The sequence below is a fragment of the Falco peregrinus genome, chromosome 1 (genome assembly GCF_023634155.1).
Source record: "Falco peregrinus isolate bFalPer1 chromosome 1, bFalPer1.pri, whole genome shotgun sequence".
Taxonomy (NCBI): domain Eukaryota; kingdom Metazoa; phylum Chordata; class Aves; order Falconiformes; family Falconidae; genus Falco; species Falco peregrinus.
Genome location: NC_073721.1, coordinates 15,584,847 through 16,161,562, shown reverse-complemented (window position 1 = coordinate 16,161,562; position 576,716 = coordinate 15,584,847). Strand labels below are relative to the sequence as shown.

General features: G+C 40.1%; 5 protein-coding genes and 1 long non-coding RNA gene across 34 annotated transcripts; 5 read left to right on the top strand and 1 right to left on the bottom strand.

Moving 5' to 3' along the window:
• Positions 1–7,133: 7,133 nt before the first annotated feature.
• Positions 7,134–61,821, top strand: RHOBTB1 (Rho related BTB domain containing 1). 3 transcript variants are annotated; one of them, XM_055811717.1, is made up of 13 exons: positions 7,134–7,410; positions 11,529–11,627; positions 30,781–30,899; positions 36,234–36,435; positions 36,793–36,896; positions 44,020–44,130; positions 49,927–50,112; positions 51,689–52,656; positions 53,070–53,188; positions 55,428–55,578; positions 57,322–57,410; positions 58,871–58,976; positions 59,500–61,821. In XM_055811717.1, the coding sequence occupies exons 4-13, from the start codon at positions 36,244–36,246 to the stop codon at positions 59,667–59,669; spliced, it is 2,196 nt and encodes a 731-aa protein (XP_055667692.1). In that variant the 5' UTR covers positions 7,134–7,410; positions 11,529–11,627; positions 30,781–30,899; positions 36,234–36,243; the 3' UTR covers positions 59,670–61,821. The 3 variants fall into 3 exon arrangements, with proteins under 3 accessions (XP_055667692.1, XP_055667684.1, XP_055667696.1); XM_055811709.1 differs by lacking the exon at positions 30,781–30,899 and having other exon boundaries at positions 7,135–7,410; XM_055811721.1 differs by lacking the exons at positions 30,781–30,899; positions 44,020–44,130 and having other exon boundaries at positions 7,138–7,410.
• Positions 61,822–65,820: 3,999 nt separating this feature from the next.
• Positions 65,821–76,380, top strand: LOC114011989 (uncharacterized). 2 transcript variants are annotated; one of them, XR_003554161.2, is made up of 3 exons: positions 65,821–71,807; positions 72,198–72,278; positions 72,428–76,380. It is a non-coding gene; the product is annotated as an uncharacterized LOC114011989 (long non-coding RNA). The 2 variants fall into 2 exon arrangements; XR_003554162.2 differs by having other exon boundaries at positions 65,821–72,278; positions 72,428–74,477; positions 75,448–76,380.
• An 8,290-nt stretch (positions 76,381–84,670) lies between these two features.
• Positions 84,671–93,535, bottom strand: CDK1 (cyclin dependent kinase 1). Of its 2 annotated transcripts, none has more exons than XM_055819563.1 (8): positions 93,421–93,535; positions 92,370–92,420; positions 90,835–90,991; positions 89,610–89,733; positions 89,061–89,231; positions 88,442–88,605; positions 88,170–88,311; positions 84,671–85,005 (listed from the first exon to the last, which is right to left on the bottom strand). In XM_055819563.1, the coding sequence occupies exons 2-8, from the start codon at positions 92,404–92,406 to the stop codon at positions 84,889–84,891; spliced, it is 912 nt and encodes a 303-aa protein (XP_055675538.1). In that variant the 5' UTR covers positions 92,407–92,420; positions 93,421–93,535; the 3' UTR covers positions 84,671–84,888. The 2 variants fall into 2 exon arrangements, with proteins under 2 accessions (XP_055675538.1, XP_055675531.1); XM_055819556.1 differs by lacking the exon at positions 93,421–93,535 and adding an exon at positions 92,559–92,723.
• A 7,276-nt stretch (positions 93,536–100,811) lies between these two features.
• On the top strand, positions 100,812–474,920 carry ANK3 (ankyrin 3). 18 transcript variants are annotated; one of them, XM_055793683.1, is made up of 47 exons: positions 100,812–101,061; positions 146,471–146,509; positions 326,414–326,515; positions 327,001–327,099; positions 327,479–327,577; positions 332,585–332,683; positions 335,773–335,958; positions 336,519–336,542; positions 337,750–337,848; positions 350,262–350,360; positions 358,260–358,358; positions 362,940–363,137; positions 365,162–365,260; positions 367,988–368,086; positions 369,335–369,433; positions 371,592–371,789; positions 372,308–372,406; positions 373,147–373,245; positions 376,895–377,092; positions 379,479–379,577; positions 389,732–389,830; positions 389,920–390,018; positions 390,419–390,514; positions 393,556–393,628; positions 393,836–393,898; positions 401,016–401,139; positions 404,117–404,219; positions 410,156–410,262; positions 414,353–414,385; positions 417,970–418,194; positions 421,277–421,431; positions 427,519–427,730; positions 429,523–429,730; positions 430,304–430,400; positions 431,607–431,835; positions 432,418–432,543; positions 433,280–433,402; positions 433,906–433,932; positions 435,687–435,768; positions 440,130–442,706; positions 448,469–448,543; positions 449,359–449,490; positions 450,508–450,651; positions 453,100–453,772; positions 455,789–456,167; positions 470,294–470,386; positions 473,520–474,920. In XM_055793683.1, exons 1-46 carry the CDS (start codon positions 101,008–101,010, stop codon positions 470,360–470,362), a joined length of 8,517 nt encoding a protein of 2,838 aa, XP_055649658.1. In that variant the 5' UTR covers positions 100,812–101,007; the 3' UTR covers positions 470,363–470,386; positions 473,520–474,920. The 18 variants fall into 18 exon arrangements, with proteins under 18 accessions (XP_055649658.1, XP_055649663.1, XP_055649667.1 ...); XM_055793688.1 differs by lacking the exons at positions 100,812–101,061; positions 146,471–146,509 and adding an exon at positions 166,274–166,896; XM_055793692.1 differs by lacking the exons at positions 100,812–101,061; positions 146,471–146,509 and adding an exon at positions 201,775–201,888.
• Positions 474,921–482,648: 7,728 nt separating this feature from the next.
• Positions 482,649–536,903, top strand: CCDC6 (coiled-coil domain containing 6). Of its 5 annotated transcripts, XR_008745434.1 has the most exons (10): positions 482,670–483,012; positions 503,359–503,508; positions 511,722–511,850; positions 516,932–517,035; positions 518,778–518,938; positions 521,448–521,604; positions 524,908–525,008; positions 528,812–528,936; positions 529,289–529,383; positions 531,322–531,458. XR_008745434.1 is itself a non-coding variant. In XM_055793701.1 (9 exons), the coding sequence occupies exons 1-9, from the start codon at positions 482,704–482,706 to the stop codon at positions 531,511–531,513; spliced, it is 1,428 nt and encodes a 475-aa protein (XP_055649676.1). In that variant the 5' UTR covers positions 482,649–482,703; the 3' UTR covers positions 531,514–536,903. The 5 variants fall into 5 exon arrangements, 4 of the variants coding, with proteins under 4 accessions (XP_055649676.1, XP_055649677.1, XP_055649678.1 ...); XM_055793701.1 differs by lacking the exon at positions 529,289–529,383 and having other exon boundaries at positions 482,649–483,012; positions 531,322–536,903; XM_055793702.1 differs by lacking the exon at positions 531,322–531,458 and having other exon boundaries at positions 529,289–531,272.
• A 17,983-nt stretch (positions 536,904–554,886) lies between these two features.
• On the top strand, positions 554,887–575,994 carry SLC16A9 (solute carrier family 16 member 9). 4 transcript variants are annotated; one of them, XM_055819577.1, is made up of 8 exons: positions 554,887–555,043; positions 558,983–559,042; positions 559,457–559,574; positions 561,524–561,752; positions 569,854–569,997; positions 570,835–570,930; positions 572,732–573,640; positions 573,974–575,994. In XM_055819577.1, the coding sequence occupies exons 4-8, from the start codon at positions 561,557–561,559 to the stop codon at positions 574,150–574,152; spliced, it is 1,524 nt and encodes a 507-aa protein (XP_055675552.1). In that variant the 5' UTR covers positions 554,887–555,043; positions 558,983–559,042; positions 559,457–559,574; positions 561,524–561,556; the 3' UTR covers positions 574,153–575,994. The 4 variants fall into 4 exon arrangements, with proteins under 4 accessions (XP_055675552.1, XP_055675560.1, XP_055675546.1 ...); XM_055819585.1 differs by lacking the exon at positions 559,457–559,574 and adding an exon at positions 559,288–559,427; XM_055819571.1 differs by lacking the exon at positions 559,457–559,574.
• The last annotated feature ends 722 nt before the right edge of the window (positions 575,995–576,716 follow it).

Sequence of the window (576,716 nt, the reverse complement as noted above, 5' to 3'; positions counted from 1 at the left end):
CATGTAATGAACAAAAAAGTATTATCAATAATTATAAAAATAATGGCTGAATCAAAATATTAAGTATTTATGAACATGCATATTAACTTTTTACAAACTGTTGAAAGTTTACTCTAGTGCAAGTGACTACTGCTTAAGAGCTTGTAGTCAAATGACAAGTAACAACATTGCCTACACCAACTGGTCTGCACCTTTCTCAGATTTCCAAGCATCTGAATTTTCCTGCAATATTTCAAACTACTATTCTTCAAACACTCTGGTGTTTCCTGAAAGTTCTAGCTGAGCAGCAATCAATACCTAGAAACACTGACAGAGCTTTGACAGTGATTGATCTCATTAAGGACAATGGAAAACTTTCTTGAGTTTAGTGACATATGCTCAGTCTGAAAAGAGTAAGTAGTTGGTAAGAAAACCCAAGAGGCTGCTAAAATTTTCTATCTGAAAATTTCTTCATTCTTTTTCTTTTTTAATCTACAAGTACAGTATGCAATGTTTACAGGCACTAGTTATGTATTCAGAAAACAACCTTTCTATGGCATAGAGACAAGACATAGAGACCTCCATCCCAAGTCAAATACTTGGGCTCCAATACTCCACAGATAGAATACTAGTTTGGCTTTATTTAACTATTTCCATTAAGATGTAAATCTGAAAAATTGAAAATAATGCACAGTTTTCCCTTTCTTTTTCTCTGTATTTTCAAATTTTCTTATCTTTTTAATGGGTTTATTTAAATGTATATATATTTTCAATGTTTCTCCTGTTGGAAAATGCACAGAAGTTTTGTCATACAATCATAACTCCTCCTTCTTGATCCTCCTTTGCTCTCCAGCTCCACAAACAATTAAAATCCAGACCATTTAGAGGCATTCATCTGATTTAACATCTTGCCAGAACAAAGACATCAGAATCTGAATCCAGACACAAGGACTGTTTGCTGAAACTGCCATTGTAGCAGACCTGTCTTATTTGCAGTGAGGCAACTCTGGTCTCCACTGCTCATAGCCTGGTGATATACTGCAATGTGATTTCTCAACCAAAAGCTTCTGTTATGGTCTTATAAGCTAATGTCAAATTCCAACTGCACATGCAGCAAAGAAGGCCTACTCAACACTCAGGTTCTCTGCCTTCTCAGAGATGGCTTTGTGCTGTGTTGGGTTTGGCTTCTGAGGAACCTCAATGCTTACAGCCCATGGCAGAAGGTAGTACACAAACCTGAGGTTTGGTTTGGGGCCTTTCTGAAAGCAAAAATTTGTGTTGAGAAGTTTTATATAAACACGTACATTTTACTTTAGCTGATAAATGGGAGACAGAATAAAGAAGTGAAAACACTAAGTAGATTAAACAGCATGAAGAAGTAATATTTATGACTAAATTTGCTTTTATGGACAGTAGCCTATTAACAGGTCTGGAAAAGAATGTTTAAACAGGGTTCAAACACTCAACAACTGTACACAATTACTGTAACATATTGTACCAGAGAACCATCAAAACTTCCAGGGTTGCAATTTCAGACATGTGTACATCCAATTTTGCACGCACATCAGAATCTGAGATATCAGAAGGCACTGTTTTTCCTGTAATTATACAGACTGGCTTGTTTTGGCCAAAGTCCTTTGGTACTGTGAGCGGTATTTGTGAGGCTAGAAACAAAGTCATAGTTCATATCCTTAATGGCTTGTTCTAACTTATGAACAGGATAAATGGGGGGTGGGAGGGAGCAAGCACGGCAGCTCCGGTATGTGCTCCAGTGTTCTTTTACAGCAATGAGCATTTGAACTAACATATACAGTCACTAGAAAAATTGTACTTACATGAGAGTGATGCTTATGAGAGACTCCCACACGTACTACACAAGAAGAGTTTGGTCCTAGATGGTAAGGGCTGGAGATAGTGTGCTCATTCTTATCTTCCTCACTGGTTCCAGACTTCAAGATCAGGAGGGAAGGCACACAAAACAATTTGACATTTGAATTGTGCTAAACCTAGGAAGGGAGATAAAATTGTATTTTTTTCTCAGAAACTGCTGGTCACCAGAAGAATTTGTGCCTGCAAACAAGTAATTTGATTAAATGCAATGTACATTTTCAGCTAAACAGCATTTAACTCACAATGGTCCTGCTCTCCATTAGTTACCTCTGATCACTTATGCTTTCCAAAGTAGAGTAAAACTGTGCTGTTCTAGCTTGGTCGTATTTCACATTCACTGTGTGGTGAAAGGTTACGGTGAAAGGTTGCTGAGGACTAAGTCTAGGTAGTATCTCAGGCCTTGATTTGTTATACAGAGGATTTGCTAGGAATGCAGCTACATTGGTGCAAATCCTCTGTATTGGCAGAGTAAACAGCCACACACACTATGCATTATTGCAATCTACCTTGTTTCAAGCAGGGATTAAATTCTGCAACTCAGGCTAGGCAGAGGAAGACTCTATGGACACAGTCCTTCTACCAAATGTTGCAGGAACACACAGCCCCACACAAACGGAGGGACTTTGTCCCTTCTTCCCCATAGCAAATCCATTGCTAAACTCTGTAGTTACAGTGTAGAAAAAGGAAAAGATAGGAATTTTGGTCAGTTATTGCTTTGCCTCAGTTTTACATCTGAACACGAGCATGGATAAGCTTCAGACAGTTTAACATTCTACATTATGATTCCTTTTTGCCTGGATCAATTTTGTTTAATTTTAAAGTCATATAAGCTTTCCTTGCTGAATTTTGTGTTTTCCGAAAGACTAGCTGCATGTGGCTAAATGTATTCCCTGACTATGTTTAATGAAACTGTGGAAATTATTGAGGGAAAAGGTTTGACTTCTCTATCCTCCTTCCATAGCACTATTGCTCTTTCCAGTGTTCTTTGGAGTGTATTCTTCACAGGTTTGTCCAACCTGGTTATAAACTTTTTATTTAAAAAGAAAAAGCTGTATTAGGACACCATTTTGAGTGATGCTGGATGATCAGAAACCGTCCATCAAAGCAAAGTTAACAAAGGGTTTTCTGTTAGAACCTATAGATCTCATGAACCCTACTGTCATTTCACTCCTACTATTTCTGAGCCCCCAAAGCAATAGCAGATTCAGGTAGGTTTGTCAAAATTAGGAATGGATTCCCTCTGCATGAATTTTGCATATTATAGATTTGGCATTTCCACAACCTAACTATTATTTCTGCTCAGGCTAAAATATTTCACAGTTACAACAACCTGTCAGTGAAATCCTTTCTCTCTCATGTAGTGTCCAAGCCAGAATCATCACCCAGACAAACCTCCACCAGCCTTACATAAAAGATTTGTCTAGTACAAACACTACATGGTGTACAATCACAGTGATGATTGCTTCAGTGTTTAGACTATTATTTTTATAACGGCCTATAAAGATGATGTAAACCTTCAGCAAAAGGTTATAGGAAGCTTTCTAACATTTTTTTCAGCTGTTGCTCTGCTCACAACTCCCACTAAACTATGTACAGTGTTTTAGGTGTGGGCTTGCCAAAACCTCATAGGAAAGAACTAAAATCTCTCACTACTCTGGAATGATTTGTTGTATTACAGCTTAAAGCCATAATAAGGCCTTCTTCTAAGAAAGGCTCTAAAAGCCCTCAGTAGCTGTGATTCTGATGTCTCTTAGGACAAAGAAGCAGCCATAAGGCCAGTACTATCTTTGCCAGACAGAGATGTGGAGAACAGGAGTTCCACCTGTCCTAACACCAAATGGCCGGGAATAGGAATGTAAGCCAGAGGTGGCCACAGCCTGCTGGAGGCTGTGGGCAGAGTCATAGAATACTGAGCCATGGAATGCCACTATCTGAAGCCTGTTCCTGTCCAACATGGCAGTAAAGGGCTACAGCGACCACAGCCATAACCTTAAGACAATAGCAAGTAAAATATTACAAACACCTATTCGTGACAATGGAGGGGAAAATATTAAAAACATCTCAATAATTTGTAGCATAATAAGCCACTGGCTTCCAGGCCTATCTGGAAAGGCCAGGGACCTGCTCATTACCACCTCCCATATGACCTCCCTTGTCACCACAGTGCAGTTAGCTGAACTGAGTACACAAACACTCCCTATTCCAGCACAGCACAAAGGCCTACATTCTATTAACTGTCAGTGACACCTAATGCTTTGAGGCACTGTTTGAAAACAGGCGCTAGGACTTTCAGAACGTTCAGGCAGTCTAGTCGCGTATGTTTAGTGGGTACTGAAGGGGACAAATGCGCCAACCATCACAAAATGTATTTTGCATCACTTTTCTGGAGAACAAAAACCTCTCCCAAATCTATTATCCTTTAAGAACTTAGATATATAATGGAAGACATGAGTCATCTGGAGCTACTATAGTAAGAATAATGTAACTGCAGCTCAGGTGCAGCAATGAAAAGGCTCACAACCATAAATATTTTTGTTGCCACAGTACCTTCTGTGAATGGGGAGCAAGGTAATCACAGTCTTGACATCATGACTGGTATCAGTCTGTCTTATGACTAGTTTCAAGAGATATTGTCACAAAAGTTAAACAACTGTCAGCCAACAATTATTCTCAACAGCAAATTTTTAAAAAAATGCTTTGGAATCCATTCTGGGAAACCTAGAACATACACAGCTTCTCTTCATCTATTCCATGTGCACTCTGAAGGATAACATCACACTCTCCATCTCTGCTTAGAGCTTCAACACCTGCAATTTTGCACAAAAAGAAGCTGTGTCTTAAAGGCAAAAAGAATTTGCTTGCAAAAATCAATAAGGACAATAAATCAAAGTTCATGAAAACGGAGCAAGTTGCTGTAAAGACCATTAGCTTTCTATACTACCGCCCAACTAATTTAAGGATGAAACAGAATAGTCATACTTTAAAAAGCAGATGACATACAAATACTTGCTTTTTCTGAATTAAACACGCAGTCTTAGTATCCAAGGCATAGTTTTTGTGTAACAAAAATATCCTAGACCCAGTAACTACAGGGCAACGAAGATACAGGAAATCCTGCCTTTGCTGGCATGAGAAAGTAACTGAATGGGACTATCCTCAGCCTAGCAAAGTTTCTTCCCTGATAGCATCGAGAAGCTTCCTTGTGCTGGACCCTGTCTGGGATTAAACATGGGAGTTCAATTTCCAAAACTGTCAGTCAGGAACCTTTCACACATCCTAAATTTATTTTGAAGTACTAAAGGAAACATCAAATAGAAGCAAGTCACTCAATGTTCACAAAATGCAGCTGATTTAAAGCAAACTATATAACCTGTTGCGTGGGTTGACTTTTATCTCATGTGGGTTTAGTTAGCAGAGCTGAAAATGTTAGCCAATACAAGGTCTGAGGCTGTCTCCTGCACAGATGCAGATGATAACCTTGTGAGCTCAGCTGTCTGCTCCAATCGCCTTGCAAATGATAGTGTGTTTCCAGCACAAGTTACAGGAATTTAGACAGTTTGTTTGTACTAATTGAAATTGCACAACTATGTGCTTCTGCACGCAAATGCTGTGGAAGCACTGGGGAGGCTTCCTCACTGAGGCTTTAAATGCGAGTTGCCAGAACTCTGAATAAACTCTTCCCAAACAAAATAATCCTTCCGTTCCTCAGGGGTAACTATGGCCCAGCAATCTTTCTTTGCCCTTGGTACCACACATGGGACAAAGGTCATTCTCTTTCAGGATTTATTCAAAATCTTAAAATTCAGCCAAGTTGTTAACACTTCTTTTTGTTCCCTTAATGAGGGGCTCACAATACCAAGTGTCATTTATTTTAAAGGCCCAGCTCCTGGAATCCTGTGATTATCCTCCCACATTTCTTTTACAAAGTTAAGGCAGAGGGTATGCCCATGCTTGACAGTACTCTAAAGTGATGACTGATGTGCTGAAGGCAGTCTGTCCACAGCAGCATGGAGTTCCACACGGGCTAATTCACCCTGCTGCACAGTTCAGCATATTGATATGGTATGTATTGACACACTATGCACGTATACAACAGTATGGATACAGTACACAGCAAGTAAACCTCAAGGCCTTTGTGACTCCACAGGAAAGTATATGAAATAAAAATCATCATCGGAAGAAATAAAATTCAACGAACCCCACTTTTGTTCTGGTTTTCATGATCTGGGGGCTAGGTTCATTAGTTCTAAACAGGATGCCTGATCTCCGCCACTCAAATAGGACAGCATTTTGACATCTCCTGCTGTCTTTAGGCCCTGTATCACTGTTTCTTTAGCCTGGAAGAGCTGTGTTGTCAGAAACTCGCCATAACCAACATTAAATGTCGCTGCTGAGTGACATGAAGCACTGGCAAGTGTACCAAAGCTGAGTGCCTGGCCTCCATAGTCCTCCAAACTCCTGAACCCACAAACAGAAAGACCCAGGGTGGGAAATCGAGTCCAAGACATCCAGAAAACAGAGAATCCCTGTAATACCTGGCTACAGGGCCATTCCTCAAACTTTACTTAAGCATTTCAGCAATGTGCTCTACAACCCTTTTACATACTGTACGGTGCTGGATTACTTATGACTTCCCACTACTGTTCTCTTTAAAGACTTCTGTCAGCGTATTATTGATGCAGAGGTCAGACACCCTGAGGGCAATGTAAATGGGAAAGCATCCTGGCAGGAAAACAAAACTCAGTGTTGCTTTTTAGCAACAATTCAGCACGAAAATTCTTTGTAGGGAAACTGTGGTGAACAGTGCAGTGTGATTTTACTCAGCTGACAGAAATGTTGAACACAGAAGCATGCACGCTCTATAGAGGCACACAGACCCTGATCCCGCAGTCGGATTCAGCATTCTGTAACGCATGTGCTTACACAGAGCACGGGTGTCCTTGCTTGGCACAGCGAAGGGGGGACAGGGCACCCCCTCGCTGCGGGGACGGCCCAGCCCAGCCCGGCCCCGCCGGCACGGCCGCTCCCCTCACAGGGCCTCGCAGGATTTCCTGAGCCGGCAGCCCCTCAATTCCTGGAAGCGATTTCTCCCGCGGGCAGGAAGGACGGCCCGAGGGGGCGCCGAGCCCGGCGGGGGGCGCTGCCACAGCCGCTCCGGCCCGGCAGGAGACGTCGCACCTCACCTGAAGGGCGGTGCGCGGCACCACAGAGCGCAGCACCGCCCCGCCCCCTCCTCCCCCCCCCGCCCCCGCTTCCCGCCGCCGCCGCGCGCGGCTGTAACGGCCGTAACGGCACCGCGTGCTCGAGCGTGCTCACGTGACGGCCCGGCGCAGCCCGCCCCGGGGGGCTGGTTGGCTGGCTGGGGCGCGCCGGCCGCTCCGCTCCCCGCCGGCCGGGCAGGGCCGGGCAGGGCAGGGCGGGACGCGCCGCAGAGCAGAGCGCCGCCGGGGAGGCGGGCCGCGCCGGGCAGAGCGCTGCGGGCGGCGGCGGCGGCGGCTGGCGCGTCTACCCAGTCCTCGGCGGGTCCCGCGCCGCGCTCAGGTGAGACGCGCGGCCCCGCGGGGCGGGCGGGCGCCGCTGCCGGACTCTGCCCGAGTCTCTCCGGGGCGCTGGCCGGGCCGGGGGCGTCGGGACGCGGGTGACGCCAGCGGGGCTGCGGTCGGCCGGGGCGGGAGCTCCGCTGGAGCCGAGGCGGGCGGGAAGCTGCCGGGGCAGAAGGAGTGGCGGGCGGCTGTGGCACCGCGGGGTGGGGACGGCGCTGACCCCCTGCGAGGGCAGGTCCGGACCGCAGCCCCCGGCTCCCCCGGGCCGCTGAGCGGGGCCGCCGCCCCCTGCCCCAGGGCACGGCCGGCACCTGCCGGGCCCGCTCGGGCGCCGCCGGTGCGGCTAAAACCGCTGCCAGCTCGCGGGGCTGTGGAGGCGGTCCTGCTGCAACGCTGCTGAGCCGCTAAATACCGTTAGGTGTATGTGTCGTTTCTCTGGTTGAACGCGGTGTAAATAGTGTGTAAATATCCCAGCACACTGCACCAGGTAGGACTTCTACTTGTTCGTTCAGAGGACTTCTTCATACGATTTATTCTGGCTCTTTGAAAACTTGACAGACATAACTCAAATCTGTTCGTAATTCTCCTTCTGGATATTGGTCTGGCACATTCGCCATAAAAATTAAACTTTCCTCTCCTATAGATTCTCCAGGCGCTTTCTGAATGTGCTTTGTTTGAAAAGCAATTTAATGAATTAACGTAGCATGCACAAAGATAACTTGAGCTGACGTACTAGCAAAGTAACATCTATCGCATGAGCAAAAATGGAATATTCCTGCCCTGAGGTTCCTTTTTAATCTTAAATTATTAATGGGTCTCTGCATTACATGAATGAAATTTGCAATTGGTACAGAGAGCAAATGCATGTAGAAAACCGGATACAAGAGGAGCTGGTTGTGAGGAAGGACGTATCCCCAAAAAGGCTGGCAGGAGGAGGAAGGAAGAGAGCACCTTCTGTTCTCTTGGGGACCTCTGGGGGAGAAGCAGTGGGCCATACCCAGTCCATCTCTTTTGCAGCTCTCAAAAAAGAGGTGTGAGAAAAGGGCAAAACTTTTCCCTACCTGGGGAGTGTAGGAAAGTCCAGCTTTAGTACATACGTTTTTGTTTAGCAGCTGTTTAACTGAGTTCTTGTGGGTGCTCCTGAGGTAGGGTTTGTGGCAATCATAGTATCCTATCTTCTTTTAGAATCTGATTGTCAACTTCACACCAAATGCCATTTGTACTTAGTTAAATAAAGGTACTTACATCACATGTCATAACTTACTTTTGTCTGTGTAATCAATGCAGGAAAAAATGTCTTTTATCTCCAAGGGAGACCCTAGAAAAAGCCCACTTACCTAAACTGAAGTAGGAAGGGCAAAACACTTGCATTTATTATGGCTTCTGGAACATAAATGTTTGAAAATATGTTGAGAGGAAATGTTGGTTTCGTAATCAATGGGAAGTAAAATTTCTACTGTCTGTTCAACCATGTAATGTACAGTAAGTGAGGTGTGTCATAGTAAAGATTACAGCAGCGAGCTAAGGTTCTCCTCTTTCTTTTACCTGAACTTCCAGTATCTCAACTTTTAAAGGCAGAAGTTTGAAGTAAGACCATATTAAATAAAGCAGAAACATCGTGCTTGTAAGCAGTTACTTTTCTTCCGTGTAATCACTCAAGAGTTTGTTGAAGAGATTTTGGGCAGATATATTGAAAATGTGTGATGTTACAGAAGTACAAAACCAATACATAGAGATGATAGACTAGTAAAAGGCAGCTCTTAAGGAGGCTGAGAGGATATATTTCTGCAATATTGTTAGTTTGGTAATAATCTTAAAAAAACTAAAGAAACTGTGGGAGAAAAAGATACCGGATCAACTTAGGCTACTGAACAACCCAAAGGTGAAGCTAGCGTGGATTTGAGGAGAAAACTGAGCTGAATTTTCCTTGAGTTTTCTGTGCTGTCATTGTGTTAGAGGAGTGACTTGTCCATAGCAGAAGAGGCTCCTAGGCCACATCATACATGACCTGTTGGCCCCAAGAAGCCATCCAGGGACCTGAGCATTCCACACGGTCTCATCTGCATTCCTTCTGGGCCTGGTTTGCTCTGCGGTTGTATCACCTGCCAACCTGCAGCAACAACCACCTGCTCCTCCCCTTTCCATCAGTTTAAGGGAAGTTCCCCGTTTTGGAGAACTAGACCATATAAGCATATCCCTCACTGAATTACTCTTTGTTCCAGCTGGCTTTAGTTTCCCTTGGCTTATGGTGACCTTACTGCATGTCCTGCAGGCAGCACTATAGTGCACTTGCTATTGTGGATGAGCACTAGTCCAGGTAATGCCTGCCTGGGCGAGGAGCCGGATGGGAGAGAGAAGGAATGGCACTGCCATGGCCACTACTGGTGCTCTCTGTTGCAGGCGTGCAGAGCGAGTCACATAAAGCCAGCTCGCTCTTCTTGGCTGTAAGTGCCTCAAGACTAAGATAAGGAAGTTGCACGTAAGGTTTAGCTGCTCTATTCTGAGTGCAGGTCATCATAGAAATAGAAGATCTGCTTCCGCTACCATAGTAGGGAAGATGTTTATAGCTAGAGGTAGTAATCAGGCAGCACAATGCTAATTAAGATTAGAACCTTTCTTTTGTGGTCCCATCCACAAAACCAGAAAGCAGAAGTGAGATTAAGGGACAGGGGGATGGAAGCCAGAAACTGTTTTTCTGTTAGGTGGAACTTTTATGCTTTAGTAATGATGAAAATCAGGTTAAACTACATTTCTGTCTGCTTACACCTTTCAAACAACTGGTCTGACTTTACAGCATAATAATTAAAAAAAGTCTTAGCAAGCAGGAGAGTCTCAGTGTGGCCTTTAATAGAACAATACTGTAAATAATGATTTCTGAAAAAGAAATATGATTGAGCTGGTGGAAGGGCTTTGCATGTCTGTTTGAGAGTGAGAAAGTTCCCAATGTATCTGTGGATGCCTTATCTGTAGATTTTAAGGAGGGCAATGGAAAGAAGGGCTGGTTGAAATGTATGATATCTCAGTGAAATAAAACCAGACAAAGCACTGAGTTTATGATCAGATAAATCAGATCCTTTTTTTTTTTTTTTTCCTCAAAAAAAGGGTAGTTTGAAAGAAGCTGCAAATAACTTATCATCTGCCACCCACAAAGCCTATTCAACAAAAGTGTAATGAGGTGCTACCTCATTTTTTCTGTTCTCCCTCACTGTTTACTTGTGCAGGGTATCTACAGAAGGTGGGACTTTTTGTGAGAAACTAACTTTAGTCCTAAATTCAACTCTGAAATGTTGCGGATAAGGATCAAGAAGTGCCTAGAAAAGCTAAGAAGGCTACTAGTCTCTTCAGCTGAAGAATTTGCATTTCACTTCTACTTTTCAAGCTGGCATGAAACCTCTGAAAGCTACTTGTATCTTTGAGCATTGCTTTTAGGGCAGTGTCTGAGGTGAAATCAATGTTGCTTCCACCTTAGGTTCCTGGAAAACTTCAGCCTTGCTCCTGGATGACAACCAAGCCACAATAGTACAGACATTTACCAAACCTAATGAAGCATTTTTATAATTAATTTCATTTGAGACAAAGGTAGAAGCAACGCAGAAGTCCCAATACACATAGCATCAAGCTGTCAGCTAGTAGTTTAGTCTTGTCACCTTCTTGAAATTGGGCAAAATACCCCTCCTCAGAGTCTGTTAGGTAACCTATGAAGACCTGGTTAATTGTGATACAGCAGTGTTTCAGTGTTTGGTTCTGGCACATAAGGTTATTGATTATTATTTAAGTGTAAATACAGAGGGGAAAATATTCAAGAACATGCTTTTTTTAACAGAGCTGTGTCAGTCTCCAGTTATGCTCAAAAGCTCATCTAATTACCCATTACTTCAGTGCACTGGAGTGAACAGTTGGTATTTTAGTTCAGATACTCAATTTACCTGTTTAAAACTTTGAAAGACTGTTTTATTTACCAAGCAGGCTTGTTTTAAAATATAAAATGGATCATAAGAGATGTTTTTGCTATTGGATGTGTTGTAATTTTAGGTTTAAAATGGTGAGATTTATTTTGTCTCTCTTTTTCTGGTTTTTTTTTTTCCTTTTTTTCTTTTTCTCTCCTTTCCCCTTCAGGAGTGCCACAATAAGAGAAAGATTTGAAATATCTTTATTGGAATTCTGCTTTTGATCAACCTGTTAAAAATGGATATGAACATTATTTTCTCCTGTGAGGTAAGTATTCCTGGGGAGAAATTAAGAAAGAAAGAAGGGGGGCTGGGGGAGGGGGGACAGGGGGGACACTGGACAGGACACCCAAACAAAAAAAGAGGAAAAAAAAAAAACCAACCCAGGTTTGTTTCACTTGTTGTTGTCTGTCACCACTGCTGCTCTGTCTAGCAGCTTTTGGTCAGGAATTTTAAAGTTTTAGCTTATGTGACTTGGAGAACCTTGTACTGAAGGTCTTAATTGAAAAGTCCTAGAATTAATACTTTCATTTACAGGATTAGTCATCTTTGTTCTGATATTCCAGTAGATAAAAGCAACTGTATAAAGGATCTGCATTGTTGCAGAGTTGTAAAGGGTGGCTTCTGCACATAGTAGCTTTTGACCCAATGTTAAGCTTTTCTTCAAAGCATCAAAGAAACGGAAGCTGCTAAGTCTCATTTTCAAGAGTGAATACTTACACAGACTAACTGCAGATACAGGAAATGAGTGAGATCCTGGGGTGAAGAAAGAATTTGTACCACAAATACGCAGGTACTCTTTCATGCAACCAGGCAGCTTTCTCTGTTCTTGTTCGGTGCAGACTACAGACAAGGTTGGGCTGTTGCCAGCCTGAATTACAGGTGCTTATTAATAATGCTTTTACTGAGTCCCACATCCAGATTTTCATGGGTTCATATAGTAAGCATGTACGTTAGTAAAATAAAACACATTGGTTTATTTTTAAATAAATAAATTCTATAAAACACGGGAAAATTCGGGTTGTAGGGAACCTCGGGAGGTCAATGTAGTCCAGCCCCCTGCTCAAATTTTTGAGTAGTCAATGAAATTAGGTCGCTTTCACCCATTAATCTTCCCAGTCTGTTATATGTTCAGAAGCATTAACTAAAGGTGGATTCATATCTTGCCATATGTATTAAATGGATGCTATAATCAGATAGGAACATAACATGCTACTAAAATCTGTCGAAATAGGAAAATATTTTGAGACAGGATTGTACAAGAATGGTCTGCTTCTCTGAACAAAGGAAACAATCTTTGATTTATTAATTTCTTGCAATTACAAATGAAATCTCTACAGGTCATGCAACACAGTGACATGCTGCCAATATTTTCAAGACTGGTTCCCTGCAAGAGTGACCCCTTCCCAGGCATCTCTAGGGAATCTATTTATTTACTTCCTCATGTAAGCAAAATTGCTTTCTCATAATCAAGGGAAGGGAAGTGAACACATTGCTTATCCTGCCTGATACATGTTACTGAGACGTTTCCTCTGAAGTATAAATATTTGTTCATGGGAAAACATAGTGACAATGTGAATAAAAATAAGCATCATGTCAGGAAGCTTAGGGAGCAATCTCTCCCCTGGGATTTCAAAGTAGACACAAACCAAATGTTCCCCCCCATCATTATGTACTACCAAACAGAATGTTTCATGAGCCCTAGGAATAACTTCTTCAGTGTTTCGGCCGTGGAGGGTCATGTGTAGAAGGAGTTAATGCTGTTGGTAGAAAGGGATTTCAGCATTCACAGCCTCATAGGAGGGTCACTGAAGTGAAGAGACACTTGGTTTACTTTGGATTTATGCTTATCTCAATGTGCTTTGAATTGATCCCTCAAAATTGGTAATTTTATAGCTTTAATAGTTACATTAGTAATTTAATGAGCCCTCTCCAGCACATTATCAAAGACAAGCATATACTTTGTGAATAAAAATAGAAGTCATTTTATAGGTAATGCAGTTCCTGAAAGCCAGTATATAATATTACATGTATGCAAGTTGTGATGCTATGAATTATTTAATATGCACCGAGTGATCTCAGCATCACAAAGGCAAATGGCATATTAAGGCAAATGACACACCTAAGAACCCCAATATCTCTTCACCTCTGCTCCCAGCATCAAGTCTCACTTCCCAGCCTGATTTTCTTTCTTTAAATGACTTTGAGTAACATGCACAGCTTATGTAATTAAGTTACAGAATAATGTTCTTGGAAACTTGCTGTTTCCACACTGGTTTGTTTCTTCTGTGATTGGGTCTCGCTTCTTGAAGAGAACATATCTGTAGGTCTGGACAAAAGTTAACTTGCTGTCATGTGCTTGAGTAGGAAAATGCTGCATCTGTGGAAGGCTTGTCTTTGTAGAGGTGCTATTTGCTCCTTAATATCCCAGTCACGGCTTATTTGCTTATGGGCTTCTGTGTCACTTGAGGCATTATGAGACAAGTAGTAGTAAATTTAGCTCTCTGGTTAAAGAAGCTACTGCTCTCTCGGAGATTACTTTCTCCACAGTCAGTGGAATAAAATAGGTACATGTGTGTTGGCCACTGCAACGCAGAGTCTGGCAATTTAATTTTGCTGGCAATTCAGATAGTTAAATGCAAAGTTCTGGACTGTGCAAAGTCAACAGAATTGTGTGTGTGAAACAGTAACCTTGAGTAGAATCAAATGTAGTAGAGCAAATTTAAAATTTTAAAACTGCTTGAGCTGTTTTTTACAATTGCTTGCTTATGATTGCTTGTGACTACAGATTAGAAAACTGGGGGGGACTGCTGTGCCTCCGTGGTTGGGGTGTGGGGGGAGGGGGCAGCGTTGCTGTTTGCTTTTAATTTTTGTAATTAAATTTATGTTTCTAGCACTGTCTATCACAGAGTGTTGAAATCCTGTACTAAGCATGTTTCTAACTTCATCATGAGATTTCCTGTGCTTTTGACAAAGGAGAATGATTCTTGCAACACCTGTGCAGAATCTGTAAACAATTCTTTGTCATTGTTAGGTGGGAAATGAAGAAAGCGATGATGTAGCCCTGAAATGCCCATTCAGGGAGCTTAAGCAAAAAGAAATCCAAGTTGTGATATAAAAGCAGTGCTGTCACCCCAGAGCATCCTCTTGCCAACTGGAATTTCCTGTCTCTCACTTATGGAAGCAAGGGCCTAGCACTCTCGAGATTTGCAGCAATAAAAACATACTTAGTACGGTAACAGCACCTGAACTTTACATACTTGCTTGTTTTCACTGCTTTGTCAGTGGTGAAATGTGCTTCTACATGGGGTTTTAAATGGGCAGGAGTTCCAATAATTGTCCTGACCAACGTGTACCATTTACACCTGAGATAGATACACGTGTTGTTGCCCTTATGACTATCCATGTTTCGGTTCTTGATTTATTGCTATTGCTTAAAACCTGAAGTACTTAAATTTGTCTCTTCTATTTCAGGTACGTGTTTTCATTTGCACTTATGCAGATTATTGGTCACTAAACAAAGAACATTTCAAAAAATACTTCCCAGTCTTCTAAGGAAAATACTGGTGGGTCAGGCTTTTCTTGAGGCAATGCAACTGTCTCCACTGGAATTTCTGCAGGGGTGAATTTGGTTCTTTTATCCTCCTTTCTTTGTGTGTTTGCAACAGTGGTTCCCACTGGCAACACTATAAATAAGGAATTCTCAGCTTTCTCTTACAATAATAGTATAGTAGTATTTTAGCTGTAGTTCTGAATTTCAGCCAGAAGCCTATTGTAAAAAATAAGTGCTGTTCACCCATTTTAAATTGGAATTGTGGAGGAATGTTTGTCTTCCCTAACAGATACAGTTTAACAAAATTTTGTAGGCAGTTGCTTCTGTAAATAATTCACTTTTCCCTGCAAAAGTATTTTGGAGATGACGTGGGAGGTATTCAGTTCATTTGAGGCTCTATAATGCTACAAAATGCACCCTGCTTTAGCACTTTTGCCAATATGTATGGGAGCAAATGAGATTAATACCTTTGTAGCAGATCTCCTCTACCCTTACCTGGGAAAAGGACTTCTTGCCTGACTCAGAAAAGACTGTAAAGGGTTCTTTAAAAATAAAAAGCTGCATGCCTTGCTACTGTATTGAAAAAGAAAAAAAAACCAGTAGATTTCATGATACTTGGGCAATATAACTTCCAAGCAATGAGTGTATGAGAAATGTCAAGGCACTGGAATACTTTTTATTAAAGCTCCCTGAATGCCTGATTAAGTTCAAACCACTCCTGGTGGTTCTAGCTTGTTTTTAATTTTACAAAGGTAAATTCTACTGCTGACATATTTAAATGCTGCAGTTATCTGTTTACATATGTGTAGTTGGGAAGTGATGTCTATTTCTCCATACTTTGCAAATCACACAGTATACATAGTAGCTTGGATCCTTTAAGGTCTGTGTCTTTTGCAAAATCTCTATTTCAAGCCTGTAATAATGATACTTTGACAGCTCCTGGGGGTAGTATGTTCCACACCCTCTGTAGAAACTGCAAATATGTGCAAGAAATATGTGCTTTCATGATTGATGGCTTTTGGATGGTAGCATTAAAAAAAAATAGAATCCTTTTTGGTCGCTATTCCTAATAAACATAATTTGGGAAAGTCTCATCAAGCATCCTGCAGTGAAACATGCAAACTGTCTTCATTCTCTGTTTCTTAGACCTAGAATCACTTGTGTGCATTCCTTTTCAATTTCTGCAATTACCATTATCCTTAAGCTACATGGTTTTGCTAAGAATTTATAGAAATTGTTTTAGGGGGAGAAGGTTGTCCATCAGAACACACCATGGTAATATTCTTTCTGCATATGATCAAAGCCCTTGACTCTGTGGGAAAACAGTAAAGTGACAACTAGATTTGCTTAAACGATTCTATAATTCTGTAAGTGGTAAGACAAGAGGAAATGGCCTCAAGTTGCACCAAGGGAAGTTTAGAATGGGTATTAGGAAAAAAATCTTCACAGAAAGGGTTGTCAAGCATTGGAACAGGCTGCCCGGGGAAGTGGTGGAGCCACTATCCCTGGAGATATTTAAAAGACATGTAGATGAGGTGTTTAGGGACATGGTTTAGTGGTGGGCTTGGCAGTGCTGGATTAATGGCTGGACTTGATGATCTTAAAGGTCTTTTCCAACCTAAACGATTCTATGATTCTATATTGAAGGAAACTACTAAAATATATGAGCAGTGTTTGGACAGTGGAAACCTTGTGTTGGTATAATCCAGTCTAACTCACTGAATTTAAGTTTGTCTTGCAAAAGTGCAGTCTTTGCAAGGCAATATGTGCTAGTGTAACTAAATCATGTCATTAAACATGACTAAATGTAAATGGTTGCAAAAGGCGCATGATCTTACCCTGGAAATGCTTTCTCTTTCAAAAAAAAAATGGTTCAAAAGTAGAGAATATGCAGAATATAATAGAAGTTTCAGACTTAGAATTTGGAACTTGAGTGACTAAAGCCACAGTGTTGCTATTGTGCAAAATCATACTATTAAAAATAAATGAAGAATTGCACTGTAATCTTGGGGGAGGGGTGTGTGTGCATATGGAATTTGTAAGCCGAACCAGTACATTCTTTGAACAGTGTAGTGGAAAAAATATTAAAGTGATAGGTGTTTCATTCTGTACTGTTTGGTTTCAGCTGCTTTAAGTTATATATCTTCATCTTTCCAAGACAAGCATGTGGCAACTAGTTCTATGGACTTTTTCTTCATGAATTAGCACCTGAATTGAAACATGGAGAAGTCAGCGGAAACTTTAGCCATCATTTTTAGTAGGATTTATATCAGGCTTTTAAACCATAACTGGGGTCTTTCACATCTAGCTAACTATGGGACAGAGGTGCAGGAGAGTAAGTTGTCGTTAATAAGGCTGTTTCTCAAAGATTAGTGGTGATGAGATTAAGCTGCCCTTGATTCTACTGTTTAATCCTGCTCTGTTGGTTTGACACCCTATAAAGATCAGAATATGGATGTTGGCTGCTGTTCTTGTATATAAGCAGTGATTCAGAGACCAACAATACTAGCCTTTGGCAACTGTGAAAAAGAAGATAAAATCCACTTTTCTTCTCTTCCCCTCACCACCCCTACCCTACTCCTTCCAGTTCCTGTAATTAAAGATCTGTGTAAAAGACTTGTCCTCGTGATAACTTAATAGCACCAGTATAAGCAATTCAGAGCAGTAGTGGCATGTGATTGTAGAGATCTCTATGTATTGCTCCTGTAGAATTCATGCAGTCTTTGACCAGTATTTCAGCTCCTAGAATTTGGTCTACAATTTGTATCCTTCTGCATGTAAGATACTAGTTTTTCATACATTAGGTGATTTTTACAAACCTTGAAGGGCAGGGAGAGCATTTACAATGCTTTAAAGAATGAGAGCTGATCCATTTATATATGGCTTTTAAAGCTCAATACCTCGGATCGAGATGAGAAGCAAAGACTTTTTTTGCCATTGAAAACCTTCTTTTATAGTATAAAAGGATTCCAAGATATCACTGTCTCTTTGAATCTCGGTGCTTGGGCAGAAGTGCATTTTGTCTGATCTACGTAGAGGAGGGACAGAGACAGACAGCTACCCAGAAGGTCAGACAGACAGAAAATCTTCCCCAGCTGATGTTTTTTCCCCAGCTGATGTTTGCTGTGACTCTCATTCATTTCACAAAGAAGTTCTTTTCATTCCATTAATGTCTGGTTAAATAGCAGAAACGTTTTAAGAAACTCTGAACAGTTAAGTAGATGTCAGCACTACAGGTGAGATAATTGGATAACATAGTGCAGACATGAAGTCAGTTCTCCAAGGTGAGGATTTTCTCCTGGGATTAACATTTCATATACGTGTGAACCTTGTCCTGTGGCACGGTAATAAAGAGTTATTTGGGGCTGAAAATATGTTTCTGGTATGTCCCAATTTGTGAACAGAGGCAGTAGCTAGGTACAGAATTGTCAAGACATCAGAATAATTCTCATATTAGTCCAACTGCTGTGTTAAACATAACATTACCCTTAATTTTGGTTAGTGAGCTTCATAAAATGTAACGCTCCAATAGATTGAGTGAAAACCTTTCATTTTGAAGATTAATCTCCTGTACCTTGAAAAACCCCTTAAATGCTGGAAATAGCTGATAAAGCAGGCATGCTTTGAATAGTTGGGAAAAAATCTTATGACACTTTGCAATCACTTCCAGTTTCATTCCCTTGCCAAACAGAAAAATGGCACACATTCAAGAAGAAATCCTACTAGCCAGTTCCTCCCATTTAGCTTCTTTTTGGAACTGTTCTTATAAGCTGATTAAATCTTTCTTACCACATTGTAGTTCTGAGGATCTAGCAGCAGGGAATATGGCAAATACAAGCTGTTGCGAACTTGTTACCACTGAAAAAATTTACATATCTAATACAAAACTGTGCTGTCCAACAAATTCATGCAGCCTTGTCCTCTCTGGGTTGTGAATGCAGTGAGCCATAACTCTGCCACTGCTTCCCTTGGGACAACCTTACATAACAGTTCAGCTGTTTCTCTTGCTGTTCTTCATATTAAGCCAAAATTTTATTTTGCTTAATTGTATCCTGGTATGCCTAACTTTGCAAACTGGGACTATTCAAGTGGATCCACTCCCTTTTAAGACCAGCCTAAGGAGCCTCTCAGAAGGGAAATGCAGCCCTGAAGGCAGTAATAGAGTTTTCTAAGGTTTCATGAGAGAGACTCTGGCAGCGCGAGTGAGCGAGCTGAGACATACCTGACTCAGCAGAGTGCCCTCCCAGCAGCAAAGGCTGGCCACATACTGGGCTGCGTTGGCATGAGTGTGGCGAGGAGGTCAGCGGCAGTGGTTATTCCCCTCTACTCAGCGCTTGTGAGGGCTGCATCTGAAGTACTGTCTCCAGTTTCAATAGAGACTGACTGGCTGAATAGAGTGCAATGGATGGCCATGCATATGGTTAGGGGACTGAAACACAAGATGTACACAGAGACACCGAGGGAGCTGTTTATGTGGCCGGGAGAAGAGAAGGCTAAGAGGCCGTCTAATTACTATCTCAGGTACCTAATGAGGAGTTATAGGGGAAACTAGACTCTTCTCACAGCTGCAAAAAAGGACAAGAGGCAGCAGTCACAAGTAGCATCAAGGTTCTCACTGGGTGGGTGTAAAGAAAAACATTTCATAGTGAGTAGCTGAGCAATGGAACAGACTGTGGACTTACCATCCTTGACCTGATCGGGCTTTGAAGTTAGCTGTGTGTTGCAGAGGAGGTTGGACTAGGTGACGTGCAGGGTCCCCTTCCCACCTAAACTGTGAATTCTCATGTGGGATGAGGTGGGGACAGCAGGGTCTTATAATTTGCAGGTTAAATATGGAAGCGAGGGAAGGCACAAGTCAACATCCTGCATGTGATTAGACTGAAAACTAAAGCATTGTTAAAATATAACCCTCTGCAAAAATGGTAGGTATCTAGTTTTTATTCCAAATTATAAGTATTGGTGTTTTCCTTCTCTAGGTAGTCCCTTTCTTTTTTACCCAGCTGTTTAAAATGTATGCATAAATTAAACATTTTATATCTCTCTGCTAGTGAAAAAAGAATGTGGAAATGCAATTCATAAGGGAGACAACTGGTGCTGTATATCATTCATAGAATGCTCTAATAAAATCTGTGCACTGCAGGCTTCTTAAGTGGTGATGGTCTTGCACTATATTTAGCATTCAGTGAATAACTGAAAAAAACCCTAACAAATAAATGCATAGTGGTCTATGTTAGTGTCTAATGCATGCAGTGAACATAATATTATATGTGTTACATGAAAAGGGATGCAACTGGCCTAATCAGTTTCACAGTGGACTGAGAATAGATGTTGACATCACTAAAGAGAAGTACTTTATGTCTAATGGTAAACCCCATCCTTATTACACCAAAGAGAAACTAAGACTGTGTACAATATAGAACAGTTTTAAAAGAAAGCTAATTGTGAATGCATAAGCATTTGGCATAGGTACCTTACAGTTCTGAATGCAAACCCACTGATACAAAAATTGTATTGACAGGAAATGAATTTTATTTCAATGTGTATAGAATATGCATTTACATAGTTCTTTTGATACATATCTTTGTGTATTTTTAATGGATAAAATCTAATGAAGTATATATTAATCCATTACAGAACTAGTTAGAAATTATTTTGATCTGCCCACATAATTAAAGCCTCTAAGCCTAATTGTGGGGGAAAAGTAGACTTCAATGACAGGAGCTGGATAATTCTGATATTTTAATTCACATGCTGCCAGTTGGCTGAGGCTACACATCACATACAACGGGTGGATGGGTGGTGAAGTCCATAACTGAAGTACCACATGTCTCATTTTGGTTGCACATCATTCATTCATGTTCTTTTGTATTGTTGAAATGGTTTCATGGACTGTAGAGAGCACCTTCTGTCCCTGTGAGATTGCCATGTGCCTATACAGGATAATTTGACTGACTTTGGTTTACTTAATTCCTTGTGCATTTACATTTACTTCCGCTAAAAATCTTTTAATCCTAACATGCTCTTAAAGTCCCCTAATATGAAGGGCCCCTGCATTCCAGGATAAGGGAGAGAAGAACTCTAATTTGTTCTGTACTATTGTTTCAGTTTTGGACTTTCCCACGTGTCCTCTGCAATGTCAGATCTGTCCTGTCATCACACACTCAAGCCTGGTCCTGTAACTGTCCATGTTGACTGTTGTCAGTGTGTGTAACTTGTCTTAGGAAACTGCCTTCGTGCTTGGGTGTTACTACCTAAAGCAGAAGGGAAATAATCTCAGTTGTCCTGAATTAAAAGCTTGAGTGGGTCCTCAGAGGGAGCAAGGGGCCACAACACTAGATTTTTTTATTTTTTTTTTTTTTAAGCAGGCATCTGTGATAGACCCTACCTAGACCTCTAGTACCAAACCCCATGCTTCCATGGCCTTGAGTGTGTGTGGGTCTGGGATGTAGACTTTCTCAGAAGGCTGGTAAACAGTAACATAAAAGCTAAACCCCAGGCTTCCCATGCTTAGATTACCATTCTTCTGCAGATACAGCAAACTTAGATTATGATGGAGTGGTAAGAAGCATTGGCTAGTCCATTTCCTCCTCTTGCAGAAGTTTTGACAAAGAAGCTGAAGTAAGTACATATAGTTCCCTCTTCCTACAGCTCCTGTTATCCTTGACTGGTATTTTCCCAACCTGTCTACTCCTGAGCCTTTCTCTGGTGTCTCAGGAGTGCAGAGGATGGAAAGGCCTGAGGGCACTGAGCTTCAGCGTTTCTGAGCTGGTAGACAGTTCCCTAAGGAGTTCTGCTAACACTGCATGTTGGAGCAGCCTCTGAAGTTATACTAGCTCTCCAGATCCAGGAGCAGAAATGTTATTTGTAAATTCAGTTACGTTTTATGTACAACTGATGTTCTCTCCTGATGTTTTTTAATCATCTGAGAAATCTATTCTCAAAAACAAAAGGTTAAATTAGTCCTAGAGTAACAAATAAGATGTTGGAGCATATGGGAATGTACCTTTACATTTTCACTTCCAAATGTGTTTTGTGATTTAGCAAAACAGAAATAATTCTAAGTACAATTCTCCATGGGTGTGAATGCATTTTTAGATTTTTGTTATATTGCGTTTTATCCAGTTTTTCTCCAAGTTGTGTGACAGTGTTTAAAGCACATAATGGAGATGCAATGATGGGGCACTCTTGGCAGGCCATAATCATGTTTTGGAAAGCTGTTTAGACTTGGCAAAAGCAGACTGTAGTTAAATGCTAGCACGGTCCAATGCCATGTCCTTTAGGATTACTCGCAAAGATGGAACTCACTTCCTTCTCCCTTCCTCTAGCTGTTATACTTCCTGAAAACAAACAAATAAAAAAGAAAAATCCAATGTGGCTACCTGGAATAGTTAAGCATCTAATTGGGTAAAGCTTTACCACTCATAAATTTTTAATGCTTATGCAAAGTCAGTGGGAATACTTGTGGTTTATTACTATGCTTTCTTGTATCAGAGCCGAGAAACTGTCAGTTGCTCTACACCTTATTAGAGATCCATTCCAGACACTTCTCAAGGTATGTCACTCAAGTTTATGGTCAAAACTCAATTGTTTGTTGAAAAGTTTGGGAAAATGTAAATACAATGCAATAGGAATATGTGTCAGAGAACAGAGAGCTTCTGACTGCCCTGGGGTTTTATTTTATACTTTGCTGGAAAAGCTGCAGTCTGAATTTTGTAAGAAGTTATACATTTGTGGTGGGAAGGCACTAAATAGTAAAGGTTGCTGTAGACAGTCATTAAAATGGAAACTACATAGTAGCATGTAGCTGTTTCCACAGCTGCAGAGGCCTCCAGGCTCTGGGTACCCTTTGATGAAACAGAAAAAAAGAGAAACTTGAAACCTTTTCTTTATCCTCATCAAAAGCTAAGCCTTGTTTCTCTTTTTCCCATTTTAACCACCTGACTAATCTTTCTTGTTGCTAAATTTACTGTTGTGCACTAAAAATAACACTTCTCCCTTCTTCCAGCCCTATTCCTTTACTCCTGTAGAAAAGCTCTGTAACAAGCTTGCAAGCAGATCTAAAAGTCTTGGAGTTTTGGGTTTGTTTTGGTTTGTTTTTTTGTGTTTTGGTGTTGGGTTTTGTTTTGGTTTAGTTTTTATTGTAGTCCAATACTTCTTGAGTTTGTATCAGAGCATGTCTGGTTGCTTTATACCAGTTTTCTGCCACGTGATGCTAATTTACCTTTTCTGACAACAACATTCACTCAGTTTGCATCAGTGATAGTCTGGGTATGTTTAAATAGTGACATGGGGTTCCAGCTCTGTCATTTGTCTTCAGAAAGTGACCATTTAGACTGTAGAAAAAAGGTACCAATAAGGAATTAAGACCTGCCATACTGAAACAGTCCAATAAAAGGAATACCCTTTTTATCGCTCTGACACTTTTTTATCACCTTGCTTTGCTCAGCCCTCTGAACCAAGTGGGATGAACCTGGGCCCTATTGCTTTCCTAAAAGTCATATGTCCTAGAAACAGGTGAATACACAGGGATTGTTGTTCTGGCATAGAATGAAAATTTTTAGCCCTTTTTTTGTGGAAGAAACAGTAGTTCATGTAGAGCTTGAAACTTAAAAAATAGAAGGTAATTACACTATAAATTTTAAATCTGTTGACATCTTTTTTTACTTTTTGTTGCCTGCATTACCAATTTGATATTTCTTTGATTGCAAGCAGATGCTGAGAGGTCTTTTTTCAGTTTCTAATCCATTTGTCTTTACCATCCAAACTCTGTGCAGTTAGGAAAGTAACAATATTTGCAGTGATGCACGTTGTTCTTCTGCACCCAGTTGGCCTCCTGTGATACGAAGTCACAATCTGTAATTTGCTCTGACATAGATGTACTCAATTGAAAATTGTTTCAGTCTGACCTGGTTAATGTAAATTTGGCTTCTGGGTATTTCAAAAATGTAAGTAATTGACTATAACCAAATGCAGTTGGATGCTGTTAACCTGTTACTGGAAGTGGTGTTTTTGGAACAACTTTATAACATGCTTTCCAAAAAATGACTGTAGTATTGCTGCAAGACTGTGCAATATGTGAGTCCGGGTAGCTGTAAGAGAATATTTTCTTTCCAACAGTCACAATGATGTCAAAAATGTTCCCGAGCTGCAGCAGTTGTGCCTGTGCCCCTCAATGGTGATTTACATTTTTGTTGGTGGCAAGTGGGGTACTGAAGAGCTGGAGAGCAGTGTTTTAGCAGGGAACCTGGGCTGAGCTGTGAGTGCTGCCTCCAGCTGTCTTCGCTAGCTAGAAAACTCCAAGCCTAGATTGTCAGCTTAAGAGAAGGAGGGTTGTGGTTTAATTGTGCGCGTCTGTTTTACACGAAGGGTTCAAATATTAGTGAAAACGGAGAGAAGTCACTTCAGAGCATAACAGCAGCACCTGCACTAAGAAATTGCGCACCCAACGCAGGGGGTTATCCAGGGATGCCGTCGGGACCTTTGCACTGTTTATGGGTGTGCAGTATGTATGGAGTGTGCCTCTACAGGTGCGTTTATTGTTGGCCAGTGTCGTGCCGGGCCCTCTCCCCTGCGAGGCGGGGGCAGAGAGCCGTGCCGCGCACCGCGCAGCCGGCCCCGCTTGCGCGCTGTGTGCGCAGCGGGCCAGCGCCGCCGGACGGGCCGGGATGGGACGGGACAGGACGGGACGGGACGGGATGGGCCGAGGCGGCGGGCGCGGCGCCAGCCGCCGCCCCTTTACGCGCGGCCCCGGTTTCATGAATGAAATCCAATCCCCGCGCTAAAAATAGCACGCGGGGCTGCCGACGTCACAGCGCGCGGCTCCTGCCGGCGGTGCCCTGCCCGGCCGCCCGAGTCAGCGCCGTGGGCCGGGCCGGGCGGGCAGAGCGCCGGCGGCATGCTGCCCGCCTGCCGAGCCGGGCCGGCTGCTGGCGCTGCCCCGCCGCCGTAAGGAGCAGTGGGAAAGGGGCGCGGCGGCGGCTGTCACCCCCTTCCCGCCCCGCCGGGGCCGGGGGGCCAGCCCCGCTGCGAGCACGCCGGCTGCCGGGCGTCCCGCCCTCCCGGGTAGGTCCCGCGTCGCCCGGGCGCGATCGTCCTCCCACCCTCCGGCGCAGCCTCCGCGGCTGCGTGTGCAGGGCCGGGTCGGGCTGGCAGCCAGCGGCTCCCCAGGGCGCCGGTGGCAGCGCCCGGCACGTCCCGTCTGCCCGTCGGGGCGCGCCCGGCTGGTCGGGGGAGAGGAGACGGGCTCCCCGGGCCGGGACAGGCAGAGCCCTCGCTGAGGTGGAGCTGCCCGGCTTCCTCTGGCAGCGAGGCCACACGGTGCAAGGCACAAATAGCGGGTACGGTGTGTGTGGGAACCAGAAACCTCCTGGCGCTTGGTGCTTCAGTGTCCTTTACGAAAAACCTGAAGGATTTCTCTTTCTCCCTGTTTCTCCCGCAGCTTTTCCGCGCGCTGTGGCCGTGGAGTCTGTTGTGGGTTGCTGTGACAACAGCAGGAGGCGGCTGGGGGGTCTTCCAGCGCACAGATTGTCAGGTGTTTGTGTCGGGACCTGTTTGGGGGCCCTAGAAAGGGGCTGTAGAGACAGGCGTTAGTGGACTTTTAATTTCTGCAGTTAGCCTTCAGTGGGTGTTGTAGCAACCAACGTCGAGAGGAAAGAGAAATCAGTCACCGGACGGACTGAGGCAGACCAGCCCAAGAGCTCCCAGCTGCCTTCTCTTGGTCAAGGCGCTGCTCAGGCTTCTCAAGGCAGCAATATACTTGTTTAATAAATGATAATAATAAAAGAAAGCCCTTGAAACTCTGCATATGGTCACAGCGAGAGCAAGGAAATGATGCCAGAATATTCTCAATGACTTTGTTCATCCTCAGTTTGTGTACTATTTCAGGACACACCGCTGATTCAAAGCCAAATGTTCAGCTTGATCTGTAATAGAAGCTGAGGTGGAAATTTGTGCAGTGTGCTTGAGGCGAGTTCTTAAGCTGCTGGTCTTTCTAGGCAAAAATAAAACACGTGGGGAGAAAAACACCATTGTTAGGACTATGTTTAAAGAGTTGCCATGTGAGTGCTCAGTGTCAGTAGCAATTGAACAGCACATATCTCTGTACAGGCTGTATTTGCATTTCAGGACAAGGAGTCACAGTACGTGGAAACAGAACAGACTGATTTATTTTCAATAGTTTTCTAAGATCCTCTCCCATTAGGTTATGCTTTTCTTTTATATACATATTGGATTTGTATGCCTGATTCTGTGTCTAAGGTATACAATGTATCTATATGCTATTAACAGGGGGAAATAACTTGGTAAGTTTGATATTTGTGCTGGAGTTCTTTGTTAAAGTGACATAATACTTAAGGAGCATAAGATCTGGGGCAGGCTCAGAGGTGTAGAAGTATTTTTATCCAAGAAGAAATAAACAACAATTCTTAGCTCTGGGGAGCTTTCTAAAATTCCCGCCCTTTTAAAACTCCAAGCTTCACAAATCCTGTAGAGCATTAGGCTGAGATGAAGCCCTGATCACTTGACTAGTAAATCCTGATGTTTGATTCTTTGCTAATACATTTTATTGACTGGAAAAATGCATAAGTTCTGCATCCAGATGTTGCCCTGTGCTGAAGGAGATGAAAGGACAGAGAAGCCTTGAAGTAGGAAAGGAGCAACAGGTGTTTAACTTGCTTCTCCCTTACTCCCATGTGTCGTGCTAGAAGAGTACACAAACGTAGAATGAAGTATGTGCTTGGGAGGGAGGGAAAGGAAAGGCTGAGAAGCCCTTGCTGCGTACAGCAGATTTGCAGGGCAGCTCATAGCAAGACTAGGCAGACTGGTGTGAATGCCCCCTTGGATCACTGATTGATTTTCCATAAAAGCACAAAATCTTGTGCTGACGGAGTGAATGGTGGCACAGTGTGTGAGCTGGAATTGGTGCGGCCTGCAGTATGTGTGGTGATAGTTAGGCCCTTTGTTACTGAAGGTAGGTTTGTGCAATAAAAATATGGATTCCCTTTGGTTCCCATCCTACACCATTCTGCTTTTCTGTTCCTTCCTTTCTGTCTGACATGAGAGACACAAGATGGCATTTCTTTCTCCTTTTTAATTTTTTTTCTTTGCAAATGAGTCTCTTTGTGGCACTAGACATTACAAGTAAACTCCACATCTAATTGCCTTCTACACAATTCAGTTAATGTTGCTGAATTTGCATTTGAGACATAAATGCAGAACTTGACCCAAGATCTGAAAGTAGCATTTATCTGAGGTCTGCCACCCTGAAGTATTTACTATTCCAGTCAGTGTTTAGGTCTTTGGGGTTTTTTTACCTGCTGTCATTATGAGGTCTCACTCTCCTTGTAATGATCCACATGCGGGAGTGAATAAAATCACATATAGTATCTTTCTAACATTGCTGATTAACAAAGAGGAAAATGCATGAGAAATGTCACATAAAGTTCAAGAAACAAGAGCCTGATTCTGTCTTTTGGAAGGAAAACAAGAACAGAAAGTGAATTCAACAGCTCTCTGTGCTAGAAGGTCACTAGTGTCTTTGGAATATTTTTCTTTGTAGCTCTAGTAAAACTTGATAAATATTTTCCCCACAGAAATCAGCAAAATTTGGGACAATGCCTCATTTGGTGGTTATTGTTTGGTTTTTTCCTTCTGTACTGTTGGGAGCACTGCTCAGAATAATGTCCTTACAAAACAGAGCATACAATGTCAACACCTATCTTTATAAATGTGTAAAATCAGTAACAACCTATGCCAGTTCAGTAGTTCAATGCTGTACAAACTTCTGATGCTTTTAATTACATAAGAGTCAAATCAGGGATTTCATGGAGTTTATTACCATGAAATCCAGTAGTGTTGAATCAGGCTTTTCCAGTGATCCTTCCCCCTTTAATCTCAAATTTTATGTGTTTTCCCAAATACTCTTGAGCATTGCAGTCACTAAGGATTCAGCTGCAACTTTGCCCCAGTTATCCTGTTCCAAATAACAAACCAGGAGCCAGAGCATCTGATGATGTGTCCACATTAGTGGGTCATGTGATGCAGTAGCAGGGGACCTGGGGATGAAAAAGTTGGTGCTGTGGACCCAGTGTCTACACTGCACATGTTTCGGGGGCAAAGGGTGTTCAGATTACCTTTAAATCTGGTCCTATGGACTGAATGTTTGCTCATTACTGGTGGGTGGCACATCTTTTCGCTTCAGATTTGTCTGAAAGGAGTTCAGTTTGTGCACTCTGTGGCTGCACCTGATGTGAACCAAAGCATGAGCTATTTGCTTCAAAAATGTGTTCTTGATCTGAACTAAAATACCAGTAGAGGTACACCATTAATCTGCCTCTGCAGTGTAATCTTTTGTTGCAGAAGGAGGTCTAATCTAAGGACTCAATGCACAATGGCATTTTATGGGTGGCTGCTTTATAAAAAGTACCAGCTGTTTGGTGATGGTTATCACCATCAACGGGTATTTACTGTTCTTCAGCTACTTGGTTCTCAGCCACTTTTATTAATGTCAGCCACAGTTAATTTCAGTTTGTGATGATATGAGAGATTATGATCCACAGCAATGCCAGATCTTGGTCACTGCCCAGTCCCCTGCGCCTGCTGTGGTCATCTCTGGTAAATGGAAAGAACAGCCAGTTGTATCTGGTAATCCTAACAAAATGCATCTGCAAAGGCCAAATGTGAGCTTTAAATCAGTCATGTACCAGCAGTGGGTTATTTCCCTCTTTCTTGAGGTGGGTCCAGTGTGGTCAGCCTTCCTCACATTTCTCTGCACAGCAGGAAAGAAACAGAAGGAGGCGCAAGGGACTGCCCTGTGTTGTGGCTGGTTCTTGAGGTAGACTGAAAATTTGGTGAAGGGAGGGTTGGCAGTGTTGCAGGCTCTCTCCCTGTATAGAAAACATCACAGATTCTCACCCACAAGATCTGAAGCAGTTAGATGTCCTTCACCTGCTGTATAGATCAATTTCTAGAGAGGTGATCTCATAACAAAGGATATTGCAAGGCATGCCACAAAAAAAAAAATCAAAATAATATGTGAGCTGCTCAACATAATTAGTAATTAGCTTGTTGATTTCTGCCAATCAGGTCTTCCAGAACTTGTCAGAAAATTGACATTGTTCATGTCTAATGCTGAGCTTTGCATTTGGATCTCTATGTGGTCTGACAGACTGTGTATAACGCAAAGACAGGTCCTTGTGGACTGCACATTTTCAGGAGGCTCAGAAGAATCAGCTCAAGCTCAGCTATTGAGCTTCAGGGCAGCCTGTTTTATACAGTAATGTGGGAAGAATTTGTGTTTTACTAGTATCTCTGACTTTTGGTCATTTAAGAAAGTGCTCATTCTTAGTGATCAAAAGATGTGTCATCGCAGAGGTAGGTTGGACTTGATGAAGGGTCCTAATTAGTCTTTAGAAACAAACAAATCTGGAGTCAAGCAGGGTGAGAAAGAGCAGGCTGACAGCCTTCTGATACTACAAGCCATGAATTATTGTTATTCTGTCTCTACAGTTTCTAAAAAGGTTGTAGTAATGATTTGACTGAGAAGTTTTCTAGGTAAACAGAGAGATGTCTGTTCTGTCTTCAACATTACATCTTCCTTAGAGGCAGCTCCTTTCATTTCTGTGTGTGGCCATGGTCAATTTTTTGCTGCCTTTTAAGCTTTAGGGATAGAGTAAGGATTATGGCAGCTGAATGGAGGCTTCCGAGAACTTCTTTCTTCCAGCAGGGAATACAAAGTAAGGGGCAGGAACCAGGATTAGATCCCATGCTTGTTGGCCAAAAACTGTAATGAAACAAGCTGGTTCAGGTTAAACCAAGTGGAGTCTGTCTTGATGACATCCTCAGTACTTGTGTTCTCCACCTGTATGAAATTTTAGCAGCGTTCTGTGGGATTTATTTTTTGTTGATACTGGCTCTAAGCTGGAACACCACAACTATCCCAAAACAACTGAAAAAGGGTAGAAACAGGTTCTGCCCTAGTGGAAGATAAAGGCATTCCTGCTGACCTGCGCTTTCCTTTTGTGGACAGCAGCAGTCAGGTTTCTCTCATTTATCAACTCCTGTAGTGGAGCAACATTTAAGTCAGCTACCCTTCTCTTTCTATCCATGGTAGATCCAAGAGTCTAATGTTTGATATCAGGTTATTTTTAGAACATAAGGGCTTTTTTCAATTCCCAGTTGTTGGCTGTATCTGTTGTCTTCTGTTGATGGGCTAGGTAGGGCAAGTAGTTGATAAATTACAGGGTTAATCTTTAATTTCTTCCTCCCATGTCAGTTCCTTCAGTCTTTCCATGTAAACTGCCAGTACTTCACATAATGGCAACAAGGCAATGCCTCTTCATCCTGGATGAGAATCCAGCCTGATATGCATCATGCCCATCTTTGTACCCCGGTGACCTAGTGAGTCTTATTACCCTTTGTCACAGTCTGGTTCTTTGATGCTGGCAAGGAACAGTTTTTCTTTTTAAAGCAATCTCCCCATTGTCCCTTCTGTAATTTAATAAAATATTAGTATTCATTTATACCTTGTAAAAAATGTTTTGTGATGGTCTTTCAAGCAGCTGGTATAGTTTATCTGTTACTTGATACCATGTTGTGATTTATTTCACCAATATACTTGGTGGGGCCCTAAATTAATTGATTAAATTGAGCCAATCACTAAATAGCCTTTTGGCCCTTAACCTTTCCCCAAATCAGAGCTACCTGTGAATTCTGTGCTCTTGCACAAATGAACAGTAAGTCCCCCTGCTTTTTCCCCTGACATGTATGTGTTAATCCATTAAGATTCTGAAGCAACACATGGCAGGTTATATATTGAGAATGAACATTTCACACGCTTGTTCTGGCTCATGTGCTCTTTGGTCCTTGCCAGCATGCTGGTGCCTTGGGATTCTGCAGTGTGAGATAGTGACTTCAGTGCCTGAAGAATTTTGCATCTCCTTTTCCAGTTACCATGGTTGCAAGCAGTAATTTTGCAACTTGGGGATAGAGGTAAGAGCATTGTGTAGTCTTGTAAAATTTTTTATACTCCTTTTGATATGGTATTGTGTAATGGCCCTCTGAAGGAGTGACTCCAAAACTATACTCAAAAATACATCTCCAGCATAGATTGAAAAGTAGAGTACCTACAAATGCTCTTTCATATAGTTTCAAAAGAGTGTGTTTTTCAGGGGTAAATGTTGATAGTCTTACTACCTTACTGGTAGCCTGAGTTTTTCAAATAATTCCCACTCACACCATTCGTATTAAGCGGTGGTGGGTTTTGGTGTGTCTTTTCATTAGATTCCTTTAATACAATTGTGATGCAATTGTGGTTGGCCGGTGTTTTTTTGGAGGAACTTCCTGGTTTGCATGTTTGGTCAGATTACCTGAGAGAGGTTGGATTTTTTTTTTTTTTTCCCCATGGAATAACTTGCAGTCAAGGTTCTTACATCTTATCACTCTGAACCTTCAGCTGAAGAGTTTGCTCTTAACACAAGAACTAAGTAGCATGCTTGTTTTCATGCTAAGAGCTGCTATCTCCGTCTTACTGATGTGTTTAAGTACTGAGCTAAGAAGTAAACGCCTACAGGATCATTCCATAATCAGTGATTAATGTAGACGCTCTTAGTGATTTGCTTGTGGTGTTTTGTTGAAAAGGGTTAATAATTAGGTACTGCTCTTTGAAAAAAAACTCAGTTATATTTTCTATATGTTAAATGATGATTTTAAATATCTGAACATTTTCTGAAATTTCTGAAAGAAAAAATACCTGAAAATGAGCAGTTAGCTGCATAGGCTGTGAGATCCATGGGGGTGGATTCTTGAATCCTGCACAGGGATCCACTTTCTTTCCAGCAGAGAAAAATGCAATTATAGCTTTAAATATCTTAAACTGCATTCTTAAAACATGACGAGTTCATGGTTAGGATCTGGTTATCTTTTGTGTGTGAGTACACCTACATTAATACATAGAGTGAGAGATTGTGTGTGTCTATTGTGTTTAATCTGTGTACCGGTGGACTAGATAATCAAGTGATATGCTTCATCTACAGATCTTTTGAAAAAATTTCTTTAGAAAGGCAGTGTTTCATTACAGAGGCTGACTAGCCAGAAGGATCTGCATGCTGTAGCAACCACAACTGTTTTTTAGTGATAATAATAACAACTCATTCAGCAATGAGGGAAAGCTAAACAAAAGCCAAGCACCCTACAACAATCTGAGGTGAAACAGCAGAGAAAGAAATCAGTGACCGTAATCATCTGCAAGCCATGGTTCAGAACAGTAACCTTATGCTTTTCTGAAAATAAATCAGCTTTATTTGGAATAGTTCTTTTCTGCTAGTCAAGTGAATTAGTTAAATTACTTTATCTTAGATCTTGAGTCTACTCACATCACCTGATTTTTGGCTGCCTCTGGCTCCTCTTCATCTGCAAACAATCACAGGTCACAAGGTAAAAATAGAAACATCCTAAGAGATTTTTGAGATCCTGTGTTATTCTTGCAGGTGGCTTTTTTTCATTTCCATCCGTCTGCTCACCTTTCTTTAGAACTGGATTAAGCAGCTGAATCTTTCACAGCTTTCTTTTGGGAACAGCCATATTCGATCAGATCGTTCCCCCAGTAGGTTTCTCGATGCTCATCATTTAATGGCCTTTCTGTCTTTCTCTGGCTTTTTTTGAGTGTCCTCTCTGAGACTGGTCCTACTTTCAGTAACTTTCCTTTTTACACTAGTCTGTTTTGTTGGTAAACTAAACTGTTGTAGGTTGGTTTTAGCAAGTTTTTCATTGCCCTTGGAATTCTACGCTGTGTTTTTTGAATTAAGTTTTTATATACACTGGTTTGGTCTTGTCTAAGCAGTTTTGTTTCAGTTGCAGTTGGTCTTCCCAGATGTCACTAGGCTTGCAGAGCTCAAATCTAGATTATTATGTTTTTCAATTTATGTTTTGTAAATACATGTTTAGCATTTTTAATCAGTGTCATTGTACAAAAGGTTTAGCACAAGCTTAACCTAGAGGCTACCTTAAAAAAACTAACTGTAGCTGTATTTTTTAGAACTTGTACATATTTCAGAAGGCTTCTGGCTACATTTGTAAGCATTTAATCCACATGTTTTGCTAATTTTTATACTGTAATTTATTGTTAGCATCTTTTTTTATTTGGGGTGTCCAAATATATGTCCAGGATTCCATCTGCAAGCCTCTTCAGGAGCTATTTCTGTTTTAATCCCTTTCTGAAAACTAGTGAACATTAAAATGATCTGCATTTTTAATACATAGATACTCTCTATATACTGGAGTGCATTTAAGAACTTTCTGTAACATAACCACAAAGCTCTAGTTTTGTTTTTATTCCCAGTTTTATTTTAATCTCTGTCCTGTGCAGTATTGAGTCACACTAGAAGTATCTTCATTAGACTGCCATTGATCTGCATCAGGGCATTTGGGTATGCTGTGTCTGAGTTCTGTGATAACTTTGCCTTAATTTAGTAAGTATATTGAAAATTTAAAAAAATAGTAATTTCAAAATTTTATTTTCATGTGTTCCTCTTCTAGGATTCTCAATAATCGCATTGATTTCTCCTGTTAGTTTTATTTAGATTTTCCTATTAATTTTAAACTAGCTTTCTTATCCTCTCGGAAATTGGAAAACAAAAAAATCTGGAAAAGCTTCCAGACTCTGTACTTAATACGTGTTTTGTGACTGACTGAAGTGCATTCTTGCAGGACTACCATTTAAGAACTTTTGAAGAATTTTTACATCAGATTGTTACATAAAACCTCAGCTAATCTGTGTAACAGCATTTTAATGGAATATTGGGTTGTAAGAAAAATTGGTTTGGCATCTCTCTGCTTGGTAGTTTAAAATCGACCAGACACACTGGCTAGCCACACTCCTTCATTTTGTTTTCCAGCCTTGTAAACATTTCCACATTCCATCTGTGATGTCTAGTCCATGCATGAATAAAATATGAAGTAATTTAATACCACGTATTATGTCAGGGAGTTGCTGTTTATTCTCAGACTTGAAATGAAACTTTTTTTAGATCACATACTGAAACCTCTTGAGGTCTTGCTACTCATTCAGAGTTCTGCCTTTAGGCCATGGTGTACAAATATGTCTCATTGTAATGTGGAAAAAAACACATTCGTTTTGTACTTTTATTTATATTGTGACTATATTCTGGGAAAGGATGTGGAGGAGAAGAGAGGACGTAGCTTTCATTTCTCTTCCTGCATTTAGACTCATGGAGATGGTACAGGGCTCATGGGCCATCCCAGGAATCAGCCTTGTGGGAGCTTGCGTCCAACAGGTAGCTGTGATTGGATTGCAGACAGATAACTGGAAGTCTCTGTAGCCGTTTACCTCAAGACTAGCAACCTTTCAGGATGCAGGTTGCAACTCAGATAAAGGGATAAAGGCAGTATCTTAATAGCTTTGTTTCCTTATCAGCTAAAACCTCTGTGCCAACACAGCAGGTTGGTGTCACAAGGCCATTAAGGTTTACAAGCAGTAGATATTGTGCATGTATGTTTGAAGCCATGTTATTTGCTCTACGTCTGGCAGAATGCAAAGCTCTAGTTGTGCAACCACGTACTTGTGCCAGGATGAAGAGTTCCTGGGCCTGTGGTTCAGTCTAGTGTTGGACAACTCTAAAATGTACTCTTGCATGCTAGACTGTGCTGTAGCATTTCTAGAAGCATTCAATGTCTGTGAAAACATTGATATAGTGTGTCAGTAGTCAGTAGTGACATTGTGTGTCACACAGTATAGTGTGACACAGTAGCGGCATAAACTTAACCTTGCACCTTACTGTCTATGTGGTCCCTAACTCCTCCCGTCCACACATAAATAAAAATCATAGCAGTACCTTAACCGTTATAGCTATTAGCATGCAGTCCATGCTCAAAATTTTATCTAAATGGGTAACTTTTAATACTAACACTGATTTTTGTTTCTTGCCTTACATCGCTTTAAAGAAAGAATGCAGTTAAAATGAGTATTTGGCTAAAATAGAGTGATTACTAAGCATGTTTTTTCTTAAATCAGAACATAGGCCTCTGACAGTGAAAAATGGACACCAAAACAGCTTGTATCTATTATCTTAATTAGCCTGACAGTTAATATGTATTCTGTATTTATGTGCGAATGAGATGTGAATATTAAAAAAGGTATTAAACCAAATAATTTGGTTTCTTTATCTGTAGTGCTTTCTCCTCAGGAAAAAGGACACCATCACTCCAGATGATGACCTGTGTTTTGTCAATTACATTGCGAAGTGTCCTTGCTGAAGTAATTATTAGGCAAGCCTTCCTGAACTTGTTTGTGCCTTGTGTTTTCCCTTTTCTCCCTCTTTGATTACAGTTTTCTGGCAAACACCAGATTGCTCAGCAGACCACTAGACATTAGAAAACCAAAATCAAATTATGATCCCACATTCCTCTTTATGAAAATACCACATTCCTTTATATGAAAATTACAGACTAGTAAACATGCAGGAGTTGTTTTTAGTTTTCCAAATATCTGTTTTTCCAGCCTACTTTTGTATCCAGACATTTTTTCAAGACGTTGCCATAGAAGATTTAAGTAAATATTTTTCAATAATAACTTTCCAAGAGGATAGTATCTTCAAAAATCTCCTTCTCTTCACTTTCCATTGTCATGTGGGAAATAATTTGTAGGTATAGATAAGTATATTTACAAGCTCCTACTGGGCTGTTTTGTTTCATTTTAGTCCATGATCTGTAGAAATTACTCCTTGGAAAATTAAGAGTGTGTGATACGTGCAGGATATAATGGGAGTTGTGGTTTGTAGAGAACAGAATCTCTGGAGTCATCTTACAAGTCAGTTTTATTGTGTGCATATAACTAAAACCATCTGTGTGACTTGCTGTTAGCAATATTTTTTGGACAGCCCTAAATCAAATCCTGAATGGGCAAGATTACAGAAGGCAGGTTTATACTGGTATCCTTCAGGTTACATGCACTGATGTCCAGTCTTTTTTCCTCCTTGGCATAAAAAGTATTAGCAAGAGGTAAGTTTGTGCTAGTTGTCCTTGTTTCACCAAGATCTAACTTCAGCAAACAGGCTTGTGTTTACAGAAACCAAAGTGAAAATAGCATGTGAACAGCATAAAAGGACTGCGGTCAAAATAGTTGTGTATTTACATAACTGTGTAGTATTTAAAGGGACGGCTAGCTTGCTTTGGTACAGTTTACTACAAGCTATTCCTTAAGTTAGTTCTCTTCAGACATCTCTGAAGAAGTGGAAGTAGAAGGCTCTGATTTTAAATAGCATTGGTTTTGCACAGCAATAGAAAACAAGTTTAACTGTCTTGTTACAGTTTTTGATAAATGGACACTGACATGGACTACGAAAGACCCAACGTTGAAACTATCAAGTGTGTCGTGGTTGGAGATAATGCTGTGGGAAAGACTCGTCTAATTTGTGCAAGAGCATGCAATGCAACCTTGACTCAGTATCAGCTGCTGGCAACTCACGTACCAACTGTCTGGGCCATTGATCAGTACCGTGTCTGCCAAGAGGTAAGGACTGCGGGTGTACAAAATACGGAGCACATGCTGTGAGCTTGTACTATTATTTATTGACAAGTCTTTCTTTGTCAGGGTGCAGCAATGAGCTCACAAGTATTTTAAGTGTGGTCTCTACTGCAGCCATGTTCTGATATGCCTCTCCCCGAGTCTCTTATTCCAAAGTAATTTTTTTATCAAACCTATTTTTAGCAAGATACATATTCTGCCTGTTTTATGAAATACAGCATTTGCTGAAAACTATATGTGGTAGGCTATTGTTCTAGAATGCTTTGGACCTTCTTACAGAACAAATTAGAAATGTACTTGTTTAGTGGAGGGAAAGAGAATGTTATGTGTGTTCTGTTCTAGGTCCTTGAACGCTCAAGAGATGTTGTGGATGAAGTGAGTGTTTCTCTCAGGCTATGGGATACATTTGGGGACCACCACAAAGACAGGCGTTTTGCTTACGGAAGGTAAATTGATCCAAGCAACATTTTAAGTAATATTTCTATTTTATTTCTATTTTATTTCTATTCTAAAATTTTCAGACAGAAAAAAATTGCAAATCTTAATATTGAAAAGCAAATACTTAAAAACAATCAAGGGTATTCATATTCCTGCCTGCTGCAAAGAGGATTATCTACTGCAAGGATTAAAAAGATATAAATATTTAAAAAGCAGCATAGTTTTACTACGCTACATTTCCTTGAACAGCCTGCTAAGCTCTGTCAACAACTGCTGTCCTATTTCAAATGTTAAAGAACATTCCCCGAAATAAGATTGTAGTTTTACAAAATTGAACATCAGCACTCCCTGCCTGTATAAGCAGCATATGATATAATTGCCTAACAGGCAACTAACAAGGAGAGATGTTGGGAAATATCATTCTTACTCAATGAAATATTTATTTTATGATAAGCCTGTGATGTTGAATGGGCAGCTAAACCCTTAAGAGCAGAGCCATTTTCATGAAGGGTGAGGCTCTTCTGTATTTTCTTAAAGCTGAGGAAAGGAAAGGGTTTTCTCCTATAAGTATCAAGAGTCTGCTAGTGAATCAGTTAACCCCAGAAATTCTAAAAAAACCAAACCAAAACAGAAAGAAACAAAAAAAAATCAATGTAATCTAGATTTTTCCAGCATGTATAATATGACTTCAGCATAGTTTCAACAGGGACTGAAGCCAGTTATAGTCTTTCTGTTTTGTTTAATGATAATTAGATCTGGCTTTGTGGCAGCACGGGCAGCAGAACAGCTGAGTAACAGGCTTTTGAATACACATATAATGAGAACAGATTACCTGTGTTGGGCAAATACTGAACTGAAGATGGATTTTGGACAGATATTTTCATAACTGACATTTGAGCAAGGTCTCATTCCTTGCACATTTTTCACCTTCTTGAACTTTTTCACATCCTTTTGATACCTGTTTCAGTCACTGCAGATGATCAAACTTCCATAGACAGATATTTTTTCCAGCTGGAAACACCCTTTGGAGAGTGTCTTCTCCAGGTTTGGATTCCATGTTGCCAAAATGTACTGTCACACTGTTTTCTTTCTGTCTGTGCTACCTGATGAAACAAGTTATTTCAAAGGATGACAGTCTTTTCTATTCTCTACCCTTTAGAACTGCTGAAGAGGGATTCCATTGATTGAATCCAGCACTTAAATTTTCACACTGTAAAACTCCGTATGGCTGTTTGTACAAACCCCAGTTTGTACACAGCACTGTATTAGCTGTGTTTTCAGAGTTGTGAATTACCCAGAATTTTGTTTTGGGAGCTAAAGTAGCTACACATCTGGGCTACACAACCTGTACCATTTGTAAATAAACTTTGTGAGTGAGGGAAGTTACATTGCCCTTAGTATGTGGTGCTACTTGAGTATGTGAATAGATACTGTTTTGGCAGGATACTACTTTGATAAATATGGCTGTAAACTTAACATTTCCACTAACTGTTCCTCTTTGATGTGTCCTTCTGATATTCTGCAACAGATACTGTGTCACTGAGAAGATTACTAGAGATTAAGAGAACAAAATCAGGCATGTTCTGAACTCTGATCCCACATTTACTGACAGGACTGGAGAGGGGAGAAGCAAGATACTTAGATTCTAATCCTGCAAACGCCAAGGAGGACGTGAATAACTTGAGATCTTGTGGGATTATGCATATAAACACAGTGATTCATTTGTGATGTTAGCAGAACTGAACCTGTGTAGAATCGGGTTTGCTGTACCCTGATTAACTTTAAAATGAGGTTCTGGAAACCTACCATTCTGTCAGTGTTTTTTCTGCCAGTCTGTTAATGCAGAAAATAACTGGAAAATCTAAAGAAACTCTTTTATAAATAGAATTCCAGTTGTAAAATTTCCTGATTGTGAGCACTGATGAGGTACTTCATTGTTTTGCAAGGTACTAATGTTTCATTTAAAACTATTTGGTATTTCATCTATTTTAGCATTTAAAAAAGAGATTGGAAATCTATGAACTATGAATGTTCACATTTATAGCAAATCATTTTAAATAACCTCTGTACTTTAAACTACAGTCTACTCATAGCTGAGTCAAATCTTGCAGTACAGTAAAAGGCATATTTTATGCCAAACTGCTCAAGGCTACACCTACAAGTGCCCCATGTTTCTGATTGTTGAAGGATCATATAATAATATAACCCTTTGGCTCCCTTCAGAATTTTTTATGCATATGCCCCTTGTGCAGGGGAAGGCTTATTTCAGCTAAACACTCAGCCAGTACCTCTAATTGTCTGAAATGTGGTGTAACAAGAACCAGTAGGTCATTAATTCACCTGTTGCTCATTGGAAAAGATTGTTCCATACAGTTTTAGAAAAGTTGCATAAATAGATTATACTATGGATGACAGGGTGAACGATTAATAGGACTTGCAGCAAAGATCAATCCTTTTTTATTTTTCACAGACAGAAGTGTGAAAGGAGAATGACAAAAGGAATGTGTTTTCCACTATTTTTCTGTGACGCAGAGAAACATATTTGAATGCTACTGAAGGTGGAATAGTTAATGTTTCTACTGCCATCCTTTAAAATGGGAGTATGGAGAGTGAGATGCAGCTTGTGTTCTACTGTGTGGTGTTTAGTTTAATAATCACAGTCCTCCAGGAGCTTTGAGAACAGTTCCTGACAGCTTAAGGGAGAGAGGGGGATGTGGCTGGAAGGACCTGTGGAAATATTTGCTATAGTTTTATAGCATGACATGTTTTTCTTTCCTTAAACTAGAGTGTGTGCTTCAATTTTGGAAGTATCATGTTCAGTTCAGCTTAGGCATTATGTGATGCCAAGCAGGCATTTGTTGATATTGTCCCATGAGGTTTCATTTGATGCAAAATCCCTCCAAAATATTGCAAAATGACAATCTCTTTGCTATGATTAGCGTATCGATTTCCAGCTCCTAGTAACCTCTTTGTATAATAACAATCTAGTCTCAGTGCTATTGCATTTTCGAAGCCTGCAAATAAGGTGGGAACTTCATAGAAAGCTCAAGTGGTTATTATGTACCAGTTTCCCTGGGAGGTACAAAATTGCATGTGTAAAGACAGGAAAACATCTTAATTTACATTTCAGCTTGTCAGGATTCGTTATCCTCTATCCTCCTGTCCAATCTGGTTTTGAATGAGAATGTCAACATATCATTGCGTTCAAACTAATTCTAAAAGCAAGATGGGAAAAAGACTGGCCTGCACTTTTTTTTTCCTTTTGCATCCTTTTCTTTTTTATTTTTTTCAAGTAAACATGTTTGACCACAATTTGATTAATATCCTACGTATCCTGATTTTTTTATACATGCAGCTCTGCTATGTGTAAACATGAGCACCAATCTGCAAAGAGTTAATTCAGTCCCAGTGAAATATTTATTCTCAGTACCATGGATGTGGTTTGTCAGCTAATTCAACCAGGATGATTTATTTACTTGCAACTTAAATATGAGCTGTAGACCAAACAAAATCTGTTCATACAGCATGGGCAAAACCCAGCTTTTTCCTTGTGCCTTACAAATGTGAATGAGCTTGCTGTGAGACTGCTGGCAGAGCCTCTTAAAATACGCTTAGAGTGTTTCCTCTGCTGTGAATGGATTTCATAAGCCTTGTGGGTGTTGTATGTACACAGACGAACACATGCATTTGTCTTTTTCTGTGTGATTACAATTCCCTTAACCAGTTACTTCAGTGTAATTGAATCCATAGAAATATAGCTTCCAAACACTGCTGGAGAGGGTCCGTGAGGATAGGGGTTTGTCACTGGTGTTTAAAGACTTCCACCAATCTCTTTAGGGTTGTTTTGTTTTCTGTTTCTTTTTTCTTAAAGGGCAACATTGATGATATTTCTATAAAAACAAAACCCAAGCAGATTTCATGTAAAATGGTATTTGCATTCAGCTTGTTCAGTGAGATTAGGGTGAGGTGGGTGTCTTTGCAGAGTTGCTTGGTTTGCCTTTGGTTTGATCTGTGCCCTCTGTCACTCACATCCCACGCCTAAGCCGGGAATGGGCCAGCAGCTCCTCTTCTGCAGAGATGTCCAAGGTTTCAAAAGTGTTCTGAATGAAAGCCCACATTTTCCCCTGCACTCTTGCTATCCTTGTTTTTATGTTGAGGTAATTCTCCACCTTCCATGTGTCTTACCAAGCCGTTTACTGGCATGGTTTGGAGAGGAATCATCAGAGATGTGTCTTCACAGCAGTAGCACTTACCACAGTGACACAAGACAGTCTTTTGCTTTGTTTGCAAAAGGTCAGCTGATGCAGAATCAAGTTGTTTTCAGATGTAACTTTAGCTTCTTCCTTTTGCTGTGTTTTGATGCCACAAAAAGTGATATGCAGTATCTTCAAATCATCCTCAAATACCAAAATTTGCAAGCCTCCTCATCTATTTTACAGTGGTTTATAAGCTATTCAGGTTCCTCATCAAGCAAACCTGAAGAACTCCTGGAAAAACATGGGGTTTTATGTTTGATTTTTTTCTCTTTTGAGTTTGATTCAGGTTGGACCCAAGAAAGATCAGAATAAGCAAAGAGGTTCACAGAGAGATAACTTTGAGAAATTCTATTCTGATATGATGTGTATGCACTAGTTTTTTTCCTCTTTTGTTATCTACGTTAACATTTGAGGCTTTTTCCACTCACTGGGTGGGAAGGTGTATGCTTCATATACTTAAACCAGTGAAATTAATCTACAGATCTGCTACTTTTTTTCTCTGCATCCACCATGGTTACGTGTTTTGAGTAGAAAGAGGTTGCTCTGGAATTGCTGTTAGGAATCCTTCCTTCTTTAAAAAGGTGTGTGCCAGCTGGTTGCTGTTGGCGTCTGAGGCTCAACTTGACGTACATGTAATCTAGCTATAATAGACACCTGTAGTGCTTTAAGCCTTCCTTGACTGGAGTGAAAAAGTGTGTATCAAACGTTATTTGTGGTATTACATGATTTTCCATTTTTCCTTTCTGTTCTAAGTCAGTGGCTGAGCGGCTGAGTTGAAGGAGGGTATTTGTGCTCTATCCTAAAACGCTTGCAAGGCAGCATCAAAAGGTTTTGGAAATGCTAAATCGGGGAAGTGACTTTCCATCAAAACCTCAATCTTAGTGAATTATTTCTTTGTGAAGAGGTGCTAAATGGATTTCTTGATCTGTTTTCTACTCCAGGGGTCTCAGGATCTCAGTCTGGATCTCCTTATACATATGCCAGAATATAGAAACCACTCTGCACAGCCAGATATAACTGTTTTAAACTGAGTTCTTATCGATATCTTTGTGACTTCAACTTGCCAGTTAAAATTTCTTGACAGTTTTTTTAAATAAAAAAGAGGAGGAGTCTGGTTTTGATGGTAGGCCGAAGAAAGTAAAAAACATTCAAAGTCCATATTTTCTCCCCAAAGAAAGAGATACATCTATCATATGTTAATGTTCAGTTTTCATGTCTTCTGTGACTTCAGAAGTTGCTCTTGTACTAGATGCAAGCCAAACCCTATCATTCTTTCATCTTCTCTGGATTTTTACCTCCCTCTTTTTCTTGCCCCTGCTTTCCTATCTGTGTTCATCAGTACCTATAAGGAAACACACTTTTACTGAATGTTGGGACCTAGCTTTGGATCTTCCTTTTTCTTTTATTTTTTCCTTTCCAACCTTACATCCCTCCTCTACCTTGAAATATTTTTTTTCTTCTGAGTGTTGCTTCAAGTGATGCTTTAACTAAGTTTCTTTTTACTTCTTTTAAGTTCAATATGTTTTTCTGATTGAACATTGATTCCTGGTTTTTTTTCAGAGGATGGGACCGAGAGTAAAGAAACAGTTCATTTCTTCTTTCATTTAGTCTTCTGCAGTGTCTTTGATGGAAGTTAGTTCTCTGTAGAAAGATAGCACGGAGTTCTCATCTGTAAGCTGCCTCCTTACAGTAACAGAAAATAAGCTCAAAAAGCCAACCTTTCCCTATGTTTCTGGTGCTTCCATTGTTTTGTGAATTTATTTCTCATTATTTTAGTTTCTGACTGCTGTCTGGAGACAGCAGTCAGCTGATATGTCTTACAAAAGCATTTTTAGCTATATTGTAATCAGTCCCTTTGTTTGATATTGTGAGTTTTGGTGTTTGCCCCAGGCTGATCTGATGTGTTCCAGCTAGCCCTGTACCTTTTCTTGCTCTATCATTTTCTTTCATCTTTCTCCGTTGGTTTGGTGTTCAGGCTTTATGTCTTACTTTTATAAACCCTGACTATGCATGTGATACACAAAATATTTCAGTATTTCAGCCTCAATTAAATATCTCTGGAATTCTATTTATCATAGAATTTTGTTCCTGCATTAGAAATACAGTAATTGCAATCTCTGCTCCAGGGAAGGGAAAATGGCATGTATTGGAATGTTCTGGTGGATGTGCATACTGCAAGCATACCTGATTACAAAGAGAGTTTTAATGAGTCTACAGGGAAAATTTTTCATATTTAAATGTTGAACCAGAATTATAGGTGAATTTACTTCTTATAGTCATCAATAAAATGATCCAAATTCCAAGACAGTATGACCAGTCCTTTAATTTAAAAATAAAATTGTTTTCCTCTTGTTACATTCTTCCCTGTGACTTTGCCGTTCTTTTTACCGTTATTGCTGGTCAGGCGTTTGTACATTAGGAGTAGCTCTTACACATTCCTGCAGTTTCCAATTACACAATGGAAAATTAGATATTTTAATTATTCTTTGTGATATCAAAACATTTTTTGTCATTCTCAGTTAATGCACCTGTTTTCCCATTAGTACCTTAAGGGAAATAGAAGAGATGTAAAAATACTTGACATTTAAGAATGATGTGTTTTTCATAAGGGGTGTATGGGAAAACACTTTCCACTTTTGAAGCACAGTCTTGAAATATGCAGTTTTCTTGAAGGTAGCTTCATCTTCTTTTTATTACTGTTTCCTACTATAAATGACGTTACAGAAATTGTAGAAATAGATCTGCATGTTACTCACCGCAAAATCTGAATGTATTTCAGGACATTTTGACAGTTTTGCACATTACACCAGTACTTAAGAAGCTTCACTGCTGTCGGTAACGTATAGAACTAATTGATTCTCCTGCTCACATCCAGGGCATTGCATGGTCTTGCCCTGCATTACGTGGATATCTTCAGTTCTTCACATGCCAGGCACCCCCAGCATTTTGGTTTACCTAGCCTCTCATCTTTTTTGAGTGTGTGCACGTAAGTCCTGTGTGTCCTCAGGTCATTTTGTTATGCTCACCAGTCACTTAATGGATTTCTTCTCATTTCATGTGATGGCTGCAACTGCATTTACTAAAAAATGAGCACTTAAAACATTATCAGCCTTGCTTATCTGCACAATTATTTTTTTCAGCTCAGTGAGATGCATGCATGAAGAATTCTGTATAACTGAGTGAATCTCTCTTTTCAAAATATATCTGGATTGACATGGAGATGTAGCAGGGTTTTGTTCAGCCATAAACGAGATTCTTAATTTAATTCTTAGATGGCTTTCTAGTGCCTGAAGCTACTGTGCTTGGAAACTTGGGAGCTGGTGTTTGCACTCAGGGTGATGCCCAACACAGTTTTTCCTTTCAGGTGGCTGAAGGACTATGCAGGTGGACACTACGAGAGATTGCTCTTGTCAAATTCCGATCTCAAGTGGGATAGGTTCAGCTGTGATGCAGGTCTCTGAGAAATCTTGGGAAAATTATCGGAAGTGTATAGGGAAAAAAAAAGAGGGCAGAATGAGTAAAAGCAAACCAACCTTTTATTGATAAATAAATGTCTAAGGATAAAGTGTCCTGGTAAAGTCAAGAGTGTCTAACAATTTGGATGAACCTCTACCAAATTTTTTGCTTTGTAAAATTCTAATAGACTCACTTGCTTCAACCTTGCGTCTCAGACAAGGCTGATATCTAAAAATAGGGGAAAATAAAGACTACAATACGAGAAATCCACTGAATGTTTTCTTTCCCTTCTGCCCAAGTCTGTTTTTAAAGTTTGATTTCAGTAAATACGTGCAGCAGACTTCTTGTCAACCAAGATATAATTTGTCTGTCCTTAAACTGATTCTGTCAGATTTAACTCTTGAGTCTTGTTTAAGCTCTCTAAAACAAAATGTGTACTTTTCACTTGTCCTCTAGAAAGATGAGAAGATAGCATGGCAATACTGTTCAGTCTTCCTTCTTTTCCTCTTTCACACTCCCTGCATTGATTTTCAGATCAGAGACATCTCCTCTTCACATTCTGTACTTCTCCCAGCTTTATTTCTTCCCCTTTCCAAAGCCACACATATTATTCTATGATTGTACGGCAAATGACATGACCAGCAATTCTTGCATGCAGCAGTTTTTCCCAGTAACTTGTAAATTGTAAACTAGGTAACGGTGTGTACGTTGCAGAAGGCAGTTGTTTATTTAATGGGACATAAACCCATGTTAGCATATCTGTGGCCAGCACTACAGTTTATAACTCTAGATTCAGGCTATGAAACTTTACACTTTTAAACACACCTGCCATGGATTATATGAGATATCATTTAATATTGCTGTTTCCTTGAAGTTCTTTCTAAAACAAGAGTATTAGTGACGATGGAAATTAGGTAGTGGTTTCTCATTGGGAGATGGATTGGCAATGTGGTGTGTAGGTACACCTGCCGTGCAGCTTGTTACACCTGCTCCGGAACACACACAGCATGTAAGCACCTGAGCCTGCAGAATCTCAGCCCCAGCCCATTGGAGTGTTCTGTTACACAAAACAGCTCTAGTGAGAAAACAAGAACTTCTCTGCTGCTTCTAACAGCTCCATCAGAAAAGCTTGTTAGGTAACTAATATGCTGCTTTTTCTCCCCTGCCTCACGAGTTTCTTATTGTAGTGTTTGTAGAGTAACTTCCAGATGGTTAACAGTGGTTACCAGTAGCTTGACTACTGCTGAAGCCTGAGGTTGATAATTCAAAGTTGTCTTGTCTTTGTCAGTGCTATACTGCTTGCTTTTTGGCAGTGACTTGGACTGCTCTCTGTACATCTGATATAATTCAAAACTCGCACACTAGGAGCTCCCAGGGTGGCAGCACACCATGTGCTGATTGCCGTCGGGGATCTGGTTGTCTGGAGGGTTTCTTTTAATTTTCTGAAGTCTATAAAGGGGCAGTTGCTTCCATCAGAAGTTCTTATCCAGGTTTGGGAAAATATGGCTGAGTGTGTTGAAGTAATACCTACGTTAGGTAGATGGGTTGCTTTTTGAAACGGTGGTAAGGTTCTTTCTTTGCCCACAGGAGCCTCTTATAGGAAGCCCAAGGTTATGCTTAGACCAAGCTGGGTTGTCTTCAGGTGTGTATGTTTTACATTAAGAATTACTTCTGTGACTCCAAGGGGAGCATCTGAAGTACTTTTATGCTGCTGTTATGCTTTAATGTGAGAGTCCAGTGCCGGAGTCTGGTCAGCCAGGAAGCAACAGACACGAGTGAGTGGTGGCTGATTTGCCTACAGCTGAGAGAACCTGTTCCCCTTTTCCACCTGCCAAATCCCACACATCTACATTGCGTCTGCCCCGTTTGGAGCCCCAGCGAGTAGAAAGAAACCTGTGATGATGCAGAATGTTTCACTGGTGGTCAATCGCACTCTAGAGCAATTCACACAGAAGTTATGAGTTTTGGTGATACTTCAGTATGTTTGTATGTTTCATATAATAAGAGCAGATGATTCACAATGTCTTCTGATAAACCTATGAAAAGCAGAATGTAAGAATCAGCTATGCATTTCCAGCACGTACCACTGATTCTACAAGACAATGTGTTGGATATCAAAGCAACCGTTTCTCTTTGTGATACTTACCTTTGTTTCTGGTGATACTTCAGTATCAAACATCAGCACATGCAGTAAGTGCAGGTACGTGCTTTTGCTGTATTTAAGAAAGGTGGATGCATACAGTGCCTTATCTATTGCCCGTCTCAGTTGGATGGTGCTCTAGGAAGAATATGCTGGAGAAGTTCTAAAGTACTTTTTGGCATTCAAGTCTGTGGAAATGTTTCCTGGATCATTCCTGAATTTTACTGGGAAATGGTTATTAAATTTCTCTTTGGAAAAAGCAGTTTGTATTTGTGAATATATTGCTGCAGAGAGAAAGAAGAAAGCAGAAGTAAACCTGATTCATTCTTTCTTGTTCTCCAAGTAACCAAACCACACAAAAATGGCAATAAATTACTTTTTTTAATCCTATCCTTTTATGTTCCCTGAGAATATTAAAATAGCATTGGTAAATTTTTAATGTTTGAAAAACATTAATGCATTATTTTAACCTTACAGGTTCTGGCTTTTATGAACAAATGTCAAACCAAACTTTATACTGAGGTGTTAGCAAGTTGTAAATGTGCCTTTGACATTAAAAGGGATTGTAGGTATTTTAATTAAAAGTTTCCAAAGAACAGTTTTCCCTAAATGTTCACAGTCCTATGTAGACAGTTAATCTTCCTTATATATTACTGTCTCCAGTTTGTACTAATAGTGCAAATCACGCTTATGAATTGAATGAAAACTTAATTTATTGTCGTAAGGTGGATGTATTTTGTGAGCTAGCAGACCCAGCTCCCAGCTGTGGTGCTGGTTCAGCATGTGAACTCTGTCACTATCCAGTGATTTCCCATCCATCCTGTTTATGGCACAGGGTCATTTATTTCTCCCTGTTCAGTACAGAACTCTCAAGATACTCATTTTATGGGGAAGTCCAGGGTTTACCACAGAATTAATAATATGCAAATCACAATTTTTTTACCTTTTTATTCTGTTTTTCACTTCATTCAGAAGGCGGTAAGCTGGAAATATCCTGTTAGCACAATGGTGTGTGTGCTGTAAAGAAACCAGCTTTCTCCAGCTCGGTTTTGTGGTAGCCCAGGGAAGGTCAGAGGTGGAGAGCTGCTCAAGAACCCCGTGCAGCTTTGTGGCAAAAACGTGAGACACCCTTGGCAAAGGCTGTAACACATGCAGGGCTGTGCTGCGGCCAGTCTGCTGGATAGCCTGGGCCTGTCCTGACCAAGGGAACGGAGCATCACGGGCCTTTCTCGGGAGCCCAGACCTGTGGCCAGCCCAGCAGCGGTCAGCAGCGGTGCTGCGGGGGAGCTGTTGTCATCTCCTGCCTGTGAGCTCCTGCCGGAGCTCTGTTGCCTTCTGGTTTTCTGAAAGATGTGATGTGTGTCTTGTGGTTAGTAGTCAGGAGGGTTGGATACTCGTGACTGCGATGACTTGGCTTAGGCATTACTTTCTGAAGGACACAAGGCAGTCTGTCTCTCTAAGACGCTTAGTTACAGTTAGGACCAGTCAGCCGACGCTTGCCACTCTGGCAGTCTGGATGATCTTGAATTAAACAACAATTGACCAGATTAGAATGTGTTTAATTTTAATTAATTATTTTAAATTTTTTAATTACTTAATTAATTTTAATTAATTATTTTATCTTGGTGGTGCATTGATCTCTCCTTTCTGGGATCTTAGCAAATGTCTGCTGGGGCCTCAGTTTTACTCTTACATGACCTTGAATAGAGCAAGTTTGAGATTAAAGGCTGTTTGCCTCAGTTATGAGGAAGACCAGTGTATTAGTGGCTTGCCACTTTGCTATTTACTAGATAACTTTTCAGTTTGAGGAGGCCTTGTTTCTAGAGATGACAGATGTGTTGCGGTTTATATAAGATACAAACTTGGAGCAGGAGCATTTATCTTGCATTAAATTTATGCTCACAGCAGTACCCATATTGTATGCAGCTATCTTTAGAAACAGTCTTGCTGGATATATCTGTACCCTCCGTGAAATGTAGGAAGCAGCAGTACTGAGGAGGTATTTCATTATTTAAAAGGTGAATGTTAAGGTTCACTGCTGCTGCTGCTCTATACATTACACAAACTGCAGACACAACACATTTGTGCTAAATTAAAGAATAATAGAAGTGAGATAGACATGGTATTGCTGAGCTTATGCTGCTGACAAATCTGTAGCAATAAGATGCTTCCTCAAAATATCCCTTTTCCTCAATTTTTCTTAAGAGTTTCAATTCAACTTTTTTTTCTTCTTTTCTTTTTTTTTCCCATGAGAGACCCAAAAGCTTGAAAACTGCTTTGTAACATCCCATCCCATTTTATAAATAATTAAGTTGCCCCAAGTTAGAAATGCCCTGAAACAAGTATTCAAGCATTTATCTGCCTTAGGCTACTAGCTCTGACAAGAGTTAGGCAGTGGTTTAGTGGATGAACTGTCAACCTTAATCCTCGTACTTACCATTTATAAAGCAAGTTTATTTAGTGAAGTACTTTTTGTTTTCTTAAAACCTTTAAAAGCCTGCAAATACTGTCATGCTTACTCTGATTTAAGCCACTGTCCTATTCTACACTTTGCTGACCTTCTTTTCATTGTAATGTTTATTTTTGCTTATATTGTAAAGTGGTCATTCTGCAGTAATTTGCCCTTCTGACGGGTTATTTATTAAAGATGTTAGAGAATTGCTGTGCAAAGTGCATTGCAAAGGAGACCACTTCAGTATCTAAAATGGTGCAGCAAAGGTATTTTTCCATGACATGTTCAGAAGTGATCTGTGTCTGCCTGCATGGCTGTTCTTAAGTTTTGCATAATTCCTTCATAATTCCTAAGCATCAAATGATCTTTGAGTTGCAATTTAGGTATCCAGTCAGCAGAATTATTTCTTGAGCAATGACAGCCTGTGAATAACTACTGCAAAAGTAGAGAATGGCAATCCGTACCTCTCTTAGTGCTCTGTTCATACGTGCAGGGATCCTCAGCATAGACGGGCAGTGCTTCCTAGGTATGTGGCTTTGTGCTCCCATGCTTTTGTGGTGAGATATGTAGCTTCTATCAAACCTCTGCACAAATAGTATGTATTCTGACATCTAGGTGTCAGCACATTTTTTGAAGCGTAGAGTGAAGTAGCTTTAAGCTGGAGTGATGAATATAGGTGAAGCTGCAGCATGTTTGTTGGGTTTTAATTGCATGTTTTCCTGTTGCCTTTCTAGGTCTGATGTAGTTGTTCTGTGCTTTTCAATTGCTAATCCTAATTCCCTGAATCATGTGAAAACGATGTGGTACCAAGAAATCAAGCACTTCTGTCCTCGCACACCTGTCATCCTGGTGGGCTGCCAACTAGATCTCCGCTATGCAGATCTTGAGGCTGTTAACAGAGCCAGACGGCCTTTGGCAAGGTAAAGTTTAAACAAAACAAAATCACCTAAACTTGTTTGAGTGCCTGAGCACTGTGATAATATAGAGATAATAAGGATTACTGGAGGTTTTTGTATGTCTCTCTCCATCTGAACATGTGGATCATGTCCTACCCTGTCACCTACTGTCAGGTACTGTTTTAAATGGAGAGATTCTACTCCAGTTTTCTGCTTTCAAGATTTCGGGGGTTTGGGGTTTTTTTGTAAATGTAATCCTAAATTATGGCAGAAAATAAAGTGGTTTCAAGTTAAAGTATTTAAGGTTCTGAGATTAAAAGAGAGTTTGGGATCATTCTGGAGAAGCTTTGTTTTTCCCAGATTCAAAAGGCAAGTATTCACATGTTTGTGGGCAAAGCAGTCCCACAATTACCTGCTAATTTCTTCCTTTTATGTGAGTTACAATGAGACCAGATTCACAGAAATAATATCCATGATCGTGTAATTAAAGACTGTATTGTAACAAATTTCCATAAAGGGATTGAATTAATATTTCATGGGCTCTTAGAAAACTTTGCATTGCATTGCATTTAGATTCTTGACTCGGCAGTATAATTTCTGTAGGTTTGTTTGTTTATTAAACATTTGTTCATTGTGAGGGTGGGGTGAGCTTTTTGGTTGACTCTTTAGGAGGAAATATTTTTTCAAAACTCAAGATTCTTCTTCTTCCCTAATCCTCCTTTCTGATTTCACCATTAATGAAGTTTGAATCAGTACTCTGCGTGTCTAGCACAGAGACCTGAACTGATTATTAACTGGTGACTAAAGCAAGCTGTTGTCTGGAGTGTGTTACGTCTGTGCCAGCTTGTGTCTGCCCAGTATGGCATGCTCAGAGAACACAGTGTTGGGTCATGTCTTCTGGTGGGATGATTTTTTGTTGGGAAGATGGATCCAAGCCCAGGCTTTTTGCTGTTTTGTTTACCCTACATCATGTGCTAGAGCTGCTCTGAAAATTCGTGAGTTCCCACATAATGCTTCTACAGCCAAAACAGGCCTATCTCTTAAAGTGTGTGTGCAGTTACACTATTGTCGTAGGCTACTGGGATTTTCCTTTAAAAGCATAATAAGCTTAATAAATATTTCTCATTTCATATTTAGCTGTATTTGTGGGGTTTCCATGTCATGAGGATTCCCATTTGAGTTTAAGTGATGGAGACAAAGAGAGACATTGACAGAATATCTGTGTAGAAAGGGATGTTAGGAGGTTTTTTAAATAATGAAAGTTCTTGAACATCCTGTCATCTTTTTTTACTGTAAAATTCCCATTAAGAGAGAGAAGGCTTGCTCCATTTTGTGCAAATGATTTCTACGTATTTTTAGTAACATTGCAAAGACGCCACCAAACTTAAACAAAATTACAAGTGTTTGCTATTCTAAAACTCTCTGGAGTCATGGTTGTAGATTTCCAAAGGGCTTTGTGGGCTTAATTTTATATTTTGTTTCATTTGAATGATAATTACTCAGAATTGGTGCCGAGACGTTTTGTAAAATTCCATGCTTTCTGGAGTAACTTTGTGATGATTGCTCTGTGTGAGAAGGTTTATTTTTTGTTTAACTCTAGGCCTATAAAGAGAGGAGACATTTTGCCACCAGAAAGAGGCAGAGAGGTTGCCAAGGAACTTGGGATACCATACTATGAAACTAGTGTATTTGACCAGTTTGGGATTAAAGATGTGTTTGACAATGCAATTAGAGCTGCCCTGATCTCAAGAAGACACCTGCAGTTCTGGAAATCTCATTTGAAGAAGGTCCAAAAACCATTGCTTCAGGCTCCATTCCTACCTCCAAAAGCCCCTCCTCCGGTTATCAAAATTCCTGAGTGTCCTGTACCGAGCATGAATGAAGCTGGATATTTATTGGACAGCCCACTGTGTGCAGATGTTATGTTTGTTCTGCAGGAGCAGGACTACATTTTTGCTCACAAGATTTACCTAGCTACCTCCTCTTCAAAGTTTTATGACCTTTTCTTAATGGAATGTGAGGAAAGTCCAGACTTGGATGAAACACAGTGTAATAAAGAAAATACAAATAAGGATGTTCTGACAAGTCACCTTGAGACAAATGGTGACAGTGATGAGACATCCTTGAACTCTGCTGATGTTAAAATCCCCCCACCAGAAAGTACGGACTCTTTAAACACGCTAGAACCTGAATCTGGTGAAACAAATTCTGCAGCAAGAACTCTGTCATCCTGGGGTAAGGGGTTTGTTAGTGTGCATAAGGAAATGCAAGTGAATCCTGTCTCAAATAGGATGTGTCCTGTAACTGTGGTAAAAATGGATTCATCTGTGCAGGCCGGACCTTTTAAAACTGTTTTGCAGTTTTTATACACAGGGCAACTGGATGAAAATGAAAAAGATCTCACAAGACTGGCTCAGATTGCTGAAATCTTGGAAGTATTTGATTTGCGAATGATGGTGGAGAATATTATGAATAAAGAAGCCTTCATGAATCAAGAGATTACTAAAGCATTTCATGTCAGAAAAGCTAATCGGATAAAAGAGTGCCTTTGCAAAGGGACATTTTCTGGTAAGTAAATACATGCTGTAATGGGAAAAGCACTAATTCTTTTCTCATTCATGTTACTGTTGCTTCACAGACTTCAAAAACTGACATCTTACATTGTTCTTAAAGGAGGGGTGAGGCCAGAATTATAGTGTTCCTCAGGCAGACTGTTCCAACCTGGGACTCTGCAGTTTAATTTCTCAAAATGTACACACAAGCTTTTGAATAAGTGACCCCATTTTCCAAAGTGTTGAATGTCCAATCTCCCTCTTTTAAGTGAGGCTTTCTATTTAACTATATAAAATGCTAGCCTTATCTTCCAGGGGGTGGGTCATGGGAAGTGAAAGAATAGTTGGTTAATAGTGAATATACATTCCTGAGACAGTTTCAATTCAGTGCAGACTTGCAGCATGCCTGTTTCTTTGTTACCATGGCAGATGTGACATTTAAATTGGATGACGGAACCATAAATGCCCACAAGCCACTGCTGATCTGTAGCTGTGAATGGATGTCTGCTATGTTTGGAGGATCGTTTATTGAAAGCTTGAACAGTGAGGTATTTGCCCAGTTTTGTCCATTTGGGTTATAATTTCTGATGGATTTAGGGTGATGGAAGCATCATTCTATATCTACTTGAAAGGTTGCAATAATCCCTGGAACGATTCTTTATTCTTCCTGTGCAGACCTGGGATGCTTTTCTTCTTAAGGCATTACATTAGGATGTCTAGGAGGATAACATATCTTCTGCAAGGCATGAGACTTCCTCCAATGCAGGAACGTGTGTTTAAACCTGAAATCCTTTAAAACATTAAATATGAAGGGGAAAAATTACGAACCTGTGAATTACTTTAAAATAAGTTTTAAAGTTGTGTGAATACATATTCATAGGTTCTCTAGTGCATCATCTTGTCCTCTTAAGTAAAGCAGGTATGAAGTACAGTGTAAAAGATCTCTGCTTTGAATTAAGATTTTGCAGCAGAAGCCTTGTATTTCCAGGTGGTCTGTTTTTCAAATTCTAAACACTCTGCTATTATTTTTTTCTTGTGTTTTACCTGTACCCAGGGTTTGATTTTTGTTTTGATTTTCTTGTTCCTTTCCATACTTACAGGTCTTGCTCATATGAAGATTTCAAGTTTTTTGTGTTTAATATTCTGAAGGTTGTGTTCTACTTAGATTTTTCTTGCTTCTTCTAATACAGCTGTAAACATAATTCCTTTCCCAGAGGCGTGCTTAACAAGTGGTTCATTAAAAATACATAGTTTGACTCTAGTAAGCAACATTTGGCAATGAAGAACATACATTTTTTTTCTACCAGCCTATTTTTAATGATTGACTTAACAATCTTAGCTCATCTTTCCAATTTAAAATATTTAGCTTCCATTTTGTAGATTTTAAAGCATTCAGTAATGCTTTTGGAAGTTTTAGAATATACGTAGATATGAATCGAATGGTCTCCTTTGATTGGTGTACAAAAATTAAAAACATCTACTTTTTACTTGTTACTTTTTCTATATTTGGGGAAAAATCACTGAATTTACTGTTCTCTGTGCTAACAAAAATATATTAATAAAGAATGAGTTTCATGATTAGTTCCTCTTAATTGGAGAGCTGAGCTGTTTCCCAAGTGCTATGCATAAGAGGTTCATGCTTTAGCGCTAACAGATCTGGGTTTGAATTCCACCCATCCAGGCAGAGCTGAAAGAAAAGTTCCCAAGCCCCCGACGGCTAACCACCAGCTGCGTGACGATTAATTCCCTTCTAGCAGGAAGTACATGCTGACTGCTTCCAAGCAATCAGATTAAGTTGCGTGTACATTTAATTCCTTATCGTAATTTTGTTATTATTTTTCTGCTCTGCCATTTTTTTACTGTAAGTTCTTCAGAGTACCACAGTGCATTCTTCATTGCCAGCATCTCTTTTTGAGTTATGAAGACGTGCGTTACAAACTACTGATTAATGGGATCAACTAGCTTGCATATTGGAAGCAGATTTACCTGCCGCAACCTTGAGCCCTGCAAGAATTGGTTTTACCCTGTTCTTTGGAGGTGTGATGCTGTGTTCAAACTGTAGTTGAGATGCTGCAGTGATAGGTTACAGTGAGGCTTTCTAACTCTCCTTCCTCTTCTTTTAGGCTTCCCTGCAGTGAAATGGAGCTAGGGTTGTGCTGACGAAAAATTAGATAGCTTTGGTCCTAGTGTTGGTAGCTTCATTACATGGTGGTTACAGTAATTACACGTGTGGCACAAATGGTTTAAGTTTTCTTTGCCTCATTTCTTTAGTTCTCAGTCCCTTCTCAACCATCATTTACTTGGATAATTTGGTTGTTTATAAACAGACCGAGAAGGGTGGGTTTTTTGTTATCCTTTGGTTATTCTCAGAATCCCCAGAATATCCCTTGCCAGGAGCAGATAGATTACATTCCACAAGAAGTCTGCCAGCAGAGGTTTGGCATGGAAGATGCTCAGTGGCTTTTATGTATCCCACATAACCGTCCATTTGCAGGCTAGAAAGCATTGAGCAGATTCACTGTTTGACGTGGATCCAATTCCAGCAACTTTGTACCGAGTTGCTTGTATATAAACTGGCAAAGGATCCGACTCTGGAGGTATGCTTACCTGTTGGCAGTTTCTTGAACTTTAATGAAAAACTTCTTGTTTGAAAAAAGTTTTCCCTGTATTTCTAAAATGACTTAAAGAGAGAAAAGGACAACCCAGCAAAGTGACAGAAGTGAAATACGGCCTCTATATGAGAAATCCTTAATTATTAGAGACACTTTTCTTACATATCTTTTCCAGGTAGTTCTTCCCAATATAAACAAGACTTCCATGCAAGCGGTTTTAGATTACTTGTATACCAAACAACTGACCTCCAGTCAGGAACTGGACACACTTGAGTTAATTGCATTGGCAAATCGGTTTTGCCTTCCTCACCTGGTTGCGCTAGCAGGTAAGAATTTGCGGCATTGTCCAATGCAGTGTCTTCTGCAATGGCTGAAACATGTTTTAGTGGTTTTGGAACACATGGGATTTTCTCAAGTGTCATGGAAAATAAATATATTTATTTTCTGAAAGGGATATTGTAATAGAAATTGATATTTTTACTTAGAAAAATGTGTTTGCCTTTTTCTTGCCTTTTTCAGTTTTGTGCTGAACCAGCTCAGAACATTGAAGGAAGCTCTGCTTTAAAAACAGAGTAAACCTGCTCTTTAGCATTGACAATAATGTCTGTGTCTTGTAATAGCCATTCTGTTGTTTTTAATTTACATGAAAACAGGATGGACCCCAGATTTCCATTTCATAATGAATGAAGTGCTCCATTATACATTTCTATTCAAAGAGAGTAACTAAGCTAATTCAAAACTGATCTAGACCGTCATGTCTTTTAGAAATGCTGTCTGGATCCCTTTTCACTGCCTAGAAGGGAATTGGATATTTTGGTTTATAAACAGGAGATTCAACCCTCATTTCAGGAAGACATAAGTTACATATTTAGAGAAAAATTACAGGATAAGGTGCTACTTAGTTGTAAAATGAAATCCATACATACCCCAGACCTCTGGGTTTCATTTTTTTTGTTTATTTGTGTGTTTCTTTCTGTGTATGCAACTTGGCATTGTTTTGAAGACATGGCCAAGGCCAAAACTCAAGAGACAGATGAAGCAAAGCTACATGTATTTATATTACAACACTTCGGCAAAATTTGATCACAGACCATATCCTAGCTCTCCTTCTCCTGTGCATCTGGCCTGTGTACCTTGTCTTCACTGGTTCTGACAGACCAAATCTTTATTGCCTGATTTTATACACACATTTTAACTAAAGTCTTGGGTATTTTTTTAAATATTGCAACATAAACGTACATACAGTATTAAGAATATTTCATTCTACTTAATTCGTGCTGAAATAATTTCGGGTCCAAAGGTTACTACCAACAACCAAACCCAGTAGAATTAAATCAGCTGACAGCATTTCCCCAAAAAACACTCAAACCTCTTACGTTTCTAGGAAATGGTTATAGGAAAGGGTTAAAGATTCTTAAACTGAAATGACTTTGGGGGAGATGGTCAGCATTCATCTGGATCCCTAGAAATTACTAATCTAAGAATCTGAAGGGGACCTGAAGTGAGGTTTTTTGTATCAGTGCTGTGGGTATACTTATTAATAAATCCACAATGCAATGGCAAATGCAGTAGTGCCTAAAACCTTGGCTACTGCTTTTGCATTACCCAAGAGAGACAGCTGATCCATATTTCTAATTTATATTGAATATTACACTCATACATTCTGCCAGAAAGGGACTAGTGGCTGCTGAAATGTGTCCTTCTATATGTGATTATTAACTGCAGGGTTACTTTCTGTAAGAAAGAGATAAGAATTGTGTGTGAAACCAGAAATAAGTAGTTTGGCTTGAGGCAAAGGGGCAAATCCTCATATGGACTGTGCTCCACTGGAGCAAGACAGTATATATCTGTAATGCAGAATCTCCAGCCACAACTCTAAAGGCCAGAATTCGACTTTCCCAAATATGAAGTTTCTCAAGATACCTGGGTGAATGTGACACTTGCACAATACTAGAGTTAACATTAGGAGGAGGGAGAACATGCCACCTTCATTCTTTGTTACCTGTGTATGATCTGACCTTGAAATGTGACCATTTCCTGCGTGAGTCATAAGTTTTCTCCTCTAACAGAACAGCATGCAGTACAAGAGCTGACAAAAGCCTCCATGAGCGGTGTTGCAATAGATGGAGAAGTACTATCCTATCTAGAATTGGCACAGGTCAGTGTGCACTGGTTTTTAAAGATATTCTGGTCAGCTACAGGACTCGCTTTCAGCACCTTAGTGGTTCTGAGCATTGCTTCTAAGTGGCTCAAAGTCTGCAGTTCTGAGAGTGACTGACAAGAAAACCTGGTTTTATCTTCTATTTTAAAGCAGGTTTGTTTCTGTTAGTTCAAAGGTGAAGCGTCTATTTAATCTCGGAGGAGTTGCCTTTCAAATATATATTTTAGTTTTTCTTGATTGTGGAGTTTTCATGGCCATGCTTCAGTAACATGAAATGCAATGTAATGAAGCTGTTCAGCTTTGTAATGGTGACCGATTCTTGGGTTCCTTTCAATTCAGTTCTTGTAGGTATATTTAGACCTGTATTGCAAAGGCAACATTTTTTATATGCTTCGACTGGCTACTAAGAGCCAGTCATCTGATAGTTCGGAGTGAGTACAAATCCTACTGCTTTATGTTCAAACATATTTCAGTCGTTTTTGAGTCCATGAACCATGAAAACAGAGAGCCCGTAGCTCACAGGTAAACTGCACACCTCTGTTTTCCAAAAGGAGTGATACAGCAGTCTCCCAGATACAGAAGTACAAATTAAAGGTTTTTTTTTTTAATTTATTTTATTATTCTTGGTTTCACGCTAATGATGAGTCTGGCCTGCAGCTTGGCTTGTAGTCTCAGGTTTAAGTAGCACTGAAATACAGCACAAGTTGGCCACCATGCAAGATATCCTGCAGCTGGCTTTAAAGTGCCTCTCTTGCAAAACCAGGACTGAACCCCCTCCAAGAAAAGGCAGCTTGCATCACTTAATTCTGATTTTATGTTTCTGTTTTCTTTTTTTTCTCCTGGTTGAAGACAGAAGTAATATGTTTAACTACTGTTAGGATATCCTCCGTGCCCAATTACCTACATTGATATGATGTGTTTATAACCTGAGAAGATCATCGTAGTCAAAATGCCAAAATAGATACACATGCTATGCAATTTGACTTGTGTTACAGCTGTGCTTCCTTATGACCACAGGAAGCTTGTACAGGATTTTGTATTGAGTTTTCAGTAATACTTGATTTCTGTCCACAAGCGTAGGTTTCCAGGGAATTACTTCAGTGCAGGGTTTGCAGTAACTGATAGGGATATATGACTGTATAATCATACCAGAAAATTCAGGTCCAGCGTGCCCTGGGTTCAGATCCTGTGTGGGACTGAATGCAGTTGACCAGATGCTGTGCATACTAAGCACCTTTTCATGAGCCTTTTGGGCCATAGGTTGTTTCCAGCAGAACTGTGTGACAAGGTCTAGGGCACCTAAATGCCACTTCAGCCTCAAAAGCTTCCTTGTGTGCTTGGGAGAGTGCTGCCAGATACAATCTGCTGGGGACTGTTCTAGCTTTAGTTGTTCATTGGGGCTGCAAAATGAATGATAACCTCAGGTAATGAAATAAGCTCTTTGTTTTTCTTTGCAGTTTCATAATGCTAACCAACTGGCAGCTTGGTGCTTGCACTACATCTGCACCAATTACAACAGTGTTTGCTCCAAATTCCGCAAGGAAATCAAAGCTAAATCTTCAGGTACGGGCAACTTTCCCCCTCAGTTTTCATGGGTCTTCCCCTTCTTTGTCCCCACCCAGTTGATTAAGCAGGAAGACAAAGATGAGCTCAGATAGCTAAGCCATGAGACTGAACCTCCGTGCTATCTTGAGTAGCATTCATAATTTTTTATCTGTAAAGAAAGGTCATAATCATTAGCCTGATTCCTGGGCAATCATTATGCTCTTTACCTATTTCAGCAATGCTAAAAGGAATGGAGCTATTTTCAGGCTCCACAATGAAAAATGCACTCTGTAAAGGGCTTGCTTTTTTTACAAGCCACTCTTTGGTGGACCGAAGCCTGTTGAGCATGACTACTTTCAAAGTCTTTTCATACTAAGTAAGGTATACAAAGAAACTGGGGGAATCCCTGATAAGACAGCTAATGTGGAGACTGGATGAATGATTAGCAGCATGGCTTTTTGCGGATACTCAAGGCGTTTCTGGGATTTGTGTATCTTATTGGCTTGTTTGAGGGCTTTTTGATTTTATTTTTTTTAATCAGATAATCAAGAATATTTTGAGAGGCATCGGTGGCCGCCTGTGTGGTATTTAAAAGAAGAAGATCACTACCAGCGAGTTAAAAAAGAAAGAGAAAAGGAAGATGTTGCACTGAATAAACACCATTCAAAGCGGAAGTGGTGCTTCTGGAATTCCTCTGCTGTAGTTGCCTGAACAAAGCAAATAAGTGGAAAACCATAGCCAGTGTCAGAATTTAGTCTTACGATTAGAAATAAGATGTAGTTCAGGTTTTCAGGAAACTTTGTTCCACACGTGCATTTATTATTGCTAAGGTCAAAAGCACAAGCTCACTGAAAGTGAGCCTGGAACAGCTCCTTGAAGTCACATGTATATTTTTGGCTAGTAAGCAGATAAATGTCTACCATTATTACATTTCTTTTTATATATAAAAAAAATAATTCCAGCATTAATGTTTCAATCTCCAGTTGGGAAATATTTTTATACTGTCTGGTGTGGTTTTTTCAGATAAAATTCTGGATACCATTTTATTTTACAGACACAAAATAACCATGTAGCAGCTTTGTAATTAGATTTTAACTATTTTTACTATGTCAGTACAGTGAAATAGACAATCGTCAACCATAAGAGACCGCTTTTAGAGTATCTCAGAAAAAGTAATCTTAGGAAAAAATCTAGTTGCCTAGTATAGGTTGTCTTTTTTAAAATAAGTACTGTGCGCTGGTAATATAATTAGATGGTTATTTCCCCTTTCTAAAGTAAAGGGTTAGAATAAGATCCAATAACTACAAGATATAGAGTGCTTGATCTTTGCTCAGCTGAATAATAGGCAGTATAATTACCTGTTCAACTGCAGGCAAATGTATTTCTAATATTTGCCATGTAAGTGCAAATAATTATGACTGTGTGGGCCATGTGAAATCTAATGATTCTAAGTATTCAGAGGTTTCATATATCTAGATCAAGGAGGATATTTCTAAAAATCATTTAGAAGGGCTTATTAATTTATATCCTTATACAAGTATGGATCTGAATGCAAAAAGCAGTTATACTGCTTGCATTTGAATTACTGCATGGCAGTTACCTTGTTCTGCGGGATTCTTAACCATGCAGCCATTCCTCATCTGAGTTCCTTTTTGCTTCAGTGCAAGCAAATGAAAGGGCTGCAAAAACAAGCAGGAGTTATCTAGTGTTCCAGCTTTTTATAAATGAAGAAGGGTCTTCACACACAAGATCATTTCAGTTCGATCCAAATTTTTTAATAGCTTTTCCCAGGTAGAACTCAAAATGGTAGATTATTTTTAAGTAGATGATATATTTCGCCTGGAAGTAGGTATTCCCAGAAAGCTGGGGGCAAAATGATGGCAGAAAGGCGGGAATTCTGCACAAGTGGTGTAAGAAAAGGAAAAGCCTCCAGTGTTTTCAAATAGCCTGTGTGTTTGTGACTTTTAATCAACCATTACTCTAAAGCTGCAGTGTTACACTAGGTTACATAAGAATGAGACATTTTTTACAAGACCAAAACTAAAATACGTAGACTGTAGAACATACACATGCAATCCTGTATGGTGTCTCAGGCACAATTCTGTAATCAAGGTAGTATTGTGTATTAGGTTCGTTAATATTGTTTTGTGCTGGCAGCTCAGCATACCAATGTGAAAAGCTGTTTGTTTGTTTGTGGTTTTTTCTGTATTCAAAGGCAAGGCAGTGCAGTCAAACCCCAGTACTGTAGGTCAGGAAAGGCTTTGGACTGAAAGCCATATACACCTCTACATACCTGCATTCTGAATGAACTAATTCTTGGCAGATTCTACCACAGGATGGTAGAAACCGCCCATCATGGAAAGAGATGCTGCTTTACAAACATTTGGTAAAGAAAGCAAGTGAGAGATTCCTACCCCTGTAAGATTCACCACCGTATGGTGATAAAGAAGGGCTATAAATGATGGCTGCAAATGTGTCTCCTTAATTCTTGGTCAGTGATAATGTATAGTGTGGAGGGTAGATGTGTCAAGACTAAGTTGAGATAAATATCTGTTGTCACAAAATGTTAACCTGTCACATTTTAAGTAAGTATTGCTACTAGGTTTTACAGAACCAAAGCTACTGTATGATTGTAATCTTGCCAAACCGTAATGGATATATAAATGAACCTGAGGTATATGCAATAATATCCAGTTGTTCTAGTAATCAGCTACTATAACCAAGTGGCTGGTTCATTTGGTTAATGCTGTCTATGGCCTTTAATCTTGGTGGTTATTTTGTGTTTTTTATTTTGCAAAAAAAAAAGAAAAAAAAAGAAAAAAAAAAGAAAAAAGTCAATAAAACTGTTTAGTTACAAATTGTCTTCCAGCTCTTTGAAGAAGCTTCCTAAATTTTGCTTTAGGTGTAGCCCTTTTTAGTGCTGCTTGTAAGCATCCAGTGAATTTTACTGAACTGATACTTGCATGGCATATTAGGATTTATGGTTGGGAACGTCATAAGGAAATCCTACAGTGTTTGTACATGATGGTGGAAGTTTAGTGCTTGTCACTTACTGTTAAACTGCATAGCAAAAAAATCTCATGCCACTTTTCCCCATGGTTTCTGATATTTAATTAACATGCTGTTACCCAAAGGACATGAAACTAATTAGTTATGACAGACACAGGGAGGAAAAATGCAAGTAAACAGCAGGAAGTCTGTAAGGTTTTTAGTATGCTCTAAACTTTGTACAAACACAGTTTTGCCTGCTTTCTCACTGCCTTAGTTGTCAACTGTTGTACAGAATCCCTCATTAACTGTTAGTAGACTCTCGGCAGCTACATCTCCCTGAATTTATGCAGGTTTAATTGATAGAGGTAGAAAGTTGGTGCTTTTCTAGAGGATCTTTTCAAGTTATCATGCAAAGGATGCCATGTTTGTGATTTTTTTTTAAAGCTCTTAAGCAATGCCAAGGACGTTGAAAGTAAGTGCAGTCAGCACACAATGTACTTTTTAAAGTGCTAATTTATGAGAATGTTACATATCTCAGTGGTATATTTTTGGAAGCAAAATTTCAATTCTTTGAACTTACTACCCTTAGGAAAGGTAACGGGCTCAACAGAGAAAGTGGTGACATCAGATGTAAAAACATTTCTCTTGATTATAGTAAAACCAGTAGCATAGAAGTAAGGAGCAAACCAGAGGCATTGCTCTTCAGGGCATTCTTTTTTAAATATTATGACCATTTACAAGAGGTTGCATGTCCTTTGTTTCTGGTGTGTCTCATTCAGCTTATTTCTTAGAAGCAGTGTTTTTGTATTTGTCCTTTAAGATACAATTTCTGCAAGTTCCTCTGTGTCACAATACAAACCAATTTCTGTGGCTTCCCACCCACAAACAGCACACCAAGGCCAGAAACAGTAGTGTTTTGCCAGTAAGGTGGCTGAAGTCTGGCCAACCCCATAACTCACTAATTTCATTCACTGAAGACCTACTCATCACTGTTTTTCAGTCAGATCAGGCCTCAAAGTGTGCAAAAGCTAGACAGTACTGCATAGGTGGGTATCTTAAGAAGGGTTGCCTAGTAGAAGAGACAAATCTGGACAGCCCTTCTGAGCCCTGAAAACAGGATTGTACCAGATAGGGTAAGAGAAAACCAGTACAGTGCTTAATTGCCCTAATTCTTCAGCAGTGTACCCACAGATACCCCTCAAGGAAAACCTATGGCTAGAAGTGCCTGATTTGTAAAATCAGAGGGTTTTTTTCCATGTTCCAGTAACAAGCACTGGAAGATCAGCTGAAGACATCTTGGAAATCCTCCGAGGGCCAAGTCTTCCATCTTCTGTACAAAGACATTTAGGTAAAGAACTAATGTAATAAATAGGATTAATTTTGCTACCTAAACTCCTGGATGGTGAAAATATTTCAGTTCTTCCAGACTTCAAGATTACAGTCTGGTGAAGAGATTTGCTTTGTCAGGTGAAACTACAGTTTTGTCCCTATTTTATCCCGTTTTTTCAAGGTCACAGTCTTTATACGCCTGTCACTGGATAGGCCAGCATCTATTTGCTCTGGGTTGATAATCCAAGGTGTGTACTCTGCAGTGAGGTATCTGGAAGGTGGCTGCTTGCCACTCCTGAATCCCCTTAGAGTTTTGGTCCATTAAAATGATATAACAGCATTTGCATGAGAATACTTCTCCTGCAGGCAAAATTCTTATTGCAACGAATGAGATACCAAACACACACACACACACTTTGGGTTTTGAGGTGTCACCTAATTAATTTACATGTTATCGCTTGCCTGTGTTCCAAATCTGCTAACTGAAGTTGGCTCCGTGTATGGCATGCAGGATAAAACAGTGTGTTAGTAGCAATAATCCCCATCCTGCAGGCCCTATGATAGGATAATTCATTGTCAGTTAACTTATGCTTCTGCCTTTAGCTAAGAGAATATAACCCATGTATGTCAGGATTCACTGCACTAGCAGCCGGAGTAGTGAGACTATTGTATATTTATAAATGCAAACTAAATCCCTTACTGCTGCTTACATAAAAATCTTGATTTCTGGTAGAAATATGAAAAGCTTTTGGATCAAGGCTGCAGGAGGCCAAGAAGAAAATTTGAACATCAGAAGATGCAAGAATGATTATGCTAATGTATCCCAGCTCTAGAGAAAAATTAAACCAAGAAGATAAAGATGTGATTCAGAGAGAGAAGTTAACATTGGACAACAGAATTGTAAAGGCTCCTTTATAATTGTTTAGCTTTACTATTTCTTTTGTAAGTAGGCCATACAGCTACAACATCCCGCTGGGCTGTTCTGCAGCGACAAATGTTCCCAGATGTAGGTCCTGCATCCCACCCCCACAGCATGGCAGGGCACAGGTTACAATGAAAACATTATATTGTATTGCTGATTCATCTCAAGTCCTTTCCCATACCCAGCAGTCTGTCCTTTGGCCTGCAGAGGAGCCCAGTACCGTCTCCTGGATGCGGTATGTGTTTGTGTCTCATGTTGAAGGATGTTCCAGAACAGCAAGGACCTTACCCCACAATACGAAGGATCTCCAGCCAGTCTCTTTTGCTGGGACAGCAGACAGTAGAACAATGAAGCTCTGTGTCAGCCAGGTACTGGCCTGTTTAGGGATTTCAAGATTAAAAAAATACAAAATTAACTTTCAAAAAATACTCAGGAAGTCAGAGAGAGTCACGGAACACACGGGGACCAGCTGTGTAACAGCCTGGACAGCAGTATCTGAGGTACCATTTCAAGATGCTAAATGGGGGGAGGGTAGATTCCCTGTAGATAGCAGCTCTGGTTTTCAGCTTTAAAGAAGAACAGCCATCACCATCAGATAAAATCAGCAGGCTGGGTGCCATCCCTCTGTATTGCACAGGTCTGAGCAGCCACGCCAGGGGACGGTCTCTTCCCCCACTCCATTCTGGCTGCTCTGAAATTTCAGATAAGCAGCCAGGTGATGACACTTCACAGGGAGGATTTTCTTAAGAAATTTTCTTGCCTTTAACATTTTTAAAGAAGAATTCTTTATTACCCGTGGGGATTCATATTTTTTTAAGTTATGGCTCTATAATGAGGATTTCATGGTATTCCAGGTATTGATGCTGAGTAGTCAAATTATCTGCAGGATAAAAAAATCCCCCTACAATTAGTAGCAGTTTAAGAGTATATGATTAAATTTGCATCTTAGTCATTAAATATAAGCTGATAATTCTGACTGGGTGATCAGATGTGATTATCCCCCACCTCCCAGCTGTTAGTTGTGTGCTATATATTAGAGATTTCTTTAGATTTCTCGTTTGGGTCCTCCATTAGACTTACAGCCTGCTTGCAAAGTGCTGTGGATCCCTGTGCCAATTATACCACATCTACATTTTCAATTGTGGAGTGTCTGGGGTTAGTTTTTAAATAATTAACAGATCTCATCATGTGATAAAAGTCTGTTAGATGAGGATGCCTTTCCCCATAGGCAGTATAAAGAAAGGGGGCTCCTAAGGAGCCCCCAGGGAAGCTCTATGAATCCTCCCCATTCCTGCATTGCCTTGCAGGGGGTACGATGCAGTGTCGCTGGTCCTGTGGTCTGTAAGGCATCTGACAGCACTAAAACAACCTCCACCAAGTGTAAGTACTCACATACTCGCTACTCATTTTTCAGATTAAGTTTTGCCTCTGCTTCATAGCTGTCTGAGGGGTGCACAGAACTTTCCTGCCTCCCTCAGGCTGGCCTGCGGAGGTAGGTCCACCCCAGCTTTGTTCCCCTTTCATATTGGCTGGCCAAGGGCAGTATTATTTTTTTTTGGAGTACACTGAAGTGATTTCTGGCCTGCTGGGCAGAGCGCATCTCTCCTGCAGGTGCTGCAGCTCCCACAGCTGCACCTTGCCTTCCTCAGGTTCCCAAGGCTAGCAAAGGTAACGAGCTGGAGAGGCTGACGGCTGCACTTAATGGGGTTTTTGATCTGCTAGGGGGGTCTGGTTGGTTGTTTGCTGTAGTCACAGCAAGGTTTGTTTTGTAGAAGCTAATTCATTAAGAAGATAGGAGGAATAAGAAATAAAAATTACTGCATCAAAAGGTAATCAGGTAATTATCTAAAGATAATTGGGTAATTAAGCTAAAGACTTGCTTTCCTTTCCTCTTAGGCCTCTCCAGTATGCCTGACGGTGAGGAGAGGACTGAAGGGCAGGGCCGGGGTTGCTGGCCAGAATTTTCCTGAGTGTTAATAGAACCGATTGCTCCTCTGTAGCTGAACAGAGAGGCAAGGAAGCTGGTGCCTCGAAGTTTGTTGGAAGCCATGAAATGACTCACCCTTAATCTTTTCTGCTGTTTATTGGCTAGAAATTACAGTAGGTGGTGTTGGTCTGAGCTTGCTGTAGAGCTCCGGGAAGGGGTCTGTGCCTGCTCTGGGTAGCGGTACATGGAGCACACATGCCATGCACCTGTAAGACAGACACTTGCCACATAAGCTGCAATGTATATAGTGCACATAATGCACTATAGGGGCAGCATTTGATGACCTGGCTGTTCTCTTCTAGATCCATGGGTTTTGTTTTGATATTGCTCACCCTCCCAGCCCATTAACACAAGGTATGGGCCAGGGAGGTAACTTCTCAGAACTACATTCTCCCCTCGTTTCAAAAGCTTGCCATAAACCTGGGAGCACAGGCACCAAACAGGAATCCAGCAGTTCTGCCCATTGAACTTCCATTCCTTCCAAGTTGTTTTTCAGCCCTCATCAGCCTGGCTGCCCACACAGAGCAGTCAAGCTGCGGAATTTGCCACGTGACACAAGGGATGCGAAGGGCTTGCATGAGTTCCCAGCTAATCTGGAAAGGTTCACAGCTGAGAAGTTTACTGGGTCTTAATAAATATATAGAATTTATGCCCGACTGAGCAATTTCCAAAGTAAAACAAATAGCTGGGCGTTTTCAGAAGAGGTATCACTAACTGGCCATGCTGTTCTTTGTTTCTCTGGGCATCAGGTTTTTCCCTCTGACAGAGGAAGCATAAAGGACAGATGAAAACTTGGTCTGACCCAGCACTGCTGATCTCTATGTTCCAAAAAAGTTGGGATGAAGGATTCAGTGCGGGGGAAGCTTTTCCCACCTATCCATGTGCTCCTTTGTGATGAGCTAACAGGGTTTTTTCCCATGCCGTTTTGCTGATCGTCTGCCATTACTGAAAGTTCTCATGATGTCTAATGCTGCTGTTATAAATGGCAATAATAAATTCAGGTGGCATTCATGGTAGCATGCGTGGAGGGGGGGGGGGAAATTAGTCATCTGCTTTTTGTACATTAACATGCAGCACTTCAGTGTGCTTTTACTGCACCACCTGCACTTAATAAGATTACTGCCCATTCACTAAGCCACATCTTGGCAGGCTGTCCAGCATCCACAAGAGTCCGTAACTGCTCTGTCATACTTTACATCTCCTGAATGTTTTTCCAAAAGCTTTACTATACTGGCTCTGCCTTGTTACCTTTATTTTGCAGCAGAATTGAAACAGAGGTGGTTTCTCCAGGGTCATTCAAGTGATCACAGCCTGCCCCGCTCACTCCTTTAGGTGCACAGCTGGTCATAATTCTTGAATGTACTGTCAGGTGTCAGCTACAGGTGCAACTAATTTGCTCTCATTGCTTTGTCTACTGCTATTTTCTTTCAGAGACCCATTAGTGTAAGACAGACCTCCTCTTCAAATTCCCTTTTGGTCTTAATTGCAATACCTCAGGAGTAAAATGCAGCCACCATGCTTTCCCCTTGTCCCTGCAGCAGTCAGCTACACTCATCTTCTGATTTGGCAGCATTTGAGTGAAGCACAAACCAAGTCACAAGCATTTGATACAGGCACTTGACATTTCATGAGCATCCTCGTTCTTTGATAGGCTATAATTGGGCATAAAGAGGGCAGGCTGGCACAGTTGCTGTATTTGTGCCGAGTTGTCCTTGCATTTGTAGGGAGTGGCATACTCTAGGAAACCAGAAGGCTTTTCAGGAAGGGTTAGTCCTTCCAGCCTCCTAAGGAAGGAGGCATCTGTATTCAATTAAGAGCTTTGTTCAGCCTGGAGTGGGCAGGGCAATTGGAGAAGCCCAAACTGATGGAAGGTAGAAAGGCTATCAGGGAGTAACTAAGCACTCCCAATAGTACGAGTTGAATGGCATCAAGTGAAACTAGCACGTGGCAGCTTCACAACCAGGAGCATCCTTCCACACCAGTATTAGTTGAGCTGCAAAATTTCTTGCCAGAGAGCACTGTCTGGAAGCTCACACAGTTCCCAAAAGAAACCCTTGGGGAAGAAAGCTGTCAAATACATACCATCACCTCTGCTGCCAGGACTTAAGCCCAAGGCAGTTGGAAAGTTGAGAGTATACCATTTAATGCTTATCTTCGCTTTATGTTTCCCAAAGCATCTGCTGTTGGCCACTGTCAGAGGCAGGATTTGGGGCTGAGCAGACCTTTGGTGACCTGCTTGTGGCTGTTCCTGTAACCCTGACTGAGGACACTCCTACTTCACTGCAGAAATATCGAAGACTGTTCTTCCCCTCCCTGTAGACCCCCTCGTATTTGAACAGGTTGGTCTTCTGTCTGGTGTCAGTTCAAGAACTCATCACTTACCTGTTGGCAAGTACAGGCTCAGCCCACAAAAGGACAGGAAGGAAAGCAGAGGGATTCATCCTTCATCATCCATTCCTGGAAGACTGTAGCGTTCCTGCATCGTTCTGTGCAAAGGATTAGTCTTTTAGGTCGGATCCAGAGCATGGGAGCTGGACCTAGGCACCAGCTCCTGGGAGTGAGATAAACTAGTCCTGCCCAATATACTTAATGATGAAATCTGGCCTCGCTGACTACAGCAAATGCTGGTGGTTCTGAATGATGCTAAATCACGTGAGAATACACAGCATGAAAACAGTATCTGCCAGGGATTTTAAAGCGTCTTGAATCGTTTCATCCTAACCAAGCACCTCAGTAACACGTTAGATTCAGCTCTTTGTGTTGTAATCCCCAGAGCCACCTACACTGCCCTGTTAGGAGGCTGTTTTGCCTGTCAAGAATTAATCAGTTTCCAGTTCTGGAGCTGTGCAGTAGCATATTAAAAAAAAATCACTCCGATATAAGCAGCGTTGGTTGGAAAATAGGGAGATATGACTTACCTTAAGTGTAGCCATCAACCTGTTGCTGACTTTAGAGCGCCAAGGTAAACAGTGTTTCCAGCCAGCCCTTCTGCCTACCTGCTTTGTCTTGCTGCTTACTTTGCTTATTTTCACACACAAAGCTGACAAAGCACCATCACTTAGCATGATATGCATTTCTTCTATTGCACTGGGAATAATCTTTCATTACTATAAGCTTTTTCAATTTTCTTAAGGCCTTTTACCACTTTGCCCATGTAGCATAATTTATTTTCTTGAGTGGTTTACATATTAAAGTGTGAAGTTGTATTTATATGTCTCTGAAGAGTTCTTTGCCGGCCAGTGAATCAGTGTTTTGGAGGTTTTCTTTGCTCTATCTTTCCGCTTCCACAGTGCAGTTTTTCACCTACAAATGAGACTTCAAACCTGCTGGCTTCTGCCGCCTCTCACCATTTCAATCACCAGTCCAATTCTCAGCTCCAGACAGACAGTGTAGGGCCTGGCACCCTTCCTGCAGCAGGAGCTTCTCACTTTGGTCCAGAGCAGCTGAGGACCCTTCAAACAGCAAGCTGCAACTGTCCCTCTGACTTGCTGTCCTTTGGTTTTCTGGCTTCATGCCCTTAGTTTAAGTTACATATTTTTATCCATATATTTTTTTATATAGTTTAAGAAGTTTAGGCTCTGTCTACCGTTGCCGTTAAAATTGAAATGGTTCTTTCCTTCCCGTACATCCTCCTGCCTCTTGTAGCTTCAGCTTTTCTTAAGCTATGTAGCAAAGAGTGGGCATTAAGTGTGATTAAAGATGCCTGTGGGTGTGCTCACAATGGCGCCCAGGGAAAACTAAGAAAACTAAAACTAAACTGCTTTGTGCAAGTGCTGTTAGTGATGGAGAGCTGGTGCAGCACTGGAGGTAGGGCAGAACAAGGCACCGTCTAGCCCTCACTACTTCTCATGGAAGAAAGGCAGCACAACATGCTCCTACCAGATATGCCAGTACCAGATTGCAGTCACAGCACATCACTTGTCTGCCACAAATGCCTTTTGGTAAGTGCTCAGGTTCAGCTAGCTGAGAACTATGTTCATGTGAGGCTTAGGGCCAGGGTTTTTTTTCCTAGAGACCCAAACCTTAGGCAGAACATCTTTGTCGGTCAATGAGGTAAACGCTGGGTCTATTGGTGTTAAGCTGGTTAACAAAAAACCAAACCCACAGCTTTTCCTAAAAATAGGTTCAGAGGATTTAAAGTTCAGGAAGAGTAGCATCTTTTGACCTTGTCTTGTGTCAGTGGCATCCTGTTTTGCAGACTAGACCCTTGGTAATACTGCGTGTACTTCACTGCCTTCTGGGCTTGGGGGAGGAAAAAGGAAAATAATATTTAGAGGAAGCTGAAGAGAGGTGGTAGGCAAGACCAGGAGAAGCTGGAGCTTATGAGATGCACAATCATCACCATGAGTGGATTCACCTGCATGCACCTGAGCTGAGAAGGGTGTCTGCAGGGCTCTCCCATGCGCTCAGCTCCTAGTCGTTCCTCTTGCACCATCACCCTCCGACCTGCAGCTGCTGGGAAGCACTGGAGCAGCTCATTAGGCAGTACAACAGGTGAGCCATTAGGACAACCTTTACACCATTCCCTTTGGATGTGTGCCAGCTGCACAGATGGCTTCTTTTTGGCTCTGTTTTCTGCTGAGTTGTACATATAAGAGCCTTCCTCAGATCAAACCTGCCTTTGCATAGCTAGCTAGAACATAGCTGTGTGGCTGGTTGTGAAAGGGCACGTTCCCTCATAAATATGAGGCTCACCTCCTCTGTTTTGGGATATTTTACCCACCTGCTGAGGGTTTTGAAGGCTACTAGGAGCAAAGGAAAATGTATCAAGCAGAAAAACACATTACAACATCTAAAAAGCATAAATTGAAAGCCGAATGGTCTGCTGAAAGCCTGACTCAAGCAATAGGAGTGGCTGATCATTAACTGTTCTGTAGTAGGTGAGGCAGTGCTATAAAAGCACATTACTAGGATTAATTCATCTAGCACCATAAACCCTCTTTTAAGTAGGTGGATTACCCCACTGAATAAGAAAAAAATAGTAGATAAACACACTCCATGGAAGCTAATATTAAGTACATCAGCTGCGCAGAGCCCCACACACATTTGTCCCCAACTCACTGTTCGAGACTGCAGCAACAAGGCCCCCTAACTTTGAGCAAGGCATTTTCCCTGCTATTCACAGGAAATCCCAGCTAGGATTTGTGGTCAAGATATCCCACATGGCAACTCATCCTTACAGTTATTAGATGTTTTACTATTCATTCCTTAATTAAACACCTCTTTCTTTAACACAATAATGCAGTACAGCAGCAGGGAGCAGAAACTGAAGTCTAAAGAAGAGAGGAGCTTACAACTGCTTCCTTACAAGAGGCATCTTGCAGTATTATGTACTAGTACAAGCCAGCCCTAATGAAATGAGAAGATTTCTGGCCAGCTACAGTCTTGGATGCCAAAACAGGACAGAGGAAGATAGGGAAACCCTTAGTTCAGACTACGAGCAAACATACAGGTTAAACAAACAGACCTAAACTGCTAACAGCACATAACCACTGACGGGCCAGGAGATGGAAGTGTCCATGCAAAGGCAGAAAGGGTCCTAGGGACCTTGAAAGATAGAGATCTCATTTTCCAGTTTACACTTCTTATACAACAGAAGAAAAATATCAGCTTAAGCCAGGTAAGCACAAAGCAGTTTACCTTTTCCTTCCTTTAGCTCCAAGTACATCTCCTGCCCTCCTATCAACAAGCTCTGAAGCAGCCAGCTCTGCTGCTGCTTCAGCTTTTATAGCCCTCCCATCCCCAGAAGTCTTTGCAGCCTCTCCTCCTCCTCCTCCTCTTCCTCCTCCCCCGGGGTTTATTTCAGTAGGCTTTAACCTAGTAGAGGTAGATTTATTTCAGGTTCAGCTGTTATTTGTTTCCACTTTTTTCTGCTGAAATCGTGTTCTCTTAAGCATAGTAATGTCTTCTTGCTTTCATTCTGCAAGGTAAAAGTTTAAACAAAAAAAATAAAATTAAGCATACTTTTTAATGAAGACCTACTCATAAGCTTTGATATGTTCTTCTGTAGCAAGTCATCTGCTACAGCCCTACATAAGGTTTGGAGCGTGGATCTTGAAGAGGCCCTCAAACAGGATCTTAAGGAAAAAAGGTGAGAGAATTTTGCTGGCCAGAAAAGAAAGAGATAGTGGTAGATAACCCTCCCTTGTGTGCTGGCTTCGCCTTCCGTCCCCAGCTGAAGTTTTCCTGAAATCGTTTGAGTATAATCTTTTTTTTTTTCTTCCTTCTTGCTTCCATTAGGCAGCAAAGCCTGAGGAAAAAGTGTGTTTCGGTGTTGTTGCCCTTTGTACAATAAAAGGAAAACAATCCTTCCTGGCTGTTCCCTGGCCTCCCATACAGGTGATGGGTTCACCGCTTTTCCTGTGATGCTCTGTCTACCCCTATCGCACACTCCACATCTGTTAGCAACCTATGGCTCTGTAGGGGATACATGCATGGCTAAGTATATGAAGAAAACACTAGGGATATTCATGTGCTTTGGACATGTTCATCTGAGGCTCTCTGGAGCTGTGTGTTTTCTTCAGCCTGACGAAGCTGCCCAGGATGCTCTGTCGATCGCGTATGTGGTCCAGGTGAATGCTCCTCGTGCTGTAATTTTACCTGCTGTAGGAAAGATGCCTCCTGCAATGAAAGTGATTGTTTCGTGGTTTATAAAACAGACCTATATGGGTTTGTCTCGGTCTCCTCCCTCCACCTGCTCCTGCCAGCCTTTCTGACTGCAGGTGGGGTTTGCCGATGGGGCAGCAACGTCCCGAGCACGCCGCTGCCATCAGACACAGGACGGGCCTGGGTGTCAGCTGGGAGCAAACCATCAACCTCGGAGCAAGAGCACTGGGGAGGCCAGTCCCTGTGCAGGGATGGGGACAGCGGAGCCAGGTGTCACCCCTTGCTCCCTGAGCCCTGGTGGAGGGCTGGTGTGGGGCTGCGGGTGCGCACATCGGCGCGGTACCCAAGTCGCTTCCCACCGGGCAGCAGCTGTGTCCTGTCAGCAGATCCAGGCTGGCAAGCCAGAATCCAGTGCACTTGGTTACTGTCATGGTGGGCCTTTTTGCCTTCCAGTCCCTCCACAAGGCCTAGAGACTTTAAAATGAAACAAGCGGCCTTTTAAATGAGAGCAGAGACACGCGTAATCCCACGTAGCCATAGGACATTAAGCCTACGGTATTGATGTCTCGGTTTGGCTCTTGTAACTGGTCAGAAAGTCTTATGGGGCCAATAGGCAGCACATAGCTCATAATTTTATAGCCAGAAATGATTAAAATAATTATAATAAAGTAATAATAATAAACCTTCACTTACTTTAATGTCAAATCTTTCTGACACTAACTGATTCCTCCAGCTTGCATGTAACTCCCGTAGTCTGAAACTCTGAATGAGTCCTACAGTCTCATTCCACAATCCCACGAGTAAAATTTCAAAAGCTGAATTTAACTTCTCAATAGGTGAAAGGCTTTATGGGCCCCTATAAGAGATTTCACTGAACAGGAAAAGCTTTCCTTTGGAAGCCAACTTATTAAAACGGCAAAGTCAAGCACTGTCAAAATCATAGCGAGTGCTGTGAGCCTGTCACTTTGAAATTGTAGGGGCAGATGGTGAGAAACTTTCCTGCTGGTCAGGGAACTTTCTGACAGCTCAGTTACTTAGACCAGACTGATTTTTTTTATTTTTTTTTCAAATTTTTTTTGTAAGAACAAAACTTGGATTACCTCCCATTTGTCATAGGCTAAAAAGCATGTATCACCTTGTACAGGCCAGCTGCTCCGTGGTAATGTCACATCCCAGAATAACCTTATCATTTGATAGTGCCTTTGGTAAAGCAAGGAAACCTGTGAGCTTATTCCCTGTTCTGTCTTCCTCCCCAGCCTTAGCAACCCAGAACTGAAATGCAGTGGCATGTTCGTTTTCGTTTGGTTGGTTGGGGTTTTTTTCCTACCCAAGAGACTCGAAGTAACAGCAAACTTTTAGGATTGGGCTTAAGAGCTAGACAGCAAGGCGGTCCCTATTCAAACACAAAGAATGGCTGGAAGAACACCCGCTGCTGAACGTGGGCTGCCTACCCGACCGCCAGCTGCCTTCAGCATGCCAACACCGTGCTTCAAGGCTCCTCAGAATTTTTGGGGTTGGGTTTGGTTTGGTTTATCTGATTGCTGGTGAAGAAGCTTTCTTTTCCCTGGTATTTTAAAGGCGGATGTTGTGACCTGTCACTTGCTAGACTTGTTTGATGTGAAATTGGAGTGTGGCCACAGAAAAGCACACTGCAGGACTGTGTTTATCGGGCTTTCTGCTGGAGGTAACGCTGAACGGCTTGGTTCCCAGTTTTGTTGGAGTTTCAGCTCAGATTTGTGTTGTAAATGTAACAATTGTATTTTAGGAGGGAAATTGGCACGTGTGGTCTACAAATAGAAGGCCCAGGCCCGGCAACTTTGCTTTAGCTTCCCCCCAGGCTGTGGCTTTCCCCAGGCAAGCAGCCATGTTTATATGAAATTAATTGCAGAAATGGTGCTAGAAACACCAAAGCCCAAATTCACAGCTAACATAAACCCTCTCCAGACATTGAGGGGCTTCTCTAATTCACACCTACTGAGAGCACTGGCTTTTTCCGCTGGGAGATACTTGCCAAATGTCAAAATACTAAATGGATTTTAAGTCCTTTTGCTCCTAAGAATTAAAGAAATTAAATCGAAAGAACAATAGAACCAAAGCAAAAACATTTTTTAGTGCTGCTTGGTTGGCGAGAGGTTGCAAAACAGAATCTTTTGCTTTGCAGATGCTCTCTATTTAAAATAACTGGGAGATACCTGCAGAAAACACCCTCAATTTCAGCTCAAATGAGAGTATAGAGGTGTTGAGGGCTAATTAAAACAGTTGATGTTTGTTCAAATTTTGAAGAAGGGAAAACCTGGAAAAGCACCGCTTTTTATTATCCATAAACTTGCCTTTTCCTAATCCAGGGCTATTCTTTAGCTAAGAAAGTATTTTCAAACTGTGACATGCAATACATGATAAAACTATACATACCGATTTACTCACCTATATAAAATGGTTTTTAATTGAAGTAGACAGTAATGTCAGAGCTAAAACTTATTCTCCTTACTGACGTGAGGGCAAATTAAACTGCCTTATTTCTCTAGTGCTTTTGCTTTGAAAAGACCAGCCTAGTTCTTATTGTACATGGCAGGAGCAGCCAGAGGACTCAAATTAGGATACATCTAATCATTCCATAAGAAAAAAATAGTCTTCTGTATATTTCTTTCCTGTAGCCTTTCAGTAAGAAGTCGAGTGATGTCTCGAGCTCCCTGCACGTGGGATCATTCCCACCCACAGTGCCTGCTGGGGCCTCCCCTGCACCCGCATGTGCGTGTGCCGCTTACCGCGCTGCAGCCTGCTGTGACTGAGAACAGGCCTCCCGAACCGAAGATGTGAGGTTCAGCATTCCTGTTGGAAAGCACAGCCTGGCCTATGGTCTGGGATTTTGAAGATGTGCAGTAAGAGTTAAATCATAGAGTGGATCTTTAGCAGGGTTTCCATGAGCTGAAGAATGATGTATGGTGACTCTCCGGGTTAAGCCAACGACAGATTTTGCTAAAGAGTTTCTTTTTCTTTGTACTCAATCTCTGTCCTTAGAATTGATGTTACTTGTGGGGACGGGTACGTTATATGTGATTTTACATCTCTCTGACTGAAAAACGCCCATTATAAAGCAGCAGCGTTAGTATTTTCTCCCACTTACCAGAACAAGTGCTTTGACAGGGCTGCCTGTCATAAGAGAGGACACCTGCTGTATATTTACACTTTATGCTCTTTGACTATGTGTAAAATGCACTTTTACCTGGACCATATTATAAGTACTTGAATGAGAACCGGGAAATTATTAGCGTATTCTTCCATTCCCAAGGATAACTATCAAAGCAGATCTCCTACACATTAGCACCCACATTTCTGCCTCAAGCAGCTCAGTGAACAGGATTATTAGTGTGAACTTGTGTTAGCTATGTGCAAAACTCTGTACACTGAGAGAGGAGAGAAAAAAATTCTTATTGCTTCATGTACAAGCGTTGGGGTGAATTTTACTAGGCATGTGACTGTATAATCCCATGCCTCTGAGAGCAGATCAAGTCATCTGGGAAGAATTTTACATAGCTGTGCTTTTAGTCAAAATCTTTTGCATTTCAGAGAACACCATATCAACCAATAAAAACAAGACCTTATATTTAAAGTCAGTGTTGAGGACCAGATTTTTAACTGCTATAAGCTTGACTTTGTTATTAATTATTATTACCAGCAGAGAAGGAAAACAAAAACAGAGGCACAATTTTGCACACATATACCAAGTACAGAATGGCAAATCTAGAGATGAAGCATGCGGGCTTAAAAAAAATCCACTGCGAAACTGGCCACTGAGGACGATTGATAGGAGTTTGTGAGGCTGAGTATGACCCTGTTGTAGTTTAACAGTATTGACTGGCACTTCTGTTATACTTGCTTTATTAAGCATAGACATTTTGGTCATTAATTTTAGCATGAAATAGTTTCACGGAGGCTTTTGTATGTTAGCCTAAGTGATTTTTCACTGAAGAAAGAAATCAGTATGTCAGGATGGTGCTGGACATCTTTGAAGTTAGCAAAATTTAACTGCCCAGATGTTTCATGAAAGGCTTTCAATTCAGATAGTATTTTCAGCCTGGCTGCCTACCAGAAAATAAATACCCTTCAATTTTTCATGGAGCCAGGAGAGCCTGCGAGCTTTGTCCTGCTCCCTGGCCCTGCAGCGCCTGCCGGTGCGGCGGTACCAGGCTGACACCCCGTGGCCACAGGGCAGCCACAACAAAGATGCTTCGGGAGTGAGAATATAATTTTTATACCAAATACACATCAGGACTTTGTTTTGTCATAGTTCATCTAAAATAATTTTTCCTAGAGCCCCATTGTTTTTATTTTCATACCTTTACATATGAAGCCCCAGATACTAAGAAGGAAAAGAAAATGTATTCATTACTGATCCAGAGAAAAGTACCAGATTTCTGCAATGAGATCAAAAAAAAAAAAAAAAAATCACACTTCCCCGGAGCCTTTTAAATTTTATTTTACTATTAAAATTATGATTATTTCTCAGACAACTTTAAAGAAAGGCTTCCCCATAAATCTTTCTATTTTCCCCTTATAGGGACATAAAATAGTTTAAGTTTTCCCTGTCTGCCAATTTTATATGTTCCACACTGTTTCACATTTTCCTTTTATCCTTTTGCCTATCACCAAAGGATGCTGAGTAACTATTAAATTCCCAGCAACTCAGTATTCCCAGTATATCTCAAGATGAGCTTCTGAGGTGAGGTAATTCATAGATGCTGTAATTCCTCATCCTCAGATTATAGTTTTAAAATAAGATCAAGACAAATGTAATAGAAGAGGAACCCTTCCTCCTTTTTCACAGCCAGTGAGTTAAAAGATATTTCAGAAACATGTGCCTGCATTGGGGGGGTGTGGGGGAAATATTGGCAGGTGTCAGACACATTTGTAGTACAAAGTGTTATATGTTCAGAGCCCAGAGCAAACACAGTTCAGCAAACATCTGTGAAATATTTACCCTACTGTCCACAGTTTAAACAGCAAAGGAGTTGAAGTGGAGCGTAGAAGCTCAGGAACTTGCTCTCACCGAGTGATGAGCGACTGTTCTGAGAGAACACAAAAAAGGTCAAGATCCTGTGGGAAGCAACAAGAGCTGACCCATGCAGAGGTACACTAAGAGACACTCTCTTCTCTGCCTTACTTCAACTAGCCCAATTCTTTCCGATCCCCACAGGTGTCTGAAGACCTGCTAGGTCACAGCAGTAAGCTGTTCGCAATACGATCCATTAAGAGACCCTACAAGGTGAAAAGGACTGACTTCTCCTTTTATCCCCCCATACCACCAACTGGGAGCATTTTAGAGCCTGAGCTCTCCTCTGGTATGAAGAGTCCAGATGGGACAACCTCAGGTATTAGATAACCTTCCTTGTGGTCTTTAGTCCCCGTTGGAAGCAAGACAGGCAGAGCCAGCCCTTGGGTTGGTTGGTGTTCTTCCTCTAATCGCTGTAGAGGAGGACGGACTTGAAAAAGGTCAGTCTCTGATGCTTCTTAAGTCAAAAGACTCAGATAACAGAGAAGAAAAATAGCACTGGAGGGCAGTTGGAGATGGAGGGAATAGCAGCGAGGACTTTTCATGATACAGGGACAAAACTTTTTTTTTTTAATGCAAAAATAGCTCTTCTGAAAGACCAGCAAGTGGCAGGGAAAGTGTTAATTAATGAGTCTCGTACAAAGAAAAGCAGTAGGTACAGAGCAAATAAAAGCCAGGGAAGCTCCTTTAGCCCTACTTGGATCAGAAGGGCCCGTGGGGCACTGCTCGCTAAGCAAGTCTCAGCTGTCATGGGAAAAGCATCTTCCTCCAGGACTAAGGATCCATGCTGGAAATTACCAAGATCACAGGTTTTGACCCTCAGTCACAAACACGCTGCTTTGCATGTACTGGGTGTCTTGTGAATTGTAGGCAGAACATTTTAAAAATTAAATTCAATAGGTTACTACTTAAAATAGTTTGGAAAAATATTTTCTTAACCAACCGCCTCCCACAGTCTAGTCTAAACCCTACAGAGGTCAACAGAAAGGCTTTTACTAAATTCAAAGAACTGAATATAACTAACCCTGTAAAGCCATTAATTATCCCCAAAGGCATAATACCTATCACTTCAGCAACCAGGAGAAACGAACTATCATTTCCAATTCTTCCATTAGAGGCAGCCAGCTACCTATACTGGGTACATATGTTTGAGACTGGTCAATTAATCAGCAGCAGCTTCAATCAAGGCTGCTATTGATTCAAACAGAATGAGAACATAGTGAAATAGCCAGCAGACCACGCTCAAGTAGAATATGCCCAACAACAGAGGTGAATGCCTAGTACCCTGCTGAGATGTACATGTGAGGAGACAATACTTTATACAGGAATATGTAGTGGGAACAAAACCAAGAGCCATTACCTGAAATCAGCCATTGGTGCAGCAGATGTAAACCAGAGCAGCTGGTGGTCAAAGCAATGGGAAATTTTTACATTACCCCACAAATTGATGCAGCTTGTCAGAAAATAAGGCAAGGAGCTTGGCAGGGAACTAAAAAAAGTCAGGCTTAATGAAGTATGGCCTCTGTATCAACGTTTCCTTATTCTCACTCAGTCTTTACACAGCTGATACAAAATAAAATCGAGCCAGTAGTAGTGCTATGTCTTCATGCAGGTCTGCAGACATCAAGCAGGAAATATTGCTATTCAAAACTGGCTTTTCAGAGGTAACCCCAAATACTGTACAAGAATACTAATAAGTTCTCAGTCACTTGCTGCACAATTTTTATTTGCTGCTCAAAAATAATTGCAAACGTACCAAAACGCAACTGCAATCTGGCTGAACAGATACATCTTTATGACTCCAGCAGGTACATCTCGCATCCCCTCTGGGCCAATATAAATCTTACACCTACCCCACGTTTCAACAGATGAAGGAGCACTTTGTAGCACACACTCCAGGACAAACAGAAGGTTCCTTAGGTAATTAATGGAGGGGGAGCTTGTTTACATGGTCCTTTTTAGCAATGTCACAATAGCTTGACATCCCCTCCCTCCTGCAGAAAACTGATTATACAAATGCTAAAACGAGATCTACACACAGCAGTGGAAAGCCAAAGTCAGTCCTCTTCTAGCACCATAGAAACTGGATCAATCATGCATTTACCAGCTGCCGCAGGACTGTCCCAAGGCAATGCCTCTTCAGTCCTAAAAGCCTGGAACCACCCTGCACTGCTCTGTTGGTTTAGTTAACATCAGCTTTAGTCTTTACTCAGGAACCAACTTATGCATAAGGGACGTTTCCCAGCTTTAATTGTTCAGAAGCATGCAGCATTTTCCTTCATTTAATAAGATTTTTTTAATCATTAACCTCCTTCCTTTTGTCAGACACATCATTACCTTAACCTGATTCCCTCTGGCACTAACCACACGCAGTGTAAAGCGGCAGGTAACATTCTCATTTCCTGGCAAATTGTGTGGTACTCCAGTGGACTCAGCCTGGCCAGCTGCAGTAAATATTCTTCTGGTTCTAGTAACTGCAGTTGCATTAAGTGTTGAAATATTTCTTTAGCAGCAAAACCTGAGAATAGCCCTTTTCTAGTACTGACAAATTACCACTGGTTATAACTTGGGTTAGGACACACGTTTAACATTTCAATGGTACCAAAGGTTGCTATTATCAAACCTTCCTTAGAAAGACCCCTTTTTTCTCTCATCAATAACGGTTACTCCTTCAGATCTACCCCCCGCCCCAGCCCCATGCCCCAAGAACTCTTCCAGGACCTCCTCACAAAGAAAGAAAAAACCAAAAAAACCAACAACAAAACCCCAAACACTATTGTTGAACTACAGGACTTGAGTGAAAATTTTGTTCTGCTCCAGACAAGTCGCCAGACCCCTCTCTGCCTCAGCCCCTCGTCACTAAGACAGCAGATGCTGATGCAGAACATCCCAACCCATTGGTGAGAAGCGCTAGGTACTAATCGTCCTGGACTTGCCTTTACCTGAAAAATTATCTTTTTCATGAAACTTCTTGCCTCTCCTACCCCAGTAAATACTGGACAGAGAATATGATTTGTAAAAGCAGACACCGCCAATGGGTTTTAAGAATGAGAGGCTGAGAACATTAGAGACTTACACTTCCAAAAGCAAACGTGACTCAGTGGTTGATGTATGACAAGGGAAAAATATTTAAGACTAGAAAACAAGCAAGAAAGAGAGATACCACCGTTATTGTCAAATTGTTTGGGATTGTCAAATGAGAGAGAAACTGCACAAAGGGAAAGCACATGAAGAGTCGAGTTCTGCATGTTCGGTAGCAGCTGTTTCAGGAAATTGTATCTGCTAATCTCCAGGTCCATCTCCAGGTGCCATAAAGGAGCATAAACAACAGTAGGAAAATGCCCACAAGAAGATAAGTCACTCAAAAAGAACCGATTGTAAATTAAAATTTATTTGAAACAAGTTAAGTCTGCAGCAGAGCATGCCAATCAGCTAGCCCTGCTCTGCCTGTTCAGACTGAAGAGGACAGATTCATTGCACACTGCAGCGTAAAGGCACTGCTAGAAGCACTGGCCCAGGAAGGACAGCCTCTGACACAGACACCTGCACCAACACATGAAGAGGTGCAGGTTTCTTTTTACACCAGCTTTTACATATTTGCCCCATTCAAGGATTTTGAAAGAAAAGCTCTTCCTCTTTGTTCCCTGTAAAATCTCTATTGCTAAGAGCCATTTGTTTCAAAAGCAGTAGATGGCAATACCATATTCTTACTAAAGTGAATTATGTCCAAGTAAAATACAAGCAGCTGAGCTCGGTCTACAAGTATCTAGTAGGTGGTTGGCAATTTTGAAAAGAACAAGCCTTGCTAGCACTTGGAAACTTCAAAAAACCACCCCCCATCCCCTAATTTGACCCTGCATAAAATGCCATTCTTGCATATACCAAACTTTTTTACCTGCACTACTTTTTAACAGGATGGAAGATGAGCAAGTTAAGTGAAAGAGCAGGTTAAGGTTACCATTCCCTGCTAGGGTTTTCCCCGTGCTATAGCAGAAAACACATTATTGAGTGGCAGCCACAGCACCAGAGGTATTACCGATGCAAGATCATGGAACTTTATTTCCACTAAGAGCAGACTGCTTTTACATAAAGTAATTCCACCCCCAGTTCTTACAACGGTCAGAAGAAAGCTACTGCACACTCGTGGAGCTTTTACAGATGCTCACTGTCACTATAAAAGCCCATAAAGGTAACTTTAAATTCAACATTACATTATTTACTAGTAGTAACAGTAAGTGGGCTTTTAGAGATTAAGTTACTTAGTAACTGAGGAACTAAATCTACTGCACGTAACGGAGGGGGGGAACAATACATTGACTTCTAGTCACTTCAGAAAAGGTACAGTGTTCTCTATTTTCAGCTAATCACTCTCCATCCGAAGCTATGAAACATATGCTGGCTATTGCCTGGTGGGCCCACAGCCAGCTGCTGGTTTGATACAATTCCGTTGTCTAAACACCCTAATAAAGATTAGGAACCAGCAATACCCTGCCAAGAGCTACGAGGTCCCCAGCTGGAGGACAAATGCACTATAGCAATTCAGTTCTCAATACACAGCCAAAGCACCATCAATAAATAGGGCTGCCAATTCTGACCCGCAGCGGGGTAAATCCCCAAAGTACGAGGCACCTCAGGTTTTCAACAGCATGCAATGGATCTTCAGATGGTGAAAACCTGAGCATCACAAACCTCCCACGTACTAGGTCTAGGCAGCAGGGCAGTTAAAGTAGAGACCAGGGGTCCTCAAACTACGGCCCACGGGCCAGATACGGCCCCTGGTATTTACAGACACCCCCCCGCCGGGGGTTGGGGGGAACCAAGCAGCCGCAGACGGCTGCCTGCCACTGCATCTGCGCGCCGGCCCCCTGGTTAAAAACTTTGAGGACCCCTGGTCTAGACAATGTGTTTTTCCTTAAGGTAAATTGTTCGCATTATTGATCACTTTGCACTGTATTTCAGAATTTAGCTATTGAAATGGGTCCTGTCTTTGGGTATGATGTTCACCACCTTATCTGACCTCAGACACAGATGACTTTGCATTCCTTTCTCCATCCGGTATGCTAGTACTATAGTAGTTCATTCAGAGCTGCGAAGCTAGCTGTGTCACACCACTGGTCCTAATGGTGCCTGGGTAAACAAGAGAGACTGCAGACTTGTAATAAATTGTTTAAAAAGCTTTCTTTAGATGTTTTAGTACCAAAATCTTTTTGTTCACTGTATCACATGAAACAGACACGAGTACTACATGACAAAAATAGGGCTTTACCAGTATTGCAAGCAACAAGTCTGAGTTTGCCTAGTTGAAATCTTTCTCTCCACACAAAGAATTTAAACAAAAGTCTGTCCACTATAAGTCTTAAGGTCACCAGTATTTGCTTCAACAGATTAACTTCTGATTTTTTAAAGCAGTTGCTAGCAGGTTCCCCTTTTCTACACTAAAGTAACCAGCAGGCAACCATCCCTTGGTCCAGTAAAGCTCACATCAAGTTAACTACATTCAAAAGCAGATAAATGAGGCCCCTAGTTTGTCTTGAAACTTCATCCTATCACTAGCATTAACAGAAAGGAGTCAGCCACAGCAATCTTCTTCACCTCTGCCTTCGGTTAAGTGACCTCCTCTGTAAGCAATTTCTAACCAAGTCTCTCCACTGCTAAATGATTCCATTAAGCTGACAGTCTCCCGTCACTGCTGGAGATTAAGAACCACTCTGCAGAAAACAACACTAACACCACCCCGGGTGGTATGTACATCTAAAAATGCTACTCGTTAACAAAAAGTAGGCCTAAAACAAACGCAACAGTAAGCAGCTGAGGGACAGGATGTCATCACCGCCACTGCTCATTTCAAAGTCTCACTCTCCTGCAGCTGTAGGGCAGGGCTTTTATGAACTCTTCATAAACAGTGAGGCATGTTTTGTTCCTTTCACGTGCCCAACTTAACAGGTTAAATCTTTTCATTACAATTCCACACTTTGCTGCAAGCTTTAGGCCCTAACCAGCAAGCACCAGTGCTTAGACCCAATGAAACCTAAGCCAGATGTGCACTCCATGCCTACCGATGTATCTGAAAGCCAAAAGAGGGAGTAACTGGGTACCTAACATACAATCAATTAGTATATACCCCTGAATTTTGAACTTTTTATGATATTCACCTGTAAAGTTAAGCGATGATTGCAATTCCTAGCAGTCATGTTAAGCCAACATTTACTTGACTATTCCTATATAAAGACAGACTAATTTTCAAGTTGACGCATAATCCAGGGGGCTCTACTTTTAACGAGACCCAGAGAACTGTATCACTGTTAGCAGTTGGAAGGGGCCCTGTTAAGCAGTTACACATTGGCATTAGGCAGTCAATATAAAATTGAAGATATCATACCTTAACCGGTCCAGGAGTTAGAACTATGCCAGTTCACAAGTTAACATGCCAACATCTAGGTAAATTCTCAGACCTTCAAGATAACAGAAAAGCATGCGGAGCAAGGATTTTTTCCAAATCATCATTTGCAATACCTCCAAAACCTCAAACCTTAAACCAAGTTTGGCCATCTACTTGGCTTTAGTAAGTTGCAATTCTTCAGTTCAAAATAACTCAATTTACATTGGTTGCCATGCTTAAGCAAAATTTTAACTGACCATTATACTGAAACAACTCAAACTTTTGAGGAATATCCTATTATATTTTCCTAACATATCAAGAACAGCCATTTAGTAGGTTAGTTGCTTTTTTTTTTTCTTCAGACAAGTGATACCTTACCAGCACATTCCAAAGAAAAAGAGTCCTTCTGTTGAGCACCCACAGTCTAGAAAAAAGTTCAGTCCTTCACTGGATTTAAAGCTTTATTTATAGAAAGTTCATTGTCTTAACGGCAGCAATACTTGCATTGTATTTGAACTTAGGACTAATAGGTTAATATTTACATTTAGATAACACTTAAATGAAAACGAACTAAAGAGTTTTAGGAGACAGACATACAAGTTACAGACAGACTTAATAGTAAAAGTAAGCACAATTATTTCACTCTGGTTGATTTCATACAAAGGTCTACTCTTTCTTAATCAGATTAGCAGGGAGAGTGGATTTGTCCAAGTCATCAAAATATCGATGGTTCAAGGCCATTTTGCCAGAAATTCTTTTTGCAGGATCATAAATTAACATTTTCTGGAAGAAAAAGAAAACACATTTACTCCCTCATGAAATAGGAACTAAAATATTGTTAAAATAGATAGATTTTTAACCACAGTAATAGTAATTATAATAATAAACCATAAAGAGAAGTTGTCCCCGCCATGTTCCTCAATTTCTTGTAGAAGGAGAGAGGTTATTTCCACCTACAAGTCAGTAGTAGGTCAGTAGCAGTGCATAACATCTCAGGAAGTGAAGGACACATCTATTCTCCTATTCAATAACCAGGCCCATGCATGCATCTGGGTACCACATGCACCAAACTAAATCTAGAACCAGACATTGTGGCAATAATTATTTGTGTCAGCTTCTCGACTAAGGGAAATCAAGCTTTAAGCTGTTAGAGCCCAACATGTTTACCAAAGACAAGTGGTCTTACACTTGTATTGTTAAACTGAGATTGAAGAAACTGATGTCAAATTGCTATTACTGCTTGGTGCAGCACTTCAGTTAAAATAAGAGAGTGATCCCTGTTTCAAAATCCATATAGGGAAATAGCAGGCAAACAGGTAGAACTGAAGAAACACAGAGTTTCTTTGCAGTAAGTTACTTCAACTGAAGACTTTATAATAAAGCTGAAAGGAAATAGAGGGGATGTCACAGCCACCAGAAAGCCCTCAGAACTTTACAGAACAGGCAAGACTGTTTTGCTAGGAGCTTTAATGAAAAGAGTCTACGGTTTATATCATACAACCGGCTGCAAAAGAAAGGAATAAAGCATTTCACAGTTTTCTACTAGGTCTAAGACTAGCCAAGTCTGCAAAGTCTTTTTGCTTTTACTCCTCTTTACTAAAGGAAAGTACATTTCAAATTCAAATAACCAGGATTCTACCAGCTGCTTCTTCGCCATCCCCACAACAAGTTTGTTTTCCAGAAAAAAAGCTTAACCAATATTACTCTGCCCAGTATTCCGTCTTGACATTTAACTGTCTTTAGACTTCATCCTACAGGGAGCCTTCCAAGTTGATTTAAACCACGAAATTTGCATTTATGTTCTCTGAACTCCTGCCAAATGCAACAGAGTCTCTAGATTTAACCTTGCATGTCCAATTTTACCTTGTGACAGGTTCCCATTAGCTATATCGCAGAATAATAGTATCCCATAGCTAATACCAATATCAAAGTTTTTCTTGAAATTGACTCAGACAAAAAAAGGCACAAATTTATCTGAAAAGGGGATGCTTTGACACTGAGGCTACAGCACTTCAGCTGATAGATTAAGTGACCATTTCTCCTCTGAGCAGCCTGAAACATAGCTTTTCCTGGCACTTCATTTCTGATAGACCAAAGCTTTTGATGACAGCCATTAAGTGCTTTGGAATCCTGGCCCCAGAAGTAGTTTAGATTATGAAGGTCTTAAGTTTACAGCCTGACTCAAGCAATTGGTCTCAATACAAAAATATGTGACCCATTTTCAGAGATAACTATTTTACATGCCACTTCCATCTGCAATCATCTATAGAAGGAGAAATTAACATCTTCATTGACACATTTGGGCTTGTACTCTAGAATGAAATATTCAGTTTCGTTGCCTTTAAAGTCATATTACTGCTTCAGGCTTAAAAGTGCCATAGGAAATTTAAATGGATTCCAGATGCCTAAGAGTTCAGCCATTCCAGTCACCAGGCATTAATAGGAAGCTAAAATGTCAACATTTATTAAAGGTAAAATTATACAAGATTTTAGAGAATTTAGTATGCTTTGAGATTAGTATTGTGTTACCACCATTTGAGGAACTAGTAATTTTTTGGCCTTTATTAGCAGCAGCCCAGAACATGGGTTTTGCACAATGAAGCCACAACTAAGCTCAGATGAGTACTTAGCAGGCCAGTTACATGACTATAAGATTTTCTTGCCTGTTCAATTTATCTTAGTTTGTAAGTACAATCAGGAACAGTTCTACTTCAAACTGATTTACTCATCATGCTGTCAGTGGAATTATTCCCAGCTTAAGTCAGTTGTCTCTGTAAAACAATACTGCTACAAGATTCAGAGAGCTATCCAAAATAACTTTACATTTAACAAATGTTCAGGTTGTCAATCTGAACTGTGGTTCTGTTCTCACAAAGAAAAACTGTGAGAAATTGTGGTCATTTGAGATTCTTTGGCAACACTGCTTCATTCAGAGTATTTTGCTATAGCTGTACCAATATGGATAATAAACTACTTAGTGACTGCTTAAAAATATGAGCCAGCTACACAGGTAAATGCTGTAGAAGGTTCCCCTTGTACCAAGATAGTTCTCAAGTTTCAGCTTATTTTAAGACACAGAGCACCCACCCCACACCCCCCATACATAAGTCTGCACTGTATAAATGCATCTTTAGGAGAGCAAAAGGGTAAGTCACCAAGGTACATTCTCACACTTAGGTACATCTAAGATCACACCTGATGTGATCTAAATTAGTCTGCAGTGGCAGCACGTGAGCTGGAAGGGCACTACAGGGAAAAGCCTGATGAAAAGCTTGTCAAATAAAAGCTTAGTGTGATACTTCAACTGCACGGCCAGAGAACTAGACTCACACTAGAAACAAAATACACCAATTAAAAGTTAACCCACCACAGTCAAAAACATTTAAAGGCAATTGAGACAGATACTATAGGCCAACTTAGACTAAGCCCCTGGTTTCACAGCTAATCAATACATTCAGCTGTTTCCATCTTTGTTTATTCAGTTTGACCACCATGAAAGCTTAACCAAAATGAGCCCACTAAGATTAATCTACATGCTACCTTAAAAGAAAAACATTTTCAACTGGATCACAGTCATATAGCCACATTACAATTAGTGCTGGCAGCAGGAAGGTGACAGCTACAGTTTGTGGACAGAAGCCTTCATTTAGACCCGATTGTAAATGCTAATCCAGGTTCAACTTGAAAGTGAGGATGATTAGTATAAAAAAAGCTGAGGTGCAAGTGCTTTATGAGAAGAGTAGTATTGTCGTCTATTATTTATGAAGGGAGTGAGTGTCACTCAGTGTCAGTTCTACAAGAATGACAACCCATACCACTGCTGGTAGTTTGAAGGTCTCTACATCTTCATTCTAGCCAAGACTGATTAGTATAGCTTTGTGTGTTCTGGAGTATTTTAAAATTACCTGTTCAGTTTCTTACTCAGCAATTTAAGAAAGACTACTTACAGCCAGCAGGTCAAGCCCATCATCATCTAAGTTTTTGACATGTGTTCCAAGGCTGCCAGGTTTCCATTTTGGGAAAGTGTTTTTATAGTCTTGCAGAGATTCCACTTCAGGCCATACCTCATTGTTGGGGGTCCCTAAAGCTCTGTGCAAGCATAAGCAAAATATTAAGCAGTGTAGTCTGAGATCTGTACATCCTGCTATGGTTTTAATAAGCACGCAGCACTGTCGCGCAAAGCCGCACAAGTAGCAAGGAAAAGTTTAGCCTGACATACCTGAAGATTCTGAAGAGCTGGTCAATCTCTGAGTCTCCATGGAAAAGCGGCTTTTTAGTTGCCAGCTCAGCAAATATGGTACCTATGCTCCATATATCTACAGGGGTAGAGTAACGAGCAGATCCCAGCAACACCTCTGGAGACCTGTACCACAGTGTCACTACCTGTTAAACATAGAAATATTTTTTTAAGTGCATAGGATCAGGTCCTCTAATTGACTGGAAGCGCAATGGCTCATATGTTAAGTAGCATTCACAGGTTTTTGGTTAAAATAATAGTCAGTGCTAGAAGTTTTAGTGAAAATACTAGTTTCAAACTTCATTTATAGACAAATCCAAAAGACTCCATTGCAGTAGTTGCCTTTAGCAAGCAATGAGTTCTGGCCTGATTCATTCTCAAGGTAAGAGCAGGATTCATAAGATGCTTTGGAACTTTAGACTAAAACAACAGTCAGGGAGACAGAAAGCCATTGAGTAAAACAAAACCGAAATAAAACTTTTTGATACTGTTAGTTTATGACTTCAAAAACTCCTTGATTCTTTTCAGCTGTGTAATACTCAGTTATTACCAGGAAGCTAGCAAGTATTGTCAAAATCACCAAGAGGACGTTCCAACTCACTTCATGAGTGTATACCCGCACTGGAATTCCAAAGGCTCGGGCCAATCCAAAGTCTGCCAGTTTAATCACTCCTTTGTCATCTATTAAGAGATTCTGAGGTTTTAAGTCTCTGTGCAGAACTCTTCTTGAATGGCAGAAGACAATACCTTGCAAGATTTGATACAAGTAACTCTAGAAAGGAGGAAGTAGAAAAAAAAAAAAAAGGAGTAACCTTTAGTACAAGTTAGTGTTCTGCAACATAAAGCTGTTTCCTTACATTAGATCTCCCCATAGTAGTAGGATACAGAGAGCCAAAGCATTGCAGATGTTGCATTAATATCATAAAGCCACACAAATTAATACTTAAGCTTCATTTAAGGCAGTTTAATTTCAGTAATTAAAAGAATTTTAAGTGGCATTTGAGAGCAAAACTCACATTTATTACCCACAGCTGCTTCTTTAACCTTTCATTTCTTCTCAAGGAGTTAATTATACTGAAAAGACCTGCTTATAGCTTTGTAGGTGATCTTTCCATTAGTTTCTCTCGTATTAAGAAATTGTCCTCATTACCTTAACACGTGAACGATCCAAATATTGGCCAGATGGAATAGTATCCAAGTATTTCTTGAGATCCATGGAGAGGAATTCAAAGACAAGGTACAGTCTTGAATCCTGCATAAGAACATCCTGAAGACTAAAAATTGAGTCATGATCAACTCCATTGCAAAATGCACAGACTCATGGTTACATTTCCCCTCTCAACAGGGATATAAGCTGATGTTTCCAAGTTCCTATTATAAGTGTCTTAAAAAGCTTTCAGTCTTCAAAGATTAACAGTGAGTTATACTGTCATCTGGAAAATCAAGCGTATCTGAAATAGCGTCAGACTGAGATAAAAACCTATATGCTTCCCATTAAACTTAGACTTCCTCACGCCTAGTATTAGACACAGGAAGTCTGAGGAAAACACACTGTTGCCTTGGAGAAAAAAAAAAAGAAAAAAGACTGTGGGTGTTGGTGCCTAGCTTCTGTTTGAAGCTGACTTATAGCAGAGCCTGAATTACTAGGTGGACTTAAGGGAATATTATAATAGGAACCTAGTAGACACCGCAGGATTTTCAGTTTTAAGTACCTCCTTCATCCTTAATAGATTACAAGGGTTCCTAAACCCAAGTATACATACAATTAGTCACTACATGGCTGGAAATGGCCAATTTTCAGGCACATGGGAGAGAAAGTATTTTGCTGCATTAAAGAGCAAGCAAATATTTTGGGGGAAAGACAATAGCTGCAATCAATTTTAAATGTCAAGTAATCACCGATGGAAGTTTCACTCATAGCTCAGACATGCCAGCATCATAACACAACATGTAAATTTCTGCTACAAAGCAGCAAGGAAGTGACTGATGACAGAGGCTCATGTAAGAACACTAGAGCCAAGTGGTCTATTCCACAGTGGCAAATAAAATTCTGAGACCAACTAAAGTAACAGCTTCAACTAGTTCTCATGAGGTATGCCGTTTCCACTCTAACAATAACCATTCTGAAAATAATTGACCCGATTACAAAAATCAGCAAAAGTTAGATTTCTAGAACGGGAAGAGGCAGCATGAGGAAGTCCCAGTTAGAAAAATGGCATAAACATGGGATTTGGGACTATAGCTATTTGCTGTAAAGCAAATACTGTATTAAGCAGAGTAGCTCCCACCTCACTAGAATGGTGGAAAAATAATTTCTTATCTGAAGTGACCTAGCACCCTTCAGAGTGTTTAGCTAAATACCAGTATATGCATACCAGACTATATTGGGATGATGCAGCTCTTTTAATAAAGAAATTTCTCGGATAGCAGTACTTGGAACGCCTTCCTCCTCACTTTCTAGACGTATTTTCTTCATTGCCACCACTTGGCCTGTGGTTTTGTGACGACCTTTATACACAACACCATAGGTACCTGAACAAAAAGACAGTGAAACGCATACAGGAAATACCAGCTTCAGGTACAAGTAAATCACTGCAAGTAAGAACCACTAACAAAGGCAAGAGTCCTTGCAATCAAGTATTTTTTGTTTAACTATTTGGCTTGATTACAAACTACTTAGTTTTGGCAGTTTAACCATGCAATAGTTTTGTTCGTTTCAAGCATGCCATCCATGAACAGTAACATTTGTTAGGACAGGGTACATGGTAGGCTAAGTGTGAAACTTGAGTATTTGGAAGATGTAGTTCTAAAATCAGATACTATTTGAGTTTCAGGTTGATCAGCTTTCAGGCAAGATCACTATATGTTTTCATCCCCAAAGGGTTATGATTTTACCATTGATACATCATGCTAAAACATTAAAAGTTTGGCTGCAAAAGAAGTAGCGCTCTCTCTGCAGAGATCCATCCATCCATTGGTCAGATCTATGGAAATAACTCTAGCACAACCCTCAGTGCTGGAGAGAGGGTAGTGCTGTGGGTCTCAGTAGAAGCTAAAATTGGAACCAGTAGTAATACTTTAATCAGTGTTCACAGAAGTAGAACCCTCAACAAACCAAGACAGCTTAAGTATTCCCGTTTCACCCTTCTTGAAGCATTAATCCCTCAGATTAAGCTCCAACAAAATAGTTTCTTTCAGGAAGAAAGTATACATATGCAAGGCTTCAGTTATGACACCTTGTTGGAAGATCCAAGCCCATACATTTCGCTGTTACCTCAGAGTAATGAACTGCAAATTCTACATAAGGCTAAAGCATTATAAAACACACTGAGTTCTACATTTAACATAGGCTGGATTTCCAGTGAAAGGGGGTTTGTGGCTAATCTTATTGCCTCATCATAAATTAATTGTTAAAATTCACTTCTCCACAGATGTTTACTATCTGCTCATTCCCTTGACAAGCACAGTGATTGGATATAAACTGAGCACAACAATCAACAAACCACAACTCCCCACCAGACACTCCAAGCAAGTAAGTATGCCACGCAATACAGCTTCAGGAGCAACTGGTAAACAAGTTCATACACAAAGGAATGGGGGAGCTTCCTAAACTGGAAAGCTGGCTTCAAGCCTCAGAACGTTTTCTTCCCCTCTTGGAGGAGAAGTACACTACCATTATCCATCAATATGAAGGTAGATGCTCCTCAACACTGATCAGTTGCTTCAAATGGACCATGTAACCTTCAAAAGAAGGGCACTCAAAGCCTTTACATATAGAAACAAGCTTGTGGTTTACTGCAGTAATTATTTTGTCAGTTGGTTGAATCTCAGTAGTTCTTCCAATAGCTTCAATGGCACTTGTTAACTCAGACTGTGGAGCATGACAAGGCTCCCCGTTCTTCACACTTACCTTCCCCAATCTTCTCTATTTTTGTGTAATCATCCATTTCTCCTGTTATCCCTGAAACGAAGGGGAGAAAACCCATGATGGTGGGGTGAACAGTTGCCGTCCTGAACACAGCCAAGTCCCTGGAGCTATGCCAGGCCTTTAGAAGCTAGTTTCACCTTACATAATTAGGATGCAACACGGAACACTTACCGTTCTCCTCAACAAAAAAAACAGGGTTCATTCATGGTTGCAACTAGAAAAACCGCCTGCCGAAGTATGAGTGGGCACAAACCCAAAAGGAGAAAAATGCTCTTGCGAGGAAAGCGCCTCCAAGCAACTGAGGGAAGACGCCACACTCACCAGTTTTCCACAGTTGCTCAGGACCAGGAGCCCTGCTACCCACAGTCGCGGGTTTGGTGTTAGCAACGACAGGGGCCGCCAGCCGCGACAGCTGGGCAACCACAAGCGCCCTGCAGAGCCGCCAGCCCGAGTTACGCTGAGCGGCACAAGGCCCCCGGAGGCGTCAGCGCCCGGTAGAACCGGCACCCCGCACCTCCCCGCCGCCGCGACCCCTCCACCGAGCGCGGCGCGGGCCCGCAGGGGCCGGAGAGCGCCGGGAAGTGACGCGGCCCCGCGGCTCCGGCCCAGGCGCCCGCCCGAATGGGGGCAGCCGGCGTCGGGGACGCGCTGCCGCCGCGGCCCCGCTCCTGCCCCGCCGTCGTGGGGCGCGACACCGCACCCGCCGTCACGGACCCAGCGGAGGCCCCGAGCACCCCTGGAAGGGTAGCCGCCTCGCCCACCTCCCTCCCCGGGCCTCATGGGCGACCCTGCCCGCACCGGGCGGGGACAGGGGCCCGCAGTGGCGGCTGGGCGCCGCAAAAGCACAGTCAGGGCCGGCCTCGCGGCAGCCGGTGAACCGCTCGCCCCGCTGCCGGGCCGGGAGCGGCGGGCTGAAGCCGCGAACCGGCGTGAGAGAAGGAGAGAGCGGCCTCCACCGCGGCCAAGCGGCGCTCCGGGGCGGCCGGCCATCCCGCAGGCCCCGCACCCTCCCGCCGTCCCCGCTGCTCCTCACCTGCGCCGCCGCCGAGGCCGCTCCGCGCCGCACGGACGTCCCACGGCTCGCTGGGGGCGGGCGTGCCGCATTCGAACTCGCCGCCGCCGCCGAACGCCGCCAATGGCGCCGCGCTGAGATGATTCAAAGCGGCCAATCAGAGCGCGCCGCTCCGGCGGCGCCAAAGCGAGGCTGAAAGGCGGCTTCTGCCTCAGTGCTAGAACTGGCGCGGCCGGGCGCGGCAAACTGAGGACGTGCAGGGCGTCCGCTTGGTTAGCGGCCAGTGCGGGGGGAGGCAGGCAGGTGGCGCGGGCGGGTAGTTCCCTATAGCCCGAAGCCTTTCTGCCCTAGCGGTGAGATGCGAGGGCATGCGTGCAAGGGGCTGCGCTGCCAACTGCTCGCTGCGTTAGTCTGTTTGCATGGTATGGAGAGTATAATCTTATCTGGATCAAGCTAAGCTTATGGCTGCAGCTGCTCCTTTTAATCAAGCAAGTCTTTCAGATTTAGGTGCCGAGGCCGGCCAAAGCATAAATTCATTATTTCTGCCTGCAAGGGTGCTGATCGGTGAAGTACTGCTGCTGTGACTTTTGAAGCTGGTGATAAAGTCCATGCCTTAACAAAAGGTCATTGCACAACTTAATTCCCTGGAAGCCGGGACACAAGTCTGCAGGCAAACTGGAGTTCTGTGTCGCTGCTCCCAGATTAAGAACAATTAGTCCCTACGCTGTCACAGCTTCTGAAAGAAGGGGCGGGGTGGGGGGTGCGTGTGACTAGAGAGGCACCTGCATGTGGGCTTTGCTCAGAGAGTGCTCTGGAAGTTGCAGCCGCACACCATTAATACCTGGGGAAGTAGTAAAGCAATACAGTTACATTAAAAAACACCCCCCCCCCCCAAAAAAAAAAAAAAAAAAACCCTGGGAAAATACTACTCCAAACATTGCAAAATTGTGTTATTTAGAAACTACAATGCTAAACAGATTTGCAAAGCCTATAGTTTGATAGATCTTTCCCCTACAGGATAGTTTCACTGGATTCTGTGCTGCTGCTGACCCACACTAGTATCTGCTTCTCATTGGCACCGATGGTCCTGGGCCAGCACACTTCTGTGGGAACCTACAGTCCCTGCAGGAGTGAGATACAAGCACCACTCCGCGTTGCTGAAGTAACTGCATTTTTTTAATTCACTGCACCAGTTTACAACATCCTTGAAGGATGGTGTTGCTGCTTCTCTTAAATGTAAGCAGTGCTGGCTGCTGTATGTACAAAACGTACCAAAAAAATAGAACTTCTCCCCTAAAGACATTTCTTTGGGAGGGTGATTCCAGCAGGCAGGACTGTTTATGGTGTGCTTCCTTCTTCTCTTCCCTAGCCCACGGCAAAGGTGAGAGCCAGCTCATCTCCACCAACATACATACGTATCGGGGTAAAAATCTTCCACTCCCTGGGGAATTTTTGCAGCACACAGTGTGCATGCTCTCAGGTTTCTGTTTACCTTGAATAGTTGTATTCCCAGCACTTGCTGGAGATCTACCTGCCTAGAACAAGGCTTTTGTATCTCTGGGAAACCCCAGATGGAAATACGGCCTGGCAGCTTGTGCAATCCATAGGGAAGGGGTCCATGTGCTCTGCCCTGCACAGCCGCAGGGAAACTCCTCCCGATGTAACTCAGCTGTGGCCAGGCCAGGCCAGGTGCAGTGGTGTGCAGGGACCAGCTGCACAGCCCAGGCGAGGGGTGTGTGACATGTCCCTCGTGCCTGGCTCTGCATCTCTGCACTGGCAGCATTGGCAGCTCAGGGGGGATTGCTTTCCATAGCCGGCACTGGGGCAGGGGCTAATGCTGCTGACTCTGCCCCACTAATCCTTGTGCAGAGACTGTAGGAAGGTGGCCAAAGTCCAAGTTTTCCTTCAGATAAAAAGAAAACGTGTCTTGGAAATGCCAGACATATAGTAACCTTCGTTAACTTTGGGGAGGGGGGTTAGCAGTATAATGAACATTTGGTACTACAAATTAATGTTATATTAAAATATATGCAGATTACATTTGTATATAAAATATATTGTCTGAAAGTACTGAATACACTGACCTGAATTTTCTTGAAAGTAAAGTTACTTTTTTTTCCCTGTTTTTAACATATTAACCTAAAACTAACCAACGTTACTTTAAGTATACACACGTTTCTTAGTTGTACTCATACAGTAATTTCTGCTGGACACTAACCATTCATTCTCAGAGTGCTCACTGAATTTTCACATTTTTTGAGAATATGTCTTTTTCCATATATCCCATCGCCTTAGGAGTTTTGAGCAGTGAATACCAGCAGGCACCAGAGGGAAAGCTGGTGGAAGGAGAACAGCTGTCTCCTATGCAGGAGCCCAGTAGCCTTGCTTCTGTTTCAAGTGCAAGGAAACTGCTCCACCACCAGTGGCATACAGCACGGTAACCTGCAGAAGGTGGCGGTCCCCTCCACTGGTGACTGGGGTGACAAGTTTAGCCTTTTCCGATACCTTTAGAAAAAAACAAAGAGGTAGATGGCTTTGAGATCCACCTGATCGCTGTCGCACTCAAAGCCAAGCGTCACTGCCCCTGCTTTTTCATCTGCTCCAGTGACTCTGCCTCTGTGTACAAATTGTGCTGGCATCATCACAGGGAAGTGGCTCAGGGAAATTGTTTTGCTGCAGTCCCCCTGTTCGGTGGACTAGCAGCTGTGTACCAACACCTTATAGCAACAGAAAGTACTGTTGTGTGCAATGGTTCCCTTCAAGAACGGTGGAGGTTGCTTCACCTTTAGTGCACGCTGAGTGCTCAGTGGCTGTGGCAGTGGCTATTGGCCAAAAGCAGCTTATGCCAACTTCAGCTTGTCCCTGTCACTTCACAGCACAGCTGTGTGTGGCATAACTCCACGTACACCGACAGAAGCGCTACGTGCTCCATGCCCACACTCTCCACACTCACTTTCTCTGTCCCTCTCTGCAAAGAGAGCTAGAGCAAGCTCGAGCTCGCTTGCTTACAAGGCAGAGTACATGTGAGTATAGATTGTCATGACATTAACTTGTCAAATATCAGTCTGACAGTTCTGCTTACCCAGCATTTTCCTCCCTCTCACTCTTGTCTGTGTATCCTTAGGATATAAATCATGTCTCCTTTCTGACTGGATGGTGCTTATCTCGGGTTGATCATTGCTTTAGACATGGCAGTCACTAATGATACTGCCCAAGATGAGTGATACAACTACATTTGTATTGACTTTTGTGTTTGGAGGGATTTACTGTTCTACTTGAAGGAATAGTAGCAGTGAGCCTGCTGAAAACTGAGGCGCAGAAGGACAGAGATGTACAGATGTGGGAATCCCTAGGACTGCTGCTCCCATTTACAGCAAAACATGGATCCAAGTGCAAAACTGAGGGAAAGCTCCCAAGGCAAACAGTAAAGGAATCTAGGTCTGCCTTAACAATACAACATTAATTACCATTTTATTTATCTAAATGGGCAAAGGGCACGTACCTCTTCAGCATCCAAAATTTCCACTTGCTTGAACTTGGAATTGCATGAACTTGCTTGAACGCTGAATAGCAATGCTATTTGTGCAAGCCATATAGATAGGATCAGGCGTACAATGCCAAGCTTGGATTATAGTATTACAGTTGTATTTGTGGCTAAGAACTCAGTGTAATACTCTGAACAACTTCTCCTATGCTGAGCAGAGCACAGCTGCAAGAGTCAAAATCATCTTGTCTTTTGTACACTAATCATATTCTCCTCAGCAATAACATCACTGTAAGGAAGAGAGAAAGAGTATTCTGTCTTTTACATAATGATGTGGTTGAAAGGGTCAACTGGTTTGTTAATACCAGTGAGGATGTCTAAAATAGGTTGTGTTCACTGTACTCAGAAGCAGATAAATACAAACATTGATTGGCTTCTTTTAACATTTATTAAAACCAAAAAACTCTTTTGTTAGTATGACAATCCAAAAGTACAGTAGGAGAGATTTAGTAGCATTCAGGACAGCAGGATAATAATAGAGGGATGATATCTCTTTAATGCACTGCTCAAGTGATGCATTTAACCTGTTAAATGCCTCTTGTTATGCAGGACAGTTCCCACTATCAAGAATCCTGGAGAACTCAGCTCCTGCTCTCATCCTGTATTACCATTTTAACAGGATCCCAGAAAGCAAAAAGCTCCTGAGATGTGTTTGAAACTAAAGCAAAAGGATGGAAGCTGCTAGGAAAAAGAAACTGCATCATCACTGTCTCCTGAAAGCATGACTATAAATATTTAAAATGCATATAAAGTACTTGAAATTAAGTTTAAATTATTTTTAAGTTTGTTTTTCAGCATAGTGTGTAGCATGCACTAAACCATTTTACCTAAAAAACCCAAATATTGATTTGGTGTTTGATTTATATGAGTACATTAATGAAAACATCATAAACCATCCCTTCATTTCAAATAATGAAATTGTAGACAGAAGGAATGTCAGTGTGGTGGTTATTCGTGAGCTTGTATCTCCCTGGAGGAAACCTTGGCTGAATTTGAAATCAGGGGAAGTTTTACCATGACCTTTGCAGCAGCAGCAGCAGCAGAGGAGCAAGCAGAGATCATGGTGTGCAGGCAGCTTGCGGGAGGGAGCAGAGGGATGCGCAGAGTCCCTGGTGAGTGTGTTGGGGTTGACCTCCAGAGGCTGAAATCTGTGTGATCAGTGGATGTAAAGTCTGAAACCTTCTCTCAGCTCTGAGTTTGCCAAACTCCTCTCCCACGGTAGGGAATGCTTCACTACCAGTGTGGATTTTCCTTTATTGTGGGACACGCAGCTGGTTATGTACAAACCTCTAGAGAAATATCTACAAACACCCAACCTGGTTTTTATTTTAATAATTGTAATTAAACTAGAGAGGTGAACAGGGAATATGTGCCAGGAGGGGGGGTGGGGGAGAGAAAAAGGAAAAGAAAAAAAAAAAAAAAAGGCACCTTTTGTTTCTCTAGAGCATCTGGGAAAAAAGCCAAGCTCTGCCAAAGTCATTGGCAAAACTCCCATTAACTTCAGTTGGGCACAGCTTTCACTCCTGAACCCTGTAAAACCATCCTTCGGGAAAGGTGGGTGCTTCCTGATTCTAGTTTTTGCATTTCACATGGCTTACAAGCCAAGAAGAAAAATGGCAGAACCCAATAAACTGCTTTTTAGTTGCTGTTTGGATAATTGGGAGCAGGAGAGGTGCTTTCAGAGTTACATTTGGAGTTCAGCTCTTGGCCCCCATGCAGGCAAGCAGTCCCCCCTGGCTGGAGGAGACTGGGGTTGAGGTAAACATGAAGAGCTGGTTAGCAGAGCCATCCAGCTGAACAAGGCAATCCCAAGCCCTCTTCCCTCAGGCTTTGTCCAGATTTGAGGCCCTGTCAGTATAGCTGTAGCAATATAACTCTATCAGCAACCTTCTTCAGGTGAAGTCAATTAAGCTAGCTAAAAATCTGTTTACTGGTATAGCTGTTTCAACAAATAATACTCTTTTTTTTCCAATTACTTCAGGTTTTCTCTTTGTTCCTTATCTGTTTCTCCTTTTTCATCTTACGACAACCACCTGCTACTGTGCTCTATCAGATCAAATGCACTGCAATAGCACATCTAAATTCCAAATCCCTGTTGAGGAAGCCTGACCTGAAACCTCCTGGGGTAAAGGAAGTTAACTGTTTTTTCCCCTCAGGGAATTATTCCAGCTGCCAAAAAAGAAGGTATACTCTTCCAGGTGAGAGTGTAGATGAGACAGTGAGGTATGTCAGCCTGTGCAAATGGACTCTGGGTTTACATGTACACATAACACTTGAATTTGTTTAAAAATGCCTCCATCTATCAATTGTGAGAGTAGAATTACAAATCACTTTTCAAATAAAAATGAAATTTTCCATTAAGGTCTTTTACAATCCGCAAATTCCATTAAAGTCTTTATAATTTTCCTTCTCAAAGTGCAATGGAAGGTGGTATGCAGTGATGATGTGGTATGTGAGTTGTATAAAAATAGCGTGTGGCCCAGCCACGGAGCTGCTAATTGCCACTGCCAGCGATAGTACCGCTCAGCCACAAGCATGACCAGCCTTGCTCGACGCTTTCCTTTAGCCAAGGTGGAGCTTGTGATCCTGTTTCCCCCCCCATCTCCCTTGGCTCCTGGTTCCCTGAGGAGGCTAAGGAAATGAGTCACATCCAAAATAAGAGGGATAAAGGCAGTCTGGGGAATTCTCCATAGGAGACACAGCCAAGGTCTTTGGTTAAATACTTCTACTTGATCCTAGATACTAAGAAAAAAGGTATACACTTTTTAGAGAAAGTGACAAGCAATTAGTTACAAAGTATCACAGTTACATAGTATCCAAGTTAGATACATAGTATCACACTTAATTATGTAGCGCCATGGCTGGTTACATAGTATCACAAAAGTAAATAAACAACTACAGTCAATTTATCCAGCTGGGCACTCACTCCGTAAATTTCACCTACACCACTAAGACCCATGGTAGTAAAATGTAACTGGATTAAGCTGTTATCAGCAATATTTCTAGGTAAATTAGTGCTCGAGAGCATTTGTTGTGTTTAATCGCTGCTAACAGGTAAATCAAATTCTAACGAAAACAGAAAAAGTTGGGTGCATGAAGGCAGGCTTTTGAGAGCAGAGGAAAGTTAAGATGATGGGATCAAGTCGTTTAAATAAAACTAAAATGATTTTAATTGTGCTTACAATATTTTTACAATTTCAAATCCTGTGGTAAAACACACTTTAATAAGACTGATTAAAATATTTTTCAATACTAGGAAAAAGTACAAGTAGAGCTACTGGTTTAGATCAACGCAGCAGCTCCCATGTGAGCCCTGCAGAGCCACCAGCTTTGGCTGGGGGGGGGGGAGAACACCCCCAGGGTGGCTTTTCTGGACAAAATTGGACAAATTTGGCTCCCTCAGGCTCATCATCCCCCACACAGCTCGTGCAGCACTGCCTATGCCAGCTGTTTTCTTGCTTTTCACACGTGAGCGACTTTGCATTTCCATTATAGGAAATATACTACACCTGTAGTATTCATCATGGAAAACCAAGGGCAGCCCTTTAACTGTTGCGAGGAGTTCATTAGTGCTGAGCTGGAGGATTTGGTTCCTTTTTAATTTAGGATCAGCAAACTCCAGCCGGGCTCCCTGTGCCGCGCCCTCCTGAGCGCTGTACCGGCGCGGCAGCCGCCGTTCCCAGGTGAGGAGCCGGGCGGGCGGCTGGGGGGCTCCGGCGCTCCCCGGCCCTTCGGAGCCCGCGGGGCGCTCCCCCCTGCGGGCGTTCGTGGGCGCTCGCAGCGCCCGGCCAGCCCCGGCGTCGGGGGCCGCAGCCGCGAGGCCGCGCCCCGCTGCCCGCCGACGGGGCGGGACGGCGGCGGCCCCCGGAGCGGGCGGCCGGGCCCCGGGAGCAGAGTGTGCCCGCCCCTGCCCTGCCCGCCGCGGGAGGAGAGGCACCGGCGGGGCTCGGCTCCACCTGAGGGGGCGGTGGCGGCGAGGGGCAGGCCCGCCTGCCGGCGGGGGTGAGCCCGGCACGGCTCTGCCCCCGCGCTGGGCGAGGTGAGGTGCCTGGGAGCGCTGCAACATGGCCTCCGCCGCCTCCTCCTCCCGTCCCGCCGGACGGGGCGGCACAGACCAGGTGAGCGCGCAGCCCCGCGTCCCGCACCGCGGCCGTCGGGCAGGGCAGGGGCGCCAGCGGCTCCTTCTGCTTTTCGTCCTTCCTCCCTCCTCCTCCTCCTCCTGACCGCTACCGGGCAGAGCGGGGCCGGCGCCCGCCGGGGCTGCGAGCGGCTGCGCCGACGGCGGCCCCGGGCGGCGGGGCGCGCGCACCTCGGGGGCGGGAACTGGGGTGGCTCGCGCTGCCGCGGCCGTTAACGGTCGCCGCCCGGCCGCGGGGCAGCCCCCGGCGGGGGAGCGGCGCGGCCCCGTTGTGAGGGCTGGCGGCGGGCCGCCTCTCCCCGCTCGCCCGGCCACCCCGCCGCGGTGGAAGGTGTTGAAGCAGCACCGTGTGCGCCGGCTGGCGCCGGCCCGTGGCGGTGCCTCAGCGGCTGCCAAGGGGCTGGCGCGCGGCATGTGCTGCGCTGGGCGGGGCGGGCTCGTTTTTCACACCTCGGCCGCAGAACCGCCATGAGCTTGAGGGATGGTGGCTGGCGGCCCTCGTAGGTAAGGGTTGGGGTCGCCTCCCTCCTCCCCCGGTGCCTGCCCACTGATCCGGGGCCCGCGGGTTGCGGCTGGTGAGGGCGGTGGCTCTGTTCCCCGGGGTGGCCCTGTCCCCGGGGTGTCCGTGGCAAGCCACCCCCAGCATGGTGGGCAAGAAGAAGGTGCTGGGGAAGGCTTCGTCGCACTGTGGCCATGGGAGCGCTCTGCCTGGTCCTCCCTCCTCCGCAGCATTCGACGCAGGCTGCAGGGTTAGGGGAAGGAGCTTTGCCTCAGCGTTGCGTGTCCCTCAGGTATTCGATGTGATCGCTGTGTTTATTGCTCTAGCAAATGCTGCCTTGTGTCATGAGTGAGCAAATGGGTCCAACGTTCTGCCAACTGAACGCAAGCAGCGTAATCCATTTTGACTGTGAAGACTTGTGTTCTCATGGCAAAAATAGAGCACATCTCAGCCTATTACACAATGTCTGTCCAGCAAAACGATACTTTTCCCAGCAGAAGTAACTTTTAAGGGATTGGGAAAGTATGATAAATGTGACTTTTTTTTAATTGGGCTATATGCCCAGAACTCCTGAAACTAAAACTGAACACTCTGAGATTAAAGCTATAATTAATCAAGGGTGAATAAGCTTTATCCTTTGTTCCTTTTTTTTTTTTTTTTTTTGGTTGAGGTTGGTATCTTTTGAATCGTTAAACCTCCCTGCTTCTAACACTGCTTTTGCTACTACTTGAAACATTTAATATCTCATCTTCTCTGTCTGGTTATCTCTTTCATTGTGGAGCGCTATGGTTTCTCATGTTTCTCCCTCAAATCTCTCCAGTGTTCGTGGTTTAAAATGGAATGTAAATTAATGCCCCAAGAGGACTGTTCAACTAGAAGTAAAGCGCAGCTCTGGCAGTCAGGTCCTTTAAGTTTTGGCTCGGCAAGCTGCTGTGTGCCTGCCCATAGCTTGTTTATTTCGTGAGACCTGGGAGAGCTCCTAGGATGTGAAGGCAGCTCTTCTTACTGTGGTGTTGCTACCCCACGCATTTTTGCTTCATGTCTTTCAACAGCTGGCTCAATGATAAACGGGGAAAATGTGAACTCCTGCGTGTTCGCCAAGTGGGCAGTTTCCAAACTTATTCTGAAAGGTCTGCAGCCTAGGCAATTAGAAGTTGAAAGCGTTGAAGCAGCGAGTTGTTAAAGCTCACTCTTCTCAGTCTCCATACTGCCTATGTTCTGTCTTGGGCTTGGAGTAGCCTCAGGGCTGTTGGGGAGACTCAGCTTTATTGTCTGGGCTCTGACCTCTCATTTTCAGACCATAGGGGCAGCAGATTTCTCATTGGTTTTAGAAGATTGTTAGGTCAGGCCTTAAACTTTTAGGGTGTCTTTTTATGTGGTTGGGTGTGTTCCTGCCCCCCTTCCCTTGCCAAGCGTGGTAGGTGTGGAAGATGCTCGGTTCTTGAGGTACTGTTAATGCCCAGTGTTGGAAATGGGGGCATGCTTTGAAACAATAAGTGTTTTTATTGACTTCCTTACAAGAAACTTTTTGTGCCGCCATCAATCTTGCTCTGTTATCCTAGATACTTGGGGACTTGCTGATGTGCCTAGCTTGATTTCTGTTGCAAAATGATACTGTACTATTCTGTGCCATTGCTCTGTCCATACATGCCAGAGTATAATCTTGGGGAGTTTTGCTACTGAAAAATTGTCACCTCTCCCATCTCTTCTCAATAATAATTAATTGGTGATATGTTTATTGTGGTTTTTTTTAAGATGAGAACTATCTGTTACAGTGCAGTGACTTGCAAATTCATGTGAATAATTGTTGTGGATAAATATATATTTTCCTTTTTTTTAAAAAAAAAATCTATTTCTAGTTTTTCCGAAGATAACCTCTAAGCTTTGCAGAGGGAGTCAAACAGTGTAACAGCATAAGAAAGACATTAACTTGCTATGAAAAATGTTTTTGTATTACTGCACTACTTTGGTGTTTATTATTAGGATGGCTCTGTTTGCTCTTTATCTCATTTGGGTGTATTCTGAAATGTTTTGTGCAGAAGTTTGTGTTTTTAAAAAGCAATAGGAAGAGTAGAAGGCCCTTTCTTGGTTTAGGTCTTCTGTTATGTCAGTTCTAAGTCAACACTGAGTACTACTAAAAGTCAACACCTAAAAGTAGGCTAATTGTGCTTGTAGGTCACGGACAGTGCTGTGTTTTATTCTGTAATGTTTATATCTGGTCAATTTGTAGCACTGAAAGTTTGGGGCTTGCCTATGGCTTGTAGGAGCTCTGACTTTGAATTTTAGAAATGAGAAACTTTTATACTTTTTTCCTCTGGTGTTGGCGGGAAAAGAGGAGACAGTGGCCCTACTGTTGTGCAGGGGAAGAAAAAAACCCAAATTGTTCCAATATGAAAACCAGGTTATTCTTTCATAACAAATTGTTTACTGCTGAAGTAGAAAACTGATTTCACAGTGTGATCTGTAAGACTGCAAGTCCAATCATAGCTGCTCTGAAAAACAATAATAAATATAAATTTTCTTCAGTCTTTGAAATCTGAGGAAAATGGTAGTTCTGCAGTTACAAAAATAGAAAAACAAACACCCCCAATCACCTGTCTGGTATAGAGATCAGACTACCCGAGTCTCAGTTCTAGAGAAGTGTTCGGTATAGGCAAGTTCCTGCCACTGCCATCTATTCTGGTTTCTTCAGTTTCTTCAAGAACTTTGGAGTGGAGGAAAACTGGGAGTTCAGTTCTTACATATGAAACATTTGGTTTCTCAAAATTCAGTGCTTTTGACACTGTGTAAAAACTGTTGACATACTAATCCAGTGGTTGATTACCCATCAAAAATTATTTTTGTTGCTCTGTGTTGTCTGAAGTGGGAATATTTCCCATATACATTAGGTTTCATGATAAGCTGTTGACAGTGGTACTTGTACTCCTGTTTGGCATGCCTCTCGGAATGACAAAATAAGAACTGACATGTTGCATTAATTCTGAGAAAAGAATTGTTTTTCAGTCTTTAATCAGGCAAAGTTTCATTAGCTCTTTGAGGGAGTTTGACAATGACTTGGCCCAAGGAAGCTTTTTTTATTATTATTTTTAAACAGATTGAGGCACTTGTTAGCTTTTTTCCAGAGGAGCAAAGAGTGGCATAGAACCTGGGGCATAAGGGTAACATAATTATTTCTGTGGGTTTTATGCTTGAATTCTGACACACGTGATGTTAAGTAAGTGTTTATGATGCTGACAAGTCAAAGAAAGAAAATGAGTGTCTTAAAGTTTGAATTTTCCGAAACAAACCCTTCAAAATAATATTAAATATATTTTTTCTTTAATGTGATAAAACTAATTGGCGTTTCTTTCTTCACTGAAAATTCGAAAAATAAGACAAAAATTGGAAATGCTGCATGTTTTTTTCTTTCTTAATCTGGAGAGGAAAAAGAAGGCACTCCAAACTGTTATCTTCAGCAGTTAAGAAATGCCAAAACTTTGTTACTCTTACATGTGCTGCCTGATTGTAATTCAAGACTGAACAGCAAGAGCTAATAGAATTATCATTACGTTAACATTCACATGGAAAATAATAGTTACTTGTTTCTGCTGTCCTTGCCATTGGGATGCAGTATGACTATGTGGAGAGGGAATGTTACAGGCTGAGAATGATGAGTAAGGAGGATGAAGAGGATGGCAAAGATAATTGCTGTATTAAAATACTGACTAGTGTGATAGTGAAATTCTGAGGGACCTTGCTCTGCTTGTGTCAGTCATTGCCTCGTTCATGTGACGATTGTGTGCTCTTGCCCAGTTCTAGTAGCATTTTGAGCAAAACAAGTCCTGTTTAGTCTTTGAGTAGCGACTGCTCTTCTTCCACATTCTCTTGAGATATCCCACAAAAAAACAAATTTAGTCTTAACTACTTAGATTGTAATTTCTTCTATTAAATCCATTTAAAAGGTCAGCTCCCGTTGACTTATTGAAGAGACATAGGTACCACAATTCCTTCAATGTCCTTATAAAATTCAGAAAGTTATTCTCCAGGAGTATACTTAAGTTGGCGCCCTTCAAAGGAGAAATTGTTCAAAGTTTCCATATTATATCTGATGTAGGCATCATGACTTTATCAGTAGGTGTTATTGCTTTCATCTGATAATGACTTGGAAAACATTATGAGCTAATGAAAGGAGTTCTGTGTAGCTGTAGTCAGGAGCATTTGTGGACTGGTCCTAAAGCAAGAGCTGGCTAAGCTGCTGCACTGATCTTCTGTATTATTTTAAACAGGTTGTGATGACAGCTCTTTTTAGTAGGGGAAACTAAAATAACATTCTTCAATGACAGAGTAGTTATTAGCTTATGCAGGTCACATGAAAGCTGGTTTCTTATGGAGAGTCTTCATAATGGCTTGATTTTAGGTTTAAAAACCTCTATGATATAGCATCTATTTTGGAAAGTATTTTTAAAGCAATCCTAGTAAAGGTCACTTTCAGATAATCTGTGTAGAACAGACGTGAGTTAGTTTTATGATCTTTGCATGCTACTGTTACTAGTGCTATATTTTGTGTGTGGTTTTCTCTTTACAGAATCTATATTGCTTTCTTTAAGCTTCTGTGACAGTTTGCCCTATGAAAGAGTAGAAATTGGAAAAGGTAACAATGACCTTTTATTTATATTTATTTATAATATCACACCCTGACCTAATGATCAACAGTAGTTGTTCTTTTATTTTTCTGTCAGGTCAGAATTTTTGCCTGTTACTGTATTGATATTTGTATTTTTGTAGAAAAAATTGATTTGTATTTGATACAAAAAAAATAGCAAACTATAATGCAGTTGGCATTGGGAAGATGTTGAGGCAGTAGTCTTTATTTTTATTCTGAATCTGGAATTTAGAAGGATGTTTCCCACCACATGGGACTTCAGACATTTTCATAGGAACATTACATGCAAATGAGTCTTTCTTGGTTTTGCCTCAACTGACTATTGTGTAGACTTTTTTTTTAATCTGTTGCATGTGTCTCGCTCTTAAAAGCTTATTTGCTCTTCTGTTTTTTTTGTCCTTGCTTTTTTGGGGGCAAGGGGTTTAATTTCTCTTTTCCACCCTGTAATCTCAGACTCATTTCTGTCACTCTAGCTTAGTGCAGCCTCAGGCAACAAAGCAGTTTCTGTGTGGGTTCAGTTTCCTCAAAACACCTGTTTAGCTTTAGGACTGGGTCAAAGAAAATTCATCCTGAAATTGCTGGACTTACTGTGAAAAGAACTAGTCACACAGAGAATAGGTCTGACAAAGGTGGAAAATTGAAAATTAGTTTTAAACTAAATGAAAATTTAGTTTAAAAGAAAATTTTTCTTGCTGAGATAAGCCTGGTCTACATGTGAACCCACAACAGATTCTTAAAACCACAAAAGTCAGGCTCTTGGAATGGGAAAGCAAGGCTCGTGGAGGGGGATGGGTAAGCAGCAGAAGTCCAGGTGCTGCTTATTGAGTACAGTTAATTAGTCATTAGACTTTTCCTTGTTTCTTCATTTCTTTCCCCTTATTTTAGAGCTTTTTGTTTGTGCTGTGGAGGAATCCCAAGAAGCAGACTACTTTGTTTCTGTACTGCAGGACTGACCTTCTTATGAAGGTATTTTGGGGATTGATGCGTAAAGTCAGGTGAGGAGGTAAAGTACGCGTCTTTGAATGGGGAGGGGGAAGCATACATGGACAAGTGACCCTAATATGCTCTTTAAATTATATCTTTGGGATATAATAGAACATTAAAAACTAAATATAAAAGATGAGTCGGGTGGCCTTCTGTTCTAACAGTCAGTACTACATTCAGGGAAACTAAAAAGATTTCTAAAGAAGAGTAATCCAATTACAGGTAGAAGCATTCTATAATATTGAAAATTAACAGTAGTAACATACAGTGATAATCAAGTCATGGGTGTTAAGGGAGAGGTTAGTTAACTTAGCAAACCCAGAAAGAGTACTAGTGACTTTACAATAATCTTTGAAGGAAAAACTATAGGAGTGAGTGAATCTGGTAACTTTTTCAAAACTTAAAATTACTCATTGGTTACCTTTCAGTGACCTTGGTGCTCTTCTGTAAAGGAAAATATGTTATTGACAACTGTAAAAATAAAGAGGGGGATTCAGTATGATTTTTAGAATTTGTTTAAAAAGAGAAACTAAGTGGTGTGTTATATTTTGGTGGTGGTTTTGGTTTTCTTTTGTTTTGGTATTTACCTTAAGTAATTTCTGTAAGTGACTATCTCTCAGCAGAGATTAGATTTAAGCCACAGTAATTCTAATATTGCCCCAAATCTCTACTCATGTGGCTCCTTTGTGTAATATCTGAGGTACCTAAACCAGTATGTAGAACTGTGGAGCAAGTTGCCTTTAAGGTGTAGTGAGGTAAAGGAAGTGAAAACTGGAAGATACTCTTAACAGTCTGTTAAAACACTTGACCTGAGAATTACATTCACCTAGGCTTGATTTTAAGAGATTGTTTAGGTTTTCTTGAGCTTTAAATTAGGACAAGTTAAACATCCATGTGGCTTCTGTGTATCTGGCCTTAAACACTTTTAATGTGTGTTTGTTTTTTTTTTTTTTAATCTGCACCAACATGTCCAAAGTTTTTGCTTTCCATGTCTTTTCTTGTACAATGTGGAGCAACTGCACTGTGCTCTGAGTTAGCATAGGCAGCTTGCTTTCTATTTAACTTCAGCCTCTGTGATGGTATGCTTTGCCTCATCACATTCACGCTGTTGACTAAGAAGTGTGCTCACTCTCCCTGCTCCCCCCACCCCCAGCCTCATAAGCCTTTGCTGCTTTATTTGGGGAATTCAGCTCAAATTCTTAGGGTACCATACCTGTAACCTGACAAGGACAGGAACAAGTCCAGCATGTTTCAGGATATGGACTTGCTCCTTCTGTGACATTTATTTTTACAAGCAATGACTTGTTGTGCCACTAAGATGACCCCATTTTGTAGGTGAATGATCTATAGGTGTGATTCAGTGTTTTGAATCTCTGATGGCAGAACCAATTTCATTTCTTATTCCTCTCTGACTTCATTATTCTTGTTCCTGTTCAAAGAATAGTGTAGAGAGAGCACATACACATGTGTCTGAGAAGGCAAATCATTTCACAGGTCATGACTTTGCAAATGGATGCATCAGCCTTACTCTGGGATAGGTGCCTCTGGTGGATACAAGTTACAGTGAATAATGAAAAGGCAAGAATCTCCTAAATGGCATCTGCCTCTTTAATTTGCCATGTAGAACAGCACAACTGGTGCAGGTGCTCAGCTTTTATATTCGGGAGCACAGATGGCTCACAAGGCTCAATCTCAAGGCTTCCTTAGTTTCAGACTTGGTGCTTGTACCCTCGGCTGGGAACTCAACCTGTAGCCTCAACACCTCATTCCAGTGCCTTAGTTCCCAGTACCCTAACACAGCAAAGAACTTTCTTTTATGTATTTCCTCCCCCTCCTTGGTGCATCCAACCTACTGTGCTCTGGTGATCCTTGTAACTGTTTGCTAAAAAACCTGTCTGTTTACTGTCTTCCTTCCCTCTGATACCACTTTGTGAAATGACTTATTGAATAAAAGGTACTCTTGTTTTTGAAGTTATTGCTTTTCCTTATATTGATACAGGTTAAACTTATTTCAGCCTTTAGTCATTTTGATGTGGCTTACAGCACAGTTTTCAAAAGAGTTTTGTTACTGTAGTTAGGGAAAGATGGGCTGTAGTAATGGCAGAAAGTTGTAGGGGAGCAAGGCGGGTGCTTTGCTACCTGGTTTCATCACTGCAGAAGATGTTACGTAAGTATGTTGAGACTTTCCTCTGATTTCTGTAATGTTTCATAAACAAGCGCTGCATTGTTTAACTCAGCTGTCAGAGACAGCAAGCTAAATATATTCAGAAACAATGTGACAATTCTGAAGAGCAATATACTTTTCCAATGATCCTCAGGTAGGAGCTAATCCTGCATTCTAGGGAGACTCACTGGAAACAGTACCTTTCTGAAAGGGTATGCAAAATACTAAGGCATTTACCTGTGTGTGGTTTAGTGGTTGGAAAAATCTAGGACTAACAATAAGAGTTCTAAATGAAGCTGTTTTATCAAATGTCAGGAAAAACAGCAATAGTCTTAATATAAAAATGAGATATACAGTCTACTGTTCCTAATTGAGTCGCAAATCAAACAATTCCAACAAAAAAACCCATATGCATCAGTCTGTGTCAGTTCAGCATACTTTCCTGTGTGGCCTGTATTTCTTTTCATGGACTCCATCCCTGCAAAGCTACTTTGTGATCTCAGTTGTGAAGTGGGTCAAAAGGGGAAGATTGTTAACATTCCTTCTGCCCCTCTCTATCACCTTCAGCAGCTCTTGGTGGATATCAGCCCTTTGGGCTCGTGTGGGAGAGGACAGTGGAATTTTGTGCCACTTGTAATCACATTTTCAAATATTTGTCTCATCTGGACAGTAACCCAGCTCCCATTTTTTGATTATGAGTTGTGATTGATTTAGTAATTGGAATGCCAATATTGCTGGTATGCTAGCATTTTCTTACTTTACTAACATTCACATGCCCATCAGGAAGTCTAGGATAGAGCTAAAGAAACAACCTTTCTCCAAGAGAACTGTAGTTCTAGGTAGTGTTGTCTAATTGCCCTTTAAAAGTTTCTTGTCTTGTCCCTGGTTGGCAGCTTTAGTACTGTTGCTTATCTATGTGGCTCTTTCTCCCAGGTTTAACGATTGTGCTGTATCTGTTTTGGTACTAGTAAAGTTGCACTGTGACAGCTTTGGTTTTACAGGATAGAAGCAACCAATTTTTTTGCCTAAATTTAAACTGCTTTCAGTGTTAAGTGTCTCTTCTGCAAATGAATTACACTGGATTGTTAGACTTGCTTGTTGCAATGGTCCAAGTTAACAATGTGCCTCTGAAGAGATTAAGGACACTTTTCATCTCATGTTCCAATCACCATAATTCTAATGAAATGCAGATCTCTCTTCTGTGGTCTCTTTCCCTTGTCTTTAATGTGTCCGTCTTCCTAAAGAACTTGTTAAAGAATGTGTTGTTGTCAAACAATATTCCCTTGATCAAGCTGTAACAAAAGAAAATATAGTGTTCAGTGGCGATCTATAGCCTGAAAAGCAAATGTACAAAGATCGTTAACCTCATACTGAGCTGAAACCTATTCCCTCTTGGGGGTGTTTGAGTGTGATGTACCAAATATGGCTATTGCAGAGGCTGGGTATTGGGGAGAAAATCTTTACTTAATAGGAGTAAGTGTAAAAACATACTTGTAACAGCAAATTCCATAAAGCTTGTGCATTTTATGGGTATACATTTTCTTTCATGCCCTGCTTTTACTATGGCTAACAAAACAAGTGTATTGTAATGGAAGCATCTAAAGTATGATAATTTTTAGTCAGCTGCATGGTATGTTTAACTGGACTGTGACATTTAACCAACCAAAAGGACTACCATTCCAATTGATCTACAGAAGGAGAAGTAATTGTCTTGGAGACATAATTTCATCATCTGCTTACTTTTGTGCCAATTCCACATCATGCAGATGATTTTGGCAGTTTAGCATGTATAGCTTTCTGCATGAAGGATACTAGTATCTGAAAAAAACCTTCAATACAAGTGTAAATAAACCACTTCAGTGTTTTGTGTTTTATTATGTAAAACCCCTTTGTTCTTGTTTGTGACAGTTGTGGCTGATGTAAGCACAGCAAATCCAGCTGTACTAGCCACTCAAAGGCCTTGCTAGGTTTTTTTGTCAGTTACAATTGTATACAGTACTCTTCAGTAGAACTCCAAACTTTAAGAACCTTGGAAAGCACCGATGTTGTGTAGTTTTATGTATAATGTATGAAGAAGCTTGACCTTCCTGGAAATGTGTCCACACATTGTAGTGAGTTTCATATAGCAAATACTGTTAAAATAATAGTAGTGGAACAGCTAAGAATTAGTAATAAGCTTTACTGCAACAGTCTTTAGAGTGAAAAGAAAATGTTGTGTGTGTGCTGCTATATGTGATCCCTTCCATGGCAAAAAAAGCGCAATCCTTAATTCCTAGCAATACTTGTATAAAACAGTTATATTAAAAGGGATTACAGCCTTTAGTAGTTGTCATCCATACTTATACAATCACCCACTAGTTTGTGCCTTTCTCTAGTCCTCGTACTGTGGCAGAGCCTGTGCAGTTGAAGAGGAATTGGCTCTGTGCAGAGCTGCTGACTGGTTTGACTTCTCACAAGTGCTGAATGGCAGTGGTTGTCAACAGAGTTGGAAGAAAAGCAGTTTATCTTAATAACACACCTTGAGACTATATGGTCCTGTTGTATACTAATTTAGGTGATATAATGACCAGGGGAAATAGTCATGGTTGTATTGAGGATTGACAAATTTATGTAACTTTTTAAAATCAGGTCTGGTTTTTGGGGTGTAATTGGAGAAAAGATTGGGATGAAATGTAGAACAACTTCTCTGAGCTGTTGGAATTCTAGAGTTGAGATACTTAGAGGAATAAGTGACTATATATAAAAATATATCTTAGAGTATATGTACTTGAGATTTGCATAATAATCACTGGGGAAAAAAGAAGCATCGCAGATGTGAAACAAGAGGAGCAGATAACCAGTCAATATATGTGGCCAGATTGCTAGGGCAGTAATATTCGTAGGAGGTCTCACCAGCCAAATTATTTCTACCATAGTGATGTTGAGCAGCTAGAGTTTCAGGCACCATCTCTGTCCTAATGGCTTGTATTTTTGGCAGCCACATTGCAGGAATTTCAACTTAGAATACTGGGGTGTGTTAATAAAGGAAGGAGGGGGGCCATGGAGCATAGCCTCTGGAAGATGCAAGATTCCAGCAGCAGACGGGGTAGAAGATGAATTAATCTGAGTCTCTTCTCTCAATCAGTGGTATCTTCAGTGGTTCTGAGTATGCTAACACTTCTGTCAGGTCCCGGGTGTTCAGTTGCTGGTTTTGGTAAGGTCCATCCAGAGATACTGTCTTCATGGTTTCATGGGAATTTTATTGTTTTTTGCTGCTTGCAATGCAGTTGTTAGTCCTCATGTATACCTAAATGTGTTTGGCTGTGACTGCAATTAATCTGGAACAGAAAGCTGGTCATTAAGAAATAGCTTTATTTAATGAACAATACCAAACAAAGCTCAGTATCAGAAACCTGCTGCCATTAATAGAAATCTTAAAGCTGATTACAGTTGCTGGAGTGGGTCTCTTTGTAACTGACAGTAACCACCTTTACTTCAACATCAGTATTTTTCTTGTCTTTCATTACGGTTAGGTAGATAATGATAGATCTTGCACTGCTTGATGTTGTTGCTGTTCTCCTCTCTGTCCTTCAGTAAAAACGCATGTAAAAAGTAATTCTGTTGGGTTCAAATGTCTGCAAGAGAAAGGCCATGCTTGAATTTATTTTACTAGGAATCCCCTGACTTCTAGTGAAATGCAAGACTTGTATCCTAGTGGAGTAAGTACAGTCTTACCTTCCCAAGCCCACTGAATCTCCTTCCCCCCCCCCCCCCCCCCCAAAAAAAAAAAAAACAACAAACCCACAAAAAACCCAACCCCCCCCCCCCCCCCCAAAACCAAACCAAACTAATGTTTCCTTTTTCTGCTGAGATGTTGGCTCTTTTCCCTGTTAGTGTTACATGCTACTGTGAGTGAGCTCTGTGCTTTCTGGGACTGTTGTGTGCTCTGAAGTCTTGTGAGTGCCAAACCAGAGAGGACCGTCCATGGCATTGGTATCAGATTTTCTTAAAGATCTGTGGTGAAAAAGCATTTTCTGCTCTCTGAGACTTGTAGTAATGCTCTCAAACAGTCATCTGAAATTTCTTTGTGTCTGTTAATTGCAACTATGTAACTCTTAGTACTTGTCAACAAAAATATCTCTCTGCTGTTTTTTTTTTTTTCTCGTGTGTAGCATTGTGTCCTGTGTAACCAGGCAACCCAACATGAAATGAGGGTATAGAACTTAAGGTAGAAAAACATGCACTGCATCTCTCAGCGCAGTTAGTGTGTGGGGCCAGGTGAGCAGAAGTGGAGGCTGAATTTTTACTGGCAGTCACTGACTAGTGCCCCTAGGACTGTGGTTCTTCCAGAAACCTCTGCCAATATGTAGGTGTCCTGCACTTCCCCTGGGGGAAGGAATGTCCTTGCTGTTTTACTTAATTTGCCAATATAGCTGCCCCTCTGGTAGTTTACCGGCTGCTTTTTGATCTTTCCTGCTTACAAGGGTTTGTTACTCTTGTCGTAACGTTCTTCTCCCTTGCTTTCCTGGCACATGCTCATACCTGCTGTGTGGCTGATTATTCTCTGGGTCAGAAAGCTTGTTGAATGCTGGTAGGGCTTTTGTCCATCTGAACTAGTGATCCCCTCAAAGCATTGTCTGGAGCTTTGTGACATTCTGATCATGCTAGATATAAAAGCTCTTCCATTTTGAAGAATGTGTTTTTTCCTATTTTTAGTAACTCTTCCAGTTAATGATTTGTTTATAACAAGTATCAATGTCTGTATTGTTTCAGTTATGCTGATAAACAGATCTTTGTATACTGATACATGGTAGTTGAGGATAAACTCACTGGACTATCTAATAATGATCAAATACTTTTATTAAAGGTGGAAAGGTCACTAGACTGCACACCTGCTAGTTGTAAGAAATGAATTTAATTTGAAAATGGATAGACATTTGTTTCATTTCACTGCCAGTTAAACCTCTTAAGAAGAAACAAATTAGGTAGCAATATGTTCCTTAATCTTTTCTAATGTATATCTTATTGTGGTATAAGGATTTTTTTTTTATTCTGTATTCAGACTCAAAGGTTGCTATTCCTTATAAAAGATTGCAGTTTATATTTAAATAACAGTTGCTATAAATAATAATAAATTTAAATTAAAATTACTAAATAATGTGCTGCACTAAGTTTTCTCCTTTCCCCATTCCCTGCCACAGCTTGGGGAGGGAGGGTGAGATGTATGAAAATTGATCTTGTTTTGATGGTAGTCAGCAGTAAAACTCCATTTATCTGCTTTCATTTCTTTGACATGGCTAACTTCTAATAAATGAGCTCTGCAGTCTTCAATTGAGACTCAGTGATGTGTGTATTCTTGTTTCATAATCATGTTTAAATGATTAGCCAAGTAGAAAATCGCATGCTCAGTAGAAAAATAAATTGTAGGGGATAACATTGTAATATTAATCTTCACTAAATTGTACTAAAATGCTTTGAAATGGAAGAAACATGTATTTCATGATGTATTTTGCTAGCAGAAAGTTCTCTAATTTGCGTTTGTATACAAATAGCTTTTCTTCTGTGCTTAATAAGGTGAACAAGTAAAAATAAGTTTTGAAATTCAGGACATGTAATGTTTGGAAGTCTTCTGAATGTATAAACTTCAAATATCCTAGTTATACTCTCCCTTCTTACTGCTCATCCCTTGCCATCCCAACACTTACCAGGTGAGTATCAGATTTAAACAGATGTTTTTGGCATGTTATGCATTTTCCTAGTTTCCTCAGGATTCTTCAGGATATTTAGAGTTTTGGTAGGAATTGCAAACTATCCAGGACTGCACTAAATTAATCAGATTTTCCACTGTTCTTAGGACATACTGAACATCAGTTATGTTGTAAGCAAATGACTTCAGGGTGCTTTAGGGTACAAATTACACCAGCCTAAAGACAATGATGTTAAAGGTCAGAAACAGCTCAACGCTAATGTTCACCCTGTCATGATTACAGTGCAGTCTGTACCTCTTGCCTCTCAGAACACTGGATGTTTAGGTCATGTATTCTTATTTGTACTCCTCAGAAGGATTTTGAAGATTGTTGTTAGTGCAGGTCTTATTCTCAGTGCTAAGTTCATCATGCTGCCTGGTCTGATAGCTGAGGGTGGTCTCTGATAGGATCTGTGCACTGTAAAACCCTGTGATCAGAGGTTATTTTAAAACAAAGTGCAAAATATTTAGAAGAAGATAAATTTTAAACTATCTTAACAACAGATACCCCACACTACCATAGAGGTGCCAACACTTCTTGAAGTCCAAGAGTTCCTAGGGATAAACTATAGGTCTCTGTGTTCAACTGATTTCTATAACTGAGGGGGTTTCATCTGTAGCAATGCTTTAGGTGCCTGCAGGGCTTTTTGGCGGGTGTGTGGATGCTTATGCCAACTGTTTAGACACAGGCTTAGGTCAGTCTGCCACAGGGCATGGGACTTGGGAGAGTGTAGGGAAGGAACTGGAGTGCTGAAAAAACTGTACTTGTTAAACGGCCAGGCAAGAGCATGGTTAGAAACAAAGCTAAAGACTAGGAAATTGCAAAGCTGGTATCATAAAACAGAGTGCAAGGGAAGCAAGCAAGACTTAGCTGGTGTGAGCAAGGGTGAGAACCAGAGCAGGCGGGAGAGAGATCAGACTTGTCAGCACAACTGTTGAAGGTGCTCCCTCATGTTAGGATTGTGTTAGATCCTGCTTATGTGCTAGGCCTTGATCTCCTGGAACATGTGTCTGACATTGGCCACATTGTCCAGATGGCATCTGGCCAGCCTGACACTTCTCTGTATTTTTAGGGACCTGTGCAAGACATGGTCAAGGTATTCTGAGCCCTTTTAAAGGCATGATGCTCTTTTTGTGTGCGACTTGGTCTCTAACATCATTGACATAATGGGATTTTTTTCTATTCATCATAAGTTTAAAATAGTAGGCAACATATGAGATGAGATTTAATTTAATGATCTACTGTAGAGTTATTGTGGTACGTTCTCTTTGGAATGAGATGTTTTGATTACTTCCTAATTTTGCATTATGTGCAATACTGGGAATGGCAGTTCCTCACCCCCTCCTCCCCCAGCAAACATCTTGCAATGTAAGTCAGATCCAAATGCCAATGTCTATGAAAATATTATACAAAGTCTTTTTTTCTTGGTTTGTGGTTTGTTTTTTTTTCCCACCACTTGCTTTCTTGTCCTACAGAACTTGAGTCTTGGGATGTGCTGTCAGCCAGGGTGGAGCACTTCAGGATTAACAGGTGGACTTTGTTTTTGATTGGAAAAAGTTGAGTGTTTAGTGGAAGGAGGAGGGAAAGGAAGGTTCTTTTAGTCCTCAAAACCTTGCATTTTTTTAAAACACGGTGATCCTGGAGAACTTTAGGTGCGGCACATGTACACAAGCCAGAAACATATGTAATTCTTAGCTTCAGATTCATAACAGCTATCCTAAAGCAATAAGGAGGAAACCCCCTTGCATTTGGAAGAAAAGCAGTATTTCTTGGTACTAATAGAAACCCAGGTCAAAGTAGTGTAAGTTAGAGGGAAAATGTACAGCGGGCAGAAAATAGATCTAGCTTCATATTTTTTCCGAATGAGTGATAAGTGTTTTGCTTTTAAACGCCATGTTTGCATATATAAGCACAGGCTGCAACGTGTTAGAAATTGCCAAACCATCAAAACTGTTGTAGAGTTGATGTTGGAATGCACCACGTTAAAGATGTAGTGAAGCCATTGCATAGCTAGATACCGTGGATTGGTTTGGTCTGACATCTTTCTCAAACTAGACCCGAGTACGTTTGTTTCTTGTTTGTCCCTCCCTGCCGTGCCCAACTAGGTGGTTCTAGGTGTGCCTTCCTGTGAAGGAACCCCAGAGTTTCCACATCAAAAAATAAGCTACTGCGTCCAGAGAAGCTGTAACATTGCTCTACTTGCATTTTCACTATTGCTTGGATTTATTTGAAAGGCAAAGCATGATGAGTTTTTCTGTGGGAAGGAAGGTGGGAGACTTTACCTGCAAATTGTGCTGTGTCAGGTATTTCATAGTTTACTGTTACCCTGATACACTGGATGTGCTTGGGTGAGAAGGATCTATTCTCAGAGATGCCTTGAAAGAAGCTGGAAGAGCAATTGGTGTCAGATATAGTCCCAGTTTGTGTTTTGTTGTTTGGTAAGCCTATTACAAACCTTAAAGAATTTAAGCTTCCATGTGGCAAGAATAGGCTTACTATGCTTATTGACGTTTAACTGGTGTCTGAAGCAAATGCAAATGAGCCTGGCAAATTCGGGAGGCTTTCACTTCCCTAGAAAGTGACAAACACAATGGATGTAATATTACTGAGGAACCTTCCTGCTTTTTTTGAGTTGCAGCTACTTGGAAAGTCCCAGATCTGGGGGATGGGATGAGGGATTGGTTCTTTCCATCTCCCTCCCTCCCTCCCTCTGTCTTAACAGTCAGTTGAATTTAGGCAGCCCTAAGTGAACAAGCAGAGAAAAATCTGCTGTGTACTGAGAGCCAGCCTGATACAGGACATGGAGCACAGATAAAGCAAGAACCTACAGTTCTGGGTAAACAAGATTATAGTGGACTTTCAGCCTTAAGATTTAGGAAGTAAGCAATGTAAAATGATGTTTGGTGGTAAACTTTGCAACTGTGTCCCAGACAGATACCTAAGAGACTGCTGGGTTAAATTGTTTGAGCCTTATAAAAGTTGGTTGCTGATCTTAACGCTATTTTAGGTCAATAGGGAGAGTGACTAGAAGCCTATTTTGCAAGTAGGCCTTCCTCTTCAAATTAAATGTGGTTGAAGAAATACTTAAAATGTTAATGGGCAAAAAGGAGACTTTAATGAATTACATTTGTGAACCTGATTCCAGATCTCTGCAGTCACTTTTTGAAAGTTGTTTTTGTTTTTTTTGATATGTGACCAAAGCTTTGCCTAAACTGTTATTTAGTGAGGGTTTAGGGTTTTTTTAATCACAGTACAGATTGGCTGAAGCGGGTGGGGGATGGGGACGACTACTGTGGCATCCTTCCTCCCTCTGTTAACTTCATGTAGTATAGCACATGGGCTCAGTTCCTGGTGACAGGAATTTCCTACCTTCCCTCTTTGCCCTGTGGTTCTAGACATCCCTGGATATGGCTAAGTGAAACCGTGTGTTTAAGTGTATAAACATACACTACTCCTAATCGTTCCTGAATGACCATTCAGCTTGACTTTTAAGAATCCAGAATTGTGCTACATGGTAAAGGTATTAATGACCGTCATTGGAGGTGGGCTTTGATCTAAGAAGGCGGCAGTTTTTATCCCTTTTCACAAACTGGTCTTTTCCTGTATGCATACCTAGACAATCTGAGCTCTTTTCCAAGACTTCTTGCCCTGAACGTTCTTTCTATAGAACAGTCAGAAGCGCTTTTTTTACTCTGTGTGTGGTTCCTCTGTAGCTTGGATCTTTGTGCAATAATAGAAATCCAAATTGCTAGTCCATTTTCAGTGTCTAGTAATCTTGTACATTGTTTTTCTCCAGGGTGTTTCCAAGACCGTTCCCTTTGCTCAAAACAAGTGGTTTTATTCTGTGCCATCAGGTTAGGGGAAAAAAAAAATAAAAGGTTTCCTTGTACCTTCTTAATGTTTCTGTGATGTTACTGAACAACCAAACACCAGTCATACTAGTACTGGCAAATCTCAAGCGCTGTTGTGGTGAATAAATAGATAAGGAAGGCCTCTGGAAGGAGAATCTGAAGAAAAACTTGCATGTTTCTGCAGTGAATGGGGAGTATGACTGTTTGAACTAGTGATTGAAAGAAACTCAGCATGTTCACTGATGAATGCTAACTTAAATAAGGGGAGGGGGGGAATTGCAAAAAATATTGTAGTCATTTAACCTACCAAAAAGGGAATTGTAATCCCTAAATTTTGATGTAAGCAGTTATACTCAATTCTGTAGTGTATATCTCAAAGTTAGGGAAGAAACGAGGCCCTGTTTCTTTTGAACCACTGTAGGATTTTTTGGTTTGTTTTATTTTTCTCTGAAGGGAGTTGTCCCTACTCTGAGAATAAAATAAAACCTGAAATTGGCTTGCTCTAGAGGCCAAATAAGCTAACAAATGAGAAATGCTTATCATTTATCAGTGGGAGGAGGTCCCTTAAATCAAAGATAGGAAGTATTTTTGGCACAAAACCTGTAAAGATGGGAACAGCAATTTTATCTTAAATTTAAGACTTTGGCCTTAAGCTGTTCGACTGTTTGGATCTTGCCAAATTAATCTGGTCTATTTTTCATCTAGTTAAATCTAATTGCAACTAGCCCTGAGAGTTGCCTCCAACAGCTGGATGAAAAGGCATTTTGGGATCCATAAGTGATAGAAATCAATGCTATATGTCCTTTTTTGAAGTCAAGCTTCCAAGAATAAACTTTTTTTGAAGAAAAATATAATGTATGTGCATTTCTATATGTGCCAACTATTCTCACCTCCCTGTTATCAGATTAGCCCAAATAAGTTTCCTTTTAGTTACATGATTTGGGGGATTGCTCTTTTGAGCAAGTAAGCAAGCAAGAGCACAATGTGGAGAGGGATTTGAGAAGTAAATTCTTTGGGGGTTTGGGGGTCTGTTGATGGTACTCATAAAATGAAAGCTGTGTAAATTTAATGAATGTAATTGCTTGCCTATAAGAAGTCAAGCATAGATTATCAACTACAGAGCCACAAATACTGTAGCACTATGTCTTTAGGTGAAAACAAAAAAACCCCACAGGGTAAAAGGCTCCCTCAGAGCTGCTGCTTTTTTAAAACCTGAATGTTTGTGACCCAAGTGTATTATATTGCTTCCTGAATCACTATTCAGACCCTGGAGTGGATGCTTAATTTTACACTGAAACTAATGGGTTCTGAACCACTTTCTACTCTTCCACTGCAGCATCCTTCACTACAAACATCTGTTTACTCTCTGACAAGAATAGTGGGGTAAAAGAATTGCTACCAAATTAATAATATCATGCTGTTTTTCTTGCTTTTGGCTGTATTTCAGGAAAGTACCTGAGAATAGATGTGCTTTCTCTTGCACTATAGCATCTGATGAATTGTTTTCCAGAACAAGGATATCTGAACTGGAGCCAGAAACAAGTAGCAGTGTTGTGACTGTTGAATTGTAGTCTTCCTGGAAGATTCAGTGTAAAATATAGAAAACTGAAGTTTTAAAACTGAAGCTAAAACACAAATCTTGTGCCAAGTGCACTTAATAAATAATAGGGCTGTTAATCAGTTACCATAAGTAGTTTTGGTTCAACTAATTACTGTAGGCATGAAAAGATCTCTACTCTACTTATACTATAAAATCTCTCCAGCAGAGAATGAAAGGAAAGAACTTACCCCTTTTTCTCAAAGCATAAATGATTCCAGAAGGAGCCGGTTGAATGGCTCCAGGACTATGAAAATACAAGTTCCTTTTATTATTGTTTGTTGCTATGAATTTTGTTGTTTGTTGAGAATGGATAAGAACTTTTTCATGTGAGTGTTTTGTAGGCTGTTGAATCACAGTGCCAACATTAAGCCATTCAGCTAAATCGCTGTTTAGCCTTGCAATTGTTTTCTTTAGGGGAGGAATTACAGGTGGGAGGTAGAAAGTTCAGGGTAATTATTTCTCTACTGTGTTGAAAACAAGCTCTATACCTATTGTATGCACTTGCCTCTGAAGTGTAAACAGTTTATACTGTTGAAGTGTTTTGGGAAAGCAATGAAGGTGTTGGAGGAAGGATATGATTTTGTAGCTATTTTAAATTCTGTATTCAGTTGAACTATTATTTCATTTCCGTTTACACTTCATTGATTCAGCTCCAAAATTGATGCTAAACCAATGCATGGATCGATCTAATGCAGGGTATCTGATATGCAAAGTATCTTTATTTGCTTACTGTCCCACAGGGTCTGAAGCTGTGCAGGTCTGAAGAGCTTTTATGGCAGCACAGCTCTCTTGTGAGGAGGTTGTTGGGGGAAAGCTGTGAACCTTGCTGGCACCTGCCTCCATTTCCATCGTCTGTGTCCAGCTGATTTACTGTTTCCCAGAGACTTCTCCAGTTCATCCAGCTGCTGCCATCAGCTCAGTTGGGAAGGCAGCAGCCATGGCCAGAGGAACTGGCCATGTGAAGGCTGGGGGGGAAGAGAGGGAGCATGCAAAACTGAGTTACTATGACTCGCTCTACTGTGTCTCATTTTCACAGCCTCTGCCTGCTGGTAAGCACTCTGGTAGGAGCTGTCAGGTGCAGGAAGTGAGATAGAAATTGTGAGCAGAGCCAAGTATGGGAAGAAGCCTGAATCCCAAAACTGCCCATGGCGGCTCTGCTACTGTATGGGGATAGCTAGTTAGGAAGACAAAGATCCCTGTCAAACAATTTATATATTTTCATTTGCTGAGTATGTTAGTGTATGACCTGTTAAATGCATAACTCTGCAATGAGCTGACAGAATGTTTTTGATGAGAGAAAGGTGCTTTTCGGCTGGGTTTTCCCACACAGTAATCCTTTCTGTCAGCCCCTCCCTACTGACACTCAAGGCATTTTGAACTTTTGGCTGCTTTTGATTAAACTTGACAGAGCAGAAACAGTTCAAAGTTAGCTTTCCCCAAGGTTCATGAAAATAGGTGGGCAGACAAATACACATTCCCAGTTTACCCGCTGTAGTGTGAACTTAGCCATATTACCGCACAGCAAAGAATCTAAGCGGGCAGTGGGGAGCAGACAGGCTAAGTTCCAGTGTTAACAAAATGGCTTGCTTAATGGCATCATGTGCTCATAAAACAGTTGTAGCACCAACCCTTGTTAAAGTTTACCAAAAAAAGTTAAGCACCAGCTCAGAAGCTCTGTTCAAAGATGTACATTAAGAACCAGAGAGGTGTTTTAGTTCCCTTTTATGTAGTAGTACTACATAGTAGTTTCTAGGGCCATGTGCCCACTGAGAATACATTTCTCATCTTCACAAAAATAGGTTTATGACATAGGCAGAGACCCCTAAAAAGTTAAATAACTGATACTGTGGGATCTTTGTGGTCCTACCTGTGGACTTTTCCTGTAGCTCTGCCATTGTAGATCCTAAGCCAATACTGCTCACGGTCTCCAGACTTCCTCCTCTGGCAAGGTAATGGTGCTTTGCCACAAGCCTCTGGCGATCAGCTCCTTGAGTTTTTGTCTGATGGTTGTATTTTCTTGCTTGTTACTCTTTACTCCATCTTGTCTGTGTTTTTGTTCCGCTGGGATCAATGCAAAGCGTGATTTATTTTTGTTAGTTTGGTATTTCAAGAAAATGTCTTTTTTTTTTTTTTTTGTTTAGTAGTTCAGCTATCATCCATACAACTGGGCAGGTGGCTTTACATTGTGGGCAGAGGGAAAAGTGAAGCTGTAATTAGTAACTGCTGGTATAAGCTTAGGGTTTTAAACAGACTGGCCTCCAATTTCTTCAGTAATCAGACCTGAGTCCCTTGGATGTACAGCAGGAACATGCAGGCAGAATAAACAGCAGAGTGCTTCAGCTGTTGCGAATACCAAGTCTCTGAGGTTATAATCCTTGGAATGAAACAAGTACGCAGTGTGCCAGGAGGAGTGACAGGCATTTTTAGTTTATCTCTGGGTGAGAGGCCAATTATCAGTCTTCTACCCATCAAAGAAAAGAACTGGATTTTTTAAAACAGAAATTAGACTGGCATGAGGCTCTGCATATTTATTAGTGAAATATTTTGTTGAACTGTGGTTAATGATTAGTGAGCTGGGAAGCCTGTCCAATGTGAGGATTCCTTTTAAGCGTGCTGTATGCTGTTGTGAAAACTCACTGAAGGACCTGCGTTCCAAATTATTGGTTTTATCCATACAGGCTTTGTCTTGAGTAACATTATGAATTCAAAGTGATAATACTCTCATGTGACGTAGCATCTAAGCACTTAATTTTTTGTAACTTTACTTAGTAAACTTTAGTAAAACAAAAGTCTGGTGGGAAAAGTTTGTTTTACCACTTATGTTTAAGAAAGTAATAATTGGAGTTTGTTACCCTAGAATATGGATTAGGTATTTAAAATATTTAGAGGCAATGTGTATGGGGAGCTTCAGAGAACAGTAGTGAAAACTAACACATTTTATGCTAAATGGGTAGTCTAGGAAACATCCTACTATACTCACTTTTTTAAATTGATGCAGATGTGCTTACAACTGAGCCTTTAGAAAATGAATAGTGTGTATTTATACTGTTAGTAGAACCATGTAAATCAGAGATAAAGGTTCAAACAATGCTTAAATGCAAGGAAAATGAGTGTTTACATTTTTAGACAAATAGCCATTAAATAAAAAGAAAAATAGTGCAGTTGCAATCCATTTTGTGATCATTTGCCCTAATAAAGTTAGCATGACACTTTGAATTCCAAAGGTATTGGGAATACGAAAAAGGTTAGATCTGTTCTTGATAATACACTGATTAATGTGAAATTTTAATCAGTGTATTTATATGTGCCTGTCTGTCAAGGAGAAAAATAAACTATAAAATGTTCGGTAACCAAACACATTTTTATTAAAATGCAAGCACTTGGGTGTTTTGCACAGCTTTAGAAAGGACAAGAGATTCATCTTGCCTCTTAAATTTACATTTTTGTTGTTACCTTAAGAACAATTTATGGTACGAGGTTCTGCCTCTGGCAATTTCAGTTCAACTCATTCAGTCTCCCAGCTGTTTGCTTTTTAAAACTTCAATGACCAATTTGCATAAGGCAAGTCCATACTAGATCTACTTGGTAGATCAAGGTGATGCTGAAACTTAGTTACTAGGTTAAATGATTGTTTTAAACTATATTTGCAGCCTTTCTATTGAATGCTCATGTCTATAGATTCTTGGTCAAAATTCTTAAACCTAGTTTCCTTAAATTAGGCTTCTGAATCACAATTTAAATGCTATGCTGCAAATGATCATTAAGATGCTAGGGTTTTGTAGAACATGTTAACATTGGTATTGCTAAACATGCTTTTTGTATCTTTGCCTTAATTTATTTCCTTATTAGTGGCCTGAAAGCACTCTAGAAGCCTAATTTTAAATATTTATCTAGTTCTTTATCTGTAACCTGACTTTCAGTAAGTATTACATAGCCTTACAGACTTGGTAGGCTCCCTCTTCATTAAAATAATCTTTGCAACCACTGGGAAAAAGCTATGTCACGTGAAAAAAGAATGAGTGCATACTTTTAGTTACAATTTCTACTAGTTAAGTCTTAAAATAAAATTGAATAATATACTAGTGCTGAAGTAGTGTGCATGGTAGAATGTTCACTTTCACTTGTCAAAACTGATCTCCCGGGATAAAAGTGTGAGGAGAAGGGTTGGTTTGCATTATTTGTTCTTAAAAAAAAATAATATGTTCTTTTGAAGTCGGTATACAAAGTTGATGTGATCCTTTCAGGAAAGAATGGGGAAGAAAAACATTTTCCTCTACACTTTCCTCTTACAATAAGTTATAAATGAAAGTGATGTATTAAAACCACAGCATTGCGTTCAAAACACTGCGGTCTTAAGGATTGTCCCTACATAAGTAAGAACATACAAGGATGATTACAAACAATGAGGTTAATTATATGACTTAATAACATGTTTATTCATATATTTATAAGTACCATTTAAAATATTGTAGTCACTGACTTTTTTAATACATGTAATATGAAAACTAAAGCATGATGATTTTTTGTCACTTTTGTAGTAGGTTCTAAAGCAATTCTATTAGACTGCATTTTCTGCCTTGCATGTTCTAGACTGCGTTTTCTGTCTTGCATGTTACTTTCCATAAACAGAAGAATAATAAATTGCTCTATGGACTTGTTTGTGCCACATGTGAAATGTAACCTATAGATTTAGGGGTGAATTTAGAGATAAATTATAGTGTAGTTCTCAAACATATCTAATAGAATGCTTTTAGTTCTTCAAACATGCTAAGGAAATTGGTGGAAAAATTGACTGTGTGCGCAAGTATCTGGTGGTCATTTTTCTTCTGGTGCAGTGTGTAACAGGTTCATTCCCTAGATATCAGTTTTGGATATCTCCAGGTGCCTTTCACCTAAATAATTTATATCTGAATTCTGCAAAGCACATGTACACGCCTGCATCTCTTTGGCTCTAAACTCCAGTGCATCCTTGCTGTTCTGCTGGATGAGATTTTACTGTGGTTTAGTCCCACACAGCCACTCACTCCCTCTGCATCAGGACGGGGGAGAGAATTGGAAAAATTGGGAAACTCATGAGTTGGCAATAAAGACAGGTAAATATGTAAAGCAAAAGCTGCACATGCAAGCAAAGCAGAACAAGGAATTCATTCAGCACTGCCCATGGGCAGGCAGGTGCTCAGCCATCCCCAGGGAAGCAGGGCTCCATCACGTGTAACGGTGCATTGGGAAGACAAATGCCTGTCACTGGGCATCCCCACCGCTTCATTCTCCTTCCCCCAGCATATATACTGAGCATGATGTTTTATGGTATGGAATATCCCTTTGGACAGTTTGGGTCAGCTGTCCTGGCTGTGTCCCCTCCCATTTTCTTGTGCCCCTCCAGTTTTCTTGCTGGCAGGGCCTGAGGAACTGAGAAGTCCTTGACTTAGTATAAACATTACTCGGCAACAACTAAGAACATCATTGTGTTATCAACATTAATCTCACACCAAATCCAAAACAGAGCACTGCACCGGGTACTGAGAAGAAAATTAACTCTATCCCACTGAAACCAGGACAGAGCTTTAGCTCTTTGTTGCTTCTTTAGAATGTTTGGGGTTTTTTTGGTAGTATTTAATAATTTACTTCATACATCTAATGCTGTTGGTTATCTTGGTGTGGCTAAGCTCTGAGTGTGCTTGGAGCAGTGTACCTGGGTGGTTTTTGTGGGCTTGTGTGGTATAAATTGCATATACATGGCTTCTAGTACAAAATGAGCAGAGCTTGTGTTAGCTTTTCACTGGTGTCGGAGTGGCAATGTAGGAGATACATGCTCCATTTTAGCCTGATGTTAAACGAGTGAAGTTTAAAAGAAAAAAAGCAGTGTGCAACTGAAAGCTGCTGAAAAGGCACTTGACCACACAGAGGTAACTACTAAAGGAAGGATTTTGTGCTTCTGGCCTAATGCCCTTATGCCATCTCAGTACTTGCTAGCTGGCAGAGCTCACAAAAATGACAGAAAACAAATCTAGCAGAAAGTTTGCTTTGGGGGGGTGGGCAGTTGCTGCTTTACAGAGTTGAAGAGGCTTGCAGAGGATCTGCTGAGTGCTGGGGGTAGGCAGGGGTAACACTGGAGGAAGGTAACGGGGAACCTCTCCTTCCTGCTGGCAGTTCTGGGTGGAACTTCATCTTTCTCCCAGTTTCCCAGAAATCCAGTGATCCTTCACTACTTGTGTATGAAAAATAGATCTATTTGCAAAAAGTGCCTAGTGCCTTGACTATTAGCCTGGGGGTTAACAGTTGTTGTTTTGCAATAGCATTGCAAAACAAAGCAAGCTGTTTGCTATTTCAGTATAAGAAGGCCCTTAGAATTGTGAAATAAATAACCAAAGGTCCATTTTCATAATGGGTATGGTTAAATTTGATCTTGCTATGTAGTGAATGTCAATGGTTATACCCAAAAGCATATTCACATCTTGTGAGGGCTATGAATTAGAGGGATATCATTATTCAGAAAACTTGGTTTTGCTAGTAGTGGTATTTAACTCCCTAATTTTGAAATTAATACTCATAAGCATATGCTTGAACATCATCACTACAGAGTATATCATTGTTGTTCTCTGCAGGAAGCTTTTCATTTTGTGGTTGTCACAATTTTTTTACCAGAGGAGGATGCTAGGAAATGTGCAGAAACTTCATAAGAGGGTTTTTCTAGTACAATAGGTTTCTCATTGGATACTCCAGGATCCTGCCTGTTGAGAAAATGTCAAGAAAATATACAACTCAGTTACTTAATGAAAAGCTCTGGATCTCTAATAATTATTAGCAGCAATGTGAATGTCAGTAGTAGTAAGTGATGGCTGTCCTGCCACAATTGCACAAACCCAGTAACCTATATGGTGGTGTAAGTGTGCAGTGAACAGTGCAGTAATGTGATGTTGTTTAGTGAACCACAGGACATTGTCAGACAGTATTGGTTTTAGAATTCTTAAGATGGATACATTTATACTTTAAAGGTCATCTATACCAGTTTGTAGTGTTCTGCACTGAATTGAGTTTGTAGTTTAAAAACCTATTTGACAGAGTAATTCTGTTGTAGAGCTTTATGTGACTTCAGGAAATGAGGAAGGGTCTTGGAGAGTGGCAGTCAGCAGAAACACTTTTATAGTAGTAGGGATTTGGAATTGATCTCGAGGTGTTAATGTTAATTACCTGTTATTGAGCTTTCAGACATTCAGCTCTGCTCCAGTGTGGTATGTGCCTGCACAATCACAGCAACAGAGCTTACTGCATAGTGACCTGAGGTGTTACACTTTTAACCTTCACTGAAACCAGTTAGTCAGTCCTTGGCTGACCTGACAAAATTAGTAAATTATACTAACTTACTTAATCCATTTGCCAATGGTGATTTGCCGCTGCCTTTGTTGGGGGGGGGGGGGGGGGGGAAGACAAACAAATACCCCCACCCCACCCCCAAACAACAACAAAGAAAATCAGGGAGAGAGAGTGTTCTGTTTGTTGTAGTCTTCTAATGGTGTAGTGAAAACCTGTCGACTTCAGGTTTTTGTGCCATTTTTTGGTTGAATGATATTCTCAGAACTGTGGAAAGGTTTATGATAAGCTCTGAAAACTCCTGATGATGACAGAGAGCTTTAAATTGCTTAGCAGGCTGGATGGTCAGATTCCATGTCAAAAACAGTGAACTGTCTCGTTGGATGAGGTGGCTATGTATGGCTTTCCTCTCCAGCAGGAGTATCTGTAAGCTCTCTATTTTCTATAAGGAAATAAGGATGTGTGTATTTACAGTTGTTTCGTGGGTAAAGTTCGGTGCTTCTAGGAAGCAGCAGACATGTGGTTTCACCTTTCTGCAAATGTGCAGCAAGGCTTGGTGCAAACCAAAATTACTGGATTTGCTGTGCACGTGGAAAGCTTTCTTAGTATGTGATGTATATCTGATGCTTTCTGAAAAGCACAGTACCATTGTATATGTGCAGACCAGTGAGAGAGAATGCACCCAGTAGGGCTTCTCTTAAAGCCTGATGCTTATTTTGCATGGCTAGAAAGCATACTGCCCTGCATTGCCAGCTCTGGTGTGGGGCAGCAGAAGATGCATACTGATATTGTGTTTAGGATTTATTTTGGTAAAGGTAATTTCCCCCCTAACACTCATATTTTTTTTTTTTTTTCCTGCAATTATTTTTTTGCAGAGATAAAAATTTTCTTTTGTGTATTACATGGGTAACTTCCCCTTGCTCACCAGAAACCAAACTCATTCCTTCTCTTGTTCCTTCATAACACCTTTGGCTCTGTGTGTATCTTTCTCTGCTTGCTGTCAGCATCGAAGCATCTGTTACTATCTTTGCTGCTTAACTGCTTCCTGTAAGTTATGCTCCACGTACTCAGGCCATTTTTGGGAGTGGAGGAAGGAAGCTACTTTAATTTCCTGCATATTTGCTGGAAGCAATCACCCGTTCTATCACTCTTTTCCAGCAATCACTGTATGGTGTCATTTTGTCATGTGTCACTAATTCAGGTCAAGCAGGACGACTACAAAGATGTATATCCATTCCTGGATAAGTACAGGAACATACCCTGAGCACCACCTCGCAATTATTAGTTGTTTTATTTTGAACATTCTAGTATTTTTTTCTGCAAGACCTTTAGCTTTCTGTGAATAACTTACCGCTTTTGAAAGATCAAAGAGAAAAATGTGCATTACTATCATCACCCTTGGCGTTAGAATTATGTGGATCTTAAGAAAAAAATAATAGAAATATAAAGTTGAATTTGACCACTCTGGCTTACAAGTCTTCGCTTCACTGTTTCTCCCTCTGATGATATTTTACAACTTGTTCATCCAGTATGTAGTATGTACTACAAACTCATTCCATTTTCAGTCATGCTAAAAAAAATATATGTAATATATATGTATCTCCACTTCTATGCCTCCTTGCAAGGCTCTGAGTTGTGTTTTCCAGTACATGCTACCAATACTCCCTCCCTTCTGTTTGTTAACAAAATGTTATAAATCACATGGCATACTTTTATTACTTTTATATACTTATTATGGGACATTGCGCAGTGGACTTCTCTGTATGATGGCAATGCCAGACTCATCTCAAAACAAATAATCCTGGAGCTGGGAGAGAGATCCTAAGAAAAAGCAGAAGAAACATGAATCCTGGAGCTACTGGTGGGTGGTGTTAGTAATTCCAGTGGTAGTTTCAAGATGTAAAAAGGTCTTATATAAACTTGTATAACCTTTGGCTTTTATAATATGTCAGGAACAGAGGAAATTGTACAAGGTTTTTGTATGAAATTTCTTTTTCCTTTTCTCCCACCTATATCAGTTAATTTAACAAAAGATAATATCTTCTTGGTTTATTGTTAGAGCTTGGAGTTACATAATGGGTCTGAAGTTAGTATTGTTGGGAAATGAATGAAAAGTGTAGGGGAAAGAATAATTCATTCATTGAATAAGTGAAAACAGCAGAAACAGAACTGAATGATAAGTCATTGTCACTTCCACACTTATGTAGAATTTTAGCACTAACGAAATCCTGAGCAAGTATATAGAAATTTGGTTTAAATACATACCTATGTGTGAAAAGGTGTGCCATTTAACACTATCCAGTGTTTTCAATCATGCTAGAGTTAATCAGAAGATACCTGCCCACATTCAGACGTTTAGAGAGTGTGCCTTCCCATGACAGCCTAGCACACACTCGCGCATAAAAAGATGGTAGTAGAAAGTACAAACAGCCAGTAGATGGCATTGAGGCCCCACGGCTGCAGAAACCTTCGCTCTTAAAAACCTGCATGCAGTTGGAGTTGTAGCATCGTGTGGCCTGACTGTATTTTTACACTTTGGACACTCGCATATTTAGATGTGTATCTTGTTTAAACAAGCATATTTAAAGTGTTTTACCAAGTAGTTCAGAGAGGACATAATTTTATTTCTAAAAAAACTGTTGAATAACATCAGGCCATTATACAGAATTGGGAAGTTCCCTTTGGGTAGTGACAGATCTTGTATGTGTTTGAGTGTGGGGTTTTTTGTTCCTACTTTAAAATGGTATGCTTTTTATACTGGCTATAGTTTTACAGAACATGTTGTCTAAAAAGTAATGAAGTTGCTGCTTTGCTTTAAAACATATGTTTCTGAAGGCTATTCCATGTATAATAAAGTGCTTTGCTGAAGTGCGTAACTACACTCAGGTTGTAGCTTTGTGTTGCCTCCTGTGCTTTTCTTTGCATGCATTTAAACAAGGACATTTGTAAGTCAATGCCTTTTATCCAAAATACATCCCTAAGAGGCTTTTAATGTCCTAATGGATAGATATGTGTTGAATGAAACATTGGAAAGACCAAAGCTAATCTACTTCTGCCAAACATGCAGAGTCTTTCTTTCCATCTTCTGAGAAATTCAGTTTCTAAGTATGTGTTGCTCTTGCATTACTGTCTTGGTCTAAGATGCTTTCTTCATTGCAGCTAAAGATATACATCTTTCCTCTCTTTTTGGTTTGTTTTTGTGGCTTTGTGTGTGTGTGTGTGTGGGGGGGGTTTTGGTCTGTTTTTTTTTTGTGTGATACAGGTTGTGTTTAAGTAGGGGCAGTACTTGCTCTTTGTTCTGTCTGCAGTGTGTTAGGTATGGTTCCCTCAGCTTGCCTTTCTCTGTTAACTGATGCTGCCTTTCAGTGTTTAATCAGTTTAACAGGTTCAAGTACTGTCATTCAAGTTTATGACTGGTCCCTGAAGTAAGATGGCTATTCGATACCTGTTGTGTGGTGGTGGTGGGGGAAGTAAGGGTAAAATTTATTTAACTGAGTAGGGGAATCTTACAAAATGTGCAGAAAGGTGTTAATTTTTTCACAAGAAAACACAAAATAAGTAACAGGGTGTGAAGTATTAAGATTTAAGTCTCTAATAGCCCAAACCAACTGGGGCAAATCTTAATGTGTATTTCTTAAACGGGACTCCCCACAGCTTCCAGGGGATGAAGCCTTTTTAATTATTAGAATTGTTCAGTTATGTGGAAAGGAATTACTCAGACACTCTCATTTGGTATATTTGGGAAAAGGTATCTTCCTAATTTTCTTATTTTGCCTTGTTTTCCTGACTATGATCCTCAGCAGTACTGCCATTCCTTCTTGTATAAGACAGATCCTTGTATTTTTCAGAGTAATGCAGGAAATTCTACAGATTGCTGTCCCACACTAGCTGCATTGTGCACACACATTCCACATATGTAGGACTGCTCTTCTGTGTATTCTTCATGTACATGACCCAAGTGGATTTTCAAGTGAGTTCCTAATGTTCTTCATATGCAAGAACTGAAATGAACAGTATGTGGTGGTGTGTGGTTTGCGTATGTTGTGCCATGCAATGGGAGAAGAGGGTCAAAATGTTCCTGATGGAGGTGGTGCCATTTAGTAGGGAGTGTGTGCAAAAGTGTTCTTGATCAGAGACCCTGCACAAGATGCTCCAGTTTTGGTAGCAACCAGGAGGTAATAGTGTTCTTTGCTTCTCAGTTGGAAGGTAGAGAGACTAGTCAGACTCTTAGAGGGAATAAGAATTGTTTAATTTTTCGCTATATACAGCATAGCTACTAACTATTACTTGGCATTTATTATTGTGAAGAAATAGAAAATGTAAATATGCAACTAGGTCTCCAACTCCAGACATGCAGAAATTATTGGCTTCCTTTAGGACAACTGTGTCTGTTGATAAAATGTTCTGACTTAACCACTTACTGCCTATCCTGGTATGGTAGACCATTAGTGTGAACAAAGACATTCTAGGCTTCAAATTAAGGAACCAGAAGAAGATGAGGAATCTACTGTATGGAGCACTCATTGGGTAAGGTTTGTTCTTGCTTGTTGGTCTTGTAATTTTGTGTGCAGAGCTGTCTATCCTGCTAAACCTTCTCAGGCTAATGAGTGCTTTCAAGAATAATGGTCTTCCTAGGTTAAGTAAAGAGGTTTGTTGGTGTTGTGGATTTTCCCAGGATTTCTCTTATTTCTGCTGGAGGGGAGCTGTTGCTTTTAGCAGCCATGGCACAGTGCATTTAAAAAACACCACCACCAAAACCCTGAAAGCCCCCCCGCCCCCCAATATTTATTTCTTTAGTTCGCTAGCAAATGATATAAATCATTCTAGTGAAGAAGTCTCTCTTTTTTTTTTTTTTTTAAGTAGTAACTGACATTGCTGACCCCAGACCAATTAAATACCATATTTTAATTTGTAGGAGATAATGTTGAACTATCTATCATGTCCCCTCATGTAATATAAAGCGGTCCTAAAGAAAGAGGAGTGCAAGGGAACAAAAGTGACAAATATCAGCTTGAAAACAAAGAAACCCAAACCAAAATATTAATAGAAAAACAGGGATTGGAATAAAACTATAATATCTGCCACGTGTACTGTTGTGTAATTTTGAAATCTAATGCAAATGCATTTTTCCGATCTTGATAGTCAGTTCCTGTTAAAACTAATCTTTAAGTGCTGACAGGCTGACAGAAGGAAGGCTGGATCATATATTGGGCACTGTAATATTTAGTGGAATTAAAATAGTTAAAAACTAACTGGGTTAAGTCCTCTGCAACCAGGTTAAATTCAAGAAGGCATATTTTGCACTGGGTAGCACTGTGTGTGATCACAAAAATAATGCAACCTCTGCTCCTCTGTGGAAAACTTCGTTGCCTGAAGGCCCACCATGGGTTGTGTTTGTTGCAATTTGTTAATCTGCAATGTATTAAAAAACTTAAAAGAGCAGTTTGCCTTTTTTTTGGTTTGCAACTTCATCTATATTAATTAAAACTTATGAAAACCCCCCCCATTCATTTAACTTGATAAATTTTTTTGTTCTGTGATACAATTTTGAGGAAATAGGTCCTAAACTCAATACCAGGGCCATGGCCTGCGTTTTGTGTTGCTATTTCATCCAACACCTTTTCCTCAAGTCTTTCCAAACATGCCAATTAATGTTTCTGCAATTCACTGACAACACAATGTAATCATAGCCAGCGCTTACATTAACCTGATAATTCTGAATGTGATTATGTTGATTTAATATTATGTGTTAGTATGTGTCTTTTCAGTCCATTGTGCCCACAGCCAGTCATGTTTGGAAGCAGAAGAGGTATTTGCCAGATGTTATTCTCATGTTGTATGTTGTGTGGCTACCAAGATGTATCTATTCTGTAACGCTTTGGCCACAAATGAAGAAAGTCTTTCCAGCTTACCTGTTTTTGACATTCCTGCAGTAAACTGGAGAATTACTTATGTTTGGGTTACAGCTGTGAGAGAATTCTGTCAGGGAATGCAGACCTCTTTTTGTACCCTGTCTTGCGGAGTTCATAAGGGTGTGTACTTGTGGTTCCTTCTGGCCTCTACAAGGTGAAAGTGGATTAGAAGATGGGTGACCAAAACTGGTCTTTCTGACCTAATCAGATGCATAACTTCTGTCGCTTTTGTAGGCTAGAGGGGATTTGCTGAAAGGCCAGTGGTTTGGGGTTTTTACTGTTGGGATAGCATCAGTTGTTGCAGTCACTCAAAAGCAGTGAGAATCTGGCACCCGAGAAGATCCACAACCGTAAGACTTGTGAAATACCTTACACAAAGCACGTTGCTTTATCCCTTAGTACCGACCTCAGCGCTCTGTCATTTGGGAAATGCAACAAACAGTCTGTTTACACCTGGAGGATGGCTAATAAGTACATATCGTAGACCATGTTTTGGATGCTTTTGCTGTGGATGTTGAGGGAGATAGGAAAATAATTTTTTTTAATCAAATGCTCACCTAATTTTTATATTTTCAAGGAGGAGCTCATGCAAGGAGGCCTAGACTATAAAAGGCAATAAGACATGAGGAAAAATCTTAGATAGAATTACCTTTGCTTCCCCCCACTGTTGGTGTGAGCTGACTCCTGGCACACAATTTGCTATCTTCTATTATATCACATATAATGCTTCTGGGACAAGCAGCACTGGCTTTGAAGCTGGTACCCCTTCCTTCTTTAAATAACAAGAGGTTGCTGGCAGGGTACCTGAAAATGTCTTAGATTTTCATAATTTGTGTAAGATATCTAAAGTTTTCTGAAATTAATCCTTAGAGAAAGTATTTAAAAAAAAAAAAATGCACCAGATGTCACTTTACCAGATAATTTATCACTTATAATATCAACATTTTGGTCTGATATGTAATTGCAACAGTAGATATTTTTTTTAATAACAAATAAATGAAAAACACTGCTCGTGCACTGAGTTGCTGAAATATTCCTATAAAGTAACAAAGCTCTCTTGTGAGCCTTTTCTGAAATACCGAAGTAATGCTTTCTGTCCTTGCAACGTGATTTACGTTAGTTGCCATATGGAGAACAGAGACATGCTCAATACAGTTTTCTGCACTGGGCAAGAATAGCACCTTTTTGGTGGCTGTAGAATATACCAAGCATTATGTACAGATAACTGGTACATCACAGACTGATGATAGTGTTTATGTGCAAGATGATGTAAATTTTGGGTGTGTTGACTATAGATATTTTTTGGGTTTTTGTGGCATTGAACTTCAACTGTGGCATTGAACTTCAACTGTGGCATTGCCTTGAAATAAGATTTTCCATTTATACTGCAGCCATTTATTTTTTTTTCCCCTTTGCAATTTTGCCGCATATGTAATATTTTGCAGAGTTCCAAAAACCATCAAATCTCACACAGGAAATGTACAAATATATTTATAGGTTTTGTTATAAATGATACATGAAATATTTGATCTCCAGACAGCTCATCTTTAGCTTCACATTGCCATGGGCACTCATTAGTATTCCAGGGAGGTCTGGTTGTCATGGCAAAGTGTGTAGCTGTACTGTGTTCCCATGGCAACCTCTACCATTATGTACCTTCCACAGATCTGCTAGCAAATCTGTTTGGGTAAATCCAAGATGATCTTATGGTAGCATGAAAGTTTAAATAACATTACCATCCTATCCCTATGTGATTAGCATTACATGCATGTTTGGTGTGTTAAGGTGGACGATGGGGTCAATATAATGCAGAGCAGTTTTAAACTTCAGGAAAGTTGTTATCAAAAAGCAGCATCAGGGGCTAGCTCAGCTGCTAAAGGGGTGAAAACAAATTTGTGGTGTTGAAGCTGTTTTTCACATGTTCTTGTGTGTGTCTGGATTTGAAACTAAAAGGTTTCTGAGCTTGCGGCTCCTGCCTTGAATGACCTTCAGCAATAACAACCTTTCTGTGCATGTCTACGGGCATGTGAGAGAGTTTTGGTCTTTGAACCTGTGTGGGTTTTTTTGGTGGTTTTTGTTTGGGCTTTTCTGTTTTGGTTGGTTGGTTTTTTTAGGAAGAAAAGGCAAATTACCTTCTGGCACACAGCTTGCTGTGGTATGCTTAGGAAGCAAGGTATTATTGCCAGTGTGGAACAGCACTGTAGATGGCTATCTTTGGATGAGTAAAATTTTCTACCGTTTGCTGGAGATACTTACATGTCAGAGACATCTAGAAATGTGGTAGAGAAATTAACATCTGTCAGCTCCTTTATAATGACAGGCTGTTTGCGTGTCTTAAATTTTGTTCTCCATTTGTACATTTCTAGTTTATGTAATGTATCTAGTCAAGGTGCTGATGAAAAGCTGGGCTGTGTGTTTGGTTTTTTTTTTTTAAACTCCCTAACAGATGTGGAATGTTATGCATTCAGAAGTGGGATATGCCTACGTAGCCTGTTTAGACAGATCAGCTTGATTAGCCCCTGTACAGGTGCCCATCTAGTGTCTGTGTTCAGTCACAGAAGTGAACTAGAAAAATATGTAATTGGATGGAATGTAGAAATCTGTCCAATTTAAAAAAAAAACACGCAAATATGAAAAAATAATACAGTATTCCCATGAAGTAGTGACTTGACACATCTGGGAGAATTTCGTTCTGCTTAGCCATAAAGCATAAGGCTTTCTGCAGCCCTAGAGGGTATCTTAATTCTGTCATGGTTCTGATTGCTTCTTTGCTGTGGTTAGCAGATAAAAACAGTGACTTAAAACAAACAAAACTCTTAATTTGAATCAAATTATTTAAAGACTTGAGCATTAGAAATCATTTTATCAGCTCATATCCTTGTTCTTTAGCTTTACGTTGATAAAGTGGGTTTGCACAGATCCTTTGGCCTCTTTCCCAACTGTGTTTAGAATTTCAGATATTTCTTGGAGGCCTCTTTCTGTAAGCTGCTTGACTTTTCAAATGTCTGTGCTGGAAAATATTTTTTTTTTTATACCCTTGCTTAGAGAACACCACAAACTTTGTTTTTTGGTTATCAATTCACATTTATGTTTTCAAGCAACACAGTCTTTCAACATACTGGAAGCTGACAGCCAGGAAAGCTAATGCTTTTTCTTTTCTACATTTCTTCAAATTGGGTTTGCTTTCAAACTAAGTCAGGCTGCATGGCCTGAATCTCAGCATTTTCAGAAGTACTGGTATCTCACAGTACTCTTAACCTTGAAAAAGAGCGACATGCTTTGAAGCACTTGGTTAAAAAAGGTAGCATGCTGTGTGAGGGGAAAATAATGTACTTTATAAATTTGTTAATGCATTTTAAAAATATCTTTTTACTTCAGCATTGGTTCAGTTTTGTTTTGCAGCAGTTTAAGAATCTCTTTCAGTAAGCTACCGCTAGCTTTGTTTAATAATTGTAATTTGTATGTAGGTGTAGCAACACTTAAACATGTGGCTCCTTTGAATCTATGAGTGTAAATATGGGCATCTGCATTGACCAGGACAGGCTTTCTTTTTCTCCTGGTTAACACTGATTCTTAATGGAATCCGTTCTTATTCTAGGTAAAATTTTTGTAATAAAAGGAAAAGAATTTTTTTGTAACACTGATTTTAAAAAAAGTAAAGGCAGGAAGCACTGTATGATTAATCCACATAGTGAAGAGCTAATATGAGCAGACATTTAAGCAGCTTTTTTATATAAATCTATAACTGAGCAGTAAAAAGTGATGGGAAGCTCATTTTTATATATCTTCTTTTCTGTCTATCACTTTTCTTTCCCAGTGACTGGCAAACTAGTTTAGACAAATCAAGAATAACTGATGACAGTCTGGAAACAGAAACTCTTAAAGGAATGTAGACTGTGGAATAAATTGCCAGAATTGCACTGGGGTTGTAGGAGTTTTCAGCAGGTAACGCTGTTACTCTACCTCTGTACATTGCCAATGTTGGGTGTGGGTGTGCTTCTATTTGTTTCTTTCTACCCTTTGTATTTAGTCCCAGTTAGATAAAGAAGAAGGAGGATACAGGAGGAGATAAGACTTCTCGGTCATCCTCATAGAAACATAAAAATCCCGAGAGCCACTTGACTGTAGCCTGTAGTTTTGGTGTTTGTAGTTTGGAAGATGAAAACCTGCTCAAGCAACATAGCTTTCTTGAAGAGAGTTTCAGGAAGTTTCTTTGTTTTCTTTCAGAAATACAATACCAGGGGCACATTCAGGCTCTACCTGAGGAGGGCCTTTCCCTGGAGCACTGGTATTAATGTACGAATGAAAGGGAGAGTCCGAAATATCTGATACAATGTAAGAATGCTTGCGCTTCAATAGGCATTCTTGTGCCCTTAACCTAATTTTGCAAGTATAGCAGATGCTTGACTATTTGGAAATTTAGTCTGTGATCTTGTACTTAGAAATGTAACAGTTGCATAACTGAATAACCCAAGCTATTGCCTAGTAACTTTAAATTGTGAGTTTTGTTTTTCTTGTCAACTGGAACAGTATATTGAAAGGAAAAATTAGTCTTGAAATAACTTTAGTCTGTAGGTGGTTCATAAGCAATTGATTTGAAGTGGCTGTGTGGAGTATGAACAGTTCTTATAGAATAATCCCATTCTCTACCAGGAAGAATATAGCCCTTATGCGTTCACATGAAAAGTTAAATATAAATTACAGGACTTAAACGTTTTTGAATAGCCTATCAATATCACTTTAGTTGTCATTGCAGATAACTATTCTTTCTTTGTAGCGCTCAGCCGTGATGGTACCAATGTATGCAGAGTAAACCTGTTATGTGAATGCTTTTTATGCACGCTTTATCCGCTTCCAGTATTGCCAATTATCCGATTACTAAATGTATTAATGATGAAATTTCTTCATCAGTTAAATATTCATATAAGCATAGTGACTGTTGGTAGAATAATAAATGAGATCAGTAACTCTTTATAGCCCATTTGGGGACAGTAGAGTACAAAACGTCTGTCCAGGTTGCTGTTGAAGGCAGGAAAATGACATGGTTGCCACTTCTGTGATTCGAACTTGAAAGCCTGTTTCGGTAAGTCATGTATGTAGCTAAGTTTTATATGTGATCAGGACACTATCCAGATCTTTGGCAGAAGTGCTCGACATTCAGTTGTCTTGTTTGTTTGCCAAGCCATTTTCTGTTTTTTATTTTGGATTTTCTGGATTACTTTTTTCTTTCCCGAAGCAATGAATGGACCATGGGTTTTATTCCTTTCATATCTAGATGCAGAGGTTTCTGTTGATGAACGTACACTGTTAATTGCCTGAAATTACATGTAGTCTGTTAATTTTGAGAGCTCCTTTAATATAAACATCAGGGGTTTGTGCACACGCAGAGGGGAAAGAGTTTGGTAAAATAAATCTTATGCAATGATACCCATGGAACTTTGTGTTTGGCACAATTTTTGCTGTCCTAATATTGATGATACTCTCATACAAGTGTGTTTTAAGTAGGAGTTAATTTTTCTTTTCTGAAAAATAGTTCAAGTAAATTGTGTGACATGAGATGACTTTGATTTATTTTTGCCATTCTATATGCTATAAGTTATTAGTTTTTAAAAAGAGTGAGTATGAATCTAATATCTGGAATACTTATTAGGAGCTCAACTGATTAGATATTAATTAGCATGTTAGTAGATTGCAATGAAATGTTAAACTGGGTGCTGAGCCTCCTTACAGGTCTTTTAACTTGCCAAACATGTAGCTTGTCTAATCCCATACAGCACTTCTGTACAAATTATTACCTCCAAGGAAGGCAGCAGATTGAATCTTGAAATAAATTTTCTTTAGCTGAGCAATTAAATCCAAGCTAATAGTGTGTTCCATTGTTGTTGATATACTGGAGCTGTAATGAATTAAAAGGAGGAAAGAAAAAAGGTACAGAGTTTAAAACAAACCAGCCCAGACAACTTAAACCATATAACATGCTAGAAAAGCAAGCTTATAGTATGTTAAATAAGGAGTATCATATGCATGTAGTATTACTTTGGTACTAGGAGAGAAGTTACTGTTTGTCTTCATAACATTTTTGAGACAATTCTTTTTGTTAGTAAAGTGCTAATTAAGATGTCATTTCACCAATAGTCTTTAAGTACTAATCATGTTTAAAAACTTGCTACAATGCAAGTTAGATGTCAACAACTGTAAGTACTGGCTAGTATATGGGTGTCTCTAGCTGGCACTTCAGATGGTTTGGGTAGTCTCCCAGGCGCCCACTCCTGAGATGGCAAAACATTTTTCCTGAATGTGTGACCTGAACAAACCAAGTTCTGTTTAAGTCCTTGCTGGGATGAGATTAAAAATGTGGCATGCACTGGAGAGAAGAAAAAAAAAAAAAAAAAAAAAAAAAGAATTCCAAAGACTTGGACTTCAGGCTCTGTCTTGTACTCTGCTTATATAGAGGAACAGAAGTGGCATAGAAGAAAGGATCGAGGCTCTGTCGTCAATTAGCATGCATTTATCTAAATAGAATTCAGAAAATGGGTGACTCATCTTCATAACTTTGATATGTATCTCTGGCAGCAGTGGTGTGCTCAACAGCGGTGGTTGAGTGAAAATACTCTACATTCTGCTGTTGTAGCAATAGTTGCAGACTTGCATACAAGTGGCAGAAGAGCAATGCTTTGAAGCTAGTCTTCAGAATGCTGCCTGTGCTAAAGGCAGCCTTAATAGGATTGGCATCTCTGACTTCAGTCAGGGGTGGCTGCTGTAAGTGCCTTTCCAACACTATTTTTAACCCTTTGTTAAGGTGGAGCATGGACACAGACATATACTGGAACTGATTATGATCTTACTGGAGTCCTGCTTTAAAGCAGTGCTAGACTGCATTGTGGAAGTGTCTCTACATCTGTGAAAGAGTATGATCATGAGGGTGTTTTTTTTTTGTTGCTGACAGAACCCTGAAAACTGAGCAAGGATGTGACTTCTGTCTGGTAGCCAACCACAGCATATGCTTTCTTGGTCCTGGAGCTATGCTAGCATTGCTCCTTTGAACTATTTAGGCAAGCTTGGGGGTTTACTGCTTTGGCAGGTAGCTGGGTCAAAGCCAGCACTGATCTGCTTACCTGCACTGCAGCCCTCTTGAAAGCAGTGAGGGTGCAGCAGCATGTGGCACAGGTAACCAGAGCAGACACAAACTGTATAAGCATACTAGTGCCACTGGGAGATGCACATCTTGAGCGGCACAGCTCAAAAAAGGTAATGCTTTTTGCTGTTTCTGCGTAGTCTTTAAATGTATTTTTTGCTGAAGAATGCTCTGAATAAAAGGCAGTTTTAAAATGGGAAGGACAATGTATGGAAATGTGTCCAGCTATTGGACTTGAGGTAGTGGATGTGACCTGCATAAATTAGATATTGTGCAGTGCCTTTATTCTCTAATAAGTAGGAACCTAGAAATAGAAATATGAATGTTGCCCCTTCTTGCCACTTGTGGAGAATTCTCCTTTAGTGTAAGAGTTGGATAGTAATGAAAGGAGGTTGTTCCCTTTGGGAACTGAGTCCTTTATTCAAAAAAGTAGTTCAGCAATTGAACTGAAGAAGAATATCCGTTAACTACCAGTAATAGCACTTGTATCCCCTTTGCTGGATTCTAGCTGCTAAATGGCAAGACCTTAAAATGCTACTAAAGCCTGTCTTGAAATGGGACTAGGTACATCATTTAAATTTTTAAAACACGTCAGTTCTGAGTGATAAAGATCTCAGAATTCATACATCAGCTGAAGGTGCTGCTACCAATTTACAGGGAAAACAGTACTATCTTCTGTAGACTATGCAAATTTCCCAGAAAGAACAGCTGATATATCAGTACCTGTTTTCTGTGTTTTGGTTAACTGTTAAAGTGTGTAATAGGACTAACCTGAGCCCCTGAGAATCCCATGTGATTTCCAGCAAAACAAATGTGGTGTGTGAGAGGGAATATGTGGCTGGAGGATGTGTTCCTGAGAAAAGGCGCTCAGGAATGTAGAAGCATCTCCCAGCAATGGTACCTATTAGCTTTTATTATTTCTGAAATGCAGAAGTGATGTCAAACAATTGTCTAAAACTTTTACTCCAGCCTGAAACTTCTGGAATTCTATCAACAACACAGATAAATAATTTGTTTAATTTGAATCGCTATTGAAAGTGATGAATATTTTTCTTGTCTGTGTCTTAAAAAGGTGAAGCTTCAGAAGGCTGTTATCAAATTGGTCTTTGATTATTGGGCTGGCAAAGCTTATATGTGTGGCTATGTGTATTGTTGTGTTTTGTTCAAACTATAAAATTACCCTTAGTGTTATACTCTTTTTCTCCTTCTGGCTCATGAGACCTATTGGGTGGAGTCCGTACGCTTTAGCTCTGTCTTGGAGAGTGCAGAAGGCAAGTTTCTACCTCTCTGTGGGAGACTGAGTGGACCTCTAATGTTGGTGAAAATGTTTCTATCTGTATATCACTAACTATACTTACTAGTCACCACTTTGGCTGCCCTGTAATAATGCCCTTTTTGCTGCTGTTGGTATCCTGTGATTCTCTTTGGCAACTCAATAGACCAAGGTATTTTGTTGCATAACCAGTCTTTTGTATTGACTGCCTGAGGTATTGCCAAGGCGGGTTTTGTTGAAGAGTGTATGGGAGTATGGTAAGTCCTCAAACTTGTCCCCGAGATCTTCAGTTAACTTTTTTTCATTGATATTCCTGTTTAACTGGTAGTGGCTGGCATGTATGACAGTTGTAGTGACTTTTCCAGGTAATAGGAAACATCTGATAGTTCTAATCCATTCTCACCATGGAGCAAATGTCAGTGTAGACCTTGTTTGTGATACCTGACCTGGAGCCAAATTCTCTAAGGCTAGAAAGTGATTAAATTTCTTTCCTCGGAAGTGCTAGTTACAGTACCTGAAAACGTAGCCTAACATCTTCACCGATGTCTCTTATTCTAGACTTACAGGTGCCCTGCCATAAGTATCAATCTAAAATCAGTACTGCACAAATAACATCCCCAGCAGTGTGTACATCTGTATGCACCCAGAAACACTTCATTTAGACACACGCACATATGTGTATTAGAGCGCTACTTAATAGAATAATCATGGGTATAAACTTGTACTGTGATGCTTTTCCTTAACTATCTGCTGCCAAGTATTTCTGCAGAGGCCAGGATGCTGTACATCTGTATTCTGTCAAACTCTGCCTGTGTATGAGACGATACACAAGGAGCTGTGGAAAGAACTGAGTGGTGTTGTACTGTCATTTACAGAAACTTCAATGTAGTCTGAAAGTAAATGGATGAGAAAATGAATCAAGAGCAAGATGAGTCCAGCCTATTAAAAATTCTGTCATTCAGAGGGCTCTTTGTACCTTACAAGTACTTCTGTCTTTATGGAAAGTACAGATATATTCTTCTCCCCTCACCACAAATCTACCACCTGAATCCCTCAACTTCTGATTTGTCAGAAAAGATTTTATAGAAGTCTGAATGTGATAGTGCTGGGGAACCTTGATTATGAAGTTCAAGAGTCATTGTCAAAGTAACACTTTTTTTGTAATGCAAGTTCTGGGGAATGTGGAGAACTGACATTCCTGTGGAGTGTAAGAAACATGATGAAGAGCTAAGTACCGAGGTATTCTTGTCCTTTTGGCTGCTGCAGACACACAGTGACAATTTGTTGCTCTGATACCAATGCTCCAAGTTTTGACTTGCTTGGTTTTGTTGAGCCACAAGTCTTCAGTAACCTGGATCTTGTCTAGGGATACAAACAGGCCTACTATAAGCATTTTACTACTTTATGTATTTCACTGTGCAGCCTCTTGTTATCTTCTTGTACTAGGCCATTATCATAATTCTTTACTGGATTCCTTTACCTATATGCCAAGTATGAAGAAAAGCTCCAGCTCTCACATCAGTGAGATGTTTGTGCTAACTAGCTAGTTGTTATATATTCCATAAGTGCTGTGGGTGAGTTTCCCCTCCCTCTGTACTTTCTCTTTACAATACCATAGGCATTATGGTATCACACACAGATTACAGAAAGTTGCACAGACTACAGAAAATACCAAGTACTGGACTATTGTCTAGCTGTCCTGAATTTTCTCATGCTTTCCATCATGCAGATTGCAAAGGTATTACCTTTCCAGTCTTTTGTAGTGTTTCTTCCAGTTCTATGGATATCAGTAGAGAATTTAGTGTTTTCAGTTGGTCTGTAATTTGTTCTCAAATCTGATGTGCTCCTTAGTTTACAAAAAACTTTAATAACTGCAGAAGCAACATATGTGAGTGACATGAACAGTATTGTAGTAAGCAGCCAGCTACACTAGCATCTTAATTCATCACTCAGTATGGGAGAGCGACAGTTTAGCATATGGCAGATCATCTTCAGATGCTGGTTTGTTATTTCAGATATGTTTAGGACTATTTAGTTCTTTCATTTGGGAAGTAGATTGGGTTTGTAAAGCAATTTCTCCTTGAGGTTTTGACCATTCTTTGGTGGCATTCAGATCTCAAAGTTAGAGCTATGACTGAATTCAAGTTGCTCCTTCTCTGTTGTAGGACAATGGAAAAATAGGAACATGAATTATTCACTAGGGGTTGTAAAGACCTCTTCAGGTACATTAAGGATGGATTGTTGAGTGGTCTGTGTAATATTTTGTATAACTTATGATTTAGAACTAGAACAGTATTTACGGAGGTAGAACCTATTGTTTGTTTAGAGTTATAGGCAATTACTGAACTGGAACGTGGTTTGACTTTATGGTGAGAAAATTTAATGAACAGTTTAACAGTGCTATGTGCTGTTTATATTTTTACTGATTATTAGTGAAGTGTTTTGCATTCAAGTTAAATCTGGGAATAAGAACCTGAGAGTTACAATGTGAAAATATTTTCTTTTTCATTACTGGGGTTATTGGACAGAATGTGCTTATTTGGGAAAGGAAATACTCTGAACTACTTTAGCTTTTTATATGATATACTGAGAATTAGCTGAGCTTTATAAGGATGCTGTTAACAATTCATTCTGGATTCCCACTGTCTTAAAAAAAAGTTGTTACATTCCTGCTGTGATAAAAAAAAAAAGCAAGTTTATGCATCTCCTGAGCTTAGTTTCTCAAAGGGATTTTAAGTACTTTGTAATAAGAACAGTACAAAATGAGCAGTTCTAGGCAGTAGAAAATGAACAGTTCTCTTTCAGTGGGACTGTTTCTATAATAAAGGTGGTGATTTTGCTTGGTTGATTCTCAGTCTGGGCAGTCAGTGACAGTACAAGCATATAGGCATTCTAACTAAATTTTGTGCTGTATGTTTTATTCCCAGAGAAAGCAGAGATGTGGCTGCAACTTAAAGTTCAACTAAATGTTTTGTAACGGTTATGAAAATTAAGCACCACAAAGTGAGCAACTGTTCTGTGGGAAGACATAAATGCTATTTAAAAAACCCAACAAAACAAAATCCCCAAACCACCAAAAAATAAAAAAAACATTAACCAAACAACTTTTGAAATCAAAACCACTTTGCTTTTCATGCAAACAGCTGAGCTGATCAAATACATCTCTTTAAATTTCAAATAGATTTAAGAGCTAGTAGATCAATGTTCTTTACTGGAGTAATGTTGGCATTAATTCTTACTTTTTCAACTCCTGTTTTCTTGTATTTTGAGCCAGAGAGTTGAGACAGATGGACTTCCATAAAAAGCCAGTGTTTCATTACATTGGCAGGTTTGACTTCCTGCTTTTTCACCTGAAGAACTGAACAGTTGGATAGTCCTAACTGTGTAGAGATCCAAGAAAGATTTGGTGGACTTGTCACAACTCCATGAAATCTGCTTGGCCTCTTTCCCAACCCCTGCCAAGCAGCCATTGTTTATGTAATCACGTCTTTGACTACTTTGCTTGTTGAAAAGTATTTGGTCAAGCAGCGCGGGTGGCACCTCAAATGCAAAACCACCAAGACTCTTAAAATTAAAGTGTGCTGAAGAACATGATCTGTCTCTGATCTCATTATTTTCCAAGTAGATTAAGAGTAATAGCTCTACTGTTTTTATATTTCCTCCCCATAGGCTTCATCTTGGAGTTTCTTTGCCTGTCTGTAGGTTCTGGCAGAACTGGAGGGATGTCATACTCTATTTAGTGCTTTGCAGGCTTTTCTTTGCTGTTTCCTTCTGCCTACTGTCTCAATACTTCACAACCTTTAGTTTAAATCTTTTTTTTCCTTTATGAGGGATGTAATCTTTTGCCCTATGACAACACATGGATCTACGTAGAAACAACTAAAACATATTTCTGGGACACACAGATTTTTTTATTTTTTTATTTTTATGTAAGAGCCTGGGTTGAAAACAACTGGTATGTTTAATATCCTCATGAGGTAGTGAGAATTGTCATTCTACGGGATGTGAAACACTTAATGTGACATCAGTCAATTGTGGGATGTGAAACACATGTGTTGACATCAGTCAACTGTAATGTGTAACGTGACCTCATACTTCTGACGCTCCACATTGTATTTTCTGTAAGGTGTAGTGTGTGTATTCCCAGAATCTTTGCTACAAAGTGACAATGGTCTTTGGATTGCTCTTACTAATGTTATCTTTTCATTATAAACATTGTTTTTTATACTACTGTGGAGATTGTTTTGCCTACCAGTTTTAATTCTTTTCAATTTAATTTCTTTTATTTTCAGGTGTACCAGAAATTCTGTCTTCAAGGAAGCCCGAGAAAGGTAAAACCTTAAAAATCCCACTGCTGTTCATTCCCTGGGTTTACATGCCAGTGCTTTTGGTTTTGTCCTCAACATACTGCAATAATACTGAGCTTACCACTGGAAAAAACCAGAATGATATACCATAAAAATCTTTGGGACTGTCTGATCTTTTTGAGCACTTGTTGGGAATGTGTATCTACAGTCTTACATTTTTTTGTTTTTGCTGCTCTGGAGCCTCTCCTGTCTCTGTAAGCATCTGGGGTGCCATTATGTGTGGCTTTAGTGTTCAACATCATAGATGTTGCTTTGTTTATGTGAGCAAATAAAAAATAACTCTTCCTATGAAATCATATGAAAGGTGTTATCGTTTAAGATAGCTAGCTTATACATCTTTGATGTGACAAGAACTTCCTGACTGAAGACCACGTGCTACAGAATTTGTTTATTGTTGACAAATAAAAATCTTCTGTCAGACATTCAAGCTGTGTCCACTTTTGAAAGCAGTATCTTTCAATGTCCTTTGTTAGAAAATACCAGATATGCAGACCTTAGTGTTCAGCTATGCCTTTATCAGCTAAATGTTCAAATATTTATCACCTCAATAAGAAATTAAGATATGCTGTATTCGTGTGCTTGTATTAGCAGTGTATGATGCTGGCATATGAATTGTCATCTCCTTTCCCTCTGAAATACCACCTGAAACCTGCACAAGAAAATTGTAGTCTTCAATGTTACAAATCTGTATACAGCTTCCTCCTAATTGCTTTGGGTTTAGTCCAGTAATGCTCTGGTGTACACCTTTATCTCTTATGTCAGGTTAGAACAAGGTGAACAAAATAACCAGATTCCAGGAAGTTTTGGACAGGAATGTGTTTGCTGCTACTTTCATTTTCTTTTCCCTCATCTGTTTTTTTTTTCCTCTTATCTGCGTAACGTTTATCTGAAATGTAGTCATTGGCAAATTACAAAACAAGATGTTGCACAGAGAATAATTTACTTTGAGTTAAGCTTCTCTGGCTTTGTCCTGCAACTGGATGGAATTTGTTCCTCCTGGTTGTTACTAGCTTCTATTGAAGCAAACGTAAGCACTGGGGATGCTGGAGCCAGGCATTTAAAGACCTGTGGTATCATCTAATCAAATGGTTACACTGCCTGCACATCTCAGTTTTGTCTTTATTTCCCTAAGGTCTGGAAGTTCAACTTTTTTGGATATAAAGAGTTGCTTAAAAGAACAAATGCCTTTTTATTGTTTGCTTATCATATATTTCTCTTTTTTTCAATAAAAGTGTTTTTCAGAACTGTCTCCCATCTCAGTTTTAGATTTTCTGGACCTTGTGACATATTTAAAGTATCTAACAATGCAAAAAGGTTAAATGGACAAGTCTCACTCAATTTTTCCATGCTAGTCTTTTGGCTTGTGTTTTAAATACTCCCATGGTTTAATCCCAGCCAGCAACTAAGTACCATTGAGCTGCTCACTGAGCCACTAACCCTATTGTTGGGATGGGGAGGAGAACTGGAAAAAAGTAAAACCTGTGAGCTGAGGTAAGAACAGTTTAATAATTGAAATAAAGTAAAATATAATAATAAATAATAGTAGTAGTAATAATAATGGAAAAAGAGAGGGAGGAATAAACCCAAGACAGACAAGTGATGCACAATACAATTGCTCACTGCCTGCTGACCTATGCCCAGCCTGTCCCTGAGCAGTGATTGGTGGCTCCCAGCCATCTCCCCCCAGTTTCTATACTGACCATGGTGTTCAATGGTATGGAATATCCTTTTGGCTCATTCAGGTCAGCTGTCCTGGCTCTGCTCCCTCCTGGCTTCTGGTGCACCTCCTCATTGACAGAGCATGGGAAGCTGAAAAGTCCTTGATTTAGAGTAAGCATTACTTAGTGACAACTAAAACAAAACAACAGTGTGTTATCAACATTATTCTCGTACTAAATCCAAAACACAGCACTGTACCAGCACTAGGAAGAAAATTAACTCTATCCCAGCCAAAACATGGACAAATACCAAGGTTTAGAAGTGCCCCAAAGTTTGCTGTTGCAAGCCTTCAAAGCTACTGTGATTCGGTTAAGAAGGACAGAAACGGGTCCTGAAACCGGCGTGATCTTGGTAGAAACCCCCCAGTTTTAATCATACTTCTAAATCATCCAGGTGGCTGAACTAAGCTCTCACATTGACATTGTGACCAGTGACTGAGGATGTGAACTGGTACAAAAGTCCCTTGGCAGCACTTTAAAGTTTTAAACTTTACACTTAAGACACTTCTAAATATTTTAGAACTTTAAAAGTGTAATAAATTCAAGGCAGAAAATCTACACTGGACTGGGGAACAATAAGATGGTATGGAAGTAAATGGCTAAAGGTGGACTACTTGTCCATAATCCCTTTTCCATGTTCAAATCTGGACATTCTCAGATGCCCTCTGCTGAGCTTAACATGTTTAACAGAAGAAGCATGGCTATTGTTTTTAATCTTCTTGGGCCTGAAAGACCCTTTGAGTGCTCTGGTAATCCATTGCCCACAAGAAAGGAGGTAAGAAAGAGGAAAGTCTTATTCTTATTGCCAAGGCCAGTTGTCCAATTGTCTGATCCTATAGAACAAAGTGTTTGAATTAAGGAAACTGAATTTACCTGTTAACACTTCAGCAGGTTCAAAGCTATGTATTGAAGTTGCACTGCTGTTTCCCTGTCGTGTTGTGCAACCTGAAACTGAACCCTGCATTGCCCATGGTGAGGGGGAGAAGGAAGGAACAGCAGGATTTTCTGGGAAATGGCAGGAAACGTTCCTGCTTAGCAGGCAGTTATCTTACCCTTTCTGCTTATCCCCTCTTAGCATTGAACAATGGCAACAACTAACTAGTAACTACTTGTAATAGGAATTGCCAAGCTATACTGGTGAATGATGACCATTTTCCTTTAACTTTTCTACTCCACACTCTGTTGCCATGCATGAGGCCAGTGTGTTTTTGGTGCATCCTGAGCTCTGTCGTAATGGGCAGTTCCTATTTTTATTCCCTTAAAGGCTTAGTGTAGTGCATACCTAGATGAAATTACACCAGAGTGTGAGTTATTGTACATCTTAATAGCTGAGGCAAATACATTTTCCTTTAAATTTCACCAACAACAGCTTACACCAACAAAGTAATTTTATTTTTTTTGTCAAAGGAAAATGGAATATATACCCGCTATAAATGATGAAGCTTAAAAATATGAGGAATACAAGAAATCGTGAAAAGAGCTAAAACCACTTTATTTCTTTGTTTTTAAACTGATAGTCCTTGTCTGAAAAGGTAATTGCTTTCTTTTCTGCTTGACATTAAGGATGTTCTTTTTATTGTTGTTCAGAAGGTTATTTCTTATAGCTTTAACTTATTGTGACTCAATCCAAATACCAACATTCTACTTATTTCAGGAGCTTTGAAGAAGCTGATGTTTGAGATGAAAGCTTTTTTCATTACTTAAATTACATATTTGTGTGGGATGAGAATCAGATGGCAGCATTTTAGAAATCTAGTTCACCACTTCAGTCTTTTGTGCCAGTTATCTGTCTGGTCAGGACTTTGATATAAAGGCTTGGAAATTGGAGTTGGCATCTGTAAGGCTGTTTGTTTAAAGCTAAATTGAGTTAATAGAAACAGCCATAAGTAAGGACTGGAAAAGGATCCCCAAACTCTGAGGCTGATCTCTCAGTTGGAAAACAATGGCACAACACTTGGGCAGTAATGCACATCGTAGGTACAAAGTTGCTGGAGGATAAATGGTCCTTACAGAGATAATATTGAACAATTAAGTACTGTTAACTGCATTTGTTATATGGTGTTTGATCCAGGTATATGCAATACCAGATCCTGAAATTTGGGCAGTGCAAACTTTTTTTTTTAACTGTGTACCTCTCAGATGATGTTGGAGTAATTGAGGATACTGTTGATCAATCTGTGCAGGAATTTGTGGCACAAAAAAAATAAATAATCCCCAAACAATTATTTTCAGGACAATATGTTGATTTTGAAAATGTCATAGTCGGCTCTATTGTTTTTATCTTATTGTGTCTTACAGCTAGGATCTGTGCCTGGGAAACAGTTGGTCCCTCCTCCAAAATCTCATCTCCAATGAGAATTAGCTTTTATTGTCAACTAGTGGGGAAAAAACCCATAAAAATCTGTGTGTCAGGTTTGATTCTTCAGCTGATATGTTAAACTGCTCTTAGTAGTGTGCACTTCATATTGACTTTTTAGCTGTGTTCATGTTTACCCTTGATGTGCGTCAAGATACACATCAGAAGTCTTCTGAGCTCCTCTATGAAGATAAAAATGATGCTACTGCATAGCAAATGGATGAGTGTCAAATGAACTCTGTCTTGTTTTCTACCCTTTTTGTGCTTACGCTTATCAGAGATCCTGGGAGGTTATTTTTAAGACAGGGTGCTCACATGTTTCTATACTTAAAAGCTACAACCAAGACTTTCAGTTGCAAAATAAACCTTCATTTTATAAAGTGTAAAGTTATACACAGAGCACTGCAGTCAGAAGACAGAGGTGTACTGACTGCTAGATAGTAGAAGCAACATGAAAGATTTTGATTTAAGCATTTGAGCCTCATTTGATGTAAAAAGGAAAATTTACATAAATGTTTTACAAAATTATGTGTAAATCAGATGTGTGAGTATTAGGACAGGTGAAGTAATTTAGATGCGGTATGCTAGGTGGTAGAGAAGAAGAATGTGTTCTTTTTTAAAAAAACATATCATAATTGGGACTTCCTATTTAAGCTTTGTCTGCTGCGTAAATGTGAAAACTCATAACCATGGTGGGGGGAAGTAAGCTTTTTTTCTTCTTCTGGAGTACAAGCCAGTCAGCTAGTACAACTATTTTTGGCAGTTGAATATTGCTTTAGCTCAGAATCTACAGTATGCTTTTCCTTTTAGAACATTTTCATAAATGCATAAATCACAATAATGGTTCTTAGGAAGACAGGTCGTTCTTTCAAGTTGTAGTTGGTTCTCTTTTGTCTTACTCCATGCAAACAGACAAGAAAATAGCAAATAGAAACAAAAGTTACAAAGCCTCTTGATAATTAAGTACCACAGAAATGGTAGTAGAGGTTATCAATAACACTGGCAGTCACTAAAATTCTACCTATTTAAGTCCTCCTGATATCAGTCACTTATGTGTTTTGGGTTTTTTTACTTATTAACTTTTTTTAGGTTAACTGGTTTCTATGGGTTGTTATACTTTATGTATTCCTGTAAGAATATATTTTTTTCTCAGTAGAAAACAAAAAAAAAACCATTAACAAAGAGTTTTGGGTTTAGTTGTAAATGTTTTCTGCCTTTCTTTCAAACAAATCAGTTTTGAATTTTTCTCCTCTAATTACAAGAAAAGTTTTTATTTCTTAATGCAGTAATTTTATATGCAATGTGCTGAGAAGGAGGTTTAGGTTCCAATATTATATTTTCCTGGCTTCCAAAGTAGCAGGCCAAAATGATGCCTCTGCAGAAGATGGCAAGGCTTCTGGGCTTATCTCCAAACTCCCATTATACGATCGCTTTGTTGTATCTGGACAGCACCTGTTGAGGCGGGGCAATAAATGAAACCTCACTTCAAGCATTAGCTGCTCACAGAAACAATCAGCTGAAGACAAAGAAAACTCCTGCACGCAAGCAACCCTTCTCTTTAGCAACATCAAGACATTACCCAAAAGATGGAGTGAAGGAAACTAGTGAAGTATGCCTGAAGTTTTTGGGGTGCTAGTCACTTTGAAGCAGTCTGCTTAAGAAATGCTGATGGCTTTGTGCTTCTTGTATATAGAAACTACCCTATTTTCAAACATCCTGCCAGTAGCAGAACTGCCAGACTTCCTTGGAGCAGGAGGCAGGGTAGTCTTCTGCCAAAGCAGAGAGAAGAAGCTGTTGAGATGGGAGGTGTAATGTTCATTGCAAATTTTTCAGCCAGGTCAGAATTGTGAAAGGATTTCATCCCTTCTTTCTGTCCCTTGAGATAAAGGTGACGGAGTAAGATTGCTAGTAATCTGAAGAGTATGAGAAACCGAAGGAGAATGGCCCAGAGGGGTTTAGTAGAGGATGAATCGAAAGCATTGGTGCCTGTGAAGGGGAAATGCAAACTGTAGCTGCTCAGCCATGGTAATTTATGACCAAGGAGGGAACTGGCTGGAAGCAGGAATGCCAGAGACAGAGGGGCTCCCTGTACAGGAGCGGCATTTCTGAATTTCTGAATATGAAAAGCTGAAAAATGGATAATGGGGAGAAGTCAAGACAAAATCATGAGTGTTCCATGGTACGATGGATGAACGCTACAGAACTGCCATAAGCACTGATCCCAGGGGCTGGTGTGCATGCAAAGGCAAAGTCAGATGTGTGACCAAGGTGGCACATGGAGGGAGCTGATGTGTATATGGAAAGCATGTGGAAGAGACAGATGAAAATGGAGTGGTTCGTGTCAAAATTCCTGGCCAGTATGAGGTTTCAGTGGCTGTGCTGGGAGACAAAACATTGCACATGCAAATTGGGAAGAGGCAGGTGAAGTGCTGGAAGAGAGAATGGCAAATAACACTAATTCAAAGGGAAAATAGAGGAAGGAGTGAGCTGGAGGAAGAGCAAAAGGAAAAGGTGATAAAGTTACTTTTAAATTGCTTTTGCAAAGAATAGAATGCTTACTGTGTAACAGTAGAAAAATGAGGTATGCCAACTCTTACTCCTTATGCATATAGTATAACTGGGTAAGTGTAATAAAGTGAAAGATGGGATTGTACTTCAAGTAATTCCTTTGTCTGTGTTCAGCCTGATAGAAATAATCAATCAGCTGAAAAGCTGTTACAGGAAGTGAACAATGCTGTCCTTTCAGTCATGAAAAATATTGACAACTTGAAACAGTGTTTGCTAGCTAATTGCAGCTTAAAAACTGAATTTTTATGTTAATTGGAGCTATTTCAGTGCTTAAAGTGTTCGTAGTACTTCAGACTTTTCCCTAAACACATGTTAATAATAGAGATGTCTCTATGAAGCATTTATTACATGCCCTGAAGTTTAATAATGAGATGGGGCTAATCAGCTCACTTGATCAGCCATTAAAACTTCCAAAATGGGCTTCTTAAGTATAACGTTTCTACCTAATGGTCATTTGGACTTGCATGTTATGGTAATGAAAGTTAAACTGCTTTTCTGGCTATCAGAAGTCTATAAATAGGAGCAGAAATTAGCTCTGAAGAAGGGCACATGCAGACGGTGAAATGTGAACCCTATTAATGCAGCATATGAAAAGTTGTTCCTGCTAATGCCTCCTGTTATCAGAAGGAGTACTGCCATTATTGTTGAAGACTCCTGTGGTCCTCCTTGCAGCAAGAAGGTGCTGTAAGTGCTGCAGTATAAATAGTGTGGAAATGGCACGTGGATAATGTGTAAGGATTTGTCCTGAGAAAAAGCCAGAGGGCGTGACCGCTGAGCTGGAAGGATCCTTTGAGCAGGAATGCTAGTTCATGCGGCCCAGCAAAATATCAAGAAAGTGGGTTTATTTTTCTTTCTGGTAATGATCTGTTGGAGTTATCTTGAGGGCTTAACTAGTGAGCTAAGTGAAAAGTAATACTAAAAAAGATTATCTTAAGGTCAAAGTCCAAACTTCCAGTGCTCTCTTGCTGTTAATTCTCCTGCTTAGAATAGGAACATACATTTAAACCAAACCTCTTGCTGAAATTTTCATTTGTCACGTCTAATTTTTGGTGAGATCAAAGCTACTACTGAGGGCTTGCTTCTCTTGAGAATTTTCAGATTAATGATAATTCAATTAAATAATGAATATAAATAAGAAAAATAGGGAAATTAATTTAAGAACTTAATCAGTTCATCACTGTTATAGTAAAAATTGTATCTATGTCTCCTTTGATGCTCTGTGGAAGCTACAGTTGTTGATGCATGGAAAGAGCTTTTTTTACTCTAAGATGCTTTCATGGCTATAATAATTCACCTATTGTGAGCTTGAAAAACTTGATGCTATTTTTTTGACACCCATATTTACAGTTTTAGAAAAGCAGTGTGTGTTTAGGGAAATTATACCTGAAACTGAAGTTGACCAAACATGTTTTTCACTTGTGAAGCAAAATATCCTTAGAGAAGAAAGCCATTTATAATAGTGGAAATTGGTGTGCCCAATTTGAATTAACAAGGAAAGATTGATTGAAAGATTAATAGCCTCTGTTTTCATTCTGGAAACTCAGTCTATGTTGGTGGTGTTGAAACAGAAGTCAGTGTTTTTATTTATGTTGTATGGATCACTTCCACCTGTGAATTACAGGTTTTTAACAGTTTTGACTAGAAAGTTGCAAGTTGTACTCACACATGCTCTAAGCACCCTTGTGACTTTTACCTGCTATGCAGCAGAATGATACTAAATGTGATGGAAAAATGCTGTTTGGATGCCAGAGGAGCAGATCTTTTAGAATATTCCATGTTTGAATCCCATTTGATATGACGAAGGGGGTGTGAGCAATGGTACTTACGTTAGCAGCTCTCCACGTAGAAACAAGGTGGTGGAAAGCCCTTGGAGAACAAGGAAGCTAAGGATCCTCAGACAATGAGAAGGAAAGAGGCTTTCAGCTTCTTGCTTACCCCTCCAGTCAGTTTCCTTGTGTTATCTGGGAGCTAGAGGCTGTTGTGATCTTTCTGTCATACGCTTTAGCAGACCTTTGACTTCCACTAGCTCATTGAGGGGCTTAAATGATGCCTGTTGTCCTCTGTTGACGTTTCTTTTTTCTGCATCTTGAAGAAGTGTGTGTTCTTCCAGCAGATACTTTTAGACCAGTACAGTGGTTGTGACTGCTAACGGAAGACTGAAAACAGAAGAAATAACTACAAGCTCAAGAACAATGTCTGGATAAACAAACAAGAACTCCCAATGAAATCAGCAACAAAAAAAGGTGCTGAAGTGTGTTTAACCAGTGCTTATAAGCATCAAAAGCCACCTCACAGGAGAGTAACAATGCTGTAAATGCTGTGCAGTTAAACAAATGTGTGATGAAGAAATACACAGGCTAGAAGAATGTAGACAATGGTGCCAAATGCAGCAAAGGTTTCCCTAGAAGCGTGCTTTTGTTTGATTCAGGACTGGCACTGCAGAAAATTCCCAAGTTTCATGTGCATATTGCTTGGATAATTGGTGAGTCCTGAAGAGTATTTGAATAAACATTTTGTACAGTAAAATAAAATACAGTTTGGAGTGCTAGGGAAAAGAATATGTTCAGTTGAGTAAGATTGTAACAGTGTATTGGCATTCAAGAAAATAAAAAGTGCTTTTAAGTGGAAACTCCTGACCAGAAGGGGTTTCCTTTAATATCTTTGTGCCTTGATAGGCAGAAGCTTTTCTGTATCTACGAAGTGTGTAGTTACCTGGCTTTCCCAGCAGAAATAGTTGTTTTCTTTAACCCTGAAAACCTTTTGATACTGGAGGTAATTACCCCTTAATAGGACAGTGAGTTGGCAATGGGATTGTAAGAAGTGGTCTAATGACCTCTTCCTGTCTTCGGTTTTGGCTAGGACACTCTACCCTTTCAGGTATTTTCTAAAAGGAGTGCTGGAACCTTTTCAGAGTCTGCAGAGACTCTGGAATCCCAGCAGTGAGGTTTCTGTACGTGCAAACCAGTAATGCATCAATATTACTTGATGTCAGTTTTGATCGCTGCCACTTAAATAATACAGTATTGTGAAGGGTGCTAGCTAAATAAACTTTATCCTCCTCATCCTATTCTCTTGGAGACATCTGAATTGTAACTACTGGTCTTCTTGATTCAGGGATCATGCTTTCTTTTTTTAATTCTCTGGCATCATCTACAAGGTTCTTTGAACCCTGTAACGCTCATTTATATATTTTTTTAATTCTTCCTCTATATTAGAATTACTATATTTTTCATGTTTGTAAACTTATAGATTAATCTGAAAGGAAATATAGCCCAAACAATTACAAAGAGCTGTTCAGCAGCAACAGAGGTTATTTGTTTTGTGTGGATAATATGAAAGGAGATTTAACAGAACCCATTTTCCCCCAGGGACCTACTTCTGCAGCCTCATACTGCATTGTTTCTATTCCTGAACAACTCTTCAACTCTGTATTTAGCAAGTTATTGAAACACTTGGAAGTGAACATTTCTGGAAGAAGGTGGGCTATACATTAAATGTACAGCAGAGGTAAATTTCTCCTTTCCAATAGCCTGGCAAAGCTATCATATTCAGTGTCCCTTTCAGTTGTGTAACTCATGTCATAGATGCAAAATTTACAAGATGTGAATCATTACAAATTGTTCTGTTGTGTTCTATGCAGCCTGGTTCATGAGTCCAGAAAGACAAAGTTATTCTCCTTTTCTGCTGCTTATGGTCACCTAAGCATGCACCATCATAAAAATTGCAGATATGGAACTCTAAGCCTTAAGTGCACGTTAGGTATTGCTTTGCATTTGTAAGACTGATATACCATAATGACAAAGTGCATCTTACATTTTAGCTATTTAAATGGTGGTTTATTTCCCCCACTCACCTGCCAGCTGAGACGAATAGGAAAATATACTTGGGATAAAGAGAGCACTTTGGTGATAACCATATTTAACTGACTTTTTCTCCTGTCAATTTTTAGATCTTTCTAAAGACAAAGGGTGTTTTTTCTATTGTGCTTCCTTAGGATTTCCTAAATTAAAAATTCTGCAGTTGTCATCAGAAGGTTTAAATGAATGTCCATCCTTCCTTCCTCATGTGCACCTCTAAAGAGGATAATATTGCAGCTTAGGTAACTGTTTTTTATCGGGAGGTTTGTGCAGTGACTCTAGACTGCAGTGGTTGGTGTTCTCTGGTGCAGTGGCTTCACCTTTGCTAGCAGCCAGATGCCCACACAGCCACTCTCTCCTCAATAGGACAGGGGGAAAAACTAAGATGAAAGTTTGTGGATCAAGATAAAGATAAGGAGATCACTTACCAATTACCATCGTGGGCAAAAAAGTCATGAGTTGAGGAAAATTAATTTCTTGCCAACTAATACAATACAGTTGGGTAGTAAGAATGAAAAAGCCTCCCTCCAAAACAGTTTGTTTCAATCTGGTATAGCAGTAAAATAAACCTACTTACAAATGTCAGGGTCGTGAATATAAAGTAGGAGAAAAATCTGTGTTACATTGAAGGAGAATATTGTATATTTGTAAGTGTAATTTCTGTAGATAATGATGATCTTGTGGATTTCTAGAATTTAGTTCACTTTCTGGGACACATTTTCTTCCTTTTGTTTGTTTTTCCTCACTGATGTCAATAAAGATAATATTGACTTTACACTAAATGGAAAGGAGCAGTTTTGGAGCCTGAAACTTGAATGGAGCTGGAAGTTTGATACTTTTTAATACCTTCCACTGTATCTGGTTGTGTTTTATGTTTAATGCCAAGCATTGTTTCCAGTTACCATAGCATCAATTATGAGACGTCATGAAATAATTACTTAATTACGAAGCTTTTTCTGTTCATTATATGAGAAGTTGAAAATCTCTCTTTCTTTTAAAGCTACTCTAATTTAATCACAACCCAGAAACTCAAACTGGCCCTTAAATAAATTTGAAAATACATATTCTGTATGACAGGTTAAATTTGTGATTACAGAAAGTGGACAAGAATACAGTCATGGTCGTGTCCGTCCCTGTTCCCCCCAGTACTTTACTGATGATTTTTTTTCTTAGCTTTTTTCTTATATGGGCTTTTTTCTTAGCTTGACCTTAAAGGAAAGGCAATTTTAGCTGGTGGTTGTCTGTGAGGGGTGTTTGGTTTTTTTTTTATTTGTACACTTTAATATAGAATCTGAATCTTTTGTGTAGTTCGGGTTTGAAAAGAGCCTTGGAAGTTCTATAGACATAGGAAAACTGAATTTACAGGTAGTGTTTGTTTTAAAGCTTCACAATGTGTTTTTGGCATAAAGCTCTACATTATTATGGTGGTGTAGATCAACAGACTGTAGAAAGAAATTCTTAATTTTGATTCAGTTCTGTTGAAGCAAATATCTGACAGAGCTTTATAGATGAAAGTTGTTCCTTTTGAGCTGTATGTAAATTGCTTTCATAATTGCAAGTAGAAGTGAACATTTTTAACTGATAGGTGCTGACCTAGGGCAGCTTAAAATGATTCTGAGAATGTTCTTAAATTGCTGGTTTTTGTAAAGAAAAATGTTTCTAGTGCATACAGTACATATTTTCATGTTGGGAAGAGATGAAACACCAAATCACTTCTATAACTTACATGAGATTAAAAGAAAAAAAATCATACCAAAGCAAAAAATTTGTTGTTACTAGATGCTGAAAGTCCCTGGGACCCTTCAGATTATGGGCACAGTGATAGAGAGCACAGAGTGTGCCTCTGTATTTCCAAATGATCCATTTAATGTGTTTTCCTGTTAGACCTCTTACCATGCTCTGATCTAGTCTCTCTTGCCTTTCTATCATTGGTAATTTTTTTCCCATCCATGTATCTTCTAATGAGAGAAATCTAATAATGGTCAGCATACAGCCTTGAATGTAAATAAGATATGGCCTGTTTGGTGCTCTATGAAATAATAATGGCCAACATTTCACCTATTTTTATATGTATTGTGGCTGGGCAAAAGAATTACTGCTTTCCTTGTTGGAGATTTAAAAAAAAAAAAAGACAACAACCAAACCCAAACCAATCATTTGCTTATAAAGGAAAACAGCTTAATTTTTCAACACTTTTTCTTGCCTAAAACATGGCAGTAGAAAGATGTTGTATGAGAGGAGTGGGAACAACCCCTCTCTTTTTCCTTCCACCCCCAAATATTTTTTTCTTCGTGGTATTTTTGTCAGAATTGCAAAAGAACTGAAAAATCTAAAGGAAAATTTCCCCTCTGGAGGGTAGAAATTCTAATTTGATAGCCTATATAAACTGATTAATCTTGGGATCATATTGTTGGATAGCTGTCTGTATGCAAATATAAACAGATTCATACAGATAATGTTACAGTAACGGTATAGACTAGATCTCATCTGGGTATCAAATTCTGGGATTTTCTTCTTTAATAGGCACTTGGGCAGACGACTGTTAAAAACTTGAACGTCAGCTACTGTACACACTTAAGGCACTGTTGGGCACAATAGTCATGACACTAGAAGTAATTTTTGTGTTTATATTCCTCAGTGGAAACTTGTAAGTTTGAATGTTACACATTTTTCAGTTAGGGCTATGACTTAATGCTTTTCTTGCAGTTTTAAATTGGTGTTTATAGTGGGTACATATGATATAGTTTAAAATGAAAGGTAAGAAATTAAGAAATTGTCACCTAACCAAAATATCATGAAGCACATTTTTCTCCCTAATTAGGGAGAAAAGCTGCTAGATACTCTTACTCTGTTGTTGTGCTCCAAATGTGGTCCCAAAGCAGAGCTGCTCCGACAGAGCTTTTTTCCCTGTGTTTAAAAACGGCTTTTGTCACTGCTGCTGCTGTGATACCACCAGTAACATTCAGATGAGTGTCTGGCTTAAAAAAACCCCAACCTTTCAGCCTGAGGCCTTAGAATCAAAGCTAAATTTGGGTTGTTCAGCACATACTAGTTCAGTGAATTTGTAGGGTTGTGTGAATAATCTGGCATGAAGGCTTATACCATTTTCCTGGCTTGTGAAGCTCCTGTCTTTTTTTTTTTTTTTTTTTTTTGTGACTGTCAAAATAATCTGGGGAATAAAAAGGCTGTATGTGCACCTATGTATAGAATTGCTTCACCTGTCTCTTACCTTCCGCTGTCCCACATACTTGTCTTAATGGGGTTGGTGTTAGGCTGGGTTTAATATACAGCAGCCACAGAGATGTGCTGTTGTTGGGCACTGTTGTCTGATCACCGAACTGGCAAACCCCTGTAACGACATGGGACCTGACCAGCTGGCCTGATGGCTTACTGTGGGGGAAGCACCATGGCAAGGTGACAGATACCTGCCCTCGGCCATGGTGCTGCTACACAGCCTGGGGAGAGGCAGCCCCTTGCCTGGCTGGTGTCCCCTTGTACCCTAAACGTAAAGGTGGGAAGGCAATGCATGCTGGAAAGCCTTGTGCAGGCACGCAAACTTCTGAATCCTGTCATGGTTCCTGATGTAAAGGCACCTTGAAATACATAGTCTGAAAAATTGCTTTCTAGGGTGGGGCTTCTTTGCCCCACACTCTGGTCCTGTGGAAGTTTGCCCAAAATGGGCTGCTGTCACTCCCATCCTTCTACATGTTTTTATGGACAGCAATATGCATGCTTAGTGTAAAACTTGCCATCTTAATGTAGTAAAATGGTCTGTTTTTCTAGTTTAAACCTAAAAGAGCCCCTATAAAATAACAGGGGTTAAAAAAAAAAAAGTGTTGTGGAATAATATGAAAGGAGTGAAATCAAAACCAGAATATATCATGAAGTGTCTCAGCAGGTAAGCAGGGATTTACAGAGCTTGGATATAAAGTATGTTCTTTTCATGTAACTATTTCCAAGCACAGTTGGCAGAGAATTAATTTTGCATCAGCTAACGAATTTTGTAGGACTTTTGTGGTATGCCTCTTTGCTCCCTACCTAATTCTTGGTTTGGTATCCACTTGTTAATGAATTGGAATTCTTACAAACTTCAGTTACTGAGGGATGTCTCCAGGCAAGCTAACTCAGGGAGGTAGCGGAATCATTGTCCCTTGCAAGTGTTTTGAAAAACATGTAGATGCGGTGCTTAGGGACATGTTTTAGGCGTAGGCTTGGCAGTCCTGGGCTAACAGTTAGACTGGATGATCTCAAAAGTCTTTTCCAACCTAAATGATTCTGTGATTCTAGTTTACCCCTTTAAGGGACCAAGGGAAGGAATTTAATTTCTTAGCTTTCTCTTTCTCTGAGTAACTTCCCAGCCACTCTGGGCTTCACTCCCAGACTCCCTTCAGTTCCAACCTCAAGGGATATGTTTGTCCTCGAGGCTCCTAAATTCAGTTAGCTAACAGATGTTAAAGTAATTGTGAAGACAAGACAGCTTGGTTTTGATTCACATAATCATCTCATGTTCAGCCCTGTACTTCAACACAAAAATTAATTTCAGTTTATTAACCTGAGTTAAAACCTGGGTTACTTTGTTTTTGCTTCTACTTTATTTTCAGTTAGCCTTTCTGAGATCAGAATAGATCTTTTTTTCAATGTACGTACATACTTTTCCTCCTGATAAAGTTGTAGTAAATTCTTTCCTGATGGCACAGGAGAACGTGTAGCTCTTTACTGAGAGTTTGATCAGAAAACTTTTCTTTCTTATGGGTTTAGTTGACTTCTGCTTCTACCCTGGAATATTGTTCCAGGTCTGAATTGATGATACGCTTCCATTTAAAAGGAGAAGGGGAGATCAAGTGGGGCAATGCTTGCTTATAGCATGTGATTTTAGGCCAAAAAAATCTTCAGGCTGGTAGTTGAGTCTAGAGTGAGCTGTCAGTAACCAGGCATGGTTACTAAATGGTAACCACTACTCTGTTCTCATAATATTAGCCTGAAGATAAACTGGTTTTGAGTTGGTTTTATGTTGACATGGGATAATGGACTTTATGCATGTGCACCTTTGCAAACAAGAGCAGACTGGTAAATCAGATGTGTTGGAAGCCTATTAGAAGTTAATCAAGTCAGTAATGGTAGTATTTGAATCATCATTCTTTAAACTGTTATTTTGCTCCAATTATGGGATTTGAAAAGCAATTGAGACTGACCTCAAAACTTTTTTCTTTTAATGTTTTCACAAAATGCTTCCTTTCATATTTGAAAGAAAAAAAAAAAGTTGTACATAAAAAGGTTATGACTTTTGGTTTTAATTTTGTTACAGAAAGAGGATGAGAGTTAATTTGCCATCCACCCTCTCAGCACAAATTCTATTCCTGTCTAGGTAATACTTGATTTAACCTTGAATTTTGGCTTATCATAGCATAGAATATTTCTTGAGGGGCAAGAGGAAGTACTAGCGGTCCATCTGCAAAGTGATCTTACAGTAAACATTGAACGCCACAAGCTCTTGTTAAATTAAACTTGTGGATTTCTGCACATATAGAGAGCAAGCTGTGTTTTCATCTGCCCTGCTTTCTCCACATTCTTAGTTCTTTAGTAGACTTTGGAAATGCTTGGCTATTTGCATTTGGATGTTGTTTTGGTAAAGCAAGTAACTGTCATAGCTGTTCTTTTTAAAACCCATTGCACACAGTTACAAAACAGGTTACCAATAACAAGTTGCGTACCCCTTGCTTCTTGCATGCAAGTCACTCTACTTTATAAATAGAACTGTACTGATAGACAGAACTTGGCCTATCCTCTTGTCCTCTTATGCGAGTTATTTTGATTTAAAAATAGAACTGTCCTAGAACTGATATGTATCAACGAGGTTGTGAAAGTTCATTTCTAGACCCTATGTAATTAAGCAGTAAGTTACAGGGAGCAGTGTGTGTGTTCTTGTTGATAATATAAAGATTTTAAAGTACAGTAGTATTAATTTTGGTTTTTCTCTTCTGCACGTTGTTCCTTTGCTGTAGCTTATCAAAACAGACCCAAAATATACATGTCTACTTCCACAAAGAAGTAACTCTTCTGAACATTATAAAAAAGAAAATGGTCCTGTTAGCAAGGACTGTCTAAATAGCAGATTTGTAATTTATTGAAGTACTGCCTTGATCATAGCGGTGTAGCAGTATGTTTAAGCATAGATTCTTTCTGAATGCCAATGCTTCATTTGCATATTTAAGGTAATTCTGCATTGGTATTGCATTGCCTTAATCTTGTTTGCTTTTTTAAACTTGGAGCTCACTTATAAAAGTTTAAATCTTCCTTGATTTCTGTTCTTTTTCAAAAAATCATAGTTGGTTGGTTTTTTTCATTTGGGTCTTGTGCTCATGGCAGTGCTTTAACATGTATAAGAGGCTTTTCATGGATATTTGAAAATCTTAATTTTTTCAGGTAGTCTTGTTTGACTTTGCTCCTTCCAGTTCAGTTACCTTAGGCATTTAAATACACAGAGTTACACTGAATACGCTAAAAGCCTAGGGATGGAAGAAGGTTAATCTGAATAATTTCTTCAGTATAATTTAGAGATGGATGTATGTGAACAGTCGCTTCATAGTAGTTTTACTATTAAAAGTAATATATGGACTCTGCAGAAGATTAAAGTTGAAAGGCATGACTTGAAGAATCTGGTTTTTCTAAAAACCTTTCCTAAGAAATCTCTTGTATATTTCTGTTAGGTATTCTTATATCTAATACTTATCTTCTCCTTCTGTCATAGTGGCTTTACCTGGAGTAAAAGAACTTGACAAATCTTTTGAGGTAAGGAGGAAATAAAAAAAAAAACAACAAACCAAACCCTCATAAAAGGGTCTAAATGTTGACACATGAATGACTGCTTCAAATGATGGAAGATTCATTACATTTCTTTTCAGCAGGGTTGCTATGGTTAGCTGAGCAATATGGGGGGAGAGGAGTGTGAGAGCTTTTCCTACCTCTCAGAGCATCTTGTGACTATAAAATTCTTCTATTCCTTATCTGGATTTTTCCTTCGTGTTCTAAATATACCAGTGCTTGGGAGATTACTCATTTTTGTGAAAATGATAGAGAAAACAGGAAAAATTAGAGGGGTTCTGAAGTAGGTAGCTGCTGAAGGTATTGATGGTTCAGAATAATTAAGTGGTCTGTGAGTTAGGAATAGGACATGAGTCCTAAAACCAAATAAGCACAGTTTCCATCTCATGGGCTGGACTCAGAGGTACACAGCTTAATAACTGAGGTTCAGTGGGAACCTGTGATATTCTTTTGCCTTCATACCTGAGCTCAGCGAATGGTTGGAATGTGTCAGCTTCTTGATTGCTAACACGTTGCTCTGGGAAGAGGCATTTTTTTCATTTTTACTCCTGAAAAAGCCTGACTGTTCCTTATGACCCTTTCATTTAAAAAAATGACTTTATATGCATATGATTAGCTAAGTATGCCACAAATTACAGAGCCTTTCTTCTAGCTAGTCAGTTTAAAGTATTCAGGCCTTAATTTGTTTTTAGAAGACACACTTGAATTGTACTTGAACTCCACCTGTTTGGACTTATTTCAGAAAACAGTGCATTGTCCAGAGGGATGCACACAAAAATAGCCTCAAAGAAGGGAGGTTTGCTTTGCATGCGCATTAAGATAGGATGGTATTTTGAGTGTTTAAGTGTTGTTTTACCCACTGTTAACCAGCAGAGAGCACTTTAGTTTATAACTTAACATCTATAAAAAACGTGAATTTGGGAATGGCTGGTGTTTTTTCTTTCTCTGAGACAGCCATTAAAAACAAACTGCCTGTGAAAAATAAATTTCTGGTTTTGTGTATTATTACTTGTGTGTGTTCTGCACAAAAATACTGCTTTGTAAGTATAAATTTTATTGTATGCCAATGACTTAAGGGAAGATTCAAGGTAAATTTTATCAATAATCTCGTGATAGTGTTTGTTGAAACTCTGCACCTTATGAAGTACAGTTCCTCAAAATATTAACCTTACCAGGCTGACATGGAGAATTATCTCCCTAGTTTGGAGTCCCAGGTTCAGATGCCACCGGTTTGTTTCCAGCACATGAAGACTGTAAGCACAAGAACTTGTTGCCAATATACAGAAAACAGCATCTGAGTGATGGTGCTGTTGTGGTTGCTTGCTGAAATTCTTTTGTAGAGAATGATACAAGGAGAAAGCTTTGAGGCCAATAGCATTATGAATCGGTGCATTAAATCTTTTCTTAGTCTATGGTATGCATGTTGGTTGTCATGACTGAAAAAACTACTTAAATTAGGGTGAAGGGTGGGAAGAATGTGAAAAGATAGGAGGCAGGAGGATCCTGATATGGACCTCCATCTCCCCCAAGCAAACCATGTGTTAACTGGAGGCTACCTCTTTAAAAACAAAACAAAAAACCAAAACCCCACAACAAAACAACCCCCCTCATTGTCACCTGGCACCTCTGATGTGACTAGAGTCCTCAGAAATGGGCAAAATAGTGTTTTGGTAACCCAGGCCTACAGTATGAATGCAATGGATGGGGCTATTGAGTGATGTCTGATACCAGTTCTACCCCACGACCTCACCCTCCCCCAGCTAGCTTGGCGGCAGGGTAGAGCTCCTAAGGAGCAAGGTCGATGTAGGAATCTGTGGACATACCTGAAAAGAGGTGCATAGTCTTAAATGTGGTGATGACATAATCAAGGCACGTGTTGAATGACTGCTGTCATGGCTGTCGGTAATGTGCAGGTTGTGTGTAATGTGTCTTAATGGGCACAGAGGGGAGAGAATTATTGCAATGAAGTCCCTGACCTCTCCTGATTTTTTTTTCCGTGAGACTTGTAGGGAAGTAGCCAAAGCATTCTGCAGAGTAGGTCACAGCATGTGGAAACATGATCTGTAACCTGCTAGTCGTGCACATACATGAAGCACGTAACACTTCTGTGAGAGCTGCTTTAGTAGAGAGACCGTATAAATCTTGTCATAGGAACAGGCATACAAGGGAGGAGCAAGCTCCCTCAGGCAGCAATAGTTGTAAATAGGTGTTTTGCTGAAATATTGTTGCTGCTTTTGAGATGAATAATTAATATCATAAACCTTATTGTTCAGAGTGGCAATTTGCAGGTCATTTGGATGGGGGATATGGAGCTGTTGAAAACATAAACATCTCATCTAGCAATTTCTTCAGCAGCGTGTTGTGCCTTTTATTGTTTGAATCTGCCTGGGAGTGGCTTTAAGATCCAGTAACCTGATCTTTTATCACTCTTGGAGGCTTCCTTTTCTGGTATGCCCTGATGCATTCAACACATGTCGGTATTGTACGCGACCGGCAATCGGAGCAATTCAGGTTCACTTTCTCTGTCTGCAAGAAACGACAAATCATCCGCTGGTGAATGCTTCTCAGACTTGTCAGCCGTCTGCAGCTAATTTCTGTGTGGCTCATCAACCCCATTTAAGAGACTGGAATCGCCGTGGATGACCAAGCTAGAAAACGTTGACAAGATCTTAGGAGCAAAGGCTAGTTAAGAATGAGAGGAAAACTGCTTTTCTTTGGAGGAATCAGGCTGATGTGAGAACACCCAGTTTCTCACAGAGGAAAACAGAGCAAGGCTATGAGCAATTCAAGGCTGTGCAGGAGGAGCAGAGACTGCCTTTAAAAAGCAGTTATTCTATTACTTGTCTGAGAAACGTCAGCAGATGGACTTTGGTTACCGTGCTGTGAATATTTGCAGTGGCTTTGCATGTTGGAATACAAGCAGTGATATCTTTATTTCCCTTCCCCTGTGTATTTACCTGCTGAAAAATGAGTGAAGAAGCAAAGGAGAAAAATGCTAAACCAGCTCACAGGAAAAAGAAAGGAAAAAAGGTAACTCCCTGTACAGACAGTCTGCTGTAATGCCTTTTTTTTTTTTTTTTTTTTTCTCCTTCAGTCATTTTGTGTTCTAGCAGTTTGCTTCTGGGTGTGAAGTGGCTTTGGTTTGATAATTTGCTTAGAATAAAAATGATGGTAGGATCGGGATGGTTTTGTTTATGCTACATGGTGATGGGTGTGTTCTTTGCTAGAATCAGTAATACCATCACAACTCAGTTGTTTTGTATTATTTAAATATTCCGATATTTAAGTATATGTTAGTTATAGAATTTCAATGTGGTTATAGTTTTCATAGTGTATTCCAAACACAGGGTTAACAAGTAAACAAGTATCTAAAATGAAGCCTTTCTTGAAGGAGCAACTGATAATCAACATGTGCTCTTGTAAATGAATATTATGGACATTGCTAAGAAAAGCCTGTTTTACAATAAGCTTTTACTTTTTAAAAAGCTACGTTTTTTTACTGTATGCCACTTTGATCAGTTTTATATATTTTTGGGGACTTGGAAATATTGTGATTAAACTAAACTCTGGCATAAAATTCCAGTTTCAGTGGAACTAATTTATGTTATGGTTCAGGTCTTTTGCTTAAGAGTGTGCTTAGAAAGACAGATTTGATTATTACCTTCTACATTGCAGTCTTTTGCTTTCTTGATATTCCATGTAATTTCCCTTCCCATTGTGAAATGGACTATTTTCACGTGTTTACACCCAAGAGTTGGATTGTTAAATTTAGGAAGCTGACTTCTTCAGGTACTTCTCACTCATAAATATTAACTCAGTATATTAATTTATAATGCAGTTTTCCTTGAGCACTGTAGAAAAACACGTCTGAAAGGTTTATCATTGTTGCATAGAATGTACTCAGACTCCCACCCTTTATTTTCTGAGTGTATGTTTGCCTTCCTACCACATGAAAGTGTATGACAGCATCATAGTTAATCCATTTCCTTGGTGAAGGATTCAGTATAGATTGTTGAAAAAGCAAATTAAACCAGATTGGCCCTTCTATTCTCTCAGAACTGCAAAGAGCAGCTTTTGGAAGGAAGCAGGGAAAAATATAATTGAAATCACTTTCAATGGTGAATTAGGATACCTTCCTAACAGACAAAATGCTTCTGTCAGTTATGATAGATTGCCTCAGGACGAGAAGATTGTCTACAACTAAATTCTGGGGTGGGTTTTAAATTTTGACTACGTTAATATTTTTACTATATTATACAAACTATTTTTATGGTGTTCAACAACATAGCTGTAGTTCTATACCACACATCAAGTTTTATGGTTTAAACTCACATAAATCCATGTCTTGTGGAGGACCAACCCAACAGCCAGCACGGCAGAGCAGCCCAGGTGATTTAGGATTAAGCCAAGTTTGGAGTCTCACCTGTTATTCCAGCAATGGCTTGAATAAATCTACCTGTATCTTCACCTCATGAAGGTGATATTCTCTGTGGGCAGGAGGCCACAGGTGCCCTGTCCAAATCCACCCTCTGCTGATGGGTACAGTGTGTCATTGGTCTTGGGGGAGGCGGGTGGGGGAAGCTGTCAGACACGTTTATGTTTGTGAGCCGCTGCTGTGAGCATTGGAGGCCAATGGCACAGCACTCAGTTGATGTCTTGCGAAGTAACGGTAAAGCCTGCCCTTCTCTGTGCGTTGAGCTTCACTACGTGAGCTGTAGCTGACACTAGGGCGTGACTGCAAACCTTACATTTCAATATGGAGTGACTAGAGCTTTTTAAACCTGCAGAAAGTGTTGTTTCACTGCTCTGTCTGATTTTTCTTCGTGCTGTTGGAATCGTTGAGACTGCTGTGATATGCTGCATCAGGATGAGGTGTGTCCCTTGTGACTAGGGCACATTAAGGCTGCTCACGTGTCAATGCTAAACACAGGCTTCAGCCAGAATGTGTCCAATGGCAAGTAAACTACTCTGCTTTTTTAAACAAGAAGCAGACATTTCTTCTGGTCCCAGTAGAAATTTTCCCTTTTCAGTTCATTGGGGAGGGTTTTAAGTGCACTGTTTTGATTCAGAAGATGAATCTCTGAATGGCCAGTGAAGAAGCACTTAGTTAACTCCAGAATGCTCTCCAAGAAGAGTTTGATATACAAATGGTGTTTGGCTGTAAACTCCTGAGCCAGGTGAAAGCTTAACTGGGTCTGGGATTCCAGTGAGTTACACCACCTGTCCATCCTAAATGTAGGTATCCTGAACTGGGTATTTCCATGGCTGCCTTCCTGTTCTCTTCCGATAGTTCCTGTCTTGGCAGCTGTGCTTTCTCCATATTTAGCCTTTCCCTCGCCTTCTGTCGCATTTATCTTCAGAGCTGAGTCTCCTTCTTCTCTTTGACTGCTGAGGTACCCATTCATATCCTATACCCTCTTCAGCAACTCTTGTTTTTCCTGGTTTTACACAATTTCTGAAATAAAACTACAGGAAGAGGAGGACGACAGCAATGGAGAGATCACACGGTTTGCTATAGGGAAACCACAGTCAGTAGTGTGTGTTCTGATTTTCCAGAGTTGTGTGATTAGGATGTACCACAAAACCAACCCTTAACCTGGCAAACGATGTCTCCCTTCTGAGAACAAAGACATGCAATAACTGTGCATTCAGAACAGATCAGCAAAAGCAGATTTCCCCCAAGTATGTTGAAAATACCAATCCAGATGGAGAGGATGAAAATAAGAAACAAATTGGGAGGTGTCACTGAGATTATTTTTTTTTAAAGGGTGGACAATTTAGATGAAAGCAGAACAATATTGTGTTTAGCACTATAGGATTAAGTAGGGATACAGCTTTCAAAGGATGATGAAGACACCACATCAATATTTATTGCTGAGGCTACACGGAACAGGATTAACTCTGATGGAATCAGAAGCCTAATTAGTTTCTCTGTTCCATCCTTCAGGGTTCTGCTCTACCAGCAGCCTGTGCCTCTTGCACTTGAGCTTCAGTTGTCCTGCAATTTCCAGCCATGATTTTACAGAGTCAGTGTTTTGAAACTGTCAAGTTGAATCCCTAGGCGTTATGGAGTGGCTTTATCTTGTATGTTTGTCATCACTTTTCAGTAAATTTTTGAATCTCTATTTCAGAAGGGCATTGCGCTTGGCTGTCACTAGAGATGTAAGCTGTGTTTTGATTTTTAACAAAAAAGAAGTATTTTTGTCTCTTCTTCAAACTACCAGCATGAGATCAGCTATGAAAATATTTGTGGTCCTCTGAAGCTTTAAAAGAGAATCAGGAATGCATGAACAAGAAATAAATTAGACCAGCTCAAAACTTCTATAGTAGAAGACTTTTTTTTTTTTTTTTCAGTTTAATTTTACAGTTATTTGCTGGGTACCAGTCACTTGTGTAGTAGGAAATGTCACCTTAAGCTCTCATGCCAGAAGCTTCACTGCAAATGCATATTTTTTGTTTTGGGGAATCTTTTGTTTCCCTCTTCCCCTGTGCCCTCTAAGATCTTCAAGCCACTCGCACAATTAATGTGCTGTTTTGTCTTTCAGTATATGTGTAGCACAAATCAGTAATGGAAACTCCTAACCAAAATGTCTAAAAAGTTTATTCTTAAATGTACCCAGGAGAGAACTCATGCTGAACTCTTAATGTGATTCTAGAGTAATCTGTGTATTAATTCGCCTTGCTGCCTTAATTAGTTGATCACCATGGTATGATTTCAGCATTGTGTTCTATTGCTTTGTGCAAAATACGAATATGCTATGCAGGGAGAGAAGCAAGCTGCTTATGCCGCAGATTGAAATCAGTGCTTGGGGTCAAAATGTTTAGGGTGGCCAACATCATGATTTTTGGACTAATACAAGGTTTAGCTCAATCCACTTTTCTTGAGCCAGTAGCCTGGGCTCACTGTGCTGGGAACACACTTTGCAATTTCCGCCAGGGAGTATTTGCTCTGTCTGAACTCCAAGGTTTGACTCAGCAGCATTAGTGGCTGTCTCTGGAGGTACTCTTCTGTTGTATTCTGTTGTATTTCAACTGTACTGCATACAGTTGAAAATCTGACACAGCAGCGTGTCTTTATTGGGATGAGAAACTTCAAGGAGTGTTTGTGTGTGTGTGTGTAAAGACACTGAAAGGTCAGAGGTTCTCAGGTGTGAGAAGCCATTCCCTACTGTTGTAGAAATGCAATATCAGTATTGGTCTGGGAGAAGAGTTGTCCCTCTTGTTGTCCCATGGAGCAGGCAGGATCATGCCCTTAATAGACAAAGCTTGCCTCTACTGAAATAACATCACTGATTTCAACTGGGACAATGTTAGGGGGCCTGAGGTCTTGGCATTTCATCCTCATCTGGTCACATGATTCATCTGTGTGTGTATGATTACAGTGGGACTTCTGGTCATTGTTACTCGGCACCTGTGAAGACCAATTTTTGTCACGACAAGATGAGAAATGGTGTTTTGTTGCTCAGATTCATGGTGGTGTCACACTTCTTTCAAAGCTGTCTTTTACAACTAGATTTACTGAGTCGGTTGCTTTAATAAGCCATGTTTATCTGTCCTTAGTTCTCACACACATGTTGATTATTGGGGGAGAATATTCACTACTGTTTGCTCCTGGTGGAGAAGTACCCATTGCTAATGGTAAACAAAATGTTCATAGTAGACTCTTCAAGATTTTTTTCACTTTTAATTTATTCATAAAACTAACTTATTACTTGGAGTGTAAATTGATTTCTAAATTTGGTTTATTCCTGAGAAGCTGAGAAATGAAAATCTGGTTAGATTTGTGAAATAAAATGCAAAAAGACTGTACAAGGAAACTGTGTCTTGTCTTGGTAAATAAGGTTTACACTATGTTGTTAATTTCAGGGTTCTATGGATGAGAAGTGGTTCTTACAGATGTAAATTTGACTCTGTGGTGATGGTCTTAAACCTTAACATGTCAATGCATCCTATGCTGAAAATCTAATTCAGTGGCATGATAAACAGATTTGTTTGGCCTTGCTTGACAAATTCTACTTGTTCATCTTTAATGTCCATTTTATTGATGTGATAAACTCCTAACCTCATATTTTCAGAAGATAGAGAAGAAAAACCAAAGTACAAAAAGCACCTGGAACTTCTGGAAGATACTCCTCATTTGCATATCCAAATAGTAAAAGTCCAAGAACAGTAGAATAAAAAACATTTTCAATGATTATGACTATTCTTATTTGTGGTGTTTTCTAAAACTTCAGGCATTAAAATAGTGTTTCTTTGAATCAAATGCATTTACATTTTCTTGCCATTTACAGTTTTCTGAATTACCCCAGAAAGTTAAAATGCATTGAATCCTGTCATCTTGACTGGAATCACTTTGATACATAATAATATTACTGTTTTTCTTTTATCAGACTGGAACGAAAGAAAGCATATTTAATAGCAAGTTAAGCATCTTATTGATTTGAAATGAGCCATTTCAAATGTTTGTTTTCCCTGGAAAAAATCTTCATTGACATTACCTAACTTCAATAGTATTAGTCAACAGCTCCTAGCCCCTAGGTATATATGGTTAAAAGATTGTAAGTACATGTTATTGTCATAGTCTATATGAAATGAAACAGCAAGGTGTGTTATGTTACTGAATTTTTAACATAATAAGCTCTGTAGATAAGTGACAACTTGTAACCTGAGTGACAGTCTTTCCATTTGCTGTTAAATTACCACTCTTGCTGAAAAGACAGTGATTTTATTTTTTTTATCATGTTTTTTTTAGCAGAGGAATCCTAAATCTTGTGAGAGCATGAAACCTGAGGGAGGTTCTCAGATCCTGTGGCATAAGTTCATCCTACAGTTTTGAGTGTTTTTTTTCCAGAAAATTCAGGTGTGAACAGTCCTTGTCCTCCTGAAGGATGGGTCTAGGAAGCAGAAATAAAATTATGGATAGCGTGGATAAATGCTTCAGCTGATTTTATTTTGTTTCCTCTGTGTTCATCAAGTTTTGCTTCCTTTGTGGGGATTTTCCCCTTGTTTCAATGACCCATGTTCCCAGCTGCTGTAGGACCAGTCCTTTCCCCATGCTGTCTTCGTTCTGAGGCCTGTTTTGCCTTTTCCTTCCTCAGTTTCTTTTGCAGCATTTCCTCATGTGCCTTCCAGTCACCACGTGTCCTCCATCAGGAAGCTGATGGCTTGAGTCTGTTTTTGGGTTGAATCTCCTGTTCTCCCAACACTTCCCTCACGTTGAACTGGACACTTTATAGTGGGTTTCCATCTCTAGGACAGAGCCTGTGTCATCCGAAGGACCAAGGCCCCATGTGAGGTCTGGTTCCTTGGTGGCCTCTCCCAGGTGCAGTGTGCAAAGTGCGAGTGCAACAGGCAGTCTTCCAGGATGGGCTGCATGTGGGTCATTGCTGGTGCCTAATGCTTCAGTTGGAGGACTTCCAGTGCCTTCTGCTCCATAAGCTGGGCACTTACAGTCCAGGTCAGGTTGTCTCCTTTGCAGTAATTCGTTTTAGGTACAATTAGGTTACAGTTAGATTGGATTAGAGAAAGTGGGCTTGTGCTAGAAAAGACACAGTGGATCAGCTTTAGTTACATACTGCAGTTTTGCAGTCATCAGTGGGACAGGAATTGATATAAAAGTTTATGTAATAGTCCTTTATGAAACCACTGTGCAAACTTCAGCTTGCTCCAACTTCAACTTAGAGTCATATAGAGACCTTTTACAGGTTCCTTAGAACCTGAAAAAAGGGTCTTTGTTTAGCATCTGGGATTTCTTTTTTTCTAAACCCTGTGACTGATGCAATGGTAGAATTTAGTAGGTCTTAATGAGAGCACCTAGGTAGGTCTAGTAGGTGTTAAAATGCTTATCACATTTATGCAATGGTTGTATCTTCAATTAGAAATACTTCTATCAATCTGTCAATTACAGATGGAGTAAACTGAATACATCTTGGCACCACCCTTTGACTTCCAGACAATAACCTGTACATCCACGTTACCCTTACTGGGCATGGCCTTGTTCCTCTGTTTACCTCACTTCCACTTTCTGGAGGTGGCGGTAGAGCCTGCAACTTTCCTTCATCTCTGGCTGACTGCAGGCAGGAGCAGAGGATGGTGCTCTGCAGTTTCAGGGCCTAGAGAGAGCCAACACCCTGCTAGGAGGGAACTAGCTCCATCACGTTTTTGTTGAAAGTACCAATGTATCTTAGTAAGGAAGAGATAATTAGCAAAGTAGGCAATTTACGGTTTAAGCTGAAAAAATAGAGGGTTTTTTCTTACGTTTTTAAAGCCCTGTATTCATAGCAAATGCTGGAGCCGAGGTACCATGTCTAGCTGTTGGATCTTACACTTGCCGGATATGTTCAGTGTCAGGTTTTAAGTCTTAATGCTACATAAAAACATTTTATTAAATTGGTGTTAGGTCCTTATTTCAAGTGATGAAGCTTTTAGTATCTGATCAAACCAACAATATAATGAATTCACCCTGGTCACTTTTCTAAACACCTCAGATGTCAAGTTTGGAATACGAGCAATAGTTAAATACTTTATGGAAGTAGTAATAATCTCCACATTGTCTTCCAATTATTTTCTAGCTTGCTAATAGAGGTGCAGGCTGTTGCATTCCACTCATGTCTGGGTGCTGGGTCTGTCAGTTGTAAGTATTTTCTGGATAAACTGAAACAAGCGTGAACTTTGCTATCCTTTCATTTCCAAAACAGTACAGGGCAAACCTAGCCTTTTTCCCTTAACAATGAAGAAGAGGGGTGAAGTGGCTGGATGGGAAATATGACACATGGGATATTTTCTTTAGCATTTCTTTGATATGTAATACACACCGTGTCTTATTATGTCTAAATTAAATGCATAAGTAAGTATATGTAAGACACTTAAAGTGTTACCATCACAGGTTTGTTTCAGGTTTGTGGATATGAAAGATTTTGAGAATTCTCATTAGTGCTTTAGCAATTTGTGAATGTAAACAAGAATTTATTTGTCTGAATAAATTTTTTTTTTAAGGAGTCATTATGTTGTGAAAGGAAGTAATATAAAGCAATGTGGTGCTTCATGTTGTTCACCATTAAGTTTGTTTCATAGTTGTGTTTAAAAGGGCTGTTCAGGGGAAATAATGTTTTTTGGGGTAGTACGGTTATATAACCATTGTGTATTGCTGATGTGTGTGTGATGTTTTTCTTCTAGCTTGATGTAAGCTTATATCAATGTCAGAATGAATAGATCACTGCAAGCTGTGTTCCTTCTCTTTTTGGATGTGTAATTCATGGAATAATCTGCAGTGAGCAATTTTGATTTCAATTTTTTTCTTAGTGAAATAATATGAAAAAGAAAAGTTGAAAAGAACACCAACACTTTGCTGTACTACCTGGTATTTGTGTCACTTCCCCTAATGGCGTTTTTAAGGAGATCGTCTTAGTCAAGGGGTGACTGATGCTTTTAATCAAGGCCATATCACTTATTTCTGTTAGTCGGTTTCTAAACTATAAAGTAAGAATCTTTCTGAAAAGATCCTGAACATATGTAGGATGCACAGTATTGATGAGACCCTGTTAATCTGAACGATTCTAGTATGCTGGAAATTTGTAATTAGCTTGACATTTGTATCAAGGGAGTAAATGGGGATAAGGATAATCTGGGAAAGGAGAAAGTGGTGGAGGAAGTGGGGTTTTCAGAAGATCTGTCCAGTTTTTTGGTTTTTTTCCCTGGGCAGAAGCAGGGACAGGGCATTAGCCCTCTTTTGCTGGTTTCCAGATTTTTCTTGCTTGGGTACCTTTGGCTGGGGCTGTGCCTGTGCCTGGGCTTGTTTGCATATTAAAAGCATATGGATATACTGATCTTGCAGGGTCTGAGATCAAATAATCTTTGCTAAAGCACTCTAAACCAGGAGGCGCTACATGGGGTGAGGACGAAATTTATCCTGATGGAGATGACCACCTTCAGGCAAAATCTCAGCTGTGTGTGAGAGATGTAAATGCAGAACACAGAAACCTCAAGCAGAGTGCTCAAGGATTCATGTGTGCCCTAGTCAGATGGGGCTAATGCTATGCAAGTGAGGCAGAGGACTCTCTTCCCCTTTTCCCTGCTCCCCTAATCAGACCTGTAATTTTGTTTACTTAATTACTATTGTGTGTAGTTGGGAGGCAGTATCGTTACTAATTAGTAATTAATATTTGCAGTAGAATGCCAGTGTGGAGTTATCTATTTGCCTTAGCAAACAGAGCAGTGTCACTTTTGGTTTTTCAGCTGAGACTTTATTATCAAAGATGGTCTGTGTAATTCTGGTGGCTGGTTCCACTCATACTCTATTGAGTCTGAAAGAGACATCCCAGAGAGGGGTTTTGTATGTGTTGTTTTATTATACAAAAATCTAAATATGGGGATGTCGGTCTACCCTAAACCATGGTAGGATCCAGCTATTTCGGTCATCCAGGCAACACAAATTTAAGCCTGTTTGGTACAGAGTGGTTTCTTATATAAATGTTTTTGTTTAACATTCAGTTTTCAAGCAAGTTTAGTTTGAAACATTTCGTGCTTTTCATATATGTTCATTACACAATTCTTGTACAGCTTCTTCAAAAGAATATATGAACTGATGAGTACAAGTGACAATGGAAGCAATTAACCTCTTTCCCTTCATTATTACTTTTGTTACACTGTGTCCCTTGTTAGAGACCCTTCTACACCAGTTATGTACAATTTCTTGACACTTCTTTGCTATCTGGTAAGAAAAAATTTTCTGTCCTTAGGAACATTAGCTGAAATGGTTTTGGAAGGTAAAACTAGGAAGAAGTATTTCCTAGGCAGATGAAATCAGTAAGCAGCTTTGCTTTTATAGCCGGGAGAGTCATTCTTTAACATACCTAAAATGTGTCTCATATATGGAAAGGGACAGTCCCAGATGAAAATAGTTTTATATTATTTTAGAATGTGTCTGTGGAACATATAAAGGTATTATTGGTCTTTATTAAATAAAAGCGTAGAAGTATTGTGAGGATAAGGATAGTAATAGTTTTAGAGTAACAAAAACCAGAGAGCTAATGTATATAACAAGGAAGATATGGCTCTGAATCAAAATAGTTTGAGTTAGCTAATCAAAACCTGCTTATTTTACTGATACTTTATTAGGAATATAAAAGGTAATGTAAGGATGGTGTTTACTGTGGTAATATTGTAACCATCTACTAGCACAGTATTTGAGAGAAAAGGTTTCAAAGCATCTATAGCAAACTTGTGTTAAATCGGGTTCTCACAGTCATGTTCTTAAAGCAGATTTCAGCAGCCAGCTTTTTTTTAGATATACAGTATGGAAGAGATACTCTAAAAAATGTGAAAATTCCGAGGAGTGTTTAAAATTTTAAAGATTTTTTTGTTATGGGACCTCATATTTAGTAATGCAATAAATGCAGCAACTTAGTAACTCAATAAATGAAAGTATTTGAAGATCAACTGTTGGTAATTAAAATAAAGCCAAACAGGATGTCTGTTCATCCATGGGTATCGATGAAACTATACAGAATAATGAAGTATCGTATTTGCAGTAAGGCCTGTAGGTGGTTTGTCTGAAAGCTGAGCTTTTGAAAGTAGAATAATGTCTTGAAACATTCTAATTTGTGATGCTAATAAACAGAAATAGAAGAGAAAATCCCAGGTGACTGTTCAGGGTAACTCTTAAATGGGAGAAAAACTTTTTTTTTATTGAATTCAGTAGTACAGTTAAATTCAAGAACTAAACTTTTGTCTTTACCCAGCTCTCAAAGGTACCAATCAGTTTGACTAGCTACGTAAGTGCTAGCCTAACCAGATTTATGCTGAGCCTCTTAGCATTACTATATTACTGTATTTATTTTTTTTTTCCCCAAAAAGCATATGACTTGTCTGGAAACGCTAAAAATTATCTTTCAGGACAGAGATTTGAAACTTCTTTAAAAGTTTCCCCAGACCCAGAAGTAAGAGCCCATGTGTGCTCCATGGACAGCATTGTAACTCAGGCCAGGGGTGGGCAGTGGGCAAAGCCCGCTCTCTGCTGCACTGCTCCCCTGGCGTTTTGCTTAACCTCCAAACAACCAGGCTAAAACAAGCCAAATGCAACAAAACTGAAAAGTTACTTTCTTCTACCTTAACTTTTTTCTTTCACTGCACCAAACCTTTGTATTTATTCCCAATGCTGCATCTATACTATTTAATGAAATTAACTGCATGCTTCTGTTCCCTGTCTTTCCTATTAAGTTGGGTAAGAAAGTAGGAGCCCATGACTATAAATATTCTATTTACCTTACCCTTTCTAGGCGTCTTGATTATATCTATGGCTTGACTTACTAATACAGGGATTTCCTCTCTCTCCATGTCTTCTCCTTTCCTTTGTATTATGCAAACACATGCATTTAGCAGAGAATGGTGTCCATCCTATTCCTTCTCAAGTCTCAGGCTTTTCAGTCATGTGAAAATCTGCAGTTCTGTTAAATCAAAAGATGTCTTTACAATTAAATGTTTCACTCTGCGCTGTACAGCCAGCCTTTCTGACTTCGATACAGTTCTGCTTTTAGGTTCTGGCTACAAGATCATCTTGAAAACAAAATCAAGATGTGCCTCATGACTCTGTTTTTCACTTCTGTACACATACATATGTATTTTTAAGGAAGATCCATTGTGGCAGAACTGACCCTAATGTCAAATCAAATGCAAGGTGGGCAGGGTCAGTTTGGAGGGACAGTCAGCAGCCCTTTGTGATGACCTTGACAGGAAGAGTTTGTGTGAACTGCAGCATCAAACTATTCCCTGTAGTGGAAGCTCTGAGAGTGAGAGGAAGGCAGCACGGATTCTGCCTAATCTCTGGAGTGGGTGTTTTTTTCAGCAGATTGCAAAGCATGGTATTTACCACACCTAATGTACACTAGAGCTAAACGTGGCTCACTTTCTGGAATTTATATTTAATGAAAGGAACCTATCTACTTGGTACTGGTAGATTACTTCCAATGCATAACAGCAAATGTCAGTGGCAGTAAGAAAAAGGAGGCTAGTGATCTAGATAAGATAGAGTATGAGGCAGGCAAGCTGGCTGCCTTGAAAAAGAGAGTCAATATAGCTTGAATCTTAAATGCGCTGGAGGAGGTATGTCACTTGCATGTTTTGGCAGGCCATGAGGTGCAGGAAGAGCGGTACCTTTCTGACCTGCAAGGCTGCTGGCTGTGACTCCAGCTGCTGTCAAGGGCACCACAGAGGAGGAGGAATAGGCATTAGCAAGCTATCCTAGTCCTTGTGCCTTTTTAAAACTCTGTTGTTTATTATAATTGCCATGAACGTTTAGAATGGTGGCATTTTCCAGCAGCAGGTGATTTGCAGGGGCAGGAATCGGGGATGGGATTTGGATTGGGCAGATAAGACAAGAGCCCTCTGTTCTCATAGTGCTCACCTCACTGCTTTTTGTTATTACTTTCCTCCTTGGGTCCGGCATGTACTTTTAATTCTATTGTTTAATTTGTAGTATACTTCAAAATAGAATGGGAAATCTGTTTGCAAAGGATGTGGGTAACGAATGGTCAGTGTATCCTTTACAGTCCTTTCTTCCCTAATTGTATCTAGACACCAGTAGATCTGCTAGATCAATTTGCTACATTGTAGTGTTCTCTGACATTTAAAGTATATATTTAAAATATTCACGGTAATAAAAGATGGCTTACAGCAAGCTCAGGAAAAAAATTGTGTATTGCATCTTAGGTCTTTTTCTCACCTTTTGAATTTACTGTGAGCATGCTGAGAAATCAAAATGACAAGGTTGCCATTGATCCCGGTCTTAGTGGTCCTGAATTAACATCCTTTTCTTATCTTGCCCAAATCTCTGTAGGGCAGCCTGAAAGGACAGCAAATTTCAGTGAACTGTGCGACTACTTTGAATTACTATTGTCAGCAATTCTTCTTTGTAGTTATTCAAACTTTATGTAGGGTTGGTGTGCTTTTTTTTTTTAAGACCTTTTTTTTTTTAAAAAAATTACTCTGGAAGAAAATGGCGTTATTTTACTGATTTCATGTTTACCTTAACAACACTACTCATTTTTAGCAAGCAAAAGTTCTTAAAACCAGGAGTTCATACTCTTGTCTGAAACAAGAACTGAGCAGGTATGTGTCATCTTTTTGGTTTTTTTCATTCTTCAGAAGTCCTCCTGAGTTTGGAAATATTAAAGGAAATTTAGATAGGCACATAAAATAATTTGGGGTGTTTGTACAGTCAGTCTAATGAGGAGTCCTGGAAAGATGAGAAAAAACCCACACTAACTTCTGCATTTTCCTCTTATCCAGAATGTCACCTCTTTAACTGCAACTCAAACCTAGAAAATGAATACACAATAACACTCTGCCTGTGAGATTCTAAAATGTAGTTTGAGGGCTTTGTCAAATGCAGTTACTGTTTTGTTTTCTGATGTTTGCTACTTCTGCTTGAAGCTATTTCACAGCTGGGAGGGACAGGACTCATTCTAAAATAGGCAGCAAAATGTTAATCTGTGAGGGGCTGGGGTTGTGGTGCAAAATGTCAAAAAAGACCATAAACTACTGTTTCAGATTTGGAAATTAAAGGGATATAGTGAAGAGGTCTAGTGAAACAAGGCTATACAATAACATTTTTTGAAAGGTTACTTTGATATAATATAGGGGAGCATGGGCACAATCCAGGGCTGTAATACAGGTTGTTGAAAGTGAGCACACAAATATTTGCCCCTTACACCTGCCATCACATTTCGAGTCAAAGCTGCATAAGTAGCACAAACGTCGAGTAGTCCAGAGTCCTATCAAAAATTGTTTGTTTATTTTACTTCCATGGCAGGGATTAGTATTGAATAGCCTCTTGTCTAAAGCCAAAATTTGCAGAAGGCAAACTAGGAGCAGAGATTACGGAGTGCTCTAGTTCTCAAGTGTTGAGCACTCGGCAGCTTCACTGAAGAGTGGGAGTTGCTTGTCTGTTCAGCAGTTTTAAAATCAGGCTACTTGTTTAGCCCAACTTAGCCTGTATGGTTTTTTTAAATGCATTACAGCACACTTCTGTGAATGAGTGTGAACAATGCCATTATGCAATTCTTTGCCATTCATAATGATAGGCATACCGCAGAGTGCATGCAGAGATAAATCCAACAAAACTAGGAATGGGTTTATAATTAGAGCATGGGGGAGGGGAGGAGAGAAAGTAGCTATTTGGAACATATTTTCACTTTTTGTCTTTATTTCTGAAAACGTGTGATATGTCCATCTGGAGCTAAGCAGTATCTGTGCTCAGTCTGTTGGGAAGAGCATGATGGAATGTTCTGACAAGCCTCTTCTCACAGCGGCTTTCATCCCTGGAATAACTCTCCCCTTACTCAGTTGTACCAGTCATCTGTCTCACAAACTGAATCAAGATCTCTGTTGCAGTTAAGACAGTCATGTACAGGATAGAGGCTGAAAGAATCAGTCACAGTTTGACTTGATCTTTCTTTTCAGGACCTTTAGCAAATTTTAGTATTCCACCACTATTACATATGGTCTTGTGTTTTACTTTTCACCTCGTTACTGGGGTGTGCATTTCAGCAGAAAAGACAGTGTCTTAAAAGCCTGGATATTTAAGCATGTAAATAAAGTGTATTTAAAAAACAAAAAAGCTACATTAAGGATTGAGTATCTGTTCCCACTTCATAAGCATGGTGCTGAATGTGTAATGAAATGAAACTGCAAAAATATCAATTGATTCTGGAGGTTAATTAGGGACTAAGGATATAAGTGTCCACTTCATTCAGGACTGTACAGAAAAGAGCAGCCTTTTGCGTTATTTTCTTATATTTCCTAAGTAAGTAACTTCCTGATTCTGTATTAATGACAGTAGTAAATGAGCCTGTAGTTTATATTGAGATTGATGAGGGCTGTTAGTGTTAGGTCAAGTGCAAGTTCAACCTTGGTTGCATTGTGGTCTTTTCCCTTTTTTAAATGGGAATCACTTTACATGATGCCCCCTTGTGCTGAGTTACGTACAACTGTTAAACTGTAAAGATGATGCTATATCAAAATGTTTGAGGGTTTTTTCCCATTGCTTTTGATAAGACTGGGGTAGTGGTAAGCTACTGATAGTGTAGGAGGATTGACTAAGCAGGGGAACTCAGGTCTCATGAAGATAAATCTGGGTAACATGTTGGCTAAATATGCAAGTCAGTATCAGCCCATGTACATGGATCCAAACAAGTCATGCTATGCTACTGATCTGGTTCAAACCTCAACAAGATCAGATAGAGAAATCCTGACTTCTTTCATGGTCAGAATGACTGTTGACGTTGCTTACAAACCATGTGCAGAGAGAATAGTCCTGTGAAGTGTTATCAGGCACCCAGCCCTTCCATCTAAACCAAAGTCATAAAGAGCTGAAAACAATCACGTTGCAGGATTGAGACTGTCTTGAAATTTTATGTAGACTGATTCATTTTATCCTTGGAACATGTACGCCCTGGTGAGTTTTTTTAAACAACCTTTAGGTTTTTTTCATTAAGTTAATGCATATTAATTCATGGCTGAATGAATCATATCTTGATTCATATTGTATGCTGCTTGGATGTAGTCACTAATGCAGAAATTAAAGAGGTCCAAAAAATAAGCAAATGTCATCTTATTCACTCAATATTATTATTATTATACATTTATTCTAAGGTCAGGTTTCTATATAATGATAGTATGATGCAAATAAACACATTACTCCTTTACTCCTTTAACACAGAATTTAATGGAAAAATGAGTCTTTATCCCTAACCAAGAAACCATGTTTAGAATATGTGAATATTTCACCACAATAAAAGAAATGCAGAGCTATTATTCTAACTGTGATTCAACCAAAGAGATAGGCAAGCTGTCCTTGTTTTGCTTTCTAGCGAAGGGGGGCAGGTGATGGTGTTGGTGGGTGGGACAAACAAAAACCAACAAGCATGGGATGGAAAAGACACTTGGACTTTAAGCTTTGCTTCAGTCTTCGCTCAGAAGCATATTGTTCATGGAAATCAATGGATTGGGAGGAAAGTATGGAAGAACTGAGTCCTTATCTGCATCTTACTGTGTTGTTTCCCATAGTAAAGCATTACCAAATCCAAACCTCAGGCAACTGTCATGCTTCCACTGCTAAGAGAAATGCGACTACCATTACAGCAGGAAAGTGCTTGTAATATCCACTTTACAGAATAAGTTTAAATGATTGTTGTCTATAACACTCTAATATTTGTGCTACTGAGTCAAAAAAACTAAAACACCAACCTAAAAAATATTTTGCTAATACACATGATGCATAACCTAAGATGCCATGTTTTCTGTTTTTTCCTCCAGCTTCGGTGTTAGTACCTGAAGCTTTTGCAGGTTGAAGGTTTTGGAGGTTTTGTGGGACCTTCACACTTCACTTGAATGGAATCTGTTAACAAGTTTGTGTTTGCAAAATATCCAAGTTGAGAAGAAATAATCAATGATTTGGTGAAGGAGGGGAAAAAGAAGAGATTTGGGGCATCTGCCTTGGAAGTGGGTTGTCATCTAAATCTGACATGCTATTGCCTTTCTTTGTCTATATATCTACAGTAGTGCAAAGTAGAGACATACTGCTTCCAAACCCAAATCTGCCATTCATTTCCTTCATGCTTGGGTAGCTATTTACACCCGCTCAGAACAATCTACAAGGCACACAAGGGCTGATGCCTTAATACTAGTGTTTGCGGCCCTAGTTGTGGGAGTATCCTGCAACAAGTAGTCGTAAAAGTAGAAACAAGGTCCTGTGAGGGTACAGCCTTTCAAGGTAAGCTGTAGTTGTTCCTGAAGTGTAAATACGTGGAAATTAAGATGTGGGGGGTTTATATCCATTTAACAAACACTGTTACTTTAATTTCCTGTTTATAGTTGTGTTCATTTGAAATTAATAGGGTTGGTGAAACTGTCTGCAGCTATTACTCAGCAATATTTGTGCCTTCATCTCTGAACTGTCCATTAAAGTTAAAAGTGGTAATTCAAGAACTGCTATGAATATAGGAACAGCTGCTCATTGTATGCTGAGAAATCTATGGGTTTTCCCTTGCACTTTTTTTGATTCTGTAAACACCCAGGAAATAGTAGCTTGCTTGCAGCCAGGACCTCTTATGACTTGTAAACATGATATGAGGGTGTATAACAACAGTGGGTTTAAATTCAGCTGATAGTTCATCCGGTGAGGATTTACATTTTTGACTTACCTCCAACACTTCCGCTGCTTCACAGGGGCAAGGGTGTGCATCTGAGGCAATGCAAGGCTGTAGTGAAAGGTGGTAACCACAGTGCAAAACTTAGTCACTCTTCCACGGTGTTATATTTCTAGTACATACCAATGGTTTTTGAATAACTAAAGAGTGCTAAATGAATTAGAGTAGTTTTGGGGAATTTTGTGAGTTGTATATGAGAAAGAATGAATATACAGCAATTCTAAAGAAAGATGTATAAGTGTTTTTCATAATCATTATTTTAAAACCATACCCCTTAGAACTTTTCTTAAATGACTGGTTAACTAAGGCCCAAGTGGCTTTTAATTTTAAATGTTTTGTAACCCTAAGAGGAATTTAAAGACAAGAATCTGTTTTGGTTGACTATGACAACTTTGCTTTGATTTTTGCTAGAAAATACATGCATCTCCCTGCTGAACAAATGATTGGCACTTCACTAATTTTAAGTAATTCAAATAATTACAGGAAGTAAATTTATTCAGTAGCATGATCATTGCCAGGATAAGCATTACCACTAATGGCTATCTCAGCAAAATCTTCTGTGGCAGCACAAAATGGCAGTGCTGGCAGCCTATTTTGTGATGAATTATGCTGTGAAAAATGGCAAGGTCTGCATACTCACAGCGAAGCAAGAAACGTATGTTTTATTTCAGTTGAAATTTAGGAACCAAACACCAGTCATATAAAAACTCTGGTAACTGCAAAATGTCTTACCTGGGCTATAGTAATCCTTTGTGCAAATGTGCTCTGTTTTGGGTTGCATACCTGCTTAGCGCCACAATACTAGCTGTGTTCAGGCAAGATGTGGCCGGAGGGGCTTGGCATTATCTCAGCCCTCAGCATGATATTTCTAATGTGCAGGCATTCTTATCTGCTGTAACAGCCAGGAAGTTACAGATGGTCCCTGGGGTTTGTTTCCCTCCTTTGACACCGAGAGTGATCCTTTATATGCTTTGTAGCACAGGATTGTTGTACAGCTAGTAGTGTACATCCTCACACTTGCCAGCTTTAGTACAACCAAAGAACTGTAAATAAAAAATAAAGCAGTGTTTTTGACGAATTCAAAGTATATCAGGGGAGCATACAGATGGAAGCCTGGTCTCTTTGACATGGTGGTATCAGAAAAAAAAATCTGCACAAGCTGCCAGAAAAATGCAAGCTGGAGGGTGTGATTGAAGCCCGACCTTTGAGTGAGCTTAAAGGGGTGTGCTCAACATAGAGTACAAACACAGCAGGTATTATAATTATCTGTTCAACTTGGTCTGCAATGAAAACTTACCATAAAGCTTAAAAAGAAGAAAAAAAAAATCAGAACCATATTTGCTTGTGTGTTCATTGTAATTTATCTGTTTGCTTATTTTGACTACTGACTGTTGATTATTTATACACATTTCAAGTACAAGAACTTTGAGGAAATAGTGTTTCAGTGTAATGTTTAAATATAGTCAAGTGTTTTCATTAGTATTACTCTCTACCCAAATAAATGATCTCATTACACCCAGATACAAAAATATCTATGATCTGTGATGGAATGCAAGATGTATATTGTTCAGAGTAGCTATTCTATTTATTAAGACACCTCTGTAGCAAGAAGGCCTTAATATGTGAAGAAACCAGGTTATAGATCTTTTTCTTTCCCTCTCCTTCACTCTTTATAAAAAAGATATTTCCTTTAGGCTTTATTATTTTTTCTGCTGTTAAAATTCCTTCACCCAATTGCAGAATTATGTGTAATAGAAATGGGGGGAAATATTTTCAAATATAAATGCTATACCTAACAGATACAGGCATTTTGGCTAATCTGGTTACCATGGTAAGATCTGTGGAGGATGCTTGTAGCATATCGGTCTCTGTATGTTTTTCCAGCAGACTGTTTTTAATTTTCTAGGATCATTTACAAGCTGTAATGATATTAATCTATTTGTATCCTCTTTCAGCACTTTGCTTTGCAGTGGAAGCCCCTTAATATAGATTGACTGGAGAAGGACGGTTTTGTCCTTCTTGCTGTCTGTCTGAAGTGCCCTGTGTGACTAGAGAGCAGGGCTATCAGGGGAAGGATGACCTAATATACTGCAGGCAGGAAGCAGAGCTGATTAGTCTGCCTCGGAGAGATGCCATTACAGGGTGTGACTGGGGTGATATAAATCTGCTAAGGAAGGTTTTTTTTCTTGTCAAAATGGTCATTAAAACATGTATAGAAGGAAAAAAGAAGTCTGAGAACATATTCATCAATGTTTGGTTAATTATTTATATGAGCACATGATTATTTCCTCCACATAACATGATAGGGATCATACTTTCTGTTCTGAATTCCCCAAGTCAAATGTCACTTTCTTTTTTCACCATGTAGAAATGTTTTATCTCAAAGCAGAAAAGTCCTCACAGCAGAGTTAACAAGGACCCACCTCAGGGACAGTGTGGAAATTCCATGCTTAATCCACCATCTGCTGGTTCAGGGCAGAGGTTTGAATTGGGGGAAGCTTTGGTCTGGTGTCTGGGAGCTGTGTGTTCAGATACCTACACAGAGGGTAAATGGACTGCTTAAGTCTTCATGAGTAGGACGTGGAGCTATAAAGCCAAAGGGAAACCAGGCAAGAAGAGTGTTGGTATACCACTGTGACTATTTTTCCAGCTGAATTAGTTGACAAATTCAAACTGTATCTGTCATCAGGTTGAAACAGTCTTTTCAAGTAAAGCTTCTGTATATTGGATTATTAGTTGCACAAATTATTTCTGATGACATGACACGTGGCATTGTTGCCTTTGCGGACATAAGCATATTTAGGATTACTGAGTTAATATTACCAAAGTCTGATCTTCTCCTAGTGCTTCCATGGCACTACTTACTTCCATAGGAAACTTACAAAATCTCAGCATTTTGTCTTAGTTGCCAGTTGCAACGTCAACTAAAACCAAAGTGAAAATGAAGTATGACTTGTTTATTTGTTGAACAAGAGACTAATCTTCACAACAGGCATCTGAGCTTAAATGTCAGTTTTGTATTCATTAGCTTGCCATCTTTAGTCTGCTAGCACTAGTTTGTGTTTGAGAGACTGCACTTTCAGATAGAGATGGTAGGGCACAGAGAAATGGAAACATGGCAGATCTCCTAGGAGGACAGAGAAGGAAAAAATGGCAGCAGAACACAGAAAGCCTAAAACAACAGGGAATAGGCAATAGACATTAAAGGTCTGAGAACCAGGGGAATATAGAAGTGACAAGAGGACTCTGATTAGCAAGAGGAAGCTTAGAGCTGAAGTAACAATAAAACCAATCCAGTTAGCAATCAAAAACAGAGGCCAGAACACCAGAAAACATTGAAAATTGTAAACAAATTTGCGTCCTATCTACATTAATGTAAAATGTAGGATACTACTTGCTGTGTTACAGCTGAGTAGTACACATCATGCATAGGGTGTAGTGTGTAGTGATTTTCTACCGCAGTGTTGTAAAGTTGCCATTGATAAATGTCTCTGTACAGCTGTAACAAGATGCACATTTCAATGTGCCTTACTTGACTGAGTATTACTCACTGACTGAGGATTACACAGTAACCAATAGCCAGGATACCTAAATTATGTCTTTGCTACAGTTCTGAGTGCTTCACAATTTTGGGTAACTTTCTTGGTCTCTGTGCTCTAGGTCTTGGGTAGAGATGTTTAGAGTTGCTGTAGTACTACTTGTTTCATTGCAAATCACAAATAAAGCTGGGAATAAACCCAAGAAGGATCAATTTGTGGTCTTGTGCTGTAACTTCTGAACCACTCTCAGTCATATACAATATAACCACCAGCAGAGATGCTCCATGATTGACAGCTTGCAAGGTAGTACAGAATATTGTAGGTAATACATTTCAGAGCCTGTAGTGAAGTTGTTTCCTGTATCTGAGATCTGCATCAAATGCCATTAGATGCTATTTACTGATCTCAGAGTCAACTGATACAATATAAAACATGCTTCTTATCTTTCCAAAGTATTTAAGTCTTTAATAGGGCTATAAGAGTATAGTCTGAAAGCAGCTGATTATTCTTGTAGTCTAGCAAAAATACAATTTTAACAGTAGCAAGACCCTTACAATTTAAATGTCACCATATAGAAAGGTGTATGTGACCCTGTGAAGTCTGCATTAAACAGGCTGAGTTGGGTAAGTGAAAAGGTAACAGAGTTAAAATAAAACTGGTGAGGGGGGTTCTGACTGTTGTCTAGCCTAGCTGCAGCAAAACAGAATGAGGCCAGAACTGATACATTCTATAGCATGAGCTATCAAAACCTGACACTATCTCAGGATTAGCATCCAAAAAAGCTGCTGCATGGCCTCAGGGCATGTTTAGTTACCTTGCTGTATCCTTGTTGTGACAGGTTAATACTTTAATTCATACTGCCTGGTTTTGCCCCTGTTGTCTTTTCTTGTAGATTCCAACATTTGTAAGACAATGGAACTCATAGGATTAAGTGTAGATGTTAGTTGTCTCCCCCCATCAACATCTCAGAAATCAATCTGGAAACGCTAGAGGGTGGTCTTTTTGAAGGGGAAGAAAAGTTAAAGGAAAAATGTGGAACAACTTGAATTGTTCAGTATACTACTTCACTTTGTATTTTCTCTTTCATATTCAGTGGCATTTTCAAGAGAAAAATTAATGCATGCAAACCAACTTTAGGATAGTCTCTGCCTGCTTTTTAGAATACAAGAGTTAATGAGCACCATGGTGAGATAGGTGAGGATACTAATGTCCATTTTTCAGCTGAAAAGTAGCAGCAGTGGGAAAACCTGCTTATTGAGGGAGCTACCCTTAGAACTCCTGTATTCATAAGTTTGAATTTATGCAAGTGGGGACTTAGGACTGGAAGCTTCTGCATGAAATCATGGATGACGAGTCATCGTGCTTGTTCTGTCCTTTTTAAGACTCTTCATCGTCTGTCATCGAGCTTTAAACTGGAAATACAGAAGCATAGCTGATGGTAAACATGTTTTTCTGATGAGCTAAATCAATAGCATCCACTCAAACTGGCACAGATATGCTAATAAGCATGGGTTGCTGCAGATTTTGCAGATTTTATGTATAGTTTTAAAGCTTTTTATGTGACTAATGCATATGTATTTTCTTATTGAAAAGAATCAGGTACGTTAACACTGGAAACATTTTGAAAATGACTGGCTTTCTTTGGGGATGTGTAAGTATGGAAATATAGGAGAGGGTGGAAAGAGTAATTTTGTTCTCTGCGACTGGTACATTGTCAGATGTAAATGCTTCGACCCTGCTCACTGGAAAAGAAAATCTGCTGGTCTCTCTTCACAATGAAGAGCCACTAGTGTGAAAATTTTCACACTATGTTGTACTGTATGCCATGAACTTGATATAGGGAGAAACACACTTGATTAACACTTTGCAGTGTTTATGTATTCAGTAAAAATTTGCCCATCTTCTCACTTCTCTGCCTTCCTGCTTCCATTTGCTGCTCTTTGGTATTGCATGCAATTTCAGTGCAGTCTTAATGTCATGTAACACCTCTCTTTCTTCGATGTAAAGGTAATGTTTTTCAGTACAGTTCATAGAAGAGATTTGAGACCTTAAATAGTGACTTGGCCTCTTTCTTCATTTACATGCTTTGAAGTGAGCCATTTATCTGAGAGGCAGGCGTTTTAGGTGCAGGAAGGTAACATTAGGGAAAGTGGCTCCTCTCTAGAGCCACATGTGGCTTTTGAATGGTCCCTGAGTGGCTGATGTGCCAGAACTTGTAAGCACATGATACTGTAGGCATGATGGCTGCTGAGAAACTGGAATTACCAACTCTGAATTGCAGACCTCGCCAGGTCTCTCTGACACACTCCTTCCTAACAGTGGTGTGGAAATCTTGGGAAGCGTAATCTTTGCCTACTAAAAACCTCCTCTAAAATTTCTGTTCCTCTTATCTCTCCCAGATGCACTGACTGATTTCTTAGTGCTTTGGTAAGATGTGAAGAGAGCTGGTATGGCAGCTAATGTGGTTGTGCTGTCAGCGTGGAGGTGTGACTGCCTGTCCTAGCTCTGTGGACAAAAAGGTTCTTCCTGCTTTTAAGTACATTAGCTTTGGAGGGGTCCAGATGGTTTGCAACCACTTATTCCATGAATTTGAGCTGGGCAGTGCAGGCAGAATTTCAGCAATATTCTGTTAAGGCTACATTTTCCTTCCCACTCAATCCCACTGTGCCCCTGCGTAGTCTCACTGGGTTTGGAGCTCCAGAACAAGAGGATAGGAGGACCCATAGAATTTAGTCAGCTATGTTGTCTTCTGCTGGTATTTCTGACATGGTTTTGAAAAATTTCAGCTCAGTTCTGCAGAAATGTCTGCAGTTATTGTGTACATTACAGAATAAACTATAGGAATCACAACGATAAGCAAGCAGGGGGTTGCTGCCCAGATCCTCTCCTTCTGTCAGTGCCACAAGCCAGTGGGATTTGGGAGTAGATCTTTGCTGTGCAAGAGAGTGAGGGGAGATGAGGGACTGATGCCACATCATAGAAGGACTGCGTTCCTGCCTGAAGATGGAAACAGCATTTTTGTCCCCACTTTCAGTACATGGGGATTATAGGCAGAGAGGGAATGCAGACACCCAGCTAACACAGGCAAATGCTCCTAATGAAGTGGAGGAATGTTTCCATTTTGTGTTTCAATTAATTTTCAATCATGTCCAGGCAAAATGAAGAAAGCCCACAAAGGACCCAACAGTGAAAATGCAACTGATGACAATCTAAGAAATTGGAAAATCCAATTCAGTTTTTGTCACCAGTTAATGCTGAAACAGTTTCATTTGAAAGAGAAATAAAACAGAGCTCTGGCTTATCACTCAAATTGCTTTTGCATTATTTCAGCTGATTTTAAAGCCACATAAAAGGGGAGGGAGTGCAGGGGACACTATCTCTGTTTACTGTACAGAAACTCTTAGTTCTCTTAATGTGTTTAAATAAGCAATTACACTGCAGGGAAGGAATATAATGGTTTAATGCAAGATGTCTTAGAGCTCCTGCAGTCTTTGTCTCTTGTAAGGGGATGAATCGATGTTTTCTTCACAGGTGGCATTCAGTCAGCCAAAACCTGCTAATTGTTTGCTGTCATGGTTATCTTGTGCTTACATGCCATTCACTGGACAGCCATCATAAAATATTAAACGTCAATGCGGAATAGTTCAAGGGTGTTTTTGGGAGGAAAGGGTGGTGTGTTTAGAGTGAGAAAGCAGTCAAGAAAGGGAAGACAGTCTGAAAAACAACAGCCTTCAGTTTGTGTTACTGTTTTGAGATACGGAAGAGTCTAAGATGAGAAATTCCTGTCTGGTAAAGTATAGTCATGAATTGTTTCTCAATAATAGCACAAAAGCTACAATTATAATCAGAGCCCTTTTATGCTGCATTCTGCATGAGGTAAGGATGTGGTCCTTCAACCTTTTCACCATCTAAACAGTAAGAAACTGGTGAGCAAAATATGCAGTCAAGGAGACCAGAACGACTGTGATGATTCTGTGTGTGTCTCTAAATATTCCCATTTATTGATTTATCTTTTGCATAGAAGATACAAATTTGGAAGGCCTGTTAGGATGGAGGTAGCAATAATATTGGCAAAAAGGGGAAGTTGGAGAGGAAGTAGGGAGAAAACCTGTTTGTGGAACAGCTAGGCGTCAGGAGGAGGGAACGGTTGACCAGCAGCTGGGAAGGTCTCAGGGTTAAGTGTGAAGTGACCACCATGGCACTGTTGCTATGCTGGTGATTTGGCAGGCTGAAGGGCAGTTCTCTGTCCTCCAAAGGGCTGAGGGTTTTGCTATGGGCCTTTGAAGGGATTCTGTAAGGTCGAGGGGCTCACTAGATATTTTTATTTTTCCTCTCCATCTTTTATACAGCTTGTAGGCATATGCTTGCTCCTGCTTACTCAGCAGACCTTGACCTGATCTCCAGAGCCCCTGGGGAAGATCCATCCTCTCTGTCACCAGTGAGGATGGAAATGGAGGATGGAAACTTTCCCTGCATTGTCACTGCTGTAGCTTTCGTATGATGTCTTACATTATCCCTACTTGAATTACGTTCTTGCTATAAACTGAAAAGCAAGCTGTTTCACAAGCTGTGATCGGTAAAACAGTAGCTATTAAGAGAATGAAAGTAAGTTATTTCTTAAAGTAATGACGCTTTCTTCTTTACTATAAGTAAATTAGAATTGACTAATGGTATCCTTGTTGTTTGTATTTCCGTGCAAGCCTTTTTTCAGGCCTCTCTAGGAGCTGTACAGACTGCTTGGTACATAAAACCATACTTGAGCTATGCTGTGGAGTTTCCCAAATAGTCTTTGCAACTTTCAGAAGAACAGTGTGATATGGGGAACTGAATCTGTGCAGCTTAATGATTTTTCTTAACCTGCGCTATCTTCCCATTCTTCTACTCTCAAATAATTCATTTTCTAGAGTTCCATATGTATGTCTACATGTAGTGGGGCAGATGGCTATATGTTCGGTCTGAGTTGGCTGATGAAAACTAGTTGTAGTGTGGAAGTTCTGCAGCCATTTTAGTACAGTGCTGTGTCTGGAACTGATGTAACTTTTAAGTTAACTTTCTATTTCAGCATAATTTCTACTAATGGCTTCAAACCTTACCTTTGGCAAAATGTTTTTGTAAAGGAGCCTGACAAGCCAAGGTGGTGTGCTTTTTCTCCAGGCGGAGATCACTCTAGCTGTGCAGAGCTCTTAATTGAATTGCTCAAATAAAAAATATTTGCCAATGACACTGCGTAGTGAATGATGTGGCAACTGTTACTTACAGTGCCAATAGTTTAAATCTCACTTGCTGAGTGCTTGTACTGCTGAACTTGAGTTGCTTGCCTCTATTGTACAAAAATAAGCATGAGTAACAGCCGAAATAACTTACAAGGAACAAACCACACGACAACCTAGCTGAAAAATAAGAGATGGGAATGTGTAATTACCTATTAATCTACACAGAATAAATAACATTACTGATACATGAAGTACAAGAAATAATAAAAATTCTACAGTGTTTTTCACACATATGGGAATATACATCATGGTTGAAAATAGAAGACCTAGTTTAAGTTGCTTTTCGTAGCAGGTTGCAAACACTGGTTTATTTTTAAAGGACTTTCCAGCAAAGTTATGGTAAAGGTACTCCAAGTGACAGAAATGAAAATCCTAGTAAATTACACAGCTCTTCCAGAATAGCATTTCTGGTTGCTGTGTGTTCTGCTTCCATTAATAGTAAAGGTCAGTTCTTTGAAAAACTCCTTAGCAGTTTTGGGCTTTTGGTGCTGGTTTTTTTTCGGTGGTGTTTTTTTTGGTGGTTTTTTTTTTTTTTTTTTTTCTTTTTTGTGTGTGTGCTAGGTTTCCCAAAGCCACTTCCAGTGTCCTCATATGATACTCATATTCAGTCTAGTTCATCAATATGGAACATTACCATCCTAAGTTTCTTACAATGTCAAAATAAATACTTCCTTTCTCACAGTTTCTGAATCCAGATAACCATGGCAAAATATGGTTGATAAATTATTAGCCCCACTCTTAGTATGCTGCACAATTGACTTTGTGTATGTCACAACAGCACAAAACCACAGGCTATACACTGGTACCATCTCAGCAGGATTTTTTATGTGGGTAAATGTTCTGAGCCAAATTCATCTTTTGGGGAATTTTTAGCAGGAAAATTGTTGTAAACTGAGGTATAGAGATACCAAACTTCAGTTTTTCAGGATCCTTTCACTGTTGCCAACCTGCAGTTAGCCCACTCTTTCTGTCCGATGCCTTTATGATTGCAGCTTCTGAGATGGGTACAGCACCTGTCTGAGCTCCAGCTGGCATCAGGTATTGGTGCTAATACCTGAAGCATTTCAGCCTTTTCCAGGATCTGCAAAGCATACTTAAGTCATCTGAAATTCATAAATTCATAGCACACAGAGCTAGGAAGAATCATGGTGATTAAACTGTTCCTCAGCGTGAGGCAGAGAATTTCACTCTGATTTCTGTAACCAGCTCCATAATTTATAGTTTGACAGAAGTATGTTTTTTAGAAAGGTGTCTGATTTTGCTTTAAAAATTCTCAAAGCATGTATTGTACTTTTTAATCATTCTTTTCCACTAAATAATTCCCTTAAGTGTCAATTTGGTGTGGTTTTTCTGGCATTAGTGTAATTTTTTATGATGTGCTTTTGCATGCTGTTTAATGAGGCTGACTTGATATTTATTGAAGTAATTGTGGGATATATAACACTTGTGAATGCTGGTTCCATGAGGTAAATTTTTGTAGGTCTGGATAAAGTGCCAAGTGTTGTCTTGATGCCAAATAAGGCATGGTACTTCATGGAAAACAATGCCCGTGTTGTGGCTGAAAGGGTAACTATTTCCTTTCATGAAATAAGTAGAAATAAGAACAAAAGCAAGCTCTTTGGTTTTGATTTTTTTTTTTCAGCTGTGGAATTGCTGGCATTGTACCAAAAGCAGTAGAAATTATTTTAGTGAAGAAAGCATTAAAACTACTATAAAGCCATTGTTTTTCTGAAAAGTTACCAAGAGAGTGTGTAGGAGGGAGAATTCTGATGAATGTGCAAAATTTATTTTTTTCATCAAATTTTGAAATGCGTTTTGTATCAGCTTTCTCAGGTAAGTGCTGCTGTCGGTATGCGCAACACATCTGTGAGTTTTGGAGAATCCTTTGTAACACTCGCACTACATTTTTAGTCTTTACATTTCTAAACTATCCTTAAGAAAAGCCTGGTAAGAAGGCATCAGGTTTGCTTTTGGGATTCAGGCCACATATACAGTAATCATGTGGAAAAACTGATCCCAGCAGCAGTTTTATCTTTAGTCTTTCCATTTCAGTCCAACCTTAGTAACTGCCTCCATTTTTCCCCACCCGCACTTTTTTTTTGGTCTTTTTTCTTAAAAAGAGTCCTGGCCTAAAGAAGACAAGAGTGAAAGGAGAGATCAGATGATGAATTTCTGCTAAAATGCAAAGTAATGCTCAGAAATACATTTTTTTGTGTCTCAGTTTCTGATAGTCATAGAATGGTTTGGGTTGGAAGGGATGTGAAAGATCACCTGGCTCCAAACCCCCTGCCATGGGCAGGGACACCTTCCACTAGAGCAGGTTGCTCAGAGCCCCATCCAGCCTGGCCTTGAACACTGCCAGGGATGGGGCACCCCCAGCTTCTCTGGGCAACCTGTTTCAGTGCCTTACCACCATCAGGGTAAATAATTTCTGCCTTGTATCTAATCACAGTTCCAGCTTGTTAAAACTTTACACAAATTAAAGTTTGAGCAATCTGTAATCACTAAAGAAAATTTAAACTCTAGGAGATGACCACTACATTCTGTTTTAGCTTGTACATCTGTTATTCCTATGTGCCTTCACAGGGCTATTGGGCAGAAAAAGTATTTCACTGTAGTCCAACAGTAAGGATAGCCACCCTTCTATCCTTGTTGCTCACTGTGAATTGGAATGAACACATTTTCCTCTAGAAAAGCATTTGCTGACTTTGATTTTTTTAAAATTTTTTTTCCTTTGCCAAAGTAGTTATATATGGAGTGAGTTTCTGTTTTCAGGAATTATTCTGGGTTTTCATTGGTTGTGTTGGGTTTTTTGTGGGGCTTTTATGTTTAGATGAGCTACCTGCCCATCTTCTAGGAGGATAAAATATAAAGTATTGTTAATGGAGCCTTTGCATTTTTCCTTGGCTCTGTGTGAAGGTGTTCATATATAATTAAAAGAATGCATAGGGTGAATATGTATTTTAACTGCAGCCTATCTAAACTGTTGAGCAGCATGAGACATGTTAACTATGGATGGGATTTTATTTTTAAACAGCTTCCTTGGTAATTTTCAGTTTAATTGTTTCTACCTGATTGCAACACAGCTCTTTAGAGAGGTTTGTTTTTTTTTTTTTCTTCCAACAGATGTGGTCAGGAGTGACATGACCCCCAAGTTACTTTCATGAGGTGAATACTATTCATATTCTATAGATAACCCTGCTCCTAAAAATAGAATAGACTTATTTTCAAAAGAATGCAAGTGTTCCTCTACCAATGAAAACAATTGTTTAAAAACAATGTCATGTGTCATTTTAAACATTAAAGTTGGTTTTTTTTCTTGTTCTTGTAGACTTCTAGACATTCCTTGTTTCTCAACAGCCCATGTTTCTTAACAGTGAATTGCAGGGTACAGAAAGTGATGCCTGAAAGAATTTTTTTTTTTAATTTTCAAATGTAAATGAAGCAAAAGGGTATTCACAATATTAGTATTATTAACTTCTGTATAGAAAAACAACTTCCCAGATTTACAGTCCTTCACTGACTACAGATAGTAAAGACTAGATGTCTGTGTGTCAATATCAAAATCAGAAAGAGCGAACAGAAGGAAATCTAACTTATTTGGTAGAAATCAGATCCGAAATCCACTTAACCAAATAAACTGCTCATTCATTTCATTAAAGTATGTGATGAATTTTATACAAGTCAATGCTTCAAGGTCTTGTAGTTGGCTTCTTACAGTTTGCCCTGCCAGAGTAAACCCCAGGTCTCTGCTCAGCTTGTTAACTATAGGGCAACAGGGGTTGATGCACAGGGATGCGAATTCACCAACTGTCGGTATTTACAAAGTTCTATGTTCTGAGACAGAGGTTAATCTGGTTCAGATGAAGGATCTATACTGTCTTTAGGGACTTCAGGTAGGTCTCTGTTCATTGGTCTCATTTCCCAGACTACTGGTAGAATTAAGGAAAAGTTCTTGGGAATTTGTGATCAGCTCCTGTAGGTGAAGATGACTCAGCGCTGCCACCAGTTGTGAAGCAAGAACCATTGCTCCTTAAAGATAGGTTTGAATAGTAAATGGATCATGACTCTTCTGAGGTGTCTGGAGTCTTAGCTGAAGTGCTGATGTAAGCCTTCATTGACATCTGCTTCCCTGCAGACCAGAGAACCTTATATTCTTTTTCAGACTGTTTGGTTTAGACGTGTAGAATTATTGGTTTGCTGATAAGAGTATCTTACTGTGTTTTAGTGTAATGATTTTTTCAGTTTCCTATTTATTGTATGCAAGAGAAAAATCAATCTTTTAGTTTTAATTAACTTTTTTGCAGCAGAAGGTAAGAGTATCATCTGGAGAACAGCACTTAAGACAGCAGGGGTATAACTTAAGAGCTGAGTAGAGCTCATGCATTATTTGACTGGACATGTAAGGAGTGGGGACTGATGGTATGTTTCCTTAACCTGTAGCTGTTTTTAATTTGTGGTTTTGATTTATATTCTTTTTTCACTTGCTCCAGCGAGCATCACCTCTATGCCAGCATCTGTTTATCTTGCTGAAAGTCCTGATTTTCCAAATCCTACACATTTGCAGAGAAGGTATTATACCATTAGCGACATTTTGACTTTTGGATGCAACACCTAAATGGAGCTCAAAGCTGTGCCGGTCCTTCACTGAACATTGATAGGAGACGTTGTCTCTTGATCAGACTTTTTCATGCTGCCTTTACATTATATTCAAAACCTTGTTTGACTCTGTCTTTCCCACTTATACCCTACCCTAATCTGTAGAAATTGCTTACTCTAGTTTCAAACCCTGTAAAGTATATTTTATTCTTGTTCGTATTACTTCTCCCGGATTTCCTTCTTCTGATGCTTTTTTCCTTACTTTGATTTTGACTAGTACTTCTTCCCACTCCTTTAAATGACTGTGTTTTCCCTATCCAGGTGTAGCTTTTCTTGCCACCTTAATACCAACATTATAAAATAATGGGTCAGTCTTAAGTGGGGGGGGGGAAAGTAACGCATTCCTTTTTCATACCAGTCCTCTGCTAACCTTGACTGTGCTCTGAGAAGTCTTCCTTTTCCTTCTCCTTTACTTCTGTTATCTTCTCTTGGCTTGGCTTTTCATACTGCAGAGTTCTAAAATCTGTCGCTTTCTGTTCACTTCTACTCATGTAAAGTTGGCTTATGCCATGAATTTCTCTTGGCGAGGTTTGTTGTAAGCTCATTCCCTTTTCTGTCAGCTCTGACTATGTTTTTTCCCCCAGACTTGCCGGGTGTTTGGCATGTGCTTTTGCCATGTTGCTCTTTTCATCTCTGTCTTTCTGCATGAATTTAATAGTCTGTATCCTGATTTCTAAGACTCTTGCCCAGCTCAGTTACTGCCTTCATACCATTCTCTTCAGCTGATGCAACATCTTTAAATCTACTTTTCACATCTCCTAAGATTTTAGCAGAGGTCTCCTGCATAGCTTCTAGCTGATTAGGGTTTGCTTTCCCCTCCCCCCGCCTCTTAATCTTGCCTGGCTATGCTTCAGAACAGGGCCCTCATCTTTACAGAACACATTCAGGCAAGTAGAAGTGTATGACAAACTTGGTGTAATTTTTCACTGTCATCTTTCTGTGGAAAATTGGGCATTGGAAAGCAAATGAAAATTCTTGGTTTGTCTCTTGTGGGAAGTATGCTCATTTATCCTTTGGTAATTTGTTTGCAGCTGAAGAAATAAACTTGGGTCCCTTGGTTTTGATAATTCCCTGCTAGACTTACAATGAAATTTCATCCCTGGAAATGCAGCAGTTGCAAATAACTTCATTGCTAGTCCCTTTAATGTAAAAAGTAAAGTCTTTCCATTAATTTCCCCTTGAATTAATTAGTAAATTCTTTTCTGTCCTTTAGAATGTCTTTTTACAATGGTCCATTTGTCTATGTGTTGGGTTTTTTTTTTTTTCTATATAATGGTTCTGGATTCCTCAGCAGAACTCTGATAGTAATGAACAACTTTTCATTCATAACTCTTTGTAGGAATGGTGCAGGCATTTGGTCTTAAACAGTGAAGAAATGTTGTGCTGTAATTTGTCCAAGTAGCTGATGTTCTCTCTGGTCTGTTGACATATTGCAAAAATTGTCCCTGCAAGGAAGAACCGTAATGCAGGAGGTCTTGCATCGCTTTTATTCTTTATGTTACTCCCTGGATAAAATCAATACTGAAGAAGTCCATTTACCTTAATCTTCTAATAGCCTAATGTCCTTCAGCACAGCTGCTGCTGTTGTGTGTGGGTTGTTTTTTTTTTTTTTTTGTACTTCAGCCTTCCTTGCTGTTACTGCCTCTCCAAAAGGGAGTAGAGAATGTATGTGCACCTTGTCTGTTTCTTAGTATTGCTGTTGATTGTAAGATCTTGGAACAGGTCTGTTATTATTTTGCAGAAATACTTGCAAAATTGTTACTGGCCACCTTTTGCTCCTGAGGTCAGGCTTGCAAAGCTCTTAGCCATTTCTTTTGTCTGCATGAAATCTTTTGTGGGATGTCTTGAAAGGCTCGGTGTGGGGTCGCTGTCCCCATTCCTCTCAACCTACTCAGATCCTTCATGTGATCAGCAGCTGTGGAAGCTTTCAGATGAACTGTTAAACAGAGATTAATTCTGTTAATTAGAATTGCTACTGGGACTCCAAATAAAAAGTAGTTTTCAAGAAAAAGGAGGAAATGACCTTGTGAGGTGTTGGTTGTCCCATCAGCTGAAGACATCCTTGTTCACTAACAGACTGTTAACTAATTTGCTCATATAAGGATGGGCTTCCTAATGCTCAACACTGTCAACAGAAGAACAGTTAAAGATGGAGTACACCTACCTACTCAGAATGGGATTCCTGACATAATAAAGCAGTGTGTCTGGAGGGTACGTACCCTGTGTCAGTAGAGGCTGAATGAGATAATCTGATAGGTCACTTGGGCTGTGTCTGCATGACGCAGTACAACATCATGCAGATGTATCAGAAATCTCTGTGCAAGTCATCACTGAAACAACGCAGCTGGAAAGTAGATTGTACTAAACTTGGGGTTTGTGTGATGTACTTGGGCTGTTTCTTGGGTTAGCTTGTGTACGTCTTGATTTCTTATTTTCATCATGAGGTATGAACTGTGTATAATGAGTCCCTTTTCAACCAGACATCTGTGTAGCTCTAATTAAAACCCTTTAAATAATATGTTCCAAGTTACAGTAAAACTCCTGTACTTAGTCTAAATAAGATGTTGCAAGACTTTTTATATAGTGAAAAACTTACACACCTGCAAAGCTGCTTAAAGTTTTAAAATTGAGCTAATATGTATGTTCAAATAAAAATTTATACACTTGTGATACATATTTTTGTCTGTTCATAAAGGTGTATATATGACTATTGTGTTTATTTATGTATTTCCTTAATATTTTCTCTATTAACAGATTGTAAGAGGCTTTAAAATTAATTTTTACCTTATCAGTATGACACTGACATTAGTTAGCAGCATGAGATTTTCTTATATTTTGGTTGTGTTTACTTTGTTGGTGAATCTGTCTGCTCTTATGCAACATCGGCATTCTGTCTTTGAATAATCCAGGAAAAACCTTTTTCTGAAAGCATCCACATTTTCTGTTGAAATACATTTTAAAATAAGAACGCATTTGATTTGTTGAGAGAACTCCTAATTCCACAATCTCTCCCGGAGAACAGTTAATTTTGTCTATAAAATATTATGTTGTTACATAAATACAGAGGAAACAAAGATATAAATAAACTTTGTAGATACTCTCTAATATTTTTTTAATAATTCTAATACTTCTTTATAAGAGGAAATACCCGCTGTTTTTACAAAAGACTTAAAAAGACAATTGCTGAAGAAATAAAAAAATGTATTTAATGAGCAAGCATGAATGATGAATTGTTATTCTTGGAGAGATGTAATTAAATAATGTATGAACTGGTTATTCTGAACAGCTGACAGCAGATAACTCTTTCTAGGTTTTCAGTCGCTATTTTTTGTTTTACTGAATAAAATGCATGAGTGACCTAAATCTAATAAATTTATGCTTGTGTTAAAGGCTAAACAGAAATAAGTAACCATATAAAGTCATTATAATAAATCTTCAAAATACACAAGAAAAAGTTCTCATTTTCTGAAGCCTGAGCAGCCTAAATGTGTACCTTGTACTACTAAGAAGTCTGTGTGAATGCTATGATGTTGTTGAGATTTTCTTTGTAAAATCTATTGAATTGGAAACATTTCATTTCAATAAGCTATTAAGCAATTTTCTCATAACTAACACACAAACCTCTTTTTCCCAACATCTGTACCTGCAGTATGTTAAGAAAGGGAATACATGCTTTTGTGATCACCCATACCTTTGTAGGCTGTATATTTTCTTGCACGGTGAATGTTACAAGTGCAAACTGCTTTGAGATTGAAATTGGGAGTGGGGTTTACTGCTTCTATTTGTGGCTCCTTTGAGCAGCCAGTTGCCTAGGAGATCACTGGCAAAACCCCAGCAACTACTTGCACCACGTTATCCTATAAAGTAAGCGCTGCAACAGATCTAGTGACAATCATTAGACACTTCCTGAGAAAACACCCTGGAGGCTTTAGAAGGTTTTATATTTCCACCACCTGTTTCATTGTCACATCTGCTCTTCAGCAAACAGAAAGGGAAATGTTTATGCTTGCTATATAAATATAATATTTGTTTCTTTCCCCAATATAACCAATCAATGACTACTAAAAAAACATTTCTTTTCCTGCCTCATGTAATCCTTCTTTGTGTCAGAGATAATTAGCAGCCATCTAATAAGATTAGCTAACTTCTGTGATTAGTGAGCTCAAACCCTGTCCTTTTCCTTTTGCAGGTAAGTGAATGTGGCACTGAGCATCCCTATCTACATTATATCACTTTCTTTGGCTGTCATTTCTGATGCCAGTTTATGGATGAAAACAATAAAGGCAATAGAGGAATAATGACATGCAGGTACTGTTGATGCTGTTGGATTATATTCTGAGGAAGATGGTAAGTGGGATGTTTTCCATCTTCGCATACATCATGATAACATTTTTACCAATTTGCTGCTGACATCTAGCAGCAGCCTGTTGTGCTCTTGGAAACCAGCTCTGTGTGGTGTTGCTGAAAAGAGGATAAAATGGGAGATGCTTTGTTGTATTGGTGGATACTAGTTTTCTGCAAACTTGTATTCCTGGGTTGCAGGGTTTTTGGATGTGCTTCTCTCTGAAAGGTTATGAGCGTTTTCCTTTGGATTTGGATGTTTCAGCTTGGAAAATGGATACCTGGATTTGAAGAGGTGTTCCAGGGTGGTGTAATTAACCATAGATCATCAAACTAGAAGGAGAGATACAAAACACAAAATGCATATCATGTACCCTGCTTAAAATGATGAGAGTTTTCAGCTGAGCATCTATCAAGTAAATATTCTTAGACCTATCAGAGGCTTTGTAATTAAATCTAATTTAAACAAGATAATTGCATTACTTTTTATAAATTGGAAATTAGTCAGTCAGGTCTTACAGGTTCTTAACTGTGCTCCAGGAGATGCACAATGTGAGGGAGATTTTTGGTGGAATGGAAATATGCTACTGTGACCTAATGTTTAAAGGAAAAATAAAAGGATGAGCTTGTTCATCTCAGTGTTAAGGCAGATGGAGTTCCAAGTGAGCTCAGTATTATGCTGAATTTTCAAAGAAGGCAAAAATGTATTTTGCTTTCAACAGCAGCACCTATTCATAGTCTGACATACAAATGCCTTTGAGGTCGTCTACGGAAATCCTTATAAACAAGGGCTGTTACCGTTTTAGATGCCACGTTTTACATTAAGTACCTCTAGAAGCATTAGTATTGAGTAAATGCCTTTAAAAGGTAATGTTCCCTTTAGTCCTTGCTTTGTTCACAGGTGTTCTAAGGTGTTTCAAAATACTTTAAAAGGGACAAATTACTTCTCTAGGGATACAAATTCCTAGCTCCTCATTGCCTTTCACACTTGCAGAGGACCCAAAAGCCAGTCCACCCACTACTGTGATGCTCACTCAGCAGTCTAGTGGCAATGACAAATTAGGAGTTTTCCTGGTATATTGAGAAGGTTAAAAGAAACTCCTGTAATGTTGATACACTAGTGTCTATCATGACATTACGTAGCCTTAACAGGCACATACCCATAGTTCTGTGAATTGAGATTTATCCCTTAAATAAGAATGTTGATGATGGGAAAAGTCACCGAGATTTGCTGCATGGAACTACTAGTTAATCCAGTGTAATATGTTTTCTAAATACTTCATTCTGGGAGAGGCAAAATTGTTTCCTACCCTTAGAGCATAAAGCCCCATGAAATCTTGGGATTTCTCTTTGTCAGTGAATTTCATCACTTGTAACATCTTCTGTAACATATAGCAAAGTAGCTGAAAACCTTGTTTAAAACATTAGTTAAAACTACTCACATAACCATTTCCCAGAGTCTTTATGGGAGATAAAATACCAGAATAACAAATATAATATGCAATAGTTTATAAGCTAGTTTTAATATACAATAGTTTATAAAGAAAAAAAAGCACTAAATACCTGGCTTCGTTGTCCCTGAATGCCTCACTGCAGTTGTCATGGGATAACTATCTATTCATAAACCTTTTGTTTTATAGAATTATTTTTTTCTTGCCATTTGTATACATATGTATATATGTGTGAAGATAGTCACATAATACAGGTTTTTTTTCTGTATAAATGAGGGTTTTAAGTCATCCTCTGGGATATACATGAAATAATATTTATAGTTCCAGAATATTTAATCTTATCTACATCTGTTGAATAGGTGGTTTACCTTACATTGTAGGTTATGGTATTTGCTATTATGATCTCTCCTTGTTTAAAACTAGTATGATTCACAGAATGCTATAAAATGCCTGGGATTTTGGGTTTAGTATTGCTTACAGGCACAGGTGATTTCTGTGACAGGGTTAGGAGAACAGTAAAGATTTGGAGACTGTAACATAGACTGACTGTGACTGTAAAAAAAAAAGGGGGGGGGGGGTAAGCATTTTTTCACTTTTGTAAAGTTTCCTTGATTTTTTTCTGAAGTTTGGATTGCTCTCATCTAATATTGTGAGGGGAGTGTGTGGAAGGGAAGAGAAAAAAGAACAAGAGCCCCCAACATAGCTAGGGGCAATTATTCTCCTGTCTTCTCCTATGAAATGTCAAAGAAAGCTGTTTTGCTGTCATTTGACATGTACATCAGGCCAAGGGGAGAGTTTGTAATGAAACCCGGGCTACGAGGCTATTGAATGTGTTGGGATCATCCAGCTGGAAACACTGGGTGGAACGAGACAATTTGAGAGTGAGTTTGAGAGGAAAACTAGCTGGCTTGCTCAACAGAAACAAGTCTGAGGTAGTACTGAAAGGGAGAGATGGAAAAGATGGTGGAGACTGTAGTGAGAACCAGCCTGACTGAGCATCTTTGTTACTCAGGTACCATCACCTCTGCCCATCCACCAAAGCTGATACAGCTGTTTTACAAGCTACAGAGAGTTGTACCTTGGGCTCATTTCAGTAACTTAGATTGGTGAGCATCACTGGTTCACCTGTCAAGCTGTCACATTTGAAATCTAAGTTGTCACAATGTCTTAAATGCACCCTGCTTTTCTTATTAGGATATTGCAAAATGGTAAATCACTTGAACAGATCTTTATACTGGCCTGTCCTGACTTTCAGTGAATCTCCAGGGGTGGGTAAACTACTGGCTTTGTTCTCTAGAAGAAAACTTCCAACTCCCTCAGGAAACTCTTCCCTCTCTCTCCCCAACAGCAAGCATAATTAGCTGTGCTCATCATCTACACAACTAAATCAAGAACTTATATAATCACATAGATTAATGAAGATGGGAGAATTGTGTGAATGCCTTAGCTCTTCTAGGCTGGATTTCCTTTAGGCTGAATGGCTAAGTCATATTCTCCTGCAGCTTGTGATGATGACTGTCTGACATGATGTAAGGATTTAGTTTCTCTGTATTAATTTTGCAAATCTCCTATAAACACTGGGACGGAAATATTAAAAAATAATAGCAAGCTTAAGATTTATTGGCATTTTTGTCAGATAACCTCCACAACATGCAGGTAGTACTAAAACTGCAAGGACATCCTCCCAAAGGAGGCCTGGAATGGCTTTATATAACTTCAGCGTCACAATTTTCCCTTCTCTTGTCTTCCATTCTGTAGTCAAAGGTCTTTGGGGAATCTGTAATTGCCAGGAGGTGTGGGTTACATACAGGTCAGTAAAACCTCAGTTTTCCGAAGTAGCGGAGTTATTAATATGGATAAATTAAAACTTCTTCTTTTGAACTGCAGTGCAACAGGTACGCTGTAACAAGTTAAAGTTGATAAATACATTGAATATTTTCTTGACCTATTTATTGGTTACCTCTAGGACAGTGCTCATGATTCTTGGAAATAAGCCTTCTGATAATCTGCTCTGGTCCTGGTAACTTAGTATACACCTTTGCCCTTATGACATTATATATAAATGCACTTGAAATGTATCTGTTTAGTATGTTTGATTATGTATTTAGTACCACTATAGATTTGAAATGAGTCTGTATTCATCCTCTTTGGCTTATTTTATACTTGTGAAAAGTATTTATTAGCTTAGCTTTAATATTTAGTAATTAACTTGTGCTAATAGATACTGCTATTTGCATTAAGAATTTATTTTTGAAACTCTACCTGCTCTTTATTTATGTCCATGTTCTCTTCTTATGGATGCTAAGTGTTATTTGTGAGTGATTGATAACTGTATATTAGATACCCTTTAACTATTTTGCATCTGAAATTACCAATTTATTCAGAAGTCTGTTTTTTAAGTATACTTACCTGATAACATGCATAAACACACAGACTCTGCAGCTTTTGGTAGAATGAAATCCTGAGAAGTTGTCATCATTGAAAGTGCAGAAAAAGGGGTAATATCATCCTGATTTGTAGTTGGGTTGTTTTGGTTGGTTGTTGTGTGTCCCCAGAAAAAATCCACTTTGGCCATTTATATCGTGTGCTCTATCAACTCCATAGGTAGTTTCCAGTGAAAGTGGAAAAGTTTTTTGGTGGTGGCTTTGTTGCTGAATGTCAACACTGCCTGCCTCAGGAGTGGAAACCTCACTGAGGTCACCTGTTTCCTACCTGAGATTTTTGGTGTCATAGCTTGTGAATTACTGAGGACTGATGGTCATGCACGTCCCGTGAGGCTATGTTGAGATTGTGTGTGATTCATAATTTTTCTCTTTTGCTATTTTTAATTTGGAGTTCCAGAACAAATTTTGCAGACTGAGAAAGACCCCACAGAGGCTGATCTTAGAAAGATCAGTGAATAAATGGGTAGTTATAATTTCATCTTAATGAAAACTAACACCCAATCTTCTCCAGGTGAAAATGCCTGGTTAGGTATTTCGAATATGTTCCATTTAGCTAAATTTCACTGTAATCTTGTGTTTTAAAGTGTGTCTGTAGTTAGTTCATGATTCTTTTCCACTGTATCCATGGATTTTCCTTATACAAAGTTACCATGATCTAGGATAAGATCATAGCTGCTATGTACCCTTGCTATTTCATTAGAGGGATGCCCATACTAAAAATGATATCCTCTTTTTGGTAGGATAAAAGCAGGAGGTAGCCAATTCAGTGTTTTTTCCAGTAAACTTCTAGCCTCCAGTAAAAATACTGGCAAATCCTTGTTTGTGAATCACGTGGGTGTTTGCTGAAGTTGTTGAGGTGAGAAATCTTAGCTATAAACTTATCATAATGATGGTATGACTTGTATATTCTCAGAAACTTGTGTGTCTATATTCTGCTTATTTGAGTGATAATTATAAAAGTAGAGAAGTAGATGCAAAAGTATTTTGGGTTTTTTTGAGATAGGACTATTTTTGTCTGTTGTGTTTCTCTGATGGCAATTAGGACAGAAGTTGCAAAACTCTTCCTGTCTCTCCCTTTTAGCCCTGTGAGACTGGGGAGCAGATAAGGTGAAGCGCTGTGCTATGTAGGTTGGGGATCCAGATGAAGTTCAGGGAAGGCTCGGAAAACACATAACCTGATATTTGTCACTGAGGCTTATTTATGTTTTACCCCTCACTCATGAGGAACGGTGTTAATTGGTTCCCTGGTGGGGAAATGGGACTGAAAATGCATTTCATGGCAGAAGGATTATTCCTTGATCTTTCCTTTTAGCAGGGACAGCAGTGCATTATCTGCACTTCTGCTCCTTCATGCTGACTTGTTCTTGGCTAAAGCTCTGTCCCAAGGTGCACGCTCAGGATGTTCCCTGGTGGATCCCCAGTGGAGAAGAGGACCCACCAGGGCAGCACAGCAGGCACTCACTTGAAGAACTTTAGAAAATCCTGTAAATCAATATTGAATGTGTGAAGAACATTCAGATCCAGTACTGGAGACAACTATGACTCCAATTCTTAGTTTTTGTGGAATGTTGCCTCACCTTTAACCTTTTAATTTACGCAGTCCTTGTCTTGCTACCATATCACACAATCTTAATTACTTTGTGATTTTTAACTTGGTGTAAAACACTGGCAATGGATTAATTTTAATTTGCATGATTACAGGCTGCAGCTGGTTTTGTTTGTCTTTTTGCTGCAGTTTCTCAGTGATATACTTCTATCTTTTCTGACTGTGAGAAGAATTTAGTTCTATAATGATGGCATAGTATTTTCTACTGTGTTGAAATAAAAGTATAGAGATTTTGAAATGAAACGTGTTTGCATTTAGCTACATGTCGATAGAAAATGACCTGTACGGCTAACAGAATTTTATATTTATTATACACTGTGCTAATCTTGTTTGTAATCAATTGGAGGAGGCATATTCATACAGATGTCTTATTTTTAGTATTGCAGTGCTTTGTATGTGTTATTGTAATCACAGTAAAAGATTTTAGCTTAGCTTAGCTGGAAAAACGTAAGTTCAAGGAATTGTTCCTGTAAGTTATTTTTTTTTTTCACGACAGCACCGTTTCTTCACTGTTGCTAGAAGCAAGTGTAACAAAACATGGAGATTGATAAACACAAAGAGCATTGTGTAACTTCTCCTACTGACTTCTTATTGAGAGTAAGACCTCTGCAAGATGATGCTGGAAACATGCCTGTTTATGGCTGTTCTTTTGGGCTAGTAGAGTTAAGCTCCTGGTCAGACATGGGGGGAAAACTCCAAGAAGCCTTAGGGTATGTAGACTATTGCGATGATGATGTTGTTACTACTGAAGTTGCAATGGGGAAGATGTACAGTGAGGTTTGGAGGGATGTCATACAGGACGGAAGTTGAAGCTAGAAGGAACATTGTGTTTTCTGAATCACTCCCCTTAGCTGTGGTAATGAGTTATAAATACTGTAAAAGGTTCATTCTCAATAAGGTGCAAATGCAGTAAATGTGAAAATAAGTTACCTTTGCAGAGAAGGTACAGTGCAGTGAATCTGCACTGAAGGGATGCATTATTATGAATGCTGAGGCTTAAATCCCCCTCCCCAAAGAATACTGTTGGGATTTCCACAGTGTTGAGAAGTTGGATTTGTGGTTTTCATCATAAATTGCACAGCTTCCCTCTCATGGAGAGAAGGCCACTGTACTTTTAAACTTGACATGGAAAAATATCTAAGCTTATGAACCAAGTGGGCAGCAGTTCCCAGCAGAAAGTGAGAAGGAAGGCAACAGTAAAAGGACCATCTATTACCATTACAAAATCTGAGGTTGGGCACCTGATGTTGGAAAATGGGTAAGACTGGTTTTCTTAAGGCTAGTAAGGATTCTTATCTTCAACCTGTCGTCTTTTTCTGCTAAGTACAACATAACAGCTGTATGTAATGCTAGTTAAATTGCAACACATTTTTTATAAATACTGTTAACTGTCATTTGAAATTTCAAGTGATGGAGAGTTCACTACATGTTTTGGTAAATTGTTCTGTTAATGAGATACCTTCACTGTTACAGTTTTGCCAGGCACGTGTGCTCTGAATTGTGATGTCAACAAAGTGTATCATGAATTGAAATTACACAATGGCTTTTGATTGTTTTCTGTGGTTTATTACTCTGGAAACAAAAGTAACGTGCGTTGTTGGAAAGGTTGCTCCTGAGGGAAAAAAGAATAAGGGGAAAATCAAATGTTCACCACTACAAAGGTATTATCTTACTCAAATACCTGCTTTTCCTTAACTACTCAGCTAATTGCATCCCTGTGTTTTTTAACATCCTGAAGAAGGTATTTTTGTTGTCAGAGGCTGGCTTTATTTGTTTAGGAAACTGGTTCTCAGGGGCTTCATGTCCCCTGTATAAGTATGTATCCACAAGGAGCTTTTCTCACCTCTTAAAAATAGGCCTCTATTTCAGAAAGCAAAATTCCACCCTCAGCAATTCCTGTGTGCTCCATTTGGTGTTCAGAAATGTATTTGAAAATGTAAGATAGAAATGGCATATGCAGTTTGCCTTCAAAAAAGTGTGGATTCAAAATGGGTAGAGACAGAAGTTCTTGCTACCCATCTGCAATGAGTCTCCTGACGGTACCTGCAATGGCAGGGACGAACAACACTCGTGGATCCCCCTTTTCTTCACCTCAGCCTCCCTCCTTAGCTCCCAGCTCCTGGTGGCGCATTTCCTCCTCTCACCTCCACTCCCCTGAGGTGCTGCCAGAACCAGCCGGAACCGGCTGGAACCGGCCGTGCCCCACCTGAGGCACCGCCAGCCTCTCCTCAGCCCCGCTGCCATCCCTGGGCACAGGCACCCCGTGCACCTGGAAAAGGAGTCAGATCTCTTTCTACACGACCACCCCCGACTCTGACTGAGCGAAGCCTGTTAGATTGATATTTATTTTTTTTTTTTTAATTCTGACCCTGTGCGCGGTGTGGCATGGGTGAGAGCCACACCTGGAGCGGGGCCGCCCGGGCACAGCACCTCTATTTTGCAGCGGCTGCCTGCAGGATCACAGCATACAGCAGGTAGAAGCCAGACCAAAATCTGATGTCTTGATTTTGTTTGTAACAGCAACATGGTAGCAGCCGAGTGTCACATATCTGTGTGTTCTTGGTCACTGTGCTTCTGTGTTATACACGGGCAGTTACCGGAGTTGTTCTATGGGTTGTGCTTAGCTCAGGTGATGTCATTGCGCTTTGCCTGAGGGCACCGGGGTGGGGGGAGATTTGGGAGGGCAAGCTTGGTGAAGTCAGTGGATCAAAGACAACTTTATGGAAGTTGAGAATCTGTCCCAGGAGTTTGTTCTTCCCGTTGATATTGCGTGAAAATACATTTTACATGTATCTGCAGGAGAAAAACTTCCTTCTAAACCAAACTTTGGCAATATACATCAGATCTCTCTCACATATGCACACAGAGAGTAAGAAAACCCCAGGGCTGCTTTCATGGCAGTGAGTACTAATTTCCCATTTTTCAAATGTTGACTTCAGGGTGTTGCACTGAACACGCTAACCTGTTCAGCTGCCTCCCTTTCTCACCTCTACCGTTGTGTAACAGGAGTCTGCCGTGTATGGTTAGCCTGCTCGTTGTTGGCAGAAGGGAAGATGGACAAGCTTATTTGCGGTGGAACTGCAAAACTAAATACAGCCTGGGCTTTGCCAATTGTAATTTCTACCATTCAGGTGGCTGAGTGGGACATCCCCTTCCTGATCTTAAGGGACATGTAAAATACACAGAACCTTTTGCATTTCTTATTCATTTTCACTGCTAAGGATGCCAGCACATGTTGCTTTGTGCAACCTGGCTTTGAGCTGTTCTTATCTGCACCTCTCAGCAAAAACAACCAGTCCAACAGGGCAAGTTATTTGGGTCGGGATGATCTACTCTTAAAATTTGCTAGCAGATCAATGTCCTTTATTTAGCCTATAGAACATAACTCCATGTAATTCCTGGGCCAAGTGGCTTAGGGAAAGCACCTTAATTATTGCAGCCAAATAAACTGGAAAAGAATCAACAAAGGAACATTTCTAAAAGCATATATATATGGTCAGTCTGGCTTATTTAATCAAGGGGGTGAAATGTTTCAATGCTTACTTCCCTTTGAAAGTAGAAATTGTTTGGATATAACCTTAATCGAGCCAATTACGTGCAAACATTTTAGACTATACATTAGAATCCAGTTCAGCTTAATGTTCCCTTTTCCTACAGTGTCCTGGAGTTGTGAGATGGGATGAGTCACATTTTTCATTTAAGTCAGGGCATTTTAGTAGAGGACTTGTGCCTTATCTGTAGTTTTATATGAAAGCAGTTGTTTCTATATATACATTTGCTTTGTGTTTTACTGTGATCTGGTTTAGAGCTTTTTGTCTTCACTGTACATTCCGCACTACCCTCAACCAGTTTTTGCAGTGTATAAATGCTGGACTCTGATGTCTTTGTGCCAACTGCAACTGTGTGACTCTAGTTCTTAGGCAGTGAGGCTTAGTCTGTACGACTTCGAGGTGTTGCTCTTGATCTATTAAACCTTTGGCAAGATTTCAACTTTCTCTTTTGTCTTGTAGCCCTGTGTATTTCTGAGCCCCGAGGTATTTCGTACCTCACTTAAAGCACTCTCTTAGAATAAAAAATGGAGACTGTTATGTTTATAGTTGTTTCTTGTAACTTTTTAGTGATGAGTTCTATATGCAATAGCTATGCTGTAATTCTAAAAGTCATTAACTCTCTGCAGACTATCCTGTAGTTCATTACTCCTGCATGATGTTGAGAGGGAGGTTTCTTAATATTTTATTTGTAAGTATCCAGTTTAAAAAGAAAAGGATTTTGAAAAATATCATCAGAGATCTATAAAACTGAATAATGTAATTATAGAATGATTCTTCCGTGATGAATAGAGGCAAGAAGAAAATAGCTAAATTATTATAATGCCGGTTTTCCATGGTACTGCTTTGAAAATGCAATCATTGTAATACCTCTTACTTGTATCAGCCTTCAACTACATGCTGTACATCCTGATTGCAAGCTATGTATTGTAGTGACTTCACTCACCACAAAAATGTAACAACTGTTGTTATTCTGTGTGGCACTGAACATGTTATTCCAAAACAAGAAGGGAAGAAGAATGTTATACTCTAATGAAACTGCAGTAAATATATATAAAAATAAGTTGGAATTTCCCAAAATGGAATTTATCTGGGTTACTGAAACAGGCATTCAGGTATCATGGGGTCTGTAATGATCACAAATGGTTAGGACCTTGACTTTTGTTTAATTTATACCTGTGGCAGGATAAATTAAATGTGCTAACTTCACGCTGGAGAATTGATGCAGCACCAACTTGCTCTGTTTTCTTGATCATCAAGGTGTTCATCTAAGCCACATTAAGGTACCAACCCAGCAGAGCCCTGTTCAGGGAGGCAGGATCACAACACATAGTAGTATGGTTTTGAGCATATTAGATGAATCGTTGTTTTTGGCTTTCAAATGCTGCTCTGTTTCTAAATCTTCAGACACTTTATTCCCAATTCATTCATTCTGAGTGAAGATGGTTTCGCGTTCCTGAACAAACAGGTCACCCAGAAATAACTTTTAATGGTAAAAACCCCAAACCCAGAGCCACCATGTGACCTGTTGTAAGGTAGAGAAACTGAGGTCATTCTCTCTGACCTTACCATGAGTCACTCCTGCTTAACATTTTGATTGTGCTGTGGCTATTGTATTTGTATTTCTGACAAATAAAGCTTGACAAGCAATAAACCCTTATGTATAGTAGTGAGTCACAGGTGAAGCACGTGGTACTTTCAATATGTCTGAAACACCTTCAGGTAACTGCAGTCTTGGAAACACAGATTTAAAGAAACTTTTGTGATTATATTTTCGATGGCCAGTGTTACGTTATTATTGAACGTATTGTGATAAAATCTCCTGAAGTTGAGTTTTCAGGGCTGTAATGTTGGCTAACATGCTTTGTAGCAGGGATAGAATGTACTCAGCATGTTAAGTAAAACATCAACCGAGATGAGTATCTGTGCAGTACTTAATAGCTATTAGAGACCAGTTCAGTATCCGGAGAGTATATGCAGTATTTATGAAAAAGCACATATGCAAAATTTGTCCAGTAATGCAACGGAGGAACTGGTTGTCAGTGCTGACTTTAGACATGTAAAAGCCCATGTTTATAAGATCATTGCAGGAGCATATACCCATTAGTGGCAAACTGTACAAAAAAGAAATAAAACCTGAAAATATTGAGGCAGTACAAACATGTGAGGTTGAAAGCCTAAGCTGATTAGAGATTCAGATAAACTGACTTTAGTTATCAAGTAAAAGAAAAAACAGTTTTATTGTACTGTGTTCCTGCTGGTCTTTAGAGAATGTGTGAAGTGGCATCTTCATACTATTTTAGGAATTTTAGAGCTATTATACTAACACTTTATACAGGAAAAAACTAAAGGAAATATGTTATAGTGGGAGTTTAGAAGGTTTCTTTCTTTCTTCCTCCAATCAGTAGGATTTGGTTCTGGAGCAAGAGGTTCTGCTGATATTTTTGCTGCTCTCCAGTTGCTCCAAACTAGTGCCTTACAGAAGTCAGTTATTCAGCTCACACAATATATTTTTGGGAAGGATCATGTTCTAATATACACATATTGTTATAGATTTAAAAATTCTACTCTGCAGTGCACTGATGCCAAAGCCCTTGGCAGCTGCTTAGATCCTTCCTTGTTGTGTGTGTGTGTACACACCCTTGATGCACAGGCAGCGGATTGTAATGGGAGTCAGCAAAGAGCCTTTTGTTCACTGAAAAACTAGACTAGCTAATCATTTGACTCATCCCTTAGAGAACTATAGCTGAAAGAAAAATAGTATTTGTTCTATTCTTTCACTTCAGATATCCTTTGTCAGATTTCACTAGCATAATGCCATTGTTATATTAATAAATACCATTAGTCAGCTTTCAAGAAGTGCAAATTTTTCTGTTATCCCTCTGGCATTTTACAGAGGGGTGCTCAAGGCTACTAAGAGCTCTGGTCTACCAACACCTGAAAAAGATGCTTCTTTCTGTCTCCTATATAATTTCTAGTACAGACTTATGGCAGTATTGTACGGACCAGCACAATAATCATAGAAGCAATTTTCTTAAGTACCTGAAGTGTTAATGTATACAGATAATATTTTAGGGAGAAAAAAAATACCATTGGAAAAAAATACCTTACAAGGTAAATTGAATTATAAACATCTGAAATCTTTAGGTATACAGGAGATCTTTGCAGACATCTAAAACAGGCATTGCCTGAAATGGAGTAGGAATGGAGAGAGACTAAGGCAGCTGGTAGTGTATGTGAGAAATGATTGTGAATGCCATGTTCCACATTCTGATATCACCTTAACATCATGCTATTTTTTGTAGTGATTACTATGTAGATTGTTTCCTATCCTGAAGATTTTTGTGCAGAAAATATACGAATAGAAAAATTGCAGTAGATATGTTAACACTCATACTTATCCATCCTGATTTATCATAATCTTCATCATTGCTAGATATGAATGTGGCTAGTTCTGAGTTTAAACTTGGGCCTATTCATATCTCGATTTAAAAAAACCCAAACAAACCACAAACCAAAGCTTTGGCTATGACTAAGATCTGCTCAGTTAAAACAAATCCCATAGGCTAAGTAAGCATCACTTTCAGAATTGTTGAGATGGAGAATGCATGTTGTGCAGGATTTGTTATGGGTTGAATGGATTTATTTTCCAGCAGTAATTAATTTAAAACATAACTAGGTATCCTAAAAACACAGCCTTTTTTTTTTTTTTCAGCACATCTGAAACATGGAAATTATTTCTTTTGTAATATTCTTTATTTTGACTTTTTTTTTTTCTCAGTAGTCCTAACAGAACAATATATACTTGAATGTTAGCATAAGAAGATGTCATGGTTTAACCCCAGTCAGCAACTAAGCCCCACACAGCTGCTCACTCACTCACCCACCCCCACACCCCCACACACACCCCCGAGTGGGATGAGGGAGAGAATCAGAAGAGTAAAAGTGAGAAAACTCAACGAGATAAAGACAGTTTAATAAGTAAAGCAAAAGCCATGCACGAGGCAAAGGAAAACAAGGAATTCATTCACCACTGGCCATGGGCAGGCAGGTGCTCAGCCATCCCCAGGGAAGCAGGGCTCCATTGTGCGTAATGGTTACTTGGGAAGACAAATGCCGTCGCTCTGAATGTTCTCCCCTTCCTCCTCCTTCCCCCAACTTGATATCTGAGCATGACATCGTATGATATGGGATATTCTTTGGGTCAGCTGTGCTGGCCGTGTCCCCTCCCAACTTCTTGTGCACCCCCAGCCTCCTTGCTGGCAGGGCAGTGTGAGCAGCAGAAAAGGCCTTGGCTCTGAGCAAGTGCTGCTCAGCAACAACTAAAACATCAGTGTTATCAACACTGTTCCCAGTACAAATCCAAAATGTAGCCCAGACTAGCTACTCTGAGGAAAATTAACTCTATTCCAGCCCAAACCAACACAGAAGAATTCAGGGGCACAGAAAAGGATGTAGAAAATAATATTTTGTGAAAATATCATCACATTTAGGGGAACAGCTTTGTACTACAGCCATCATTCCTTTCCTGAAGGTAAAATTCTGAGGTGAAATCCTACCCAAATCTATTCCCAAGACAGCATTTCAGCCTTTGGCTTCCAAAACATCCAGAGCTTACATTTTCAGCTCTGCAAAAGTGAGAACATAATCTTTCTCCTTTTATAAGCATGGCAGTAGAGCCCCTTTTGCATGCTAGGTTCTCAGAGGTGTCTGATGCATCTCACTGATATATTTTGCTGCCCATATGGGTCCATCCTGGCTCAGCTGGGCTGTCTTCCTTTTTCTCTGGCAAATGATACTGACTGTAGACTCTCTCTTCATTGCACCCTGCCATCCTAGTCCAAGTCACATGCTAGTTTATGTCTGTGTATCTCACAGAGTGCTTTCTTTTCTCTAAATCTCACCAATGCTAGTAATTATTCAGTTAAGTTTAGATAAGGTATAAAATTCAGTTGGTTTTTCACTCCTAATAATTCCCCATTCATGCAGAGGCTTGCTTTGGTTCTCTGCTGCTCTTGGCTGATCTAGTACATATGATAAGGATCTCTTTGAAGCTCAATTGTGTGGATGTAAGTTACCATGCCTTTCAAATAGCTTTAAATCCTTTAGCTGCATGGTACTATACTGCTGAATATATTCTGTTCATTGTCACTAGGCTTCCTAAAACACTTATAGAGGAGCCCATACTCACCTGTGCTAGCACATAGAGGTACAAAGGCCATCACAGAACTGGGAGCAAGGGAGAGATTCTTCCTGCAGCTGGCAAAGTAGTCTGTACTGTTTGTCGTGTCCATCACCACTGGCAGCTGTGTATGTGTCCCTGGCATATTGAGGCACATAGAGATAGAACTGCCAGTATTTTTCAGATGGTCCGATGAGTACTGGGCTGCCTGATTTATTTTTATTTTATTTTTTTTAATCCTGTGAATCTTGTTTCCATGAGAGATCCTTAGAAACACTGGGAGCTAAATTTGAAGGTGATTCTCTCAGTTATTCAACTGTGGAGCTGATTAGGGTGAGCTGGTAACAGATCTCCCTGGCAGGTGAGTTTTTTAAATGTTTCTTCATTGGACAGTCTTTAATCTGTCTGTCTTTAGAGTGGCAATTGCAGTTTGCCCATTTCTGCAAGATGTTTTTGTTTTCGGTGAATTAGGGTTTTTTTTTTAAGGAAAGAGCCTTACGGAGCAAATGCATCGTTTTCATGAATAGCATATGACCTGTATCCCAGGTTTGCAGACAGCACTCACAATTAAGTGCTGCACTTGATACTCACACTTTTTGGCTTCATAAAATTTAGCAGTAGGCTAATCTGAGTTTAATCTCTCACAAATCTTTTGTTTCCATTTTACTGGTATGAAGAGTTAGGCCATGAAACAACATGAAGTTTCACTAAAGAAGTTAAGCGTGAAATAAACCAACAGTTTTTTTAGTAGAAGAAATAAGTTAATGGCTTCTTTTAGCATTGGGTTTTGTTTGGGTTTTTTGGGGGTTGTTTCTTTTTTTTAATAAAGTGAAGACAAAAAAAAAAATAGTGTCATACTAGTTGGTACACTGGCAGTACAGCTTTTTCCATAAGTGTCAATTGTTAAATGGAGCCACCTTATAATGATCATGGCAATTGTTTTAAAAGCTTTTCTGTAAGCTTTAGATTCTGATTTTCAGCATAGATTTGCAATTAATTTGTGCTTTAGAGATAACTGAAAAATACATTTTAGATTAAGCAGAATAAAAAAGAACTATTCCTTGAAATATCTGGTATCTTAGTATGTCAAAGGATATACACAAGCGGCAGAAAATAAATGTGCAGATGGGGAGTCCTGAAAAAACATCGAGTGCAGATCCTGAATTTATGCACATTTCTGACATTATTGGATGAAAAATGCTGCTTTTATCTTCTATGAGTAACCATGGCTACCGTGTGATGATTTTTTGTTCAACACAAAATTATACACAAGTGCAGAAGAGTGGTCTTGTCTCAGCTTGCACCATATGTATTTGGGTGATAAGGATTATAGTCAATGGATGTGGTTATCAGTGTGGCACATTTGCCTCCTTAAAAATAGGTTCAGATTTACATCTTCATGTCTCCTTTATTTAGTCTGTAGAGGGGAAATGGTACTGGGTTTCCTGAAGTACTGTTACATGAGATTTAGGCCACCTCCTTTTGTGTTAAAATGTGTAGTTTACCGCCGTGTGTTTGAGTCAGGACCAAATATAATTTGGGAGGGGCGATTCAAAAGGCAACACAAACTTAAATGTAAAGCATTGAAGCTTAAATTTTGTGATGATTTCATGTCATATTCTTAATTATCAAATACTTATTCTCTGAGGATTTATGTACATTTCAGATTAATATGCTTCCTTGCTTGATCTGGTTTTGTTTTCATTCAGATTTTCAGCTTCTTCACGAACTTTGATGGAAGCAGAGATGAGCCATGAATTCCTAAGCACTGAAATCTCTGTAACATTAGGAGGGTTTGTACAGAAGCTGCTAACTTATGCATAGAGCTAAGAATACATTTATGTTTATCTCAACAAGTGCATGAGTTGTGCTCCAAGAATGGTGACTGTGAATTGAAAGTGCTTGCCCTGTGTGGGTGGTGAGGGAGCCTGCTGGATCCTTAACACTCTCCTCCTGGTTGCCAATCACTGTTCTAAGCAATGTTGGCTGAGTGGCACATCAGTAATATTGTGCCTACCAACAGTAGAGATAGTTGTCTGGTGGAGAAACCAGCTAAAATTGCAATTTACGATGTTTAAATCTTTATAAGTAATTGATCTACCGGTGGAATTGTGTTTGCTTAGAAACATAATCACGTGGATTATGGGTGCAAGTACTCAAACTTCTGGTAATAATGCTTTTGCTGTGGTTTGAAAAGATCTGAATTTATTCTTATTCTCTTTCATTTGTTGCCACTTTAGGGGATTTTGTAACAAACAGTAGAAGAAAGCTTTTAAGCAATGTGGTAAACAATGTTTTACCTTTCTAGTAAGAAACTCTTTCTGCTGCAGCACAGCAAATGCTCTTTTTAGGTGTGATTTGGCTCCCAAAACAGGTTTGTGAAATTAAAAAGCATAATTTTACAAAACACACCAATGGAATTAATACAGGCAACATGTTGTAGATCAGTCCCTGGTAGCTGAGTGAGCAATACAAACTGCAAGGAGAACAACGAAATTCTGGTGAATTGAGAGAAAGAATAACAATAATTTATTAGTTGAGATAGATTAAAGTTGGTGCATGATTCACAAGCAGTGGGCTGGAAAAGCTTTACAAAATTCAAGAAGCTTTCTGCAAATGCCTTGATATTAGAAAGAAGAGATTCTGTTCAAATAGTCTTATAGTAGAAAAAATGTGACAAAATGTGCACTTCTATATAAACGTACGCATAAGGGGTATCTTTTGAACTGTTGTAATCCACAGCTGAAAATTAGATCACTGTATTGCCTGCTTTGGGCAGGATAGCTGTTTCAGGCAGGTAAATCTCCATGAAAATTAATTCATGGAAATTTTTAACAAGGATGAAAAATTCTGGAATGTGACTGAGAAAGAAAAGAAAAATCATGCTAAAGCTCTTGAGAAAGACAGACCAGGGTAAAGCTATGGATTTAACCTACAGCCAAAGACAATGGGTGCAACAAGCAGAATGTATGGCAGACACGAATTTCACAAGGTGCTACAGGATGAGGGTGAAAATGCTGCTGCTTGACTTTAATTCTTTGCAAAAGTAAAACTACAGAGCAAAACAAAGAAGGTACGAAAGCTGGAACGTGGGTCCAACAGAGAAAAACATAGTCGCTGAAGCTATCCCTCTGAGTAGAAGAGTAGAGTAATGTAGCAGAAGAAATCATTGCGCTGAGGAGTGCCTTATTTTCAGGAGACAAGTGGTGACTCACAAGGATGAGATAGCATATATGTGACATGAAAGCAGTTCAAAACAGCAAAAGTAAATGACTTGTCAAGCTCAGATTAGCATTAGGTGCAATGACAAGTCAGTGACATGCAAGTAAACAGGAAATTGAATGCCAAAGATGTGGTAGGACATCAGTGACTGTGCCAAGGCTATAAAATCTTCCTCAGCAATGGGCGAGAAAACAAAATTGCAAGCAAAACCAGGCAAATTAAAAATATGTGATGGCTTCCTTCTACTGAACAATGGTTAGGAGCAGTGCTAGCAGTCCTAGCAGAGCAGTTGAACCAGAGGCACCTCTGAACTGAAGATAGCATCTGTGCCTGAAAATCAAGGATAGAGTTCCTGCCAAATAAGAGGAGAAAACAGCTGATGTTAGAAGCCATTGCCTGTACACCCGAATGCCAAGGTAGCCAAGCGCTTGCCTGTGAGTTTTTCCGGGCTGTCCCCATAGAAAGGCCTATGACTTAGAGGGACTTCTGGGAAACGCTGTCAGACAGTGAGACTGTAACCACCATAAATTGGGCAGACAATCAAATTGGCAGGCAGGCTGTTTCAGATAACGGGCTTTTAATTTTCTTACAGGGAGCTTGTCTGTGAATAGGAATTTGAACATGTTGCAACATAGTTTGCCATGACCAATCAGTTAACTATTGATATTGTTTAATGATCCTCCTCAAGAAAGCTTCGACAAGCAGAGAAACTACATTGCAACCAGTTCATCAAACACTCACTTGGAAGTTCTTGTGAGAAATGCTTTAGGGAAAGCTTCATGTGAATAGTGAGATGAAACTCTGCCTCTGGCAGCTGAAGGTAATTGCCAAACACAAGAAAAATGCCTTAAGATGGCTACCCTTGGGAAACTACAAAATGACACCTAAAAGGCACTGTTTGGATCATGTTATTACTTCTAAATGTGGTATAGAAGGAAGTCATACATGTTGACCAGGTAGATCTTAGTTACTTTTAGACAACTTTAGTTGCACTTAGTAAATCTACCTGCTCCAGATAGAAGAGGCACAAGTGAATTATGTGAAAGTGTAGTGAAATATTCTAGTTTGGTGAAAATCTTGCTTTGCTGAATGTGGTCATCAGAAAATCACAGAATATCTGGTGATAAGAAACTTAAAGGAAGCAGTGAATAATTTGAAAAAAACCCAACACTAGCTTGTAGCCATGTTCCTTTCACAAGAAAGCATTTGATGCTGAAGGAAACCAAAATGCATACATGTTATTCTGTAAAATGGAAAGGCAGGACAAAGCAGATGTCTCCAACTCAGAGGAAAAAAAACAGGTTCTTGTTTTAGAATTTATAACTTTTATTTTTGTATGTATAACGATGATCGATACTTTAAGATCATATAATAGAATATTAAATATGTAAGAAGATTATGCTTTTCATGATTAATTTGGCAAACTCAATTAAATATGACTGAAGAGACAATATAATAGATAGCGTCATAATGGGGGGTACAGCAGGAAATATATAGGGAGATTAATATCTAGAATCTTGGAAGATGAGAAGTGCTCAATGAGAAAAGATTATATCCCTAAAGGAAGAAGTATTACCTTGATGCCTGTTTCTTTGTTTCTTGTCTTATGCTCAAACACTGACCACTTGCCTTGCCGGTCTTCCTTCGATCCCAGCTTATCTTCCATTTTGGAAAATCCTCCTGTATCACTTGCTGATCTTTCTGCATTTTCCTGTCTGTGTCCTATAAAATCCAGGTCTGTTTTGGAAGGCCGGGTGGCTTTTTTGTTTTGTTTTGGTTTTTTTCTTTTCTTTCTGCTTCAAATTGAATTCTTTTCCTCACTATGGTTTAGGTAAGCTCCACTCTGCTTTCTCTCTGTGTTTTGCAACAGCCTCAGGCTTCTCTCTTGTGCTATCTTTTAGATGCAAATCCCTTAGCTCTTCTATTTTCTTCTTTGCAGTATTTGTCTTTCCTCTTGTTCCCTTTCTTCATCAGGGTTTATTTCCCAGATGCCCAGTGTTCTACATCAGAGTTGTTTTCACAAAGGTATGTCACGTGTTTTATGCCTTCTGTTTGCCCTTTTCTAGTGCCTTTTATCTGGGGCTTTTGAGCTCCTGCTTATGATATATGGACTTTCTCTTCTGCAGTGACTGAGCTGGAAAAGATGATTTCCAGGGGCTGGTAAATCTGTTTTTCCTCTTTGAAAATTACTCGGGGGTTGGGAAACTTTGTGGACCTGCATAAAAGCCTGTGCAAATAAAATAGAATCGGTTCTATCCTTTCACTTGTAGTATTAGAATGGGGTGGGAATTTGTTAAAATTTGCTGGGGAATAGAAAGAAGTCAAAGATCTAAATAATATGAAGATAGGTTGTGGTATTGGAATGTGTTCCTTAACACCAGCTAGCCCACCTTTGGCTTCTGCAGGATGATTCTGAGAGCTCATGAAGTCACATAATCTCTCTGGCCCAGTCTAGTAGCTTTAAGGAAACAGGTTGCATTATAGTGAGTATCTAATTTGGGAGACCTGAGCCTGTGCTAACAAGCAGTTAGACAATGTGAATGATAAAGAATACCTGACTTATGTCAGGGGAGAATTCCATTGTGTTTTACCTAATATTTTGGCTATAGAGAAGGTCAGAGAATAAAGTTACGTAGTCAGCATTTAAACAATTCCCGGGTGTTTTGGCTGTTGAAGCCTACTTCATAATAGGCTTAAAAATGTAAAGGAGCTGATGTATGTAGGATATTGTGGGAGGTACTGTTTGACATCTGCCAAGGGAATATTATGCTTTTCCTCTAGGTTTTGTGAATGACATTCTGCTTGCTTATGGAGGCGGGACTGTGAGATATACTCTTAACGATTGCCACTGACAAACCTGAAGGCTTAGCGAGGGGGAAAAAGTCCATAACTGAGATTGTCACACCCCATAGAAGATAATTGTCTCCTGCAACTCCGTGTGGTTGTGCATTGCTTCCTTGCAGCTATTGCAGATGCAGACCCTTCAGTCTTCCTGTGCCTTTGGATGTGCTCAGGTTGGACTTTCACAATTATTTTAATTAGATTTGGCTACTGTTGAAAAAGGCAGTTCTGCCCTCTTCTTCCACTTCCCAGCCACTCATTCCTGCCTTCTTTATGCTGTTACTACTTTTTGTGCATTCATTGGCTTAGTTGAAGGAACTGATCAGGCTGAAAGGTAATTATTTTTTTTTTTTCTGCTTAATTTTCAGTTGATCAGTTTATTGTTTTAGCTCCATGCACACATCAGGCCAAGAATAGAGGGCAGGAAAGAGGACAAAGCCCCGTGTTGTTTTTTGTCTGTTTTGGAGGGGATGGGGGAAGGGTGGAGGCGAACTAATTTTCAGGCAAATTAAGAATAACTGCAACATCACATCATCAGTCTTTCTTCTTTCCTGGTGGTTAAATCATGTGGGTTTCTTTTGGGGTTTTTTACTTGGAGCTTCTTAAGTGACAGCTTAATACTGCACATCGCTGCAGTCAGTTGTGTTTGACACAGTTGCGATATGTGCAATGTACTACACTCAGAATTTCTGATTGCTTCAGACAGCTTGTTAGAGGTGATTGCCAGTAGGATTTCTGAGCCTGCCCCAATCAAAGTCAAAGGAAGAGCACCAGAATGATTCTTTCTGCTGGAAAATGATGTCCTTGTCATGCATAGCTGTTATCAATGTCTCAAGTAATCCAGTAATATAGTAGCCCCAAATCCAATATAAAGTAGCATTAATAATGAAAATATCTGAAGGTCTTAGATTAAATTTTTCCTATCCTTAACATTTATCCATTCTGAATATAAAGATAAGCCACAATATTATTAAAAAACTACTGCAAGTCCATAACTATTGAAGAGATGTCAGCTATGATGTAGTATATACCATTATCTGTGAGTTAAGGTTAATAAATTTACTCTCCTATGCAATACGTGTCTTCTCTTACGTGTCTATTTAGTAAATACCACCTGTCTTCAAGAACTACTGGTATATGAAAAAGATATAGTGATATGCAATAACTGTAAAACAAACACAATTTTTTTCTTTAATATGGATACGCATGAATGTAGCAAGATGAGTATATTATTTATTTAATATGTGTATATTAATATGTATATTAATGTATAATATTTAATTTCTATAAATATATAGTGAATCATGTTTAAATTCATATGCCCCTTCTTCTTGCAGCTTTTGTGTGGAACACCCTTCCCTACGTGACAGTTTCAAAACATCCTTCTGTTAGTGACCTTAGTTTCCACATTCCCACTCCTTACAGTGGCTCCTCTGCTTTCATAAAGATGGCTCTGCAGAGCTTAGTCTCCCAATAGAAAGGACCTGTGAAACTGGTCCTGCAAATTACTGTTGATCCTGTGAAATGCTGGCACATATGAAATCTTCTTTTGTTGTTCCTGCATGGAAAGGTGTTATCTTCTTTTAGTAAAGCTGCTGAAAATGCATTGTCTTCCATTCTTATCCAGGGTAGTTAATTTCTCCCTTTTCAAAGTTTGTTGCCTGTAACTTCACTTAAATTGCACAAAAACAGTCTTTGTTAACATACGTAGCCTAAGTCAACCATATTTGAACCTTCCACTTCAAAATGTGTAATGTAGAAATTGCTTTCTAATTGTTCCTGAACTGTGTTTAGACTAGAAAAGAATAAAGCAAAAATACATAAAAAGATCCTGCTTCTGCCAGTTTGATTACAAAATGTGAATTTGCAGCAGCTGAGATATTTATTTGCAAACAGGTTTTGAACATGACTGTTCAGCAATGTTTTTTTAGTAAATTTCACCCTCTGTTAACCTGTTGTATTCACAGCAAGGTTTCACCACTGAGATGGACATGCTGTGGAAATGATTTAACCAAGTCATAGTTAAGTAAACAGCTTAAAGAAATGTAGATTTCTTGAAATGTCATCATTACTGGTGGTCCTCTCTACGCTCTTCAGCTGTTTGAGTCCAGCAGCAGTGCTGTACCTTGTCGTGTTGTTGAGATGAATTCTCGGGACCACTTCTTCCATTTCTGGTATGTGGCACTGCAAGCTCATTCAAGTAGCAAAGCCAAATCCAGCTGCTTTTACCACTACAAATGTAGGTGTTTTACCCTGTTCCTATTAATTTATTCTGTGGACACTGCAGTGCCAAATATGACTTGGAAAATGAAGCTGAAAAAATAAATGGCTACTAGGAGAAGATTAATTGGAATTTGACCCTCCTTGGTCTTGCACATGTGTTGTTTTCCATTACACATCTCACAGTGTCTTTAAACAAAGGAATTGGTGGGCATCAAGTTGGATAGCAAAATGATGTGCCAGGGTATTGCTGGATAGCTGCAGAGTTTTTATTTGTGTAGACACTGTTTCTGCAATTTATTGTCTTAATCCAGTATGTCCAAGTGGTAAAACGTTCCCCAGTTTGATATATTTCAGCAGTTGGACAGAGACTGAACAAACAAACCCAACGTACTGTAGTGGCCTCAAGTACGATTTTCCCTTTGTGCAGGTGGCTTCTGATTAAGCAAAGAAATGTTGGGCGTTGGATGAAAGACAATGTCATGTCTTGTTTAGGAAAATACTGATGGATTTTATGGAAGGAAAATAGAAAAAAATTACGCTGTTGGTAAGAGGTGGAACAGGGTACTGTTGTATTGCCTTGCAACCTGTGTTTGTAAGACTCAGTTTCCTGGTGAGCCTCTGTCACTTCTGCACAAGTGCCCCTATTGGTCCTGCACAGGGCATGAGCTTAGCAACTGCCAGGCTGCATTCAGCTTCTGCACCAAGGAAACCCATCGTCTCTTCTGGTTGTACTTTGCCTTCCAAGATAAAGGATGTTTAGATGGGAAAAAGAATTACAGCTCAGTTCATTCTGAAACTGGTAGTTGATTAGCAAAGCGGTAGCTTGAACTGTGGGTGTCAGTGCCTTCTGCCTTCTCCCTCTCTCCTGGTACCTTTTTAAGGGGGTAATCTGTTCTGCTCAGAGTGGCTGACGAGGAACACTTCTAGCACTTGGACTGCTTTGTTAGCTGCTGTCAGTATGTACAGCCTGTGTTGGACAAGGAATCCATATAGTGTATGTGTTTTCTCTTTGTGTTTTGAGATATCCATTTTTTCCAGGTACTAAATTAATGGGAGGGAGCATAAGTACTGATAAAACTTAAGCTGAGTTGCAACTCCAGACTTTTACAACTCATGTGTTTTATTGATATCAAAGAGAGAGAAGAGAGGACCCTTTGGAGAAAAGGATTTGTCCAAACACTGTAATGAATATTATATAGCTTCTCTCTTAGTATCACAGCTACACAGTTTAGTTTGACTGTAGGATCCATCTAATTACATAATGCTGTGGTGCAAAGTAATAGCTAATAGCTCTTTTACTAGATATAAAGTAGAGTTACAGAACAAGAGAAATTGCTTCACTTATGAAATCGGGCAAAACTACTCAACCTTGATTTGCTAAGGAGCAGAAATCAACAAAGACAACTTGGCACAGGCAAGCTGCTGAAGTACAGTCTGGTATTCTGGTATTGGTATACGGTAATGCATTAGCTCACTTTAGCAGAACCGTGTTTAAAATATTTAGCATGAATTGTTCTGGAAAAAAGTATACATTGTCTCTCTTCTTAGGAGAACCAAACCCTGAAGGCTAGTTGAAATGGAAATATGATGCAGTGAAAAACTCTGTATCCTTTTTTCCATGCAAGTATTCTTCTACCAGAGGGATGAATTACGTTCTTAATCTGAACCCTGTTTTGTCACAGAAAGTGAGTACCTTGTGGAGAACATGCTGTCCTTGTTGCTTTTCTCTGCTCCCTTAAAAATAGTTCAGACTTTGGGGACCTCAAGCTGGAAAATGGTGCTATGTGCATACATGAAGTATTTTTCTCCTTCTGTTTTTAAGAAATGTAGAAGTCCAAACACAGGAAATTTACACTTTGAGAACCTGCATTAATAAGACATCTAGCAGTTAAGCATGATTAGCAATAGCAGAATGCAATGACATACTGTCTTGAAGAAATGTCAGAATTAACTATAGTTCTAATAATCATCATGTAGCTGTGACATGCTTTGATTTTTAGAACCCCATTCGCCTGTGACTCGGTTGTTACCAGACTCCAGCTCCTATTTTAGGGGGTTACAAATGTGGTACAAAACTGCGGACATCATGTATAGAGCTTCTATACTGTATTGTTCTGCTCTGTACTGGCTCTTTAGCTGGGCCGGACTTTTCATTGGACTTTTCTCTGACGTCTCATTCTTTTCCTTTGCTCTTGAACCTCTTACTCATTTTCTTTTCCTACTGTGAGAACACACTGAGTGTGGGGTTACAGGGCAGGGTGTGTCTTGAATGGGAACCCATGGCACAGCCTCTCTGCTGTTTTGACACTCCAATGCTCCGCCATGCAGGTGAGTTAAATGTGGATATAGCCATGGAAGAGGAAGAAGTCTGAGTAAGCAAGTCTGATGGCTGCTGTTTATTGTTTGACATATATGTTTCTTGGAAAGCACACTCTATATTCCCTGTAAACTTTACCCTTATGAAGCCTTAAGAGCATGTGGAAGTCCCACTGATTTCCAAGTGCGGAATCCACATAAAACGCTGTATGTGAGTAACACTTTGCAGGCCAGGGTTTCACAGAACAGCTGCTACTGTTTTATGGTTTGGGTGCAGAGAAGAGATTTGATCTAGACTTGTAGATTTAAGTGCTTTTCTTTTTTTTCAGTTGTACTTCAAAATATCAGTATTTTTAGGGGAATTGAAAGAATGCCTAAGGTGACCCCATGTGGATATCTCATCTTGATGTATCAATCATGTTTGCTTTGAGCTTTTCAACTGAAATACTGTTATTGTGCTAGTGCTACATCTTATTGCTGCTAAGCCTTGCAATGGACAGTCAAAATGATGTAGGATACATTTCAGATATCAGCATTTGCTTTTGTATATAAAGAAAATTGCTGAATTTTATTTGGATAATCCAGTAAAATTAATGGTCACATATCACATAAATATGATCTAGATACAACTTGATCAGAGAAGTCATTATGAAGATCAAGGGGTGTTTTTTCTTCATGCAATTCAGGGAAAAGATGCCATGAAGAAATATAATGGTTAGATAGTACTAGTTCTTTGGGGGAAATGGCCACATGCTTGTTATAACAAATGTTTCTGTGAGTGTGCTTTTTTGCCTGAAGACTTCTTTTTGCTAACCAGAAATGTCAGTGAAAATGATGCAAATTGACAAGACACAGCAGTATACCCTGTAGTTTACGGAGATGATGATTAGGATGTGAGCCACAATACAGTGAAATATTACTGGCTGGATTAATGGCGACTGCAAGTGTGTTTAAAACTCAGTCTAAATGCCTCAGCTCTTGTTTGGCTTTTTTAGTGGCACCAAAGAAGACTGCTATCAGCTGTCCTGGTTTGGAGATCTGTATAATGGAGATTCATGAGCTTGGCTGTGGCTACTTTTATCTTAAAGCCCTTGCTGATGAACTTCTGGTACCTTCACAAACGTGCCAGGGAATGTAGATGATGTCAACCCAGAAGGATTTGCTTGTCCAAAGAGTGGCTAAGGTTAGAGGAAGGGCTTTTGAGCTGTAGACAGTCACTGATGATATGGGTTGGCTTGCTATGTTGGAAAGGATTCATGGCAGAATGGTAATTCAGCTGTTTTTCTGAGTTTGAATTCTGGTCTTCCTGCTCCAACTGCAAAGCAGTGTGCCTAATTTTAGGGCTGTGGCTCAACTTTTGGACTGGACACCAGTTTAGCACCTGGTGAAGTGGTCAAGCAGTTGTTGCAGTCTTTTACGAGTAATAAGGGTTTTGAATGCTAAGATCATTTTCTTGTGGGAAAGGAATATTCTATTCCCTTTCTTCAGATTACTTTACTGTAATTGTCAAACCAGTCATGAATAATGCACTCTTAGCCTCATAGTCTTTTCATACCCACTGATAAATAGGTCCTACCTTGCAAACAAGTTCACCTCTGGCTATCTCTTCTTTTTTTCCTGAAATGGATGGTCCTGTAGGAAGAGATTGGAGTCCTGCTATGCTCTTTCTCAGAGGCTGACTGTTTTCTTTCCAGCTAGAGGCTTTCAGTGCATTGTTATTTTCATCTGTGAATAGGCAAGCTTCTATTTGTTAACTAGGATTTTTGTGCTCTTTATTTAACTTTGTTTTCATTTATTCATTTCATTCATTTAACACTAACCATATGTTTTATGCTCTGAGATCTTTGGACAGCATCATTTGTTAAAGGCCACAACATTATGATCTGTTAACATATTGTACCTAGTACTGCATAATGCAGCATGAATTTCAGTTAGTGCTGTGCAATGAAAAACATGAATGGCTTGAATTTCAGCCTACTTCTTGTTTTGGTTCTTTATCTTAGCATCAGCAGCAACTTTTTACTAATATTTAAGGAATATGTAGTAAGTACATTCTTGAGAAGCTTTTTTCATTTCTATCAATGGACAGAAACTCTAGTAGATCAGTTCTAACTCTGATAGCTAGGATACGAATCTTTTTATTTTCTGTGCAACTATACATGTGTGATTAAACCCAGGTAGACTTATTTTTTATTTTTTTTTTAAGATTAATGCCTGCTGGAAACAGATACTCAAGGAAGGGTGTTCTTTGCAGTTTTTATACTCTGTATATGTAATGTGAAATTTATTGAACTGGATCTTCGGATATATAGCAATATAAGCAAGCCCAGTATATTTCTGCAAGCTTTGCCAAAAATGATGTATGTGTTTAGGTTGTGTTGTACTATTGTTGGGTTATTAAAACCTTCAATAAACAGATCTTGTTGCTAAAGCACTTCAAAGACAACTTCATGAAACCCTTTTTGCTCTTTACCCATGAACTATTAGTTCACAGAAGGCATAGAAACAGACAAAAGAGGAAGGAATAGCATTGTGAGGAGTAAAGAACAAGAACACTTGAATTAGTTGAAGTGGCTTGATAAGAATATTATCAAAACGTTATATGAAATATAAAAGAGCCAAGGGTAATTTAGAAAATTGGATAATGTATTCTCCTGATTAGAAATTAAATAGGGTGAAGAAAAGCTGCATACAATTACATACTTGTTTAGAAATGTAAGGACTTTTTTTAGAGCAACCCATTTTTGCCCCCCTGTGGACAGAAAATGTATGGCTTTTTTATTTATTGAGAACCTGTGGGCGAGGCTGAAATTGACGAAAATATGTCATTTACACAAATGCTGAGCCATAGGTTCTGTAGCATTTAAAACATTGTTTAAATTTGCAGTTGGCTGTTTTTATTTTACATTGCATTGGCAAAAAATCTGAGATCAATTTTTTGCTGTTCTCAGTAACCACTTCAAAGCAGTTTTCCTGTCAGTTCAATACTGAGGGCAATTCCATGCCATGCTTTTTGCAAGCATGTGGTAGAACCGTTCTTGGAGGTTGGGGTTAAATTCTGATAAATGCTATCTTTTCTCTCTTGTTCCTCCTTTTCTTACATCCCTTTCAAAAAAATGTCACAACCAAACACCACCCCCTGACTCCCCCAACAAAAAAAAACCAAACCAAAATCAACCAAACTGAAATCTCGACCCCACCCACCCCCAAACCTGTAAAAGAGTAGGAATCATTAATTTGAGTATGGTGGGGTTTTTTGCCATGCATGACTTACTGTGCTGACTGGGGACCAGATGTGAACAGCCTGTATTCTCCTGTGCTGGCTGTATATTAACCAGAGGTTTCACTGTACAGAGGAAAGAGTCAGGCTACCTCTTTGAAAAGGCTGTAACAAATACTCCTTATTGAAAAGCAGCCCAATGACAAATTAACTGTGAACAGAATTGTACAAGCAAGAGCATTATTCTTAAGAGTGCAACAGCTTCTGTCATGCCCCTCCTGCCCACTGCACAGAGCTGGGAAGGCCAGTGGTCGGTCCCTGGATGCTGAGGCACACTACGTTTTCATGAGTCCCTGCCTTGTGTGTGTACATCTTTCTGGGTTTGCTGCTGTTGGACGGGCACAGACCTCACCCTAGCCACCCACAATGCTTCTGTACTGCAGTTCATTTGGTTTATAGCAATGGTATTTTTCCTCTTTCCCAGTTACCTGTAGGGCATTCAAGTTGATGTTTGCACATGAAAAACAGACTTACTCTGAAGCAGTCTCATTTGTTTGGCTTTGTGGGCATGATAAAAACATGAAGGGGGCAATTGAGCTTGAGGTTTAGAAATCTTAAAGCATTATGTATTGTAAGCACATTTCTGCATTGGCACTGGTGGCCTCTTTGCTCACAGCCTTCTCCCCAGACCCCAGCCACAGCAAAACAAAATCATAACACAATTCTGATCCAGTCGTTGGGTTGCTGTCCCTTTACAGAGCTGTTTCTCAAACTGACAATGGAGTGTTGGTTGCAAATCCTGTCCTGACAGATGTTTCTGTTTTTTTCTTACCAATCATCAGCAGACAGCATCCAAGTTTTGCATCTTGACTGAAAGCAAAGGGACCTTGGATAACAAAGGGGAGATGCATCCTGCTTTTGTCAGTTTTTCAGAAGTGTTACAAAAGGTCAGGGAGAATGGAGCAGTGGTTCTGGGGAAAAGGTTGCATTTCTTATTCTGATATAATTCTGATTTATTTGTTTATAAGCATGTTGAGAATCCTGAAGTTTGGATGGATGCCATCTGAGGCACGTATTCTTTCAGCCCAGTCTGAATGATGAGAAAACACTGCTTTCTATGATTGTTTTGGTTTTAGACCCTTTGTCTGTATTGACCTACTTAAACTACTTGACTCCATCAGCAGGCTTGAAGGGAAGAGCACCGCTCAATTTCCGATAGGATATCTCTGGTTAAAGCTATATCCAGCCTGTCTCGATTTGTTAGATTTAATGTTGGCAAATGTTGATAATTATACCCATTCCTGCAGTTTTGGGTCAATATTTGATACTTCACCATAACTATTATGTATATTCTCATAATAATTTGAAAATTCTTAAAGTTCTTTCTCATGCACTGTTTAAATTTTGACCTCTGCTATTGCTGTATCACAGCAACTGTATTGGTATCTCCTGAAATGTAAGTGCTGCTGGCCATTCTTTTTGGTTTTTGCTTTCTTCTTCCTTCTTGTGGGTGATTAATTCCCATGAAAACAGTATAGCAGAGCAGTGTGTGTGGCTGTGGTGTGTGGCTCTGTGATTGATACTTTGTCTTGGGATGATGACTTATGGTTAATAGAAGAGAAAGAAAAACTGTAGCTCTGGGTCAATCTACAGATAAAAATCCAAGAGAATCAGGTGGAAAAATGTGTTGTGCCAGGCGGCACCTACAGTTCAACTCCTTTGCACATGTTTTTTGGTATTGACAATACAAAGAAGGATGGTGGTGAGAATAATATTTTTATCAATCTGTCCCAGCATGAGCTGTGGTAATGAGTTAGTAGTTAGAAAATACAGCTTTTCTTGTCGTTCTAGCTAGAACAAAAAATGTTGTAAGACACATGCCCATTTTGCATAGGTTACTTAGATCAGCCAGGAGCACAAGATTTCTTTCCCACAAGCAATTTGGTATCTGGGAAGCTGAGGTGGGAATAAGAAATGCAACAGCAATTCCAAACCACAAAAGCCAGACCTCAAAGGAAAATGTCTTTAGTCTTCTGGGCCCTTGGAGCTTAAGCCCTAGGCAGTCAGTCACAGCTGGTGGAGCTGGTTTGTAGGCAGCTTGAGGAGGGTTAGCAAACTTCCAGGGTAAAAAAACACAATCAACCAAACCAGGCTTCAAAATGTGACTAACAGAAAGTATTCCAGCTGGATCAAGGAGTCTCCTAGTCATAGACAATCAGAAAAAAAAGAAAACAGATACATCAGTGGCTGTCTACCTGAAATACTTGTAATCATTTAATTACACGGAACTGAAAGTATTGAATAGTATTCTCATGCAGTGTCTCACAAAGAACAGCACAAACCAGTGTTCATAAAAGTTCAGAAGTGGAATGGTATGGTAATATGTGTATTATGGAATGGTATGAATGGTATTATGTATTATACCAAAGTAGAGCTTTGGTGATATTAGTGGCAGTTTGGTATCTAAAACCAAATGGCTGTTATCCAGCCTACTGGAAGCTGGCTATTCCAGTGCACGCTGATACAGTCTCAACATCCTCTGGGTTAAAACAGCCAGCTAATAAGCATGGATGCAGTTCATCTAACGTCACATTATCCCAGAATAACTGTCAGACTTATTTCACTTGTCAAACTATTGTTCAGGCAGCTACTTATTTTATGTATATATTATGCATATATTATGCTTTGTTCCTGTCCAGACATCAGCAAATCTGGCAGTCAGTTCAGACCCTGCAGCTACTCCTCTCTGGTGAAGATCTCAATAACAGATTTTTGCAGCATGTAGTCTGATGTCTGTGCTCTGTGTAACAAACTTATTTATCAAAAAGGAGACTATTTGCTAAATTTACTAAAAGAAAGTTCTGTGTGACTGTTATTATAGGAAAAAAAAAAAAAAAATCAACGTGCAGAAGCACATTAGCAAATGAACTATCTGAAACTGGCCAGAAGTGGAGTCATAGCATCTTTCATCTTTTTAAGAAAATCTGTGCGCAACAACTTTGTTCCCTTGTGCAGTCTGTATATGTACTCTGTAACAATGAGATCCCTTTAGCTGTTATGCCTGATTATCTGTAGCTAAAGTTAATAAACAGTTCACAGAAATGAGAAAAAAATACTGATCTAGAAATGCTGAAGTTGTCCTAAACTAAAGCAATCTAGTGTTGTAGCTGAACTTTTAGTCTGAGTAGTTTATGTTGCAATTGATTGTTCTGTTATAAATATCAGAGCTTTTTGCTTTGAGGAAAGATATTGCTGAGGGATTAAACCTACTGTTTGCAAGGATTTTTGTTTCTCAAACACTCTGACCCTTATTCTTCAGAATAAAAACTTTTGCATGATCAGCATTCAGACTAGATTTATGTATGATGACTAGATTTATGTATGATAACCCGTTAACTTGCAGTCCATAATATAGTCATACAAGGCTTTAGATAACCAAAATGCTATTAAAAGTTCTGTTCATTTTTTTTTTCAATGTTCCAATCGCATGAATCCCAAGTGGAGCAAAGCAATGGTCTCGAGCATGCTTATTCTGTTTTAAGCTACTTGCAGAAAAAAATATTTCTTTATAAATAGACACAAATTCTTGATTCATGTGTTTTGTCTTGCGTTATTTCTAGAGTTTCTCACCTTTTTAATGCAATGAACTCTGTGACACAGCCCACTTAGCAAACAGAGACGGGGGATAGAAATCTAGATCCTCAATATTAAGGCCTAGAAGGAAAGTCAAATCCCATGACTGCATTCAGTCATCCATTTTGTAGCTTTTTTCTTTTTTCTCAGCTTAGCCAGTGACCTTTCTGTTTGGAAAGGAATGAACAAATTTAGCTGCATCTCTGCTGTTTATTAGTTGCTCTTAGGTGCCCTGCACAACTGTATCCCTCCCCTTTCTTGTTAATAAGCTCAGAACAGGTTTCAGAACTACAGTTTCAGATGCTTCATCTATTCAGAATCTCTGAAACATCTGGTTGCTATTCTAAGCTTGTAATGCCTTTCTTGAGAGTCAGGGGTGTGAAATGACAGTTTTGTTTTAATCCTGCTCAATATAAAGTTGAACATATATATGGATGTAAATATCAAGACATAACATTTGTGAAAATTCCCCGAAATGAATGTGAAGATGGGTTACCAGCCTCTTTCTGATATTTCTAGTTAAATGTTCTAAAAATGTTGTGCAACTATTAGATTGCTTGTGGTTGTAGAAATGATTCCCCTCCCCCTGGATTTTTGCAGGCTTTTCTGTGTCATTTATCGTGTTCTCCAAGCTATCTTGTGTTTAATATTGGGGCTGATTTATCCATGTTTCCCTGGGGTTTTCTACTTTCAAAGTTTGACTGTGCTTGCAGTGGTTTCCTTTGGGAACACCACATCAAATACTGCAGGGTTTTTGTTTTTGTTTTGTTTTTAATCAAATGCTTTGTTTTATGTGAGGAGGGCACTTTAATTGTAAAGATGTAACTGTAAGAAATTTAAATGGTTTGTCTTTCAGTTATGCTTGTGGCTTAGATCCTTATTCATCAAGGGTACTGCTTGGAAGGCAGATGAATAGACTTTGCTCTTGAATGAAGCTAGTGTTAATTCCTCTTGCCACCTGCCCCCTCAACCATTTGGCTCCAACACTACAGCAAATCCCAGGAGACCACAGACCAGCCCTTATGGCTGTGCTCTGGAGGCAGAAACTATGTCACTAACATCTTGTGAACCTGATGATAGCACTCAGCTTTCCTCTCTGACACTTTGATAAAAAAAACAAAGCTTTCATGGCAGCGTGGCCACCTTTTTTTCCACATTTTTGGTAGATGAGCATGAATCATTTCTGTCTGGCTTCTTAACAACTCTCGACAATATATTTAACTATGTTTTTCATATTGCAGTTTACTAAGTTTCTTGTTTTCTCACTATTTCTTTTAGCTGTGCTCACTCAAATGCTTTTTGTGCCTTATTGATTGTTTATCTGCAATGTTGGTCAGCTGCTTTCTTCTCTATTGCTTTGTAGAAAAAAATATTAAATGCGATTAAACATAATAAAAATGGTCATTTTTATCTATGCCAATTTCTAGAATTGCCTTCTCCAGATTTTTCTCAGTTTACTTTCTCTCTTTCCTGATATGTATTTAAAAGATATTTTTATAACTTAAAAAAAAAAAATAAAATCCTTGATAGGCTTTTCAGACATTATAATCATTTATAGTGGGTTTTGTAGCTGACCCTGTAACATTTTTGAAAAATTTCATGTAAAATTTGCAGCCTTAGATTACTACATACATACAACATTCACACATGTATTCAAATCCAGGACAAGTTAAAAAATAAAAAAATAGAGCTCATTAATTAAGTTCTCTTTTTTGCATGGCTAAATGTTTTTTGTCAATAGCTGTTTCATCAAAAGCCAATGACATTTCTGTGAAAGAACGCCTGCACCTAATGGACATGCCCCGATAAACAGGTGTTTATGGTTTAGTGAGGCTTGTCATATATTCTCAGTGGATTGCCAGTATCCTCAGTCATTAACAACCTCTTGTCTGAAAAAAAATTAAAGACTACATTAACTATTAAATGCTACTGGAAAAAGACAGTTTGCCAAAATTGAAAACTGTAATAATTCTAGATATAAATAATTTGCATAGCACTCTAAAATGTTATCGCTTGACATATTGCCATTATTGTTCTTTATGTATGCTGGGGTTTATATAAATATATTTATATATATTTTTTATATATATATATCTATATGCAAAAATCCAAGTGGAGGTTAGTTTTTCTTCCCTCTCTTTTTTCCTGTCAAAGTGTTAGCTGCTTTTTTAGCTGACTCTTATTCTATATAGAAGTGACAGTGGAAGTTTATCTTTTTTATGTAGCTCAAACCAAACACACTGAATATTGCTGTTCATTCTAGCTACCTCATGGATCCTCTTAACAGGCTCTCATGCCTTCAGATAGGACTTGGCACACTGTAAGTGTATATTGAAACACTTTAGTGAATAAATGGTGGAACGTAACATGATTGAGTACAACATCTTGGCAAACTCACGAGGTAAAGTGTTAAAGCAAATGTTAACCAGGTTAAAGAACAAACCAAAAAAATTACTTGCATTTTATCTGCCATCATAATAATGGATTGGATCTTCTATCAGAAAGAACCTCACAGCCATTACTCAGTTTTCAGATTTGGGAAGTCTGCTTTTAATTGAAATGATAGTTTAATCTGTTTTTTCCTCCCCCAGAATAACTGAGCATCTTCCCTCTTCCTCCTTCATCCCTGCTCGCCAGGGCTGTTTTGCACCCTTTGGGTACTGCATCTGTATAGATTGTGTTCTTAGGAGCATTCTTACTTTTCCAGAAGTGTGTTATCGTACAATCATAGAATAGTTTGGGTTGGAACGGACCCTTAAAGGACATCTAGTCCAACCCCCTCTGCAATGAGCAGGGCACATCTTCAGCTAGATCAGGTTGCTCAGTGCCTTGTCCAACCTGACCCCGAATATTTCCAGGGATGGGGCATCTACCACCTTTCTGGGCAACCTGTTCCAGTGTTTCACCACTCTTATTGTAGAAAATGCCTTCTTTGTGTCTGGTCTAAATCTACCCTTATTTAGTTTAAAACCATTGCCTCTTGTCCAGTCACAACAGGCCCTATTAAAAAGTCTTTCTTATAGGCCCCGTTTAAGTATTGAGAGGCCATACTAAGGTCTTATCGTCAGTTTTGTGTAAGTCTTGTTGAGTACAGAGACGATTCTGTGGATTAAAATTTTCCAAAATACTTCAGTGTCACAGAGTTTCACACTGGAGATCCCCCACTGTTTTTGCAGTATCTATATTCAGAACAGTGTTACTCCTGTATTAGTTCTGCCAATATAGCTCCACTAAAAGACTGATGAAAACAGATTGTGTGTGTGACCGCTGTAACCTGTTCCTTAGCTTCAGATGGGATGTATCTCTGCCTACATGCTGTGTGACCTGGTGCCTCTCCCAGCACTGGGGCTGCTGTTCCAGACAGATGTTCATCTGATAGAGATGTTAGTAGGACTTTCCTTCCTCCTTTTCCTTTCGAGGAAGGATGTGGAGGCTTCTGCCTTCTCCTCTGAGTACGCAAGGCTGGGAGTGCCATTCACAAACCCTGGCACAAAACTTCTGGGCAGTCCACAACCTCCTGCTGCTTGGGGGAGCAACCTTCCCCTTCTGCATTCCTGTAGCCCTGGGGTATTAAGCCTGCCTTCAGCGTGCAGCTGCTGCCACCACCCCAAACTTGTCAGTTGTTTGGTTCTCAAATCATTTGCAGTTCCATCCTGGTAAAGGACAGACTGTGTGAACTCACCTGCTTGGTTTTCCAGGCAGAGCAATGAGAAGGTAAGCTGCTTACACCTGCCCTTACCTCTGTGCATTTGTCCATGTTCACTACCTGCTACTTCATGGAGGTAGTTTTTAGATTTGGGGCCAAAGTCAGGCTATTGATAAAATACCATGTCTTTTTGAAGAGAAAATGATGGGAGTAATGAGTAGAAAATGAGTCATGCAACTGCTGTAAAAACAGGCATGCAAACAGCAACAACCTAATAATTGAGCTGGCTAATTTGGTAAATCCTGTAGTGGGACTTTTGCAATTATTTAGCTGTCTTTTTCTAAAGTCAAGAGTATTAAAATCAGCTTGAATCTAAACCAAGATAGTCTCTCTTGCTGCAGTGAATGTATGCTGTCTCCCAGTTCAGTTATTTAGAGAGCTTGAATGAAAATAATTTCTCTGAATGTAAAAGAAAAAGGCAGTACATATGTGGCTCAACAAAATAATTGAAAGAGCTTAGTCATACGGTAGCCTTTTATTATTTGTGAATAATTTCCGTTTAAGAAACGGAACAACTGCACCCTCTAGTGACAGGTTGTACATGTACCAGAGGATCCAGGCGGCTTTTGAGCTGTGCTGTGTCATGAGGGATTTCATGTTATAGATCAGGCAAGCTTTGATGGAAATAGCTCATTAGTTATTTTTTAAATGTATTGATGAGATTCTTAAGGCATTGTCTTTACTGTTAAGGACTTCTTATCCTGTCACTAGGTGTCAGACATATTGAATCGCTATTTATGTTGAGCACATTTGATTAGAAAGGTGCTGTCACGTTACTTGTCAATGTGTCATGTCATGCTTTTGGTTAGCTCTAAAAAGAACTTACTGCTTGTTAGGAACATCGTTAATAAAATCCTGTATGTTTCAGTGGTGTAACGTGACAGTGTGTCAAGTGCACTATAAGCAACACCAATTTTTTCCTGTAGGGAAACAAGCCACGTTTGTGTTATTTGCATGCATTAGAAATGTACAGTTTTCTCTCTGAACTTACGCTACCTGCTAGCTTGCTGCTACAATGCTACTGTAATGATATTTTCACGGAAATACTCATAAGTAGTCAGTAATGAATTGAATGTAATTGCTATTAGGGCTTACTTAAAGGTGAGGGTTTAAAATGCATCCATTGATATAGAAGAATATCGTTAAAAGACGGAAATAAACCAAAAGCAGAATAAAACGGTGGTGGCTCCATTCAGCGCAGCTTTGATTCAGCCAGTATTTTGGCTTTAGGTGCTTAGCTAGAACATAGGGTTTAGCCAGACTCTTCTCTCTTATAACTCCTCAAGTGATCTTGATTTTTCTTGGAAACACTACCTTTCTTGCAGCATGCTGACAGTGCATTGGTATGGCTTTGGTTGTCACCTGCCGATTCATCGGTATTGCTTCCTGCTGTTCCTACTCATCTTTCCTGGTTTCCTTCTGGCTACCGTTCCTCTCCCTTAGCATCTGAAGAGCTCGTATTCCTTCAAATGGAAAGGTGGTTTCATCAGTGAGCGAGGCTGTGTGTTGCGTTGGCTGGAATAGTTGTCAGATGTCAGGATGTGCTTGCCATATGTACTTCTCGTGGAGGTTTTCCTAATCATTAACTGCGTGAGTTTTGAAGTAGACAATCGGCAATGGAACATTTCATGGTTTTCAACAGTGAGATAATATCTCATAAAAACAGTTTTAAAAGGCATTGAAATTTTCACATGAAAGTTATTTCCTTTATTAGGTTTTGTTGTCTACTAACAAGCACTTTCTTTTTTGGGGGTATTATATTACTGTTGCTTATTGTTAGCTGACAATGATTCTTTCCTCTCTAAAGACAGATATTCCATAAAAAATATAGAAACGTATTATTATAGGATGTCTGTAATCAAATGTCAACATTGTGTTATATTAATGATTAAAACCCTTACAGGGCTAAGTATTAAAACCCTCAAAGATATATTTAAAAATTTTCTAAAAGGAAACTATTAAAATATACATAAATTTTAAATTATTTATTTTAAATTATTTATTTATTTAAATATAAACTTCAGACATTTTGTTTGAATGTCAGAACACTATAGGAGCTGACCTTTTTGAAAACTGCTACATCTTCACTTCTGTATTTGCCTGTGGTTAATGGTAAAAAATTTCTGTGCTCTGGAATTCATAATACTGATACTTTATGTTAAGTATAGATGCATAAGTGTGTATATTTTAGTACTTGAAAATTTTCATTGCTGTATTATTAGATAATACTTAAGGTAAAATCTGGGGTGGAAGACCCCACTGCCAATTTAATTTGCGTTTATTTAAAAATAGTGAATTTTAAAAAAGCATTTTTAAAGCAAATATTTAGAAGATCAGACTAAATTCATCAGTTACAATATTTTTCAAAAGGCAGAAAGTTGCAGATGGCAAAGTTCAGCAGAGAAAGTACTTTTCACTTAAACCCCTAAAAGAATAAAAATTATTTTTTCCCTAAATGAAAGGTTTTATGAAAAGACTACTTCTTTTTCTTCTCTGAAACATTAAGAAAATCCCAAGACTGCCTGCGTTATGTGCCATGTTACAGTAGCTATGTCAGTATAGAAGGGATTAGAGTAGCTACTGAGATGAATCTGTTCTACTTCAGTTAATTGTTTCTGTTGTTCAAGGGCATTTCCATTAACAGAGCTCAGCAGAACAGTGTGAAAATCTGAAATCAAATCAAGAGCCTGATTCAAATCCCTAACTAAAATTTATATGTAATTTTCTTATTAGATATAAATTTAAATTCCATTGGCATTTCCTAACATCTCTACAGCTAAATCAAATTTAGTGGCTGCATGTACATGTATCTACAGACATCTGAAATGAAAAAGGGCTTCTCATACATACTTGGGTGCTCTCACATTTGGCGCTCTTCGTCACATCATTTCTTACAGGACAAGACATCACATTGATTGCAGTAGCTCTCATCTAATGGATAATTCACAGTGCCCCTAATCAGCTTTCATTTTTATGCATTCAGAAACTGTTTCAGGAAAGCAGACATGTTGTTAACTCTGCATTAATCACTGAGCTGTGAAAAATTACTTTTAAAAGGGGGTATCTTCTAACTGCCCACATACGTGATAGAAAGAATCCCCCATAAAACTGTGGGTTTTTGAAGTGCCATGAAGTGTTCTCAGTTGGTAGTGCTGCAAACATGAGCAAGAGCAAACCAGTGCTTTGAAGTGGGCTTGTCCTGTTGCGTTGATTCACAAATAGGTCCAGGACAGCTGGTAACAGTGAAAGCTCCCATGGGCTGCCCAGCATTTCTCTTCCGCTGCTAACATGCAGCTCCATCTTCTGCTTTGGATGAGGTATAAACCAACAAGAACTGTAATTTCATCACAAATTGGATGAAAACCAGGCTAACTAGATTAGTCAGGCTGTTTTCATTGTCTTCATGTCTGTGATTTTCAGTCTGGAGAGCAGGTTATCTTTTCTGGTCTTTATCTGTAAGTGCTGTGGACACTTGTTCATTAATAGGCGGATCAGAACTTTTTTTTTTTAATCAGTTCAATCCTGTTAGTCAACTGTTATTGGATGTTGATTACCATTGTTTTTTCTGGCTTGGATAAGGTTTGAGAGTCCGACTGTATTTTTCCCCTTATCAGTATCCATACCTCAAGTTTTCTTACAAGTTTCCTCTTTTGAAATATAGTGAAATAATTGAAGCATTTTCTAACTTGCATTAAAATCGATTATTATGGTGATGGTTGTATTTTGAGCTGTTACTGTATATTCCTGCAAATAAAGTGAAAAATCAATAAGGTGGTGCTAAGTTTTGATTTGTGATTTCAGTCTGATCTTTGACAGGTATTGCTGGTCAGCACGTCACTAAAAGTAGAAAGCCACATTTGTGTGTTAGCATCTGTAGTAGTACCTTAATAACAAATGGTGACTCCTATATATATATATATATAGCAGTACCTTAATGACAAGGGGTAACCCCTATAAATATTTTATCAGTTATAGAACTTGTCAGATAGCTTGTTACACATAATAATCCTAGAAGAATTTTCGCATGCTGTGGAAGGGCTGCCAGATATGTTTTTAATTCCTGGCACTAAGAAACATGTCTACAACGTGATCTAAATGTAATTTTGGGAACAATTGCATTTACTCTGAAATAAAATTTCAGGAAACTGTGGTGCTACAGCAACAGGTGATGTGATTTTAAAGGAGAACATTTTTGGGGTTTTCTCTGTGTGTGCACCAAGTCTGGGCATTCCTAGAGCTGTAGATAAGATATCGGGGTCACCAGCTTTCTAAAATGTGCAACAAAAGGTCTGCTGTACTTCGTTGATTAATACAAGTTATGTAGGTAGACAATTTGGAAGTTTTGCTCATTCTCAAGTTCAGTATTTCTCCTACTCCCAAAATGGGACTTTGGGGGAAAGGGAGGGGTGGTAGTGGGTTTCAGGGGAACAATGTGACCATGGCAATTAGAATGAGGGAGGTTTAGCAATGGACTTTGTGCAAATTCAGTGAGAGGTGAACCAGAGAGTATTTATCAAAAATTGATGAGGGACTGAACAGTGATACTTGGAACAGCGAAATGTTTTGGATGTGTGAATCATCATGGAAGGATAAAAAATTTGGATATTACCTTGACCCCGGGGAAAGAAAGTTGCCTCCTGTATCCCTTAATGTGATACTGGTTGTTAAGGCTGCCTAGTGGGGAGCAGGTTGTTGGTAGTGGCTGTGGCCAGTTTGCGTGGAACACTGGCCATGTCAAAGGAGTGAGTTGAGGCAGCTGTGCAGGTGTGTGGTCTGCCCTCGCAGGTGGGGGCTGTGGCCTCAGGTTTAGTGGTCAGGAGCCAAATGGTGCCATTCACCAAACTTCATCTAGTCCTGCAATAACTCGTTTGTATCTTTATGTGAGGTATCAGAAGTTGGCCTGAATGGATGGCCTCGCGAGGTGTGCTGGACGGTTAGAGCTGAACCACAAGAAAGCATACTTTAACCTTCTGCAGAAAGGGAGGTACCTGGTTTTTAAGAAAATAGTGTGAATGTGTTTAGCCTTTGTTCTACCTGTATTGATTAATCTGCCTCAGCCCTTGCTTTGTTAAGAGGCAGATTCAGTGAAATCAATACTGAAAGGCAAGCTGTGCCTTCCTGTAGCAATGAGATCTTTGCAGCCTCGTCCCAGAGAGAGGGTCAACGGCTCTACTGAGGGCTGGGCAACAAAGGCCAAAGAAGAGCTGTGCTGAATCACTGCATGCCTGAAGAGCTTTGGCAAGTGCCCTCCTCTTAGTTGGCATCACTGCTGTGAAATCTTTGGATTTTGTTGGTGATTAATCTTTCGCAGCTAGAGGGGGAAATGTCTTGTTTGATTCCCTACCCTTTGAAAGTATTTTTCAAGTACTACCAAGTAATTGTACATAGCAGTTGTATGAGAGTAGTACAAGTAACTGTGTTCTTTATGCTGCTGTATGTTTCACAATATTACTGATATTATAGAAATACAACTAGACCTTGGCATGATAATACATTTTTAAATATGCTATGTGCAGATCATGTAAATGGTTAGGTATTTAAGGTTCTTAGCACTTTTTAGATACATGTAATTTGATTCCATATTAACAGGAAGACTCAAATATAGCCAGGCAGTGAGCTAAGTCTGATGTGGGTTTGTTCTTTATATACATGCTTCATTACACCAAGTTAAAATCAAAGTTCATGTCATTCCCCACAGTTTAAAATTTGTTAGCATATTTCTGGATACTCACAAGAAATACTTTATGAGAGAGATGCAGAAGAATGATTCATCATGGATGTTTAACTATACTGCAAAGAGGCACCGGAAACTCCCTCAGTAATGAGTTGCATAAGTGGTAGAGGCAGTTTATCACATTTCAAATATATACAATTTATATGTGTGTGTATATACACACACATATACAAACAGCGGTTGTATATATACACACAATTAAACAATGTTTTAAAATGCATTTTCACAAATATCGCATATATACGTTCACATGTATATGCATGAAAATCCGATGTAAAACATTACTAACTTAACCAACGCAAGCAAATCCTCAGTCCTTCAGGCCAGAAGGTGCAGCTGTGCCTACAGGGGGAACTCCCACACGTGTGCAGGTGAAAGCCTGGAATTGTGCAGCAGTGGCGCTGGAGCCAGCTCAGTGCTTCATGGATCTTCCGCAGCTGCTCTGTAAAATCTTGCAGTTCTGATGAGAGCTTTCTCCCAGGAAAGGCTGGTGACATCATGTGTTGGTGCTAAGTGCTGAGCAAAAAGAGGTTCAATACAATTTTCCTAGTCATAAGAAACCAATAAACCATTCCTAGTTCTATGTAATATGCACCCAAATGAAGTTTTAGGGCTCTTTTCACAGGTTAGTGTATTTCTATACTCAGAATGTGAATTGGTTTACATATACATATGTATATGTAAAACTCCATTTATTGCTTTTCCTAGACAGTCCACAAGATGGTAGTGCACCAAAAACATGTCTCTCTACCTTATGCTGTGCAATAATTAGGTTTTTTAAACCTCATTTCAATTTGCTGGCAATTCAACAAAAAAAGATTGTGGGTTCAGCTAGGTTAAATAATACATTTTGAAAGTAGGTATGCTAGAATTTATCTGGGTAACTTATTAATGCTTGTCATGCAGTTAAATATTTTACATAATTTCAAAAGGCACCGTGCATCTCTGAGATGGATTTCTGTTCTCTGCCTTTGGAAGGAAAGCTTACTATTAAGAACTAAACTTCAGGCACCTGGTGGGATTTTGGATAGTTACTGTCTAGTTCCACTTTTTCTTCTTTTAAACACCATGTGTATCAGAACTTTACTGATTAAATATTTATGTTGACAATCTAATTTTTTACTTGATTTCTTTCAATGTTCATTAAAATATTAACTTTCAGAATATTTCTAAAAATCCCTGAGATCAAGATGGGTATGAAAGATTTCATAGGGAACAACTTTGGTAATTTCTGTTGACTGCAGCTTCTGCTTGTCAGGGAAACACTATTTATCATTCCATGTGCTTACGGCTTAATTTCCCAGAAACCGTTGTTCTGGGATGGATGGATGTAAACCCCTCTGTTTTCTCCCGTCCTTCTAAACTTCTATTCCGGTGCCTTCTTCAGCTAATTATGGCTTTCTCATGACTTCTGACCATAATGAAGTCGATCAACATTTTGTCATTGGTGTCACAGTTGCACCCCATCCATTTTTTTAGCTGCTGTGAGTAATCACACTAAACTACTGATATTTAGTACAGCTCTCCTGACAGATCCATGCATGTGTCACTAGCTGATGATTATGCTCGGTCACCATTAGAAGGAATGCGCCAAATTCTTTTCTTCACAGTCTGCAACTCTTTGATCTTCAGGATCATGAGGACAGATATTTGCACCTGTTTGCAGGTGGGAAATTAGTCCCATGATACCAGAAATGGTGATATAGAGAATTCCTGAATAATTAAAGGTGCAAGTACAGGTGCTCCCAGACTGGTAAGCACCTCTGTCCCTTTCTGGGCCTCCACTGGGTCTAAGTGGCATTGATTTCTGCCTAATGTGGAAATGGAGAAAAGAAATCCTGTCATATTCATGAATGGAGTTAACCTTTTCCAGCTGTCTCTGGTTGTGGGAGAAGCATGGGAGTGGGCATTGTTGGTCCCTGCTCTCAGCTCCCTGGCTGACAGCTTCATTGCTGAGCTGTCAAATTAAGTTGCCCTAAAGCAGCATGTCCCATTGAGTATTGCTTACACAGAGATCTGCGAGTGTTCCTTTCTAGGATGCTGCACAGACATTACCTCCCTCTCAACAACTTGCCATGTATCTCAGTTTCTCCAAGCAGCTGAGTTTGCAGTTGTCCCCTGCAACAAGAGGAGGATTTATATGGATTAGACAGGGCTATACATGCTGTAGAGAAGGTGTTTCCACACCCTTTCTTACAGCTACATGAAGTAACGGGATGCTGTGCTCCACAGGTGTTTCAATGGCCACAGGTTGGCACAAGTTTTGGGCTGGAGTTGCAGATCTGGGGAGGTGAAGTGTCCTAGTGATTCCAAAGCCTGTGGATGTGGTGTTCAAATGGTATGATGGTTACCCATACTATTACAAGAAGAAGATTTCTGTACCTGCGTGGATGTTTATTGTTTTAAAGAAAAACAATGGGTTGCTGGTGGATAATGTGCAAGTGTAACAGTAAAAACTACTAATAAATACGATTTTGTATCTCTCTAAATAGGTGATAGCTGGATTAAATGTAAGCTTTTTGGACAGGTTTAATATCAGATGTTGTTGTGAGCTTTTTTCTATTTTCCTTTTTTTTTGTTAGATGTTTTCCACTTTGAAAAATATATTAACCCATGTATTTGGCTACAGCATTTGCCTGCCGAATCTAGTTTTAAAGTAAAATCAGTTTTCTGAGCGATGGAGGCATAAAATGGTCTTTAATGAAAATAACCACAGACACTTAACTCTACCTATTCCAGCCAGATGTCATAATAATGTGAACAATGAAAGTGAAAAGTCACTTTTCATCACAGGTATCTTGAAATCTGTATCGATAGAAGGTAGCTGGTATGATATGTAATTTTACTATATTCTTATTGCATCTTTTTGAATATTGTATGGTGAAAATTGTTTTGGGTTTTTTGTCAGATTCACTCATAAATGACACTGAATTTCTTAATTTTTGGTTAATCCATAGTACCAACTGGAAATATTTTGTTAATGTAGCTCTCCAATGAGTATGCCCATAGGGCACATTCTAACATGCTTGACTCTCTTTGCCACCTCCTCTTCCTTCTTGCATGGCCTTGACTATTTGCCTGTGCCAGGTATGACACAACCCCTGTGCAGTTGCCAATGTGAACAGCATGTCCTAAAAACAGTGTGATCCAAAAGGGAAAGAAATGTTCTGCTTAGGGCCAGGTTTTGAGTGGTTATTGAAATCTAATCTCTACTCTTACAACAGCTTTACACGAGCATTTGGTATATCCTTCAAAATTGAGGATTTGTCCTTTGGCGGAATTTTATCTCACTTTTTTATTTTAAGACCCCCAGTGTTCACTTTTTGATGCTAGGAGCAATAGTTTCATCACCGTGACAAACAAGCGACCTGAAAAGTCAAATACTCCAGAGGATGGGGTCAAGTCAGACTCTTTCATTATCATATTCGTATGGGATAGGTGTAGTCACTAGGCTATCTGCCTTTATCGATATTTCTGCTGCTTGGGTCTGCACTTGTGCTATAACGTTATTGCCTCCCAAAGAGAAGATAAGGAATGGGGCTTTAGGTTATTCAGAACTTCCTTGAGAAAGATTTAAAATATCAGTAAAACATGACATAATTTCTCTTTCTAGTCCAGGTTGGGTGAGTTTGTTTTAATAATAATAAAAGAAATCTCCAACTCAAAATATTGCCCTGAAATTTGAGCGAGAGGTATTTTTTTTTTATGCACTTCTTACTACTCTTTTATGAAAGGAGTTTGAAATCCCAGTGATGACAAAAACTTTATTTCTTGCTTTGATGAAATGAATAAATTCTAAGTTGGATTTATTAATTCTGAATATGGAGCTGCTGATGTTTACTGTGTCTTGTGATCCTTGAAGGCTAGAGTTAGGCTTATGGAAAGTGTTCATAGTGGAGAAGGCAGAAGGGAGGTACCTAAGTTCAGAGAGATTTGAGTGTAATTGCAAGGAATGACTTATTTTTTTGTACTTGAGAGACGACCTAAGGTATAAGCTCAGCAGTCATCAGATAGAGACATAAGTACAGTCAAATCAAGAGGAGTGACTGCATAGAACTGTAACAACAAAAACCAGTTATTGTTGTAAAGACTAAAAGCCAGCCAAAACACTATTTAGTTTAGGTTTGTATCTTATGATGATAAAGATTTAGATGAACTTAAACAAAACAGATCCTACCCAGTTATGCTGTGCTGCTTTTCCAGGAATTCATCTCAGCCCTCTTGTTTTCATGTGGTGGTTTGGGTTTTTTAATGGTATTGGCATCGGTTAGCTTTGTTTTTTGCAGTTGTGAAAAGGCAGAGCTCAAACCTTAAGAAAATAGCTGGTCAAGAATGAAGAATGTCATTAACATAAAACTGCAGCCACTTACCATAAGTCTCTGGAAGGAACTCAGAATGATTTTGTGCTCAGTCATCCAGAAATCAAATTATTGCAAAGCAAGGAGATTGTTTGTAGAATAGAGGCCAAAGTTTACTGCTTTACCTTTTGAAATGCTTAACCCTTGCTCTTTCGACATGTTGGGCCCTGCCACACATTTCAGCAGATCATTGGGGAAAGCCTTTCAAAGTTTAAGGTGACTTTTTAGCTGGGTTGTGTTTAACTGATGGTTTTAACAATAAAAGCAAGTTCCAGCCCCTTATTGGGATGCTGCCAAACCCCTGGATCAGTAAGTATCTTGTTGTTCATGCCTCTGCCAAGATGTTACTAGCTTCTGTTATTTCATTTCCAAAAACTCCAACTCACTCTTCTCCTGAAATAAGCATTCATTTGTCTGTTGCTCAGCCTTTTGTCTGTAATGCTATTTGTAGATGACTTGTTCCTTGACTTGGTTGGCATTTCTGAGAACATCCTTACAGTGAGGTAAGAATTGTATCCTTTGTGCATAAAAGTATATAAACATTTCCACTGGAAATCCATATATAAAAGCATTACGACTGGAAATTACGTTGCAGTTTTGGGGGGAAAATGAGAATCAGTCATTTAAATCAGAACTGTATAAAACAGTTGAAATGTAAACATACAATTCTTCCTTACTGGAGGGGGAACTGGGCAAGATTAATGGATGTCTTCCTTCATCTTGTACATTTCAATATTTCAACAAAGCAAGAGCCCTGACTTTTTAGATTTCTTTACTTCTCGCTTTAGTACACAGTTTAGAACATGCAGGTACCTCCTTAATGTGTCTGCTCACAGTCCAGTAGTATGATCAAAAAGGTAAATAACACTGGGAATAATTTGGAACAGAAGAGAAAACAAAACAGTTGTATTCCTTTATTAATTTGCCATGTTCTTGCATTGAGAAGAGCTTCTGTTGCCCCATCAGCCCATATCAACTCAACAAAAGAATGTAGAATGAGAACAGATGAAAAGAATGGCACGAGAACCACTTCTTATATAAGGGGAAATTAAACAGAGTAGGTCTCTACAGCTCGGAGAGGAGTGAATAAAGAGGAATATGATAAAGATGAATAAATTCATGCCTGATATGGAGAAGATGAACAGGGAATGAATCATTGGTGGTTTTATACAATTAAAAGGAAGTACTGCATATGCAACATACAGTTAAATTGTGGATCTTACTACTGTACAGTTGTGAATGCAGAAGGTATCTGTGGTTCCAAAACCAATTGCTGCTTCCAGACTTACTTGCTTACTTAATTGCTTTATAGTTGCATTTATCACTTTGGATCCAACAGATACCAATTCATGCAAATCTTCGTAGTCACAGGCCTTGAAAATGCTTGCCAGACCCTTAAGTCAAAGCGCTGCATCAACATTAGGCTGCTTTTCCATGGGAAGGACTAGAGGTTACAATCACTTCTAGAAAAATGGACTATATAAAAGAAGTACCTGGTTTCTTATGCCCATGACAGTCCTCAGTTTTTCCTGAAAAACTCCCATGGAATTCTAGAGAAGTTTATCTTTACCTCTAGTCCTAATCTGAGAGCTGCCAGGTGGCAGCATGTATACCCAGGTTGTCTTTTCTGGTTTACTGCTTTTCCAACCCTGGTTTTGTAGACTATTCCCCAGTTAAAAAACAAAAACAAAACAAACAAAAAAACCAAACCCAAACAAAACAAACAAAAAAACCCAAACCAACAAATAAAATAAAATTTTTAAAAAAAACCACACACAAAACCTCCAACCCCCCAGCCTCAAACCCAGACTCTGCTTGCCTTTAATGTAGCTTATATTGTTCCCAAAGTTAGGTAGAAATGGACCAAAGGTAATTTTCAGGGGGCAAAATCCTGTTTAAAGTCCCTCGATGTAGTGTTGCTTCTTGGCCAGGCCTTTCTAAAGGACCGGACACTCTAGGTACAGGCATGTAGATGGAATTTAAACCGTTTTGAACACAGCTTTTGTTTGCTTTCTTGGAAAGGAAATTTAGACAAAAGCCCTAGCCAGCTAGTTCTTGCTCTCCCTTGAATTAAAGCTCTAGAATTTGCACAAAGAGAGCACAAGCCTATATTTGCTACTCGTAAAACCGTCCGTTGTGAGTGAGAGTCTCGTTTAGCCAAATCTTTTTCCTCTGTGATGTTGATACTGGTAACTGTCCAAATTTCTAAATAGTTCTCCAAAACTGCGATTCTTTTACTCACCAGATTTTTGCATAGGATTGTCAAAAACTGTCCAGAAAAACATGGCTTTAAGAGATTTTTTTTTCATGATAAATTATTCTAAATGCTAACAGATATGAGAGAAGTAACAGTATTCTACTACTTTGGGAATGAAAGTTCTAGAGGATTCTAGGTTTATATTCCTGGATCAGACTGCTGGGGTAGTAAGTTGTGTCCTCATCCAATGTTTTAAAAAGAGGTATGTTCAATAATTTTGCCGTGACTACTTACCACTTCTAGGTCTATTATTTTCATGATTTCTTTAGCAGACTTGATAACACTTGATAGCAAAGGTGAAGAGCATCTTTGATTTGTACTTGGAACTTAAAAAAACCCTATTAATTAAATATCCCACTGTGCAGCTTTAAAGATTATTTAGGTATTCCTATAAGACACCTTTGCACAATGGGGTCTCTTGTACATGTTTGGTTTTTAAATACAAATTGTAATTTCTTAAAATGTTTTTGACATGTCAAAATGTCACAAGAAGTAAAGGGGAAATCTATCCTTACTTTTTTCTTCTGGGTCAGAGAGAGATGTCTTGCTAGTTCAGATTGATAAAACCTCTGTTCATTTGACTTAAGTGCATTTTTTTGCTGATGTACTTAAATGCAGCGATCATCTGTGTTTCCACAACTTCCATTTGGAGAGCAGTAGAACATGGAAAGAGTGCCTTTTGTAGGTAGATTTTTTTTTATCAGGTTCTTCATATGATCTGATAGTATTTGCCATACCGATAAACTGGATTTTTCCTGTACAAGAGGGGTTGCATTATTCTGAATCTCCATAGGTTTAGGCTTCAAAATTCCTTCTGGGCCTTTCCAGTTTTAGCGTCATGTAAGTCACTTCTGCACTTGGGGCTTGTAAAATAGAAAATAGCAGTTGCCCCACTGAGAGAATAAAGATATTTCAAAAAATCTGCTAAATGGAGAACATTGAGGGCTGCAGCCTGACTCACTGTGTTTTTTTCTAGATGTCCTGAAGGTTACCCAAGCAAGAAATTGAAAATTTTCTTCCTTTTTACATATTACTAGGCTAGTTAATGTAAAAAAAAAAAAAAAAAAAAGGCAGAGAAACATTATTCCCCAAACTGTCCCTAATGTTGCTGTCATTATGCTTAGGTGGTGGTGAAGTATTGAAGTACAGAGAAAAACTTTCTATTGTTTTAACAAAACATCTATGGTTTTCCATGATGCCTCTGCTTTTCAGTTTGTGTGTATGTTTAGTTTTAACTCTAGTTTCCCAAGGTAATGAGGGTTACAGAATTGTAAAAGGCATTTTGAGAGCCATAGGGAATGTGGAAGAGGACTGGATGCTATAGTGGTTATGTGATGTGGGAAAGAAACTGGGGGAGTGCTTGGGATGGGCAATCTGGCCACCAGGGGAGGCCCGGAAGGGACCAGCAGGGTGGCTGTGGCAACAGCCTGAAAGAAATGGTGGGGACCTAAAGTTGTTGTGGAAGGAGTAATGTGGAGACATATGATCCAAATGCGATAAGGAAAATCACATCTGATCAGTTCTGCTTTTCAGGGAGCGACTTGTTTAAATTTGAAAAAATCATATGGGATTTTGGACAGTGTTCCTGTAATATACATGGAATGAATTAACACACACTTTGAACTGAATAGGTAATTCAGATAGTAATGATTTAATTGTTTTTAAAGGATAGAAGTGTGTCCTTCAGGGTGGATTCTCTTTACCTCTTTCATGTATTGGCAGGCCTGCCCATACTCCAGCCAGCAAAGCAGCAAACTGCCAGAGAGCTTTTCTTTTTTTGTAGACAGTCAGCAGTAGCCAGCGTTTGTCAGGGAAGTTGGGCTGACCCAGAGCTGGCTCCAGCGGCCTTCCAGCAACTGGTGCACGCTGATGCCGTACCACCTATTCTCTTGTGCCATAAGACTGTGCCTTCTGAAACTTCACATGTTGTAAAACCTAAAAAGAAAAGACACACTTTTGTAAAGTTTTGGAGAGTGACACTGAGTATCCAGTGCTTGAAGCAGGTGGGAAGGAGGCTGGAAGAGGCTGGAGGGTAGAAATCCAGCTGGCAGTAGTCCACAGCCTTCCCTGACACCAGTTCATACTAATGAAAAATCTTGTCCCATGGTTTTAAGTTGTGGCAGATTAAAGTGCTTCTCTCTCCCTTGCCCTATCCTAGCGTGTGAACCCAGTCGCTATGCCACTAAATACATAAGCATCTTACTAAGACGGAGAGACATGCTTCAGTTATGTGGTTATGCTGTTTGTGATACATTTATCATGGAGACAGTAGTTTCTGCCCCATTTTAGAAGAGACAAAGACAGGCCACGTGTCAGTATGTAGTGTGAATACACTGCAGCATGCGAGCTTTTCCTGCCTGCCCATCAGGAACGGAAAACTGTCATCTGCTTTTGGTTTTTGTACCTTAGATTTTGCCTTGGATGTTGTTGATGGAACACTATGAACGCTTGCTTCTTTTTTGCCTGAGTTTACACACTTACCCAGACCCATGGCTGGTGTTAATTTTCACTGCTTTGTCAAACCCGAGAAAACAATATAACTACACTTAAAATAGATGGCTGCAAGCCTCCAGTAAGAGGAGGGAGAGGGAAGTGGTGCAAAAGGCATGCTTTATGCCCTAGTCCCAGTGCAGAATACAATGTAACCTGCTGCTTTTGTGAAGTAGAAAGTAGCTGGAAAAAAATGACCTACAGAAAATAAAATTGCACCTCAATTTTTATTTTATTTATGAGGTGCACACTGTTAGTTTTTATTACTGCTGATAACTCTTTTATATGTTTTGAATTAATAGTGTAATGGGAGGTGTCTTCATAACAAAAGGAGTTTCAATCTGTGCTTTTCTGTCTGCAAAGAAAATCTATAGGTTTTGTGGTTTAAAAGCAAAGGCATGAAAAATAATAAGATTACACCCTGTCTACATTAACAGCCAAAGGTTGAAGCTGCAGAGTAGGATTTTCATTAGATACAAAGACTGAGTGTGCCTTGTTGTGGGTGTAAGAGTACCAGCAGCATTTTGGATCTTTGAGTGCAATGGTGAGATCATGGTTATCATAAAGGCTATTATCATGATGAGACAATTATTCAGCCTACACACTGGAAGCCTATGTGAACTAGCTGATTCTGATTAGTGCTTTTTTTTTTTTCTGAATAGTATGTAAATTGTTCATTTAATGTTCACAAGCACATAGTTCTTGTGATGCAGTCCAAAACTTGTTTCTCTTTATCACTGCATCCATAGCCTCTGCCAAGCTACACAGCTACTCAAACTGCATTTGTACTGGATTGTGGCCTCTATAACTTGCATGTTGGTTAGCCTGTCTTCATGCAGCCTGTGAATACCCTTCCGAATATATACTATAACTCTAGAAATCAGCTTTAAGCCCACAAATTAAACTTTGATTTCCCCCCCCTGCTTTTATAAGTTATGTAAATATATATTTAGAAGAGACACATTATTAAACACTGTCTCTAAACATCTGTAATTTTGTGCGGTACTTTTGCCATTTAACACCAAAAATATTGCAGTCTTTATAAATAGTCCATATAAAATTGCAATTTTGTGTGTGCAGTACAACAGAACATCTTGCTGTGTAAGAAAAATATGGTGCCTAGGACTTCATAGAATCATGGAATGATTTGGGTTGGAAGGGACCTTAAAGGTCATCTAGACATCTCTTACTGGCACTGGCATCAAACTGGTAGAAGTGAGATGGATTGAGGTTCCCCTCCCCCAGAACTTTAGTTCAAAGCCTTCTTCACCAGCTTGGCAAGCCTGTGACCAAAGATGCTTTTCCCCTCCTCTGACAGATGAACCCCATAGACTTCTACTCACAGAAGTAATTAAAACGTGGTGATAAGAGATGGGAAAAGCCTATTAGATCATCTTAGCCATTATCCTGGCAATGAAGGATTTTCTTTACAAGATCACAGAATGGTCAGGGTTGGAAGGGACCTCTGGAGATCATCTAGCCCAACCACCTGCTAAAGCAGGTTCACCTACAGCAAGTTGCACAGAATCACATCCAGACAGATTTTTAATATCTCCAGAGAAGGAGATTCCACAGCCCCTCTGGTCAGCCTGTTCCAGTGCTCTGTGTCATCCTCAGAGTAAGAAAGTCTTTCCTCATATTCACTTGGAATTTCCTGTGCTGCAGTTTGTGCCTGTCGCCCCTGTCCTGTTGCTGGGCACCACTGAAAAAAGCCTGGCCTCATCCTCTTGACACTCACCCTTAAGATACTTGTAGACATTGATAAGATCCCCTTTCAGTCTTCTCTTCTCCAGGCTAAACAGGCCCAGGGTTTTCTTGCCTCCAGGGTCTGGGAAACTGAAGGGCTGGCCTTGGCAGTAAGGGCTGAATTGAAGAAGGCGCTCAACTCTGCCTTCTCTGCACCCTTCCTCACCAAGGCACCGACCTTGTACAGCAGCAGACCCACCATTTCCCTAGTCATCCTTGTACCGCTGATGGACTTGAAGAAGCCCTTCTTGTTGTCTTTGACATCCCTTGCCACATTTAATTGCAAACGGACCTTACTCTTCGTCATCGCCTCCCTGCGTGTTCTGACAACATCCCTATATTCCTCCCAAGTAGTCTGTCCCTTTTTCCACATTCTGTAAACCTCCTTCTGTTTGAGGTTTGCCAGAGAAGCTCCTTGCTCATCCATGCAGGCCTTCTGCCCCCTTTGCTTATTTCTTACTCATGGGGATGCACCTATCTTGAGCTTGGAGGAAGTGATGCTTAAATATTAGCCAGCTCTCTTGAACCCTCCTACCTTCCGGAGCCCTAACCCATGGAATTCTTCCAAGTAGGTCCTTGAGGAGGCCAAAATGAACTCTCCTGAAGTCCAGGGACTTGCAACACTTTGCAAGTCTTTTCTGTATTTTCTAGCTCAGTGGACAAGTAATGGGCTCCTACCATTTTCTTGGGAGTAGAGTTGTGTAATGTGCCTGTAATTTAAAGCAGACTTCTCAGCATATTGTATATTTCTACATAGTTTATTACGTTTACTTCTTTTTCTTTTTTAAACCCATTAACTAACTATAGATTTTATTTTTTATTCTATTTTAGATGCACATTTTTAAGACTTTCAAACTCACCAGAATAATTCAGCCATATCACTATTCTGATTTGGATCTTCATTTGGAGCTCTGGTGTCTGCAGCAAATGCTTCTGATAATGTGAAGCATGCTAATGGTCTTAGATTTTTATATTAGCAACTGAAAATGTATTTCTAACTGTCTAACCTTATTAAATCAAACAAGACTGAAATCAATAAAATAGTTTTGTGCTGTCACAGTAAGGTTGAATTAAGAACAGACTTTTGGGAGCTGTCTGGTCCTCTTGGTATGGCAATCATAGGATGGTTATGAGTGTCACAGACATTAAGTATTTCCAACTGGATCTGAATATATATTTTAGAAGGGAAAAGCTGTAAAGTTTCCATTGTGGTCATAGTTAGAATTGTATATTGCCAATATTTTGTCTGCAAATAGCCAGATAACTAGCCTTGTAAACACCTAGTATGCAGTTCCTTCAGCTTTCTAATCTGGCAAGTGGGCAAGCAGACGGGAGTTTTTGGTCTCTTCGAACATTTATACATTTGATAATATAGTTGGTGATTTTGTGTTTTAGACACACACCAGTCTTCTAATGCTCATCTACTTATTAAGTTGTATCAGGTAGATCACATGTTCAGCTAGGACACAGGGATGTCTTGTTCCAAAGAGCTGTTTGGGGGGCTATCTAACCCACAAGACAGATTCAGGGCTGCTTTTGTGTGTTGTTTTGGGTTTGGTTTTGTTTTCTTTTTAAGTACAGGTTGTATTATCAATTTTTCAACTCTGGACATATTAAATGAACCATTTTGATAGTGTCCAACACTCACCTTCTGCAAAGCACCGATCAATCCACACGTGTGTTTTTACTTTTGTAGTGTCCTGCTGACTTTCACGAGCCTCTGTAGTGGTATGGATCTTATATGTCTTTCCTAAAGGTCAGTGATGAAGTTGCCGAGTTTCTCTTGCATTCATTTGCAAAGCTTCATTATTCTTATTGTTAAAAATTTTCATAGTATCTTACCTAAATCTGTGCTGCTGTGATTTAAACATTTTAATCCTATTACTATCCATAGTAATGGTGGAGAACAGACTATTTCCTTCTGCATTTTGGCAGGCTTTGATCCATTAGTCTTTTCTTCAGGCTAAATGATGATGCATTTTACAGACATCTGATTGCTCTTGTTTTCCAGATTTTCATATCACTGGAAGCAGAACAGCAGAAGTCAGTCACAGTATACCTGCAGCTTTGCAAATGCTAAACAGAAAAGAAAGATTTCTTTTATTGGGCAGGCTATACTTCTACACCCTACTGTGCTGTTTGTCTTTTGCCCCATGTCAAACCTGCAATGTTTTATACCCTCCAGACCCTGCTGAAGTGCAGTCTTGTTCCCTAGCCTCTGCAAATGTGTTTATTATTTTTCCTCCTTATCATTCTCACTAAAATTCATCTGGTTTGTTCTGGTTGGGTTTTTCCCCAAAACCTTTCCTCTAGTTTTACTTATTTTTATCTAAAATGTCTGTCTTTGACATGCATAAGCTTCTTGTAGTTTCCTGTTGTCTGTATTGGCAACAAACTTTCTTTTCTATTGCCCAAGTCATTAATGAAAACACTGGAAAGCAGCAAAGCCAGGAGTCTTGCAGAGCATCCATCTATTTTGACAATGAATGTTAATATCTCATTCCTGAGATCAGTTACTGGATCCCTCTTGGATTAATCTAACAATCTTTTCATCAACGTATGTCTCTTACCTTGCTTATGAGAATGGCAAGTACAAGCATGGCTTTTCTCTTGTCCTTAACACCTGTCACCCTTTCAAGAAACAAAATTAAATTAATTTTATACATTTTCCTCTTGACAAATCCAGTTTGATTGCAGTTCATTGACTAACTTCCAGGTGATGACAAATTCTTTGATGGAGGAGTTTTCTAGGACTGGAAGTTAACTGGACCAGTGTACAATCTCCCGTTGTTTCAATTTTTCTTTCCCCACCCTGTTCTTTCAAGTTTAGTACCAAGTTTGCCTTTCAACAGTCTTGGTATCTTGCCTATTTTCCAGGAGGTCTCAACTCCCTACCCTAAAAAACTATAGTGGCTGGAATTTTATCTTAAGCCTATGTAGTTCGAGTGTCCTAACATGAACTGCATGGAGTTTGCCTTGTTGTTATGTACCTGTTTTACTACACTTTAAACTATTCCACTTTTCTAGAGTGACAATTCTTGTGTGTTTTCTTATCTTCTGCTCTGTGTAGTATTGATTATTTAAAGTTTAGCTTCATCTAATATTTTAGGTAGAATTTATGGTATCTTGAGAAGAGGAACAATGCATTTATCTCTGAATAGAGCTTCCATGCAACCTTCCTCCTTCTCAGTCCCTCTGCAACCTACTTAAAAATAAAGGAAAACACAAGAACAGGGAAAAAATATTTTAAAAAGCACATTTAGTCTTATGCAGGTTTGCATCCAGTCATATGGGTTTGCCTGTTTTGGGGGAAAAAGAAAAAGCAGGGCAGGAGGAGGCAGGCAAATGAACAAGATTGCAGTGCTGGCTGATACTTGTCTTTGCTAAGTGTGTGTGTGAATATGCATGTCTAAAGCTATTTATTACTAACCACAGATTCAGAGAAGCATTCAGCATTGTTTTGTGAAGAGTGATTTCAGAGTTAAAGCAGTAAATTATTCACATCTCCAGCTTACAACTTTTTCCTAGAAATTTAGTGCCTGAAATAGGACAGAGTGTTCCAGCTGAGACCCAAGCAAAGCTGTGTAGGAGAGACATATCTTTCCTATGTCTTCAAGGCAGTTACTTCTGTTTTACACCCCTAGTATGATATTTGCCGTCCGTTAACTTATGTTCCATTTGCCATACAATAGAAACAAAAAAATCCCCCTCCAACCTCATCATCTCGCATTCACAGTTACTCTTCTCTAAAAGAGGAGTAATATATTCCTCCTCACTCCCTGTATGCTGTGTACGTAGCTTACAAACAGATCGGGGCAGGAACTGCCTCTTACTATGTTGTTCTGAATAGGGCAGTAATATTACCTGGGTTTTCAGGCACAACATCAATGCACCTATTCTGTGATAATTATGATTATTATACAGGTGAGTGTTTTTTTTCATATGCTAGCTTGCTCTTGCCAGGCCAAGAAAGAACTTGGTCTCCTGTGGATCTTAATAGCTTTATGTGAAATTTATGCATGAACAACAGTCCTGCACTTTTGTAGAGGCAGTGAATTATTTATTTTTTTTTTGCTTTTGAACAGTCTCCGGTAGTTATCTTTCTTGCTCCAAGTGTTTGTTCCAGCAGGATTTTAGCACTGAGATTCCAATAGCTGAACTACTTCACCACCACCACCTACCCACTCAAATGCAAATCCCTCTTTCTAAAATGACCCTGAGTGATTTTTGATATTTGTTGTTATTTTCAGAAAACCTAGAATTTTCACCTGCCATTGTTTTAAGCATAAACTTGTAGATTTTATAACTGGTATATGAATTTTCTTACGGGAAAATGAGAAGAATGTCACCTGAAAAATATGCATTTGATAACCTTCTGCCTTTTTTTATTGATTGTTAATGAATCTGCTTTTTACACTTTTTTCCTATAAAAGTCAAGTCACTGCTGCATAGAGCGTGCAGAACACTTAGAGTGCTGAAATCTTATTCAGGCAGCATGTTGAGATTTTAATGATTCCCTGACTTAATTATGGAGAGGATCCTTTGGGAATGAGACAAAAATGGTCATTTGAACATAGGAAAAGGAATAATGAATAATTAAGGAGCCTAATTAAATGAGTTTCTTATGCTGGAGTGGATTGGGAATTTTTTTTCTGTTGTATTTTCATTTAAAACATTTCCTTAAAACTCAATAAACTGTGTGTATATTGGAAGGAACTAGAGTCTTCACTCAAAATTCTGCACTTAGTTTTGCTAAAATAGGAAGCCTGCAATTAAATCCAGAGTTAGTAAGTATGTCCTCAGTACTTGTTGAGGGAGCCTGGGTCCAGCATGCAGTTGTGGCAGTGAACAAGGAAGGAGCTTTCTTTGGCTCACACATAACCTGTTTTCCTTGTTTTAGGAATATTTCGTGTTAGTAGTACATTTTTTGAGTATGAAAGGAGTCCAGAGAAATTAAAAATACCTACAATACAAAACAAGTCAAGGAAACTTTCCTTCCTTTCTTGTGCTTTCTGTATTTTTGCACCGCAGAAATTAAAAAAAAATTACACAGTTGAAAGTCTCAGGGCAACTGGGAAATGCTGCAGATTTCAAAGGAAGACTTTATTGTGACCTTTGCAAATGGGGCATTTGTGACACTTATTCAGCAATTTTTATTTCAAAAGAAAACAACAAGGAAGCTACTCTTGATGTGCAGAACTTGGCAACAGGAAAATATATGGGCACTGGGTTACTTGGTACAGCTCCCTACTGTCAGGGGTGGGTGGGGGAAGTAACCTGTTTCACAAGGCAATGAAGCACTGCCTTTGTCCAAAGTTTTATTTTTGTGCCATGGTAGGAAATGTAAAATAATATTTTCATTGTCACGGTATCTTCCTAAGGCAAAGGGGCTTACTAGCCCTGAATACAGATTTTGCAATGATTTATGTAGAACCTCACTTAGGCAAAATTTCTTTTAGCCTGAAGTATATATTTTTGGCTGAAACCTAACAAAAATCAAAGGACACTAACTAAGGGGCACTGGAAAATGATCTACTGATTGCAGACGAAGGTGTTGGATGTATTTGTGATTGTTGGTCCCATCCCACTTTTTGTTTGGCAGCTTCATTTGCTCAAGCAGATTCACTTCATGACACCTTTGCATGCATTGCATTTCTGCAGTGGTGTGGCTTTTTACATAGTTTTCGTTATTACAACACTGCTACTGCTCCAAAAAAGGGACAGCAGGCTGGGACTTAATGCTGAGTAACTTGAAATACCCCAAAGACATTTCCTGCTGCTGTTTTGTGTTATTTTTAAACCACTCTGGGACAGGGCATTTTCCGTCTGAGATGAGCAGGGAATGACTCCTTTTGTGTCTGTTTGGGGACTGGATGACCTGGCAGAGGTGCTTCTGAAAGCCACACAAGGACCTCCTTGATATCTGCTTTCATTATGTTGAAGGAAATCCCTTCATGGGCTCAGTGTTCACTGGATGTCTTAGTGAATTGGCTATTGCTTTTATGTGTTGAAGCAGAAATTAACAGATGCAGCAGTGATTAATTGTCCACTCAGGGTGAAGTTTGTAGCTGAACCATAAAATCCTGATGAATGTTTTTTGCATTTCTTTTTTGAAGCTCACCAGAAAGGGATCAATCCTCCCATGATATCACAGACTCTTCAAGTTATGGGTGTGGGAGTGTAAAACTGGTACAAAGCCTACTTTTGCACTTAATCCTATATGACAGGAAGCTTTTCCTGGCTGTGTTGGTGTAATTTGCAGAGGAATCTAACAATTCCCAGATCAAAACTCTGTTTGGTGTCATGTAGCACTGTCCCACAGACCTCCTGGTCCCCCATTGTACTGGGGCTTGCAGTAACAAAACTAGGAGAACATGGTGGACTAGGTAGGGAGTAACTGTGGAACTGGGAATCTGGGGAATGTTAATATACTGAATTTATGGTTTCAGAACTTTATTGAGTAGTTCCAAACAAGGATTAAAAAATACATCACTAATTGTGATCTAGTGTCAGTCCCAGATATAACTTCCACCTGTTAATATGTTTGAAATGAATTTATTACCATTTCACAGAATGATCTTTGTCAGCATACCTAAGAAAGCGATACTCTGTATATGAATTTCAGCCCTGGTTGTAGTCTGTTGTTTGAATTACAGGGGGGAAAAAGTAGAAAAAACTTTTCTAAAAGTGCAGCTTTATATTAATTACGGTGGTTCCCAGTAAACATAGGGTTTTAGCACTATTCTTCTTGGAGGAGGAAAAATAGGAAGAAATTTTTTTGTGTATTTGTTCAGCAACAATTTAGACAAGACATATCTTATTCTTACTGTGTTCCTTGCATCGGATAAATTTTCTGTGCTCCTCAGCACTTCCAGCTACAAACCCACTCAAAATTTATCTTCCAATTAGTGTACCTCTATAAATAAGATGCACCAGTATCTTTTTCTTCATTTGTTATGAGTCAGAGATGAAATTCTTTACACTATCTTTGCAGAACAGTTAACATTAAATTGTCACTTTCGGCTCCCTTTGTCTGTATAGGTCTCAAAACCAAAGATTATCTTGTTTTTGAAGTCAGGGATGATAATCTCCAGGTTTTGGGTACTCTGCAGTCTTCTATAGTCACACTTTCTCCTCTGCTGGGGTGTGAGCGTGTTGTTTCCCTCTCCCAGTTTGTTTGCAGGCAGATTTACGATGCCTTCGTGGTGACCTGGGACAGCTGCATATTTATTGTCCCATCTTCTCCACCCCTGAGGCCATAGGTTGAGTGAGCCTTGAGTCAGCTTTTGAACTGTCCCGATTTACAATCTAAGTCTTAAAGGTGAACCAAAATCAGTAGTTGCTTTCTTTAAATGTCATATCTCAAACTGGGAGTTTGTGACAAATTCACAGACATGTCAGCCATCCTTGTATCAGGAGTGTGCTGGACTGCAGGAGGTGTAACTTCATCAGTTAAGCCAAATTGTGTCATCACTCCATAGAGGAATAGCAATTTTGCACTTGATTCTGCGAGAGTGAATATGCTGCTTTGAGCTTGTTTGAGCTCAGAAGGCAGATGATGTGTCTGGAGAGTGCTTAAAAAAGCATATTCCATGACTATTTTGTGTGTTGGGTGTTTTTGGGTGTTTTGAGTTGTTTTGGGGGTGGCTTGCAGGCTTGTTTTTTGTTGTTGTGGTGTTTTTTTGGTTGTTTCTGGGTTTTTTACATTTACAATTGTTACCATTTCTACTTTAATTTCCAATGTGGGCAGCAGGGTCATTTAAGAAGCAGTAAGCTTCTTGGTAGGACAGTACAAATATCCTCGGCTTCAAATATCTGGCCATTATCACTGCATCCCTGAATTTGTGTCATTTCCAAAGCTTTTTTTAAGCTGTTATGCCCTAAAGAAGTCAAATAAGAAATAAAATGTAATTCAATAAAACTCCAAATCTTATACTGTTGAGAAGAAATTAAGGGCTAAGCACTATAAAAATAGTCTATAAAACGCAGTTTAGATATTTCCCTCTCTTTGTGTAGTACATGCATCCCTTTCTGACAGCGTCATGTTTCCTCAGAGTTTCTCTGGGATCATTATTGCCAAAGCAGAATTCTGCTAGAAGATGCAGGTGGTAGGGGAAACCTAATGCAAGATAACAGAAGGGAAAAGCAATCCACAATTTTTCTTATTTTCCATTCATTTACTACTTAGTGACCTTGATTTTCTGAGTGTTTGGAGATAGGTCCATCCTGCCTTGATATCAGATTTGTGAGAAAGAGAAAAAAGTAAAATTAGATGCTAAATAAACTTTTAATCTTGTCTCATTTGTTTTTTCATTTGGTTTTGAGACACAAGGCCTGCTAGTCTGGCATGGGCAGACAAATCTTATGAGACTCCTTTAAAGTGTTCTTTTGAGTTAACTAAGTTTCACATACAGCGTTTTTTTAAAAAAACAGAATTTTTATTTCTTCTCTTAGTCTTCTCCCAAAGTGTTATTTTCATGAGTTGGTAAATTGATATTGCCCTTATTTCTATTATGTGATATTGCCCTTATTTCTATTATGTCTTCTTTCTTCTCTTTTTCTTCTCGCTTCCACTGCTTTTCTTAACAAAAAAATCCAGAGCAGGGCTACAGCTACTCCCCTTCCCCCTTTTATCATTTGTTCTGTATCAGATAAATTAGTCTTAAATTCTTAATTTCTGAGTTAACAAGAATTGGCTGTACTTTTCTTAATTTGTTTTCTTTTCCTTTGCTCTCTGCTCTTTCTATTCTACCTATAACGCTTCTTTTCATCTTTTGGAAAATGTAAGCATACTTTGTTTACCAGTAAGAGCTGTCATAGTGACCTTCTAGCACTGTGTGTGATTATAAACCTTTTTTGATCCATAGTGATCTAAATAGTGTAAATATTGAATGTTTCTATGGTTTTCTATCATCCCTAAAAGAGCTTAGATTATCATAGACCTAGTTTATGGCATATTGGTAAACCAGTATTTTCATGATTCTCTTTTTTTTTTTTTCTTGTGCTGCATAATTATTTAAAATAAATGTAAAAGTGATGGTACTATCTTTGCTCCATAAACTGCTGACTAATTGAAAAATTAACTCAAATAATTAGAATAATTAGATTGCAAACACTTCCCCCCCCCCCGCCCCCTTGTGTTTTTTCAAGATCTGCCTCAATGTTGTATGCTAGTGCTCTTTTGCAGTCTCTTTTGAATCTGGTTTTAACAGTGGGACTAGCGGCTTAAATTGAACCAAACACCACACTTTCAAGTTGATAAAATCACTTCCCAGCCATTATGACTTTGTGAGTAGATGAAGCTAAGTAGACATTATCCTTGCGCTAACAGAAAGTGTAAATTTCCCATTGTTCAACTAAGATACAGTTTATCATCCTTTATCAAGACCCTATGGATTCTGCTGAAACACTCATTGGCATTTCATTAACTTTGTAATTAAGGGTGAAATCAAATAGCTTAATTATTTTACTGAAGTCTGAAAAGAAGCACTTAATGAGGTATTCCGGTACCTAATTCCCTTGAAGTGAGTTATGACATATCTGGCATGAAAACCTTCACGCTTCATCCAACTTTTGTCTGGTAGTGCCTTATCACCTTCCAGTGAATGATGCCAGTTCACCATTTCCCCAAAAGCAGAAGTTATACATGTACAGTCTCTCTTCCACAGGGATCTGAATCTTTTACACCTTTTCTGTAATCTCTTTTCTGTTTGAGACTGTTCCAGCCTGCAAACAACACGGAATCTCCCTAGTATTGCACAAAATATAAAGGATCTTTTTTTATTATTATTTTGTTTGACTGTAACTTTGCTAGCTAAGATATAATTTCTCAAAATCCTGGCTTGAAAAGTAGTTTTTTCTTCCTGAAATCTAATTCAGGAGGAGATTGGACTCTGCAGTTCAAGCAGGGATTGTAATCCACATTTAACAAAAATAAAATCTACGTGCTTGGTCCAGTTGGTTAATTAGCTGCAAAGATACTTGGGATGAAACAGTCCTTATCTGTCTTGTAAAATCCTTGCATTTATGCATATCTCAAGGGATTAGGTGAGGCCACTTATTATCCTCATTTGTTAGAATTATTCTCATTAATAAAAGCTCAGGTTGATTTCTACCTGCATAGAATATGGCCTGTGCATAAGGTGCCGTTAGGGCTTTTAAACTGCATATGTGCACATTATTCTCTGTGCCTACATTTAAAAAAGTCTGCTTTAAGTATTTTAAACATATAACACTTTATAATACGTTATTTGTATTTCCATTTAATGAGGTTATTTAGGCATAAATTACAGGCTAGTATGGGTAAAAAGTTTATGAATGTCACAGGATTAGCCAGCAAGCAGTGAATGACAGCAGCATTCACTTCATTTTGGCTTGAATAAGAAGTTGGTTTCCTAAGGCAAAGTCTCATGAGTTTTCCAAATCCAGATGGAAATGTGCTGGGAATAAGAGGGATGCAACTCTACTGAATTTTGTTGAATCCATTTTCAGTTCTGGTCCTGTTGTACTTTCTAAGCACTTCCCTCCTAATAACAGCGTTCTGTCAGACAGGGGAACGAATGTCAACTTTATTTTACAGGGGAAGAACTGAGCTTCAGAGTGAATAACTGCCAAGGTCACGCAGGCAGCTTGTGAGCTAGAGAGTGTTTTGCCTTTTTTTTTTTTAACTCCTTTTTTTTCTTTTTTTAAATAGGCACAGGGTGGTCTTCCCTTTCCCGCTGAAACTCCACCAGCGTCCCTGAGATAGCTTCTCCAGCCCCCTAAGTCAGCAGCTTTGCCCAGTTCTCCTCTCCAGTAGGGCTCCCGTGGTACAAGAGTCTTCTCACTGCTGCTCTGTGCTTCACTGAGCAGCTGGGCCAAAATCCAAATACCTGCCTGAATGTGGCCTTTGACTGCTTGCAGTTGTGCCTTACAGTTGAAAGCGTGCTTTGAGCATCCTTCAGAGGATACTCTTTGCATCTTTAAAAATAGAAATATGTTTATTCAAGCTTCCATAGTACATGAAGAAGCAGGAATTTACTACTACTGGTTCAAACCCAGGCGTTGCCCAAGTGCAACACTCCTCTTTCCACAACTTTCCAAAGGCAGCATTATATGAGTCTTCAGAAGTCTTTCAGATGTGGAGGAGGGAGGATTAGGGAGAGGTACATGGTGGTGTGTAGGTACGGGGAGTTTTGAATACAGACAGGAACCTGTGATTTTACTGCATCAGGAAGAAAGATCCCTAAGGTCACGTAACTGTGGTTTCCATCCTTGCGCATTTCTTAAGTCATTCCATAATAAACAACTTTTAAAACCTAGTTTATTAGCCTGTGAACAGTAGACAAACAGTACACTATGTAGCTGCCTTTTGGACAACACAGAGTGTGTTCAAGGTAGTTTGTTTTGGAGATTTAAAATGTTGTTTTACTTTTAGCCATGTTATGTGAAAACTAAAGCAATGGATACATGTCACTTACTGGACCTCAACAACCTGGATTGAGAAAACTTCTCTCAAGTTCAGGGGAAGAATATATACAACCCTGTGAAACCTTTCTGGATTTTATGTTACACTCTGAAGATTCAATAATATTTGGCTAATTGCACTTCAAATTTAAATGTAACTTTATTTTTACTGCAAATTCTGGTTTTTTTCTTCCGGAAAGAAATGCTTGTATGAAGTAAAATACATCAGTTTCACTTGTGGAGACTTTTGGTTCTGACCTGCAAGTAATCAGACTGCCTTAAAATGCTCATCTTCATTACTGTGAGGTACGCTACTAGGAATACTGGGAAAGGTTAAAAACAGCAGTCTCGAGGCAAGCTGCTGATTGTTATATTTGTGTAGGAAAAAATATGGTTCCTTATTTACTAGATGCTTGTTCTGTGTTCATCTTAGTAAAAGATCCTCCTGCAGGCCTTAATACTGTTGCTATTTTACCTCCCATAATGAATATTCAAAAGCTGCAGTCATTGAGGACTCAGGTGGCAGAAATAGTAAGATGATTGAAGCAAGCCTTGACATAAAAGCCTAAAAGTACATTTCCAACTACATGGAAATAGTGCTGATTTTCCTTTCTGACCACGTAAAGACGACGCCAGGAAATCTCCCATGAATTAAACGCCTGTTTCACACAGTAGTGTGATTGCATCTTTCTTTCTGTATGATGTGTTGTAATAAGTATGTTTAAAAAAAAAAAAAAAAAAGGAAAAAAGACAACAGGGCTTTCTGTAATCCTCTCTCACAAAATGTATTGGAATTGAAAAATGGGTATAAAGGACACACTGTTAAGATATGGCAATGCATGCATTGTTTTCTACATAATGCAGTCAGGGTCTCCATGGTAAAAAGAAATTTTTATTTTATTTTTTTGTCACCATCAGCAGTTAACCTAAAGTAGGAGCTGCTCCATTTCATTATAGGTTAAATAGCTTACCATACAAAACTAGCTGAGAAATGTACATCATTAACACTGCATTTTTTAATAGGTTTTAAAAACACGCTTTAGGATTAGTGAAGAAAATACATTACAGCATATGTTATTGTTCTGGAATTTTTTTTAATAGAAAGCGCTCCTATTCAGCATTCCCCCTTCAGTGGAGTCACTTAGACACTTCCAGCTGGTGGCAGGGGATACAGCCATAATACAGCTTTCTCTGTCCCAGCTGTCTTTTTCATTACGTTAAATGCATTACGATGGCTGCACTGTTTTATAAAGGTTCAGGTACAGAAAGGTATAGGAAGAAATCTGCAACTATGTATTTTTGTAGTGGCTGCAAGCTTCTGTGAGATCTCTGAATCCTGAATGTGTTCCTGGCTCTGGTCACAGATTTCCTTCCAATCACTGGAACATTTGCTGTAAGGGCTGGCTAAAGGTGCCCGAGGAAATCACCTTTTACAAGGGAGCATTGTTGTAAAGGATTTTTAATGCATTATGGCTCATGCAGCATCACAGTTAAAGAAAAACAGGGATTTAGAAATTAATGCTGACGAAGAAACTGAGAAAAAAAGAAAACACAGGAAAAGATCCCGGGATCGCAAGAAAAAGGTATCTAGATCTGTGCCAAATTCTGACAGGGATTCTTTTGTTTTAATTTTCTTACCTTGCAGTTGAAGTATCAAAGCTTGCTCTTGCGTGTAACTTGGTAGCTGTCAGAGTAATTTGTTAACATTGTAAAATAGCATTGATAACCATGGCTGTGGGGTTTGCAAAGCAATTGAATATTTAATTGGATATTAGTTGATTGCAGTGATGATACAGAAGGTGTGCATTCATTTCCCAGATAAATCACTTGTGTTACTGTGATATGCAAACTGTTTCTGAGTTGAAAATAGTTAGTAACCATGATGTGAGGTTAAATGCTGAGCTTTCTTATAGGTTTACAGCATAATAGTTTAGCCTTACATACATGTACTTAAAAGGGATGTGTGTGGAGGCAGATTTTTTTTTCTTTGTGTTGGGACTGTGTCACATGTTTGGCTTCTGAAACATCCATTTTTGGGATTATGTTACAGAAATAAGGTGTATCAGTGTTTCTCTTTTTTCCTAAGGGTGAACTGTTTTACAGAATTGGGCTTTAACAATCTGTTTTTAGCAACTTTCTTTTGTTAGGGAAATATGTGACTGAGATTGCAGAGCCTGGATTTTCTTTGCTGTAGATTTGTCTTAGCTGCAGAAAACCCTCCAGCAAACTAGGATTTGAAAAATTCAGCAGGCACTGCATTGCTCATTGTTCAGTTCAGGAGCCTCTGTGTGATTCCAGTCTTGCTGTTTCTCTCTAAGGTATAAAGCAAAATAGTTATGGTTTGTGGCATAATGACAGATAAAGAGGCCAGCCACTTTGGCAGCTCTGTGGATATGTCCTTAAAAATGACACCTTGTACTCCGCTCCATAGAAATAAGGCCCTGCCATGATTTCTTGTCTTTGGCTGTATTTTATTATAATTTTTCAAGAACATATCAAGAAGCCAGTTGTCTTAATGGAAACCTGGGTATGTAGTATTTCTGCGTGCCTTTGTGAAATCCCCCTAAGGGGGGACCGGATAATCTTCATATGCTCAGAGAAGTGGTGCATGTGCTTCCTAAATGACATGTAGATTTCCTCTAACATATGTGCATCTTTTGGTTGGGTGAGAGTCAGCATTTCCCTGCCCTTTTCTTTTCTTTTTTTCCCCTCTGCCATGGCAGTACTATACATAATGAAAAGCACTAAGAAACCCACTGCCTTCTGTTCTAGTGAGCACATTAGGAGACTGTTTAGATGGCTGCAGCGAATGTACTGCAGCGTGTTAACCCTAGGTATTTTTCCTGTGTGAATGTGTACATACAGATCTTCTGAATCACCTTCCAATACAAAGGAAAGTGAAAAAGTAGGAGTCTGTCTTTGGGGGCAATTTTGAGGTGCTGCTGTTTGAAACTGACCCGAATTGGTGAGGTTTTTCCTGTCTGCTCTTTAGGTTGTGTGCAGGTCTGTCAGGGTGGGTTTTTCCCCCACAGCTGAAAACAGCACAGCAGTTAAGAATTCTAGGAGCTGGCCTGTCAACCATGTGTACCTATGGCTTGTGAGCTAAGATGTATAGTCTCTCAGCTAACTCTACTCATGATGCAGGAAGCCCACGTTGTGCTTAATGTGCTCAGTTTCAACAATAGCGTGCCCAACTATAGCTATGTACTGTCTGTATAAGGGTACTTTCTCGCCGATTGCAATTAGAACAATATAGAAGGGATGTGGCAGTGAGAGGCTCTTGATTCAGTGAGGTGAGACAATTGCTCTGTGGACAAAAATGCTTTATTGTTTATACAACACAGGGCTGTAGAAAGGAAATGTCTTAGCAACCAGAGTGGCACATGAATAAATATTAGCCTATTAAACTCAAATGTGCGGATTTTTTTCAATGTTTTATTTCTGTATCTTAAGAATGAGATTAAATAGCTTTTGCTGCACCAAAGCCTTTTTTGGGGGTTCCCTTCACCCCCAGCCTCCTCATGTCACAGTGGAATTTGGTAACTTATTCCAGTTTCTTTCTGGTTTTCCTTAGGACTTTGCAGATTCAGGGCATGTAGAGGCTCTCTTTCCTAGGAAAATGGAGCAAAAAGCTGCAACTGCTTCACTTAACATTTATACATTTGGGCATCAGTCTTCTCATAGCAAAGACATGGTTTTACCACCCAGTACATAGGGCGTAGGAAGCCCAATAATTGTGGTTTGCCATTTTGTACTTTCCTGACTATTTAAAACATTTTCCCCCCAATTTTTCCACTATGAGTTGTGAGTCACTTCTTGTTCCTCTGCACCACCCACAAGCAAGCAGTACTCGGGGTTTTTTTTTTTTTTTGGTGATCACATGACACTGCACAAAGCTAACCCTTTGCTTAAGCAGTATACAGAAATATCCTGTAGGGTCTTCCAGTCACATTGGAACAACAGAGAATGCTAATGTTTCTGGATAATTTATACATTAAGGACACCAAGGCAGCCAAAGGTTAGAAAGTAAGGCTGGTGGGAGCACCCGGTGTCCTAGACGTGATGATACCAGCAACAGTCATGCTGATTTATGTTCCTATTTAGTTTGAGGATTGCAGTCTGAGGGTAATATTTCACTGCTTTTGACTGGTTAAGCAATTTACAGTGTAATAATGTTTCTGTTAAGGCTTGCTTCAATACTTGTACGAGAGAAATGACCTTTTTAAAAATACACACAAAACAAACCCCTGTATGATATCCAATCCCATTTAATTTCAAGGTGAGATATTTTCAAATTGCCGCACTGAGCTCTGTAGAGACACTGTGCTTGTGTGCCCTGTGGGCCCACCATGCTCTTTCTGTTTGCCTGAATTAAAGACATTTCTAGAGGTTCAGAGCTTAAATAGTTTAACTCACGTAAGAGAAAGAGATGGGGCCAGCAATTGAAGTGAATACAGTGAGGGGGTCTGCACGATATACTTTTCCTGTATATTTTGTTCAGCTTTATATTACAGCTTCAAGCAGTTTTGCCTCTGTATGGTTGTGCGGTGTCCTACACTGCAAATAGTTTCAGTACACCCAAGGGCAGACCTGAGCTTTAAATGGTATCACAGAACAAGCCAAGCCACCCTTAATAATAGGGGATTGATAGAACGGCTTGCTTGATTCCTTATAGTGTGGCTCTGTTGTGCATGGTTTGGTTTGTGAAAACTAGAAATTGCTTATCCTATAATAATGCCTGGAAAGAAATTAGTTGCTTAGTCAGTGCTGTTCCTAAAATAAAGGTGAAATCTTATTTTTTTATGTTCTCTGTTCGGTACATAGTAGACAAGAAGGGCAGGTCTTGGCACATACTCAATGATTTATGTTTTATACAGTATTCAGCAGGACTGAAGTGGTTTCCATTTGCATGTAGTGCTTAGGAGCTGGCATGTTCTTTGGGAACACAGAATAGCTTGATCATAATGCAAAGCCTGGCTGCTGCCGTCTCTGAGATGTTAAAGGCTGTTGCTGTCACATCCTCTGCTGCTACAAACTTGTGTGCAGCAGGGAGAGTAATGGATGCCAATGTCACAAATCCTGGTAATTTCATCGTAAGGCTCAGTGTTTGAAGGTTTATACTTTCAGGTATGCTGGAAAAATTGCCCTGCAATTTCCTAATGGGTATAAATTGAAATGCTGTGTCAGGAATGATCAACCTGTAGGCGGGCAGCTGTTCATGTGGCTTCAAGGAGCTTGTGCATCTTCTGGGCTGGGCTCTGCGCCTGGCTGTAAGGCCTGTGGGAGATCGCTTGGACTGCCCAAGGTAGCAGAGCTGGAAACACCTCCTAGGGGCAGCGGGACCCCAGGAGGGCATCATCATATCCTAGCTGGAGTAATCCTACAGCTTCCTTTCCCCTCAGTTCTCTTGGGGCTGTCAAATGTTTTATGGATCTCAGCCATGCCAAGGTTTCATGAGCCTGAAAAAAATCAGCAGCTGCACCCCCACAATTAACCTGAGGAAAGGGTTGTGTGCATACCAGCTTCAGCTCAAGTGGCTTCTTCAGTTTGGTTCACAGTGATAATCAAGCAGGTTTCTTGAAAACAGGGATACTTCTTTCTCTGACAGGCACATGCCCCTGCAATGAATTGCCCTGTGGTTTTAAAAAGAAGTTTGGGTTGGAACTGGTGCAGAGTTCACATGCAAACAAATCTATCAGTTATCAAGTAAAGCTTGAAATGTGAAGCTCAAGGCATTTACCTCAGGTAACAAGTACAAATCTCCATCCATTTTTTAAAAAAATTCATTTCATTATTTTTAAACAAATCTCAGGATCAGAGAGATCTCTTTCATGGTTTCCGAACAGTTTGTTGACAGTAGTAGAATCTACAGAGGTTGAGCACAGATGATTGTTTCTTAATTCATTTGTGTTAAGGCACAAACCAGGCAGATGTTGCTCTACAGTCTGGGAACATGACCTACGCTAAATGAGGAGATTGTGTAGATTTAGGGCCTGAAGGAAAATTTGCGAAGTCAGTGAATCTTTCCTAGGTGTAAGGAAAATTTCAGTCATATCTTTGATTGTAGACATGATGCTCTGTTAGAGGTTAATCTAATTAAATATTTGAAAGCTATTTTTGATAGATGTTTAGGGGCACTGGTGGATGGAGTATCTCTAGCAGCATTGAATTCTTACCAGCGTGGGGTTTGGTGGTTAAAGAGTGTTTCTATTCAGTTGGAAAAACAATTCCTTCTTTGAAGATGACCCCCAAAGGAATGAAAAGATTACATTGTATTGTGTGGGTAGCACTACAGCATCATTTGAAGTGGGCACTGCTCAGTGTTACTTTGCTGTTTATAAACCCAGAAATGTTTTTGCACTGTAATACATTCACATTTTTATTTAGGCAGTTTTAAAACATTCACCTTTTCCTCTTCACCTTCTTGATGCCTCAGGATTGTGCTGTCACAACAGATGGCCATTTGTTATTATGCAAATGTCAGTTTGGGTTGTAAAAACCGTGTTATGCTTAATGTTACCAGCTCCTGGTGGGATGAGATGGGGAAGAGGGAGGACTAATAATGGATGACCTTACCATTATAGGAAGATTGCTCGGTGACTTAGACTTAGAGTTGGACTCTCAGTGAGTGTAAATCAATATTGTTTCAACTACCTGGCTGTTATTGATGGAGTCTTTTATCCTTCTGGGTTTTCTATCCAGGCTGGGTTTTATTTGGGGTTTTTGGAGAGCACTGAGGGGCAGAGGAAATGTCTCTTCTATGGTAAAATGGATGCTTTTGAAGCAAAAGAAAGTTCAAAGCTGGTGTTTGATGAACAGAGATTTTTTTTTTTAAAAAAAAATCTCTTTATGTAGTTATGAATATTCAGCCCTGTGCCAGAAGTCAAAGCACTGCTAATTTCAAGCTCTTAAATTGCCTGAATTGATGGCTTAAGCATGTTGTGCATACTTTGATACAATTCCATTCACTAAATGTTTGTTACGGTGAGCCAAAGGATTGTCAACCAATGGAACTGACTGAGCACCTGCTAAAATTGAGTGTTAGGCTCAGTCACACACAGTTTGACTGAAAGGGGGGGAGGTTTAAGAGCCAGTGTCTTGGTGTATGTGATGTGGGTAGAGGAAAGAAATAGAGAAGAAAAAAATTTGCAAGTTGTATTAAAAAAAATATAATTCCCACACAAAACCTGATGTATTCTCACTTTGATTTGAGTGGAAGCTTGGGCAATAAAGGGCGAGATTTGCTGCTAATCAGTAATCTTCTACAGCTGTTTAGGCCACTGGTAGAGTCGCAATAGGGATTTTCTGACTGAGGCAGTAGGGATAGCGCAAGACTCTGTTGTAAAGGCATAGAGAACTGTAAGGGTTCGGTTGGGTCCAGCACGCCTGACAAGTTGGAAACCTCTTTGGCCTTCTACTAAATAATGCCTCCCCATTAGACTTGAATGTGTGGGGACCCTTCTAGGTAATGAGCTCAGCTGAGATGATACAGCTGCCCCACACTGTTCCTGTCTTCAGTTGTCTAACGTGGGCTATAGCCCTATATATTAAATGGAAAAGATAAGTGTCTTCAGAGGATAATTCAGTGCATGTAAGTGAGACGAGTTAAAGCAATGTCCTCGTTTTCAAAGGTATTGAGTATCCTCCAGCCCTGCAGCTTCAGCTGAAAGCTTTGGGCGTTCTGCGGATCAGGCCCTGGCATCTCTGGTGGATGTTTGGGATTGTATAACACTTTTTAAAACCTTTCTTCTGTGTCTGTTGCCTGAGCATGGTATTTGTGTGGAGCTCCACTTTATTGGCCGGTGCTCCACAAGGTGGCTAGTTACTGATCTCCACGGAAGAGCTCAGCATTTGTTTTTATTTTTTACAGAGATTGGTATCACTTTATGTTGACTTGGAAGGGAAATGCAACAGAATGATTTTTTTTAGTATTTATTCAAGTAAGACTAATGTGGACAGGGGAACTACATTGAAATAAGAAGATTGTTTTGTTAATTGAAAAGAAAATTCACTTTGGGATGTGTTTGTTTTAAAAAAATCATAATTTTGCCAATAAGCTGAAGTTCTCCGTTATTTAGAAAGTTATGACTGTTTAGTAACATGAATTTGTCCCACATGAGATTTAGTGCTCCGAGACACACACAAACAGTTTAATGCCTTTGTATTATGTACCAGAACTAAAACTTTATTTTGCCTTTGTAGTTGCAGAAAGATACAGGACATATTGTACTATATAGTCATCTTCAGCTAAGCATTATTTTAGAAAACTTTGTTTTAATGACCCAAATGATGTATTTTACCTAATATTTTACTTGTTCAGCTATGTTTGATTCACAGTTTTGGATTTTATCTCATTGGGCAGTTAAAGGGTCTAATATATTATATGTTGTGCCATCACAGTTTATGTATCAATTTTAAATCTCAGTTCAAGTGTTCATTTCAGTATGTTCATAATTTTTCATTGAAAATAATTCATAATTAAAGAGATAAGTACAAGGTAGAAGGGATTTATTTATGTTTCTGCTATCCTAGTTTGTGCAGAATATATCCTACTCCATATTTATCCAACCGGAATTAACAGGACTTTAGTTACTTCTTGATAAAAGTGGTAATATTCCAAGGCCTCTCTTAACACACCAATTTCTCATGAGCACATGCAGGAAATGAAGGTCAGTACCTTGACAGGTATCCACTACCCCATCATGGCAAGTTATGCAGACGCACAATCTGCATATGTCATAGTGCCTGATGGAGGCTACCTCAACAAAATCTCCATCAGGAGTGTTAAAATTGGTGTCTCTGGTGACCCCATCTCTACCAGGAGCCAGGCAGGCTCCCAGGTGTGCCTGGTGCTTTATCTATGGAATCAGTGATTTGTAAGTACAAAAAACCACTGTGATCTTGTCATTTGCTTCCCTTGGGAAGGAGGGGACGCATGTGTCACTTTGATATCTGATCCAGTGTCAGTCGAAATCACTGCCTGCTTTCTGCAAAGAAATCAGTGATGGCTTACAGAAAACTGTGGTTTGTAGATTCTGAGCAGATTTCTGAGCAGCTCTCAATTTTGGTGCATATCGAGGGAAAAAATCACTGGTCACTAAACAAGCTTCAATTACATGTATGTATTCCACACTCATTTGTTATACCTTTATATATATGTATAGGTGGAATGAAGGTATAATATGCCAGTTGTTTGTATTTTTGTAGAATATGGAAGGTATTTTTGAAAGCAGAAAAGCGTATGGGTTTTTTTTTGTGAAATCCTATCAGCTCAGCTCTGCGCTGCAGCCCCATCCTTAACCCTGGAGCCTCTGCCTTTTGAAATTAGGTGTTGTTAAGTACCCAGGCTCTGCTGGAGTAAGAGAGTTGGGAGGAAAGTCGGAAGAGGAGACAGGTAGTTGCTGAGTTGAGTGCAGTGAAAGGATTTCCTGGAGCTGCTGAAGTGGCTGGTTTTGCATAATCATATTTAAAAGTAAGCACCATGATTGTGCAAATCCTTGAACTCTGATAGATGAAAAGCAGCTAGTAACTAATCTGAATTCAAGTACTCATGTAGTTCACTAGTACTGAGGAGTAATCATGGGGTGTTACACAAATACTATTCTCCACTAATGATGATGATGTGATCCACCAGACTGGGGGATGTTGCTCTTGTAAACAGCTGCTTGCATGGCATCTTTGAGCTCTCACTGCTGAAGAGTTCAGCGTGAGTAAAAAAACTCATACCCTCTACAAGTAAAGGATTTATGTGCAGCAAAACATACATGTAATGCAGGTACTATGTGAGTCAGTTTATATGTGTGCAGGGTGAGAGCAGGAGGCAAGGTGGTGGTCAGGGATTTGGTTGTGACTCCCCAACTGTGTGCTTTGCACCAGTCTATCCATAGCTCTGAGTCAGACATCTCCAAAGTGTGTTTGCTTCCCACAGTGAGTCTCCATCTGTGTTAGGGAGTGCTTACACTGGGAGAAGTTGTGTGGTGCTGCAAGGGGGTTAATTTCAGAGGAAGCATGTTCCCTCTGCTCCCCTGCAGCAGCACCTGGAAAGCCAGGCTCAACCCATCACCAGTGCTGTTGGCCAGTCTGGGTCCTTAGGGAGAAGCTATCCAAAAGTTGTTAGTGGTGTTTTCAGAAGGGTACACTATGGGGGTGTATATAAACAGCTTCTTCATTTATGTAATTTATAGTGTGAGCCTGTTGCATTGCTGTCATTAATTCCTAAAGGAATTATAAATCCTTTTTTTTAAATGAAAAGACAATTTGAAAGAACAAGTCATTACATAGAACAGATCAAAAAGTTAAATGCTCTTTTTAAAGCTACTGCAACTCTTCTTTTGAAATTCGTCAAAAGACAGCATCACCAGTAATTTCTGCATCATGTTCTGAGTTCACAAAGCTCATAACAATTCACAAGTCAGTGCAGTTGTTGATATCGACCTTTCAGTTAGAGCACACTGATCTGCATATCCTAAAGGAATATGCTTCCTTCCGTAAAGGAAGTATTAAAATGAGAAACCACAATGATGCTATCCTGTCTGTACCCTCTAAATAAACCATGATTTTGCCTGCCCTATTTGGTGTTGGTAGAAGATACAGTTGTGGAATTCACTTTCTGTTCAGCACAATGGTTCATTTTCTGGAGGTTTACTTTTAAATGTCAGGACTTAGAATATCCCCACCATTGACTTCCTTTGGTTAAACAAGATTGCCACAGCTAGCTCTATGGTTTTCCTTCTCAGTGACGTGTCCTGTAGCTGCCAAGCGTCCCCATCTGGAGGTGGTCTCGTGTTCTCTGGGAACTTGCAGAAAAGCAAAGCTGTGCAGTATTCACTGAATAGGTATTCCCTCCATTTCTCAGCATGAATTTACAGGGCATTTCACTAGGAGAAAAGCAAAGGCAGAACTAAGCTACTGACTATAGCAAGCTATGTATAACTTTCAAGTCATTTTTCCAGGGTTGTAATCAGAGTGTCTTACAAATACAGTCGTTTGGAGCTTTGGATGAGATTCCTTCATAGGTTGAATAATTTTATTTTCTCCCAGAGAGTTTTTTTTCTTTCTCCTGTAACTGCATCACCACTCCTTCTGGACCCTACCATGGTATCTCTGAAATCGCAATCACTTCCCGTTTATTAATCACTAGCTGAACGTTTAGCATTTGCAGCCATCTCATCAGCTGAATTTGCCATTGGCCTGTGAGGAAATATCAGTGTCTGGGTGATCTGAGTCTGTAACCCGTTCTTTTGCCCCATTTGGATTTATATGAATCTAGCAATCGTCTCTGGTGCTGAGGCTAATGTTTCCATGCCCAGACTGTAGGGTAGGAAAATTAATGCAGATATTATTCAGAAATAGACTGCTGACTGGCCCTTGAAGCACAGGCAAATAAGCCTGGAGTGCTTTCCACGCCTGAGGGGAAAGATCCCCCAAGAGGAGAGATATGTGTACCAAGCACGTCATGGTGCAGCAGGTTAAAAAAAAGCCTCAGTCTATGTGTGAGTAAATGCAGCACTTTGCTATAGTGCTGAGCAAGACTCCCCCAAAAGAGGATTTATTTGGCCACGCGTAGCAGACACTATGGTCTGGAGAGTAGCTGTGGAAAGTTTCCTTTTTCTTACACAAGACTCTGAATATCGCTCAGAAGTGGGTGGGAAAGGCTTTATTACATTTTTACCATCTAAGCAAAGAAAACATTTTCAAGGAGGATCAATGAATGCAGTGGATACCTGCAGCCCTAATTTTTTTCATACCACTTAATTTGAAACCACCAGCACTTTAAAAGCTGTTAAACATTAAAATTCTGATAACTAGAGACTGCTGTTTTTCTACCAGTCTGAAAAGATTAAAAAGATGTTGAGTGGAAAACATCTCTAGTGACAGTGGGTGCACAATCAAAGTTTCTAAGTAGGGCAGCCTTAGGAACAGCCAACGCTTTTTAACAGTTATGGGAAAGTGTATGTTGTTTGATGTTCCTATCTGATACTTTCCTGTCTACTTTTTTGTAATGTCAGAATGTCTGATTATGCTTAAAGAAGGCTTAATAAATGTTTTGCACACTCAGCACACACTGCCCACATAAAAATATGCAAACTTCCAAGTCTTTCAAGCAACAAACAAACGGTAGGGGATTCTCCCACTGCCTCTTCCAGTTTGATCTTCAGCAGTTTATTCAGTTGCTGGTTTTCCTTTCTGTAAAATCTCTCCATATTTTTCTTCTTACCCATTTTAAGGTTCTCTTTTCAAATTACAACACTGACTATTTTTCTGTGCTTGACATAGAATATATTTTGCATGCCTTGCATAAGGACCATTGCTACAATATAAGGCCTCTGCAGGGTTTATAGTTTTTTAATGACCTCAGAGCTGCTCAGTGATGCCCTGGTGTGTGACCTATTGGCTGTGTCCACAGCTTTCAGGAACGTTTTTGCTGGTGTCTTGCCATAATTCTGGAGGAGAAATGTGGTTTTTAAAGAAGTATATGCTTTTTAAAAAGCTTTTGGTGGTGAGGAAGCATGCATGGTAACAATTCTAATTATGACCCTTGGTATTCAGTATAAATTTCCAATTCATTGTTATTTAGATTAATTTTCTTTTACAAAGTATACCAAGCCATTGGCTAAAGGCTGTTTTAGAATGACTGATGATACTAGTTAAGTTGCAGATAGAAACACATGTTGTTTCCAAAGAGTTTTTAAAGCTCTTTCTGAATCCTTTCCATTTAGCCCACCCAATATACAGGAAAATTGTCCAAATCCTGGTTTTAGAACTGCATGAGTTTAATCTAAAATGGCTAAATGTAGTGCATTTTATAACATTGTGTGTATCCTCTTGTTGACCGAAGTGCCCGTTATCCTTGAAGCTAAACTCACTGAATTGTGGTCAAGTCATAGGTCCAATTAGAAGAACCACTGAACATATGCAATAAATTCAGCTTGAAAGGCCACATGCACAATCTGCCTTGGGTTGGAAAGCCAAGAGATGCTGTGACCAAACAAGATCCGCAGGGAAGCTGTTCAAAATCACAGCCCTTTGTTCCCAACAGCAAAGCTGCCCCTTTCTCCTTGTTTACTACCAAATGCAAATGAGCAAACAAAGCTGGTGTGCTTTTAAAACAAATCTGTTTGAAGGAAGATGAGAAAAAAGGAATTAAAGCATTAGAAAGGGCCTTGATGTTTGAAATGGGAGCAGCGATTAAAGGGGAGATATACAGAGGGAGTGATTGGGGCAGCTGACCTAGAAATTTGGTTGTATTTTGGCTGTAACTAGCTGCTGGGAGTTGAACCTCTTGTTTTGAGGAGCTCCTTGTTAACCCACGATGTTTTGCTCAGGCTGAGTCAGTAGCTAAAACCCAAGAGGGGAGGAAGCAGAATAAGACAAAGCCAGCAAAAACTCAGTCTCTACTGGGGACTGGGCTCCAAACCCTGCAGAGTTCAAGGAGGCCTGTGGTTCCTTTCAGGACAGTGCAGATAGGCTCTATGAGCAGTACAGGTGATGTATGGGTGATAAGATGGTTAAAGGGATGGCTCTCTTCCCTGAAAGCATCAGCCATACTGCAAGGGAGTGCTGCCTGCGGGGCTGCTGCTCTCTGATTGCATTGCTGCTGTGAGACTGCAGTGGTCCTTGTGAACCCCTCCTCCCTAGACAGAGCTGCTGGCTTGTTAGGGGGAGAAATTCAGCTATCAAGTAAGCAAAAAGACAAAACCCCTCCAGCTTTATATAGCAGGGTGAGAAATTAAATTGACTGGAGGACGTCCGAGAGATTACTTCTGATTAAGTCCTTGAAAAGATAAGATCTCTTATCCATTACCTGGTTGCATGAATTTATACTGTGGATATGTAGCCTAATGCTTTGTCAAGGTCCACATACAAAGAGTAACCACAAATTAATCAGTGCTTGTCGGTTCTAAGATATTTCTGGTACGATATTGAGCAATTCATTTACACCTACAAAATAGCAATTGTTCCCTAAAATAGCAGTCTGATAAAAAAAAAAAAAAAAAATTGTTAAAAAGTTTAGGGGTGAAAACAAAATTAGGCTTCATGGCTTTCTGTGTGTGTCTTCTTCATTTGCAGTAAAATTTTCTCATGTTTTCTTGACAAGTCAGAATCTCTGTCCTAGTTTTTGCAAGACATGCTTTCTGTGCCTGCTTGCCTGTTTCCTAGAAAAGAGTTGTCTGAAAGAATTGCCTGAAAAAGGAGCAAAGGTAACATCTCAAAAGGAAAATAAAATCACAGATTATATATTCATATTAAAACTAAACAATATCTGAAGGAAAGAGTGAGGAAATATACAAAGTGAAAAAATAAAACTGGATGGAGAATGGGAGGAGACTTTACAAAGCTAGCCAGCAAAATCCCTGACAGAGCTTTTAGGGGCTTCTGACTGGCACTTTGCAATACATTGTATCTTCCTGTGGGTTCAGTTTTGTCTTAGTTATTCAAAACAGCATTTTTATTTTTTTAGAAACATGCATGTTAAGTAGCAGCAGTTGGTTTTGTTAATATCAGGTTTTTAATGCATTTATTGTTCAGATGAATATTCAGTCCTTTGCCTTTCAGATAGTTTTGCTCATGCAAATGTAAATCGAACATATGAAGTCTAATTAACATAAGGGTTGCCCGGAATCAGTTTTATTTCACAGGTAGCCAGTTACTGTGATTCAATGCTGTGTCTGTAGTTCTTATATTTGACAGTAACAGATCAGGGCTGCATAGCTTTAGGGAGGATTTTCTAGCAGTACAGTAGGATTAATATGTAGCGACCTTATTTTGCATACAACCTGCAGTTTGCTGAGAAGACATTAATGGCGACTCAGGGGAAGTGTGGTGGCAAGAGAGGATGAAGTCAGAGATAAATCAGAGGGAGTGTATTAACCAACCTCAGAATGACAATATGCACTTTTTTGCAAATGGCAGAACCAGAATGTTTAATAGCAGAGCAGTGATAATAATTCTGGATTTCAAACTTCCTTCTGAAATGAGAAAAGGGCAGTTACATTTTGTGGGAGACTGTTGATGGCTGTCCTGGCGCTGCACACTAACAGTCCAATGAAGCCAGTGGAGGAAAGCTGGTCCTTCGGCCTTTCATTGTTAATATACTGCTGGCATTTTAAAGAACATTTTTCTTCCATTCTGATGTATGAAAAACGTTAAGATTTCACTGTAAAAGGCGCTGCATGTTTTTTAAATATAGTTACATTGTACTCTAGAATTACTTTTAAAATTATTTGACCCATGGGCCATGGCATTATTGCCTTTCCTGAATGATGCTGCCAAATGCAATGGGAGTGCATGTGGGAAGGAGTCAAACCACTTGTAATATACCCTGCAAAATGATGGGAACTCACCTGTCTCATCAGAAGGAGGGAACGAAATAAATCTTTTCCTCCAGAGAACTAAGCTCACTTGCATTAGATCAAGGAAAGGTTGTCTTTGCTTTGCTTTTAAAAAACTCTAGCTGCAAAAGATGTATCAGCTGTTGCAATTGGAATGCATAGAAAAGAATGATGCCATGTGCTGGTCATAGATTGCAGTTTTTAGAAAGCAAAATGTTTTGCAACTATATGGGCTGATCAGCTTAGGTGTTTAGCTGACAGGAAAGCAAAACTTTGGTCAGCTTCTGGTTTTGAAATCTTTAAATTTTTACTTCTGCTTTCAGCCAGAAAAACAGACAATACAAAGTTGAGCTGTTGTTTCTCAGAGCTCACAAATGACTAAGCAAACTCCACAATATCTTTGTTTCTGTTGTCATGGGTCTTGTTAGTCAAAAGTACTAAATATTCTGGCATTAATCCAGCAAACTACTTAAGCGTGCACTTAAGTTTATTTGTAATTCGGTTGAGTACAGAGGGAGGACTGTCTGCTTAAAGCTGAATCCAGTCTTAAGTGATGTGTTGAATGGGGGCCATGGCGTTTACCCCATCAGAAGCGAGAGTTTAGAAGAAAAGGTCCATCCTGAAACGCTGTCAGTTATGCCAGCTCTGTGCAAACAAGGTTGGGTGCAAGCGCTTGTGAGCTGAAGATGATGTAATTTACCATGAAATGTAGATTGAAATATTGATGATTCTGATCTACTAAAAAAAATTGGCGTTTCAAAGACTTTCTTTTCTTCATAGGTATTTCTTTTTAAACCCATGTTATCAATATTTGTACCTCAGTAAATGATGGTCAAACACTGACAGCGAGAAAACCTTGGAGGTGAGAACAGTAAGTCCATCAAATAAGGCAAGGAAGGCCACTTAGCACTAAGTCACAGCTGATAATTGCACTCATATTATTGATTTAATCATGCTTATTAAGCAGCTAATTAACTCATTGTATAACTGGTGTTACAGAAGTATTAATCCAATATATAAAGTGCAAGTATATAAATTCTCCTTTGGGCAGTTATTTGTATGCCAAAAACAAATGTAAATTTGGAACGTACTGGCCAAAGCCTAGCAATTAATTCAGGCCAATTTTTTCAGATAAGAATTTCTTAATTTGAAAAATAGCGATTTTAATATACTTAAAGTCACAAATTTGATTTAAGCCTAACTAAGTATTTGTCAGCAACATGAACACCAAAACAAACTACAAATGCTGACTTAAATTATGAAAATTAAAAAAAATCAGCCACTTGAAAGCTTTGTTTTGGCATGTTGAACTAAAGGGTTTCATTTTAATATTTTTTTTTTGTTTTGAAATGTCTTTGGTAGTGTTTTGGAAAGCTGAAAATTTGGATTAGGATTACAATGTGTCATTTATATTCAGCAAGGGATTCCTAAAATAATTTCTGTGTAATCTGGTGATTTTTTCCCAGATTTTGTTTCATTGCTGTGAACAAAGGGAGCCATTTCAATCACTAACACTGCTGTCTTTGCAACAGCCCTCCATATACATCATGACCCTATAGCAAATTCAGTCTCGTGAAAACTATTAAGGATCAATTTACCCTAAAACTGCAAGTGAAATGAAATATAAACCCATGGTGATGGCAGTTGGGCATGTACTGTCATTCTTGACAGCTCTGCGATTCTGGAGACTCAGATAAGCAATAAAATAGTTAAGCATTGGTGTTATTCAGATGAGCATGTTCTTTCTGACATAGCACAAGTACATCTCATAAAGTGGAGTAAGTTAATTTACTAAAGTTTTTCCTAAATCCAGGAGCGAAAGATGAACATCTGCATTACTGTTAATACAGGCATTTTCATGCTGTGTGCTCTTCTAGTGACTATTCCATTCAGTGTTTGCAATGGTATCAATACTAATTGCAATTAACTAAAATCTGGGCTGCCTGCTGAACTGGGGGTAAATTATGCACCTGGAGGTTGGAGGCCCTCCACCCCTCCCATCCCCTGCAGGGGAAGGCTTTGTACAGAAGTGGCTTTCAGGGTGAGGCCAAGTGCTAGAGAGAAATGTATCAGTTGTGTACACATGTTGATTTACACATGCCTGTTTCCTTTTTCAAGACAACAGACAATTTTTTAATGTTTTGAAACCTTTTAAAAACTGGTTTAGGTCAATGGATTCAAACCTAAGATTGCTAAGATGACTATTTAAAATCACAGCTATTATCTATTTTCATTTCCTCTGCGGGAGAGTACCCCAAAACATTCATTATGTGGAGGGTATAATCTCTGAACAAATGACATGGTGGAATTAATGAACAATTAACTATGATCATACGTTATAAACAGAGCTGATTAGAATCCACACATGCCTGGGTTTTAAAAGACTCTTTTTTGACTCAGCTTTGTGTTGCTGAGGTAGGACCATGCAGCTCTCATTTCTTATTCATTGTGTGAGCATAACATCATTTCCTCTGAGGTAAGGCTACATCTCTTAGTTTTCATGGCAACCAGACAAAGAATTCATCTATTCTTCAACTTCTATGTGTGGGGAGGGTAGGGGTGAGGAAAATAAGAATTTTTCTTGGTAATTTTCCTCTTACCAGTTTAGCTAGTATGCTTAAGTTACAGACTTTCTCTCCTAGATCTTAGCGAGTCTTCTCCAATATCCCATGTGGTGATTAAATCAGAAAGAATATTGTAAAGCTGGAAGAAAGGGAGAATTTGTCCCCAGTAGTTGCGGCTGCATGGTGGTGTATGCAGCATGGAATGCAGTTACTGTGCTGTGCAATTCACTGTCTTCATTAAAACAGACAAGCGTCAGGTGAACCATAGAAATTCCATCTGCATTCGCAGTGGGCTCCATGCATACTGTTTACACTTTATTCCGATCACTTTATTTAACTTCCACATGTATGTGTTTAATAAATGAATACCATTATGAATTATGATGATTCTTTCAAAACAATAATGTCAGATACTGTGATCAAGAATATTTTCAACCTTAAAGTGAAAATGCTTCTGTCATTTTAAAATAGAAGCAGGCCCTGAGCTCTCCTAATGTCATTGGGGACGGGAGGATTTGTTTCAGAAGCTGCAGTGCAGCACCAGGCAATGACTGGACATACAGCTTGATGATTTTGCATCACATAAAAGCACTAGCTTCCCTCTTATCGCCTCAATGCTCTGATCATCCTGAAAAGTGAGACAAAAGAAATGGTCCACTGTATACTGACCTTCATTGTAACAGCAAAAACCTTTCATTGTTTTATCACATTACTTGATACCCTCAAGGGCAATGTATTTGAAACTAGGAAATTCCATTTGCAGAAAGAAAGCATGCAAAATTTCCATTACATAAGGAGAGGTGGAGTTTTACACGTGTACTCTGTGTGTATTTATGCTTCCCAAAATATGTATACTTGAGAGATACTTAAGCAGTAACTTACAGAACAGCTTTTAAGTCAGAGACCATTATGCCTGAATAATTTACTTTGAGATGATAAAAAGTTGTTCCTGAAGTAGGAGCAACTCAATTAGATACAACACGTAAGTTGAGAAATGGTTTGTTTTAGTTACACAAAGATATGCTCAAATGTTACTTTAAATATTCCTAACATGCTTATCAAGCGTTCTCTGCAAGTAGCTTTCTACGCTGTTAGGGACTATGCACCCTAACTAGTAAATAATAAATAACTGGTTTGGAGGGGTTTTCGCAAAATCCTCAGAATTCCAAAGTTATTCATATTAATGACATTAAATGTTGGTATAGTAGTTCTGTTTGTAGGATCACTATCTGATTCTCTTAGCTTACATTACTAACTGCTTTAAGTAGTGCCCAGGTACAAATGGAAGGAAATAGGAGTTAAGCAGATAAATCCACAGACTTTTTGGTAGAACTTGTTCACTTAACAAGTGTTTTGCTTTTAGTATGTTCCATTTTAAACCATGATTTATCCCATTATCTGTGCCCTAATACTGATAGCCTGAGATACAATTATGAAACTATGCTTGTCTTTAGATAGAAATGCTTTAAATGAAGAATCTGAAAGTGTTTTTTAAATTATTAGGTACTAAAGGCTTTGGCCTCTCTCCTCTTCATAAGGTAAATGTGTGTGAAATCTGTCTGCACCTTGTAGAGGCATTCACCAGTTAGAGGACTGTAGATGCAGTGGCTTTGAATGAAGACTGGCAACGAGTGTAAATGGGCCAAAGCATCTCTGGGGGACTGTGTTCCTGCATGAAGGTCATAAAGCACAGTCCCTGGCTGGATGTCATGAAGGGAAGACCTCAGAAGCCTGGCTGCGGGTCATGATACTCTGGCTGCAAAGAGCCAGTTGTGTTCAGTTTGCAGTGTTCAGGTGGTGGAAGAGAATGTAACAGGTTTTGGGTGAAGGTGCAGAGGAGTTGTGGTTTAACCCCAGCTGGCAACTAAGCCCCACACAGCCACTCACTCACTCCCCCACAGTGGGATGGGGAGAGAATCAGAAGACTAAAAGTGGGAAAAGTCATGGGTTGAGATAAAGACAGTTAAATAAGTAAAGCAAAAGCTGCACATGCAAGCAAAGCAGAACAAGGAATTCATTCACCAGTTCCCATGGGCAGGCAGGTGCTCAGCCATCCGCAGGGAAGCAGGGCTCCATCATGCATAATGGTTACTTGGGAAGACAGACACCGTAACTCCAAATGCACCCCTCTTCCTTCTTCCCCCAGCCTTCTATACTGAGCATGATGTCATATGGTATGGAATATCCCCTTGGCTAGTTCTGATCAGCTGTCCTGGCTTTGCTCCCTCCCAGCTTCTTGTGCACCTGCTTACTGGCAGAGCATGGAAAACCTGAAAAGTCCTTGACATAGGGTCAGCACTACTTATAACAACTAAAACAACAGTATGTTATCAACGTTATTCTCATACTAAATCTAAAACACAGCACTGTGCTAGCCACTAAGAAAAAAAACCCCAAAACTCTCTCCCAGCCGAAACCAGGACAGGAGTGCAAGAGTATATGTACAGTAGGTAGCAGGCTTTGTCCTCCTTTGTGCCTTCAGCTTTCCATGGACTGAGCCCCGAGGAGAACAGCTCCCTGAATCTGGAATATCCCCTCCCACCTGTTTAGTTTTTAAAGCCCCATGGCTCTCTTGGCTGCCCTGCCTTGAGCAGAGCTACGGTTTCTGACAGCAGCTGTAGATGTGACAGCTTGCTATTCAAAAGGATTTGTTTCCTTTGGTGTGAGAAAAAGTGAGGGTTTTTTTCTCTTCCGTCTTGCAATGTCATGGAGTTGGAAAGCAGTAAGGTTTGAAAGTTTAAGGTTCAAGGATGGAAGACTTGTTCAAGTTGGTGTCTGGAGGCTGTGTAAGCAAAGGCAAGGGTCCAGCTCTGCAGGAAATTGGGAGCTGCTGTTTCAATGGGGTTGAAATGGAAATCTTCATAAAGAAAGATTCCTTCTCCTTTAGAGATGTTTGTTGCACACTGATCACTAGGCAAGACCCTGCTTTTCCTGAGGCAGATCCAGAAATTACACAGTTTTATCAGACCATTGCTCCTTACAAGCTATAGTAGCTTTCCCATAACCTTGTATCCCTGTAAGTAGGACACTGCTGTCCTAATGCACATGTTCTGCTTCCAGGATCTCTTTCTTCAGGGCTTTTCATTGTTCACCATGGACACACTAGACTATTCAAACCTGATGTGACTGTCCTTGATCCAGTTCTGCATGAAGCTGGGAATGTGCTCTTTGACTTCTACCAGCCAAAGTAACATGTGAGGTTTTACAACTGAGTTAAAACTCCTGAATTCGCTGAAGAAGTATCTTCCTTTGAATGCAAATTTTTAATTGTCAGAGATAAACAGCATAGTCAGTTGTTGAAGTAAAAGTTTGCTGAGGATGTGTAATACTCTTTTTCTGGGATAAAATTAAAAAAAAAAAATTGTGGCTTGATTGTTTTGGTTTTTGTAAGAAGCCTTTCCAGGTAGAGTGGATGTCTGGTGAGCAAACCAAGAAAGCATTGATCGATACAGCCAAAGGAAACCTGCAACATTAGTTTGTCAGCCAGCAGTGCAATTGCTTAGTAACTGGTGTCATCATTGCTGAGCATGTTTGGGAACGACTACAAGACGAACGATGGAACAGGCGTCAGGGATTACATCACATCTTGGAATTGGCCAAGGGCCATATTGCTGCTTTGAAGAAGGAAACAAATACTGTGAGCTAAAAAATGAGAACATACATTAATTCACAACAAAGTAGCTCACCTCTCTTCTGGCTGTCAGAGAATATCTGTAACCATACTGTGAGCTACAACATGTTGACGGTCCTGGAGAAGCAACAGGACATTAAGATGGATGAAAAGTCAGAGATCTAGTTGTACTCTCAGTGCAATCTTGGAGTATGTCTTGCCGTTTCTTGGACTACAGTCTGTTTAGATTCATTGAACTACTTGTCAGTGAAAGCTGCAGGGCTTAACGTTTTTTCTTCCTATCTCACCACCAGCATTTTCATGTTAGTATTGCAGATGTTCAGCTCACCTTTGGAGGGACACCAGTGGTTTGGGGTTGTGGCAGTGCCGGCCTGGTGGGAATCAAAGGTGGGTGAGATAGGCAAAGAAGAGGGCATAAGTGCCTTTGTTTTTTGGCTTGCAGATTAACTTTAAGATTAAAATTCACCATTTTAATGGCTTGGTTCTTTCTGTAGAACAGAAGCAGAATCATCATCCAGCCTGTAACACTTAGCTGGATCACAGATAGTGCTGTAGCCCTTTATAGTTCCAGTTGTAAAAGCGTGAGGTAAAAAGAATACATTTTCAAAACACTTTTTCAGTGTCTTTGTTTAGCCTAGGGGTGTTGTGTTTGTTTGGGGTTTTTTTTGATACTAAGTTGTCATCTCTACACCTGCGGTTTCTCAATAACCTCACCCACTGAGAGGACAACATTTGCCAGTTAAAAAATGGTGCCTGGAACGCACTCAGCTGTTGTACTGATTGTAACAGATAAAATTTCTCCTATTGTAACTATGTATATGAGTGATCAATGTGGCTTGTTTGAATAGGAGTATGAGTGCAACCTCCATAGGCTCAGTTCAGGCTCTGCTTTCTCTCCGTTACCATCAGAAATTCAAATTGCTACCTGTGCTGGTAGGAAACTTCCAGCTGCAAAAGCTCCTTTGGTCCCCAGCCTGTCACCTGGCTTATCTTTTCCTGCAGTTACAAGGAAACAGAAGGAAAACATTGCCCAGTTCCCAGAACTTTATGGTTTGGCAGTGATTTGCTTTTACCTTTAGGGTTCACTGCTGTTCTGTTGTTTCGGTGCTATGGTGGATTATGCAGGTGTCAGAACTTTTAAAGCCTAGCTGTCTTTGTTTCCACAAACTTGATTGCAATTTTGTCTCCAGAAGTGACTGTGAAAAAGCAAAACAGTATGAATTCTGAAAATCTGGCCCTGAAAGGTATGTGACTGTTAATCTCTGAGCTTTAACATTAAAATATTTTAATTTTCTCTAAAGAAGAAACTGAAAAAAGCTGATAGATGAAACTTTTGTAACAGTATGCTTTTGCTATGCATGAAGCATCAGTAACAACAAAGTGTTTGTAAGGTACAAACGATATGCCAGAGAGGAAGCAAAGGCAGGCGTGATACGTGTGTTGACCGACCATACAGTGAAAAGCTACAGACACTGTAAATGTAACTGTTCTCCCAGTATTACGGACAAATGCAATAGGCTAAAGACAGAGATGTAGAATCTTTAGACTTGATCTTTTGTGGAAAACAAGGTGAGTGCTACCAGAGACTGACTTTTGCCAATAATTTCTGCTTTCCTCCTCCTTCCTCCATCATGCTGAACATATGTTGGTTTACTTTCTATGTAACATTTGGCCATATGTTGAACAAGTCCTCTAGGAATGACTTGCCAAGTGCCAGAAAATGCTCTGCTGTCGCAAACTGACAGGTAGACTAATGCTTTTCTCTTTTGATGATGTTTTAACATAAGCAAAGATTTGAATGTGTCTGAAAATATATTCAGGAGGAAGGCACTGAGGTTTCTCAACTGTGATACAAGAAAAGAAACAACCATGAGCAGTAGTTTAAAAATTCCCCCCTACCTCAGGTAATTTTTATTAAAGAAGAAAAGAGTTTAGACTTAATTTCATTTGACATTATGCTTTATGTGGTTACCTGTTTAAAAGGAGTGTTGCAAGATTCAGCTCTGTTAATGGTTAGTCTCTCATCTCTTTTGATTCAGATATAAATGGTTCCACTATGTATAAGACCTCAAAGAAACAGACTCTAGCAAAGCAGGTTTATCCCATTCAGTGTTTCAAAGAGGAAGAATTCAGAGCTTTCCACTCAGGCATACCACAAGCATATACATGACAAGGAGGAATCAGAATAGCTAAACACAAAAGATTTCTTGTCATTATTTAAAATCAAGTGGAATGTGTGATTTCTTTGCAACCGTATCACTTTATTTCACTTGTATAAAAAAGATATTAGTAACTCGCATCTTCTTTTCTACGGAACATTAACATTCTTCCAAAGGAACAAGTGATTCCTGGATTCCTCAAAGAAGAAAATTGTGTAGGCTGGCTTTTCTTGCAGTATCATAAGGAGGCAACCTTCAAATGGAAACTTTTGAGTATATATATAGTGAAGCAATAAAATCAGACACATTTTGTGGGTGAGCAAGTATGAACTCCTAAAGACTACAGAAACTGAAAATGAAAGTGACAGATATTAATCTGGAAGCCTTTCTGCCCTACTCCTGATCTGGCCCTGGGGTCATCTTGATTATATAAGAGAATGATTTCTGGGTTTGCTTTGGCTTGTTTGTTAATTTCTTCATTTTAGGATGAAAGTGGAAGGTTTGAAATTGTTACATTGTACTGAAGTCCTTGTATGGATAATATGTTATTTGTTTCCTGTGGCTTCTCTGGAGACTGAGCAGAAGGTAGGAATAAGTAGCAGAACTTGTGAGACCATTTTGGCTGCAGAATTGTTGTGAAATTCAGCGTATTACCAGTATGGTTGGCTGTTTGTTATTTTGTTTTGGTTTTTTTTTTTTAAAAAAAAATTAATTATTAGAACTTTTCTTTACAGGGTTGAATTTCACCTTTCACTTTAACGTTATTGTAGTGTGTGGAATATATCTGCAATATTCAGTTCTCAGTGTTCCAGTAAGCACGGGAAATCTGATGCAAACCATAACGTTTATAATCATTTTAAGAGTTAACATTAGCCAGTTGTTTAAAACAGTGAACATTCTTCATGCACAAGTATAAATTACAGTTTGTATGAGTTTGCATGTACGCATGTATACACATGCTTAAGTTACTGGATATGCTGTATACTTATCACAAAGTACCAATGAAAAGACATAGCCACAATGACATAGAAACAGTATTAAATATTTTTCAACATCTGATTACGTTTACCAGCATTTCTTCCACTGAGCTTTCTGCCCTGGTGAAATGAATAGCTCATCAACACCTTAGTAAACATCAACTGCAGCATGGAGCTTTATTTTTCCATCATTAAACAATTGACAATGTGTTCAGTGTTCCAGCCCAGCTGATCATGAGATAAAGTGTGACCAAAAAGTAGATCATCTGGTGGATGCTCCAGTGTTTGATACAACACAAAGGGCTCCTTTCTGCTCTCCAGCTTGCCCGTGCAGCTCCTACCGCAATCAGTGGGAGCCATGTGTGCCTGTTTGAGGCACGTTGCTGTATCTGAAGCACTTGCTCGGTTTTGTCATTGCAATTAGCACAGCAATAGAGACATCTAAGCCAAGCACAACCACTTCTTGGCTACTTGTATATTCAGCTGGTTGCAGTGTTATATTTTGTGGCTGAACTTCTCTTTTATGCTTTTGTGGTCTGCATGTAGTCCTTGGCATCGGGTGCCCATGCAGCATTCATGCTTTCCATGGTAGTAGATGAACGGAGGTGGCATTAGACATGTCCATTAACCACCTGGAGTCTTCCTCAAAGAAGAATTTTCTTGTTTTCCTTTTTTCATGCTATGACCCTTTTTTAGTAGAAACTGCTGTCCTGTAGACAAACCCCTTGTAAGTAAGGCTCACAACTGCTGAAGGTGCAACTTTGATTATTCGCACCAAGCCTGTCTTGGAAGGGTTATTCCTGGGGGGACCTGCAACCACCAGTTGTGATAATGTAAACAAGGAACTTGGTTCTATTTCTGAATCCATGTGGGCACATGAGAAGGGAACTGGGCCCACCAGTTCTCTTCTGTGCTTCTTTCAGGTACAAAATTGCAGAACTGAGATGAATTTGGACTAATGTCAGAGAGCGGAGAAGCTTCCTTTGGAAGGCTCCTGTTGCCAGATGTTTCATTGCTTTTTCATGGCTGGAGCTGCTTTATAACATTAATTATTCAAGCCTTGTGTATTTTCCAAATGTGGCTTTTGACTGTGTTGTGCCACAGGCCATGGAGATGGAAGGGGTGTGTTACTGTGTTTGTCGTTGCTTCCATGCTAAGGCAGGGCTGACCCCTGTTGGCCTCTCAGTTTAAATATTTTTCTGTATCTTTGTGCCTGCAAGCTTAAGAGCTTTGCTTTTTCCTAGTACCTGACAAGGGACCAGACACTTGTGGCTCACAGGCCAGATACAGCTGGAAGCTTTTATGTATGTCGTGTTGTGGGTGTCTGGGCTGCCAAAGACATTTGGAAATACTCAGCCCTCTGCAAAGAGTCAGCTCCTCATACATGTGTGGAAATGTGTTGCAGCTCCTTTCCCAGCCAACCCTTTAGTAAGAAAAAATGTATGGGAACTGCCTTTGCACAGTGTTCTTGCTGCTCTCCTAGGATTGCCTATATGCCCAGAACTTGAATGTATCCATGTAAAGCCTTTACTCAAGCTTTTTGGCTGTATTATAGACTATGAGCATATCTGCGTGGCTTTTTATCTTGGCAGACTCTTGTGTTCCTAAAATCCATGGTGGAGCTAATGTGGAGAGCCATGCTAGGAGCACATCAGCATCTAAAGAGATGAGATGGCCTTCACAGCAGAGTTTATTCAGGTCCAGCCAGTTGGAATCAAAGGTGAAGACAGCACAGGTTGTTTTGCCAAAAACTGCCCACGTTGCAAATGGCCAGCTTATTGTGAGTATTGATAAGAACTCAGTTTGGAAGTAGAAATCAGGGACAGTACTCAATTATGAAGCCTTTAGGTAATTTTCTCTTAGTTGTCATTCTTTTTCACATCTATCTTGAATATATTTTTTCCCTGCTCTGGCCTGCAATTTTTGTTCAGCATTATCTTTCCAATACATAGAGAAGTTGATCATTACTGGGAACATTTTTTTCTTATTTAAAAGTGTGAGCCGCATACAAGCAGCTGTACCTGTGCATTTCTGGATCAGTTCAGGTGTGATCCAGTCCCTATGGAAATCAGTGGGATTTTTTGCACTAACCTCAGTGAACGGTTCTCAATACCAGGTCACTGTGGGCTGCTGGAGCCTTAGCCTTCTCTCTGGAGCCATGAAAGGTAGCATGGGATATTTGGCATGTACAGCCTGGAAACTGCGCCTTTGTTATATAGCATAAGGATGTAAAAAATTATTGACAAAATGGAGTTAGGATTTTCATAAGCTGAAGGACTAAAGTGTACCCACCCAGGTACACCTACACAGGGGTGCTGATGGCAAGAGGGCCAGTGGTAGTGTGTTTGGCTCAAAAGGTTTCAACTGCGAGTCAGACAGTCCACGCAAATATTGTAAACGGTCCTTTTCTACAAAAGCTAACCTTTGGCACACATGCACATGAATTCTAAGTCAAAATGATCGATCTACCTAATAAGTGTAATTCTGGTATATTCTCTTTTCTTGTAAAACAACCTCTGATAGCACTGAAGTGAATAATCCTATATTTGGCAATTATTTATGAACTGCAGATCTCATAAACACAGCAGATGCATTTCCTGGATGGCAGCCATTAGTGCATCTGGGGACTTATTTACTAGTTATTGAAAATACTGGACTGGAAGGGAAAAAGAAAAGATGCTGCCACCTCTTTCTAATTTTTTACCTAATTTCTGAGGTTCTCCTTCCCTGAGATTTGTCACATTAGAAACAGCCTTTGACATCTCTCAAAGATTTTGTTGTCTTCCAAAATAATAGTCTTCTAGGATATATTTGAAAGCCCTGCTTCTTGGAGGTTTGTATATCCAAAGCCATTTAAGACAGCACCCTCTTAATTTCTTTGCAGAAAACCAAGAAATCCTTGCAAAAGGTTTTTAAAAGGATTTTCTTACTGTGCCATGCATGACTAAACATTAGAATGAATTTTTAGAGTAGTTGAATAGTGAAATTGGCTGTCTGGGATGCCCAAAGATTTTCTGTGATCTACATAAATGTATAAACCTAGGACAATGAGGGGTGTCTTGTTCCTTGTGTGTGAAGGCTGCTGAGAGGAGCAAAGCAGCAAATGGGTGTCAAGTCTCTCTGCTGTTTCTGCCTTGGCTGCCTCAGTCCCAGCTAACTGTAGTGGTGCCAAGCATGATGCTTTCCTGTGTGCCATTAACACGCCTGCTCTCTTGGGCTGGTACAGGGGCTCCAGGTCATTTTACAGGCACTAACACGTTACAGCCACAGGTGAAATTTTGGAGAGGGAAAAGAATTAAAAATTAGACCTGGGGTATAATGGAACCCTTGCTGCTTTTCGGAATTTTGCAAGTACAAGTATTCCTTCTTTCAAATCTAAGTAATATTATAATGGGATTAAACACCTATTTTATGCTAATCTTGAGGATTTCATATCTATTATCTGAATGACAAGATAGGGTGTATGTTACACAGTGTGTCTAGTTTTCTTTGGTTTTGTCCAGAACCTGTTTCAGTGGTGTGGGGAGTATCTCATACTCTTTTCCATCCTTTCCATTCTTATTCCTCCTGCCTTTCCATTCTTCCATTTTTCTTTTTTTAGAGAAGGGGAGTTACAGTTGTAATGACAGGCCAAAAGGATGGCATTTGGAATTTGGTTTGGGTTTGGGTTTTTTTTCCCCCTTATGCTTGAGGAAAGAGGAGGAATGATTTCAGGCCATTAAATGTGCACCACAGCATGAATATCTTCTGGCTTAATATTTCCTTTTGCTGAAATTTAAAGATTCCATTTTAATGTAGCCTTAGTCTAGGGAAGAGCGTGTTCTTTATGATACAGAGCATTTTGTTCAGTGTGGTAGACTTTCAAGTATGAATTGTTATGGTATTGGGATTGAATCCCCCTGACTTCCCCAGGAGGCAATGCCACTGACAGGGTTTACATTAGCCACTTCTGTTCATGGAATATATTCTTCAAAGGAAAAGCAAATATCAAGGGTCATTTCTTTAGTAGTCCATGATCTTATTCCCTCTAAGCCCTAGCTGTATGTTGTATTTTATACATGAAGTAAAACACTTAAAAACACATAGTAAAAGATACACCAAATCAAATGCTCATGGAAAACAACTTCTAGTGAGCTTGTGAGAGCATACCTATTTGAATGATAGGCTTTCACACTTGATATATTATTGGCATTTTCCATATTGAAGTGAGATCAAAAGAAAGAGAGCAGCAAGGGACTGAAAACTTTGAGACACAATTTGATAAAAATATTCCACTCGTGTGCTGATTGCTTCTTACCTTCATGATGGTTGGGAGCTTTAGTGTCATCACTACGTGAGTATTTTTTGAAAACACTTTTGTTTTCATATTGTTCTTAAGATAATAATTTTTAAAAAATTTTCTGTAATTGCCCTGTAAACAGCTTAATTACAAATATTTATTCTAGTATTATTCTAGTCATAATAGAGTTTGTCATTTTGAATATGAATTCATTTCCAGTCTTCACAAATGTCTTGGGGCATATTAATCTACAGTGTGGATGTGAGTTGTCATTTCTGGTAATTTTCCACCGCTGTATCTTCCCAAGCAATATCTTAAAATTTCTAAAGAGCCATTAGGGTTTGATGCAAGATAGAATACATAGCAGTAACATATAGCTCTTGGGTACATGGTTCTCTTCTATCTTTTGTGCAAGAAAGCAGCATTGAGATGCAATCTTTCAAAGTGAACCATGTTCCTAAAAAGAAGTTGGGTTTTTTTTTTCGAAAAAATGGGTGGAAGTGGGGTAAAAAGAAAGACCCACTTTCTTTGCCAGTGGGTCTTTATGTATTTCTGGTAATAGTGCTTATGTATTGGCTTCCATGTGAGCCCTTAAGCTCGAGGAATGAAGTCAGAGAGGATACTGCAGAATACATTACTAGACATTTCAAATAGCATACTGTATATAGTGTGTGCACCTTAGGGCATTTTGTAAGGTAGCAGTTTGCTGCTAGGACATATCCTTGTGTGCTGGCTGTGCTTCTGTCAAACCCAGACTTTTTCTTGTCGCATGAACTCGAGCCTTTCATTTAGTCACTGTCTCAGAAGTTGAAGTTTCGAGTCCAGGTCTGCAAATACACCGTAGTGAAAACTTCTACTAATGTCTTTCTGCCATTGCCCAGAATTCATACTGAGTCTGTAGATTAATGGCTCTCACTTACTCATCTGTGAACCATTAGAGGTCCATGGAGTATTTGCTGCTGAGGTGATCTTTCCCCCTCATTGCTGCTTTAAATGAAAATAAGTGGAAAATACCTGATTTCTGTAATTGCTATAGTGTGCTGTGTCACCCGTAAGAGAGCGAAGGAGTACCTGTGCAATAAAAAAAGAAGAGTCAACAAGATTATAAATGAGAGATTGCCATCATATGACCATGAGCTTGAAAGGGACAGATTGTGCAATCTGTCATCACCCACTGTGCGATCCCTGTACACACATTGTCCCCTGTGTGAGAAAACAGACTTCAGTGACAACTACCTTCAGCCCCAGCTGCGTCCATGGTCAGGGTCCTACTGAAACGCATGGGCTCTCGAAGCGCAGACCTGGCAGCATGAGCAGTTCCCTCGCAGAGCCTGGGGAAGCTGAGTTCCCAACCTACTGTGCCTGCTTAGTGCCGTATTGATCTTTCGCACCTGTGCTAGAGAGAGCATGAGCTACGGGAGCACGTGTCGGTCAGCATATTCATTGAAATCTCTTGCTCTGTAATGTCTCTTTTGAAGTCGCTTGACTCAGTTGATGCTGGGCTTGAGCAGTCTCCCTCAGGTCAGTAGGTCCTACCTACAAATGTGGGTCATTTGGCAGCTTTTCCTTACTGTCAGTGGCACTAGGGATAACGCCGTTGCATTGGTAAAATGGCTGCCATCAGCAGGATGCCTGCACTGTCAGTTGTAATTAAAATCTTTGGCCCAAATAATCCCTTCTGGATTCAAACAATGAAGAGACTTTCCACATTTCCCCTGTCTCTGCTGAAGAGAATGTCAGCCCCCAGAAAAACACAGCTTCACCCCCCTGATTTGGCAAATGAGTTTGGCTTGCAGCCCACATGGACAGGGCCTTGAGTCTGGAGAGAATCAGTTTAGACAACGCGAGGCCTCTTAGGCCCTGGTGGGATAATCCTTGGACCTGACAATTTTCATTTTTGAGTCAGGGAACATACAGGGACTTTGGAGTCGGTTACCTCCCACCTGAAGAAGAAATGAACCAGGTGGACTCTGAGTACTCAACCAGTGATGCTAGTGGTGGTGGTCGTTTCTGCACGATGCCTGTTTGCATTGGAGGAAAACATTAGGAGCAATGACAGAATTGTGCATTAGCGCTCTGCACACAAGGAACTACCTCAGACTCGTATCTCTTCATTTCTGGGGACTAAGAAAATGCAGCTTCCTTGTGCCAACTAGGCTTGGTTTTAAGTTAGGATTTTTTATGTGTTTTGTGGGGTTTTTGGTTTGGTTTTGTTTTAGACTCCAGTGTAGACTTGTCCTTTAAAATACTCTGACTGGTAGAACTGAGTTTTTCAGAGGCACTGGAGTCATGGTCACAGCTGCAAATCAAAAAAAGAAAAAAAGAAATGAAGCACCTCTCACTTTTCTGAGGGCAAAAGATCCTCTCGGCTGCTTTGTGCTCTGTTCAGGCAGGCTGTAAATGTCTAAATGTCTGATCCTAGTGTTTGCTGCTGGCTGGCTGCCTTTGCTATGGCTGGCTCCAGGCTGACAGATGAGGCCTGGGGACTTACTGCCTCTTCTGCCTTTCCTGTAGTCTCCAGGAGTCTTCGTCCAAAGTCATGTTGCCTTTGTTCCTTATACCATAAAAAATGTAGCCTAGGAAAAAGGGTATTTTCCTCTGCTCTTGCCCAGTTGCTCACCAGTGAAAAGGGACCTCTTCAGCAAGCTGGAGCTAAAAATGCCCTTTCCTGGAGACGAACATCATGGGGAAGTTCCGACACAGAAATGGAGGGCTGCATCCCAGCAGCTCTTGGGTGTCTGCAGGTGGCGGCTCTGGGAGCTGCTGTGCTGTTCTTTAAAGAAGGCTTTCTAAATCTCAATCTCCAGAGATATTTTATGTCAAAACCTGATTTACTATGTTAGCTTAATTGTGAACAGTGCACTCCTTTTACCAAAGCTTTGAGAAGAAGAAAAGTACTCGCTGAAAAAAAATTTTATAATTGCATGTGGGTTTATGTCTATTGATTGTTACATGGGTTTACTGAAAGTTCTCCATCAACGTATTCCTATAAAAGTAAAGAAGCTAATATCTTACTGAAAAATCTGCCAACTAAAGATAATCCAATTAGGCTGCTGCATGTAGCTGAGTTTTTAAATTATTTATGTCTTAAAATTGGCTGTCTTATAATGCAGTAAAAGCTGCAATGTAGAAGATATATTTAGCGGTACAATAACAAAAACGTGCAAAACACGTTGCAATATTACTGTGCAGTATTTTTTAAAAAAGGTACACAAACAAGATTTTTAAAGAGGCTTGTGTTGTTTTACAGAGCACAAATACAGAAGACTATGTTTATAAATTAAACATCCAGAAAGTCAATAGTGGGACTTGGCTGAAGTATGTCTGCACCTGTCTGTTGTTAAGCTTCAGGGAGATGGCTCCTGTCTTTAAAGCTAAGCATGTGCATGATGTTATTTGCAAAACTCAAGAGCAAAATCTAAACCCTTCTGTATTGCAGCTGCCCAGAGGGAAGTCCACTTACAGCTCTTAACTTGCTGAAAGAAAGCATTTTTCCACTGTGGCTCTTAAAATAAAGAAACAATTAAACAAAATAAAACCCCCACCAAACCCTCAGAACAAATGGGCAAATTGAGTGGCAGCAGTTCATGTACACGAGCTCCACAGACGAGGACTGCAGCTCTGGTCACTCTCTGTGGTGCTAATGAGATGGCTGCAGAAGTCTTTCTTGGGCAGCATGATCCAAAACTATTTAGAACTTTAGTTTTTTAAACCAGTGCTTTCAAACTCAGCAAATAAGCAGAAGCTGTGGCACAGTGATGCTATGTATTAAGAGAAGATAAGGAATATCTAAAGAAGAGTGCTCTGCACTAATCCAATCTAGAGGCGATATTAAAGCCATGGATCACAGTAGCAGAGCCTGTATCCAAAAACAAAGGGATGAAATGTCCTCCACAGACAGATTAAAGAAAAGGTATTGATTACTGTCCCTGTTATCAAGCATCTGGGACACTAAGCAGCATGTCAGTTGTGCACTTAACTAACAAAGGGGAGCAATGATTCAGTGGTTGGGAAGGCAGCAGGATTAAGTGGGAAGGAAAGAGAATCATTGGGATATTTATTTAGCTGCTGTCCAAACCGGAACATTAAAACCCATCATGACTGATTTTTGTTTTCTAAGGGGACTATTTAAAATATTACTGCAACAGAATATCCTAATTTAAACATAACCTGGATAAGTTTACTATTTCCCATATGTTTTTGTTGAAAACAGCTTGCAAAGTCTCACATACTCTGTGAGTAAAGGCTTTGTGCCAAAGAGGGAATTAACCCATTAGTCATTTAACAGTTAAAAGTGACTGTTAAATGAAATCTGTAAATCCCTATAAGGTAGTTCAGCACTCATTATTTGCTGCTATTATGAAGCTGGTAAAACATAAATGGAGAGAAAGCTGGCTACTTTCTCAGGTCAGATGTCCATCTCACACACACAAAAAACAAGGAAAGGGACTGTTTTGAACATCTTTTGTGTTGAAAGTGAGGAGGTTAACCTAGCTTTCAGCTTTCACTAGGATCAGATTCGTGGCACCTGAATTTAGGACTCTCACGTTCCTGAGTAATCTGTGGAAAGAGAGTGAAGCCTCTAGAAGCTGAATGGGCACCTTCTTAGAGCCAACCTCTCTCCCTGCCTGTGGGCTGTTGCTGACCCTTCTGAGGGACCTCGACTGAATGCCTGAAGTCACCCAGGATAAACTTGGGTCTGTCTGCCTGTGCCAGACCTTGCTCTTTTGTGTGCTTTGGTATTCGGCTTGCCCGTGTCCAGGCTGTGACAGCCCATAACTGCGGTCAGATCCCACCCTCCCAGCAGGTATCTGATGGCTGTGCCAGCCTGAAAGAGAGCTTATCAGAATATTGTGATGTATGTCTATGAGTTTGTTGTTCAGTGTAACGAAAGTAAGCTCCTGGGCAGGAGGGCTTTAAGTTCTGGTTGGCAATGATGCTATTTAAATCACTGCCAACTGACTACTTAAAAAAAAACCAAAAAACAAACCACCCACAACTACAAAACAAAGCGACCCACAACTGGAAATTCCAGTTTGCACTTGATGTGGAGTATGTGTGAGGAAACTGAATTTCTCTAAGCTGTATTTCATTCTGCAGTTCTTGAGACCTCGTTAATAAAACTGTATCAAAAGGAGAAGGAACACTATTTTTGCATTTAGTCCTCCCAGGTTTTCCATATTCTCCCTTGGCTTCTACATATTACATAGCTTTAAAGGTGTCTTTCAAAAAATATCAAGTACATCCTCCCTATTGCTAGAAATCTAAGCCATTTAGTGTTAGTATCTAGTTTATCAGCTAATTGTTATAACTGAAATTACACAGCCATGATTTCTGATCATACTGGATGTATTCAAGGTAGGCTGAGTGTCCTGAAAGTTGAAAAGCCAATGTGAGTCAAACGTGAAGCTATTTGCATTAATTTTGCAGACAGACCTGAGATTATCAATGTACAGTGGCATTGACCTGTTGCCATTATTTATATCTTTCTTTTGTGATTTATGTCATTATACATTATTTCACTGTATTTTTAATGAAAAAAGTGTTTATTTTAATTTGAAGAATCCTGAAGGATTTTTCTAACTGAATAATTCATAATTTGATGTGTATATCCAATATTTTTCTGTGCATGAAAAGTAACAGGGAAAAAAATCTGGTAAAAAACCTAATGTTGGCACCAAAAATGTCAGATACTTAGCAGCAAACGTAGCCAATAGTCAGTAAATAAAGACTACTACCATAGGAAATTGCCACTGGTTCAGGAACTAGGTTAAGGAGAGCTTAATTCCCTGAGTTGGAATTTGGTCATGGCATCCATTTACCTCTAAGTCTGCAAAAGACAAGCTGGGATCTCTGAAGGCTATAAGGTGCTAAGGGGTACTGTGCTTCATCCAAGCTCTTGCTGGTAATACATAAGCGAAATCTAACAGCATAAAAACATGGGGGAGCTTTTTGATGTAAATGTACACAGTTGTACAGATACGTTACCACTGGAACAGGCTGCCCAGGAAAGTGGTTGAGTCACCATCCCTGGAGGTAGTTAAAAAAGAAGTAGATGTGGTGCTTAGGGACATGGTTTAGTGGTGGACTTGGCAGTGCTGGGCTAATGGTTGGACTTGGTGATCTAAAGGTCCTTTCCAATCTAAAAGATTCTATGATAGAGAGGCATGTACTATACTAACGTCCAGTGAGTTTTTAAGTGGTAATTGCACTTGCACAACTTTTTTTTCAAATAAATACCAGCTTAACTCCCCAGCCTTGCTGATATTTGAAGGCTGTATGTATCATCCTAGTAGTCCCACCCTCTTTGTGTTTTAATCACTCCTTTACAGTCCAGTGATTTTCCTAATAGCACAGTTAATACTCTCATATAGTATGGATTTACATGATGGGCTAAATTAAGCAGAAGGACACCACCAGGAGCAGCACATCCACCAGCCTGTGGTGACATTATTGTCACAAAAGGCAAAGCTGCTGTCCACCTCTTCTGCTTCTTTTTTAAGTTTTTACAAAGTTATGTTTCAGCCTTATATGCGTATAGTAAGATTAGATCAAAGTGCTAAAGTATTTGATAACAAAAATACAGAATGTTAGTTATTTACACTCTACTTGTACATCTATTAAAAATCCTAATAATAAGGACAAAAATAATGAGTTTTCATTTGGGTCATACATACTGATTTTATTAGACATATGGATGGTGCTTATTTAAAGGAGCACTCTCTTGCCACTAATTTTAGGAAATATGATTCATGTCAGTAATGACATGCTTTTCCATCCCGGAGCAGTCTGTTAGAGCTCCCAAGAGGGGTCATTTTGGTTTAATATTCATAGATGAATTAGCCCTTGTAGAAGAGCTTTTCCGCTTTTTCTATTTACATTTCAAATAATTTCATGGGATTGCGTGGGAGCAAGAGAATTGTCTGCTGAATCCTGATGGATACAAGAATAATAATGATGATAATATCATTAGCAGTGCTAAGGAAATAAACAGATCACAAAAGCTTGCATGTTCCGTATTCTATAAAATCCTGTAGCTGTATATTTTTCCTTCATTTACGATATGTATATTACCATTTTAGTCTGAAAGGAGAACCTTTCTATCCAGTCCTGTTGAATGGCATCTTCCATAACCCAAACACCACATATCCTCTGGTGAAGGTTAGCATTATGGATCCACAATGCACGTTAACTTTACCAGGCTAATATTTTACTACATGCTTGAACTGCGCTTTTGTGATAAGTACCCTTTTCTAGGGAGAAAGACATTTGCTCTGTAAATCAGAAATGACAGTTTATAATAGTACTGTGAGATAGGGAAGAGAAGAGGGGGAAATGGAGCTGAACTCTACATTATGGAGAGACTGTAGTTTCTCATTACAGTCCCAGGAATCCTGATCTACAATTCTTTGCCAGTGAATATATCAGCTGTGCTGCCCATAGGGCTTTGTATGCAGGTAGGTAGGGACAAGATTGCCTTGGTGCTTTGGGTACGAGAAAAGCTTTTTTTCCATTTTGATTGTGGGTCTGGATGGAGAGAGAGAAATAATTTTGTTTGTTCTTTGTTTTTATGTCAGGGTGGCATTCACAGCCAATTTATGAGAGGAGCTTGTAAACCTGTATTTTTTCTAATCTGCAGGCTTTGTAGTTCCACAAGATGGTGCTTACAACTCAAATCAAAATGGAAGTACTTCCCGTCCTCTTAAATTCTTTGCTGTTAAATCTCAGATAAGATCCAGTGTTACTGTGTAGAGAACTTGCATGCTGCAAACTACGTGATATTTGTTAGACAGCATGAAAAATCCAATTGAACTTAAAGCACAGGTACTAAAGTGCATTAGTAAAGTACATTTCTGATGCACTCATTTTCCCTTTTGGTTGTGTTTGTCATTTTAATTTATACAGTCAAATAATTTTTAATCCCTGGTAATTAAAAAGGAGATTCCTTAATAAATTGGGGTGGGTGGGCAGGGGTGGATCAAATTTTGTGTTCACAAATTTTGTGTTCACTTCCTAAGTGCCATGTTCTAACTTTGAGCAAGGGTGGTACATGTGCAAATCTAAGCAGTCTTTACTTATTAATGGGAAAAAAGACATTTTTTTCTTGGTAGTTATACTGTTTTGTGTCTCAGAAGTGTGTTACTTCTCTGTTCCTCTTTGTCAAAGCCAGTAAAATCCAGTTGATGAGGTCCATGGCTTGCTTTTGTTTTAAATTCAGGATCAACACTATTCTCGGCAGTTTCCAGCAGCTATCTGTCTGCTTGTTCAAATGTATTGGACTGGAATACATATTTATAGGTACCTAACAAACACAAACTCTGTGTGTGTGTATGTGCAGAGAATTGTTGGTTGAAGCATGGAAGTGAGTCTTCAAAAAGACCTGTTACATCTCCTACCGTTACAAAAGACAGAAACGACTTTAACCCAAAGCAAAAATTGGATCAGTGATACATTTGTAATGTATTTTAGATGTCTTGTTTTTAAAATTCACATTAAAGCCTTAGCTCATCTGACATGGCCTCAGTATGATTAGAGATTGTTATCCACTGCACTGGAGAGAAGAACTGGGAAATGTATAAAAACTGTTGGACTTCGAGATTATTCGCAGAAGGTATAGATAGAGAATCGATGGTTTGTCCTGGCAGTTCATGGGAGATAGTTAAATTTTCAGGCAGCAAAATCCAACATGCTATTTGGATGCAATAATAATTTTGGAGAAAGTTCTGGGTTGCAATATAAAATACTGCACACTAAAATTATGTTAAATACTAATGCCTGCTGAGGGAGGGGAAGAATTAGGAGATGCCACCTTTGTGTTATTCTTGAAGTTTTAGTTGTTCACGTCTCTCTTAGAAAATGAAAATGTTTTATGGAAAAATAGGAAACTCTTGTCTGTGAAACTATAATGTACTTGCCACAGGAAAATTTAATTGATGTTTCTGGGACAATACCTTAAGTGCTTGATTTTATCTTCTTGTAGCATTTTAATTTGAAAAATTCTAATTGTTTTTTGTTTTGTTTTGTTTTGCTTTGTTTTGTTTTTTCCCCCAAGGAAAAAGATAAGAGTATTCAGTCCTATGTTTATTAACCTAGGTGTTGTCAGCAAAACTTGAAGTCCTAAAATCAGAGCTCACACCCCTGCTCCTACCGATAAATGCAGTCAAGTTGCACACCCTACAGGACTCCTGCCCCCGTGTTGTTGGGATGGTGCTTGAGTGGGTCCCCATCTCCCCAGGCATCGCAGGAGGTATGCACGGTGCTACTCTTCCCTGTAAAACTTCCCTCTTGAAACTCCAGCGCAGTGAGCCAGTGACGTTGCTTCAGTGGGGCCCCAACTGCATTGGGTGATTTTGTGTATGATTTTTATTTTACTAAGGCAAATAGATAACTAAGGGAAAATGATAACATTTTTAATGATTGGGTTGTCAATTAAAGTCAAATAGGATTTTCATCAGTCAAAAAAGGCATAACTGTATCGGTGAGTTTTGAGATCTGTGAAAGAAATAGATTTATAATGGAAGAAGTTTTTCAGTACCCTAAATATAGCAGCTGCTGCGTCCTCCATAATGCAGTGTGAACACTAGCTAGTTTTTCCTGCCAAGAAACTGATTTTCATGAAGCATCATGTAGGTAATACAGATACAAGAAATACTACTGCTATACAGTAATTTTAGAAGCCCCGTGAAAGCTATTTAACATCAGATAAGAAATAACAGTTCATGGAGAAAAAGGAAATGTGAGAGCTAGCTACAATAGTAGCTACAGACTTGAAGGTTCTCCCAAGGAAAAGAAATGCAATGCTAGCTAAGTAGATTAGAAAAGAAAGGAATATGGCCACGTGTGGTGTTGTAATGACTGCATTATTCATGCAGTCATTCCAAGGTGTATTTGTGCATCTGCTCAAACTGTTTGTCGTTAAATCAGATATCAGAAGCTTCATGAATCTATTTCACTGATGTAGCAAAGGTTACGTCTATGCAAACCAGGGCAAACCCCAGTAATATTCTAACCTCGTGTAGTTTGAAATGCATTTTGATAAGTATGGCTTGACTCAGATACAGAGTGCGATGCATATGAGTTAAGGCAGTCCAAGGAGAGTTACATAGCTCCTTCATAAAGATCTTCAATAGTTGTGACTCTTGTATTTTGCATATAAAGATAGGAAAAGGCACCCTAAATTTTTGAACAAGTTTTAGAAGAGCCACTTTACTGTACAATAAAAGTTCTCTTCTTGTAGCTTAACATACCTGCAGCATAGCTGGAAAGTGTTGCACTACAACCCAACACAACCCACTGTCAAATTGCTATACATCTTGAAAGCTCAGCTCTGTCTTTAGGAATTATGCGTCCTACAGTTTCCTCCTGCCCTCCCATCCGTAATTCCCAGGGAGCCATGTGAGTATTGATGCAGTCTCTGAAGCTGCCCTTTTCTCTTCCTTTGTAGTTCTAATGCAACTGCAGAAAGCATCCATCTTAAACGTGGCCAGCATCTCACGTATGTAATACACATAAAGGGACAAAAAATCAGTAGCAGCACTTCAAGGACAGCATTAATATTTAGCCAAGCTGCCAGCACTACAGTAAGAACTGAGAGACATTTTTATACATCTGTGCTGACAAATCTAAGTCCTGTTTGGAATGCAGTTTGCACAGCTGTCCTCATCCCCCGGCAGCATGTCAGAAATGATCTTGATGAGACCTTTTTCTTTTACTCATTTTATTAATTTTCCTCTGTTTTGGGGAAATTCCTGCATAACCCCAATGCAGAAAAATGTTTACCCCTTCCTGGTGTAATATATATTGAGGTTATTGCATGTAACATTTGAATGTTCTCCGTGTTCTTGGAAAGTGCTATTCTCAACCTCTATGCTGTTGCAATAGCAAAGTTGAGGCAATATGACTCTAGTGTTACTGCCTTACCTAAAATTTGAGGAGGAAAAAGTCATGGAAGTCTCTTGTATTTGCTACCCAGACATTTCAATATGGAGTTCAGTCTAGAAGACAGTTTTGTACCTGATCAAAGCACTGACCTCTAAAAAGCTGGAAAATCCATGATTTATATGTATTGGTTTATAATTTGTCCATGCCTAGATTTTATGCTACTGAATCTTAGAGTGAAAGCTGAGTAAGAGAAATCATTTGAGATTTTGCTGTGACTGTTGAAAAGGGACAGTGCACTTAAGATTGTGTAGCTCATGATGCTTCCTCCTTGGTGCCGTTTTCTTTGAAAATAATGGTGCCTTTACAAAAGGAAGTTGGTAGAGAGGAACATACTGAACAGAGCACTTTCTGGAGGTTAAAAGTAGCTGACAAGTGCAGGTAAATACGGGAACAGTTCCCTGTAACTGTGAATGGTTACTGTATAGCAATCTTTTGACCATTGATGACTAGTTCATGCGTGTCCTAACAACCAGGCTATGTTAATACTGAGACTGGGGGTAATTTTGGGGTGATGCTGAAATCAGCCACAGTTACTCATTTTTCTTTGGGTTTGTTGCATTGTAACGTCTTGTTTTTACATCGATGTAATGATTATGAGGGATTTTAGACTTGCAGTTTTCCTTGGAAGTGCTTCCAAGGTGTAATTTGAAGAAATTTAAGAAATTGTACTTTGAAATGTTAACTCTCAAAGGATGAAAGATTTAGCAGTCCTGACACTGCCTTGGAGAACAGCAGGCCGTGGCCCCGTGCGAGCAGCATGTTTTCCCATACAGTGTCTGTAGGCAAGGCTCAGATTGATTTTACGTGTCTGGGGGTTTGTGTTCAATGGCATCTTCTTTTAACCTCCCACAGACGCTGGTGCTGAGTGTGGTTAGCCTGCAGAGGAGCTCTAATGCTCCTACATGTCACAGAATCATTAGAAATAGGGTTGGGTGTGCTTTCAAGAACTCCCTTTGTCTACCTTCATCCATAATCAACTTTGCTAATCTCTTTCTGACAATTTCTTAATTTTATGCTAAGTTTTGTCCAGTGTTCCTAAACTCTGCACGTATTAGAAATCTCATCGCTTTATAAGCAAGCTAGTTTCATGTTATTTTTTTCATGAAAGTTTTACCTTGTGTCTGCACCCATCTTTACAGTGTAATAATTTTGCCATAGTCTGTATACCGGAGTAAGTAACAGACTAACTGTTGTTTAAAAGCCTTGGTCATAATCCTGCACCATCAATTTGCTCCATTGCATTTGGGAATAGATTCAAAGGATTAGTTATACTTAGTTTGGTGGTTCCACTTTTCTTTTATTGAATAATGCCCTACACCATCTATAAACAAAGCTTAGTAAACCGCTGTACACTAAATGACAGCTGTGCTAGGTTGTGCTTATTTCACAGAGCACTGAACGCCCTCAGTATGCCCCTGGTAGGCAGATACACTTGCATACTGTTCTTGGTATTTCTCCTTTAGTTAAGCCACCTCCTATTTCCACTGGAATCATTCCTTTAGGTGGTCCTTGAAGAATAAACAAAATCAAGAATTACAGTCAAATATTTTGTTAACAGGGTGGGGGGCAGGGTATGTGTGGCTAAGGTCTTGTGGAAACAGGCAATTTCCAGGTATCCTGGACAACTAATGCTTTTGCAGTATTGTTCTTGGAATGTATTACATGATAGAAATTTCTTCTTCTGTGCAGAAACCATGTCTGAGCATTTTTAAACCACCTGGCAGTTCTGTAGCTTCATATCACAGTTATGTTCAGAATAAGTCTGAAAGATAGACAACAGAGAAAGGGAGTGTTTGGAAAGGCTTATTTGCCAGTAGTCACATTTCTGGTGCTTGACTCAGCTTTGGGATTAAATACCTTGCTGTTGTCACCACGTAACTTAATGATTAATTCTTTGCTCCTGGCAATCCTGGAATATTGAAAATTTCTAAAAATAGGATCCAGACTATGAGAGAGCCAACTTTTTGTCACATGGCTGCCATCTAGAAATGGACAGTATACTTTATGTAACACTCCTCTGATACTTTCAACTAGGTTTTTGATAAATTCTTAAACTGAAAAAGTTATTTCTGAATGGTTCGCTATTTTCCTGTGCTGTGCTGCAATAATAAGGCCACATGTGATTTTTACTTCCATATCTATGTTTTTATGAACCTACACACCTATGGAGACCATCAAACAGCTACTGTTTTCACTATCCTGTTAGTATTATGTTCTGTTAACAAACAAAAGTTTCGTATTTAGTGAAAATGCTGAGCTCTACTGTTCAGATCCAAGGAATCTCTACTTTCTGGAATCCTGTGCTCCAGTGAGGTATGTCTAAGGAGTAAGGCAGTTGCTGTTTTCAGTTTGTACAAAATCCCAGTTTTAAGCATGACTTGGATCAAAATGCATGGCATGCAACAAGCCATTTGATTAATCAGCAGAGAATTTGCAAACATCAGCAATGCTTCAAGATGATATTGTGTCTCCTTGTGCTTTCCATATATAGATATTTGCCCTTGCTCTTCCCCTCATCTCCTTGAGAGTTCGTGTGAGGTCTGTAGTTTGACTAAACATAGGGCTGCCTGGAGTCTCTGTCTTTTGGGTCTTTGCTTTCCTAATTGGCTTTTACTAGTTATTTTTCAAGCATGATAGTGTCAAGTCAATTTGCACAGGAGTCAATCATGTGATTTTCATCATGATGCTTATGTAAACACTTCTTCCAGCTTGCAGCTTTATAATCTCAGTGTTTTCTAAAGGTGCTGTCCATAGCAAATCAATGACATGGGTGTCTTCTAGGTGATCAGTGGGAGAGAAGGAAATCTTAATAAAGCCAAAGGCTTTTAGTTAGCTTAACTGAAACTGCTTTTTTTGGTGCTTACAGGATGATATAATCAAATTCTGCTGCTCTTAGTTCTTTATGATTTGAAGAATGTAGAGTGGCCTTGTCAGCAAGAAGTTGCCTTGATAACTATTATCGTAACATCCATTTCCACACAGCAGCCAATTATGGGATTTCGGTGATATTGCAGTAGTGGTTTTGCAAAATTGCCTTTCTCAAGGATACAGGTGGAAGACGTACCTTTTCCATGTAGAGGCAATCTGTTGAAGGAGGAGGAGAAATTGCTGAAGTCTCAATGGTGGAAGCCTCAAATGATATATGGTACATTTTGGAGAGGAACTTCAGGTTTATCTAACAGTCTGTATTTCATTTGGTCACAGTTGTTCCTATTCCCAGGTGACAGGGTTATTCTGAGGAAGAATCTGCTGATGTTTTAGCCCCAGGGTCACTGAAGGTTAAAGGAACTTTAGAACTTGGGCGTGAAAATTGCTGCTAATGGATGAAAATAAAACAAAATGTGCTCTTTCAGAAAGCTTGAGGTGATTAGCAGGGCTGACTGGAAATATGTAATCTGCTCTGATGGCTTAAGGGAACAATACAGGGTTAAAAAATGGAATTTGAAGTGGTTTTGTAGATAGCAGTTTGGATGCTTTAGGCATACCACTCATACCGTACATGTACAGCTTATTTTAGTTTGTAATCCCAAGAGCCCCTTGCCCTGCTGTAGAAAGCAGCATATACCGGGGAGGCAAAGTGCTGGCGGTGAGGTAACAGGAGCTGTTATGGATCTTGACAGAGTAAACACTGCAGCGCTTCGGTGTGTGTCTTTCACGGACATTTTGAATATCTGTAACATGCTGAATTTCACAGGTCACAGCAGGTCTGGCTTCAAGACATGCTGTTTTGAAGTGTTTGGAGACTTCTGAAAAATTACTGCAGGCTATCCTTTAAAAGTGATTGCATTGCAGTCCCTCAGGTTTGATCCTAGCTGCTGCTGAAGAAGAATAGGATGATACCACGGGATTCCTGTTCACTCATCTGGAAAGCATTTAAAGAGGAATTTTAAGTATTTTGTAGCAGAAGTTAGAGGATTTCCTTTTTTTATTTCTGCAGAGCTTTAGATTATTTGGTCTGATGGCAGATGAATGTCTTTGTCAAAATTAAGGGGAAAAAAGTATAACTAAAGGATTTACAGATTTTGTAGATACTTTATATTCAAGAACAATAGATTACACGGGAGCATAAAGCAGATTTTCTGGGGTAAAAAAGTGTATGTATCTTCATGTTGCTGTGTGACCTCAACTTACTTAACATTTGGAGTATTGTATTCCTATCCTTTTATTATAATTCCATTTTATTTATTTGTATTATTGAAAGAGAATATATGCTTCTGACTATAGATTTCTAATTCTGTGGATGGTTTAGCAGATGATCTGTGCTGGCAGTATTTGAATGATAGTATAGCAAACCTAATATTCTCATGATGGATCGTAGATGAAAAGGCAGGTAAAAAAATCATACACAAATTATGCTAATCATTTTTGCATTTTATAAATAGGAAAGGACTTTTTTCCTGTGGCTGTATATTTTCAGTGTCTGCAGCTTTAACAGTTAAAGTATCAATGAGTAAATGTGAATTTTCTGTTGGTAGTACCTTTGTAAAAGCCTGGTAGCTATCCATAGAGGTGAGTGTGATGTGTTTGGCATGAGGTCTCTTACACGGAATGAAGGGGGAGATTCTGTCTGATGAGCTTCACAGTGCCTCTCTTGCTGTATGCAGCACACATCTTTTCTGGCTTCACATATGAACCTGTGGCCTGTGGGTGACAGGGAACAGTTTTGTGCACATCTTGTTGCTGTATGTAGCCTTTACAGTGTCTGCACTTGTGTGCCCCAACTGAGACTTTAAAACAGCAGTTCATTAGCCATCGTTTTAGTGACTAGAACAGAATTTTAGATAATTATATTAAGTATCTCAGCTATTACCCCTGGTTTCTGTGATCTAAGAAGTTTCTAAAACTGAGTACCCTTTGTAGGTGTAAATTGCATAAGCACACATCTGTACTGATGCTATTTGTCAACGATTTGCTCTCTGAAAAGGGTGCGTGAAATACCACAGAGCTATAAATCCTCTGCTCTGGTGGGCTTCAGCTGACTCTTCAGCTTTCTGAACTGTCTGAAATGTCATTCACTGCAGATGGATTTTATTCAGAAGGGAAAAAAAAACAAACTCTACTTGCAGAATCTGGATCAGTAACTCCAGATTATGATTTAAACTATTTCAGCTTGTCTTCCCTATTCTTGGGAAGATATTTATATTGTTTTTATCTCATGTCAAACCATGTTTTTCTTTCTGCTGAATTCTGCCATGTGTTGCTTTGTTTGCAAGTTGCTTCCAAGCCAGTAATCATAAGCACTCCATCTGGTTGGGGAGCAGAGTAGTGATAATGTAAAAGGACATTTCTACTATTCTGTTTAAAAGAATCCTCCATCTGTACCAAATCTGCCATTTTAATGAGATTGTAAAGGGGTTTTGTTGTTTTTTTCTTTTTCAAAGAGGGGAGGAGATTGATTGTTGAGATATTTTTTCCCCTTGCATATCTACTCATTATGTGATTGTATCCAAGGCTCGTTCTCTTTCTCAAGCTAAGAATGACTATAGGAATTTGCAGTCCATGTAATTCAGGATGCAGAGTAACAAAAGTATCCTAAAAATTTTACCCAAAGTCTGTAACAAATTGATTTTGCCATTAGTATTGAGCCTTTCTTTTATTACCCTTTGTTAATGGCATGCATGTGAGAAATCCTGAATGTGTAAAACTGATCCACAAGGTTAAAAAAAATATAGTGTCACTATGATTTATGATGTGAGCTTTCAGTAATCGGAGCTGAGTTGATGGATGTGAATGTGCTGAGATGACCTTTTGATTCTGGCAGATTTTAATTTTTCTTTGTGCTTTTCTTTTGTATTTCTGATCGTTGCTCTTTTAAAATTAATGGAGAAAGAACTGGACTCTTCCCAGTCTTGTGAGAATGTCACAGCCTAAACCAGGACAGTTTTGTGGAGGTTAATAGGCAACGGTCTGGGTCAATCATCCACTGGTCTCATCATACTAATGTGAAGTCAAAAAAAACAGTGACTGGAAAAGCAAAGTGGCTCTAGTAGAATAAATGAGCAGGCAGTGGGTAAGGGAGAGTGGTCTCTGAGGAGCTTCTGGAGGGAGCAGACTGTCACCTAGACCATCCATGGGACTTGAGCTGCCTAGGGAACCAGAGGCACAGCCTGCTGGTAAAACCGACACACAGAGAGACTGTTGAATCCTGTTCTCCAAAAGCATTGTGCCTCCTTTCCAAACAAGCAGTAATTCAGCTTTAGAGGAGCTGCCCGATTGCCAGTTCTACGTCACCAGTTACTAACCCCTGGCAGGAGGTTGCAGTTCAGTGGCACCCAGTGGCATGGGGACACCACCCCACAATGGGCTTGCTCTTCTGGATGGGGTCTTGTGAGTTTACATAAAACTGGCCAATTTATTCCTTTTATCTACAAAAAGAAGTATTCAGCAAGTTCTAAATTTCATGTGATTCCTTTGAATCCCATTACAGAAATCATCGTACTTCCTTTCTCCTTGTTCTCAAGCACCTTTTCAAAGGCAGAAGAAGGGTATTTAGGCACCTGATTCTTATTCAGAGGCAACCCCTCTTCAGTTAGAAGCAAACATTGAGTCACTGGATAGTAACCCTGCGATCTCATGTTTCTAGAACTGGGATGTTTCCTTTTATTGTTTTGAAATTATAGTTTTCAGTCTCAAAACAAATAGTAACGCTAAATCAAAATTCAGCTTTAGAAATTGGATATGATGCGGTGGTGTGGCAGCTTGCAGTAATGACATCACCGAGGTAGCTGTGGTGCAGATGATTGAAATCTCTGTTACAAAGAGATAAATTCACTTAAACTAACTTGATCATCATCTTGTATTGAAACCCAGGTGGGAGGCTCCTCCAGCCCTGCAGACAGCTGTTAGCCTCTTTGTATTTAGTCAGTGGCAGAAGTGAGTCTCCATCATGGATGCTCTAATGCCATAAGCAAAAATGTGCAGAAGCAGAGAGTAGTTATTAATAGGGTGCATCCTCACTGACATTAATGAAGTAATTTCAAGCTAGATCACCTGAGTGCGTGGCCTACATTATTTATTTAGTGATACACTGGGGCCTCAAACTTTGCACCTTCTGAAAGATTTTACATACGTAATTATCAACAAATTCTGCATTATAACTCAAGAGCGTGCAGCTACTACCCAGTGGCTGGGCTGTAGTCAGCACAAACATGGAGAAGTCTTTCTTGAAAATTTCAAATTATCCTTATAATAATTTACAAATATATTATTTCTTTTCATAGAAAATGGGACATTGGACATAGCTTGTCTGACAAAAATACTAGACTTTATTATTTTTCCCCTCATCTTACCCTCTGTTGTTCTGTTCATTGAATATCCTCGCCTAGCTCACATGTGAGGTGCGATGTGTAACAGACAAGCGCAGTGCATGCTGTGCAGGTGCTTCGGGTGTATTGATGAGTTTACTATATTCCCTTTCTCAGAAGGTGGACATTCTTTAAAGCCACTCCTAATGTAAATGTAGCAAAGCATGAAGAAAATTCCTGCTACTGGCAATAGTTTCCATTGAAAAGGAAGAGATCTGCTTACTGAAATCATGGACCTCTCTGGGCTTCCCTCTGAAGCAAAAACATTTTTCTTTTGGTGCTGCTTTTAATCGCTCTAGTTTAGGAACTTGAAGTATATATAGAGAAGCCTTTTAGTTGAGGAAAATAGCCTCTAGAATGAACGACACAACTCTATCATAATTAGTCATCAGAAAATCTGAATAAATATAAAACTGCCATGGAGTAGGAGGCAGGCATATGTGGTATTCAAAACACACAGAGTGTAAAATGATGTTATTGTTGCCTTTAGAAATAGTTCAAAGTAGTCTGCATTAGAAAGAGCTGATAAGCAGAATGACAAAAGCTTGTTTCATGAGTGATTCCAAGCAGCAGTGGTTTTCTGATCAGCTGATGCTGCAGCTATTTTGGGTATTCCACAGATCATGATTACATACACAGGGAATGATTGGAGGCAGCAAATATGGTAAGTGAGCCAGGAATCCTGGGACACGCTCTGTTACTAACTTAATAGTCTTACAATCACTTGTCCTTTGCCATTTAAATAGCCAAGGGAAGTCTAACAAGTGACTGTGCTTAGTTCCTTTAAAAAAAAAAAAAAAAATGGAAACCACTTCCTGGAGCTACTATTTTTAGCAATGGTGCAGTGTCCAAAGTGTTAACTAATTGAGTCATCAGGTTTCATATCTGGCCAGAGAAAATGGCAGTGGAAGAGGGAGAATGCTTTCCAGAACAAGTAAGCATTTGTGGATTCTGAAATAAGAGTAAAATCTGCATTTTGAGTTTCTTGTATTAGTGTTTTAAGTCTTTGATTGTATGAGACAAAGCTGGATGTAGGAAGAGGTACGTTTCGGCTTGTTTGGAGTATTTTGTGTTCTGATGGTTGCATTATGGTATAGACTGAGGTAGTAGTCAAATGGTATATGGAATTATTTGCTCTCTCTCCTTACCAATGGCTATATTCTGTTCACGACACTGTAGAACACACTGATTAAAATTGCAGCAACATTTTGCAATGTTTTATTCTGTGATCAGGGCCTTAAGTAACCTAGATATATGTAACAATTTTGTTCACTGAAATGTTTTAGCAAATCTTGCATATTTTGAAAAAAAGTGAACTGAAATCTGTGCTTTTAAGCCGTATGTATCAAATAATACACAACCTCTACTGACAATCCATAGGTCAATTAAACTTAAAAATGAACCGGCTGTAGTGTTAGTAGTATGCTAGTAGTGGCCTGTAAGGAGGCACTGTAAGGATACCTGTAATTATCACTCTTACTCACAGGGATAGTCCCAGTGACCTCCAGGTTGCTTCCTATGCTATTGAAAAATTCCTCAAGTGAGTAAGCTGCTGTGAAATTACATCTCTCTACTACGTGAACTAGGCTCTGAGGTACTTTGATAATAGCTTGAGTTATCCAGATCAGTTTAAAAACACAAAGTTAAAACAATTGTTCTCCAGGCTGCTTTACTGCCCAATTAAAATGCTGTGTTCCCAGGAAAGCGTGGTATTGTGTTATTAGTATTGATGAGTGCCAAGTTTTGTGCAAGAGTTAATTAATGGCAGTATTTTTTCCAGTTAGAGATATTAGTGATGGTAGCACCCACCCATTTAATAGCTAATTTCCATGTCAGCAATAGCTTTGTGCTCTGAAAAAATACTGCAGTAAGTTCTCTTAAACTTGTACGTTGTTGTTTACTTGCGGTCAATGCAGGACTTGGCTGTTGTTCCCTCTTAAAAAACATCTTTAAAACTCTAGCTGGTTTCTGGTGAACGCTATTCTTGTTCATAAATTCATTTCCACTAGTAATTTCAAAACTACAAAAATATTTATTTGGCGAATTTTCTTTGTGTAGCAATTTCTTGTAGGAGAAGGTTTTGTTAGATTCAGATGTTTCATAGTATTTGATTAAACTCTATTTTATTTTTTTTTAATCCTGAGAATATTATTTACTCTGTGCTGGATTTTTTTTTTTTTTTTTTTTTTGCATAATAATATCTGTCTTTAGGGTGATAAACATCTTTGCTGATGGTTTATATGAGCCCCAGTAGTATAGAACTCAATGCGGTCCTGCTATTTCCTGTGTGCAACAGTTTGGAGAGTACTGCGAACTGAAAATCTTGCTGTCCTTGAGCTGTGGCATTGGGAATGTGCTGGTCTGCAGTATGCTCTGCCTGTCTGTGTTGCAACAGAATGGTATTTGCTCTTACTTTACAGGGTTTTGTTAGAAGTTGCATAGAAACTGATCTTTCTGTTAGCATATACATTGTTTATTGAAGGTGTAGTAGCTAGTTGAAATGGAGTTGAGCAATGGGGACGGGGTACAGTATGTATTTGTTTTGTGTGGTTTTTGTTGATGTTTATGGTAAATTCTGTTTTCGTTCCATACATATTTAAATCTCCTATAAGTTGCCATGCATGTTTTAGGTGTAAAAGAGAAACAAGATCTACTGCACTGCACATTTTTCCTGTAGATTTGCTATTCAGAAGTGATATTTTAATTAACATTGTATACTAATGTCTTATTCTATTGTCAAATGCTAGGGGAGATTGCTCTACAGGGCTGGTAGGCAGTACGGTTGGCCATAGCTTATTTCCGTAAGTGTGTAATGAACTGATCTTCACTTTAATGGTTAAACTAAACACTAATTCTGTATCTATGTTTATTAAAATAGTAAAGTCTTCTAGCTGAGTTTGAAGAGTGGTAATTCATTAGTGAAATACCCGTATTTTCTTCAATTAAACAATAATGTATTTTCCAAACATACTTCATTCAGATGCTAAGACACTGGTAATTTTCAGATCAAAATAAACTGTGAAGTCTGGTTAAGGTGAAGTAAAATGGTCAACTAGTTCTGTTGGTTTTATTTTTATCAAAAAAATCAAAGTCCCTCCTGAGATACTCAGATAAACATGGTTCTTCCGCAGAATTCCAACTCTCTAGGGCACAGTGGCTTTGAAAGCCAGAAAAATACTAGTTCAGTTCTGTAACTGAAAAGTGAACATGCAAAACTGGCACCATCTAATCTGCAGTGATTCATCTGTACATATTTTTTTCTCACTTTAAGAATAAAACTGAGCTACGTTATCTTTTCTTTCCCCCTCTGTTCATCTCGAAGACCCCATAGAGCTAAGATTGTTCTCACTGTTACTGTTTTCATCCTGTTTGTACCTGTAAATGCTGGTCCTATCCTTTCCCCAGTGGTGCTTTAGATACCTCCTTTTGTTTCAAAACAGAATCTTGTATTTGGAGTCAGAACTTGATTCTAGTTTAAAACTCTTGATAACAATTGCAGGGCTCTGATTTGTAGTTTTTGCTCACAGATTTTTTGCTTGGGCTGGGAAAAGCAATTTTCTCACTGGAATCTAAGCTAATCCTCAAACTTGGAACATGTGGAGTGAGGAACAAACCACTTGTGAACTAATTTACATTTGCTGCATACACCATTAAATACATTTCATCTAAACAGCCCCAACAAATGCTATCACAGAGCTTTCCATGCTATTGCACAGATTCACAACAGTGAATGTCAGTGTTTAATGACAGAAGAGGAGGAGGAGAAAGTGTTGGGAAATGTGGAGGTTTGTGGCTCTCCTGTGTCCAGCCACACAGCACTGTTGCCCACATCATAGCGCATCACGTCCAGGAGAAAGACAAGCTTTCATCCATGTTTCTAACAGTAACAAACAGCAGTGTTAATTCCTGCTGTGGTTTTCTCTGACTGTCCTTTGTGGTTTATAGTAATATGGCTGATTACAGAATGGTTCTGGAGTTACTGGGTCATATCCACGACAGCAGAATCACATGGAGAACAAGATATAGCAGATTATGGTCAGCAGGGAAATTCAGCTCCTGTAGAAGAACATGGCCAAACCAACACAGCCCAGAGTATTCACTGATGGTATTCCCCAGTAGGTCTCATACATATCCAGACCAAGATTAAAATTGTCTCGTGCCAGGTTGCTCAGCTCCTGCATTTGAGAACTGTTCGCTCTCCTCTGTGAAGTTGCCCTGATGAGTTTATGAAGTGCTAGCTAGGTTTTTCTCCTTCTGAATAACCAAAATTACCTCAGCCAGTCTTTGGCTGTAGGAAAATGTTCAAATCCTTAGGTTCATTGGTTCTGTTAATTCTTTCTCATATCAGGGCCTATGTATTTCACAGCAGATCTACAAAGAGGTGTCAGGACAGATTGTTCTGTGAATGTTACAAGCTCGCCTAAGGTAAACTGCTATGACGAAACTCATGTGATGCCTCTAACCAGCCCTGCAGAACTGAACGTTACCAGGTTTACCTCTGTGCTGTAAATCTTGCTCCAGAAGTCCCCTTAGTGCCTGAAAGCTCTTTAGGTAATTTCCACCAACCCTTCAGATTCTGTATCTGTCACATGAACTACATGGGCTTTTCCAGCCAGAGCCTTTCTTCAAAAAGGTGTTCAGCTGCATAAACTGGAAGAGGTTCTTTGCTTCTGCCAGAGGTCATAATCCCTGCTATGGAAACCTATGCATTGGCACTTATAAACTGATACAGGTTTGTAATTCCTGTAAGAATCCTGAGCAGTGTGTCAGAAAATTTAAAACTGTAGTAGGTAGCTTTAAAATTAGCCGTTCAAATGCCTCTTAAGCCTACAGAAGTGTAAACCTTAATTTTGTGTGGGAATGGCAATACTTGCAGTGTGTTTCTTTGTGTATTTTTGCCACCTCAGATATGGCTGAGCAGTTATTGTCAGTCTTTCGATTTAATGTTGTTCAAACTTCCGAAGAAGAAGTATTTAGGTTTTGAATGAAAAATGCGTTCAAAAGCAGGCATAAAGTGGAAAGGCAGAGATCAGGAAACTTCTTAATTCACTGTACTGAAAGCTCTTAGTAGATTGTATATTTACAGAAGAGGTTGTGTAGCTTGTCTATGGTTCCTATAGCTTGTTTGCTACGGTATTTTCAGGGAATATGTATGTGCGTTATGCTTCCACTGACATGCAGTTTGCTCCACTTTATAACCAGTGACTTCCACTTCACCATGTCTGATTGAAGCATACTTACACAATATTTTTCTAGTAAGCTCATTTTGAGCGAATACAATCTGTCTCCCTAAAATCAGCAATATGATCTGATTTAGGTTTATACTAAGTTTTTTCCCCATCTGAAATTATAGATAAATGAATACACTTTTAAAAATGTTTTGAAGAGTTTTGCTGAACTTTTTTCCTCTCTTTTATGGATCCTGATTCTAAAATCAGATGTACACAGAGAACAGGAGGTGGACTGACTGCCATAATTCATGCAGTGATCTGAAGAATGTGACTTCAGCATGGAAATGGCTTTAAATTTGAGCCTGAGATGTGCTGAAATTATCTCCATGCTCATTGGGTAGTCAGTTTCTGAAAGAAAAATAGCAGGGAGGAGATCAATGGCATCTCGTCCAGCTTGACATATAAGAGAGTTATTATCTTCAGGTGAGTATAAACATAAGAAGAAACCCTTGAAGCATATCCAGCCTTTCTCTAGCTCTTTGTGACTGTGGTAGCAGTTATGAAAGGCAGTGATTTATTTCTCATTTGTAAGTGTATGATAGGAAAACTTTAGAGAGAGATGAGTCACTACAGGCTTGGGAGTTTCTTCCCAGAGTTTGAAATAAACTTCCAGAAGTTGAGGCCGTCAGCCTGCAGACTGAATCTTGAATTTTAGATGCTAGAATCTTTTGCCTTCAACTGTATAGGATCTTTTTCATTGATTATATATGTGAGTTGGTTACAAAGGGCCTGGTTCTTTGCCTGATTGTGCACTTCTGATGGAGTACAGTGATTCACTGGTGATTTTACTGGGTTTAGAATCTTGAACAGGGTGTGTCCTCATTTACCTTGTCATTCAAGTTTGTCTTTTCATACAGGGCAGTCTGATAGCTGTAAAGTCAATATTAAAGGAGTCTTAATTTCCTGTTAAAAGAAAATAATTCTTGTGATTTGTTGTTCATGCATACTTAATTTTTGTGTGTGTCGTGCGGAGGTACATTGATTATGGAGTCCTGGAAAATCAGGATCTTGCTTTTGGTGTTACTAATTTAATGCATTTGTACTAGTGATTGTGTTCATAAATTCTTCAAGTGAAGCTGACACATCAGACTTGTGTTTCAAAATCTCAAAACCCCATCTATGCAAACTGACAAAGAGTATTGGAAGTAGTGTAGAACCTCACCTCCTGTCTGAACTTTGTCCCTGTGGGACGCGTTTGATCTCAGTTCAGCTATTTTCTTTTGGGTTGTCAGATGTTAATTTTTTTGGAATTGCAGTTAAATTGTTCTGTTATCTGTGGTGACAAGTAAATAATATGGAGATAACAGCTTTAGGGGTGTTTTCAACTTGGATGTTATCTTCAATATGTTATACATGTTACATATGGATGTTAGGCAAGTGTTTCCCATCTAACTCTGTGTCTGTTGTTTGTGCCTTGGAAACCACAAACCCCTTTGCTCTTTGTAGAAAACCAAAAGAATAACAGTAAATTTTCATTTCTACCTTCTGCTTGAATTTTCTTAGGGAGCAGTCATTCGGGTATCTAAAGACACCCAAGGCTGGATTAGTTGCACTGTAAATCTCAGGACTGACTAGATTTATAGTCTGCTGAAGTGGACTGCATGCGTAAAGTCTAAGCAACTTACACAGTAAGAAAGCGGCATCACAGCTTCACAGAAGATGCTTGTCTTTGCAAGCAAACAACTTGCTCTAGACCTCTTGACCTCTTGATGCAGTTAATGGCAGTGATAAACACCACTTTTATTGGAAGCTGTGAAATGTTCTTGTATGTACCAGCCTTAACATCTCAGGCTCTGGGTCCTTTTCAGTCATCTTCCACTCCAATACAGATGGTTCATTTTCAGTGGTAACAGTGAGTGCAGATTCAGTATTTTGCCAAGATAGACTCTAAATGGGTAGAATGGCGCAAGTGATCTTGAAAATGGTATGTACTAAACTTGCACATCAGAGACTTAACTTGTCTTGTGGTCCAGGAAGGCAAGACTCTTGTTTGCTTGGATGCTTTCCTGGTTTGGTCAAGGATTTCTAGAAAGAAGTCGCTGAATCTAAAATGCATTTTCCACTCTGTTTTGAACTGCTTAAATGTGTGATTTTCAGGAAGTATTTTATTTTCTCTACAATTATGTTAAGATTGACTACTGTACAAGAATAGACCCTCAGCTGTTGCAAATACAGTTGATTATAGATTCACACTCAGTTTTTGTGGAAATATGAGGTGGTTTAGTCTCCACTGGTGTGACCACGAAGAGTGGTTTCACGCAGCCTGACACCAGTGTAGTTTTTTAACTTGTGGAAAACATCATAGTTACATAGTTGGAATAGGGCTATTTGTGGGGACAATGCAAATAGTATAAGATTTTTGGCTGCTTTATCATGCACAATACAATAATATGATCAAATAAAGGTAATGATTAAGCTGCATGATAAGGCAAACAGAGGGATTTGTTTTGGTTTTGACCAATAATTAAATAATTTCTTATTTTGCAACCATATTCAAAATTGCTGGCCTTCCCTAGCTGAAAGGTGTTTCCTTTGAAATTGTCAGACAGTTGGTATGGAGCTTTTCCTGTTGCCCTGTGGTTGTGTTTAGGGCTGTGATTCCAAAACCCTCTCTCTGAAGGATAATTAACAGCAGAACTGCAGATAGCAGTTGGCCCCAGGCAGTCACATTCTTATCAGAAGAAAACATGTATGGTAGTATAGCATGTAAAGCAGGAGTACAACCGCAGCTGTTTGCACAAAGATCATCATCTCATCTGCTGCAACCAGCCCCCTTTCTAATAAAGAAGATACAAATGAATTTTTTTAATACAGATTTAGTTATGAGGTAGTAGGGAGATAGAAAGGACACAGCTGCTTGGAGGATAGATGAAAAGTCTCCCCAAGAAAATGTTCTGGCTGGTTTATTTCACATGGTTCAGATGCTGCTATTAACTGGCCAGTATAGTTTATTCAAAATGAGGTTTCATTCCTTACCAAGTAGTGTAAAATATTTGCTTGGGGGAAAATTGTAAATTAACATAGGAGCAAAATCTAAGAAATGGCAAGGACCTCCAGTCTCTAGTGGAGTGCTTAGTGCCCATCAGAATTGAGATTTACTGGGGAAAAAAAAAAAAAAGTCCATCAGTTGCAGTAAGCACACCCTTATCAAAATAAGCAAAAATGTTATAATCTGTTCCTCAGATCATCTCACTCTGCTGCAAAACTAGTTCTGTTGAGCACGTTTCCAAATGGAAGTAACATAAGTTCATCCCTTAAAATGAGGTCATTGCCTCCCCCCTCAACAAATGTTAGGCATGGTTAGCATCTTTTTGTTGGGACTCAAGCCAGAATGCATCCTGCTCTGGCACAATGGGAACCTGCTGGGGGTTTCCCTTCACAACAGCTACTGTTAAAGATGGAGTGAAAAACAAAACCCTGCTCCCAATGTGAAAAAAAAGACTGGATTTTTAATCTGAAAAAGAAGCCACTGTAAGCAGAACACAAAGGAAAGAGAGATAAGCATACTAAAAATGCCATCAGTATGGGAGGGGCCTGTGCACATTGGAAATAATGGCTTTGCACTTTTGAGAGTTCACTAAATAATACATATCCTCTGTTTTCTGAGAGGACCCCATCTAGTCTCATAGAAAAGCCAGGCCAGACCCTGGGGTGATGGTCAGTGAAAATTTCCTAATAGTTTTTGTCTTTACTCATGCTAAATAGTCTTAACTTCACTGGGAGCACTTGGAGAACAAGAGAGTAAATATGTATTTGTTAGTGTGAGTCAGCATCAGCATTTTCCGTTTTAAAATGGAGGCTTAATTAAGATAATATCCAAGTGACTTGGGAGTTAGTCTTTCCTGTAATAGAAATATCCTTAACTCATGTAGCTTTTCCTCAAAATGGGGAAACAGTTTTCACATCTTATCCCTGCGTGTCACAGGTTGTGCCATCCATTATGTGGCAGGGCTGGAGGACCTTAGGGTAAAGAAGGTTTGGGAAACAGAACTGCTACCAGCATGGGTTATTCAGCCTCAGCCTTTTTCAGAGACGTCTCCAGGATGAAGGCTGTTGAAATGAGCTCCAGACTGGAAAACCTGTTGTGGGCTGCAGGCAGCCCACAATCTGCAAGCTTACCAGCCTGCTGTACATTAGAGAATTTAATTTTTATAGCATAGTACATTAAAGGGAAATACACAAATTTAAAAGAAATATACATTGCATAAAACCTGCATTCGTTAGCCAATCACCTGCATTTATGCATTTCTTAAAATTAGAAATAATCCCTTTTTTCTTCCAAGAAAGTATGGGGGTAGAGGGGAGAAGTCATACCATCTGTGAAGAAAAAAGCTTGATATTATGCATGCATCAGTACTGGTGCTCTCATAATTTATTAAATATTGTCTGAATAACCATTTCAGAACTAAATGCTGTGCACAGGATATGAGGTCTGTCTCTCCAAGAAGTGAAACACTTGCAGGAATCTTGAATTTTAATTGAGTCTGGGTATAGAGATTGAAAGTTTAGCATCCCCAGAGAGCACAAGAGGGAGCAGGGAAAGGCTTTGGGGACACAGCCTGACAACAGGGATCCTGTCCAAACGCAGAGGAAGGGCTTCAATCTTTGTGGCTGACTGCAAGAACATCTAAGATTCAGGGTGCTTTGATGTATGTCCCATGCCTGTTGTTCTCTTGATATTTGTCAAGACAGTAGAGAATCAAAAGCCGATTTTCATCTTCATTTCATGTTGGCATTGATTAAAAAAAAAAAAGAAAAAAAGAAAGAAAGAAAGGGATCTGAGTAGATTGCTAGCTTACAGAATGCCTCTCTCCAGAATACTGGGGGTTAAGTAGTTAGTAATGGAGAAAATTTTTATTAGGCCCTGTTAAGGGAATTTCCTGCAGACGTGCTGGCTTTTCAGATGCCAGCTAGCGTGGAAAGTGGAAGTGGGTATGTCGAGAACAGATACCCACAGAGGGGGCAGTTACCTGGGTGGGTGTCCTGAGTGATGGCTGGAAACCTAAAATCCTTTATTCCCTTACTTTCCTTTTTAATGCATTTAATAACAGGTCCTTGATCAGTCTTTTACATGGGCTTCCAGGTACGATGGCAATTCAGATAAATAATTATTTAACATTATTGTTACGCTTGTTTGATCTTTTAAATCCATCGGTGATTAGAGCTTAGGCTTGATGCTGCTCCTGTCTGTGCAATCCAGAGGCAATTACAGGCTCTATCAGGGATTCCAAGAAGTTTTGTTTTAAATGAAACAATGCCAATTGGAAATGACATTTTTCTACTTTGCTGTGGTATTTAAAAAAACCCAAACCTGAACTGAGGCTTTAAATAGAAATGTAAAATTGAGAAAATTTTAGGTTCAGAAATGTGAAAGTTTTGGTTTGATGCTTTTGATCATTTTCTACTGACCCCTTTGCATAGCTTTTGTAAAAGTTGGATAGTGTTCATCAGTTCTTGTGGGTTTTGGAAATGGAATGTCTTAAAAACAAGGGTATTCAAGGCATTTTGCAAGGTAGAAAAAACTTGGAAGCCTGGTCTTTACCTAAGCAGGTCTGAAGTAATGCCTTAGGTATAGAGAAAGTGGAAGCTGGCAATGCTGCTTCTGAAGGAGCTGGAATTACTTTTGGTTTCCAAAGATATTGGTGCTCTCTTCTCTCTAATGTTATTGCTTGTTTCTGCTTACGGCAGAGACTGTAATGGATGGAGAGAATCCCAGAAGCCCCACTGAACTTTTTGCACAAGTGTACAACCTCAATCTGTTACCCTTCTGTGCAAATCTCAACATTTCTGTGCATGGTGGCCCAGAAAGGGTGAGTTAACCAGTGTGCGGTGAGTTAACCCTGCCTGAGGGCTTGGGAGCTTTAGCCAAAGCCAGAAAAAAAGGTTTTCCCTCTTCTCAGTGCACAGGGATGTGTTACACCCTGGCTGCCAAGGCTACTCATGGAGTTTCACACACTAGCTCACATCACGTTCAAGTAACTGGAAACCAGTAAGGTGGAAACTGGAAGTGCCAACTCAGATCAGCTGAGGTGTGGTAGAGTTTGTGTGATCCCTGGCATAGTGTTAAGTGGCAGCTTCTCTGGGTGCTTCCTAGCTGTCATTGTAGTGTCTGCGCATATTGGCGCTGCTTTTCTGTATGGTGCCCCTTGTGCTGGGAGCCTGTCCCTGCCTGAACAGCGAGTCCAGGCTGATGGGTGAGTTGGGTGCTGTGCCCGCACCCCACCAGCCCTGCCACACAGGTGGCAGCCCGGCTGATGATGTCAGTGATGCTTCTGGATATTTTGAGCAAAAGGAGTGAGTTTTGAGTGGTGACTGGCAAATGAGGGCATGCTTTTTGCTTGAGGGATTTCAGGAGTAGATTTGTGCATCACTTGCCAGCACCTGAGCTAGCTTGATCTGAAACATTTTTATATGTCCCCAGGCTGGAAGTGGGACCTAATATTTGTCCATCCTCCTGTTAGTGAGCAAGTGCTTCCAAAAGAAGTCCTGAAAAGATACAGGCATTGCTCTCCCTCTACAGTGAAACAGCAGTTAGCTGTTAATGTGAATACCAGCTATCACTCCTTCTGCCGTCCCCCCTCCCCTCCATTTTGTCTGAGCAAACAAAAAGGTTTAAATGTTTCTGAGTATGAGCAGTGTTTCTTGTCTAGCGTGCATTAATGTGACTGGTGGGAACTGATTTTCCATAGCAAGCTTCTCTGGTGCATCCCTTCCCCACTCAGAAGCAGCTGTAAACAGCTGATGTTAATTATCGTCCACCTGCTGACTATGCCAAACAGACATGCCATTACACTGTGACAAAAAAGGCTCCCAGTCTATTAAGTCCTCCCTCATACCTTTAGTAATGCTGATAAAATGCTGACCTGTTTTTTACCCCAGTGGCTGCTGTTGCTAAGCACCGAGAATATGACCTGTCTTCTGTAATAATCTGCATTGCACAGTTCAGATGATCTTCCAAATGAAAGTGTTTTACTGCACCTCTCAGGGCAGCTATTCTTCCCCATAGTCTTTTCAGTTCGGACCATGTAGTTAGTAGCACACCTTGTTTTTTATAAAGCCTAATTAAGCATTTGTATTTGGTGACTGTTTTGTTGGCAGCAGATCGCAGAAGTTGATTTGTAATGATCACTGTGGTGTGCCTGGAAAATAATGATTAAGAGCAGAGAACGCTGTAAGGTAGTAAATTACCATCGCAAAGTGGAATGCCATGTGTGTAAAACTTGGGAGAAAATGAAATCCATAAGTAATTGTTCTGTCCTTGGAAGAGAGAGCTTGTTGTATTGAAAGTACTAGTAAAATAGTCTTGTAGCTTGTACTGGCACAAAGAAAGCAGAATCCATACCCACTTACCATTTTGCTGTCATTATGCCCAAGATTGCTTCATCAACCTCACAGGAAAGTAACTTCAGATGAGCTTGAAGCATTGCTCGAACGGAACATCCAGTTTACAGTAGTTGCATTGACAGGAGTGGAGAAAGATCTATAGCAAATCCAGAAAATGGGGAATAATAATAAAATTATAAGTAACTAAGCCTTGGTGACAGGGCGTTTTGTACTTCTCTCAGCAATTACTGCTTTCAATTTTTTCTATGAAGATATCTGTTGCACTCTTTTAGAACCTTGAGGGATCGTAAGGCACTTAAGGTTGTAGTGGTGTAAGCCTGTGATGAAATGATACTGGGCAGGGGGAAGAAGACTATTCCTGTTATACCAATAGAGAAAAGGACATAAAAAAAAATATGTTGACTGCCCAAGATGCCAGGGAAAGCATCAAAGATTATACAATTTGTCCCTCTTGAAAGCTAACCCAGTTCATTCCACTTGCTCCAAGGCAGGATCAACATTATCTTAAACTGTCCTTGGTGGATATTTGCATAACTTGTTAAAACCCTCTGGGGATGGGAATTACTTTCAGTGACTCTTTCACGACTTAACCATCCTTTCTGCCATCCTTATGTTCAAGCTGAAGTCATCATAAAGCAAATTTGCACAGCTATCTTTAAAGTAAGATCTGAAAAAAAAAAAAAAAAATTGCAGCTTAGATAATAGCACTGCACCTAGGGATTTATGGCTACTTCACTGAATGTGGGCAGATATTGTAAATATAACGTGCCATAAAATGCGAGAGGATGGAGAAGATAAAACTAAATGTAATCATATGTTAGATTTCAAAATGCCTTAATTTGTAGAACCGTGTTTTTTCATTCAGTAGTCCAGTCCTTCAATGTGGAGTATTTTGGATCTTTTAAGATCTGTTGTGTGAGATTTCACGGTACTGGTCTGATCCGTTTGGCTTGGACATTAAAAGGTTGTGTGGCACTTGTGGAAAGAGCAGAGTGGTTTCCATGGAGTCCTGTCCTGAGCCTCACCATGTTTGTCTTCCATGCTGTGTACCAGATGTGTCCCTGGCTACTAGCCTTGCATGTTAGACAGTACTGCATAATTCATTTTTATATATGAAGTCAAATCTTGTGCTGCCTAGTCAGGCAGACAGCCTATTTACACCAGAGAGTTTGCATAAGCAAGGAGTGCAGGATTTGACCCATATTTCATAAGGCAGTTTGGCATCCTTTCATGTCTAGTTAAATGTATGTACAATATGTTGTATCATTAGTAACTTCTTTGACAAGGGAATATATATTTTATACTGTGCTGCAATTTTTAATTGGGCCTTTTCATTTTTTCTTGCAGTCTGACACAAATGCAAGTTACCTGAGAGCTGCTCGAGCTGGCAACTTGGAAAAGGCTCTTGACTACTTAAAAAGTGGAGTGGACATCAACATTTCAAATCAGGTTGAAGAATATTTTGATCAAATTTCCTGGATAAATACCTTTCTCACTATTTCTTCAATCTCTCTTTATATTTGCACTTCATGTTGATGATAATTTCTGTGGATTCTGATGAGCCATGTTTACATGTTTTATCCAATTAAAATGGGGGGATTACCCTTTTTTTTTACCCAAGACACAATTTCACTTCTATTTGGAGAATGTTGTGCTATTTACCGTTATCTTTCATTCCATTTGTATTACATCAGATCATGAGACAGCACACAGAACTTGAGACCCAGAGCTAGTATTTCCTGACTTAAATCATTCTCTTTCCTTATAATCTAGTTCTTGTAAAGTTTACATGACAGTGGGTTTTGGAAGCAGTTCTCTCACTGGGATATAATAATTTGTCCCTTGATATGTTTGCTATGCTGGAAAACCTTTGTCAATTTTTCCCATTGCTTTTCTTCTTTTCTTTTCTTTTCTGTTTTTTTTTTTTAAATCAGAATGGGTTGAATGCTCTCCATCTTGCTTCCAAAGAAGGACATGTAGAAGTTGTCTCTGAACTGATACAGCGAGGTGCCAGTGTGGATGCAGCGACAAAGGTCAGTCAGGCCTATCTAATTGTTATCTTGTTCACATTGATGGCGTGGGCACAGGGTGTCAGCCAACTGACAGACATTTCTGCAGCACTAGTTGCCCATCTTCCACTGGTGGAGTGGTCTCAGTAACTCTTTAATAGAAACTTTTTAGATTATAGTAAATGCCACAGGTTACTAGGGATGAGATTTACTGAACAAATTGTAGATTCCTGTCTTGGTTTCTGTCCATGTCTTCTAGATTAACTTACCCATTAGAAGTATTCAGTAAGAGTATACCATTGCAAGAAATACTGTATTTTAAAGTGGAATATATTCTTGATAGTATTGTCATGTATTCAAGCTCAGGTTTTGTATTTTCAAATATCCCTGTCTCTCACTCCAGAAAGGAAACACAGCATTGCACATAGCATCCCTCGCTGGACAAGCAGAAGTAGTCAAAGTGTTGGTGACAAATCGGGCCAATGTCAACGCACAGTCTCAGGTAAAGTGATATTTCCCTGTTTGGTACTATCAAAAGCTTTGTTGATATTAAAATCATTCTACACTTATAAATGATAATATTAGTAGGTGTATTTGTCAGATCTCATTGTGTTAATACTGGTCCCTGAAAATAGGGTTTAATAGAGTCAAGAAGATGAATGTAATTCTGCTAACATAAAAAAAAACCCCAAACTAACCTCCTTTGTCACCTGTTCCACACACGTAGGTAACCAACATCAGGTGCAAGGAAAAAGTTGAAACACACAGCTGCCATTTTATTACTGAAGTAGGCATTTTAGTGAGTGTAGTGCTGAGTTCATTCCCACCTTGTAACTCAACATACAATTAAAACTTCAAATTCTTCCAGCTCTCCCCCTTCTGCTCTACCCCTTGCCAGGTGGTCAGAGTGTACCAAGAGGCATCATGGACATACCAAGACTTGTCCTCCCCCACAGGCATGACAGCACAATGAAATCCCAGGTTGTGTTCAGGTCTTTCCCCACATAGAATGTCACCCATCAGTAGGGATTAATTCTGAGTTGCCCACCTCATTCATCAACAGAGGAAACATAGATATGACATCTGTTTTAAGTTGTCCACAAGCCGCACACCCCTGGAGTTGAAGGAAGTGGAGGCACATCCAGGGGTGTCTGCAGGGTACTGGAAGTGGTTGTGTAAGTCAGCCCAGCAAAGCATGTACCCTTCCACCTTAGATCTGCCCTCCGGTGTCCTATAAGCTGTTAATTGTTACAGAGTTAGAAGAGATACTGATAGAACAAGACAGCGAGAGAGAACTTGTTCAAATTAGAAGGATCCTGTTTTGCATAATTCAGTGTCTCAGTCTTAATTGAGCTCATCCCCTTTCCTTGTACAAAGAGGTACTGCAAGAATATGCAGAGCCTTTAAGTTTGGTCAAGTCCTTTGAACGAATATTTAAGTCAGTTACAGAAAATTTGAAATAAGGGAAAACAGTACTGCTGTTAAGAGCAAAGCAGTCAAATGAGTCAGAGAAAAACTCTGGCTCAAAAAACGCATAAACCACAGATTGTTGAAAACCAGGTGCCTGTGCCATAGGAGGTGTCCCTGCATGCCTGCCCCATTCCTGTTCTCCCTTCTGAGGGGCTGGCTGGTAGGCAGTGTCAGAGAAGGGATCAGATTAAGAGATTGTCATCTTATCTGGCCCAGAATTGCCATTCTTCTGTATTACAAAGATGTGGGCATGATAGAAAATATTTGCTAAAAAGGGATATTAAAAACTTTACATTTTAAAGAAATACGGCTTTTTCTTTGGTCTCTCAAAGAATATGAACAAAATGTTTAAAAGAATCAACTTCAAAAAATGTCAGTTATTTATGATTTCTGTTTCATGTTTCCTTCACCTGGACAAAGAAAATAGGCAGCTCAGTTCTCCTTTCTTACTCTTTTATACTAGCTAGATACAGCAATATTTGTTTTCAGGCACCATATCATTTTTTTAAGAGAACAACAACAACAACAACTAGTTTTAAGTAAAATCTTCCATGTCTGTTAGGAAGAAAAACAAAGCAGAAATATTTCCAGTGGTTTTCCTGTTAAAGAAATTAAGATGGCTTTCAAAGGATCTTTTCTGCTTGTGTTTGAGAACTTGTGTATTCAGCCCTGAAACTAAAAATTATCTGAGATTGTAAACATCTTATATAACTGCATTGTCCAAATACCCTAAGGTTTTGCCACATTACCGGTATTTTGCTATCTTATGAAAATTAAAGATTTCCCTTGCCCCCATTGTGGATGCCTTTGACATCTTTGCTTAAGACGTGTATTGCCATTCTGCACCAATATCTGGCAGTGAGATACCCCAGCTGGGGTTAGTCTTTTTGGGAGGTCCCTGGAGCTCTCTGCTACCAAACTGCCTCTGGACCAGTTTTGTCTGTGGTGCTGAGCATCACTTGAGACTTCCTAAAGCTTAGAATAAAGTTCTGCTGAATTTGTCATACCCACAGAGAGACTACCCAAAGAATTTTTTTGTTTTCTTTTGTTTTGTTTTTCTTTTTTATATTGACCCTATTTTCTGTGAGTTTGGCTTTATCTCCTCTTCCCTTGAAGGTAACAGCTCTACCCTGCTGACAGCACCAGTGTTAGGGACGTAAGGTTTTCTTTAACCAAGTGTTCCTATCCTTAAAAAGAAAAAAAAGTTATTTTTTACTGAGTCTGAATTTTGTACCTGTTCTAAGGGCTACTTATTACTACTGAAGATAGAATACTTCTCTTAGGCTTGTGGCTCTCTGGCAATTTCAGCCCCTTTTTTAAAGAGAGAAGAAAAAGCAAAGTATGGGGAGGAAAGATGTTGAAAACCCTACAGTAATTTAACACAGAAGAGAAGGTTCTGCTCTGTTTCCAAATGCTAACAACACTTAGTTCTGAGAATTTTTGCCTGTTACTTTCTGAACTAATCATTAGGAAGAGGTTTTCTGCTTCCTTTCTAAGTGCAAATGTTTGAAACTAAAAAAATTAATCTTTGTTTCCAGCTGAGTTAGTAAATAGATATTGAGTATGTTGTGAAATGATAGGGGAAATGCCATACTCTGCTGTTCACTATAATAGTAACCTGTAATATGACATATTAGGTATTTTAGCAAGCGCTTTCAGGCTTCTTTGTTTTTCATTAAGCAGAATTTTGACTCTATGATAACTAAACTGTTAGGTCTTGGTTCTGAAGAGTACATTAACACATTGCTAACTTTAGGCTTTGGCTCTGGTAGGATTTCAGTGCCTGCTTTATGCTTGTAGCAATGCTTTCCTGAATAGAGACCAAATTATCAAAATACTGGAACAGTAACTGACCTTGCAGCCTGTGCAAGCCTTGTAAACATGTGGTTTCACAGCTGCTTAGTGTCTTGTTGATGGTAAAGTTCCTCATGGATCAAACATCCAGGTCACACCATTTCCTCTCCAACTGTCCTTTTCTCTGACCTGCTATTTGTCTCTGCTGCCGGGGAAGCCTGCATGCTCGGCCTCGGGTCACCTGGGCTCTTCTGTGTGCTCTGTGCTGGAAGTGTGCCCTGCAGCTCTGCCCTGTTGCTGTGACAGTCAGATGTCTCTCAGCTGTTTTCACTGCAGCTACTGTAACTCAGCCAGAATTCACTGCTATTGGTTTCTCAATAGGGAAATGGGGAATTTCCCAATAGGGAAAGCGGGGTTATGGTTTCCCTTCACCTCTCCAGAGCTCGGAATGTTGATATTCTTTCTTTGATGCAAATATATGGCCAAACTCTTCTCAGCTCATCTCTGTTTGGCTCCATAGGTTTCCTGGGAAATCTAGGTCAGTGTCCTTTGTAACTGCTCTAGCTGAATTGCTGAGCTGTTCCCCCTATGCCTTCCACCCTGTCGAAATGTCTGCCCTGGCTACATTGCAGACATGAAACGTCAAACCCAGTGATATGGAAGCACTTCCTGAACTTTTCTGTTATTTAAGGCAGATGAAATCTCTCTTCCATTTTACTTGTTGTTTTTAACTAGCTCTTACCTCCGGTTTTATTTTGTATTTATTTTCTTCCTTGTCCTCCCCACCCTCTCAAGTAATCACCAGAAGTGGTGTGTGGTAGAGCAAGAGGTCTGGGGGGATCTTAGGAGGGAGCAGCTGAAGTGGGAAGCTGCTGCCCCCATTGCAGCTGACCGTGTGAAGTTTACTTAAAAGAAGCCTGAGGTTCACAGAAATCACGATGCCATGAGATCTGGAAGATAGTGAGAAGAAGACAGTGCCCTAACAGAGCCCAGTGAAACCAGGAGGCCAAAAGGTTTAATGGCATCATCACCCTTGCTGGTACCATAAGGAAGGAAAGGGATCAGGCAAAATCCAGCAGTGGTATGTCTGACTAATTCTGGAATGCCAGGATAGATCAGAGGAGAAAGGGATTGTTGTTCTTATTGCTGATGCGGCTTTGGTTGCTTTTGCAGTGCCAAACTGCTTAGTCAATAGTATATGGACCTTTTAATTTGTTACTGTAAGATGTATTTACCACTAGTTTACAATTCTGTTAGACCGAGGGACATGCAGTGCTATACAAAAGTAAAGCAATTTCATGTGCTTTATCAGCAACTTTATAAATTCCTTTAGAGGTATCTTGATCCCAGGACAGGTTTCATGACTTCGTTTTGCTGTTTTTGGTTTTGTGAGTGATGTCAAAGCTGTGAATTTCAGAAATGCCTAGAACAATAGCGAAAAATACATTGCCTTAACGTTAGTCGCTAAAAATTCAATTCCTGAAAGGCTGTGACCTGTATACAGTAAAGACAAAAGTATTGACTGTGAGGGGAAAGCACTTGCCAAAGAATGAGTTAAGCTCTGCAGCCTCTGATACTTGTATTGCATTGATTGAAATCGCTCGCTCAAGCATAATTTGAGAAATGCTGTAATGTGGTTGGAAACACTGATAAACCTCTGTCTCAAACTACTGAGAAGCAACGATTCTCAGATCTCCTGGTGCCTGAAATATGAAGTAGCTCAGTGACCACAGGCAGGCTATGCTCAGAAGGCAGCTCTCTGAGGAGACAAAAGGCATAAGTAGCTGGCACAAGCGAAAGAGTAGTCAAAGCTAATGGAAGGAGGCGAAAAAATTGGAGAGCATTCTGAAAAGCCATCGCTTTTACTTTTGCTACAGACTTGGATTGTATTTGCCTGTCCATTTTGCATTTCCATTGCTGTGGCTGCATTTACTGGGAAAAATAACCCATTTCTACCAAATGGTCTGAGCAGACTGGTTTTTACTTTAACTTCACAACAGATATAAAAGGAAGTATTCTTGCTTGGCTGTGGGAATTGTATCGGGTCAGCTGAAGGATTTCACTGTGTCCTTTTAAACAATATTATCCTTCTCCTACCTTCACTTAAATCAAGGGAGATCACACCATCAACTGGCATGTATGCACACAGTTTATTTAGTTTCCTCCTAATCTACCTGAGTTTTGCAGATTTGTGGTATGTATGAAATGTTTGTGGAGTGTTTACACTCTTGCTTTCTTATTTCAGAATGGTTTCACTCCACTGTATATGGCAGCCCAAGAAAACCACCTGGAGGTTGTGAAGTTTCTTCTTGACAATGGTGCCAGTCAGAGCCTTGCCACAGAGGTAAAAGTTTGAATTTCACACTTTATGAACAAAGTAAAACATGCTTCAGCAGTGACTCTTGCCAGCTTATATCAAGCTAATCTTTTATGTTCTTTCTGCAAAGTGTGCTAATGAATACTGAGTAACTGGCTTTTCAGCAATTTAAACCATCTTTTGCTATTTCTAAAATAAAAAAATGACTTTAACTAGAAACAGTTCTAAAAATAGATGTGTTCTTAGTCATAACTGGTAATCTTTCAGGGTAAGTGCTCAAGCAGGGAAGCTGTGTGCATAATATAAAACTTCTCTGTGCTTTCATTAAAAATAGTGAGTAATGTGGAAGGCAACCATAAAGCAAGAACAAGTGTTTACCTGCTTTGGAGCCAGCCTGGGATATCAGGGAAAACCCAGGGTTACTTAGCGCTTGGAGCATTTTCTGAACTACATTTATTGCCATGTTGGTACCCTCTCTGTAACACCTAGTTATCCCATCTGGTCCTGCAGTGATAATTTCAAGCTGACAGAAAGATGCAAGGTCTATCCTTGAACATGGTCTGTGGTCTTTCCAGAACTTCTTATTTTTTGTTTTAGAAAGTAATTCTAACTCAAATAAGGCAAACTGGAAGAAAAATAAAAAAGCAGATATATTAATAGTCATAAATATACTGCACTGAGATAGGTTTTTAATCTGATGAATTTTCAGTTGTCTTAATTCCAGTATTTTACTACCAAAACCAAAAAAGTACTTCAGTATGTGCTCTCTGTAATATTTATTAAATTATGATCTCTCTAGCTGAACTGATTCCATGAAGGAAACAATGTTTATTTGAAAAAGTCCTACTTTTTTGCAAAATATGAAATGCAAAATTAGTTTAATGCATCCCTGTACCTCATACCAACTTTTTACTTTATACTGGTTTTAGTTTTTTGGGTTTCATTTTGTTTTTTTCTGGAGTGTGCTTTGCCCTATGTTTTAAAGTGTGCTTGCTAATTATAGTATTGATATCATGGTATTTGCTTGCAATTGCTTTTTGTGAGTTGGCATCTTCAGAGAGCATGTGGTGGAAATGTGTTCTTGTCAGTGCTAATACTCTTGGTCGCAGTTTGCTTGGTCTTGGTACAGTGGCCTCTGCACACACTGAAATGATGGGCAACTCTCATCAGAGTTAAGAAACTGGGATGATGACACCGGGAGGTGGCAGCTGTTCTGGGATTGCCATGAAGTGCTCCCTCCCCTTTGTCCAATGCCTTTTCCCTCTGGAAAGGAGAAAATGTGTTCCTTTTTTTTTTTTTTTTTTTTTTTAATATTATTGTTACCAGTGTTTTTAACAGAAGAGAAAGCCCGATGAGAAAAGGCAGTGTAGATGGCCAAACCACTTTTCTCTGTAAAGCAGCTGACTGCCGCTGCCATTGGCTGTGCAAATAGACCAGGAAGCCAACATCTCCTGGGCACTAAGGCGTGGGCTGTCGAACTCGAGGTTTCTCCAGGCAGGAGCCTCTGTATCTGCAGGTACAGTGTAGCTGTATTGCCAGAGCCCTCTTGTGGGGATGCTCACAGAGTTTTTTGGCCTTCAGAGCTACACAGCATTTTCCACACACTGCCCTGCTCTCTGCCTACACTCTGAGGCTGTGCAGCTGTTCCACCTTAGGAGCCACTCGTGGCCCAGGACCACAGCCCAGAGCCCTGCCCCACTCCTGGAGGATGGTGAGCCAGGGGCCAAGGGGAAGACTGTGGTTAAACGGGTTTAAAAGAAGTAATGAAATAAAAAAATCTAGTTAGTACCCAAAGAATTCAGGTGATTTTTCTTTTTTCTTTTTTTTTTTTTTAATGTCCCTCCCAAAATTTTGAAAAGAATGCTCATTAGCAGAACTCCTCCTGTTTCTCCTAAATTGAGGCCTCTCTGTTTGGTAAGCCAGAAAGAGAAATTCCTTACTGAAAACATTATTTTTAGTTCAAGAAGTTAACACCTGAACTCTGCTCTTTTGACTTAGGGTAAGGACCTATGTTTTCCTGTGTCATTGCTACACTTTTATTTCACACTTACCCAGTTTCATCATGACAAGCAGTTCAAAAGTGAAAGAAGATGTTTACCTGCTAAACTGTAAAGAAGTTTGGTAATATAAGCTTTGGATATATTGACCGAGAGTCAAACGTAGTAAATATCACAAGTAGAACAATACACATTTGTGACTTTTTGAGTGATTTATGGGTATTATCTTGGAGAAAGCCAAATGTGTTCCTGGATTGGGATGCCACTTAAATGTTTGGAAATGAGCAGAATCTAAATGACAACTCTTTCATTCTTTAGTTTTCTAAGAATCCATAAAACTAAAATTATAATAACATCTCAGACTGTACTTTTCATGTGTTTGAGGAATGCACTCTAAAATCTGTTAAGAAGAAATCTGTTTTTCAGGTTTCTTATTCTGCACTACTTTGGTTGGCAATTTACTAGTCTGAAATGAAATAATTCTAAGAGGATTGTTCACCACATCTATATCATTTTTCTTAAATGGAAGTTGTAGTAAAATAATTAGTGTATTGAGAGAATGTATTGTTCACATTCAAGTATTATAAGAATTTAAATCCACATATATATTGAAGGATAGAGCTGAAGTGTTGTTGGTTGGTTGTTTTGTTTTGTTTTTCCTTAAAAAAATACAGATTATAACCTATATCTGTGGGGGGAATGGATGATAATTTGCTATGGAGACACCACTAACAATTCTAATTTTAATATTTCAGCTTTTTATACCTTTTTATATAATCATACACTTTATGATACACACAGTTATTTATGTAACTGTTTATTTCTGAGTAATTTCACACTTTTTTTCTCAAGTCTCAGTCATTTTTGTTTGCTTCTGCTTTGTAATTTTATGTTTAAGTCTGGAGTGCCAGATAGGTGTTTTGAGCATTTCAGGCCTTGTTCACCAACACTTTACCCTAATTTTAGTGTCATTGCAGGGTTCTTTTAAGTTGCACCATGTTACACTTTCCATTTGGATTTGAGCCAGTACTGTTAATAATGCTGAAATGTCTTCCCTTCTGCTTTCTGCCTCCTGGAAAGCTTGGAACATGTGTTGAGAGTCTCCATTGTATGTTGCAGGATGGTTTCACGCCTTTGGCAGTAGCTTTGCAGCAAGGTCATGACCAGGTGGTTTCATTGCTGCTTGAAAATGATACGAAGGGAAAAGTCCGTCTTCCTGCCCTTCACATCGCTGCTCGCAAGGATGATACGAAGGCAGCGGCTCTGCTCCTGCAGAATGACCACAATGCTGATGTGGAGTCAAAGGTCAGTTGTAAAAAGAAAAAAGGTTTGATATTATTAAGTGCTGACCACATGTATTACATCCAGTGAAATTTCCCTTAGTGCAAAGTATTTTGCTGCAGAGTTACACCTAACTTTCTCTTCTAGTGTGTGATTAAGAATAACGTTTCATTTGCTTCCTTTGCCTCTTCCTTCCCCATTCCTGTTTTATTTAAATCAGGGTTAATTTCTCATGTAGAAACTTTGCAAATGGAAAATAATAAGCAAAATATTATTAGAATTATTTGTTGCGGATGAAAGCCACTCCTGCAGTGGTGTGCCTATAGGTACTGTACAATTAAGTCATTTGATTAGTTGTTTGTCCAATTACTACTTTAACAACTTTGGTAAACATGTAACAATTAACATTCAAAATACTTGATCATTCAGCTTCCATTCAGTCGAGCTTCCTTTGTGCGCCGATTGTGCTGTCATCTGAGCTGCCATGCCACGTAGCAGTCACGAAGCTTTTTGCATCCATATCACCAGTGGTGAACTAACCGTTCATTTTTTCCCCCTCTTTGCTTCCAATTGTGTTAACCTAGATGATGGTGAATAGAACAACAGAGGTATATATAAATATATATATGCATCATCACTCCTCCATGACTTAGTGCTGCTGCATCATTTCTTCCTCTTCCTTTTTGCATTGCCTTTTATAGGATAGATACGTGCTTTAGATTAAATGGAGTAGCATGTGCTAGAGAAGACTGTAGTTTAGATAGCAGGGCTTTCTGCAGCTGAAACTAGGGCTTAAAAGTAAGAGTAAGTGTTCTGGGGAACTGCCCTCATAAAAGAGCCATATTACCCAAGATGGAGTTTTCAGGGATTCTCATGGAGCATGTGTTTATCAGATGTGTTAAGAGCTGCAGACAACCCTGTCATGTTGTGCATCCAGGTCTGATTTTAGGCTTCTGCATGACACTTACCTTGATGGTGTCAGCAAATAGAATGATCTGAGAGTGATTTTATATCTGCAAGACTTCCAAAGCAAGGCAGTGGCAGCTAGCATGGCTTGCTAACAATTTAGAAATGCATATAGTTCCCATAAGGTTTCATACTTTGCAGGACTGATGGAATTGCTGCATGTTTTAGCATTATTTTAAAAGGAAGTAAAACTACTTAAATATGAAAATAAGTTGCTGAAGTAATTTTATCACTAAGGCATCCTCTAATTAGGGTGGTGTCTGAACATAACCCGATGTGATTGCCCACAGTGGGAGAGTGATCTTTATGGTACTAACCCTTGGAAAAAAAAAATCCATATTAATAATTTAAAATTGTCTTTGATGTTGTTTTCATTTGCATCTACTTTGAATTTATAAAAAACAGTTATCAAATACCATTGAATGGCTTGTAGCTGAACTTCTGTGAAGAATCTCTAAGAGATTTAACTTGCAAGACTGACATAATACCAATGACAACTAGATCTTTCTAGTTAGAAATTAATTTCTCATAAAAGACAGATCATTGCTTTAATACTCAAATGTTTTGCTGTTGTTTTTCTGGATTAACTGAAAGTTTTATCCTACTTCTGGTCTTCTAGAATAATTATGTTAATTTTTTTTCCCCTCCTGCATAGCAATATGATTTTATTTAGACTCTCTGAGAGTCTATAAATAAATGTCAGTGAATGAAAACTAGTACAGAATTGGAATGGTGACTTGCAGCAGACTCCTATTACTAGTTTTTGTCAGTGATGTGATATAAATTTTAGAGTACTAATGAGATATATAAAAAAAAAAAGGATCTGTTGGTTTTGTTTTGTTTTTCCAGAGTGGGTTCACTCCCCTCCACATAGCTGCTCACTATGGAAATATCAATGTAGCTACGTTGCTGTTAAATCGAGGTGCTGCTGTGGACTTTACTGCAAGGGTAAGTGTGAAGTCTTAGTTATGCTTAGTTTGCTTAATCATCACTTTGAAACACTTCTCCGGTGAAGGTATAGAAAGGTAAGTTGCTCGTGCCAGCTGAGGGGCCTGGCCTGACAGCTCTTGCTCTGTTACCATACAGTGTTAAAGGGGTTTTCCCTGGGCTGCTGAACTGGAGCTGAGATCTAGTCCTCATCTTTGAAAAACTGTTTTAATCAAAAAGGCTGCTATTTTCAGAGTTAAAGTGCTGCAAAAGGTAAGCTGGGTTTTTCAGACAGATAACTATTTTCACCTGTAGCTTTAACATATGGCAGGAGTGCTGTCCCTGTTGAATTACCCTCAACATGCAGTTGTTTCCAGTGAAGACGAAGTGCAGGTGTACCAGGGAACAAAGTATCTGTGCCTTCACTGCATATGCAAGAGTCAGATGATACATGTGTAAAGGAGATCTGACAAACTGGAGAGGCGGAAATTGAAGTGTAGAAATGGAGGGGAGTTGATAATGGCAGCTGTATAGCAGAAACCGTGGCAGAGTGGGGGAACTAACCCTCCTGATCCTGTAAGCTGTGCATCAAAGTCATGGCACAGCCCAGGGAGTGACAGAGTAATTCCTCAAATGTATAAAAAACTATGGGAAGCCAGGGGGGAAACGGTATGGGCTTTCCTGGTGTCCCCTAAGTTCATTCTGGGCTGGATGGGGAGCAGGTGACCGGTGGCTTCAGCTGCACCTTTTTGCCTGGGGAGTGGGTCCATCCCCCCACAGGCAGCTGGACCACGCTGCGAGCCCAGTGCCAGCAGAGCCTCATGTCATAGCCTGGGCCAAAGTTTGACCTTATCTGCTGTCAAGGGTTGGGTCTGTTGGGAGACCAAAGAGGAATATTAGAGTGAAGGAGTGTGGTCATGGTAGGGAGGATGTGGGAACAACAAAATGTGAGCAGGAGAAGCAGTAAAGGGCAGCAAATGACAAAAGGAAGTTATATATAGTTGGAAGAGTAGGAAAACAAAGAAACGTATACGGGCAGGGATACAGCAATATATGAAGGGCACGGAAAGAGGTTGTGCCAGGCATGAGACCAGAGACAAAAGAAAGGCAAATGCAGAGGTAACACAAAATTTAATGAGCCAGGATGGAGGGCTAGAGAATGGTAGGGTAGAGAGGACATGGGCAGAAAGCTAATAGGTGCTGTAAGAATATGCAAGGCTTTAAGAAGGGAAAAGAAGGGAAAGCAGGGAGAGTGACTAGGAACATAGATTTAGATAGAAAAGGGGCTAACATTCCAAATAAGATTAGTGTTGGAAAATGCTGGAACTAGAACTTTCTACTGAAGTTCTTAAAAATTCATTTGTTCATTATCTTCTTCAGTAATGGCTTGGGCTGTATGAATAAGATGATGCCTACGGAATTTCTGCTGACACACAGCCAGGAATGGTTGTCATTACAGAAAGCATGCAACAGAACAAGGAAACACCTTGAAATTTGTAGTTGAGAACCGATCAAACTCTTGGCTAGAGAAAACACATATTTCTCCTGTTGGTTTCTCCAACAATCTACCAACCAAGAAAGAGAAGGAACTGTCTGTGTTAGTTGTTCACTGGCTTGTGTGTGTGATACGGTTTAAAAGAAAATAAAGCCCAGAAAAATAAATTTGATTTCAGGTTATTCCAATGTATTTCTGGTACAGACTGAAAAAAAAAACCACCCACCCACCCACCCAACCAACTAAACAAAATAAAACAACAAAAAAACCCCACAAAATCCAGAAACCAAACAAAAATACCCACCAAAATGAAACAAAATAAACTCAGTCTGTGCAAGAATTTGGCGCACCACATATTACCAAAACAAAGCCAGGGAGGGGATGTGGTAGTGGTCCCTAGGACAGTAGGGAGAGAAACTCAGGAGAGCAGGAGGCATTCAAACTGAAGGCAAATGCTGACTTAAGAGTAAATAGGTATAAACTGGCCATGAATAAATGTTGTCTAGAAATTTAGATATTTAATATGAAGTATTGATAATTATTGTTATTTAATTAATAACTGTTTGCTAAATAGTATTAAATGTAAGTACCAATATTCTGGAGCAATATTTCAATTAAAGGAGAAAAATAAATAAAACCCCAACATGTATTCAGGATATTTATGAGGGGAATTATGTGGCATGGATTATTCAGCAGCTCCTTTTCAGAGATTTTGATCATGTATTGTCTTTTACAAGAGGAAAAGTACTATACTACTGCTTAGAGCATTTGCCACATAACAAAAGCAAATTGTAGTATTTTCATTTCAGATAGTTTGTATATCTAAAAACTTCAATGCTTCTATAGTTAAGAAAAATATAGTTACATGCAGCAAAGTGATAAGCATTGCAAACCCATGAAAACAATAAAATAACACTGTGTTTATTTAGCATAGAAACTACTCTTTTACTTAGAGGAGTTCTCACATTTAAAAGCCCCCAAAACCCCAAACAGTTCTTTTTTAGAGATTGTATGTGATTAATAAGGGGAGTTGAGGGAGGGTATAATAGTGTGGGAATAGAAATTTTCAATAAAGATAGACCCAGAATGTCTTTCTTAAAATATAAGTAGGAGTGCAGGTGAAAAGTGTTGGTGCTGGACACTATTCATTCGACACAGCATCATTCAGTGATTTATTAATGAAGATAAATCAAACCAAAGCTAAAAGACCCTGTTACAAGGCGTGATCCAGTACCTGCTAATGCTGGTGAGGAGCACGAGCAGATGTTGGGTCAAGCTGATAACTGAGTATGAAAACATAAGGGTCAGCTCTCATATATCCCCCACAAATGATGTTTTCCAAATCACACTAATCCCTAAATGTATTTCATGCTATTGGCAAGAGAGAGGTCCCGGGTTAGGCCCAGGTGAAGTTCACAAGCTAAGAGTAGGCTTGGGCGTTAAGGGTTTCTGGGAAGCTTCTGACTATGCGTGCTTTGCTCTTACTGATAATGTTGACCTCTTATTCCCAAGTCCTTAAACTGACCGAATTGGAGCATTAAGGCATTTCAACCAGTCATAGGCTTTAGCATTCAGTATTTGGCAGGCTCTAATCACATGAGCAAGGAAGATGAATGGGGTCTTGAGTCAACTCTTTCCCATTCAGAAACAAGATTAGGGATTAGCAATACTAGTATGTTAGCAATTAGCAGCGTTTGGTATAAGTACCACTAAATATCATCTGCCTGTGCTTGTTTTAATAAAATAATAAATCTTGGCCTTCAGCAGCTCTGTTCAGGGTTAAGAGCACCAATGAGGAGCACATATAAAATAATGAGGCCATCCTCCCCTTCTCTTCAAGATCTGGACATTCCAAGTTCTCCCTCCATTAGTTGTCATCATTAGAGAGAGGCAAACTGCTCATATAGCTGGGGAAGTGCAGATGCAATGACATCAGCCCGAAAGAGCAGCGGGCTGATGCTGTGACTCAGAGCACCGAACGGCTTGTTTGTGCTTGTGATAGCTGGGTGGGGCATCCAGAGAGCACATCTCTGCTGTATGGTGGTTGCAAATCTAGATAAAGTAGCTGTGACAGAAGGAATCGTAGCATAAATAACAGTAATATGGAGTTGAATTTTGTTCTTTAGTGTTTATCAGACTGTGGGTAATGAAAATGCTTCACAGAAAGATGAGTTAGAGTCTAGTAGGGCAGTGAATTTGTAGGCAAACAGACCACCCGTGTAAGTTGAGTGTAAAGTACAATTATCAGCACCAGGTAACACCAAGCCCTTGCTTGATCCTTGATCACTCAAACTGCAAAACAGGTAGAGGTACCCACGGGTGCAGCCTGCCTACTGCCACCTTATTGCCTCTTGTTTTAACTTCTGTAATCAGTATCCATGACGTGCTGTCTCCACCCTGGGGGAAGGGCCCTTATTTGAGTTGTTGACAATCTAAGACAAGCTACAGAGCAAAGATATGGAAGGGCTGTAACCCAACTAAAATCATACTATGTGTATATACTTTAGCCTTCAGAAGTAGAAAGAGTGAACTGTAGGATGGGGTTGTCAAATGTACTTTATTTTTCCTTTGTTCTTGTTAAATATGAATCAACACTACTTGTCTATCTCTCAATTTATGTTTAAACTATTTAGGCAAGTATCCCGGGGAGAGATTTGAACAAGCGCAGAGGATTATGGCAACAGAAGATGCTTGTGTGGATGGGGCAACATGAAGGCAAATGTGTGAAGGGCAGAATAAATAGCCAGCTCCCACCATCAATGTAGTGAATGTGGGAAAGGGTGGAGAAAATGTGAATGGATGTAGGATGAAGGCAATGCTCTGAGCCTTAAGTACAAGGGCAAGTGTGGTGAAAAGATGAGTTGGTGAAAGGATGTAAGAAAAAGGAGGACAGACTCGCGGCAGAGGAGTTCTCTTCAGCTGCTGTGTTTTCAACACATTTCTGAGATGCCCAAGGGAAGAAAGGAGTGCCAGCAATGAAGGCAGGGAAAGAAATGAGCTTGATGATGTCTCTTAGTGTGTGGACAGAAGGTGAGCAGTGGTGCTGTACTGTAAGTAAATGATGTCCCCAGTGATGTGTAGTAGCAGCTGCTCCCTTCACCCCCACTGGTATACACCTGCCTGCCTCTCAGCTGTCATATACTCCCTTGTTCCCTTCTTCTACTGTATCTAAGAAAAATAGGCATAGCTCCAGGAGCTTTTACAGGTGTTACAGTGCCTGCAGGCCTTTGTACCTGCTGACCATAGAGGCCAGGAGGGTTGGAAATGTGCCTGCTTTTGGTTTGCATTCTTCCAGCTCAGTGACTGATTTCATATCAGCTCTTCCATTAAGCTGCATTAGCATTTCTGTATCTGTGCTTTCTTCTCTAGCCTTGCTGCAAGTGAGGGGAAGATGGTACCACATGGGAAGTTCCCTGTGTATGGGTAGAGAACATTTCAGTAAATCAGCTTGTGATGCCCCTGATTCTACCTCTTTACAGGGAGACAGCTCCAAGAACCTTCATACCCTCAGTCCAAGTGAAACAAGATCTCCTGATTGGGGTGGATATTTGTCATTTTGTAATGAAAGAAAAATATTCCAAATTACTTGACTTCTTGGGCTTAGACTCAGCAATAAACCTTTCACAATTACTGGCAGGGTATGCATTGTAGAAGTAACAGGCTTTGTATGTCTATTTATCACCCTTTTTCTGTAGTACACTTTTGTGTGTGTGGCTACACTTCTCAAATCCTTCAAAGCTAAAGAAATCCCTTCATTGCATCACCATATTTCTCTCTTGCTTAACTGGGAGGCAATCATATATGGGCTAAAGAAATGGAGGAAGAGAATAAAGGGTAACTGAGGGTGAAGTCAGTCTTCTCTCTTGGCCAGATTAACACATAAGTGCAGTTGCTACCTGGGCTTTGAAGGATTGCAACAATTCCAGGCACCATTCGCTTAGCTGGCAATGGCACCTGATGTTGGAGAGGTGCAGATAAATCCTAGTTACAAAATGAAGGAGGGTCAAAGACCTTTTAAGTCAATCTATTGTGTCATTTTTTTCAACAGGAAAAAGTAATTGCTGTTATTTTAAGAAAAAATATTGTTCATCAGCCACTCATACCTTTGAATCAAACTACCTGATTTTTAATAATTTTGATATCTACTTCCTATCTTCTGAAACTGCCAATCTAGTGATTAGTATGTAGATGTGAAATTCACCAAGTGGGCTCTCCCGTTCCAGGCTTTCAATCCAGGAGATCTGTTGTTGGCATACAGTGACTGTATGCATAGTGAAAACTGCTGTGCCTGCATCCCAGCTGATGCTTCTAGAGCTGGACACTGTTGCAGGGGCTTCATGCCATGGGTTTGACTTTCTTTACCAGAATCAGGTCATCTTCAGCCTGAGGGTGGGTGGAATGCTGGAGAAAAAGGACAAGTCACAGAGGAATTTCTTGTTCTTTATCTCTGCTTCTCCCTTCAGTTTTGCTCCAGACTGCCTTGCACTTTGATACCTAGGGGCTGGAAAGGTGTATCCAGATAGATGCTAAAGCAAGTAACAGACACTGGAAGAAATGAGAAACCAGTTTCCTTAGTAGTCTGATCATCCCTATGGTATCCTGTGCGTGAAAGCTCTTTTGCTATAAATCAGACCCATGCAGATTGCCCACCCTTTCCTGTTCAGGCCTTGCTTGGGCATCCCCAGGAGCAGTGCGCAGGGAGGGCAAGCAATTTTATCTGCTGCAGTTCCCAGCCAGCTGCGATAGAAATGTATGTCCAGACCACCCTGTGCTAATTCAGCAACAAGAAAGTGCAAATCAGCATTTCTCCAAGGCTGCTATGCAGACCAGGGAGGTTAGGAAGGTGCTTTGAATAAACTGTATTTTCTGGGAATTATAGTTAGGGAAAAGTTATTTTTTGGGGGTTCCCAGAGTGTTCAGATATCATTCTTCTGTCTAATATTAGCTTCTAGTGGAAAGATCTGTCTAGCCCAGGTGAGGAAATGCCTCTGAAGATATACCCACCCATCTCTGAGGAGCACAACGGTTTGAAAGGAAGAAAGAAATTGTTCTCTGCAGCTTCCAGAACAACACCTGGAAGAAACGTCGGTGACCCCCACATCCACTTTGTACTTGAGCAAGTCAGGAGGTCCAGGCAGCAAGGGAATCCTCTACATGAAGATGACCTCTGCCCATATCTTTCTTGCCAAAGGAAACAGGAGGTAGTCGCTGTGCCGTAAAACTGCATCCAGCCCTGTGAACAGCCTTCCTGGTACACAGCACTCATTCTAGAGGAGATCGCATTTCCACTGGGAGTGGGCTTTGCCTGCAGAAAGTTTGCTTACTGGAAGGTTGAGAAAAGATTTGGTAATTTTGAGAGGGTGGTGTAAGGACAACATGCATTAATGATGACCCTGAGGCTGAGGAGCAGAACACCATTAGCCCATCAAAAAGAGCAGGCAGTATGTAAGTGACAGTAACATAAGAGAAAAACATCTTTTTATTTCCCTAGTGGTAGTTTGTCATAACAGCTCCTTGCTATACTCTTTTCTTCCAGGTTTCATTTTATACCTCTCAAGCCAGAAGAAATACAAGTATATAAGCATACAAGAACTAAATCAGCACAATATAAGAGTTATTAAGTAGAGGAGAAAAAAGCTGAAAAATTAAGCAGTGTTGTAAGGTTTCCTGGAAAGCATCTGATTGTGTGTTTGTACCTATACTTTCTCTAATTTCTGAAAGTACTATACAAGTCTTTGATCCCAGTAACTGCTACTAGAATATAAGACTTTTGTCTGCAGGGGTCCTGCTGTGTTGTAGCTCCAATTCTGAACTGCAGAAAAACACAGATGGAGAGAATATTGAGTGTTTCTATAGACAAAATATTGATATAGTTGCATATTGCATATGATAATCTTCAGAAGCACAGTGCAACCATCCCATACCTCCAGGAACTGGTAATAGTAATACCCATGCAGTGTTGTTGATGACAGTTCTAGTATATGACAACCAACAACCAACATTATGCTGTTCTTTCTTTAAGAACCCCTAATCATGGAGGGATTTTCCAGGCTGTATAGGAAATTTTTGCTTTAGCAGTCTGGCTATTTTCAGCTTGTGTTTTATTCACACATCCTTTGTCAATATTAAGCTCTCCCCAGAGTCTGCTCTCAGCTGAGAACTGAGAACTATCTTACTAAATTCCAAGCTAATCTGAACATTTTGGTAAGAAACTTTAAAAAAAATAATCAAAGATTAAGAAGTGATTTTTTTCTGATTAAAACTCCACTGGGGGGCTGGGAGGAGAGCTCAGAGGTGGAAGTAGCAAGGAGAAATATCAGATCCCCATGATCCTGCCAGTGAGTCTTCACAGTTCCTACATGATCTGCTGGTCACTCTGTATCTAAAACAATGTGGCACATGACTAGGAAAGGTTTACCCTTTCTTGAAAGGTACACTTTAGAGCCCAATATGGTACTGTAAGTGCAAGCATTTACTTTTCATATTTATTATTAGCATCTTTATGGTTGTAAACTCAGACTGATGGGAGAAAGAGGCAACCCCACAGGACAGCATAGCATACCAGAAACCAGCGGGAATTCTTCATTTGCTAAGTGCATTAAAATGACACTTAAAAGATGTACTGTGTTTCCATTCTGTCAATTTTAAGGTTTTCCTTTTTTTTCTGACTTCCTAACCATTTGTGTTGCCAATGTGTAATAGTAAGGAGTAATTCTGACTACTGTGGTGAACTGTGATGGGTAATGCCATGTGTCAGAGGGGAGCTGATCTCATTTCAGATGAGAGATGTAGGCGCCTAATTGCTCAGCACAGGATAACTCAAAAGATTTTTGAATTTTCTTGTGAAGCTGTAGATAAAGAACTGTAGCTGAAAGGGCTTAGCGTTTCCTCTGATCAGGCAGAAGCAAAAGCCACTGAATGTAAAAGCAGGTCATATTTCACCTTTTGTGTTTTTGGATGTTGTGAGACTATGAAGGAAGGCATAGGCAATGGATAGAAATAAAGGGAAAACAGCCATCCACAATGTTGTGCGGTATAGAAAAAAATTGCATGCATCTGATCTGTCACACTTTGAGCTATATACAGGTTCGGAGTATTTCAAGTCACATACCACAGGAAATCTGTCAAGGGGGAGAGGAAAGGCTATGTGCTAGCTGCTAATCCCATGAGCATTTATTACATAGGTTTAGATTGCTATTCTCACAAGTTACGTTTCGTATTCCGTGTAGAATTTCTTAACTCTGAAGTTGAACTAAATGTTGGATCTCAGTGTCGAGGGGTACCTGAGACATTACCCAGAATGTGATATTTCAACAGTGAGACCAAGAAGCGCTCCAACAGACATTCTAGATCTGAACCACATCTTTTAATGGCAACTTTTTGAAGGCATTTCAGCGTTATTACTGCAAGCAAACATCTTCAAAATTTTCCTGATTTACTATTCTATTTTAAGAACAAAGGGATAAATTTTTAGAAGATCAAACAGATAAAAATAGACTGAAAAGACAGCAGATGCTGTTGATTTACTGAAGAAATCAGAACTTTACATTTGGTGGCTATATTGTTTGCTGATACCGCAGTTTTAGTGTCATTAACCTATACCCAAGCAGTACATATTATGAAGCTTTTTTTTATCTCTAGTTTCTTATCTCAAGTACAAACAACTTGGTTTTGAGTTGCTTGGTTTATGTTTACTCATCAGAAACATTAAGGATGATGATGTCTGAGTTGTATTCACTTAGCTCACATTCTTAATTGTCACGTGAGAGATGGGAAGGGGCCGTATGCGTGATACATCTGGGTATAATTCTTCAAGCCTTGGCACAACACAGTATTGACGAAAGACAGGTTGCTTGCCCTAAACTTCAGCATGTAATTATTCAAGCATTCACATAATGCATCTCTTCATCTGCATGAAGTCTGAGCTCTCAGCCAACATAATTATTACTTCATATTGTTCACTACCAATAAAAACTCATATAGCTACAGGGCAAAATTAAATTCTGAATAGAGACTTGCCCCCTCTCTTTTTTCCCCTTTGTTTCCCCACAGTGTTTTCCAAAGCTGTTAGGGCTGAAAAAGGTTAAATACACTTTTTCTTCTTTGTCTCTTAATTCTTTTTATGAACTATCTGAATAGGTTAGTAGAGTACAATGAAAACTGCATCCTCCTTCGCAGAGAGTGAGTGCTGCAGTGCTCTTTATCCAGGAAAGAGGAGCTGAGTTCGAACATCCATAAGGACAGATATTTCACTGGGCATATAGGATTTAGTTTGCTTTATTTTTCCTGTTCATTTCATTATTTCAGGGTATCTGGGTCTAGTTGTTTTTCCCAATGAGCTGTGTCTAAAGTGATCACATCCTTTATCCATCCATCTCTTCCTAATGTGAATTTGCTGCCTATTTTCAATCAAATGTAACTCAAGGCTTCAAGATCCTACAGACATTAACTTCATGTTTTTCTTAAAGACAGCTGATCAAATGGGGGAAAGATGAATTACTAGCTCTCCAGCTTGCAAAAGTGAGCTGCCTGTATTGGTGCTGTAGAGTTTCCCCTCACTCCCAGCCAGGGTGTTCACCCCTGTCAGAAGCTGAGAGAGAACTGCACTGTCCTGTTAGATTCACTACTAACCAGAGATATAAAGGTCATTTGAACAGGACTTCTTTTTGAACATGAAAGCGGGTATTTTAAATTCCCCGCCCCCTGCAAGCAAACAGTGTGACCTAAATCTTAACTGCTTAGTGGATGTTGTCTGTTTTGGAGTTGAGGTGTGTATCTGCCAGCACTCATCCATCTACTCTAGAATCACCTCCTCCATTTAAGGCAGCAGGAGCATTGAACAATTGGACTGGGAAATAGTTAGATCCAAAATGCACATTCTTGTATGCTTATACCCTTCCCTATGCTGCACTAGATTGATTTAGCTTGGTGTCAAGATAAATGAGATCCAGACTTGTAATATATATTTGTCCTACCTTTTGTAATATGCTCCCTTCCTCCGCCATTTCTTTATTGATGCTTAGAAAATGCATTTCTTCTAGTCTCTCTATGATACAGTAAATTTTTAATACTAAATTATTTTGACATATTAACAGGGTACTAAGGTCTATCAGACTGAGTTAACCCCTTTGCCTATCAATCCCAGCAAGTGGAAAAAGGTGGTCCTTCGGTCTAAATTACCTGCAGTACCCTTTACTTGAAGACAGGAAAGTTGTTTCCTCTTCTGTTTTTTCTCAGGAAACTAGAATTCATCTATCTCTCCCTGTGACCTAAGCAACATCTTTCCTCCTGGGAAGAGAGGAAAAGCAGAAAGTATCTCCCTTTCAAATTGTTTTTCTCCTATCTTTTTCTGTCCTATTTGTGGCTGATACAGTAACATACTGACCCCATATTATATCCAATGTCAACTCCCAGTCAAATAGAATTAATTCTTTTTTTTTTTTTTTTTTTTTTTTTTTTTCCAAAATCAACTCACATATTACAAGTTAAGTGAGCACACAATTTTACATCCCTGGAAGGAGTAGGCATAGCATATTTTTTTGGTTTACTGTGCTAAACATTATTTTGTTTTGGGTGTTTTAAAGAAATGAGAAGCCACTCTGGGACAGTAGTTGCTTTGGGGCTCTAATGATCATTAATATTGGAGAAAGAAGCTTTATCATTTCATCTTGCTAAATGTATTTTACTTCTGTGATATTATTAATTGGTACTTTCTAGTAGTTGTGAGTTAGCTTCATAGTGAAATTTTGTGTAAATGAAAATGTAGCATGCTGGATTAGGTGCTCAGCATTATTATTAAGCTGTGAGTCAGCTTGTCACATCTGAGATAGGATCTTTTTTCACTGCTGGTTTTCTTTCCACTCACCTGCAGTTTTGAGAAAACTGTTAAACAGTCTGTTGCCCAGGTAAAACACTTGTACCACTCACCAGCTCTTTGAGGCCAGGGGTGCCTCACTGATTCAATCAGCTGTAGGACACATGCTCGCTAAAATTTACTGCTTTCTGCTTGGTCACAGGGAAGCTGGTTTTATGCAGCCAGCTGTTTGTGCTGTCCCTGAACGCACACAAACATTTCCTTTAAAATTCTATTTGCCTTTGTGCAGTAGCTGCATGCTCTATTTAAATCCTTTTATTTTTACTTGGCTCCATATGATCGAATATGTACAGGATGTGGCCTTCATACACCACAAGATAAAGGACTCATCAGAGCATGAAGAAACATCCTAGCTACATCTTGTTAAAGAAGTGTGCTTGTGTGCGCACACATTGGTTATGTAACTGTCCTCGATGTGCAGCGCTGCTGCATGCTGCTGGCCTGCCAGGCACCACTTAGGGAAGCACATATACATATTTACAGTCTCACTTGAAGTACAGTATTACGACGATTAGAGGAACAAGTTTGGTAGGTGAAATCAGTGATGTAACTGAAACAAAGGTGCTTACAAGGCTTTCGGCTCAGCGTTTGCTGATGGTGTTCTGAAATAAATATTGGCATCTTGTTGCTTTTGAATTAGACCCACAGATGTAATGGTTTCATTTATTTTCCATGGCTTCTACAAGGCTGATGAGGTTGTGAGGTATGAATCCTTATGATTATATGCCTAGAAACAGCCATAACTGAATTAAATTGCTAGAGTTTACTCAGTAAAGTTGCATAATTTAATGCTTATACAAAAACTGAGAACTGAGGCACAATCATTTCATCTTGTAACTCCAACCACAACTGCATTGTCTTCATAACATATGTGTAGAGGTACCAGGCTGGTAATTCACATGTATGGATAAATAGAGCTTCCCTTCACTTTCATTCTCCCAGGGAAACAAAACTGTGTTACACTTCAGCAAATTGGGCATAATTCATTCTGTGAGCAAGACGATCATGGAGTTCATGAAAGAAAGGTATATGGATATTTACTTTGATGGTTTTTTTCTTCCACAGAATGATATCACGCCGTTGCATGTTGCATCAAAGAGGGGAAATGCAAATATGGTCAAACTCCTACTTGATCGAGGAGCTAAAATTGATGCCAAAACAAGGGTAAGTTTTAAGTGTGAATGCTGTGAATGACTGTGTGGAATTCTTGCCTCTGACCTGTTAGTTGCTGTACAGCTTAAATCACTCATCTTCCTGGCAGGCTACCATAGCTGCACTGCATTTCTTTTTTATAAAATGGTTGCAATAGGGTGCTAACATTTTACATCTCAAAACAGTGTGTGAAACACCATGTACGGCAAAGATCAGAACCAACAATTTTCCATGTTTTCTGTAGAGCGCTTCGTTAGAAGCTGCTTCTAGCTGCTTGGGGGTAGAAGTGAATGTACAGGAAAACACTAAAAGACAAGAATTCAATCCAGATATTTCAGAATTTGAATGCTAAAAGAATAACTTTGAACTGGAGTGTGTGTTTGCCTTTCATTATCCACAGGGCAGTGTCACAGAGAATGCTGGTGCTGCTGAGCCTCATGCGGCTCAGCCTCCGTCTGACTGGGTGCTTAGCTCTGGTTTGGATTTGCCAGCAAATGGGCTGGGCATAGCGATGGTTTCCATCAGGCTGGCAATTCTGTCCACTGAGTGACTTAGAAGCTCGATACATATGGTTATAGTTGACTGCAGTAGCTAAAACTCAATCAAACTAGTTTAGAGATATTTTATTTACTTATACAGTGGCAAAAAGAGAAGGAAAAAGTTAAATGTTTGGAAGTAAATCTAGACCTAGTGGTGCTGTGGGCTGTCAGGGCAGTCTTTGCAACACACTCCTGTGCACGTGAGGTAACCCTTCAGGAGCTGCGCCTGTAACTTCTTTGACAATTGTCATTCTCTTGCAGTATTAGCTTATCATCTTCCATTTTTAATTATTCCATATAATTTCCACCAGAATCATTCTAAGAAAAACAAAGAAATAACTTAAGAATATTTTTTTCTGCAATTATTACTGTATCTGCAGGTTTCTGTTTGTTTTTTCAGTGTTTCAGCAGCCTCTGAGATTTCCTGCAGTGCTTGTTGAGCACATTGGTATTTTTTATTTCTGTGGCAAATTCAGAAACTGGGTCAATGTATTTTGTCATCTCTTCATTCTCTCCACATGTTTTTCTTTAGTACTTCTATTTTACCTTTAGAAGTCACTCATGATTTCTTTGTAAAATGTTTCTGTTTTTTCTCATTGAGGAATATGGAAGAGATGACTTTTCATGGATACCTTGAGCAGTGGGTGTAATTTCTGGACTGAAATAGCAGCCTCTTATGTGCTACATGGGGGCTGCCAGCCTGAGGGGTGTTAGCCTACCATGTGGTGGGGAGGGTCACATTTTGGTGACATGATAGATGTGTATTTGGTTAGAGCAGGGAGAAAGGGACATGGCAAGGAACTACTTGCTCTTCTCTGTAAGTATTTATATGGCCCACTGCAGCCAAAACGTTAGGAACCACTACTTTAAATAGTTTGAGTCCAACTTATTCTTTACTTTTACTTATGAAAATCCATTATCTAGTTCATTTTCTGTATCATAGACTCCAGGGTCAGACATTAGGCTAATTAAGATAACTAAAAATACAGGCTAGGATGGAAACAGGATTCAGGAAGAAGGCAGAAGCATTAACAGCTCCCAAGTCTGGCAGAGCTTCCCAGTGAGGTGAAAGGCAATGGATGAGTGTACTTCACGAAGTGGTGGTTTGTGTTTTCTGGCTTCCCCCAGAGACTGCCTGTTTCCCCAAACACCCATAAATCAAAAGGGATTTGAATAACTTCTCCTGCTTGTGCTGTACATGTGTCACTCATCCTTGCACTTCTCTGGCATTACCAGAAGCATCATTTTCTGGCAGTTAGTGACTAAGTGGAAGTTTTGCTCCCGGCAGCACTGACTCATCCTGGCAAGGGTTTACCAGCCTGTGGTCTGTGTGGCATGTGCCTCTGCTGAAGAGACTCACTGAACTGAGCAGAGAGCTGCATGGTCGAGAAAAGGGAAGAGCATTGCTGGAGTAGGTCAGGGAGGATTTACAAATCAATAGGAGGAGCAACAGAAGGCTGAGAGTAACGTGGTGCTAGATGGAACAAGGACATTGTGTCTGGAGTGTCTGCTTAGTTCTCATATTCAATAGCAAAGACTAATTGCTGTGAGCTGTTATAACACATGTTCCTGCTAAATCTCCTGTTATTCCTACCTGACCCCATGTTGTTTCCCAAGGCCTAACAACTGAGGTATGTCAACTTCACATTAATTTCATTTTTTAAGCATCCCTTTTTTTTTTTTTTTTTTTTACCCCTAACGTCCCAGATATAGAATGGCCTTACAAAAATAGAGCATGACAAAAGCTTCAGTCCTATCCTTTTTTAACAGCATCACCACTACTGAACATATTGAAAGGCAAAGAGCATCCAGGGCTGTCTTTTCTGATATATATATCATCATGCTGTTCAGCTGGACGCCCAGTCAGACTCCAGCCTCGTGGTGTTTTGCAAGGGGCAGCTGCAGGTGCTGAATGCACACCCAACTTGATAAACAATGGGATTTGCACATGAAAATAAGTGAGGCTTCTCTTAACAGATCTATAAATGTGAGACCTCACTTTGTTGGTTTTTTTAAGAGGTTCTAGATAGATTAGAAGAATTTTTTTAGTTGGTTAAAATAATTTTTGTCTTGGACACCATGATTTTATTTAATGCGAATGTTGGTTACAGAACGCAAAATACCTCTTTAAAGGTGAATGGCAAAAGTTCTGTACCCATATGAAAGGATAAAAATTATTGAAAATTGTTTGTTCCTTTTCCTCAGAGGTAGAAATTCCTAGGCCTTTGTTTCTCCTGTATCAGATCTGTAATTCATCCTTAAATGAGTATGCAGAAGATACTGTTTTGTATTGTTGACCAAACACTAACAGGGCCAGGATTCGCTACTCTGACTCTTAGATGGGACAGATTTAGCAATTCAGCTGTTGTTTTGTGATCTGTTCCTGCAATCCATTCTCTGTATGGGGTACTGGAAATATGCTCCATGTAATGTCTATTTTTATTTTTCACAAACATATTCATTTTATAGATAAATTCACCTAAAGCCTTTCCCGAGTATTAAATAAGTTGGGGTAATGATTTCTTTTCCTTAGTAATTTCCATGAGTATTTGCATTTGCTGTTGGCAGATGGTCCTGGAAACTGCAATGTTGAAATACTGTGCAAAAGGTTAATGTGAAGGGCTAAATCCTTATCCTGTTTAAGTTATTGTAAAAGTCAATGATGGTCTCCTGATTTCTCTGTGTTCATTAGACTAAGATTTGATGAGCACGAAAAACAGTGTTGCACACCTGTAAACTGCAGTTAGGAGTTGAGATAATGTATAAGCGTATGAGATTTTTTTCCAAAAAAGATCTTAAAACTCTTTTGAGGCTCAGCCATCTCTCTTTTTTTTTTTTTTTTTTTTTTAGTTCAGGCTCGGGTTCCATTGTTTATTTTAACCAGCTGTTTATCTTCTCTCTGTCCTTTTACTGTGCAAGATGTCTAGCAGCTGGTACTTGGGCCTTTGTACTGAATCCTTAAGGTTGCTCCTCAAGAACTGTGCACTGCTTTTGTCCATCCAGGGCAGATTTTATCATTCAGGTTTTTGACTAACGTTCTAAGCAAAGAGTTATTAATGCCTCATGTAGCATGTTTACTGAATGTTGCCCTAATTACGTTTTTTCTGTCTTCCAGAAAAGACTTTGAAAAATAAAGTTTAATTAGAGAGGTCGATTAAATTACCTTGATTTGCTTTGGCTGTCTAATAGTGTATATGCCAAGGTGAATTTGTGTCTGAAGCAGGCAGCCAGCAAGTTCTAACCTGGATTAACAATAAGTGTTTATAATCTTTATTCTACTGATTTTGCAGCTAAATAACAGGCCAGCATTCACATCTGCATGAAAATGTGTGGAGTATGCTCTTTTAAGATACATCAGATGATGCATAAACAGCTCCAGAAAAACTACATGTATTAAGATATAAAATAACTACAAGAATAACACTCACTTGGCACTCTTAAGTGCATTTAGCTTGTGCAGGAAGAGGAAACTTCATTTGTTGCCCTCTTGTACTGAAGGGGCAGTTTGCAATAGTGTCAGTGAAGTGAAGAATTCAGGAGACTTAGAGCATGGAGGAGCCATGAGATACAGAGCCCTGCTAGGCTGAAGCACATGCAGGGAGACTCGCTAAACCGCAATGGGGCTGATAAACCCTGGAGGCAGCAGTAACTGCTCCCCTGGTGAAACATGCCTCCTACCTCTGGCTCAGGGGAGTGGAGTGCCTGTTGCACTCCTGCCAGGGCTATGGGCCGGCTCTGGGATTTGGCTCAAAGCATGACAAGCTTTTGCTGGGTATTTACATCACAGCTGAGTTTTTACCAAGTGCTGTGCTTAATTTCATCGTTCATAGACTCGTTGGAAGCTGATGCTCACTGATGTGAGAGTTGTGGTACTGAGGCTAGCGTGGATTTGGGGTACAGCCCAGAGGATCCCATTATGTGAGAGAAATTCTGCGTTAGTGTTGACAGGGAAGGGGTAGCCAGGGAGCACAGGGCGGCTGGTCTGTCCCTTAGAGCCACATGTGGTGGCAGGGAAACACTGCAGCAGGGAGGCTCAACTGCCCGCACCATCGTTGTTAATCTCAAGCCAGTTGTGACCCCAGTGCAACATGATCAGAGAGCTACACAGTTATCTGAATCACAACAGGGACCAGAAACAATGCTGAAATCTCGTTTATTTGTGTGTGTGTGTGTGTGTGTGTTTTAAATAAAAGCTAAAGAAAGAGCAGCAGCCCCAGAGATGGGTGTGCAATCCTATGGCAAGCTTGTGCCCAAGCAGAACTCCTGTTGTCTTCCTGGCTTTGCTGGAACTGCTCTTAGGCTCTCTGGAGGGATAGATAATACAGATGATATGATTTATCATGTCAGTGCATACTTAGAGAGTCCTTAATCTGCAGATTATTGTCATAATCGTTTGTAATGGTTTTTCTGAGCCATTGCAGACTATCATATTAAGGCAAGTTTGCTTCCTAATACATGTAATGTATTTTACACTTCACATCCTATGGTCTATATAAACAGTAAATAAGCAAGTAGAAAATCTCCTGAAAAAATCAGTGAAGTCTTGCTGAGTTCAGAGCAGTCACTTTTAATCTCAGATTCTCTTTTTTTAAACAAAATCTTTCTTTGATCTGTGTTTCAGATTGCCTCAGCACTTTTTTTACATGCTTTCAGTGCCATATAGCAATTAACCAAGCCAGCTGAATAGATGGTGTCTTTTCAGTATAAAAATAAAAAATCAAAAATCTCTGCAGCTAAATGAGCTGTCTTCAAGTGTATTTGCTTTTTACAGTGGGAGTCCTGACATCATCTTAACAATAGATCAGCTGTCCCGGTAACCACCTACATTGCATTGCAATGTTGCGTCATGCCATGTGATGCATCTGGTGGTAGTGACCACTCTGTGGATTAGAATGAGCTCTAACTAGCCAAGCATGACTGCCTGCCGCCTCCTGTGCTGCAGGAACCTTGTCAGCCATAGGTGTAGGCTGGGGGGTTGGGAGAGGTCGGAGTGCAGGGTACAGGCACTGTGAGGACTGGGGCACTGTGCTCAGGGGAGCACTGAAGTAGTTTGTAAGGTTGTAATCTAGTGCATGATCAAGTGTGTCGCACTCTGTGAGCTTGGTATGCGCCACTCATGATACATTGGTGAAATGAGGGAGGGGGCATAAAATCTGGAAAGTGTTCTCTAATTTAAAATTTTGTGCCTGATCTCCTTGAGTATGTTTCTTTGATGTGCCTGGAGAACATGATAATTATAGGAAATAAAAAGAACGAACGATCTAATGTACATGATCTTCAGCTTCTACCTACAGGTCTCTAGTTACCTAGCTTTGCTGTTTTTTGTTTTCTTTCCCATATGGTTTGTTTGTTGTTTTTGGGGGTTTTTTGCTTGTTTGGTTTGGTTTGGGGTTTTTTTGTGGTGATATTTTTACGTTACTTGTTTGCGTCCCGCTCAGTACTTGATGTGCCCTTGCCTGTGGAAACTACTCGTATGGAAAACAAGTGTTACCTTTTTAAACATTTGTGAAGCTACAGCAAAATATTTGCAACTCAGCTGATAAATGTGCCATTCATGGGTTTTCATATCTTTTCTTTTTGTCTTTACTTATATGTTTTGAGCAATACATCTTTATTTGGTGTAGTATCTTTTTAACAAGATGCCCTTCCATGTACTTCATGGGCTGAAGTAACAGAAAACAGAAATGACAATAGCATCAGCTCTGGAGAAGCTAGTAAGAACATAGTGGGCCAAATTATGTTTATCTTGCATGAACAAATGACTCCCTGAGTCCTGATCAAGTTAAGTCTGAACGAAAATCTCTTCTTCATTTATGTCAAAAACATATGCCTTAAATTGGAAGACCATGCACAATGAGAGCCATAAAAGTTTTAGATGAGACTAGCAGAAAAAGTTAATCACAACAATTTCGGTTTGCTATCTTTCATAGGCTTGTTAGAAGAGGGCAATAAAGTAGAAGCAGCACAATGTAAAGCTCTCTGAATTGCTACTTCCCTCTTCCCAGCTGCCCTCTACACTTTGCAGGCCCTAAGCTGATGTTCTAGTAGAGGGTACTGGTTTAGGAATTAGCAAGAAAGAATTTTATAATTATGCATGGAAAATACATCTAAGGAGGTATCTTGATAGTACTTACTACCACACAGAGACAGACAGAGAGGGGTGTGTATGTGCATGAGTTGGTGAGCGCAGGATGTGTGACAAGGCATTTTAGACAATCCTTTTTATAAAAATGATGTGACATACATATTTTAGACAATACAACATATGTGTTTATAAGAGTGCTGGAAGACACTGGAAAAAAGGCCCCTTTCTTTATGAGCTGTGTTTAGAAAACTAATAAATATTTATCTACCTTCTTTATTAATTTCAATGTTTCTTATAAAGGCTTCTCTTTTGACATATTTAGTGAAAATACAATATTGTTTCTGTGTGACAGTATCTCCTGCATATTTGTTTTGCTTGTAACAAATCACATTTGCTCTTACTAATTCTGAAAACATTCGGTTTTCTTCTTTATTTTCTTTAATCTATGACATTACTATTTCTAACAAGCTCTATGTCATACACCATTGAAAAACTGCATGTGACTTTACTGACAGTTACTAAAGGCATATGTGCTATCTTTCATCATAGCGCTCATGTACAGCAGGTTACTTGAGCACTGTAAACATGCTACAGGTCAAAGAATAATTAAATCAGTTTGGAATAACTCTTGTTAATGTTAAAAAGAGTCTTCCTCTTATTTAAGGAATGTATTTCTAATATGATGATACTACTACAAAAAAGAGGTATTGACTTTATGCCTTGACTCTAGATCCATCACTCAGCTGGAAGTCACACAAGTCCAGTCTACGTGACAAGAGAAAGAAGTGAATCCGATATGCTTTCATCACCTGGGTTTAAGACATTTTTCTCGTCTGCTAGAAACCTGTCAAAATCAGTGTAATAAAAAAAGCCTAAGTAGGAAAGATTTTGATTTTTTTTTCCTCTCAGACAAAAGGACTGTCCCTTGATTTTGATGCATACTGACAAATTGAAGGCCCGGTTTTCTCAAAGGCGTGCAGGCAAAGTACCTGAAGTGCAATCTCATCTTTTTTTCGTATGTGCATTTACCACTTTACTGCATGTACAGTGAGGGCCTGGAGGTGGCCCACTGCACGAGCACCAGTTTAATAAGACTATTTACATGTTTAGAAAATCAGAGCAAAAACATACGCTGTCCATTTGAATAAACAGGTTCAGCTCTTCAGTTGTGTAAGAGGAGCATCCTGCTGGATGAATTAGTTCCTTGGGAAGTCATAGGTCTTTATAAAAGCGCACAAGATTTTACTGTGTCTGAAACTAATCAATTGTAATGCTTGTGTCCCACAGGATGGGCTGACACCCCTCCACTGTGGAGCAAGAAGTGGTCATGAACAGGTTGTAGAAATGCTGCTGGATCGTGGTGCTCCTATTCTTTCCAAAACCAAGGTAACTGAGTACTGTTTTCTGCTGGGATAATCCTTATAGTTTGTTTGGTTTGTTTTTTGTTTTTTTTTTTTTGGGGGGGGGGGTATGTAATTCTGCATGTCTCATATATTTAAGGGTTTGACAATAATTTTCCTATTTCATAGCTATTTAAAGTAACTGTGTGGGAGATCTCCAAAGTGAATGCCGTATGTAGAGCACGTCTGCGTATGTAAAATGTGTTAAATCAAGATGCACAAGAAAAGGTTTATGTGCCAACCAAAAAGGCATGTATGGTAACCCTATCCTTCACAATTTCAGTAGCTGAAAATCTCTGTATCTATCCTGGAATAAATACACAGTGATTATAATTTATCTTCAGCTTGCACCAAATTACCCTGAGGCTAGAGTAGAGACAGAGATAAAAATAGAGCCATGTCTCTTTGCAGAGACAGCTCATATTTCCTTAGGACTTCGCCTGATTACTAGTTTCTCCACTTTCTATTTCTCTACAGTTTATCATACAAAATTCTTCGTGAGAATTTCAAATCACCAGTGCCAGGGTTCACAGATTGCTGTAGGCCTAAGGGTTGGCATTAAAGCATGCACCTGCCAGAACTCTTCTGGTGGTGGTCTCTGCTCTGCCGTTATGCTGATTTTAATCTCAGTGCAGCAGCCTGCTTTGTAGCACCACTACATTCTCATTCAGGGTTGACATTTGGGTTGTGCAGTTTGTGGAGCTTCTTTCCCAGGATAACCTTTCACTACATGTTTTCTCTTAGTCTGCAAGCAATATATTTCCAACAACAGTTTTTGTTTCCTTCTAGTATTTCTTTTCTCTCTATTGTCATCCTGTCCTATTCTGTCTCAGTATGCTTCTATATTCTGCTTTTCTCCTCCCTCTTCTCTGTTTTTTTGTCCCCCTTATTGGAATATATTTAGCTTTTGTTTGGGGAGGTTGGCACCAGCTTTCCTCTGCTCAGTGAGTCACCGGCAAGTGCTGTCATGGGTAATCTGACAGACAGAATCCACCCATCCTCTGCATGTGGAGTTTCCATGGACTCCCACAGCCCTGACTTGCAAACTTCACGAGCAGGGGGAGACAGCAAAGGGCTGCCTAGGGCCCCTTGGGTGCATCTCCGCACCGTTGCCACTCTCAGAGCCTAGAGCTCATACTCCAAGGAGTAAGACTCTTTCACACTCTCTGGTAGCTCAGTTAATTACTTAAAAGAAAAAAAATGTCAACCCCAATGCTTTGGTTTCCACCATCATAAATTAGAGCCTGTCCTGAGGAATTACGTTTCTTTGTCTCATGGATTTTGTATTGTCAGGTGTTACCCCTAAACTTAACCTGCTGTTCAAGGCCTGTAGGTTATGAATTTATTCCTTTTCCTGAGGAGGTTCACATGCCTGGCCCACAGTTCACTAGCCAAAATCAGGCAGATGAGAACAGGAGATACTGGGTTTGAAACGGCCCAAGGTTGAAAGACTTGGACATTGAACTGCAGAGGCTTATATAAACACATTCTGCAAAATGGGAGACTCAGTGCTGAAAAAGCGAAAACTGTTTTGTGTTAAAAATTGAACAGAAGAATGCAGCGCTTCCTGAGTTTCCCTCAGATGTGTTAATTCTACCATTTTCAGAAGGTGAGCTAAGAAGTAGTGGTGCCTCTGAATGACATAAATGAATTCATCCATTTGGCACTAAACTGTAATACTGTCCTCTGCAAAATAAGTGGCTTCATTCTCTTCAAATTAAGTCATATATTATTGGATATAGGGCATATCTTTGAAAGAATTTGAACTTCATAAAGTTTTCTCACATCATGTAAAACTCTTCCAGAAGAATAACCGGACCACAGTTTGATAGCTGTTTCCTGCTAGAGATTGTGTACTGTAGTGCTGACCCTTGTTCACTCTGGAATAACCTTAGGCTTATTTTCAGGGGAGGCAATGACCTCATGGATTATCTGGGGTTTTCTACAAGCAAAAGGAGAACCAGATTCTAGTCCTAAGTGTGCCAATGATTTTCAGTGTGAGAAATGACATGTCTGTGTAGCTATGTTCATCTCTTTTTAATTACTGTTTTTCTAGGCTTGTTTGGCTCTCCTCCTTTTTTCTTCTTTTCTTTTTTCGACACCCCCCCCCCCCCCCCAAGTTAATGGCACTTTCTCCAACTGAAGTCCTTTGACACAGCTACAAAATAAGCTATGTATCACTGATAATTTTATATTTGCCCAGTCAGGCATTTGATACTCTATTTCATCTCTGTGGTCCTCTTCTGTTTTTTATTTTAAGGTATCATGTGACTGTCAACATCTTTGATTAATCTTGAACTTCTTCACCTTTAATATTTGCTTGGCAATCTTAATAAAAACAATAAAATATAACTGTTTATATAGTGGCTCCATCGTGAAGTGCTAAATCACTTCTTACGGTCATTGGTGGATTGTTTCTCAAAACATGAATATGACACAGCAGAATGTTGTCAAGTGTAATTTTTTGGTGTCAAAAGTGGAAAGACAAAGGCATTGAAATATTAACTTGTTTGTGTAAGATTGCAGAGCATCTTCTATGACAGAATTAAGAGCAAGCTTGGTTTAGGTCAGAGCAAAAGACAATATTCCAATGATATTTTGTCTTCATCAACTTCTTTAGCATCCAGTCCTGTCTCTTTCACTTCTATGTAAACTCTGGCTAGTTTCTGTACTTTTCTTATCTATGACAGAATTTTGTCAAGCATCTTGCTGATTTTCACAGATTGACATGTGACTCCTCTCCTTCTTCCCTTCTTTTCCAGCAACATCAGCTTCTTTTGTACAAGTGTGCCCTATAAGGGAGTCCCATGTTAACTTCTCAATTTCTTACTCCATTAATAAGTGTGGTTTATTGGCTGTTACTGTGAAGAATGACAGTTTTCACCTGAAGGTTCTTTCTCATAAAAATGGATCAGCACAGTATAAAGTTTCATGATTTTTATTATCACCTAAAAAAGCATCATCAGTTACAAACTGTTATCATGAGGGCTCGGTGACTGAGGGAAATTAATCTTTTTTATTATTATTATTCTGTTTAGCTATACCAGAAGGCAGTGAAAACATTTAAAATGCATTGCTAGTGTCAAGCTTTTATGCAGATAATTGCTGTAGTAGTCTTTGGGAATGGGAGAGAGGCTTATCCAAGCCAACATAAATCACAAGTGAGATGCCCATGAGATAATCTTACTTGAAAGATATAACTGTGTCCAAGAATGTCTGCTTCTCAGCACTGAATGTAAACTCTTCAAATTCTGAAAGTATTAACGTGTTTGCTTTCATCCTTCTTCCACGTCACTTTTAGAAATTACTTCACTGTGTATTTCCACCTTTACGTTTGTCATTAATGTTACGATATGGCCATGGGAAGGAAGAAGAAAGAAATCACCTGTTTCAGAGAGCCCGAGATCTCAGCTGGCTCTACGTTGCTACTTTGCTTTTGCGAACTGTGGTCACATGAGGGCACTGCATCTGCGAGCAAAAGCTTCAGTTTCCTCATGATGGCAAACACAGTGTACTGTCGGTCATTTATAGATTAGATACTGTTGTGTGTTACCAGAATAGCTCCTGCACTTGAATCTAATTTTAGCATTAGAAGGACAAAGCAAGTAAAAAACAAACCAAAACAAAACCAAACCAAAGGAATACAAATGGAAGGAGGTGTGTCGAGGTTTGTCTAAAGAGCTCATGTATCTCTGCTAACAAGACCTCTTTAATTCTGGCATTTTTTTCAAACTTTTATCACGAAATAGGGTCAGTCCTTCAAAGTTCTGACAATTTTCTCTCTTGTTTTTACTCTGGAAGTGTAATATATGTTGTCAGCTTGTTGATTAACTATTGTAAGCAGTGCAAGAAACAATCCTTGACACAGGTTTTATTCCTAAACGTGAATGTCTCTCAGGAGTTTCCCTGATGAAACAGAGCTTTACCACTCTGCTGGTAGGTCACATCATGGTGGTCTCATTCAGGTTTTTTCAACCTTGTTGCACTTGAAACTTTTGCTGCTGTGTTCATGTTGGCTGGGAAGAATGAATGGTCTCCACAGGTGTCTAATGTGGTGCAAGGTGTGTGTACAACCCAAATTCAGGAAAACACTAGAGGAGGGGTGAGGGAAGCTTGTAGTGATTACTGAGAGATGCTCTGTCATGTTTGGTATATGCGGTCTACATTAGAGTGATGAGTTTAATGCAGCTACTAAACCCAGCAATTTCCTGGTTAGGGTATTAAAAATTGACACAGTGCTGTTCTTCACATAACTTGTCTAACTTGAGCAATTTATCTGAGTTATGCTGGCTGAAATAAGCTATGTGTAGAGCATTGCTGGTATTGGCATGACTGGGTTTTTTAAATGTAGAGCTGCCTACAAACTCTAACTGAACAAGCTCCAAATCCCACATGGCTTTTGCTAGAATAAGAGCCCTCGTTGTTACACTGAAGGTGTTAGGTTTATTTTGTGTGCTCTCGGGGCTTGTAAAATTCATCATGCAACAAATGCTTTAAGAACAACGTAAGGAGTTCAATTTCTCTGAGCATCCTATAACCCATCAGTGCTGGGTCTTTTTGTTCACAGAATGGTTTGTCTCCGTTGCACATGGCAACACAAGGAGATCATCTAAACTGTGTTCAGCTTCTGATTCAGCACAACGTGCCTGTAGATGACGTCACTAATGACTATCTGACTGCGCTGCATGTTGCCGCCCACTGTGGCCACTACAAAGTTGCCAAGGTTCTCTTGGACAAGAAAGCTAATCCTAATGCCAAAGCACTGGTGAGTACACAGCGGGTTACTATTCACAGCTAAGCATTCTTCCAAAGTTGCAGTGAGACTTATTTGAGAGTTATTTTCTGCCTGCTGATCATTGACAGTGAGGAAATGTTGTATTACTACAGCCCAGGACAGGATGCTTGAGGTTCAAAGTATGAATAATGTATCATGCAATCAGAGCAGACCTTTGTTTATGGATGGTCAACAGTGATTTATGAATTTCTAGTGTAACTAAGGCACTTTTGCCTTCTGGTAGCTTGGTATGATTCTGGATAGATGAAGCAGATGCAGATATAACTGCTGTAGTTTTTGGTATGTAGAGAATTCTAATTTTCTAAATGTTTGTAAAGAGAAAATAATCAGCAATGCTTAAAACAGAATTTTTATTAGCTCTCAAAGATGCAAAGCAGTAAAAAGTAGGAATGAGTTACATAATGAATATCTGTGGTATTTATAATTATGTCAATGGAGCCATGTGGCTTTTTAATTTAAAAACAACTTCAGCAACAAAATCTGTTAATTTAATTAAACTGCACACAAACTGAATGCATTGATGTATTTTTTCAAAATTATACTTGAAATCAGTTGTTTTTAAAATGTCTTTTTCATTTGTTTTGCAATAATTTTTCCAAACAAATTTACATTCTGACATTAATTGGGTTGACTGTTGGTTTCACAGCTTGATGCTACTAACTCATTCAATTCCTGAAATATGTGAGCTGCTGAAACCCTCACAAGCCAGGTGGGATTGACTGTCTTGAAAACAGCTTAGGCTCCATAGATTTTCTTCCCTCAGCCCCTCTGTTTTTTGCATCAGATCAACCCATCTTCAGCTGTCTTAGGTCAAGGTATTATGATATATGGGTTTTGTTCACTATAACCAGCAAGTTGAGAGGTATGTAGGCCTGTAATATTTATTTTCACCTTCTGAAATAATCAAATCATCATCAGGTTTAGCTTGTCAGAGTTGCTGGCAGTGGCCTCTCAGTAGTCTGGTAACCTAGCCACAACTTTCCTTTTCCCTTAAACCTTTTAGCGTTCCCTTTTATTCTGTCCTGATCCCCACTGAGGATGATTAAGTAGAAAGAGCCTGAGTGTGTAGTACCTGGAGCCTGAGCTCATTCTTCCCTGAAACACATCAGAGCTTACTCTGGACATTGTCCACTGCTAAGGAGACAGTTGAGAGCTGCTCGCACTTAACTGGAACAGGCAATTGCAGTGACTTCATGTTACAAAAGCATACAATATTCTTTACGGTAAAAAAGCTAATTTTGATCAGATCTGAGGGACTAGTTCTGTCAGCTGATTTCAGAATTGTTTTGCAAAGGCTTTTTTGATGAATATGCAGAGCGGCATCAGCATTCAGTGCACTAATGTTACTGAACCAGTTGTGGATGCCCTGGACAACTTGTTTTCCTCTTTTGTTTTCTGTCATATCACGTCACACTAAATAAGAGGGCAATTTTAAATGTTCAGTCTGCTGCACACACAAATTTTTTTTTTAAAGGAAGGGTCAAAATAATTGTAATTACAGTAAATTGGTAGGTAATGAATTGGGGGAATGGGGTGGAAATAGTAAGATTAGTTTAAAAGAAGATCTAAATGCCGGAGCTTGTAAAGGCAAAGTGTTATTTTTACCAGTGGTTATGAAAAGTCCACAGAAAACAAACAAAAAAAACCAAACCCAAACTCCCCAAAAACTCTTAACAAAAAACTCCACCTCATTAAGAATGAATATGCTAAGCAAAAATGAAGTTTTTTATAGTTGTAGGTGAATGGAGAATTTTTAAAAAGAAATTATTCATTGGAGTGGGCAATATATTTCATAAGCAAAACTGGCTATATGAAGTATGTCTCTTTCTTTTTAGAATTTTTTTCTTTCTTTTACATGAAAAATTTAGTGAAGCCAAAACAAATCTGGGAGGTGTTTTGTTAAAACAGAGGAATGTTTTATATGAATTCCATACCCAATTCTACTTTTTTATGGTATGTGCAGTATCAAAAAATATGTTCTTTCTCATTTACAGAATGGTTTCACACCTCTTCACATTGCCTGCAAGAAGAACAGAATAAAAGTCATGGAACTTCTTCTGAAGCATGGTGCATCAATTCAAGCTGTGACTGAGGTAAGAAGTGGTCTTTTCACATTTGTCTCTCTTTCCCACAAAAGTCATCGTAGTTATATCGATTAATATTTGAATATTTCTGAAAGAGCATGTACCAATCAAGTCAACAGTTATTTTCAACTAATTACCAAATAATAAAACTGAATAAGAAAGTCAGTTACCCTAATGGATCATAACACTCAAAAAATTGTTAAACTTTGGGAATATGGTGGGAATAACAAGATTAACATTTTTAAAAAGATTGTAATTTCTGTCAATTTTTGCCTGTAATTTAATGCATTGAAGATTAAATTCACTCTGTTACGGACATCAAGATGAAGACTGTGCTTCACTCAAGTCCTGTTTTGAAAGGTGGTTTAATTCAGAGCTTGTTTTGGCTTTCCACACGGAAGTTATAGTCACCCAGCATCACAATTCATCATAAATCAACTAGACAGGAATCAATATGCTATTACTTCAATCAGCATGAGATAGTCTACACCCAGTTATTGGCACAATTTAGAGACTAATTAAGTACCTATGGAAAATTTAGTTTGTCTGTGTGTATGTATATTCTACTAAGTTGGGAGGAAAGGTCACATATATGAGTGTGTGACCACTGTGCAAGAAGTCAGGTTAGAAAATGGTAAACCATTCCATTGATTAAACAAGGTACAACTGGAAGCAGTTCATCTCCCCAAAATGGAGTTTCACTTGATGCATGGGCTTTTGTTCTAATTATTCATTAGCAAACCATACAGCCCCCTTCCTGGCTTCCTTGAGGGAGAATGGAGCCTACCTGTCCTTACTACAGCTCATGTGTCTCCAGACTAGTTTTTAAAAGCCGTAGCAGTTGTACATGAAACTTTCAGAGTCTAATTTGAAGTCACGTTACCAAATGACTGAGAAGCATAAAGAGAACCTTAACAGAAGAGATGTGATGCCTGTCCCTAAATTAATCAGTCAATGTGGAAGTAGAAAACCAATCTATTCCATTTTATCCCCTTTAAATGCAAAGAATTAAGAGAGCAAAAGCAACATCAACACTTAACTACACTGTCTCGTGTGCGTGAACCAGGTTAACAGTCTGATCTACATCTACTGCAATGCTTTTTCAAGCAAAAACTTTCCAAAAGCAAGAGCTCTTCCCTTATTTCCTATTGCTGCCTCACCATGATCTCAAACCACGTTGGACTGCATTTGTTGAGATTCATTATGGTACTTAACTACAGGGCTCTATCTTCCCACCTGCCTCTTTCACTGGCTGTCTAAGTGGTAACAACCTTTCAAGACAGAATTAGAAGCTGCTACTCAGCACCTATCCATAAGCTGCTATTTCCCTACTCAGAAAGTTTCTATCTGGCCATCAAAACAAACTGGTCAGACAGCTTCAGAGTATTCCTCCCCAAAGACATCCGAGAGTAAACAAGTATTCGCTGCAAGATGTAACTAAACAATGCAAATGCAACAAGAGGAAATGGTACCAAATGTCACAAATAGTCATCGTTGCAGATAAAACTGTTTATTAACAGTAATGCTTGTTACCTTTTCTATGGGAAATTCTGTTTTTAATGTAGATTCCATACTTCCATTTGTAGATACTGCACCTTTTTTTTTAGCTGCAGGCCTGAATCTCTGCAGTATGAGTTAGTGTTTATGACCAAAGATGATACATGTGTTGTATTTCCTGTAGTCTGTTATTTTAAAAGCATTTACTAAATTATGTGAAATGGGGAGAAGAATAACATACTCAACCACTCATGTTTTCCTGCTCATGTTTGTCATTCTTCATGAGAAAGGAACAAAAGTGTGTTTTCCTCACCTCTACCCTCCCAGGACTTGTGTACATCTATAAGAAGCTGCCTAAATCAGGGGATTTCCAGAGATGCGCTGAGCTTTCTCCTTCTCTTGGTAGTAAAACTCCCTTCTGCAGTCTCTGGCTGACTGTTGGTACAGCTGTGAAGAAGCAGCTGTGAAAAGGCTTTAGGGTAATTCTATGTGGAGAAATATTAACTATTGGTTGGATTTCTAAAGCAAAATCCTTGAGGTCATGCCCTGCTAAATGACTGTTCCCTTTTTTCCCTCCCCTTCTCCCTCCTGCTCTTTCTCTCCAGTTGGTCTTATATCTTATATAAGGGCAGTGGTGCAGATTTGTGATGGTGCCACAAGGTCCTGAGGGAAGGGGGAATTCTCTTTAGCCCACGTCATTTGTGTCTGTGCCTCTTGGGCTGGATGCCACAGTTTTGAATTCCCTTTCTCCTGGAGGAACAGCAGGGATGGAGCTCACCACTAAGCTCAATAGACCTTTTTGTTCACCTAAAAGCAACTGGATTTGGTGGGGACAATGGACACTGCATCTTTTTTGCATTAACTGAGTGTTCCAGAAAGTCTTGTCTTTGTACCAGGAATGCTTCTACCTTTATTTTTTAATTTTTTTCCCCGGTCCAAAATTATATTTAGCAAAAACTTAAGGAGGAAATCTTGCTTAGCTATAGCTTATTTTAGTTGATGAAGAATTACTAAATTCCTAGAATGTTTTATGTTTGCTTGTGAATCATACTCATAGGTGTTTCCAATTCTGTGTACCCTTTAATTTAACCATATGTACATTGTTTTGGGGAAGACAAGATCCTCTCAGAAAAGCAAGCACTTGAGTTTACTTACTTTAGAATAACTTTTTTGCCCACGGCATTCTTGTAAAGTAGTGTGGAAGCAGATATTTATGTTTGATTTTGGTTTGCTTTTCAGTCGGGCCTAACTCCAATCCATGTTGCTGCCTTCATGGGACATGTAAATATTGTATCGCAGCTAATGCATCATGGAGCGTCACCCAACACCACCAATGTGGTAGGTAATAGGTTTCCTTTCAGCATGGCAGAACTGTGAATACGTTATACCTGGGAGCAGCACTACTGTAAAGCGCCTGATTCTGGTGTTCATCATCCACCTCCACAGCAGTTGTGGCTCCTGCTGGAGTCACGGGGTAGCACAGCCTGCTGAGTCCTCGGGAGGTGCTTGACAGGTTGAGGAAACCCCAAAAAAGACTCTATTCTCTTTTTTTTCTAAAGTAAAGAATGAGAGCATACTGTAGCTTCTCATATGTAATTTTTGAGATGTTTATTTCACAGAGGAACACTGTTTTCCCCAGACCCCGGGGGCCTGCCATTTAAGGAAAGTTCTGCTGTTATCAACAGTTTGCAGCAGATTGTCGGGACATATTGCCTGTGCCCATACAGCCATACAAGTGTGCTTTTCTACTGGATGTGCACGGTGTGCCCCAGGGCTCACAGGGCATGTGTAACAACTGAAGTCATTGTTAGATGGATATTAGAAAGTTGGGAAATGGGGGGAAAATAGAAGTCTGTTGATTATTTTTAGCAGTTTGGCCCCAAAATCTCCCTTTCACCTTCCATACACAGGTGTGGTTAGAAAACAGTATTTTATTAAAGTCTTCATCTGCTAACTCTATTAGACTATAAAAAAATGCAACATCATTGTAAATTATTTTTTGTAAATTAGCAGGTTCGTACCTAAAGACATACTGATGTCCAAAAACATACAAAGCCGTTTCCCTCTTGAATTTATTCTGGTTTCCTTGGATTTGCCTTTCATTAAGTCCATGTAGCCTTAGATTAATGTACTCAATAATGATTGTTTTTTCCCTCTTGTTCGCTCCTATCAGTGCTTGTCAAATAACAAATGATAGTAGGGCCATAGGGCATAGCAGGAGGAAAGCCAAATGTATGTGTGTCTGCGTATACAAAATTTGAAATAATTTTTACGTTTAACTAAATTAGGGTATATTTAAATGGACATCATTTTTAATGCTGTTAGTAAAATGCTAGTAAATAAAGGCTAATGACAAAGACACTATTGTGTTGGGAAACTGACTCTGAAATAAACTTTGTAGCGCACAGCTAAGAGGTCATATATTGACTTAATCTCCCATCTTCCTCACAGACAACTGCCACAACATATTCTAGTGGAGATTTGGTCACCAGTTATTTTTGTATTTATAAAATATGTTGGAATTTGTTTTTTCTGCAGTGTGTTTTTAATGATTTTTTTTTTTTTTTTTTTGCTGCTGTGTGCTAGAGAGGAGAAACAGCGCTCCACATGGCTGCCAGAGCTGGCCAAACAGAGGTTGTTCGATACCTGGTACAAAACGGAGCCCAGGTGGAGGCTAAAGCTAAGGTAAGGTGATGGTCCAGGTATAATCCTAGATTATCTATATTTAACAAAGCAAGGAATCACATTCATCTTGCATGTGTCTTTTGGGAAGAGAAAGGGAGACTAAGCCAAGGGCCTTGGTGTAATGACCACTGATACTTCATTGTGTACTTTTTTAGTGATCTGCGTTTAGGAGAGAATGCGGGAGATGACAAGCTATTACCATGCGTGGGGTTTTTTTTGTCAGCTTTTAATATAAACTATTATGTGTTTGAAGAGTTTTGTTCTGGGGTGGGAAGCATGGAGCAGGAGGAATGCCTCAAATCTGCTTTAGTTCTGCAGAACTGCAAACCATAGGGTGCTGGTGTCTCCTGTCATGTCCTTAAAGCATCAGCCTGGATGCATTCAAAAACAGTTATACTCTAAAGAACACCTCCTAAAGTAAGGAGGCGCAGTGAGAGGATGTGGCATAGGGCTTGAAAGAAGGAACAGACCCTATAGAAACAATTGCAATTGCGCAAGATAAGGGGGAAGGGAAAAGAAATGGTCAAGAGCCAATGAAGAAATATAAGAAATTATGGAAATAGAAGAGTTTCAGGAAAGAGACAGAGGAATGGAGATCAATGGGTGCAATAAATATCAGTCTTAATAGGTAAAACCAGGAAAACTTTTTTTTTTTCCAGCTAGTGATTAAATGAATGCAATTTCAAAGAAATCTATTTTTCTTTGTGAAATTATCAGCTGTGAATTGGCTCACAAATAGAGTAACTAGTAAGAATATCTACTTATAAGGAACTCTGAGTAAATATTTCTAGCAGGTATGCTTCACATCTGCAAGCAGTCTGACAATAGAAGTGAATCATGTGGCCTGTAAATCTCCAAAGACAGACTCGAAAGTGAACAGCTTGCGCTCAGAAGTGCAGTCATACAAATGTTTTCTAAGTAATTTCACACAATGAATTAATGTCTGCAGACTGCAATTGCCTGTCATCAATTTGTTATTATAAACAACCAAATACAAGTAATAGATTATACATCAATGCCAACATCAGCTGTGAGAAAATTGTGGGAAACAGCCATAAACTTGAAACATTTAAGAACTATAAAAGCTCTCTGCCAGTCAGAGGAGAATTTTCCTGCATAGGAGTAGCACTCACATCCTGACACTCTCTCATCCTAAATCCCGAAGGTGTAAAATCACTGTTGTAGGATGGGCATGGACAGAAGTCTCCCTAGCCAAGAACACCCCAGAACTACTCTGCTGCAGGATGTGGGGTAGCAGAGCTTAAAAGGTAGGAAATTCAGGAGGGAAAAATGGGGAGAGAAAGATGTTTGAATAGATTTATGAGGAACAGGAAAAAATAAAGTTGGTCCTACTGTTGCAATAGTATGTTTAATCCAAAGATTGTATAACTGAGAATGGAGAGGACAAAATACAAACCCAAAGAATGACTGAGGAAGAAATTATCTAGTAGACACTCAGAACAAGGTCACAACCAACCACAATATTTTCACAAAAGGAAAATAAATAAGCAATGAGACTCATGACAGGGCAAGTCCTAAATTTAAAACTACTAGGGTTATTGTGTTCTGAATGAGCAGTGAGAAAATGACAACAAATTTCAGCACCATGCTTTATCCTTAGTTGAATCCACTGTAAAGTTATCTGCAAAATATGAAACAAATTATTCAATAAAAAAGCACAACATATGATACTTAATGCAAGTTACTAGGCAATAACGTGCTAAGCACCTCAGGTCATCCTAGATAACTGATTGAGTTGTTAGATGTTGCTGGGAATCATGAAAGAGATCAAGGTGTGAGGAATAGCTGTGTGTTTGCTGCGTTTTAGGAAAGGTCTCAAAATCAACAGGAAACCCGATGCACCTTAGTGGCAAAGCAAAGTGAGGCAAATCGAGATTAAGAAGAAAATTGTTTGGTTTATTTACTGGTATGGATTATGTACCTGTCTGGAATATTTTGTGATGTATCAGCAAAGCACAAGATATCTTTATTATACAACAAAGAGAAAGCCAGAGTGCAATATTCACTAGGTAAGATCTCGATAGAACTAATGCTCGTTTGCAGTTTTCAAAAGGAATAGAATCCGAGCAAGAATTTTCTGTTGTAATATAAGCCTTAGTTTTCTTATATAGGTCTGTGTTGTTTTCTTTATGTTTAGGATGACCAAACACCACTGCACATTTCTGCTCGGCTGGGAAAAGCTGATATAGTACAGCAGCTGCTGCAGCAAGGAGCATCTCCAAATGCAGCTACGACGTCTGGCTATACGCCCCTGCACCTTTCTGCTCGAGAAGGACATGAAGATGTAGCTTCTGTTCTTTTGGATCATGGTGCATCTTTATCTATCATCACCAAGGTAAGGCAGCTGCAAAAGTGGTAACTTCAATAGTAAAATATACCAGTAGCAAGTGCTACTTGTCATTAATTAAATGCTGTGTCATATACACATAAAATCAATGTAAGAATGAGCTGCAGTTTGTTAAAAGGGTGCCAAGCTTCATGCTTTTACCTCAGAGCCTGATGTATCACGTATCCCAGTGATCAGACATGCATTTTCTCTGAAGGAAAGGAATGCAGGGCAGAAATTCCTGACAAAAATTGATAAGCTGTTACCCAGTCTTGTCCTTGGGTCTTCGGTGGTGTGAAGAAAGGAACTGACTCCCTTTTTACAGTTGTTTTAATGTAGATAGGGCTTTACCTTGCAAGGGAGAGCCTCCGGACCTGCCAGGGCAGCTGGGAATCTGCAGACTTGCTGCCTGTACTCAGGACTATGTAAGTGGATGGGTGGAAACAGCATTATCCTTGTAGATCAGACACAAACCTTACCCTGCAAAAAAGTGCACAAAGCTCCTATATAACTGCTCTCTTTTACAGAAAGGATTTACTCCTCTACACGTGGCTGCAAAATATGGGAAAATTGAGGTAGCCAACCTTCTGCTTCAGAAGAATGCATCACCTGATGCTTCTGGAAAGGTAGGACAGAAGAAGCTATTGCCACTTGCACCGCAAATATCTAAAGGCACATAATATTCTAATAATATCCTTCTACCTACTTACCATCACACTAGTACCACAGCCTCGGTTTAGCTAGAATGGGTTTCATGTAGTAGTCCAACCCCTGCTGGGGCGGCCAAGAGCCAGCAAACTTTTGACAAAAATTACTTTTATTGTCATTAATTGACAACAAATTTATGTCCTCTCTGTACCCATCCGGGGGAATCTAGACAAACTATTTTCCCTGCCTTCCTGCCCAGACTATTCACAGTCCTTAGAGCATTCAGGCATCTGGCTCTGCTCCCCCAGGTCTCATGACAGAGGGCAAAGCCCAGTAGGACCTCATGGTTTTTAAACCAGCCCAGCCTGGAATTTTACAGATTCAAGGAACAGTTCTCTTATCCATTGCAGTAAAAGAAACACATTGCCAAACATTTTTTTGACCTCAGGGTCAGAATTCCTTACCTGCTTTGTCCTGGGGGCAGCACAGATATGTGCTTCTCTGTTCATTTTCCCAGGGAAAAGTGAAAAGGGCTTTCACAGCTCAGTAAGGATTTTCAAATCTCTTTTTTTTATTATTCTAAAGTTATCAGAGATTCTGAATACATGAATGAATAACAAATGTGTTTTTCACCTTATCTACTCTGATTGTCCAAACCTTTAAGTTTTCCCTGGAGAGAGTCTGTAACAGCACTTGTTTGTTCTGCATGTGTTTTTAGAGCGGTTTAACACCACTGCATGTAGCTGCACACTACGATAATCAAAAAGTGGCACTCCTACTGTTGGACCAGGGAGCTTCACCTCATGCGTCTGCCAAGGTACAAGTACTGGTCACTCTGGGGGAACAATACCTAGGTTTTTTGTGTCACTTTACTCCCTGTCTACCACTGTTCTTTCTAGGCTTTATATTCTTGCAGTTTCAGGGGGCTTAGTGTTCTTGTTTATTAATGTCTCACAACCACATAAAGCTGTTAGAATAATTCTGCAGGTGAATAAAATAGTAGAAACACACACCCCCACCCCCCAAATCTAGGTGCAGAAACATTGAAAAACTCTAGTTGCGATAAAGTTCAGTCTCAGCAAACACTAAGCTTTTCTGTTGCTTGTTCAGTCTCCTTAGTACCTTCTCCAAGCCGGTCAATTTACAACATTGCATCTTAACATCTGTGCAGGGCAAGCTTGGAGTCAATGCCTTGCTGTACATGGTAGTTCCCCTGTATTGTGCCACAGGATGACTTCTGAGGTTTGATATGTTTCTCAGTACAATGTACATAATTATTCTGCTTCACAGTACTTCCACCACAATGTAAAAAAACTGGTAAGAAAATAAAACAACAGCTCTGCTTCTATTGCAGTTTACTGTAGGCAAAACAACACATAGTGTAAGATTTCAGGGGAAGTGAAAGAGTAAATATTTCAATGTTTTCGAGCCCTGAGTAGAAGAAAGAATTTAAGGAAGCTGATAGTGTCTATAACTTTTATGGATTCTATTTCAAGTATGGATCAATAATTGATAGTTGAACAGCAACAGTAAGAAAACAGTTGAAACATTTGTAGGTTCAACTGCAGTGTAAAGACCTTACCTCATCTGAAATAACCCAGATATGTCCCTAAAATCACTGCAGAAAACCACAGCAGAAAAGGAAGAGCTAGTGGAAAAGCCAGTATCATAGATAGAAAGACAGCTCTCCTTGATTGCCTTCCTCTCACACATGACTGAACACAGCCATAACACCAGAGGCCTTCTGCATGGCTAAAGGGGATGGAGTCTGTCATATGTGGTAGGTCCCGAAGTTTACAGTGCAAAAGAGAGGAAAGTTAAATAAACATGGATTGCCAGCAGCAATGGCACAGTTTAAAATCAATAATGTCGATAGTGTCAATCTGCCAGAGCAGTGCCCCAGGAGATGAACTGGAGTGATCTCTGATCTTTTACTACTGCAACACAGCACTCTTAAATGCCACTGTGGGGAAGAAAGAGCCTTCTGAAGGGGATGAGAAGACACTGACCCAGTTTTCACTAAAAGAAACTGCCAGTGGAAGCTGTGTATCCTATAGGGGCAGGGATTGCAGCAGCCACTGCCAAGGTCTTGGGGAGTCCAAACGAAGGTGGAAGCACTATAGACTATGGTATAATATTATGTACACACTCACCTGTCAGGTCACCTTAACTTCCCCATCTGCAACAAAACAGTTTTGCAGCTGCCACTTCAGGCTTTCAAGTACCTGCTACATCTCCCTAAAAGAAAGTGTTTGTTAGTGTTCTGCACCAAGTGAGCCACAGCAACACCGAGTAGAGCATCAATACTAAATAAAATTAACGGTAGCATGTTTGTTGCTTTAGGCACTCACTGTGCAGTCATCTGAAAGCTGATGTTGGTAACAGCAGATGATTTCACATTTCTTTTGTAAATGTGGTCTAATAAATAAATGTGTTATGTCATATCTCATCACCGACTCCACAGTTAGTTTCAGCCGCAGTTGCTTTTTCTGTGACACTCCTGTCTTTAACACAGATCTTAAGAGCGGCTCATTAGCCTGGCCTGGCAGCTTTTGCCTTGAAGAGTGATTGGTGAAAGGATATAGGAAGTGACTATGTCAGAGTACAGTGCTGAGATACAGTTATTCCTATGAACCATTCTTCCTTTTTATAGGCAAAAATTAGGCTTGTGCCTAATTTTGATTTGGCATCCACTTTATAACACTTGTCTTCCTCACCCCACCACCTCCAAAGCCTCAGTTTTTCTCTATCCCTTCATCTTTAACCATTTTCCCTTTTTACCTCTTTTCCCTTGCAGCCAGAATAACCCAGTACCCTTCCTTCCAAACTTCTCTGTTCCCTTCTGCATCTATGTGTAGTGGCAGAGCACAGCTCTTAGGAGGAGGAGATGCAGACCGAGACTGAGCTGAATTTCAGCTTTTATTTTTCAGCTCTCTTTTTGCCTTCTCTTGGCAACCTGCTGCTTTCCATTCCACTGAAAGAAATGTATGCCTGTTTCTGAGGAAAAGCCTTGAAAACTGCATTTGTTATTTTACAGAATATACATGACGTCCATTTCAATTATATGAGCTCCATTTAAGATAATTTTAGCACATATGTAGGCTTTAGCACGTAGTATTTAGGATTTAATAGCTGTAATGTGGCAATGGCTGTTTCACATGTCAATGTCACGCAGGAAGTCTAAGGGAGAGGATTGTATTTGTTTTCCCTAAAGCATTTTACCTTCAAAGTGAAAATTTAGTGGCTGTATACTTCCCTTATTAATTGTGGCACCGTTGCCCAGGTGTCATTTTGAAATATCTTAGTATTTAAGGTCTGAACTGAATCTGAATTGTATTTGAAAGGTTACAGAACCTTTTCCACGTGGACTTAGCGCTGTGCATCTCTCAATTCCAGATTACTCTTAAAGCTCTCTTGTAATCATTTGTGTGTCTGTGTATTTCTTTCTCCTTTGCTCCTACCTGCATCACCCTGCACCTGTGGTGACCTGCCTTCCCGTATAGTCCAGCCCCGCTGTCCTGTGGGGCGCAGGAAGGGACCAAGCCCGGTGAATGCTTTGTGCCTTCAGATAGATTTTATTGGGCTGTGTGATCTGAGAGGCACACGGTACTTATGATACTATAAAAATTGCTTATGCAGCTAGGGTCTCATCCCCCCAACCTTTTTCCTTAGTCACATGCATATGTGCCATTTGCTTTAAGATGAGGGCTAACACATTTCTGAAAGACAGAAAGTTCTTGATTAAACAGGCATCACAATCTCTACCAAAAGCTGGTCATATCTTAGTCAGCGTTTTGGCATTTGCGTGCTAATCAGTTATTCTTTATATCCATTTATCAGTTTTCCGCCAAAGCCATGCTTTTTAGAATTATAAGATTTTGTCTTGCAACAGGTACTGCATTTTTAGTTTTGGCGATAGTCTCACTGGGTACATATATTGGAAGTAATACAAAATAAAGAGAATGCAAGACTATATGCTTTAAACTTCCCTTGATCTGAACGAAAACAGCCTGTCAAGTAAGGTTAGGGTAAGTACTACAGGAAAGGCTGTACTTCATAATGCTTTTATTCACACTGGGAAATGAGAAAAAAAAAAAACCAAAATTAGCAGCTGTTCTGAATTATGAACACACATCCTGCTCTTCTGTTTGCTAAAGATTTTATGTACATTTAAGGAAAAGTAGCAAATGCCTGTGAAATGAAACTCAAATTCCTATTGCTACAGGTTGTGCCCTTCTGCACAGATATTTTTTTCCCAAATTTGAAAGTTTCAGAATCCTCTTATTTGTAGCAGTACTTTCAAAACCAGATCGCTTAAAGCTTTGTACGACTAGTTAATATTGTATCTGACTATGGTTGACTGCATTTTTAGAACTAATGACTTTCATAGAGTTGAGTGGGTTCAGGAAAGTGATTTATCACATTGTTTAATGAGTAGCTTGCAATGAAGTGCTTTCTGTTGACAGAATGGCTATACACCACTGCACATAGCTGCCAAGAAAAACCAGATGGACATAGCAACTACACTGCTGGAATATGGTGCTGATGCCAATGCTGTAACCAGACAGGGTATCGCCCCTGTACATCTTGCCTCTCAGGACGGCCACGTGGACATGGTGTCATTGCTTCTTACTAGAAATGCTAATGTAAATCTCGGCAACAAGGTAAGTGTTCCTCCTGCTTGGTGCGAAGGCAATAAACACGGTGATGGGAAGGACAGGGTCCTGCAAATAAATCTTGTCCACCGTGATTCTGCATGTTTTGAAAACCACTGCAGGGGCTTGAAAGCACATCATCATTTCTTTTAGCAAAGACAGCAGCGTGAAGCGTGCCATGTAACATTGTGTAAACGGTATTTCACAGTACTCAAGTCTTGAAAACACATGCTGCAGAGGAATTTATTAATCCACCTGCCTTCTTCTTTCCACATTATGCTAGTCTGCCAAAACATGCCCAGAGAGAAAATGTCTTCCTCCCCTCCGTGGTTAGTGGGATTGGCGTGTGTCTTTTATGAGCCTCTAGATATATGCGTGCCTATTAAGCAATGGTAACAACTAACTTGTTAAGGGAAGCTGATTTTTTTAATGGGATAATAACAGCAAGTTTGTCTGAAATTTTGCTCATTAATGTAAGTGATTCTTCCTCCCCAGGGAGTGTTCCTTAGAGCACGGTGACTTTTAGTGTAATTTCTCCTGGAGGCAGGAAAGGGAAGTTGGTAGATTGTAGTTTATATATATATGAATTTATAGGCTATTAAGTCTGCTCTGTAGTAATGTTTCTAGCAAATGTGGAGCCTTAATTCTTTAAATGCCCTACTAGACATCAGAGATGTTATAATGTACAGTTTCAGTATGGATTTATGTGGCTAAAGTAGAAAAGCAAGAGAGAAATTTTTCATGGAAAAAATACTTCTTATTCTCAGCAGGTAGAAAGACTTGGTGTCCTCTGAGGCTGTGGGTGATGCTGCACAGGGCTGCTGTGTTTTCCTGTTTCTGACTTTATAGTCTGGCTATTTTTTGGCCATTCTTCAGGAAGCTTCTCTTGCTGATGTTGATTTTTTTCCCCCAATCTCAACAAGTGTGTGGGTTTATGTAGTGCAGGATATACTTTGTATCCCCACAGGGCAATTTGTCATGTACACATTCTACATCACATTGGCTACCCTGGTTTTGCTGCTGAGGCTAATACAGAGAACATGATTGCAGCTGCTTGGCTTTTTGATTCAGTCCCACCTGAGGTTAATAACCTGCAACATCCTTCAATCTCTACCTATTCAGTTGTAATCTGCAGTTTCTCATTATAGTGATAACACCACCTTTTGATAATAGTTCCCCTGTGCTCACTTATGGATGTGCATTTCCTCTGACCTCAGCACCTACATTTGAAGCCATATATTTAAAATACACCAACTTTTGAGTTTTGCAATGGGACTAAAAAAAAAGCATTTGTTTTCTTCAGGATCCATAGAATGCTCAGGATTACTGAATACTCAGAGCTTCATTGTGGGCGCTGAGCACTTATTAAATCTTTTTAAAAGGTTTGACCCAAAATATCCAGGCTCCATTAGGTAGTTTAGAGTTGGTTACTCTTATATATTTGTGTAATGTGGCCCATCTAAGCTGCATTGTCATCAGGATCGCATGTTCTAGTACAGTACAGTGGGATGGTCTCAGAGTAACTGCCTTCGGTAGTGAATGCACTGTGGACAAAAGTTTAGGTTCAAGGGTAGGAAACTTAGCAAGTGTTTCTGCTTGATGTGCCAACTGCTGCCACCCGCTTTTCTGTCACTGGAACTAAAGGCAGTAGGAAACGGAGGAGAGAAAAAGAACTGTAATTGGCAAGTAAAGGATGGTCTTTCCCATTCCTAACAACATCCCCTCAGCAGATTCTCTCTTCTAGCCCTTTTACCTGATGTCTTTTATTTGACAGAAAGTTGTATAGTTTTCTGAGGTTTTAAGGATTTTAGACCTCAAGTTTCAAGTAGAAAAATAATGAGGTATCCAAAAAGTAAGAGTGTCAGTACATGTCATCTAGCAAGGCTGTATACTCCCCAGGCAGAGAGAAATGGACCTGATCTCATATAAACGTAGTTTTATCTTTTCTGTTTGTATTTGAAAATGATCAAGTAAAGGAGTAAAAGGTAAGGACAAATGTAAGTGAATGTTACTTCTAGAAAACTTGTAGAAGTGTAAACAATAATTCAATATTTCTTCTAAAAAATCTTACTCAGTCTAAGGAAGTGAATTAGGAGGTAAAAAAATACTATGTGACTTTTCTTTAAAGTGCTGTAATTTGCTATCCCACATTTAACTCCGCATGAAGAAATGTTCATTGTGTAAAAGAAACACCATCTTCCTGGCTTTCAAACTGTACTTTCTTGCAAATCAACAAATGTAATGAGGAAGCACATTACACAGTGAAAGTGGAATTTATAATTTCTTTAAATTCAGTAGGATTTCAAAGATTCAAGAGTCTTGGTGATACCTGAATTTGCATTTAGTATTCATGTGCCGCCTCTGAAGATTTTTACTTGTTGCTTCTAATTTACAGAGTGGACTGACGCCACTGCACCTGGCTGCTCAAGAGGATAGGGTCAACGTAGCAGAGGTTCTTGTTAACCAAGGAGCTGCTGTTGATGCACAGACGAAGGTACGAACACCACTGTGAACATGTATTATTTCCTTTCAGGGAGGCATGAGCCTGTAGACTGGACTAGTAATCGATTTCAGGGTGAAAGTGAAATAACAGCAGAGTAACATTCCTTGTAATAAATTGTAGAACATATTTCGAAAACTCATGATATATGAACTTGAATGTTTAGTGTTAAGTTCAGTCTTTGAGCAGTAAGCTTATTTCTTGCTAAATATTTAGATCAATACAGATTTAGATGGCATCCTGCTATTGTGTGTTCACTGAAGGTAAGTGGGATTGATCTGGGGTTTATGTAAGGAAACTTTCAGGAAAGCTTGAGCTTTCTCTGCAGAGAGCCATGTAATCTTTTACCATACGCCTACTTTCATCTTCTTTTTGGTATTTTTTACGTTGCACATACTTTCCATTCAGCTGACAGTAGAAACAAAACACAGAACTGTTACTTAAACCATCTGTATTTACAGCAAAAGAAACAATGTAAATGTAGCATAGGCATTCCTGGCTGTTAACTGGGTAATACGTTTCCCCATGGCTTAAGAGGCTTTATGAAATGAAGTAGTTTCCATGAGCTGATACTAAGTAGTCATCCACAGACATGACTCTGCAAGTAAAGCCATTGTTCATCTGTAGATATGACCCCCTACTCCTACAGTTTGACTCTGTCTTCATGACTGGATGCCTCTGAATTTCTAAGCCACTTTGTTTTGCAAAGCGTAGCGAGCCAAGCTATTTCATTAGAGGGGTGCATTCTAGGGAACTGACACTTTGTGTTGTCCCAAGTTCAGACTAGACCATTGTTCTCCTGGTGGTAAATGCCAGCCTGTCAGGTTGTCAGTGTTTCTCTGCTCTACCTTCAAAAATAATATTAGAGGTGAAACATTTAACTCTTGAGGACAAATTTGAAATTCTTCATCACTGTTATCTAATACGAAATACATATATGCCATGGTGGTCCATTTGCCTAAAAACAGTTTTGCCTGAAGCAAATATTTGGACTGCTAAATAAGAGACCTGGCCTTCCTTTTCTTATTTATTTTAAGAGCACTATCATGAGTAAATTCCAAGAGCCTGTGTACAAATGGTTTTATGCTCACTAATGGTGTGTACAGTGCTCATGATGACCTTAGTGTTGATTGCACTTACATTCTTCATGCATTGTCTAAATCTCAGAGTCATTCCTTTAGCTGGGTAAGAAATCACTTGTGATCAAATACTTGGAATGTAGCTGATGAAATCAGCTAAACGAATCAAGTCTCACAATTTGACCTGCACCCTTTGTGCAGAGTAGGAGCTTTCACAACTCTCTGCTAGGTGTATGCCACAAGTGAGGTGCTGTGCTTGCATCCCAGAAACGTCCAGGTGTGTCAGACTGTCCAGCAATGTTATCAGTCTGTCATCACACCGGCATCTTAGAAAGGGCTGAATCCATCATCATCTCTGGCTGCAGCTGAGCTAATTATAATCCATGGTGGAGGGAAAAGCCATTGTTATGTGATTTCTCTACTGTGTAATTCCAACCGTACCAGCTACTGATTTCAATTACATTATTCTGACATGAAACTGAAGTAGTTCTGCTGAAATCACAGGAGCTTCTCCAGCTTTATACTTTCCTAGCATATCTTCAGACTATATTTTACAGATGAATCGATCTGGGTTCTTAACATATTCTGCTAAATCAGCCAGCAGCAGATGAGATCTGCCCTGGTTCAGTCTTTGCATGATTTCCTCAGATGTACGTGGTTGCCTTTCTGGTGATAGTTCCTACCTGGTTTTGGTTTCTGTAGCAAGACATTGCAGAACCAGCTCTTGTAACTTGGTCAGAGCTGAATCACCTTCCAGCCCACACAGCTTGTCTGTGAACGCTTGCCTTTCTCCCACTCTTCCCTGTCCCACAAACAGCAAGCAGTCTAAGGAGACATTTACATTGACAGGTGCAGGCAGTCATGCATTCCCTTTGCCTGCTCTCCAGTGTCCAAATAGGATCTAGTTCTGGATTAGTGGCCTTTTAGTCACATTAGGATGGTGGAAACATCTGAGATACTGTCACAGCTGAGAGGCAGGGCATGTGCGCAGTTGCACAAGCTCTATATTGAACTTTAAGCCTGCCAGGTGGCAAGGTGGTGGAGCAGGCATGTCACTCTGTGGAGACACATGGAAAAGGGGCTTCAGCTTTTCATTCAGAGATTTCCTTTGGGTGGAGCTGAACTTCTTAATTGCATCTCTGAAGACTGAACTAGTCAGTAGGTCAAGCCATGCACAGGGGGGGAAAAAGCAGTCTTATTTGTCTACAGCATGAATCCTGTCATCAGTAATAGTCATATAATTTTAAATAAGCCAACAGCAAGTCCCTTGTCGTTCACCCTCATTCCACAGTTATGTAGGTAACTGGTACAAGTTACTAGTTACACAGTTATGTAGGTAACTAGTACAAGTTTCCCAGTACACATTTGCTTCCATGGGACTGCCCCATAGTTGTCAGACAGGGGGGCCAGAACCCATAGGTCAGACAAAGTCATGATGTACTGAAGCAGAACTACTTTGTGGTGTAACTAATCATATGCCTGGGAAATGGTGCGTTATTAATCCTGTAGACCTATTTGGTGAAGAACACTTGCAATGGCTTGTCCTCCTGCCTACCTTGCAAATTTTCTCTCTCTGCTGTAGGAGGACTGTCTGCTCCTCTGGAAGAAAGTTCCCACATCCCTTACAGGATTCTGTTAGAGTGAAGTGAGGTTGATGCTTATTCACTGGCTTCTGCAGAGTCCCACCTCCTGGGTTTGTGCAGCAGTGAGCCCTCCAGGCTCCACACAGTCAGCCACATGGAGGTTGTCTGCCAGATATCTACTCACTACTGCCATATAAGAAAAGTGCCAATGCAGTACCATGTATTTTAACATGGAATAGTTTCTAGATAAACTGATAATTGTCTTGGGTTCCTAAGGAAAGAGCTGAGAAGCTCTGAACTTCTGCAATGAAGGAGGTGTGTTATGCTGCAAGAACTACCATACCTTGACTCGTGTTCTATGCTTGTAAAATAGCAGCTCTGTAGTTACAGGCTCTCTTGTTTATATGGATTAACTGTTCTATGGGAATAAAAGGTCTGTGCATGCTGGCTTTAAAACCAGAGGCACTGGGGAGCAAGATACAGCAACAGCTGGGTTGCCTTCAGAAGCACTGCTGCTTTGCTTGCATGTTTGCACAATGCCATCCAGCATGTCCAGTTCAGATTCATCACTTCAGACATACAGTAACAGAGATGCGGCCACCTGTGTCTAAAAAGTTAGTGAAGCCACACAGCTGAGAGTGGTGTTATGTTGGGGATCTCTGCTACCAGTAGCATCACCACTAACCTTCTGTTTTCTTCTCTCCATTTCACATCCATACACATAATTTGCCTCAGTTAATTGTGATCTAGATGACTGTTCAGTAGTCCTTTTTTTTTTTTTTTTTACTTTGTTTTTATTTTGTTTGGATTCTCTCCTTATCATATTCCTCATTTTCCCAGGTTAAGTAGGCATCGGTTATGTCACTCCAGCACAGTATCTGTCAATAGAGGGAGAACACTTGATATCTTAGGAGGTTATTCAACTTTTTGAGTAGGGACCAATGAGCTATCATATTCCACCTCTGGTACATGTTCTTTAATCATCATTTATATATAACTTACACTCCCTGTGAAAACATCTAGAGTTTGCTATTCTGGCACAATAGGAGTTCTTGCTCAGGTTCTGAGGGCCACAAACATGGTTGGGGTTTTTCAGGATTACATTAGAGGAGAAGATTGGGCAGAAAAACATTTTCTATCTTGATGCTATAACAGGGAAGAAAAACATCCAATGCTACAGAAAATCTCTTGTGTGGGAGATGAGTTTATATGATTAATATCAGTTCTGGCTTTAAAACTTATGAACATTTTCAAAATTGCTCTCAGACCTGAACCATTGCAACTGTGGTTCTCTCTTGGGGTGATTTCCCTCCCAAGAAGTTTTTTTTCCTGAACTTTGTTGTAGAAAAAGGCATGAAAGGAAGGAATAGCTGCTGGGTTTGAAGTCCATTTATTGATGGTGCTATGGGATCCTTCTGGTTCTGCTGCATCAATTAACTAAATAGCCTCTAATCCCAGAGCTGCAGGAGTCTTAGTCAGCCCTGAAGAGTAAACACCACCAGTTTAGTGCACCCAGAACTAGTGTTTGAGAGGCCACGAGGCTCCTCGTGCCCCTTGAAGATGAGATTTTGTTATGCTTTTAAGTCTAGCCATATTAATCTGAGCTCCAAGTGATAAGGCACAGAAAACACTGTATTTTAATATGCAAGAAGCAAATAATAGAATGGTGGAAAAGTAGCAACACTAAAATGCACTTCAGATGGTGAAGCTTCGAAGCTGCTTCCATTTAGAAAGCTTTAAAAACTGAATTTAGCATTCACAGAAGGCATGTTAGTGTGCTTCTGCAAAGGCAGCAGTTTTTGTCCATTCTGACATTACATTTGTGTGTCTGAATTTATGCATGTTAAAGAGTTTTCGAAGCTGAAACTGTGTTATGCAGTATCATGCCTGACACAAGGAATACTCATAATACTGGGAATTAAAAACCAATCTGAAGCTATGACTGTGAGCAGATACTCCTCTGGTGGTCATGTGTAAAAGCTATACTGGTACATATGATGTTGCTTTTATTGTAGGGCTTTTTTGCTGGGAGTTGGCATGGCTAAATACTATTTCATGGCTCAGCAGGTCTCCACATGTCATTTTTCAACTGTTTATCCTATTGGATAGTGTTATTGTTGGGTACAGTGTTACTGTGATGGGCTGGCAAAGGAAGACTGGTAAGATGGAAGTGCTGTTTCAGCCAGGGATGAAGGAGCAGATTTTGGAGCTTTGATCTCAGTGAAGGTTATTTTAGTCAAACAGATGCTACACTTGGTGTTGGGCCTCTGATGGGGGAATTGATGGTCTCACAGTCCCTGGTTGACAACTGTCTGGCAAACAAAGGCGGCCTTAAACTGTCTTTTGTTCCTAAAACTGTAGTATTGACAGGAAATAATGGTGACTGAGAGGTCACGATTGTTTTTTGCAGGTTGAGCTGGGGCTTTTATTTCAGATTTATTCAGGGAGATTTGTTCAGGTCTGCCTGCCTTGTTCTGACAGGAGCCCCATACCAGCCTGAGTGCTACAACAGTTCATAACAGCAATCCAATTTTTCCATTGGAATATCTAATTTTCAGATGCAGAAAGAAATAGGAAGGAAGCAGGGTGGTTGTTGGGAAGTGCTATCAAGAAAAGTAATTTTAATATAGAATGAACGCTCAAATACAATGTCTTCAGTATATCTTCATGGTACATTATATCTCTCTCCTTGGCTCTTGGTACATGCTCCGTTGTTACCAAGACATTTGTGTGGAAATTTCTAGGCTAATAGTGCGCAATAATTAATGTTTGCAAGATACTGCAACATGTTAGCCCCCGATTCAGCAAAGCAGTGAAGTGTGTATGTACACATAAGTTTGTCCATATCATTTGATCAAGGCTGGATGGCTTCGTGATCTTTGGATCTAGAGCATTTTCTAGCCTTAAGAACAATAATACTGTAGCTTCATTGTCTGACATTTACAGCAGAAAACCAAAAACAGAGCAGCTTGAGAGTCAGCATGACTAGAAAGATGCAGTAATTCAAGCTGTTAAGATTGATGGTTATTGCTGGTGGAGGATATTAAAGTAATTCACTGACATTATAGATAAGGCTTGTGATAATTTCCCTCAAAAGAATTGAAGGGCAAGACAAGAAGGGATGCCTTGTGTTTGTGTTTTCCATTAGAATTGAAAAGTTCAGTATCTCTGATTTTTTTTTTTTCCCTTATTCTTGTGGCTGTTGATAAGCCTTTCCCAGCTGCTAACTCCCATATTGCTGCTCATTCTTCAAAACAGCTAGAAGCAGCATGGCAGCTGACTGCCAGAAGGTGATGCGCTTTAGAGCTGCATTAAACAAAAGCCTCGATTTTCTTGGAAGTAACTTTTTTAATATTAGGATGCCTACTAAGTCCCTTGGCACTTTGCCAGTAAACATAACTGAACCTGAACTGCTGTGTAGAAATATATGTAATTGTGGGGCTGGGTTTTTCTGATTGTTGGGTGAGGGTTCGTAATTATTAGTAGCTTTTGAAGCAAAATATTGTAGCCTCCTGGACACGTTTCTGTAGAGAATGAAAGTAACAAGCTCAAGTATCCATGAGAATCACTACTTTTATAATCAATTTGGTTGTGTAATTGCAGAATTTGCCAGTTGAAGTGTTTCAGAAAAGTTAACAGAATATCTGTTTTCCGCGAGGATGTTGGGATACAAATATAAATGTCATACCTTTCTGAGCTAAAGCTAGAAACAGGTGAATGAAGGAATCTGTACTGTAGATGAGAAGCAAAGGATAACCTTTCCAGGTCTCGGGCATTAGAAGGGCATTTTGCCAAATAGTTTTATTTTGCACAATGCCTTCACTACAAACATTGCTGACTGTAAACATGAAAGATGTCCCCGGTTGCTGATGAGGTCTAACATACCCGGTGAGATGTGACCCACCATGTCAGACCTCTGTCAATCTGCTGTCAGTGACAGTGTGCTGCATCAGGCACTGCCTCGTTAACCACGACATGACGTGAGATGACCACAGGGTATAGCAAACCTAAAGGAAAGCTCCCAGGCCCCTCCAAGGAGTTCAGACGGGAAACTGGTATTTTGCCACCAGGCTAGCAGGTGCCCACATCACGACTCAGGACGGGTGTGATGCCTGTAGCAGAGAAGCTGGCTTTCGGTGCACGTGCCTCCAGCTGCCGCACCCAGCCAGGCCAGCAGCATGGAGACCTTGAGAGGGAGCTTCCTTCAGCTTCAGCCCTGGCACACCCAGAGCTGTAGCAGGGAGAATAGTGACCGTGTCACCATGGAAATGACATGCTTTCTACCATACATTTGGAGGCGAAAGAGGAAAAGTTTTCACTTAGTCTCTCATTTAAATAGTAGGCTGGTCAGGGGTGGCAAAGTCCATAATTACTCCTCTAGGCATTTATGAAGGTACCACATGTAAAACTTTGTATATACCATCTATAGCAGGAAATTGATGATGTACTGCAGTATATATCGGGGGGGTGATAGCTCCTTCTTCAGTATTCATTGTTACAGGATGGAGAGAGGAGCCTTTAGAGATCACTTCAAAGGGAAAGTTGAGATCAGATGCCCTTGCCTTTCTGATACTCTCCAGATTTTAACATTTTAGGGTTATTAGCAGGGGGTTCTCAGCAGGTGGCCCTTTGGATTTCATCTCCCCATTTGGTTTTATGATGTCTGATTTTTATTGACCTTGCAGGTCATGTTAAGATGCCTGTATTTTGAAGGGGGAGAAGGGAATTAAGTTCTTGTGTGAGGAGGTTTCACAGCATTCTTTTTTAAACTGATGTTTTGATAGTTTAGCCATGGCTTTTGAACGTGTAGGAGCAGGGACCACAGAAGCTGCATTTGAGGTACGTGGCTGTGAGCATGCTCAGCATTCTCCTGAAGACTCTGGCCAGTTTAGGGAGCCCTATCGGATTCAGACCCCAGGCCCTGCTAGGAAGCTATTAAGCCAACCCTAAACTAACAGTAACTGTAAGATGAGGTCCAAGTGTTCAGTTCACAGTGATTACGTTTTAGCTAGCGCTCAAGCCTTTACCATTGTGCACAACTATTCTGTGGGAAAAGTTCCTTGTAGTCATCTGTTATCTGATCCAATGTTCATATAAGTCAACAGAAAGTTTAATTCTGCTGATGCCAATGGAATGTGGATCCAGTGCTGTTTCTTGCACTGATTAACTCATCCTGGTTGTCAAAACTAACAGTTTCTTTAGATAGCAAAAGGTACATAATTAACTGAAGAAAAAACACACACTAATTTAAAGTAACTGGCATAGCTATTGTCTCCTAGCATGTGTTAATATAAGTGAAAGTAGGTAATCTTGTGTGAAGTAGGGTCAGAGCCAGAGTGACATGAAGAAAATGGTGTGTCTAAAGCCATGGACACTTCAAACTTCCCTCTACTGGAAACAGTTCACCTTTGAGGCTTTCTTTTTCTTTCTTACTTCTGAGCAGGTTTGACCTCATGGTTTGAACATGTGGTGTAGTGCTAGCTCCTGAACCCCAGGCTGACCTTGGACTTGCCTCCTTAGTGCTTTTGAGCAAGTTGTCTAACCTGGCCACACCTCACAGACATGGATGTACAAATGAAGGATGACAGGCTTCAGCTTTTAACACCCTGTGTGCCTCTACCTCTTGGGCACCAGGCTTCTCATCTCAGAGCGGGAAAGTAAAGGCACTTTTTCATCTTTAATCATTGATGAGAACAGCAGGAGCCTAATCGATACAAGACCAGCCCACCTTTAAGTGTTTCTGCCCACAAAGTTGGCTTTTGGATCTAGTTCCAGCTTGCTCAATACCAAACAATGCATTTTCCTTCTGGCCACGTGGCTCCTTTGGGCTCTACCAGCAGCCAAGACGTGCATCGTGGCCATGCTTCCCCATGTTATAACTGACCTTTCTGCCACTGAAATTAATGATTTCAAACAGCGTCACCTCTTACCCTTTTACGGAAGGCAGAATTCTTTTACATCAACAGCAATGCATGTTTGCAGTGTGTTTTACCATGTGTTTAGTGTATTTGTGTTGCTCGTTATCAGATATGATTTTTACAGCCTAGTAATTGATTTTTCCATGAAAACTGGTAATGGAACATAGGTCCAGTACTGCACTGAAAGTCCCACAGAGTAGCAAAAGGGCATTACACTGGCAGTGTCGTTTCATCCTGCTTGCAAAATAGTGAAGCCCCATGTGAACACCGGCTAAGATGACCTTTCTGGCATCTCAGAGCCCATCAAGTGGGCCCATGAAACCTGACCTTTAAAGGGGCCAGGAATTCCAATGACTCACCTCAGGAGAGCGGGAGGCCCATTAATCAATCTATGTGAGCCAAGCAAAGCATCTGCTGGAAAGTCATCAAGCTATTAGTGTGAGGAGGGGGAGGTTTGGGGGAAAGTGGACTGTCTCCATGCAGTGGAGAAAAATAGCAAGTGTCTGTCCTGTTTAGAGGAAGCCATCTCCTAAACTGTATGTTAGTGAGTGCTTTGATTGTCTAGAGCTTAATGATGGTGACAATAGGGTTGAGTGTTTACGGGCAAGAATCAGGTGGCCTGGTGCAAAAGGACCTGGTGGTGTTGGTCAACAGCTGCCTGAACATGAGCCAGCAGTGTGCTCAGGTGGCCGAGAAGGTCAACAGCACCCTGGCTTGTATCCAAAACAGTGTGGCCAGCAGGACAAGGGAAGTGATTATCCCCTGTATTTGGCACTGATGAGGCCACATCTCAAATACTGTGTTCGGTTTGGGCCTCTCACTACAAGAAAGACACTGAGGTGGTGCTGGAGTGTGTCCAGAGAAGGGCAAGGAAGCTGGTGAAGGGGCTGCAGCTCAAGTCTGATGAGGGGCAGCTGAGGGAACTGGGATTATTTAGCCTGGAGAAGTGGAGGCTCAGGGGGGGCTTTATTGCTCTCTACAACTACCTGAAAGGAGCTTGTAGAGAGGTGAGTGTTAGTCTCTTCTCCCAGATAATAAGCAATAGGACAAGAGGAAATGGTCTCAAGTTGCACCAGGAGAGGTTTAGATTGGATATTGGGAAAAGTTTCCTCACTGAACGGCTGCCCAGGGAAGTGGTGGGTTTGCAAACCTTGGAGGTATTTAAAAGACACATAGGTGTGGCACTTAGGGACCTGGGATTCGATGATGTTAAGAGATCTTTTCCAACCTAAACGATTCTATGATTTTATGAAAAAGGTGAGCTCTGCCCCAGAGACCTGATAATCTGACCATTGGAGAGAAAGGCAAATCTTTAACCAACATGGCATGTGTTGAAGATTACAGAAACACAAGGCATTCAGAGATGTTCACAGAGAACAGGACTTGAATCAACATTGATGAGAAGTTTGTTTTTTTCCCAGGGTTGGAGGATTTTCCACATAGGCCAAAGAAATAAAGCTTAACAGTATTTTTGCTGTTTCATGTCTGGGTTTGTTGTTTTTTGGGGTTCTTTTTGTCCTGGGAGATGTGGGGTATTCACATTTACTAATTGCTTATGTTCATTCTAGATGGGATACACCCCTTTGCATGTTGGCTGCCACTACGGAAACATAAAAATTGTTAACTTCCTTCTGCAACACTCTGCAAAAGTTAATGCCAAAACGAAGGTGAGTTTTCTATCTCTGCCTCACTTACTCTGTGGAGGTGGCTTGTGCGCTGTGCCCACTGCAGCCTTTTCCTTTCCCTGTGCCTGCAGAACGGGTACACGCCGCTGCACCAGGCTGCACAGCAGGGGCACACCCACATCATCAACGTTCTGCTCCAGCATGGCGCGGCACCCAACGAACTCACTGTGGTAAGTGCAGAGGGACCACCGCGAGGCTGCTGCTTTTCCCTCAGGTCAGTTGTCCCACCCCGTGTAAAGCATTTGAGCAAGGGAAATGTAAAAAAACTGTGTGTGGTGGGAGAGGAAAAGAGCAGAGGAAGCCTGCTGCCATCACCCCCTTGTCCTCTATGCCATCACCTTTTCCAAAACTAGAATAGCAAACATCTGAAAATATTTTCATTTTCATACCGTTTCTGTAAAGAGTTAAAAACTTAGTTATGTATCCTACTATCCAAAATACATTTGTCTCAATTACCAGCATAAAAACATTGATTTGGCCTTTATTGTGCATTCTTCTACAGTTAATTAGCAGCTTCTATGCTTCTCCTTGTTAACATTCAACTTTTGTTATAAATATTTGAATTGCTAGAATGGAAACACTGCCCTCGCCATTGCTAAGCGACTTGGCTACATTTCAGTTGTTGACACATTGAAGGTGGTGACAGAAGAGACCATGACTACAATTGTAAGTACAGATTAGTTCAGCAGTGAATGGAAGAATTTTTCCTCAGCCAGTGTATTCAGCTTTGTTTTGTTGTCTACTGAGATTCCAGTTTAAGTTCCATCTATTTCCTTTTAGCAGTATAAAGTGGATATTACGTCAAACATGAGCAACGTATTTTTAAGGTAGTAGACACTGTTAGAACGTATGCAGAAAGAGTACCAACTGAGCACAGAATGGGCAGTGTAAATGACTGCTTATAGCTGTGAAGTTTTTCCACGCATCTTGTTTAGGGCACAAACCACACAAATACGGGCTGGTTTGTAGTTGAAAAGACATTCCTGCAGACTTGTGTAAACAGAGGCCGCTTCTGCCTTTTGAGAGGGTTTGCCAAGGGACTGAAGTATAATGGCTTGTATTTGGCTTAAGAGAACCTATTCCAATCTAAAAAGTGGTTGGAATTTACTTAAAAGCACCTCATTGCATAATTTCTGGCATCTTTCAAAAGGTGCTGAAAGGCTGTCTTCTGCAAGCAGCCACAGCCAGCTCCTGCAGCCCCAGCTACCCATTCACCGACACATACATGAAATCCAGCTCATCTGTCTTGCCTCTCAGGAAGGCTTATTGCAGCATTAGGCAGGAGATATTAACTGGACCAGCAAAGGTCGAATATCACCTGCTATCAGAAAAACGCTGATTCACAGAATCCAAGATAATTCTCAGAAAGATCTTTTGTTCACTAATATTTTGCCAAATTGCTCTATGGAGAAAACAGTTTTGTGAGGTGAGGATCCTCCATGCACCACCAGAGTAGTAAAGCAAAAATTGGGATCAAAGAACATAAATTCAGAGCATTGGCTCCAAATCTACTTTTTCTTTTCTGTAACTTCTTTTTCTAATCAAAAAGAGAAGTATGTGCACGTATGTATTTTTAGGTGTACCAGAGATGGAAAATAGTAACTGTGTTCCATGTTTTGTCAACACCCCTGTGTGCGGTCTTTTGGTGCAAGCAGGTGGTTGCAATATGATGAGCATTTGGGATGACAGAGAGATTTTAACTCTGCAACTGCATGTGCCTCTTCTTCCTGTGACTTTCCTGGCTGTGGTCTAGAATATAGTACCTTACAGAAAATCCACCACACAAAAGACAAATCTCAGAACAATGAAGTATAAAGGAATATGCCAGAAAATTATCATGTTTTCTTACAGGTTTCTCTAGGTTTTCTCAGGAACACATTTCTCCCTAGAAAGATTCCAGAATAGTTTTCCACAACCTGAAAAATTTGATGGAGGTTATATGGGCATAAATGTGAATGATTTCCTAGTACACAACCAGGTAGCTACAGGAATAGTAAAACCACATTTTTATGCCAAGAACCCTGATATCACAAAGTCATTCTTAGCTTGCAGAACCAAAACACCGGGGGAATTTGTGCTGCATAACATAAGTGACGGATCATTTATGTTCTGTAGAAGAGTAGAGAGATGGTGGGTCAGGCTGTGAATTGCACTAGATGTTAGATGCTGAAAGACCTATACTACCCCAAATACCTACTCTGAAGCCCAGAAATCATGTCCATGAAAATCATAATATGCTGCTTATCAGTCACAAGTGTGTAATTGTCAGTCTTTGGAAGTCTGTGACATGAAAACTGAGTTACAGCTGAGGGTCTTAAAAGCGCAGTTTGACTGCTGAGACTTATTTTTTGAGGCTTGGGGCTGAACAACTCCCAGAAGTAAATTTAATGAAACCAGGGATGAACATAGCTAATTTTACTATAATTTTGCCCAAACATAGATAATAACATCCAGTAGTACTTGAAAAAGAAGTCCTGTGATATTGCTAGTTTAACAGCAGTGTGTTAAAAAGTTTTACAATTCCCACAAAATGAAACAAGTGTGAAGCTTTTTATAAGTTCTGTGATGTTTGAGTATGCAGGAGCTCTTCTGCCTGTATCAAGTGATGGCAGTAGCCCCAGAAACACGAACTGCCAAATAAGTGTTCATGAGGCCAGACAGAAATGGAAATATTTTAAAATAAATGAAAATGGAAAAGTTAGTTTGTTCTCCTGAACTTGTTAATGATTTCTTATTTGTGTATGAAGGGTGAGAAGTGATGTTTGCTAAAGATAATAAAATACAAAACCCCCATAAGGATAGGAGTGATTTTTGGTATGGGGTTTGCGGATTTTTTGTGGGGTTTTTTTGTTTGGTTTGTTTTTTTGTTGTTTCTTTAAATTTCACTGTACTACTTGAATGGTAACTCTGCAGGGTCTCCTGTGTGCCCTAAAATCTTTACCAGTGCTTGTTGTGCTGTACCTCAGCTGGAGGGTAAAATGTGCTTGTGCGGGTCATTCATGAGATACACAGGTATTCTACGAATAGTTTCAGGCATTCATAACTGGGGGGTTTCTGCTTCTAATTTTTTTTTTTTTTATATTGGTCTTTGAGTCTGAGTCAATATAAACATCAGAATGAAAATCAACCAACCACTTCTGAGTCTTTCATGCACAAATTCCTTAAGGGGTATCGTTTAGCCTGCATGTGGTTACAATTGTTCTCATTTGTGGGAAAAACACACAATTCATGCTGAGGCATCTCTGAAAAAAATCACACAGATTTAGCCTGTTCCCAAATTGCAGCATTTTTCTAATGACAAAGGATAAATACTTCTCTCAGAGTTTAGTTTAAATAGAGATGACATATTCCTGCTCAAAATTTAGAAGACTATTTAAAGAGTTCTTATTAAACTCCTTAACATGAAACTCTTTTCAGTGTATTTGTTCTTTTGATATCATCATCTTGTAGGCTTTCAGCTCATGCTTTTTCTGCTGTGAAAATGTGAATATAGCTTAAAACACAAATGCGATATTGCTTATTTCTGTAGTCTTTTTTAATGTAAAGTTCAATGCATCTATAAAAAGAAAAGTGAGAAGTTAAAAAAATAAATCTTGTTTTGCTAACTGCAGATAAAAATGTCCTACTTTGCTTGCATTTAAATTTTAAAATAACTATAATTTTAAGAAAAATGTCTGCACTCTGAAATGATTTTTTTTCTTTGACAGACTGTTACAGAAAAGCACAAAATGAATGTACCCGAAACCATGAATGAAGTTCTTGATATGTCTGATGATGAAGGTATTAAAAAATAATAAAAAAAATCCTGCTGCTTATTTTTCAGTCTTTTGTTGCTGTAAGAAATGTTTGTTTAAAAAAAACAACAACCAAACAATACTAGCTGCATATGGTCTTTGCACATTTGTTATTGTTCTACATTGATTGTTTTGTTGACACATTGATAATCTATGCTTTTATTTAATTATTTTGTTTATTTAAATCATGCAGTTCGTAAAGCCAATGCCCCTGAAATACTCAGTGATGCTGAATATTTGTCAGATGTTGAAGAAGGTACTTGTGCATTTTTTTATTGCAGTGATATTTTACTTAAACCTCTTCCTTTCATCTCATCTGTCTGAAAATTAATCCTTTCAGATAATTTTCTTATTATCCCACTAACAATAATTTCTGCTTTACAATTAAGAATGCTTTCAGAAAATCTTTGAGCTATTGTTGATAATCTTTAGCTTTTTCTTAATTTCTTACACCCAATTTTTTAATCAAATTACCTCCACTTTCCTGGAATAGTCCTTTTGCTGCTGCTTCTATGAAGTGGAGAGTTGTTTTGTTATTGTAACTGAAAAATTAAATATTGGACCAAAAGGTCAAATATCAAAACACTTTGGAAGAAACAACTGACAGCAAATGTGAACAGCAGAACAAATGAGTGGTTTTTTTGTTGTTTTTTTAAATTCTGATGTGAATTCAGCTCTGAAATGGTTGATTAACATTAACATAGTGAAACCTTAGCCTGGAACAAAGTATTTTCAGGGGTTTTGGGGTTTTGGTTTTAGGTGGGGTTTTTTGTTTTGTTGTTGTTGTTTTTCTAAATAACATTTCTGTTACGACATTCAGTAAAAACACATCAGATTACTTTTGCCTTGAATAAAGAGGGTGCTGCACTGGACTGAACATGTTGGTGTTTGTTAGCGTTAAGGAAGTACCTTGTAGCTGAGATTTCATCTGCGTCATTCTGCAGAGTGGCATGAGATCTGTAAGTGACAATAAAGCCCTCTGTTTTCAGCACCTCTAAACAAGTCTCCTGAGCTATGGGCTCTAGCAACCTGCCCATCCCAGCTCTCTCCTTGGTGCTGGGCAGGTTTGACACAGCTTCAGTGGTCCCCAAGTACTTAAAACTGCTTTGGCAACGGCTTCCGTCTCCTCTACCAATGCCCCTGTTCGGTCAGACAGGCCCTGGTTTGGATGTGCAGGGGTCTGTGTGAATTTCACCAGGAACTGCAGGTTTCCAGAGGCCACAGCACAATTAGGTTCCCAGGTGACATTCAGAAATAGGAAGGTCTTGGGTTGATGAGGAGGATGGCAGTGTCCTGAGGGCATTTTTGTGATTCCTGATTCACTCGCATTAGAGCTGCAGTTTTTTCTTCTCTAGTATGAAAAAAAGTGAATGGGTTCGATTTTCTTGTACTTTAGTTCATCTGTCTTTCTTCATCCCTAGTGATGTATTTACTTTTAGTTTTTACAGCATTTAAGCAGTACCGTGTAAAATATTTAGCAAAGTTCATTGTGTACAGCTTTTGTTCAATTCATGCATTGAGGTTTGTTTTCATTTTGTCAATGTGTTCCTATTACTGCAGTTCCCAATGAATAGTGTTCTTACTGTACACCTGTGTTTTCCAAATAACTCTCTTAGACTATTGTACTGCTCAAAATACTGTACTGTTTTAACTGATTGGAACACTGATGATGCAATGTTAGTTAACAGAGCAGTAATGATTGCTGTATCCCTCTGCATTGTGGTGAGGAACAAGATGAGAAACGTTCCTATATGGAATCTCGATATTAGAATTGAAGATATGCAACATGGTTTTTAATGTATGGGATCATTTTTAAGGCCAACTCTCTGGAAGGCTTTTATAGTCACTATTTCTCAGTTTAACAAAACCCAAACCAAACCCCAAATTAAGAATGCAGATAATACTATCAATTCCTTGCCTAGAGACTGCATTCTGATAACAATCCCCAGGTTGTTACTAGGGGAATTAAGAGACTGGTTTATATATAACAGGGACATTTTCAAACCTAGCACTGAAAGGGACCTTTCAAATCAAATAATAGGTATTTTATTAACCTATGCTGAAGCATTCCAGTGTGTGAGACATCTGATGAATTACAGGCTTTGAGGTAATAACAACTGGCCTGTCTCTCTTTCCTGACTTGCACATCTGTAAAGAAAATATACCGATGCCCATCCCCACAACTCCTCAGTGTTGGTAGGGTATTTATATACAATGCAATCACTTATGCCAGTCAAAATGAAGATGTTCAAGGTGGTAATGCATTCTGACAAATCTCATAGCCAGGGAGCTGATTTCCAAGTGAGACAAGGGCACAAATTTACTACTCAAATCCAAGTTCTCCCTCACTTGGCTAATGTTCATGTCATCAGCCAAATCTTCAGTGAGAGAAACTTGTTTAATGATTTCTCAATATGCCACAATCCTCAAGGATTCTCTCATAGGAGAAATTGAAGGCTTGGAACATATTGTTTCAGAGCTCAGAGACAAATCTCAGGAAACTGTTTCCGTGTGTTTATGTCTTGCTGTGCCTGCTAAATAAGTATTTACATGGAAATTGTGTAATTTCTCTTCCCTACTGAGGTCAGTTTGGTTTGCAGTCAGACTGGTTGAGAGGAAAGATCTTTTCTTCCTTTTCCTAGACTACTCTGGCAAATCTGCTCAAATGAGGTTAAGTGCTGGGAAACTGCTACACCACAAAAAAAAGAAATTATGGGTTTTTTTTTTAAAAAAAAAAAGTTAACATGATTTTGTGGGGGGAAAAAAAATCAAAGCTTATTTTTGTATGTAGCAGAAAGTTGACAGAAGACTATAGAGTAATTCTGATGCGCACTGAACATGTGCTCTACTTTTAAGGAGATTGCAAATATTATAAATGTGAAACCTAAGACTGCAAGAACTGGGTCTTTCCTCTTACTGTCTCCAGATGTGAGCCCACACCCTATGCCCTGTTGAGCTGGAAGCCCCAGCAGTGTGCCCTGTGGCCACGGGGCTGGCAGGGACACAGGAATCAGCCATGCTAAAGCACAGCCTGAGAGTCTGTGGGAGGCCCAGAGGGAACCCCCTCCTCTGCAGTCGCATGCTCAGCCTTGGAGCATTCCTCCAGGTGCAAGAGCTTTAATCTGGTGGAGGAAGCTGGAGCCCTGCTGCCACAACCCAGCAATGAGCTCTGTCACAACAACCCTCCCAAAAGCTGCTGTGGCTATGCCAGAGGTGAAGGGACAGCAAGCAATGGAAGCTGATACAAAAAGGGGTGAGACTGCGTGAGCAGTGAAGGGGAAAAAAATTCCAAAAAACAGCTCAGGTGTTGAGAATTTAGGCAGTCATTGTCAAGAAATATTTACTGTTGAGCTTTTAATTTTTTTTATTTCGTCTTCACTGGATAACAAACTTTTGGGTGTAAATAAGGACACTGTTTCAAACCCATTTAATGGAGATTCCTCTCTCAGTAGGATCAAGTATCATGCTAATCAATCCCTGGCAGATTAGACAGATGTCCTAGCAGGACAAGAGTGCATACTGCCTGACCCCTGAGGAGGTGCGGAGACACAGCAATTTAAGTGCATTTAAGACAGGTCAGAGCATCCCCATGCATATGAAAGTCTGTTACAGATCATTTTAGGAGGGGCTTTCATTTATTATCTTTTTATGCTTAAAGTTTCCTGAGTTTCTTTGTCTCCATAAAATTTCACAGATTCATAAAAGTTTCAGTGGTTTGGTATTGGCTTTTCTCCATATTTGTGTGAAACCAAAACCTTGGCTACAATACAAGCATCCTGCTCTTCCCTGTGGCTGTACCTCTTCTGCCATCGGGCAGCTCTGGACAGGCTGTGAAGAGGGAGTGGCAAAAACTTGAGGAATCCTTAGCAAAGCCAATGACAAATGTCCGTTTGGATCCCAGGCTATGATTATAAATTTTGCTTGGGACTTTTCCCAAGCCACATGATGCCTTCTCTCCCGCTGCCAGAGTGCCTGTATTTCTCACTGGCTTCTAAAGAGAGCACCTATCCTGTGCTTTTGCAATTTCCAGCTGTAGGAGACATTCTGAGGGATGAGAAAAATGGGGAGAAGATGGGAAAATGTAATGAGAGGTATGGAAAAGCTTCCCAGGGAGAAAAAGAGTAAAGGGAGTAGGATGACTATCCCAGAAAAAAAGCACTGAATGAGGCTAGAAGTGTAAAATAGTGGGTGGCAAAATGAGCAATAATGCTTGCTGCCTCTCCAGAAGTCCAAGAACAGGGGGCATCAGTGAAACCAGCGAGAGGCAGATCCGACTCAAAAGGGCCGCTCTTTCTGCAACAGGTAGTTGAACTGTGTGAGTCCTTGCACACATCCTTGGTGTGGGGAATGCAAAAAGTTTACCTGAGTTCATAGTGTAACTGGAAGAATTTAAAAAAGGAAAACCACCCACCTGCTCATGACTATACAAACCTCTTGCAGGTTTAGAAAATATGCGCTTAAATCACTGCCAGCTAGAATAATGTCCTGGAGGACTTTCAGTGTTTCATGTTCTTATGTTCTTGTGTGGCTGCTGTCAGAGACAAGGTATGCTAGAACTGATGTGCCTTTGCTTTGACCTACTGTTCTTTCCTGGATTTTGAACAGTTTCCAATACTTGTGATAGCTACATTTGCCCCCTATTAACAGGGACATCCTCTTTCTCCACACCTATTATGAAGGGAAGGATGGCAACTGCAGCAAAGCCATGCAGTATTCTCTTTCTTTGGCCTTTTTTTCATCGGGGCTTCACTTTTCTGGGCATTTCTCTATTGTTTGCATTCGGAGATTAATTTTGTCTTCACTTTTCTGTGGGACCTCTCTGCAGGAATACAGGATGCTGTGAGTGAGCAAACACTGTGCTCCTCACCTGAAAGGCAGAGGATTAGGCTGTGGCGCCTAATTAAACAGAGCGGGATTGCTGAAACGTGCACCACCCTTTTTGCTCCAGCCTCCCACGATCACGAAACAATGTCTGGAATTCTTTGAAATTACCACTCCTAGATGCAGCTTTTCCTTTGATGAGAGCATTTCATCAGAGTAATCCTGCTCTGGCTGGATTAGCTGCAGAGCAGGATAACATCTAATGTATTTTGCAGCTCGACTGGAATAGTGTTGTTTTTTTTGTTCTTTAATCGTTCTCCACCTCGAAATGCCTCGCCTGTTCCTTACAGTGGCGCAGGTGGTGTAAGGGCAGAGGCTTCCCCGTTCACCGGTCCGGTTAGTAGCTGCCTCCAGCCGCCCGTACCCCCGCCCTCTCCGGGGCTGTCCCACGCTCCTGCATTTTCCCACTGGCCGCACCACCCCTCGCTTGCGGGCGGCGGAGGCCGTGGGGGCAGCACCCGGGACCGGCGCGGGGGAGCGGGCAGCGGCAGCGGGCCGGCGGGGGGCCCGGGCCCGGCCCCGGCGGGCGGAGCGCAGCGCCCTGCCCCGCAGCCCCGCGCTCCCTGCTCAGCCCCGGCATCAAGTTACAGCAAACCTACACCCTCGCAGCACCCCTATTTACATACAAATAACCGGAGTGCCTGCCTTTATGTCACCATCCGAGAGGCTTGCCAAGGGAGGCTGTAATCCAATCAGCAGAAGCTTTAAAGGGATGTCTGCAGAGTGATTAAAAGGGGATTTATTTTTTTTTTAAAAAAAAAAACCTTAGTCATTATTTTTCATTTTGTTTCATATTTGCAAAGAACTTTGATCTGAGTTGAGCGGACCAAGATGCACGTGTTCTAAAATACATACGAAGAGATCAAGGTGTTAAGAAGATCTCAGTTGTGTGGAAAGCGAATATGACCCACAGGGGTTAGTTTGCTTGTGCTGGTTTGGAGATTAACTCTAAATCACTGCTTAAGGACTAATAGGACTAATAGGAATTCTTGGAAACACCAGGGAAAAAATTCTTATAGACCAGGCTGGTGAAAATGGCTTTCCAAAACAGTAAGACTTTTTTAAAGTTTAACTTAATATATGTTGTTTCTGTTTCTGGTTTTTTTGAATGCTTTCTGGTGTATTATGAACATTTGAGCTTTTAAACTGTTGCTTAAAATACTGGTTGTTGCTGGGCTCCAGGAGAAAGTTGGTGTGTGTGTTTGCCGTTTGCAAAGCGGTAGCTGAAGGGGTATTTTTAGAATGGATTGTTAGTTTAACACCAGAGCTCGCCTGTGGTTTCCTGAGTGGGGTGAATGGAAACTAGCCTGACCTCCTTGAATGAAAGTGGAAAACGTAAGGCTGGGGGTGCGGAGTCACTTACCTTCCAGAACACGCTGTTGAACTTCTCTGTTGTGCAACTTTTACACACCTAAAACGCGTTCGCAACAAAGGAGGAGAGCGTGAACGGTCGGCAAGTAACGAGCCTGCAAGGAGCTCGCCCTGCTCCGCGTCGTGGAGGGAGCGGGGTGGGGGGATCCTGCAGCCGCGAAAGGCATATTTTGGACTTGCTCTGTCAATGCAGGAATGTAGGTTTGCATGATGTAATGGCATGCAAATGCTCCCGGCGAGAGTGAGCCGCTCCGTTAACCCTTTGCGGCCTCTGCCCTCCTCTCCGAAGATTTAACTTTGCTGCCTTTCATTTTTTTTTCTAAAAAAAACCAAGCCCCCAACCACCTCCTGCTCCGCGGTGCCCGCGTCCCTCGCGGGGCTTTGTCCGGCTGCGGGGCCCCGCCTGCCCTCGCCCCCCGCTGCCGCCGCAGGGAAGGACCTACCTTCGGGAAATCTACCTGGGGGTGGGAAGAAGGTGATAAAAAGAAAAAAAAAAAAATCCTCCCCCCCCCCCCGCCCCCTACATTTAAGGAGAGCCGCCTCTTTTACTCAGCGTCCATCCAAGCTTGCTGCACTTTTCAGTACTGGTGGGCAAACAGGCTGTAGCTCTCACAGCCAAGTTTTGGATTTTTTGTTGTTGTTTTTGGGTTGTTTGTTGTTTGGTGGTCGTTTGTTGGGTTGGTTGGGGGTTTTTTTTCAGGTTTTTGGTGGTTGTTTGGTTTTGGTTGGTTGGTTGGTTTTTTTTCTTGCATACAGAATAACCTAACTGGAGTTTGTCAGCTCAGGCATTTTGGTAAGAGAAGCAAAAGCAAGTGCAATGGTGCAAAGTACAGAGGAACCCTTTAGCTTGCTGAAGGCAAAAGTCATCCCTCGTATAACTTTATTGGATTTACATCAAGGTTGAGTTTTGTTTCTTACTTTTGCCCCCAATAAAATTATTTTCTCAGGCCTGTTCAGAGGGTGGATAATTGACGTACTACATGGAAAGAGCCTTAGGGAAAGTGGGGGTGACAGGATTGATTCCTTGTTGGCGAGCAGAGGAGGGCGTTATGACTTACTAAGCACACAAACATTTACAATACATGTAGCTTCTGATTTCAGCCTGGCTTTTGTACTGGCAGGTGAGGATGCAATGACAGGGGATACGGACAAATACCTCGGACCCCAGGATCTGAAAGAGTTGGGAGATGATTCTTTGCCTGCTGAAGGGTACATGGGCTTTAGCCTGGGAGCCCGCTCCGCCAGGTATTGTATTTGCCATTTCTCGTGTTTGCGTGTCACCACAGTTACAAGTTCTTACTAACCAAGCGTGTTCTTTCACACAAAGCTGGAGACTATTTCGAAACAAAGTAGAGGGGGTGTACTTCTGTGTTACGATAATATTGCGCCTTTAAAACATACGTTCATTGCAGTTTTATTTCATATTCTTTATTCATGTTGGCTTCTTATGGCAATGATACAGAAAACTAACTATTCACTTTTTCTGGTATCTGCTCATGCTCTGAACATCTCCAAGGCACCTCTCTGTTAGCAGTTTGCAACTGGTCTAGAAACTGATACAGAGCAGCCAGCAAAACCAGGTTTTTTTTCACTACTGCTGGTCAGATTGATACTGGCATTGAAGTGTTCCTCAATGGACTAATTCAGCCAAAGAATGTAAATGCCAGAAAAACTGAATTACAATCATTTTGCTATTTTGGTGCTTTTATTTCTTTAAAGGTGCTAGTGAGTAATCCAACTGAGATAGCCATTATTAAATTAAAATGCAACACACACACACACCCCACCACCCCCCAAAAAAAGAAAAGAAGGCAGGTGAACCCTGAATTTGTTGTAGGGTTTCGTTTGACAGGGAGCGGATTACACGTTACAGAATATAGGCCTATGGTTCTGTGAATGTGATAAAATACTCTAAACTAAATATAACTTCTGACTAATGTTTATTTCAACTCCAGGGTTTCTAGATTAATGTTTTAGATTTAATTTTTGAATCTTGCTAAAGCCTGCAATGTGCGTTGCTCAAAACAATTAAAGCTGTATGAGCAGAGATTACTTCCATAGTTGTGGACTTGCAATGTATTTACTGACAGTTGAATTGTACTGAAGCTAATAATTAAACCTCATAAGCTGGAGCCCTAAGGACTTTTTCCTATGCTGTAGTTTAAAGAACTGTTTTAAAAAGTGTGTTCATTGTCTAACAGCAAATGACAACTCCCATAAAGTAAAGCTTAGATGTCTACCCTTCAGTCTTGTTTGCTATGGTCGCATTAGAAATGCAAGCATGCAGTGCACATTTGCTCTTTAGTAGTGCCCAGCCATGTTTTGCTTCATTTACAGTTTTTAGGTAAGTTAATAAGTATTTATGTGATAATACATTCACGAGGAATGCCAAAATACATTTAAATAGTCCATTAGCTAGAAAATCAGCTAAACAGGTCTCAAGAGAGAATCTTATGTCTTTGTAAACGTAATTAACAGAACTTTAAACAGAAGCTGGTGTGAGCAAGGTCATACAGCACTATAAGATGTGGTCAGTCCTGAAGTCCTGCAGTGGTGATGGAGAGGGAGTGCGCCTTGTGTACAGAGCTGGGCACTGATTTACAGGACACATTTTACTCATTCCAGTGCTCTTCCCACACATGGCTAAATTCTCACTGTGCAGGTGGGAGAGCAGGATTTCAGAGTCAGAGATCTGTTAGGTAGACCTGAGGGTTCAACCTCATGTTTTCTGTGAGAGAAATCTAACGTTCCCATGCTTCTGATTTTAACAGTGCCATTACTATTTGTTGCTGCGTAACTCATTTTTTACATTGCACATGTTATGCTCAGAGGAGACAAATACAGTGTTTTTCCTGTGAAGTATTTTATTTAGCAAAAAGTATTCTGTGGATGTATCTTACTACGAATTCTGAGTGTAACATTAAGAAATAAACACATTAAATATATAAGCCATCCAGCCATAACATCTTGCTTTTCCTGTCTGATTCTTTGCTTTCTATTTCTCCTATTTCTTTTCCACTGTAAATTGCTTTAGTCCAAAAGTCAGGTAAGAAGGCATGGCATCGTGTTACATCTTTCTGCTGCTGCCATTGCTCATCTTCATTTTATTCAGCATTGGAAAGTAACATGCTTTTATTTTGGGGCAGGGGGGGTGGGCTCACCCTTAGAGAATATCCCTCTGTTATAACAAACATAACTTGATTTCTTTATGCCCTTTGTCAAGTAGAAGTCTGCTTAACATAAGCCTACAGTGTGTAATTAATACCCCAGTTCTGCTTCCAGCACAAGGAGGAAAGTGTGCTAAGGGACTAGAAAAGTTTGATTAGCAACTACAAAATGCATGGAAACAAGTTGTAAAGTTTTGAGTCTGAAAAGTGTCGCTAGTTCAAAATTGTAATATGTTGTTGGATGTTGCTTTTTATTAAGTCACGTTTTCTAATACTTTATTTTTTGTCACGTAGCAAGCATGTCTAGGCCTGCAGCATGTTTTTAGCACATACCATAATGTATCTTCCAGGGTTAAGGGTAACACACTCCTATGTTGATTTAATTGCAACACATTCAGAGTGATCATAGTTATTTCTAAACAGTCTAACATGCACAAGATAATCCCCATAGCATTGGAATCTATATTTGATAATCTATAAGCAAATTTTTTTCCTTTCTGTATTTCATTTCAAAATTATTATCCTTTTTTCTAACTAAATGTTAGTGTTAAATGTAAAAAACTAGGTGTTTATAACAAAGTCAAAAGTGGTTCAGCCACGAAGACAATGACAACACATACAACTTGCTCTTAGTTAAACCTGCTTCAGCAAGCTGAGCCATGTGGGCAGGTGTCGTAACCTACCCACAGCTCCCCTGGGGACCTGCCCTCATGGGTATGGGTGTCCTCTCAGAATTAGGGCTTGAAGACATTTATCAGAGCTCATCTAAATACTTGAATATACTTTTCTAGATTTATTTTAAAGCCACAGCATTACTGCCAAAGCAGTAAACATCTATTGTGATTTTGCTTATGTGTTTTATAGGGAAGAGGATATCTAACTATAGTTGAATACTTATTAATCCACTTTTCCCCTCGTATTTATTTCACAGATTATGTACAGTTTGCCATTTTATGCTATCCCTGGAAGTTGCATGTATTAATTTTTTTTTATTTTTATTTTTTGTTCATCTCATTGTCATCTGCACTTTCTATGATAAATGGTAAATACAACAGCCTCCGCTCCTTCAGTTCGGATAGGTCCTACACACTGAATAGAAGTTCTTATGCCCGAGACAGCATGATGATCGAAGAACTGCTGGTACCAGCAAAGGATCAGGTATGTGCTCCGTCTCTGTCACCAGGTATTCATGCCCCTCCTTTATAGGGGATGACAGTCTGCAGCCCTGAGCTGTGCTTGCAGACTGTCACTGTTCTCTTTACTATTGAAAGGGAGGATAAAGGAGCTGAGAGAAAGAAATTATCATGGGTTTACCACATTGTAGTTTTGATCCTGCAAGAGACAGGGTGATGGGGTTCTAAACCAAAAAAGTCTTTAAGGCACCAGTTACTTTTCTGAGTGTGGGGTTGTCCAATGAATTCAATGGGAGCATCTGTGAGCTTCATGTTACGTGTATCCTTAGATAAGCTGGGAGCAATGTGTTTTACACTAAGCAACCTTTGTCTGTACTCTGTAGCCCAGGGATTATGTTCACCCATTCTGTCTGCATGGAGGGGACTCCAACTGCTGTCTTTGTTTTTCCACCCTTGAGAAGAATTTGGCCTTGTAAAGGTTGAGCTATTATGCACTAACTACTTCATGTATCTTCCAAACATTTGTGCAATGAGTAATACCACAAAAGCAGAATCTTTTGACCTAGTTATAGTGTGGGGAACTCTTTCCAAAAGCTAATGCTCATGATGATGGGGTACCATATGCTTTGTTTGTGAGTTCCTTGGCATTTGGTTTGGTGGTAGATTGCTTCAGATTTTTAGATCCAACTGAAATACTCAAGAGTTTCTTGATACACAGAAGCCAGAGATCTGCTAGGAAGTTGAATAAAAAATCACATAGAAATCTTTACTTGTGAATTAAAGGACTGTGGAGTGGAACTGTTGTTTATGTCCTGGAAGAGCATATGGTGGATTGTAATGAAACAGAAGTTTTCTGCTGCCATTTTCACACAGTTACCTCTCAGCAGCAACAAGTATTACTGCATGGGGGCTTATGATCTCAGAGGGTGCTTTCATGGGGGAAAGGGTCCACAGAGCAGGACTCACACATTTTAAGCATTGACTGTATTAGTCTGTAAATTCTAGTGTAGTATAAATTATCTGGTTTTACTACAGCTTTTGCATACAGCTTTGGTAGCATTATAACAATGGCAGAAAGTGGATTCTGTCTTTAGCAGCTGAATATTTATTATTAGGTTATTACTTTGAGGTGAAAAGCTGTAAACACTCAATAACCTTGGTTTGCAACAGCTAGCTAGGGAGAATTTCTGGACATTGCATAGCAGTAATTTTCTTGCTTTTGTTTGTTCTGAATTCAGAAAATAAAACCCGCAACTACTGGCACTGGGAACAAGAAGTGGTATTTCAGGCTGAGAACATAAAGTTACTTTGACACTTCCTACTCCTAAACTTTCATTAATACTTCTTGATATGATGGAAATTTCAGAGGAGAGAAAGACTCTTCAGTCTGAGAACGTTACATTGTTTTATGGTTCTGGCCATTTTTGTGATTACCATCAAAGCAGACAGCATTGATTTAGCACTTAGGGTGCATCTGATCACATAACAAGACTTAAAACCAGGACTGTGCTGAATAACTCTTTAAACAACATTGTTGAAAGGGTCCACCATTAACCTGGTTTGTATTAGAAAATTCCACTAGAAAAATAAGAATTACTTATCTGTACATGGACGTGTTGCAGTGAGACCACATCATGTACAGAAGCTCTACTTTAGGGCAAACTTCATATTCTCTACAAGTGATCGTGGACCTCACTTTTATGGAGGATCTGTTGTAGTGCTGGCTCTTGAGCTGAGAAGGTAACAGCTATGAAAACCTTCTAGTGCTGGTGCTGAGCAGTGCTGTAGGCTGCTTTCATTGCATTTATAGTCTCCATAGTTTTGTGATTCCAGTTTTTGTCCAGCAATGATTGTGTAATTAATTATTGCAGTTCAGCGCTTGTCCAAATTTGTCATCGAAAATGAAGCCAGGCTGGAGGCCTGGCTGACAGTCTCGTTGTAAATGTTATTCTACTCTTAATCCTCTAGACAAACTTCATGTTTCTCAAGTCCAGGGGGGATCAGGAGAGGTGAAGGTGGTAATGGAAGGAAATGTCAGTCCTGTCTTAAGAGGTTACTCAAACCATGTTCCCCTGAAAAACAAAGGACAGTAAAGCAACAAACTACCTTAATTAAAAAGGGAGCCTAGTTAAAATGTCTGCTATGGCTTCTGCAAACCTTAAGTCCTGACAAAAGATATATCCATCTTCTGGAATTCCTGTGTTCTTCAGCCCAGCTCAGACCTATGGTGGTAAGCTTTACAGCTCTTTGGCTGAAGCTGGAGGAGTGCATTTGTACCCCTGCCTCTCCTCTTCCCATCCCTCCCTCTGTACTTACTGGCTTCTAGAGAATCTCTGCTATGGCAGTAGAAAGCAGGGGAAAAAACCACCTTGTGTTCCAACAGTGGAATTCACAGGAACAAAGATAGTTTTGGGTCAAAACCAGTATCCTAAAAGTCCATCTGCAAACTGATAGGAGTTAAGGCTGTTTTGGGGTATCACACTACTCAAAGGAGTGAGTCATTGCCTACCTGCATATTCCGTTTCTCTTCTTTTGTAAACCTAAGACCTGTCTGGAGTTAGTGGCAACAGCAAAGTCTCAGAGCAAAGGGAATTCATTTTATCACAAATATAAGTATATAAGAGTAAGAGTCATTTGTCAACCTCTTGATTAGGTTAAAATAGAAGAACCCGTGGCCACCTCTCCCCAAGATCACTGGGAGACTTGGGAGTCTAAAGAAAATCAAACGAGGAAGACTTGAAATCAATCTTTACTGAACCTGACTGCCAACGTGACACATTAAATATTAGAGAAGTATTTCTAATAATTCCCTGAGAAGTCACAATATTCTCCATTGTTTGCATCAAGTGGTTTATTGCTGACCCTGTTCAACGGGGAAGTCTGAGTCCGGGCCATACTGTGCCCGATAACCTGGCTGGAGCAAAGTTAAAATTTCTGTGTTCTGATGCATGTCAGGATGGATGCAAATCAGACCAAATCTGCATTACTTTCTCCATGGAATAATTTACATCAGCCTCTGAATTTAATCAGCCAAAGGCAGGATGAATCAGGCTGTCTGTTACATAGCAGCTTGCTGAATCTCTTCTGTCTGGATAAATTCATCTGGAAGGAAGAACAAATTCTTCTGTTTGCTGAACTCTGATATTACATAGCCCGGATATTCAGTTATGCAACCAGCAGGATCCTTGGCAGCAGAACCATCACTATTTTTATACATACATTGGTGTCTAACGAGGCCACGCCCTTTAGCAATGCATATTTAATCTCCCTTGGTCCAGGGAGGTAACACTGGGACCTGACCAAACACAGGATGATTCCTGTGATTCCATGTCCCTGATGATGTACGATCTTCTGGACTGCTTAGATTGTAACTTACACAGGAAGATCTTTTTGCCTGCCTGGAAAATCCAGCACCTCAACAGACTGACAAAATGAGATCGACAGATGTGTGCTGCATGTAAGATGCATGTGTTCAGCTGCTAACTTTTCATACTCTGTTTCTTTGCCAAAATTATTGGCTGCAGGCTTCGTGGTTTTGGTGGCTGCAGATATGTCCAGAAGATCTGTTTGAGTGCACTTTGTCAGAAAGGAATGCATCAAAAATAGTCACCTGATACACAGTGTCTTAGGCCACAGCAATAGACCGAGGAACCCTATGTGGTGTGTGTAGGCAAACATACAGCAACTTGGTGAGCACAGTGGCACCTCTATCTAGCATGGATTATTTCAGGGTGCCGGTATTCCCTTGGAAATTATGTGGCCTGACATTTAGTTTTCTGTATCATACTGTTGAAGGAAATTTAGCATTTTTCATCTGTTACAGCAAACATGATACCACATTTATTTGTTAACAGATGTGTCCTATTGCATGCCTGGACCTCAGTGCAGCGAAACTGCTATGGCTTAGCATGCGTTTGAATGACAAACACTAAATTGGGTTGTTCTTTTTTGCACATTTCTTAGGTTTCTTTCTTTTGTCCAATTTTTGATGATGGTGTTATTCACTGATCAAAATAATAAATTGGTTCTTGTTTATCCAAATTTTTACAGATTCTGAGACCAACTGTCTGGATCTTACACTGTTTGGTATGAAAAGTAACAAATGTACGCAGTATGAGCTCTTGTGGAGTTAGATCACTTGGAATAGTGGAAATCCACAGCAATGGCTTTCCTGCCTAAACTGCAGGCTCTTCAGAAAATATAGGAGAATCCCTAGTGTTCTACTGGAAAGAGTTAGAAAACTGTCTTCATTAAATTAAGTTATGATACATTTTTCAAAATGGTGATAATTAAATCCACTGCTGTTGCTCAATTGCCATTGTTTTAACGGCATTCATTTTATCTTCTATGTCTGATGGTGCATTTTGGTGTTTAACTTATGCAAGTTTGACCCATTATTTTTGTCTGTGCTTGAACCATCAGGCCTCAAGTATATGTCTTGCAGTGAAAAGTTTAATGAAAGATCCTAATAAAAGAGTTAAGGTAGCAAAAAGAAGAAGGCATTGAACCATTTGCCACAGTGTTGGACAGATGACAGAGCAAAGTCGTACCCTGCAGATATTTCTATCAAATCATAATGTCGATGGGTTTTGAAAAGAAACCTGGGATGCTCATTTGAAATAAAATAAGTGTTTAAAGAGAGAAGTTTATTGGAAACCCCAGAGTGATGGGAGGGTTGCAGGTTCTGAGCAACAACAGAGCACTATCTGTTTGCTTATTTTGTGGAAGGTTCTCGAGAATTATTTTTGTGTGTTTATGACTGACTTTGCCAGATTTACTACTAATGCTGATATTTCCATTCCAAATAATCCATTTGCACTACCTCTATGTGCTAGTACATTTAAAAAAAAAAAAAAAGGGGAAAAAAAAAGGTGGAAATAATAAAACTTTCCTCTGTAAAGTGTGTGCTTGGCTCAGGTTTGACTTGAACCCACAGAATTTGATTTGAAAACAGCCCATGAGGTTTTAGTCTAACAGACTCTGCTGTCTCTGAGATGTATTTGCCTGTAAGCAGAAAACAACCTGTGTACAGGAAACACTGACATCTTTAACACCATCTTGGGTGAAGATAGTCTGTGTGTATTGCATGACAGCTTCTTGACTTAGTTTTATTGATGTAATTTCTGGTGGTACTTGTTAAATTGTTTAGAAGCTTTCATATCACCCTGGAAATATATAGACATACAGTATGTGAAGACTTCATTTGTTTAATTTCCTAGGAAAAAAAAATAACTAGAATTGCTTTTCTACACAGATAAGAGGGTTTATAGTGTGAGACCTTGTTGCGGGGCACAGGATGCATGAGTGTGCATGGGCAGCAGTGAGAAACAAATTACGTCTCAATGTCTGCCAGTTGGGGCAGTTAATTATAGCACCAGTGTGCCAGCGCTTTACAGGGTTAAAGCTATTTTTATAGAGATGAGTAGGGACAGTGGCACTCCAGAAAACAGTGTGCATGTTGGTTGTACGTGTATAAAGACAAGCTAAACCCTCCTCCCACCCAGGGCTTGGTCATGCATTTGCAGCTTCAATTAAAACTCTCAGTGAAGTTATTCACAGGTTCTGCTTGAATAAGGACCTATCCAATGGTTTTTTCTCTGGGGGAACATTATACTGCCTGTCTGTATGGTGTATGACTGCAGTACAAATGGTAATATTTTTTTCAATCCTTTTAACCTTGCACATGTAAGTAAAGATTGGAGAGAGACATAGCTGTAACTGAAGGACGTGGGAAAAGCAGGCAAAAAGAATGTTTGAAGATATGCAAGATTAATTTGTCTGTAGATTCCATGTTTTTGTTATGGGATTTCAGTAATTTAACACGTGAGGTACCAGAACGGTTATGTGGAAAGGGGGTCGGATCTAAATTTAATAGAATTATATTAACAAGATTGTATTTAATACAAGTGTTTTCATGTTACTTAAAATTTTTAATTTATATTTTTTTGTTATGTTTTTAAGCACCTGACGTTTCAAAGGGAGTTTGATTCTGATTCTCTCAGGCACTATAGCTGGGCTGCAGACACCTTGGACAATGTTAACCTTGTTTCAAGTCCCATCCATTCCGGGTAGGTCACTTAACAGATTTCCTTTATCTTTAAATGTGGAAGTGTATTGTTAGCTGAAGAATACAGCCTGCTGTAATGGCTGATAACATGCCTATTCCTGCTCCAGCTGAAGCCAGTGGCAAAATTCACAGTGACTTCAAGGAGGGTGCTTAATAAGAAGAGTCAGTCTAAATTCTTGCATATCAAACCAAAAACTTGCTTCTGCACTTGGTTTTCTGAATGCCAAAACATTGTAATCCCACAGGCTTCTCTTTAATAGTCCTGGTTTGCTGCTTCTGTTGCTTATGCTTTGCTTTTAAGTGTCATAAGGTGATTTTGTTTGAATTGTATTAAATTATTTGGAATATTAAATCAGAGATCTAATGTTATGCTTTCTGCTCTTTCGTAGAGAAAAAAATAGGGGACTTTAATTTAACCTCTTATTTTATACATACTTCCAAACTGCTGCCTATTCTCCAATATCTATAGATTGATTTTACTATTCATTTACTTATGAGTCATTGCTGTAGTTCTGGTGTTTCTTGACATAGACTTGATTTAAATGCAGTGTTTGAATGACTATTGTAGAAATTTACAAATACGTGTGTAACTGAAAGGAATCATTGCATATGAGATGACTGTCTAGTACAAATATTTGTTGTTTAATTTTCAACATCAGAACATTGAATTTCACATCCTTTTCAATTTACTTCTCCATTTTGTGACTTATTACATTCTCATAATGAAAATGAGTGCAGCACATACCAAAAGATTTCAGTTCCAAAACAGCAGCAAGTCCCACAAATCTAAAACTACAGTCCCACAATACATGTAAGCACCTGCTTCTGCTGAACAGATCTATACAATGGTGGATTTTGGGGTCTTGAGCTGATAAAACACTGCATACGGTCAATGCTAGCATTGAAATGTCAAGAATTGCAGAATAAAAAACTCAAGTCTGTTGGTTATCGCAGAAAGGTATGTCAGCAAAGGACCTCAGGGAGCTGGTAGTCCACCCATTTGCATTACAGCAGGATAAAATATAGTCAAGCCATTCCTGAAATACGTTTACATTTTTTTATGGTCACTGAAAATAAGAGATTATATAGTTTCCCAGCTTCAGTAATTCACTATCCTTTGTTACGATATTTCTTCCCCTTACTTAAATGCAACTTAAAATTTCTTTGCTGCATATTAAGCCTATTTGTTGTTGTACCCATGGTAGTCACAGAGTACAATACCTTGCAGGTCTCTTAACAATGTTTTATATGTTGGAAGACATGTAATCCTCTCTTTTATAGACCAAAATGTCCCAGCTCCTCCTAGGTGACGCTTTCCACATTTCAGTGCATTCTTGTTGCTGTCCCCTGGCTCTCTCCAGTTTGATGATAGCTTATTTCTAAGCCAGGATCACTACCTCTTTGGTTTGACACATGATACACTTCGTCTTAAGCAATCCCACAATAAAGACTGCCATTTTGGTAATTACAGTTTCTATTGATGGGTGTTCTTGGTCCTTTTCTGAAATTCTGTAGTCTGGTTATTTTTTCTGTTTTGTGCTTACGTGTTTGCTTTTGCCTTTATGGATCTTTAAGGTTCCTCCTGAGCCTCCTTTTCTCCAGCCTAAACAAACCCGAGTTCCCTCAGCCACTGCTCATCAGACTTGTGCTCGACACCTTTCACCAGCTTCGTTGTCCTTCTTTGGACATGCTCCAGCACCTCAGTGTCTTGTAGTGAGTGGCCAAAAACTGAACAGTTTGTTGGTTCAAGACCTTTTTCCAATTGTAGCAAGATAACTTTTAATTTTGATCCAAAGACTTTTCAGACCTTCTTTCTGTCCAGTGTTCAAATCGGGAATGAAGACATTAGCTTAGTACCTGGCCCAGGGCAGCATGGTGAAATCTGCGCTTGAAGTTTCCTTTCCGTTTAACTGTAAAGCACTGATGGTATCTCATTTGAGGTAACTTCTTAGATGATTATGCTCTTATCTATACTGTACCGGTTGCTTGCCTAAATACCAAGACAGTACTTGGTACTTGGCTACTGGGGAAGTTACCCTGTCAAAGAAGGAAGGTAAATTAACCTGAGGGCAGTTACTCCTGCCACTCATGTTTTGGCTCAGCTGGTGGCAGGCGAGTTGTAATCTCTTGATTATCCTTTAGGCCCTTATAGATTGATTGTTGGATAATTTATTCCTGAATATTTCTGGTAATTGGAGTTAAAATGATCGGTCTAAAATTTTCTGGCTCCTTCTGATCCTGGTACAAAATGGGTCTGATGTTTGAATCCTGCCAGTCCTCTGGGACAATACTTGTCTGTCATTAGTTCTGCAGCATGCTCACTGATGGTTCCAACCCTCCAAAACATATATTCTTTGGACGTGGGAACTTTCACATCAACTACTTCAGATACGATCCCTTTGTACATCAGTCCTTGCTAATTCCAGACATAGCCTTAGCTGCTGCAGACCTGCAGCAGTGGAGCAGACTGGGGGGGTGCAGGGGAGGGAGAGAATCTGAGCATGGAATATTCCCCAAACAGGTATAGCTTTTCTGACCTGTCACATTTCTCATTTGGCAGATAAAGTCCATCAGAAATGATGCCCTGATGACTCGGTTGCTTTGTTAGGAAAATACCCTCACTCATAATTTATTTTCTTTTCAGTTGTGGCCCCGTGTTATAATACGATACTGTTGGGGTTTCCCTCTTATCTTCATCTGGGGGCATGCAACAGATGTTCCCTTCACATCCTCGAGTACCTCAACACATCTCATATGCAGAGGATTGTGACTTTTTTGTGTCCTTCTGTCAGTCTGTTTCTGAAGAGCAACTCCTCCTCTGCTTGTTTGCAGCACTTCATCCCCGGCTTTGCCCCATCCTTTCGGTGGCCATAGGCAGAGGCATGCAGGCTGCCCTGTGGTGCGGGTCACCCTGAGGCCAGGGCCTGACCCCACCACTCTGTGCATTCCTCATCCTCCCCCAGGCTCGGCAACGTGCCAGCCACGCTGGGGGAGCTCCTCTGCAGCCAGCTGCCCCGCGTTGCTCTTTTCCCCCTCTACCCACTGTCAGAAGGGAGCATCAAAGTTTGCTCCTGTTTCTTCACTGAGGCAGAAGGGGAATTTTAGGAGCAGGATGTGGAGATCCAGCAGTGTATCAGTGAAAGGGGAAGAAAGAAGGAATTGTTGGCAGTAATTTCAACTCTTCTGGTTTTTCCTTTTTTTAAGCCAAGATAATGTTTTATATTTTTCTTTTTGAGCTCAGATGAGTTGTTTTGCCAGTGTATATTTTGAATGGGGTCCATTGTAAGCAGTACTTTGAAATGTGTCATGAATCTTGAGGCCTCTGGAAGGGTAGAGACCCTTCACCAAAATGACCTTCAGCTTTCAGATGTGAGCTTGCTGGTGAAACTGAAATGTGGGTGTGCTCTCTTCATGTTGCTTTTTTTAACTCCTTGGTTGTCTTAGCCAAAAGAAAAAAAATTAATGTGTCACACTGTCTTCCATATTGAGAAACTCAGAAATACCGCATCCAGTCTTGCAAGGTGGAATACATCAGATTGATTATAGTTTACTCCAACCTCCTGTACACACAGAAGAGCTCATTTTTGAAAGCAGTGTAATGAACGGCATGGAGTGATGCTTCTTTCAAGTATCCTGCCGTACATTACACTTTACACATTCTACTTTGGAAAATAAACTGCTATAGAGAAGTGCAAGAATTCGTTTTCCGTGGCACAGTGCAGCATGCTTTGGGAATTAAATAAAGAAGCTGTGTTACAATAAATTCTCTGTTGACCTAAGTAAATTGCAAATGTTTTTCTCTTCTCCATGTGCTTCTGCATTTCTCAGAGAAATGATGGACTTGTGCTAACTAATTAAATGAACACTTTCTTTCAGATTTTTTTTCCCACGTGTAGTACAGTCTATGTGACATAGGTCACAATATGGGAAACAAAAGCCAAATAATTTCTAAAGTTGGCCTTTGAATGTGCTGCTTTTGTTATTTTGCTGATTGTTACTTTTCCTTTATGCTTATTATTGATATTTTCTGTTGCTTGCTTCTAATTATCTTACATTAATTTTTCCCATTTGCTTTCTAAATTATTTTGCAGCTATTCCTCTCCACTCCCCCAGTATGATTCAAGGTGATAACTCTGTGCTTTCTGTGACTCCTCATTTTATTATCTTTTTTTAAACTTTTTTCCCACAGTGTGTGTAGATGTTTGTAGTGCATCCGCCCACATCCTCATCCCTTCCATGTATTCAAGTAGAAATGCTCATTAGCATTTAGAGTTGTGTTTTAGAGATCATATTGTAGTTCCCATTATTAGTGCAACATTAATTTAGGTAAGCATCAGCTACTAATCTTTTTGATAGAAAGTGCATGAAATACTGTTTGGAATTATTGTTATTGTTTCAAACTGTAAATTACTAATTTGAGAACTAAACAAGGAAATAATTAATATGCTGTTGACAACGATTACCTTTATATGGGAGCAATATGCATAAAGGCTGATTTGCTAAAGGTTTTGTCTTCACTGAAGGCTGCAGTGCAGTTTAGACACCAAAGGTGGCTGTAACAGGCTAGTTCCTGCGGTTGGGCATAGACCCATGAGTCAAGGTTTTATCTACCCTTGCTGTGAGCAGTGTGCATTGGCAGTGCTAAGCCCCACATTGCCAAGGTTGAACTGACCTTGAAATCTACAGCCTAAATGTACCTGAGAACTTGGGGCCTGACTTTTACAGGTACTTTATTTTAACTTCCACGGATTATTTTTTTTTAATTATGAATTTGTCAGTTGATTTAGGTGCCTAGAGGTTTTTGACAATCCACTCTTACATACTTGCGTCATTTAAATAGTTTGTATACAGAGACAGCATCTTATCTGAGGGCAAGCTTTAGCATTTTTGCATTAGATGAAAAACTGCTTTTTTTTTTTTTTAATTAATTCTGAGATGGCTTAACATGCCAGTAATTGCATACATGATAGGCAGCTCTCTAAAACATTGCTTTGTGCCGAGCCATCAGGCCAAGCTCAGCCTTGCCAAGCTTCCTGGCAGGCCCCTCTGTTGCTCTGTGGTGCACCGACCAGATGTGCCTTCTCAGAGCTGCTGCAGCATCAGCCCTGAAGGGATGCTCCAGCCAGCCACCCCTCCACCCTGCTCACTTCCATGTAGTCTGAAGGGTCCTATCCTCTCTGCAGACAAAAACCGTGCACATTTTTAAAAGGCCACTGAGGTGCCAATTGTAACAGATTCCTTTCAGTATTCTCCCTTCACTGACCAAGAGCTGTGGGTTCCTGCTTAGTATTTGACTTTGCTTCATCGTAAATGATAATGGATTGTCTTGAACTCTCTTCACAGCTAGTCACAAGCTGGCTCCTTGCCAGCCCTGAAGAACAGCCACTGGCCCACCCTTCCACAGGCTCAGTGGCATCAGCCTTCACCATCCACCGTATAGAGCAGTTGCAGGGAGAAAATGCAACATAAACATGCTGACAGTCTAATAGTGCTCAGTGAGCCAAGGGGAGGGGGAACCAAAGGTCCAGGCTCTCTAGAGCTGTTGCCTTTGCTTGGTACAGCCTTCTGTTAGCAAACAGGAAAGTGTTCCTGTCAACAGAGTTTACAAACATCTAAGATCTTACGATCTATAAGTATTAAGTTTAACATAACTTACATACTCTATAATTCAAAGACTGAACGTGTTGTTTTTGACATAGATCTAGTATTTGTAGAAAGCACTTGATTAGCCATTCAGCAAAGATCCCGTCCCAGTGAAACAATTCCTCTTATAAGGAACTGGGGTACCCTAGCAGCAAAGATTGGATTTGTTCAGTAGAGTACAATGTGTTTATCTAGGAGAGAAGTGTGGATACAATTTATTTGTATGAAAACTATTGTGAAATATCGTTAATTTTATTACATGCTTTAGTACTGTAAAATGTCTGGGCCACAAGAAATGATAGATTTGGTTTAGGGTCATCCCAGAGTGCTTTTTCACCTCCCCATCTTTAACTGATGGATTTTAATTTGGTTTGAAGAAAAGCAATATAGCCATTTCTTTATCTGGAATCCAGTTGGACAACCTTTCTGTCGTGCTTCATATTTTTACAGCTTGTGTCCCTATCCGCCTGTCTCCTGCAGACCGCTAAATACCAAGTTTTGACCAGAGTCCTGCTTTTGTGCAGATTTTCCCAACCCACGGTGGCCGGATTTCAGAATGCAGCTTATTTGCAGGCCTGGCCAATGCACTTCAGCTGTTACTTTTGATACCCTGCTGTGTCAAAAGCAAATGTAACAGTCTTGCACAAATTCCCATTCATACTTCAGAGCATTTGGGGGCTTTTTCAAAGAATCTTCATGAGCCCCCTGGATTATTGGCTCCTACCCTAGTTCAATTTGCAGTAGGGAACCAGGAAATTGAATGGATTCACCTGTTAATCATGTGAAGGTTTAATTCTTAAGATCTGGAAGTTTTGGCAACAGCCTTGCTAATAGTGAAACCATACAGCAGATGTACCAGCTATGTCAGTGTCTGCATAGCATACAGACAGAGAAAACAAAAATCGTATTAGCATTAAGACTGAGTTGGTAACTCATGTCCCTCTTGATACTGGCCTGTTACTACATCTTCTGCCTGAAGCTAGTCTCTCTCAGAAGCTTATGGTACAGAGGAAAAGGGAAGGTATTCTGGAGCACCAGTGGAGACACACACACCACCCCCACCCCCCATAACTATTTAGAGCTGCAGGAAGCTGTATGTGTTGATCCCTGTAAAGGGGAAGGATTTTTGCTGCAGAGTTTTGAAACAGGCTGATTTTTGGTCCTGGGAGGACACTCTGCTTTCCTGTCACTGTTCTGTTAAAGACAGTAATGCTTCATGTATGCAGCTTCTCAGCATTTCATAGCTGAAATAAACCACAGCTGTTAATGAAGTTTTTCTTGTTAATATTAATTATTCCCTTGCTAATGGAAATAATTTTATTTTAAAACCTACCACTAACCACTTACAAATATAATTGCTTACCCTTAAATGGAAAATTATGCCTTGGAATGACACTGGCAAATGTGATTTTTCTTTAACGTCACTTTTTGCTAAGGAATGTCATCTTCACAGAGGAGTAATGACATGATTTCCTCCAGAGTGCCAGCAGCCTAAGGAAAGTAATATACTTGATATTCTCACTATTCCGCACCAGTGGAAGCCCTTAGTAGCCTGGACTGACTGTCACTCATGGTGCCAGCACTCGCTCTGCCAGCCGTCAGGAGTGTTTGCAAATGAGACTGTGAGGAGGTTTTTGAAGACTGAGATTCCCCAAAATAATAAGCATTTTTAATTCTCATTTTTCTACACTGTCTGGTTCCTTTCTGCAAGTGAGGCTAATTACTGTTGTTTATGGACAGTAGAGCTAACAGTAATGGAGGGGTGTTTTTAAATTCTAATAAACTAGTTCTAATACACTGCTTGTGTACTCTTAATCTAAATTACTCAGTAGCACCTGTTCATTTCACCATGACGTTGCTAGACCTTTAGCAACTCCTGCTTTTGATAACCAATAGTTAACATGTAAGTATAAGGTTTTTTAAAGAATCTTCATGTCCTTTTTAGTTTAGCCGGGGTTGGGAGGATTTTTCTAATAAAGTTTTAAAGACTGTGGTGGTTGACTTTTTGCTGATCTTCTGCTTGCTTCGTGACCATTTTCATTGACATGTTTCCTTTTTCCTACAGTTTCCTGGTTAGTTTTATGGTTGATGCACGTGGGGGTTCGATGAGGGGTAGTCGCCATCATGGAATGAGAATAATTATCCCACCACGCAAGTGTACAGCACCAACCCGCATCACTTGCCGCTTGGTAAAGAGGCATAAACTGGCCAGCCCACCACCGATGGTTGAAGGAGAAGGATTAGCCAGTAGACTTGTAGAAATGGGGCCAGCAGGGGCACAGTTTTTAGGGTAAGTTTTTATATGATTTTCATTGTTTACACTCATGTTGCATCTTTCATTTCCTTTATCCTGTGAATCTGACTAGTTAAACATTGACTCTTCCCTCATTTGAGCACATAAGATAGGCTACTTAAATTGAAATATTAAAAAATGCCAACCTGCCATTCCTTCCAGAAAGTACCCTTGTATTTTAAGGGGAGCTTTGCCTTGTATGGTGACTGCAGGATGGTGCTGAAGGTAAGGAAAGCCATGGAAAGGCCAAGTCCTGCCCCCATCTACTCATGCAACCTGCCTTTGAAATCAGGAGCCACACACCTATAACCCAGAACAGGTTTTGGCCCTTTCTCTCAGAGAGTACCAGAGAAACATCACAGTCACAAAAAAAGGGTCCTAAAGTCACCTACAAGAACTCAAATATTGAGCTCTGTTCCCTATGCCATGGCATGTGCACAGCTCCTGCTGGAGTTGCTGGGAGCTGCCTGTCTCCATCCTGTGGAGCAAAGCCACTGGTAGTGACGGCGGAGCACTTAATGTAGAGCATCAAGTAGTACAAATGCTAGGAACTGACTTTTTTTAAAGGTTAAAATAGAGGAAACGATCCACTATGATGTGGCTTTTTTTTCCCTAATTATAAATTTTGTTCGTTACCATGAGTGGCACCCTGGTGTAAACTGCTGGTTCTGTCGGGAATGACAGCTTGTTCCTAATTTCCCCTTCTTGTTTCTCTTCCTGCTGCATGGATGTTATTCAGTAAACTGCATCTTCCTAACACTCCTCCCCCTCTAAATGAGGGCGAGAGCATGGTTAGCCGAATCCTGCAGCTTGGTCCACAAGGAACAAAATTTATTGGGTAGGATATGTACGGAAAAGATACAGAATGTTTACAGTTTTTCTTTTGTTTCAAATTTTTTGTTATTCCCATTTTTTTTTTTAAGTTTTCTAAAGCTTTCAGTTGATTTATGTCACTGAAAGAAAATCATAGTGGCTTGATTTAATATAGCTCTGCTACTACCTTGTGCTTATAGGCATGTAAAATTCACTGCCAGCATTCTGCTTTCATAACTTCTGTGCTTTTGTAATTTTTTAAATTTGAAGTGTTTCAACTACATCAAGTACATTTTAATACACAGTGACAGTCCTTTAAGTTCAACCCTGTGGTAGAGAAGGTATTTACAGGCCTTAAGTGAGTCTATTTTGGGAAGAGCATTTGTAAAATGTGATTGCATAAAGTCTTTTAAAGATCATTTAGAAAAAATGTCATTGAGTGAATGAATTCATTCACCAAAGTTGGAGAAACACTGATCTTTTCAAACTGCAAGAGGCATCTTATTAAATTTATAAAGCCACGTATGCTACCCAAAGGAACTGCAGTGTATAATCTAAAAATGAAAGAATGTTTCCGTATATTTTTGACTGTTGTTTTCAAACCCTATTGTGAAATCTATTGCATTAGGTTTTCAAAATATTGGTGAGTGTTTGGCGTTCCAAACCTGTTCAATACCTTCTCACTGAGTATTCTTGTTAAATGTCATGCACAAAACTGTGTGGTTTCTAAATATTTACAGAGACAGTATCTGAAATATTAGCCTGCAAAGATTGTACTATAGTGTTAGTTTTCAGTTTGTACTTTTTTTTGAACTAGAGAGTAAATATCTTAAGCAAGGTATTTGAATTTTTAGTATTTACTTGCTGTGCACAATGGGAGACAGCAGCTACATTCCTATTAAAGGACTTGAGACTAGAGTAATAGCCTGGGTGTTTTTAAAAGTATCTAAAGTATGTATTAAACTGTCTTTTTCTATTTTCATGGGGAAAAAATACCACCTAGCTCTCTTCCCTTGGTATTTAATGTGAAAACTGGACTTCCAGCTAGTTTATGTTTTTCCTCATGGTGGGTGTTGTGATTTCTGTACTTGAGTAATTGGTTAATGCACCCAACACCTTGCAGGTGTACAGTACCACAGAAGTGCTGCATACTGCTCCCATCATGTGATGCTACTTTTAACTGAGTTATTACAAAGCAGTGAAATCCTTTACAACCTCTGTAGGAAAATAATGATACTGTCTATTTAAATGTCTTAAAGCTGCATAATCCATAATTGTTCACTTACTGTGTGATTTCAGTCCGTTTGTCTTAGCATACTTTAAAATGCATATCCTGCCTGTGAAGTGTTTGGCAAAAGTGTCTGTTTTGTTAAGGAATGGCACATGAAGTGAATGGTGGTTTCTGTTGATTGTTCACAATAATTGTTCAGTAATGCACTTGCAGTCCTCTGTTGAAGGTACATTGTCTGGTGACATAGGTGTATTATTAACCACCTTCTCATTCCCTTTCCTTCCCCCCAAAAATGTTTGACACTAACTAATATAAGTGTGGTCATGATGTTGCTTAACTCAGAGAAATCCATTCTGAAAGGATCCAAACATTCCCCAGTGACGTTTACAGTGCAGATGTTGCAGCTGTGATTTTGGGCATGAGAACCAGAAAGTGAAGCTAATGAGAAATGACCTCTTGTGTTTCACAGGAGCTGCCTCAACAGAGAGCCAGGGAGAGCTTTGAAAAGTTTGGGACTTAGTCTGAAGTTTAACACCTACATGCACGCGCAGTTCCTGCTGCAGTCAGTAGCTGTTTGCATGTGTTTGGATAGCTGGACTGTTTCTGAACTGACTTTGCCTCTTTAAATCCCTTGAGCCAAACCCAAATTTTGACTATGCTAATGCCAATTGAAAGTCAGTGGTGCTGTGTGTGCTGGAGGCAGGTTGGATCACCTACATCCTGGAATAAATGAGCAGGGAGAACTCTCCTTAACTGTCACTGTATAATAGTTGTTGCTATTTTTTTCATGTAGGCAGCTGATTCAGAAGGTTTCCATTTAAAAAAGAGCTATATATAAATATTTTCAAGTTATCTATTAATTACAGTTTAAATTATAAAGGATTGTGCAGCTTTGGCAATTTTAAAAACATTTTTACCATAATAGTGCTAACTATTTAAAATGACTGTAGTTTTCTTAAGGACTTAACGCCCATAGGAAATTAAGGACAGTGAGGAGTTACAGGATTAAAAATAATACAATCCTTTTTTCTCTAGCCCTGTCATAGTGGAAATCCCGCATTTTGGATCAATGCGAGGAAAGGAAAGAGAACTAATCGTACTTCGAAGTGAAAATGGTGAAACGTGGAAGGAGCATCAGTATGACAGCAAACACGAAGACTTAACTGAAATACTCAATGGCATGGATGAAGGTAAACTTTTTCTCAAAGCTTTAGCAAGCCTTACCTTTGTGCAGGCTTGCTAACATGAGCAGACTAAAGCAACCTAACGTAAAACAGTGCAGGGGATATCTGACTTTGGGGAAGATGGTGTGCGTTACGTATTAAACAAATGGAAAGAGTGTAAAGAGAAATTGTTCAGCAGTGGCCTGGAGACGTCCTGAAATGAGTGGTAAGTTTTGGTCTGAAGTCTTGGCAAGTTTAAGCAAAGTTGCACGGTTGCTTTACAGCATAAAGTTGAGAATAACATCCCAGCTGGAGGTAAGCATGTTTCTGCTGCTCGGGCAAGGCCACCTGAAGGTCATTCCAAACCAACAACGAAGTGTAAATATCGGTTATATTGTGCTTTCCCACAGATGCAGAGCTCAGCCCCTGCACTATTCTTCTTTGAAACGGTATTGTTAGAGGTTGCCTCCCATAAACAGACAACCTGCCTTCCTGATGCCCATCTGGGAAGTCTGGCTCCCTTGTTTTGCTTGGACATTGCTGTTACGTGAGAGTCCCTTAAGATGAGAGGACTCAGCTGTACACAGTTCATCAGAGGCTGCTGTGACAGATGGTCCCCACGGACACATTGTGGGCAAAGCCAGGCTGGGGCTGCAGTGATCCTTTGGCACCACTGCTTTCTTTTTTTAGCAAGTGTTTTTCAATACTTGTGCCAATAAACCTTTGCTTGAACTCTTTGCATCTGAGTGTGAATGAAATAGCTTGTGGTTTGGCCTTTGGTTTTCTGTATGGATTTATCCACAGGATTTTCTCTGGATAAACGCCTACAGAAAGTCACAGTGCGGTGGGGTACAAGCTGCAGGACAGTTCTTTCATTGTCAGCAAAAACTTTTGAGGCAATTCATCGGGCCATGGATGGCAGTTGAGAGGTATCTGTGAGCAGGCTCTGCCTTTGATCTTGGCCTCTTGTTTGAAGAAGGCAGCCTCATTAAAAGGCGTGCTTTGAGAACATGGGAAGGAGAGTAGCGCTGTTTTGAGGGGCTCCCTGGACTTGTGTAGTATTTTCACTTCAAAGTACTTGAACTGCACATGAACTTGTAAAAATACAGAGCAATGACAGCGTGTGTTATATGATCTATTCTGGCTACTTATTTTGAAATATATATAATAGAACCAACCAAGCAGTAGGGCAGAAACACTGCAAATGTTGGATCAGTGGGTTTGGAAAAATGCAATAAACCTTATCAGAGAAGGGTACCTAAAAGCAGTGGAATAGGCAGAAAAGTGAGCATGCCCCGGGACAGTACTGCTTGGGGAAGAATTGCTTCAGGATTGAAGGCAGTAGTGCAGCCTTTCTGAAAGAAACATCTCACCACCACACCCTCCTCCTCTGTGCACTAGCATGGGATAGGAAGTAATTGTTTGGCATTTGGGCGAAATATTGGTGCCTTGTCAGTGGTGAGGTATTTAGAACCGATCAGCTGCTTGCTTGTTTGCTTCATATGCTTTCCAAACTGAGCTTAGTTCAGTTTTGGGATAGGAAATCTGGGCATAAAAACACTGTTCTAAAGTGTTCCAACTTGCATTACTTATGAAAGAGCTCTCCAGAGGTGCCATATGGATAAATTCACATTTTACAGAGAAGTCAACAAATAAAAACACTTTGAGAGAGGTAGGCACGAAGCCGTCAATACTTAGAGCCTAAAATAATAAGCTTCACGATTTGGAGCCAGCATACAACTTTCTGATCTGTTGAGGGTTTCAGGTGGCTCTTCCCTTCTGGGCAACTGCAGTTTGAGGTTACTGGGTATATGTACAGCCGATGAATCACAGAAAGTATGATGGACGCTGGACTATTCCCTTAGAATGAAAATATTTGACACCTTAAAAGCCAAGCCACAGAAATGCCTTTTACCAATCCAGGCAATCATTTCTGAGAGAGAAAGGAGAAAAAATACTGCAGACACACCCAGAGCATTGTGCTGATTCTTTGTTCAGTTCATTAACCCTTCTCTAGTTAGGAAAACAAACCTAAAAAAGCCCCTCCAAAACCACCAAGCCTGCATTAAAATAGTACAAGGATCTTGACAAAATTCTGCTCCAGTTAAATGGCACCTTTGCTGTGTAAAAGGTCTTCCAAGCAATGACATAAGTTTACAAATTTGTAGAATTAAGAGTGGGTTGGCTTTTTTCATCTGAACTTTACGTGGTTTGTTACAAAATACCTGGCTCTGAAGGAGTATTTTGGAAGAAGTTTTATTCCAGGTATGAACTCTGGAGGCAGAAGCAATTTTTAATTTAAGTAAAAAGCAGCCACATGGTCAGTCATTTCCAGAAGTTTAGTGTGTCTTTGCCAGGAAATTCATCTGTGCAGTCATCTCTAAATGCCATAACATGCTGCAGGAGCGCCCATTTTTCCATTAAAAGCAGCTGGTCTGTTTCATGCCAGACCTGTGTGATTCACTAGTTCTTACCTATCTGTAGTGGTGGAGGGCAATCAGAATTTTATTCCCAGCTCCTTTAAAAATTCAACGTATCAAGATGCAGTTTGCTTCTCCGTTTTGTTTTTCTTGTTTGGCTCTTCCACGTAGCTAGGGAGGATGAGAGTGAGGACATCTTTGCTCCTCGACCTCCCAGCGGACTGCTGAAAACCTGCCGGTTCTTTACTGGAAGCAGCACCATCTGCTGGAAAACCTCATCGCAGGCTCAAATTAATCCAGAGAGGAGGCAACGCTTCAGGGCACTAAACGAAGGATTAAATAATAGCAGAACTTTGCTTTTATTCTCATCAAAGAACAATGAACCATGATGGAAAGAGTCAGGGGTTTTTTTTGGTGCTGTCAGGTTTCTGCTTAAATAGTTTTTATTCTAAAGATGCTGTACTTAGGCAGATAGAGTGCTGAGGAAATACAGGGAATCTGGCATTACTAGGAAGAGGAGTTAGGTTCCAAACACAAGGGTAGCAATTCACAACTGTTGGCCGTATTACATTTATTTAAACCTGAATCAACTGAAATTTATTTATTTATTTCTTAGGAGGAAGCTCTCTGTTTGGTAAATAACTTACTTTTTCAGCCCGGCTCCTTTTAGATGTAATTTGTGTTTGGTTTTTACGTTCCTGCACCCTTTACAGGTACCTGTAGACAGATTGTGGGCATAAATGCACACACCGGGGTAGCTAATCTTTTGACAGCCATTTGCAAATAAGAAATGCAAATATTTGTGGCTACAACACGCTTGCAGCTGCATAGTGTGGTTTCAGATGGGAAGCAGGAGTTTTTGCATAACTACTTCTTTGAATCTACAGATGAAACCAGAGCGTGACCTTGTTTACTCTTGAAGTTTAAAATACCACCATAAATCACTCTGCAGTGATTTTGCTACATTTCCAAGAAAAGTTTTTAAACATATTGCTGTTAAACTTTGTGTTGTGAATGGCAAGATTAGAGACTGTGCAAAAATAGGCAAAAGAACACAGAGAGGGCATTGACTTATTTGAGAATGAGACCTCATGGCACTGGGAGCACCTAGTTATGTATGTGAAATACTGAAGCTGAGAGGGTGGGTCTAGTTACTAGCATTTTTAAGACAAGTCTCACTGCCCTCAGCTTCTCCTTCAGTCCCTTACCATGTGCTCTTTCTGCCTTCATCCACCTCCTGTACTTTTCTCCATGTGAGTACTGCCTCCTGGGTGCCCCACTTCTAGTGCAACAATTTCTTAATGGGCACACATCTCCTGTATGAGGGAAACTGGTGTCCTGTGCTTGTCCCACCTTTCAGTCTGCACAGTGACTAGGTGAGCTCTGCTCTAGCCAGTACTGCTGGAGGCTTGCAAAACGCAGAGCATTGTTCAGTCTGCTAAGTACAGATGAGTTTTGCGTTTTCAGCACTAGCAAAACTCTTCTAAGGTCCTGGTAAGGGAAATCAGGTACCAGATCACACAAAGACGCCTTGAAGCTCATGAAGCAGGCAAGTGTTCTGTGACTCTTGCTCTGTTTCCAGTCAGAAAATGCTCTGCCTTCTGAAAGAAAAAAGAAAGTTATTAGACATGTGATGAATTTGATTCACACCTGCCTCTCACCTGACAAATCTGGTGTGATTGCTTTCCTTGAGCTGAGCCATCCCAAGGGTCAGAGGTCCTCCCTGACCTTGCAGGATGTGGCTGGGTTTCTCTTCTCCTGTCCAGGAACCTTAACATAATGCTCATGTGGTAGCACAGCCTAGAGGGTGGGGAGGAGTGATCTTCCTTTCCTCCCTCCTTTCCTTCCCTCCATCTCTCCTTTCCTCCATCACTCCCACAGCCACCTTAGGATAATTGTACCATACGCTTGGGTGGCAGGGGAAGACATATGCACAGAGTATTCACAATACTTTTCTCTTGACTTACTAAAACTTAATGGCCATAGGGGTTCTTCGGGCTTTTAGCACAAATCCTGGGAGACACTGACATCAGCAGACTTCCCAATTCTGCCACTAACCTTCCTGCTTTACATCTCTCTGCTTTGCCATCCCTGTCTATAAGATGAGGTGTATAGCATACTTCTCTGTGGTTAAAAAACCCCACACAAAACCCAACCAACCAACCAAAAAACCCTTAGAGGTTTTTAATTGAAACACATTGCACAGGAATGAAGTGTCAGCAACCAAGGAAAATAGTAATGATGATAGCTCTGTTTGTAAAATGCATTCAGTGTGTTCAGGAAATGTGACCTCTCCCAGGACTAGTTTTCCCTGTTTCATTAATTCTGTCATGCTAATGCTGCGTTTCTCCTGGCAGTCAGGTGGTTTGATTGCTCACCATCTTTTTTTTTCTCTTAGAGGGCAACTTCATATACAAACTTACATGTTCAGGGGAGGAAAATGTCTCAGTCACATAAAGAATTTTACAGGTGTCTTTCGTCTTGGTACCACATCTTACTGCATCTGATAGAATTTTCATCTTTCAAGGAACAAACTTTCTTCTTTAGGAATGTGGTGCTCTTATTAAGGAGGAAAATAGAGTGGAAATGTGTGGAGTGCTGGAGTGAAACCCCATTGCAATCGCTGAAAAGTCAGTGTAAGAGATTACAGGAGAAATGCATGACAGCTGTGTAATTATCTCTGTGAATAATGTTTATATCACAGGGATTTCACTAGTGCATATATATACACACATATAGTTGCAAATTAGTTGTATTTGTGACATATCACAAAGTTTTTGTCAGTGCATATATGTCTACATCATCTATGTAGTTAATACGGGTAGATACTCCATGCACTTTTCTAAGCCTTAGTGACCCTTGAAGTTGGGAATGTGGTCAAGAGCACTAACTGTTGACAACCTGTTTCTGTTCCAGTTGTCTCTGAGGATGTGTTAAGTTTCTCTTCTCTAGGAACTGAGGAGCACGATGCAGTTGCTTTGGGGCAGATACCAAATGGCTGAAAGCCTGATGTGGGAAGGGATCCTTGCTATGGTTTCAACGGTAGTGCTGGCAGACAGAGCTCCGTCACATCCACAAAACTGGAGAGCTCAATGTCTCAGTATAAACTCTCAGGATTATATGGATGCCAGTTTGGGAAATAACTTTCTTAAGTGCCTTAGCTGGGCAAACCCTGGATTGCACACTTGACGTGAAGTTAGATACTTCATGAGCTGACTGTGATTTCCCGTGTTTTAATGTATGTTGGAGCTATGTGAGGGAAGAGGCTGGAAATAATTGTCTCTTGAAGGTGTGCACAGAAAGATCAGTACACTTGTGTGATTCCAGATATAGATGAGAGAGGAAAGAAGCTTGACCATCTCCTTCAGACATCCTCGGACTTCCATGCTGTGTGACAAACCTAACACCCCACAGCAGCTGCTAGTAGCTTGGGTGACTAGCAGTCACTAGTGGTGCTTCGGTGTCCTGGCAGATATGTGCATCTCGTGCCATTTGCCCTTGTTGTCAAGATTTATGCAAAAGTTCACAGAGCAAACCAAAGCTTGATAATTAATAGCACTGAATATTTTTTTCTCCTGTAGTAAATAAAATAATAAGCATTTCAAGGCATATTCAAAACCTCACACTCACACATGTGTCTGGTACGAACCTGGGCAGATAATGCCTGGATGTTTTAACTGCCTTCTCTCACCAGAGCTGGACAGTGTTGAGGAGCTAGAGAAGAAGCGAATCTGCAGGATCGTCACAAAAGATTTCCCTCAGTACTTTGCGGTGGTTTCACGAATCAAGCAGGAGAGTAACCAAATCGGCCCAGAAGGTGGGGTGCTGAGCAGCACGACGGTGCCGCGTGTCCAGGCATCCTTCCCTGAGGGTGCTCTAACCAAAAGAATCCGTGTGGGGCTCCAGGTAAAAGCACCCTCGCGTCCACATTCGCAGCGTCTACAAGTGCATCATTGATCTTAATGAATGAGGCTTTCAGCTAAGGAGTCTCTGCCCCTTCGTGGTGGGTGGCAAGGTGGGAAGCATTCCCACCTGAGATCTGAATTGGCAAGTGTCTGCCCAGGCAGGCTCTGGGCCTCTCAGTGCCCCCCGGTGCAGGTGATGCACAGTCCTCCTCCCTGTGGCAAAAGCCCAGCTCCCCTTTCATCATTACCCTGAGTATTGCTTAGCATCTTAAGAATGGAGAAAAAAGCAAAGAGCTGGAGCCACCACAGCCTCAGTGATATTGTCTGCCATCCTCCTGTTGGCTGTGGTTGCACAGCCCTGCGTAGTCCCAGCCTCCTGTGGCAAAGTAGCAGCTTGGGATTGGTGTCGCTGGGCTGCCCGTTGCCATAAGAATGTGTTTGGTAAGGATTTCATCAGCTGTTTGCTAGCTGTTGCTGGGTCAAAGACCTCCCGTATACATCTGTTGTAGTTTAGGACATTCACCATAGGTGTTTCTAGCAACGGGTGGAATCTGGGAAGAGCAAATAGCTTAAGCTCTCCTTGAGCAAACTGCACAGAAAGTGGAGAAATGCTTTTTAGGAGGTATCTTTTTCTTTGAGTTCTGTTAATTATCACTTAAAATTACTTAATAATTTTACAAGTCTGATGGGTTCATGAAATAGGGATGCTGGTTTGAATTTCAGTGCTTGGAATTCAGACTGGAACATTTCTGTTAATGATATTTCACATCTAAAAATGATTAATCTGGAGAAAATGGAAGCTCTGCTATTATGGTTATACAGCTGCCTTTCCAGAGCTTTCTAGTGTGAAGAAAACATGATGTCTCCATGTGCACTGTTGTGACTGGTGAGATTGCAATGTAGCTACATGTTCTATGCGTATCAATACAGCGTGCAGTTAAGTCACAGGTCAGCCTGATTGAAACAGACTTGAAAGTTAAAAAACCGAAACAAAACAAAACAAAGCAATCCCCAGGGAAATGGGTGCAAAACTCCGTTTCCCATGTCTGTCACTTTTGGGTTCAGGTCTTACATGACAAAAAGTACAAAAACTCTATAGCATTTCTTCCCATATTGGCTACTTCTTTCTTCCCATATAAAGTTAGAAAACCTTTCAAGGCACAAAATGGAGGTAGAAAGTCTGCTTATAGCAGCTAAGATTGTAAGTAGAATTGGCTTATAGCTCTTCCATAGCGTAATGCATTCTGTATGAATTTGACCCAGACAGATGTTTCCTTCCTAATAATCAATAGTGGAATAGCGTAGGAAGCACTGAGTACAGAGGTAATTCAGAGTACACAGTGTTCCTCAGGAGCATGGATTTGTGTTTGGTAGAGATGCGAGAATTGTTCAGCATCTTCTAGACAGAGTGCCTAGTCCTCACTTCTCAAGTGCAAAATAGGCCTCTTTGCATTTTGAAATTGTATTTAATATCACCCATCATTGTAAATTCAAAACAAACCCAAACATTCCTGAAACACTCAGCAAAAACTGCAGGCAACCTTCTGAGATTTATAGTTTTGCTTTGCAAGATAGCTATTAGGAAAGCATAAGTGGGTCGTTAAAAAAAAATACTAAGCATGAATTGTACTAATGATCACCCTTGAGAGCTATGGGAGAAGGCTGCCTGGGAAAAAAAGAAATAAAATTCTACAGAAAAATGAAAGGAAAATTAAATTATCTTTTGGGAAACAGTTCTGCATGTCTATAACCAATTTTTAGCTCTAGTTTAAATACTTTCCCTGTGTTGACAGGCTCAACCGGTTCCAGAGGAGATTGTCAAAAAAATCCTTGGAAACAAAGCAACTTTCAGTCCCATTGTTACTGTGGAGCCAAGAAGAAGAAAATTTCATAAGCCAATAACCATGACAATCCCTGTGCCGCCTCCGTCGGGAGAAGGTGTAACCAATGGGTACAAAGGAGACATGACACCCAGCCTTCGACTTTTATGTAGCATTACAGGTTAGAGAAAGTCATGCTCTTTGCAAAGGTTTTTGTGACAGCAATGCCTCTGTGCTCACTCTCATAACTGTACAACTTGTGCTTTCCAGTAAGGGAACACTGGTGTGCCTCGTCCAGTAGGGTTCAGATCAGTTCTGAGGCAAAGCTGGCTGAGGTCATTTGAAAGGCTCCTGCTGATTCCCTGGGCTTTGGATCTGGTCTCACGCCATTGTAAAAGAGCTCTGCCAACAGATAATAAATGCTATTTTATATTTAGCCAGTATGAAGAATTTCAACCTTGGTTATTAAACATGGCTGTCAGTAAAAGTAGTTTGCAGAAATAATTCTGTCCTAGCCGATATAAAAGGGGAAGAGTTGCTATTGACTTGTAGGCGTGTACTTGACTTACATCAGCATCATTTTCTGGTGTGTGATACGTGATGTAATATATATCATGTAGCTCAGCTGTTGGAGAACATTATTATCAGGCTCTCTTTTTATGCGTGAAGCAAAATAGTTTAAGATAGATACTTGTATGCAGTCTGTATATGCTTGGTGTTTGAAAGAAAATCTCCACCGTTTATATTTACATAGGAGGTACTTCACCTGCGCAGTGGGAGGATATCACAGGCACCACTCCGCTGACATTTTCAAATGACTGCGTCTCATTCACAACCAATGTTTCAGCCAGGTATGGTAACAGCTTGCCAAATGCACCTAGGGAGTAGTTACCCGTGATTAACAAAGTGCATAGTTGTGGGGTTGTTTCTTGGCTTTCTGCAAGTCTTTTGCAAGACTGATGGAGTGGTATTGGGACCAGATGCTTCTTTGTCACTACGTATCAGCACCCCACGCATCCAGGGTTTTACATGTGGCTTTGTCTTGGCCTTTGCTGCTGCAGTGATGTCTCCTGGCAATCACACATGCTATTTCTCTAAAGGCTGCGGTGCCACACAGGGGTTTATTTTTCTGCAAACAGTAACAGAAAGGGAAAGCTTAAAATGTTAACTCAATAAAAATATTGGGGGGATTCATAAAACTGTATTCGTTTAAAAAGTTAAGAACATTCATTTCCTGGCTGTGGGCTTTTTAGTTGAAAACTACGTAAAATTACTCTCACAAAAATATCATTTGCCAAAAAATCATGGTTTGAAATGAATTTTGATGAACTCTAGTGGACTTACATGCTGATTGGTGGCATTCAACAAGATCTGTACAAATCCTGAATCCTAGTGGAGAAAATTCATGGTATGCAAGTTAAAGAGCTTATCACTGAGTACATAACATTTGCACCTATAAAAAGCTTTATAAAAAGAATATTGGAAAGAAGTAAATAGATCAGGGTTGAAATACTGTGGAAAAGGCTCATACAAACAAGAAATTAAGATGTTTATAACTTGTATCAAAATTTTCATCAAACTCTCAATCATAAGATGAAAAAATAACAGTATAACATCTATCTCTGGGGTACTTCACTGAGGGCATATTTGGTTTCAACCTATGTGGGAGATGCAGTTTTGCTGTATGTATGTGTTATAAAGGAGGTTGTTTTAGCAAATCAAATGTACAGTGAGGCATCAACACATATACATGCTGTGGGGTCACAAGAAATACAGTTTCCCCACTTCGGCTTCAAATGAGGCTTAAACAGTTTTATGAGATACCTCTGCGAGAGGGGTCAAATAAGTATATCAGCATTTCATTACCAGGTATTCCTATTTTTGGGTGGTTGAAGCTCCACTGACAGTAGAAGGAAAATTACCGCTTTGGGAAGTCTGCAAGGACAGTATGCATGAAAAATGGCCAAGGATCAGAGGACATGGTTTCTCTTTAAAGGCTTAAGCAATATTTGAGCATAATGAAATGTTGATTTAATGGTTTGCTTTTTCCCACTCAGATTTTGGCTCGCAGACTGCCATCAAGTACTAGAGACTGTTGGGCTGGCAACACAGCTTTATAGAGAATTAATATGTGTTCCTTATATGGCAAAGTTTGTGATATTTGCTAAAATGAATGACCCTGTGGAATCCAATCTGCGTTGCTTCTGCATGACTGATGACAAAGTGGACAAAACTTTGGAGCAACAAGAGAACTTTGAAGAAGTTGCAAGAAGCAAAGACATTGAGGTACATTTCTTACTCACAGCTGACTCCCTCCTTGTAAATGGACAATGTGGTATCCAAGTGGCAACAGGTCGTGCAAAAGCCGCTATAAGCCCAGTTAGATAAAGGTTCATAGCAAGGCTGTGACAGAAAAGGACAAGGCAGGGAGAGCTTGAGGACCTGTTTCCAAATGGATCCCTGGGATGGTCTGCAGTGGGTTTTGCGTGCACTGCTGTCAAGTAGCCCTGGTTGGGCTTTGCAGATGGCTGACCTGGAAATCCTTCTCATTGCTCCTGCAGACACACAGTCATGAGTAAGGCTGGTTTGTGGTGAATACGTAGTCACCAACACACAGTTTCCTGAAGGAAGTCAATCCGTTTGTACTCCAGAAAAGCCACACATGCAGCTCACCCTTTCCCAAACTGCCTGCGCTCATAATACCTTGCCATAATACACGTGATTTTCTAATTTGTTGTTGAATTTAATCTGAGTGGGGACTTGTGCTAAACTCGGGAACTGTGATGGGGGAAATCATGACATACTTACTTGCATGGATCTACTATGAAAAGAGGTTTTATTGACTTTTATTTATTGCTTTGATAATAGGTTCTGGAAGGAAAACCTATTTACGTTGATTGCTATGGAAATCTGGCCCCTTTGACTAAAGGAGGACAGCAGCTTGTTTTTAATTTTTATGCTTTCAAAGAAAATAGACTGCCATTCTCTATCAAGGTAAAAGCAAAACAAGCCAAATAATTATTCTGATTTTTTTCCCCCCACCAGTAATAACACTTTTTCAGCCTGATAGTACTAACTTGCCCCAAGGATGTGTCATTGTTTACTATGTGAATAACGAGAGGGTGCTTTGCCTGAAGCCATAAAAGAGCTGGCGGCAGAGCTGGGACCCAATACCCATGATATGGATTCACAGCCTTTTATTAAAACCGTATCTCAAGTTAGACCTCCAAAATACTATCAGTAGATCACTATTTCCCAGGGACTAAGTAAAGGAGATGCATTCAATATACTGTACAGCAGAACAGCCTCCAAAAAGCATGCTCAGACCGGTCATCTCTAAATTACCATGGATGGCTGCTCACTTTCCTTAGCCTTATTATTGCTGCGCAAAAGAAGTTTTTAAGCATTTTGGTGAGCGCAAGTGCGAAACATGACAGAAAAAAATGAAGGTGGGCAGAAAATACCTGCCAGTAATATCTCAGTATGAAACTGCCTGGTTGGACTCACTCAACATCTTGTCCTGCATGGATTTAGCATCAGAGAGCTTCAGGCTGACCTAACTCTTTCATGGTAACACCTTTTCTCCTTCAGCACCTCACTGTTACTGAGCTGGAGCTCAGCCTGAGCTTCACCCATTAGATAGCTTCTTGTGGCAAGATACTCTGCCGAAACTTCCTCTAGGTGTCTGAATTACTACATATACTACACTGTACTAAAATTTCTTTTCTAGGTAAGAGACACCAGCCAGGAACCTTGTGGTCGCTTATCATTTTTGAAAGAACCAAAGACTACAAAAGGATTGCCACAAACAGCTGTTTGCAATTTGAATATCACCTTGCCAGCACACAAAAAGGTATTTGTTAGGAAAAGTAAACATTTTCCTTAGGGTTGATTTGGTTTTATTTTTGCTCCTTTGGTTTTGTCTTTTTTTTCTTCCTTTTTTTTTTTCTTTTTCTCCTGCTAGTGATAAAGAAACCCTATGAAATGCCATTAATGAGAATGTTTTGGAATATGATAAAGGCTTTTTAAATTTATGTTTTATTGGTTTCCTGTATGTAGAACGCTTTTAAAGTCTCGTTACTGTGGTGTCAAGTTCCTATATTTTTTATGATTCTGTTTACAGCTCATGCTTCAGCCTGCAAGTCATAGGTTTATGCTTTCAGTAATGTCACGTGTTGATTTGCATTGGATGTAAGATTTTTTTTTTCTTTTGTGTTGACACTTTGGATTTGCTTTGCCTTATAAATCAGCTTGCATTTTGTGCTCCCAATTTGGTCCTTTTCATATCCTGATATTCTTTTCCCTGCTGTCCATTATAATATTCCTTGTCTCTGCAATGCATCTTGGGACCAAAAGGAAACAGAGTCAGATCAAGATGATGAGGTAATATAAACACTGTCTTCTGTTTTTATTTCCTTCAGATTTAGTGAAGAAAAATAATATGTTATAGAAAAAACAAACAACTATTTTTAGCTATGGCATTGAAATGATACCTACAGAATAACCATATCCTTGACGTTTGGTAGTCTGTTGCAAAACAGTAGATGTGCACAAATGTGGGAAAAACAAGATTATATATTATGAAATTAAACCAAGCATTGAATAATGGCAGTGTAAAATTTAACTCGTTTTCTTCTGAAAAAAGATATAATTATATATATCAGACCAAGTCCATTTTTGGCAAAATCAAGAATATTTTAGTGGATATGATGTCTTCTCTTGGAGTAACACTGCCAATGCTTTGGTAACTTCTATTTCTGAGAAGGAAAGAAATACTGCTGAGGCCACAGTAGTGGCCTATAATATTTTACTCCTGAAAATAAACTGGACTCTTCTGACAAAGCCAAATAGCCAAGGGCAATTTCTAAATATCATACCCAAATCTATTTTCAAATAAACCTTTGACACTTGCAGTTTAAAAATCCACTGTTTGATGCAAACTGCAACATTAGATTGTGAAGAAATTGAGTGGATTTTACTTATTAGAGGTAGCTATAAATGAGATCACTTTCTAAAAGAATCTACAGATATGTATCCGATTTACCTAGCAGCAAAATTTTCTTCTCTTCCTGGTGAAAAATAACTAGCAGTAGCCACCTGCTGATTAAAATAATAATAAAAACCAAAAATCAAAAAACAAACCAAAACATTTCTTACATGTTAAAAGATAATAATAGCAACCACATCACTTTGTCTCCACAGGTTTTGTTCCCAGTGAGCTATTATACAGCTATAACAATAGTTTTCTTTCTAAACAAACCATATTTTTAGCCACATAATCCAGTGAGCTGATCTCTAAAGGACTTTTAATATTTAAGACTTCGCACCAGCAGCTACGTCACTGAATGCAGCGACTTATGATGCAATTTATTAGTTAACGATATTAGTCTGCTTTCTAATCTGCATCTTTGCATTTTGTGCCTATCAAAAAAATCCTCTCCCATGCCTTTTTTGTCCTTAATGTATTCACTTTAAAGCCAGTGTACATCGTGGTGTATGTGCTTTCAGGAAAAATTAATCTGGGGAGAAATATTTGATAGTCTAAGTTGTATTCTTATAAATGTTCTATGTCTGTATCTGTAGTCTTTTGTGTTGATCTCCTGTTTCCAGCCAAAGATGGTTTATTTTATAGAGAATGAATACTATCATGCTATTTCTAGTAGTGTGAAACATTTTATAAAGTGATAACGGGATAGGATAGTATTGAGATACTTTAAGGCAGGATCATGAGGTACATCTGCTGTCTAAGCTCTTCTACCTCGTAAGCAGAGACATTGTAAGCAGGAATGAACCCATGGGGTCATCTTCTAGGGCTGCAATTTCTTCCCTGCTTGCTCCAGAAGGGTAGTCATCCACAGCAGGTTTCTGCCACCTCCAGTAGCCACCCTCCCTGCTCCACAGTGCCTGAAAGTCATTACATGGCAGAGGGGATGGGAGACCGGCTCTGTCCCTTCCCTTCCCTGCTTGCCCAAATTTGGCTTCAGCATGCCTTCCCGAAGCTGAACGGAGACATCCGTTCTCCCCTGTGGGGATGTGTACGGCAAAATGTGGCCCATCACGCTGAGGCTGATGATTGTTCTCTTCAAATGGGGGATAGTGATACTAAAGGCACCAAATAGTATTATGTTTTGTTGCAGACGGAGAAAGCTGACCGACGCCAGAACTTTGTCTCCCTTGCTTTACGTAAGCGCTACAGCTATCTGACTGAGCCTGGAATGAGTGAGTTGCTCTTACCAAAATACTAAGCCATATATGTATGATTTTTCATAAGAAGAGACATTTTTTCTATAAACGTTGTATTTGGTGTCACTCTGGAAAAAAAAAAAAAAAAGAAAAAAAAAAAAAAGAAAGAAAGAAAAAATCCACCCATCTAAACCAAAACTCTTGGATGGTCTGTGAACTCTTGTGTTGTGAGAGCTTGAAGAATCCTGACTGGCAAGTGACGTGTTAGTTAAGTAAAAAGATAGTAATTTTTAAAAATGCCTTGTAGCTCCAGAGTAAGAGGATTGCTTTCAAAAAGAGTCTGTTCCTCTTCCCTTTGAAAGATCAGAGAAAGCTGCTGTAGATGGGAATGTTATGCAAAAGTTCAGCAAGGCTGGAGAATGCCATTCAGATAAGTGCTTAAATGTTTAGATGCTTAGCCAAAATGGACTCTCTCATATGTTATATTTTCCCTCTTCTTTCTCCTCCCCTTCCCTTTTTCCTCTGTTCCCTGCAGATGCTTTTTATTCCCTGGCACCACACATTGCTTTCTCTTAAATTTATGTTCCTCTTGACCAGACCTGTGGCATTCCCTTTCTTCCCTGTTAAATACAATAATTTATTTGGCTTAGCTTTTCTTCCCTCACCTCTCCTGTCTGAGGTTGAGTGCTACTGTTCCCCCATTCCCAGGCTTTTTCTTGCCTTTTTTTCCCCCTCGTGACTTCTCAGTTGCTACCCTGCAACAGACCCTTTGATATAGTTCCATAAAACCCATAGACAAACTTTCAGGTCTTGGGAGTTCCCACTGGATGGCTGCTGTTTAATTATTCTATAAGATCTGTGGCTTCTTTGGATCAGATGTGCTCCAGTATATATTACACTTCTCAGGCCTGGAAGAAGACTTCAAACATATAATATCTGAAGAAGCTATCAGATCTGCTGAGACCTCTTGATGGACTGTTAAGGTATCATCAAAGGCTTGGTGGGAACTGAGAGAGAGGGAAAAGGAAGTTGCTTGAAAGGAGTTTGATATCTGTGTATATTGCTTACAGTTAGTTTTTCAGGCCTCATTAGGAAAAAAACCCAAAAAAACCAAAAAACCAAAGTGGTCTTATTCACCAAAGGTCCATTAACTCTCATTCGCTAAAAGTTAGAGGGGGAAAAAGCAAACCCACTTGAGCTGTACTCAAAAAAAAGATGGATTAAACCAGCAGAAGTTCCTGACCATTCTTTAACTATTCCATCCCTTTTGACAATGGTTACTACTTAAGGCTGTGAGCTGCTCAGAAGGGGTATGCAAAAATGATTGTGTTTGCCAGGAAGGACTGTAGACAGCCGTTTGGCCATCAGCCTAAGCACCATCTCCTGCGCGCACATAGCATGTAGTCAGCAACTGCCACTACCACCTGCACCGTGCTGGTGCTAGGGGAGGATGTGGACTTGGAGGTGCAGCTCTTCCAGGGAGCTTACGCTACCCAGCACACAGCCAGGGCTGCTGCTGCGGCTGCTTTACACCGCAGGGTGTTTGCTCCAGTGATTGTATCTGAGTGATGAACCTCTACCTACTTCCAGTGAATCTGATGGCACGGCTCCCGTAGTTTTGGTAGCAGCAGGAGGTGTTCTTACTCACCCAAGCTCCTGTGTGAGTGCATATGCACACATACAGACCTTTTTACCTCCGTACCCTTGCCAGTGCTGGTGCAGAAGAGAGCAAGGCAGCTGGGATATTCCCCCTGCCGTCCTGTTCTTACCCCTACTGAGGGAAAGGGACCAAGGAGTTCTGCTGTTCCCAGGAGTGAGGTCCTCTCAGGAGCACTGCGGTGTGTTACACCTACTCTGCCCGCTGTTTCCTTGCAGTTGAAGAGGAGCAAGGCTGAGCGGGGGCCGCACGCATGGGTTCATTCAGTGCCTTCAGTAGTTTGGTGCACGGAAGGTAGTAACTAACATCTGTTTTCTGATAAAATCTTGGATGCAGAGTGATGGAAACTGTTAAAGCCAAGAGTGTCCAGTAGCCAAAAAAGGCTGTTATATAAAACCTCTCTTTAGTATATTATCTCACTCTAAAGTCTTGCACAGTTGTGGGGATTTCTTTGCTATTTCTAAATAGTAAAACTGCCCAGTTCCCTGCTGTTTGAGCTATGTCATAACTGCACACACTGGTAAATTACTCAATTTTCTTTGTACTGGTTCTTCTTCTCATATGCAATAAGGAACACAGAAGAAGTATCCTAAACATGTCTGAATCCATGATTTAACAGGAGAAAGAGAGGAGCCTGCTTGCTTGATTGCCTCACTAGCTGGTTGTGATAGACGGGCTCATCACAGCACAGTGGGGTCCCTGTAAAGACATTTCCAAACACAAACCACTGAACAAGTTATTTTATTTTCAGAATGATTTGGGGGTTTGTTTCGTGGACTTGGGAATGTATGAACTTTAGGTGAATGTTAGCAGCTGCTGCTAATTAATCTCCATAATAAAGTCTAGCTCATTTAATGAAGTACACTATGTTTTCTTCGGGGGGTGGGGGGGGGGTGGGGGAGAAGCATATTTGTGCTTAAAAATAAAATTGCAAGGAAAAATGAATGTTTCTTGCCATAGGCTGTGCCAGTCAGGCCTAGTATTCAAGCTCTCTTCAACATAAATGTTCTCATACTGCAATATCATCAGCCATCCATGCTGCCTTCTGGGCTTCAATTGGCTTCTGTAGGACCAGCACATTTCTCCTTGCAGGATATGGACCTGTGTTATACTGAATATTCACTATTCTATAACAGTGCGTGTGCTTTGAGTTTAACAGTTTAGTATTAGCCTTGTTAAGCTTCTTAACTGTAACTAACTTAACTGTAACTTAATTTTCAGTAACTGTAAGTTACTGTCTGTCTATAAGACAGATCAAGCAGGTTTGACAAATTATTAGTGTAACTCCAGTGAAAGGTATGTTGAATAAGTTGTTTGGATATTTTAGCTCCACTTCTAATTCCAACTTCAAAGAAAAAAAAGCCCTCTAAGTTACTTTCAGTGTCAACTCCCTGAATGTTATTGCTGTATCAGAGGATATGTATGCTGTAATGGGATTCCCAGAAATACTGTCTTCTGGCATGAGTACCTCCTGTGATGCAAAATGTCGTTGGTGATGATTTTGTTCGAAATGCTTATAAGCAAGCTGAGTGTTCTGGGGGATGCTAACAGTTAACAGGTTTGTCCTTGCCAGGAAGTTTTTGCATAATACATTGTTCTTTGACTGCTTTTCTAATGTTACCTTTTGAGAAATGTAAAGTTGAACAGGTCTGTCTTTGAGCTGATACAAGAAATCTCCTCAAAAGGTACCAAGACACTACATCTTGTAGAAAAAGTGTACTCTTCTTTTAATGGCCTCTTGTGAAATGATCTTGTAAGGTTTACATATTTGTGCTTAATATAGCATACAAAATGTATTAATCTATGTGCTCGTTTTGACATGATATATTGTGCATGAATAAAAACTGATTCAGTTGCTTTGCTTGCTCACGTTTATCATATATCATACTTTCCATATTTCATGTATGACATATGCTTCTTACAATCATTTCATGTAAAGTTTTACTTTAGTTTTTACCAAACAAAAGGAATATTGCATGAGAAACAAATGCAAAAGTTCCTTTTCTTTCTTTAATTTTATTATTTTTTTTACAATATTGACTCAGAAAAGCTCTTGCTCTTATTGGCTTTATGAGTGTGAAGCATATCCGAATTGTGCATGGGAGATACAGATTTGAATTTATTCCAGTTGCTTCACAGTTTGCACATCAATTGCCTGTCACTTAAAGGAATTTTGGGTTCTGCATGAAATAGTTCTGAGCGGTTTAAAAAAAAATTAGCTATCTAATGTCCTTTTATGCAAGTTTATATTTTGTATAGGTTCAATATCTGAACAGAACAACAACAACTGAAATTATTAAAAGGATAATTCTAATAGTTGCGCAAAGCAGACGTACCTAAACAGGCAAAATAGAACTGATATGAAAATTTCAGAAATAGCACATCAGAAAGTCAATAGGAAGTAAGAGAAGTAATTTTGATGTGGCTTTATTTTTACCTTATGGATTCCTTCTTTGTGTTTTTTGTTCTTCATTCTTTGCAGATTTGGTTGCTATGTGCTTTCTGTCTTTAATTTCATGTTGCTTTTTGGTTTGGACCAATCATCGGTATATGGCTCATTCCTATTTTTTTCTTTCCTTTTTTAAATCTTCTTTTGCCTCCTTCATCCTAACTCACGCAAACAATTGTACTTGCTTTTTGTAATATTACAACGTTTACTGACCTATTTTCTTCTCTGGTCTCTCTGTTTTTCAATCATTTTTGTTGATTTTTATGTTTGATTTTAATTTAACAATTTAAGAAACAGTTGAACGGAGTGCAGGAGCAACAAGATCCCTACCTGCTACTTACTCATACAAGCCATTCTTTCCAACACGGCCATACCAGTCGTGGACAACAGCTCCAATTACAGTGCCTGGGCAAACCAAATCAGGCTTCACTTCCTTATCAAGCTCTTCCTCTAACACTCCTACAGCTTCCCCATTAAAATCAATATGGTCTGTTTCTTCTGCTTCTCCAATCAAATCCACATTAGGAGCTTCTACCACATCTTCAGTTAAATCTGTTAGTGATGTAGCATCTCCGATTAGATCATTTCGGACAATCTCTTCACCAATAAAAACTGTGGTTTCGCAGCCTCCCTACAATATACAGGTTACTTCAGGCTCTTTCGTCAGAGCTCCAGCAGTCACAGAAGCTGCTAGTCTGAAAGGGCTGGCATCCACTACCACATTCCCCTCTCGGACATCTCCAGTGACTACAGCAGGGTCTCTCTTGGAGAGATCATCCATAACCATGACGCCTCCAGCATCCCCCAAATCCAACATTAACATGTACTCTTCAAGTTTGCCACTTAAGTCGGTCATCACATCAGCATCTTCACTTTTATCGTCCCCTCTAAAGTCAGTGGTGTCACCTGCTATGTCAGCAGTTGATGCTGTTTCATCCTCTAAAGTCATGATGGCCTCGTCTCTCTCGTCGCCAGCAAAACATGTAGCTGGGCACACAGATGTACCATTGCTTAATGGATCTGTGTCACCTCTGAAATACCCATCTTCTGCCAACTTAATAAATGGATCCAAAGCTGCAGCCGTTTTTCAAGACAAGATTGCTGCAGCTGCACATTCTGCAAGTTGTGCTGCTAACGCAGTTGCTGACACGGCTGAGAGAGTGTTTTCAACAGCTACAACAATGTCATTTTCTCCACTCAGGTCATTTGTGTCTTCAGCACCATCAGCTTTCCAGTCAATGAGAACTCCTCCTGCAGGTGCTTTGTACACAGCCCTTGGGTCAATATCTGCAACTACCTCATCAGTAACTTCATCAACAATAACAGTGCCAGTATATTCTGTAGTCAATGTTTTGTCTGAACCAGCATTAAAGAAGCTCCCAGAGTCGTCTCCACTTACAAAATCAGCTGCTGCGTTACTGTCACCTATTAAAACATTGACTACAGAGGCACGCACACAGCCTCCCTTTAATCGAACTTCATCTCCAATAAAATCATCCTTGTTTTTAGCACCCTCTGCTCTCAAATTGTCCACACCCTCTTCTTTATCCTCCAGTCAGGAGATACTGAAAGATGTTGCTGAAATGAAAGAGGATCTAATCAGAATGACTGCAATATTGCAGACAGATGTCACAGAGGACAAACCGTTCCAACCCGAGATACCAAAAGAGGGTAGAATTGATGATGAAGAGCCCTTTAAAATTGTTGAGAAAGTAAAAGAGGACTTAGTAAAAGTTAGTGAGATTCTGAAAAAAGATGTGTGTTTAGAGAGTAAAGGGTCGGCTAAAGTATCCAAAAGTGATCAAGGACACCTGTCCGAGGATGACTGGGTAGAGTTCAGTACAGAGGAGATTGATGAAGCGAGACAGCAAGCTTTGACAAGCCCTCCTATGTCTGTTCCAGAGAAGGTCCAAATTAAAACTAAAACCATGTCGGAAAAGGATTATAGCTTGTCAAAAGTTATTGATTACTTAGCAAATGATATTGGTAGCAGTTCATTAACAAACATAAAGTACAAGTTTGAAGAGGGGAAAAAAGAAGGTGAAGAGAGACAAAAACGCATTTTAAAACCAGCTATTGCTTTGCAGGAACATAAACTTAAAATGCCTCCAGCCTCCATGAGGCCTTCAACATCAGAAAAGGAGCTATGTAAAATTGCAGATTCCTTTTTTGGAACAGATACTATTTTAGAGTCTCCAGATGACTTTTCTCAACATGATCAAGATAAAAGTCCCTTATCTGACAGTGGCTTTGAAACGAGGAGTGAAAAGACACCTTCTGCCCCACAAAGTGCTGAAAGCACAGGGCCAAAACCACTTTTCCATGACGTACCCATCCCTCCCGTCATTACAGAAACGAGAACTGAAGTAGTTCATGTTATCCGCAGCTACGAACCATCGTCTGAAGAAATTCCCGAGCAGAAAGCAGAGGAGCTACCAGCCTCAAAGCCTAGCCCTACATTTATGGAGCTGGAGCAAAAACCTGCTGGATCTATTAAAGAGAAGGTTAAAGCTTTTCAAATGAAGGCCAGCAGCAGCGAAGAAGATGACCATAAGTGTGTCCTTAGTAAAGGTGTCCGAGTAAAAGAAGAAACGCATATCACTACAACAACTAGGATGGTTTATCATAAACCTCCATGCACTGAAAGCACGTCTGAAAGGATTGAGGAAACAATGTCTGTTCATGACATAATGAAAGCCTTTCAGTCTGGACGTGATCCTTCCAAAGAACTGGCAGGTCTGTTTGAACATAAATCATCAGTAACTTCCGATGTTAGCAAGTCTGCTGAAACTTCACCACAACATGCAGAGAAGGACAGCAAAATGAAACCCAAACTGGAGCGAATAATAGAGGTCCATATTGAACAAGGTAATCAGGCTGAACCTACTGAAGTCATTATTAGAGAAACAAAAAAGCATCCAGAAAAAGAAATGTATGTATATCAGAAAGACTTACCTCGGGGAGATATTAACTTAAAAGAGTTGGAAAAACATGATGCTTTTCCTTGTTCAGATGAACAAGGTCAGCAAGAAGAAGAGGAGCTCACGGCCGAAGAGTCACTTCCTTCTTATCTGGAATCCTCTAGAGTTAACACTCCTGTGTCCCAGGAAGAAGACAGTCGCCCTAGTTCTGCTCAACTCATGTCTGATGACTCTTACAAAACACTGAAGCTTTTGAGTCAGCACTCAATAGAATACCATGATGATGAGTTGTCAGAACTAAGAGGGGAGTCTTACAGGTTTGCTGAGAAAATGCTTCTTTCAGAAAAGCTAGATGTGTCTCATTCTGATACTGAGGAGTCAGTTACTGACCATGCTCTACCCCTTAGTGCAGAGTTACAGGGGTCTGATAAACGATGCAGAGAAAAAGTAGCTACTGCCCCCAAAAAAGAGATTCTCTCCAAAATCTATAAAGATGTATCTGAAAATGGTGTAGGTAAAATGTCTAAAGATGATCATTATGATAAAGTGACAGTGTTACACTACACTGGAGATGTTAGTAGTCCAAAACATGCGATGTGGATGCGCTTTACTGAGGACAGATTAGACAGAGGTAGAGAAAAGTTGATGTATGAAGACAGGGTGGACAGGACTGTTAAAGAGGCAGAAGAAAAACTGACTGAAGTATCACAGTTTTTTCGGGATAAAACAGAGAAGTTGAACGATGAGCTACAGTCTCCAGAGAAAAAGCAGCATAAAAAAAATGGCAAAGAAATACATTCTAGCCAGAGCTCTGCCAGCAGCAGCCCTGAGAAGGTTCTGCTCTCTGAATTACCGTCGTCCGGTGACGAATGGAGTAAGGTGAAGCAGTATGCACATGATGGGAAATGTTTTCCCAAGGTGGATGAAAGAAAGGCATCCAGTTTGCCCAGCAGTCCTGAAAAAAGGATATTTGTGCAACCTGCAGAGGACTCTAAACAAACTATGGAACACAAAGGAAGTGCTCAGCAGACTGGAGTACCTGAGGTTTCACAGACTGGATTTCAGCTGAAGCAATCAAAGCTCAGTTCCATTAGGCTTAAATTTGAACAAAGTATAAGTCCAAGGAGTAAGGACGTGACTCAAGAAGAAAAAAAGCTGGATGGTCAGTCCAAAATTCCAGTAAAGAAATCGCAAGAAAGTAAGTTACCAGTGTATCAGTTTTATTCCAGAGAGAAACACGCAAAGCAAGTAGAGGTCATTGATGGGAGCACAGCCTTACAGAAAGAGGTGAAAATACAGGAAGATTTTGTTCCAGGTAAAGCAAAAGCTATCGAAGACTTCCGTGCTTCAGATGCACAAAAACGACCTGACATGAGTAAAGGTGTGGTGCCAGAATACTTTTCAGAACCACAGGCGAAAGACCTGGTGTACGGCTCAGACTCAACGGCGAAGGGACACTGGGACAAAAAGATCTATAGGACATGGGAAAGTCCTGGAACTTCTAATCATCAAACACAAAAAGAAAAACTGTCACATGTGCTGGTTCCAGATACAGTAAAAGAAAACCATGTGGATCATGCTGAAACTAAAACTGACAAAAAAAGTGAATTTGCCACTGTGACAGAGCACAAACTGGCAGCAAATGGAATTCATTCAGAAGAAGTGAAGGAACTGACTGTCAAATCTCCCTCAAAAAGGGTTTTATACAGAGAATTTGTTGTCAGGGAGGGAGAACGTAATGGTGAAGTGGCTGATAAAATATCCAAAAGAAAAGAAGAAATTGCTGTGTCCCATATTCCAGTCAGAATTGTTGAGGAGAAGAGAACCATGCTTGATGGTGTCTATGAACTTTCAGCTAAAGTATCCCAATCAGCTGTGATTAAGGAGAAAGTTGAGAGGCAGATTGATTATATGGAAGACGAAAAAATAAAGTGTTCAGAAATCAGAAAAGTTACCAAGCAGCAGAGCTCAATAGGTCTAACTCCTCCCATTGAGGAAATGGAGCTATCCCCTAGCAAATCGCCAGATTCTTTAGAATGTAGTCCGGGAAAGGAATTTCCTTCAAGTGAGTTAGTTGACCCCGGTGCCAGCGATTACTTGGATAAAGTTGCACCACTAGCAAGCACTGAGGGAGTAAAAGAAATTAAGACCTTGCCTGTTTATGTCAGTTTTGTTCAAGTAGGAAAGCAATATGAGAAAGAGGTGCAACAAGGAAATATTAAAAAAATTGTCAGTCAGGAGAGTAAGACAGTACAAGAGACAAGGGGGACATTTTACACAGCTAGACAGCAAAAGCAACCTCCTTCTCCACAAGGTAGTCCAGAAGATGACACACTAGAGCAAGTGTCCTTTATAGATAGCTCTGGTAAAAGCCCTTTAACACCAGAAACACCGAGTTCGGAGGAAGTGAGTTACGAGTTTACATCTAAAACACCCGACTCACTAATAGCTTATATCCCAGGCAAACCCAGTCCTATACCTGAGGTATCTGAGGAATCAGAGGAGGAAGCAGAGGCTAAGTCAACATCTGTAAAACAGGCAGAGATTGAGGAACCACATACTGACAAAGTGTTACCTAACCATATAAATAAGGACTCTAACAAAAGACCCAAAGGTAACAGAGTTGCCTACATTGAATTCCCTCCTCCTCCTCCACTGGATGCAGATCAAGGCGAGTCAGAAAAGAAGCCTCGTTATTCCACTGAAAGTGAAATGGAGATGACAGAAGTGAACTTGCAAGATGAACATGACAAATGCCAGCTGGCTGAACCCGTAATAAGAGTACAGCCACCATCTCCTGTGCCACCAGGAGCAGATGTCAGTGACTCCAGTGATGATGAATCTCTCTATCAACCTGTCCCACTTAAAAAGTATACATTCAAACTGAAAGAACTGGAAGATGACCATAAAGAAACCTCAAAACCCAGAGGCCCTGAAAAGATTGAGAAACAGAAAGAGTTAGGACATCCCACTTCTGGGAAACCTAATGAGTTTGATGTTGGGCTTGAATCACCCCAGAATGATGTAGTGCAAAATGGGAGTAACAATGACCAGTCTGTCACAGAGTGTTCCATAGCAACCACTGCAGAATTCTCCCATGATACCGATGCAACAGAGATTGACTCTCTTGACGGTTATGATTTGCAAGATGAAGATGATGGTTTAACTGAGAGTGATTCTAAACTTGCAGGTCCGGCAGTTGAAACCAAAAAGGATGTATGGACTACAGAAGGCATTCTAAAGCAGACTGATCGCTGCTTTAGCCAGAGTAAGCTTGAAGTCATTGAGGAGGAAGGCAAGGTAGGCCCTGAAGAAGACAAGGCACCTTCGAAGGGTCCAGCTTCAGAAAAAGCCGGAGATAAGAGCGAACAGAAGTCAGGGGCACAGTTTTTCACTTTGGAAGGAAGACACCCTGACAGGACTGTATTTCCTGATACGTATTTCAGTTACAAAGTAGACGAAGAATTTGCAACACCTTTCAAAACGGTGGCCACCAAGAGTCTTGACTTTGATCCGTGGTCCAATAATCGAGGTGACGATGAAGTGTTTGAGACTAAATCAAGGGATGATGAGGCTAAGCCATTTGGTCTGGCAGTGGAAGACAGATCTCAAGCAACAACACCTGATACAACTCCAGCCAGAACTCCAACAGATGAAAGTACGCCAACTAGCGAGCCCAACCCCTTCCCATTTCATGAAGGGAAGATGTTTGAGATGACTCGCAGTGGTGCAATTGACATGAGCAAGAGGGATTTTGTTGAAGAAAGACTCCAATTTTTTCAGATTGGTGAGCATACTTCTGAAGGGAAGTCAGGGGACAAGGGGGAAGGGGATAAAAGTACAGTCACTGCCATCACACAGCCACAGGCAGGGGACAACACTGTAGAAACAAACCTAGAGAGACCAGTAGAAACAACAGCAGTTGAACATAAGCCCATCATCCAGGCCAGTGGAGATTGCATGGAACAAACACTTGGTAGTAACTCACTGGAAAAATCATCGGCAGCGGTAAATGCTTCTAAAGTTGATCCCAAATTGCGCACACCAATTAAAATGGGAATTTCTGCTTCCACCATGACTCTGAAGAAAGATGGCCCTGGCGAAGTGACAGATAAGATAGAAGCTGTGATGCCAAGTGGTCAGGGATTAGAAAATGAAACTGTAGCAGTGATTGCGAGTTCAGCTTCTAGCCAGACAAGCTGTAGGCAAACAGAAAACACTGATTTTCCAAAAGATAATTTTAATAACAACAACAATTTGGATTCATCTGCTGTCCCTACAGATGATATTACCTGTAATGTAGTGCTAAAAGAACATTTGGAACCAAAATGTTCCCTCCAGAAAGCTAATCAAGCGAAAAGCACTTCAGGAAAAGGTACAGGGACAACACAAGGACACAGAGTAAGAGATAAGCAAAAACCACATGGAGAGCAGCAAAAGTCAACAGAATTAGTAGGGGCTAGAGGAAAATCAAAGCTTCCTGTAAAGGCCAGCTCAGTGAAAGAAGTCTTTTCACAAAATAATCTCCAAAGCAATACAGGGAGTAAAGTGAGAGGGGCTAGTAAGCCTGACAAAGCAAAACAAAATAATTCTTCTCCCTGTCTAGAAGCAAGGTCTAGGATTCCTGTAAAAAATACACATAGGAGTAACCTAGCTAGAAGAACTCCAGCCCTGCCAAAACAAGAGCAGGTAGAGAAAGAAAAACCAAAACCGCTTCCTTCTAAATTACCAGTAAAGGTAAGATCTACCTCCGTCACCATGACAACAGTTAAAGTAAGGAAAAATCAGCTTAGGGAGGTATGTAAACATTCTATTGAATATTTTAAGGGAATTAGTGGTGAGACATTAAAGCTTGTGGATCGTCTATCTGATGAAGAGAAAAAGATGCAGTCAGAGGTCTCTGATGATGAAGAAGACAGTACATCAAGGAACACATCCTTATCAGAAGCTACTCAAGTTTACCAGCCTTCCATTACATCGAAGTCTGCTAGAGACATGAGAACAGAGGCAGCATCTATAAAATCAAAGATTGAAAAGGCCGACAGTGAGAGGAGGAGGAGTAAGAGGACTGGTGAGAATGAAGGCAGTCAGGTTTCTGGAGCTCTCATGGCTCACCTCGTGGAGATCAAGCCTAGTTTGTAAAACTTTCAACTTGTTGATCCTAGTGCATGAACTGTTGTGATTGCCTGTGGAGTGACTTAACTGTAGTTTTCATTCTGTCATTGTCATCTGTATGTGCTGTCTTATACTCTTCTTTCTTCCTTCAAACAAAGCCTGTACTGTAGAAAGCTAGTGAAGCATGCCAAAGACATTCATGTAACTCAAAAATTGATGTAATTCAGAAATTGAAAGATTTCTTTTGTGACAGCAAATTTGTTCTGTCAAATTAGAGAAAACAGATGATAATCTGGTCTTGGTGGTTTCCACCAGTAATCGAACAACTTGTGTACAGTCTAACAGCTATATTGTCAGCATGTTTGGTTTCATTACACGACATCATGTAGTTTGACATTTGGCTTTACACAGGTGAAAATCTAAAAGCTATGAAAAAAAGTTGCTTTGTAGGTTATTAGGACACACAACCATTCTAGTAAAAAATATAAGCACTGGCAACTTAGTCAAATTAAAGCTATTATTTATAATAAGCTATTGTCCAGTATTGTGGTTTTCTGTGCAAAACCTTTTTAATCGACAAATTGTAAATCACAGGTCCACAGAGTCCATGTGAACGGACAGATATAAGGATGGCAATTGTAGCTGATCACCTAGGACTTAGCTGGACAGGTAAGCTTTTCTGCTTTAATATTGAAATTAGTCTTCGCTAGAACATTTGCAGAAGTAGTCTTTTACCGAAATCTGCAGAAAGGCTGCGTCAGGCTCTCCCAGACTCACAGTGGGCGCAACCTCCCAAAACCTGCAATACATTACTGGGCAAAGGTGCCTAATAGGAAATTACCCCACGGGTCTTGCCGTAAATCAAACAGAAACTCATAGGGAAAACAGCTAAAATGGCTTTCCTCTCAAGATGCTTACCCGAGGAGTCAGGCTCAGGGCTGCCTCTGTGTCTGGGGAGCCATTCCCCAAAGCCCTGGCGGTTCCAGGGAGCCCAGCAGTGCCCCAGCAGGTTGGTATACTGGTGGGCAGAGCTGGCCCTTCACAGCCTTACAGCTGCAGCAGCCAGCTCTTCCTGGGCGCAGGTGACGACAGCACTAGTGCTGAGCTGCACAGCAAGCTCACAAAGAGTAAGCATCACCAGAAAACCCAGGATGGATAAAATAGCAGCGATGAGGCAGTCTCCACAGAGGTTTTTTTCACCGTGTTTAAGTGGCTTGCTGAGTATAAATACAATAATAGCTCACAGAGATGACTGAATTTCAAAATTATGTCTGTCTTAGGAAATTGAAGTGTGAGTATATAATGCCATGTTCATCGTTATCCGCAAAGTTTGTGTCAGGTAGTTTTGTTGACATCTGTGTGATCTAAGAAAGGTAATATTTTTAAGCCTGACAGGGTGATTGAGGGATTTGTGCTTTGTTTGGTGCTTTTGTTGTTAGTTTCTTTTCTTGCTTGCCTTTTTTTTTTTTTTTTTGTCTTTATAGAACTGGCAAGAGAACTGAATTTTTCTGTGGATGAAATAAATCAAATCCGAGTAGAAAACCCAAATTCTCTTATTGCTCAAAGCTTCATGTTATTAAAGAAATGGGTTACCAGAGATGGGAAAAATGCTACAAGTAAGTTCAAGTAGTTACTGTTGTTGTTTATAAGTTATAGCCCATTTCATCTGTTGCCTCATCTAAGTAAGTTAAATTGAAGAAAACATTATGTCTTTTGCAAACCACTGATGGGAAGGAAAAAAAAAAGACGTTTCAGTTATATTTTTACCAGAAGTCAGAAACATGTCGTATTTATTCAGTATACATGCAGAAGGAAATAATCTGTTCTCCATGTCCATAACTGGTGGGATAAGTAATGAACTTAAGTTCCAGCAAAGAAAATATTGAGGAAAACTTTCTAATAGCAAGGAACATGGAACACGGAAAAGTTAAGTTAGGTAGCTTCACCGTACTGCAGGTCTTAAGAAAAGGCTAAGCCTCCTTCTGCGAGAAGTGATGGAGACACTGATTCTGCGCTGATCCTGTTGGTTTTAGCTGTGCATTTCACTTGAATTGCTCAAATTGAAAGAGAGGTTTTAGTTTTTGTGTAGGTCAGTGGTGTTTGTTACCGTTCTCTAATCTACACACTCCTACACAGTATTTGAGTCTGCTTTGATCTCTTCCACTGTTAAAGTAATTTCCAGTATTACTCTGTTCTTGCAACAAGATTACTGTAAATGAGATTTCAGGATGTATTGCATTAATACCTACATGGCTACCTATTCTGTTGTTCCTCGAAACAGAATGGTGAAAGTAGCTTTACACTCTTTTTACGCTCCAGTAAAGGATATTTTGTTTCAGTAGTAAGTAAATATGTTCTTAAAGAACTCTCTGACCTTACTCTTTGTGCCTTTTGTGTTGTAATATAATAATGCTTGGGGGGGAGGGAAGGCTCTTAATAGATTTATATCTTGAGTAAGTAGGCAGCAGAACGACCACTTGGACAAATGATGGGGTTTGCTAGCACCAAAGGCAGTGGGACAGAAACGCATGCCAGCAATCCATGGTTAATGCAATGTGAATGTAACTGAGAAAAACGATTACACAATTGTGCAACACTGAACTTTTTTCTGACATGTTCTGTTTGTTTTTCAGCTGATGCCTTAACTTCTGTATTGACAAAAATTAATCGAATAGATATCGTGACACTGTTGGAAGGACCAATATTTGATTACGGAAATATTTCAGGCACCAGAAGTTTTGCAGATGAAAATAACGTTTTTCATGATCCCATTGATGGTAATTGAATTCCATGGTCATATTTAGTTCAGTGACATGTCCAATAATACAATGATGTTGTATAAAGTAGTCCTTCAAGAAAGACAGTAAGTGCTACAAAAATAATCGAGTTTAATGGTAAGGGTTTTTCCTCTGCTAAAGCATGCTCATGGTATGATAAACAGGTTTCACATTAGTATCTCAAAGAATAAGCAGGATCCCGCAAACATATGCCTGAGTAAGCTTGTTCCCACCAGCCTCCGTTGACAGTACTTTAATGTTTTTCTCCAGCAATAGCTCATCTTTGAGGCTTGCCCATGTATATTTTTAATGTACTTGGTATTACATACTTTTCAAGTTACCTGGAAATATATGTATATTCTTTGACTTTCTGTCTAAGTAAGTAAGAGCAAGAATTCTTAAGAATTCTCTGAAGAAAAAAAAAGAAGGAAGAACAAGGGGAAAAAGAAAAGTGCTTAGTAAGTGCACAGAGTAAATTAATGTGCAGTTTATTACCAAGCCTCTTTGAGACAGGTGGACATCCATTACTTTGTAATTTTCACTTGGACCATTTCTACAGTGGCAGTGGAAAAATAGGAAAACGGTTTATTAGTGCATGAGAGAGTATCTTTTCCAGTCTATTAATGGGTAAAATTATGTAATTATTTCCACATGAAGGCTCTACCAACTCAGAACAGAATTGTGCAAGTTAATTTTGAGAGAGATTAAAAGGATAAATGAAGTTCTGTTTGTAAAATAGAATTGCCATAGGTATACTTATTGATCAGCATGTTGGAGATGCTAGATACTGTTTTTTCTTCTTTTAAATATTAGTTAACAGGCCCTGGGTTGCTTCTGCTTTGATTTGTATCACATGTAGTATAGCTCCTTAAATAAGACTTTTCTTTTGTAAGTAGCATTTCCTTTGGGTTTTGTAATTTGTTTAAGTATTTATTGGGCTTTCTCTGTATTTTGGTAGGATTTTTTTTTTTTTTATTTAGAGCATATAAGCTCAGTGTACCTCCATTATTGAGCAGCATTGCCGGTCATTGAATCATTGCATTACAGAAATAACTTTCTGTTGACATTTTAAGAAAATTGCTCTTGAAATGTTGCTTGTGCCTTTTAATAGTAGCATCAATGTTTCTATGAAAAAAATACGCTTCTCTGCAGTTGCTTTCTGTCTCTCCTCTTCTCTGAACCTTCCTCAAGCTTTCTTTCCTCACCAAGACCAGACCACCTTTACCTTTCTCTCAGCTGGTTCAGGAAACAAACAAACAAAAAAAAATCAAACCCTGTTAATGCACCTCCCTTTGCAGGCAGCACAACGTCAAGTTAACCCCACAGCATGCATTTCCTCCCTTTCGTAGGCTACCCAACCTATTATTTGCTGGAATGCAAACTTCAGATTTTTTTATCGTTTTCATATGTCTGTTCAGTTTAATCCTTTTGTATGGTTTTTACTGTGTTTTCATCAATTTTTCTTTTCTTTTCTCTCTCTATTTGATCAGTGTATCTGATTGTACCCATGTCACCAAGATCACCTCACTCTCCAAGATCACCAAGATCTCCTTACTCACCACAGTCCTCTCACCTGTATAACTTTACTGTACCTGAAATATTCATATAGCTCTCCCTTGTTGTGTTTGTGTAATTTTACTCCTTTATTCACTTCCTTTTTTAGTTTTTTATCCTGCTGTGTATTTAGATTTACTATTTTTTAGTATCCTCATTAGGATCCATTTCTGTTCCTCACTTTTTAAATATTCCATTCTTGGAATGAATGATTATTAATTGGATTAATTATGATTAATTATATTATTATATATAATATATTATATTATATTATAATTATTAATATAATTATAATTAATTATAATTAATTATGATTAAATTGGAGACATATATATTAGTAACATTGCATTTCTGGTATTGTGTATTTTCATATAAAACTATATTTAAAAATGTGGTCCTGTTTTAGAAATAATGCCTACTGACAAAAAAGTGGCTGTCCTATGTTATGATCTACTTCTGTCTTTAAAATTTATTTATTAAGCTTCCAAATCTAAATAAATAAAAACTGGGAAAGAAAGATATACACAATATGACTGCAAGAGATTGTACTGGATATAAAGGGACAACCACCCTTGTCCACATTTGGTTTATTGCATGCTCATAAGACAGTCTGCTATAGTTTAAAAATGTTAAAATGGCTGCAAAAACAATTGCTGAAATTTTTACAAAATAGTCCAAAGTACTGGCTTCATTGTCCTATTTGCTGGCAGTACTCATTTTTCATTCCATCTATTTAGGACAAAGTAAAGAAATCCATCAGAACTGCATTTGTTCTTGTACACCTGCACCTCCTCATATGTTTCATACTTTATGTAACTCATGAATCATTTGACATTTGCTTATTTGTCGCTCCACGCTTCATCCCAGTCAGTCCAAATGTGCTGTCTTCCTTAGGTTATCCCAACATTCAAGTGGAACTGGAAACTCCCACTGGGTTGCGTTTTGTGCCTCCCACCCCTTTCCACCAGGACGATTTCCTTAGCGACACCTCTAGCCTAGAGTCACCCCTTAGAACTCCCAGTAGACTGAGTGACGTGTTAGTGACCTCCCAGGGACACGTAGATGGTACAGCAGCAGCACCGCCAGTGGTGACTGAAGAAGACACTTCACTGGACGACAGCAAGCTTGATTTCTCAGTGCCTAGAGAAGGAACACCTAAAGATATTTCCATAGGCGAGAGCCAGTTGGAGGAAGCGGACCTTAAGGATTTTCCACGGTATCTTGGTAGTTATGGCGGGATATCAAAAGATGCTAAACAAAGGCAGAGTGAAGAGACTAGTAAAACAGGAGTAAGGACTGAACAGCCTGAGAGAGAAAAGTCTGGTACTGATGAGGAGATGACGGAAGAAAAGCTTAAATCTCTGTTTGAGGACATTCATCTGGAAGAAGGAGCTGAGTCTGAGGAGATGACGGAGGAAAGAGTATGGTCAATTCTTAAAGGTGTTCAGCAAGCAGAACAGGAAATGTCTTCAATTACAGGTTGGCAGCCTGACTCGTCTAGTGTCACCGAGCCACCGACGTCGGGACGGAGAATAGGTGGTAGCCTGCTAGATCGCTTGGATGATAGGTGAGCACCTTTGTATAACGGTGTCTGTGTGTGCGTGTAAGCAAGCCTCTTCACTCTGCTTTTACCTCCAAGAGCAGTGCTGAGGCTGCTGTTCTGCTGTTCTGTAAGAACATGTGTTTGTACACACACACGCACACAAATATATTTAAAAGAAAAAGTAATAGTTGATTTGGCCTCAGGCATACTTGTCTTTAGAAGTGTATATTTATCGTGTTTCATTCTTAATATAGGTATTTCAGAAGTAGTTTACATTATGTCTGGTGCATAATATTTTTGTGTTCTTTATCTCTTGTGTTTCTGTTTTTAATCAAAGTGATGCGTATATGTAACTGGAATTGAAAACTATGAAACGTACATTACCTGAAATGAGGATATTACATTACTCTTATTTCTCAAGTACTTTTTTAGCAGTCATCCTTTTCATTGCATCTCTCTGCCTTCTCTAAGATAGTTCTTACTTTTTCCATAAGCAAATTTTTAAATTGTCACTCTTTTTATAACACTTACTTTGAGCATGTTATATCATGCTGATTTACTAGATTTTAAAAGAGATTACTTACAAGGCATAAGAAGGTAAGGAGGTGATACCAAATCCGTTTAGTCCCATATGTTGTGTCCCAGCAGTGACCGCAGAGGATGCTCAGGGAAGGAGGAGAGTGGACATATATGCCGATTTCCTCCGGTACTCTCCCAAATGCCACTTGCTTTCAGCATAACAACCTCCTGAGATGGATGCTTTCTACGTATTTATCCTCAATGCATTTCTGTTGCATAAGCTTTTCCAGCCTCCATCTCCCCTTGGATCTACTTAAGCTTTCAACATTCACCACATATGTTGCCATGTTCAGCCTTACTGGTACCCACTGGGTGAAGAGCTCCTGCCTGCCTTTGTTTTGAATGTGGCTCCCATGATTACTAGTTGAAGGCGCCAGGTCTGCGTGAACTGTAAATCAGCAGAGGATGACTATCTGCAGAGTGATTATTTGTCTGTCAGCAGTTTACAACCCTTGCAACTTTGACTCAGGGTGCTTTGTGGTTCCAGGTAGCATTAGATAACTCTCTCGTTGAATCCAGTGGGAATTTGGCCATTGATTTCAGCAAACTGATTGTCTTTCAGGACTGTGAAGCACTTGATCTACTACTGATGCGACTTCTGTTGTTAAGCAAGCACTGTTATCCTGCATTTTATATTGTGGTAAATTAGTAAAATAGATCACTTCTAGAAATAGATCTACTTCCTTGAGTAGATAACATATCTGTTTCTAACTACGTTAATTCAATTTACTATCTTTTATAAGAGTTTTGCCAGCAAATAGCTATAGTATTTTCACATTTACAGTTGCAGTGTATCCCTGAAAGCAAGCAAAAATGCGAGAGAAGAAAACCGTGCATCAGAAGTGCAGGTTAAACCTGTCCATACGTAAACTGAGGCAAAACTTTAGTCAGCTTTCTCTCTTGTAGTAACCTTCCTTGCCTTTGGCTGTGGTATTATTGAAACTTTGCACTAAGGATTTATTTTCGGATACCAATATTTTTAAAACGGCATGACTTATCTGGAGTACAGATATTGGGGGAAAAACTACAATCTGTTCGGTTATTACTGGTAATTGCATGGTAACAGATACTTTCATCACCTCCTTGATTAGAGAGCAGGTTAGTGAATTAGTGCCTTGGGGGCTTTATCTCATGATTATACAAGGGAAATGGTAGGTTTTCTGTGGTTTTCTTTCTCTTTTTCTTTCCCTGCCCCCCAAGTGGAAGGGGATTAACATTTGGCCTTGTTTCCGATGTTGGCCATACTCTCGTTGCTTCTGAAAAGATACCATGATGCAGAACACAAGGCTATTAAATAGATTTATGTTTGCAAACTGAATTTAAAATTTTACTTTTTTCCTGTCTGGAACACATGCTAAGAATGAAGGCTCGGTAAGAGGCTCAGTACTTAGCCCTTCTGAGTGTGATTTAAGCACTGAATGGCTGTCTATTCTTCTTTCTTTTTTTTTCTTCTCCTTGTAGTTCGGACCAATGTAGGGATTCTGTTACCTCATATGTCAAAGGAGAAGCAGGGAAGCCAGAAACAAATGGAAGCCTATCCGAATCCACATCAGAGACAAAAACTAAATCCTACATCCAGGAATCTTTAAATGATGTGGGAAAACAGAGTGACAAAGAAGCCCTGAAAACAAAGCCCCACATTTCAGCTGGTACTGATGAGCAAATGTTATCATCAACAGCATATCAGAAATCTTTGGAAGAGACTAGCAAGCCAACAACAGAAGGCAACAAAACATCTGTGCCTGTCAGTGTGAAGAAGATGAGCTGGAGCACTTCTGAGGATGGCAAGCCAAGAACAAGCATCCAAGAGGAGGAGGGAGCAGTAATGTCTGAACAGAAGGTACATTATGTCCTGTAATAATTAACTCTGTGAGGAAGTCCCTATTGCTTGACATATCGCTTGACATAATTTTTTGAAAGACTTGTAATGTTGTTTATGACAGGGTTGGGGTTATTTTAGCCTTCTTTATGCCCTTTCTATTTATTGCTAAATTAAGAGATGTGGAAGTTAGTGGAAATTTATATTTTGCAGTGTGAATAGAACCAGGTGGAGCCTGGGCAGGCAGAGGAGCCAAGCAGGGCTGCACAACCCTCTGCCTGACTGGCCCTGAGCCCTGGAAGAGTTCAGAGCAGCTTCTGGGACTGCTATCCCGCACCGCTGGGAACAGGCCCCTTTCCTGCCCTGACACGCCACCTGTGCAACAGTGCCAAACAGCTCAGCTGCCTCCATCTGTTTCCACATCCAAGGTGATGCTACTGGTTTCCACTCTTCTTGTGACATTGAAGGGAGGAGAGAGGTATAGGGACTTTTTGGCCTCTATCTTGCTCCTTGTCCCCAGCACCCCCTGCGATTTTTTACTCTGTTATTTTGCAGGAAAGTAATTTTTGAGTAATATTTAATCTCCCCCTTATGTTTCTTGTTTCATGGCTTCATTCACCCTGACTCCAAAGTGCACCCAGCCAACAGGGATCAAAAAATTTCCAAATGTGTAAAGCATTTTTCCAGATAGTGGTTCTTCTTAAAAGACTGTGGAGAGGCTCCACTTCGGTTCTGCCTTGCCCAGCTTCCGCATCCTTAACTGCAGAACCTCCATTATAAGTTGTTTTCTGATGATGATGTTTTTAATAGCTTTCTCAGTTGCTTATATTTATTTCCCAGATGCTTAAAAGTAAAGTTGATTTAAAGAATGGCTTATAGCCCAATAGCTGTGTGCACCTCACAACCCAGCAGTGGGAGGGCTGCCATGGAATAGACCACAGGGCTGGCAGGGAACCATGCTGAAAAGGGCAACTGCGGAGTTTCTTGTACATTCCTGTCTCTGCTGACATTGTCTTTTCCTGGCTGTAATACAGGAGGACATTATAACTTCTGGAAGCGAGGTATTTCAGTAGAATTGCTTCTACATTATATTGCTTTTTTATTATTATTTTATTGTAGCACAATAAAAATGTTGGCTGTGGTGGGCTGCAACAAATTATTCAGGTTTAAATTAGTTCATTTTCAACTGCTCTTTTGATTATACACCTAAGAGTTCTTTTATTAGATGGTAACATATTCAGTCTCAGTAGTTATGCAGCATATGATTGTTATTATCTTGTTATTAGATCGTGACACAGTTGAAGCAGTGAAGATCTTTCCTAATATTCACTAATTACTGGAATACTTAAAAAATGTAAGAGCCTTCTGCAAAGGCAGTTAAAGGCAGATGGAAGAATTCCTTTAGCGTCCGTAGGCTATGGGGCAGACCCTGGGCTGATGTTATTATGCTACATTGTTTAAACACAGGGGTAAGCGTAGATGCACACTGTAACATGCTGAGGGTGTGCAACCTCTGGCTTCCCACGAGTGAGAAGATAAGTTGTCCTCCACTTTTGTCTGCTCTTGTCTTTTGGATTTCCCATCTGGATTCGAAGGAATAAGTGCAGGCTTTTCTTATGTGTGCTTTTTGCACTACTTTTGCTTTATTGGTAAAGAGTGATAAACTTCTCTTCTAAATAACAAGTCTTTTTATAGACATGATGTTTAAGTAAACTGGTACCAGAAAAAAATGTCATTTCTAAATCTGGGTCTCTCACAAAGCCTGAATTGGGTAACAAACCAGTGTTTGTTAGGATGGCAACAGGAATTGCTTCTAATGTCTTGTTGATATTTCTTCGAGAATGTCTTCTAATCTAATTTGAAGTCAATATTTTAATTACTAGCACAGTCCAGTTCAGGGTGAGACATGTCATATGCTGTCATGAAAACAGAAAGAGAATTTCAGCTGCCATCTTTCTGCCAGGAATTCTTCAGAAATGCTCCATAAAGAGAAAAGTATCGAAGAAACAGATTTATTTCTGTGGAAAGAAAGGGGGGGGGGGGGAAATAAAGTTACTTCCCAAAGTAAGATTTTTATTGTTCTGTGACCCATTGGGAAAAAGCTAAGAAGCAATAGCATTCCACCTGCAGGGTGAGGCTTGCATCAGTGCCTTCGCACACAGTTTGCAACAAGAGATAAACTCAGATGATTGATACTGGGTTGCTGCCTGGTGACAGGGATGAAACAAATCGTTGGCCTCATCCCAAGTCCACGTAAATGCCTATAAGTTTACAAAAGCAGTGCAGTGAAAGTGTAGGCCATATAATGTTCTACGAATGCACAAACATCAGATTCCAGTGATCTTTTAAAATGAGAGGAGCACAGCACAGTTGCTCTATAATGCCAAAGAGAATGATGTCCACCCCGTGGCTGAGGTGACTGTCAGTGTCAGAATTCCATCACAAATAAACCACTTGAATCTGTTTATTAAAAATAACTCTTCCTCCAATGCCTTTATGCCCTCTGGGAATCTTCCGCTTCTTGTTACTTCTTCGAGATAGGGCTGAATTGTAATTTTTTGTATACACATTTGGCTAGTGTCAGAGGACAGCAGGAGACTCTACATGCAGATGAATACTGTCATCCTGCCCTAACCCTTTTTGCTATACAGTCCTTTTTCTCCACCCACCTATGCCTACTCTTGTTTTACACATCATTTCTGAGAAATGCTTTTTGTTTGGGATGTCTTGGGCCAAACTCAAAAAGAGAAACAGAAATGCGGTCAGCACTATCCACTATTTATGACTTTAAAATCAGCTTGGGGCTGTCATTGAGTAATTACAGAGAAAAATTTCAAATTTCTCTATTCAGAAAAGGGTTGATTCAGGCAAACATCATGTGTGAAGGGCCTCTGCCCTGTGTCCATCACACACATAGGTATGAAGCCCTCCACCAGGCATGTGCGTACAAGGCAGCTCAGCCCCAAAGCTAAGATGCTCCTTGGATTTTGGAGAGGAGAACTCTGGGGCTGTCAGAGGGTGCCAGGATGGAGTAGATGCCTGCGTGAGACACTGGTACCTCCCGGCATCGAGCTGAGACCAGCATCAGGCTGTTCCCCCGCACTCTGAGCTGAAGTCTACCAGTTCCCTTCTTACAAAATGTAGAGTGATTGTACTTGACACTACAGTTTTGCTGCCTGAAAGCAGATAAATACTGAGCGGGAAAGCCATATACATGGAGAAGTTTTTCAAAATGCTTATTTGTAATCTTTGTGGAAGGGCACCACTGAACCTTTCTGTTTAAATGTCTTCCTTCTTTATGAGGGAATTCACTTCCCCTATCTTGCGAAACCATGCAACTTGTTTGAAACATTAATTTTTGAGGAGAAAAAAGCAAGGAGTTACGACAAGGATTTTTGGTACACAAAATTTTTAGCAACTACATAAGATTTAGAAATACCACAGGTCAGATGCATTCCATATACCATTTTCTAAGACTTAAGAGCTGCTGAGATATTCCATACCTGGTACACTTACCAAGCTACAGCATGCCAAGGAGCAAAATGGCCTCCTCCCACCTTATACTTTAAGCACAAAACTGTGAGTCATTGGGTACATAGTAAAGAAAGGAAAACCACTGTCCATGATAACCTCTGTTTTCTTCTCCTAGTCCTGATCAGCATGTTCTGTTTTGCAAATGTGCTGTTCACATGTACTAAAACTGCATTTATTAGGAATTTAGTGACAGTGACAGTGAGATTGAGAGCGATTCGAGCGCAGATGAAGAGCAGAGAGTTATTACAAGAGTTTATCGGCGGCGGTTGATTCTGAAGGTATTTTGTAACTTGCATTCCTGAGACGATGTTGGCATGGATGTGGACTTGGACTGCTGTGTCAGAATGTCAGTTTTGGCATACTGGAGTCCGTCTGGTAGTGCGCTTTACATTGCCAGTATGTATTTATAACCAAGTGCTAGGTGGCCTTTCCTTGCTTAACCCAGAGGTTTCTGGTTGTCCTCTCCTGGAAAACAACTGTGCTGCATGGCATGGTGTGTTCTTCATTTCCAGTGTTTTGCATGGCATCTTAAAGACTACAGCTAGATGCAGTGTGTTGGTCTGATGTAGAGCAAAATGAATTGCAGACAGATATGAGTGATGATTTTTTTCTTTTTTTTTTATTTCCTTAAAAAATTATAAATTCCAAGTCAAAAAATTGCAGGAATGTATGTGAATGGGATATAGGAGAGTGAGCCTTGCACTCCGGTTGAAACTTGTGGTCATAAGTGCTTAATGTGTTCTGGAAAACCTCCTCAAAACGGCAGGTGATCCTGATTTAGAACCTACCAAAGTTAATAAGAGTCTTTGCATTGCCTTCAGTAAGCTTTATTTAGTATATCTATTTACAGATGGCCTTTATTTACAGCACTGTAGACTTTATATACTGATAATAATGGGATAGTCATATAAATAACTGTTCGCCCTCATACTTTTTCTGGTGTGGTCATGTAGTATGGCATTATTTGCTTGCAGCATATGGCATAAGAAAATAATTCTGCATTGGAAAACATTATGTTAATCCCTCAGTAACTTAAAGGGTTTATTAGATTCTGATTAGAAAATCATGTAGCTGAGCCATGAAGGAGAGAGCCAGCCACTATAGTGCTATTACAGCAGTAGCTGAGTTTGCCTACGATGTGATTGTTACTTTAGGAATGGTTCGTGACACTCTGATTGCACGTGCCTATATTGCTGTTATTTGCATGCTTTGTGCTGGAGAGTGTGCATACAGGCACTGTACCTTTTGTACGATGGGGCTGGCAGAAAGGCTGCTCTGCACAGCTGCTGATCTGTCCAAGATACAGACACTTCTGGAAAAGGCAGGATGATGTTCCTGACTGTCTTCACCCTGAATTTCTTCAGTATACCAGTCATGTTTCTATTCATGACAAGGCAAGAGTTGCAAAAATGAGCTCGGTAGTAGTGAACATTTTGTCCAATACCTCATCTTTACAGGCGGAACCTGCTGCCTTCCATGAAAGGCCCTGAGCAGGTTGGGGTGTAACCCTTAATCAGTAATTCTCTCTGCTGATAAGACATGACTTGCCAGAAATGGGAATGTGGTTTGTTTCCAAACGGGGCAGGCAGCCTGTGGGCGATTACAGACCCTCGAATGCAGTGAGAGCCCTTCTGGTAAGACATAAAGTATCTGTGTGCTGAAAGTTTTAAAGGCTGCGTAGTTGGCCTGTGGCTGAGGTCCCCCACCCAATTTACGTCTGAATTATTTTCGAGTCCACTGGTTTGCAGTCAGGAAATGTCAGAGTAGAAAAGAGAAAGTATGTAAAATGCAGCCTTTGCTTGCTTCCCAAGTAACATCCACTGTGTTTAGAGAAAGGCATAGAAAGTTGTTTTTAAACATGGTGCTATAATTTGGGGTTGAACTTTTAACAGAGCAACATTAAAGCAGCCTTATATAGTGTTGCAATCCACAGGTAGCGCAGATGCAGTCGGGAGGGTGTGCGCGGTGAGCGGAGGCGGCTGAACCTGCTCTGTTGGAAACGTGTCTGATCTGAACTAGAATAGAGCTGTACCTGCCTCTTGATTAGAAAATACATGTGATACTTCTGTCATTTTCTGATGATTTATAGCTTCTTCTCTATCCCCCACTCCTCATCGCAAGACAAGCTTAAAACAGAACAAGAAAAATGTTTGAAGCAGCAATCATCAGGCCTTTCAGAGAAAGAGTCTGATAGTGGAAAAAAAACATTTCAATAAGTATACTTTGATCATGTAAAGGTCATGAAATGGTGGTATGAAATGGAAGACTCGAGCTTTAACATTGATAGGGATCTGGACTCCAATTTCTGCACGTTCCTGGGAGCAGAGGTTCGGTTTGGGTGAACTGAAGTCACGATGAGAGCATGCACAAGCTGAGAAACAGCTCCTCATTCGGGGAAGAGGCCTCAGGATATAGTGCTCAGAGGCACAGAGCAGCGCGCTCAGCCTGCAGAGTAAAAATAATTCTGTGTTCCTGCCGCAGGGCCTGAGCAGCGGTGGGGAGCAGCAGGCTCTGCCTGCCAGCGCCGGAGGGCACGGTGAGCGGGTGCTGCGCCCGACCCACAGCCCCACTGCCCCTGCTCTGAGGCTGCACTGCGCGGGGCTGGCACTGCTTGCATGGAGCAGTAGAGAGAGGGGAACTGGGCTCTCCTTCTACTCCTGTGTTTTCTGACACTCCTGGCTAGCTGAATAGTTAAAGCGTGATGCAGAGTAGGAGGCAGCGACATTTTTGCTCTGGTTCTTCCATCCTGCAGGCATCAAGCCTGGCAGACACTGACCACGAAATGGCCCAGTGCTTTTCTGCAGTCACGCCTGGGCCATGGGAGTGCTTATCGTGGCTACTTAGGAGCCAGCCCCAGAAATCTTTGTTCTGTTTGCATTCTCTGGAATAAAAAGGTTTGAACACCTGAAAAACCTGGGTGCAGGCTTCATAAACGGATGGCAGTGCTGTGCCCGTGCCGTCAGCCCACCCTGCGGCTCATGTCCACAGCAGCAGCGGTGAGGGGACGAGGGCATGCTGGCTTGTGGAGTCTCTGCTGGGCACAGCTGTGCACGGGAGCTGCCTTATTTTACCATAGCATATACTCATTACTGCCTGCATGTTGCATTCAAAGCAGCAGAGGTGCTCATGTAGCCTGCAGGGGTAAAGTCTGGTAACACCAAAACCTTGAGGATAAATTGAGTCCTGTGGAAAAAAAGGCATTCCTGTGTGCCTCCACAGCTGCGCTCAGGGCTGAATTGCTTCATTACCTTTGTTCATCTTTCCCAGCTTGTTTTTCCTTTCAGTGCCATTCTGCATTATTGCTAACACTGTTATTTCCTAAGTTTATTCACTAAGTTTAACTGCTACCTTAGTTCTCTGTCCTGGCCCAAATATGGAGAAAGGCTTTTCTCTCCCCTGGAGGTATTTTCCCAGCAGTCCGAGAGCTGAGTCCTGTCGAGTGTTCAGCACTCTCAAGCACATTCCCATGGGATTTAGCACTTCAGAGGGCTGAGCCCATAAAACCAGACAAGCAAGGACCGATGCCCATTTCCGCATGTAACAGGATCGTTTTCTAACCTCAAGGTAGTGCAGATGTTTTTGGTTTTGCTTCCTTTCCCCTCTTCTGTTCACATGGTGGATTGATGGGACTCGGCATTGCAAAAGAAATGGGGTTTTATGGTAGCACAGGAATGCGAGCAATTAGCACACAAGGGAAAAATAAGAGTGCTGCCACAATGTGCACATTCAGAGCCTGATCCAAAGCTCCTTTTATTCAGTCATGACAGAAATCAGTGTCTAATTTTTCATGCTTTTTTAGAGGTTGTTAAATCTTTCATGGGTACAAATTTTTGGCAAAAACTGTTTAGCAAGATTCTTGCCAAAAGGTTTATGGTAGAATTTTGTAATGGAAAATAAAATAGATTTCTAAGCAGGGGTTATTCAGATCTGATGTCATTTTGTATCTTGTGCTTTTGTTGTTTCTTGCCAATTTTTATTAAAGATTTATTTGTCTTTTTCCATGCATATTGCCCATGCAACCCTCCATTACTGACTGCGGAGAGTTTGGTTCAGCCTGCACTGGAGGAGTGGCATGGGAGCCAGAGCAGCAGTCAGTCAAAACCAGAACCAGGGGCTTTCATGATGTTATTATTCAGAGGAAACTTATTTATGGAAAGTGAAAATGTGGCCATCCTGTAGGTGAGAATTAAAGTCCTGTGCCCCACGTAAGATACATGGGAAGCGTTTCCATTTGGGAAGCGTTTCCATTTGAGTATTCAGCCGGGTGCAGCCTCTGGGCTGTAGTTCCCGCAAGGCTGGGAGAGCTGCAGAATTGCTTTGCTCTGTAAGTGCCCTCACCCCATCTCGCCCAGGAAGGCTGGCAAGGTCGGAGCTGCCGGCCTCCGCAAGGTAACGCAGAGATAAATGAAACACAGGTACAAGTCTGTTCACCGTGCTGTCCTCCATACAGCAGGCAGCAGTCCTGTGCCCCAGCTCCCAGGACTGGACTACACTCTGCCCTATTTGCGGCACCATTTCCTTTCAGGTCTCCTTGGCTTGCCTGTTGGTTTGTGGGGGGCTTTTTCCCCCTCTACGGCATTAGCAGTACATCTGCAAACAAGCAAGTACAGACTCAGCACAGGTGCAGGCGGAGAGTCGTGGCATCTGATTAACAAGGTCTGAGCAGGCAGAACTCACTAATGAAAATGACCTTACTGAAAGATGTTTGTTTCAACTGCCACTGCCGCAGAGACTTGAGACCCCAAGGAGACTGAGGCACAGCTGCTGTTTATGCATTGCAAGAATGTGATCTTGAGACTGAAAGGATTATGTCTTGACAGTGGCTTAGGTCAGTAAGGGGAGAGGTCTGAGCACTCTGTACAGCTCCTGTTCCCATCACAGCATTGCCTCTGGTCTTTGGTGAAATTAAATATTTAGGATCTCTCCATCTTGCTTATTTCCGCCTGCTTTTAAATTCCTTTTTATCCTTCTGGGTAAGAGACATCCAGCTGCACCTTTTTTCTCCACTGTTACAACAACACTAGATGTATAGGAGGAATAAAAGGGACTATTATCCCTCTAGTAACAAAACAAGCATGAAAGAAAACCAGCGCTCCAACAAATCTGCAGTGCACTTTGGCACAATGCTGCAGCACTGTCTGTATAACTCCATTTATCTGGAGGTCCCTGGGAACACCCATAATCTGCAAATAACTGTTAAGAAAATCACTGGAGCTGGCGGAAGACTTTGAGGAAGCTGCTTTTTGCTTCTGCTGCCTTGGAGAGCAGCAGAGAGAGGATACCAGCCGGTTTTGGCAGAACTACACTCCAGCAAGCAGGGTGACATTAAAGCACTTCGCTTTGCAAAGCTTCCTGGCATGTTCTGGGGCTTGCAGACTGCAACCTTTGTATGGTTTAGTCCCAGGGATATAACCAAGCTTCCAGTAATCGTGGTATTAAGTTTTCTCCCTGCCTTTCTAAAGCTCTTGGTATTGTGACAGTAATTTCAACCGGTCAAGGGTAAAATGAAGCCCAAAAAAGTATGATGCAGCAGAAAGAATTTTATTCTTTAGCTGTGACGCAGATGCACCAGCTTTGTGTTTAAAAACAGCTTTTGTTGACAGGATCATCTGATGTGCCATTCTAACCCAAAGCTGGTTTGAGATCTGACAAGTAAAGCTGCCAGTGAGTAAGGGTTGTTTTTCCTAGCAAACATCCGTCTTTATAACTGCATAGGATTAGAAATGTCAGTAAATCAGATCTACCTCCTGCCAATTGTGAGCCCTCCTGCAATTTGTTTAACTACCCACCAGCAAGAGAATTGTGAAAGCTGGATTTTATGCATGCTGACTGCTGAGTATTTACAGCATTTAACCTTATACTGTGCTTAAAGAAGCATGGAGCTAATTAAAAACCAAGATTCACTGTACCTTTAAATCTGCATTTTCTTCCAAGAGGCATCTTTCAGTGCATCAGGATATTTTTCATTTTAAAGCTGAAAACAGTAATTCTCACGAACTTGTTATATCGTAGTGGCAGTAAGGAGGCAAAGGACCAATACGTGCCAAGCAGTATTGGTGTCCCAGGTAGTCTGGTGACCTTGCTACTGGCCATGTTGTTTTATTTCTGGGTTTCATGGGTTTTACTGTTGTGGCATTGGAGATCATGTTCATGAGAGAGAACCTTTCCATATCTCTGTGCTCCATGGGGTGGGAGGGACCTCTGTGTGCCCACAGGTGGGAGGCCAGGAAAGAAACTGTGCAGCTAGTTCCCCATCTGCTCTGCTTCTGATTAAAGTGTTACGTCTCCAGAATCAGTCTTTCCCCCCGTTTCATTGTGGCTAGGAAACCCCACAGGTTTCAGTTCCCAAAACCTTTACCCAGGCATCGCCCCCCTGCCACAGCAGCAGTCCCCGTGCAGTTCCAGTTCCTGCTGGCTTGCTCATGAGAAAGGAAGGAGCAGGCTGGTGTTGCTGGGGCCCCGTTCACTTGGGGGGGGGGGGCGGCGGGGGTGACAGTCTCTTACTTCCCTCCTCCTGCACGTAGCCTGATGTCAGTGCTTGAGCAGGTATGTAATTTCTCCTTCCCACGACCCCTCAGCAGAGTCCTTCTGGGGGACGAATTGTATGGGGCCAGCTCAGGCTCCATCTTGAAGGCTTTAGCAACCATTTGTTCTGCTGTGCTTCTTGTAGGGCTGCCACTGTTCCCAGGCCTGGGGACCTCAACCAGGTCTCTTCAGCCCCAGCTGCACCTCAGATGCAGTATCTCATCCTTATGTCCCTACACAGTGACATCCACCTGGCTGTGGAGCCTGCCCTTCTTTTGCTGATGCCTCCTGAAGCATCAAAGTTTAACAGGTTTTACAGTTTATATACAGCCTGTGAAAGCATGGGGGAAAAGACATGTAAAATATCCTAAACTGTTTAATTACTTAATTATCAGGCGGTGATTTCGATACAGCTTTCAATGTGACATGAGCAAAAACTCTGCGCTTCTGAACAATGACAAATGCTGACCAGGGGCTGGGTTAGCGGCAGGGCTGCGCTCTGCCCTTCAGCGTGCCCCTCTGGCTTCTGCCTGCTCAGTCCCTCCGAAGGGTGGCAAACGGAAAAGCTTGGCTACAGAAAAGACCACAAATGGCTTGTAAACAAAAAGAAAGGTTTATAGGGGCTAGAGCTTAAAATTAGCGTACAACCTAATGTTGTGAAGTACACATTGAAAAGCTGTGTGTGTTGGGAAAATGGTTTGAAAAAAAATAAACACAGCATCACTATATTTGTTTATTATAGAGCAGTGCCAGGAGCTTATGTAGACAACTGTGTAGCATATAGACCACAGCAAACAGGAATTATATTTGCTCTGTGCTGCTTAGTACAGTATGAAAGCTTGATGTTGAGCTGTAATAATCCCATTTCAAACATTGTTTTGTTGTTAATATTGATACAAAATATTTTATACAATGTTTCTGTCTGCTTCCTCCCCCTAGTTGCCTTACTTTCCATAGTGGGTTGAGGGTGAGGGGAGGAGAACAGGTTTAAGGATTTTTTTTGTTTGTTTGTTTAACGGGTTATTTGTTTACATGTGGAAATTCTTCATATGTAGGCCAGCTACGTTATGATTATATTTGTTTTATTGACATGAAATAAATAAGTTCAGACAATAGATATTTTTTAATCATTGAATGCAGTGCTTGCTTCAGCACCCAGCTTTGGAAACATGACTTGATGAGGTAAAATTGTCAAAGTTCTTCTGGAACATAATTTCATGACGGCCAGCTAGCCTTAGACTCTAAAGTAACATCATTTATTTATAATTTAAGCAGTAATTCTTGTAACAGTATTAAGTCACTAGCATAGCAGTTAGGAAACTGCTCTTGTGTTTATTTATGCTGGTCCTATAAATTGTTGGTACTACAAGAAGCAATGTCTGGAGTGCTGCTGACCTCAGTAAGTCATGCACCAGGCTGCTGAGGCTCCTCAGCGGGTCGGCAGGTGCTAACATGCCAGGGAAAGTGCCGTGTAAGATAACCTTTCTCCATTTTGTAAATGCTGAGAAGTCTTGTCTTTTGTGTGTGTGTTTAAGATCTTGTGTTTAGCAAGATATAGGCAGAGCTGTCTTTTAAATCCCAAATTTTCCCCACCATATTATTTTGGTGTCAGACCTTGTTTCTGTGTGTGCTGGGCACTGAGAAGCTGTAAAAAGTTAATGGATGTCCGATGAGAGATTATATCATCATGAATTTGTGCCTCCATCTCATAGGACTCAGACTGACTGCAAGATGATTTGTTGCCCAGAGAGCTTCATGTCTTGAATTAGTTAATAACAGCAATGTGCTAGAAGCTCACTACAGGCTTTAAGGACACATTCTGTAGAATAAATGCACAGGTATTGGCATGCTAAATGAGCAAGGCTTTCATACTATTTGTGTGACGTAAAGCAAACTGTTACATAAAGTTGAAGCTAGCATGTGCTTGTTGCTTGGATTGGTGTGGAAATATGTGTGGGTTTGGCAGAATATAGGCTATATTGCTAATCTTATAACACGTTCTTTAGGGTGAGGAAGCAAAAAACATTCCTGGTGAATCTGTAACAGAGGAACAGTTTACCGATGAAGAAGGCAACGTCATCACGAGAAAAGTAATCATGAATTATATCACTGCTCTGAGTCTTTGCATTCAAGTAACTTCTTTTAAAATACTTTCTCCCTTTAGAATCTAGGAAAAAAAAAAAATCAATACTTTTTATGTATTGCTTCCCACAGATCACCCGGAAGGTAGTAAGACGCGTTGTTATCCCCCATGAGAGGAAAGTTGGTGAAATGGTAATGGAACGGGGAGTACCAGGAAATAACAGTAGACGCAGAGGGTTGTGTTGACTGCTAGAAAGTGCTGCTAAAGGGCTGGAGGTCTGCATTTAACAAGAAGCCTTGGCAAAGTGTGGTGTTTGCTGTTATTGACAAGTTGTGCGTTTGGGTAACAGGGCAGGGGTCTCTCTGTGCTGTGCGCGGGCAGGGGGGCCTGGCTGAACCCTGTTGGCACAGAAGCACTGCGGTCTGTTTCTGTATAACCGGCAGCAGACTTAAACGGTAGCTTTGGGCCCTGTTTTGTGCCATCAAGATAAGCCAAGTCTGTGGTTTTAGTTAAGCCCTTGCAGAATTTGTGCCTTATGCCTGCAGGTGTAGTGTGTTGCTTTTTCACCAGCCCAAAGGAATGGGCTGCAGTCTGGTCCCCACCAGCCGCTCGCTCACCTGTGTGATACCCCTGTGCTAGTGACTGAGAGCTTGCAGGATTCAGGGGAACGTACCTGAGCAATGGTATCCTTTACAAGCAAGCACCAAGACAGGAATTTGTCCCCGGTGATTAAAATTGGACGCCCTTCTGCAGGGCTGAGCTGTGCCCAGCTTCAGCACCCTCAAAAAGAGAGGAGGGAGCGGGGAGGGCAGGCCCGTTTTGCCCCAGCACGCCCCAGCCCCTCTGGCAGGGGGCTCCAGGGCGACAGGCAGGACGTGCCTCGAGCTGTCCTCTGTCCCAAGGAGGCTTTGGGGGAACAGGCAGCACCTCTGAAGACAAATGGTTTCAGGGGAGCTCACGCTTTGTTCCCTAGTGCGTAGCCCTTGAGAGGTCTTTGATCCAGTAGAGTTGTCATTGGGGTTAATGGAATTTTTGTCTGAGTGAAAACAGATTCAGAAACAAACAAAGACATCAAATACTCTTTATCTGCTGGTAACAAAACAAACAAACAGAAAGTTAAAAAAGGGGACACACACAATGTAGAAATAGGACAGTTGAAACAAACGTATTTCCATCCCCTCTTTCATAGTCCTTTATCAGGGAAAAAATAAATCCCACCCAGCAAAAGGGAAACATTTTCAATTTGCTGCATCGGATTAGATTAGTTGGAAACTACAAATAGTTACAAATACATCAATGCGTATCACCCGAGGGGTAATTCGGCTGATAACCACACATAAACAGATGCCTTTCTCTGATGTGAATGAGGCTTGTGATTATTGGAGTATTTATTTTTAGATGATTATTGAGCTACTTTTAATAAGCAAAGATGCATTTTATTTTGTGGTTTGCTGTTTAAAGGCACTGAAACCTGCACTGCTTGTCACTGTCATTGGTTTTACTTCTGCTCTGCTTCAGTGGTGGTTTTTGCTGGCTTTCTTCCTCCTCCCTTTATTCCATTACTAACCTGCTCACTTTAAAGCACAGACATTGTGAAACATCATGACAGCAGCCGTGGCCTGTGCTGTTAGAAATGTCTGCCAATCCTGGCTGACCTGGGAGGCCGGCTAGGAGAGGTGATTTTCCTTGATGTTGATACTGAATCCTGCTACAGTTGGTGGCAGGGGTTCTGCTGAGGGCTGCCGGTCAGGCACTCCAGCCCAGCGGTCGTGCTGAAAGTGTAAACCAGTGGTTTCTACTTGAAGATGATATTTCAGGCCTGTGCTTTTGCAGCTCAGCAGAGTGGATAAGCAGATTGTGTCTATCTTTGAAATGAAGTGTTAACGTGATTTAACTGCTTTTACTTGTTCTGTTACAGCAAAATGTGGAGCCTGTGATGGAAGCAGGTTTATGATTACAAGCACTGTCTGCAGACTACGTTAATGTTTATACTTCTCCTTTAAAGCAGGGAGAAGCTTACAAAGTTAAGACAAAGAAAGAAGTCAGACACGTGGAGAAGAAAAGTTACTCATGAAAGCTGAAAGCCGACCACTGAACGGTCAGTGTGATCAATTTTCTTCCATTACTAAAGCGTTTTTCCAGCACAGCACAGCGCAGCGCAGGGGCTAGGACCTGGACCGCACAATGGCTTGCTTCTGCTACCTTTACATTGCTTTTGAGCTGCAAAACTGAATAGATGGCCTTTGACCTTGCAAGCAGAAAATCACCCTGAGTTCACATATAGAAACTGAGATTTGCCTCTTGGAACATAAAGTGAAGCGATACTGAGGCATGTGTAAGATTTTAGGGAATTTTACGAAGTCCAGTGTTAGTAATCCACAGCACTTTCTACTCCTAAAAGTCAGCTTAAACACAAATAATGCAGCAGCTGCACACAAGTAAATCTGCTGGGAGTGCAAGGCTTCTTCCACTGTTGGGTATGTGATCTGAGGGCAGTTATGCAAGTCAAAGTCCTTCTAAGAGACAGTGAAGTGTTTCAATATTTGCCAACAAATAATCCTTACCAACTGTTTCTTGTGAATTTTACTGATCCAGCCTTAACAATTGTAACAAAACAGCAGCTGACAGTATAAGGGCTTCCCAAACTAAAACCAAATGCATGGACTAAGACACTCTTGCAGGGGCTCTGTAACGGCGTGCTGGAGCACCGTGAAGCTGGAGGCTACACATGATCATGTAGCTGTGGTCACACAGCAAATGTGCCTGTGAATGTGGGAGGAGCCGGTCTGTGTCTATCGATGCTGGTCAGTCAGTCGTGGCTTCAAGTGTGTATGTTTAGCACATTCATGTCTTCTTTCTACTCAGAACTTCTTTTAGTTTTTCTGGGGTTTAGGAATTGGGCAAAGGAAGAGTTTATGAAGTGCAAGTCTATGCGTTATCCTTTTCATATATGTCATCTGGTATAAGTTGACTGCAGGACTTAAGATCGGGATAAACAGGACCTGGAAAACATACCGGATAGTGTTGTGGAGGTAAAGGACAGAAGCAGAGTCTCTCCTGAGTCTCTGGTCCTTTCCAACTGCTGCAATGTAAGGTAGCCCCTAAAGCCACCTGGCTGTACGGGCTGTCTGTGCGTGTGAGTAGTGCCGTTTGAGACCAGCAGCACTCAGTGTGGGATCTAGCCGAGGGCTTTATGGGATCAAGCCCTAAGGAGCGAGCTCTGCAAGGCAACTCGCGTGCTTTCAGCATGTGGTAAGCACCTACTGCCTCCACCTAGCACAACCGCTGAATTCCTGCTTTTATTGAGAGCCCTCCCGTGTGTGCTAATAGAATAATATGGCTTCACGTGGCTCGCTGCTCAACACACACATATTTAATGTTTTCAAAAGGAAGGTGATTCTTTTGACACACATTACTCCTTCATGGAGCTCAAGGATTCGGGAGGAAAGGAAGCCAAAGGGATGGTACTGCTTGTGTGAAATTGTGTCCCAGGTTGGTTCCTGTGCTTCTCCATTGTCAATCTGCAGGGGGAAACCAGTGGAAATTTGTGAATTCTAAGGCACTGAAGGCAAGATGGGGCATTGAACCCCATAAGCAGTGCAGATAAAGAGTCTGCCAAGCATACAAGCATGACGCAACACACATTGGGGATAAGGGAGAAGCATTTCTTTTTAAAATAAGATGGCATTATTAAGGCAGTCCTTGCCTAATGTATGAAACACATTCTGACCTTCAGAAAGCCAGAGTCTGAGTTCCTCAGAACCAGATTTGCTTCCATGACTGCTGATGCATTTCTCCTGTGATTTTCAGTAGGCAACTCTTCCATGCTAGAGCCCCTGAGGAACTCGGAGAGTCTTCCTTAGATAATAAACATTTGCTCTGGGGGGTACTTTGTCCAATAAGATGAATGTCTGTGGTCCAAACTTTGATATGATAAGCATGACGAAATGTGCATTAAGTAATTGTGAGCCCAGTCAAGAGTCTATTGAGAACATTTTATTTGAATGTAAAATGGATGTATTTGCATAGACAAGGGATCTGATAGAAAACTAGCTTGTTTCTTGATCACAGAGGACAAAATAATCCTGTTTGGTAGGCAGAGGTGTTGCTTTTTCTTTGAATGTCTGAAAAAAATGACATTAGCTGGATTTTGCTGTAAAAATGTCTTTGTCACCATTACAAATAAACCCATGGTGAAATACAGGTTGAAAGGAAAAGCCAAGAACTTTTACATGCATTTCTGCAGCACAGCACTGTGTGAGCTGGTGTGACTGCTGCAATGTGAATAGATGGCTTTTAGCAGCAGGATAGATTGATGACAGCCAAAGATGTGGGCAAGGACAGATTGTTTTAGGCTAGAAGGAGAGCACAAGCACTCCTGGGGAACACGCGTGGACCTGTGACCTGATCAGACTGGCATGGACATGCCTGTTTACTAAATCCCACAGGCGCTGCTCAAGCCGCACTCCCAAACAGATTTCCCTGTGCCCAGGTACTGGGGAGTCACAGGTTTTCCAGCTCCTGTTTGCCAGTGTGTGTGCATGTATTTCTGCTTCCTGCCTCCTTGCTGCAAGATACTGCTGTGGTACAATCCACAAATTTGCTGTCCTTATGTGCATGGCCTCATGACTGGTTTTGGACAGGCGAGAGAGTAGGAGCGGGGCCTCCCGTCTCCTCGGTGCCACTCACGCGAGAGATGGATGGGGCTGCTCCTCTTCCTCACTTTGTCCTTTGCCAAGCCTCCTAAAGGCTGGACTCCGCATTTCTGGCTCTCCCAGTCACGTTCCCCAAGCAACTGGCAGAGGTGGGTGTGCGAGGAGTGCAGGTTTTCCACCACGGTGGGGATGTTTGCACACAATATACCAAAACGTGCTGTAAAAGCAGCAGCACTCTCATTCTGGAGAGGATGCTATTTCTTTGGCTATAGAGAGTACCTATTCCTTGTCATCGCTGGATCTGACAAGCTGGTACTTTATGTGGGGTGATGAAATGCAGCGTGTTGCAAAGGTATTTGTAAATCCATTCATGAGCAACGTGGACATCTGCAGCTGCACTTTGCCTTCATGCCGGGAGCTCAGCTAATGTCATTACCTACCTAGGAAGTGTGTGATTTGCCCTATTGCAGAATTCCATGATGCCAATCAGAACTTTTCTTTTTAGACAGGGAACGGCACAAATGTGATTCTAATGAGATAATCTGAAATGATTTGTGCTATCTTTTCTTTCCATAGGATTGTGTGCTTTTACTGCCAGTATTCTAGAGGGACACTCATGGAAGAAAAATCAACAGGAATTAAACATTCACCTATAAAATTGTGTGTGTGTTTGCTGCTTCCACACATTAACCGCATGGTTTTTATGCAAAAACAAACAAACAAACAAACAAAAAAATACAAAAAAATTAATTTAGCATGAGCCAATTTACAGAGCATGGAAATTCACATTCATTCACAGGATTGAAGGGTGCGCAGTTACCAATGCAGCGTATATACAAGATGCCATGCTGTTAACAGCTTCTTTCAAGCAGTTTGATGTCATCTCAAAAGAAATTCCTGTGGCCAGAGGGAATGTACGAAGATGAAATGGTTAAACAATGGAAAGACACTAAAACTACTAAAATCCACAACAGCTCGCCTTATTTTTCTTGGACCCAAACTGTCAGGGTATAAAACACTATTTGTTTCTTTTTTAAACATCGATAGTTTTGCTGTAAATAAATAACACTGTATAAATTCTAACAAAATAGAATAAATGTTGATAAGGCACTGCCTTTTCGATCACAAACAGAATATTGCAAATGCATTGAGCAGGCTAGGTGTCTCAAATGGCTGCACCTACAGGGATATTCTGGGTGTATCTTCACAGATTCTTGTATATTAGCAATTATAATGTTTGTATATGCAAAAACGCTAGCTTGATTTTAAAAAAATCTTTAAAATCTGCTGCAAATTTAAATGATTCCCAAAATGAGGAATTCTGTAGTTCTGTGAAAAATTTTCTTCAGAGTACTAATATTTTGATGCATGTGTTTCACCTTATTTTGATTAAATCTTTTCCAGTTTTGCAAACACTATACCGCAACATGAAAAATAAGATTTTATCTGTAAACACAAAGCCCTTCATCTAATATTTGTTGCTGATGCCAATTTTTCAATGAAATGACCTAAAACCCATAACATATACAGTAGTTGCATTATGGGGAGGGGGGTGCTATCTGTTCTCGCTTTATAATGGGGGTAATGCTTGCAGCTTTAGAAGTGGGTTGGTGCTCTAAGGAGCACAAGTTTGGGATATTTTTAAATGAACTGAAGAGAAATTATTAGCTAATAGACTGGCAGCACGCTGTAAAATTATTACTGTATTGTGTACTGGCTATAAGATGTAGAATCTTTCAGTAAGCCAATCATCTGTAATCATCCTAGCAGTGTAATATTAGGTTGTTAAGGCTGCTGTGTTTTAAAGGGCATTTTTATTTGGGTTTTGGTGAAATACTTTAATTTGTTGATTATATTCATATGGAAACAACATTCATTGATAATAGCTCTAATTACATATGTATGAAAACAACAAACACTGGATGATCTAGTTGATTATTTAAGCATAAAATAAATTGTGTTAAAACTCTTGGATAACGTGTATTTGGCAGTGTTCTTGTACCCTATAGACATGCAGCTTCACAAGGCCAGCCATTAACCACCCCTGGCTTTTTGCTGCTTTTCCTCTTGGTTCCTTTTGTCAGATCCACCTCCTTGTCTTCCCAGTGTGACAGGCCATCACTTGGCAGGCTGTCTCCAGGTGGGGGGAATGGGAGGAAAACACAGCAGCCAGCACATCCTCAGCAAAACTAAGGAAAGCCCACCTCCCTGGAACGTAAGAGACTCCATGGATGTGGGGAAAGGACCTGTGCAACAGGGGTATGCACAGCCTCTTCTCCAACATGTGTTAACTCTGAACTTCCTTTAATTTCTTTAGCCCCATTGAGAACCAGGAAAAGCACTCCCAAAACCAGCTTTCTCCCCAGTGTGTATCAGTTGGACCAATAACCAATCTGCTGCAGATGATGTAAATACAATGTACCTATCCTGTATATTGCATGCACTTCCTGTATATTATAGGTCATGGACCACTACATAAAAAGTGCGGCCAGACAAAGTTTTGGACACAGCATCAGTAGACACTCACTGCTCCGAGTGTGTGTGCAAGCTTCTGCTCAGGTGCAATAAGTACATTTTATTACTCAAGATTCAGTTTTACCAGGCTTTTGAGGCAACATGAAGATGATGTATATTACCCCAGCTTGGCACCCGACGAAGCACTGCTCCTACAGATAAAACTCAAGTCTGTTTGTTGTTTTATCTGCTGACCCATGCAGGAGCTGGTCCTCACCTGGGTCAGTCAGCAAAGCTCTCCTGCCTGTGGTGGAAAGCACTTGGCTTCAGGAGACTGTGACAGGTTGGTTTTGTTAGTGTTTCTGAGTTATTAGGGCTGCCAGCTTTTGAAGCAGTGACAGTAAATGGTTTTCATCATTTTAGCAGCCAGTCTGTGTTGCAATGCATGTTTTACCTAGGTCAGAATACTGCCGGTACAATGCTGATGGTTCAGGTGTAACACCAGAGTCTGGAGGGCAAATGCCACTTATGCCGCTGGAAAGCAACCACATCTGACAGCAGCTCACAGTCCAACAGCAGCGATCATCCTCCTGGAGACCTCGCTGCCCAGATGCCTCTCTCCTGCTCATGAGTACTGAAATCAGCTGAATGAAAAATGAAAATGATGTTTTCAGTAAATGGTGTGCAGATGTATATGTTTAATATTACATGATGATTTTACAGTTGGAAGCAAAGGCTGTGGTGACCACCAGCAGGAAAGCAGGAGCGGCGATGGAGAACAGCCTCACTTCATCTCTCTGTAACAGCATCCAAAAGGCAGCATTTCTTTTAACTCCATCTCTCTCCTCTGCCTGGTGCCCTGTTAGTGCCTGATGCTTATGGGGAAGAAAGCTGTGCTTGTACCTGGAACTGTCGTTCTGGCAGTCAGAAGCTGTCTTTATACAGACAGAAGGGTGGGGTTGCCTGTGCAGGTAGCTGAGGTGTGCAGGGGAATCTCAACAGATCTCCTGCTGCTGCTGCTGATTTATGTGGCATCTTCAAGCTAGGTGAGTCGATCTTAACTGCGACAGTGCATGTGAGTAGCTGCTGGCTCGCCTTGAGGCTCCCAAGGATGCTTCTGCAGCAAGGCCCAGCTGTGGGTAGCACTCAGCACCTGAGCAGGCTGCAACTAGCGCAGACGTGCCTCTCGGGCCAGCTGGGCCAGCACCCAACGTGCCCAGGCAGGGCAGTCCCCCAGCACCAGCAGGTCCTGGTCCTCCAGCTCCTGCCACACAGGCTGGCTGTGTCGCTGCTTGCTGCCTTCTGTGAAGCTTTGGTAAAACGGAGACAGCAAAGGTTGGAACTTCATACCTAAATCTGCAGTTTAAAATTTCACGTTAAATGTTGAACAAACAGGAATTTCTGGGTGTTGGTTTGTTTTGCACTGAGGGTATTGATTCTAACAGTAGCTCAGGATATTGGGGAAAAAATGGTTGAAGCATAAACGGTCATTTGAGAAGGAAAATGGAAATCTTGCCAGTACTAGCAAAGGGCAGACAGTAAGCGAGGGCTCTACCTCTAATGTGCACTTTTGTCTTTTTTTCGTGTTTTCTCCAGTGAGAACATTCCCCTTAGAGGCAAAACTGTAAGCCATGGGACTTCCACTGCATCTCTTAAAATAAACTCGATTGCTAAATACAGCCTTCTTTTCATCTGATATTTGTTTAGCACTACCTAATAATAATGCTGCAGAGTATCCTACCATACTTTTCCCATTTCTGCAAGAATAACAATTATATTTTATATGTGGCCAGTAATAGTTTTAATGTCAGAAATTCTAAGAGCTCCCATAGTGCAGACTTGACATTAGTGGGATAAATGGGGTTGCTTGCAGGATTGCAGCATCCTGCTAATTAATGTTCATTTCCTTGTGGGTTGTTTAACACAGGCTTTGCCTGTAGTGCACATTGTGCAGGAAACTGGGATGTGCTCTACTAGGGGCTGCTGCAGTCTGCCTGGCGGGCCATGCGGTCCCAAAAACCTCTCTATGGCCCCTATGGAAGGAGTCTATAACTGGGGCTTCTTTGGGCTCAAGCGAGTCAGTAAAATCTGATAAACTCACTGAAGCCCACCAGTGGCAATTTTTATCACATAATCTTGACAGCAAACCCGGTGTAAGCAGCTTGGCCTGGAGGAAAGCGGGCGCAGCTGCCCCAGGGTGAGCTGTGGGGCCACGTGAGGCCCCGTGCAGTTGGAGGGCTCTGCAGAGGCAGCAGCAATGGCTTTGGGGCAGCCCCCTGCCCCTGCCAGCCCCCTCCCCAGGAAGGGGGTGCAAGCTGGAGGGCTAGCGGGGTCACCTGGCTGAGGCTGGTGCAGGGCTGGGTATTGGCAAGGGTCTCGTTTTTTTGTACTAGCTACGTGTACAAGGTATGAAAATGTTACTGTTGACCTCATTGCATCCTTGGCCCTGGGGTCATGCACTGGAATTGCCAAGGGCAGCAGGATGGAGTGGATGCAAACAGGACCTCTGTTTTCAGGGCAGATCCCACCAAACTGTGGCTGGAGGAGGAAAAGCTCCTGGCTTAGCTTCCCTCTAACCCCAGAGTGAGTGGGGGAGGGAAAACATGGTGATAACGAGGAGGAAAATTTTCTCGCTTCAGTGAAAGCACAGCAGTTTTCCAATGGAGATGCAGACCCTAGGGTAGGAAGAGGGAAGATGGGAAGGTTAGACCCAGCCTGCTGCAAAGTGCTTCACATAAAAAATAGTCCATTACTGGGAAAGAAAAAGGTCAGTGAAGGACAGAAAAATGAGCTGCTCAAGAAAAATCTATGTACATGCCACATTTTTCATAACTGCTGATGCTAAAAACAGTATGCTAATTGTGCATGGCTTTATTTATTTGACCCAAAGTCCTGGAGGAAGGCGAAGATTTATAATAAAAGTTTTATTGGTACTTTTCCCATCATGCTGATGTTCAATTATTGAGAGCCATTTGGGCTATAAAACAGCAATGCACAGTAATTCCCTGTTCACCAACTTCCTTGGAAGGCCTCCAGAGGCTGGATATCATTGTGGCACCGCCAGACCAACAGAACCAACCTAGTACGAATGCTGAAAAAAAATCCCCTGGGAGAACAAGGATACAAAAGCAAAGCCCCAGAGCTGAAGATGCGTCAGCTACTGGGTGGCTATTGTGTGGCATATTTTCATATTCAGATACTCTACCTTGCACAGAGACTTCTTTTCTAATGCAGGTTTCTGATTAAATAATTGTTGGTAGGAAAAGCAAAGCAGGATGGTGTTATTTTTGTCTGGATTGCTTGTTAGAAAACATGGTTTACCCAGCACCAGTAGAGACCTTAACAACATTAGCAAATTGTGGGTTTTTTCCTGCTCGTACAAATCCCTTTCATATCGAGGTTTCTCCCCTTCAACAATGGTGAAATCTCCACATAGGCACTTCATTTTCCGCTTTGAATATTCTCTTGTATACAGGTCACAATTTTTCTTAACACTGCTTCAGTTTATTTTCATAGCAATATTTTACATTAATTGAATTTTAATGTGGCTTTGTCTTCATTTCTCCCTGCCCCCCCACCGCTATTTCAGTCGGGCACTCTGAGTACTGTACAGAATTTTTCCTGGGGTTAATTAGCTTCAGTTGGTCTTTTTCTCTTCGGTCTATAACCACTGAATATTTTAATAAAACTGTATTGTTATAGAAGGTCTTCCAGCTGATTAATGGACCTCTGGAATTATATTAAGGATTACATTAAATCTCTGAACATACCTCTTCTAACCCCTCACACCTAGCAATGTATTTTATACAAATATTTCTACTGTTGATGTGAGTTTATGAAACACTGTTTCTAATTGCCCATTACCTCCTGTAATGATAGTTTCTGTGAATAAATCCTTGCCTTTTTATTGCTTCTCTTTGATGTGAGTATCTGCTCTGCTATTATTACAGTGCCAGTGACATTTTGAGATTCTTTATTTGGACCGACACCTCCCCTTGCCCTCCTAGAGTTTTGCATTTATTTTTTGTACAATAAAAAAATACTGGGGCAAGGAGGATGGGGGACTTGTCCTGCAGGCACTGCAGCAGTGACAGGCTGCTCACAGTGGCTTTTACTCCGCGTCAAGCCCCTCGCCGCGGTGGGGAACAGGGCCCCAGCAGCAGCCCCCCGAGCAGCCTTGCAGGCGGGCGAAGCTGCGGTGCGGGGCAGCCTCTGCTGCACACCCTTTAAAAAGGGTTTTTGGTAATTGTGCCTATACCACATAGTTATATTTTTAATTGGTTTGGTTGGGGGGGGTGTGTGCTAATTAAGATAAAATTTTCTCTCCCTGTTTATTAATTGGGAGTAGTTGGCTGTAATTGAAATTAAATATATGGGTGCTATTTTTGAAATGACTGAAATGCTGTTATGACAAGAAGGATGCAGTCTCAGATCTAAACATCAAGGGCCCTTGAGTTTTCCTCCCACTCCCCCACTGACTCAGTGTTTGTCATTGGGCAAGTGCCGTGGCTCGCTACCTCCCTTTCTTGCCTTCCAGCGCTATTGTGCGAATTAATTAGATAATGTTTCAGCGCAGCTTTGAACTGAGAGTGCTACAAAAGTGCCAAGTTATAATTTATTGTTATGAAAGCCTGCATGCTGGCTGGGAGCGAGACCTCTGATGCAACCTCAGTGAAGAGGGACGGTGAGGTGGCCGGGGGAAAGCTCCCCTCTTGCTCAAGATCCCTCTTCTTTATACGCAGCGTCTGCAGCACCTTCAGCCTGCTCTACAAGTGTTCTGCCAACCGCAGTGCCAACAGCTGCACGGTGTGATGCTGGGGACACAGCCCCTGGCTGAGCAAAGCCATGCCGGTTGCTGGATTGGGGATGTCGCCTGCACCTCCCTATCCGTTTTCAGGCTAGTCTTGGTGTCCAAAGGAGCAAGAGGCCATGTCCTCTGGAAAATTATAGCGCTCCAAATCAGCAAAGCACTTAAGATTAACATGGATAGGTCTGAAGAGTGACTTAAGGCTAAGCATGCTGTGGGGCTTGCTGGGTAAGATTAGCCCAGAGCAGATGCATGTTCTGCTGATGAAGATTTTCAAATTATTTAGGCCTTGATTCAACAAGACACTCAAACGTGAGCAGTCCCACTAAAGGCAACGGAAATAACTGGCTGATCAAAGCTGGGCAGCTAGATGAAGAAAGACCATTAGTTTACCAATCTCTTTGTTTAGAAAGAAGTTTGCTTTGAGGAACATGTTTGCATGCAGAGGCAACGGAGCAACCTGGCTTTCCAGCGCTGTGGAGTGTGTACATGAAATAACGCTTCCTCACAACCCGGCTGTGTTCAGCCAGCTTCCCAAACACCAGCAGTCATGTTTAAAGGCAATTCCATTAAACTGTAATGACCTGTCCAAAACAGGGTTATTTGTCGAATCCTATTTTAATCTCTCAGGTGTTTTATCCCAGAGCCCATGCTGATGGAGAGGCTCAGCCTGGGTGCTGCTGTGGGGCAGAGGAGCCAGCAGCCGCCCTGGACGGTGGGTCTTGCCCACTCTTGCAGACCTAGGGGTCCCCAGGGGTGGCTGCAGAAGCATTGTAGGACAGCACTGAAAAGTCCTGACAAGACTTCATGGACATCATCTAGCTGGTCTGTGGAGACCTGTGCAGCACCTCGGCATGAAACCCTATAGCAGCATCTCTCAATGCTGATGCTCTTATATTTTGGGAGAAATCCCACCCTACCGATGCCCAGGGATGGGAAATCCCACTGAGGGGCTGCAGCTGCCCAGGGTGGTGCCGAGGGGGCCTTATTACACTTTAATGGCATCACCAGGCTCAGTACAGAGGTAAGAGTGTTGAGGAGTATGGCTCAGTTTCTGCAGGGCAACTGGTGCAGGACCTTGTTTAGCCTTAAAAGTCCTGGGCCGATGAACCCTGACGGGGGTAGAGTGGAGCTGTGGGGTTCGTCCAGTGCTGGATGGGGACCTCCATTTCCCACCCACCCCGATTTTGAGCCCTGTTTGCATGGCAGCGCCATGTGCCGGGGTCAGGCGTGTGGGCAGGTGTCGCAGAGAGTGGTCCCCATTGTTGAAAACCAGGAGCAGCCCTTTTACTGCTTTCCTGGTGATTAAGAAACCAAAAATAAAATGACCTGCACTTACATTCCCACGCAGGCAAAAGGAATGATTACTTTACAGAGATGGAAGTCCTTCATATATTACGGCCATTAAAAAGAGCAAAATTTGAAATGTACTGTGGCACAAAACGAAAAGGTGGCGTAGTTAGAGATAATGAAATCCTTACTTGCCATTAACAGAAAAATTACTGTTGTTAAAAGTTCCCTTCATAAACTGTTGAGAAACCAATTATACAGTCATGGTGACTAATTTATCCAGGAGCAATATGGACCCCATTATGCTGTATAGTGAACAGTGCGTGCTCTCCTTTATATCTCGCTACAACTCATGCCTTTATTCAGCCGCTCCACAAAGAAATAATAATAAAAAAGAAACCAATGCACATGCTAATCAGAAAATACATTATCTGGAATGAGAGATGGGCGTTAATGTATCTTAATTTAAAGTGGTTTTGCAGGTGTACAGAGGCCTGAATTACCACGCCATTTTGCCTCTGTGCCGCCGAGGGGAGGGGAGCCGGGGGGCCACTGCGGTGCCCCTGTGCCCCGGCGGGCTGGGGGGACCCGAGCCCTGCTCGCAGTGCCCAGGCCCAGCGGCTACCAGCTGCTCCGCAAGGCAACGAGCGGCTGGCACAGCGTCAGCCATAGGTCAGCGCCATGGCCTCTGCCACCCCGCGCTTACCTCACTGGCCAGTGCTGCCTGGCCCGTGTGTGGGTTTATAGATATATTCCTTAAAAAAGAAAAATAAAAGGTGTTCAGCTGCTGGAATCGTGTGTAAATGAACACCTGGGGGATCAGTCACAGCGCTGCTGGGGAGCCCAGGGCTCGCCTACGCGGGTCACAGGTTTGAGCGGCGAGCGGGATTTCCTACATACTGAGGTAAAAAATCCGCGGTTTGCGCGCAAGCTGTTTGCCACGGGTAGCGTAACATTTAAACGAAGCCTCCCAGGCAGGAGCCATGCCGTCGGGGCCGCCGGAGCCGGCGCTACGGCCGACTAAAGCGATTTTTCACGCGGCTGCCGCGCAAGGCGGCGGGGCGGGCGGCGGGGCCGGCAGGCGGCGCTGTGGGCGGGAGGCGCGGGCGGGCGGCCCCTCTTGGCGCGCGGGGAGGCCGCGGCGCCGGCGCGCGGCGGGCACCGCCCCCTGCTCGCCTGGCGGCGCGGCGGCGGGCGGGAGCAGCGGCGATGGCGGACAGCGCCAGCGAGAGCGACACGGACGGCGCCGGCGGCAGCGGCGGGGGCGGCGGCCCGGCGGGGCCGCTGACGGCGGGCGGCCCGGCGGCGGGGCCCGGCTCCGGGGTGGCGGGCGGCGGCTCGGGGGGCAAGGCGGGCGGGATCGTGATCTCCCCGTTTCGGCTGGAAGAGCTGACGAACCGCCTGGCCTCGCTGCAGCAGGAGAACAAGGTGCTGAAGATCGAGCTGGAGACCTACAAGCTCAAGTGCAAGGCGCTGCAGGAGGAGAACCGCGACCTGCGCAAGGCCAGCGTCACCATCGTGAGTGCGGGCGGCGCCGCGCCGGGCCCGGCGGCGGGCGGGAGGGCCGGCGGGCGGGCGTGGGGGTGCCCCGCCGCGGGGGTGTCCGCGCAGGGCGGGCCCGGCTGCCGCCGCCCTCCCCTCAGCCCTGCCCCGGCCGCGGCCTTCCCGCCCCGCCGCCGCCGGGCGCCCCCCGCCCCACCCCCCCACCCCACCCTGGGGCGGCGGTGGTCGAGGCGACTTTACCTCAGGCGGGGGCCCGGCTGTCACCGCGGCCTGTCCCGGGGAGGCGGGGGGCTGGCCGGGTCACCCCGCGCCCTTCGCGCTGTCCCTGGGCTCTCGGCGAGGACCGGGGTCCTTGCGGGAGGGGAGCGGCCCGAGGTGGTCCCCCCGCCCCCAGCCCCGCCTGCCCTCCCGGCTCCCCGCGGGGGGCGGCCCGGCCGAGCAGGGGGGCGCGGGGGGCGGCCCGGCGGGGCCTCGGGGTGAGCGGCTGTACGGGCCGCGCAGGGCGAGGGCCATGCTGGGTGTTCCCTGAAGTTTCTCTAAGTAGAGATTTTCTTCGAGTGTGAGCGATCTGCGGAGATTACGGATTGTCGGATCAGCCACTGTGCAGAAATGGCGAGGTGCAGGACAGTGTCTTAGACACGAAGAGGTGTTTGATGTGTTTGTAACGTTCTGTTAGCTGTGGTAGAGTTTCAAGAAGTTATTTGAGAACTCATTTAAAAGAAACCCCTTAAAAACAGCGCAAGTAACACACCCCGCTCTGTCCTGGGAAGAACTCAGCTATCGGTTTATAAGCACTGCAAGGTTAACTTGGAATTAAACATCATTTTATATGATGCACTTAGGCATCAATTCTCAGTAAAGTACATATGAAAGTACAACGAATATGACGTTGTTTTCTTCTCCATGGGTTGAGGGTTAGGAGTTTAGGTTGAGGGGGGGGATTGCTAATTCAGTAGTTAGAATGAGCGTTTAGATGTTGTAATGATCGTGGCCTGCATGCAAACAAAATAGGTAACATGTTAAAGACCAATTGAAGGTAACCCTGATACTTGTGCATGCTGTCCTGTACACCCGTGCCAGCACAGACAGAGAAGCCTGGAAAGTGACCAATCCCACCTGCACGTGCTGGTTGTCTTCTCATATGATTTTTCACAGGGGTTACTTTATTGCAAGTGTAATGGCTATTTTATTGATAATCAGTATTTTCATCGTTGTTACATCTAGCGAAGAAATGGAGCTCGTCTAGGCAAACCTCTCATCTGTTCCCAGTTGTAAGCATTCAGTGTCTAGCAGGATGTGGGCCGGAAGCGTGCATGAAATACAATACAGAAGTAATTTATTCAAGGATGACAAATACAGTGCTAGTTGGGGAAACGTGTGCTTTGTTAATATTTTACGAGAAGAGAATGTGTCTTAATTAGGTAGCAGTGGAGTGCCTTCTGATGTTGAAAGGGGCTAAGACATCTTGTCAGTCAGACATTTTCTCTTTGCCTGTTAGAAAGGCACAGCATCTTTCTGAACTCCTGGTAGGTGAATTGTTTGTAAACGACTTGAAAAAATGTTTGCATGCATTAAAGTTCTTTAGGTGCTGTCTCTAGGGACTGATTATCTTACATTTTCATCAGATTTTAATTTTTAAAAAGGAAGTATTTTTCTTAAATCTAAACCTCAGTCTGTATGGTTTTGACATCTTGGATAAAGAGAGAAAAGGTGTTAGACTTTTAGAGCAACCTGCAGGCTGTCTGGAAAACCGGCATCTTTAGCAGGCACTCTGTCTTTGGTATGCTAAACTGTGTGCACGACTGAGTAAACCACTTCTAATTCAGGAAGTGGCAAAATAATGAATGCAAAACATAACTTTTTTTTTCAGGCCACTGAGACTTTGTGCTGTGGTTTACATAGTCCATAATGTAAACACATTTGCAGTCAAAATAGCTTTGCAATGTGGCTGTAGTATACAAGTGACTAGAGATGAACTTTATTGGAACGTTGAAATGTGTTCCATTTGCATGTAAATGCAGTTAAATAGAAAGTTTCCTGATTTTCTCCATTGTGATTTTGAGCCTTCATCAGTTTACTCCTCCACCAGCCAGCTCAAGCTCTTCGCCGTGTTGCTTTGCTGGCAGACGGGGACTGCATATCAGTTTCCTGTTGTAGACATTGTAATGTCACGAATCAGCTTTGATTTTTATCAAGTGTTGAGGATGAGCTGTGAAGCGCAAAATGAAACCAACAGGTAGCCAAAATAGCAGGTGAAATGACTAAACTTGTGTGCTGTAGGTGAAGGTGACTCCTTGAACTACGTGGCTCTTCATCTGCAAGCCTTTCGCTGTCCAGTGCCACAGAGACTCCTCACTTTCTCTGGCTCCTGCCATTGTCTTTAATGGTTTTAAATAGTTTGGCTTTAAGGTTTACCAGGTAGAAAGTGGTTTTCTTCCTCCTTCCTCTTGTGTTCATGCTGGTGTATTAATATGACATCCTCTTCTTTGTTTCTGTGCTTGTGTGTAGTATTACTGGTGTAAGCGTGGATGTGTATGGTTTGGGAATTAAATAGCTTGCTGCTTAGGATCCTGTTGGTTCTATTTTGTAGTTAACCCTTGTGTCGTAGGGTTGAAAATAAGCATTAATTAAGTGTAGGAGACCTATGTTAAGTAATTGCAGTCAGAAAACTGACTGAGAAAAGGTGTTGTCTTGGCAGGCTTGTATGCTCACTGACTCCATATAAACTGTCCTCCAAAAAAATGTAAAAACAGATGCTGCTTAAATACCAAAATTGGTAAAACTAGCTTGGACTAAGTGTACATCCAAAAAGATGTCTGAACTCTACTCCTTCCAGTAGCCTGAAATGAACATGAAATTATGCGGTTGCTTATGTGCAAGGCTGTGAAATTAAGTAAATATACATGGTAAGTTTATCTCACCTGCTATTATTAGTAACAAATTGTGAAGGAGGGAGCAAGGTGGGGAGGAAGCTAGGTAAATTTATAAAATAAAGTGTTATCTAGCAGTGCAAGAGATTACATGACAAGATGAAAAGTTTCAGATCAAGTATGAAGAAGAAATAATCATGGTCACTTAATCCGTTTGCAGAGAGTTCATTTATATGTATTTAGCTGTCTTTAATTTTATGATCTCAGGGTAGGTTTCCGCAAGGTCTTTTTTAGGAAATGAAATGGATGGTGCCTAGGTGGAAAAATCACACACCTGAAGATCTGAGACGCTGTGTATTTGAGATGTGAAGTAGTGAGTTTTGGTTATAGTGCTGCATTACCAGAAGTGTATTTCCTGTGTGAACTTCCTTAATTTTTTTGTGAAAGATGTCTAACAAGGAGTTGTTGTATTTAATGGGCTAAGCCTGGGACAGCACGATTTCTCCATTTAAATAAGAGTACCTTCAAAACTGGGTGGTGGTGGTGGGGTGACTGCTTTTCAAAAGATGAAATTATTGTGTGTGACAAAAGCTGAAATAATTCAGCTGGGTGTAGGTATGTCTTGGTCAGGAAGTTTCTGTTGAAGTCAGTAGAACTTGGGGTTCTAACTTCTTTTTTTCTGCTTTTCAGTGTTTGATGTGACGAAGTCATCCTATTTCAGTGAAAGCCATGTAATGTAACCTTTAACTGATACTGAAGCATTTTGGTTTTCTTTGTTACTGTTCTGAACTGACAGGCCTCATGCAAACAGTGCTTTTAATAACAAAAGGAGTTTTAGTCCCTGGTTGCTACAGGTACATGCATGCTTACTCTTGGATGTTACATTCAGTAATTAAACTTGTGTAAATTGGCCTACTATACTCAGGCATCTTCTGTAGTGTTAGAAAATTTTAGTAAGCCTTATTTGGTTATTTGTGGGTTTTTTTTTTTAACTGATGTGGAGATAGCGTATTTGAGAAGCCTTAATTTAAAAATATTCGTGCTCCAGAAGGCTTTATGTAGCAGTTGTAATGCTTTGTTATATAGATCTTACAATACAAGAACAGTTTCTCAGTTTTGGTGTGTCATCCCATCCCCTGCCCCACAGTGTGCTTTGTAGTGAAGGGAGTTATCTTAGAAAGCCCAATTCATGGTGCTGTGTGGAGCCTCCAACAGGATCATCAATTCAGATGGGGCAGTCTGATCTAAAACGCTTATGGCATAAGCAACACTTGGACACTGGCTTTTGTGAGCTTGCTGTGAGTTATTGCTGTCTGGTAGTGACTGCTGCAGCACTTGCTGGCAAGGGGTGTTGGGACATGGTACTGCTGTAGGCTGCTGTGGGTTGCGAGTGGCAGTATTTTACTGAGACCTCTGCTACCCTTGTCTCTAGCTAAACTTGTGCCTCTGCACCTTGGCTCTCAGCTTGACTTTTTTTATTCCTTGTGTGTTAGCAGGGGGCTGTTGCATCTCCTGGCTTCTTGGTGTCCTCTGTATTTCTGCAGAGCAGTAAACAGCCTCCCACCAGCTGGGAGAAACAATGGAAGAAAAAGCCTTACTCAGCTCCTGTTTCCTTGCCCCTATTTACAAATCCTGAAGAAATTTGTTGCTTTCAGTAACAGTCATCTGAAAACAAACAGGCTTTCGGGGACTTGCAGATTGGAAAAATCTTGTGTGTTATCATAGACTTGTTACAGTTTTCTCAATAAACAATCAGATATAGGTTCTGGAAATAAATATGGTTTTAACGTTTTTTTTCTCAAGGAATTGTGTGGTGGCATTTGTGTGTATGCACGAGATCTGCTGTTGCAGGTCTTAATGGAAAATGTCAGCTTGGATAGATAGTTTGGAGTGAATGGGTGTGCTATATTGTTGAAAATCTCCTGCAAAAATGCTTTTTAACAGCTTTTTTCTTTCCTGGAGTTTGCAACAGAATTTCAAAGCAGAACACCTGTTTCAATACAGTATAGGTCTATTAATAGTATAAGAAAGGGTGGGACAGGCTAACTGAATTGAAATATGAACCTTTAAAAGGTGCTCACTTAAGGGCACAGAGATGAATGAAAGAAATAGTAGTGGCTAGAGGTAAAAAGCAAACTAAGAAAGCAAAGATATTAATGTTTTAAGAGGTATGTGTAAGTCTGTTATTTACTCTTTATTTTAAAGTAGGTCTTGTTTGCGTGAAAGAGGCTGACTTGCCATTCCATGATGTCTTCTGTAGATGCAAGAAACCTGCTTGGGACTTCTGTATCCAGTTGCATTGTTTGTAACTGATTTGTCGCAGGACTAAACTAAAAGTCTAACTCAAAAATAACTTTAGAAATGCTTTGCTTACCTGCTTTTCAGAGTAAAGATAACATTGTTACTAAGATTGGCAAGCTCATGTACACTGAAACTCCATCCAAAATTTTTCAGGAAGAGCCGGCACATAGGAAATGAGTGTCCTCTAACAGGTTTACATTTGCCTCAGATTCTCAAGAAGTTTCTATTGAGCTTCTACAAAATGTCTGTAAAGGAAAAAGGAAGCTTAGTAATACACTACAGTGTTAACTGTTTTGGCCCTAAGGTTAACATGGCAAAAGCAATGCTACTTGCTCTGCGACTGGTGAACTAATAGGAGAAAGGTGTATTATCATCTACATCCATTTGGTAGTTATGCACAGCCACAGCATATCGAGTTCCCAGGGAAAAGCATTGTCAGTGCAATGGTAACTGCACATTACCATTTGTCTGTGTTGTAGGATGCCTTCAGTGCTGGTTAAAAAACAGGCAAAAAACACAGAAAAAGTAATGTTTCTGAACTTCATATGTCTAATAAACAGGCGTGCTTATACTTTCAGGGAGTTTAAGGCTCCAGAGGGTTACTAAATAGTCTGCTTTGATTTGTGTCACATCTTCATGTTTTTCTGAGTTGTTCCTGCATTGAATCTTGTAACTTACCTTGAAATGTGTCTTTGGGAAGGGTATCCAGTTTTAATTTGAAGACATGCAGAGGTGAAGAACCATTGTGCTTGGGAAGGCTCTGGTGTCCTACCTCTGGTTCTTCCCATCAGCTTTGTTGAGGCTGAGCTGTTGGTTCCTGCTGTGCCTTTTGGCTATGTTAATGAATTTTCTGGCTCCTTGGCTTTCTCCTTAGGAAGGCAGAGACTGTAACAGGCAGCTTCTAGTTTACTTCGACAAACTGAACTATGCTCTTGGGCTCTGTGATGCTGGAAATCAGATGTGCTGGATTAATATGGTGCGGGTACATGATGTGCTGATCTAGTCTAAACACCCTTTCCTGCTTCAAATTTGCACAAATGTTTCTGATAGCTTAATTTAGAGCTGACAGACTTTATTTTTCTTCTGGTATCATCAGTTGTCTTCTGTGAGCTTACCATTGTGTGCTCTGGCTGATTTGGCAGAAATGCAGTAGCACGCCTGTGCCTCTTCCAGGTCTGATTTGTACTGCTGGGCTGTCCAGTGGCACTTCATTTGGTGCTAATAATTGTGAATTCTTAGTGTCGGGAAGGGTATTTTCCCATTTTCTGGGTTTTTTTGAGGCTCTCTTCTTTTATGCCTCTGTTTTTTTCTTCACAAAGGGGTACCAACCCCTTAAATTTCTTTCCCTCACCCCGTATCAATTTTGCCAATGGGATGTGCAAAAGTGAAGGTGAGCTGTCTCTCTGTTGGACCTTGAGTAGCAGTCTGTTTTACGGCATCACACATGAAGCTAATACAGAGGTGGTGTTTGTTCTGTTTCTGTGTGTCTGTTCTCCGAGAGAATCCTTTGGTTTGTGGGATTCTTTTTTTTTTTTTTTTTTTTTTTTTCTTCCCAGAAGCTCAGCTTTGGTAAAATGAATTTGTTCCAAATGGAACAAAATGTGAAGGTGTCTGTTCTCTCTTATTGTTTCTTACAGGCTTGCTTATCTCAGTCTCCCAGAGTTCATCAGAAATGACTTACTGAAGAATAATGTGCATGAATATTTAGAACAAGATTATGTTTACTACATATTTGTGTGAAATTTCTAATGAAATTTCCACTGACAAGTATTTTTGAGGTCAGTAAGCCACTTTGGAAATCCTGCTGTATACTTTGATTATTTTATAACCATTTTTAAATAATGTATGGCATGTATTTCTAAATCAAAAAGTCATATGGGTACCATATACACATCCTACACCTTTGCGGTTGTCTTTATTACAAATAGTCCTTGGCTGAAAGATGAATCTGCTTATCTGCCACAACTTGTTCTCTATGAAACCATGCTGAATGACCGTTTTTATGTTTCTGTCCTTTATACAGTAAATTAATTTGTTTCCAGTATTGCTATTGGGTTGATACCAAACTGTGATAACCATCTGTGTCTTACTTGCCTTTAAATATTACACAACAGCTCCACTTTTTTTTTTTTTTTTTTTTTTTTAATCTGTTACCTTATTGATGTTCCTGTGTTTAATAACGATGGAATGTCTTCAGTCAGTAGGAATACTGGTATATTGCTCTGAATTACTTTGGGGATAGATGTGAAATAAGAACTGAGATTTTAGAATGCTTTGGGGAATTTTTAATAATGCAAAGTTCTTGGTGTTTCTGTGGGCTTGCTATTCTGCATAGAAACTAATTTTGCTTTTCTCTTAAGTGAACTTTCTCATTGAAGTTGTATTGAGTTATATGTCAGAACTGGTTTGTAGTCAGCTGTTACTTTACAAACGCTGTTTAATGTTGGGTTTGAACATTTACTGACACTAATGGCTGTTCTTTCTTAGTCTATCTCCAGTGATTTAAAAACATTCTGAAGGAGAGAGATGTGTTAGCTTTTTCTGCATTGTACACCTAGCAACATACTTGTTTTAACTGAAGAAATGTTAAAAGTGTGCTACTGCTGTATATCTGCTAGAAATACTTAATGATTATATTTTTCCCCGCTAGTACGGTATGGGTCACTTGCCCAAATTAGTATTACCAATACCAAGAGTTTTGCATCTTTCACATCTGCTGGTTTAGATGGTAGACTAAAACGTTAGGATTTTTAGAGGTTCTAGCACTGTTGCTAATCCCAGTCTTGGAAAGCTAGTATAGACAAGACTAGAATAATTTCTAAATCCTGGAAGTTCTGTACTTCATTTTAGTTGTGATTTTGACTGTAATGGAGTTTGAATTTTAATGCTGATTTCAAAAAATGAAGGAAAGTGATTTTATTTTTTTTAATACTTTTTTTCCCAGAGTATGTGTATGGTCTGTAGTTTTCTTGGACTATTTAATTCCGTTTACTTGTCCTCATTGATTGTTTCCTCCTACTGCTGATACTGACTTCAGTTAATATTATTAAAATTGTTATGTTCAAAGTCTTTAGTTTTAAGTGTTGGTATACATGGCGTGTATTTTCTTCTATGGACTGTTAGTGCTGAAGCTGCTTGTAGTAAATGAGGAAATAATACTGGTGTGTGTCACAGCTGTGGTGAGCAAGCTGAGGCATCTGCTAGAGACTTCAACAAAATGTTTTGTTTTCATGCTGCACCTCATAAGGTGTGCTTGGGTGGGACTTCAGGTGAGGACTGGAAAAGCAGAAAATGCTTGGAATGGTGACTCCGTGGTGGCTGCAGACAAAGCTGGTCAGGCAGTTGGACTTAGGGGTGCTGCATGAGGGTGGTTTCCCACAAAGAGATCTTGAAATGTGATTGGAATGAGGAAACAAGACTGTACTCTCTCCTCAAAAGGACTGCAAGTCATCAGCAGTAGACATCTGATGTATTTCAGCAAAGCCTGGTAAAAGCAGTGGAACAGTTGCTTTGCTGCTCTTTTTTGGGCTGGGGGTAGGAGGAAGTTGCAGAATTTAGCAGCAGCAGAAGAGATGAATCCTTTCTTTCTCTTAAAGAAAAAAAATCCCAAACAACTATAGGATGATAATACTAGGGACAGAATGTGCAAATTTGAATTATGTACAAGATTTGGGACCTAAACAGAATGAACGGAAAAGAGACACAAGCATGCTCTGGAAAAGAGGCAAAAATACAATATAAAGCAAGTTCCCATGAATCTGTAATAGAAAACATTCCTATGATGTCTTGCTTCCAGGGCAGCAGCCTGGGGGTGTCCAGAAGGGAGCATCTCAAGTTCTACTACTTCAGTCAAGTCCTTCTGTCTGATTGAAGAGGTGTCTTCGTTTTAATCGTTACTTAACTGTTACTGTTCCATTTCAAAGTATTGGATAAGAGAATGCAGCAAAACCAAAGGCAAGACATTTGAGGTGAACTATTCCACAGTAAAAATGCAAGTATCTAAGTAGGAAGCCCCAAAGCACAAATCATAGATGTGCAGGTTTCACATCTCTCTGTCATGTCCAAGGACTCCTTCATGAAAGCTAAAGAAAAGTATTTATAGAAACATTGAAGCAATTTTTAATCCTGAGACTTGAGTTTGTAATTTTTTCAATTTTCAGTTAAAATACAGAGATTGTAGGCTATTTGTTGTCTATGAGGACAGTCTTTTCAGCTCCTGAGAGTCCTCTATCCCTTCATGCCTTCCATTGCAGCCATTTTGTTCCTGGAAAAAAGGGTATTCCCTCAGTTCATAGTCTGATCTGTAGTTCGTGGAGAAACTCTTAGGATAAGGCCTTTTCTTCCCTTATTAACTCTGAATTCTACTTTCTTTGAAATTTCATCTTCTGTGCGTTAATATTTCACGCAATCTGTTTTTCAGTTTGTGGTAGGCTTAGTGAGTTAGATGAGTATCTCTTCAGCTCTGCTGTAGATTGAACCAGCCTAGCAGTGTTTCAGCTGCCTGTAAAGCTTCCTCAGATGCTTTAATTCTTTAAACTGCCTAAAAGTTTGATGTTTTTGCTTATTACTGTAAAGTTAAGGTCTTTTTAGTTCCTTTATCGTTGTATATGCAAATCATATTTAAAATTTCTACCACATATATAAATAATTCCCACAATGATACACTTTGGTCCTAAATAGAAGTGTAGATGTTTCTTAACAAGTCAGTATAAAACCCAACAATGTTCAGTGGGCTGTGGTATGAATTTATACTTCTTTCTGTGCCTTACAGTTTGATTTCTACTTTCAACAGAGGCTGTTGGAAGGCTTTTGGGTTTTTTTTTGGTAGTGATGGGATTTCCACTTTGTTTCCCTTCACTTTCAAATAAACAGCAAAAGCAGTTACTCTGAATTTTGCAAAATGTAGGGGGTTTAATTGTTGTTTTTACAAGAGCTTTAAACAGTATGCGGTTTTCATAGCTGTTAAAAATGAAGAGTAGAAATATTGTCCTGGCTAGTGTTGCCAGGAATTGATTCGTTAGGCAAAAGCCCTGTCCTCACAGACCTTGAAATCTTGGTTGGGTTAAGAGGAGGGACACCTCCCGAATCCTTTTTCAAGAGTAAATTTAACCTGAGATGTAGATCTGCAAAAAAACTCCCTTTTGTTTGAAAATTGAGACATGTAACTGGAAATTCTTGCTCCATGGGTGGAAAGGTGGATAGACATTTCTTAAAAAAATCTTAGACCTACTTCTGCAGTTCTGTGTGGAGTGAATATTCAAGGATGATTCTGTTCCACAACCTCCCATCCTGCAAAACTCTGCAGAGATCAGAGACACAGGGTACAGGGCAAAGAACATGTTTTTTCATATGCCTCATCATATTTTCATACACTAAATCGATAGACTTGCTGCTTGTCTTGAAAGCTGGAAGAGAGATTTCTCTTCAGAATACAGTGGTATGTACTGTAAAATGTCCAAACTGTAGAGAAGGAAAAAACAAATTATTACTCCACTCACTGACCCCTAGGAGGGGTAAGTAGAAACATTTTTTTGCTGTGATGGAGTTAGAGCTAATGTGTCTTGAATTGGGATGGGCAATGTGTTGTTTACTTCGGGAATGTGTTGGTTTGGAACAAGGTAGTATTATAATCAGTAACAAGCTTTGTCTCCAGCACTTGTGGATTGCTGAGAAAGTGTTTCTATAAGAAAGCCAATGTGTGTAAGCGGAAGTTAGGGGGAGATTTTAAAAGAGGTGCTCTTGAGAGGTTAGTTATTTTGAGTGACTAGGGATATCTTGCTAGTGTGGGGAAAAACATTGCCATCTCTAATGATTGTCTAAGTTGTATTTAAGCTAAACAAAAACCCAACAAAAAAAAGAGGGATTAAAGAAAGTGGATCAAGAAATTACATGGTGAGCATGTCATGGTATAGTTTGGAAATCACAGAAGTGGATTTTGATATGGTAGTTGTCCTCCCTGGTTTTAATAAATCTGAAGGAAGGCAGGTTGATAGATGTAGATATGCCACAGGTTGTACACACCTGAAGGAAGGATCTTCAAGTGCTGAAGGCCACTTGGATCTAGAAAAGAAGGATCTTGAGTACACAGGCTGTTTGAGCTCAGGACCCAGTCTGGAAGTGAGGAAACCTGCAGTTTTCTGCCTGGAAACCAAGAGAGTTGCTGATACGTGGGAGGTGCCATGCAGCAGTGGTCTGACACCTTCTGCCTGGAAAAGGTGGGTATAACAGAATTATCCTTTGACTCTTAGTATACACTCTCATGAAGAAAAACAAGTGTTTCACATTTGTGTACTTGCAAAGAAGAGAGCTGCATAAAGTGAAGTAGGATTTTAATGAAGATTATTTGGGGGGCTGACTATTACATCTCTGCTCCCTGCTTTTGTTTGTGCTCTTTTGTCTTTGAATAGAGAAATGGTTGTGGCAGCAAAGCTACTTTTAACAATAGTTTGCTGTGGTTGCAGAAGTTTGTTATTTTAAAACACAGCTCAGTGCCTGTTAGCACCAACATACGTGCCTCTGAACAGAAGCTGTGTTGTAAATTAGTCATCTAATAGTCTATTCTTCTGCTGAACCTTTTGCTTTTCCTGCTCTGAAACTTTGGGGGTTTGCAGTATTGAGTTTGCTAATTGATCAGTCCAGCAAAGTGGACTAGGTGATGTGTGGGTGTGTCGAAGATGAATGGCAATTCATAAGTGCGCAGAAAACAGGCAAAGTATTTAAAATACGTTATTAAGCATTTGTGCATTAGAAATCTGATATTGCAGAGTAATTTGGTTTGATTTGCAGCAGTACTACATTTCTTGCAGTGTCTAGTATTGAGTGGTGGTGTTGCTGATATTTATGCTCTTGTTGATTACTGGTTGCTAAGTAGCATGACACAGCCAGGTTACGTTAAACTTGAGTGTTTTAGATGCAAGTCAAACAAAACCACAGCATTTTAAAAGGATGGTAATTCAAATGATCATGCAGGGTATGGAAAAAAAGTTAAAAACAAACGAACAACACCAGAACCAACAGAATAGTATATACTACATCAGTAGCTGTAAGTAATTTGATTTTTTTTCTAACTTTCATGTCCAGAAACCTGCATGTTCAAAAATTCATGCAAGCTAAACATAAAACTACAAATCTAGTTATTTATTTATGTGCATCTTTATGATATTTTTCAGCAGGTTTTATATTGAGGCGTAACAAAAGCAAAACCTGTTCCATGTGCTTCTGTATTCTATTTGTTTTACACTTATTGATTAACTAGCGAACTATTTACAGTACAAAAAAAATGCCAGTAAAACAGTAGTGTCACTGGCAAAGAGATAAGTAAAAACGTCTTTCAAGTAGTTATCAGTAAAGGATTAATACAGAAATCTATTTCAAACCTTGGTTGACTGTTTGACAGTGTAGTTTTAATTTGTGTTGGCTGGTTTTGTCAATGTAAATCTTGAGTTGGGTATGTGCTAAGAAAAATGTGGAAGGCCCTAGCAAAGCACAGTACCTTCTGCTGGAGTGGTGTTGCCTAACCTTTGTGCTGGGAATGGTCACTTTGCCTCTGCTGGGCTCAGAATGGAGCTGTGTAATACGGCCCCATTCTTAGTGCCTTCCAGGCTGTGTTTGCGTGTGCAGTCATTGCGATCTTTCTGATGAACATTTAACATGTATCTTGAAGAAATATTTTGCTAGTATGCAGTGAACTTGAGGACTTGGGAGAGCTGGACTTGTTGCTTGTATGCACCATACTTATTTTACACATGCGTTGGAAATCTGCTACTGAAAACGCAAGAAGTGCAGGAAATGTATACTTTGTGTGCATGTGCAGTGATGAGACGGAGAAACAGCCTCATGAAATAGAGCCATTTGGAAAGGTCTGTGGGCTAGATTTAATTTTCCTGCTAGGTCATTCCTGCCTTAGCTTGTAACTTCTGTTGGCTCAGGTTACAGCTCTTGTGTACTGGAAGCAGAGACTCCAGCCCTGATAACTGTCTGGGAGCTTGTTCTACATGATGATGTTTAAGCAACAGAAAAATGAGTGCTATAAGCATGTATCGAATGAGTAGTCAGATTGTTAAGGTTGTAACATCACGCGATTAAAAAAGGAAATGTTTAATATTTGCCTGTACAACCTTGCTACCTTTCCTTTGTGGTGCATTATTAACATATAGCCCTTAATTACATTAAAACTTGCAAAACAGCATGTGGTCATAGTTAAACTGTGAAGTAAAAGTCATTTGAGGTTTGACACATTTTTCTAGACTCTATCTTGAAATTTTTTTGTCACAGAAAGTGTGGCTTTTTCACATGCTGCATTTGTATTAACTGTTTAATGCCAGTATTTTGATATAGTAAAAACCCTTGACGAGAGTACGCTAATGTTTTTTTAATCTCTTTTGAAGGAAGGCATTTAAATTATTTAAGTAAATTCAGGAATTGATTGTGTTATGAATTTCATATTGCTTGTTATAGCTTGTTTGTAGTGAACCAAATGCATTAATTTTATAAATATTTGTTTGTGAAATGAGCCCTGTTTTCATAACTTGCTTATTTCGTTTTCACCACTTGTATGTTTCAGTTCTGCAAGTTTCTTGCAAGTCAGCATCACAATGTAGAGAGAGAAGCTATTTTAAGTGTTTACAAACCTGAAGTGGAATGGAATTGCATACCATCAACCGGTTTACTTCATTGCTGATGGTTAGAGATTATTTAGCATGTATGAATACTGCTGAATTTCTGTGTTTAAGAAGCTGGTCAGTTATGAGGGCTCTTTTAAAGGGCTATTCCTTGTGTGGCTTTCCAGAGCACAAGACATATGCACCTATGTCTTGAAGGTAAATGATTTTTTGAGAGAAATTCTCATAAGGCATGAGGGATGTTAAGCTGAAAACATGTGATCACGGTTAAATCTGACTTGGAAGTAAAATGTAAGTCTTCTGTCATTTGACTCTGCTCGTTTCTCTAGTCAGTCTGTGACCACTGCGGATTCATATGGCAATGTGCTGGATCACTGGGTAGGCATCGAGTGAAAAACTTGCTGTGACTGGAGTTAGCAGTAGGAGTGTTGTGACAGAAGCATTTTGACATGTCCAGCCAAAGCTAGACTGACCTTTTAAAAAGGAGGCGGGGGATGAATAAAGGGGAGAGAAAATTTCCAACTGTAAATGGAGATTAAAAGGAACTCTTATATACCTTATATACCCTTTAAATAATTACCTATCATACAAGTGTTCTTTTATTATTATAATGAAAAGCACATACCTATTTTTCCTCTCTTACAGCAGAACTTATCTACTGAATAGCTGAAATGTAATAGGGAGTTGGGTTTTGAGGTAGTTCTGCATGTGACTTTAATGTTGCATGACAGGTAACATTTAGAGTAGCTGAAGTAATCAGGCTGAGGTTCAACACTGATCTTAATTATTGTTTATTTTTTTTCACAGTTAGTGGGGTTTGGAAATAACATCTGAGCTTGTAAGTTTGTGGGTTTTTTAAAAAAACCAAAGTTTGTATATATTTTTATATATATATATATGTATTGAGTATACCCGAAGATAAAACCACATGCTTCTGCTATTAGTGTACCTCTGTTACTCCTAAAAATGCATCTTAAAGAAAGGAAAAGAAAAAAAAAAAAAAGAAAAAATACAAATGAAACAAGTACTTTTATTTCGGAACTGAGGAAGCGACCCTGGGGGTTGCCATAGATTAAGCAGGAAATCACACTACAAATTGAACCCAGAACTTGAATTCCAGCTCACCACTTTAACCGCGAGAACATTCACTCTCTTTTTCTCTGCAGACCCAGCTGAAAAAGGTACCTTTACTTGGGGGGAAGGCTGCACCCATGTCATACTAGGACTTTGGTCAAAGTTCCTTGTCCTTCAGCCTTTAGAGGTAGAAGGGTGCTGCTGGGCAGTTGCGATAGTTGGCAGTAGTGTGAGCTGTTAGTCTCTTGAGTTACTGTTGCCTTCTTTTCTTGGTGTCGTTCATATTTCTCCTTGTCTGAAAAGCACATTGCATGCAGTGTGCTTGTTTAAGGTGCAGCTGGAAGTTTCATAGGAAAAAATAGCTCCAGCCTGGGAGAGCTGCAGTGTAAAAGTTCCTCCTGTAAGGGAACAGTATCAGCTCATTGGAATATTTAATCATATTTGTAAACCAGTAGTTTTCCGTACCATTTTAAACTGGTTCCAGAAAGTACAGCCAGAGCAGTAACTTGAGATAGTACTGCTGGAGGAGTGTGTATTTCAGGAGAACTGGGAAACTTAGATTTTATTTTATACAAGAACTACATATTCTAAAATCATGCCACTGTAACTTTCTGTACTTCACGCCCTTTTTACTTCATTGTATTTTTTAGTAGGACTTTTGGAAAGACTGTTTTCTGAAGTGACAGCTTTAGTTCAGTGTAACATGTGCAGCAACTGAGATCATCTCTTCCCTAAGCTGACCCAACCTTTCAGTCTATATTCAGTAGCTAAGATTGAGTTTCTTGTGTACAGCAACCCGTTTAAACTACTCTTCAGCTCCATCTGCAGGCTTATATTGTCCATAGGGTCCTGTCAACAGAAATTGCCCCATAAAAAGATGGATGAATTGCCTTAGAGGTGAGGGACCTTCAAGAGTGGATTAGATCAAAACAGTGCTTGGTAGACTGCCTCCAACAAGATCCGCTGAAATCTAGTGTCACGTCTACTCTGGATGGTACTGGAGACAGGTGGTGCTTTGCCAGCATGCAAGCTGGGCATGCTTGGCATCTGGTGCTCAGGTGGACCGAGTGTAGGTGACTGGAGCAGTTTGTGAAACACTTGTTACTGAAATCGTGTCTGAAGTGAGAGCTGAAAATAAAGTGCAAGAGGTTGGACTAGATGATCTTTAAGGTCCCTTCCAACCCAAACCATTCTATGATTCTATGAACTTGTTTGTGTCAAATCACTGATTAATATTGTAGTGATACTGACTAAGGAGCAGGTATTAATTGTGACTGTTGAACCTGCTTACTTACTGTGCGGTATCAGGAAGGTTTATGAAGCATTTAGAAGAGCTACATGGGGGAAGAAGGGGAGCTGTTATTTGTTTTATTATTCTTCTTATATTATATAATTTATTTTTTGTTATTCCACTGTGTTCAAGCTGATGCTTCATCGGAAATACTGGATTTTGCTCCTTCATAAAGTAGTGCCGCTAGGGCAATGTGGTTGGGGAATGGTCCAGTGACAAAGAGAGATCCCACTGTAAGCAGAAGCTGCTGCAGGTACTAGGAGCAAGAGGGCAGAGGGAAATCTAGCAGTGTGAAGTTGATCTGCTAAAGGTGTATTTACAGGAAGAACTGAAAGCAGAAAAAGATTTTAACACTAAAATTTCACAGTTTATGCTAGTATATACAGCATGTAGAAAAATAAATTCTAATGAGATTCACTCAGTGTGATACTCAGTTACTATATGAAGTTTAGGAGAAAGATGTTTCTTAATTCTTTTTATATTTGCTGATTGGATTGTAAGTTCACAAGGACAGATTTTTGCAACTTCACACATTGGCTCTATTAGGATCAGGATTTCATGTGCTAGCACAGTAGAAGTAATAGGATTTTACTTGCTAGAAAATAGGAAGAGAATGTGTGTTTTATGTGCATGAGGTGCTTTTTTCCCCCCTCTTCATTCTTGATTTCATGCAAAATAACATGATAGTCTTTGCCATTTATGATCTTGACCACAATAATAACAGATTTTCCGTAGTGGATGCATCCACGAAATACTCTGAGTTAGCTATACGTGGAGTTTTGAGACGTAGTAGACAGGTGGATGTGACTGTGGTTATGCAGAAAATCTGTGGTGGACAATCTGTGCTTGTTTCAGGTTTCCAGAGACTGACTTGATCAGGTGTTATCATTTTATATCACTCAGCACCTTAGCAATTTATTTTGTAATACAATGCACAGAAACAGAGTAAATTGCTGTTAGTGTTTTTGGATGTTGAATGTTACATGAATAATAGAGGAAAAAAACCCCAAAACTCTGTACCCTCATAGAAGACCTACTGTCTCTGATTTCCATGCTCTGTTTCTCTTTTTTTGCTGCTCATATCAGAGCCTCTTTTCAAATGCAGTTATGTAATAAAAAGGCAGATTATCCATATGGAAAGACAATGTATACACGTGCGAAAAATATTATAGTGGCAGAGTCTGTACAAGAAATAGGATTAAAACCTGAATTTTTTAAATGAGTGTTTTACAACATCAGTTTGATTATGGGCTGAATGAGTAACAGATTGCAAGATTTGTAGGCCATATTAAGGTAAACATGAATGATTTTATTACTTAGGATAATTGAACTATCTGCAGGTAATGGATAACAAGATGAAGAGAAAGTTTCAGAATTAAATTACATGGATTTAGAAGAAATACAGGAATGTATGATTATTTTTTTATTAAAAAGTTTGTTGAATTTGCTGACCCTTGGGTAATTTAAGTGGACATTCATTGTATTAAATATGATTTGTGGATATCTGGAACTTACACTTCATACTTAGATTTTTCAGGTTCCTGTTGTTTTTCAGTTGAGAAATACATTCTTTGTGTAATGGAGGCAGATGTAATCATACTCGGCTTTTCCTTTGAGCCAGTTGAATGCAAGCTGGTGTCCTGCATGGTGTAGGCAAAGGGGGTTGTGGCAGCGCAGTTTAAACAGGTCTAAGTTGTGGCTGTTCATTGTTTCCGCGTGCCAGCACTCTGCCTGTGTGGTATGCCAGTTTAGGAAGCGGATCCAGGAAAGAAAAATGGGGGGAGGAAGGGAAAGGATTAGGTTTTGGGTGTCTCCTTCTGCCTGTGCTGGCCTGCTGCCTGGCCACAGGAGCACCTGTGCAAGCACAAAGGAGGGGCATTGCTGTTTGGCTAGGAGTGGGCTGGGATCTTGGCAGCCTGTGTTCATGTTGGCCTAAGCACCCATCATTAATGTAACACCAAGATCTGTCTGTGAAGTGTTGTGCAGTCTTGGTGCTGTAATAATGTGATTTTAGAGCTTTTGATTGGTGCAAAGTATGAGCAGAACAAATCTGTGCAAGTTAGAAATGAACAGAAAATAAAGTAGAAATACCCCGATTCTTTGGTTCAACCCAGTGCTTTCTAATTTAATTTTAGGTAAGCTTGGTCTCTGTTACTGTCTTTTATTGTCTGAACCATTGAAAAGCAGACACCAGTAGAAATCCCGTGTAGTGAAGGCAATGGAGGAGTTGATTTTGGAATAGCATGCATGAATTTTAACAATTTGAGGACAATGAACCCTTGCAATTTGACTTGTTTACTCTGTTCCAAAATGTCTCTGAAGGTGCAAGATTGCTAGTAGCTCTAAGTAAAAGCCACATTTAGAAAGTGATAGATGATGTTACTGAGATTAGTTAGATTCCTCAAGTTTTAATCCTCTGAGATGTGAGCTGACAATTCAGCATTTCTTCAGAGTTCTCGGACAACTCTGCAGTGCCTTGATCTGGCAAGTCATAAGACCGATGCTGAATGTGCTGGGGTAGCGGTTCTCTGCTATAGAGTTGCACAACGTTAGAGCAGAGGTATTGTGCAGGACCTAAGCTAATAAGCTGTGCCTGATCTTTTCTTTATCTTTTTTTTTCTTTTTTTTCCAGGTTGAGTTTGTGCCAGCTCAGCTGGTGACAGGGAGAAGGGAGCTAGTGGCAGACAGGTAGTAAGAAAGAGCCAAGAAAAGAGCAATAGAGATGGGAAAAGACACAAGAAGGCAGGGATAAAGATGTGAAGAGAAGGAATTAAAGAGTTTATGTTCTTTAAGTAACTTTTGTAGGCATGGAAGGTGTCTCTGTTGAAGTAATTGACTCTTGGACTGCTAGGGAATATATCATTCCAGTTAACAATCACTGACATAATGAAATCTTTTGAGCATTTTCCAATGTACAATATGGATAAAGAGATGGTTATTTTGGCACATTTTGGGCAGAAGATTATGGAACTAAACTTTCAGCAAAATTCTAATTATGTGTTTGTTTCAGTTCTTATTTTCCTCTGTCGAATTTTACTGAAATAAAACTTACTGAATCTTTACATATTGTAAGCTATAAACTGGTATAATTTTATTAGAATCAGGGCAGATCACAAACCTGCAGTTCAGGTGATGTGGATTTCATTGCAGAGGATGAAAACATTCCTCAAAACTACATTGTCTCATTTGTTAAATGTGGTGGGTTGGCAATTCTTTATTTCTGTCATTCTGTTGTTCTGGGCTCTGTTTGGATAGTGGAATTAAGGGTTGGCTCTACCCGTTTGTAGCTGTGACCTTTCATTTGCTCATTGGAAATACCCTTCATGTCCTTTTAGAGCACACTTCCAAAAGATAATTTCTGTATTGCATTTATCAATTTTCTAATATGTACGTTAAAAACCTATACAAACATCTGAACTGTAGGGAATGTGAGGAGCAAGCTCACAAGCTGGCTTTCTGTGGAGCAGTCCCTAGGTGCTAGGGGAGTGCTGAAATGGAAATGGTAGTCTTTAGTGGTTCTTCATGGGGAAGATTTCCAGAGTAGCTCTCTTGTGTAATTTGGAAATCCTCAGGGTAAAGCTACTGCATGGCATTTTGTAAAGTCGATGATGTCGGTAGTGAAGTAACAGTTCTGAGAAGTAATATGTGTTTTTTCCTGGGCTGGTGGCTTTGTAGAAACCCTTGTGAGATGAGCTGTGATATTGCAGCTCAGAGGCAAGGCATAACTGGGTGAAAGAATAAATGCATTATTTTAACTCATAGAAAGAAGGGCTGCACTATAAAGGATCCAGAAGGCATGGTGCTGAATGCAGCAGTCTCAGAGTTGTGCTTCAGATTGTAATGAAGAACATTCAGAGAGGAGTTTGTTTTCAGGGACAGAGTAGGTAAAAGTAGGTATCTGTGAATCAGTAATGCTTTTATGAGTTTAAAATGTTGAGGAGTTCGTGCATTTCGTTGGAGAGACGCCACTTCAAAGCACCAGTGTAGTTACTCAGGTTGGAAGATGGGGAACAAAAAAGGAAGCAAGGTGCTATAATGTTACAAATGGGGATGGTAACGGCACTTAGATCTAGCCTACTGTTCTCCAGGACAGTTGGGAAGATTAAAAAAAAGAGGTGTGTGGCATGTAAAGGGTAATGGAATAATCCAACTTTTAATGTGGAAGCTTGCTCACTGTTTTCTTAAATCTGTCTTTATTTCACAGCAAGCAAGGGCAGAGCAGGAAGAGGAATTCATCAGTAATACTCTGTTTAAGAAGATTCAAGCTTTGCAGAAGGAAAAAGAAACACTTGCAGTAAACTATGAAAAGGAAGAGGAATTTCTCACTAATGAGCTTTCAAGAAAATTGATGCAGGTAATTGGTGCCTTTATTGATGTTTCTCGCAGGAGCCTCAGGACCAACTGGTAGCTGAACTTTTTTTGTTAGCATGACTGCAGTCAGAGGGATGTGGTCAGGCTGTAGCTGTTCTAAAGCTGACACTTGATAAAAGCAAAGTACAAGAAGTGTAGTGAGTAGGCATTTTTTAATATGTTGCTTTAAAGTTTGGATTTGTAAACTCATATTGTTGAGAACCTGAAAGTTTGTATGGAGATGCAAAGAAATGGATGTAGCTTAAAGTAAATGTTAACTGTCTTACAGAAGAGAGTTACTGATTAATTTAAAAAGTCAGTGAAACAGACACTTTTATCTGGAGTATTTGGTATTTAACAGGAGTCCTGAAATATTAAACTTTATATACAAGAATGTGCGGCAGTGCTTGAAGGAGACTTTATCTGTAAGTTTATCCATACTTTCAACAAAACGGTTGATTCTCTTGAATTCAGACACATCAGTTGAGTGCTAAAAGTAAAATGTTGAAGATACTGGGACAAGTTATGGCAGAGAAACTTCTTTTCATTACCCAAGCTGCTAATGTTTGGAAAGTGGGTAATATTTGTTGGAAGTGTTGTACATGCTTGCGTTGTTCTGATGGACTTCCTAAATACCTGCCTTTGGCCTCTGTAGGAGACAGGGTGCTAAGGTAGGTGAATGTTTGGTGTGGTCCACTGTGGCTTTTTTCATGCCAATACTTAGAAGCTTTGTCATGAAAAATTAAATTTAAAGAACCTAATTTGTATGTCGTAAGGATTTCTTATGTTCTGCAGCTGTGAGACTTATGGGATGTTTATCCCTACAGTTAGTAAATACAGTTTGGAAAGAATATTAGAGCTAATCCCATCTGATGCTTTTGTTACTGAAAACTGGGACTTCTATGACTCTGTCTATTTGATGCCTGTTACCACAGAGTAAGTTAAGCATCAAGATAAAATATCCTTGATCTGGTATTACTATCTCCCCTTGCTGTTCCTGAAGAATGACAAAAATGTTTCTGAATAAGGTGTATGTTTGGCTTCAAAGTCATACATTTCACGCAAAACAGAGAAGCAGATGGCAGTAAAACAGGGGTATTGAGTGTTCTTTTCTAATTGAAGAATCACTATATATCTATATATATCTATATCTATATATATCTATATCACTATAGAAAAAGCTTTCCACTAAAGTCTCTTCAGTGAAGAGAGAAATGGTATGTTAAGCCATGTTGTTTAATTGAAGGGGTTATGCAGAAATCAGTTACAGAACCAGGTTACCTGGGACTGTACCAGACATTATGTAGAGCAAAGTAAAACTTAATTTAAAAGTAAAAGCATGAATTTACACTGATTTGCCTGAAGGCTTTTAAACTCATATAAGGACCTTACACACAAATTTGTACTGCACAAGTTCTGCAGCAACTAAATTGCTGTATCTAGTAATTGCTTAAAATATGCTTTGCCTTTTTCGTGGAATTTAATCAGATTGCTTTAAAGCTGTATCTTTCACAGTTCTTAAATTACTAATACTATGCAAAATAGGTTCACACATTACAAAGAGAAATATAAGCTTCTTGTCAACCTAAAACTATAATTAATTTTTATTCTTTTCTGCTATGGACTTTCAAAGTATCCTTTGACTCTTGCCCCAGATTAAGGAAAAAGGTAACAATCTGCTATTCTCAATTGTAATGTGTGAAATATGCAAGGGCATTATGCTGTTTATCCATTGGAAACCCTTAAAGGGTGTAACTTCATACTAGTGAGAGAAGGATTCAGAAAAGCACATATATCTGAAACGGAATGCAAGTGTAAAACTAGTGAAGTTACTCTTGCCTTTTGTACGGCATCTGGAGAAAATTCTCAATTTGGGATTCAGCTTCATCCCATAAATATTATCTAGCTTTCACTAGACAAGCTGCAAATTTCTGCTGAAAGGAAGTATCTACACAGCCATAACTACAATAATATGGAGGTAAAATTCTGACCACTGTCTGCTTTTATTAAACAGTACCTTGGTCTACAACCTTACATTTCATGTGCCCTTCCTGTAAGCCTCATTTAGCATTTGATAAATATGGTCTTGTCAACAAGAAGATTTTAAAAAGTAACAATTCTTAAATGCACCTGTGTTCCAAATTGTTAGTCCTAAAACTGTGTAATTTCTCTCAGCATCATTAGGTAGCAGTTTTTGGAAAGCAATTGTGAGTTTGTCCTCTATATAAATATTAACCCAGCTTACTTGAAAAAGAGAACAACTGTCAACATCCTGTTGATGTTGCTAGCAGTTATGCGTGGCTGTGGAGGGTGAGTAGTGTGGAATATCATGCTTACAGGTTCACCTGTTAACTACAGTGCACAGAGGAGAGATAAGGGATATATCAACACTCTAGTACAAAGCATATTTTGAACTATGGCAAAGGAATCTGCCTGGTCAGCAGATTTTTGTAGGCAATACGTCTGGGTGACTTCATACCTTTACAGTGGCTCAAGACTTGCAGTACAGGTGGAGGACTTGTTCATTTTAAAGCAGTCAGTTTAATATTAAAACTGTTCTGTTTGTGTGTATGCTGAATGCAGATCTCATTTGATGCAATAAACTTGCTGTGAAATGCAAAAAAGTGTATTAATATATTCTTCTAAACACTAGTAATGTGTTCAGTGGCTTGTAAATTACACAAAGGAAATGGTCCATTCCCCTCATGAGTTTACCTGTAGGATTAGAAAGCATTTGAATATTACAGTGTTTCCACAAAAATAATTTTCTATCTCTATAGTGGTCATGGATTTAGTAAGTTGATATTAGAATATTGGTGAGTTGCAGGCAATTTTCCTAAGTAGCAAAGAGCTGAAAATAATACTGACATTGATTTTGTTTGCTGTAAGCTTGTCTGTTGTTTAGAAGTTTTGATTCTTCAGTTATGAATCCTGGAAATTATACTCATGTAGACCGTCAAACAAAATCTGAGAAACTCCTTATATTACAAATAAACTTGTTTTCTAGAAGAGAGGGCATTATTAGCACGTCACATGGTCAGCTTAGTATTTATTACTCTATCTTTTCTAGTTTGGGATACTTTTCCTGTTACACAGGTGTAGAGCTCAGTTCCTGAGTAATGTTTTTCAGACACAAAGTTAAGTACAATTTACTTTCTTGAATTTCCTGAAATCTGTGAGTGCCAGTACCATTACCTACTAGAATATAGTAATGCTGTCATTATTAGAGGATGCAAGACTGGTGAGGCAGTTATAAGGGTAATAACGAATTGATAAATGCCCACTTCCATTTTTGGTATCTTTGCTGTGGAGATCATTGTAGCTAAAGTAGGTGCAGACTTTGTATGATGACTTAACCAGAAATATGTAGTCTCCAGTGGAAGTGTGGGCAGTAATTAGTTGCTCCACTGTTCTTTGCTATTTGGGGTTAAACTCTTAATAACTGTGTTTGCCCGGCAACATTGGTCTGACCTGGAACTAGACTCAAAATCCATGCACATGTATCTGTTTTGTCTAAAACTGCCTTTTGGAACAGAGGGAGGGGCGCATATGATTTGTAGTCTAATTTTTTGAGTATTTACTAGTCTGTGACTGTTTCAAAATTACTGCTATATTATTCAACTGAAAGCCATCTAGCAGAGGGACTTTCTTCATAAGCCTGTGTGGTTTTTTCCTTTGTCAAACCTTTGTTTGTTGCAATTGTAGGGGCTTATGCATTGCATTCAGAGTGGCATCTGGAATGAGCTCCCAGAATGTTAAAATGTTTTAAATGTGAAAGCTGTCTGCCAGAGCACGAGCTGCAGCACTCCTCACTAACAGCCTAACAAGAATTTCCCAGTTCAGCATGATGCACATTATTATTATAAAACACAGTGTTACGCCAAGTTTTCAGTACTGTAAGAAATTAATTTTGAAATGTTTTACTATATGCGAGACTGGTTCTAAACATACACAGTAGCACATAAAAGGTGTGTTAGTCTTCCTGTTGCCAGGCTTTCTGGTGCCATACCATTGCTTGATGATACATGTTTATAACTGTGTGGCATTAATTTTTACTGCCTCTACAAGCCCAGCAAATAAGTATACACTTACTAGATAAATTCCTTTTGATTTGCATAATTTTTCAATTTCTGGGCTGAATGCTGCAGAGATGAAGGAGCACATTCAACAGACGTTTTGGAGGAAATAAAAGCTTTTCATCATATACATTCCTGATAAAGTTCTTATAAGACTTATATACATTCACTGTGTTTTCCCATGTACTTAATTAAATTTTTGTCTACCTAAGTCTTTGGAACGTATGGAACAATATTTTTATAGAGTTCTCAATCTCATGTCATTATAGAATGGTAGTAATATTTTGCAGAGTATCATTAGAAGTGTTTTGAGGTGGGCTCTATTCTTGCAGCTGTGGACATGGACTCGTTGAGTTAGTGTTTTGAAATTTGAAGTAGCAAAACTTAAATTTTGGTGAAACAAGGCTCCTCAAAAGAATAATTAATTTTTAATATTGTTTGAACTTGCAAAGTCGATTGTTCTTCGAAAGTAAATACAGACTTTTAATTTTTTTCAATACCCTTACATGTTTGGAAGTGCAAATTGGTCCAAGTGTCTGTCCTTGAAAGTAAAATGTTATGACATACCAAGATAATAGCATAATGTCTAGTGAGGCAGATTAAGTAATTGGGAGGCTATAAGGAACTGTCTCATGTAAGTCTGATTCTTGATAATTCTTTCAAAAATTATAAATCTATAAACATAAGCTATTACCCTTCCTGCTCTCCAAAATACGATGTGTCAGCTCAAGAATGCAAATGCCATTGTGCAGAATAAACAGAGTGAGCTCATCTATCATTTATTTGATGAACATCTGGACATAAAGAGGAGGCAAACTGCTGATACAAATGTGTTAATAAATAGAACTTTCAGGATGCAGCAAAGGAGGAATTGGACAACTTTTGAGGGCTGGAATGCTAAAAATAGACTGTTCAGTACAATGTACAAGGTCATAGTCTGAGGGATAAATGAGGGTTGTGGGTTTTTTAAGGGGAACTTCATCCATTAGCTCCATTATTTCTTAAAAACACTTGCTGCTGTCCCAGAGTAAGTCAGTACAGTGAGGAAGTAAGGTAAATGCGGTCCTACCTTTTATCAGGAAACATTTCTGTAGAGAGAGGATATTACTGTAGCTGTGTAAGACTTATGTGAACTAACACATGCACTCTTTCTGCTGCTAAGCTTTATATGTGATAGCCCCATTCTTGCTTTAAAGTATTAGCTGTCTCTTGCACAAAACCCATCTCTGATCTTACGTGGTTGAAAATTCCCCCGCTGTGTCTCCTAAAGTTTTCATAGGCAATTCAGGGTCTATAAGATTTTGTCATCAAGGTGACACATTCTAACACATTTTTTCCTTCACTTTAGCTGGCATCTGTAAGTGTATCTGTAAATAGTTGTTACTGTAATTGCATAAAATTAAAAACAGTTTGAAAATACTCTCTTTCTTTACTAAGTAAAATAAACACTATCCACCAGTGTTTTACCTGTGGATATTTTCTCATTGTTAACAGTTCTGGTTTTGAGTGTTAGGGTTTCAGCATTAACCTGTTTGTTTTGATTTGTTTTGGTTTTGTGATGAAAGCCAATTAAAAGGGAAAATTATTTTACCCAATTATGAGTGACAGGCACCTTTAATATATATTTTAGGGTGTGTTATTAGTATTTTTCTCCCACTTTGAATAACAAAGGTGAAAGGGTGGAGGGGAGTAACACAATAAAGTAGGGAGGTTTTCATATTGTAATCCCCCTTCTAGCGCTCAAGGGGAAAGTGTGGGTTTCTTGCTCAGTCAGTTTGCTTTCTGGTGTATTTGTTAAAATCAGAACAGAAGATACTCCTGTAATAGATCTCTCCTGTCTTCACTTGGTCCTTTGGCTGCAGTATTTTCACACTCCTGCGGTAGGGTTTGGTGAGTCCTAAACAGCAGCCACAGATCTAATGAGTAAACCATATTGTTTCCTGTGTGATGGAAATTCCAGCAAGCTTTAAAAGGAATGATTCGACAAGCAAGATGACCCTATTGCAGCTCAGTTTGTTTTAAATAATACTGTAGTTACATATGCATGAAGCACTGGAGCAGGAAACAGTATTTGTTATTAAGTTGGTTTGAGGTGCCTTCATATATCTGTATGATCTGCCTGACTCACTGGGCTGTCTGCAAACGCCAGCAGTCCCCAACTACGCGCTTTCTGTTGGCAGCATCTGGCTTTAGGCTGAGTAAGAGATTCTGGCTATGTGCTTTTTTGCAGTTTAATTTGCTAACTATAAGCAACTGGCTAATTTTTTTGTTAGGTGAAAAATTGTATCTAGCTTAGCAAAATGAAGTAATAAACATACAGCAAATACCTTAGGCTAGGTGGTAATCCATATGCTGTTTGCACCTTGGGCTCTTTGACTGTCTTCAGTCTTAAACTGTAGCTGCTGCATAGTGGTGGGAAAGGAAGGGAGAGGGCTTTACAGAGTTGTGAGACTAAGTAGCATCCTTTTCATATTAAAGCTGTTTTTTTCCAACCAAGCTTAACTTCAATATGGAATTAAGAAGCTTCAAATTTTTGATTATCGAAATACACGAACAGTATTTTGATTTAGAAGTGTGAATATAAATTTTTCTTCTAATGAAAATCTCACTTAGCAGCCCTGTAAATTCTCAAACAAGAAATGAAATGGCTTTATTTCCAACTAGACAGTTTAACCTAATTTCCTGATCAAGAGCTGCCATGATAATCTTAGTGCTTATGGAGTCTAGGTGTCTTGCTCAAGTGCATGGGAATTTTCCATGAGTGTTAGGGGTTTTGGAAAATATACTGTAATTTAGTAAGTGAAAGGAATAAATCTCATTTTTTAATTACTTTTCTGGTGTTTATTTTAATTTGTGAAAAATTAAATCTCAGAATTGATAAAGCCTGAAAACACAGTTAAACTGCAAACTTCTCCCATGAGTGTATTGTCAAGTAGTTACTGTTTGCCTTGTCCTCTCTCCACACAAGCCTTTCTGCTCTGAACTCTCTGCCAGGCTGCACTTCACAGGCCATTTTGTCTCTAAACAGCAACACAAGAAAGTGAATTAATGGACTAGCAATTTTAGCTTGTTTTAAAATCAAAGTATATTTCTTCATTGTGGCTATCCAGCAACCTTGACTTATGTCCGTGACTCTGAGGTGTTTCCCTACTTCCTCAGATTTTCCTGAGTCGTTTAAACACTGTGATCTTAGGTATTGTTACATGATAGTCAGAAGAACTGGCGTAGAAAATAAGCAGGTGGAAAAAAGTGCCTGCAATTTTCAGTGGATGGCCAGAGCAAGGTGTAATTACACTGTTGTCTTTTGATGACATTTGCTTTTCCATAAGTCAAATCCACCTGTTTGTACCGTGGTGCCAGTCATGCTATTTTTATCCACAGGAAGACTTGGATTCCTGTCTTAGAGGGATTCCGTTGTGATTTTGACTTGAATGTTAAAAGTGACTCTATTCCAAGCCATAATTTATGTTAAAATGGGGGGGGTGGGGGTGTGTTTCTATCTGCCTGAGAGCTTTGAGAGTGAAGATTTTTTTCACGGGAAATACTAGCTGAAAGTATTTTCCTTGAGTGTTAAGAAATTATATAACATCGATTTGAAATAGCCAATGTTTTTATGTCATCAAAATATTTTGATTCTTGATAGCATAGGAGTAGAAACCAGATATTTTTTCTTCTTTTTTTTTTTTTTCACTGTCTTGTTGTACAGCAGTTTCTGTAGTATCATTTCAGTCATGATCTTAAGCTTTCAGCTGCCTGGGAGAAGGAAGTGGTGCAAGACCTGCATTTTATGCTTTGGATGCTCTTGAGATGATGCATTTAGATTAAAATTAATGCTTTTGTAAACATTATGGTATATATTTTTTAATTTAGAAAATTCTATTATTATTCTATATGCTATATATAGTGTGTCTATTTTGTTTTGACTTTACTAAATATTTGGAACTCTAGTTTACTTCCATCTGCTTTGTAAATGGAACACAGTTTAAAATGTTGCTTTTTGAAGGACTTGGGATCTTTTGAGAAGAATTATCAGTACATAATTTAATGTGCAGTAAGAATAAACATGTCTAAATCTATAAAAGGTGCATAATGTTTCATACATTGTGTGTTTAAAATACTCCTATGTCTCCTACATTTTTAGCTGCAGCATGAGAAAGCTGAATTGGAGCAGCATTTAGAGCAAGAACAGGAATTCCAAGTGAACAAGCTGATGAAGAAAATTAAAAAACTGGAAAATGATACCATTTCAAAGCAGCTCACCCTGGAGCAGGTAACTCTTTACTTTCAGAATTATATGACTATAAAATAAGGGATTCTGGAAAAAAAATAGTACTTGTTTTGTGTTAGATTTGACTTAATTTTTTAAGTGGGGAAGAAACTGGCCAGTATCAAGAATATAGAAAAGTCAGTTTGACTTTCAAAGCAGTAATTTATTAACATAATCTATTATGAGAAACTTTGATTACTTTTTTTTTCCATGGCCATTACAACTTTTAGTAGCATTACTGCAGGCCTTCCTGTCTGCTGGACAGCTGTGAGTTTTGCGAATGCAGCTTTTTTGTAAGTGATGCTTCCTGTTGCTGTTCATCAGCTTCCATTCTCAAGCAGCTAGTGAGAAAGACTGATAGCGGTTAAGCACAACAGTAAACAGTATGTGGTCTAGTTGTGCTCTGGGTCATCTTTTTCTGGCAGCTTGGATAGCGCAGGACTTGAACTGTGAGATGTCAGCTGTATGTATACTTAAAAAGATTTGGGATTCAACTACAACCAACTCCCTTTCTCCCTAGAAAGTTATGAAAACTGCAGAGATAAAATACCATTTCTTTTGGTCATGTTTCCACTGGAATTTTAGACGTTGGGACTGCTCTTTTTTTCTAATTTTAGGCATGTGCGTCAAAGCATCTCAGTGGCGTTAGTAGGAGTCCTTTTGACTTAAAAGGCAAACTGATGAAACATATGAGCTTGTTAAAGAACTTCAGGTTTTTTGGCTTGTGGAAGTCCAATAATTTGGGTGTTATAAATATATTGCGTTATTTCTGTGTGGTTTCTTGCTCTTACCAGATGTGGATTTTTTTTGTTCCTGGTAATCTGAATTTCTACCGGTTTTGTATGACTCTCCTGTTTCTGTTGACATTGTGGATAAATTAATTAATGCCTATCTTAATCATGAAATTTGTTTCTTGATTCTTATGCTAACTTTCTGTATGGAGAGATCTATGGAACAAATTGAAAAATAGAAAGATAGGAAGATGTAGTTGCCGGCAAATCCTTAACCAGCATGGAAATTAATGTGAGATTGAAAGAACTATTTTAGCCACAAGGTGGTGGTGGTGGCCACTTAATCAAAATGCAAAGTAAGCTTACATACTAATCTGTTTTAGTTTTTGAAACGTTAGCATGAGACACAGCTGAAATCTAATGGTGTTGAATTTCATATCATTGTTCTGGGCAGACAGACTTATGAAGTCATAAAATTTGAAATTTATTGCCACATTTGAATGTCAGCATTAGGTTGTTCAAAAAGCATGGAGGCTTGAAGGCCTTTCTCTCAAATGTCTGACTTTGAAAACTTTATGAAAGTGTTAAATTTGGCTGTCAGTTTTACTTAGAAATTCCATGTGTATTTATAGGTAATGGAATGTAGAGTTTTGTTTTCTCTTAGAGTAAGGTATGATAAATCTCAAATTACTTTAAACTTCAGCATGCTTTCTTCTCTTACACAATTTTAGGAAAAAAACAAAGCTTATTGTGCTAATTAATCAGCTGAAACAACAGCCTTTGAGGCGTGTGCCATACCTAGCAAGAAGCAACCAAAAGTTGCGAGCAGACTAATGTTGCCTTTCTTCTTTAATTCCATGTGTGTTTAATAGAGATTGCAACAATGCTTCAGCATAACCTTTGGAAGACCTGTTAAACAGGGCTTGGAAGGAGTATTTCAATGCTTTGAACATAATCTGCATTACTAGACCTATCACTGTAATCAGTGAGCAGATAGTTAAAACGTATGTTCACTAAACTACTGTTTCTAGAATATGGAAAATGAATTATCTATGCTTTGTGTCCTTCCTCCTTTGCTTTCTGTCATCTGAGCTGCTTTTGCCACAGGTGATCGACAGGTAACGAGTTTGTAGTAGTGATGGCTGCAAAAAATGTTATTCCAAAATAAAAAGCTAAGTTGGATCTTAGGGTTCAAATGTGACCTGACAATTTCCTTAAGTCAGCTTGAAGTGGCAGAACATTCTTCTCTGAAGGCTAATGCTGAAGAAATTTGTAACATGTGACTATTTTGTTAACTGAATGTCTGAGTTAAAGTGAGCAATAATGTTCTGTGTTACAGTTCAGTGGTTTGATAGGAAATAAATAGCTGTCAGTTTTGTCCTACAGAGGCCAAGTTTATGTAATCTTGCTGTTACTCTTTAATTGCTTTTCTGTTTCATACAGTGCAGTGAGAAACTAGGATTGATGCAGTTAGGAGATGAGAAATAAGAACTAAAGTGCTAATAATAGTCTCCTATGTCTGCTTCTTTGAAAGGAGAAGGAAATGAGATATGTAAAATCTTCAGGAAAGATATTCTTGGAGAGCAGCAAAGAATTAAGGCTATAGAGGGGGAGGGGCAGATGAGAAGCAGAGAAGTGAAATTTGGGATAGTGGGCTTAGTTGATCATAATCAACTTTCATTTGGAAGATCTCCATTTCAAGAGGGAACAGTTGTGTTTGTTAATAAGTTGTCAAGAAGACTGAAAAAGTGGTAATCCAGGAATACACAGACAATTGATATTTTAGCTGCATTTAAGGTAAAGTTAAGTGTATGTATGGAAGAGAGAGAGATGAGAATAAACACAATTGGATAGTCAGGAAGGTTAAAGGGGATTTTTCTCTGAAAGGAAGATTAAGGTCCAAAAAAGCAACCAATACTTCCTCATTTCCCTCTTGTGATGGTAAAGAGTAAGTCATGTTTGATTAGAGTGTAACTTTGAACCCATATAGAATGACATAGTATTGACAGAGATGTTGATTTGGTCTTGAGATATGATCTAATCCTGCATATTTTAGTTCAGAATATTATCACATTCCTAACACGTTCGTTGACTCAAGTTAGGCTATATTTCAAAGTACACTTACAACTACATAGTACAAAACAAATACACCTATTCTGTGAATTCACAGCTCTGGTCAGGACACTGCAGTTGCTTCTCCTGTAGGTTCAATTCAAGGTGTTCATCCTCAAAACTTCAATATCCTGACACTGGGAGGAACTGGGACAACAGTCAAGATCGGGAAAAGAAGATACATGTGTCCAGTATGTTTTCATACTGCTGGAAATGTGGAGTTTTAGATCTCTGTTTCACAAGCCAGTTTCTTTGGTGTTTAATCAAAGCATGTCTGTCAGCCTTCAGGGCACAACACAAGGCTCATTTGCATATTGTTGCTGATGATTTGACTTTGCTGTTGGCCTTGCTCACCTACATACAGATTTCTAATTAATGGACTCCTTGGTGATGTTTGCTATAATACTAAATGTAATCTTAGTGTTTTCAAAGCCAAAGGTATAAGTAATTTACTCTGTCTTCAAATTCCAGTATGCTCTTCATCCTACCATTAAATGATTTTAAATGGATTAATTTTCATCAGTATGTTTTTGTGGGTTTCTTTGGTGTTAGATCAATAACATAGTTGTAAAAAAATTATGTCGGAGCAGGTGAGTCTAAACCCTGCTGCAGTGAAGTGATGCGAAAAACATTGCTGCAGAAGTAGTGATCTGCAGTGAAAACTTTTTCATCAGATGTTTATGTAGATAGCTACGCAATGTAGTGAAGACCTGTGTGTTGGTAATATGTGTGTGTGGATTCCCAGAACATTTTGTCTATGTACTTCCCTCTGAACGCTGTCAGCCCCGGGTACTGGCCAAACTGGCTAATGGGCAGTGCCGTAGGGCAAAGTGCCCTGTTTCACCCGGGGCTGAGCCCTTTGCCTTTGTACCACTCCAGCACCGCTTCAGCTTCTGCTGGTGTGGGGAACAAAGTGTTGGTCAGGATTCAGATTGTCATCCCTTGTGTGTGGCTGAAGCATGTTACTCCTGACTTGAAACGTACCTAAGTTCCCTCAACTGTTAATGTACATCTGGAAACTCAGACATGGAAAGATTTACTAAACAGTCTTTTTCTAATTATGTTCCCTATTACTCATCAGTACAGGTCTGTTTTTACTTACAGTAACTAAAACCTCTAAGCTTTAAAGAAGAAAGTTTAAACTTGCACTGTTACCTGAAGTGCGTAAGTTTATATTTTGTTTGGGTATCTCGATATTAATTTAGTGGTTAGCACAGAGCCCTTACAGATTTAGATGCTGTAACAGCACTTCACCTCATGATGCAGTAAATGCACGAAGAAATAATTTAATCTGTTTTCAGTCTTTCCATTTTGTTATGTGGGATTTGCCCATCAGGAAAGTGGTGAGTGTAAACTAAAGCTTGGCTACAAAAAATAACCTCCATGCTCTTTCCCACCTGTAAAGGTGTTGATCTATTCCCGTATGTTTCGTTATTGCTAACTTCTGGAGTTCAGCTGCCAATGTTACTGAGCTAGATCAGCTGTGCCTCTTTGTATTCTATTCATATTAATATTTCCATTGCATTTGTACTAAAATACTAATAATATATTTCTTTGTGTGCTTCTACATGATATTAGTAGCTTTTATTAACTTATAGTAGAATCAAGAATGTTTGTTCACGCGGTAAGTGAATGGGAATAATGTCAAGTTAAGCATTTACTTCTATAAAGCCTTTGCTAGGATAGATACATTTTTGTTTCTGATAGTAAGTGTTGATACAGAAACACTTAAGGGAGTTAACATAGTTTTTTCTTTACTATTTTTAAATCACTGTTTATCTAACCCAATGCAAACGTGGCTTCTCTTCCATTTCTGGCTTGCTTAACTGTGATCCTTCCACTAAAAAAGTCTAAACTTTTTAGAAAGAATAAATGTTGGTGTAGTGGACGGTAAATTCAGTTTGAACGTCAGAGACATGTGTGTTAGGACATGTCTTTGAACAGTCTTGTTATGTCATCAATGACCATGTGTCCAGGTTTCGAGCTTCTCCTTATTGGCCAGAGACAACAGGAGACAAGTTCTATCGGAAAAATGGCTGTTAAGGAGGGGACAACTGTGCAACTCCTTAATTTCTTGATTTTTCACTGGCTCTGTGACCAGTGTGTTGTGCCTGATTTTTCTTTTCACCTTCTAGCTGTCATAGAGCATCATGTAAAATGGTAACGGTGATCTTTCCTAATGACAGTTCCTTGCAAAAAAATTTCTTTACATCATTTTCATGAATTGTTTTTCCTTTTCAGCTGAGACGTGAGAAGATTGACCTTGAAAATACTTTGGAACAAGAACAAGAAGCACTAGTGAATCGTCTCTGGAAGAGGATGGATAAGCTTGAAGCAGAAAAACGGTTTGTCTTGTTGCAGTGTGTTTGTTACTGTGAGAGAGATAGTTTAATACATAATGCTCTGGATTAAATATGTTCACCTCTGTCTTGTAAGAGTTGTTTAATCTGTGAAAACCTAGAAATTAAAACAGTTGTAAAGCTCCTTGTTTTCATGATGCCACACCCCTGATTGCTTAAAGCAAATGAAACTGAATGGTTTCATTTCACCTGAGTGGAAATGACCCAGGAAAGCTCGAAGGAATTTGCTGAATTTTTTCAACTACTAATAGACTCTTTTTAAAGGATCTGGTTTTGGGTCAGCATTATATTCACGGCCCAGATAAAATGTTAGTGTATTTGTTATGTGAGAAGCTCTTGTTTTTTTCCTTATCGGCTCGAAGAAAACTTCAGCTTTTTGTCAGTAGCGTGCACTCATGTAGTTGAGACTTCCTGCCACTTCTTCAATAGAAGACAGTGAGACTTTATCTTCCTGGGGTAGCTAAGATGAAAAATATGTATCAGAGCAACCCTCTTTTTAATGGCATGTTAAAAGTACTCTGATTTTGGGGGTGTGTAGGGGAGAAGAGGTGGTTAATACCTTATTTTCTTTTACATGTTTAAGGACAGTTGTGTTACTGATTTTCTCACTCTTTGACTGGGGCCTCAGAAAACACCTGAGCCTAGGTGAACTGTAGGTTTTGTAGTTATATTTTACAGAGCCCTGCTGTGTGGAAGGTGCTCTGAAGAGCTACGTGTGAAATTCAACAGTGGTAAATCTATCTGTGGTGGGATAGGCCTCTGGTAGGATTTTTGTGCATCTTAGATTTAAAGCCTTAAGTCAAACCATTTCAGGTTTAATTTATCTGGGACTGTGTGCCTTCTTATGAGGAGCTATGGTGGAGCCACACCATGCTTTAGTACCACTTTGTATGGTGCATGTGGATACTAGGCCATGCAAAGGGTTGTGCTTGCGTAGTGCTGTCCCTGCTCTTCAGGGCAGGGCTGGATCTGGCCAATTAATGTGTTTCTAGTGAAGAACAGTTTCATGCTTTCAGGCTGAAAAATACTTCATAATGTTAACTCATCACTTAGAACATACCTACCAAATGCATATTTCATTGTAAGAGAAGTTCATTACTCCTGAGTTCACAGTCAGTTATTTGAGGTATTTGAAATCTTGACTGCGTGAAATACCTTTGTTTGGAGATTAAAAAAAAAAAGGGGGGGTGGGGGGGGGGAACCAGAAGAGAAAAAAAAAAAAGTGAGACTATGACTATGCTTCACAAAATGTGAATTTTTTTCTTTTGGTAATGGTGAAACTCAGAAAAGCTTGTGTTTCACCACAGACATACTTTATTCATCTTTTAATCTCAAATGTGTGTTCTTCGTCTAAGAACATAAATTTTAAAACTCATAAGAGATTAAATGAATTTGCTTAGAAATGATATTGTGGAATAAGTAGCACTTGAGTATAAAACTGAGGTAAATATATATAAATAGTCCAGAATGTGTTTTTCCTGAACTGTATCCAGAAATACTTAAGAGTGTCTGACTATTTTGTTGTCTAAGCACAGACAGATTTTCTAAAATTTACCTTTTTTTATTTTGTGTTAAAAAGGAAAACATTATAAATCTTCCAAAAATTCTCTCCTGTTTAAAATAAATCTTACATACCTGTCAGAATCATTGCAGTGGCTTTCTGGGGGATCTAAGGGGTTTTCTTTTCCTTAGAATTTAAGGTAAAGTTTCAATTGTTTTTCACACAGAATTTTGCAGGAGAAATTAGACCAGCCAGTATCTGCTCCACCATCACCCAGAGACATATCAATGGAGATAGATTCTCCAGAAAATATGATGAGACATATCAGATTTTTAAAGAATGAAGTGGAGAGGTTAAAGAAACAACTGAGGGCTGCACAGTTACAGCGTGAGTAAACAACTTGTTTTAAATCTTTTTAAGTTTGTTTAGTGTAAGATTTTTATGTAGACTTTCATGAGTTTGAATTTCAGGTAGAAGTGGAAAAAAATAAGGTAGGTTTGGATTAAAACATTTTCATAATTGTAGTATCATTGCTTGTTGATATATTTATATTGCAGTTTGGGGATTTTTAGCTTTACAAAAGGGTGTCTGGAAGAATTGACAAATTCTTCTTGAATATTTTGGGCCAGAAAAAATATTTCTATCTTTCTCTTTTCTTCAGAATCAGTATTTCAGCATACAGATTTTTCATACTCATCACCTACTTTGTAAAAGTTAACAGCTAGAAAAATAAAGTTGTTGTATATAAGAATTCCACTTGTTAATGATTGAAGTTACCTTTAAATACTTCTAGCTGTGTTAGACGTAATTGTCCAAGCAGCTATTTCATGCCACAATATAGCAGAACATATAAACTTATTTTCTTCTTACCTATGAAAGATCACTTCGAAGGTGGACAGAATAAAGAGAAGTCCTTGTACTTCTGTTGTGAAAAGTGTTGTGGACCCTTGACCACAAGTGGAAAGCCTGCTTTTTCCCCTGCCTTTCAAGAGGAGAGGGTTACAGCTCTGAGCACAGGATCTCAGCTGGCAGGGAGGTTGCTTGTGTCTTCCTGTGATCTTTGCAATGTCAATCTTTAATTCCTTCATGCTAAATCTAAAATTTCTATCCTAGTCTCATCAGTTCTGCCTGGTTTCCTAGTCAATATCATTATATTCCAATTGATAGGTAAATAGATACCTAACCATATAGACAGAAACATTGAGGCGAGTGGGACATAGACAATATTCTCCCCCTCCAGTGTGCTGATGATGACAGGCTAAAGGAAATATCTCGACCTCCATTTAGAGAAATAGCTTGCCAGAGGCAATGGCCTTCCTTAAAGACAGAGATGATGCAGAGGCCTTGTGCGTAAGTTTGTGATATTAATTATTTGTGTCAGTTAAAAGAAGGTAAATACTGCTAATCTCTGTACTTGTTAATTCTGCACTGCAGCCTTCACTTACTGAACTTCAGAACAAGAGCAAGGCCTTAGATTTAAAGTACTCTTTTTGCAAATCTATCCTAATGAATTTCAAGTATTTTTTATTATTTTCAGTGTTTCTTTTTTAATTACTGTGAGTAAAAATTTAAAGCATTTAAAGTCAAATTCTTATTGAAAATATGATCTAGCTTTAGAAGTACTCCTTTCCCTTTGTGAGCAGATTAAACAGAGCTGTAGTATGAATAGCAATACTGATACAACAGCCTACAAGCAGAAGATGAAACTGAAATGTGGTTTTCAGTTTGGTGTTTGGCGTATGTGGTTGTTGGAGAACCTCTATTATAATGACATTTTATATATTAGTAGTTATATATTTATTATATGCTTTATGCTTAATATAGTTTATGTACTAGATTCTGATATTGCTATTACATTTTGTATTCCTGAAGCACATGCTTCTAGTCTAAGAACTGGTTTGGTATATTAATAATTTTAAGTAAGTGATACTGTTATATTTAGAAGTGATATTTCCACAGAAGAGAGATAAATCACGTATTGTTGATAGTTTGGGAATAGTCTTCTAAAACAGAAATATTATTTTGACTGAAGAGTACTGCATAAAGAAATGATCACAAAGCATGATGAATCATAGTAATTTTTTTAATATCAAGGAATTAACTGTAAACTTCATCAAACATTAAAACGCCTCACAAAATTCATTGTCTAAGTCTTCATCAGATGTTCTATTTTACTTAAATAATCTGTCAAAATGCTTCATAGCTTTCCATAATTTGGTTTTTATCACTTTAAATAGCATGTGATATACCAGCCATATAAGTGATGTTCGCTGAACTTGTTTAGAATTGCAAACTCAAAATACCCTTTGATGGAAAGGGCATTTGTTGGCTTTTAATATCTGTACGTGTTCTGCTGGCCAATCTCTACAATAAAATGTATAATCAAAAGAATGCTACAGAAGACACAAGGTAGCAATTCAGTACAAGACTGAGTGTTTGGGGTTTCAGAATTTGTTGTATGTTTCCTTCTTTGAAATAGAAATATACCTTTAAAATAGTTCCTTCTGTGTGTCCCACCAAATTCTTTGTAAACATGGAATAACAGTAGTTTAATGGAGCAGGATTCATTGTACTTCTTCTTTATGGTTTTGGTTTTTTTATTTTCTTCATGACTTTTTTTCCTTTCTTTCAAATTTATTTAAGTAAATACTTAAAACTTTTTTAGCTTTTTACTTTTTATTTCCAAATTTGCTGTTAACCATTAACTTATTTCAGTAGCTACTGTTCTGAATTAGGCTTTGAACTAATGACTTAGAGATGAAGAATTTTGAGTGACCCATCCTGAGCGTTTTCAAAACCTTTATTCTTGAAGTACTGGAGTAAAATTTGGCACAACGTATTTGCCCGACTGTGAAATTGAATTTTAATCGAATTTTAACAAAATTCTGAATTTCAGATTCAGAGAAGATGGCACAATATTTAGAAGAGGAGCGACATATGAGAGAAGAAAACTTGAGACTTCAAAGAAAATTACAGAGGGAAATGGAGCGTAGGGAAGCACTCTGCAGGCAACTGTCAGAAAGTGAATCCAGCTTAGAAATGGATGATGAAAGGTTTGTATTTTCTAGCCATCCTAAGATATGCTGTCATTGAGAGTATTAATCAATACTCCTACTTTATTTTTGAAGATTATAGAATAACTATTTATAGAAATAAATTGTATATAGTTTTAATATACATATCAAATTTCAGCATGGTCCAGGAATATCTTCCGTAGAATTGTATCAAACTTGTGTAGAAATTGCATTAGTTTTAACAGTGAGAAAGAAAATATTTGTATCTGAGGATATCTTAGGACATTGACAATGTATATTGAAATAAATATAGCTGTGGAGTTGAGTTTTAGGATAATTCAATCATATTATCTTTGTTTTGCCCCTAACTTAATAACTGCAATGAATTCTGTGAGGTAGGAACAACATCCTTACTTGGGGCTGATTTGTCCTTTGCAGAAAGTAAAATGTGTTCAGCCAAATACAAAGGGATACTGTGCAAAGCCTTAGAAAGAGGAAGCATTTCCAGAACTGTTGTTCTTAATGTCCAAACCATAACGTCCTGGATTTTTTTTTTCTCTACTGCAAGCTACATTGCCTACACTGACCTTACAGATAGCCTTGAGTTTTTCATGGTTTTATGTGATGCTTTTTAGTGGTTTTGCACGTCAGAGTTTTTTTAAATACACTCTGAATAAAACATTCTTATTTCTTATCATATGCTTATTGTTTTGTTCTACTGTTTTACATTATTTTGGATTTATAATGGTCCTTTAAAAAAAAAATAGAACATTACCCTGTGCTGTGTGTTCTTCTGATACTGAGATATTTCTTCTTGGGTCATCATTATGTTTGTTATAAGCCATAATTTACCAGAAACAAGGTACCAGATATTTTGGTTCAAGGATTACCCTTAAAGTTCAAGGTAGTGTTTTCATTTTAGTGAAAACCTAGGCAACTGACATACATTGCAGTAACATCTGCTATTGAGACATAGTGAATGCTATATAAATTAAATTGTTAGAAACACAGGATTCTGGTGTTTGAATCTACTTTTAGCCTAATCTTTTGTGCCAGTATTTACATTGTAATGGAAATACAGTAAAAATCTAAATCTATGTGAATTACCAGTATTAATCCAGGATTGTAGGGTATCCTAATAACATTTTTGGTCAACCAGTTGTAGGTAGTGGCAATCAATAAAATGCAGGAAAACTTGACTAACTGTTCTGTACTTCTATGAAATTTCATTGTCATGTTGATTTTCTTGGTACCACAAAGACACATGACAGAATCGCTCCAAAACAGGTATTTGCAGTGTAAGTAATACAAAGCAAAGGCAAGGACAAAGCAGATATTAGTGGCTTGTCTTAGGAGAACAGTATAGACAAAATAATTGTGGAGCTACATGCAGTAATGATTTTAAAATGTAGATTTTTGCCAGCTTAAATTGTTTTCCTAAAAATGATGGTGGTGATGGATCGATCGGATATCCTGCTTTTTTCAGTTGCATTCTGTTAGCTGATGATACTTACTTTACTTTTTGTAGATGGGTTTAGATGAAGGTGCTTTACTGAATGCAAAATACACAGCTCTCCCAAAACTTCTTCCTCCTGACTAGCAATAGCTTTGTCTTCTCAATCCTCTATCCTGTTCTCTGGGGTAGTAGGGAAATACAGGAAACCAGAAAGCATACTAACAGTGTGCTGCTGTTCCATATCACCTGATCCCAGGTAGTAGGGTGACTTACAGAAAATTGTCTTTCTGTAGAATAAAATACAATTAAATCGCAAAGACTACTGCCTTGCTGTAGTACACGTACTGTCTGCATTACAAGTTGCTGTGTGTTGCAGAGGTAGCCTAGTCAGTTCAGTTTTGCTAACCTTGCCACTGGTAGTTTTTTAGAAAACTTACATTTAATTAAACTTTAATTTGCCAGTTTGTTAATTTTCTGTCATTTCCTATTGCAGCTACTTTTATTACCTGATCTACTGAAATTTAAATGAATTTCAGTGTCACTACAGTGTACTGCCTGTGTTAGGTGTTGTGGCTTAGTAACTCTGAATATCCTCATTAAAGATCAGTAAGATGCAGTATCAAAATATATTTCAAACAGTGTATGAACTGGCTCACCGACCTTGAGTTAGTAATTATTGTGAGTTCCATCAAACAGAAATTTGTAACGCTGCTCCATGTTGCGCATTTTTTTTGTGATTTGGAAACAAATATAGCTACTAAGAATTTCTGAGAACGCAGTGGTAGAAGGTGAGACAAGTAAGAGTCAGAGGCGGTTAGGTAGCTAATTTGGCTGCTGCTTTGCTGTGTCCTGTAAAAAAAACGCAGCTAAATGTAGTAATATAAACTCAGGTGCACTGATTTGCAACCATATGTGTAGGAGAAGATGAGCAGGGGAACCTCTAATCTGGGCAAAGACTGTAAAATCTAGGTGGAGAGAACGTAAGCAAGTCAACCTGAAAGCTGCCAGCCTAGTGCTGTGGAAAAAATACATAAAATTACTTTTGAGATGCGCACAGTAAATGTCAAGTAGGAGCAATTGGTAGGATTTTTATCTCCTTTTATATAACACATGATGGCTGTGAAGAAGCTTTGCTGTGTTCAGCGAGTAAAGTACAAATAAATACCACTAAAATTATTACAGGCGGGGAAAATTTCCTTGCTTGAGCTTCTAATCTGTTCAGTTCATTATAGTGTAGTATAGGAGGTTTCTCGCAAAACAACCTAGAAGTATCTTTAGTAGGACAAGTCCTGGGTTCAAAATGTCTCTCTATTTCAGTGGCAAAAGACATGATGAGAAAATGGCTAAACGTTGAGACCAGAGGGATTCAAGTAGGAAACAGGGTATGTTTTTAACTGTGAGGCTGATCAGCTGTTGGAACAAATTACCAATACTTTAATGATTCCTCCTACCCCCTGGCCCATTTTCATTGTTTCAGATTAGTGCTGAATGCCTTTCTGGAAGACACACTCCAGCCAGAGAATTTTGAGTTCCATGTAGAAATGATGTGTAAAGTGCAGGAATGTAATATAGGCCAGATTGGATGGCATGGTTTATACCTCTGGCCTTAATATGTACTATTCTAATTGTATGCAACTTGTACGGATTTAACTGCAAATGACTACGATAAGTCCAGCTATTTCCAGTTAGTTAAGTTTCCAGAAAGTTAAGCCAGTATCTGAGCCTTCAGCAATGGCGAGAGTTCATGTCATGGCTACCTAAAGGGGACTGGTTCTTCGTTAATCTAATGTGATTCTTACGGGAATTGAAAAAACCACAGTGAAACATTAAAACATGGCACATTTTTCAAAGGTTTGATCTAATTATTCTTTACCTTTTTTTGTTAGATATTTTAATGAGATGTCTGCACAAGGATTAAGACCTCGCACTGTGTCCAGTCCTATCCCTTATACACCCTCACCAAGTTCTAGCAGACCTATATCACCTGGTAAATATTTAACCCAGTTTCTAAAATTATTGTATGCATCACATAGTAATGTGCCCTATCAATATATTTAGGTCAGTAGCCTTTCAAAGCTAGTCTGGAGAAAAAAACCTGCCTCATAAATGTAAAAATAGTTTTGCCTTAGATGTCTCCTAGTGCAGCATGTTTTCGCATGGTTGTGTTTTACACTGTGAACAGATACTGAAGGTTAGTTAAAGAGCTATCACTTGAACTTTTATTTCTATTTTGTACTCTCTTTTTCTCTCTTACTGTCTCTTTCTCTTTATTTTTTAAAATTATCTCCCCTCCATAGTTCTTACCCAACAGGATGCATAGTTCAAACAGATTTCTAGAGTTTGACAATGGAACTAGTAATAAGACTGCTGTTGTGCTCTGAATTAAAACTTCTTATGAAAGTCTAATCTTGAATGTGTTGGGGAAAAAAGTCAATTTCCATTTTGCTTTAGTAGCAAAATGGCTTTTCTACGTCTGCTATTTTATATTGTAAAACAATAACTCTAAAATTAAGAATTCCTGTCTCTAGGACTTTGTATAACAAAAGCAAACTAATCTTTTCTGAGTTTTTAATTACTGAATAAGTATTTTAATTCAAAGGAAGTGTATTTGTGTTACTAACACAGTTATCGACTGAAATTTAAAATCCCTTAAAATTGCACTTGGACATTTGTTAGAAGTTGTTTGCCATGGATGTTATGTGGTGATCACAAGCTCACTTGTACGTAATGAAGCGAATCATGCACGCCCTGCTTTCCCAAGCTCATCTTTAGAACCTGTTGGACAGAGTCCTGCAGTAAGGGCAAACAAGATGTACCTCTACGTTGACACATTCTGCAAGAAGGATTGAGATGTTTTATTACATAGGTCTGCTAGAACATATAGAATGTCTTTAAAGTCTTTAATTTTCAAGAACGGCTTTAGTTTTTCAGGAGTACTCAGAACAGTTTTCTTCCAGGTGCTGTAAAAGGAGTAAGCATGTGTGAAAACTAGCTATGGCCATAAGCCGTGTTACAATGTTAGAGATTAGCATCATGATAGTTTTTCAGGAGGTTTGGGGGCTTCTGAAATGAGCCTAATCACTTGACTTTTGATGTTTTATGAGGTATGTTACCAAGAAAATGATACGTGCTTTCTTATCTTTTTGCTGTAACTGGGTGTACAGAAATGTAGTCATTGCTAACGACTGTTCTGTGGATGTTTGTGGTTATAGATGTGCAAACTTCATCGTGCAATATGCAACTCTACATTGCATCTACAGGCCGCACAGTGGTTGTAATTAAAGATATGTGTAGGCAAATTATCTGGTAATTTACAGGTTTGCATCCTAGATTACCTAGAAATGCATCCAGTTTAGATGCTGATGTGTCAGTAGAGGGGTATACTCTGTCGGTTTCTTCCTGTACTGGGACTGAAGCACATGGCTTGTTCCCTGCGGACTTCGCTTCCCATCAGTAGCTGATAAAGGAGTGCTGCATTCTAGTGGGAATTATATCCCACAGACAGGGGATGCTGAAATGCAGTCTGAAGCATAGTTAAAAATAGCATAGCTGAAATGATTGTTTCTAACAAGAGTTCACAATGTTAGTAATGTTTGTACAGTAAGTGTTTCAGGCTAGTGTTTCTGCACAGGCAACTGCATTACTCTCTTTACATCTGATAAATTAATATCCACAGTTGGGAAGTTTCAAACTTCAGGAAAATAGAAGCAGCAGTCTGTTAGAGAACTAATGAGATCAATAGGGAATTTTGTACAGCTGTCTGGGGTATATGAATGCAGTAATGGCTGAAAACAAATAGTTTTTCAGAGTACTTCGTATCTAGAGCAGTGCAGTAAGATGCTGTCGAGAGTATCAGCACAGAATAATACAGTTGTATTACTTGGCGCATTTCATTTGGGAAATGGTGTACCTGAATTTGTAGAAACATAATTTGAAACCAGTTATAAACACTATAATTTCATGTGGATACATGTTTAATGGTCAGATTCTGGCTCCTAAATCCCAAAGCCTTTTGTGCTTTGTGTGGCTTGAGATGCTGCTTTTGAGGACTCTTTCAAGCTGAAATATTGCTGAGATTTCTAGGACAGTCCATGGAACTTTGAAGACTGTAGAAGCATTGCTACTCCTAGGCAGCTGGGGGACAGTTACTCTAATTACCAGTTAGACTTTAGTGTAGATAAACCATTATGCTTCGCTTCTGTAGCTAGGCTAGGTAAAGATTTTGGGCTGCAGAGATGAGCCACCTTTGGATGTACATGCACTGCTTTGTTACCACCTCTTTGACTGCTGTGTGGACTTGATTTATAAAACTTTTGGAGCTCGTTTATCCCAAAGCAGTCCAAAACCATAATGTTGCAAAGGTGGCTTAAAGTGTATTTTTTGCATTTTATTGTTCTGGGCTCATGTCTCTGACACATTGTTGCCTACCTGAACATTGACTTGTTTCTGTCCTTGTGCTTATAAAAGCACTCAATTATAAAACATATGCTGTACAGACAATTAGACTGTTTAGTCAATCTGCATTATTTGACTCCTGTAAAGTGACAGTGATTCCATTGGAATCACTTGTAATTTGCACAAGACATACACTGGGGATGTAGCAGAATGAAACAGAATTGAAGGAAGCAAAGGGAGTATGTTTTCTTACATGACTTTATTAGTGATATGAGGCTTGCTCCCCCCCCACCCCCAAGATCATGTCTCATCAACCATAGGCAGAAGATACATACAGTTACAGACAGAGCTGGGTGTTGGTGCATACTGTAGTTGCAGTGGCACAATTTTGCATTAGTTTAGCGTTGAAGTGAGAAAACTGAAACCCAGTGTGGTGTTACAAAAGTTTAATGGAGTTCTAGAAATTTTTTGGGGTCATAATTCTCCAAAGCAGTTGCTAGTGTCCAATACTGAACAGCTAATAAAAGTCTTGTCTTCTGCCTTACTGATGTTGTTGTCAGAAAGCAATAATGAGCTAAAGGTTTTGGGAGAAGTGCTGTTTTGAGAAATTATCAAAATGCTCAGAACACATCAAGGTCTGAACTTTAAGTACTAAGCAGTTGCTGTTTCTGTTTACCTTGATTAGCTGTACAGGTAGTCTGTATTTTTATAGATTAAATCTTACTGAAAGGAAATATTTAGGTGGAAGAACTAGATATTTGCACTTTTGAATATTAAGTGTTCCTTAGTGTGGATTAAACAAGCTATAATTTTAAATGTTAGTTGCTACCCTAGTCCAGCTGGCAACTAATCCCAGAATGTTTCAACTTCACAGCCTCAAAGATCTTTGGGTCCCTGCCTGTAAATGCCAAGGCAGAAGAGGAGGAAGCCTGGGTGCAGATCTGGTGTGCCTTGGAGGAGCCGCCTACATCCAGTTTCTTTGTGAAAACTTGTAGTGGCCCAGTGCTAGATGGCTTCTCCAGGCACAACCTCTCTGCTTCTTCAGATTTTATTTTGTTCAGGGAGCCAGGTCCTCAAAGGAGAAGCGGAAGACTGAATGGAAATACTTGTGGACTAAAACTATGCTGCCAGGGGAGCCTTACACTGTTTATGTTAAGGAAAAGTTGTTTAACGTTATGTAATGTTTTGAAGCATATGGTATTCTCCTACAGGAAAATAAATTAATTTTACATTGCACTTTTCAGTATAATGGCTATTATTTAGATGTCATCTGGTGGCAGTCACCATTTCTTAACCTGTCATTGATTCAGAACTAAATAGTTTTAGAAAACCCTCATGCTTTAGTTTGCAATATAAACAAGAATGTTGATGTTACCTTGTTTTAACAATTTTTAGGTCTGTCATATGCAAGTCACACAGTTGGTTTCACACCACCAACTTCACTGACTAGAGCTGGAATGTCTTACTACAATTCCCCAGGCCTTCATGTGCAACATATGGGACCATCCCATGGTATTACAGTAAGTATTTGAAATAGTAAATACTTGCTACCAATGTCAGTTTGTTTTTTTAAAAGGTATGATTGCTTGTCCTTAAGCTTTTTTACAAAACATTTTTGTAAATGTTTGTTTTTGTCTCCTTACTCCAAGATATCTATTGGTGCTTTCTTCAACCTTGATTTTCCTCTTCACCCCTCAGAAACTGATTCTTTTTGGAGAACCTTATTTTCTGCAAAAGAATAGGATGTATTGTCATCTTAAGGACAGTAATAGGTATCATCTTACGGATCAGCAGGCAGGGTATGAGAAGTGATGTTCTAAGCTACTAAGCCTATCCCAGGAAGTAAAAACATTGCTTTCATTTTTCTCCTAGTCTCCACCATCTGACGGATGAGTCATCTGAGGTTGCTCCAAGCTCAGGTTTTCTTCAGGATGACACACAATGCTACCATCATGTCACTGTAACAGGCAGTTAACTCTTATTTTCTATTCTCATTGGCAAAGAAGAAAGTTAATATAAACATTTGTTAGGGCAATTTCTCGTGTCTTTCAACTGGATTTTTAGTTTCTTTTTACCTGCGATGTTTGATGCATTTCTACTTAATTGTGTTTCTTCTAAATATTTGTGGAGTTTAATGAGCAAACAGGGCCTAAATGTTAAACATTTGGCAGTATACCTTATAGTTGTTGTATCAAGACCATTTTGATTTTTCTCATCGGGTCTGGTAGTATGTAAGTATCCTGCAAGTTTTCTGCATATACTTGTCATTCTCAGATATGAAAACATGTTTCAATACAATTTGTAGTAGAATGCTAAAATATGGCTGCTTCGAAAGTCATTTAGGTGAACTAGCAAGGGAATTGTTAGTTTCGTTGAGCAAAGATTGGTGGGAATGCTACAATGGTGGGTAGAACAGGAGAAGCTGACACTCAGTGGGATGGTAGAATCCTGGTCCAGGTTCAGCCCACTGCTGCGTGTCACATGAGTTAGTCACAGGAAGATCTTTATGCTTCTGGAAAACCTGGCACCTAATTTTATAAATAACTTTTTCAAGGAACGTGTTCTGTTTAGTCTCTGTGAAATACAGCTCTTTCCGAAACGGTAAATTCATTGGTATCACATCGAGTCACTCTGGAAAAGATCATCTTCAGGACAAAATGCTACTTGTTTTGAGGAACGTGGAGACAAGTAGCTCTTGGCTTTGTCTCAGTACTGAAACCAGGTCCCTTCATATTATTAGATGTGTGCAAATGCAATAAATAGTTTTAAGCGTTTCAGAGGCATCAGCCAGTTGTCAGGAATCCCTTGGCTTTTTGCATAGAGCATTAATCTATTGTACATAGATGTGCAGAAAAAATTGATACACTATACATTATTTGACTAAACTGCAGTTTGATTCTTGACTCCAGGATTTTTTATCTTTTTTTATCTCCATTACAGAACAAATTGACCTTGCATATAGTACATTTGATGTATAGCACTGTAATCATGCTTCTCCCAAAGCTGATCACCTGTGTTTAATTATTAATTCTGGGTGGGTGGTTTGTCGTGACATGAGGTTCTTAATTTATGCTGACTGGATTGGTAAGTAGTGAGCATTTTTGTTGCAAAAGTGCAGAACTTGGTGTTCTGTAATGTAATTTATATTTTCACATTGCTGACATTAAAGAAGATCCCTTCTGCCCCACTCCACCCCTCGCTGCTTTTTAAAGGTAAAGTGGGTTTTAAATCTTAATGTTAAAACGTGCAGGTTGTTGAAAAACCTGTGGTTTCTGTTGAGGAGAGCTCTCTAACAACTGCTTTGTTCCGGCAGCTCAAAGGATTGTAATCTGGTTTTTGTTCTCCAAAGAACAACTTGTGTTATGCTTTGGTCTTGCTCCAGCGTGCAGGCTAAGAGTCTTTCAGGAAGCTGCAGATTCTGGGCAGACTCTCTGGTATTTGAAACGCTTCCACCCACACGCAGGTACCACATAGCTGGACTTCATAATGCCAGCAGTGTAAAGTTAAAAGTTCATCAGCACTTACTGGCTGGGCAGGCACCACTTGGATTGTGCTGTCTCTACAGCACCTCTCATTTCTTTTTAGCTCGCTGGTCATTGTAGGTAAACCTATCTTCAGGACATGTCTTGTGTTCGTGTCCTGCAAGCTGACAAGAAGGAGTGCATGTTCTGTTTGATGTCAGAAGTACTTCTCCTTTCCTTTGCTACTCAGTTTCAAAAAAACTTTTTTTTTTATATAAGAGCTATATTGTGATTCTTGCAATATTTTGAAATGGATTCTTCCCATGTAATTGTTCAGATTCTTTGTGTTGTTTTTTTCCTTTGCAAAGCTCAATAAATCGATTAGAGGACTTGCACCTAATGTTCAGGAGTGTGTTAAACGTAATTTCAATGTTTGTTCTGCAGAGGCCTTCACCACGAAGAAGTAACAGCCCCGACAAATTTAAACGTCCCACTCCTCCTCCTTCTCCAAACACGCAGACCCCAGTGCAGCCACCTCCACCACCACCTCCACCACCTGTGCAGCCTACGGTCCAATCCGCAGCATCGCAGTCAGCCACTTTTCAACATTCAGTGCATCCCTCCTCTCAGCCTTAGTGCATGTGCTCAGCAGTCTGTATGTCAGAAGTGGACTCATAACATGGAGCAGTTTACTAAAAGCCAAAGGCTTACTTGGCGTATTTGGATTTGACTTATTTGCACTGAGGTTATATAGGCTTCACTGTTAATTGTGTTGTAAACGTTTGTATAAAATGCAGCCAGTGTTGTGGGTCTACAACACTAACTTAACAAAAGTTTTCCATCAGTGTTTACTTGAACTACATGTATGTCCATTCTCTGGCTGGAACATTTGCTACTCTGTTTGGTAATACGGCATTATGTCGTTTTGCTTGGCTCCAAAGCTTCATTTTCCTGGCTTTTAGGTTTGTAAAATTAAAGGGATACCTTTTTATATTTTTTCATGACAATTTGCAGAAAATTAAAGGCATGATGGGCTATATGATAAATTCTGAACTATTAATGTTTACCAAGCTTATGGAAAATCAGCACTACGTTTCAGTCATTTGAAATAACAGCTTCTAGTGCAAAAGTGAGTCAGACACCCTAATCAGTGCCCAAGACACATACTCTATTGTATTACATAGTAAATAAGCTTAATTCAGCACACAGGACACATCCATACTTCTCCTGTTTAAAAGCACCTCAAATGTATGGTACAGTCTGAATTTTACAGTGAGGGAACTAGCTTGTTGGAGTCTGTGGAATGTACAGTTCGTGGACCTTAAGATTTGATGATTTAACTTGACATTTCTGTTAACCTGTAAGCTGCCCATACTGTGTGATCTGTCACAATTAACTTTGGTAAGTGTGGTCCTGCCTGCAGGTTACTGATAGCTGATTAAAGCGTGCTCTTTGATTTATTTTTTTTTTTTTGCTGCAGAAGGCAATGTGATTGTAGAGAACAGCTGATGATAATTTTTCTTGTTAAAATATATTAATTGTGATTCCCCTGAAGCAAAGTTTGAACAGGTATTCTAAATGTTCAAAAGTCTGTTAGAAAATAAAATATGAGCATATAGGACTATATTGGCCTAACAGCCAAAATGTTGTATTGCTTGGTAGAAACAGAGTACAAGAAAGTAGCACAACATGGCACTAACGAATGCTTATTTAGCAGCCTAAGCCGGTACAATGTATAAAGAAATGTATTCTGAATACATTCTTTCCATTCATTTAGCACAAATAAATTAGTTTCACTTTGCAGTGGAACAAAGTGTCACTTCTTGATATTGACATCTTACTAAGTTACGTTTTTCCTGAGGTTCCTGTTGAGTACTGAGGTTTATGTATTATTGATGATTTTAAGTGGTTTACCTCATATATGGATATGTGGGCCATGGAAAATGACAAGAGAATGTTTATTTTATGAGAATATGTATCTGGCTATAATCAGAGCAGAACATGAGTAATTTATCTTTTGTTTACAAAAGTTTGTTTGACATGCCTAATGCTTTACTAAGGACATTTTAAAGAAGGAAGTACAGCGTTTTGGTAGTATACTAACATTTGTACATATATTTTCATGTTTGCTGTTCACATATTCAGTAAAAATTGCAAACTGAAAATCTTTATAAAATTAGTGCTCCAAATCCAAATAGTAAGTTAAAATATTGTTGTAAAAGGTTCCGCTTGAGGCATAACTAGAATTTCTTCACTGTAGCTGTGTAGTTTCAGCTCTGAGAGAATTTAGAGAAATGCATATATAGTCTATTACACTTTCAAATAAATATGGGATCAAGTGCATTATCAAGTTACATTAGTTACGGTAGTGACTCTCAAATCAAGTGATTCTCTCAAGATTGTGGCAGACCTAAAATTTGACCACTGCTTCCATCTGAAAATAGATGACCACAGCAGATGCTCACCTTTCCGTAGAGATAACTCAGCTGTGACCATTGTAATTAAATGGAGCTCCTGAGTCAGTGGTAGGGATTGCATGTGAGAAAATTGCAGGCAGTCAGAGGTGGGACTCAGGTCAAGATAAGATTGGTTTAGTTTGATGTTTGTCCTTTTGTAAACATAAGACGAAGAAAATATATTCTTTTATAAGTAGGATTCCAGCCGAAGTATACCGCTATTTGAAATGATGCTCTCCTTTCTGAAGTGCTTTGAGGTTCTTGGACATATGGCTAATGAGCGCAAGCTCAGAGTGGTAGTGGTATAAATGTGGGAGGGAGGGGGGAAGCCTTTGACAGTGTTCTTTTAAGATCTTAAAATGGAAAGTTGCCTAGAATAATTTACATTTGAAGAATATTCCAAAATTGAATTTGTGTAATCCAAGTTCAGCTGCTGTTGTAAAGTGTCTTAGTGAACTCTCCTTACTATTCCAGTGGGACTGTTACCAGAGGAGAGTAAAGAACTGACAAATGTATACAAAATCTTGGAAGTGTAACAAGGCGCTAAATTGGCCTTACCTAACTAAGAACTTGGAACAAACATTTGCTTGCAATCAGAAGTGTTAAACTCTATTTGTAGACTCTTTGAATAAGATAAGAAATTGTGCACAACCATCTCCTAATAAATGTAAATGGATTTTCAGTTTTCCTTGTGAATTATAGTCACGAATTATGATTCCACAGCTGTGATTTTATCAGTTCTCCTATAGAATGGAGAAACTCACTTGACAGTGAGGTCCAGCTTACTATGAGGGCTTAAGTGCTTGGCTGCTTTTATCTCAGAAGCACGTGGGTGGGTTTGTGTTTTCCTTTTCATTACTAATGCCTGTCATTAGCACACTGCATCATCACTAGTTGTGTAAGGCCACAGAAGCAATTTTTAGCTGTGATGAGCATTTTGTTAAGTTGTACCCCTTCACAGCTAAAGGTTTTTAGAAAAATATATATATATCTTCTAGCTGTTTCAGCAGTGCTTTCCTCTCTGACAATCAAGCAGCATTCTTTTTAACTTTTTCTCTCAAGGGATCTGGCTTAGACACTGGAATGCAGCTGATACCCTGTAGAGCATTAAGAGTTTATTTTATCCATTATTTGTTCCAGAGAAGTTATTTGGAAGAAGAGGTGGGACTGTTTGGAGATAGTCTTCCAGCTAACAGCCAGATAAGGTTGTTTTAATTACATATACTCCTCTGAGAGTATATTCCCAAGGGCAGAAAGGACTATGAGAGTTTTTGAAGAAAGATTCAGTGCTTTTCTATTGGCAGTTGTGGTACTGGAGCTGAATCGAGCAGGATTCTTTTCCTGTTAAAATGTTTGCTTTCAGGAATCCATCTGCCTGGGTGGAATCCCTGTGCACTTCAGTTGAATGAAAAATGCAGTCTTGGAAACAATGAAAAAGAGAAAGCTTCCTAAGATCTTTGCAAGTTGCACTGCTGACAGGAGACGGTATAGATAAACTCCATATATTTTGTTAAATAAATGGAAAGTTATTACGGAGACAAATAAAAGATCCTTGAATATTTTGTCAGTCAAAGAAATGCAGTCTCTCATCCTCAGTATTGATTATTGCTTACTAAGAGGATACATCCAGGGACCTTAAGTCTTGTAGTGGTTTTTCTAATCCTAATGCTTAGTTTTACAAGCAGTATGAGTTCTAATACTGTTCAAATCTTTTTGATGTTTCCTTTTTGTTTCAGTCATGGCAGTCTATTTCTTTTTGATCCTTGGGAATCTACAGAGCATGGACTATGCAGAGCACATTTCTCCAGTGCAAGCCATCTCATAAGAAACCAGAAGGTTTATGAGTGTAAGCTATAAAGTTATAATACATGCATATGTTACAACAACCTGCTTGAGGGCAAAGAGCTGTCGTCTTGGAGAGAGAAAACAGAGCCCCTAATAACCAAATGGACTGTATGCATAAAGACAATCTGGTTTCCTCAGGTCCCCGAGGAGCTGAATTCCTTTCCCAGCCCTTTTTGGATTCAGACTAGAGTTCTTAAACTTTTTTTTTTTTTTTTCAATTCCACATCTCACTGTAATAAGTAATCAGGATACCCTTTATGTTCCTTTTGGTTAATAACCACTTGTCCCAGTACAAATAGAGGTTAAGAGTCATTGCCATTTTGTAAACTAGAGGAAGTCATGAATATGCCAAACTGTGGCCTTTAACGATGCAGTCGTAGTTCAAGTTGGGAGTGTGTGCTCATATCATGTTTTGTTTTGGGTGTTTTTTTAAGCAGCCGTTGCTGGTTTTGCGTTAGTAGTGTGCCCTGAAGAAGAGATAAAATGATGGAGTTTGACGCTGTGTTAACAGACAGCTGCTACATTAGGGAGACTAGTGCTTGTTCCTGTTCAACTAGTTAGGCTCCAAAGAAAAGTACTACCTCATCTTTAGGTTGGGATGATGTGGCCACAGGGTCAAGAGAAATGTTGTAGCTGTACTAGGTTTCGTTTTGCATGTATTACATGGATAGGAGTTTTTCCTCACTGGAACTGGGCTCCGGCGGTTATAAAGCTTTTGCAGAGGAGGAGTGCGGTGTTAGGACAGATGGTTGAGGGTTGAGGCTGAGAAAACTATGTCCCTGTAGTAAACTGCTGCTCAGAGTACTCTTTGGCTAGGCCTGGCAATTGCTTGTGCTAAAACTATGATTTTTTTTTCTTTGTCGTTTCCTTTCAAACAGTGCTGTATTGCAGTTCTTTAAGTTCCTGGCATTGATATCTAATTTAAAAAAAAAAAAAAAGCAGTTCACCTTTCCACAAAAATATTGGAAGTAGTCTTCTACAGGCAAAGGCGTGTTTTCTCATGATATAAGTTAATACTCTGTCTATAAATGAAGGTGTTTTATTCTAGTGCTAAAACCTAAGCTGTCCAAGGCACTTTAGTTTGTGATTGCTGACTTTTGTTTTGGCAGGTGTTTCAGATGAAATCTAAGCCTCCTGTGGAGGAAGAAAAAAATCACCTGACAGCTGTAGACTGTTCCTTTCCTGCAGAAATACAGAAATTTCCTCAAATGCAAGTAAAAAATGGAACAAGCATCCTTGAGCTTTTCTGAAGCTTATATTTAATTTCAATACCTTGGTGATTGCTCTTGTGTATTTAGAGAATCTACAAAGCATCATTATAGGTTGGTTGGTTGGGTGTCTAGCTGGTTATTCCTGTGTGTTCCTGATCCTTGTGAAGGAAGCCTGGTCAAATTCAGATCAAATTTATACATCCGCTGGTTAACAACAATGGTCAAAGAGCAAATTTGTTGAGCATGAATCCAAGTGATGACTTTAAAAGCATTTACACTGTGTCGGTGTGAATTGGAGCTTATCATTGAAAGAACATCAGATACAAAGAAGTTGGGGGGGTGGGGGTTGTTAGCAGGTTACATTTTATTCCTGTATTAGCTGTATTATTGCTTTGTTGTATATCTCAAGGTGTTTACATATATTTGTAATTGTTACGATGTGTCTGTAATCAAGCTCATCTGTGCCTTCATGCAGACTTCCAATAAACACTTGATTTTTTTGTATTGACTTGTATGGAAGACTGTGGGGTGGATGTATATTTCCTTCTGTCTGTCAGTCTGTCATCGCTGGGAAAAAAGAAGAAAATGAGAACTAGGGAGCGGAGAAAGATATGTGCTTGTCTTTGTTTTGCTGTCTTTAATTCTAATTGGTCCTTTTCTGGTATTTTCCCTTAAAATGGCTGAGTGCGGAACCTAAGGATTATCCTATTTGCATAAAAAAGTTTGCATAGGGGATGCTTCTCACTTTGGGTTAGGCAGATATTCAAAGTATAATCATGCATGCTTGGCTTCATCATTTTTGCTTCTGTCTTGGAGGAATGTAGCTGTATTTCTTGAGTTATTATTGTGGGGAAATCCCAGAGTATCTTTCACCTTCCTGAATTAAACGGGTATGTTTAACTTTTTACAGCTGCCTTCCAGTGAGCATTCAGGCTGGTTTTTGGTACAGCAAGATCTACAGTGTCTTTTGGGTTTAGTAGGCTTTCTTACCTTGAGGATACTTTCTGATGATTGTGGGGGTAGAAGAACAGAGTTGCATCTTTTACCCAGTTTTTCTAAGCTCATAAGGACAGAGATTGTATTTGCACAAAGTTACAGGAAAACTCATCTTACGTGTTTTGAGTCAAAAGTGGTGTACAGCAGCACAGCTATTTTTCTAAACTGGTGTTAAGTATGAGAGAAAGAGAAGGGGGGAAAAAATGTGTCCTCACCTGTGTTAAGGGGTGTGCTGTATATTCTGTAGTCCAGAAAAGAGTTTTTGTTATTTCTTCGTAGTAGTAAAAGTTATGGTATCTGGTGGTCTACTTCAGATTTTCTTTATTCTCTTGTAATGAAACCTGGTTGCAGTTAAGTGATTCTACTGTTGATGGATTTGGTCATTTTCTAATGGAGATTTGTCTTAAGAATCCACCGTGATTTCTACTGTTTTGTCATCCTATTAAGACATTAATCACTTAATAATAATCAATATTAAAGCATTAACCAATTTGAATTTATGGATATCTTTGTTAATTGCGGTGAATGCTTTCTTAATACTGGGACATCACATTAATTATCTGTGGTTAGAAACAAAGAGGAGAAAAGCAGGCGTAGTGTATTATAACTGCAGTGTTGTAGCTGAATTGTAAACTTTATATTTACAGCTGAATTGTAAACTTCAGACTATGGTCTAATTGTAAACTAGGCAATGGTATGCATTTGTGAAAATCCTCTGTGTATTTTATTGTGTCATCCCTTGTGAAATCTCTGGTTTGGTCACCTTTTTATTGTAGACATTTATTCATCAACTTGGCACAGGGCTCACCTGTGTGGCCTACTCGGTAGCTTCTGTAAGTTATTTGCTGCATCTGGCTGTATATTGCCGAGTTTCTGGGCTTAGATCTTAGTCTTGGTGACACTTACCAATGCTTATCCTGTATTGGATGTTTGAGTCTTGCTAAACTGATTGTTTGAATCCACTTGTCTGTCTTGTCGTTCAGCTGCCACAGGCGTATCTCTGCAAATGCATGCTGTGCTCTCGTCAGCACAGGACCCTGTGTGCAATATAAAGCATGGTATTCCGTTTTGACCAGTAAAATCCCTGGATTATGATGGCAGCTGCAAGTTCTTGGGCACCCGGCCATGGAAGTACTTCACGTTATTCTGTTCCTAGAACACATGCAGTATTTCTTAAAATGTGTCTGTGTTCTCCTCTCTCCACTGCTGCAAATGCTGAGCAATCTGTAGTTCTGCCTGTCTCCTTGTGGGTGCCCTGCCTGACACTGGCACAGCTGGTGCGTCTCAACTGGATGAATGAGCTGTGTTGATGCTGTCTGTCTTCATGCATGTCATTTGTTTTCTTTCTGATGTCTGCCAACAGAAATGGGTTGCTTGAATACTTCCAGAAGACCAGATGAAAAGGGAAAGGTGGTTCATGTGATTGTTTTAATTTCAGATAGCCTTGTCCAGGTGATCTCCCCTTCAGATGTTTTTTTTTGTATTTTTTCCAGTGTTTCTACCCCTTTGTAAAGGAAAGCAAGTTCCCAGCATTGCGGGAGTTAACTTAGAAATTCTGGTAAACTGCTGAGAGCAGGAAAAAGAATGATGCATTGCAAAGCAAACAATTTTAATAAGCCTAATCCTTCCTGTATGTAAAGGTGCTGGCTTGAATTCATCAATCTGTTTCACGTGCTTTTGAGGCCATTCCGTACCTTTCAAGGTATATGGTGTAACCTTCAGCCCAGAAGCCAGAAGAGGCTGAAGTCAGTCCTGCATTTCCCAGATGGAGTCTGAAGGTATGTGTAAAGACCATTACTTCACTTGAATGCAGAAAACACTGAGTGCAAGTGTTAAGAGACTAAGTTGGAAACTTTGCTTTTGAGCCTCGAGGCTCATTATGAAAATCAGCTATGGCTTTTCTCTGCTCCTACATGGGGAAATGTCTCTTTGTGCTAACCAGTACACTGGTGGTTATGCCCGCTGTGACATTTTTTTTCCTTTGAGTGATACGGAACAAGAATTGGAGTATTTGCAATGAGGAACAAAAAGTGGAAGCCTAGGTATGGCTTGTGTTAGCAGAGTGGAATAAGATTAGTTCCAAATTCTTTATATTAGTGATAATGCTGTATAGTATGTCCCATATTTTTTTCTCTAAGGCTTGAACAAAAACTGGCATGTGAACTTAATGAAACCAAAACAGTCATCTGTGGGAGTCTTGAGTATCTGTTGTGTGACATTCTCCATCCTTCCTAACAAGGGAAATATTGATGTCCAGTGGGACTGATTTAACCTTCACAGCATGAATGCTTTTCTTTGTCATACTAGAGATGAGTTGGAGAAATTACAGAAACCTGGTAGAACATCTGGGTGTAGCCAGCTGTGTTCAGGGATCACAGTATGGTAGAGAGCACTTCCGTAGCTTGAGATCCCCTTTATAGTACATTACGGGGAGTTTTATTTTGTCCAGTCACAGTGTGGAATGTATTTCTGGGGCTGAACTTCAGAAGCATACCACTCTGGCCTCCTTTCTTCCTCAGTCCTATAGTCACGCTCTGGCTTTTCTCCTGTAACTGAAGGCCCCTTCGAACCAGTGTGAAAAAGCAGTGTTGTGAACCAGGCTCTTGCCATTCTGGATCTAAGTGCATTTTGACAGTGTTGAATGAAACAGGTTGTAGCTCCATAGTGAATCTTAACACTGTGCTGGCTGTCAACAACGAAAATAAATGGAGAATTCAATAGTGAGTACTTTATCTTTCTGCCTAGAGATGAGAATTTTAAGATCTGCTGTGACCTGACTCTCTCTCTTTTTTTTTTTTTTTTTTTTTTTAATGCTTCCTAAAAATTATCCTGACTTTTCTCTGGCTCTTCAACACATGCTATCTACTTTAGCTAATTTTCTATTGAGGGAAAGAAGGAAGGTTAGTAATATGAAGTAATTTTGCAGTTCAGCTGAGTGTGGTACCTGACTTTCTTTAGAATATGCAGAATTGCTAATCTGCATCACCAAATAAGGCAGGTTGTTTTGGATCATTTGTGTATGAATTTTTGCAGTTGTTTCCATACGAAAAGGGTCGGATGGTTACTTTTATTTGTAATAACTGCCACCTGGGTATTGTTATTCCCCTTTCTGTATACCTGCCTGCACCGGGACAGTTGAACCGTGATTAGTTACCCCAAGTAGACTGATATCTTCAGGACCTCCTGAGCCTTCAGGTGGCTCGTGTCCCCCAGGGTGGCTCCGGAGCTGCAGAGGCCATTTGGAGAGCAGTGTCAGAGCCTTCCTCCACCCTTGTAGCCAAGTTCAGAATAAGGTGTGGGAGCTGGAGCATGCAGGGAGCATAGGCTGAGGTGGCTTTGCAGCTCTCAGCTCAGCAAACAGCCATGCTGGTAGGCCACCAGGCTGGGTACTGTAAGGGCTGGAGCCCCCGGCCCCGGCTGTTGGCAGCATTCAGTCTGCAGGACCTGAAACAGCAGGAATTTGCAGAGAAAAGGCCAGCTCAGCAGCAGTTTCCTGTGGGCTGTGCTCTCCAGCTCTGCCACAACACAGTCGCCTGATTACCCTAAAATCTAAGAATCAAATTAAAATGCCATAATGGCCAAAGAAAGCACCTGGTGATTTGAAAATGGCGCTGGACCAAATCCTGTATCTAAAAATGTGTCTTTATGTGATGCTGATAAGCGATTGAAGGAGGATGTTAGTGTTGTGCTGCCATGGTGAGCAGAAGGAGAATAGATGGACCTGCTTGAAAGGGAGGGGTGGTGTTTGAGGCTAATAAAGGGGCAGAGAGAAAATAGGTCCAGTATTCAAATACCTTTTCACTCGCCCTTTCCTCCCTGCTTAGCTAGGTCTACAAAAACAACTCTGTATGGGCTGTGAACAGCCCTAAGCTGAGTAACAGTAATAGAGGTGGTTTCTCTTAGGCAGTGGTGTTGGCACCGGAAAGTATCAAAGCAAACTCGTTAGATCAGGGAACTGAGGGCTGGATGAACTTTGGAGAGATTTACTTGCTGGAAAGCTAGGAGCAGGCAGGAGAGTAGAGGGCAGTGCCAGACGGAGAAGTAGGGAAAGGGAGGGAAGGAGCCCTGGTGGGAACTTCTGGGATGATAGATTACCCCAAAGGGCTGAAAGCTCCTGGAAGTGGCAGTACAGGAGCCAGGATATTGTTTCTGAGATGTTAAAGGCTGCATATGACCCTTGACAATGAAGCACCCTTCTTTACCTGCAATAGGCTATAATTTATGTATCTGTGTATACTTGAGCAAATGGGGGAAGAAAAGATTCGCAGAGTGTTTTGGGGTGACTCTTCTGCTGTTGCATGTCTTGTAGATCTAGGTCTACCTCTTGAACTAATTATCAATTATTGAGGCCCCAATATAAATAAAAAAAATACAGCACAGTCTTGGCAGTAGAGAAATTGAAGTTCTTAAATATGATCAAATCCACAAAATCTTAATTTTCACATAAAAGGTAGCTAGTGTGAAAAAAACAAAGTGAGTTTCTGTGGATGAGTGGTTAAAATTACTAAGGGTTTTAAACTTAATACACTTTTGTTTTGCTTTTGCTTGTCAGGACATATTTCTGTATAATGTTAGAATCGTCTCTTCACTTTTCCTGCACAGAGATTTTTGCAGCAGATTTAGTGAACTGTAACAGTCGTAAGTTTTATTTATTTTCCTTCCGAAACAAGTGTTAGCTGTGACAACATACTAAGGAATTAAACTTGTTAAAACTTACTGCATTCCTCATGCTATTAAAAAATTCAAGGATTAGTCTGGCTGTTGTCTTGAGTGTTTAATTAAGGACAATTTTAATGCTGTTTGTTCCTGAAGATAATTAAGGGTTTTCAAGTTAACTGTTTAGTATTGTGAAAAGTCGTTAATTTTCTTTAAAAAAAATTCTGTATAGACTAAAGCATCTCCTACTATGAAGTGTATATATAGAGAGACTCTGTGTAGCTGAAATTAATATGTGAATTAAGAGGGAAACCTATTTTTTTTAGCTGAAACACCCCAAGAGCTTCCCAGAGATGCTCCGGGAATGTTGTGGCCTTGCTCCAGCTCCAGGGCAAGTTCCCTAGTTCAAGGGTTGGTGTACTGTAAGAACAGTTTCTGTGAGTCGAGATTGCATAATAAAAGTTTTACTTCTATTTTATGGTGTATTTTAGGAATCCACCTAACTGAAATTCAGGTTTAACTATAATTTCAGCCTGAATCTTACCTAGATTCTTGGGGAAAACATGGTCTCTTAACAGCGATAACCCTGCTAAGCTTGTCTGGAGCATAGTGATTGGGGTTTTTTCTGAAGAGATGTTACTGGGGGAATCTCTGTGCATGTGCAAATGTGGTTAGAAATATCACCAATGTCCTGCCACATCCACTACCTATCTTAGCTCTACCTATCTGCCTGATCTGTAAGACAAAAGCAAAACCAAACCCATTTTGGATTGAATGCTATGGCATGTTTTCAGCACTGCCAGCGCGCAAGCTGGAGACCAGCGTGGCGACTGCTTGTGATAGGCTTTCCTTTCAGAGTTAAACTGATTCAGGCTTGTTCCTATCTTTATGTGCAAAGGGTCCACGGGGAGAGACGTACAGAAGGAAAATGGAAAGAAAAACATGGAAATAATTTCCTTCTGTGAGCACCATCTGCCTTGTCTATTGAAAGCAAGAACCCCTGAAAGGTTTTTTTACACTTCAAAATTTTAACATTCAATACGGACCACTGTTTCCAGGGCAGGACTGTCAGGCAAGGAGAGACTTTGTTTCTGTTCTGGTGTTTAACAGCTTAACTTAACCACCTTCTGTTTTACAGAATGTTGATTTGCATAGTGAAACGAATTGTCATGAGCAATACATGAAAACAGTTTGGAAGCACCAAGGGAATAAGAAGGGTGAAGAGGGCATTATGTGAACAGAATACTTGCCTTTGCATTGCCTAATAACTGAGTGAGGGGGAAATCCAGCTTGTTTTCTAACAAGACATGGACCAGATTTTGGTACGTTTGCTAAGTAGCTTGTTTTTTCCAAACACTTCCACTTTACTCAATCTTTACAGAACTCTGTTCTTTTGAAATATTTGGAATATTCTGATTCTGAAACTTCCTCACAGTTTCAGGTTTCTGTTAAATGTAAGAAGGTCCATTCTCCCGGGTTACCTCCTGGAAGAAAACTGTATTAAGTAAGCTAGTTTATTTCCCAGAGGGTCCTAATGTTTAATTGATCAGAGTCAGAATGCCTCGTGGCAGTAATAAAATGTGCTCAAGTTTTGCTGAAGATTTACTAGGTCAAGCCATTAAATGCTGAATAAATGATACACTGATAGAACTGATTGTGGCTGAGATAATCTTTCAGGCTACAAAATGTGCATCTTGAGTAGCTTATACTGGCACAAGCAGCCAAAACTGTAGCCTGGTTTGGCTTTTTTTGTGTGCGTGGTATAATGAAACTTCTTGCCTTCGTTGTTCAGTTTGGTTGGTTCTGGATGTTTTATTTTTTGTTTGTTTGGGGGATTTTTGTCATTAACATGCTGCCAGGTTTATTTGCCTGCTACTCGCTTCTCTTGCAAATCTTGCTCTTTGGTCCATACTTGCATTTTAGCAATTTCCTATAGTTGCTGCGGCATCTTGCCTTTACCGCTGCAGAAGGGTATTTTAGGTTTTTTCTTTAATTATACAATTGTTCTGTAATTTACAGCTGATAATGAACCTGCCAAACTTAGCTGTCATGCTATAGTAGTCTCATCTACTGCTGACAGTACAACTTCCATATTCTCACATGCTTTTCGGTTATTTCCTATGTTCCAAATTCCTGTTTTTAAAACTGTTTTGGAAAGAAGATTTTGTAATGGTTTGCTTTTTTGCAGCACTGCCATTTGCATTTATGAATTGCCATCTGATCTTCTTTAAAAGGTATTAATGCAAGGAACCTTTTAAGATGTAATTCAGCAAATGTCAATGAACCTTTGATCAGTTCTCCAAAATACTTGGATGTGTTGAGGGCTGAAATTGGCTCTTACCTAGATATTGTGGCTGCTGTTCTTCGCACTGATGAAATCACTAAAGTGAGGTTATTTTTGACTTAGACAAGCAGAAATGAGAACTGAATTTGGTTGCAAATTCCAAATGGATAAGCGGGCTTTAAAATTAGCTTTGACATCTTCTACATCTTTCTGAGAATTTTGCAGTTATTTGTAAACTGAACACTTCCTCCAAGCCTCAGATCTCAGGGTTCAATGAAAGGCACAGCAACATTATTCCCGCAGGGGTAAAAGGAGCCAGGGCACTGTTCTCTCGGCATTTTTGCCCTCATATTAAAGTTGCCCACATGATGCTCAGGCTTCACTTTCTTCCTCCACAACAAATCCTCAAAAATAGAACAGACTATAAAAGCCTGACACTTGCTACAGCTTTCCTATCCAAGTTGGCCTAAGGCTGAGGTGGGGGGAAGTCTCAGCAAAGACTTTTTTGTTTGTTTTCCCCTCCCAAGTGCTCTGCTGGGAGGCAGGGCTGCTGGCTGTGCCTCCTCTGTTTCCAGAGCAGTTACATAATTGCTGCAGCACTTCAAAGGTAGGTTAAGGGAAGCCATTAAGGATGTTTTCCATCTCTGCAGTGGAGAAACTTAAGGTGGTTTGTCAGCCTACCCTAAAGCAGAAAACTGGCTTTTAAGGAAAATAATTATTTTCTGCAAATGCAGCTTTAATTCACTGTTGACCTGTTGATATTTAGAATTCACCTCTTCTTACCTGTTTTACTTCAACTCAATTTTAACTAGGGTAAATGTGCTCTAATATTATTCTCTTTAGTGGAGAATATATAAAATAGTATTAAAAAAAATATGTTTCTGCAGTTTGAAGCAATGGCATTTTCTGTGAAGACCCTGGCCCTGTATTTAAGATGCTGTCTACTTTTTATGAAGTGTGTGCCAATTGACCTCTTGGGCAAATGATAAGAGACTTATTTTAATGACTATATGGAGGCGGGGGGGGGGGGACAGCAATAAGGAGGAAAATTGAAGAGGAAAGTCCTGTGTCGGTTTGCACATCTATTAACGGTATAGGAATGCTTTGTGTGTTAAAAATAAGTTCCAAGCCTGTGCAGAAATATTTTAAATAAACTCTCTCCAATGTCTTGTCTATTTCCAAAACACAAAAATAAGTATAGCCAAATAAGGATAGCTTTTCTTTTTGTCAAATGAACACTTTTTTGCTTGTCTGACTCAAATCCTTTTAATATCCTTGCAGATATTATGGCTCTTCTGAAGAACTTCTCATTACCTAATACTCAGCCACATGAATCAGTGGAGAAACAACCCTTTTCTAAGGCAAGATTCATCCCTAACCGTAGGGAAGAATCCAAAGAGCTCTCTCCAAGCCCAACCTGCTCCTACCTAAATTGTAGCCCATTGCAGAACCTTGGCTTGACCTTCAGTCTCATGTTGTACTCATGGGTCTGACTTGTGCAATCCCACAGCTCAAGGTAGGACTGCTTCCTTTCAGGAAGCATTCTAGATTCCTGCTCATTCTTTGTCTTTAGTACATGAGTTTGCTCTGGGGAAAAAAAAAAAAAATCACCTCCAGAGCTTTGTGAATTCAAGGTAGAGGCTTCACTCTGTATCTTAGATGTGAGAAGTGGTCTAATTTCTAACTATTCAGGCAAAAGCTTTTCAGGTTTCAATAGCTATTGTAAGGGGCAAGAGGATCAAAGCGATCTCTAGCCAGAAACTCTCCAAATGAATTTAGACTGAACATGAACATGCTACAAAATATCCAAGGTAGACCCATGTAGGCCTGCTAGAGTGTACTTCACGTCAGTGTTCTCCAGGGACATTGTCTGAATGCCATCTCAATCAATCACTTGGAGCTTTATTTATGTACGTAATGGCACTGGGGTTTCTGAGATTGAAGTCAGTAAGCTGGTGATTTAGCATTTGTCTCTCCTGATCTCACTGTCAAGGTGGGATTGCCTAGTCTGAAACACTGGTAGACAGTTTGCCGTTTGGTGCCTTGCTCATACGCGTGATGCACAGACTGCTTCTTCCACTGTTTCTTAGCCCAGAAATTTTGTAGGTTAAAGGAAACCAGCACACAAGACATGTGCTCAGTGCTTTGTATTCTTGGGGGTTGTGGGGGTGTGGGGTGTTCTCTTATACCTCATTCATATGCAGCTTTTTGGCCTGTCATACCAGTAAGTTTTACAAGCATTCCTTGTGGAATACGGAGAACACCAACTGTCCAGAACTCAAGTGCTATAAAGAAACTTTTTCTGCCTTGTTCGAAAGTGAATGAATGTTTCTAAACATTGATAGCAGTTATGGAGAGCTGATCATCTGAATGATTATGGCATTCCCACATGATCTCGCTGCTGCTAACAGTAGGCACCTGATGTCTAATTTGTAGTAGGCAGCAGGTGCTCCATAAGACTGTTAAGATGTCCCAGCATGGCCATGAGGAGCATTATTTGTGGCAGGTGTCTGGACTCTTCCTCAAGTGGGAAAAAGCCACAGGCAATGGCAATGGAAAGTAAACAAAATCCTGATGCTCAAAAAGTGATAGAGCAGTACTGTAGGGCTTTGGATAGCACTTGCTATGTGGAGGTGTTGCATTGGAAGTGTCATTTTCAGTGCTGAGAAGAAACCTTCTTCAGCTGATTTTCAGGACAGGGATGAGTATGTAACACGCGTGTATTCTACTGACCATTTGGGTTTCTAATTTTTCTAGTTGTTCCACTACTTGCTGTAATGATTGCTGGACAAGCTGGAATATTCCACTTCAAAGTAAATTTCAAAGATAGATCTTGTTACATATTTTAGTTGGTAGGTGATGTATGTCAGAGATGAAAAGCCCTTTAGGTTCAGCTTTTACACTGTGGTTTGGAACCATCCCAAATGCTGACCCTGCACAACTCTGACTCCAGGTCAGCACAAGAGCGCAGTACTGGCAGATCTTGGGCTGATAGCTTACTGAAATGCAGCATCCTGATCCTCTCAGCTGGCGATCTTTGCCATATACTCTTTAAATGGCAAAACCCAAAATGCAAATGAAGTTTAACACAGGTACAGTTCTACATTTATGTCTGGTTTACAGGGAAGTTACAGAGGAGTCCCTGAGTTGTTTCAATGGAGATGTACTTTTTCACATTTTTACTTTTTTAGTAAGGAAGCTCAAATGATCAGTAAACAGAAAATGGTTTCCAATTCTCTTCTCTGGGGGGGGATGATACACATAAACTTGGAGAGAGTATCACATTGCAGTGGTAGAACACACCGCATATATTTATGTTATAGTTGTCAGAGCAAGTATACTTTAATTTATGGATGGTAAACTGTCCAAGCTCTTTGCAGATGTGGTGAGATTACCCCTACTTGTGATGGATGGTTTTGTATAGTGCAGCATTTATGTTGCAGAATACAAGGATTAATGATTCGGAGGCAGAGCAAGCATTAACAAGTGGAGGACAGGAGTTAGCAGGAAGCCATGGTACAGATGCCAGGATTTCTGAGTGGCAGAACAATGACCCACACCTGCCCAGTGCAGGCTGTTTCCTGCCTTGTCACATGTGAGCCGCTGCAGAAGCTCAAGGAACGTGTCTGTGCAGCCCCTGCTTGCCTGTCCTTTGCAAACCATGGTCAATTGGAGAGTTGGTCCTGAAAGCTACAGCCCCTTGATGAGCTTGCTTCTCATCTTGAGACTTTAAATGACAAAGGCATGATACCAACAGGAAGAGGTAAGCTTTTCTTGGTTAACGTTTCTCTTTGGATGGAAAAACCCACTTACAAGCTATTTCTTCAGGAATCGGTTGTGATTGAGAATTATTGTGGACCTGGGTGTGAATGTAAAGCCTGCTTGCCATTGCTGAGTAACACTGCGTGTGTCTGCACTAAATGCAGACTAAGGGTGTTTACAGTGGACAAATCTATATTTAGAGAAGCCCTGGTGGCAGCTTAACATAGGCTTAAAATAAACCTCTTCCATTGTGGAATCTTCCTTTCCCCTTTGTCCCTCCGCTCACTGAGTTTGTCTCGGCAGTACAAAATTAAAATATGTAGGCTTTTGGGGACATACAGAGGCTTTTTTACAGACATACAGAGATAAACTGTGAACTCCTTTAGCATGTGCTGTGTTGCCAACAGATTGATGCATAACTACAAAAATGCAGTGTTATTTGGAATCGTGATCTCAGCCTATGAAGACCTGAGACTAGGCTGAGGACACTGCTGGAAAAAAGACTACATCTTAACTGGCAGAACTGTGTTATACAGAAAAAAAATTGGCAATGTTTGCGTTGAAATGAGATTGCACTGAGATGAATTTAGGTAGCTGGCTGTTTCACATGGCTACTATTAGCCTCTCCATTTCATTGACAGAAAATATGCCTTCCTCAGTATTTTAATGTAGTTAAATAAGTGAGGGAAAAGCTGGCTCGCCTCTATTAAATGAACTTAATACTCAAGCAAGATGAAAGGGTATGGCTGTACTCTGCAGCCTCACAGGAATGCATTGTGCTACTTTCTGCTCTGGTAAATGTGTGCCATTAAACTTCGGCATTTTCTACTGGTAAGAAGTAGATGAATTGTCAGTGGGGAATAAGCAAACACCACTTCAGAGGAGCCATCTCCAGTATTCATGCTCTACCTGGTGATCACCTCAACAAAAATACTTGCCTTTGGTGTGCTGAGATGGTCATCTTTTTGCTCTGGAGTTGAAGACATCTACTTGGCCCGTGTTTGCAAAGCCTATTTTACATAGTCTTTACAAAGACTGAGAGCTGTTCGCTGGAGGGGAACTGAGGATTTCTAGAACATCCAACTGACACAGTATTGTACGATCTGAGTCCCACTGGGAAATCAGCAGGCGTGTGATGTGGTTGGTAACAGCCCTCTCCGTGTCATGTGCTCAACAGGCAGAAGCTGGAGATAGTTCTGTCTAACAAATGAGTCATTATTTTCTTTAAGGATGCTCTTTAATGCTTTTTTGCCACCTCACCGTGCCCTCTGCCACAGCACTGATTACTACAGCCTTCACCCAGGAGTTTGTGGCATGGTACTTGAGGGAACGCTCTGGTACTTGCTTTGTTCTAGTTCATGCTGCTTTTTGGCAGTACTAAGGATCTGGTTCTTCTCTATTTTCTGTCCATCCATTGCTGAAAGTAAAAATGTGTTTAAACAATTTGCATCATATTCTTTAATAAAGGTTGTTGTGGTAGCCTTTTAAAGCATGAAGCTAATACAAAATAAAACTTTGAGAAGAGATCTGTTATTCCTGATGAAAGACAAAAAAGCAGAGGTGGCATAAACCAGTCTGCCGCCTTCCTAGTTAAGCAAAGTGTTTTTTCCCCGATAGGCAACAGCTCAAAGAGGTGCGACATGTAGAAAGAGGAAAGATACTGGATTAAGTTTTCAATTAAGTTATTTTCTGCAAAAGTGATTTGATTGTGTTGTGATTTCTTTAATATGCTGGTATTTTCACTGATGTCTGGTTCTCTAATGTAACCATACATACTTGTTAGGTTACATACTTAAATATACAAGATTCACTCCTATATAGGATGGCTCTGACCCTTGCCTTTCTTCTGTAAGGCATCTTCTTCCAATCTGTAAAGAGAATTGGATCCTTTCCCAAAAACAGTGAGTGCATTCTGAGCTATCCTAGTATAATATGCACCCTCTTAACTGGGTATTAGCTTTACTCCAAGGGATGCTTAACAAGATCAATGCTACATGGGAAGATGGGGTTGAACAACAGAAAAATGTATCTCAGTAAAAATAGCACTTGTGGTCTATAATGGCATTGATCTTGATGAATTTGTGGTGAACCTAGAGGTCATGAAAGACCTATGCCATAATAAAAATGTGCTGCTTTATATTGCCTGAAAGTGGATGTTCTAGAAAAATGGAAATGACAAATTTCTTTCCTTGGCGATGCAGCACTGATTTTATTTCCATTTCACACTCTTAGAAGATGCGCTTCATGCTGCCAGCACTTAATTATCATTTCATGTGCACTATTGTGTTTCAGCTGTATATGTGATTTTTAAAACAGCCTTAAATTATTGTGGTTTTTCCTTAATGTTCTAATATGTAAAACAACATTATTTAACAAACCCAAATAGTTACTGTATCAGTTTAGAGAATGCAAATAAATACGTCAGACTGAGAAGATTACATTATATAAAAATTGACATAGTTAGCTAGTTGGTTACAACAAACTTTCACTAGGCAAGTTTCCTTCTGAAATCTTAAAAACCATTCCTTGCAACTACATTAGTTGATTGTGTTGCATAGCAGGAATATGTAAACGAGAAGCAAGATGAAATTTCTTTTCTTAGATAACATTTTCCTGTAATCTTTCCATGCCCTCATTACCTATAATGGTAGTGTAGGAACAAAAAAAAACCACTTTCAGTTGTGTAAACGTGAAAAAAGGGATTATAGATGATAATTTTTCAACCTGAATGACTGCTATGTTTCTTTTGTTACAAGTTTTGCAGAAGGTTCGCATGTGATGTTTATTTTGTTACATATTTATAGATATGAAGACTAGCATAGAAAACTGGTTTACGAATTGCCATTTGAAAGTACGCAGCTGAACAATGTGTCAGGCAGTGGTTAGACTAGCGATACAGTTCACCTGAACACCTACTTCAGGTCTTGCCCATGTTCTGGGACCTCTTCAGAAGATGGCGGTGCGGACAGGCTGCACGTTGGCAGTGACAGACCAGACAGACTGGGTGGGGGGAGGTAGTTCTGTCTCTAGATCTGCATCTCCCCAAACAAAGTCGGCTGAGTTCCCTGTCAGCATAGCCGTGGCGACACCAGGGGAGTTGGTAGTACTTTGTTGGCATCTTGGAGAAAATTGCTTAAGCTGCAAACAATACAAATCTTATTTCCTTTCACACAAATCTCAGAGAAAGTATAGCGAAGCTGCTTAATGTGGTCAAACAGCACTTGACAAGCCTCACTCTTTCTGCCTTTCACATGAAGGGTTAAATTATAACTGCTGAAGTACTGCCTTTTAAGGCTGCTGAAGACAAGTGAGTGTCCTTTAGACTCTGTAAGTGCACAGATATTTAGTGCATCTGCTTAAATTAAACTCTAGTCAAACCACTGATTGCTTTCCTCACCTTTTTCCTCCTTCAATCATTAATGGGCATTTTCTACAAGCAAGCTAACAAAACACCTAAGATGGCAATGAACTTTGGACGTGTTAGCTTCGCCCTTTCATTCCAGAGTCTCTCTTACGCAGATTGTGTAATGACTGCAAATGTACAAAAGGATGCTTCCAAATCTGGACCACAGGTTACAGGATGGTAGTTGATCAAATATTTAAATGTTTTTATGTTTTTAGATTGTCTTCCATTGAAGATTATTTACCTTCTTTAGAACAAAACAAAACAAAAAAAACCACAAAAAAACCAAACCACAACAAAACCAAAACAAAAAAACAGACCAACCAAGCAACCCCAAACATCCCATATCCCAAAAGCCCAGCTGATAATTCCTTTTTGGTCAGTTCTGGGGTGTTCAGCACACCAGCTGTGTTCTTGGCTGGGAAGGACCTCTTCCAGCATGGCTGTATGAATATTTTCTAAATTTCTTCTCTACCCTCAGGAGCTGCTGCTACTGTACTGTCTGCAGGGTAGAGAGCAATTCTAGATCATCTGTATGCTGATACAGCTGCTGGTGACCTAGAACTACACATCCTGCCATCGCAGCTTACCAAAAATAAGGTAACCTTTTAACTAGGTGCTGCTTTCATCCCTGGCCATGCTGCATGAGTACCTTTATCCTTTGGATTCTTAAACCCCAGAGGCTGAGGGGGGGAGGGGTTTGTAGCATTATGCAATGTTTTACTTCATTGTCTATTGTAAAGTGAGGATTTAAGAATTCTTCTGGTGATGTGTGGGACAAAAGTGTGATTGTGAAAGGTGCGGCTGTGGCAGAGAGATAATTCACTTGCCTTTTGAAGGCCCTGTAGGAAGGGCTTCTGAAGTGAAGAAATGAGGAGATTAATCAGTGATTTGAAATCTAAGCCAAATGGCGGTTGCCAAAATACTGTAGGCCAAGTAAGCAGAAACCTGGAGTTGGAGGGAACTGCATTGCTTGTTATGAAACCAAGGACGAAGGAGACATGGAGGAGAGACACTTTCTTCTAGCCTTATGTTTCTGTGGCTTGTTTTTGCAGGTTTGTTTCTTTCCAGCAAGGTTGCCCTCTCAGAATCATGGTATGTGCTTGACTGGCGTATTCATATGAAAAGCAGAGTTAATTAAAAGCAGAGGACTTGTCATTAGGAGGGCATCCAGAGAAGTTAAAGCAAAGCAATTAGGCTCAATATGTATTCATTTAAACTGCAGCTTTATTCTCAAGTGGGGTTTCTCATTCAGGCCTAAAGCTGCCTGTGATCTAAAGTCAGTTTGCATCTGCCTGGGACCACTTCCTCTGCATAAAGATCCAGTGTATTTCAGTCTACACTGTAACTGATACGCCTCAGCTCTTCTGAATGTTCCTGTACAGATAAGCCATTATGAACTCCAAGCTTCTTGTATGCTGTAGTCTAATGACTACTTGTGAATATGTGAATGTTCTTCACCGGGTTTTTTTCGACCCTCATAACCAGTTTTGCTAGAATGAAACCACCTGTGCTTACTTCTAGCCCACAGAATTTTTTTTTTAAGCTTCTGTAGAATTCAAAAAGTAAAAAACTTGTATCAAGCACTGTAATGGGAACTAGAGCTTTATATGCACTTGTATGCAAAAAGGTTTTATCTTATTTATTAGTTTTGTACTGAAGTGGAGGAAACAGCACATCTTGAGTGGCTGTTTCAGAATTGTTATTTTCCAGCTGTCTCTTATGTGGCTATGGAAACATTTCAGCTAGCCTTTCGATTTCAGCCTGTGTCCTGGAGCCCAAGAAATGGTCAAAGTAAACAGAGGCTGTTTACTATCTGGGCAGCTGTCTTCAGTCATTTGTTTCTGCAACCCAATGCACGTGTGTTCCCAAAATGCTATGCTCTCCCAGGGAAATCTCTGCCAGTACCAAGCTAGCCTTGCTTTTCCTAATATATAAAGCAGTGTCTCTTGATGGATTTTAAGCCTGCTTACCTCTTTTAGTTGTCTAATGTGCATGCAGAACAAATAATTCCTTTCTTTTTGTGGTAACTTCCTACAGTTCTTGGGGACTGTTATGTTTCCTGTCTGCCGTCTCTTTAGTTTAAATGCTGTTTAGCTCAGTTCTCCCTGGATGAGTTTGCTAGAGCTCTGATAGTTCCTGTTCTCTTTCTCCCCCCACCCTTTAGTTGGCCAAACTGAACCGTATGCCGGCTGAGGCCTTCTCACTGCTCACTGTCTTAGAAGTGAGTCTTGAGTTTATATCATTCTTCTGTCAGTCCTTCCAGTAGCAAGTATTAATTTTAGTATTCACCTGAATACCGTGAGGTGGATCTAGGCACTTTAAGATACCTGAAGTTTGTGAACCTTTGTAAATATTGCATGGATGACTAAATCTGGACTCCAGGCCTGAAAGGGGAGTTCTGCCATACTTGTAGGAACGGCACAAGGCTGTAAACATCTGAGATTGCTTCAGTATTTCAGCTCTAGGAATATTTTAGCTCTCAGAATTTCACTCGGCTCTGGAAACGTTTCTGTTCCCACCTGCAGTTTGTGGCGGTGCCTGAGCTGAGCGGGCGGGTGGGATAGCGGGGCAGCGGCCGGGCTGAGCGCGCGGGTAGGTGTAGCAGGGGCAGCGGTCGGGCTGAGCGCATGGCCATGGGTAGAGCATGATGCTTGCGAGTGTTCCATCAGCTGTTGCAGCCGATTTTGCAGCCTGGAGGGGGAAAGTTTCAGGTGGCTGAACTTGCATGAGTCGGTGGCTACCTTGTCTGGTGTCTTAGCAGCGCCGCATGTGCCGCGCTCGCTGGCCTGAGCTAGGGCTTTAGCTAGACCGCTCTGAGCTGCAGCGAGGTGCCTCTTGCTGAGCTGGCAAGCCGGGCAGCGGCGCTGTTCGCGGCGCACGTTTGCGGCCGTGGGGCAGCGGTGCTGGCGGGGAGCCCGAGCCCGTCCCCGTCCTGCCGCGGCCGCGCTGCCGTCGGTACCCGCCGCGGAACGCCCCGAGGGGCTGGGTTCTGCCCCTGCCCGCCGGCCCGAGGCCCGGGCGTGCGGATGAGAGGAGCGGGGGGGGGGTGGTCGCGGGGGGTGGGGGATTTATCGTGCCTTGGAGCCGGGCCCTCACCAAGGGCGGCGGGGCTGGCGCTGGGGACGGGCAGGGGCAGCCGGCAGGGCACCACGGTGAGCGCCGCGGGGAGCGAGGGCGGCTACTGCCCCGGCTCCGCTGCTCGCCCGGCGACCGCGGGGCGGAGGCGGCGGCGAGGCCGGGGTCTGCCCGGCGGCGGCCCACGATGGTGGTGTGAACCCGGGGGGGGGCCGCCCCGCGCCTGCCCGGAGGGCCGGAGGCCGGGCCGGCGGCCGGGACAGCCCCCCCGCCCCGGGGCTGCGGACGGAGGCGGTGGCGGCCCCCGGCGGCTCCTCCCCCCCGCCCGAGTTACAACCGGTTCGTGCCGGCCGCGCCCCGCCCCGCCGCGCCGCGCCGGGGATGCGGGGCTGCCCGGCTCGCCGGGGGCGGCTCCTGCCCCCCGCCCGGCCGCCCCCGCCCCACGGGCGCCCGCTGCCGCCGGCGCGGGGCGCAGGTAACGGGCACGGCGCCGCCTCGGGGGGACGCGGCTGCGGGCGCGGGGGCCGGGGCGGCCAGGTGGCTCCCCCCGGGGCCGGCCGGGCTCGGCTGGGCTGTCCGGCGGGGCCGTCCCGGGGGCGGGGGGCGGCCGGGCCGGGCCGGTGGCCCGAGTAGGCTCTGCGGGGGCCTCCGCAGCTGCAGGGAAAGGAGCTGGCTCAGGACCTGCCACCACCCGGGCTGGCCGCGTCCCTTGCGGTGCCATCGGTGCCCGCTGCAGGTACCGCCGCGGGAGCCTGTTGGCAGCACCGGGCGGCGGTGGGCCCGGGGGGGCTGGGGGCTGCGGCTGGCCGGGAGCGGGGCACCAGGGCACGGCCCTGTGTCACCATGTGCGTGGCATCGGGCCGGCGAGGGCGACCTTCGGTCACCTCCTGGCACGTGTGGTGGCGCGGGTGGGCCCAAGGGGTGAATGTGTAACGCGGTCCTGTGGGCCGGGCGTGGGGAGGGGAGAGGCGAGCTGGGGGCTATAAGAGCCCACGTGCCCCCGCGCATCCCCGCAGAGGACCTGGCCGAGAGGCAGGGAGCGGGTGCCCTGGCCGGTTCTGATGCGTAAGCGGTGGGTGCTGTGCGTGGGGTGGGCAGAGCTCTCCTCTGGGGCATGAGGTTGGCGGGTGGTTTACAGCAGCGGCGGCTCCCATCTGTCCGCATGGATGCGTGCTAGTGTCTGACAGGCAGTCATGGGGGGGTGTCCATCCCCTCTGGGGCAGCCAGGCTCTGGAAACAGGTAGGACTGGTTTTTGCTGAGCTGGCAGATTTGCTGGTTTACGTGTTGCACTGGTTGATGCTTCTGTATGTGAACTGATTTTGCACAATCGAAAAATATTATTGTGTCATTGGTAAGTTTTGTTCTGGTGTTTTGCCTTGTGTTAAACTCCATGCTTCTTCCCTGGTCAGGAAGAATGGAAGGAAGTATTTGTGTTGATGAGCCCCTTGCATAACTTAGGAAAAGTAGAGGCGCACAAGAAATAAGTAGACCTGAATGCTGAGAACTGAGGGAAATACGTACATTCAGTGTGAAAGAACTTACATATTTAAATGTGGGGAGCAACTGTGGTTAGAACATCAAGTAAAGTGTGATGTCCTCGAAGTACAGATGAATCTTTTTCGGTGCGTTTAATTCAATGCTTACACTGTCATTTCAGTAGGTCTGCAGGTGTTTGGATAACGATGAGTACGTTAAAAATGACTGTAATGCATCACTGCACTCTAATGCTCTAGGTGTTCCTTGTAAGCTACAAGTAGCAGAAACTTCAGATGGTAATTGAAAGAATGTTGCCTGAAAAATAAATAGAAATTTAAGTAAAATCTAATTCGGCTTAAAATGAGGGATGTTACCATTCTGGCTGGTACCATCTTAATTTGTACCAGTGCCTTGCAAAACTGGAATAGCTGAGTGTTAATCACACAGTGATTCTGCTGACACTGGCTTTCTTTGCAGCCATGTGCTGCTCGCAGAAAGCAGCGTACTTAACCAGACTCTGGTTGCACAAATACCAGACTGGAAACAACTGTACTGCTACTGTCTTTCTCAAGATTCCCTTTGCCACGAATTAATACAAGTTTCTATGCTGAGGGCTAACGTTTCAGTTGTACTCGTGTTCTTTAGACCAATTCTTTTTTTATGCTCCTCTGTCATCTCTAAGCCAGATCTTAAGATTCATAGAAAAAGAGCTCGATATTGTGATCAGGCTGCTTAGGTAAAAGAAAATGGTTGCAGCCAGACACCTCTCTCTCCCCACATTAAAACTGTTGTTGTTCAGTTCGTTCTTTAGGGTTTCTTTTTGTTGTTGGTAAAGGCTTTCGTCAGGCAGCTCTCTTCCTCTGATTCTTATTCGCAGTGAGTACAACTCACTGAAAAACTTTTTCTGACCAAACTTCAAGTTACTGTTTAATTCTTTGTGTTTCATTTCTTCATTTCAGTATTTTTGATGTAGCTAGGTTTCCAGGGGTCTGAAACAGCATCCTTAGGTTTTGTGAAATGGTTCCCACTTGAATCTTAAACCCATAGTGGTTTGCCTGTTTCCAGGAACACACAAATTTTCCTGGTTAGTTCCAAGAGAAAAAACAACTGTTGAGTGCTCTCTGCTGTGTGGGCTTCTGCTTCTTTATTTTTCATGATCATTTTATATGTCCAGCCTGTGTTCTCCTTCCACACAAATAGAAAATAGCAAAAGGTACTTTGGATCCCTCCCAAGCTGATGCATACAGATTCAATGCCCATGCAGGCAGTGTTGGGAGCAGCGAAAGTTTAGTTCCTGCTGTCAGCTCTTGTCCATGCTACTAAGCTTTTATAGTACAACTCGTCATTTTCAAGGAAGCATTAAGTAGTGTACCAATAAAAGGTATATTGATATCTGCTGTCCCAGCAGCAGCTTGGTTGACTTGGGACCTCTTTATGTATCATAGCAGATGGCTCTGGCGCTCGGGCTCCTCACATGGGGCGCTCAGCTTGTTTGCTCTCCTCAGGAAGACTTAGTGCCTTCAGGGAAGTTAGATAATTTGCCTTATTTTAGGTGATAGGCACACAGCGGTGCAAGGTGAAGGAGCAGCCTGCAAGAAAGGGAAGGAAAAGCCAGGTTCATGTTTGTTCTTAAAAACAAACTCTGGGACTTTGTAGATCTGTTTTCACTTTGAGGGTGATTTCTAGGGGGAAAATGACAATATTTTTTCACTTTTTGCTTGACAAATGCAGGCTGTAAATGGCTTGAAGTGTTTAAAAATAAAGGTGATTTTGCTACCTAAAATTCTGTTGTAATTCTGTAAGTAAATTCTGTAAGTAAAAAAAAAAAAACCAATATCTGTGGGGCAAAATAGGAGACATCAGGATGTAGAAGGTCAGTTCTTGCTGCCATAGACTTGGAGAAGTTTGTTAAAGTCAGTAAAGCTGTGCAGACTGCAGCAGATGAGGAACTGATCCAGAGGTTTTTTTTAGTCTTTCTATTAGAAAAAGACTTATGTGACCTAAGACTGTGTAAACGTTTTTCCTCTCCTGCCCTGCCCTCCCTTCCTCCCCATCAATTGTTTAGAATAGCAGAACTGAACTCAGAGTTGTCTCTGTGCCAGATTTTAGGGCATCGATATAGTGGATATCAATGTAACAGCTAAAATGTGTTTATTTTCTAAAGTTTACTTTTTAAACAAATACGAGTTGGGATTATTCACTGTCTATTTCCATTATTAAGGTGGTTTCTGAAAACTTCCTTACTTTGTCTCAGTGGTAAATGTCCTTTCTTGAAGTTGTTACTCATTTCCACCATTTTTACTCCAGGCAGGGACAAAAAAAGCCAAGTGATGCTTATTTAGTGCACAGAGAGATGTATATGTCAGCTCTTCTGGCAGCTGCATACAAATAGTTTAAATATTTTGTGGACAAATACAGGGATCCCCTTTTGTATAAAAGTTATAGTTGTAGGAAAGCACCTATAAGCAGCTTTTTAATACTTTATGGTGTGGTATGATTTCTGTTTATCCCAGCTGTCACCCTTGCATCTCATGTAATCAAGGGACACTTACCAGACAATTGAGGAAATAAATCACAGCTTATATTTATAACTGAAACATGTAACTTTGTAACATTTGTAACTGGAAATAGTCTGTCTTGAAGGACTGTCAGTATGTTAAAACCGTAAATCACTCCTAAAGGACCTAGAATGTCAAATTTTATTTTACATTAGTAGACAATGTTTTTGTTATTTTGGGGCTCAAGGCTGCTGTCAGCTGTTAATTGATTTGAGGGGGCATCAGTATTTCTCCACCAAGATAACGCGATTACTCCTGAAGTTCCTCTGTTAAGAGGTTAAAAAGACGAAATATGTGAAGACACCAGTTTTTCAGAGTTGTGTTCACTGTTGCAGTGATACTCCAACTGAAAACTTACTTTGCTGCTCTTTTTCTGCAGGTAGAGTCACCACGTGAAGTTACATTTGTAGGAAGCTGAAGGACTCTTTTGTCATCATCTGTAAGTATCTACCCTCAAAATTTAAGTACATCTGTAAACTAGAACTGGCCTTCTTCGTATCTCTATAGTAATAGCTTCTCGAAATTGTATACTATAGCTTTTTTGTAAGTTTTCCATGCAAATTCTTAAAAATTGGCTGAGCAAAGAGTATGAGGAGCTTGAATGGAAGTTCTGTTATTGTCTACTTGTTTACACTATTGCTTTCACACAGCAGTAATTTTTTTCCATCTCCTCTGGGTTGCAAGTCAGAAAGGCAGTGTGACGTGTTTATTTGTCTGCCTTGTCTCTTGGGGGTGTCCCGGAGTAGAATTGTTACTGCAGCAGTCTTAATGTGAAAGCTGCAGTGTGAAGATGGTCCTTGAGAATATTTCGTGAAGAAAACAGGGTAAGATCTTACCTGTTTCTGTCTTACAGGGTAAAGGAAATAAAATTGTTGAGAATCACATATCTGGTTAGTGACAGAGCCAGGAACAGAACATGAGTTTTGTGATCATCGCTTCAGCAGATTGCTCCCTGTAGAGAGGGAGGGCAGGTTAGTTGTGTCCACAGGGACTCACAGTGTCATTGGAGTCATCCAAACTCCGAAGCAATTTAGCCTGGAAAACCTCTAAATTCTTTGCTAGATTTTAGAGGTATCGGTCCCTGCATTCGCAAACTAGTCTTGAGAAGGTGTGAGGACAGTAAGTTATTTAAAGCCATAGATGTGTAGGTGATGGATCTTGCCATGCAAAGGAGTAAGGTGTACTTATGGGGTCCAAGGAGTGATCACCCATTCGGGGAAGGGTGATGTGTGCAAACTGCGCAGAGGGCAGACACCATAACAGGTTATAGGAGATTTTTGTGTACATGTTTAATACTCTCATGTCTTGGCATATAAGCCACACCTGTCCACAGTTTTAGAACTCACTTCACCTTGCTGATATGTACAAAGTGTTTTTTGGATGCATCACTTCTTTACACGTCACCTTGTTGACAGAGCAGAGTAGAGAACTGTTACTATTTCTAGAATGTCAGTCTTCGTCTTGGCCTGCCCCTCCCAGAGTACACTATCTGGTTTGCAAGGTACTATGCTGAGATTACAACTAAGTAGTTTTATTTATTTTGGACCTTGAACTAATATTTTTATAATGGTGATGTATTTTTTTTAATCCTAAATTATTTATTGGGATTGTTTGTATACTTCTAGCTTTTCTTGTCCTTCAAGGCTATATGCTCACTCAGGATATCTGAGGTCTTAATGGCAGGTGGCCATGTGGTTCTTTTATTGAACTATGGCAGATATTAATGCCTGAGGTCTTCACAAAGCCTATTTAACACTCAGAAAATGAAATCTTCCCCTGTTCTGCAATACAGTGCTGGTATATATGTGACTTCATTAATGCTTTGTGTACTGTTCCTGTGTTGGTTACGCAGAAGAGGTAGAAGTACCAAATGATAACTAATTTTCATTGCCTGTATCCTGTGTTGCATATATTTCTTGAAGGATGGTTGAAATGTGTAAGTGTGCAAGTTTGCAGATGACAGCAAGTTGCGGGGCAATGTCGATGTGCTGGGGGGGCGGGGGGCTCTGCAGGGGGGGCTGGGCAGGCCGGGCCGAGGGGCCGAGGCCACTCGTACGAGGTTCCCCAGGGCTCAGCGCCGGGCCCCGCGCCGGGGTCACCCCAGCCCCGGGCAGCTGCGGGCCTGGGGCAGAGCGGCTGGGAAGGGCCCGGCGGGGAAGGGCCTGGGGGGGCTGGCTGGCGGCCGGCTGGGCAGGAGCCCCCCGCCTGCCCAGGTGGCCCAGGAGGCCAGCGGCACCGGGCTGGTGCCCGAAACAGCGTGGCCAGCAGGCCCGGGGCAGGGACCGTCCCCCTGCGCTCGGCACCGGCGAGGCCGCCCCTGGAACGCTGTGTCCAGCTGTGGCCCCGCACGGCCAGAGGGACGCAGAGGGGCTGGAGCGTGTCCAGAGCCGGGCAGGGGCTGGGGCAGGGGCTGGGGCACCCGTGGGATGGGGGGCGGCTGGGGGGGCTCAGCCTGGAGAGGAGGGGGCTCGGGGGGGGCCCTTATCGCTCCCTGCAGCTGCCTGACAGGGGCTGTAGGCAGGGGGGGTCGGGCTCTGCTCCCAGGGAACAAGGGACAGGACAGGAGGGAACGGCCTCTGTTTGTGCCAGGGGAGGGTTAGATTGGGTGTGAGGGGACATGTCTTTCCAAAAGGGAGGTCAAGCACTGGAACAGGCTGCCCGGGGAGGTGGTGGAATCACTGTCCCTGGAGGTGTTTAAAAACTGTAGATGTGGTGCTCAGGGACGTGATTTAGTGATGGACTTGGCGGTCCTGGGTTAACGGTTGGACTTGATGATCTCAAAGGTCTTTTCCAACCTAAATGATTCCATAATTCTATGAAACAAGCCTCTGAACGTGTACTTCTCTGTACAGCTCAATTGTATTAGCAAACCTAGGTCAGTCACATTTCTAATGCTCTGTTCTCTTTTTTGTTTACACAGGTTCTGCCTGTACATCTGCACTCATTTGACAAGATGGTATTTCGGAAACCACCAGATGGTGGCTGGGGCTGGGTGATTGTTGTCGTTTCCTTCTTTACTCAATTCTTGTGTTACGGATCACCGCTGGCAGTGGGAGTCTTGTATTTAGAGTGGCTGGATGCTTTTGGAGAAGGGAAAGGCAAGACTGCTTGGGTTGGATCACTAGCAAATGGAATCGGATTGCTTGCCAGTAAGTGTAGAAGCAGTATCTATCTAAAACTGAAGTATTTCTTTCTAATGGATGTTTTCATCTGTGTGTGCTTTTGGAATTTCAGACAGCCGTAAATGATAGAGTGAGGGTGCTGCATTTTTGTTTTAGGTCAAGATGGGTAAACCACAACAATATAAGGTAAAAGAACAATAAGAATGTTACCCTTAGAAAACTAAAAATTATTGTATTTGAATAAACTAGAAAAAACAAACTGGGAAACTGAATAGTAATTTTCCTGATGGGATTTTTTTTTTAAAGAGGCTTTAAGACTAATATTTGCATTAGTATCTTTAAAATCAGAGCAAACTATTAGTCTGAAATAGTTTAAGTGCTTTAAGAAAAAAAAAAAAATCATTTAATGAACCAGTTACTAATTTTTCAGCTCTAGAAGTAAACCCACCAGTTAGGGTGGATGAGGGCTCTTTTTCACTGTTTGTTTGAGAAAAAAATTCCTTTGAAGCCTGGAAAGTTAGGGATAACAGTGGCATTAAATAAAACAACTTTATTGAAAGCTTTACTTTAGTAAGACATTGTCCCTTGGGGAGTAACAGCAGGGTTTTAGGGAAATAAAACACTGCAGGTCCATTTTGTTGTTGTTGTTCTAATATCGAGCACGGGTATTGTACTGGGTAATAATACTAACTTCTGCTTTTTAAAGATTCACCATGGGAACTATTATCTTTTTGCTGAATCTGGAAAAAATTGCCTGTCAGCAGAGCAATTGCTACAGGCAAAAGCAATTATGTAGCTTATTGGACAAAATGCAGCTCAGGATTCTGAGGAAATCTCTTAAAAGAAAGTTGACATTCAAATAGCTATACAGACCTGAATAAAGACCATTACTTTGTATGGTGCTATAGCTGGCCAAATGCTGATGTCACACTCATGTTAGGGTTTTATATCACTAGGCAAAACAGAAATGGGCAAAGGCAGGTGAATCGTTAACAAGAAGACAATATTCAGTCCCAGGATGTAAGTGGGCAAAGGACTGTAGACTGCTCTTCCATCATACTTTTTTTATTTTCCTGTTTTAAGGGCATTAACTCCTATTATTAAGGAAAAAGATCTAAATTAAATAAACTTGAGTGAGAGAATGAAGGGAGGGGGAAGAAGGATAAACAGGGTATTTACTAAAGAAATACTAGGCAGAAGGGAATTGCAAGAGAAGGGTTGAAGAAAAACCCTCTCCCTGGAGACCAGAAGTCTCTGGCTTACTCTTCTGACAAGAGCCTCAGCCCCCTTTCTCTTATGTCAACACCATGCTAGTTTCCAGATTTCTTAGTGCCCTCTGTCTTGCCACTGAGCAATTGTCAGTAGTGTGCTTTATAGCAAATAGAAACTTCTGTGACTGAACGATGCAAATAAAAGCTGCCATTGTAATTGATTTTGGAATGAATTTGGAATGACTAAAGTACTTGAAATTTTGACAAGTTAGGAGGAATGTTGTCTGTCAGTGTACTTTTCTTTCAGTTTGGGATTTGGAAGCTCAATAAGTGTTCCCATTTTCAGTGCAGTACAAGTACAAGACAAGTACAGTGAGGGCCTTTTAATTGCATTAATGTTATCACAATTGACTGAAAATGAAACATACATTCTCTGCTTTACCTGAAATGGAAGATCCCAATGTCTTATCAAGCTGGGATCTGAGCTTAAGGATACTTAAAATCAGCTTGTTGAAGGCTGTAAGTATCATAACCTCTACCTGAAACTAGAATGCTCTTGACAAATGACAATTTTTGATGCAGTTTTCATAGCAGGCCCTTTTCAGACCTAGTCACTAGCGTAAAGAACCTGTCTTTTCAGTGCATAACCGTTGATATAACGCATTGCAAAGTTAGGCCCTTCTCATGAACATAGGAAAAGAGAACTTGCTTCTGCTCTTATTTCTGCTATTGCAGATTCCAGTATTATAGGCCAGATGGGACCATTGTGTGTTGTAGCCTATGTTTAATAGGTGGTCAGGCTAATGAAATTTTTTTAAATTAGCATATTTTCATGTATGTGGAAGGCAGTTATCTGTAACTTAATAACTTAATCTCCCTGAGCAAGCTGATTTCAGCAGCAATATTGCACGTGTGAATGCTAGTAATGGGACAGCCTCACCCCAGAGCCTTTCAGTAGTCCCCTTGCCTTTTACTGTTCCTAACTTGACTCTTCTAGTATTTGTTACTCTTTCTTTTCTCTTCCTTTATTTTGGTTTCCAGTCTCTGATCTAGTTAACCAAAGACATATTTTCAAGTATTGGTACCTTTAAAGCAGCAATCCATGTTGCATGCGGAAAATACTGTTATTCTCATTTGATTTAGAAAGTGTTTGCTTAGTGCATTCTCTCTCTTATCCCTTTTCTCAGTAGTGAATTCCCCCTTAAAAGTATGTGATCTTATGATATAAGTTGCTTGGGTATAGTTTTGAGCTGATGAATAGTGTTACCTTTGTGTATTCTTAAGTGCCCTTAATTAGTGTGGTGTATGCCTAGATAGTGCAATCAAATTACTTCTAGATCTTCTTTTAAACTTGAACCTTGATGCAGACTTTTTGCCATTGATACGAGAGACTTGCACTCTTTTAATTAAGTCTCTTCTGAGGAGCCATTAAGACTCTTCTGTGAGCCCTCTACAACTTCACTTTTCTGAAGCTGTAGATGTCAAACTGGAAAAAGAATGGCAGTTACAGTAGATTTGCAGCTACATACAGGAAATAAGTTAGTGTCCGTTTTCTTAAGGAAGACTCTTCCCATTGATAGCACTGGAAATTGAGTTAGCTAGTTTCTGTAATAGTGGTAGATAGGTCCAGTGACTTTGCTATATTAGTCCTGTAATTTCACCAAAAAGAAGAAAATGTCTTCATATGTATGCCAGCTGGCACAGAAAAAGGTTCTGCATGTTTTCTCTACTTCCCTCTGTACATGCTGACTTAAACGCTTTTTGAAGTAGCTGATGCTGGTGAGTCCTTTCACATTTGCTGTATTTGTATCCTTTCTACAATGTTTACTTCTGACTTGTGTGAGAGCTAAACTTAGACTTGAGACATAGAAACCCAGTACAGCACCTTGTTTATTGAGATGAATTTCCTAGCCGCCTGGTGTTTGATTTCTGTCCTCTTGCTTGTAGCACAGACAGCGCTGCTAAGGCCGGTGTTCAGCCCTGAGCTCGACTGTTCAGCTCATCAGCTGGAAAGAGGATTGGGACAGAGAACTGGGTGATCTCTTCCTTGCAGGATGACTTGAGTTATAACCTTCTGTGACGTGACCTTACGGTGTGTTGGAAGAAATGTGCCTAAAGCAGTGAAAGAAAAGCATTAGTGTTATTTTACAGGGCAGTGCTGAGGCCTTCTCTAGAATATCAGGTGTCATAACACTGGTCAGGCTGTAGTAGGTGTGGCACATGGCTCCATGGACGACGTAGGGCTTGTTGTGTAGGAAGAAACTGAAAGATCGTAGCGTGTTTCCCCTACTAAAACAGGCCAGAGGGAGAATATTTATTACGTTGCTGGAGATTGTGTGTTTCTCCTGCACCAAGTGTTCTTAATTTTACATCCATTTGGAGCCTGAAATTAAATTTGATCCATGTTACACTTGTTAAAAGCAAAACAGACAAAGACCTTGGCGCCTGTAATTGGCAGCACAGCTGTTTATAGTAAGTTGACTTCACAGTATTTGGCATAGGAAGAGACACCAGCAATGTCTCCCATTCCCACTCCCCTTTATTAATGGAGAAAGAACAAAGGGCAGAGTCTCTCTTGAAAGGCATGTCTTGATAAATTAATGGGGTGTTTCAGCTGGTCTGAGGCATTCAGTGTTAAACGTGTAAAAAGCTTAATTTTATGCTTTCAAGCAATGGTTTTACAACTCAAAACTTAGCGTCATCTACATATTTTTGGACAAAACCCTCACACATAGAAGGCCCCCACTGTAAACTGTGGAAGCTATACATAGTTCATAGAAGTTTGTGGGGAGGGGAGAAGGCATCCCAAAGATTCCTCCAAAGAGGAGCCCTTTTCATTTAATAACTATCAGAAAGCATCAGTCTTTACAATCAGTAGGAAGTAGGTTGCTGTCCAGTGTAAAAAGGCTTTTTCTGATCTATGTTCTTATCCAAAGTGCAAACATTTGGAGAACATAGTATTTATTATGACCAGATTTTAGCAATGCATTTATTGTGCAAAAAATAGTCTTGTCTATCTTCTGTCCAGTGGATTTTCCATATAGTCCACAAACCTTGCTTCTACTCGACAGTTTCAACAAGCTTGGACAGATGCCGATGAGTAGGGTGTGTCAGATTAATGCATGTGATAAGAAAAATAACTCGGTTATCCAGTTTATTGTTTAGCCAAAGGTTTTGTGTGTATATGAGGTGAAGAAGGGAGGACCCTCAAGATAAGTGAGTGGAGGAAAGGAGTGTTAGTTTGCAGAATTTTTCTTTTCATGCGAGAAGATTGAGGAAGAAAGTGTTAGTTCTTGATGTCCGTTGAACAACTTTGTACTTGTCAGGAGGTCAGAAGATCGCAGTAGTTACAAAGTTCCTGTGTGAGCAGTAAATGGCTTGTTTTCACATCTTGGGAAGGAGTCACTGTCAAATCCAGGTCTTGCTCTTGCTGAGTCTTTTATACAAAAAAATCTGAATGAAAATACCAATGTACAAATTATTCCTTCTAGGAGTTGTTCCTCTTCAGTCTCTCTGCATGAAGATCTGTGAGAGCCCATCTTCTTTCTGCTGCTGCTTCCCATTTTGTCTAGGGATCTTCTAGACTGCTCCCCTGCAGAGCCTGATAATTGTATTACTGTCTGCCAAGCCTTGGCAGGTCATGTGCAGGAGAGCAGTGTCTGTCCCTGTGCTGGCTTCTAAATCTTTCTTCCTAGAGTTAGCTGTCGTTCTTATAAACTGAGCTGGTATCTTTTTTTGACAGTTTGGTCTAGTTTGAAAATACATCATTTGGAAGGAAAAAAGCCCCAGGGATTTTATTTGTAAAAGCAGTAAATATTTATCAATGTCTTCAAACGCTATTCTAATACCAGTGCTAACCCTGGAGCTGCTTGGCAAACTGAACAAAATGCTGGCTTAAAAGCATTTTCCATGCTTACTATTGAGGATTGCCACTGGGGTGTTATTTATGTGTTGTTCACGTTACGATGAGAAATACATTATCAGTGGAAGGATCTTGCTGAAAAAAGTGTCAGCTAATGAAAGCCCTTATGCTGCATGAAGAGCTCTTTCCTATGTGGCTGTACGTAGACTCCTACATTCTTCAGAGTGTCCACTTTGAACAAAACCCACAGGGCAGGAGTTCACAGAGCAAGTTTCAGCCCCACTCTGGGAAAGTTGGATGTTTGACTAGAATTAACTGCCTTGAACCCATTGTGCTTGAGTTACTTGTAGAGAATAACATGTTTGTGTACAGCAAACTCCTGTGCAAATACCATGGTAATAACCAAAGGTACTGTGCCTGGTGGAAAAAAAAATGCCAGCTTTTGGAAACAGAGGAGGAGAAGGAATGCGAGGAGGCAGGGAAAAGAACAAAGATTCTGGCTGTCATGGGGGGGGGTTCTTTTGTTACTTTTATTTTCTAGCAGTGTGATGGGGGGAGTGTGAAAGTAGGGCCTAGTGTGAAGGGGAAGATGGAGCTGTTTTTCTTCTCATCTTGGAGACCTATGATAACCATTTTAATGCTTATACTGGCACTCCCCCTTGTAAATGGGGCCATTGCTACACTGCCAGATCTCTTGCTGTGTGAGATGACACATTAATTCTGAGCTTATTGGAGTAGGTTCTTCAGTTTTGTGCAGGTTGTTTTCCATCTCAGAGCAAAAAGATCTCTTTGTACTTTCTGTTCTCCTTTGGGATTATTTTTTGTAAGTGGTAGAAGCTGGAAGATCATCTCCTTGGACCCTGTCAGTGGTGCTTTTGATAGTGTTCCAGAGGAGAGTGTCCTTGTCAGATTACGAAGACATGTTTTTCAGCTCTCTCCCCTTTGTTCTGGCTTGAGGTCAGAGGGTCCAGCTTCATCCTTGGATCCTCTGGTAGCGATCAGTGCAATCTGTACCAGTACCACCAGCCCAGGCTGGACAGAGACCTTCTGAAAGTAGTTGTGTCAAAATACAGGGAGCAGGTGGAAGGGAAATACTTCTTGTTTTAGTAAGGTAGTGGGTCAGAAATAAAGAATAGAAAGAGTGCAAATTCCTCTGCTTAATTGAATTATGTTATCACTACCTAATGTTCTTTTAGTGTAGAAGAATTTTTTATGTAATACAGATTCAATCCTTTGTTTATTTTTAAATCCTGTGGTTTTAGGAAACCTTAATTTGCTAGTTCTAGTAATTAATTCTAAGAATCAGCAACAATCTAACACTCTCAGCTTTTGTTCTCAGCAAGTTACCCTGCCCAAGTTACTCCGGCCAGCTTTCATTCCCACAATGTGCTGACTCTTGAGAAGCAGCAAGCACTTATATCTTCCTTTTTCATTGTTTCCAAGATCCAAATAAACCCTGCTTCCCCAGAAGATTTTTCTTGTTTCTTCTTTAACCCTGAGACTTTGCCTGGATAAGCCCCAATTCAGATTCGCTCCCCTTTACATTCCCTATGCAGACAGCTCTTACGTAGGGCAAAAGTTCTGACCTGCCTTGCCTCCGAGGATCGTTTCACCTGCTGATGAATCTGCGCTCCTGTCTGCCAGAACTGCTTGTCCCATGGCTGATAACCACAGGAAGACCTTGCCTACATTCCCAGCTGCTGGTTTCTGTCTGCAGACCTAGGCAAGCACCATCCTCAGCTCCAACTGTTATTCACCTCATATCACCTCTCTGGGCTCACCTCCCATCTGCTGGGAATCTCAGTTATGTGCGAGTCAGGGAGGACCAACCTTAACAAATGGCAGATTCCAGAGTTACTGCTTGTGCAGATTGTATCCACCGTGGAGTGTCTTAATATCACTGCAAATGAGAGACAAAGGTGTTGAGGGTTGGGGCTTTTTTTATTGGTTTTTAAATAATGTCATTCATCTGTGTATCTAACTTATGATCTCAGAGTTGCTGAGTTTAGGATCTTGGGGCTAATATGTAAGTCTGTATAAATGTTTGGAACTCTTATGTTTTAGGTGAGACATTTTCTTTTGCAAGCCAAGTCCCTTGCTGGTTGCTTATTTAAGACTAAGCTTGCATGCTACTTCAGTCTAAAGGTGTATTCTGGGTCACACAACTGAAAATAAGTGCTTGTTCTACAACTTCTGTGAGGAGAGGAGAGGCTGAGTAGAGTCAGAGTACAAATGTTGCCTGCACTTTGTTCTTGTTTTGAACCAACCAGGAAATATTGGAGGGGCAAAGAGAGGGAGAAACCTCTTCTGAACTTCATGAACATTGCTTTGGGCAGTGTCAGTAAATGCCTCTTATTTTCTGTAGTTTTACAGTGGAAACCAAGATGGGTAGTAAACAGTTATCTGATTGTCAGCATTTTACCAAATACTTAATTTCCTAGAAAATCAGGGAACAGTAGTGTCTGTCTTTATCTGGTATATCAACAGATATTTCCTCTATATCAGCACCAGGTGGCATTCTTGCCATGATTATCATCAGAAGTTGCTGTTTTCCATTTCAGTTTTATAAATCTCATGTTGAGATCAATACAGATGCTGTCTTTCTGAAACACAGTTTTTATGCTCTGTCAAAAGATATCTTCTTGATTAAGGCCTGGCTGATGGTCTAACTTGTTTTGGTACCTAAAGATGAAGATTGTTTTCAGAACCTTTGTACAAGTTCTTAGATGTGTAGTGAGAGCGTTATAGCCTAGCATGTATGTACCACCCTATGTTTAAAGAATGTTTTGCTTGCGCTCTCCCTCCCAGCCTGGTACCACTTCATGGACTTGATGTCAGTTTCTACTTGAGCAAAAATCTTGCAAGCTTGATCTTGTATATTTTTATAACAGACTCTTTAATGATCCCTGTAAAAATAAGCACTCTTGACTTGTTGTTCAATATAATTATATATTTAAATAATTATTGTAAGAAACATTTCCATAGGCTGATACTTTCTAGAAGTTCTTCCTGGTGCTGGCATTTATTAGGAATGTTTTCCCTGCTTTTCCTCTAGGTCCTGTCTGCAGTATATGTGTATCATCTTTTGGAGCAAGACCAGTAGCAATCTTCAGTGGCTTTATGGTGGCTGGGGGCCTCATGATGAGCAGTTTTGCACCTAACATATACTTTCTATATATTTCATATGGGATTGTTGTTGGTAAGAAAAACCTTCCCTTCATATAGAGACTTAGTCTTTGTTATTTTGAGTCCTGGTTTATGAATCTGAAGTGGGAAACGGATTCAGAGAGGCAGTGGTAGTCTGGGACTTGATTTATCAAGGAATACTTTAGTTTGAGGTGCGGAGGGGTGTCACACAGGCAGGCTGTTACTGTGTAGTAAAAGATAAAAGCAATGTATGTGTTCACCAGGGTTTGAAAACAGTTTGTCCTCTGTTGACATGATTGTTAGAGATGGAGAAACTGAGGTTTTACCTAAGAGGTGGAGTCAAGCAGATCTTCTCCCGCCGTGAAGTGCCAGTCTTAAAGGAATAACATCTCTTCCAGAATTTTGTCATGTACTCATTCTAATTTGATAAATTAGAGGTCATTAGGGAGTGATGTTGTTCTCCACATAACTGGATTGAACCTAAAATGCTGTGCTAGAGGCATGTAAGTGCTGTTTTCCCAGCAGGGGGTGACCTGCCCCTCTGTGCTGCTGTGGGTGGTTTATCAAATTAACTGTGTCAGGAAGCCGGGCACCTTGCTGGCCAGCAATGACCCAGCAGTGCACTGGCTGGGGCACAGTGCCATGCAGATGCAGCTCTGCCGTTTTCTGGAGCCAGCCCCTGGTGTGAAAGCAATGTCACGCTTCCACAAAGCACGGAGCCTGAGCTGGTGAACTCCTCAACCCAGCCAGCTCCGTGCAGGTTCTGCAGCCAGGGATGGTCAGGGAGTGTGCTACTGTATTATCTGGGGAAGAAAAAAGGGCAGTCATTTCCCAGAGTATGTTGCATGCTTTAATTCCAACTTTTTTTTTTTTTTTTTTTTTCCTGAAGGGCTTGGATGTGGCCTTTTGTATACTGCAACAGTTACCATCACATGCCACTATTTTGACAAACGCAGAGGCCTTGCACTTGGTCTGATTTCAACAGGTATGACTTTTAATTGTCATTCTTCCTAACTTTTCAACTCTGATACAGCTACCATTGCCCTGGCAATAAAAACCAGGAGATTATATTTTTCTCAGTCACTTCCTGAAGTACTTCTTAAATCAAAGCATTAGTAGCGATGAACAGATAAAATCAGTAACTACAGATAAGATAGTAACTACACTTGCAGGTGTATGGTATGGGTTATCCATACAGATGAGAAAAGGATATTCAGGAAAATAAACGCAGACTCACGAGTACCTTGGGCTGTATGCCATGGGTAGTAAGAGAGTAAACTTTCCATAGAGCTCTCTTCTCCTTCATCTTTCTTACACAAGATCAGAGGTGAGAAAGAGATTGGAGATGCAGGATATAAATGCTGGATTACTGTAACCTCACATTAGCTGTACTTTTAAAGGAGTAGTTGAAGTTTGGACTTATTTTTTTTTAGTATTTTTTCCTTTCCAATCTAAAAGGAGACAAAATTCTGAAAACTTCCAAGAGCTCATCCCAGCTTTTTTCCATGTATGTGAAAGGGATCCTAGGAAAAAGAACCTCTGATAATACAAGGAAAATTCTTGGAAGGATGCTGAGCAGTCTTTCTCATCCTCTCTCTGGGTCTTTAGGTTGTGTGATGTTGTCCTTTACATCAAGAGGAACTGCTAAATTAATGAACCAAGTAGGAACTGTTAAAGAAGGCTGTTGTCCTGTGCCTTACCTTCTGTGTTGTGTGGAGTCTCTCCTCTGATCAGTTTTCTCAAGTAGCCATTAGTGAGGAGAGGCCTGGTCAGTCTGTGCTGTGAGATATTAATGTCAGATTGACACCAGTGGAATAAAGGGGAACTTTGCAGAAATATTCCTTGGAATCATTTCAGTGGCTTTAGTTGGGATTCCAAGTAGTTTGCCTTAAGGCCTGATCTTATTGAGCCCTGGTTAATTTTAGTACCTGGAAGACAAAAGAAGTCCAAATTTTATGGTTATTTTTTCCTGTCTTTAGCCCTGAAGTATATAAATGGCTTTAATATAACCTAGAGACAGTCTTAAGCAAATAATTTTAAGTTAAAGTTTGTCTTTAAATTGACTTGAAAAAGCAATGCTCTGTATTTGTGAGTGGACATCCATTGATTGCAATGGACCTATGCTCATTTCAACCAGAGCATTTTTTTTGAATTGTGAGGTTGCATGAATTGGTTGTGTTCATAGTAGCCAAGTTCCAAAAATGCATGTTTGGCTCTGTAGAGCTTTATAAATGCCTGTGGAGTAAACTCACACCATTTGAGCCCCTCTCCTTAAACACCAAGCAGTCAAGGGCTGTTTCTAGGAGGGCTTTTGGTGAGCCCCTGGTCTGTTCCTGCCTTGGAGGAGGAAGGTGGCAGTGAGAAGAAGAAAGGGGAAAATGTTGATGTGTGAAATTGCAACTGTGCTAACTCAAAATGGTACCAGAAAGGGGTACGTGTATGTGAGTGCATGCAGAAGGACGGCTTAATAGTTCTGTGATGTTTTTCATCAGTTACAGTACTGATCCTGCTTGTTTCTAAAGTGTCTGCTAGTTTTCTGCTAGTTTTAATTGTCATAAATTATTCAGATATTTTGAAAGGCGGTTTACTTTTTGGATACTCAGTAAAGAAACTAACCTCAAGCAGGATGATAACTTACCAGTTCATTAGACTGGGGAGAGAGGAACACAAATGACTTACCATTCCTGTGATAGTGTTATTTATAGCTGCTGAAATGTAGAAGCTTGTTAGTGTTGAAGAATGTTCTCAGTTCTTCGGTTTATACGGATTTTATTTTCGTTTTATAGGTTCAAGTGTTGGACTCTTCATATATGCAGCATTGCAAAGAGAGCTTATTGAGCTCTATGGGCTGGACGGTTGTCTGCTAATAGTTGGTGCACTGTCTCTAAATATATTAGCATGTGGCAGCCTAATGAGACCGTTAGAGTCATCTGATTCCCTTCCACCAGAAAAAACGTGTGTAAACAAAGTCCCAGATCAATATTTTGTTTACCATGAAAAAGAAAAGACTGTTGAAGAAAATATAAGCATCCTTGAAAAGGGCTACATTGATGAAAAATGTGTGAACAATATGCCTGAATACAAACAGGATAGCATTTTAAATAAGAATGTATTAAGCTCAATAAATGTAAATGAGAAAGACACTTATAAAAAGAAAGTTGTAGAACAGACAAACTTCTGCAAGCAACTCGCCAAAAAGAAGTGGCAGCTCTATTTAAACTACTGGGAGGAAACCGTGGTTCTTTTTAAGAACAAAGTATTTTCAGCTCTCTTTGTTGCCATCTTGCTCTTTGATGTTGGTGGATTTCCTCCTTCTCTGCTCATGGAGGATGTAGCAAGAAGTGCAAACATTAATGAAGATGATTATCGTATGCCCCTTATTTCCATTATAGGCATTATGACTGCTGTGGGCAAACTTACCTTGGGAATACTGGCAGATTTCAAGTGGGTTAACACTTTATATCTATACGTAACTACCTTACTAATGACAGGAGTGGCCTTGTTTGCAATTCCATTTGCCAAAAGTTACCTTACATTAGCGATGCTTTCTGGGGTTTTGGGTTTTCTGACTGGGAACTGGTCCATTTTTCCATATGTAACAACGAAGACTGTGGGAATTGAGAAACTGACTCACGCGTATGGGATATTGATGTTCTTTGCTGGACTTGGAAATAGCCTCGGACCACCAATTGTAGGTAAGGTCAAGGTAGATACTATAAAATGAACATAAGCTTGCCAGGGCTGGACAGAATTAATTTGCATGCAAGTAGTTTTAGCTGGATTTAATAACGGTGTAAAGATGAAATCAAAATCTGCAATGAAAATTAAAGCCTGTTTTGCTTGAGCTGGCCAAGCTGATTGTGTTCTGATTTTGGCTTTGATGAAAAGCACATTTCCTGTCTTAAGTTGTCAAACTGTATTTTAGATTTGACCTTTCTCGGGGCGGGGGCGTTCATGATGTTCCTCTAATTTGGTGCTGTGTTACACTTAACTCCTCACTAATTCAGTTCTCTTATTTTCACCCTCAGGTTGGTTTTACGACTGGACGCAGGAGTATGACACTGCATTCTATTTCAGTGGCTTTTGTGTCTTACTGGGTGGATTTCTTCTGCTGTTGGCAGCGTTACCCTGCTGGAATGCCTGTACCAACCAGAGCTCAAAGCTGCCTCCAAATACTTACTCCTACAAAGTTGCATCTAGTGCTTAGGTGACAACTGGAAAACACTTTGTGCTTTTTTATATTATATAGCAAAGTATTTTAGTAATTTTCCACTTATTTATGAAACCCCAAAATCTTCTTCCACTAGAAAAATTCCATTGTTGCTTGTTGTTCAGTTCCTTCTTCTTCTCTTATTTCTTTTTTATTTTATTTTTAAAACCAGTCTTATTTTGTGTACTATGCACCATGTTTTCAGCCTTTGTCTACTGTAATTTCACACCGTAAGGGGTATATTCTGCTGTATTATCAGGTGTACTTTTATTGTTTTTTTTAAGGGGGGTGGTGTGGAAGGGGTGAAAACTTTGATGCAAAAATGAAGGCCAGTTCCTTATAGGAGAAGGCTGGCATTTCTGTCACCTTCTATAGGTCTCCAAGTTGCACAATCTGACTTTACAAAACAAAAATTTGCCTTATTAGAATGTAATATTGTGGCAAGGTGCTTATAACATCATGTGTAGATTAATGTTTTAGCTTTTTAAAGTTTCTCCAATTTACAATGAAGTGCCAATTGGGGGAGGGAGAAGAGGGGGAACAAAACCAACCTTGTGTTGTGTAAATGAGGTGAACTTTATGATGAAAGTAAAGATTCTTACTACCACTGCAACTAAGAACTGTGTTTATAAATATTGCACATTTTGTGAAGTCTGTTTATAAAACTGTTGAACCAAAACCTTTTGAACCAAGGAATAAATATAATTGTTGAAACCATGAAAGAAATGATGACTTGGTTATGCAAGTTCGTAATCTTTAGGTTGGAGTTGGAATGTGCTCACAGAAGCCCACAGGTGAGTGTTGTTGCTAAGCCAGTCACCCACAGTCTGGCAGTACTGGGGGCATCTCTTGTTGCACAACTGTGTCTTGGTAGGTTGAACCCACTGTGGAGAGCTTAGTAGTAGAGAGCTTTCAACAAGGTAGACCTATGAAATAAAGGAAAAATGTGGCAGCAATGTTATCTTTGCTCAGTCATTTTTGGAATGAACACAGCAAGGAGTAAAGTTAGTAACAAGAAGCAATAAAAAGCACAGAGGTGGGATAACAGAAGAGGTACAGGGGAAGCTGAGGTGAAAGGAGTTGCAACGCTTGAACACCAAACAGCCAGTGAAGAGAGAGCCCCTGAGCCCACTGCCTGGATACTCTCTAGCTGCTGGCTAGCTCTGTGTGTGTGTTGGCTTTTTGCTTTTGTTTAACCCAAGGCTGGCATGACGAGGGGAATGCTGTGTGAGGCTGAAGTCTTTCCTGAGCCAGGCAGGTGCTACAGTGGAGGCAGGAGAATACTTGTCTAGCTCTGCACTGCCCGGCATGCCCTGTGCAACAGCTTTTGCTTCCGTAACTGCTCCCATGCCAAAGATGTGTCTGGTTGCTCTTGCACAGTAGTCAGAGAAATCTATCCACATATGGCATGTGCTGCACGCTTTGGTTTCTTGCTGTAGGTTTAAAGTTTTGTGGAGCATGTTGGGAAGCCTTTGGTGGGGTTCAAGTCCTTAGTTCTGAGTTACATCCTGTATGGATGCCTACAAATGCCGCAGTAGTTCTCAGCAGTACTGTGTGCCTCAAATGTCTGCTATGATTCTGGCCTATAAATAATCCTTAATATAAAGGCATGTAATGAGCAACCTTTATTGCCAAAGTGTTATGTGCAGAGTTAACTGTGCTTGCACACCTCATTAAGCAAGAGCGATGCAACCTCTAAGCAGGGCAGACATTAAGTGCAAGTCATGTTTCCTCTTCTGGTCTGAGGTAGAAAAATCCTGCTTAGCTTCAGATAGTTTTTGCTGACTTTCTGGGATTCACTTATGTTTGTTTGTATTAAAAAAACTTGACAAAAATAAAGATGTAGTTAGTTTGTGTCTCGTCTCTTCCCTGCCCCCCCCCCCCCCCCCCCCCCATTTGTCAGGTGGTGTAACTATTGTGTGTGGGTTTTTTTCCTGGATCGTTTATTCACTGCATGTGGAAAAAATAGTGAGTATTCATTTTAGGCATAAACGCAACCCCAGCTCCAAATTGGAGCCCTGGCTATCTGACATGGATTTGCACTTTTTATGTGCTGTATGGAAGCTAGTCAAATTTTACCACATCCATATTAAAGTAGTACTGTGTTTTATGCATCTTAAAGAAACCGCGGTGATATACTGGATATAATAGGTATGTGTGCCTTCAGGTTAATATCTTTCAAAGTCTCCTGCTTCCTGCCAACAGTATGCTCTTTGAGAACTTTAAATATGAAACTGGTGTTGAATTAGTTGTTCAGTCTGAAAAAGTTCAGCTGGAATTAATGTTAGTGATTGGGCAATATGTAGCACACTTTTGCGATGGAAATGGAGTCTGTTATTAGGCAGCTTGATATGTCTGGAAATATGACTAGTGATCTATGATAGTTTCCTGATATAACCCTACCCATCAGTGAGGGAAGAGCCCTGGATGCTGAAGAATTTTATAGTGCCACTGCAGGCAGTATGTTAGGACTCGGAGTGCTAACCAGTTAGTTGAGCACTGTGACCATACTAACCTTGACTTTAATTGATAAACAAGACCTAAGATTTAATGTTTTGGCT

Excerpts from the sequence above, each read along its gene's own strand:
- RHOBTB1 (XM_055811717.1), top strand. The coding sequence starts at position 36,244 with ATGGACACTGACATGGACTACGAAAGACCCAACGTTGAAACTATCAAG. Across the intron at positions 36,897-44,019 it reads AGGCGTTTTGCTTACGGAAG|GGCATTGCATGGTCTTGCCC; the intron begins GTAAATTGATCC and ends GCTCACATCCAG. Across the intron at positions 52,657-53,069 it reads TTGCAAAGGGACATTTTCTG|ATGTGACATTTAAATTGGAT; the intron begins GTAAGTAAATAC and ends TTACCATGGCAG.
- ANK3 (XM_027785924.2), top strand. The coding sequence starts at position 266,774 with ATGGCTCATGCAGCATCACAGTTAAAGAAAAACAGGGATTTAGAAATT. Across the intron at positions 363,138-365,161 it reads ATCCTAATGCCAAAGCACTG|AATGGTTTCACACCTCTTCA; the intron begins GTGAGTACACAG and ends TCTCATTTACAG. Across the intron at positions 373,246-376,894 it reads CACCTCATGCGTCTGCCAAG|AATGGCTATACACCACTGCA; the intron begins GTACAAGTACTG and ends TTCTGTTGACAG.
- SLC16A9 (XM_055819571.1), top strand. The coding sequence starts at position 561,557 with ATGGTATTTCGGAAACCACCAGATGGTGGCTGGGGCTGGGTGATTGTT. Across the intron at positions 570,931-572,731 it reads ACTTGGTCTGATTTCAACAG|GTTCAAGTGTTGGACTCTTC; the intron begins GTATGACTTTTA and ends TTCGTTTTATAG. Across the intron at positions 573,641-573,973 it reads CCTCGGACCACCAATTGTAG|GTTGGTTTTACGACTGGACG; the intron begins GTAAGGTCAAGG and ends TTTCACCCTCAG.
- CDK1 (XM_055819556.1), bottom strand. The coding sequence starts at position 92,589 with ATGAACCCTGTTTTTTTTGTTGAGGAGAACG. Across the intron at positions 92,421-92,558 it reads TTTTTTTGTTGAGGAGAACG|GGATAACAGGAGAAATGGAT; the intron begins GTAAGTGTTCCG and ends CCTTCGTTTCAG. Across the intron at positions 85,006-88,169 it reads ATGGGCTTGACCTGCTGGCT|AAAATGTTAATTTATGATCC; the intron begins GTAAGTAGTCTT and ends TTTTTCTTCCAG.
- CCDC6 (XM_055793701.1), top strand. The coding sequence starts at position 482,704 with ATGGCGGACAGCGCCAGCGAGAGCGACACGGACGGCGCCGGCGGCAGC. Across the intron at positions 511,851-516,931 it reads AGCAGCTCACCCTGGAGCAG|CTGAGACGTGAGAAGATTGA; the intron begins GTAACTCTTTAC and ends TTTCCTTTTCAG. Across the intron at positions 525,009-528,811 it reads TAGCAGACCTATATCACCTG|GTCTGTCATATGCAAGTCAC; the intron begins GTAAATATTTAA and ends AACAATTTTTAG.